The following is a 551,662-nucleotide window of genomic DNA, read 5'->3' as shown; positions in this document are numbered from 1 at the left end:
CGTCATTCGGAATTGAAACACTGCATCAGGACAACCCGCTGAGTTCCTCCAGCCTCTTGCATCACTTGAAATTCTCGGAAATGTACTGCTTGGGAGATGGAGTGGTTACTTTAGAGGACGCTTCTATACCAGTGGAAGCAGAATTCTGTTAAGTTTTATTGTATTTCAAAGGTGAGGTCCAGACTAAAAGAATAAAAAAATGCAGCAACAGCAAGGTTTTTGGTGCCTGAAATCAAATTCTAATTGTTAGAAGCAACAGATGAAATCCAATATGGAATAGGATGGAGTTAAACATACAGCAGACAAAGTCATATTGAAGAAAGTGGGATAAAAGTGAAGAGTACTAGTCTAACCCTCTAATTGGAAGATTAGATGAGCTCACAAGACACCTAATTTTATGAGCTCACAAGACACCTAATGGCTGAAGACTTGTGACAGTCATTGTTGGAGATTGTAATCCATGCTCACTTTAAAGGTCATTTCTCAAATCTGAATATTGCCCTGAGGCCACAAATGTGCCTTTAGTGACACCAGCACATGGAGATGTTCACATAAATTGAAACTAGCAGCCTGCAGTTCAGCTGTGCCACTTTAGTCTCATTCTGCATCTCTATATTACATGATGAGAGTTTCTAAATAATTAGCAGATGAAACATATTGTGCTCACCTGTAACAAGAATTTCTTCCAATTTCTAACAGTAGGAGAAAGATTGAGGTGCAGTTTTGGAGGATTGTGCAACCAATACTGTAGAGAATGGACCTCCTGCATTTCCAATAGAACAGTATCCATTTTCACATCAATCCAGCGTACACACTTACCTGTGATGATACAGATTTGCAATCCTGATGGAAACCAGTTGGAAGGAATGCATTATCTAATTGATATTATAGGATACTCCTAAGGAATCAGGAATTTTACCACGAGGACACAAACTTATAGCTACAGAATCACTTGAAGGCATTGCCATTAAACTTTTTGTAGTCTTGGCAATGCCTGCAAGTAATTCTGTAACCTCAAAATATTGGTGGATGAATTTCATATCAGCATTTGTCACAAAAACAGAGAGGACTAATTTCACATCAGGGTGAAGGAGATCATCAAACAAACACTGAGTCCGCCCAAAACAAAGGTCTGTGGAATTATTAAGTAATGGTTGTTTGAGTGTCTGAAAGAGGATCCAAATTTCTTGCAGTGCATTACCTCCACTTCACCTTCCTCAGTTCACAAATTAAACATAAAGACTGGAATCCAAAAATAAAATATCTATTCTTCCCTCCAATGCAGAAAATTCACGAACAAATCCTGATATTTCCAAATGAAACAAGGAATCTAGAAAATGAATTTGAAAGGGTTTTCTGAAAGGTTCATTCCAAAGCAAGTGTTTTAACATATTTGGAATTTCCAATGCTACATTACAATTCACCTTCAACATCATTGCAATGTCATTCCTCAGCTGTTGATCCATGATACCCACATTTTATAGAGGTATATTTTCGATCCGTGCATAGGTGGTGGTTGTAGAATTTAGGATGTATAATATTATCCCAGAATGCAGTAATTTTTTTGCATGCTGAAACCCTTGCCAGGGCAGGAAACTTATAAATCTTCTGTCACTTAAGGCAGAATTTAGATGGAACTATAATTGCACGATAAAACTGATGAATTGTGTTGTCTTCCCAAATTCCATTCATTCACACAGATTTTATCCTGTCCGGCTACTGGATGCCTGAGATACTGGATCAGTATTCACAATAAGTTCAACTTGAACCTAAATCAGAATAAAGTAAATAAATGATTTTCTTAAATATTTTTGGCAAATATTATTTTTGAGTAAGTTGTTCACATGTGGAAAGTTACACTTAATATGAACTGCAGTCTTAAGCTCTTGTCAAACTATAGATTGGCTATTTTTGATCTATGTACTGGAAATATAATTGGGTGGAAGAACTCAAATGCTTTACTATATCAGAATTATAGTATAGTTGTCACAAATTATGCTTAAATAATCTATCAATAATCTATCAATAATTTTCTATTTGGTTCACTTTGGATTAAAATTTCAAACAGATCAATTACAGAATATTGAATAAACATATTAGAGCACTTTTGTTTTCAGTTCCAAACCATTCTGTATTATTTCTAAACTAAACTAAACGTAGGTATGTTACAAAACTTACCTTCAGCGGTGCTGTAATTCTGCCACTGGCCGTGTGCGCGATTTTGGCGCGTTTGAGGGGGGGCGGAGTTAAAACGGGTTTTTTTCCTGACCTGGTCCTGAATTATATTTGCTGGAGTGCAAGATTTTGCTAAAGAATCGTTCCGACAGCCGCTCTGTGTTTTTTTTTAAATTTACCCGACAAGTTAATCGCTGGAATGATTTTAACAGCAGCTTCTGAAGCCGTCAATGCCGACAACTGGGACGGATTTTATGCAGGACCAGGTAAAAGAAAGTAGTTTATTTTTATGTATAAAAGTTTTGCTTAAGATGTATTTAATTCACATTTTACGTTGCGAAACGGTGATTTTTCCCCCCGAAGAACCGGCAGTGTATTTGCTGCAGATATGGGGGTATAAATTCACCGCATCTGAACGTTCTAAATGGTCCCGTTCCAGTAAAACCCACTCGCAAGCTGATTTAAATGGCCATTAATTTACAGGTATTAAACATTAAATTCCTTCCATTTGGCCTATAAACCCATGACAATGAGAATTAAAAATTATGTTATATTCTGAATTATTGTGTGAATGTTATTTGGACACTTAGGTTATTTAAAAATGTTAATCTATTCTTAAGAAATGGATAGATGTTTAGATCTAGTAATTGAATTTTGTAATTAGCTACAATTAGGTAACTAACTAATTATATGCTTTAATTTCAAGTCATCTAAGTAAGATTGTTTCATATTTGTTTCAGAATGCTTCAAACTATAATAACTGAAAATGTCTTTCAGTTCTCTTAAATTTTAAGAAAGTTATCGGCCTTTAAATGTTCTCGATCACAGCTTTTGTGTTGTCAATGAAAAAGCAATAGGGAACAAGATGCCAATTTCCGAGTATGAAAATGGCCATACCTTTTTTAATACTGAAGATATGAAAGTGAATTAGGTAAAGTAAAGTAAAGTAAATTTATTTATATAGCACGTTTAAATCAACTCGCGTTGAGACCAAAATGCTTTACATAGAAAAAAATAATTAAGCTTCCGTACATCCATAGAAAAATTAAAATTAAGAAAAATGACACAACATATTGTATAATTCAACACAAACGTTCCCCCACAACAGAATAAAAAATTTCCACTGTGGGGAAAGGCATCAGAAAGTTCAGCCCTCTCCCTCTGTGATCACCCGAGGTCGGGGCCTATTTGTGGCCTCCGCAGCCAGTCCGATGTTTTCAGGCCCTCTTGCCAGAAAGCTGGAATGCCGGCATCGGGTGAACACTCCTCCGCGGCTTGAAAATGTCTGGAACGGCCGCTTCCTCCCCGGAGACCGCGGCACCCGAAGTCTTCAGACCGCGCTGGTTGGAGCTCCGACACTGGTGATCTCGAATCCCAAGCTCCGCGGTGTTTAAATCCAGCGCCGCCTGCGACTGGACGCTCCGCATCCACAGCTCCTCGGATATTGGTTGACGGTCACAGTACTCCGGAGCTTACCCGGTAAGGCATCACCCACTATGTGTTGGTGTCCCAGCGCTGCACCGCCGCCGAAGCTGTAGTCCCGGCCGATCCCAACAGGAAACATTGCAACAGGCTGATGGTAGGCCGCGAGGAAGGGGCGAAGAAGCAGCTCGGAGGGAAACCGCCTCTCTGACCGGGTAGGGACCAGGAAAAGTTTCCCCCTTCCCCTCCCCCCACCCACCAAATTAAACTTGTTTTTATGCTTTATCTGATGGGATAAATTAAAGACTTGATTTTTAAAATCTCAAAATTTTGTAACATTGCTACTAAATGCACTTATGTCTTAAGCATTCCTTGTTATATTTAACACTTGAAACTGTTATACTAATGCCCCTGTCCCACTTTGGAAACCTGAACGGAAACGGCGCCCCACCCAAGGTTTCTGTGCGGTTCCCGGAGGTTCCTGGAGGGGTGACGAGAGAGTGAGAGTGGGAGAAGGGAAGGGGAGAGGGGTGGGGGAGGGGGTAAAGGGTGGGGGAGAGAGGAGAGGATAGAGGGGAGGGAGGAGAGAGAGGGGGAAGAGTGTGGAGGGGAGTGGGGGTGGGGGAGGGAGATGGGGGGGGGGGTGGGGGGAGATAAGTGGAAGTATGGGGAGGGGGGGGGAGTGGTGGTGGAAGTGGGAGAGACGGAGGGGGAGGGGGGAGTGGTGGAAGAGGGAGAGAGGGGGTGGGGTGGGGGATGGAGGGAGAGAAGTGGGGGAGAGTGGGGAGGGAGGGGCGAAGGGTAGGGGCAGTGGTGGAAGAGGGACAGAGGGGTAGGGGGAAGGGATGGGGAGAGAGGGTGGACGGGGGTGGGGGGGGGGGAGGGACAGGAGGGGTGGGGTAAGGGGGAGAAAAGTGGAAGAGTGGGGACTTTGGGGAGGGGTAGGGGGTGGTGGTGGTGGAGAGAGAGACAGGGGTAGGGGGGCATGGGGAGAGAGGGAAGGGGGTGGGGGGAGATGGGGATGGGAGCAGGAGGTGGAGAGGAGAGGGGGGGGGGATGGGAGGGGGTGGGGAGGGGGTGACAACATGGGGGAGGGGAGGAGAGAGGGGAGGGGGAGAGGGTGTGGGGGAGGGGGAAGGGAGGCGAGGAGGGCAGATGGGGTAGGGGGAGAGAGGGGGAAGAGTGGAGGGAGGGGGAGGAGGAGAAAGGAGGGGAGGGGAAGGGGGGGGGGGGGGGGGGGGGGGGGGGGGGGGGGGGGGGGGAGGGGGAGAGGGGGGAGAGAGAGAAAGGGGAGAGGTGGAGAGGGGGAGAGGGGAGAGTGGGGACGGGAGGAGAGAGAGTGTGGGAGGGAGGGGGAGAGAGAGAGGTGTGGGGGGGGAGGGAGGGGGAGGGGGGGGGGGGAGAGAGAGGGGGGGGAAGAGGGCGGAGTGTGGACAAAACCCAGTGGGGGGAGGGGGAGACGGGAAGTGGGAGGGAGGGGGAGAGGGGGTAGGGGAAGTGGTGGAAGAGGGACAGAGGGACGCTGATGGACAGGCGTCTTGGGGGGGGTGGGGGGAGAGAGGGGAGGGAGGGGGAGAGAGGGGTGGGGGGGGAGATGGAGAGGGGTGGGGTAAGGGGGAGTAAAGTGGAAGAGTGTGGGGAGGGAGGCGTAGGGGGAGTTGTGGAAGAGGGAGAGGGAGAGGGGTAGAGGGAAGGGGGCTGGGGGGGGAGAGATGGAAGGGGTAGGGTAGAGAGGTGGGGAGAGGGATGGGGGGGGAGAGGGGGAGGAGAGAGGGGGGAGGGGGAGGAGACGGGGGTGGGGGAGGGGGAGAGCGGGGGAGAGGGGTGTGGGGGGGGAGGGGGGGGGGAGGGATGTGAGATGTGGAGGAGGGGGAGATGTGTGGGGGATGGGGGAGGGAGGCGAGGGAGGGGGAGATAGGGGGGGAGGGAGGGAGAGGGGGAAGGGTGGAGGGAGGGGGAAGTGTGGGGAGAGTGAAGGGGGTGGGGGAGAGGGAAGGGGGGTGGGGGGAGAGGGGGAAGGGGAGGGTGGGGGAGTGGGAGGGAAGAGGGGTAGGGGGGGGGGAAGGGGGAGGGGAGGGGAGAGGGAAGGGGGTGGGGGAGAGAGCGATGGGGTTGGGAGGAGGAAGGGAGGGAGTGGGGTGAGGAGAGAGAAATGGAGAGGGGGAAGAAGAGAGGGGGGGGGAGAGAGGGGAGAGGGAGGGAGGAAGAGGGGAGGGAGATGGGTAGGATAGAGAGGGGGGAAGAGTGTGGAGGGAGGGGGAAGAGTGGGGAGTGGGGGGGGGGTGGGGAGAGAGGGAAGGGGGTGGGGGAAAGAGGGTTGGGGGGGAGGAGGAGGGGAGGGGTGAGGAGAGGGAGATGGAGAGGGGGGAGGGAGAGAGGGGGTGGGGGAGGAGAGAGGGATGGGGAGGGGGAGAGAGTGGTGTGGGGGGAGGGGGGGGAGGGGGGAGATGGGGTAGGGGGGTGGGTGGAGGGGAAGGGGGGGGGTGGGGGGGGAGAGAGGGATGGATGTGGGAGGAGGAGGGGGGAGGAGCGGGAGAGGGGAGGGAGGAGGAGAGGGAGAGGGGGAGATGGAGAGGAGTGGGAGAGGGGGGAGAGGGGGGATGGGGAGAGAGGTATGGGGAGGGAGGGGAGGAGGGAGTGGGGTAGGGGGAGGGAGGGGGAAAAGTGTGGAGGGAGGGGAGAGAGAGGGGAAATAGGGGGAAGGAGAGTGGAAGGGGAGGGGTAGGGGCAGTCCATCTGTTCCCCATTCCCTATCACCCCCAATCCTCTTTCTCTATTCCCCATTCCCTATCACCGCCAATCCTCTTTCTCTATTCCCACACACGTGATGACGTGCTTCGACACGGGCTGCGGGGGGTGGAGGGGGGGGGGGGGGCTGGCTGGGGCTGGTGCAAAGGCATATGTAAATGGATCCATTCCGATTGGACATCTGTGAGCATTGATCATTGTGACATCACACGATGGAACGTTCACCAACATTCTATGGGTGAGAGCTGTTTTTTTAACATTTTTAAATTTTTGGGGGGGGGGGGGATTTTATTTAAAAAATGTGTACTTAAACACGACAAAATTTAATGAGGAGTGGATATTTGGATTTAAAAGTGAAATCTCTACTGAAATGGAAAAGAATCTCGGCGTTTCAGCATGTGGTGTTGGCATAGCAGGGAATCAAAGGCCGAATGTGGCACCCACAAACACACCCAGCCAGAAAAAACACACACACACAACACACCACACACACACACACACACACACACACACACACACACACACACACACACACACACACACACACACACACACACACACACACGCACACACACACACACACACACACACACACACACACACACACACACACACACACACACACACACACACACACACACACACACACACAGTTTTTAATATATAGATAGATAGATATGATATGGTAGCAATCCAAAATAAATGGAGAGTTACTTGTCACTAAAGTTGACACGAATAAACAACAAATCGAGAGATCTGGAATAAGTTGTATGTTTGAAATAAAGAAACACGGACATGTGAATAGCGAATCATTGAAGATTTTATAATCAAAAGTGTAATGACGGAAGGAGTAAAGTTCTGGGTCTATCTTTGGTTTAAACCAGCATCTGGAGTTCCTTCATATTGAAGGGACTTATATTTAACAAATTTATAAACAATGTCAATTCTATTTTGAAACAACTTCTTTCAAATCAGCATATGCAATGTCTAATAACATGGAGTTTTGGGCGAAGAGTGATCCCGAAAACTTGCTCGGTTTTAGAAGCAATCTTATCTAAACTGCATAACTGTACACCCCGAGAATTCCTATGCTAATTTTCAGTGATTTAATTGAATTTATAGTAATGGTCGTAAAATAAATTAAACTACGCTGAAACAATGGAATGGATGGATGCTCTCTGAAGCGCCCATGAATCTTAAACGGCAATCATGGCAGATCTGTGGGAATTGAGAAGAGTGCAAAATGCAGTCGGAGCCTCCAACTGCTGAGAGTTCAACAGTTAGCAATTACGCAGGTAGCTTCCTTCCTCACAGTCATGCAAAACAAAAATATTTCCAGAAAGCAAATTTCAATTGAAACCTTCTGAAATGCGTGTGAGCAGTTTTCCTAAAATAAGATTATTTATAATTGAATGAAATCCAAAGAACCAAAATAACGTTGCTGATGTATTTCTGTCACACCCATACAGTGATGGGTCCATTTCTATTTAAGACAGGTTTATTGTCTTGCATCATCTCGCATCCTCCTCTTTAAGCAACCACCAAAGATGAGAAAATGCGAACCTTCAGAATCGGTGGAAACAAAAACACATCCCACATTGTTTCATGATATGAAAATTATTTATATACTTTGTTATCCATTGTGGGTGAAAACCAAATGATAAAATAGCTTGCCCAATTAAACAATTTGTGGTGCAAAAGATTATCTTCTTCATCATTTTACACCAAATGTTTGTTTTGGCTTTTACCTCCCATGTTAGTGATCAGTTATTCTTTATTTTTAGTAGTCATAGAGTGATACAGTGTGGGAACAGGTCCTTCAGCCTAACTTGCCCACACCAACTAACATGTCCTAGCTACACCAGTCCCACCTGCATGCGTTTGGCCCATATGCCTACAAACCTATCCTAACCATGTAAATATTTTCCACGTTTCAGAATTCTGAGACATTTCCATAATCTTATTTGTGTTTTTCTTAAAGAATATTCATCAGCATCTTTGCTCCATGCCAGAAATACTTTTTTTTTCTAATTTGCAATGATTTGAAACTTGAGTGCCCTCTCCTTTGCATATATCCTGTCATACAAATACTGAAATGAATCTGTTTTCACTGTTATACCACTGGTGAAACTATTTTTGCTCTTTCAATGCAGTTAAATATAAGCAAAAAACAGGAGCTAACACTAACTCTATGATCATATGTACAATTCAATATATTCCCTCTGGTATTGAGCTCTCTGCGATGTCCTTTAACTGTTTCTAATAAAATCAAAATAGAATCCATTCTTTGGAAATAATGTAATTATTTTTGAGTTACTAAGGTTATGTTTCCTTGTCATGGCTAAGCTCCATTCAACTGCATAGCCACCTTTAGTTGTTTTCAGTTTCATGTGTTATATTTCTGCTAAATCTTGTGGATCTTTCTCATGACAGTGTTATGTAATCATTGCCATTGTCAAGTCACATTTTAAAGTGTGAGTCCTGTTCTAAACTCAGCATTTGGACAAATCTAGCCAGTCCAAACATTGGAGAAGGTTCTCGACCCAAAACATCACCTATTCCTTTTCTCCAGAGATGCTGCTTTTTGTGTTATCTTTGGTTTAAACCAACATCTGCAGTTCTTTCCAACACATTGGAAAACACTCCAAGGCAAAAGAATTTGAAACTACTCTTTCCAAGTGACAGCTCAAAATCAACTTCATCGTGAGTGTATTCATTCCATTTTACTTCGGAATCACGTGAGTGATTCTGTGAAGAAGGCCATCAGCCCGCATGTGCGTCATTACATCTGGCGCATTGCGCAATGGCTGACTGGCAGGCGTGCTGCTCCTGCCAGCGGTAAGTTTAAACCTACAGATAAGTTTAAAACTTAATTTCTAGGGTTTGTGTTTTGTGTTGCAGGAAGCTCCTTGCAGAGTTTTCCCCTCACGCTACTAGTGCCGGCAGTAAACAGCACAGTAAACAGGGGTGACATTGGAGGAAATAAAACCATCCGCCGAATCCTCTCTTCAGGTAAGACTTATCCAACAGGTATACATGAATGAGGAAGCTAAAGCTGTCGGGCTGATCAAGGTACAAACGACGAACAAAGTTTCATCGTATCGGCGATGACACACCCCACGCCTCATCGGCAGTAAGCAGTTCACTGAAGCTGGTGGCAGCTTGAAAACTGCGCAAAGGACAAGGTCCAAACCGGTCTCAGGAAATATGGAATCTACATACACTACCATTCCTACTCTCCCATCAAGGACGGGAATAGAACCCACATCAGGGGCCTGTTGGGCTTACCACAGACCACTGGTATCCATGGAGGTAGGTGGGTCTGGTTCTTCTGTACCATGGGGTAGGGTAAGTGGATCATTTACAAGTTGGTAATATTTCCAATTGTTTTTGTACAAATGATAATGATAGCATGAGATTGGGTTGTTATTGCACATTACAAGGGTGCCAAGCTTGGCTTGGATTTGGGGCCAGAGTTGTCTTTCGAGGCAGGCTCAGTATTATGGCCAGGATTGTTTTCCAGAACAAGTTCGGAATTATGGTTAGAGTTGTCTTTCGAGTATTATGGCCAGGTTTGCCTTCCGAGACAAGCTCGGAAATTGTCCAGAGCTGTCTTTCGAGGCAGGCTCAGAATTAAAGTCGGAGTAGCCTTTCAAGGCAGGCCCAATGTTATGGCCAGAGGTCGTCTTTCGAGGCAATCTCAGTATTATGGTCAGAATCACCTTTCGAGACAGGCTCGGGAATCTGGCCAGGGTTGTCATTCAAGGCAGGCATGGAATTATGACAGGTGTGGCCCGTTTATTGTAAAAGATGGAAGATGTCGGTTCATGATTGATTTAACTCGCATTTGCAACATAGATTTTCAGTATATGGAATTTCGTTGCTGTCTAACAAACTGATTTCTTTAGGAACTTGTGGCATGAATCGATTTCAAAGATGCATACTACTCAGGTCCCATTCACAGGGGAATTTGGAATATGTCTAGATGGGGCATGATAACAGTTAATGCGTTGCAAATGGGCTTACTTCAGCTCCCAGGGTATCTACCAATTTACTAAACCAGTGCTGGGACTGCTCAGAGCTCAAAAACACTTGTTATGGCATCTTTATGATATTCTAAACGCTGTGTTTTGCTAAAATCAACTGCTTTCAGCCGCAACTATATTTGAGAGATTGAGGTTCCTCATCCATCCAGTTAAATTTAAGTTGATACCAACTATAGTTATTGATTTCGGGTTTACCTTTAACTATTAATTTATCTGTGAGTCCGTTCTACGGCAAGACATTGGAATCAATAGAAGCCTGTAACAACCTTGTTGTCAAGCAGTCTTCTATGCATCAAGTGTAATTGGCAATATAGCAGCTGTGTTTCAGCTGTGCAATAGGGTAATCTCTCGTGCCATTTAGGTCATTGTTAACAGACCTATGCTATTACTTCATTCCTACTCTCCCATCAAGGACGGGAATTGAACCCACATCAGGGGCAATGACTTCAGAATTAAGGGACAGAAGTTTAGGGGTAATATGAGGGGGAACCTCTTTACTCAGAGAGTGGTAGCAGTGTGAAATGAGCTTCCAGTGGAAGTGGTGGAGGCAGGTTCATTGGTATCATTTAAAAATAAATTGGAAAGGCATATGGATGAGAAGGGAATGGAGGGTTATGGTATGAGTGCAGGCAGGTGGGACTAAGGGGAAAAAAAGTTATTCGGCACGGACTTGTAGGGCCGAGATGGCCTGTTTCGGTGCTGTAATTGTTATATGGTTATTACCAGCTACAGCCACCAGGGTCACAATGGTGGACGAACAATATTCAACATTGCTCCAGTAGTTTGGTCAATAAATTTTCAGTTGTATTTCAGACTGATGCTAGTGCTCAAAGATGGGAAATTACGAATGCCATTTCCAGTTAAGGAGGGATGGGATTTGCATGAATTACCAATTCTTCAGTTATTGGTATCAACTACCTATAGACACTAGGTGCACACTATGGGTTAAAAGGTTGTTGTGTGGATATGCATGATCTGCATGCTCAATTCCAGGTTGATACACTGTGGTGCTGGCTTATGTAGGTTACATGGGTGCAATCAAGTCAAAGTATCCTGTCATAATTTACCCAACTTTATTTGGCGCTGGTGTATCATCACGTAAAATCAATGACAACACAGAATGGATGTTGGATCACTAAGTATTTTATGACATTGTGGCTCAATGGAACACCGAATATCGATATGTTTGCATCCAGGCTCATTCACCGGTTTGTAAAGACATGTAGCATCACAGTGGCGAGAGATACATTCTCGCTACATGAGGGAGGAATGTTCTTTTGTGTCATTGCTCCATTTTGCCTCATCAGTCGGGTCTTGCAATGATTCAGCAAGAACCCACTTCAGGGTTTCGTACTGTCTGGCTGGCCTATGTAGCCATGGTTTCCCGCAAATGTTGGGAATTATAGTAGACCTATATGGGGTTTCTAAACATAAAACTTTGCTGGTTTAGCCCGGGACTTTGGGAACCAGCCTCTGTATGATTAATCAATTCATTGCCTTGCAGAATCTGAGAAGATGGCTCCTGTGGCTTGGGTTGTCAGACTAATCCATGTATGTGCTCACTGCAGAGTACAGGGATAGCACCAAATAAGCAGTACATTTCCTCTTCAGGAGATGGGAAGCGGTTCTGTTTAAATGCTATGTTACATATAATACGGCACGGACACTGACATCTTAGAGTTCATTTTCTATGGGCCCTTGACAATAAATTATGTTATAGTTCCATTAAGTGTGCTCAACGTGCTTTCTCATCATATTTGCTGCAGTGAGCAGGGATCCAGCTCTGTCGGATCTCACCCTCTGATTCCAGTTTATTAAGGATATCTTTGCACATGTTCTCCCAGACTAAAGTACACGGAGTATGGGGTATTGACATTGTGTTGACACTGCTCGCCAGGGGGCTCCAGCTATATCCCTATCTTTGGCTCGGGGCTCATAAGGTGGTTAACCCCTTGGTGCTGTTCTCAGCGCAACAGGTCCAGTCATTACATAAATTGGGACTGGACAGGATGGTTATACCTGCTAATAATATAATATTTCATGTTTACTATTTAGTTAGGCAGGGCAGCCCAGGGGTGTCAGGTCTCAAGCTAGTTCTCATGGCATACCCCACGCACCTTCGTTTATGTGTGGTCACACATTTACAACATTACGTCAGGGTCACCTAAAGCCTTATAGGCTCTCATACTAGCTATGTTTGTTAACTACTTATAACCTCATAAGAAAGTATCAGTTCAGACCATCTCCAGGTGGTTCAAACGGGGTTTTGGCTTATACAGGAGTAGATACTAATTTTCTCACTCCACCAGGGCTGCTACTTCATCAGCAGCAAGGGTTATGTATGGTCCTCTGGACCAAGTCCTGCTGACTGCAGGATGGTCTAATTAACAAGTTTCCAAACATTTTATTTTTTAACCCATTACCAGACCAGGGGTATTTGCCAACTCTTTGTTAGGTTCTATTTTATAGTTTCCCCAGGATGAGAGGGGTTACTATTATTATTATTATTTGTTCACTTATCAGCATCAGCATGTTTTAAATCTATGTCATGTCTGTATGCATTATGGGTGTTTCCCTTATCTGTGGTCAACTGATGCAGTCGTGCTTGTGTGGACTCGGTTTTTCCATGGCATGAAATCACAGAGCTTCAAAGTCTTCACGGAATCACTCACGTGACTCCGGTAAAATAGTAAGATTAAACGAGAACTTACCAGTTTGAAGTTTGATCTTTACTTTATGAGGAGTTACGATGAGCGATTACATGCCCACCGCTCCCACCCTCATATTATAAAGGTCATCTGGTAGTTCTAGTCTTCTCTAATCTTACTATGTTACTTCAATTACTGTTATCTGTGATTTCACACCGCTGCTTTGAAGATTGACGCGCATGCGGGCTGACGGCCTTCTTCACGTAATTGCTCATCGTAACTCCTCATAAAATAAAGATCAAACTGGTAATTTCTCGTTTAATCTTACTATTTACAATCTCTTGCAGCAATAATCCCAAACCTCTATCTTTAACTTTATTAATACTGCAGAATTGGCTGTAATTCAATCATTATAGGATAAATGTATCTGAATATGTTTCTGGGGCAAAGATAATTCCATCTCCTCCACACTATAAATTTGATACAACTAATTGAATAATCCATCCACGGCCCAAGTATTGATCCAGATCAACTTCAACACATTGTGTTCGGTGCCAAGCAATTTCTGGTCATAGTCATACAACCTAAAGAAGGATATTAATGAATTAATGTAAGGTGCTGGAAATATTCTGTGCAGATAGAATTAGTTAAACTTTCATCTTAATGATCTTTCAGCAGACATGGTTTCCAAAAATCCAGTTTAGTCTAGTCTAGAGATACAGTATGGGAACAGGCCCGTCAGCATCAACGACAACCAATTACCACGTGTACACTAGTTCTATCCTACACACTAAGACCAATTTACAGAGCCCAATTAACCTACAAACCAGCATGACTTTAGAATGTGGGAAAAAACCGGAGCACCTGGAGAAAGCCCACGCAGTCTCAGGGAAAACGTACAAACTCCATACAGTCCAGCACCCATAGTCAAAACCCAGTTATCCAGAACTGAAAGGCAGCAAATCCACCACTGTCTTATTGTGTTGCCCCAAAGTCCTTGAATGAATACTTTACTTGAGCCCCCTGAAGTTCACTGGCCCAAAATGCTAATCTCGTTTTTATTTCAACCCATACTGCTTCAATTGTTGTGTATTTCTAACATTTTCTGTTTTATTTCAGATTTCTATTATCAACATCTTTTTACTTTTTGATTATTGGTCGAAATCCTCCTTTCTTTTGGATATGATTATTTTATGTTATTGTCATGTTGTTGAACACCAAATCAACGTAAACTGGTTTGTGATCAAGGCTTGGTACTGTCCCATTCCACATCCTCAACGATTACTCAGCTGATATTACTCTATTACAGTTTTAACCCAATCATTTATTACACGTAATAGATATTTTCTTAATTTTAAGAATGTTCTTTTAACAATTGTAATAATGGTGTAAAGCTTCACTGAGGTTCTCCTGCATTTTGTGTCCATCTTCGAGGGAAGGTATGGCTTGGCAATGAGGGGATGGGGAGGGATGAAACAGATGAGGAAAGGAAAGAGACCAGGGGTGGATTGGTAGATAAATGTGAGTTGAAACTCAAAAATTAAATCTTCATACTATTAGGCTGCAAGGTACCCAAGCAGGACATGAGGTTGTGGAAAAGATTGGTCAGTGTGGAAAAGGAAAAATAAGTTTAAATGGCAGGTAACTGGAAAGTCGAGATAGCCATTGCATATAGAGCACTAGTGTTGCAGAGATTAATGGGGTGACAAGTGACCCGACCAAGTACACTTTCTCTGTTCTATTTCCAACCCTTGACATCCCATTTAAAAAATGTGAAAAGAGTAAACCTACGTACCTACGAGCATATTAGTTCACTATCATGGATAGACACAAAAAGCTGGAGTAACTCAACGGGACAGGCAGCATCTCTGGAGATAAGGAATGGGTGACGTTCCTGGTCAAAACCCTTCTTCTGACAATATCATGGCTGGGGGGAAAATAATTCCGGCTAATATAAAGGGAACATTTCATTGATCATCATCATTGATGATCATCTAACTGTTAATGTATATATGAATCTTTGAATGGATATTGTTATTGTGTCAGATAACAAAAATAATTGAGAGATATGGACAACGGTAATTATGGAGATAGCTACGGATTGTTATCAGAAGGAGGATGTGTTTTTCTTATTATGTATTATAAATCTTACAGCATGAGGATTATGGATGATATAAAACATGTCAATGTAATAAAAAAGGAACAAAATAGTTATGAGTTTCAGAAGCACATACTGTAGGTTGGTTGGTAAAAGTTGCTTCCAGTACCTCGTGCCAGCGAGGGTAGGAACAGAGAGATAGGGAATCTGATTGTGTGGCTGAGGAGTTGGTGCAGGGGGCAGGGATTTAGATTTCTAGATCTGGGATCTCTTCTGGGGCAGGGGTGACCTGTACAAAAGTGACAGGTTGCACCTTAATTGGAGGGGGACCGACATTCTGGCAGGCAGGTTTGCTAGTGCTACACGGGTGGGTTTAAACTAAACAGTGGAGTCAACAACGTGGAAACGCAGGTGTGCAGTTTCAGGGAAAGAGAGTGCAGGAAAGGTCACGTTTAAAGTAACAGGGCAGGGGGATGGGAACCAGTGCAAGGAGACAGAGGGACATAAAATGAGGACAGAAGCAAAAGGTAGAACGGAGATAAGGAAAACAAACCTGAAAACTTTGTGCCTTGATGCGAGGAACATTCGTAATACGGTGGATGAATTGAATGTGTAGTTAGTAGTTAAGGAATATGATATAGTTGGAATTACGGAGACATAGCTCCAGGGTGAACATGGCTGGGAGCTAAACATGCAGGGGTATTCGATATTCAGGAAGGATAGACAGAAAGGAAGAAGAGGTGGGGTGGCATTGCTGGTGAAAGAGGAGATTAATGCAATAGCAAGGAGAGAGCTTGGATGCTGTAGAATCAGTATGGGTAGAACTGCGAAATAGCCACGGGAAGAAAACGCTTGTTGGAGTAGTATATCGACCTCCAAACAGCAGTAGTGAGGTTGGGGACAGCATCAAGTAAGAAATTAGGGATGCGTGTAGCAAAGGTACAGCAGTTATCATGAGTGACTTTAATCTACATATAGATTGGGCCAACCAAATTGGTAGCAGCGCTGAGGAGGAGGATTTCCTGGAGTGTATACGGGCTGATTTTTTAGACCAATATGTAGAAGAACCGACCAGAGGGCAGGCCATCCTAGACTTGGTATTGTGTAATGAGGTTAGCGATCTTGTCGTGCACAGCACCTTGGGCAATTCATCATCGTTGAAAACAGTAGTGACGCAGTGGTGCTGGTTTCCAATGGGAACGGTGACATCTCTGTCCTCCAGTTCCTGCAGACTTCCGCCGCTGGAAGTATTGGATTCTGGTCTGTGTGCTTTATCATCATTCATTACAATGTTATGTACGACAGTGATCGCAACTTCTACTGAAGTGTGGATGGCCGTTGGCTCGCTAGAAGCTCATCCGCCCTTTGACAGGTCTTGTTTTCGGACCTGCTGGGGGTCCACAGCCCCCTCCTCACCCGGCAAACCAGATGGGGGAGACGGTTTAGTCGCCGACTATCCGACCATGGAGCAGGTAGCATGGGATTACATGGTACCAGTGGCGGGGGGAACTCCCCCCGACCTGAGCTGACTAACAGTAAGAAAGCAACAAAACACACAATTTAACATAAACATCCATCATGGTGAATCTCCTCCAGGCACCTCCTCACTGTGATGGAAGGTAAAAAGTCTTCTCTCTTCCGCGCTTCTTCTCCCGCAGTCTATCTGCTGCGTCGAGGCGATCGAGGCTCCCGATGTTGAAGCCCCCGCCGGGCAATGGAAGATCCCGCGGCCGATTTCAAGGTGCACCGGGCGATGAAAGGCCCTACGAACGGGCCGATTCAAGCCCCACAATTCAGGGCGGATGAAGCTGCTGTTGCTGGAGACCCCGAAATTCAGTCACGAAACAGGGACCTGCGAGCTCCTGATGTTACAGTCCACAGGGCCCGCGGCCAAAACCTCCAAAGCCTCCGAAGTCGGGTCGCAGCCGTAGCGCCACCACAGCCTCTGAAGTCAGCCAGCTCCACGATGATAAGTCCACACACTCTGCGACCGAAGCCCTCAAGGTCGATTCCAGTTGGAGGCTGCCAGCTCCTCGATAAGATAAGATACAAATTTATTGTCATTTGGACCCCTTGAGGTCCAAACGAAATGCCGTTTCTGCAGCCATACATACAAACACATAGACCCAAGACACAACATAATTTACATAAACATCCATCACATCGCTGTGATGGAAGGCCAAAAAAACTTATTTCTCCACTGCACTCTCCCCCCCCCCCCCCCTATGTCAGAGTCAAAGTCAAAGCCCCCGGCTGGCGATGGCGATTGTCCCGCGGCCATTAAAGCCACGCCGGGGGGTGCGAGGTCGCACACCGGGTCTTGGTGTTAGAGCCCCCGGCATGCGCTCGCAAAGTCCCGCGGCCATTCCCAGCCGCGCGGGGCGGTGATGTTAGGCCCCGCTCCAGGAGCTCTTCAACCCCGCAACTCGGGCGGGGGAAGTCGCCGTTGCGAGAGCCCTGAAAAGCGGTCTCCCTCCAGGGAGCCGCGGGCTCCCGGTGCCGCCGTCCACAGACCTGCCGTTGGAGCCTCCGACTCTCCGGTAGCAGCAGCAGCAGCAGCAGCAGCAGCAGCAGCAGCAGCACTCCTCCACCGCTCCACCCGCTCCGGACTCGGCCAGCCCCGCGACGGTGACGGTGAGTCGTAGCACCAGAGTCCCCGGCTTCTTCCTGTTGGAGGCCGCTCCTCGTTGCGGCCCCAACGACAACGGAAACCCGACAAGAAAGGTCGGGTCTCCAGTGCAGGGAGAGATTTAAAAAGTTTCCCCCCCACTTACACCCCACCCCCCCCACACACACACACCCCAACAAAAAATAACAAAAACTACATTAAAACACAGACAGAAAATAATAAAACGCGGACAGACTGCAGAGGCCGCTGCTGGCCAGAGCCGCGCCGCCCACCGGAAGATGTTAGGCTTCCCCCACCACCCACTCCCCACATAATACACAACTAAAAATAGACTATAACATACATCTAACATTAACAATAAGACAAAAAAAAAACTGTGACCATAATATGGTGGGATTAGATTAGATTAGATTATTACTTTATTAATCCCCTTATTCAGGGGAAATTCAGATGTCCTTGCAACACACTAATAAAAATACAACATAGCATTCAAGAAGTTTAACATTAAAACATAAAACATCCCCCCACAGAGGTTCACACTGTGGGGGAAGGCACAACGTCCAGTCCCCATCCTCTTGTCCACCCAGAGTCGGGCCTATTGAGGCCTCCACAGTCGCCGTTACGGGGCCCGATGTTCCCGGCCGTTCTCGCCAGGTGATAGTACTCCGGCGTCGGTAGAACCCTCAGCGGCTTGGGGTGCCAGGAACGGCCGCTCTCTTACCGGAGACCGCGGCCTCCAGGCCAACAGACCGCGCTGGACGAAGCTTCACTCACTGGCGATCTCGGCGAAAGATCCCAGGCTCCGAGATGTAAAGTTCAGCGCCGCAGCTGACCGCTCCACAGAACCACGGCTCCACGATGTTTTCATCGGCGGTCCCAGCATGCTGGAGTTCCAGCGCGGCGACCCAGGCAAGGCATCGCCCGCTCCGCCCACTCCGCGACAGCGCCCCCAGCGCTGCGCCGCCGCCAAAGCTGAGGTTCTGGCCAGGTCCCCTCAGAAAACGTCGCTCCAGGACCCGCTGGTAGGCCGCGAGGACAGGTCGAAGGTGCTGCTCGGAGGAAGGCAGCCTCACCGACCAGGTAGGGACTTGAAAAGCAGTTTCCCCCTTCCCCCCCCACCACCCACCACACATAAAAAGATTAGACTCCCCCGACAACACACTTTAACGCACTAAAAATAATAAAAAAGAAGTGAAGAAAACGGACAGCTGCAGGACAGGCAGCCGTTCAGGACAGCGCCCCTACCGGATTATGCATTTGGATGGAGAATGACAAGGTTAATTCAGAGACTTGCTTCCTGAACTTAATGAAAGGAGACTTTGAAGGATGAGGTGGGAATTGACTAGGATACTGACAAATTATACTTAAAGGGTTAACGGTAGAGATATAATGGCAAAGATTTAAAGACCGCGTGGGTGATCTCCAAAAATTATTCATCCCTGTCTCGCGATGCACAGGGAAAGTGGCTCAACCGTGGCTAACGAGAAAAATCAAGGATAGTGTTAAATTCAAGGAAGAGGCACGTAAATTGGTCAGAGGAAGCAGCAAACAATCTGGGAGAAATTTAGAACTCAACAGAGGAGGACAAAGGGATTAATTAAGAGGGAGGAAAAAGAGCATGAAAGAAAACTTGCAGGGAATATAAAAACAGACTCTAAAAGCTTTGTTAGATATGTCAAATGGAAAAGATTAATGAAGACAAATGTACAGTAGGTCCCTTGCAGTCAGAGACAGGCGAATTTATAATGGAAAACAAGGAAATTGCAGAACAGTTAAACGAGTACTTTGGTTCTGACTTCACTAAGGAAGACACAAACAATCTCCCAGAAATACGAGGGGACCGAAGATCTAGTGGGAGGGAGGAACTGAAGGGAATCCACATTAGTCAGGAAATGGTGTTAGATAAACTACCATTGTTGGGACTGAAGGCAGATAAATCCCTGGGGCCTGATGGTCTGCATCCCAGAGTACTCAAGGAGATGGCCCTAGAAATCACGGATGCATTGGTGATCATTTTCCAATTTTCTCTCGACTCTGGATCAGTTCCTGTGGGCTCTTAGGCCCCCTTCAGTCATGGCTAACCATGGGTGTCTCCAGGGTGCTGTTCCCTATATGGAGGACGCATGTGCGTGACTTTGTTTACCATGGGGAGACTGGTGCACAGACAACCACCCCACAGTCCTTGACAGATCTGGGTCAGGATCCAGTGGCATGAAGTCCAAGACGACCAGAGACCCTTTTCTGCTGCAGCTTTCATCCGTCTTCCCAGCCGATGTGACGCTCTGATGGTCAGCCATCATCCTCCGCCTGTTGGTTGGATTGCTCTTTGTCAGAGACCTCCCCCTCGACCTTACCGCCATGGGTGGCCCTACCAGGAGCATAGCTCCAGACGGCATCGCCCTCAGGATCTCAGGTCCACACAAGCTTCTCCACCATGACAAGGTGACAATCCACAGAGAAATCCTGTGGACTGTTGGGTAGCCAATGTACCTCCACTATCTAAGAAAGGAGGGAGAGAGAAAAAAGGGAATTATAGACCAGTTAACTTTACATAGCAATGTAACAAAATTTTGAGATTTCAAAAATCAAGTCTGTAATTTATCCCATCCGATAAAGCATAAAAAGAAGTTTAATTTGACACCTAATTCACTTCCATATCTTCAGTATTATAAACGTTATGGCCACTTTCATATTCGGAAATAAGCATCTTGTTCCCTGTTGCTTTTGCATTGACTGAACACAAAAGCTGTGATCGAAGACAGTCAAAAGCCCATAACTTTATTAAAAATTAAGAGAACTGAAAGAAATTTTCAGTTATTATAGATTGAAGCATTCTGAAACAAATATGAAATAATCTTACTTAGATTAAAGCATATAATTAGTTAGTTACCTAATTGTAGCTAATTACAAAATTCAATTACTAGATCTAAACATCTATCAATTTCTTAAGAATAGATTAACATTTTTAAATAGCCTAAGTGGGCGAGATATTAAACAATTTTTTTTCTTCGGTATTCACCAAGGAGAAGGATATTGAATTATGTGAGGTAAGGGAAACTAGTAGAGTAGCTATGGATACTATGAGGTTCAAAGTAAAAGAAGTACTGACACTTTTGAAAAATATAAAAGTGGATAAGTCTCCAGGTCCTGACAGGATATTCCCTAGGACATTGAGGGAAGTTAGTGTAGAAATAGCCGGGGCTATGACAGAAATATTTCAAATGTCATTAGAAACGGGAATAGTCCCCGAGGATTGGCGTACTGCGCATGTTGTTCCATTGTTTAAAAAGGGTTCTAAGAGTAAACCTAGCAATTATAGACCTGTTAGTTTGACTTCAGTGGTGGGCAAATTAATGGAAAAGATACTTAGAGATAATATATATATATATATAAGCATCTAGGAAAACAGGGTCTGATTAGGAACAGTCAACATGGATTTGTGCCTGGAAGGTCATGTTTGACTAATCTCCTTGAATTTTTTTGAAGAGGTTACTAGGGAAATTGACGAGGGTAAAGCAGTGGATGTTGTCTATATGGACTTTAGTAAGGCCTTTGACAAGGTTCCTCATGGAAGGTTGGTTAAGAAGGTTCAACTGTTGGGTATAAATGCAGGAATAGCAAGATGGATTCAACAGTGGATGAATGGGAGAAGCCAGAGGGTAATGGTGGATGGCTGTTTATCGGATTGGAGGCAGGTGACTAGTGGGGTGCCTCAGGGATCTGTGTTGGGTCCTTTGTTGTTTGTCATGTACATCAATGATCTGGATGAAGGTGTGGTAAATTGGATTAGTAAGTATGCAGATGATACCAAGATAGGGGGTGTTGTGAATAATGAAGTGGATTTCCAAAGTCTACAGAGTGATTTAGGCCATTTGGAAAAATGGGCTGAAAGATGGCAGATGGAGTTTAATGCTGATAAATGTGAGGTGCTACACCTTGGCAGGACAAATCAAAATAGGACGTACATGGTAAATGGTAGGGAATTGAAGAATACAGAGGGATCTGTATATTACCGTGCATAGTTCCTTGAAGGTGGAATCTCATATAGATAGGGTGGTAAAGAAAGCTTTTGGTATGCTAGCCTTTATAAATCAGAGCATTGAGTATAGAAGCTGGGATGTAATGTTAAAATTGTACAAGGCATTGGTGAGACCAAATCTGGAGTATGGTGTACAATTTTGGTCGCCAAATTATAGGAAGGATGTCAACAAAATAGAGAGAGTACAGAGGAGATTTACTAGAATGTTGCCTGGGTTTCAACAACTAAGTTACAGAGATAGGTTGAATAAGTTAGGTCTTTATTCTCTGGAGCGCAGAAGGTTAAGGGGGGACCTGATAGAGGTCTTTAAAATGATGAGAGGGATAGACAGAGTTGATGTGGACAAGCTTTTCCCTTTGAGAATAGGGAAGATTCAAACAAGAGGACATGACTTCAGAATTAAGGGACAGAAGTTTAGGGGTAATATGAGGGGGAACTTCTTTACTCAGAGAGTGGTGGCGGTGTGGAATGAGCTCCCAGTGGAAGTGGTGGAGGCAGGTTCATTGGTATCATTTAAAAATAAATTGGATAGGCATATGGATGAGAAGGGAAGAGACGGGAAGAGAATTAGCAGGGGGTGTTATGTGTACGAAGGAACTGCAGATGCTGGTTTACACTGAAGATAGACAAAAAATGCTGAATTACTCCAACATTGTGTTTCTACCTAGCAGAGGGCCGCGGTGTTTATATGAGTTACCCAACACTCTTGTTGCCGAGTGCTACGTGTTCAGTTCTGACAGTGCACTGGGTATGAGGTGGGTAACCGGCCAAGAACCGGCCATGCTAGCAGAGGGCCGCGGGGTTTATATAGACTGTACAATCGATGGCCGGTTGTTACCCACTTAATATCCAGTGCACTGTCAGATCTGAACACTTAGCACCCGGCAACAAGAGTGTTGACTGCCCAATCAGTGATGAACCGCCCCTCAGTGATGCCCAATGAAATCCCCTAGTAACCATTGGGTGTTTTTTCAGTCGTGAATGTTTACTTGACTGAGTTTCAAGCACATGCCCGCCGCAAGTGTGTCCTTAGAACACCCTCCACTTTCCAGTCGAACTCGCTTCTTTTTGCATCAAGCAAACAATGCATTCTGTTCGTAAAGGGGGAACAATAAACTGCTTAAGTGCCCTGGGAAACCTTAATTTGTAAATTGTAAACTGAGTTAAAGTGTTATTCGTCACTACAAAACAAGATGGACACGAATCCGCTACATTTAGTTTGAATCGTTGCAAAGGGACCCTGAATACAAACAAGCTGGAGAGCAGCTGAGCCAACCTTTTGTGGAGTTGCTCAAATCACAAACAAAACCCTCTAACAATTCGATTTATAATAGATAAATAAGGAATAAATAATAAGTTTTTTTTAATGCTAATCATGAAATATATTTACGATAGGAATCAGATAGGTTTTTTTTAACAGGAGATGCCAACCTGTTGTGTGTGATTTCGCTCAGTTACTACCTGGTTCCGGCTTCGCCCTGGAGTTCAACAGCAACGGGAAGACACTTTAACACCTCATTAACGTTGACTCTTACAGTATTGGTAGCCTGTATAATATGACTACATAACCAGAAAGGTAAAAGCTTTAAGATAAGCTTGTTTTCTTCCCAAAGGGTAACAATTTAACAAAAAGGGTGGGGGTGGGGGGGCATAAAATAATCGATTTTATACAGAATAGAGTCAGCTGCGTATTTGGAGCAAACCTTCAACAGGGCAGGGCTCTCCGGAGAGAGGACTGAAACTGAGCGAGTTTCTCCAGCCCTGGACATTGGGCATCTAAAATAGAATCACCGTAATAATGACAGTGCTCAGACAGCTCGGCAAGACAGGTCTTGGGAGCTTGATGTACTGCGACAGCTAAGAGTTGGATAGAATTACACCTGTTTCTATATATATGTATGTATGTATATATAGCACGGGGACTTGTCATCCAACTGTTTAAATGCCATCTAAACCCCTCGCCAGCTTTTGATCCACTTCTCTTTCTCTCTCTCTCACACACACACTTACACACACACGTTCATAATCCAATACATTCAAAACGGCGCAGGATCGATAATGATGGAGTTGTTTGAAACCAATCCCTTTTACTGCCACGATCAGCGGTATCTGGTTGGCGAGAGCATGGTTTTTACACAATTGGATGGGACTGCCGTGTCTCCCCTCTACCCAGGAAGCGAGGACGGTTTGTCCCCGGTCGGAGACGCTGGCCAAGCCGAGCCCAGCTGTGACAGCGGCGGCGAGGAACACGTGTACGCGCCGCCGAGTCTCAAGTCCCACTGCCCCGGACAGTGCCTGATCTGGGCATGTAAAGCGTGCAAGAGGAAATCGGCCACGACCGACAGAAGGAAGGCGGCGACTCTCAGGGAGAGGAGGAGGCTCAAGAAAATCAACGAGGCTTTCGAGGCGTTAAAGCGCAGGACAGTGCCAAACCCTAACCAGCGGCTCCCCAAAGTGGAGATTCTCCGCAGCGCCATTCACTACATCGAGAAGCTCCAAGATCTGCTGCAAAGCCTGGACCAGCAGGATAAGCTGCAGGAGAACGTGGGGTCGATCAATTGCAATGGCTCTCATTCACTGGTAAGCTAGCAGAGCCACGCCGGTTGTGGGGCGCACTGACTCTGACACTGACACTGCGGGTCGTTCACGGCAAAGTTGTCTCATGTCTTCGACTTCCATTCACAGATGGACGCTGCAGATCACTGGGGAACAAACACCTGTCCTTCTGGATGGGCAAACTTGTCTGACCATTCCAACATCCCAACCAAACTACACAAAGAAGGTAAACGCGCTTCCAAGCGCAATGTAGTCGCTTGTAGAAAGGATTTGTTTTTACATTGAATGAGAGATAGATACAAAAAGCTGGAGTAACTGAGCGGGACATGCATCATCTCTCCAGAGAAGGAATCTCTCCAGAGATGCTGCCTGTTCCGCTGAGTTACTCCAGCTTTTTTTTTTGTCTATCTTCGGTTTAAACCAGCATCTGCAGTTCCTTCCTACACATATTCAATGGGATTGCAGTTACTGATTTTTGATGCCTGCTAGAAAATTAGCCAGGAAGCACAGTGTCAATCATTAACGAATTATATTTAAACAAAACAACTTGATTTACTATATAACGGAGAATAATAACGAATCAAGTTCTTGTGAATAATAATTACAACCATGTTTTGAACTTGAGCTGTGGCCACAAGTTGAGTAGCCCAGCGGGTTCTGGTTGCTAGCGACCGGGAACTTTGCCTTCAGGAAAAGCCCTTAATGTTGGGACGGCCCCGAGGTAAGGAAAATACATGTTCTGAGAACAAGCACTAATTTCTTCCGGGATGACTGTTTTCTCTCATTCAGGAAACAACTTGGAATCATCAGGAACCAGCAGCCTTCGTTACCTGACCTCAATAGTAGACAGCATTTCCACGGACGAATCCACTGCACTATACAACCAAGACTCATCTGCAAAGTAATCATACGCTCCGATTGGAAATATATACAGATGGTTTGCTATACTGTACTCGCTTGCCCCATATCGTTTTGCTGTGTTGTACCAGGACAAAATATTGTTATACCTAGTGAACATATCGATCTTTAGAAAAACAAATAATCATTCCCTTTCGTAGAAGGAAAAGGCCAAAAATCATTTATTCGACCAAGGTTAATTCTAAAGCAACCGTTTGAATCACATAATGCGTTGTAAATATGTTTGTAAAAAAACCCAGCGTGCGTATATCCACTGACATTTCATAATTTTATAAGATATCTTTGTTTTAAGCAATATGTATTGAACTTATATTGTAAAATCGGAATAAAATCCTTTATTTGATGTTTACAGTTTTTTTTTGTCGCTGTGTTTGGTAAAGCTGTGGCGCGGGCAAACAGCCACAGAGTTTTGCAAAAAAAAAAGTCAATGTGAACTGCGCTCCAATCGACCGAATCTGGAATAGTCTTTATGGAGGCCCCAGAATAGTTCCAAATCTTACTGGACAACAGTACTGAGAGTCTTTCTCTATCCACGGTTGATATATTTGCATAGCTTCAAATGTTCTTCGTTTTAGCAGCCATGTGATGGAATTTACAACTGTAGGAAGTAGTCTGCCTTTAGTTATATTATTGTTTCAACTTACTGTTTCTGAGTTTGCTGCATTTCCGTTCACTGTCAACAGGCGCCGATTGCTCAACGCTTCCAATGCATTAGGACTCAGAGAAAACGAAAGGGTAAAACCAGAAAGGATCACCGTCCAAACTGGCAATTTCACTTGGAGATTATCCCAGGTTTACGTTATTTCATAACGTGTAATGTGTTTTGTCATGTTGTATACGTTGACATTTCTCGTTTAAAACTTACCTGGAGTCAATCAAAATGTCTCAATTTAATTGTTCCGCAATACCCCCACAGCTTTGAGTTATAATAGTGCAACAGCTTTACAGCTCGGTGGTCGCTTCCGTTTCAGCAATTATCATCGGTGATAGCAGCAGTAGAGTCACGGCTGCCCTGGAATTATTCACTGCTGCCTTCGCGCTGTAAGTGCAGTAGTTCCCATCCTACCGTGGTACGAGGACACTTGCAATAATTGCCCACCTTGAATCGCGCCCATCATAATAATAATAATCATAATAATAATAATAATAATAATAATAATAATAATAATAATAATAATAATAATAATAATAAACCTTTATAGTCGTTGTACTTAGAAATACAACGGAATTAGGAGATCAGTGCAACCAAAACAAGTCCAAACAAGACGAAAACACATCCAATACATTCAATCCGTTATGTAACTGCTTAAAATAGTAAATACATTATAATTATCACACCTAGGTAGAACATTGCAATGGGAGAATACTACACTTTAAAATTTAATAAAGACTTTAAAAGAATTTAAAAAAAAAAAGAAATATTAGCTGAGTGGTCTGTTTTATAGTGGAATGGATGACAGTGGAATGGATATTTGAGGAAGTTCTAATGGCCCAGGGAAAGAAACTGTCCCTGAGTCTGTTTGTCCGGATTTTGATGCCCATAAACCTCGAAAAGAGCAGGGATTTCCAAATGCTAAGAGATTAAGAGTCCAGAAGCAGGGACCACCGTTTAAGAATAGGGGGTAAGCCATTTAGAACGGCGATGAGGAAAAACTTTTTCACACAGAGAGTTGTGAATCTGTGGAATTCTCTGCCTCAGAAGGCAGCGGAGGTCAATTCTCTGGATGCTTTCAAGTGAGAGTTAGATAGAGCTCTTAAAGATAGCGGAGTCAGGGGATATGGGGATAAGGCAGAAACGGGGTACTGATTGTGGATGATCAGCCATGATCGCAGTGAATTGTGGTGCTGGCTCGAAGGGCCGAATGGCCTACGCCTGCACCTATTGTCTATTATCTATTAAGATCAAGATGCTTTTGATTTCAGATACTTTGGTAATTCATAGTTGACACCACAATGGATGCAAAGCAAGATAGCCCTGATACTACCCACCAACGGGGTTTATCCCCTTTGTTGTGGAACCTGGCAAGGTCCGGTTTACATACGAGCATAAGAAAGTAGAAACAGGAGTGGACCAAATCGCCCCTCAAGCCTACCATACCATTCAAAATATGAATGGCTGCTCTGCCCATTTCTCCTCTCCACTCTGTACCAGTTCCCATTTGCCCACAATTCCATGAACCTTCAGAAATGTATCTACTTCCTCTCTAAATATCACCACTAATCTAATTTCCACAGTCCTGTGGGGTGGAGAATTACAGAGATGCACCAACTTTTGTGAGAAATTTGATTTACCTCTGTTTTACCTCTTCATTTGGAAAGTATTTCCAGAAGTTTGGGTTTCTCCGACTCATGGAACCATCTCAACGTCTGAAGAAGGGTTTCGATCCGAAACGTTGCCTATTACCTTCGCTCCATAGATGCTGCTGCACCCGCTGACTTTCTCCAGCATTTTTGTGTACCTTCGATTTTCCAGCATCTGAAGTTCCTTCTTAAACTCAACATCTAGCCTGCAGTGTCCCATTGTCTGTGTTTCAATACGATCACCTCCCACTTTTTGAAACTTCAAAATACAGTGTGGTTTTTATGGGCACCAGTGATAGGAGAATTGTCACATCCCGTTAGCCCAGTGAATTTGGACCCGTCTCCGCTTGCCTAAGGGGACCAAAACTGTGTAGGAAGGAGCTGCAGATGCTGGTTTAAACCAAAGATGGACACAAAAAGCTGGAGTAACTCAGCAAGTCAGACAGCATCTCTGGAGGAAAGGAATAGGTGACCTTTTGGGTCAAGACCCTTTCTCAGACTGACCTATCACCAGACTGGAGAAAGGTTTTTGACCTGAAACGTCACCTTTTCTCCAGAGATGCTGTCTGACCCGCTGAGTTATTCCAGCCTTTTGTTTCTATCTTCAGACCAAAACCCTATGCAATTTCAGAGTTCACACCATCAGTAAAATTTAGCTTCATGACCAATTTCACATTGCTCCAAGTTTACATTAGTGATGCAGATGTTAACTATTGGAAACGAAAAGTGTTAGGCCTTAGTTTGTGGAGAAACATTTCTAATGACCTAAACCTGGCAGGTAGGTTCATCAAAAGAAAGCCTGGGCCATATTTCCTGTCATTTTTGGACCATTATCAGTATGCCAGAAAACATGAGCAGAATATCAGAAATTTAGTAAAATAAAAACAATATTGTGTTTATTTAACAACATCAATCTCAAAAGGTACTGTATCTTGTAAAACGAACAAAAACAAAATGTCAGAGATACTCAGAATGTCATGTATCATCTGTGGAGGAAAATGGACAGGAGATGTTTCAGATTGGGATCCTTCTTCAGATTGGTGGAGTAGGGGAAATAAAGATGGAAAAAAGAGGTAGAGGTGGATGCAAGGGAGGAGGGGTGTTTGGCAGATGGGTGTAGATAGTGCAAAGACTAGACATGAAATGGGGACAAATGAGTAGCAGGTAAGGAAGGAGGAGGAGGCAACATTGTAAAGCCAGAGAGAGGTACGTGTGTGGAATGGGACAAGAGGGAGAAGAGGGATGAATGAAAGAGAAATAGGGGATGGCATGAGGAGGAATGAGAGAAGAAGGAAGGGATAAGAACATGGGGATTTGGGTGGTGGGAGAGATGTGTGAGCACTGGGTGCGGAATGAGAAATGAGTAGGGTGTTGGGCAGTTTGCTTGAAATTGGAGACAATAGACAATAGGTGCAGGAGCAGGCCATTCGGCCCTTTGAGCCAGCACCACCATTCAATGTGATCATGGCTGATCATCCCCAATCAGTACGCCGTTCCTGCCTTCTTCCCATATCCCCTGACTCCGCTTTTTTAAAGAGCCCTATCTAGCTCTCTCTTGAAAATATCCACAGAACCTGCCTCCACCGCCCTCTGAGGCAGAGAATTTCACAGACTTACCACTCTCTGTGAGAAAAAGTGTTTCCTCGTCTCCGTTCTAAATGGCTTACTCCTTATTCTTAAACTGTGGCCCCTGGTGCTGGACTCCCCCCAACATCGGGAACATGTTTCCTGCCTCTAGCGTGTCCAAACCCTTAACAATCTTATATGTTTCAATGAGATCACCTCTTATCCTTCTAAACTCCAGAATGTACAAGCCCAGCTGCTCCATTCTCTCAGCATATGACAGTCCCGCCATCCCGGGAATTAACCTTGTAAACCTACGCTGCACTCCCTCAATAGCAAGAATATCCTTCCTCAAATTAGGGGACCAAAACTGCACACAATATTCAAGGTGTGGTCTCACTAGGGCTCTGTACAACTGCAGAAGGACCACTTTGCTCCTATATTCTATTCCTCTTGTTATAAAGGTCAACATGCCATTTGCTTTCTTCACTGCCTGCTGTGAGAATTTGATGTTCTTGCCATTGGATTGTTAGCTACCCAAATGGAATATGGGGTGCTGGTCTTTTAGTTTGGAGAACTTGAGAATGTCAAGGTCAGAAAGGAAGGAATGGGAATGGGAAGGGAAGTTAAATAGCTGGCAGCCAAGAGCTCCAGCACCTGGAGTATTAGTAGACAGAGCATAAGTGTCCGTCGATGCGGTTGCATCATCTGAACTTGGTCATGCTGAAGTAAATACAGTCATTTCTGGAGCACCAACTGCAATAGAAAAGGTTGGAAGAGATGCAAGTGAGATGCGATGTGGCAAATACCACATTGATATTTTTGTCACTTTCTATATGTTTCCTGGCATCTTTCACCAGAGCTAATCTATAGTTCAATTTATAGTATCTGCTAATAGCTTGGTATTGTGCAATGTTAATTTTCTTTAATATCATCTATATTATTTTTCAATGTAATGCTCCAATTTGTTTGATTACATAGATAGCTGTCGTACAGACTCTAAAAACCACCTTTCATAGAATCAGAAATGCTTACAGAACAAAGTGAAATCATTGTCAATACACTTTTCTTTAGAAGAATTCCTGTTACATTTATTCTCCTCTCATCACATTACTCTTCCCCTTCAAATTTATTATTCAATGTCCTCTTAAAAGTTTTAATTGAATCTTCCTTCATTTGAGGCAATATATTTAAACTCTTAACAACTTACTATTTCAAAATTATCCCATTTTCACTCAATGTCGCCCTCTGGTACGGGTGTGAGGGGTTATGGGAAGAAGGCAGGAGAATGGGGTTAGGAGGGAGAGACAGATCAGCCATGATTGAATGGCAGAGTAGACTTGATGGGCCAAATTATATAATTTTGCTCTTATCACTTATGACCTTATAACCTTATGGTTACTAAAATTTCTGCCATTGAAACAACTTTGCCTTATTTATTCTGGCATAGCCCCTTGTGATTTTGTACAGTTCTACCAACTCTTTCTCAACTTACTGTTCAATGGAATATAACATCATCTGTTCCCCCAGGCTTTATGTGACTGATGCTTTCCATTTCTGATAACAGTTTGAAAGTCATGTGTCCCCATCACATGCCCTTGATTATATTGTTAAATTGTGGTATAATGAATCGTCATAATACTTCATGCGTGGACTAACCATTGTTTTATAACATTCTTGCCTTTGTGCAATATATCATATGCCCGCAGTTATAAAGCCAAGGGTCTCACGGGATGCAAAGAACCTTATTTACTGATTCTGCCATCATTCGAGACGTGTATATGTTCATTTCCAGGTCCTTACCTTTGAATTCATTTTAAATTGTACCATTTGGTTTATAACACTATTCCCAATCATCCCACCAAGATAAATCACTTAGCATTTTCCTTAACAAAGTTTCTATTAAAGTTTGTCAGACCTCCTAAAGCCTGTTACTACTGTTTGCGCTGAATACTACATTTTAAAAAATCTTATACCAACTATATATGTGTTTAATTTGTTCTGCATATCCTTCCAAAAGACTACTATATACAATATCAAGACATCAGGAAGTGTGGACCTAACTTTGGATAACACCACTGCAGTTGTTCTCCCCAGGATGAGAAACACCAATAGCATTAGCCTTAAGAATTGTATATCTATGAAATCACTGCTCTTTTAAAGCCAGGGCCATTAATTCTGCTATCCATATAACTGTTGTTGAAGTTACATACAAATTAAATAATAATTTGGTCAGATGGAGGCCATAAATAGTTTACCCATTTAAATACATTCCTCTAGATGTGACTAGCGTTACAACTTGCGTGCCAGTTACCAAGCCCATGCACTTACTGATTTTTAAATAGATGAAGAGGAAAAGGATAACCCTGGGAAGAGCAAGGTCAATTAGACACTAAATGTATAACCTACTTCTGAAGTCGTAAGTATTGCCCTTAATGAATATTTATGTCTGTCTCAACAAGTCAGAAAAGTGAAGCTACTTGTAAAGGAGTATTAATCACCTGATGACATAAACGGGGACAGTGGTAATAATAAGGGATTTAGCACATCTGATAGTACGTAAATCCACAGGCCTTATGAAATATATCCTGGGCTATTAGGAGAAGCAGGAGATGAAATAACAGAGGCTCTGACCATCTTTTTCCAACCATTGTCCAATATGGCAACAAGGAGGGTTGCAGATGACTGTATTGCCATTTAAATAAAGATAAACCTAGTGAGCAATGGCCAGTCAGTTGAATCGCACAGCTAGACAAATTATTGGAAAATAACTCTGAGGGATAATATTACTTGGCAGTTAGAGCAGCACGAATGACTGATATTCAGCATGTATTTGTGAACGGAAAGAGGGAAAGTTGATAGCAATTTTTATAAATTGCCCACAAGGAGGACCAATACATGTAGTGTCATAATTTGAACTTTTTCGATATTACGTAGATGTCTGAAAATATAAAAATTACCAAATTGGTCAGTAAGATCTAAAAAATGTGACAATTTGGTTCTAAAGTTCTTTAATTGTATACAGGAAGCAGAGACTAATAGTGAACAGTTGAACGCGGAAATATGAATAGAAAGTACTGGAAATAGTGGAGGATTGCAGGTCTGATGTGAATAGGTTAAAAAAAGTAGCTTCAGTAAGAAATGAGTATTGGACAAATTGATGAGGATGAGAGGGAATAAATCATTTGAACTGGATCCAAGCACAAATGACTTCATCTTCCAAAATTCCATGGATTCTACAATTGTTCCCACAGATTGGAGGGTGGCAAATGCAATGCCACTATTTAAGAAAGAATGGGACCAGATCAGTCAGCCTGGCATCAGGAGAAGTGAAAATGCTGGAATGAATCATTATGGAGGTGGTAACAGAGCACCTCGAAAATAACATGAAGATTGAGCAGCGGTGCCTTTGATTTTTGGAAGGGAAATCACTTTGAAGAATTGTTTTGGAAATTATTGAAGTTATGAATAGCAGAACAGATAAGACAAACCAGTTAATCTGGTGGATTTCATTGGGCCTCCATTAAACTGTCACACCAGAGATTATTAAACATTATTAATGGTATTAGGATAATATACTGGCATGGATTGAGGATTGGGTAATGTGCAGAAAACGGAGAGCAGGAATGAATGAGTCATTTTGGGGTTTGGAGGCTATGACAAATAAATTGCATGGCTTGGGGCTGGGGGTGAAGTGCAGTACAATATATTCACATCTGCTGGTGATAATAAACAGTGTTGGCTTTGTGGGGGGTGCCTAGAGACTGAACACAGAAAAATAGAAGGACCAGGTAATTGTGCAAGGAAATGGCAGATAACATGTGGAAAAATGTGAAGTGATTCACTGGTAGTAAACAAAACACAATTTTTTTAAGTGAATTTGAAAGGTGTCAATATTCAGACCAACCTGGGTATATTTGTACATGAATGACTGGACATTGATATGCAGGCAGGGCAAGCAATTAAGAAGCAATCAACTGTTGGCAAGGGAATGTGAGTACATGAGTGGACACATCTCGTTCTAGCTTTGGCAGGGCCACATCTGAAACACTGTGTATACTTCTGGTGCAGACATTTAAAAAAGGGATAAGTTCTGATGGAGTGAATGCAGTAAAGATGTCAGGTCTTTGGATGAAAGATTTACGATATGAAAAGATATTAAGCTGCTTATTCTTATTGAATAACGTAAACCTCTTAAAGGGTTTGACAGTAGATATAGGAATGATCTTTCCCATGGATGAGATGTCTAGAACCAGGGGTCAGGAAAATTCGGCAATTCAGAACAGAGAAGGAATATATTTCCTAAGTTTAGAGGATGAGTTGCTCAGTATATTGAAGACAAAGATTGGTAGATGTTTAGAGGAATCAAAGGATTCTGTTACTGCCAGGAAGTGGTGCTTATGTGGTGAGCAAAAGATCAACTATGTTCTCATTGAACGGTGGAGCATGTACAGAGTGCTGAATAGTTTACTCCTGCTTTTATTTCTTGAATTCTCCTGTTCCTAGGTGATACTTAGCAGGCCAGGCAGCATCTGTGGTGAGAGAAATAAAGTTAATGTTGCATGTCGATAACATTTCATCAAACAAAGGAACATCTGGATATGAAAGATGTTTTATTCTAAGGATGGGAGAAGAGTAGAGAGAGCAATGTGATATTGGGAGAGATGGGTGCCAGCTAAGAGAGAGGGGTAAATGTTAATTTAATTGCGGCTAATCTGTCTGCAACAGAGGTAAGTAGAGGGAGATGAAGCCTGGGATCGGTGAAGATGTCTGAAGAAGGGTCTCGAACCGTAACGTCACCTCTTCCCTTTCTCCAGTGATGCTGTCTGACCCGCTGAATTACACCAGATTTTTGTGTCTATAGAGGGAGATGAATAAGGTCAAAAAGAGAGAGAAAAATCACAGTCCTGAAACAAAGAGAAATAAAATACTACAGATGCTTAAAATCTGAAATAAAAGAGAATGTTTCAAGTACCTTTTCCTGTGGAGAGAAAAAAGATAATTTGCCAGAACTTAAAGAAAAATTATCATTTTATTTAGAGCAATGAAAGTTGAGGAGAGATTCATTGTGAGGCGTGAAATTAAAAGAGAGTTAGATAAAGATTAAAAAAAAAAACAAATCTAATCAATACAAGTTTTAAAAAGTTGTCACAAAGTGAGGCAAAAAGTCATATAGTCATAGGGCACAGAAACAGGTTATGGAGAATGTTCATTACCCAGAAAGAGATGGAGGTTTGCAAATCACTTCCTTAAAGCATGGGGGAGGCTGAATCAACTCATAACCTGATTCCTCTAAACATTATTAATTTAACTATTCTCCTTACTGAATACTTTAAACTCCTTGTTTTCATGTTCAACTTGTCAATTCATTTACTGGCACCTGAGATCCCAAGTGATGAAATGTGGTGTCTTCCACTATAGATCTGAAAGGGCAGGTTAGGAAATCATGGCCACAGATGAATTTTGGGTATCAGATATCTTTCATTTGCAAACGAGATAACCACACCATCCCTGTCCAGAGCAGATTCTGTAGACGTGTGTCCAACATTGGTATTCTACGGCCAGGGCCAGTAACAGATCTCTCCCAGAACTACTTCCACATCGATAATTGTTTATGTCTCTGGTAGAGATGATGACTGTTATTTCAGAATGACCAGAATGATTTCAAATGCATCTGTGATAATTTTGTTGACGTTACCTGCGATCTTGCAAAGGATATTCAAATTTCAGCAGAAAGCAAGCAGGGCATTGTTAGCCAGCACTGGAGTGGACTTATAGACTGGCCCTTTTCAGCAGCAGCATGGTGACATTAAGCTGCATGTGGACAAATGCATGAGGGACACAGTGTCACAATAGAGAGGTATTTTGCAGCAAAAAAATGCAACAGCAATGAATGGAGTGCTAAACATAATCTTCAAAACATTGTCAATGCTGGGAATTTGAAAAGGAAAATTCTGGAAACTCTCACATGTTAGGCAGCACAGATAGAAAAAGAAACAGTTAACGTTAACTCTGCTTCTTTTTGCACAGATGCTGTCTGACCTGCTGAGTGTCATGTTGCTTTGATTCTCTATAATGTTTTTTATCAAGTGCTTAATTATTTTCTACAACACTGGTAGGTGGGTGGAACAAGCTGCCAGATGAGGTAGTTGAGGCTGGGACCATCCCAATGTTTAAGAAACAGTTAGGTACATGGATAGGACAGGTTTGGAGGAATATGGGCCAAGCGCAGGCAGGTTGAACTAGTGTAGCTGGGACATGTTGGCAGGCATGGGGAAGTTGGGCCGAAGGGCCTGTTCCACACTGTATCACTCTATGACTATGACTGCAAAGCAAGATGTGGAAAGTGGGACTGTGCAACACAGCTCATTTCTCCTGGCGTGGATACAATAGGCTGAATGTCTGCCTGTGATTCCATAAATGTTTGATCTTCAGATTGTAAGATTGCATTGGGGAAACTACCAGAGTTTAATCCTGTAAAGTTTACCAAATAAAGTTTAATAAAGTTTACCAGCAAGAAGCCATTTGGCCAGTCATGTAGATGCCAGTCTTTCAAAATAAATATACTATTATATTGACTTTTTATGCCCTTTTCCACATAGCCATGCAAATTATTCCTTTCATTAAAAAAATATTTCTTAGCTTTATCTTGTTTCCTTTTGAAAAGTCAGAATTTTTTTTCCCAGTGTGGAAATGTCACAGACTAGAGGACATAGATTTAAGGTGAGAGGGGCAAAGTTTAAAGGAGATGTGCGGGGCATATTTTTTACACATGGAACACGCTGCCAGGGGTGCTGGCAGAGACGATGGTGGCATTTAAGAGGCTTTTAGATAGACACGTGGATATGCAGGGATTGGAAGGATATGGATCATGTGCTGGCAGAGAAGATTAGTTTAACTTGGCATCGTGTTTGGCACGTACATTGCGAGCCCATTGCAATGCTACACTTTTCGATGTCTATGGATGATGACCTTTCATCAGAACTAGGATACGTTATAAATCAATAGCTTTGAGGAAAGAGGAAAGAGGATGGGGAGGGGTGGAGAGAAAACAAGAATATCATGATATTTGTAAAATAATGGGGACAGTTTGTGCTGGTGTCATTAATTGAATTCATCACAAACTAATTTCATCACTTTTCAGACAAATTAGAAAAAAAAATAGTGTTATTATCTTATCTGATACCAACTGGGAAGAATTCCAGCTCCCAATGACATGTCCGTCTTGATTGATCAGAATAACAGAGCGATCGTCAACAACATTCTGAACATGTTTGATCAAAATACTGAAACTCAATCCGACATATCATCCTTCTCCTCTACGCTCTCTCTCTCTCTCTCTCTCTACAACAGGGATAATCAACCTTTGAACACTGAACTACTGAAAAAAATAATTTTACTGTCCTGGCACAAACAGGCGGGTAAGCAGCTTGGCTGATAATAACTGCGAGAGTGCACTGTGTGCGTGACTCTACCGTAGCAGCGATGAATTTCTCTAAAAAAGTTCACTTTAAAGTCATCCCGGGCCTCATTAACGATACAGAACGCAGCTGTAACCAACAGTACAGTAATGGCTGAGGTCAAAATAATAACTTAACAAAAATGTAAATATGTAAAACTTCTGAGATTGCATTTTCAGAATCTTCATCGTTGCATCTTGCATCTGTGTTACACAATATTTGTCTCAGCATCATGCCAAGATCGAGTACAAAATGATCTAACACCATAGGACTAATGGGCCTCTCCCACTTAGGCATTTTTTTAGGCAACTGCAGGTGACTAGTTTGTCGCCACATGTTGGCCGGTGGTCGTCAGGAGTCGTCTCCTCAGTCACGCAAAAAGTCGTAGTGTCTTTCTGGTCGCCGCTAAATTTTCAACATGTTGAAAAATATTAGGCGACAGTGGGTTTGACGCCAATGAGCATAGCTTGACGTGGGTGCTGTCGTAGGTTGTTCGGCAACTTGCTACGACTGTGATAGTCGCTGGCAGTTGCCTAAAATATCGCCAAGTGGGACAGGCCCATAATATTCCACAGATCCCGATCCTTGCATTAATTGAATCAAAGTGGGGTGGGATATCCATGTTGTCCTGGAACTCCGCCTTTGGTTCATGTTCGCGACGCAGTACAGCGGTCCTCGTGTTCCAAAGGGGCAGCGAACCTTTGAACCCCTTCAATCTGCTCCAGTTCCACCAAACCTCCGGCCCTCACAGGATCATTTCATTTCTTCGTTTGAATGAAATCTCCACAGATCAGAGATCTCAATGCAGGCGGGGATTGGGCAAAATTATTGCTGTTGACACTATAGATTTGGAAATTAAAATTATAATAGTTTGAATATAATTGTGTGCTGGTAACATTGAAAAATTGTTAAATCCAGATGTTTGTGCTCAGCTGCAAGATCCAGCAAAATGAACTGCATTCCTTCCTGAGTTGTATGCAACTATTTAATTTATTATGAGAAGCAAAACTACTTCCCAAGATTCAAGCTGTAAACAGTCGGTTTATATTTCATCATCTTGATTTGAATGTGCCCATTCTATTTTATGCCACTGGCTCAGTGGAGTCAAATGAGAAACCTTGACATTTCATCAAGGACCCTGCTGACAATTAAATGTCATTCTATTACATTCAGACAGTCATATCACATGTATGTGTGTGTGTAGAAAGGGGGAGGGAGAAAGAGAAACAGAGAGAGAGAAAGGAGAGAGAGAGAGAGAGAGAGAGAGAGAGGAGAGAGAGAGAGAGAGGGAGGGAGAGAGGGAGAGAGAGAGGGAGAGAGGGAGAGAGAGAGGGAGGGAGAGAGGGAGGGAGAGAGGGGGAGAGAGGGAGGGAGAGAAATCAGATCAACCATCAATATTGCACAAAACATGGACTCAGAATGTGATGGTATTGGAATAATAAAATAGTTGGAGCAATGGAACCCAAAATGTAGTAACACAAGAAACATAAGATACATCACAGCAGAATTAAGCCATTCGGCCCATCGAGTCTGGTCCACCATTCAACCATGGCTGATCTATCTTTTCCTCTCAATCTCATTCTTCTGCCTTCTCCCCGTACCCTTGACACCCTTACTAATCAGGAATCTATCAGGAAGGTGTGGCCTCCACAGGTTCACCACCCTCTGGCTAAATATATTTCTCTTCATCTCATTTCTAAAGGAACATCCATTTAATCTTAAGGGGCTGTCCCACTTGGGAGACCTAATTGGCGAGTTTAGAAGAGTTTAGGAGAGTTTGAAAAATATGTCATGTTGTAGACTTCCTTCGACTGTGTTGAAAACTAGCTACGACTAGCTACGACTAGCTACGACTAACTTCGAGAAAATTAGACACCGAATAGTGGAGAGTGAAGACGACCTCCTTCGATCTCCTTCGACATCCCTTCAACCTCCCTTCGACTATGATGAAGATTATCTACAACTATCTTCGACTACCCTCGACTACCCTCGATTACCTACGACTAACATGCTGACCTACTGTGACCTACTACGACTAAACCTACGAGTAAAAAAAGTATCGATTTTTTTCTGTGGCGGCCTTATTTTACACGCGGGCATTTTTCAACATGTTGAAAAATACGCCAAGGCCTCGCGTACATGGGGACTACTCTCGAGCATGAAGGGGAGTTACAAAGACCTCCTACGACCCCGTGTCGACCATGCTGCGAGTATGAGTCGAGAACAAACTCGCCAGAACTCATGGATTAGGTCGCCCGAGAGGGACAGGCCTTTAAGGCTAATCTGGTCCTAGACGCTCCCATTAATGGAAAAATCCTCTCCACATCCACTATCTAGGCCTTTCATTATTCGATAAGTTTCAAAGAGATCCCCCTCATCCTTCTAAACGTCAGCAATTATGGGTCCAGAGCCGCCAAAACGTTCATCATAAATTAACCGATCATCCATGGGATCATTCTCGTAAACCTCCTCTCGACCCACTTCAATGTCAGCATATGGGGCCCAATACTGCTCACAAATGTAATGTGACCAGCGCCCTATAATCCATCACCATTTTATATTCTAGTTCTCTCAAAATGAATGCTAACATTGCATTTGCCTTCCTTACTACTGATTCATCCTGCAAATTACCCTGTTGGCAATCCTGCATCAGCACTGCCATGTCCCTTTCCACTTCCAAATGGCAACACTTGTCCCTTTACCTCCCCTCTTGACTCCATCCAAGGACCACAACAGGCTTTCCATGTGAGGCTGAGGTTCACTTGCACCTCCTCCTACCTCATCTACTGTATCTGTTGATCCAGGTGTCAACTCCTGTACATCGGCGAGACCAAGCGCAGGTTCGGCGATCATTTCGCTGAACTCCTCCACTCAGTGCGCCTGAGTATAGAAGTTGGGATGTAATGTTATAATTGTACAAGGCATTGGTGAGGCCAATTCTGGAGTATGGTGTACAATTTTGGTCGCCTAATTATAGGAAGGATGTCAACAAAATAGAGAGGGTACAGAGGAGATTTACTAGAATGTTGCCTGGGTTTCAGCAACTAAGTTACAGAGAAAGGTTGAACAAGTTAGGGCTTTATTCTTTGGAGCGCAGAAGGTTAAGGGGGGACTTGATAGAGGTCTTTAAAATGATGAGAGGGATAGACAGAGTTGACGTGGAAAAGCTTTTCCCACTGAGAGTAGGGAAGATTCAAATAAGGGGACATGACATGAGAATTAAGGGACTGAAGTTTAGGGGTAACATGAGGGGGAACTTCTTTACTCAGAGAGTGGCAGCTGTGTGGAATGAGCTTCCAGTGAACGTGGTGGAGGCAGGTTAGTTTTTATCATTTAAAAATAAATTTGATAGTTATATGGATGGGAAGGGAATGGAGGGTTATGACTGAGCGCAGGTATATGGGACTAGGGGAGATTATGTGTTCGGCACGGACTAGAAGGGTCGAGATGGCCTGTTTCCGTGCTGTAATTGTTATATGGTTATTATATGGTTAATCTACCTGATCTCCTGGTGGCTCAGCACTTTAACTCCTCATCCCATTCCCAATGACCTTTCTGGCCTGGACCTCCTCCATTGTCAGAGTGAGGCCCAGCGCAAATTGGAGGAGCAGCACCTCATATTTCGCTTGGGTAGTTTACACCCCAGCAGTGTGAACATTGACCTCTAACTTCAGATAGCCCTTACTTACCCTCTCTCTCCTTCCCCTCCCCCTTCCCAGTTCTCCCACCAGTCTTACTGTCTTGGGCTACATTCTCCCGCCCACTCCCCTGACTTCAGTCTGAAGAAGGGTCTCGACCCGGAACATCACCCATTCCCTATCTCCAGAGATGCTGCCTGTCCCGCTGAGGTACTCCAGCATTTTGTGTCCACCTTCGATTTAAACCAACATCTGCAGTTCTTTCCTTAAATTAACAGGGAATTATTTAAATGGGAATTATTTGGACAAATGTTTGAAATACAGCTTTTCCACCGCCAATAGAGACAAAGTAGTTGATTGTCCCTACTCTACTCCAAGCTGCAAGATTCTTTTTTTTTTCTTTCTATGACCTGATAGATTCACTATTCAGTGTGTCAGAATTTAATTAGAGATATTTACAGAGCTCGCAATGTAAACGGTAATGGAATATTCACTCTAGTTTTATAAAACTTGTTACGGGGTGTAATATAAATATCACAGCAACGCATACTTATCTCCTGGTCATGCTTCCGGTCGGGAGCTAAATGTCGTGTTAAACTGGCAGCAGCGTGGTCAGATATTTGCACTTTGTTTACAGATCTCTTTCGCCAGATATACTATTTCTCCGACGTGGAGGGGAGGGAGGGGAAGGAGGGGGGGGGGGTGTATTTTATGTATCACAGAGAATATTTGCCAACGTAAATATAATGACTAGGTGGTTTTTTAACCACTGGGTTCTATGCATACTTACATTGAAAAGTGAAAAGTCTTTCTCGCCAAGAAAGATGAGAAAACGATCGGGTAAGATTGGGCACAAAAAGTTGGAGTAGCTCAGCGGGTCAGGGTTGCCTTCCGAAACCATTTAAAACGGTCTCACATGATTTTAGTTAACACTACATCACAACTTCAGGTTACATTTATTAACCGGAAAATATATTTATCGAAATTTAGCTAAGAGCAATAAATCAACGTCAACTTTTGGTTAACTGATCGTTTGTGCGGCATATTGATAGTGCATCTTACATTGCAGCAGCGCCTACACTTCAAACGTGTAACTAGTTGTCAACCACTGTGGGGCGTTCGGAAGGAAAGTGAAGGGGGTGTTGTAGAATTACATTCCCAAAAAGAAGAAGCTAACCAGGGCAATTGTTAATCATGAGTTTTTTGTTCGTTTTTCATTATTCCAATTGCCAATCGCCAATTTACTTGTCACAGCAACGATGACTGTCCTCCTTTGTACATTGCCTTATAAAACGATTTATTAAAATAATAACAAAAAAAGCAATATCGCCTAACGGTAGTTAGTCTCGAACGCAATAATATTGGATACCGCGCATATCACTCGCAACTAACGAATACAACCATTTCACAGTTGTGAATACAATAACTTTACTGAGTATAATCTGTCGAGAGCATTATTTTAACGTTATCGTTGATGAAACGTGAGAGCATTGGTATTGTTTATGTCTGAAAATAATTCTGATGATTATTGCCTTTGCATGTGAACAAATACATCTCAGGTATGCTAAGATTACCAGTAACATTCTCCAGATCAGAAGATGTGATTTAATTAATGCTATTTCCAGGGGGATTCGGTTGCAAAATGGCCAGCTCAAGATCTAATGAAAGTGCATTGGAGATCTTATCTGATATGTACACGGTATTTAAAAAAAGAATGAAAGTTCCATTTACACAAATCAACCTTCAATGTTTGTCAAAATGAGTGCGCGATTATGATTGTGTCATGTTAAATAACTAAAGGCAATTTATTGTATAACTTGAAGCCTTAATAATCAACAAAAGTAATTAATCAGTAGCAAGGTCAAAAACAAAAATCACGGATTTTGCCTTACGTTTTTCAATGATGTTTTCAGTTGTTGGGGACAGACATCTATCCCTGGGTCAGGTATTATGTCAGCGTTGACTGCATAAATCAGCAAACCCGTGGAACAGAACAGCGCCAATACTACCACAAAACCCATGTGATGGATTTTCAGATAGTGGTTTGCTTGAGTCCCCGCTAAGAGGGACAGTGCTCCAACCAGGCACTCTTTAGTGGCATGTCGAAACGTTTAGCTAGAAGCAGAGGTTGGGGTTTTTTTAACACCTAATCAATGAGCGGTCATATTTATTCATAAAGATTTCCTCGTAAAAGACGATCCGAATTATTTTTTTACCTTAATTGGCTGATGCACATTGCCAGGTCCAGCAGTTATCGCCCATGCCATAGAACTTTCAGAGAGTCCAGGTCCGCTCCGAGACAAGAGAGCTCGGATTAAAGATATTGGTTGCATGCTTTAGGTGCAATGTGATTCTTTATTGGTTTGCTTGCACTAAAAATGCACGCACCACCTCCTGTCAACATCTCTGTAGTTATGCTACTTTAGCTAAATATGTTACATGTACAGAACCAGTTCCAATCTGTGCCATCTGCATGGCTACCCAGGCACTTCAAATGGGGAGGGAAAGCAGCTAAAACGCATCCTTATAGGGGTCTTGGAAAATTAGTTCACTTTGATCTCTCTTGGAAGGCGATGAGAACAGCAAAGCTCAATGTCTTCTTCAGCTGTCCTTGTCCACACTGAGCTGAAAGTGGCTGGCATGCGTGTACCTCGGAGCAACATGAGAAAGGGGTCGAACATCCGAGCATCCGAGCATTCAAATGTTTTGACAGATGTAACACAACTTTGCCGTATGTTCCCCAAGGCATGTTGGAGCTAACACTGCAACAACTCTCTCACGTTTGCATAATTAGCCAACAGTTAGAAGAGTTTAAGTAGGTGTCAATTTAAACCCAGAGTGAATGTACTTCGTGAGACTCGATGCCGATGTGTTTTATAACACAAAGGATTGACAACCAATTTGGGAAAATCAGATTGCAAACGTTAAGAGAATGAAGAAAGTATCAAGTTTAGAATTTTTGTTATTTTATGTATAACATATTTATAGTAAACATAATTGCAAAAATATATCAGCTGGAAACAGTAGATTGTCGAATTTAATAATGAGTCGGATTGTCTTTGGGGGGGGGGTGGGGGGGGGGTGGGGGGGGGGGGGGGGGGGTGTGCGTGTAAAAGTAAAGAAATGCGTTTGTTGACTTGGCTGGAGTTTTAGCACCTCAGTCCACAGAACAGCAAGTAACAGGAGTCGGTTCCCCAGTGCTTTCTTCGCTTTGCACACTTTGGCTTCACGCTCGGAGTTCTATTGCCATTGACCGCTTGTTTTTAGCAGTTGTTTTGATAAGCACTTTCGAAAAACATACCAAGTAGATGCAGTAAAGAGGTGCTTCCTTCAAAGCTAAGGCGACGTGTCCGAACGGAATTTAAAGTGTGCTTTAGGGATTCTGTACAAATGTACTTTACAAAATAAAGGAACTAATTACTTCATGCCAGAATAATGGCAATTGTATAACCAACTTTCATTGCAATCAAATATTTTTTTTTCTCGTATATTTATCTGCATTATGTTTGGTGATTATCTTTGAGTTTCCAATATCACGTTTGAAATTGGGATGTAGAAATGAGTTTGTTTTCACAATGAAGTGTTTAAAATTAGATAAGGGAGAATGTTATTAAACCAAATCAGTAAATCCCACGGAAGGTTATCCAAATAAAACGATATTACACGCAAAGGAAATCTATCCCTTTGCGGCTAAATGGCTTTTCACTTTCATTTCACTTTCAGCTAATCTAACAAATGGCCACTAATACGCTCCATTACCGATTTGATGACCACTTAAGAGATTCTCTGGTCAACCTATTCGCTGTGTGAATTTTCCCGGCACATTTTTTGCAGAGGAATTTTGCACCTTCTGAAGATATGGCGAACCTGCAGCTGGGACGCATCCGTAACGGTGCCAATTCGTTTCAACCATAAAATCGGCAAACCCGAAAGAGCAGTAAAAATACCGTTTTACAGTCTGCAGCCTGAGAAGCAACATGTCGGGGCTTTCGATAAGTTTGATCTGACAACATTTTAAAGTTGCTACACTGCTAATGGAACACATTCTGGCCTGCGAAGTCAAGGCTTAAAACATAGTCTTCCTAACATTTGAAATTAACCTTCGATATTCTTTGATTTAATCATAATAACATATTTTTGACGATGTGTGTGTGTGTGTGTGTGTGTGTGTGTGTGTGTGTGTGTGTGTGTGTGTGTGTGTGTGTGTGTGTGTGTGTGTGTGTGTGTGTGTGTGTGTGTGTGTGGTGTGGTGTGTGTGTGTGTGTGTGTGTGTGTGTGTGTGTGTGTGTGTGTGTGTTCGGGGGTGAGGGGGGGGGGGTGTGCATTAATTCAGATACATATTTTTCCAGTTAAATTAACAACAATCTGACCCATACCACACATTATATGCATATTGCAAACACTAATCTAGCCACCTTGCCTCTATTGTTGTTTGAACCATGATAATCAGAAGTTAACAGGAACCGGTAGGAAACCAAAGTCAGTAAAACCCCAGATAATTCACGCAACAAATGTCGTTGAAACTAAATGCCTTGCTCCGCAGCGGCGAACCGAGATGGCACGGATACTGACATTTAGTTCAGTTTAGTTCAGTTTAGTTTATTGTTACGTGTACCGAGGTACAGGTAAAAAGCTTTCGTTACATGATAACCAGTCAGCGGAAATACCATACAGTACATGATTACAATCGAGCAGTCCACAGTCCACAGATACATGGTAAAGCGAATACAGCCATAAAAAGCTGGAGTAACTCAGCGGGACAGTCAGCATCTCTGGAGAGAAGGAATGGGCGACGTTTCGGGTCGAGACCCTTCCCCAGACGGAAAGAAGAGTCTCGACCCGAAACGTCAACCATTCCTTCTCTCCAGAGATGCTGCCTGTCCCGCTGAGTTACTCCAGCTTTCTGTGTCTATCTTCGGTTTAAACCAGCACCTGCAGTTTCTTCCTACATATGATACAGGGAATAACATTTAGTGAATTCGTTTAGTACAAGATAAAGTGAATAACGTTTAGTACAATATATAGCCCAGTAAAGTTCGATCAAAGATAGTCCGAGCGTCTCCAATGAGGTAGATAGTAGCTCAGAACTACTTTGGAGACTGGATGGAGATTATTTGCATTTCTCTATACAACTTTTTTTTCAAAAATAAATACAAGGGAACACCTATATTTTGGGGATTCGTGCAAACGACGACTGCCTGCCCACTGGAGGCTTTCCTCCAACTGCGGAGATTCTCTGCAAAATCCCGGTTCTTTGGAAAATCCTTCCTCGCAGAATGTTGTGCTTGAATTGTGGGAGGAGACCCTCCCGACCCAACAAACGTTAATGAGACCCCCCTGGGACAGATCTAGGGTTAGTGACATATGGGAAGGACTGGATGCTCGCCGGTGTGACCGACCTCATCGGGTGTATATAAAGTTCGCTCAGTGCTGAGCTGAACCACTTCACTGACTCCAGCCCATGTTTGTTTTTGAACTCCATCGCCTGGTGCAGTTACACCGGAACGTTGAGCGAGTGTTGAGTTTCACTTCAACCCTTTGTTTCGCTGTTACTACAAATGGATATCATGGTCGAGTGCCACTTTTCTCCATCCGATCTGTTCTACGATAATTCTTGTCTGTCATCGCCCGAGGAAGCAGACTTTGCGGATGATTCCGAGCACGGCGCAGTGGTATTTGGGGACCACAAGCTGGAGTCCCGCGGAACCGATGAAGAGGAACACATCAAAGCACCGAACGGCCACCACCAGGCTGGTTGCCTTGCGTGGGCTTGCAAAGCCTGCAAGCGCAAAAGCTCCAACACCGACAGGAGAAAAGCTGCCACCATGAGGGAGAGGAGGAGACTTAAGAAAGTTAATCAGGCTTTCGAGACTCTGAAGAGATGCACAAGCGCCAACCCGAACCAGAGACTGCCCAAGGTAGAGATATTGAGGAACGCCATCAGCTATATTGAAAGTCTCCAGGATCTTCTCAGGGAACAGGTGGCGAACTACTACAGCCTCCCGGGCAATGACAACTCGGAGCCGGGCAGCCCCACGTCCAATTGTTCAGACGGAATGGTGAGCACTAATCTGCCCCTCCCGTGTCCCCTCTTCAATTACACACACACACACACACACACACACACACACACACACACACACACACACACACACACACACACACACACACACCCCCACACCCGTGTCCCACCTTCAATTACACACACACACACACACACACACACACACACACACACACGCGTATTCATGCAGACCTCCGACCTATTGCGATAATATGTGATAATATTTGCTGGAATTGTGGAAAACTCCAAATATAATCTGTAATGGTAGTGACTCGGTGGAATCTGAATAGGAAAGTTTTGTGATTTTCAGGCTGGAGAGGATGGGCCGAATAGCCTCATGCATCGTAAAGTTTCTATTCTGTGATCCCCCCCCATTTGCCGTTTTACTGGACGGGTATTTATTCTGCCCATTAACAAGCAGCGTGTCCAACTATTACTGTGGGTCCATGGGTTCTTTGTATAACTAATGCAAAACGAAAACTTCTGGTTAACGTAATCAAGCCTTACTTAAAACATCTGTCCATAAAGCTTTCTTCTTCGTGCCTTGAAAGAAAACCTGATATTCATGAGTTCGTATCGTAAATATCGATTACAAGCTTATTCACAAAATTGTTTCAACTGATCTTCTAACACAGCTTGAAGTTAACAGCTAATTACATTTGCTATGGAGAAATGAATAGATTATAAAGGTGTTCATACACTTTTCGTGTGTGAAGGGAACATTTTCCCGATTTCAATCTTTAATATTGCCTCGTGTTTGGTTATTAATGAGTCTCAGTAGTTATAAAACATACCTCCACGTAACACCCACCACGGATTAAAGCCAAGAAGATTGATCCGGCCATATATTTTCCAATTGCATATATAGTGCATAATTGCATATTTAATAAAATTGGGGATTCGGGCATTAAATTGCCAATGTTTTATTTCAAGTCTAGTTGAGTTTATTGACATATGTACAAGTCCAGGAACAATGGAAATGGTGCTTGCAGCAGCATCACGGGCATATAGACTCGGATAATGCACAAATACATACATAATACAGATTACACGCAAATTCTTCAAGACAGTGAACAGAAAAAGACTGCAAATACAAGGCGTTAGTGAAAAACACGATTAGAAAACAAGTACATGGTAGTCTGGGGTAGACACAAAATGCTGGAGTAACTCAGCGGGACAGGCAGCATCTCTGGAGAGAAGGAATGGGTGACGTTTCGGGTCGAGACCCTTCTTCAGTCCAAGGGGTGGTCCACAGGGTGTCATGTTGAGACAGGGTTATATTGAGGCAGGGGTTAGGATTGTGCAGGTCCGTTCAAGAATCTGATTGTAGAAAAGTAGCTGTCGCTGAACCCGGTGGTCTTCAAGTTGCTACCGGATTGCAGCAGCGAAAAGAGGGCACGGCACGGCCCGGATGGTGATGGATGCCTCATGCAGGTGCTTTCAGTGGCGGGGAAGGCTGTGCCTTTGATGGATCAGGTTGAATCCACCACTCTCTGCAGTTCTTTGTGTTACGAAACCACGAGGTAACCAGTCAGGGTAGTTTCCAAGATGCATCTGTAGAAGTTTGTTAACGTATTCTGCGACATGGCCAATCTCGTTAAACTTCTAAACAAAATAGAAGCGCTGGCGCGTCTTTTCCCTTAGTACATTGATGTGTTGAGCCCAGGACAGATTGACCAGATGTGAACGCTTCGGAATTTGAAGCTGTTACCTCTCCCCAGCGCTGATCCAGTAATGAAAACAGGCTCCACGTCTCCCGACTTCCACTTTTCTGAAGTTAACTTTTAATTCCTTGGCCTTGTGGACTTTGGAGGTTGTTGATGTGTACCACTCAACTCTTGCACTGACTCGCCATCTGCGATTCGGCCCACAATGTTGTCATCGGCGTATCCACTCATTAGGATTTTGACTTGTGTAATTAAATATATATATATATATATATATATATAATTCCACTGAAAACCGCTCCCGAAGAACATTGATCAATTTCCACGTTTTAAATCGAGCAACCAGGAAGTTTTTACTTTGACACTGTCCAAAAGCCGTGTTGAAACTCAAGAGGGCAGCTGTGCGAATGGGCAAAACTTTGCATTCACAGCTGTCGGGCATTCATTTCAACGAAATATTTCCTGAACTAACTTGGGAGAGCTATAGTTAAACATCTTCATTAACACATTGGAAATTAGTCGGAATGTTAGCGTAGCTCAGGGTTTGGTGTAGATGATATTCTGGGTCTCATTAAGTGTGACCGAGTGTGTCTTCTTGCTACCTCACTGCGAGTTGCTGCCACACACATTGATCCCTTTGGCTACGGGGATGATGACATTCCCACCTCCCCACCTATTGCTATCCACAGGAGTCTGAAAGAGTGTTATTTTAAACAACAATCACTGAAGCATTCTTACAGAACGGTGTTTTTTTTTCACAATTGGAGCCGGGCTTTGATATGAATTTAATATGCGAAAACCTGACCCGGCGCAATTAAACTTTCTCGGTCAACTGCAGAGACATGCAATCCATTTTCCATGGATAACACAATGCACATTTCTGTGCAAGAATATTGACATATCTTGTGAGAAAACCATGGTGTGGCGAGGTAACTGACTATGTCTAATTAACAGATGGGCTTGTTTCCGTCCAAGAATAATCAGGCTCGTGACATTTTATGTTTAAAGAGAGGCTTTACCGTCGCATCTTTATAAAGGCTTAAGTGAAACTCTCACAAGTTGCTATATTTTGATTTCCCTGTGTTTTGTTTCTACAGATGGGGTGTAATAGTCCCGTTTGGTCCAGAAGAAACATCAATTGTGATCGCATTTACTATTCGGACTTACAGAACGGTACGTCCTATAGTTTTCTTGAATGCAGTTTGCCCTTCTTCCCAATTCTGCCTTAAAGTGATCATGTTAAACCTAAGCTGGCGGGTGGAGCATGTGAAAGCGGCAAATCAGAGGGAAATTGTAAGCGATGGCGGAGAAGTCATCTTGTTTTGAACTCTCGCCCATTTGCCCTCACCCAGCTCACCCAGCACGTTTTGAAGCAATAAACGACTTAAAAAAAAACAACCCAATTTTCAATGATCAGTGAATTAGCGGAACACGTTCAAACAAAATACAAGCAGTGCCATCGCGTTTTTGAATTCTGAATTTGAGTTAAAGTTGAGGAACACGTGGTTCAGTTAAACAACGATTTTGAGAAGCGACCAAGGAGTCAGATACATTTCCTTTTAAATCCTTTAGAAATACTTCATTAACGCTAAGCATAATTTACTCACTAGCAATAAACAGGGCCACATAGCAGACATAAAGCAATCTTCTTGCCTATGGCGTGCACAGTCTAAAGTTGTAGGACAACTTGTAGATAAACCAATAAAGACAAATTATAGAATAGACGGCGGTTGTACAATTACATATATTTACATATGGTAATTTTTTAATTAAACATTGAAGAAATTAGTCGATTTTGACATTCTGGCGCATTTCAGCATTAAAGATATTCCCAAAACACTTTAGAGTGAATCTCCTAAAGAGAGTGAACACTAATTTGCCACCGATCAATTTTCCACTGTTAGTAACATGAGAATGACTAAATATAGGCGGAATTAGATGAACAATTAGTATTGGCCCCGAGACCAGGGAGAATTCTCATATTCCTCTTTGAAATAAATTTATGGAACGTTAATATCACCTAAGCCCAGATGGAGCACCGCTTCAATGTCTCCCAGAGATATCCTTCTCTATAATACAGCATGTTCTCAATACTGCATTGGCAAATCCGTTTCAATGTTACACATCACGATGGAACAGCCACCGAACCCATTAAGTCCCGACTTCAGAACCAGCGGGATAACGAAATATACATTAAAGAAAATAAGGGCAACAAATACCGGCAAAATAGATTCATCAGTGTTTCCCCCCAAGATTGCAACGTATAATTGAAGGGAATTCAAGGTTTTGTGTCTCCCATATGTATTGTTCAGAGCATTGTCTTTGCCGTATGGTATTATTATTTTAATGTACTTTGATGCATATGTGGTTTAGTAAGCAATAATTGAACATTACAGAATGAATAAAGGTGAGAAATGATGTATTTATATACAACATGGGGCGCTTTAGCCTTGGGAAGCCCCATTACGCTTCCCAAGGATCACAGCAAATAATGCATAGGCGTTTACAGGAGCTTTAGGACCACGGTCTGTGGAGCCAGTTCGGGTCTATACAAAGCTTCGTAGAGCTGTGGATTGTAGTCTATTTCTGTGATGTGAACTTCTCTTCATCTATAATATGTGCTTTACACATCTATTCCAAATGCTAACGAGGATTGTTTTTGCATGGTATATTTGGTCATCACACGCCTATTTCGTTTCTTCCCATGCAGTCTGTGCCAGCGGTCGAGGCCTTGGTGTTTCCAGCTTGGATTACCTGTCCAATATAGTGGAACGGATCTCACCGTCCCCCAGAGCGTTGTCTCCTTTCAGGGCCGGACGGAAGGATCTCGTCGCCGCTTGTCAGCGACATGTCCCAGCCGACCACTCCCAGCCAGCCAGTCTATCACGTCCTTTAGACCGTCCAACAAAGCCACCGCAAACTACAGCGTGTAACTATCAAGGTCAAACGGATCAAGTTCCATACATAGGAAAATGTTGACTGTATATTTGTAAATAACGTTATATCCATTACCGTCATTAAAATAATTGTATTTAAGAATTAAATAAAATCACGAACGATTCTTTATATATCTCATTATTTCAAATTCTGACTTTTTTGTTTGAGAGTTTTCAGATTTGGTTTTCTAGCTCTGAAAACACCCGGAGGAGTATAATAGACACAAAAGGCCGGAGTAACTCAGCGGGACAGGCAGCATCTTTGGAGAAAAGAGTCGAGACCCTTCTTCAGACTGAGAGTCAGGGGAGAGGGAAACGATAGATATAGACGGTGATATAGAGAAATATAGGACAGATGAATGAAAGATATGTAAAAAAGTAACGTTGATAAAGGAAACTGACCACTGTTCCTTCCTACACGTCGAGAAGTGTAGTGTTTGCACCTATTAAGGGGAGAACACAAGTGATGTACGAGCGGGCGCGCATTAATTATACTTCACAGGAGCAGAAAACAGCTCCAATTCTATTTTCATGACCGATCACCGTCCTGGAACCGTTAATTCTTCCCCTCTCTATTCAGAAGCTGCGCGGTCGGCTGAGTTTTCGGTTTTCATCGCAAAAATAAAACATTTGACAGGACGACTATGACTCCTCGCGGTTTCATCATCACCGCGGAATAAACATTTGTCGAGCGCGCAGCTTCTTGCCAGGAGTCGACGTGTGAATCTTTTCAATTTCAATTCCTTGATTGCATTTTAAGGACAAAGGACAAAGGACATTTATTGTCGCATAATGAAGGACCATTCAGGATTTACAGGCCCAAACACTTGCAGGATTGATCTGAATTCATCCGCGACGTGGACTGTATCATTTTAATTTTGCCCCAGAGAATTCACTGTGTCTCCCATATTGTTTTAGGGCTGATATTAATGAAATGTCTCAATGCGCATCTTCCTTCTTTCCAGACATGCACCTTGTCCTGCCATTCCTTCTATCCAGAGAAGCTGTCTGTCCCACTGAGTTACTCCAGCATTTTTGTGTCTATCTCACGTTTTAAGGATTTGACCCACATTCGGAGCATTATTCTCCAATTACGTTTACTCTACAAAACTGAAATACTTCATTCTTATACTTTGCACTTAGAAATATAAACAATAAAAAAATATGTCAGTTTGACCGCCCCAGCTGCGGTTCATATCCATTGCCTTGGGAACAGGGATATTATTCATCAGCTGCGCTTCTCCCCAGAGTTTGAAGGGCAGTAGCAGATGGTGGAGGAAGGGGCGCTCGTGAAATCAGAATGGTAAAAAAGTGATTCAGTAGCAGCTGACGGCAATGCATTACAGCACATGGCATCCCAATGAAGCAGTCTCTGCGCCACAACAGGGACCTAACCAGTTTGGCAGTTTGGCATCTTTATATTAAGTGCAAGACCTCACCACACGGAGAGAACCACACAATGTTTCTGTCTTTCCACGGGTCATAGAAGTGCAAGTGGTGTGACCCAATCGTTTCAGGCTTTAAGTAAAACAATGCAGGTGGTGATCTGAAATGCCTTCACATTTTGTAAATTTGGGAATGTATTTACAGTGAGGTGCTCGCCTACACGTTAATGCCGATGAGCAATTTTTCCATGTGTTTAGTTTGATCAGCAATGCAAATGAGGTTATGCATCTTCCTCACCACCACCCAAGTCGTACTAGCTTCAGTCGTCTTGTTGAGTCTCATTGTCTGTAACTCGTTTTCATCTAGTCCCTAGCTAACAATGGCCTGTTTCCTTTATCATCTTCATTTTGTTGCATATCTCTCATTCAGTGATCTCATATTTCTCTATATCACGGTCTATATCACTTGTTTCCTTTTCCCTTGATTCTCAGTCTGAAGAAGGGTCTTGACCTGAAACGTCACCTATAATTTTTCTCCAAAGTCTAACCTGCTGAGTTACTCCAGCTTTTTGCGTCTACTACTGACAACAATTGGGTGAATATAACTGTGTATCTGATCCTCACGGTCCCAATGCATCATCATCACCAAATCAGCACTGATTTATTCGGGATCCTTAGTTACAATTATTTGTTTCAGTTCATAGTAGGAAAGTGAAATAAAATATGAACCTAAAAATATTTAAAAAAACAGGAGCAGGTGAAGGCCAATTGGTCCCTGTAGCCAATTCTATTATTCAGTAGCACCAGGGCTAATTACATTTTGGCCTCACACCAATTTCTGGCTTTCTTCCCACATGTAGTTGAAATATCTGATAGTGCTAGCCTTGCATATATACAATTGCAAAGATTCATCATCGCTTGAGAGAAGATATTGTTCAAGCCATCTGAATTGGTGGTCCCTTATTCTAAAACTATTCTCCCCACTTCTAGAGACCTTCCACTTGGGCAAACACCTTCTCAGCAGCCATTTTGTCAACAACCCTAAGTAATTATGGGTTTCAATATGATCACCTCTCAATGAGTGCAGGGCTGGTCTCCCCAAACTTTGGAGGGCATGACCAGGCAATGTTTTTGAATGGGACCCTCCTCCATCTCTGCTGCCTGACCCAGTGAATTACTCCACGGGGTCAGTAATAAACAACCTTATTTTTAAACTTCATACCACTTGCAATAATGGTTTGACATTCTGTACCTGCTTGCTTTTTTTTGTATACTATAAGGTGATAAGGGCAAGTGATGGGAGCAGAATTTAAATTATTCATCACATCAAGCCATTCAATCATGGCTGATCTCTCTCTCCTAACCCCATTCTCCTACCTTCTCCCCATAACCCCTGACACCCACACTAATGAAGAATGTATCTATCTGTGCCTTTAAAATATCCATTGACGGCCTCCATAGCCTACTGTGGCAAAGAATTCCACAGATTTGCCACCCTCTGACTAGAGAAATTCCTTCCTAAAGGAACGTCCTTTAATTCTGTGGCTACGACCTCTAGTCCTAGACTCTACTACTAGTGGAAACATCCTCTCCACAGCCACTCTATCCAAGCCTTTCACTATTCGTTACATTTCAATCTTCTTCTTGCGTTTGAGGCAGCAGAGGTTATGTAACACCCTCCAGGCACTGTAGCCAGTTCAATGTGCTGTTGGCGAGGGCCGTGAGGTCTACCCCTCCACCAGGTGGCGGAGGACAGCGCAGTCGAAAATGACGTGCTGCGCTGTTGCTGGTCTGCTCCACACATGCAGGTTGCTGATGAACGCAGCCCCAGCGGTGGATGTTGCCGTTGAACCGGCCGACCCCTGTACGGAGCTGGTTCAGAGCGACCCACTCTTTTCGGGGCAGGTCCGAGCCCGGTGGGGCCGTGGTGTTCGGTGCAACAGTGAATTGCGGAGGTCGCAAAGTCTGGTCCCAGCTGGTTCTCCATTCTCCTAGTGTATTGAAACCGGAGCCCCAGAGGGTCACTGTGTGACGGGAGAAGGGGCGACGAGATGACAGGCGTTGAGGTCCCAGTTGCTGTGAGTCCTGGGCGAGGTGGTGCAAAGGATGTTTGGTGTCTGATGGGGCCGTGCACACCAGCCTATGAGTGAAGTACTCTCTGTGAAGCTTGGCGGGTGCGATACCTGCGAGCACTGGCAGAAGATCCGTCGGAGTAGGGCGTAGGCAGCCGGTGATGATCCGCATGGTGTTGTTGAGGATGGTGTCTAGCTTGCGACTATGAGCGATGCAGCACCATGCTGGGGCAGCGTACTCAGCAGCGTTGTATACGAGTGCAAGAGCACTGGTTCGAAGAGTAGATGTCCTGACCCCCCATGACGATCCAGCCAAGCAAGGCAGGAGGTTGTTCCGCGCCGAGACTTTAGCACGGAGAGCTTCAAGATGTTGCTTGCAGGTCAGCTGCTGATCTAGTTTCACCCCGAGGTATGTAGGAAATGGGTTATAAGGTAGGGGGTGATCCATTGAGGGTGACAGCTAGCTGGCGTTGAGCTTCCTTGTTGTTCAGGTGAAAGGCCGTTGTGGTGGTTTTTGCCACACTCAGTTTTAGTCTCCAGGTCTTAAGGTTTCAATGAGGTCCCCCTCACTCTCCTAAACTCCAGGAAGTACAGGCCCAGTGCATCAAACGCTCATCATATGTTAACCCGCTCAGTCCTGGGATCATTCTTGTAAACCTTCTCTGGACCCTTTCCAGGGCAATGATCCCAAGACCCACTTATACTGCAACATTTTATCCATTCCTTCAATTTACCTCCCAACTTGAATTTCTAATTTTTCTAATTTTTCTACTTTAAACTTTGTTGCAAAATTCTTGTCCAGATTCATATTCATTGTCAAAAACATCAGGGTATGTAATGAGATTAATTGTGCATTTGATACTCACAAAGTAAACACTATACATACAGTCATGATAAATGTGCCAAAAACACAATGTCGTGCAAAACAGATGAATGAAAGATTGAAGTGCAATTTGAATAGTTGTAGAGTCATACAGCACTGAAACAGATCCCTCAACCTGCCAACCAAGATGCCCTATTTACTAGCCCTATTTGCCTGCATCTTGCCCATATTCTGCTAAACCTCACATCCATATACTTGCTCAAATGGTGTTTAAATGTTTCACAGCTATCACATGATTTTTGACGGATTGGCACATCTCTTCCTTTGCACATCTTACTATCTGGGCTAGAAATATTCCCATTTTCTTTTGATTCTCATCATTTGGGTATTGTTAGTCTGCCATCCAAAGTTGAACATTGCCCAATTCCCATCCCCTCGAAAAACCCCCATTAATTCTTTATACTTTGTCAAAAGGTGTTTCAAAATCTGCCCTTTCAGATAGGTCAATGATGATATTGTCTAAATATTACTCCTTAATAGGGAACCGTTACGTCATCCAGTGCTTTGGAATGGGGTTAATATGTCAAAGGTATTACAAAAAATCATCGCTGAGCTTAAATAAAAACAGCATATATAAAAAGTATCAACATCACAGAAAATAAAACAGGTTAATAGTTTTGACAGTCTTTTATTATCTTGGTCTTTGATGGTGTACTGATGTACTATTTTGATCAAACAATATGATTGTACTTCCAAGTTGATATCTGATGTGTGGGGATTGAGGGAGGATGTTGTAAGTCCCAACCTTAGCAGGGTGTGGCTGAGGAGATATTAATTTTGGACTCATCTGAGTGTTACCCATCAGTTTCCCCATTTGAAATGATGGGAAGTTTTCAGCTGCTGGCAGAGTTCAAGGGCAGCTGGGGAACATGGAAGATAAAACCTAAGGAACCCATCTTGGCCAATTCAGAAACCTGTAGAAGATTCCAGGAAAATCTTGCAATTTCTGTGGTAATGCTAACAGCAGGTGAGATGTAAAAACACCTGAATTGATATTTTAACTGCCTGAGTGAACAATTAAAATTGCATGTTACCTATGCATATACTGGACAAAAATGAAAAAAATATAGGCAAGCTAACAAATAAAGTATGTTTTAAATTATTTTCTTTAATTCAGTTTTTTGTAAGCAGTTCCACCAAACAGAAGTTTTAAAATGTCGCTTTTCATAGTTTAAGTGCGAATTGTCTGATCATAGATGCAACAGTTCCTTTGAAATGTTATATGCAATAATCTTTTCTGATCTATAGTTTGTTCCAGTGAGTTATTTTAAGATTTAGTGCTGGTTAGCAATGTGAATTGTTGCAGGAGGAGAACATGATCACCAGTGTCCACATAATAACTGTCAGATTATCATCAGTATTAGATATCGTCTGACACTGCATAGCTGAAAAGCAAAAATAGAAGTACTATATGCTAAACTACACAAGAGAAGTAATCATCCTCATCAGCATTTACAACAGGGATGAGGCCGCAAAAGACACTCAGGAAAATTAAGTGTAGGAAGGAGCTGAAGGTGCTGATTTAAACCGAAGACAGACACAAAAAGCTGGAGTAACTCAAGGGGACAGGCAGCATCTCTGGAGAGAACGAATGGGTGACGTTTCGGGTCGAGAGTCTTTGACCCGATACATCACCCATTCCTTCTCTCCAGAGATGCTGCCTGTCCCACTGAGTTACTCCAGCTTTTTGTGTCTATCATCAGGAAAATTAATTTACCTGCTGAAAAGTGGCTTTGCTTTTATACTTAACGAACAGGTTTGTGTACAAGGAATTGTTCTAAGCAAGAGTGTAGTAAGTTCAAAGTCAGTGTCCACATTGCAATCGATGAGGTTGCATGGCTGGAATGTTACTCTACAGCAGACAGTAAAATAAATCTGGTATTTCCAAGATACAAATCATCTGTATTAAAACAGGCAGAACGCTGGCTCCTGTTGTGACCTGCTCAATTAATGCCAGAGATGATTTGTCGGAAGTTATCTATGAGGAAAGCTGGTTCTCCAAATTTCTTTTCATTCACATATGGAAATTGCATCTCTCCAAGTCAGTGCGGATGAAATAATTGCCTCCAACCTTGAAATAAATCATTGCGCCATCATCTACCTGCTGTTCTGTAACTTCATTCATAAATCTGAATCACAAACCACGGAGATTATTGTTACTAAAGTTGCTGAGAACAAATGAAACAAATACATGTGTACAGTGCAGTAGACTTACAAGAGCTTATGTAGGCAAAGGTTAAAGAGCCATAAAGTGATACAGGGAGGAAACAGGTCCTTCAGCCCAATTTGTCCATGCTGACCAAGATTCCCCGGTAGGCGAGCTCCCATTTGCCCACTTGCCAAATCCCTCCTATCAATTTACCTGTCCAAACGTCTTTTAAATATTGGCATTGGTCTCTGCTTCCACTACTTCTTTTGGCAGCACCTTCCATATATGTACACACTCTGTGTGAAAAGTTGTCTCTGAGGATCCTATTAAAATGTTCTCTTCTCATCGTCAACGCTTTGCCTTCTAGCTCTTGATTCCCACAAACCGGTGAAAAGACTGTGTGCATTTACCCTCTCTATATTCTTCATGACTTCATACTCCTCTACTATAAAGGTTGAATAAGTTAGGTCTTTATTCTTTGGAGCGCAGACGGTTAGGGGGGGACTTGATAGAGGTCTTTAAAATGATGAGAGGGATAGACAGAGTTGACGTGGATAAGCTTTTCCCATTGAGAGTAGGGAAGATTCAAACAAGAGGACATGACTTCAGAATCAAGGGACATAAGTTTAGGGGTAACATGAGGGGGAACTTCTTTACTCAGAGAGTGATGGCTGTGTGGAATGAGCTTCCAATGGAAGTGGTGGAGGCAGGTTTGATTTTATCATTTAAAAATAAATTGGATAGGTATATGGACGGGAAATGAATGGAGGGTTATGGAGAGTGCAGGTAGATGGGACTAGGGGAAAAATAAGTGTTCGGCACGGACTTGTAGGGCCGAGATGGCCTGTTTCTGTGCTGTAATTATTATATGGTTATATGGTTATATTTCAAGAAATGAAAGCCCAGCCTGTTCAACCTCTCCCTATAACTCAGTCTCTCAGGTTCTGATAACATACTTTTATAATTTTTTTTTTGGAACTTTTCCAGGCTAATGGCATCTTTCCTAAAACACCATATCCCTCATGCAGCCTCACTAATCTTGTGCACCTGTAACATAATGTCCCAACTTGAATGCTCAATGCCCTGAATGATGAAGGCCAGCATGCCAAAAGCCTTCTTCATAGTTCCGGGACCGCTGGGCTCTGCAGGGTGTTGAATGTATCCTTAATAAGGATTGTATCATATTTGTATAGTAGGTTATTATGGATATATGTTTGTATTGTAGTATGGTGGTGGGTTCTGGCTTGTTTTATTGTAGTGTCATTATTATTTTTTAATAATTGAATAAATATTTTTGATTTAAAAAAAATAAAAAAAAAAACCCTTCTTCATCACCCTGTCTGCCTGTGTCGCCACTTTCAGGGAACTATATACCTGTTGTCCTGGGTCCCTTTGTTCTACATCACTTTCAGGTCCTTATCTTTCACTGTGTCCTATCCTGGTTTGACTTCCCAAAATACAACATCTCGCAGCATGAGGTTTATGAATCTAAATAAATGACCTGGAAGTAAATCTGGGCAGAATCACTGCCAAAACCTTCCTAGGCTGAAATAGTCAATTAATTTCCAATATCTTTTTGTAAAGAATCAAATATAATATATTTTGCTTTCTTGAGATTTACGGTATCTTAATTATCATGAATCAGCATTTCATTGGACCCTTCTTCAAACCAGTATCCTTTTGTGTATTAACCTTGTTTTTGTGTATGTCCATTCATGTATTGATCAGCATCTGAAGTTCCTTGTCTCTATTCTTTAAAATCAAATTCCTGGATTTACGTGCATATGGTATGAGTCCAGGACCCACTCTGAGGGTGAGTCTGCCAACTCTTCCCACCATTGACTGCACATGGCCTCTGATGGTGAGGACCAGTTCTGTTGCTATTCCCAGCACTTCACTAGAGAAATCCCGCTTTGACCCGAAGCTCTATTGATACCAATGGAGATTCTAGACCTGTGACATAGGAAGCAAAGGAAAAAGCATTTCATTTTATCTTTAATTTAGTTTGATGTTATTGATCTTTTCAATTTATTTTCATGTATTTTGATTAACTTTATTTCAAAAGTATGTCAGGTTTTTTTAAAAAGTTCTTATAGTTTCTGAATGTCTCTAATAAAATCATTGATGAATTTCACAGAAAACAAAGTTCCAAACTCAGCTCTGCTTTTTGCCAATGGCTTCAGGTGAATTCAGGGTCTCATTCTCAGCAAAAATGGACACAAAGTGCTGGAATAACTCAACAGGTCAGACAGCATCTCAAGGGAAAAAGGGAAGGTGCCGTTTCAGGTTGGGACCCTTCTTCGATAGCACTTTGTGTCTATCTTGGGTAGAAACTTGCATCATCAGAAATCAAGACATCCATAAATTAATTTAGATACTGCATGGAAATAAGACCCTTTGGCGCACCGAGTACACTCCGAAAATCGATCACCTGTTCACACTAGTTTCATACTATCCCACTTTCGTTTCCACTCCCGACACGCTAGCAACAATTTACAGCAGCCAAGTAACCTACAAACTTTGGGATGTGGGAGGAAACCGGGGCATCCGGAGGAAACCAACGCAGTCACGGGGAGAACGTGCAAGCTCCAAACAGACAGCACCCGAGGTCAGGATCGAACCTACGGTCTTTGGCGCTGTGATGCCGCAGCTACACCAGCTGTGACACTGCATTTAACAAACAAATAACGGTAAATATTTCAGTGACAAATACTCAATATTGCTAACATGAAACAATATTGCTAACATATTGCTAAACTGAAAATATTCAACCATGATTGGAACAATATCGATATATCATAAAAAAAATAAAGACATGGAGTTTTATTTCTACTCATCAATGTAATTATCACCTAAACATGGCAGAAAATAGAATTTCACTTGTATGTCACAATTAATTCTTTTAGCATGTTTATAGAACAATCATTACTCTTGCTAGTGCACTAATGATATTTAGCGTAATGATGGACAATGCGTTTCTATTACCTTAAACAAGTGGATTTGTTCCATGGTGTGAAAAGATTTGTTTGCTCACAAGATGGTTCTGTGTAAGTTGGGAAATAGAGACATCATCTGGACAATATCATCCATAACAAGAAGATCATAATTTGAATTTATATTTGAAACAGAAGGGTATTTAAGGGTATATAAAACTACTAATACCATAAGAAAAAAATATATAGTAGCAGTTATAGCAACTCTGAAGCATTTTTGATATTCCTTGAAGTTGCGATTGGATGAGAATTTAGAGAAATTAATGCACTGGAATCTCTCCAAATATTTCAATATTTTGAGAGTGCACTCATGGTTTAACACATGATGTGCTGAAAATATTTTGCAGCTATTAAAGTTAACCAGCATAGTTACCTTGTGTAATAAAATGGCTATGAGCAATGTAATCACATTTCCGATACAGGGATAGTTTTGCTGCTGGAAGTCAAACTTGGATAATGGCCCTATTTGAAGGGGATGGATAACCAGTACTAAAGAGTCTATCAGTATTGACTAGCATATAGCACAACCAGAGGATGGATCTATTCCCAGCTCAAGTTGCACCCTGGCCACTCCCTCTCCTCCCCTCTCCCATCAGCAAAAGGCATAGAAGTGTTAAAACACACACATCCAGCTTCAGGGACAGTTTCGTCCCAGCTGTTGTCAGGCAACTGAATCATCCTATCGCAACCAGAGAGCGGTGCTGAACTACTATCTACCTCATTGGTGACCCTCAGACTATCCTTGATCAGGCTTTGCTGGCTTTACCTTGCACTAAACGTTATTCCCTTAACATGTATCGAAACACTGGAAATGGCTCAATTGTAATCATGTTTTGTTTTTCTGGTGGTAGACAAACAATATCGTCTTTCTGCTGACTGGTTAGCGTGCAACAAAATCTTTTCACTGTACCTCGGTACTCGTGACAATAAACCAAACTGAACTGATCCCTGGGAGCATGGTAAGAATTTTTTTAACCCATACAAACTTAATATGTAAAATACATGTGCACAACAGCATTTTAAAGGAATGCCCTTCAGTTTTTTCCCTTAACGAAACGTTCTTTCAGTTTTGTTTGATGTATTTTCTACATTTATGACATTATATATTCATATCTAACATTTGACTATGTTGACCTTTAAATGAAAGGAATGAGTAAAATATCAGAACATCTTCACAGACCAAGGGATAAAGCAAGATGAATAGCTGGCTGCTTCTTAGTTTTTTAACACGGAAATTAATATTTTATACAGTCCATGCATAGTTTTGACTTTGTGGAATGACAGAAATTTATAACGCATCCAGCTCTTTCAACCATTGGTGCCTCATAGCTTTGCAAGTTGCTATTCAAGTGCTGAAGGTTTCTTCCACCAAAGTGTTTTCAGATAGTGAACAATCAAATTAATTTCTGACGCAGGGTATCATGTATTGTCATGACTTTACATCACATTTAGCATTAAAATCCAGTGTTTGTCTTCTATTGCTGTGGGAAACATTGCATATTCACCTGAAAGCTGCAGAGATCAAGTGACCTCAGAACCAAAGTTATTCTTAAGGGGTTGGACAGGCTAGATGCAGGAAGATTGTTCCCGATGTTAGGGAAGTCCAGGACAAGGGGTCACAGCTTAAGGATAAGGAGGAAATCCTTTAAAACCGAGATGAGAGGAACTTTATTCACACAGAGAGTGGTGAATCTCTGGAACTCTCTGCCACAGAGGGTAGTTGAGGCCAGTTCATTGGCTCTATTTAAGAGGGAGTTAGATGTGGCCCTTGTGGCTAAGGGGATCGGGGGTATGGAGAGAAGGCAGGTACGGGATACTGAGTTGGATGATCAGCCATGATCATATTGAATGGCGGTGCAGGCTCGAAGGGCCGAATGGCCTACTCCTGCACCTAATTTCTATGTTTTCTATGTTTCTATGTTAGATGGAGGGTACATCATCATCAGTTCTAAGCCCAGTAGCCCAGCCCAGCCCAGCCCGCCCATGAGTTCACTGTGTTTGAAGAGGGAGGGCAAGATCTTGAGGCAGAGCTGGCAATTATGCACCTGTTTGGGTTAGTCCAGTTTCTCAATTTGCAAGTGAATTTACAGTATAATGTGGCCAGGCAGCTGAAAACCTGCTTGGTGCCTTTGAGATAGGTGTGGGTGATGTTGGACACAGAAGTATATCCCATGGTATCCATGGGTGTGTGTTAGTAGCTCCTTTGCATCATTTGTGTTTTGGTCTTGTTCATGTGGGTAGTGCCCTCTGTTAGCCTGACAACTACCCACTTCACCTGCAAGTATGTTCACAGATAACCAGTTTTGGTGTTGTGTTGGAAGGAATTACAGATGCTGGTTTAAACCGAAGATAGACACAAAATGCCGGAGTTACTCAGCGGGACAGGCAGCATCTCTGAAGAGAAGGAATGGGTCACGTTTCAGGTCGAGAACATTTCTTCTATTGTACCATTCATGAAAAGAGACAACAGAGTTAATGTTTCAGAACAATATTTTTTTTTACCTGAAACATGAACACTAGTTTTCTTCCCACAGATACTGATTGACCTGGTGAGTGTTTCTGGCATTTACTGGTTTTATTTCAGATTTCCAGCATCTGCAGGTTTTTCATATTTTAATTCTTGATCTGAATAATCTATTAATAGATTTGATTCTTGCATTATGGTAATATTTCATTTGAAAAGGTGAAGGTTGTCATGTTGAAAAGGAATTTACAGGAATCTATCACGATTCACTGTGACACCCCTAGGGGATATGATGGAGATCTACTGCAACGTGACTGAACAACATGTAGATCTTCACCATTAAACAGGCTGGATTCTTTCAATCAATGGACCAAATCTGCCAATAAAACTGAGGAAACTAAATAAACATGATTTAAATTAAAAGTTGATTTTATTTAATTGATGACAATACCTCCTATGACAACATGTTACATTTTTACTCATGAGCTTCATGAGCTGAAGTGTTTCATGAGCTTCACCTTTTACTCATAAGTTCCCAATATAATAAAACTCCGTTAATGTGGTACTCACATTCGGGTTGCCAGAATTCCCAGACTATTCGATGTTAATCCAATAAATAAATCGAACACACTTTTGATTCACATTATTGGATATTACACAGCAATATAAAAGTTTGTTTGTGGGAAAGAGGGGTCCCGCTGAAGAACACAGGAAACAGAAATAGAAAGGGGATTTGAAAGTGGAAACAGGTGAGTTTGAAGGGGGAAGGGGAAATCAGGGTTCTACTGTAGTGCAAATGGGGTGCAGGAGCTGGGACCCCAGCGTATTAAAGGGAGGGAGGGAACCAGGGCCCAGGTAAATTGACAAGAACCTGGGAGCCTGGCCCCAGTGTGTTAAAGAGAGCACGGAAACCACGGTCCAGTATCTTAATGCAAATGCAGGAGCTAGAGCTGTAGTGTGTTAAACATTAAATAGCTAATTAAATAGAACATTAAAAAAAAAATGAAATAGAGTCAGTCACAAGTTAGAAATATATCAAGAAAAGGTGACATGGAATCATAAAAGTAAAGACAACATTTGGCACATATGTGAAATATACTAGCAACAAGCTCATGTTGAGGATATGACAGGTTATGTTTACCATAGCTTGGATGGGAGAACACCTCAGTACTTAGTTCTCCATTATCTGTTTCAGATTCATGGCGCTTACTTCATAGTAAAGATGTATATGATATATTCTTCATCATACAATGCATATTTTAATATTTACATCATTTGACTATATGTATAAATTCCTGTGTGTCACAAATCTCGTTCCGGTTAAATTCTGTGTGCATTCATTGTTTTATTCACTTTCAGTATCAGTATCAGTTATCTTTATTGTCATTTCCTGAGTACTCACATACCCAGAGGAAACAAAAAAACGTTGCTCAACCAGTGTCCATTCAGTGTGCAGTACAAATAACAACAAGTAAATAGAAATAAAAATACATATATCATGAACAAATTAAATTAAACACTCTACTCTCTACTAAACATCAACAGGCGTTCCGATCGACAGCTGCTGCAGTGTGTCCAGGTTGGTGGTTGGTGCGCGATACTTTGGCAGGGGGCTAAGTCCGTTTATCAGTCTTATAGCCTGCGGGAAGAAGCTGAGGAGCATCCTGCTGGTTTTGCAGCTAATGCTCCTGTACCTCTTCCCAGATGGCAGGATGGAGAATATGTGATGCGATGGGTGGTAGGGGTCTTTGATGATGGAGATGGCTCTGTTGATACATCTCTTCCTGTATATGTCCAGCAAGAAAGGGAGTGGAGCACCAATAATCCTGCTGGCGGTCTTCACAATCCTGTCTAGTTGGTGCCGTTCGTACGCCTTGCAGCTCCCGAACCAGGAAGTGATGCCGTTGGTTAATGTGCTCTCGACTGTCCCCCTATAAAAAGTCCGTAGATGTGTAGTGGGGAGACCTGCTTTCCGTAGTCTTCGGAGAGGGTGTAGTCGCTGCTGGGCTCTCTTGACCAGTGCTGTGGTGTTGGTTGTGGACATCAGGTCATCTGACAGGTGGAGTCCTAGGAACTTCACGCTGCTGACCCTTTCCACATCAGCTCCATCGATGTGCAGAGGTGTATGGTGTTGTTTTCCCGCCCTCCTGAAGTCAACCACCATCTCCTTAGTTTTTCCCACGTTGAGAATGAGGTTGTGGGATTTGCACCATCCTGTGAGCAGCTCCACCTCCATCCTGTACGCCGATTCATCATTGTCACTGATGAGACCCACCACTGTTGTGTCATCAGCGAACTTGTTGACGAAGTTGTTATTGAGTCTAGCAGTACAGTCGTGTGTAAGCAGACTAAACAACAGGGGGCTTAGTACACAGCCTTGCGGTGAGCCAGTGCTCACGGCTATGGTTTTTGATGTCCTACTGCCCACCCTGACTGTCTGCTGCCGTTGTGATAGAAAGTTCAGGACCCAGTTACATGTGCCAGCATCAACCCCCAATAGCTCCAACTTCTCCACCAGCTGCTGCGGAATGATTGTGTTAAACGCAGAGCTGAAGTCTATGAAGAGGATCCTGGCATAAGTATTTTTCCGATCAAGGTGTGACAGTATGAGGTTCAGTGTTGTTGAGACTGCGTCCTCTGTGGATCGGTTGGCTCTGTAGGCAAACTGCAGTGGGTCTAGGTCGGCAGGTAGACTATTTTTGATGTGCTGCATAACCAGTCGCTCAAAACACTTCATTACAATGGGTGTTAGAGCCACTGGTCGAAAGTCATTATGGCAGGCTGGGTTTGGTTTCTTCGGGACAGGGACGATGGTGGCACTCTTAAGACAGTTGGGCACTACTGCCTGGCTGAGTGAGATGTTAAAAATGTCTGTGAAGACATCTTTCAGTTGCATCTGCAGTTCTTTGTTTCTGTGAGGTGCTACCTCCCTGAGTTTCTCCAGCAGTTTGTGTTTTGCTCCAGATTCCAGCATCCGCAGTCTCGTGTTTTTGTTTTTTTTTACTCAATTACATGTTGTAAAAGTCCAACTGTGAATTGGGGTGGGGATGGGGAATGAGGAAAAGGAGATATCTACACCATGTCAGACAAAATAAAAATTCAGATTATTGATTTGGAAGCAGCTGAAGATGTATTAATGGTCCAGAACCAAATGGACAAAACAAATCAGAGTTAAAACCAAAACAAATTAATGTCAGGCATGGAGTTACGAGGAGGAAATCTGTTAATAATTAAATATTTTATTTAATGAATAAGATACAGATTTTTTTTAATTAATGATACGTTCTTTTTGGATGTACTTCAGATTGATATTAATTCCCCTCGCCCAATAATGACCAAAGGAGATTTCAGGCAACTTGTACTACCAAACATAGAAAACCATACATCACCACAAAATGCTGGAGTAAAGGGTCTGTCCCACTTTCACGACCTAATTCACGACCTCTGCCAAGTTTGCCCTTGACTCATACTCGCAGCATGGTGTCACAAGATTGTAGGAGGTCGTAGGAAGCCGTGGGAGGTCGTAGATAGGTCGTAGCCGGCCGTGATGCTTGTTGTAGGTACACGTGGCATCAAGTAGGTCGGGGCGTTTTTCTTGCATGATGAAAAATGTCCACAAGTAAGAATTAGGTCGTGAATTAGGTCGTGAAAGTGGGACAGGCCCTTAACTCAGCAGCACAGGCAGCATCTCTGGGGGGAAGGAATGGGTGACACCTCGGGTCGAGACCGTTCTTCAGAAAACCATATGTGGTAATTTCCCTAATTTTGAAGAAGATTAATGATTTCTTGTCACTTCATAGTAAACTCACCAATTCTAGGCCATAGATAATTTTAATTCTTGATGCTTTCATTTCCATAATTTAACTCTCAGTGCCTAATTATCAGGTATTACATGTGAAAGACCCTCATGTGTTATTCTGGTCCTCCCCCCTAAAACAATGCACCATTGATATGGAACATGACATTAGGATTAATGTCATGGGGGATTTGTGTTCACCAGGTTTCAGTTTATAATGTTATCCAAAAGATGGAATATTAGTATTGCAAATAAAGGATGTTACCTTCATCAATGCAGCACTCCCTCAGATATAGAATTGTGCTCTATTGTGTATGAAGAAATTGCAGATATTAGTTTAAACCGATGATAGACACAAAAAAGCTGGAGTAACTCAGTGGGTCAGGCAGCATCTCTGGAGAAAAGGAATAGGTGACGTTTCGGGACGGGATTCTTTTTCAGACTTCTTCAGAGTCTGAAGAAGGGTCTAGGCACAAAATGTTGCCCATTCCTTTGCTCCAGAGATGTTGCCTGACCCGCTGAGTTACTCCAGTTTTCTGTGTCTCTCTTGTGTGCTCTATTCTTGGATTGACTGAGTTGGGAAGCCTTCAAAACAATGCTAGATTTTCACCTGTAGGTGGCACTGGATTCCCAATAATATCCGGCCTGAACCTTCATAAGAAGAGTCGAGAGTGTTTTATTGTCATATGTCCCGGATGGGACAATGAAATTCTTACTTGCTGCAGCACAACAGAATATGTGAATATGTAAACATTGTATATAACGGGGAAGAGAAAAAAAAGTTCAATAAATAACAAATATAGTGCATTAATAATATAGTCTTTTGCAGTTCAGAGCTCAGAGCTTATTCGTTGTTGTGTTTAATAGCCTGATGGCTGTGGGGAAGAAGCTGTTCCTGAACCTGGACGTTACAATTTTCAGGCTCCTGTACCTTCTTCCTGATGGCAGTGGTGAGATGAGTTTGTGGCCAGGATGGTGTGGGTCCTTGATGATTTTGGCTGCCTTTTTGAGGCAGCGACTACGATAGATCCCTTCAACGGTGCGGAGGTCAAAGCCGGTGATGGACTGGGCAGTAGTCACAACTTTTTGTAGTCTTTTTTGCTTCTGGACGTTCAAGTTGCCAAACCAGGTCACAATGCAACCAGTCAGAATGCTCTCTATCGTGCACCTGTAGATGTTTAGGAGAATCCTCTTCGACATGCTGAATCTCCGTAATCTTCTCAGGAAGTAGAGTTGCTGATGTGCCTTCTTTATAATTACATCGGTGTGCTGGGTCCAGGAAAGATCTTCTGATATATGCACGCCCAGGAAAAGTTATTGACCCTCTCCACCATTGTCCCATTTATGTGAACAGGATTGTGGGCATTCATCCTACCCCTGCCAAAGGCCACAATCAGTTCCTTGGTCTTACTGATGTTGAGAGCCAGGTTGTTGTGCTGGCACCATTTGGTCAGTCGGTCGATCTCACTTCTATACTCTGACTCGTCCCCATCTGTGATTTGTCCAACAACAGTGGTGTCGTTGGCGAACTTGATGATGGAGTTCGCACTATGTCCGGCTACGCAGTCATTGATTTAGAGTGTGTAAAGCAGGGGGCTGAGCACGCAGCCTTGAGGTGCTCCCGTACTAATTGTTACTGAGGATGAAGTGGTTCGTCCAATTCGAACAGACTGTGGTCTGTGGATGAGGAAGTCGAGGATCCAATTGCAGAGGGATACGCAGAGGTACAGTTCCGTGAGCTTGGTAATCAGCTTGGAAGGGATGTTTGTTTTAAACGCCGAACTGGAGTCTATAAACAACAGTAAGTGTTTTTATTGTCCAAGTGGTCCAGTGCGGAGTAGAGAGCCAGTGAAATGCTATCCTCCGTTGACCTGTTGTGGTGGTATGCGAACTGTAATTCATCGAGGTTCTTGTCGAGGTAGGAGTTGATGTGCACCATAACCAACCTCTCAAAGCACTTCATCACCACAGATGTCAGTGCCAGAAATCAGTAACTTTCAATAAAAAGTGAACCTAAATCTTTCAAAGACAAATATAACATGTAGTTCCCAAGTGACCTTGTAATCCATGCTAACAAAATGCTTTGACTCTACCAATGTATTTAGCGCAAAATTAAAAAAAACATTTTTCAACCATTACTAATTTCTTACAGCTTCTTTAAATTAGCTGAATCTCACAGAAAAAAGGATTATTGGTGGAACAGTGGTGCAGCATAGTGCATCGGCAGCAAATACAGTAGGTTTACAGTTCAGTTCAGTTCTGGCCTCAGGCACTGGGGATGTGGAGTTTGTGTGTCCTTCCCATGATCACAGTGGCTCCTGTTTCTTCCCTCGTCCCAAAGATGTCCTGGTTGGGGTAGGGCAATTCCTGCTCCAAATTACTCCTTAATCTAAATAAGTGGCAAAGCAATTTAAGGATGTGTGTGAGAGTGAATAAGTTGTAGAAACAAAGAACTGAAAAAGCTGCTGTTTACCAAAGATAGACATAAAGTGCTGGAGTAACTCGATGGGTCGGGCAGCATCTCTGGAGAAAAAGGGATGGGTGACGTTTCAGATAGGGACCCTTCTTTAGACTAAGTTGTCGGGCTAGACAGAAACAAAGAGAAAGGGAATGCATCAAAAAGGGTTTAGTTTGAAATTACAATGGACCCAATGGACTCGTACAATGTAGTGATAGGTGTCAGAGATTATTAAATTATTTCAACGTGAAATTAAAGTCAAATCTTTATTATCCATTTCACTGAAACTCAGACCAGGCGATTAACTCAGTTTAGACTTATTGTGAGATCAGGAAGTCTGAAGCATGTGCTTCTTGAATGTCCAGCAGTTTTGAACTGAAGGGCTTCTTTAAGGGTTGTTTTTCTTACCAGTTTTTCACACAGTCAAGGACAGCCAGATTAACAGACTGATAGCTTGGTGAATGTGGACATGTGGAGCGCAAAGCAGCCTAGCAGTTGGGTTCCAACTGTAGGGTTGGAGAGGTGAGATTAGTGAGGGAATCACGTTCAATGGTAAACAAGGTATCCCAATAGCTGTTAAAATTCTTGATAATAAGTAACCTACTCAGACACTCAGCGACTCTGAGACCTTGTAGGCTGCAGACCACAGACTCTGACCAAGCCCTTGCAATTCTGGGGAGGGGAAGGGTAGGCCAATTTGACTGGAGCGAGTTCACTAAAATATCCATAAGTTCCTATGTAGTGGAATGACTGATGGTGCTGGAAGAGGTGTCTGATCTTGTGGAGGTTTGGTAGGAAAGGGTTTGTGATGGGGGTTGGGGGTCTTGGGATCGCATTGTCCGTTGGACAGGGATGAAGTACTTCTGTTCCTCCTGATCTTTAAGCAGAGCTAAGATGAGATAAAAACAGAATTATTAAAAAAAAGAAAACGGTCTCAGTATAATACGTTTAATTGAACAATCAACTCCCACAATGCTGCTGCACCCGCTGAGTTTCTCCAGCATTTTTGTGTACTCGATTTTCCAGCATCTGCAGTTCCTTCTTAAACTCCCAGAAGGATATTGGTCACCCGGTTCAATTATAACCATAATTAGAAGGATTTAAGAGACAATTTCTAATTACCAGGACCTTAAACTATAATATGAGAGTAGAATTTGAAGATTAAAATGCAGCCCAGTGTCTGCTGTGGGGTGTTAATGATAAATGTCCTATTCTCATTCACCCTCCACCATGGCAATCCTGCTGAGATAATGGCAGGGGTTAGGATTAACATACAGGTCATCATCTTTAATTATCATTAGTACCACTCATCCTGGTGATAAGGAGTTTTTTGAGGGACAGTTTCATTGTTGGCTTGCAATGACCTAATTCTTTTCATAGGGCTGATGTTAAGGCTTGTGATTCACGAGCACAGACTCAAAATCCATGACACCTCAATGTTAATCAGCAGGTTTCAAACTGATATAAAAGCACTGAGCCCCGGCTACACACACTGCCCCTATAGAATGGATACAGGGATACAGAGAAACATATAGTTGGAACAAAGCAATCACGGAGAAAACTGAGAATGAGGTAATGAATGAATAATATTTACCCAATGAAAAGCTGTCCACTGATAAATTAAATGTTTTCAAATAGAATTTGTCATTACATGTGAGGGGAGGGAGAAATTAGAGTGTGAACTCAAGCAAAAAATACATTATTGGGGGGATGAAAAATCACAGGAAAAGCTGATAAATCCTGAGTAGAGAATGTTCACCCCTCATGAAAATAGAAGAAAAAAAACAAAGAATGAGACGGCTCTAGTTCAACATTGTGTTCACAGAAATAAACTCCCAGCCACCCACGAGCACCATCTGTTCCGACAGGAGCATGAAACAGCACAAACAGCATATGTCACTGCAAAGAGTGATTGCATCCCCCAGCTTCTGACCCACAGCTTCCTGTGTTTGTATGTGGGTGTCCGTATATGCAAATAGATCTTCACACAAGTGATCACTAACATCTTGTACCTGGCCCTCCCTCGCTCTCTTTTTTCTATGATTTATTGTGGTTGAAATGAGGACATGGTAGACATCGCCTTCAGTAAAAGCTCCTTCACACTCCAGTGGGGACAGAAGGCCTTTACAGATATCTCCAATGGCACAGTTAACTATACATCACAGCCCTCTGCCTTTGTTATAATATGGAGTAAACCCTCATTATAACGGACCATGGATATGTTTGTTATTGGCGATTGTCCACTATAACCGGGTAAGGGATTATCATTGTGTAGGTGGTAGAAACAAAACCTGCAGTTGCTGGTTAATACACAGAAGGACACAAAGTGCTGGAGTTACTCAACAGGTCAGGCAGCATCTCTGGAAAACATGGATTGATGAAGTTTTGGGTCGAGACCCTTCTTCAGTCTCTTGGTCTTGAACTGGGCCTGGAATCCAGATGAGTTGACAAACCCGGCCTGCCGGCGGCCAACAGAGAGGCGAGGATCGGCGGAGTCATTGATCGCGGTCCACGGGCAGCTGGAGCGCAGGTAAGGGTCAGCAGTGGCGGAGGCAGCGGCGGCAAATGCAGCCTGGAAGAATCCAAGGAGGTAGTGGTGGCCAGCTTTGGCAACCCAATGTGGTGGTGAAGGTCAGCAGCACCGCCTGGAATGTATTCCAAACTTTCCACCTTCAATTAAATACTTTGGGAATGTTGTTATGGGCAGGTAATTTGCATTGAGCAAAATCCATAAATGATTGTCCAATCTATTTTTCACGTCCTTGACTGAAGGCTGAAAGGCCTGAGTCCCTGCTGTCTGATTCTATATGACAAACTATAAGATACTGATATGTTGTATGTCATACTGAAATAATAAGAGATCATTAACTCAAATATTCCGGCACAGATCAAGGCTAACAATAAAGAAAATATTGTGAGCAGAAACTTAAAACTTGTCAATGAAATATCTTAATAATAGTTCAAAGTTATTGCATCATAGAACATAGAAAAATACAGCACAGGAACATGCCCTTTAGCTCACAATGTCAGTGCCGAACACTTATCTACTTAGACCAACACTTATCTACTTACACATCTATCTATCTATATCTATCTATCTATCTATCTATCTATCTATCTATCTATCTATCTATCTATCTATCTATCTATCTATCTATCTATCTATCTATCTATCTATCTATCTATTCTTCTATATCTATCTTCTATCTATCTATCTATCTATCTATTATCTATCTATCTATCTATCTATCTATCTATCTATCTATCTATCTATCTATCTATCTATCTATCTATCTATCTATCTATCTATCTATCTATCTATCTATCTATCTATCAAACTCTGTGCCTGACGACTGGCTGCCTTTCTGCCTTTTGATTCGTGCCCAATATTCGCAGATGTCCAATCGGAACGGCCGATGCTCGCAGATGTCCAATCGGAATGGCCGATGCTCGCTGATGTCCAATCGGAATGGATCCTTTTACATTCCTTTGATTCACTGCCACGCCGAATCCAGACGCTCAATCTCCCAGGTCTTTTCCATTTCGGTGGAGATTTCGCTTTTCTTTCTAAGTATCCGCTCCTCATTACATTTTGTCGCCTTTAAGTACACGTTTTTAATTAATTCCTTCTCCCCCCCCCCCCACTCACTCATTTTGTTGCCTCCTGCTGGCCAGCGACCATAACGGCTGCTGGCGCACGCATTTCAACCTCAAGAGACGCCATTTAATTCGGCCTTTCAAGAACGGCTTCAGTTTGAGGGCCACGCCTCCCGTGGGGGCTGCGGGTAGGGAACGGCTACGGGTAAGGAACGGCTGCGTTGGGGGAGCAGACCCAGCGGGTCTGCCAATGGTCTAGTAACCTATATTTCTTTAGTCAGAGGATGGTGAATCGGTGGAATTCTTTGCCACAGAAGGCTGTGGAGGCTGTCAATGGATATTTTTAAGGCAGAGATACCTGCTCCCTGTGTTACATCATTTATAACAATATCTTTATTGGTGTCCTAATTTTCCCATAAAATAACTGGAATGTAAAATGTATGAGGTAAACTAACATTGTTATTTATGCCTCCAATGAATAGATTCCCTCAAAATTCACACACTCACACTCAATAATATAAGGTCATATTTCACAAGATATAAACAGCATTTCAATCAGCCAAGTTACAATGACCTTGAAACATCAAGATTAAATCTAAAGCTCAGTTATTTTACTTTGTTTGCAATTGATACAAAACTATGCAGCACTATTTAATGTAATAAAATTTCTTAAGAGAGATTATAAAATAAAATTGGACATCGTACACAGTGAAGATACTAAAGAAAGATATACATTAGTAGAGCACCTTTCACACTCAATGGATATTCCAAAACATTTTGTAATATTGGAAAAATGGTAGCAAATTTTGTACCACCAACTTCCTTCAACTGCCATATAATAAACTGATGTTTTGTGGTGACTGGGTCAGAGAGGAATATTGGCCACATGCCACATTTGATTCTCTGTTTTTCTTTGAAATATTGTCACTGTGCATTATTGTGCACTGTGTATGACACAAATAATGTCTCCACTCTGCACTGGACCACTTGGACAATAAAAACACATACGTCAGGCTGTTGTTTATAGACTACAGCTTGGTGTTCAATACCATCAACCCCGCCAAGCTGGTTACCTTACCCGGGCCAGCTGCCTGCCCCTTTTCCGGGGTTACGTCCGTGCCCGGGTGGGATTAGAAAGGGAATACGCCCTGTCTGTGGGCACCCTGAGGGAGTTCCGGGACCGCTGGGCTCCGCAGGGTGTTGAATGTATCCTCAATAAGGATTGTATCATAATTGTATAATAGTTTATTATGGATATATGTTTGTATTGTATTTATGGTGGTGGGTTCTGGCTTGTTTTATTGTAGTGTAAATATTATTTTTTAATAATTGAATAAATTGTTTGGATTTAAAAAAAAAAAAAAAAAAAAAGTTACCTTACCCGGGCCAGCTGCCTGCCCCTTTTCCGGGGTTACGTCCGTGCCCGGGTGGGATTAGAAAGGGAATACGCCCTGTCTGTGGGCACCCTGAGGGAGTTCCGGGACCGCTGGGCTCCGCAGGGTGTTGAATGTATCCTCAATAAGGATTGTATCATAATTGTATAATAGTTTAGTATGGATATATGTTTGTATTGTATTTATGGTGGTGGGTTCTGGCTTGTTTTATTGTAGTGTAAATATTATTTTTTAATAAAAAAAATAAAATAAAAAATAAAATAAAATAAAAAAATAAATTAAAAAAAAAAAAGCTGGTTACCTCCCGCGGAAGGCTCTACCCGGGCCAGCTGCCTGCCCCTTTTCCGGGGTTACGTCCGTGCCCGGGTGGGATTAGAAAGGGAATACGCCCTGGTCTGTGGGCACCCTGAGGGAGTTCCGGGACCGCTGGGCTCCGCAGGGTGTTGAATGTATCCTCAATAAGGATTGTATCATAATTGTATAATAGTTTATTATGGATATATGTTTGTATTGTATTTATGGTGGTGGGTTCTGGCTTGTTTTATTGTAGTGTAAATATTATTTTTTAATAATTGAATAAATTTTTTGATAAAAAAAAAAAAAAAAAAAAAAAAAAAAAAGCTGGTTACCTGCGGAAGGCTCTACCCGAGCCAGCTGCCTGCCCCTTTTCCGGGGTTACGTCCGTGCCCGGGTGGGATTAGAAAGGGAATACGCCCTGTCTGTGGGCACCCTGAGGGAGTTCCGGGACCGCTGGGCTCCGCAGGGTGTTGAATGTATCCTCAATAAGGATTGTATCATAAATGTATAATAGTTTATTATGGATATATGTTTGTATTGTATTTATGGTGGTGGGTTCTGGCTTGTTTTATTGTAGTGTAAATATTATTTTTTAATAATTGAATAAATTTTTTTGAAAAAAAAAAAAAAAAAAAAGCTGGTTACCTCCCCTTTTCCGGGGTTACGTTCGTGCCCGGGTAGTGTTAGAGAGGGGCTGCGCGCTGTACACGGGCACCCTGGGGGATTTCCGGGTCCGCTGGGCACCGTTGGTGTTGAATGCCCTGGACAAGGATTGTAACATAGCTGTATAATAGTTTATTTAGTATATTTGTTTGTCCTGTATTATTGTCATTTGTCCCAGATAGAACAATGAAATACTTACTTGCAGCAGCACAACAGAATATGTAAACATAATACACTGTAAACAATATAATAAATGAGATTTTGTGTGTATATACACTCGCACACACAGGCACATACATACACATAAAAGACAAACAAACAATAAAAGTTCTGGTTTGTTTTATTGTACAGTAAATATTATTTTAAATAATTAAATACATTTTTTGATTTTTTAAAAAGCTGGTTACCTCCCATTTTCCGGAGTTACGTCCGTGCCCAGGTGGGACTATGCGCTGTCCACGGGCAACTAGATCCTTAACTTCTTCACCAACAGACTGTTTGAATTGGCAAAGACACATCTTCCTCAATAACAATCAGTACAGGGGAACCTCAAGGCTACGTGCTCAGTCCCCTGCTCTACTCACTCTATACTCATGACTGTGTAGCCAAACTCCATCCTCAAATTCGCCAATGACACCACTGTGTTGGACAAATTACAGGTGGTGATGAGTCAGAGTATAGAAGTGAGATCGATTGACTGAACATTGCCAGCATAACAACATGGGTCCCAATGTCAGTAAGACCAAGGAACTGATTGTGGACTTTGGAAGAGGAAGAATGAGGACCCCCAAACCTGTCTATATCGACAGGACAATGGTGGAGAGAGTCAAAAGCTTCACATTTCTGGGTGTGCATATTTCTGAAGATCTTTGCTGGACCCAGCACACTGATGCAATTATAAAGACAGCACATCAACACCTCTACTTCTGCTAAGATTGCGGAGATTCGATATGTCAGAGTATTCTTGTGAACTATTACAGACATACAGTAGAGAGCATGTTGACTGGTAGCACCATGGTCTGGATCAGCAACTTGAATGCCCAGGAACGAAGAAGACTGCAAAAAGTTGTGAACACTGCCCAGTCCATCACGGGTTCTGCCCTCCCCATCATCGAAAGGATTTACCAGAGTCGCTGCCTCATAAAGGCAGCCAGCATCATCAGAGACCCACAACACCCTGGCTACACACTCATTTCACCTCCGCCATCAGGTGGTGCAGGTACAGGAGCCTGAAAACTGTAAAGTCCAGGTTTAGGAATAGCATCTTCCCTACGACCATTAGGCTATTAAACACTACAACCTCAAATAAACTTTGAACTACATACAAACATAGAAAATAGGTGCAGGTGTAGGCCATTCTGCCCTTCGGTCCAGCAATGCCATTCAATATGATCATGGCTGATCATCCAAAATGAGTGTTTAAGAAGGAACTGCAGATGCTGGAAAATCAAAGGTACACAAAAATGCTGGAGAAACTCAGCGGGTGCAACAGCATCTACGGAGCGAAGGAAATAGGCAACGTTTCGGGCCAAAACCCTCCTTCGGACCATCAGTCTGAAGAAGGGTTTCGGCCCGAAACGTTGCCTATTTCCTTCGCTCCATAGATGCTGCTGCACCCGCTGAGTTTCTCCAGCATTTTTGTGTACCATCCAAAATCAGTACCCCGTTCCTGATTTCTCCCCATATCCCTTGATTCCGTTAGCCCTAAGAGCTGAATGTAACTCTCTCTTGAAAACATCCAGTGAATCGCCCTTGACTGCCTTCTGTGGCAGAGAATTCCACAGATTCACAACTCTAACGGTGTAAAACTTTTTCCTCATCTCAGTCCTAAATGGCCTCTCCCTTATTCTTAAACTTAAACTGTGACCTCTGGTCCTGCACTCCCCCAACATCGGAAACATTTTTCCTACATCCTGTCCAATCCCTTAAGTTTTATATGTTTCAATAAGATAACCTCTCATCCTTCTAAATTCCAGTGACTATAAGCCTAGTCGATCCATTCTTTCATCATATGTCAGTCCGGCCATCCCGGGAATTAATGTGGTGAACCTACGCTGCCCTCGCTCAATAGCAAGAATGTCCTTCCACAAATTATGAGACCAAAACTGCACACAATATTCCAGGTGTGGTCTCACAAGGGCCCTGTACACCTGCAGTAGGACCTCTTTGCTCCTATACTCAAATCCTCTCGCAATGAAGGCCATCATGTCATTTGCTTTCTTCATTGCCTGCTGTACCCTGCTTACTTTCAGTGACTGATGTATAAGGACAAGGTAGACAAAAATGCTGGAGAAACTCAGCGTGTGAGGCAGCATCTATGGAGCGAAGGAATAGGTGTAGTTTTGGGTCGAGACCCTTCTTCAGGCGTATAACCCTTCTTCAGATGTATAACGACACCTAGGTATCGTTGCACCTCCCCTTTTCCTAATCTGATACCATTCAGATAATAATCTGCCTTCAGTCACTGAAAGTAAGCATGCAGGTCCAGCAGGCAGTGAAGAAAGCAAATGGCATGTTGGCCTTAACAGCGAGAGGATTTGAGTATTGGAGCAAGGAGTATGGGAGCACCTACATTGACTATCATTGTTATTCTTGCACATTTATTCTTTGCTTGTTTTTTATGTGTACGTATGTGTTTGTGTGTGTGAGTGTATATACACACAGAACTTTTAAAAATCTCATTTATTATATTGTTTGCAGTGTACTATGTTTACATATTCTGTTGTGCTGCTGCAAGTAAGTATTTCATTGGTCTATCTGGGATAAATGACAGTAAACTCTTGACTTTTGACTTGCCTAATTCTTTTTGTACATCTGTAAAAGCAAAGAGGGCCTGGGTTTTCCTGATGAGCAAACGGCAAAAGAGGTTTTATGGAATATACCAAATGAGGAAAGAGAGGCAAAAACGTAAAGAGATTAGGGAAAACATTTGCAGACTTGACATGGCCTTCAGTGGTGGGAAAATCATTTTTTAGATTTGGAGGGGCACAGACATCTAATAGAGTTGTGAGTTGTGAGGATGGAAGCCATTATGGACATAAGAATGAATGAGGTCATGAGGTATTTGAGTACAAATTCAAGTTATTTCTTGGCTTGGGACCGACCCATGAAGGACAGCAGGCACTGAATAAATATATGGTGCAAATTAAGACAGGTTTGTAGGTTAATTGGCTTGGTGTATGTGTAAATTGTTCCTAGTGTGTGTAGGATAGTGTTAAAGTGCAGGGATCGCTGGTCGGCGCGGTCCTGGTGGGCCGAAGGGCCTGGTTCCGCCCTGTATCTCTGAACTACACTAAACATAGATACATGTCTTTAACCTGCCCCATCTGCATTAGATGCCCCATACCCCTCTAAACCTATTCTATCTATGTGCCTGGCCAAATGTCTCTTAAACATTATGACATTATGACCAAGCAGGACATAGCAACTCAGTGAATTGGAACCACATCAACCAACCAAAACATTAATTCCTTTCACCACTGTGATGGCAGCAGTGCATACTCTCTACTTGCCTAGGCCACTCGAACAGCACCCCAAAACCCCTTGACTGCTACCACCTCAAAGAACATGGGCTTCATGTGCATGGGACCATTAGTAGTTCCACATTCCTTTCCAAGATGCATTCCATTCTTATGTGGAAATACATCAATGATCTTTAATCACTGCTGTGTCTAAATCCTAAAACTCCTTACCTTATAGTATATGGGAGTACCTAGTTTTGCCAATAATGTCCAGGCCTTCAAAGTCATGAATAAATTAAAAATAAATTTGGATTCTGGTTGAACCATGTTTAATTACTACTTTATGAGCTATTTGCAAAGAATAACAACCATAAATTATTTTCTGTGAAAGGATTAATGGTGCCTAGAAATGCCTGGTCCAATTAGTGAAGGACACATGTAAAATGGGCCGTCTTGGGACCAATTTCTAAGGATATGTCTGGCAGTGAGAAAAATACTCCAGTGTAAATCAGCAGTTAAAAGATGACAAGAATGATAGCTGAGAGAGAATTAACAACGTTCGATGATAAATGCTGGGCTTTTAATTCCTTTGATAAAACTTCCTGTGTCACTATTCCCCTTTCCAGCTGCTCTTTAAAAACATATTTTTTTGGTCATCAGCCTTAAACTATCTATTTGTCATGGTATCAAATTTGGGAGCACTCCAGCATAGCTCTTGAGAGTATTTTATTAAAGTGGCTTTTTAAATCCAATTATCACTGCTGTTGCTCATCTAAACACAGTCCTAAGTGTGATTGATAGCTTGTCCAAGTATCCCGAATAAAGTTCTGATTGGTTCATGATCCACCCAATTCTCAGTTGTGCTGAGTTTACTGGTGAAAGATTCAACTCCTGTGCATATTTGTGAACAAATTGGTAGATCATAAAATCAAGCGAGGAAATAATTTTCTGTATTCTTTTGCCAAAACATACAAAGGTAGTGAAGCAACCATTTATTGTAAAAGAGAAGAAAAATATAGGTCTGAAGTTTCTTTTTGTAATTAAATTTTTTAAAATTAAAGGTTTCAAAGGTATTTTATTGTCACATTTACCAATTAAGATACAGTGATATACGAATTACCACAGTCATATGAAAAAAAAAGCAACAAGACACAACTACATAAAAGTTAACATAAACATCCACCACAGCAGATTCCACATTCCATACTCTGACGGAAGGCAAAAAAGTCCAATCTTCTTCCTGTTCATTCTCCCGCAGACGGGGCAGTTGAACCATCCGTCGGGGTGATCGAAGCTCCGGCAGCTGGTAGTCGAAGCTCCCGCGTCGGGGCGATCAAAACTCCCACGTCAGGGCGGTCGAAGCTCCCGCAGCCTCGAGTTCTCGATGTCGATGTCTGGCCAGAGACCGCGAGGTCCGTGATGTTGAGTCCGCAAGCATCCACGGTTGGAGCTCCGAGGTTGATCCCTGGCAAAGGGATCACGGGCTATGTGATGTTAGAGTCCCGTAGGCTCCCCGCGGTGGAGCTCTCAAAAGTCGGTCTCCAGCGAAAGCCGGCAACTCCTCGATGTTAGGCCGCAGTGCGGACGGAGACACGATACGGGGAAAAATCACATCTCCGTCATGGCAAGAGATTAGAAAACGTTTCACCCAATCTCCCCCCTTCCACCCCCCACCCCCCTCACATAAAACAAGCTAAAGAACACTAAAAATATACATTTAATCCATACTATTAAAACACAAGGAAGGAAGGGACAGACTTTTGGCATCAGAATGCCACATGAGAGATGTTTTTTGTGATTATATTAGCTTAAAGCAGGTGTAGATTGATTAGTAGGACTGGATATTACAATCCCTAAAGTTCTTCACCACAACTGACACCCGGTATTCTTGGGGGTGACCACTAGGTGATTTTGCTACCAATCAGACACATCTTCAGTTGTGTACCTCAATATCACTGGATGTTTCGACCTTTTATCACAGGACACCCTCAGTCAAGGCAGGCCCACCGCAGGGTGATCAGCCCTGGGTGTGTGTCTTATGGTTAGCCGCTAGATAGTCACGTGGCAGCCCAGGCAGCATCTTTTCTCTTCAGCCACAGCCAGTGACTGCTCCATTCTGCTTTTTTTCCCTTCCATCTTCCTCTCTACCGCTGACTGTGGCTGGTTGGGCTCTGGACTCGTGTCCGTTGGTGGGACAGTACTTGGTTGAGCTTGGCCTGGGATGCTGATACCCTGTGGACTGTGGGGGTTAACCTGCCACTGGGCTTCACTCGACTGATTTGGCCGACCTCTTAGAAGGTAATGGTCAATGCGAGGCCCCACACCAAGCTCCCACAGGCACTTTTCCCTGCCCTGGTGGATCTTGAGACTTTAATCCGATATTTTAGTCACTGCTAAAACAAAATAGCTCAACTGCTATTTTCTAATTTATCCTCAAGATGTAAATACAATGATGGTAACGTACATCTATTATTAATATTTTTACTTTCTTTTTTCCACGGTAAAAGGGTTAAAAGTTTATTTCCTGGATGACTTTTAGTTGCCACTTTAGTTAATTATGAACATACATGCATGCGATTTATTGCGTCACATTAGTGTAATTGTTGCAGGTAGCCTAGTCAGAGTGTGTAAGATGAATGAAGGAGGAAAGCTAACATAGAATGAAAGCAGTCAGCCTCAGTCGATTAGAAACTGGTGGATTACATCTGATGTGGACTAATAATTTAGACATCAAAAGTAAATTTAAATGGGGAGCTTAGGCAAATTTCTATAACAAAAAGATTGAAATTAAAGATTCTTAAATTATCGCTGATTGAAGAAGATGATGAACTGTACACCTATTTTAAGGCCGGATTTTCACCAAACTTGTCATAGGAATGTTGATTAGATGACTGGTTGATTGTTGTGTCACCAAGGGGTCTATTCACCCATGTAATGTCAAACACAAACATAGTGTGTGTTTCCGATTCCGAAATTCAAGACCTACATGGTATTTTGTTTCATGTAATGTATTTTTAATGCTATAGTATGCTCTATTAAACCCTGAAAAGCTTAAAATAATTGCATGTTCTTAAACATGCTGTGCCTAATGTGTGGGAACGAACAATGGATGAAATTGTAATTTTCACACGTAACATATGCTATGAATTTGGCTCTTTTCTCATGGTCCTGATCATTCGCAGTGATTTTTATTTTGCAGCATAACCTAACAAGGTGGGTGTAAATAGACAATGGGAAAATAAACACAGAAATGGGGTAACATTGGTTGCAGCATTCATTCACACCCTATGGGAAACCCTACACTGGAAAATTATATTTTACCATTCACCATTTGTGCCTGTGAACCTTCCTATTGAAACTACCCAGCTCTTCAATTAAAAAGTGGAAGGGGCCACATTCATCCTTATAAATGTGAATCTGGCTTTATTAGCCGGAGTGGTGGCAGCATTAGTGCTTCACACTTTCCTAGTCCTCTGAATTTCTTGGTTCATCTTGGTTGGCAATGAATTCTGCCTGCACGTAACAAGCATTATAAGTTGCAACAGTTTGGGAACATGGCCATTTGGAATAATCATTCCAATGCATTTTTTTGCCAAACCTGAAGTGGAGCCTGAACAGAATAGTGTGCCTATAGCTTTAAGTAGGAGATTAGAACATCAAGTAGCATCACACATCCTCAAAGCTTATGGTGTCTAAAATGTCTTTGAATCCTGAAAGCATCCTCCAAAGTGTCTCCAAATAAATCCCTAAAAGGACAAGGGACAAGATATATCTGGGTCTTAACATTTTTGCTCTGCCAGAAGCAACTGGAATGTCTAACACTGAAACAATTGGCATGAAACTTCTACAGGTGCACAGTAGAGAGCATGCTGACTGGTTGCATCGTGGCTTGGTTCGGCAACTTGAGCGCCCTGGAGAGGAAAAGACTGCAAAAGTTGTAAACACTGCCCAGTCCATCATCGGTTCTGACCTCCCTACCATCGAGGGGATCTACCTTAGTCGCTGCCTCAAAAAGGCTGGCAGCATCATCAAGGACCCACACCATCCTAGCCACACACTCATCTCTCCGCTACCTTCAGGTAGAAGGTACAGGAGCCTGAAATCTGCAACAGCCAGGTTCAGGAACAGCTGCTTCCCCACATCCATCAGACTATTAATCTCAACTCAAACAAAAATCTGAACTTTAATAGCCTATTGCACTTTATATGCTTATTTATGTGTGTACATACATATATATATATTCAATGGTATATGGACATAGAAACATAGAAAATAGGTGCAGGAGTAGGCCATTCGGCCCTTCGAGCCTGCACCGCCATTCAATATGATCATGGCTGATCATCCAACTCAGTATCCTATACATGCCTTATCTCAACCCCCTGATCCCTTTAGCCACAAGGGCCACATCTAACTCCCTCTTAAATATAGCCAATGAACTGGCCTCATCTACCTTCTGTGGCAGAGAATTCCAGAGATTCATCACTCTCTGTGTGAAAAATGTTTTTCTCATCTCGGTCCTAAAAGATTTCCCCCCTATCCTTAAACTGTGACCCCTTGTTCTGGACTTCCCCAACATCGGGAACAATTCCTGCATCTAGCCTGACCAACCCCTTAAGAATTTTGTAAGTTTCTATAAGATCCCCCCTCAATCTTCTAAATTCTAGCGAGTTCAAGCCGAGTCTATCCAGTCTTCCTTCATATGAAAGTTCTGACATCCCAGGAATCAGTCTGGTGAACCTTTTCTGTACTCCCTCTATGGCAAGAATGTATTTCCTCAGATTAGGAGACCAAAACTGTACACAATACTCCAGGTGTGGTCTCACCAAGACCCCGTACAACTGCAGTGGAACCTCCCTGCTCCTATACTCAAATCCTTTTGCTATGAAGGCTAACATACCATTCGCTTTCTTCACTGCCTGCTGCACCTGCATGCCTACTTTCAATGACTGGTGTACCATGACACCCAGGTCTCCTTGCATCTCCCATTTTTCTAATCGGCCACCATTCAGATAATAGTCTACATTCCTGTTTTTGCCACCAAAGTGGATAACCTCACATTTATCCACATTATACTGCATCTGCCATGCATTTGCCCACTCACCCAGCCTATCCGTCACCTTGCAGCCTCTTAGCATCCTCCTCACAGCTAACACTGCCCCCAGCTTCGTGTCATCCGCAAACTTGGAGATGTTGCATTCAATTCCCTCGTCCAAATCATTAATATATATTGTAAATAGCTGGGGTCCCAGCACCGAGCTTTGCGGTACCCCACTAGTCACTGCCTGCCATTGTGAAAAGGACCCGTTTACTCCTACTCTTTGCTTCCTGTCTGCCAGCCAGTTCTCTATCCACATCAATACTGAACCCCCAATACCGTGTGCTCTAAGTTTGTATACTAATCTCTTATGTGGGACCTTGTCGAAAGCCTTCTGAAAGTCCAGATATAACACATCCACTGGTTCTCCCTTATCCATTCTACTAGTTATATCCTCGAAAAATTCTATAAGATTCGTTAGATATGATTTACCTTTCGTAAATCCATGCTGACTTTGTCCAAAGATTTCACCACTTTCCAAATGTGGATAATCTCACACTGGTTCTCACAAAGGACACGCTGATCTGTTCTGTATTTATTTATGCCTACTATATTCTGTTGTGCTGAAGCAAAGCAAGAATTTCATTGTCCTATCTGGGACACATGACAATAAACACTTGAATCTTAAAATAAATCTCAGTGCAGCTTGAGTATTGGGCATGTTAATGTTACAGATACATGCATTTGATTCTATTCATGGCAATACCAACAATTTCCCCATTTCCTCCTTATCTGAGTACATTTAACCCCGTGTTGGAAGGAACTGGAGATGCTGGTTTAAACTGAAGAAATACAGAAAAAGCTGGACTAATTCAGCGGGACAGGCAGCATCTCTGAAGAGAAGGAATGGGTGACTTTTTTGGGTTGAGACCCTTCAGGCTTGTTAGGGATAAGAGAACCGAGAGAAATATAGGCAATGACGTAAAGAGGTAAAGAACAATGAATGAAAGATACATAAAAAAGTAATAATGATAAAGGAAACAGGCCATTGTTAGCGGTGAAAACGAGAAACTAGTGTGACTTGGGTGGGGGAGGGATAGAAAGAAAGGGAATGCCAGTGTTACCTGGTTAGAGAAACCAATATTTATACCACTGGGCTGTTAGCTGCCCAAGTGAAATATGAGATGCTGTTCCTCCAATTTGCATTTAGCCTCACTCCGACAATGGAGGAGACCTAGGACAGAAAGGTCTGTGTGGTAATGGAGTCCTTATATACCTCTCAATTCTATAAGTAGTACATGATTTGGTTTATTAGCAGTCAATTATTTTCTATGAGGAATCTTGAGTAATTAAATAACTCTTAAATAATTAAATAACTATAAGCAATAATTTTGCCAGCTAAAAAATGTCGCAGACTCCTGAACTTTTCACCCAAAACTATGGGAGTCAATTATGTGTGAAATGGCAGCTATTCTGAGAATCAAGCAGATTAGAACTGTAAACTATTTTAATCATTTTAAAGCACACTGTTTTGCAATTTGTGTATGATTGGCTGTGCACGGTTTCACACAATGTTCTCAAAATGTCAAAACCGTGACACGCAACAAACACTGGTGAGAATTGCTTCAGCAATTATGTTTTGGCATTGCAGAATGCAATCTGATGTTGTGTCAGAAATTGGCCCAAACATAGAGTTCAGCCAATCTCTGGTAATGGTTGGTGCAACACACAGTGATCAATTGGTCTTCCCTAATGGTTAAACACACTTTGTATATCACCATTGTACACTTTTAAACAGAATTTGACATTGCTTTTATAGGTACAGGTACTAGTATTTCTAAGTGATAAAAGCAAAAATGCAGTGTTATTTTGTGCAGTGCAATTTCTTATTATAATAAACTGAAACAACTGGCTCTTTGCAAAACAGGAATCAAAAAAGCAAATAGACACGGGGATACCAATGGAGCCATCAAAAATTCTAATTCATTTTAGAAATTAATACAGTTATTTATAACTAGCTAAAGTTTTATCATACACAGAAAATGAAATAATAAAAACACTACAAAATTAGATTTTTTATTTGAGATACACATCACACATTTGCATCAAATACTTTATGGATTACATAAAACAACAGAAAACTGTAATCATTTACATACACATTGATAGGCCAGTACTAGGTTAGGAATATTCATTTCTAACTAAATCCAAGTTTGGAAAGGAAAACCAAATTTTAAAAAATGAAGCACAATTGTTCATCTTCATCATGTGAATTTAAACAATTCTGTACAATCAAAATGAAATGCAAATTTCAAACTGATAGAATTGTACATATATTTTGGGATTTGCACAGATATATCTCTATATGATATCAGGAAATGTATGAATCTTTTCTGCCTAACTGTAGGACCATGCAGAAATAAAAATGTCACACTTTACAGCAGATTCCATCCACAACAAAATGAATGCTTTCTTCTTTCTGAAGGTTGAATGCTGCAGTAAAAATGTGTGTAACGTCAGGTCTGTAGGTGATCTAGCTGTGAGAAAATTGCTTTGGTCTTTCATTGGACTTGTACAGGAGGGAGGAGAACAAATTTCCTTTGGAAACATAGAGAGTTTGATATTAATCAAAGGAACCTAAAATTAGATCCGTTTACAAAAAACATCTCACATTAAATATGTCTGTCATGCAGGATTTATCTTTAAGTAGGGTGTGAAGTAGGACCTCAATCCGAAATGTCACCAACGCATGTGCTGCAGAGATGCTGCCTGACTCGCTGCGTAACTCCATCACTCTGTCTTTTTTAATCTTTGAGTAGGTTTTTTGCCACTCATTATATTTGTTCCCCTTCATAAAACAGCGGCATTGTTTAGTTTAGAGATACAGTGTGGAAACAGGCCCTTTGGCCTACCGAGTCCGCACCGACCAGCAATCCCCGCACATTAACACAAGCCTAAACACACTAGGGACAATTTACACCTATACCAAGTAAACAAACCCAAGCCAATTAACCTACAAACCTGTACGTCTTTGGAGTGTGGGAGGAGACCAAAGATCTCGGAGAAAACCCACACGGTCACGAGGAGAACATACAAACTCCATACATACAGCACCCCTAGTCAGCATCGAACCTGGTCACTGGTGATGAAAGCGCTGTAAGGCAGCAACACTACCACTGTGCCACCGTACTTTCGAGAAATGTTCTTTTCAAAGCTGTTTCTTAAAATATTTTTTTAAATATTGCTGAATAAGCTATTAGCTAATAGCAACACACTAACTAATTAAATCTGCCAGTGTAGATGTCACTAGCACAGTAAACAGCCCAAATTATTAAGTTTAACAGAAATACAATTTTTCAGGATAGGCATCTGCTTGTTCTCAATTGGCAGCCCAGAAGAAAATAACAAAGGAATGCATCTGTGGAATGCTAGTTCAGCCGATTCTGTGCACCTATCAATTTAGTGAACAGTGAATCCATTCAACTCGAGCAATCTAATATATAAAGAAGATTTTTGTGTGGTTAGATTTGTATTTCTGCACTTGATTAATGCTTTCTTTATTTATTTATGTTCAATATTCTTTGTGAATATATTTTTTTCAATTCAGTATCCCACGAATCAGTGGACATTTGATGTTTTGATTTGGTTCCTTGCACCGTTACACCCAAATATGTAAACTTTCCATTACACATCTAGCAATGATAAATGTTTCTATAAAAAGCTGCATAGTCTCTACATAACATTTGCAGTAATAAGATATAGGCCCAACTTCACGAACTAGTAAACTGAGGCTCAAAGGAACATGAAGAAAGAGAACTGCTTCAAATGGAGTTTTGCAATATTTGTTGTTGAAACTGATAATCAGGCCAAAGGGAAGGAATCTCGTTTAAGGATGATTTATCATTTGTGTTTCACATCATTCAGTTGAAGAGGTGGAGGAATTGGAGAGAGTTGGTTGAATAATCAATACAACAGACTTACTTTATTGAGACAATTAACGTGTTAACTCATACTTCCTTTAAACGACATTAAAATGGCATGTCCAAATATGTTTCACAAGATAGCTTGAACTTGGCTTTTACGATTAGGCACAAGACTTTTAATAAACTGGAGACTGATTGGAAAAATAAAATCTTACATTAATATGTGAAAAATAATTATAATTTCAAAATCTGATATTTCTTTGGAATTCTCTTAAGAAATATTATTTGAAAACAAGCTTATTTTATAGCATTGTAATTATATCCAAGACAAACATTTACACGCCAATATAGATGTCTTTAAATGGAAAAAAAACTCGGTCCATATTCTGTTTGCTAAGTTAGAATCTCTCATTTAAAAGAAGAATTCTAACTTGTAACAGTTACTATGACTCGCAGCAGATTATTGTATTGTATTTAATTACTTGTCAAAAAAACCTTGTGCCATTTTGTTCTAAGCTGCGCTAAGCTTAGCTAAAACTTCACAATCATTTACAGCATGATGTACACAATATATCAGGGTTTGGAGAATTTATATACACATCTTCACAAAGAATCTACTGTATCTGAAGGTTATTGTTCTTCCCACAGTATTACTATTAATTGCAGTATCATCTGTTAAATTGGCAGCTTTCATCACCAAGAAATGGGAAATTCCTTCTTCACAAATCTGAAAGCATAAATAAAAGAACAGTCATATTGTCGTAGTGTATGGAAACAGGCCCTTCGGCCTAACTGGCTTATGCCAACCAAGACGTGTTTGGCCCATATCCTTCTAAACATTTCCTATCCATGTCAACATGTCTTTTAAATGTTGTTATAGTACTTGCCTCAACTACCTCCTCTGGCCTTGAGTATAGTGCTTGATTAAATATTTTTCTGCAAGATTATTTAATTTTAATTTCAATGTAGCCAAACAAAATTTAACTTTTCAAAAGTGTTTATTTTTTAGAAACTATATGTATTTTTTAGAAAAATATCTTGAGTTCTGAAACAGTACTTTCATTTATAGCATAAATTTAGTTTATTCTCCCTCCTTGAAAGCTGTGCTGTGCTTGTGTTGAAAACTCCAATAATCCAGAATCCCATTGTTTGTACATGCTGATGGTTTGGCATTTGTCTTAACTCGTGAGTATACCATGTGCTCACAGACCTACTCTGTGCATACTCATGACTTCAGCTGTGTATTCCTGGGAGTGTGCACTGGAGCTGAGGTCAGGGTTGAGAACATGGGTCGGTCTGCTTATGGACTAGAGTGCTTATATATTTAAGATAGATTACCAAATTGAAACCTGCATGTTGAAATTCACCAGGCCCTTCTGTGCTCCCTTAACATTCACCAGATAGATTCCCATTGCTTTACACTCACTGGGTTCACTCAAATATGTATTAAGCACATTAAGCATATGTTATATGTTTTTTTAATTTGAAATATAAATTGGTTAACATCCAATAGACTGGGAAATCTGCTAACTTGGCATCACCACCAAGAATGCCAACTTATCAGAGTTTTATGACACACCACTAACTCGAATATTTTGAGGTCAATACATGGACAATTGTTACAGATCTCTACGCTGTGCAAGACATCTCAGACAAACCTGATTTTGAATCAAATTACTGTTGACATCCAAATATATATCCAAAGTAATGTTACGGGGTGGGACAACTTTAACCTAGCCAACAGAAAATGGGTAGATTAGAAGTATCTCACATAGTTTGTTTTGGAGGAGGTTTTACTATTGTATGTGTGACCTGGATTAGGTTCATTACCTTGGATGTTAAAAGACATAAGAAAAAGGAGGTAACACAACCTTGGTGCCTATCAGCAAGATCATAACCATTGACATTAATTCCACTGTCCTGACCTTCTCACTCCCCTGAATCCCTGACAGCTCAAAGCTCTATTGGTCCCACTTTTATTAACTGAGTTCCCTCAGCCTCTGATAGAGAATGCCAAGGATTTATAGCCACTTGAATTAAGACATTTCTCCTCATCTCAGTCATAGAGTCATGGGGTCATACAGTGTGGAAACAGGCCCCTCGGCCCAGCTTGCCCACACCAACCAACATGTCCCGTCTACACTACTCCCTCTTGCCTGTGATTGACTCATACCCTTCTAAACCTGTCCTACCCATGTACCTGTCTAATTGCTTCTTAAACGTTGCAATAGTCCCTGTCTCAAATATCTCTTCCGGCAGCTCGTTCCGTATACCCACCACCCACTGCGTGAAAAAGTTACCCCTCAGTTTCCTATAAAGTAAATCCTCCTTTACCTTAAATCTGGTTCTCGATTCCCCTACTCTGGGCAAGAGACTCTGTGCGTCCTTTCCGATCTATTCTTCTCATGATTTTACATATATAAGATTATCCCTTATCCCCCTGCGCTGCAGGGAATAAAATCCCAGCCTGCGCAACCTCTCCCTAAAGCTCAGACCCTCGGGTCATGGCAACATCCTTCTCAATCTTGTCTGCACCCTTTCCAACATAATAGCATCTTTATTATAATATGGTGCCCAGAACTGAACACAATATTCTAAAAGCGGCTTCACCAACATCTTATATAATTTCAATATGTCCTCCCAACTTCTATACTCAATACTCTGACTGATGAAGGCCAATGTGCCAAAAACTTTTCTGACCACCCCATCTACCTGTGATGCCACCTTCAAAGAACTATAGAACTGCACTCCTAGATCCCTCTGCTATACACTTTTCCTGAGCCCGTCCATTCTACTTAATCTATTCTCATGGCCTAGACCTCATATCTCATTAATCAATCTGGTAAACATTTGTTCCACCATTTCTAAGGCAAATATAAGTTTCAGTTCTGACAAGGATATTGACCTGAAATAACTTTGTTTCTGTCTTCACAATGCCCTCCACTTAAGCTGAGTATTTCCAAGTTTAGCTTTTATTTCAGATTGGCAGTACTTTGCAAGTACGTTCTTTCTTTAGTAAGGAAATATTATAATTAATTCCAGCAATATTTTCCTGTCCTACTCCCTTGCTTGCTTATAGGTCTAATACACCATTTGCTTTTCCAATTTTGTGCTGTTTTGAAAATCTTTTTGATTTGTGCATAAAGGCAAAAAGAAAACAGACCACCCGCAAATCTTCTCGCTATGATTAAACCCACTTCAATAATCACTTTTTTTAAAGAAACGTTTGTTTTGCTTCATGATAATCTTTTGGTACATATGCACGGTGGAATGTAATTAAAACAGCCATTAAATTGCACACTTCATCTCCTGCTCTTGATCCCTTTCAAATGATTTAAGATAACTCATTAATTCTATTGGATTGATTTCACTATGGAAACAGTTTCTGAAACCATAACACATTTTCACGGCTTTATAAAATGACCTTTTAAGTATGGAAGCTTGAAGTCACATTGTCGAAGCACCAATCTGCCACAAATAAGATAACGCATGTAAAAGTCACATTAATTACAAACAAGTAGTATTAACATAAAAATAATTATTGAATATAATAATAATTGATATGATCTAACATTAATAATCTAGAGAAAGATATTAGAAAATACTCCAAACTTTAAAATAAGACAAATATTAATTTGAGCTTCATATAATTCTGTTCAACTGACCAGGCAAATACAAAATGACACAATATAATTTAGACACAGTACTGGAGTAACAATGGGCCAGGCGGCATTTGGTATATTCCAGTACTATGTGTCTATCTTTGGTATAAACCAGCAAAAGACTTACGATGTTGCCAGACCCACTAAATTACTCCAGCACCATGTGTGTGTTTATCTTTGGTGCAGTTCTTTGTTTCTACCAAAAGAGTATGTTGTACAAAATAAGTATGTATTCACTGGAATTTAGAAGGATGGGAGGGGATCTAATAGAAACGTATACAATTATAAAAGGACAAGCTAGATGCAGGAAAAATGTTCCCAATGTTGGGGGAGTCCAGAAACAGGGGCCATAGTCTAAGAATAAAGGGGAGGCCATTTAAAATTGAGATGAGAAAAAACGTTTTCATCCAGAAAGATGTGAATTTGTGGAATTCCCTGCCACAGAAGGCAGTAGAGGCCAATTCACTGGATGAATTTAAAAGAGAGTTAGATAGAGCTCTATGGACTAGTGGAATCAAGGGATATATGTGGAGAAGGCAGGCCTGGGCTACTGATTGTGGATGATCAGCCATGATCACAATGAATGGCGGTGCAGTCTCAACAGGTCAAATGATCTACTCCTGCACATATTTTCTATGTATCTATGTTGTTTTACACAACTGGACTTGACCACTTGAGATTGCTCCAATGGTCACTACTATGTGTAGAATATGTATTTATAAATTGTCGTGTGTGTGTGTGCGTGTGCGTGTGTGCGTGTGTGTGTATGTGTGTGTGTGTGTGTGTGTGTGTGTGTGTGTGTGTGTGTGTGTGTGTGCAGACATGTGTGTGCGTGTGTGTGTGTGCGCGTGTTTTCGTGTGTGTGTGTGTGTGTGTGTGTGCGCAGACATTCTTAATTTATATTATGACTTTGTATTCACATTTAAGTAGTTTTGAGATTGGCAGATTTGGCTGACTTCCTAAATATTATTCCACACATCATCAGCTAGAAATGTTATAAATAACAATCTATTTTGGTAACACAGAGCTTGCAATACAGAAGTATGAATATATTTGAATGAGATTTAATCCACTTCTGACAGTGGAAGTATATATTTTCTTTCCCAGTGCTTGGAATGAATCAAGATACCGGAATTCTTCGATTACCAGATAAGGTAGCTACTGAAGACTTTTGTTGTTCATAAACAAATGAGGAATGAATTGAAATGCAATGTGGCAGATTTTTTTAGCTCATTAAAATCCTATTTTTGAAGATGCTTTGAAGTATAAAGTTGAAAATCTACTTGCAACGAATCTGCATTGAAAAAGCAACGTAGTGGAAGTCATTAAAATATTTTCAAAATAGAAATTAAAAGAGAATGCATTAATATTATTAACATTTTTTAACATAGAACAGAATTGGTCCCTGATATTCATCAGATGGATACCTCCCAACATGGAATATTTGTAATAGTTGGGTCCAATGTTATAGTGTGGACCAAGCCATGCAATTTGTTTCCTGCCAAAAGTTCTCAACTCTACTCCCTGTTCAGTTGCCAACTATGACTAAATTAGATTTTGTTGTTCTTGTCCAACCATTCAAACTTGATCGGTTGCTTTAGATTGCCTGCTTCCACTGTCAGAAGTGGATTAAATCTCATTCAAATATATTCACATTAAAAACATCAATAGCATTTGTTTCTATCATTATGTGCTGACATTTTAATCTTGCTTTTATTACATTTGACTTCAATTTCTCCCATGCTTTTCTACATGGCCGTCCGAAGGGGGGGGGGGGTGCGCTGGGTGCGACCGCACCCCTCTTTTTTCCCCCACAGTAAGAAAAAATCCCTAGAATATTTTAAAATATCGGAGCACAATCAGCGTTTCCACTTTGTGGGAAATCGCCTGCAATTCTGGCTCCGCCACCCCCCGCTCATACACGCCACCCCCGCTCCAACCACCTCTCTCTCCCCCACCTCTATCCCCCCACCTCCCTCTCTCTCCCCCCCTCCCCCTCGCTTCCCCCACCTCTCTCTCCCCCCCCCACCCTCTCCCTCTCTCCCTCTATCTCCCCCCCCCTCCTCCCTCTCTCTCCCCCCCCTCTCTCTCCTCCCTCCTCTCTCTCTCCCCCTCTCTCTCCTCTCTCTCTCTCTCTCCCCCCTCTCTCTCTCTCTCTCTCTCTCTCTCTCCCTCTCCCCTCCTCTCTCTCACTCTCTCCTCTCCTCTCTCTCTCTCTCTCCTCTGTACGTCTTTCCATCTGTCCTCACCTCAGTCTCCCCCTCTCTGTCTCTCTCTCTCTTTCACCATCTCTCTCCTCCTCTCTCTCTCTCCCCCCCACCCCTCACCCTGTTCCTCCCCCTCCCTCCCTGCCCCCCCCCCCTGTTCTCCCCCTCCTCCCCTTCTCTCTCTGCCCTCACTCTCCCCCCCCCCCCCCCCCTAGACACGCCTGTGAGTTGGTGGCTATGCGTCAGTAGATGGGGGCGGTTATGGGGTAATAGGAGCAAATTAATAACATTAATATAGTAGTTAGCGCATGTGCGGAGGGGGAAGTTAGTGTGTGGGGGTGGTTAATGTGTATGCCCCCCCCCCCCCCCCCCACCCCCCCCCCGCAACCGCACGTTGGGGGAACAGACCCAACGGGTCTGCACTTGGTCTAGTGCTCCTTAATTCTACTACAACCAATGAGGAAGCTGCTAAAGCTATTGCCAACCTCTCAGATGCTCAGAAGCTGGACCTCATACAGAATCACTTTAAACTGGGTCCAACACACAAATATTGTGCCTTCTATAAGAATGGATGCTGGCGAAGATTTAACCCTGCCTAGTTACGAGCATGCCCCTGGCTTGTATATAGCGATCATGTGGATGGCGTCTTTTGCCTACCTTGTGCCTTGTTTGCGAACAACAGGAAATCGCTTGTCGTCAAGTCAAGGTAAGTCAAGTCTATTTGTCACATACACATACAAGATGTGCAGTAAAATGAAAGTGGCAATGCCTGTGGGTTGTGCAAAACAACGGAACAGGTGGTCCTGAACGTATATTGCCATTTACCACTACTTCTACCAAATTTGAATTCATTCAAAAGGCCGCACTTAATGGCCTAGAAGGCCGCATGCGGCCTTAAGGCCACAGGTTCCCCACCCCTGCACTAGCTTTTCCTCCTAATCCATTCATCCTTCCAGAGTTCCTTTCTCCTTATTTTCTTTGATCTATCATGGATTGTCCAATAATACAGCAATCATTAATATTAAGAACTTTTGACTCACAGCTGCGTACTACAACATTTGTTCTAAAACCTGATGGCTTCCTCTCTTCCTTTCCTTTCCAGTCACTTACCACTGGCTTTCATTTTCTGCCTGGTGTTCAATTTACTGCTCATTCTTTTTGTGAAATAGCTACGGGTGTTTTGTTACATAAAATGCAAATGCATGGAAAATTTTAAAACATTCTGTTTATAAAATATCATAAGATACTGAAGATTGTTGAGGACTGAGATTCAACTCCACTCCCAGACCTACTTAAGGATGGTGAGATCCTAAAAGGAAACAGATCAGTCAACAGAGGAAGACAGAAAACCCGGCCGGCACAGCGCCAGTGACCCAGGTTCAATCCTAACCGCGGGTGCTATTTGTATGGAGTTTGTACGGAATTTCTACTTTCTCCCTGTGACAGCGTGGGTTTTCGCCGGGTGCTCTGGTTACCTCACATACTCCAAAGACGTACAGGTTTGTAGGTTAATTGGCTTCAGTAAAATTGTAAATTGTCCCTAATGTGTAGGATAGTGCTAGTATAGTGTGACGCTGGTCCGTGCAGATAGGGTGGGCCGAAGGGCCTGTTTCTGCACTGCATCTCTAAAGTCTAAATGCATCAAACATGGACTGCAAATAAAACTTGCCCTACATAATTAGGGTATTGCTTATTTCCTCTTGTGTTTTATCCTTCCTTTTCCAAGGTAATTCCTAAAGGTCTCTGATGATGTCTCCATTCCAGATTTACAGACTTTACTATGGAAAGGGCAGGAGGTGCTTGAGGGACAGATCTATGGGTTACATGGAAAGTGATTCCATCGGCCTCTTTTTCAGGTGTCTACAAAGTTGCTCCCTACAAAAGGATTCTAGGTTCCCATCGTCAATCCAGATCTGCATAATGACTTCCTGACTTGTACTCAATGCCCTTAGCAATGAAGGCAAGCAACCCATATGCCTTCTTTACCACCCTAGCTACCTGTGTTGCCCATCTTCAGTGTGCTATGAACTTAGACTCCAAGCTCCCTCTACATGTCAATGCTGATTTGAGGTCTTGCCATTAACCGTATACTCTCTCCTTATATTCATCGTCCCAAAGTGCAACACCTCAAACTTGCTCGGGTTAAACTCCATCTGCCATTTCCCCATCCATTTCTTTAGCTGATCGATATCCCACTGTATCTTCTGACAGGCTTCCTCACCATCTGCAACTCCTCCAATGTTTGTGTCGTCAGCAAAATTATTCACCAACCCATCTACATTTATGTCTAGGTCATATACTAAATATATACATACACGAGTGCGTGTATCACACTTGACAGATGGCTCCTGAGATTTGTAAAGAGATTCACATTTTTCAGTTTTAAATCATGAACCTATGTTAGCAGGGGTCGGTGTTGTTCAGGGAGAGCAACTGAAGAATACAACATCTATAAGAACCATGTAGCTACCATGGTTCTTAGAGATGTTGTATTCTTCAGTGCAGTCATTGATAACCCAGAGCTCAGGCCCACACCACGTATATCCACAAGTTACTTTTTTCAAACAGAGGATGATGAAAATCTGGAAGGAATAGAGCAATTGATGCTGCTCTATGCATTTTCTTTTGACATTGCTTCTTGGTAAATATCCATTAGACTCTTAGACTCAAAGAATCACTCTCCAGCCATCGGGTGAAGACAACCAAAAATGATCCTTGCAATAATTTTCACTGTACCAGGCAGCAGGAAGAACTAAAACTTATTTTTTGCTCTAATATTTTAGATGGTTCAGCATTAAATTAAAAAAAAAAATCTGATGGACTTCTTATGGGTTTGCACCACAATTAGATCAAATCAAGTCCTTCAACATCGAGTTCTTAATTTGTACTTTCCTCCTTCACCTATGTTCACCTATCACTCGTCAGGCTTTGTCCTGCCCCTCCACCCCCCTTTCCCAGCTTTTGCTCCCCCGTCCCCTGACTAGAATCACAATCACAATAATACTTCATTAGCTAAGTATGTTTTGCAACATACGAGGAATTTCATTTGCCAATCAGTCTGAAGAAGGATCCCGACCCGAACCCGTCACCTATCCATGCCGTCCCGAGATGCTGCCTGACCTGCTGAGTTACTCCAGCACTTTGTGTTCCGTACTTGAACTTTGAGCTTGGGATAAAATATAAATGGTCTCACCTATGACATATGGTTTTGTTGAACCTGCTGCTGCTGCTGTTGTTGTTGCTGGAGCAGGAGCTGCTGTTGTTGCCTGCGTCGGGCAGTCCGCAGTTTCTCGAATCTCGCCTCCATTTCTTCCAGCACCTTGGGTGTGTAACGCACCACCAGTTTCACACTGTCCTGAGCAGCCTTCAGCAATTCTACTGCCTTTTCATGGTGCTCCCCTTCCACGCTCTGAAAGTCAGATTAGATTCTGAGTTCACACATTTAAGAAGGCAAGTGTGTACCTAAGTACTGTTGAAGGTAGACAAAAATGCTGGAGAAACTCAGCGGGTGAGGCAGCATCTATGGAGCGAAGGAATAGGTGATGTTTCGGGTCTTGACCCGAAACGTCACCTATTCCTTCGCTCCATAGATGCTGCCTCACCCGCTGAGTTTCTCCAGCATTTTTGTCTACCTTCGATTTTTCCAGCATCTGGAGTTCTTTCTAAAACTTATGAACTGTTCATCTCTAACATCTCGTCCTAAATTTCAGGCCAATGTAATATTGATTATCCTGAAATTACTGACACTTAAGTCTAAAATTCCCCCCCATAGACAATCACTTACCACTCCATTGACGGACAACAATTGGTCACCGCGCTTTAGGCCCCCTTGTCGATCGGCGACACCTCCAGGAATTATGCGAGAGATGTAGATGGGTGAATTTTGTTCTTTTCCACCCATCACGTTAAATCCGAGGCCTTCTTCCGTTTTTGGCAATTCCACCACACGAGGGTGAGAATGGCCTTCACTGGCGGCGAAAGCAGCGACAGTGGCCTGAAAGAAAAGAAAATTCCCATTCGTAGCAAATTCTATTGTTAATGCCATTGTGGTTGATAATTAGATCACAATATAAAATCTACAGTTTCTTTTCCTCTCAGCGTTTTGCTTCCACGAGACATTTCTAAGAGAATGAAAGTGCTCACTTTTTGCCACAATGCCTCATGTGCATTTTACAATAACACCCAAATAGCCAGAAAGCCTATCAACTTGAACTTAAGCCTGAAATTTAAAATGGGTTTTGAGTTTCATGCAAACAGGGAATTAATGGCTCAGGCCTAGATATTTGTATAGATGGCTTTGTTTGTGTGTTAAGCACACAGCATTGTATGTATTTCTGGAGTGGTTTCATCTGGACAGTGCATGAATTACACTTGCACTGGTGATATAACTCACATGTCAGAGGAGCATGGAATGTGCCTACAACCAGTGAATGACAATTTTTAAAGTACTAATCCCTGAGCAGATCCCAGACCAGGACTGATCTGTCTGCACTGTCGACCTCCCCTCCCCTCCCCTCCCACCGATCTTGATCATTGATGAGCCAGATACTGGCCTTGACCTCTGAGTGACCTTTGAGCTGGCCTCTAATTGACATCCCAATCTGACTCGGATTAAAAGGATGCATCTTGAGAAAGGAGATGAGGAGGAACGTCTTCAATCCAATGGTGATGAATCTGTGGAATTCATTGCCACAGTCAGCTGTGGAGGTCAAGTCACTGGGTATTTTTAAGGTGGACACTGACAAATTCCTGATTGGTACGGGGTGTCTGGGGGTGTCTGGGGAGAAGACAGGAGAATGGGGTTGAGAGAGGAAAGACGGATCAGTCATGATTGAATGGCGGAATAGACGCGATGGGCCAAATGGCCTAATTCTGCTCCCATCACTTATGACACTCTTACATTTCTTATTCTGGCTCATAATCCTTTTGTAATCCCCAGTCAGCGCACACTCCCTGTCTTAGCCAAAACTTTGCTGACATTCTCCATAATCGCGTGTGGTGTGTGGAGTTTGTAGTGTCAGTGGCGTTTCACAGCACCTGTGGCCTTGGGAGTTGTCGAACCCCAGACGCTGCTGATTGCTGTCGCTATGAACCCATGCCTAAAATAATCCTGTCCCCATTGCACTAATTTAATTTCCAAGCCTATGTTTTTTTCTTAATCCATTGTTTTGAAGGAACTAAAATGAAGATATGCATTATTTTTCTTTGAACTAATTACAGTATGAGATAACTTTGCTGTCTCAGATGTCAGATTTCTCTTTAATATGTTGCTAATTGGCAAGTTGGCCGAAGGGACTATTTCTGTAAGGCAGTACCTATACCACTGTGCTGCCCTAGTCGAGTTGTAGATATTCTAAGGCACACTGGGGTTTGTTCATAGGTCATAAGAGCAGAAGTAGGAGCAAATACATTTTATATATGAATAAAATAAAAACAGAATGTCTTCCCACAGATGTGGCCTGACCTGCTGAGTATTTTCAGCAGTTTCTGTTTTATTTTACATTTCCAACATCCACAGTTTATTTATACTTGTTCTTACGTTTAATAAATGAACTCCAATTGCTATTTAATCTCAGAGATGAGTTTTTGCTTGTTGGAACGTGTGAGCTTACAGGTAATTTAATTGTAATTTTACTTCGGAGTCACGTGAGTGATTCCGTGAAGATCCCAGCCCCAGTGCGCATGTGCGGCATAATCGCACAGCTGTGCAGAACGCGGCCAGCGGGAGTCGGCAGCTCCCGCATCCAAGGAACGTGAGGTAAGTACTTACCTTAATCGGGCCTTGTGGTTTTTGCTCCAGGGGGAGCAAAGTAGAGAGGCAGCGGCCCCCGTTTCGACTCCAGCGAAGGAGCCGACAGTGGAGGGGGAAAGGCGCTACCCGGACCGCAAACGCTGCGGACCGCTGACAGGGAGCTGCGCTGATGCCGGTCCGCTGAACAGCTGTTTGGTGAACAGCAGCGGACCGGCGGGAAGTTTAAAAACCCGACCGGCAGCCCTGCAGACTCCTGACAAGGAGAATCGCCGCCCGGGAACCGCTACAATGCCGCCTGAAAAACGGCAGGCAGCCTCTACATACAGGTAAGACAAAAATCTTCCCAATTTAACAGGTTCTACAGGAGCCAACTTCCTCCAAAACTGGAACAGGTTGGAGACAGCAAAAATAAGTATGTCTGTCTCCCCTAGCCAGAGGAGGTCATGGAGTTCACCTCCAGGAAAAAAGGGGCACTGGCTGAATGCCAAGGGAGCTGACACTCCTACCCCAGTGCTATTGCACTAGCCATCTCCCTTGACGAGGGATTGATGCAACAGCGGAGTTTGAGCTATGCCTCCTCCAATTTATAGCACACCCTTTTGCTCCCTCTTTTGAGGCTAGCTAAGGAGGCCAGGGCTGGGCTGGCTTAAACGCTGGGCAGGCGGACGAGAACAGCAGTATGCCAGGGGAGCAGGATCAGGAAGAGCTACTGGGTGTCGTGGGCCACTACATGGCTCCTCCACGCGACCATCTTCCCAACAAAGCCCTGCAGGAGCAGGCCTTTCTAGAGGCAAATCCGCAGGCAGCTGGGTCAGCAGACTCGCAGACAAGCAGCGAATTCTGAAGCTCCTAACAGAAGGGTCAAGATGTTACCGCCTTTGCTCGTTTTTTCCACGGATCATACTCACCTGGCAGGCGAGACGCCATGATCACCAAGGTGGTTCTCCCAGGATGAGACTATCCCGTTGCACTACCAGGGTGCTGACGCCTAAGATGTTCCCAAATTTGGGATACTCGACTGAACAATGGTGCATATAGACCTGCCCGCAACCCCAAATATACGGGGCTATGCAAACCGCTGCTGCGGGAAGAGAGGCAGCTAAACCTGTGTGCCTCATGAGGGCAGGCCATGGAACGAGCAGGACATCGCATCCAACACCCAGCTGGCAGCACCCCTCGGCATCCACCAGCAATATCAAACAAGGACTGGTGAAAGCCTGGCGACCGCTTCACATTACCCCCAAAGTTCTTTTTTAGACAGGGGCCCAGAGCGGAGCCGTGGGAAAATGCACCGCCCCACCGACAGCACCAGCATACCAGCAAACTAGGCCTTCATGAAAAAACAATAAACATGGAGGTAGGTAGTCTGGTTCCTCCCAGTTTACACTAAATAAGGGTGTTCTACTAACTGCGGGGGGGGGGGCATTTACACTTGTTGATAAAGCATGGGATGCTGTCACAAATAACTAAAATATACTCAACAGTATTAGAGGATAAAAACGAATTCAAATTGGGCATATTACCGCCAGTTCAGCAATGCACCCAAAGGGCATTTTCTCCCTCTAAGAAAAGAGAAGTGAGAAGGTCAAGCTGAACTAGAAAGGCTCATTACTAAACGAATCATGGGAGTAAACATGAACCATTGGAATTTGTATCGAATATATTCACAAAAACTACAAAAGATGGTGAATGTAGCATCATCATTGATCTAATATCACTAAATAAATCTGTTGAGTATATACACTTTAAGATGGAGACGGGTTTTTGTCACTGCCAGACATCTGATCTCCCAAGGATACCTATGGGGAGCATTGATATGGAAGATGCTAACTATCTTATACCCATACACTAGGATCATTATAGATACCTAAAAATTTTTTACCTGGATAATGGATATCCCGGTTAGGGCAACCATGGGAGCATAGAGCATTCCCTATGGTCTAACCTCAGCCCTAAACTATTATAAATATTAAAAACGGCCATGAAAATATTAAGAAAACAAGCATAATCATGGCATATATTGGATGATATCCTCATATTAGGGGAAACAAAGGAATTAGCTGTGGCAGCAGTTCTAGCTACGAAACAGCTCCCTAAAGCTCTGAGGTTTATCCCACGCCCAGATAAACCAGAATTGAAGCGTTAACTACCAAGGATTATCTGGGCTTCAATAATAATTCCGTCCATATGACTGTTACTTTGCCAAGGTACTTGGGTCACTATAATCAAATCATGAATGTACCCACTGAAGCTATATCACAATTAAGGTGGTGGTTAGACATATATTTGGCATAGTTTTCAGCCCTATTATCATCACCAATCCCAACTTGGTTATTAAAAACCGATGCCAGTACTTTAGGCTGGGGAGCAACTAAACTCCATATCCAGCACAGGTAACAGATGGACCAATTCACAAACATCGTTACTACACATACCGGGCATCAACTACTTGGGATTGGTGATCGCCCATTGGGCTAAAAAGCATATGCATTTCAAATGCAGCACGTACATATGTGGTTACGGATTGATAATACTATGGTGGTGGCTTATATCAACCATATGGGGAGCATAATAATCATTGTTGTGCAACAAATTGGTCAAACAAATCTGGCAATGGTGTGTCAAAAGACATTTTAACTATCAGCTGCCTATGTCCTAGGAAGCTAGAACACAGTGGGAGACACCATGTCACGGGGTAAAATTTATGATTACATTGAATAGATGTCAAACCCAAAATATCTGCTAAAGGTATTAAGCAGTTTGAAAGCCAGATATCAATTTGGTTGCAGAAGACGGAATCACCAGTAACCTATGTATGTGACTTAGGAACCAGATTAGAGCCAGCAGCGATAGATGCCTACACGCTGGAAGGGGGAATTTCTGCTTTGCCTTCCTCCCTTCTGCCTCATCAGACGGGCACTTCGCAATACAGATGGGAGTCTCCGAGATATTGAACGTGCCCGACCGGCCTACACAGCCATGGTTCCCAGTTCATCACGACACGGTGGGCGAGTCACCTATGGATTTCCCTAGTGGACCATGGTTGCTGACTCAACCCAGTATCAGGCACAAGCCACCCATGCCAGAAAAACATCAAACTCCTGGGTGCAGGGTTTGAATAGACCTTACCAGGGACTGGGATTATCTAAGGAACCATTACCACCATGTCGGCATCCCTGCGAACAGTCACTAAAAGCTAACATGGGTAAAATACTACCACGACGCAGGGACAACATACCGAACTATTCAACCACTGACGTATTGGAGTTCCTGGAACATCTACACCATGACTAAAAGGTGAGTTACAGTGCCGTAAACACAGCATGCAGCGCCTTATCTGCTTATCTAAAACAGCATGACAGCAGAGCATGGGATCCCATCCACTGAAGGTAAACTTATCAAGGGCAACTATAATAATAAGCCCCAAAAACCCAGGTATACCCATGTATGGGATATTGGTGTGATATTGACATATCTCAGAGAATGGCACCAGCCAGATCCCTCAGCTTGCTTAATCTATGTTAAAAACGCTCATGCTTATGGCTCTCGTACACGCTCACAGAGTCCGGTCACTCCATAAAACTAGACTGGATAACATGGAGATTACCCCAGACGCATCACGTTCATATTCTAGGTCTGGTAAAATCTAACTCGCAGGTATATGGGACTAGGCGAGATTATGAGTTCGGCACGAACTAGTAGGGTCGAGATCGCCTGTGTTTTCCGTGCTGTAATCGTTATATGGCTATATGGACCAGGAACGCCCAATTCACTGGTGGGATTCCGGGCCTACCCACCAGAGTCCAGGTTGAGTGTGGTGACCCATCTACTACTATATATAGACACAACCCACAATCTTAGAGGGAGAGGAAAGCCTATGGGTCAACCACAGAAACCCCAAGACGGGGTACGAGCCAAACCACTCCAAGGTGGCTCAAACAGGTACTGAAAGCTGCCGGAATAGATAATAATACATTTAATCCCATTCCACTAGGGCAGCATTGGTATCAGCGGCTGAACGAATGGACATCCCGGTTGACCACATTCTCAATACGGCAGAATGGTCAAGGGAACGACGTTCAGAACATTTTTATTGTAAACCGTTGATAAACCTGATTTAATTGCAGAAAGAATATTACAAACTGCAATATTAATTTAAGCTCAGGGGAGCTCTTTATGTTGTTATTGTTAACAAATACCTTTCTGTTTCTTGTGAAAGCAGATCCACTGGTTGATTACGATAACACTTCCTCCCTCAAAAACTTCGGCAGTGAGTGAAATAAAAACTGTTACACGGTTTGAAATCACAGACCTTTGAAGTCTTCACGGAATCACTCACGTGACTCCGAAGTAAAATAGTAAGATTAAACGAGTACTTACCAGTATGAAGTTTGATCTGTATTTTATGAGGAGTTACGGTGAGGTATTACGTGCCCGCCGCTCCCACCCTCATTATATAGATCAAACTAATAAACTGATGTCTCATGATCTTTACTATCTTACTTCAAATATTGTGTCTATCCTGTGATTTCACACCGCTGCTTCGAATTAATGCGCACATGCGCACTGGGGCTGGGATCTTCACGTAATACCTCACCGTAACTCCTCATAAAATACAGATCAAACTTCATACTGGTAAGTACTCGTTTAATCTTACTATTAGTGGTGGAGGCAGGTTCGTTGGTATCATTTAAAAATAAATTGGATAGGCATATGGATGAGAAGGGAATGGAGGGTTATGGTATGAGTGCAGGCAGGTGGGACTAAGGGAAAATAATTGTTCGGCATGGACTTGTAGGGCCGAGATGTGCTGTAATTGTTATATGGTTATATGGTATCTGAAGTCACAGAGTCATCAAGGAGGTTTGCACTAAGAGTAATAAAATAAGTTCATTGTTTAGTTTAGAGATACAGCGCGGAAACACGGCCATTCGGCCCACTGGGTTCATGCCGACCAGCGATCCCCGCACATTAACACTATCCTATACCCACTAGGGACAATTTTTTTTACATTTACCAAGTAAATTAACCTACAAACCCGTACATCTTTGGAGTGAGGGAGGAAACCGAAGATCTCAGAGAGAACCTACGCAGGTCACGGGGAGAACGTACAAACTCCTTACAGACAGCACCCGTAGTCAGGATCGAACCCGGGTCTCCGGCACTGCATTCGCTGTATTTGAATTGTTTAATAACATTGACTGGAATGCATAAGCTGGTGAGAACGCATTTTCAAAAAACAATTTTATTGAGTGGAAAATGTCAGAGGCCAGAGTGGGAATTTAAGAATGGCAAAGAGAAAGCAATACACTAAGGATGTAAGTGTACAATAATGGTACTCAAATCATTCTAATTGAAATTTGATAAATAAAATGATATGCTCCAACATTTTTCTGCACTTAAAAATGCAGTTAAATGGTGCTCACATGGAACAGAGGGCAGAAAAATCCATATACGTACATGATTTGTGAAATAGCTTTCTGTATGTTGAAGCAAACAACAATGTCGGAGGAACTCAGCAGATCAGGTAGTATTTGTGCAGGGAAATGGACAGTTGACATTTTGGGTCAGGTTCCTTCTTCAGACTGAATGCTTTTGCTTCAAACAACGCCCCTCCCCAGGTAGTTTACCCAGCAATGGCAGGAGATGTAACACTTGTCCTTACACCTTCTTCCCCACATCCATCCAAGGACCACTGTCGTCCAGGTGCATTCTAACCTCATCTAACCTTATCTATTGCATCTGGTGTTCCCGATGTGGTCTCCTTTACATCGGTGAGACCAAGGGTAGACTCAGCCACCGTCACACTGAACACTTGCGCTTGGTCCGCCAAGCCTACTGGATCGCCCAGTTGTTAACTGTTTAACTCCTCGTCCCATTCTCATGCTGACCTTTCTGTCCTGGGGCTCCTCCATTGCCAGAGTGAGGCCACACGCAAACTGGAGGAACAGCACCTCATGTTCCACTTGGGTACCTTGCCATCCAAAGGTATGAGCAGCAAATTCTCCCATTTTTGGTAACTTACCAAACCCCCCAACCCCCTCCTTCTTCCCCTCCACTTCCTCCCTTGCTCCCCTCTTCCCTGTGCTCCGCCAGGATTTGTACCTATTTTTTCTATTCCCCTTCCCTTCCACCAACATTCTTTAACCTGGCTTCAAAATTTGCATCTCTTCTATCCTTATGTCACACCTGTTGTCATTTCATCTCCGCATTTGTCCAGCATTTGTTGCTTATGAACACCCCCCTCCCCCCATCATCTGTATCTGCCTATTACTTGCCGAGCTTTGTTCTGCCCCTCCTCTCTCTCCGCCAATATTCTTCCCCCCCTCCACACCCCAACCAATCTGAAGAAGGGTCACAACCCAAAATGTCAACGTCTATGTTCTCCAAAGATACGCCCAGCCCTACTGAGTTACACCAGCACTTTGTGTCTTATTCTGCTTTTGATTCTTACTTGGGTAAGCCATCCCCCCACCCCCCGTTCTCCATGTATTTGTTGCTAAGTTGAGAAGTGGAAAGAATGCCACGCAGCCTCCTTTGAGGTACCGGTGGCCACTATAAGACAGTTTTCCACTGAATATGTTGATTTGTGTTGGGACAGAGTGTCACCAGAGATGAGCAACCAATGCAAGAACCATCAGTGTCAGGATCTCTGCCAAGGAAGAAGTAGAAGGTCTTGGAAAATGGAGAACATTGAGACCATCTTAGAATATTCCTGGGTTTGCATCACTGCCAAGCTTCATGACAATCATTGACATGGATTTACCCCTTCATCTTCCATAGGAGGAGATCTTTACCCTCTGGTGAATCCCACATGCAAAGGATTTCTCAGCAACTGCCCATCAGGAGTTTGGTTTTAGATGAAAGTTATTTCATCGTGCATGAAATATTGCTCCACAAGACAGAGTTTTAAGCTCATTGTCTATTAAAGGCAATTCATCCAACAGAATTCTCAAGTTATTGAAAAAAAACGCAGCATTGCAGTTCGAAACACATTTCAGTAAAATTAACATCAGGTTCATTTTCCCTCTAGAATTTGAATTTAAAACAATTATTGTATATCCAGAGTTTTTATTTTATTTCTTACTTTATACTTTCTTTGACATGGTCATATAACCTTCCTCCTCAAGCAAGTTATGAAACAAACTTACCATTGGACAACATTTTTAACCACTTAAATATCGCCCCAATAATACCTATAATACATCTTTTTCATGGTTTTCAGTTCCCTTCTTTGGCGACTATCAGGTCTCATTTAATATCTGGTCAGGTGACTACTGAAGAATGGGGAGATTGTTACACATATGCTGGGAAGCATAGGTATTGCAGAGGACCAGGAAGAGAAGAACATTGTACGTAATTCTCTGGCTATGGTTGGGGAGAAAATGGGATTCAGGAAGAGCTGCCCCACCCATTTGGTGATAGTGGAATTGATGGAATTAGTGGAATATGCCTGGGGAAATTGGCATATCTTTGTCACAATTAGATGGGATGCATCTGTAATTTTGTTAGGGGCGTTTCAATACTGTCCAAGTGTGGGAACAATGAAAGGATTCAAAGCTTGAGTTCCAGGAAACACAAACAAATATTTGTAAGTTGCTGCTAAGTACCAAGACATATGAAAGAAGACGGGGCAATAATTTGCAAAAACAGAGACAGCAGGCGTTTGTTCTTTGAGGGGAGGGTGAAAATGTCCAAGTTATAGGGGTAGTGTTGGCTGGAGTCGATGAGAGAGGACAATTTAGCAGCGTATAAGCAAGGTGGGAATTCTGGGCGGTCATCAGGATAGTGGGAACAGTGGTTGATGGAGGTAGGACCTTTGGGGAAAAAAGGGCTCAGAATGAACAGGAAGTAGTTTAAGATAAAACTGGACAATGTTGGGAGTTCTGAACAATGGCAGGGTAACATCTTGGAGAAATTCTGACCTGGTGGGTGACAGGCAAAGGTGGTGGGAACAGGGGCTGGCTGGTTATAATTTGTATAGCAAACAAACTTATAAAATCCTTGTGTTTGCTGATGAAAGGGGGATGGAGGTGACTGGAGAGTTATGTTAAAGGAAGGAATCATCTCGAACTCAACAAGCTGTGTCAGATACAACTCACAAACAGAACTCAGTGCTACCAAGTCCACCAAATCAACAATCTCAATGAAGTGTTACACCCAGACAAAAACATGTTAAAAGAAAAGCACATTAAAACAGTTCAAATAATAACTTTATTCCCATTGATATTTATCATGACAAATTTCTGATATCCGTAAACTTCCCACAATAATAATAAAGCATTATTTATATTTCCAAACATGCACATAGACTAAAAGATTTCATTTCTTAATTAAAGCAAAAACATTTATTGATCCTAATTTCCATGCAGAAAATGTTTAGGTCATGCTGTCTTTGAAATGAAGGTAATCGGATAAGTTTCAATAAACACATTCTCATTAAAGGTAACAGTTGCCTCTCAATAATGACTGCATTCACTTTACAATCAGATTATAGAAGGTAAAGCTAAATTCTCCAAAACTGGAACAAGATCATTGAAGAAATATCTGGAGAGCCCAGAAGTGACCAGATCAAATTTAGAGCATTCAGATAAAACGAGGGAAATGGTTTTTACTGCCCTTTCATTAGTTATTATGCATTAAATTCTGTTTTGGTTCAGCACCATAAATGCTGAATTGCAAGTAGTTTAGCACAATTGATACTGTAATAATTTTCTTAATCTAATCAGAAAATATCATTATGAACACTGACTCCAGTCAATGAAATTACCTGGGTAGTAGCACTGGCTCTACCTTCTGGGCTGCCACTGATGTCTAAATTCTCATATATACTCTCGAACACCTGAAATACACATGTACACAGAATTAAAACACACAGTTACAACACATCCACCAGTACTTCTGCAAAGCATACCTTGGCCGTTGCACGAGCTCTGAATTCTGGACAGCCACTGATGGTTATTGTCTCATGCATGTACTGATAAACCTGGAAAATTATTAGCAAATTAGGTGAAAATAAATTACTCATGACTTACTGCTGTACACATCATATTCAAGAAAGTTTTGACATTACATGTAAATAATAAATGCTAACTAGACCAAGTGGGACCCGTTGGGTCCCGTCCCCTTAACGCATGGTTACGGGGGAAGGTGGAGGGCGGCCTGTGGCATCACACACACAATAATCACCCCCCCCCCCACACACATTAAAACGCACTAACCACCCATCACACACTAACCACCCCACTTGATATTATATTAATATTATTTCATTTGCTCCTTTTATCTCATCCCCCTCCCTACCCACTCATGCATTACCCCCAACTCGCAGGCGCGGGGAGGGGGGGGGGGGGGGGCTGGCCGGGTGAACAAGGGAATGGTTCAGCGGCTTCAGTGCATGGCCCGACTCACCTCCGGCAACGGGGGGGGGGGAGGGGGGGGGGGGGGAGAGAGGGGGGGGGGGGGGGGGTGGGGGTGACGTCAGTCGCAGGTGACGTCAGTCGCAGTGGAGCAGAAGGCAGACAGGCAGATCCATCGTCACGTCATCAGCGGAAAAAAACAGGCGTTTTGAATTCAATGTTTGATCGGATTTGTGAACATTTTTATTAATAACTCAAGAAATAAAGCACAAAACTTTCAGGTAAGCCGATTTTGGACTCCAGGGGGTAAATCTCTACCAGAATACGTAAAATGTTTCCCGTTTGCGAGTCATTTGGTCAAGAAGATGTGAAAACACTTAAACAAATAAATACATACACACACACACATCTAAGATCAGAGTTTTAACAGTTATAAAATACGATATGCTCTCCATTGAATTCCCTTTAAGTGAAAAACAGCATTTCAACACTATTTGTGCTACTGAATGTGGACTATTTGTTGCTTACGGCACTTTTAAAGTGATATAGCACAGAAACAGGCCCTTAGCGAGTCTGTGCCAACCAGCAATCACCCCGTGCCCTAACCTATACACACTAGGGACAATTTTACAGCTTACTGAAGCCAATTAACCTACAAACCTGTACGTCTTTGGAGTGTGGGAGGAAACCGGAGCACCTGGGGAAAACCCACATGGTCACAGGGAGAACATACAAACTCCATACAGACAAGCACCAGAAGTGAGGATCGAACTGGGGTTTGGCTGGCGCTGTTAGGCAGCAACTCTCCCATTGTCTATCCCTGTGCCACCCAGAATGACGCACATCTTTTATCTGCAATTTCTCGTTAGCTGTAAGATCATTTTCTGAAGGTACACAAAAATGCTGGAGAAACTCAGCGGGTGCAGCAGCATCTATGGAGCGAAGGAAATAGGCAACGTTTCGGGCCAAAACCCTTCTTCAGACTGATGGGTTCATTTTCTGAACTCTGTTTATATTCTTATGTTGTACTCGTGTTTGGGATCTGCCTGGGTAGTACGCAAAACAACATTTTTCATTGAATCTAAGCACACATTAGGCAAAGGCACCTCCCATCTCTGAACAAACAAGGGAAATTGGGTTGGTGGGTATTTGACTGAGAAAGAATGACTGAAAGAGAAAGTAGGAGAAACCCAAGATGAATGGTAGTGAAACATGAAAGTAGAATTAAGTAAAAAACAGAGAGAAAGAGATGAAAGTGAAAATGAGAAAAGTGGGAGAAAATGCATTCATAGGTTTCATATCTAGGCACAGAGGTACAAGAGACTGCAGTTGCTGGAATTTGGCACAAAGATTCAGATGAACAATCTTGAAATGTTGACTGTCCATTTCCCTCCACAAATGCTGCTTGATCAGCTCCACAAATGCTGCCTGATCCAGCAGCTTTCCATGTTTTACTCTGTTTGATATACATTGCTAAATCTCCCTTTATGTTGGGAAGAACCATTGGTGCCCAGCACAGAACACCTTGTTTTAACGGGCCCCTTTATAACGGATATCGGTTATAGATGACGGACCTGCAGACGCCATCCCGACCCGCATGGCTTCTCCAGCCCAGCTACCAATGCTACCCCTGGTTTGCAAGGGGCACCAGCGAGCCCTTCTTCACCCATCCCCTGGTCCGATCGACACGACTGTTGTTGCAGCTCATGTTGCTGCCCCTAGGGACAGCGCTTTCTTCGGGCCATGATCATCCTTCTCCCGTTGCTCAGTACACTCAGCTTCTCCTTTCCCCCTCCACAGCCTCCTCCCCCTTCTCCTGCTCCCCTGGAGTTGGCAATATACCCCACCCTGGAGGGTGTCTGTAGCTGTGGGGGAGAGGTAGGGAGGGAGGGGGAGTTTTGCAAATTGTCGATGGGGAATGAGAGAGGAGTTGACGGCCAGGAGCTGCGACGGCGGGAGGTAGGGCAGCTGATGGTGAGGAGCTCGCTGGTACAGACCAGAGGCAACAATGCCTCCTCGGCTTAAGGTGAAACAACAAGGGGTGCTGGAGTAACTCAGCAGACTGAATCAGCCTGAAGAAAGGTCCCGATGACAGCTCTCCAAGTTCTCCAGAGATGCTGCCTGACCCACTGAGTTACTCCAGCACTTTATGTCCTTCTGTGTATTAACAATCATCTGCAGTTCTTTGTTTCAACTTCATGAGGTTTTACTATATATACCAATTCTCACAGCATATTGTTGGTGTTTCCATTGCAGTCCCAGTTTAAGTCAGTCACACATAAAAGTAATGCTGTGTTTTAATGTGACAATGCATATTTCCAGTGGAAATCTTGTTCATCAGAAATTTGGACCAGGCTATTCTGGGTGCTATTCACATATTTAGGCCAACATGTCACCAGCATAATTTGTGCACATTCGGGCGAAAGTGGTATGGAGTATAAAAATAATGTAATTTTAATGTCGATAACATTATAAAAGTTATATAAACTCTGTACAAAATGCTGGCGAGACAGATTTAGTTCAGAAATTATGGACAGACACTCTCAGGCCACCAAGTGCAAGACAACTATCGATCACCAGTTGACACTAGTTTTATGTTATCCCACTATCGGATCCACTCTCTACACACAAGTTAATTAAGCTACAAACCTGTAGACCTTTGGCATATGGGAGCAAAACCAGAGCACCCGGAGAAAGCCCATGTGGTCACAGGGAGAATGTACAAACTCTGTACAGACAGCACCCATGCTCAGGATCTCAGAGGTCATGGCAAAGAATGCTTATATTCAAAAAAAAGTCGAAAGAAATGGGAAGAGAGTAAGAAAGTAGTACTGAGGCCTAGAATGGATCAGCCGTAATCGTACTTGGACCAAATGGCCAATTCCTGTTCCAGTTTCTTTCCTTTATGCCTCTACTTTTATAATGTTATCAACGGCGTTTTGCTCATCTTATCATACCAGCCGAAGCTGGAACATTAGTTTGCAACCTTCATGCTAGATTCCCAAAAAAACAAGAAGCAAATCCTGACAAACAGACAAGAGACAAAGAGACAATGTGAATTTAAGGGTCCTAACTAAGGCACTAATATTGCCATCTGCATGTATTTGTCTCAGATTTCATTGCTGTCCACATTTGCTATGTAATTTCCGGAATCGTTACAGACTTGGTTAAATTCATTCACAGCACAGATACCCTGCCTTAATAAATAGCCTGCACTCATATTGCTTGGGGGTCACCCACAGTGCTAGACACAGTCTATGAGGACCAATATCTTGAGGTTTGTGAAGGTAGGAACTGCAGATGTTGGTTTAAACTTAGTCTGAAGAAAGGTCTTGACCTGAAACAACATCACTTTTTCCTGATCTCCGGGGATGCTGCCTGACCCAGTGAGTTACTCCAGTTTTTTGAAATTACCCCGAGATTGGTTGAATCAACATTATGAAAACATATGAACTCCGCCCTGCATTTACCTTCAATTTTATAGCATTTTTTTGAACATCTATTCTATGCTCGTGTGGAGCCACTACTTCAGGTGGGAATTCCTTCCCATTCATTCTAGTAGTGAAGTTGCTGCATAACAAACTCTGCAGTCAGCTGTTGTCAGGCACTGCAAATGCCACATTTTACTGCTGTAATGAGGATGAAACATTATTACATTTTTTTTAAGGGTAGACAAAATGCTGGAAAAACTCAGCGGATGAGGCAGCATCTATGGAGCGAAGGAATAGGTGGCATTTCGGGTCAATAAATAAAAATATGCCTTTAATTTTTTCAAAGGTAAATGTTCCCATCTACCTGATCTTTTTTGTAGGCGGCAATTGGGTAACAATTAGTAAAAACTGTATCAGTTTAGCGCAGCAGATAAGGATGAAATTTCCTGAGAAATCTTTAAGAAAATTCAGGCACAGGATTTTGCTCCCTTTTAAAAAAAATAATTAATTAACGGAATTGAAAACTAGACAATTATAGATTGTTTTTTTCCTTGCATGTAATCCTCCAAGTGATTTATTCTGTTGTGTTAAAATGGAAAATGATGTACTTACTCATGACAAAACAGATGGTGCATTATAATAGCGCAATCATGGTTCACATTGAAGATTTAAGTAAAAATAAATAATTTCTGCAGAGGTGTTTATTTATGATAGTTTGAACAGGTTTTGTAAGATGCGTTTTCGTATTTCAAACGTAAGTGGCATTCTATATTTAACACGATCAATTTACAGTATTGTTGGATTTGCACTGATTATTTAGATTAGAGATACAGCATGCTAACATGCCCTTCAGCCCACTGAGTCCATGCCAACCATTGATCACCCATTCATACTTGTAATTCCACTACACACGAGGGACAATTTACAGAGGCCAATTAAACTACAAACCGCATGTCTTTGTGATGTGGGAGGAAACCAGAGCACATGGAGGGAACCCACGTGGCCACAGGGAGAACATGCAAACTCCACACAGATAGCACTGATGTCAGAATCAAACCCGGGTCTCTGGCGTTTACCGCTGTGCCACCCTATAATTATGGTGTAAGTGTCTTTTGTCTAACAACTTATTCGCAAATCATGAATTAACCAAAAAGTATTATTGTTAAATCAAAGTAGAAACCTGCATCTTTTTATCCCAACATTAACAACAAAACTGCTGCTCAAAGAATGTTAAAAAACATCACAAGGCAAAATCATCGTCATACATCAAAGGACCTGATCCTTCAGCCCAGTATCATCGCAGGAACTGGTCCTTCATCCCCAGGGCCTGATGGTCTGCATCCCAGAGTACTCAGGGAGGTGGCCCTAGAAATTGTGGATGCATTGGTGATCATTTTCCAATGTTCTCTCGACTCTGGATCAGTTCCTGTGGATTGGAGAGTGGCCAACGTAACTCAACTTTTTAAGAAAGGAGGGAGATATCTTCTGGAAATTTTTGAGAATGTAACCAGTAGAATGGGTAAGGGAGAACCAATGGATGTGGTGTATCTGGACTCAAAAAGCCTTTGACAAGGTCCCACACAAGAGATGCAAAATTAGAACACATGGTATTGGCGATAGGGTATTGACATGGATAGAGAACTAGTTGGAAGACAAAAAGCAAAGAGTAGGAATTCACGGGTCCTTTTCAGAATGGCAGGCAGTGACTAGTGGGGTGCCGCAAGGCACTGGGACCCCAGTTATTTACAATATATATTAATGATTTAGCCAAGGAAATTAAATGTGACATCTCCAAGTTTGGGGATGACACAAAGCTGGATGGCAGTGTGGGCTGTGACGAGGATACTATGAGGCTGCAGGGTGACTTCAATAGGTTGGGTGAGTGGGCAGATGCATGCCAGATAATGTGGATAAATGTGAGGTTGTCCACTTTGGTGGCAAGAACAGGAAGGCAGATTATTATCCGAGTGGTGTCAGATTAGGAAAAGGGGAGGTAGAACGAGAACTGGGAGTGCTTGTACATCAGTCACTGAAAGTAAGCATGCAGGAAATGGAATGTTGGCTTTCATTGCGAGAGGAGTTGAGAAGCAAGGACGTCCTACTGCAGTTGTACAGGGCCCTGGTGAGACCGCACCTTGAGTATTGTGTGCAATTTTTAATTCCCGGGACTGACATATGATGAAAGAATGGGTTGTATTCACTGGAATTTAAAAGGATGAGAGGGGATCTTACAGAAACATATAAAATTCTTAAGGGATTGGACAGGCTACATGCAGGAAAAAATTTTCCGATGTTGGGGGAGTCCAGAACCAGGGGTCATAGTTTAAGAATAGGACTGAGATGAGGATTTTTGTTTACCCAGAGAGTTATGAATCTGTGGAATTCTGTGCCACAGAAGGCAGTTCCCTGGATATTTTCAAGAGGGATAAAGAAATCAAGGGATATGGGGAAAAAGCAGGAATGAGGTACTGATTTCAGATGATCAGCCATGATCATATTGAATGGCAGTGTTGGCTCGAAGGGTCGAATGGCCTACTCTTGCACCTATTTTTCCATGTTTCCATGTAGTCCAAAAGCCTACATTTCCAGTGTGTCTCACAACAGCAATGATATCTGAGGGAAGTTTTGTTATAGGGCATATCAAAAGATCTCAAATTGCTCAAAATGAATTTTTAGCTCTCCGTTTTCTCATTTAATTGAAATCACGTAAGATAAATGTAAACAAAAATGGCTAAAACAGTTCAAATGCAATGAGCATTTCCCCCAGATAACCAGCTGTGATGTCTGCACATAAATGGACTGAAAATTGAAAAACAAAATGAGATAAATTACTGCAAATCCCAACATTCACAGCAACCTATCGTTATCAAAGCCGACAATACTGCCACCAAACTTGTTAACCATGATCGTGCAAATTATAGCTCAGGATGAGGCCACATGGCATATCCTATCCATGATGGTATATTGTTTTCAACTGGAAGAACCTTATGTTAATATAATGTACAATGACCCAAAAGCAAATTATGGCAGATCCTGGATATTAGACATAAACCATATGCTTCACTTATTTTTTCTTTCAGATTCCATCATCTACAATCATGTCCCAGCCTCTGACACAATTTTCACCCCAACCTGACCCCATCTGTTAATCACCTAGATCAACCTATGGCTTGCCAGCTCTTGGCCCACCCCTGCCTCTTGCCCCCATTCTACCTATATTAGCCAATATATGTTAATTGGCTTCGGTAAACATTGTAAATTGTCCCTAGTGTGCAGGATTAATGCCAGTGTATGGGGTGCTCACTTGTCAGCGTGGACTCGGTGGGCTGAAGGGCATGGTTCCATACACGGTTTATTCTTAATTTCCGCGCTGTATCTCTAAAGTCTAACCTCTTCTACTCTCCTCCCAATGTCCCAACCCAAAACATTGACTATCCATTTCCCCCCTTCAGATGCTGCCTGACCTGCTATGGTTCTCTAGCTGATGTGTTTTGCATAAAGCAGAGACTCCTGCAAATGCTCGGCAAGTCAGATTTGATGAAAGGCCATTGACTTAAAACATTAGTTCTGTTCCTCTCTCCATAGATACCATCTTAAACAAAGAATTGTCTCTGGAATGAGTCAGCATAAATTCCCCATGCAACATTAAGATTAAATCATGGAATCTTAATGAACAGAATGGAAAAATAAGTAACATTAAACCATGGACCATGGCATTCTCCAAAACTAGTTGATTTAGTTCAGTATCTGTATTCTATCCCACTTCAAATCGCATATGTGCACTTCCTGTTTTTTGTTTTCACATTTACTTCCTCCAATTAGACTGTCAGCTGTAAACTAACTAGAATGTGTAGGAAGGAACTGCAGATGCTGGTTTAAATCGAAGATAGACACAAAATGATCGGACAAGTGCAAAATTAAGTGGGAAAAACTACAGTTAAAAACAGCAAACACAGATCTGTTGAGGAGTTCTGAACGTAATCATTGACGATAAGTTAAAAGTAAATTTAGAATCAAAGGGGAAGGGACTGACTTGGACAGAGGCAAAACAGGAAGCAACTAATTCTCCCTGCTAACAAAGAAAATAAGTGACATTCGGAAATAGTGAAAAAAAAAATCAGTTTGTTTATTTTTCAGAAAAGAAAGATCTTTCATGTTACTTTCTTCTCAGAAACGTTCTAATGCTTTCATTATTTTCAGTGTAGGCTTCAGCTGGATTCATCTCTGAATGCCTGGAAATGTATCAACAATGTCTACGTACAACAGTGGAGTTCTAAACTGAGTACTAAGTTCTGCTTCGATTTGTGAGTTTCTAGTCTTTGTCGGAAAATAATGAAGCAAAGTGAAAATTGGATTCACTGTAACTTATGTAAACACCATTTTCCCAATAATAAAAATGACTTTTTTCCCATTTGGAGACGATTGCATATAGGCTTAGCTGATCATTTGTTTGCTGGTGATTTAAAGCAAATTAACTCTTTCTTTGTTAATTTTGCAAGTGATAACCTTAGCTGAAAGATGAAAATAATTATGTCCCTCACATTTTCTGCTGTGCACGACAGTGATCATAAATCTCTTACCCCAACTTCATTACAATATTAAAAAAATATATCTATCTTTGTGTAAGGCTGAGATTGATAGCTCTAATCATTGGCAACTCCTATGTTATTGATAGGAATGTGAAGGTGACTGACAGGAAGCATTTAGAGTTGAACAGGGTAAATATTGACCCAACTCACATGACAAGATGGCTCCATCTTTCATCCACCTCATGATGCTGCAACATTCCAGAAATCCACCAAATATTGCCTGACTTTCCTCACCTCCCTCTCCTTTCATCTATGTTTCTCAGATACTCCTTGCTTAGGCCCTCAAACCCAACGCAGAATTTGGATCACATAAATCGCTCTAAAGCCTCGGAAACTCTCTTCCAATACTCAAAGGTCTTAAAAATCTGCTCTTCCAACTTAAGAGCGTTGAAATAAACTTTTAAAAAGTGTTGCTCATCATGCAAGTTTAGTTTAGTTTATTATTGTCACGTGCACCAAGGTTCAGTGAAAAGCTTTCTGTTGCGTGCAGTTCAGTCTGTGAAAAGACCATACACGATTACAATCAAGCTGTCCACAGTGTACAGACACAAGATAAAGGAATAACCTTTATTGCAAGATAAAGTCAGATTAAAAATACTTTGAAGGTCTATAAAGAGGTAGATGGAAGGTCAGGACCATTCACTCATTGGTGATAAGGTGGTTTGATAAGACTCGGCTTGTACTCGCTAGAATTTAGAAGATTGAGGGGGGATCGTATAGAAACCTACAAAATTCTTAAGGGGTTAGACAGGCTAGATGCAGGAAGATTGTTCCCGATGTTGGGGAAGTCCAGAACAAGGGGTCACAGTTTAAGGATAAGGGGGAAATCTTTTAGGACCGAGACGAGAAAATCATTTTTCACACAGAGAGTGGTGAATCTCTGGAATTCTCTGCCACAGAAGGTAGTTGAGGCCAGTTCATTGGCTATATTTAAGAGGGAGTTAGATGTGACCCTTGTGGCTAAAGGGATCAGGAGGTATGGAGAGAAGGCAGGTACAGGATACAGAGTTGGATGATCAGCCATGATCATATTGAATGGCGGTGCAGGCTTGAAGGGCCGAATGGCCTACTCCTGCACCTATTTTCTATGTTTCTATGATTCAGTTGCCTGATAACAGCTGGGATGAAACAGTTTTCACATTTCTGTACCTCTTGCCTAATGCGAGAGGGGAGAAGAGGGTGTGACCAGTAACATTCCATTCTGGTGAAACACTGTTATTGTATTTAATTGTGCAATGTCATGCTTTAGCAGCCCCTACATGTGCTAATAAGCTGGTGAGCTGCAGTAATGCAGTTGCGTATCTGTAGCCACACAGCTGTAAACTTGATAACCGACACTTAAAAGCACCAGAGCTGGATACCAGTGGACTGTATGTATGCTGCAATATTAGGAGGTTGGTGGAACACATTACCAATAGGAGAAATTGAGTCTGCTCTTGGACCCATGGAAGAGCACCAAGGCTGTAGTCTGCTGTGCCTGGCAGGTACTAACCTAGGGGCTCTCTGCCAGTAATGATGGTCCAAGGGCTGTGATGAACTGCTGCAAAACAAAACTGCAACTTGCTCTCCACTATCAAGTGCTTACAACCTAATACCTTGTAACAACCTGTTACACGGTATCAAGATACATGGACCTGAAATACATGGGGATCATGAGAATTGTAGCACAGGACACGTGGAGGTAAGTCCTTACAGTCAGTAAGATCATCTACAATCTTATAAATCAGCCATGTTAACACTTTGCTCCCAGATCCCCCTCCAACACGTACTCACCCAAACACACAGGCAACTTCACCATCCTCTTACATTCGCTCATCCAACACCCCCGACACATAAAGAGTTTTCCCCCAGTTAGCCGATGGTTCATTGATTCCCTCATTCCATTGCTTTCACATTCACCATCATCAAAGATGATAATGGCACAGAGTGCTGGAATAACTCAGTGGGTCGGGCAGCATCTCTGGAGAACATAGATAGATGACGTTTTGGGTCGAGACCCTTCTTCAGTCTGACGTGTGAAGAAGGGTCTCAACCCTAAAACGTCACCTCTCCATGTTCCCCAGAGATGCTGCCTGGCCCGCTGAGTTACTCCGGCACTTTATGTCCTTTGTGTACTAACCAGCATATGCAGTTCTTTGTTTCTAACTCAAAGATGGTTAGGATGTCTTCCACAGTTCTCATGATCTCAATGTATTTCAGGTCAAGGTATCTATGAAGGTAAGCATTTCATACTGGATGGATAGATGTTGTCAGGATCGCTCTATTGTGGCCACAAGCTTTGTGGAGAGAGGCTACTGGACCTGGTTGGTACTGGTGCTAGTGAATTCCTGGCACCAGGAGTTGCTGAGCAAGTTGGTCAAATCATGGATAATCATTAATTTCAACATTTATGACCTCACTCAACATGATTGACTGGCAGAGTAGACTTGATGGGCTGAATGGCTTAATTCTGCTCCTATCATTTATGAACTTATAAACTTATGAGTGTCTGGGTTGTAAAGAGTGCACCGACATAGAGGCGAGGTCTGACTAACAAATTGAGTCATTTGAAAAAGCGCTTAAAGGTTATGCAGTTATTAATGAAATGGCAAAAATGGCTCATTACACCCATAGCTATACTGCAATTGTCTGTAGACACCATATCAGTGTGAAAGTTTAATGCATTACAGCATTACATAAATCCACATATTAGTACTTCATTCAGGAAGGAGTCTGCCAGCCACGTAAAGATGTCTGTAGGACAGATGCGGTTTTTAGGCAAACTCATAATTTTCAATCCATTCTATAATATACAGTATGGTCACATATAACACAGAGTGCATCCTAGCAATTCACTTAATGCAGTATTCAAACAAAACTACCATTATGGAGCAATCACAAACAGTATTCCTTCCATCATGCACCTATAATAATGTGGATCACTTCTGGAGGAGCCCTGGTCAATTTCCAAGAAGCTGCTAATGTGCACAAAACAGCTTTTATGTGCAAATTGTAAGTAGAAATGTGCGGAAATGGGTCAAATTTCTTGGCAGTAAGGAAATGATATACGCAGCAGCATAATGGCAAAGCTCAGGGAGCTGCTGGCTAAAGGCTCTAACAACATGTTTGCACAGTGGCATAGCTAGTGGATCCTGGCACCACACTTGTGATGCTGCAGTCTGTGCCTAGTCCATTAAAGACAAAAGCTTCATGTTCATATCATCAGAAGATATCTGTATCTGTAGCCTGGAGGAGGGGCAACCAGACAGTAGACACAACACTACACCACGCCGTAGTCATCACCTTCCAAAGACAACATGGAAACCCACAAAAGAGACACTAGTAGTTATCAGATAATGAGCTATTTAATAAGTAGGTTTATTCTCCTTACATAGTACTCCAACAACCAAGTGCTGTACTGCACATAGTACCATTCAAGCAGTTGTTTAAGGATATGTTCAATGCATTTCGTTGTCTCTGTACTGTACACTGACAATGACAATTAAAATTGAATCTGAATCTGAATCTGAATGAATACAAATCTGCCAAGGGTTCCGTTGTCAGTGCTCACAATACACACAACAGAAACATCTCATAGCAGTGCGATATGAAAATTGATCTTCGGAAGATGGATGGTGAATACAAAATAACACTGAATGGAACAATTCAATAAAACCTCAACAAAAATCATACCTTGAGAAGAGAAAATCACAATGAACTTGCTTAAAACAAATGGGTTTTAACCAGATTTTTGTTTGAAATAAAGGCATCTGAAATGTCGAAATGAATAATGTATTTTATAACAGGACTTGATCCAGCTATCAACAGTGCTTATGCAAAAATGGATAAGCATCAACAGAATGTTTCGATGCTTTACCACTTGGTTAAGTGATTCTGGGGAAAAAGAAAATGAATCCATCGTGGGCAGGATTTCCTATTAGAAAACAATAAATTGGATCATACTGTTGAAAATACTTTGCTGTGAAATACTATTCATTAAATGATTGAAATGTCAGAATTCCGTGACACTGCAATCAATGATCTCTATTAGATTTGTTTTATTCAGCATTGTTGTTATTGTTTCTACAGTACTTTTGAATTGTCAGGTGCTGGAAGACAAACAACACCAAGATAGGGTGAAATAAAATTTTAAAAAGCATTTATGCATGTAAGCTCTCACCTACAGATAAAATCTACTGAACTCCAGTACTTCCTTGAAATGTATCCAATTCATAGCTCCCTCCTTATATTTGTCAAACTGACTTGTATAAAATGGGATGTAATTCAATCACAAAACCATTACAGAAACATGAGTTCAGCTGGCAGCATTTCAAAGCAATGTTCTATGCCCGAGGCCAGACATTTTGAAATTCAAAAGTGTCCAATTATTAAAGTGGATATATTTGGACTTGCAGTGAAAAGAAGGAAAAATAGACTGGTTGCACTAGAATAAATATTTGGGACATAAGTTTCTCTGGGAGCCAATTTAGGTATCTCGTTTACAATATTTTGTTCTCCATTTCAAATTACATCTTACATGTCATAATTCTTTAAAGGAGATGGGAGTTGACAGCTCAATAACATTGGCTATAGATTGAACAATGCTGTAACATTTCCACCTCTTTATGTTACATAAGAGCTTGGATTAAATATATTAACATAATAAGATGGAGTGATTTTTTTGTGATGTTACGTGGTGGTAGTGTGCCATTAATTCTAAAAAGTTAAATACTAAGTTTTAATATTTTTCAGTAGTTCATTGTCACGTGTACCGAGGTGCAGTGAAAATCTTTTTGTTGCGCGCTAACCAGTCAAACTATTTACAGTGGATACAGTAGATACATAAGGGAATATCTGAAAGGAGTTTAAGAAGATCATAGCCAAAGTAAGAAATGGTGCTGTAGGAATACAGATTTAAGAGTGTGGACCAATTGTAATATGAGTTTATAAATCTGCCTGTGGCTAGAACGCAAACAGTCGCCTGTGTTGGCCACCAGATGTTTTAATATTACAAAAAGATTGTTGGACTTTTCAAAATAGAATTTATTCATTGAATTTGGTGGTCTGGCCCTTAAACAGCTTATTGCATGATGGTTTGCATAGACACCAACAGCAAGGAACATTATCGTAACCAGCATCTTTTTATCTACTAAAACAGCACTGATAAAACCTGTCCACATCATCATAGTATAAATAGTTCCGAGCCTCTCTTCCTTCTTCATGTTTCATTTTGGCCAATTCAGTTTCATCAACAAATGATGTCTTCTCTAATTCTGCATACAATCCATTTCAAAAACACTGGTCATATTTCCTCCATGTGCAATTCTTCCTTCACCATCACCAACAGCAAACACAGTGCTAGCATTTATTTAGAGAGGGCTTGTATAGAAAAACAGGGATATAATGTTGAGGCTCTATAAGGCGCTGGTCAGGCCGCATTTGGAATATATTGTGAGAACCATACATGAGGATGTACTGGCTCTGGAGAGGGTCCAGAGGAGGTTTACAAGAATGATCCCAGGAGTGAGTAGGTTAACATATGATGAGTGTTGGACGGCACTGGGTCTCTACGCCCTAGAGTTTAGAAGAATGAGGGTGGGAACCTCATTAAAACGTACAGAATAGTGAAAGGCTTGGATAGAGTGGCTGTGGAGAGGATGTTTCCACTAGTGGGATAGTCTAGGCCTCAGAATTAAGGGATGTTCTTTTAGGAAGGAGATTAGGGGGAATTTCTCTAGTCAGAGGGTGGTGAATTTGTGGAATTCTTTGCCATGGAAAACAAAGTCAGTGGATATATTTAAGGCAGAGATCGATAGATTCTTGATTAGTACGGGTGTCAGGTTATGGGGGAAGTCAGGAGAATGGGGTTAGGAGGGAGAGATAGATCAGCCATGATTGAATGGCAGAACAGACTTGATGGTCCAATTGGCCTAATTCTGCTCCAATCACTTATGGTCTCATGATCTAATGCCAGTGGGAACCAGGCTGCCAATTAATTTAAACAGTAGACAAATATCTTGTATGGTTTCAGGCATGGGTTGGCCATTGCACGGAATAGGTTTAGAACTGAACATGAGGAGAAGGACACATTCATGTCACCAGTGGGGAAGAGCTACAACTAGTAACATATTTTCTTGGCTGAGTGGAATTGCGCAATAAATGATCTAAAACGTACTTGTCTTCTGCCTCATCGGGGACCCCCGGACCATCTTTGATCGGACTTTACTGGCTTAAACTTGCTCTACATGTTATTCCCTTATCATGTATCTATACACTGTGAATGGCTCGATTGTAATCATGTATTGTCTTTCCGTTGGCTTGTTAGCACATGATAAAAGCTTTTCACTGTACCATGGTACACGTGACAATAAACTGAACTAAATTAAACTAACTCATCTCGATTTGCAGGAAAGAAAAGTAGAATAGCTACAGGAATTTGGCAGATCAAGCAGCATTGCTGGACGGAAATGGACAGTCGATGTTTTGGATTGAAGAAGGGTCTTGACCCGAAACATCGCCCATTCCTTCTCTCCAGAGATGCTGCCTGTCCCGCTGAGTTACTCAGTTTTGTGTGTCTATTTTTGGATTGAGACCCTTCCTCTTGTTTGAATTTGTTCCCTGAGAGTTTTCCATCTAAATCATTTTGATCCTTCATTACATGTTGCAAAATGTAGTTATTGTCAGCCGTGGCTCAGTAGTTGGTAGTTTTCTTGTCTCTGAATGAAAGGGGCAGGTGCATGTACCAATTCAGAAACCTATAGAGTCGGCACTCCAACAGAAGGAGTGAAGAGTACCTTCTGTGGAATTCTTTGGCAGGTTAGGAGGGAGAGATAAATCAGCCATGATTGAATGGTGGGGTCGGCGATGGGCTGAATGGCCTAACTCTGTTCCTATCACATGACCTTATGACTACATTATTGTGTTATCAGTTGAGATGTTGAATTGGAGAGCAGGCAATTATCCTCAGTATTTCAGCCACTATTTTCCTTTCAGTCAAGATAAAGGAAGCAGGTGATCAAGCCATTATTACAACGTTGTCTGCATGAATTGGCTATTGCAAATTCATCGCTATAATTATTACATTACAGTAATTACCACATTTCAAACAAAGTTTCATTTTCTTAAAAACATGTTGAACATCCTACGATTCTGAAAGGCTCTATATAAATGTTTTGTTTCTTAGTTTAGCAATAGAGCATGAAAACAGGCCCTGCAGCCTACCAAGTCCATGCCGACCATTGATCACCGACTAACACTAGTTCTATATGACCTCACTTTCTCATTGACTCCCTATACACTTGGGGCAATTTTACAGAGTCTAATTAACCTACAAATCTGCATGTCTTCTGGATGTGGGAGGAAACGGAAGCACCTAGGGGAGACCCACGCAGTCACAGGGCGAATGTGCAAACTCCACACAGACAACACCCGAGGTCAGGATCGAACCTGGGTCGCAGGTGCTGTGAGGCAGTGGGCCTACGAGTTACGCCACAGGCAGCACCTGTAGATGGAATGGGCTGGCGACGATTCAGGTCAGGACGGTTCTTCAGACTGAAGATGGGTCCCACCCTCAAGCATTGTCTGTCCATTCTCTCCACAGATGCAGCCTGACCTGCTGCTTTTGACAGCATCAATTACATTAAGTAATAAGACACTTTTTTTTAACAGCAACAATTTATATTACGTAGGACGACACAATTAGTATGGCCTTTGGTACCAAGATTGAAGTGGACTTCTGCAGATACAGAAACATTAAAAGGTCACAAAATGTGGAGTTCAACTCCTACAAGATTAAATGTCTAATAATAATATACTGTATTATTAAAGAGTACAGCACTGCTAGAGTTTTTTGGGATGATTGAAATGTCATTGTGTTATTGACGTACATCCCACTGCACTTACTGTAGAACAATAATGTATTGAGTGGCTTGCTCAGCAGCTGTCTACAAAATGGCATTGAGTGAGAGCAGATGTGCTCAGCAAAATCAGTACTGAAGAGCTGTGCACAATTTTCATTCCAACATGTCCTTAATGCCCCATAATTCATTTTGTAAAATAACAGCATCTTTCTCATGGTTGAAAACACAGTAGCACTTAGAGGGTAACAATTGACAAAGGAAACTGGAGATTCTGAAGTTAAAGCTATGTTCAATGTAGCTATACCCTGCAGGCATCTCCATCTCCCTACAGTGGGCTTAACATAAAACAAATCAATATGACATGGTTTTTAACTTTCGTGCCTGGCATCACAGCAAGGCAGTTCTTTGCTCCCTGAATTATGGTTTATTTTGGCCATATTACATCAAGCAATGATCAAAATAAAATTATATCAGCATGTGAGACTTCAGACAACTTTGATTTATTAACATACTTCATTGTAGGCAGTTACTGAAATCCACCTTGGCTTCAATCTTGGAACCAAAGACTATACCATTTAAAAGGGTAGTTTTGTGCATTTTTGTTGACATTTTGAAAGGGGTAGATGTGGCGACACTGGATCTTTTGCAAGAGCAAGAGTTTTATGAAGGAATATTAAAGTTACAGCTTGGTTCAATGGGAGCATAGTTGCGCTCAATCAGAAAACACCAGGTGGTGCCGCACGATGGCAGCCTCGCTAACAGTCTGTCTCATCCTTTTCTTCTTGTGTTGTTTTTAATTTGTTGTTAAATGTATGCTTTAGTGTAGCTTTAATTTTGTATTATGTGGGGGGGGGGGGGGGGGGGGGGGGGGGAGTGGGGGAAACATTTTTTAAATCTCTGTCCTCGACGGAGATGCAACTTTTTCCGTGTCCTATCACTGTCCGCACTGCGGCCTAACACCGTGGAGCTGGCGGCCTCTTGCTGGGGATCAACTTTGGAAGGTCCAACCGCGGAAGTCTGCGGACAACATATTGGAGCTTGCGATCCCTTTGTCAGGGATTGACTTCGGAGCTCCAACCGCAGGAGCCTGCGGACGTAACATCATGGAAGTCGCGGTCCCTTGGTTAGGGACCTACTTCGGGAGCTCCAAGCCGCAGGAGCTTCGACCGCCCCAACGTGGGATTTTCGATTGCCCTGACGCGGGGGCTTCGATCGCTGGTAGCGGGAGCTCTGATCACCCCGACTGCGGATGGTTCGTCCACGGGAGAAAAGGAGGGAAGAAGATAATACTTTGTTGCCTTCCATCACGTTGCGCTGTGTTGGATGTTTATGCTGATTTTTTATGTAGTGAGTTCCTTGCTGCTTTTTTGCCATGGCTGTATGGCAAATCAAATTCCTTGTATACTTCCTTACATACTTGGCTAACAAATTATTTGTATCGTATTAATTCCCATCAGAGATTTCAACATTCAGTGCGGGGATCAGGACGTATTCCCATTCCAAGCCTGCTCCATGTTAGTATTGGACTCCTGCTGCTCCTTATTTTCCTGCTCTATCACCAGTATATTTTACTCCTTATATAAAATGCTCCTCTTCTAACTGTACCAACAGATCCTCGATGGACTCTTTTGTCTTATACTCAACCAAGAGGCATCATAAGAGATTTTATTGCATTAAAACTGTTATTAAATGCTAATTCTGTGGTTTATGTGATTGCTTTGGCACACAATGCAGGCTACAAATAGTGCAAAATAAATTACAATTTAAATTTCATGTCAAAAATGCACGTTATACAAATGGAAAAAGAAAATATTTCCCAATTATTACAATCTATCTCTATTTAATTTAAATCTTTTAATTTGAATTTTGAATTTCACAGCAATTTGCATACATACAATGATAACAGACAGTGATAGTCAGGACATAATTGTACAACAGTATGTAAACGACCCTCAAAACCCTTACCCTTACCCACCCTCGATCCACCCGAATCAGGTCGGGACCAAACGGGGACAAACAACACTCACATACGTACACATCCACACAAATACGATAAGATAAACAAAATGAAAAAACGAATAGATAGCAGCTGCAATAGGACAGAGCAGTGATAGAGGGCACTCAGTCCTCTTCCGAGTCCGGAAACAAGTTGAGAGAGTTAACAAGTTCCAGGAAAGGGTTCCATGTATCTAGGAATGTCTTGGTAGAGCCTTTGAGAGAGAACCTAAGTTTTTCAAGCTTTAAATTGTAGAGCACCTCCTTGATCCAGCGGGCGTGTGTCGGGGGACAGGTAAGCCTCCAGTTAAGCAAGATCAGTCTCCGGGCTAACAAGGTTGTAAAAGCCAGGACCCGCTTCAACGCAACAGAGAGGTTGGTGTTGGGAGGAATACCAAAAATAGCTGACAGTGGGTTTGGAGGAATAGTCTGGCCATAGGCTCTGCTTAGCACGTCGAAAGCACTCCTCCAAAAGGTTGCTAGCTTAGGGCAAGACCAAAACATATGGCTATGGTTGGCAGGGGATTAATTGCATCTGTTGCAGGTGTCTTTAACAGCGGGGTATATTCTAGATAATGTTGCGTTTGTGTAGTGGACTTTGTGAAGGACTTTGCATTGGATTAGGCCATGACGGGCACATATGGAGGAAGAATGGATCAAATCCAAGGCACAGTCCCATTGCTGGTCTGTTAGTTTCGTATTCAGCTCACCCTCCCATGCAGCTTTTAATGAGGTATGAGGTTTCAATATAACCGACCCTAACAAGTTGTACAAAAAAGAGATGCATTTCTTCCAGTTGGGATCTAGAGCTAGGATGGAATCGGTCAGGGTTTCAGGGGGACGATTTGGGAAATGGGGAAATGTCTTCTTCACAAAATCCCTAATCTGGAAAAAACGAAAAAACTAATTCTGTGGTTTATGTGATCGCTTTGGCACACAATGCAGGCTACAAATAGTGAAAAATAAATTACAATTTAAATTTCATGTCAAAATGCACGTTATACAAATGGAAAAATAAAATATTTCCCAATTATTACAATCTATCTCTATTTAACTAAATGTCTTTGTCTTGTTTGTGCTCACGATGTGTCAATCTGTTTTTCCCATCTTCTTCCAAATGCTAGGCTACAGCCTTCCCATTTTCACACATCCTGCTCACATTTTCCCCGTTGTGGCGATAAACATCTTCCTGTCGTATTCCCACCTATATTTCTAAAGTTATTAATCCTTTACATTTTAAAAACAGTCCCGAAAGCTCACCTATTTCTGAAAAAGAAGCTCTCGCAAGGCAGGACGGGACACTCCAGGAGGGAGGGGCACACCAGCGCTTGCGGTGAACGAGGATTGGCGGTGGCTGACGGTGCCCGACTGGTACCTAGTGGGGAGGATGGTGCCGTGGGCCGAACCCGGGGACTGGGCCTGGGCTGGAACCGAGCCTGGTGCTGGAGCTGGAGTGAGGGCTGAGCCCGGGGCTTGGGATGGGGCCATGACTGGGGCTGACAAAGAAGCTGCCGCTGGAACCAAGGACGAGCCTGGGTCCGGGGTCAGGGACGAGCAAGGAGATGAAGTCGGAGCTGGACTGGAGCCCAGGCAGCAGGCAAGCTAACGGCTGGAGTCTACAGCCAAGGCCAGGCCGAGTTCCAGGCTCTGGCGCTGCTCTACGACCTGGGTAGGTGCTGGGACAGGGAATGGGAGTGAGTGGACGAGGATGAGGGAAATGAGGAGGAGGGAGATGGGGTGAGGAGGGTCAACAATCTTTCTCTGCCTTAATAATATCCTGCCTCCTGCGGCCTAATCTGACCACACCTTAATCCGGACACATCGACCCACACAGGTGCCATCCCTCACCCCACACGATCGCTATTCAGTCTCCGTGCCCCAGGAAGCCTCCCACAGCCGACCTTGGAGCACCCAGAGCACCACCGAGGGCAGGGGAGATAGGACCCCAGCCCACTCACTGGCACTGTGTTTTTCCACTGTCAGTCGCCATGGCCATCTTGAAGATTTAATAGTCACTAGACAAAGTGGGATCCATTGGGCCCCCTCCCCCAATGCAAGGGGGGCCCGTGGCATCACACGGGAGGGCTGGGCCCCGAACGCTATATTCCTCCACTCACCCATAGCCCCCAACTGAGCAGATGCGGCTGACGGGTTTCCGTTGTGACACACACACACACACACACACACACACAGACACACACACACACACACACACACTAACCCCCCTACACCCTACACACACACACACAACCCCCCCCCCCACACACACACACACCCCCCCCCCCCCCCCCCCCCTTCACACACACACACACACATGAGACTTTGAAAGGTATACTAGACCAAGTGCAGACCCGTTGGGTCTGCTCCCCCAACGCAGGATTCCACCATTCACCCGTTCCCCCAACGTAAGCCATTCCCCCAATGCAATATTGCACCACTTACGCATAGCCCCCAACCGCGCAGGTACAGCTCATTTCTCCTCATCCCCCAGCATCATCACCCTCCCTCTTCAATCCCTAGAGAGGGAGGGAGGGATGGTAGATGAATGATAGGTAGAGTCACATAAACGCGAGGCGTTGTGTTTTTGGTAGGTTAAACCAGGGCCTGTAAACAGCTTGCCATGGGGTGTTAGAGAACAGGGTGACCATGTAGGTACTTAATTCCATGAAAGTAACAGCACAGGTAAAGATGGTGGTGAAGACAATGTTTGGCACACATGCGACCTGGTCAGTATATTGAGTTTATTGAGTATGGATGTCATGCTACATCTGTGCAAGACATTGGTAAGGCCACATTTGGAGTACTATGTACAGTTCTGGTCATCCTGCTATAGGAAGGATGCTGTTAAATTGGAAAAAGTTCAACAAAGCTTTACAAAGATGTTACAGGGTCTGGAAAGCTTGTGTTAAAAGGGGACGATGGATAGGCTGGGTTTTATTTTCCATGGAGTGTAAAAAACTGATGACTGACCTTACAGAGGTTTTTAAACCATGAGGATCATAGATAAACAGCCACAGTCTTTTCTCCAGGGTAAGGTTGTCTAAAACTAGAAGGCATAGCTTTAAGGTGAGCGGGCATTTACCTGTTGCACAAAGCCCACTTCAATAAAAGTTGGATTATTGCATAATGTTAGCATTAAGATCAAGAAAGGTGCTTTATAAATAAAGTTCTATCTTTCTTGCCAATGGAAATACACAACAGGAATTTGAACTTATTTACCCTTATGGACTTCCTTGAACAGTTAGAAAATGTCAGTTTGTATTCAATGAAAAACTGGTTTTGAATTCATTTCAAAGTAGATAATGGCAGGACCTTGTTTTTAATCAGGATTTAATTTACTTTAAAGATACAGTGCAGAAACAGGCCCTTCGGCCCAACAAGTCCGCACTGAACAGCGATCCCAGCACATTAACACTATCCTACACACACTAGGGGCAACTTACACTTGTACCAAACCAATTAAACTACAAACCTGTACGTCTTTGGAATGTGGAAGGAAACCGAAGATTTCGGAGAAAACCCACGAGGTCAAGGGGGGAAAGTACAGGATCAAACCTGGGTCTACTGGCACTGTCAGGCAGCAACTCTACCGCTGCGCCACCGTGCCGCCCTAATTTTTCCTGATTTATCCTACTGCATAAAATCCTATTATGCACTGTAAATATTCAGAACAAATCAGCAACTACATATAGCTACACCATCACAAAGTAAACCATTGTTCACAGCAAATGTAATAGGATGCAGAAAAGGTTCACATTTCCCTCTAGTGACAGTGCTTAACGAGATGAATAATGAAACTAAAATATTCTGTTGCATTTCTTTATAAATAGTGGCAAATAAAATACTTCAAATGTATCACCATTCAATCCTTCAGAAAAGCAGCAATACAAGGTCTGGATGATAAAATATAATTTGTTCTCAACAATCAGATAATTTCATTTTAATTACCCCACTTTAGCATTAACATCAACTCAACAGATCTAATTGTCTGTTTAATTAATCAATCTTATCTAAAATGTTAAGTACGTTTTTATGTTAACATGGAATGAAACATGTAATTCATACGTAATTAATGGAGACAAGTGGATTAAATCACAGTCCAAATGAAGTATTTTGCAAGAATCATTATTAAATCAATGGTGCAGTTCTGAGCCTGGGCACGTCGATTCACAATGAGTCGACCTTTTGTTTCTGTAATGGCAATATTGTAGAGACATGGCAAGAAATACAACTTTGAACACTGATGTTAAATACATTTGTCAACATCAGTCCTAAGTAAACTCAATGACACCAAACATGCAGGTTAAATACCACCTGCAGATTATACCCTGGCAAGCGTTTGGCATTGTGGTCTAAAGATAATTTGTTCTATAGACATCTCGTCTATTAGAAAATATAACTTTTAGCAACAAATAAATTACAATTAAAAATATGCGCCAATTCTGCCACCTGCCCAACACTTAGGGTTTCAACAGAAAGCTTTTTGCAACGAGACAGAAAAACTATATGTTAAAAGCACCTATTCATTGAAAACTACATAGTACACAACATGAAAGCAAGGTTCCCTAAATCTAATTATCTCTATCATAATATTATTCTATTTATTTTAATCATTATGCATCTTATCTTCTATTCCTACCCCTTAAAAATGAATTTGCCAACCAACAGAAAGTCGACTAAAATTAAAGAAACAGGCAGTCACCAATCACTTTAACTGGCTATTCCACTCTGATATGTTTGTCTGTAGCTCCATTCACTGATATATAGGGACCTAATTCATGCTTGAAGAAAAGCACCCCGTCTTATGTCTCTGCATATTGCAATCTTCGAGACTCAAGCCTGAATTCAACAACTTCAGGTAAATTGCTTTCTCTGTTTGTATCAGAATTGGCCACTTCTGATGTAATCTATCCATCTGTAATGTTGACTCTAATTTTCTCAATGGCCTGATCAGTTGGGTATTTCCTACAGTTCTGCAATTCACAGTTCTCATATTTAATTTGTCTAGTTCTTTCTAACTTTTCTATCAGTCAGTCAGCTTCAAACCCTGGCCTCACCCTACCAGAGATAACCCCATTGTTTTACCCATTCCTCCTGCACCCGCTTTGCTAATTAACACTCATTTGTTTTCTCTTTCCCAGTTCTCAGAGGGCATTTAACCTGATACACTGATTTTGTTTTAATTTCCACAGATGCTGCCAGACCTGCTCAATGTTTCGATGATATTCTGCTTTCATAATGGTCTTTTATCTGATTGCTGTGTGTGGGGATTTGGTGTTTCCCAATTGTCGACTGCATCGCTCAAAAATAACTATAACCCCAGAGGGATGTGGAGTAATTCACATGGTGTGAGATGTTGCGTTTTGGGACATCGAACAAGGGCAGGACCCACACAGTGAATGGTAGGCTTCTGGGTAGTGTTGTAGAGCAGAGGGATCTTAGGAGTGCAGGTGCCTGGTTCCTTGAAAGTCAAGTCGCAGGTAGATAAGGTGGTCAAAAAGGCTTTTGGCATTTTGGCCTTCATCAGTCAGAGTATTGAGTATAGAAGCTGGAATGTCATGTTGCAGTTGCATAAGACATTGGTGAGACTGCATTAAGAATATTGTGTTCGATTCTGGGCACCATGTTATAGGAAAGATATTGTCAAGCTTGAAAGGGTCCAGAAAAGATTTACGAGGATGTTGCCTAGAGGGTGTGAGCTAAGGGGGAGTTTGAGGAGGCTGGGTCTGCATTCCATGGAGCGCAGGAGGATGAAGGGTAACCATATAGAGGTGTACAAAATCATGAGAGGAATAGATCAGGTAGATGCACATAGTCACTTACCCAGAATATGTGAATCGAGGACCAGACGACGTAGGTTCAAGGGAAAAGATTTCATAGGAATCTGAAGGGTAACTTTTTTCACACAAAGGGTGGTGGGCGTATGGAACAAGCTGCCAGAGGAGGTATTTGTGGCTGGGACTATCCAATCATTTAAGAGATAGTTAGACAGGTATATGGATAGGACAGTTTCGGAGGGATATTGACCAAGCGCAGGCAAGTGGGACTAGTGTAGCTGCTACATTGTTGGCTGTTGTGGGCAAGTTGGGCCGAAGGGGCTGTTTCACCTATGACTCCAAGCTGAGAACACAAAATCCAATCAGTGAAAGATCTTAAATCCATGACTCAAAACAGCTAGTCAAATAATGTTTAAACATTATTAAGATTGTAATGAGGGGCATTTCATAGAGCAAAATTGTGCATTGTGTGCTACTGCGCAAGTTAGTTCTTATCAGCAACCATCATCTCAACAGGGGCCAGGCCATTACCATCTCCATCATGGGAGAGTCGAATCACTGGTGTGACATAAAACAGCATTAACAATGCTGAGTCAGGTTCAAGCTTTCAGGCTTTTGAATTAGCCTGCACAATCCTAATCCTCTCAAGAAAGGAACACCACAGATCAGCTCTTGCACTACCATGGGCTTTTTATTTCTTATTGCCTTTTTCAAAGTCTTGTTATTTTTTTGCAGTATTTTTTCCTTTTTATGTGCAGAATTTTATGTGAAATTTATACATCACTTATGTCTTTATATATTAATCTACATCCAAGTACTTGTAAAAGATACTGTTAAAAGCCAGATTATTCTTGTATCGCTACATCACTGTGCCTTTGTATCCGACAATAAACTCAAATTGATTTGGGTTCACCACACCAACATCCTGATTTCATCATTATTGAGAAATATAACTTGACAAGCAACATCAATATTTTGGCTACAGGGACAGGACGCAAAGTGGGTATCCCTTGGTGCACAACCTATCTCTTGACACCCAAGAGCCTTTCCATCATACGCCACCGCTAAGAATGAGTGCAGTCCCAACAATGCCAAAGTTGCTTCACATAATTTAGGATAACAAGGGATGTTTCATTGACTTCCCATTAACCATTTTAAGTGTTACTTTCATGATTTCTCTTTATACTGCGAACGGGACTGTGTCCGTGGGCGGTGGCGACCACCACAACGAGTCAGGAGCCGCTGCGTGCAGCCGGGGCCAGGAGTTACTAAGTGCGACAGGACCCAGGGACGGGAGCCTCCGAGTGAGTCCAGAGTCGGGTCCTGGCGCCGGTGAGTGTGGTCGGAGTCAGAAGCCGCTGAGCCAACACACACACACCCCCTCCCACACCCCACTCCCGCCCTTCAGTAAATCATCACTAAACATAAACAGTCCACTGAGATCATATACAAAAGTCGCCAGGTTTTGGTGCCAGTTCCAAAGTCCAAGGAAATTAAATTAAACAGCAATGATTTCTTGCAGAATGCTATTTAATAAAAATCACTTCCAATTACATTTCAATGACATCCCCATTAGGTCCAATGGTGCTTTAGCTGGTGATGCTTTAGAGAACTGCTGGCTAACGGTATTGGATTTTACATAAACATTTTTTTCTCCCAGTTTTCATATGCTTCAGAGAAAAAAACATCGCCATAAAAAGGTATTAGAAAAATTTACATCAGGTCAAACGTAAATCCAGCAAAACTATTTATAAATCTTTTGTGCGTATATTGTTATTTATTTTAATTGGAGGTTAAAGTGATTGAACATTACTTAAAACTATCAGTGTCCAACTTTAAAACATACTTTCTAAGGATGCGCTCTCTCCCCGATGCTATTTGCATTAGCCATAGAACCACTTGCTGAGAGTATTAGGTCCCACCCAGGCATATATGGATACAATACTAAACACACTATGAACAACATTTCCCTTTATGCAGATGATGTACTATTATACAATACTAGTCCCTGAACCAGTATCCCAAATTTACTATCCATTATAGACCAATTCGGCACCTTCTCTGGCTACAGAAATAATTGGAATAAAAGCAAAAGCAAATCATTTGCTATGTCGCTCTTCCAGGGAGATGCTAAATGCATTTCGTTGTCTCTGTACTGTACACTGACAATGACAATTAAAATTGAATCTGAATCTGAATCTGAATCTGAAGAAAGCATATTGCACGCTTGCTTTCATAGGTTGGGGCATTGAGTCAGCACATGTCTCCCTTAAGTCAGGAAGTCATGAAGCAACTTTGTAGGACTTTGCTCAGGCTGCATTTTGGAGTATTACATACAGTTCTAGTACAGGAAGGATATGGAAGATTTGGCAAGGATGCAGAGGAGGTTCACCAGAATTATGCCATGTTTAGGCGGTATTAGCTACAGGAAGAGGATGCACAGATTGGATGGTTTTCTCTGGAATGTGGAGATTGAGGGGAGACCTGATAGAAGTATATAAAAATGAGAGACATAGATAGAACAAACAAGTAGACCATTTTTCCTAGATTGAAAAAGTATAAAACTAAAGGGCTTAGCTTTAAGGTGAGAGGTGCAGTTTAAAGGAGATGCTTGGGGCAACTTTTAGTTTTACATAGAGGATTGTGAGCGCCTGGAACATGCTGTCACAGATGGTGGTTGAGGCATTTACAATAGTGGCATTAATGAGACTTTTGATAGGCAAACAGGCAAAAGAGGGAATGGAAGGATATAGGTTTTGTGCAAGTAGATACAGTACGAGATTGTCTTGGCATCATGTTGGGCATAGACATTGTGGGCCAAAGGGCCTCAGATTCAGATTCAGATTCAGATTCAATTTTGTTCTAGCCTGTTCTAGTGCTGTACTGTTCTATGGTTCTATGTTCAATGTAGTTGTTATAAATTCTAACAACATAATTCAATTAATAACTGGTCTTAATGGATAATAGATTCAAGATAAAACCTTGCAAGGGGGAAATGGTTATAATTAACATCTTGAAGAAAATTAAATACAGTTATTTCAGTTTTAAACATCAATAAATAGGATGTAGTTTCAGAAATTGCAATTTCAACTGTCTTCAACCATTTTACTAATGCCTATTACATTAATATCTTGTTATTATCATGTATGAAGGTAAATACAACTTTATTTTTCACAAAGGGCGGCAGAGTGGCATAGCATTACAGCTCCAGGGTGTTGTCTGTATGGAGTTTATACGTTTTCCCGATGACCACGTAGGTTTCCTCCAGGTGCTCCGGTTACTCCCCACATCCCAAAGACATACAGGTTTGTAGGTAATTGGCGTTGGTAAAATTGTAAATTGGCCCTAGTCATACAATCATAGTCTTACAGTGTGGAAACACACACCTCGACCCAACATGTCCCATCTACATTAGTGCCACCCATATACCCATCACCCTTTGTATGAAAAGTTACTCCTCAAGTTCCTATTAAGTCTTTTCCTTCTCACTTTTAGCCTATGTCCTCTGGTTCTTGATTCCCCTACTCTGAACAAGAGACTCTTTGCGTCTACCCAATCTATTCCTCTTATGATTTTGTCCCTGGTGTGCAGGTTAGTGCCCGGGTTGATCGTTCATCAGTGTGGAGTCGGTGGCCTGAGGGGGCCGTCTCTGCACCGTATCTCTAAGTCTAATAACTTGAACTCTTAATTTTTTTTCTTTTTATTTGTAGATTTGTAGAGCAAATGGATTTTACTTAATTAACACCATATTATACCGCTATGGATTATCAGTACATACATACAATTATTGTTTATAGTGCTGCATTTCACACAAAAAAACCTCACATGTACCATTCAATTATCAAAACCGTCATTACAGTATATGCATTTGGCAACAATGGTCTTGAATCATTATGTGAACAGATGTGAATAGCAGAACATCTACCATCAACCTGCAGGAGACTCAAAATTGCACAAAAGCTTAACAATCCTAGGGAGCCTAGCAGCGTTCTATAAATGTCATGATTAATAGCCTGCTGCCCAGTGACAAGATAATCTTTCTCAGAATTAAATTCCGCTTTATAAAGCCAAATTTTCTGAGATTACATCCAGCAATCGTTGTATACAAATCACTGATGAATCTGGAAACCATCTCTTCATTATGCAGACAATCCATTGATCATTTTCACTTATTGATGCCCACGGCACCAAGTAGCTAATCAATATCTTTTTTTTTAAATCACGCAAATTTTATTCTCAATAATTTTATTAACCATACATGAAAATATTTGTACCTCTTGTTACCGCAAAAGTGTTGATTTCAATTATAACAAATGGCTAAAGTGCTGTGTATAAGGAATCATGTATCTTTTATGATATTTTAGTATAATGGTTTTAATCATGAAATTAATGCTTTTAACACAGAGCATGACAATTCCACAACAGTTTTTCCGTGATCACCAATTCCTGCCTGCAGATCTTTTATCCTGAGCATGAGATTCATTAAAAACAGTCATTAATGAAATTGCTTTGCTGCAAATCCCTACTGCCGTTGGAAGTCATAACACAGCCGTATTTAAGGGGAAGCCAGATAAGCATGTGAAGGAGAGCAAAACAGACGGTGATGCTGATAAAAGTCAGATGAAGATTAACACACGGAAAGAAAAGTTAGGCCAAATGTCTACAGACTTGACAAACTTGGCCAATGCACGCCATGGATAAAAACTCTAGAAACATGCAAGTTCAGGGGATGTGCGTTTCAATGTGTTCGAGGAATTTAGAAAACATGTTCGTAACGATTGTGCCCTTAATGATCCCAGAAAGCCAAACAAAATTAGAATCAACAATACATGGAAAGTAGATTCAGAGGAAGTTGTGCAGCCCCAGCAGGACTATCGGATGGTATGTTGTCACCCTGATGCCAGGGTCCAGGAGTGCAGCCGGAAATCATTGTGCACGTTGGCACAAATGGCAAAGGATAAGTGGAGGAAGGAACTGCAGATGCTGGTTTAAACCGAAGATAGACACAAAATGCTGGAGTAATTCAGCGGGACAGGCAGCATTTTTTGGAGAGAAGGAATGGGTGATGTTTCGAATCGAGCCCCGTCTTTAGACTAGTGTGAAGAAGGGTCTTGACCCGAAACGTCACCATTCCTTCTCCCCAGAGATGCTGCCTGTCCCGCTGAATTACTCCAGCATTTTGTGTCTAACTTTGGCAAAGGAAAAGGTTCTGTAGAGTGAATGTAGGGAGTTGGGCACAAAGGACCTCGGAGGTAATATTCTTTAGATTAGCACTGGTGACAATTGCTGGGGAGGGTAGAGGTAGGAGGACAGGACAGATGAATGCACGGCTGAGGAGTAGGTGCGGGGTGCAAAAATTCAGAATTTTGAACCAGTCGGCTCTCCCCTGGGACAGAGGTGACGTAGTAGAGTGATGGCCCTCAGGAGGACCAACATCCTTGCAGGAAGATTTGCTACTGTTACTCATGAGGGTTTAAACCAGAGTGCCAGAGGAATGCAAACCAGAGTAGAATGTCAGAAAATATGAGGACTGATGGGATAGTGGAGGTTAGGACCTGCAAGTCTCGAAGGAAAGGCAGCCAGGAAGATGTAAATGAATATAGAAATAGGTCGGTGGGTTGATTTCAAGACACGGTTCATCAACACATCAATGAGTTCAGTGCATTCTCCGCTCATTTTGAACAGAAAGTCTGTGAATGATGTCAGCTGCACCGACAGCCCCGGGAGGACCTGTAACCATGGTCACCGTCGCATGGATCAATCGACTTTCCCGATAGTGCTAAAGTTAATATAATTTCCTTATCAATCACTGAAGATCTGGTCTCAATGAGGTGCACACTTCCTAAATAAAATTTACATTTTCCACCTTAAGTACTGGAAATCACTGACAATACCCACTCACTACAGTATTTAAAAATAATCTTTACTGAAACCATCATTTATAATCTTGTGAGTGTCAAATCTATGGCTAATGGTACTGTGTTTCAGCTGGTTAAATCACCTACAGTGGCATAGGTGTGGATTATATTTGTAATTGCCTGGGGGAGAATGGGATGTAATGTTAAAATTGTACAAGGCATTGGTGAGGCCAATTCTGGAGTATGGTGTACAATTTTGGTCGCCTAATTATAGGAAGGATGTCAACAAAATAGAGAGAGTACAGAGGAGATTTACTAGAATGTTGCCTGGGTTTCAGCAACTAAGTTACAGAGAAAGGTTGAACAAGTTAGGTCTTTATTCTTTGGAGCGCAAAAGGTTACAGGGGGGGACTTGATAGAGGTCTTTAAAATGATGAGAGGGATAGACAGAGTTGACGTGGATAAGCTTTTCCCACTGAGAGTAGGGAAGATTCAAACAAGAGGACATGACTTGAGAATTAAGGGACAGAAGTTTAGGGGTAATACGAGGGGGAACTTCTTTACTCTCTGTGTGGAATGAGCTTCCAGTGGAAATGATGGAGGCAGGTTCGATTTTATAATTTAAAAATAAATTGGATAGGTATATGGATGGGAAAGGAATGGAGGATTATGGTCTGAGTGCAGGTAGATGGGACTAGGGGAAAATAAGTGTTTGTCACAGACTTGTAGGGCAGAGGTGGCCTGTTTCTGTGCTGCAATTGTTATATGGTTATATGGAGAAACACTTGTACATTTTGGGAACCCCCCTCATCCACCAGCAATGTAAGCTCAGTTATCTGTTCATCCACGCAATTCTGACTTCATGACCATGCAGAGTCAGAGCACATTTTGCACCAATTTATTAAATTATAGCATCTCCACCACCGTCAAAATGTTTTTTTTTTTTTTTTTTTGCATGTGACTGTAAATTGAAAGCTACATCATTGATTTGTAAAACGGCAGATACCTCCATGGGAAAAACATAAAGCAATATTCAACATATCAAGCCAGATACTGGAAATACACAAGAACGTTTCATCAATACAACTTTTATGAATTAATAACATTGCTTACAATTCAATTTATTAACATCAGAAATATAATTTGAAAATTTAGGGTTGGGAACCAGGATGTGGAAACCAAATGGATAGCATTTTCCTAAAGTCTTGCCTGGAAAAAACACCAGGCAAGACCATCACAAATAGCTCATTCTTGCACTGCAAAAATCCACAACATGCTAAGAATGCAGCTGTAACTAAATGCAATATGATTGTCCATGGAAAACAAGGAATTAGGCTAAAGTCTGCAAAAAGAGGAAATTGTAAACTTTGAGAAGACCTTCAATATGTTTCACAAGGCTAATTGTTAAACAGATTATAGCAACAGTTATAGGACTAATACACTGCTGTGATTAAGGTTTTGTTATTGCACAGAAAGTAGAGAGTAGGAATAAGTGGGTCTTTGTCAGGAAGGGGCCAGGGTAGAGATGCTGCCTTCCAGCACCAGAGACCCGGGTTCGATCCTGTCTATGGATGGTTTCTGTACAGAGGTTTACACTCTGCCCGTGACCTGCGTGGGGTTTCACCAGGGCCTCCAGTTTCCTCCTACACTTCAAAGACATTCAGGTTTGTAGGTTAATTGGCTTGGTAAAATTATAAATTGTCCCTAGCTTGTGTAGGATAGTGTTAGTATGTGGGGATTGTTGGTTGGTGTGGGCTCGTTGGGCCGAAGGGCCTATTTTCACGCTGTATCTCTAAAACTAAAACAACTAAAAGACTGCTTTGGTGCTGAGGCATGGCCTGCTTGGGTTTAAAACCAATGTCAATGATTTGATGAGCGATGTGTGTGAAATGTATCCAAGTTTGTTCTTGATAAAAAAAACTGTACAGCAATGCGAGTCATGAAAGAGAATGCAAAGGTACTTTGGTGATATAGGTGGTATAGGTGGTATAGGTGGTATAGGTGGTATAGGTGATATAGGTGATATAGGTGCGATTGGCAAATGGGCAAGGATATTGAAGAATGAATATCACAAGGAAAAATGCAAAATTAACAATTGTTCATTTGAGCTATCACAAGATTGAAAGATGCATAAACATAATTGAAAGGTAATGTGTTAATGCAACAAACATTCTATGAAGGCAAATGTTAAATTGGACTTTATAGTAAGAGGATTTAGTACCAAAATAAACACCTCTATGCTAAATTATATCTTGTGTAAAAATCTGATACCCCTCAACTAAGGAAGACTTACATGAGATAAAGGGAGTTCAAAGGTTTAATTGGGACAAGGGATTGTCACAAAAGGAGATAAAATAGTATCAAGATATTTTAAAATTTCATTTTAAAATTCTTTTATTTGTTTTTAAATCATTGAATGGCCTCGCCCCGCCTTACCTCTCTGAGCTGCTCCACCTATATGCTCCTACCCGGTGCCTCAGGTCAGCGGATCAGCTGCTCCTTGAGGTACCAAGGTCTAAGCGGAAGCTCAGAGGGGATAGAGCCTTTTCTGTTGCTGCCCCGGCACTCTGGAACACCTTGCCGCTGCAGATCAGACAGGCCCCTTCACTGTCCATCTTTAAATCCTCCCTAAAAACTCACTTTTATTCACTGGCTTTCGACACTGGCTGAGACATTGTTCCTGTTTTAGTGCTTTTAATGTCTTTTAATTTTTACTGTTTTTATAGTCCTGTCGTCTTAATGGTTTTAGTAGTTTGTAATAACTTTTTGTTGACTTCCCATGTACAGCACTTTGTGGTAACTGATGTTGTCTAAAAGCGCTTTATAAATAAAGTTATTATTATTATTATATATGATCGATATACGATTGAGGAAAGTCTGAAGAAGGGTCTCGACCCGAAACGTCACCCATTCCTTCACTCATTATCTTACTATGGAGTGGAACAGGAGGCAGGTATATACAGCATGAAAGGGTTGAGCACTCTTCCACAAAACAAAACAGTGGATATTAGACCAACTAATATCCACGATTAGTAGACATTTCCCAGCTGTTCCACCTTCAATCTATTTTGCCCATACATTGCTTCAAAAAATATTTGCTGTAAGAGATTCCTGCCACGAGCTGTAAAACGACTGCTGCTTTACATTGGGCTAACAAAGACTTCCATACCTCCCTGACAGCTGTGCAGAATTCACTCTGCAGCACCCTCTGTAAGGACTGCAACTTGTGGATTGGCACTGCCCCACTTTCCTGGAGTTTCTCCAGCAATTCGATGGCTCGAGCCACATCTGAAAAGAGAAGCGCATGAAGTTGTAACAAAAAGATTTTACTCATTCACGTGAGGAGTACTGAAATTCTTTATTCTGCTTTCCCGACAACTAAGTATCAAGGCTCCTCTGTGCATAAGCACATCAGATGCACAGAGGTCCAGGGAAAAAAAGAATTCACAATTTTCCTCAGATTTCAATGAAATTGAAATGTGTGATGCACACAAGATGGAACTGACTGTCCAATTCCTAAGTGCAAGTTTTCTCACATAGTTATTTTGTCTTGGCTGCCACCTTTATGGTGATTGAAGTGAATGAAGAAATATTCAGCCAGATGTAGCAATGCTTAGTGTGAGCCTGGTGTCACAGGCAGATTGCAAGGCCATACCTTCCATTTTAGTTTTATGTGACAAAGCATAGCTTTCCAATTATCTGGTACAATGTACTGAATCAAATTTTACAGTCTCTCTCAACATTGACCTAAACTCACAAATGCTGAATTATGTATCTGGCAACATAACCAATAAAACAGTGAAATGGGTAGAATTGTAGCATTATTGATAATGCACAACACATTGCCCCACAGAGGAACATTGCTGACCATTCTCACACTTCCACAATCCAATAAATCATTTTTACATGAATGAATCTTGTTAGGGACTTGCATTCTGAATCATGAAGGCTGCGATCTGCGAGTGAATATTTCAAATCATGCTGATTAATGTTTTCAAGTTCATCGAACAATGTCTCAGATTAGTGTCATTTCCAAATATTTCAAGATAAATTATTTCTCTTTAAACTTAATTTTCCATTGAATACTATCATTAAATAAGGCATTGATACCAGAGTTCTTGATGCTCTGGTATACCCGGCTTTTGCAAAACAATAGTTTTTTTGCAGCATAATAGCAGGTTGTCAAAAATTACAATGTTAAATAATGTGTTACAACAAAAATACAGGAGTCAAGAGTCTGAATTCTTGCATTGCTCCTGCTGGTTGTGATGCAAATGTTCCCATTAACAATTCATTTAAAGAAGGCTGTGATTGTCACAGATTATAATGACAGTCCAACTATTTACATATTATTTCACTGACCGAATCAACATTGTTAGCATTTGGTTCTTATGGTGAACATTATATGTCCACAGCCAGTCATGTGCTACACAAGTTGTAGTGTTTTTTCACATTTTGTTATTTGTATTTTGTTAATTCGTTATTGCTTCAGCATCTCTTCTGAATGGTTTTCCAGTGAACATTGGCTCAGGCTTTGCCACTCAGAGGACCGTGAACACAGCAGGCCATTGTGGCAAGGAAGAGATGTCGCAGCAATCATGAGTCACGAGTTATTGGTTGATTTGTAATGAGCCATTATTAGTTTCACTAAAATGGGATTCTCCAGGGATCGTTCAGACTTTTGTGGTGAGATTTTGGAATTGGATGTAAAAAATCCCATGAGAATTTGGCAAGGAAAACCTGAAATTTAGCAAACTGCAAAGTATGACTGCATTTCGTACATTGGCAGAAATACACTTTGTTTTTATTATGGACAGGGCATAACTAAAAGTTGATGGTAATCCTACATCATTTAATAAGCGGAAGGTTGTATAGGTATATGTGAATGATTGCTTTAATGTTTGAGGAGCATTCGATGGCTCTGGGTCGGTACTCGCTGGAGTTTAGAAGGTTAAGGGTAAAATCTCATTGAAACCTACAGAATAATTAAAGGACGAAATAGATGTGGAGAGTATATTTCCAGTTGTGGGAGAGTCGAGAACCAGAGGGCACAGCCTCACATTAAAAGGATTAGAAAGGAGATGAGGAGGAATTTATTTTATTCTGTGGAATTCATTGTCAGAGATGGCAGTGGAGGACAAGTCATTGGGTATTTTTGAACCGGAGATTGATTAGCAAAAGTGTCAAAGGTTAGGGAGAGAAAGCAGGAGAATGGGATTGAGGGGGAAAAGTAGATTAGCCACTATCAAATAGTGGAGCAGATTTGATGGGCCGAATGGCCAAATTCTGCTCCTGTCTTGTGGTCTTATGGCTTCAGGTTGATATTTAGGTACAGCGGTCAGCCAATGAATTGTGAGCCTTTGCAACTTTGTCTTTTTTTCCTAAATTACATTCGAATTTTTAACGCTGTTTTAGTTTAGAGATACAACACGGAAGCAAGCTCTATGGCCCACCGAGTGCGTGCCGACCAGTGATCCCCGCACATTAACACTATTATACACATACAGCACCCGGGACACTTTACACTTTTACCAAATACACAAACCCAAGCCAATTAACCTTCAAACCTGTACGTCTTTGGAGTACGGGAGGAAACTGAAGATCTCGGAAAAAAACCCACGCAGTCACAGGGAGTGCCTACAAACTCCGTACAGACAGCACCCGTAGTCGGAATCGAACCACCGCCTCTAGTGCTGCAAGCGCTGTAAGGCAGCAACTCTACCGCTGTGCCACTGCTGCACCGTTATTCTCGTAACAGCCTTCAACCACCAGACTGGCCAGGAAGCTAATGGAATTGGGGCTCAACACCTCCCTGTGTGCCTGGGCCCTAGACTTTCTCACCGCCAGGCTCCAGGTAGTCAAGATGGGAGGGAATACATCAAAGTCCCTCACCCTGAGCACAGGATCGCCCCAGGGTTGCGTCCTCAGCCCCCTATTGTACTCTCTGTACACACATGACTGTGTGGCTAGGTTCAGCTCCAACTCAATAATTAACTTTGCCGATGACACTGTGGTGGTGGGCCTGATCTCAGACAATAACGAGAAGGCCTACCGGGAGAATGGCTGATCTAGCAGTGCCAGGATAACAGCCTCCTCTTGAACATCAAAAAAAAAAAAGGAGCTGATCATGGACTTTAGGAGGGCACATCATCCGAGGACGTACACTCCATTGAGGATAAATGGGGGTCCTGTGGATAGGGTGAACCGTTTTAAATATCTGGGAGTCCACATCTCCGAGGATATGACATGGGCATCACACGCCTCAGCACTCGTGAGTAAGGCAAGGCAGCGCCTTTACCACCTCAGGCAATTGAGGAAATTCAGTGTCTCCGAGGATCCTCCAGTGCTTCTACGCAGCGGCGGTGGAAAGCATCTTCTCCGGGAACATTACCATCTGGTTTGGGAATTGCTCTGCCAAGAACAAGAAGGCTCTGCAGAGAGTAGTGCGTTCGGCCGAACACACTATGGGAACTTCACTTGCCCCCCTGCAGGAACTATACATCAGGAGGTGCAACTCCAGAGCCAACAATATCATGAGAGACCCCTTCCACCCCTGCAACGGACTGTTCCAGCTGCTACGGTCAGGCAAACGCCTCTGTTGCCATGCGGTGAGAACAGAGAGGTTGAGAAGGAGTTTCTTCCCAGAGGCCATTCGGACTGCAAACGCCAATCTCACCAGGGACTAACTCTACTGAACGTTTTTCCTTCCATCATTTATTATGTAAAGGTATATGTGTGTTATGATTGTGTTTATAGTTTGTTTGGTTGTTTGTCTTTTTGCACAAAAGTCCGCGAGCATTGCCACTTTCATTTCATTGCACATCTCGTATGTGTATGTGACAAATAAACGACTTGACATGATATTTAATAAATGTCAATACAAATTGCATTGCATTAATAATTAACCATTTATTATGAAATCTTATGGGAGAAACAAATTCTAATCAAATTGTCACTTCTGAAGTTCAGCACCCATTATACCCGTTGTTTGGTTCATTAGTTTTAAGCCCAGTGCAGAGGAATAATTAGATGTTAGTACATGTTGACATATCTCTGAAGGTAAAAAAACAAACTGCTGGAGGCACTCAGTGTGTCAAGCAGCATCTGTGGAGGAAAATAGTTTGTTTTGGGTTGAGACCCTTCATCTGGTTTCTGGAAATGGCGACTATCCATTTCCTTCCACAGATGTTGCCTGAACTGCTGAGTTCTTCCAGCAAGCTGTTTTTTGCTCCAGATTCCAGCATCTGCAGTCTCTTGTGTCTCCCTATCTCCAAAGGTAGCAGAACAAGTAAGTAATGCATAAAGGTCACAAAGGATACTTGCGTTCCCTAGCCAATGCAAAGGATACAAAAAGGTGAGGTCATACTGAGAAAGTCTAAATCATTAAACAGGCTGCAATTAAAAAACTGCACATAATTTTGATCATTATATTGTAATTCAATTTAATGATATTTTATTTTCACATGTACCTGGGCGTAGTGAAATGCTTTGTGCTGCATACAACCTGCTAAAATCGTACAGCAGACCGCACCCAGGCAGTACATAAGAGTCACCATGTGTCTGCTGCTGACAAAGTGACAAAAGTTCACCAAACAGTCCTATCATCTGTGTAGGAAGGAACTGCTGATGCTGGTTTAAATTGAAGATGGACACAAAATGCTGCAGTAACTCAGTGGGTCAGACAGCATCTCATGAGAAAAGGAATAGGTGGCATTTCAGGTTGAGACCCATCCTCAGACCATACCTTCTGCCTGCTGCCGCACGTGGCAAGGATGGAGAATGTTAGGAGAGGGGAGAGAGATTTGTTTGGCTGGAGTAATTTTCTTTGGTACCGAGGATGCTGATGGAACATTTAATTAGAATGTATAAAGTCATGAGAGGCTTGGAATGAATGAACAGGAGGCACCTAAATTGCGTAACAGAGAAGACAAAAACTAAGGCATATACACTGAGGGAAATTGGTGGATGATTAAAGGGGGAGGTTTCTTTCATCCAAAGTATGACAGGAATCTGAAACACTGCATGAAAGAATAGGAAGTAAAAACCCACCAGATTTCTTTTAATTGAGTGCTCAATGTGATATAGCCAACAGTGCTGAGAAATGGGATTAATTTTAATAACTTTTTTGAGGCCTAAATGAACACTATGGTCCGAAAGATTTCCTGTTTTGTATATTTCAATTAACCAATAAGTTGTTGTGGTCTCTTGGCTCATGAAAATCAAGTTTTCTTCAGTTGTCAAGATATTTTACCTTCACCGATGACTGCTTAGTATTTAACTTCCATTTGTGTTATTACAGATAATGAAACATAGATTTGCATGCATGAGCATGAATTGTATACATCAAACAATTTGCTGATAAGTAGTCGGATATTTACACTTAACAAGAGCTAGTCAATTATCTCCAACAACTTCTCCATTACATGTAATCAAATTATCTTCATTAAATATGCTTTCATTAGGTTATAGGAAAAGGGGTTCCCAACCGTTTAATAGCAAGGTTACACAAAAAAGCTGGAGAAACTCAGCGGGTGCAGCAGCATCTACGGAGCGAAGGAAATAGGCAACGTTTCGGGCCGAAATCCTTCTTCAGAATGATCGGGGGCGGGGGTGGGTGGGGACAAGAAAGGGAAAAAGGAGGAGGAGCCCGAAGGCTGGGGGATGGGAGGAGACAGCAGGGGGGCTGAGGAAGGGGAGGAGACAGCAAGGACTAACAAAATTGGGAGAATTCGATGTTCATGCCCCCGGGGTGCAGACTCCCCAAACGGAATATGAGGTGCTGTTCCTCCAACGGTGCTTTCGCTGTGGCCATGGAGGGAGACCCATGACAGAGAGGTCGGAGAATTAGGGGGAGTTGAAGTGCTGAGCCACCGGGGAGGTCAGCTTGGTTATTGCGGACCGAGCGGAGGTGTTCGGCGAAACGATCGCCCAACCTCCGCTTGGTTCCCGATATAGATCTGTGACATCTAGAGCATCGGACGCAATAGATGAGGTTGGAAGAGATGCAGGTAAACCTCTGTCGTTAATAGCAATGTTGCCAGGGGTAAATGTCAATGTTATTTCACTTATTAATGTACAACTAATGATGAACAGTATACCACTATACCAGAACCAAACACAGTCAGTCAATGAGAAAAAAGATGTACAAATCCAGAATCAACAAATTAACCCCCTGGGTAGGCGAAATGTACCCCCTGGGCGTAAATGTACCCCAAGTTGGGTACCCTTGTTCTAGAAGGTTACAATTAACTGGGAACTCAACTGGACCTAAACACAACTGAAATGGCACAATTTTTTACTCTCAAAATCTCAACTAAGCACCTGGAGTTTGATGGATTATAGTCACTTGCCTGGGTAAATATGGTACAAAACACCATGCACAGAGATCACAGCGCAGAACAATGAATGGTCCACCCTTCAATTTAAATATTCATGCCTAGCAACAGTACACTTGGTGAATTACATACAATAGAAGGACATTTTTACATTTATTCCACTCATCTGCTTTTGTTGAAAGCCTTGCAAATGTTTCAACTCTCAAATCTCTTTTGAAAGGTGCTTTATAATCTTTTTGTACTTTTACAGACAAGCAACTCTCATTAAACAAATCTCTCTTCCTCTCTATTCAGGTGCTTTAGCCACTAATTTGGGATATGTGCCTTCCGGTTACAATATACACTAGCCTTGCCAATGATGCCCAAATGAAATGGGGGTGGCACAGCGGTAGAGTTGCTGCCTTATAGCGCCAGAGAACCAAGTTCAAATCCTGACTACGGGTGCTGTCTGTACGGGGTTTGTAATTCCCCACATGACGCATGGGTTTTCTCCGGGTGCTTCGGTTTCCTCCCACACTCAAAACACGTGCAGGTTGGTAGGTTAATTGGCTTCGGTAAAAATTGTAAATTGTCCCTGGTGTATTGGATGGTGGTAGTGTACAAGGATCGCTGGTCTGCATTGACTCGGTGAGCCGAAGAACCTGTGTCCACACTGTATCTCTAGATTACCATAAACTAAATCAAATAAATGACATTTAAAAACAACTTAGTACAACCACCCTTGTGTTTTGTCAGCAAACCAAATACATATGCATTGAAGGACTGTTCAATATATAACTAACTGAATTAATCAAACATAGCGTTCAAAATTTCCACTCAGAGTTGGTAGTTGAATTTTTCATGAGCTCGATTCTATAATTGTCTTCATTAGAATTTTTAGTTCATTGTTGAATTTATAAAACAAATACTAGTAGTTTTTTAAGTTATCCACGATTATTGTAGCGTTGTATTCCACATTGGAGTGAGAGTCAGCAGCTGCCCCATCACTTGTTTCTGCCAAACAATCCTGCTGGTCGTATTTGTGCTAAGCACACTTGGCCCAGCTTTTAGTGTCCTGAGGAATTTGTTTGTTGCTACCACTACCACAGTCCAGTGATCACCGCGCACTTACACTACCCTACACACACTAGGGACAATTTTACATTAATACCAAGCCCACAAACCTGTACGTCTTTGGAGTGTGGGAGGAAACCGAAGGTCTCGAAAAAAACCCACGTGGTCAGGGGAAGAACGTACGTATAAACTCATACAGACAATCCCTGTAGTTGGGATCAAACTCGGGTCTCTATCGCTGAGACTGCACCTCTACTGCTGTGCCGCCATGCCGGCCCATCAGTTGTCTTCTACTGAACATATTACTGCAGACTTCTTCAGGATTACTAATCTACAAAGGTGATCTGCAATGTAATTTTCAGTAGTCAGCATGGAACCATTTATTTCTCCCACTTCGACATTGAAGACAAGATCCATAAGAAATATATATTTATCAGCAACAAGCTGTCACAGATACAGCAGGATGTAGATTAGTTACAGATATGGGGTGGAGAAATGACAGATGGAGTTTAATCCGCGTAAGTGTGTGATGTTGCATCCTGAGAGGATCATCCTGTAAGGGAAAATAACACACAATAGCAAGACCCTTAATAGCATTGATGTACAGAAGGATCTTAGGGTCCAAGCCCATAGCTTCTTGATAGTGGCAACACTATCTACTTGATCGAGTGATAAAGGCGGTATATGGTATGCTTGCTTTCATGTGGCGGGATATTGAATATAAGAGGCAGGAAGTCATACTGCAGCTTTATAAAACTTTGGTTAGGTCGCATCTGAAATATTGTGTGCATTTCCCATAGCCCATAAATAAGGATGGAGGCTTTAGAGAGGGTGCAGGAGAGGTTTACCAGAATGCTGCCCAGTATAATGGGTATTAGATACAAGGAGAAGTTGGACAAACTTGGATTGTTGTGGAGGTCAAGGGGAAGTATGCTGGAAGTATATAAAATTATGAGAAACATAGACAAGGTAGATGGTCGGAACCATTTCCCAGGGATGAAATGTCAAGCAACCGGAGTGCATACCTTTAAGGATAGAAGGGGAAAGTTTAAAGGACATGTGCAGGGTGTATTTTTTTTAATCCAGAGATTGATGGAGCATGGAATGTGATGCCAGGGATGGTGGAAGCGAATACAATAGTTACATTTAAGAGAGTTTTAAACAGGCACATGCAAGGAATGGAGGGATATGGATCACATGCATGCTGTAGAGGTTAACTTGCCTTTGCATCATGTTCATTCATCACAGACATTGCGGGCCAAATCTCCTGTTGCTGTGCTGTTCTATGTTTATTTGAAAAGACCATCTGGTTTCTAATTGTTTTATTATTTGTTCATCGAGAGATTGTGCATCACAAGTATTCGATGGACAAGATAAATTTAAGGCACTGCACATCTTAAGTTTAAAGTTAACGCTGTATACTGGAAAAATTATTCGGTGAGATTTTCATTAGTTACTTCACGGAAGTTTAAAAAATATCTGAAATAAAAACAGAAAAGACTGGAAATACTCAAGAGATATGTTGCCAATATTTCCCGTTTTTATTTCCAGCATCTGTGTTTTTTTTGTGGTTTTTGATAACCTAATTATCTGTTTAGTTGAAGGAATAATTATGTGCTCAGGCGATATTGGTCTTTTATTATCGGGAGGGACAGTTGTTGGGCTGGAGCCGCTGGCACTCAAAATTAATTAGTAGCGAAGAAGATAGTTCCTGCAGGTCTGCTCAAATCCGGTCAAAAAAGGTTATGTGGGGCTTTCCTTAAGGAGATTATATATGTAGGATTCTGGGAATGCTTGTAAGTATTCTGATGGGATCGCCCTCTGCTTGTGTATTATTGATGTGTCATACCAGAAATACACCACTCAGAAATCTGAAAGAAATATACAAATCCACTTCATCTCATCATTTGGGATATGCCAGAATAGATCGGGTAGATGCAGAGTCTCTTGCCCAGAGTAGGGGAAATTGAGAACCAGAGGACATAGGTTTAAGGCGAGGGGAGATAGATTTAATAGGAACCTATGAGGGGTAACTTTTTCACAAAAAGGGTGGTGGGTGTATGGAATGAGCTGCCGGACGAGGTAGTTGAGACAGTTACTATCACAACGTTTAAGAAATATTTTGACAGGTACATGGATAGAACAGATTTAGAGGGATATGGACTAAATGCAGGTAGGTGGGACTAGTGTAGATGGGACGTGCTGGTTGGTGTGGACTTTGGGCTGAAGGGCCTGTTTCCACGCTTTATGACTGTTAATGACTGTTCCATGACTGTTAATTGTGATGAAATAGAATATAAACTGCATGCCTTGTATGAAAATATCACTCCCCTCTTGAAAGTATGCATAATTCATTCTTGACCTTTCTTTGTACAATGCAACAGTCATACTCATCTTCTAACACTTTCCTCGCCATGCTTTTAAACTCAGAGTTTGTAACATCTAACAGATGTTAAATACCCAATGTTCCTAATCCGAATTAAAATCCAGTCTTTAGTTTAATTTGAGTTTTAGAGATACAGCATGGAAACAGGCCCATCGATGCACCAATCGCATGCCGACCACTGATGACCCGTTCACACTAGTTCTATGTTATCCCACATTCCCATCCACTAACTACACATTAGGGGCAATTTATAGACGCCAATTCACCTACAAACCTGCACATCTTTGCGATATGGGAGGAAACCGGAGAACCTGTAGGAAACTCACGCGGTCACAAGGAGACCTCCACACAGACTGAGGTCAGGATCACACCCGGGTCTCTGGCGCTGTGAGGCAGCAGCTTTACCAGCTGCATCACTGTGCCAACCTTAAACACAATAAAAACCCAGTCTTTAAACACAAACCCATTAAATATTTATATATTTTTTTCTTTAAAAAGGTGCTTATATTCTGTACTATTAATTTATGAGAATTGTATTTGTCCAGCAAATGTCTGCTTTTTGGAGCCAATGCTGTTCTTAAATTGTAAATAAATGGTATCATTTTAAAGAGGGTGCAATAAAAAATAAACAGTATTTAATACATGTGATGTTAAGGAAACCCGACTCAGTCTGAAGAAGGGGTTCGACTCGAATCATCACCTATTTCTTTTCTCCGGAGATGCTGCCTGACCCGCTGAGTTACTGCAGGTTTTTGTGTCTAGATTCCACAGATGTTCAGAATTAAGTATTTCATCAAGCTGAGAGAAACTGACAGTATGGTCAGTAATGCCAAAAGAACTAGTGGTGACTTGGGGAAAACATACGTTACCTTGGCATCATGATCCAGAATAGACTGCTTGAAAGGTAGATGGAAGCAGATTCTATAATAACTTTCAAAAGGGAAATGAAGAAATGCCCAAAAGCAAAACAATTGCAGGGTTATGGGAAAAGATTTTGGAAGTGTGGTTAATTGGATAGTTCCACCCAAGTCCCTTCAGGCAGGAAGGACCAATGACAACCTCTTGTTCTTGATCATTTAATGGCATGGTACTGTACAGCATTTAAAAGAAGATAGACACAAAGCTGGAGTAACTCAGCGGGTCAGGCAGCATCTCTGGAGAAAAGGGATAGGTGATGTTTCGGGTCGATCCGAAATGTCACCTATTCCATTTCTACACCAGCTTTTTGTGTCTATCTTTGGTTTAAACCAGCATCTGCAGTTCCTTCCTAAACATTTAAAATACATTTGGATAGTTACATGGATAGGAAAGGCTTAGAGGGATATGGACCCAAATGAGGGCAGGTGGAACTAGTGTAGATGGGCATCTTAGTGTAGATCGGCATGGGCAAGTTGGGCCTAAGGGCCTGTTGGCGTGCCGAATGAGTAAATGACATGAGCTTCTGTGACCCACAGCTGGAAGGACATCTAAATCAGTAACTTCAGGCAGCAAACAATTCAAATCGATGTTTTCGACATAAGGAACTGTAGATGCAGTGAGGCTGGTTTACAACAAAAAAAATGCACAAGTGCTGGAGTAACTCAATGGGTCAGGCAGCATCTCTGGAGGACATGGCTAAGTGGCACTTGAGGTTGGGATCATTTTGCAGTGTGATTATCGTGGCAGTAGAGAATGCCAGTCAAGTCATAGAAGCGTAGAAAATAGGTGCAGGAGTGGGCCATTCAGCCCTTCGAACCAGCACCACCATTCAATATGATCATGGCTGATCATCCAAAATCAGTATTTTGTATTTCCAGCCCTTGTCACCCACCTGCAATTAAATCACCCCACCCCCCCACCTGTATCTACCTATCACTCGCCATGCTTTGTCCCACCCCCTCCATCTGTATGAAGAAACGTCGGTTACTCATGTCCTCCAGAGACGCCGCCGGACCCACCGAGTTACTTATTGGGTCTATCTTGAGTTATTCCAACAATTCGTTTTTTTTTTAACATATTAATTTCTTATTGGTTCTAAAGACCGGACTTGTATTTCCTCCTGTTTTCAGAGTACTACTGCTCTCCAGACGGCCCAATCCGGTTCTCCTAAACATAAAGCTATCTCTATATCTTCCTGTAACACAACCAACATCTGCCCCACATAACGGGAGACGTCACCACACAACTTGATTTGGTGCACAAGTGTAATCGGATTCAAGAGAAAGGGCGAATATCACGGGGTGAACTTGCAAGGACATGATCGGGTCTTTCAGTCGCTGCCCGTTGTCTTTCCGTCCCCCGAATAAACAAACCGAGCCCCAGCCGCGGGCTGCTCAGTGTTTCATGAAGACTTTACCGTTCATTTCACCATCTGCTACCGTGGGCAGAATCACCGTGAACTTCCCTTCCTACCGCGCGGGGAGGGAGTGCGAGGGGAACGGCCGTGCAAGGAAATACATTGCAAAATGTAACCTATCGTGGATTCTTAATCCTTCACAGGAAACAGTACCAATGAATTTCCCATCATTGTGTTCCATGAACAGCTGAACAGTACAAAAAAAAACCCCAAGCAAATCTCTCCCCATTCCCTACTAACGCCGTTCAAACACGAGATGATTGTAGGAGCAGGAGGATGCGGGCTCTTGCTTACCTCTCTTAAGTGTAAGCGGTTGCAGTGTTGTCGCCATGTCTGCTGCAGCCGATGAAAGGAGGAGCTCATTCAGCAGCGAGGGTGAGAGAGGCTGGAGTGACGCTGCCCGCAACATCAGCTCGGGAGGGAAGAAAGCAGCAGCAGCAGCAGCAACAACGCGCACTCGGAAATCACCCCGGGTGCATTGCCCGAGTCACTCGGCGTAACTAACTCACTGGCCGAAGGGCTCAAGGAACCGAGCCTCGCCACTCAGGGTCCAACACATCCACTCCAACCACACGTATACTGACTGCCAGCCACGGTTCCTCCCTGAGGAGCTTGTGACCAGGATCTTTGCTTGTGACTGTTAGTAGAATTGACACATTGAAGAGCTGCCATTCCCCCAGCAATTAATTCCTGGGCAGTGAATCTCCCGAGCGTTGTGACTTGTGCAGATTAGATTATTGGAGGTACTTGTCATAAAAACGTAGATGCGGGTTTGAAAGATGGTTGATTGAGGACTGAGGATAGCTGGCACAGAAGAGGAGTTGAAGCCTGGACTAGATCAGCCAGGACTGTACTGAATGGTGGAGCATGCTATTTTTTTTAACCAAAAATAGATTTAATCAATTATTTACAAAAATAATATGTATAGTACAAAACAATACAAACAAACCCATCGCCATAACACAAACAAATATTATTAAATACTGAATATTAAATAACTATTTCACAACCCTTATTAAAGATACATTCCACCCCCCTCGGTGCCCAGCAGTCCTGGAGACACTCCAAGGTGCCCATGGACAGCATATATTCCCACCTTAATGACACCCTGGCACGGACGTAACCCCGGAAAAGGGACAGTCAGCCGGCTGGGGCAGAGCCCTCTTCTCCCTGGCACCGTCCGTGGCTCACACATAGCCAGCTTGGCCAGGCCCAGGAGCAACCCAACCAGGACATCCTCGGTTCTACCCATAGCGGGGCATGCTTGAGGGGCCTACATACCTTCTCCTGCTCCAATATCCTTGTGCAATTCTGGAGAACTTATCATCATCAACGATAGAAAATTAATCTTTTATAACATTTTAATTTCTTGAAGGAAAATGGGATGCTTCCTCAGAATTGTGATTTATACATGTAGCCAATCTGGATTTCACAGTATTGGTGGAAACAAGGAACCGCAAATGCTGGTTAAAAATAAATGTGCAAACTGCTATAGTAGCTCAGCAGGTCAGGCAGCATCTCTGGAGAACATGAATATATGATGTTTCGGGTTGGGACCCTTCTTCAGACTGATCAAGGGTGGGGAAGAAAGCTGGAAGGGAGGAGGGGCATGAAAAGCCTACCAAGTGATGGGTGGATATAGGTTAGGGGGAATTTTGATGAGCAGATGGCTGGATGCCAGAGATGAAAAGACTGAAGGTGTGAGATGATATGCAAATTGTGAAGCTAGTGGAAGGCCTGTAGATTGAAGGGAATAGGAAGGAGAGAAATCGGTGCCCACTTCATCAGGGGCCCACTTGCCATCGGGCAAGCTGACACCCTGGCCAGTCCGCCACTGCATTTAGCATAGAAACAGGCCCTTCAACCCAACTTTCCCATGCTGACCAAGATGCCCCATCTACATTAGTTCCACCTGGCTACATTTGGCCCATAACCCTCTAAACCCTTTCTATCCATGTACAGTATCTGTCCAAATGTATTTTATATGTTGTCGTTTACAAGTACCCATTTCAATAGCTCTCTCTGGCAGCTTGTTCCATATACCCACCACTCTCTGTGTGAAAAGGTTGTCCCTCAGATTCCTATTAATTTTTCCTCTCATCCTAAACCTATGTCCTCTGTTTCTTTCTTGCCCTAATCTGGATAAAATACTCTGTGTATTCATCCAATCTATTCCACTCATGATCTTATACACCTCCACAAGATCAACCCTCGTCCTCTTGTGCTGCAAGGAATAATGCCCTAGCCTTTCCCTAAAACTCAGCCCCTCAAGGCCTGGGAACATCCTCGTAAATCTTCTCTGCACTCTTTCCAGCTTAACAACATCTTTCCTTTAGCATGTTGACCAAAACTGAACTCAGTACTCCAAATTTAGCCTCACCAGCATCGTGTACAGGATACATAGGGAAGTGTTACATCTGTGGTTGTAGGGGAAAGTACCTGGGGAGCGGGTGGTTGGGTGGGACGGGATGAGTGAACATTTGCAGAGGGAGGAGATGGGAAGATGTGAATGGAGGTGGGATCACCACCAGTCACTAACAACTGTATTTGTATTGGTTTATTATTGTTGCATGTACCGAGAGATAGCGAAAAGCTTTTGTTTGCGTGCTAACTGATTAATTTAGATAATGCTCTAATGAATTCAATCAGGCAATACACGTGGAATAGGTAGAGCAAAGAGAAAAAATACCAGAGTGCAGAATATAATTTTCAGGATTGTTCCAGAGAAAAAGTCTAATGTCTGCAATGAGGTAGGTTGGAAGATCGGGACTGCACCTTAACTTATAGGAGAACCATTCAGAAGCCTGATAACAGGGGAAGAAACTGTTCCTGAGGAGGATGCTTATTCAGAAGCTATTGTATTTTTGCAGGTAGTTGCATTAAAGGCATGATTTTGTTTTACTACTATTGAAAGATGCAGAGGGATGTGGTTCACAAATACATTTGTGAAGTTTTGTTTTAAATGTGCTTGGCCAAGTGAGTTTCCAAGAAACTTTACAATTTTCACATTCTTTAAATCTACCACTGGTTTTATGTCATTGCATAACTCCTTGTATGTATGAATTTATCAAACTGCCTTTGATGCAAATAAAACACATAGGAAGGAACGGCAGGTGCTGGTTTAAACTGAAGATTATCATCATTATCATTATCAACCTTTATTGTCATCTTGCAAGCAACAAGTACAGTGCAAAATGAAAAGACGTTTCCCAGTGAATAGCGGAGCCTCGCACATGAAATTTAAAACACTTCTCACATAATAACACTAAAAAAAACAATCCAGTCCCTGATGGAACAGAATAAATAGTTAAAATCAGGTAAAAAACACAATGTTAAAAACAGTAAACCAATCATAAAAAAATGTCCGGGGCCGCTGATTTGAGTGGCCAGTGCCAGTTATTAAAGTGTCCGTGCCAGCCGCAGAGTCAAGTCAAGTCAAGTGACTGTGAGTGCAGAGTGACTGTTTAGCAGCCTCACAGCCTGTGGTAGGAAGCTGTTTAGCAGCCTCGTAGTCCGGGCTTTGATGCTTCGATATCTCTTGCCTGATGGCAAGAGATCCAGGTGTGTGTGGAGGGGGTGCAGTTTGTCCTTGGCAATTCTCTGTGCTTTCTTCAGACAGCGGCTCTGGAACAGTTCTTGTACCGAGGGTAGGGAGACGCCCATAATCCTCTCTGCTCCCCTCACTACCCTCTGCAGAGCCTTCCTGTCCGAGCAGTTGCAGGTGCAGTACCACGTATTGATGCAGTACGTGAGTACAGACTCCACCGTGCCCCTGTAGAAAGTCCTGAGGATGTTGGTGGGGAGTGAGGCCTGTTTTAGTTTCCTCAGGAAGTGCAGTCGCTGATGGGCCCGTTTGACGGTCCCAGTGGTGTTCCTGGACCAGGTGAGGTTGTCCGTTATCTGCACACCGAGGAACTTTATGCTCTCCACTCTCTCCACTGCAGTGCCACTAATGTTGAGCGGTGTATGCTCTGGCTGCGCCCTCCTGAAGTCGACAACCATCTCCTTAGTTTTTTCGACATTCAATTCCAGGTTATTTTTGCCGCACCAGTCCACCAGTTGTTCTACTTCCTCCCTGTACATTGTTTCGTCATCTCCACTGATGAGTCCCACCACTGTAGTGTCGTCCGCGAACTTTATGATTTTATTGTCCCTGAATCTGGCAGCACAGTCATGTGTGAGCAGTGTGAACAACAGCGGGCTGAGCAAAAATAGACACAAAATGCTGGAGCTCAGCGGGTCAGACAGTATGTTTGGAGAAAATGAGTAGGTGACATCTGCTGTTCCTTTTCTCCAGAGATGCTGCCTGACCTGCTGAGTTACTCCAGCATTTTGAATCTATCCTTTGAACCAACTGCTGTCTGCCATTTTCCAAAATCACCCTCATCAAATGACTTATGATGTAGCTCCAAGAATGAGAATGATGCAATCTTCCTGCATAGCAAAGTTGTTCACTGCATTGTTTTTAATGAGCTCTCATGTGTCATTCACTGCTGCAGAGTGGTGGGGCTGAAGATAAGGCCTGAAGCAGCGCCAGCTCTTCCCCAATAATCATTATGCCCACGTACGAGTATTTAGTTTAGTTTAGTTTAGAGATACAGTGCGGAAACAGGCTGTTCGGAGCACTGAGTCCGCACCAACCAGCGATCCCCGCACATAACTCAATCCTACACTCACTAGGGACAATTTTACACTTATACCAAGCCAATTAACCTACAAACCTGTACGCCTTTGGAGTGTGGGAGGAAACTGAAGATCTCGGAGGAAACCCAAGTGGTCACGGGGAGAACGTGCAAACTCCATACAGTCAGCACCCGTAGTCGGGATCGAACCCCGGTCTCCGGCACTGCAAGCGCTATAATGCCCCTGTCCCACTTAGGAAACCTGAACAGAAACCTCTGGAGACTTTGCGCTCTACCCAAGGTTTCCGTGCGGTTCCCGGAGGTTTTTGTCAGTCTCCCTACCTGCTTCCACTACCTGCAACCTCCGGCAACCACCTGCAACCTCCGGGAACCGCACGGAAACCTTGGGTGGGGCGCAAAGTCTCCAGAGGTTTCCGTTTAGGTTTCCTCAGTGGGACGGGCTTAAGGCTGCAACTCTACTGCTGCGCTGTGGTATTATATGAGATAAAAAGAGAAAGTGCTGTAAGTTTTCAGCAGCTCGGGCAGCATACTGTGAAGAGAAAAAACAGAGTTAAAGCTTCAGGACAATGACCCTTCAACAGAATTTTATGTTCTTTAGCGTGACCTCAGCATGGTTAAGAGGAAGCATGGAAAGCCCTTCTTAAGAGAAGTGCTTTAGCAGCATATGGATATCATGGCATTGTTTTTTATGTCCTCTTATGTTCTGGGTACTTCACTAGGAAACTACCTGGGGAGAAGACTGTGCTTTAGCAGTCCGGAGACCACATTTCAAATTGGTGCATCTGTCAAAAGTTAATTAGCAGAGCTGGATTAAGAATTCTTGGGACATAATGCAGCCTTAGCTGTGCCACTTTGCTGCTCAATTAAGATAAATGTGCAGTAAAAGGTATGAACAAGTAGGCCTGCAGCGTGTATATATAGTGCAATAATAATAAAGCAAAGGATGCAGTAAATAAACCTGACTTAAGTGTGCATAAAATCTTTTTGCCTTATGATCCGTTTCATCAGTCTGAAACCATGGAGCACAGAAATATAATCCTTGTGTTAATTTGTTTCTGGCAGCATGCATCTTCTATTCGCCTTAGGAAAGTGTTTATCTTATTCCTTGGTGTTGTGGCATCATATTACGTGGCCCTGTTATTTGTCTAATGTTTCTGACAAAAACCTAATGAGCAAACAAGTTTAATTTCTTCAGCAGGTCAATTTTCCCACAGAAATAAAAATGAAAATGGTGAGGGATAATCAGTAAAGCAGATAGTAGTACCTGTAGAGAAAGAACAAGAGTTAATCTTCCAATGGGGATGAGTTGTTCTGATGAAAGGTGACTGGCCTTAAACATTAACGGTGGTTCTCTCCACAGATACTGGTCAACTGAAACATTTCCAGCATTTTCTGTTTATATTTCATATTTTCAGCATTTACAGTTTTTGTTTGATTTTCTATTCCCAATGTTAATTGGCTAATATATTTTAAGTAGCTGAACCAAGAACTAGTCACAGATTCAGCTGAAGTCAATTTGAGCATGTGAAATACAAAATCCATTCACGCTGGGGTTAAAAATCAGAAACATAGGCTTCTGATTTAAAGGCCATAGCTCGTAATCTTAATGCCGTATTTACTCTGCAACAGTTCTGTCATATTACTGCACTGGCAATATCAGCATGTTAATGTGAATTCAGTTCAACGCATTTGAAACTTGAAAACAAAAGGAAAGGTGGCTGATGGATACATGGTGGATGAAGATTACAAATCCCCCATCAATGCAAACATGATCTTATGTTAGCATTTGACAAATCCATTATCTTCCTCTGCATAGCACTGTTAGGATGTAAACTAACATCTAATATCTCCTGGTAAATCTCCATATCGACAGTGCAGAAAAAAAACAAATTCATTTATCAGTTGCATGCTACTGATGCTGAGAATTTCCACAATTCATGTTCATTGTTTTTATGATAATGATAAATCTCAGATTCAATCACCATATGCATTTCTAGCCTGGATATGGGCCTAATAGTCAGAACCAGTGGGAAACTGTTCAAGTGATGAACATATCCAAAAGCAAGGTGATCTAAATCTCAGTGGTAAAACTGCAGAATGTAGACAGCACTGCACTTGTGCATGTTTGAAAACAGATCTCCAAGTCATTTTGACCACTTCAATGAACTTGGATCTCTCCTGGGATAAATAAAGTTATATCGTACCGTATTGTATCATGTCGTAAACTACCCACCTACCTACTCCATCAGCCACCCACTGCCCTGGGAGGTTGTAGTTCCCAGACTGGCCTAATTTTTCTCCTCGGGACAAACATAAACAGAGAAAGCAGTCATCCTTGAGAACGTGGGTTAATCTCAGAAGAAAAGAAAGCAATAAATTACAGAAAATAATCAGGGCTGATTTGAAAATTTAAATCTGGAGATCCTTATCAAAATGTTGGCAGATATCAATTTTATGATTAGATACAATGGATACATTGTGTTATGTTACCAAGCAGAATGTGAATGCATTTCATATTTTCACAGTATCACAAAAAAGCTTCATGCAGAACTAATTATCATTGAGGACTGCAAACCATTGTTTTGTTGGCAAATATGTGGTCTATTTAATGAGCCTGTAAAGCTTAATTTACAGTTAATTTAGAAGTTGTATTATAAGGGAACCATTCCAGTCAATTCCACAATAGCAATCTGAAACAACTAGCTGACGTGTTAGTTTATTGGAACTGCGCAAGGAGTTGCCGATGATGGAATCTTGAGTAAACACAAAGTTCTGGAGTAACTCAGTGGGTCAGTCAGCATCTCTGGAGGATATGTTTATGTGAACTTTGGGATTGGGACCCTTCTTCAGACCCAATCAACTTAGTTTATCGGTTGACAGATAGTTGCTGGTCAGGGCAAATAGAAAATTTGCTATTTTATCTTTCAGAGGTATCACGAAACAAAGGCGTCTCAGCCCTCTGGCCTGTTTGGAAAGTCTCTACAGCCGGTGAATTACTCATGAAGGGAAGCCACTGTGCTTAGGAAATGTCCCACACTGTGTGTAGGAAATGAATCCATTCAATGATTTAATTCAATAATACTTTATCATGTACTTAGGAACAGTAAAATTCTTAGTTTTGCATAAAATCCAGTGAAATCATACTATAGATAAGTACAATCATAGATAAGTACAAAAGTGCAAAATAATTGCAGCAGGCATTTGATCAGCTGGGAAAGTGGGATGACGAATGGCCAATGAAGTTTGATGCAGGCACTGTATGTGCGAGGTGTTGCATATTGGGAAATGAAACCAGGGCAGGACCTTTGCAGTGAATGGTAGGACCCCAGCGTGTGTAGTAGCGCAGAGGGACCAAGGAGCACAGATACACAGTTCCATGAAAGTGGCATCACAAGAAGGCCCTTGGTACATTGAAACATAGAAAATACAGTAAGTGCAGGAGTAGTCATTTCGGCCCTACGAGCCAGCACCGCCATTCAATATGATCATGGCTGATCATCCAAAACCAGTACCCCGTTCCTGCTTTTTTCCCCATATCCCTTGATTCCATTAGCCCTAAGAGTAAAATCTAACTCTCTCTTGAAGTACAGAAGTTGGGACGTTATGTTGCAGTCGTACATTGGTGAGGATACGCTTGGAGTACCAAGTTCAGTTTTGATCACCCCGCTATAGGAAGGATGTCGTTAAAGTGGATATGGTGCGGAGAGGATTTACAAGGATGTTGCCAGGATTGGAAGGCCTGAGCTATCGGGAGAGATTGGCAACCTTGGAGTTTATTCCTTGGTGTGCAGGAGGCTAAGGGGTGATTTTATAAAGGTCTATGAAATCAAGAAGGGAACATAGTGTGAATGCACAAAAACTTTTATCCTGTGTAGTGGAATCAAAAACAAGAGGACATATGTTTAAGGTGAGAGGGGCAAGATCAGGGGCGGATTAAGGCTCACTGGTGCCCAGCACTGACCAATCTTGGTGCCCCCCTCCTTTCCACACTGACCCAGTCCATTTTAGTTGTTGACCTGTCTGACCAGGTATACAATGCAGGTTGCAGCAGTACAAAAATGTATTCATATGATAACACAATATACTGTACAAACTAAGCCAAGCTTGGGCTACATAAAGTTCTACAAAAATGCAATACAACATCTATTTTAATATTTCACAAGTTAAATGTATCAAAGTCCAATATTCATGACCTGAAAGGCATTTTTCTACATTTCATTTTCGCAAAATCACTGATAACATCCTCGAAATTAATACATCTCAGAATGTCTGCTTGAATTGTTAATATACACAGTGAGTCGAGTCTTTCTTGAAGCATAACTGATCTATTTGGGTTTTTTACACGTTTCAGTTGTGAGAAAGACCTCTCTGTTGTGCAGTTGGTGACCATTAATGTTAAAAATATTCTTAAGGCAATTTCAACATTTGGAAAGGCACTCTCTAGTTTGTCTTCTGTAATTGTGTTGTAAAGTTCCATGTGAGTGAAAGATGTTTTCTTGGTTGTTTTAAACTTATGAAGAACATATGAATGGAACTGCTGAAGCTCTGTAGACAAAGTGTTGTTCATGTCATCTGGATAAGCATCAATGAGTGTCTGACAAGTCTTTGAGTACCTTTCACTTTCTGATCATTGGGAATTAGCACCTTGTTGGGTGGCATTAGGAACATCTGTCAGACAAGAGAATCTGTCTGCTATTTCAGTGTACACCTTTCGTCTCCTCCTCATTTCCGTTTCTAACTTTTCAACAATTACATAAAAAGTGGAGATACGGAATTTGTCTCTGGCACTGAGAATGACCTCTGGTGCATTTCCATCGTTGGGCATCGTTTCTTATACGCTTACGCGTTTGAGTTGCTTTGTATTCTACATCAGGGAGCATGTCCTTTGCAAGTGATTCAAATCTCAAACTCATCTCTTGATCTGTGCAACTGGTCTGCCAATGATGAATACAAATCTGCACATGTTTGCAAGATCACATTTTCACTTTGAAGAAGTTGACTTGTTCTATGAAACTTTTCTAAAATTTCATTCCAAAAATTCAGTATGAACACAAATTCCAGTTCTTGCATCTTGTTTGCAATATTCTTTGCCTCCCTTCTAGTGTCACCTTTTTGCAACTGGTCATCTGATAAATAAAGCTTCCAGAATCTTGAAGAAAGAGTTGATAATTGCTGCAGTTGCCACAGCATGTGCTTCTCATCTGGTGTCTGAAAGTGATTTCAACACTTTTTCATTTCCAATGCAATCTTTGAGAATTCTCCACCGAGCAGTTGAGGCTGAAAAGAATGTGTAGAGCAGTTGTACAGTGGAAAATAAATCTACTGCAACTTGACAGCAATCCACAGCACTTCGTCCAACTAAATTTAGTGAATGAGCTGCACAGGGTACATAAATGGCAAACTGATTTGCATCCAAAAGTTTTTGCTGCATGCCATTGTAACGTCCAGACATGTTGGCAGCATTGTTGTATGACTGCCCTCTGCATTTAGCAAAATCCAATTTACAATCATCACATAAGTACTTCAACACCTGCTGTGCCATAGCTTCACCAGTGTGGTTTTGTAATTCCAAAAATGTGATAAATCGTTCTACTGGCTGTCCATCTTGCAAGTATCTGAGCACTATGCTCAGTTGGTCAACATGCGAAAGATCAGGCGTTGAGTCCACAGACAGACTGAAGTACCCAGAAACATTAATTTTGTCAATGATGACGGAGTGCACTTTCTTTGCCATTAACTCAATAAGTTCCTCACATATCGTATTGGACAGGTACGAAGGGTTGCCTTTTCCAGCATTACCGTACCGTGATATGTGAGCAGCCAAGAATGGGTCAAACTGACTTATCAATTCGAGCAGCCCCAAATAATTCCCATTATTGAGAGACCCAAATTTTACCACTTTTCCTCGGAATGCCAATCCTCGTTCAGCCAGTGTGCAAATGACTGCTACAACTGGCCGAAGCACATTCTCCCAGTAATTGTACTCCTCTTCAATTTGTTTTTCCAGTGGCTGTGTCAAGCCTAAGCCTTGTTTCCGAGTTAAATATGTCAACATGGTGTTCTCGGTGAGTTGTACTTTTTTCATGGTTGTCAATTACAGCAGTGTTTCGCCAGTCACTGAATCCTTCATTTCTAGCAAAATGCGTTGACCCTTTGGGCGCAAATAGTTTACAAACAAAACAGTAAACTGATCCTTTTGAAGGAGAGTACAACAGCCATTCTCTCTTGTAGTGTTCACCATTGGCTTTTATTCCAAAAAAGATTTTCTGTGAACAGTATCTCTTTGGCTTCACACTGATGAAATTGCGACACGATTTGTCAAATGGCCCATTGTGGTGCTGACATTCACTGGGTCCACAAGCAACCCAATAAGTCACATCATCACCATAAAATTCATCCCACAACCCTGGGTCCTTAGCTTTGTTCATTTCATCCTTGGTCAGTTCTCTAAACTCCTTGGACAGTTCAAAAGCATTTACACATCTTGTCGTAGAACTAGGCCCAGGTTGTGGCACTTCATCATGTGCAATGTCATCATGAAAATCTGGCCTTGCACCAACACTGCCTGTTTCTGATGAAGGAGATAGATTTGATTCACTTGCTGTGAAGACTGACACTGGCTTTGATCTGGATCATCTTTCTCTGCAGTTTGTAAGAAGATATCTGTCAGCTTTCCTGTCTTGGCTACAACAGACAGATTCTTTTGCTCATTCTCTTTTGCACGTTTTCTCTTTTGTGCACCACTCAACTGAACACGCTTCATTTTTGACGTTTACATGGGGCTGAAATTAAAACGGGGCAGAGAGGGTCATTGAAATGACTGTCATGACAACTGAATTTGGCTCCATCATTTTACTTTTAAGCACATGCTATGACACTGCACCTCGCCAACAAAAAATAGCTTAAATCAGGCAAAAGTAGACGCAAAAAGTCTCAAAAAAGATCGACAGATAACAGACGACTATGTATACTAATTAAATAAAGGATCATTGAAGCTGTATGACATCTTACCAGTGCAGTGGTCTTAGTTTTCCAAGGATATCGCACACATCATGTCTGAGGCACAGAGGTCAGTCGAGAATATTCCACAACAGGAAACATGTGACAGTGTTAATGATTTTACTGACCGACAGAGGTCAGAGTGCACCTTGTGGTACACCTGGGATGATAACCCTAGGGTGCACCATGATCAAGAAACAGAACATTATGATCAATTTGCACTAGTTTTATCAATTTTTTTTCTTTTTTTACAAATCTTCATTCTTTTTTTTTTCTTTTCACCCTTTTCCCAAATTTGTGGTGCCCCCTTTGGCCCTTGGTGCCCTAAGCACGTGCTTAGCCTGCTTAATGGTTAATCCGCCCCTGGGCAAGATTTAGTACAAATCTGAGGGGCAACTTTTTCATTCAGAGGGTGGTAGGTATTGTGTATGGGTATATGGAATGAGCTGCCAGAGGAGGTAATTGAGGCAGGTACCATAACAGTATTTAAAAGATGCTTGGATGGACATGTGAATAGGAAGGGATTAGAGTGATATGGGCCAAGTGAGGGCAAATAGGACCAGCTTAGATGGGGTATCGTGTTGGCAAGAGTGAGTTGGGCTAAAGGGCCTGTTTCCATGCTCAATAACTGCAAGGCAAAAAGTGAGGCCTCCTGCCCCTTTAATGTTTTTTACCTCGTTGTTATCAGGAGGAGTTCTGTGATCAGCAGCTTCGTGGAATAAAATACAATCAGAAATGTCCTCCTGGCTCTACACACCAAAGAGATAGATCCTTTGAATCAAAGCTCATAGATCGTTTTGAAGTCATAATATTTAAATAAGACTGGTTTCTCTTTGTTGGTGAACCCATTGTCGTTTGCCATGTGAAGCTGGTGGGGGATTTGGCAGTGGTAATGAAAGTGATTGTCCAGAGGAGATGGCTGAACTCTCACTTGTTGGAACCAGTCCTTCCCCAGCACATGGAGTAAATGTTTCTTGCCCCCTTGCAGCACAAACCTAATGGTATGATAACGCAGTATACAAACGCAAGCCTTCTAATATAGACACAAAGAACTGCAGATGCTTGTTTACAAAAAAAAGCACAAAGTGCTGGAGTAAGTCAATGGGTCAGGCAGAATCTCTGGAGATCATGGGTAGATGACATTCAGGGTCGGGACCCTTCTTCAGACTTTTATCATTTTTTCTAATGTTTGACAAATAGTTATTTTGCCAATTCTGGTTTACCAGACAAGTATACATCATTAATTTTTTATGTGTGGCACTGTGGTTCATTACATTGGCAAGGAATTTAAATGTTTAGAAATACCTTAAGCATATCTTGCAGAGAGCAGGATCAGCAGCAACAGATTGGATGTGCAGCGCTGGTTCTCCTGACTCAGGCAGCCTTATACCTCCTCCCCACAATAATCAGGCAGCATTAATGTAGAACACATCCATGTTCCTAAGTAGCGTGCGCATACACCCATTTACACACACACAGATACTCACTCACAAATACACACACTCACACACACATACTCACTCACACTCACTCACTCACTCACAAATAAACACACACACACACACATACTCGCTCACAAATTCACATGCACACACAAAGCCAACTAAATAAGATTCCACTTGACAATTGCATTAAGGATTACATTTTACAGAAATAACATTTTGAATCATTTACTCTATTTTGAAATAGCATTTCCAAAATTGTTTGCTGAGAAGCACCTACAATGCAATTTTTTGCAAATTACAGTTATTTTGCTGATTTAGTCCAAAGAGCATTGGTGTTTTCTTAGTATTACCATTGATTTTATTTTATCATCTGATCTAAATTAAGAGAAAAATAAATCCACCTATAAAACAATAGGAGAAAAAAATAGTAATCTATCTATCTATCTATCTATCTATCTATCTATCTATCTATCTATCTATCTATCTATCTATCTATCTATTTATCTTCTATCTATACTATTACTAAAACTCTCATCTTGACCACTTCTGGTGTGCGTTGTAATTAAATTTGCACAAAAATGCTACGCTATATCACTAGGATGTTTTTGCCACCTCACTAACCATTCCCCTCTACTCCAAGACACCAAGTTTTTTTCCGATCAGTGAAATATGAGAAAAATTACAAAGGTTTAAAAAATCATGAGATCAGCAGATTGGTCTTCTCGCCTGTCAGTCACCATGAAGGTAATGCTCCTTCCAGCACCCGCTGGAGAATAAATCCTCGGATGCGGAGCTGAGTAAACAAGCCATGCTGATTGAGTCCGCAAGAGTGGAGTCGGGAAAGCCGCTGTGTGGAGTCGGGAGGTGCTGTGTGGTGTCGTGGCCAGTGGCTGCTGAGTAGAGTCCCTCCGTCTCCACACACCCCCCCTCCCTCCCACACCCCCCTTCCCCCACTCCCCCACACCCAGAGACCCTTCTTCACCCCCTCCCCCGTTTCTCCCCCCTTCCCCCACACCAACCCCACCTGCCCCACACCTCCCCCCCACACCACCCCCCCCCCACACCACCCCTCCCCCCCACACCACCCCTCTCACCCCCCACACCAACCCCTGAGGAGCAGCAACCTCGAGATCCTGGGGAGGTGAGGGCAGGAGTGTTGGGCAGGAGAGGGGATGAGTAGAGAAGGGAGATGAGTTTTGGAGGGAAAAGGGGAGCTGAGGGCAAGGGATTGGAGGAGGGTAGGAGGAGGGAAAAGAGGGAGGAGCTGATGAGGGTGGGGGAGGAGGAAGAATAGAGGATGAGGAGGGGGGTAGAGGAGGTGGGAGTGGGGGGTAGGGAGTGGGGAATAGAGGGAGAGGAGGGCAGTGGGGGAGGTGAGGAGTTGGGAAGGTGAGGGATAAAGGGATAGGGAGGGAAGAGGAGTTATGGAGGGAGTGACTGAGGGTAGGGGAAAGGAGAGGGAGAGAGAGGTGAGGGAGGAATTGGGGGAAGGGAGGAGGAGAGGGGAAAGAAGAGGGAGAGTGAAGAGGAGGGGGAGAGAGTGCTAGGGTTGAGGGAAAAGGAGCTGAGCCTGTGCAGTTGGGGGCTATGGGTGAGTGGTGGAATATTGCATTAGGGGACCAAGCCTCTTGTGTGACAGGGTCCCACTTAGTCTAGAGCTTAATAAGAGGTAGATTGGGCTGCCAAGCAGTTTCTGTTTACTGCTCAGGAAACCTCCCAGGAACATTAACAATTCCCAACGTACTGTGCAATGTCACGTGAAGCAGCTTTGGTAAAGGATAACCCCATGACTTTGAATTGCTCTGGTGCCTCATGATACCATTAATACTATCCAACTGCCATAGTCAAATGAAAATGCTCATAGGTACTAAAGGAATAGAATAAATAAAAAAATTACGGACACTAGGTTTATGAGTAATCAGTAGCAACGCATTTGACAGATCTGTTGTGGTGTAACTGAATGGTGATATGTGTTTGAGTGGGTGTAAAATTTACTTTTTCCTCTTTGCTCCCAGCAAACCAGCAGTAATTTCCTGCCTTTATTAAATTTCTAGTGTGTAAATTTACAGAATACGTTTGTTTAAAGTAATCTCATACCCTATTGAATTGAATTGAATACTTTATTGTCACGTGTGAAATCTTTGCTTGCATACCCAAGATATGCAAATAGTCGCCCATATAGTGCGCTTACAAAGTTAGACATTTCCCTCCTACGCCTGGTCCCTGTTTATCTTCGCCCCCCCTCCCTCACGGTGGTCCCCCCACACCGGGTCCTCCTTTGTTCCTTCACCCCGGCAGTGGAGTCCTCACTTCCATGTGTCCGTCCTCATCCGACGGTCGGCACCATCATCGACCCCCACACCGACCTCTCGTCCCGTCGACACAGGCATCGATGGCCGCCTGCTTCATCGACCTGTGAGGTTCCATCTCCACCTACTACCCGCGAGTGTACAAAGGTAAGGTTTCTGCTGAGGTCTGACTGTTCTGCATCAGAAAAAAGGGATATCAGGGGTAATGGTGAAATCCTGTTAGGGGTAAGAGCTGGGGTCAGTAGGGGGCAGAGTAGAGGGAGGCACTGTGGGGAATGGTAGGGGCTGAGAGAGGAGGGGTGTGTGAAGGGTGGGTGATGTATGAGACGTAGCATGGTTGGAATAGGAGGAAGGGCAGCAGGACCCAGCGGTGTTATTATTGAGGTTCCCTGCTGGAAGAGAGGAGCAGTAGGACCCAGGAGAGTCAGTCCACATGTAGCAACTGGAGCATCTTGGCAGCTCCCAGCCTGGAACTGGGCCTGGAACCCAGTTGAGTCGACAGCCCTGGGCCTGGGCCTGGCCCTGGAGAGGTGAGGTTTGACCGAGTCAGTGAGTGGCCCTGGCCTGCCTCCGCCTGTGTCCTATTCTCTGGTAAGAAGTCCTCGCTGCCCAGTGATCACCCCTTCTCCCGTCTCCAACATTATTCCTCAGGGACTTCCCCTGCCGGCCTTCTACCCTCTCAGCCCCTCTGAACACACAGCCCTCCGCTCACTCACCAATTGTGATCAAACCCCTATCAAGGGAGGTGCTGTGCTAGTCCTGGGGGGCTGACTGACCTCCACTGTGCTGAGGCCAGGCACCAGCTCTCAGACACCTCCTTATACCTACCCCTTGACCATGAACCCACAGACCAACACCATGCCATCATCTCCCAGACTGTTCCTGATCTCATCACATCTGGCCATCACCCCTCCAACCCTATCGTTCCCCAGCCCCACACTGCTCACTTCTATCTCCTACCCAAAATCCACGAACAGCATTGCCCTGGTGGACTCATTGTTTCTGCTTCCTTCTGCCCCACTGAACTCATCGCTAAATAACTTGATTCCATCCTATCCCCTCTTGTCCAGTTCCCCACCTACATCCAAGCCGCCTCACATGCCCTTCAGCTCTTCAATAACTTCTAATTTCCAGTCCTTCATTCATTGCCTCATCTTTATCATGGACGTCCAGTCCCTTTATCTCTATCTCCCATCAGCAACGCTCTCCCATTCTTATTTGAACAGAGACCCAGACAATTTCTCTCCACTAACACTCTCCAACTGGTAAAACTTGTCCCCACCCTCAACAACTTCTCATTTGACTCCTCTAACTTTCTCCAAGTTAAAGATGTAGCCATGGGTGCTCACAAAGGTCCCAGCTATGCCTGCCTTGTAGTCAGTTACATCCAACAGTCATTTTGCAGGCATACACTGGCACCAACCCCTAATTCTTTCTCAACTAGACTGGTGACTGTATCGGGGCTGCCTCCTGCATCTGGGCAGAACTCATTGATTTCATTAATTTTACCTCTAACTTGTACCCTGCCCTCAAATTCACGTGGTCTATCTTTGACACCTTTCTGTACCTGCCCCCACCCCGCCTCTCCCCCTGTGCCCCACCTGGACTTGCACCCGTTTCACAATTCACAACTCTTCAGTCCTTTTGTCTCGTACCTGTCCAGTTTTCCTCTCTGGTCTTTTGTCCAACTATCTGCGTGTCAATGCTGCCCGACCTGCTGAGTTACATCAGCACTTTGTGGCTGTTTTTAATTCTGTGGACGTAATTTCTCCTTTGTTGGTGTGATTTGGAATTATTTATCGCCACTGGTACATGTAGTTTCTGTTACAATGTGTGTTTCCAAAACATTAATTCAGTGTAACGTGAGTGATGAATTAGGGAATATGATTTCATTCCGGGGACCAATTTGTTATTAGGCAATTTCAATCAGAGACGAGAGAACTACTAAAATGTTACTTTAGAAATTGACAGGCAGCAGAAAAAAAGCTATTTTGGAATTAAACAGTATAGGTGGAATAAAAACTGTTTCCGTGGAAAATGTTGGATATGGCAAATGTTTGGACATTGTGTTAGGGTTTGCAATGCAACACTTCCTACAAAGTAAGACTAAGTAGCAGCTGAGGCATGAATGAGGCATCACTCCCAGAGGAGCTCAATTTCTACGCAACCTTCGACAGGAAGAACACTGGTGCCCGCATAGCCCCCCGATGGTATTGCAATCTCAGGCTCATAGGCCGACGTAAGAAGATCCTTCAGGAGCGTGAACCCTTGGAAAGTGTCTGGACCTGATGGTGTACCTGGACCTGATGGTGTACCTGGATCTGATGGTGTACCTGGACCTGATGGTGTACCTGGATCTGATGGTGTACCTGGTTGCCTTTTCAAAACCTGCGTGGACCAACTGGTTGCAGTTTTGTAGATGTCTTCAACATCTGATTACTGATGTCTGGGGTTCCTACCTGCTTCAATAACATCAGTGTCCACGAAGAGTAAGGTGACATGCCTCAATGACTACCTACCGGTGGCACTGATATCCACAGTAATGAAGTGTTTTGAGAGGTTGGTTATGGCGCATATCAAGGTAGGAACTTTCCAAGAACCTGGACCCAATACAATTTGCCTACCGTCACAATAGATTAACCGGGATAGAAAATTAGTTTGAAGAGAAATGAAGGTGAAAGGCGTGAACTGTGCTCCTATATTCCTCAGCTAGCACTACTTTCTTTATGCATCCAACCTGTCAATCACTTCATAAAGCTTAGTTTAGTTTAGTTTAATGTCACGTATACCGAGGTAGCTTTTTGTTGCGTGCTATCCAGTCAACGGACAGACTGTACATGGTTGCAATCCATCTATCCATAGTGTACAGATACCAGATAAAAGCAGTAACGTTTAATACAAAATAAAATCTAGCAAAGTTCGATTAAAGATAGTTCAAGGGTGTCTAATGAGGTAGATGGTTGGTCAGGCCCGCACTCTTGTTGGTGATAGGATGGTTCAGTTGCCTGATAACAGCTGAGAAGAAATTGTCCCTGAATGTGGAGGTGTGCCTTTTCACATGTCTGTACCTCTTGCCTGATGATAGGGGAGAAGAGGCAGTGTCAGGGTGAGACAACCTTGATCATCCCCATGACCTTGCCTTGATGAACTGTAGATGGAGTCAATGGAAGGGAGGTTCTTTGCGTGATGGTCTGGGCTGCCTCCACAATTCTCGGCAATTTTTGGCGGTTTCAGATGGAGCTATTCCCAAACCATGATGTGATGTATCCCAATAAAATGCTTTCTATGGTGCATCTGTAGAAGTTGGTGAGCGTTGCTGGGAACATGCCGAACTTCCTAAGCCTGAAGTAAAGGTGTTGGATGCAAATGTTGTGAGTTTCTAGGAGATCCCTTCTCAGTAATTTAAAGTCTAAAGAATCCATTCTCAGTCTTCTCAATCACTCTTCATTGACAAACTCACTATCTCTGGAGTGTATCAAATGAATCTTCACTACACTGACTCTGTGGCAGATACATAGTTGGGAGACCAAAACCAAACACAAAACCCCTGTTATACCCAAGTCCAACACAAATGCAGTAAGACTTCCTTATTCTTGTGGCTAACGGCTAACATACCATTTCTGCAATACTAAACAGTCTTTCACATTTAACATCAACTCTGTTTTTCTGTTATATTCACCAATATGGATCTCACAATTGCCCACGCTAAAATCGACATGCACCTTCTTACCACTCGCTCAAGTTATCCATATCCCCATTGAAGCTTCATTACATCTTCCTTATATTTACAATCCCACCTAATTTACTATCAGCAGCTAATTTGGAAATACACCATTTGGTTCTCTCAGCCAAATTATTGATGTAGATGACGCATAGCTTGGGCTCAAGTGCAGATTCCGTTATCACTTCCCCACCCTGCTCGTCCAGTGGGTTGGTCAAGATTAGCCTTTCCTGAATCCTGCTCCATTCCTTACGAGATGTACTGTTAGTACACTTTTCAGTATCGCATGGCAATCCGAGAAAGAATTGTTTACAAAATTCTTTACTTTCTGTCCAATGAACAGCATTAGGAAAACCTTTCTTGTTCAGGTGGTGATGGACCTGTGCAATACTTAATGCTGGAGGACTCTGAAGGCTCAATCGTTGAGTTCATTCAGGGAGATCAATTTTTTGGATATTGAAGGCATCAAGGCATAGGGCGACAGTGCTGAAAGAGCAGCCACAATCTCAATGAATGATAAAACAGCTTGAAGGGCCAGGTGGCCTCCTCCTTCTATTTGTGCAACTGGGTTGCAACTCTCGTGGATCTGTGAAATCCAACATTTGTGATGCTATTCTGCAGACTGAGGAATGAACTAGTGTGATGCATTCCCACAAATGGAAATCTATAAGAAAATAGACCAAGTGCAGACCCGTTGGGTCTGTTCCCCCAACGTGCGGTTGTGGGGGGGGGGGGGGGGGGGGAGGCGGCATGCAACGTCACACACACTAACCCCCCCCCCCCGCACTCACGCTAATTACCCCCTTGATATTATATTAATATTATTAATTTGCTCCTTTTACCCCATAACCACCCTATCTACTGACGCAAAGCCCCCAATCTAGAGGGGGGGGGTAGAGAGAGAGGGCAGAGAGAGAAGGGGCAGAGGCAGAGAGAGAGACAGAGACACAGAGAGAGGGGCAACAGGGATAGGGGGGTGGAGAGGAGGATAAGAGGGAGGGTAGGGGAGGGGGAAAAGGTGGGGAAGGAGGGGAGGAGAGAGAGAGGGTGAGAGTGAGGGGGGGAGAGAGAGAGGGGGTGCTGAGGGGGGTGAGGGGGAGAGGTGGGGAGCAGGGGAGGGGGAGGGAGGGGGGAGGTGGAGGGAAGAGGAGAGGGGGGGGTGTGGAGGAGAGGGGGTTTAGTGGAGGGAGGGGAGGAGGGGAGGAGAGAGAGGGGGGAGGTTAGAGGGGGGGAGGTTTAGAGGGGGGAGAGAGAGATGGGGGAGGAGAGATGGGGGAGGGGGGAGGAGAGAGGGGAGAGAGAGAGAGGGGAGGGAGAGAGGGGGAGGAGAGAGGAGGGGGGAGGGAGAGGGGAGAGGGGGGAGAGAGGAGAGGGGGGGGGGGAGAGAGGGGGAGAGGGGAGGGGGGAGGGTGGAGGGAAGGGGGTAGGGGTTGTGTGGAGGGGAGGGGGGTTTAGGGGAGGGACGGTGGGGGACGGGGATAGAGGGGAGGAGAGGGAGAAGAAGAGGGGAGAGAGAGAGAGGGGGGGAGGGGGAGGGAGAGGGAGGGAGAGGGAGAGGGGGAGAGGGGGGGAGGAGAGGGGGGGGGGAGAGGAGACGGGGATGAGGGGGGCTAGAGTAGAGGGGGGGGAGAGGGGGGGGGGGGAGAGGAGACGGGGGGGGGGGGGAGAGAGAGAGAGGAGGTGGGGGGGAGGGGGGGGGAGAGGAGAGGAGGGGGGGGGAGGAGGAGGGGAGAGAGGAGGGGGGAGAGAGGAGGGGGGGAGAGGGGGAGAGGAGAGGGGGGGGAGAGAGGGGGGGAGAGACGGGGAGAAGGGAGGGGGAGGGGGGAGAGGGAGAGGAGGGGAGAGGGAGAAAGGGAGAGAGACGGGGGAGAGAGAGAGAAAGAGAGAGGGATAGGGAGAGAGAGAGGTGGGGAGAGAGAGGAGGGGAGAGAGGGAGAGGGTGCCTTTTTACTTCAACCCAAACAACCATTTGCAGGCAGTGCTTTTTTCCTCAATCTAACCATAATTTCATTTTCAAACCACATTATGGGTACTCATAGCTGTGGAGACATTTGTTCAGTGTTATTCAGAGCTCTGATTGAGGCACACCACTTCCTGGTTTTATAGTCCCTCCCCCTCCCTCCAGCAGGGGCAGCAGAGAGAATGGGGAATTTTGTAAAAACATTAATATCTGTCATTTTTCATAGACGGGAAAAATCCTCGGCACACATGCGACGGAGGGGGGCTCTGTGCGAGGTGGCCAAAAATGACGGCCGTAGGTCGCGGCGTTCTCGGAAATCGCAGCACAGAAGGCCAAAAGTGGTCAAGAACAGAGATTTTGTAATATAGATAGATGCATTAATTAGTGTGACTTCATTAAATATTTTACAAAACATGAAATATGTTGGGGACTTGCATGAGGTTAAAGTAGTAACTCACATGTTGTAGAAATACCTTAAGGTCTTTCTTTAATTTTTTTTTAACCATTGAACAAATAAAATTGGTTTTCACACTAAGGAGGTTGTATGGCTAGGATCGTATTTAGTTGACCACCTAAAACTCAGTGACACATCATTCAACACCTGCATGGTTTTTAACTAAGAACATAGCGCAGAGAGATAGAATTTCATGGCAGATCAATGATCCTGTGTTGATAGCATTCTGTGCAAGAGCAGGATATTTTTGCTGTGTTTAATGACAGAGTTTGCTGGCAGTTCGTTAGCAAGATAATCAAAGTCATGACTTTTTTATCTTTGTTACAAACGCTTTTTCTATACCAATGCTATATGATAAATGGCTGGGTGTGGCTTAAATATCGCAGTGGTAAACTTGCAGATTAAGTTATTGGTTGGTACAAAACAGAACGTGCAGTAAAGGTCCAATAATCTACGATCAAATTGTTTGATATCTGACCCACCAGAGCCCTTTTCCCCAAGTTCCTTTTGAATTTACCAGAGCCCCATTTCCAGGGAGGGCTCACTGAGGCCCTGTTTCCAGGACTCTATAACATAAGTATATTTTAGAATAGATGTGCAAAAACTTAACCAAACAGGTAACATTTAGAGAAAAGTAGAGATAGAGGCCATAAATATTTAGGGAGAGGGTTCTAGAGATTAGGACTTTAGTAACCAAAGACATGATTACCAATGGTAGACAAATTAAATCTAAGGATTGTTAAAGTGACAGAATTTGATGAGTGCAGTTTTTTTTAAACAGGTTTTGGGGAGATTTTAGAGATATGGATTTTGAGACCATTGAAAGTTTGGAAAACGAGCACAAAAGTGTTGTGGAAAGATACATTTTGTAATCCAATAATATATCTTGTTGTAAACAAAGTATGATCTTAAAGGTAATATAGCGTGGAAAATAAGGAAAATTGGCTTTTAAATTGCAACCCTCAGCAAAATAAACCCCTCAAAACGTTTTTATTTCAATCTAGTGGAAAGACGTAATTATGAAAATCTGTGATAAATATAATTTTTATACTATATGTTGGGAAAGAATTTGTGAATTAAATAATTTTAATTTAGTAAAAGGGTTAAACATAGACATACTTTATTATGTCCAATGTTCCATCACAACTAGCGAGAGGTTTTACAAGAAGAAAGGAACTCCCCTCATCCTTACGCAGCCCATTGCGATCAAGAATGACTTGCCTCCACTTTGGTTTCAAATCTGAGATGGCTAACAAGATAAGTGTGGGACATCATCAGATGGATCAGAAGATAACGGGTCTGGTTTAGTGGGTGGAGAGATTGTGAGTTAGCGCACTACTCCAATTGCTTGCCCAGACCTTATCTGTACTGCATCCACAGTCTCTTGTACCATCATTGACCCAAGGCTGTTCTGGTGCATTGAAGATGGTGATGAATTTCCTTTGCCAAGATGTGGCCTGAGATCTGGGAAGTATTGTCCACTTACCAAGGTTTTGCTCTTAATCTCTATTTATGGAGGGCAGTGGAACGGGGGTAGGTCGGAAGATGACATTGGGTTTGTGGATGTCGAATGTAAATCTCGATCTGAAGTGTTGACCATCCCTTTATCTACACAGATGCTACTTGACATGCTGAGTTCCTTCAGCAGGTTTGCTTTTGCTGCAGATTCCAGCATCTGCAGTCTCTTGCGTCTTTCTGTGTTTTCATCATTTTGTTTGCTTCAGTGAATTTTGGAATCCCCATATACATGCAAATGCAAGTTTCATCTGCAGCTCACTACTAAGGTCTGTGTAATCTTGGTTTCAGATTCTAGGCTTTGCAGGTTGAACAGTTTCCCCTTAGTTCTGAACATTATTGTGTTCAGTTCTGGGCACCATGTTATAGGAAAGATATTGTCATGCTTGAAAGGGTTCGGAGAAGATTTACGAGGATGTTCCCAGGACTAGAGGGTCTGAGCTATAGGGAGAGGTTGAGTAGGCTGGGTCTCTATTCCCTGGAGCGCAGGAGGATGAGAGGTGATCTTATCGAGGTGTATAAAACCATGGGAGGAATAGATTGGGTATCTCTTGCCCAGAGGAGGTGAATCGAGGACCTAGGTACAAGGTGAGGGGGAAAATATTTAATAGGAATCTGAGTAACTTTTTCACACAAAGGGTGGTGGGTGTATGGAACAATATGCCAGAGGAGGTAATTGAGGCTGGGACTATCCCAACATTTAAGAAAATGTTAGACAAGTACATGGATAGGACAGGTTTGGAGGGATATGGACCAAGCGCGGGCAGGTGGGACTAATGTAGCCGGGATATGTTGGCGGGTGTGGGCAAGTTGGGCCGAAGGGCCTGTTTCCACACTGTATCACTCCATGACTCAATTAGCCTTGCTCCCACACAAAGTCCGAATAATGTGAGATCCAACACTGCAGCGAGAAAGATTGAGAGGATTGTTGGGGCAATGATACAACTGATGTTTAACATGGGATTCACTGAAATTGGTTCTGTTGTAGACCCATGTGTTAGCTTCAGGGCTCGCACGCCATTGCAGAACAAACATTAAATGGAGATGAATTTCTGTGGGCAGCTGAATTTCCAAGGTGTGGACTAGGTGCGTGTGGATTTAGTGACTGAAGCTCTACATTGCCGAGATTTAGAATTTCAGTAGCGATAACATCAGTTCCCAAGATCTTGTTACTTTTGAGCTGAAAAAAGCAACTTGCTTATAGAAGTCTGTTCAAAGAAATGTTGAAATGAAAGATAGCTCAATGTCAATGCAATTATGCCCTTCAAAATGTTATTAAATATACTTTGCCTTCCATTAGTAGATAAGATCGCATAATAGACCGCGTAGATAAGTTCCTATTTATGTGTAATACATGGAGAAAGGGCGTTACTCAAGAAATTTATGAGTACTACTGTATTTCCTAATTGCCCAGATACTGCTGCTGTAGCAGTGACTATCAGCATTCACTGTCATTATCATCTCCTTCTCCTTCTTATGCAATCCCTTGAGATGGAGGATCATTTATATCTGGGTTTTGAGCTGGCTAATGTGGATAATGTAGGAAATTTTTGACAGTTGGGACAACAGTGGTTGATGAGGTAGGTAGGTGGGCACTTTGTAAGCTAAGCTACCTGCTTCACCACTTACATTGGGCTTTTGTATGGCCTTGAAGTACATCATCCTCAATACCTATCCTCCACTCTGAGCCAGAGATAGTGTCCGCCATGTATATGTTGTGGCAGTCGGCAACTTGCTGTGGAGTCGACACTTCTCGAAGCACTTCATGATGGTGGCATGTTGAACCATTGGGCGGTGGCCTTTGAGGCACACAACCTTGTTCTTCTTTCGGACTGGGATGGTAGTGATCTTCTTAAAGCAGGTGGAAACCACAGATGGGCAGAGGAAGAGATTAATGATGCCAACAAATACTCCTGATAGCTGCTGGCACCGATCTTGAGAACACAACGGGGCTACCTGGGCCTGTTGTTTTCTGTGGGTGCACTCTCCAGAGGACCAACCTTGTGCGCTACAATGACCGTGGATACAGGTGCAACTGAGGCTGTTGGGGTGGGTGGCACCATTCCACTGACCAACTGGTGTCAGGTACAACATCAGAGCAAGAAAAAATTTGCAAAATAGAGGGGCAATGACACAAGCGTTGTCTAACTGCTCTTCACTGAGTTCTACACTGAAGTTGATTCTCTTGTACATCTCCGGGTTGGTATCATGGCTTACAGCAAGAGGAAGATGGAGATGAACTTTTGTAGACAGCTGAATTTGTTGAGGGTGTTGTACAAGCCCCCCTAACCGATGGAGTCAAATGCATTAGTGAGGTTGAAGAAAAGACCTGAAAAAAGTGGGTGGCTCTGCTCACCGCAATTTTCTTTGTGCTGTTGTGTACAGAAGCTCATGTCCATAGTGTCTCTGGATGGTTACAATCCACACTGGGATTCCAGGAACTGGTGTTCAGCCACTGGGACGGAAGAGTTGAGGAGAACTTCTGCCACTCCTTTCTCTCCGCAGATACTGGCCGTGCCTTTCTCTAAACAGACCCTGGCCATGCCATTCCCTGGGTAGATCCCTCCATATTCACTATCATTTTGCATCCTTTCTTGAAGAGGATAACAATTACAGCTTGTGGAATCTCCTCATCCCAGCTGTGGGTTCTGAGGCTGTGGACTTGGAACTGAAGCTCTTTATTGCCACGTTTTAGGATTCTAGTGAACTTCAAGAATCAGATCATATTAGTTTATTGTCAGATAACCAGAGAACAATGAAATTCTTTGTTTGTATTAAAGTCAGAGTAAACAGTATACTGTAATACAGTTATACTTGAGTGGCCCGACCCGAAATGCCATTTATCCATTTTCTCCAGAGATGCTGCCTGACCTGCTGAGTTACTCCAGCATTTTGTGTCTATCTTTGCTATAAACCAGCATCTGCAGTTTATTATTATAGTAATGAGGTGTCGTTATTGTAGTTTGTATTTGCCCTCACTATGACAGTGAATTGGGCCGAGACAGTCTGGTAAGTGAGGGATTGTAAAAGGGAGTTGAAATGATACGCTCAAGGTGGCTGTTGTCGACAGAGTGCTGGTGATCTGCAAAGCAGACCCCTGGTTTGCTCGTGGTCAGTAGAGGATACTACATTGAGAGCTATGAATGCCATAGACAAGCTTGGAGCATGTAAATTTCTGCCTCAACTGGAAGGGCTGTTACGGTCCTTAAATCATGATATGGGTGGAGGTGTAGGGGGCAAATGTCGGCAGGAAAGAGTGGGTGCAGAGAGAGATAAGTAGGCCAGGGGATTACAGAGAAAAACAGTACCTGCAGAAAGTGGTGGGGGGGAGGGCAAGATGTGACTGGTAGTGGGATCACTTTGAAGCTAGTGGAAATGGCAAAGGATGATATGCTCAATGTAGCAATGACTACGGTGAATAGTGAACTCTATGTTCGTTTTGTCTGGTGGGAGGTGGGATGATAGCAGACATCCGGGAAATGGAGGAGATATAACTGGGGGCTTCATCAACTATGGTAGAGGAAGTCATGCTTCCTGAGAAAAAAGAGGACATTTCAGAAGTGCTGGAACGGAAATCCTCATCTTGAGGACATTTGACGGAGACAGAGTAACTGAGAGACAGGGTGAGAGGAGGTATCGTTGTGATAGCTATGGGAGCCAGTGGGTTAAGATTAGATATCGGTGGGTTGTTTGTCTCCTAAGATGGAGACGGAGAAATCCAGAAAATGGAGAGATGTATCAGAAATAGTCAAAACAGATTTGCGTGGGTGCAATTTAGAAAATAAATGAGTACAACACGAGTTAAGGAAACAGCACCAATGTAGTCATTAGCACCAATGGAGCAAAAGTGTTGGGGATGGATGTTAGAGTAGGACCCATGGTTATACCTTTAATTTGTAGAAAGTGGAAGTAATTAGAAGGGAAGTTGTCGGTAATGACAAGAGGATGAGAACATTAATGGAGGGATGGTTGGGTCTTTCTTGCAGAAAGAAGCAGGCCTCAAAACCTTACTGATGAGAGATGGAGGCCTATAATGATTAGATGTCCATTGAGAAGATGAGGCATGGTACTTGAAGTTATGAAAAATGTACAGGACATCTAGAGTTGCTCCAGATGTTGGTGGGAAGGGATTGGACAAGAGGAGACAGAAGAGAATCAAGGTATGAAGAGGTAAGTTAGCTGAGGCCACAGCAGGCAGAAATAATGGATCTACCAGGACAGCTCTGTTTGTGGATCTTGGATAAGAGAATGATATGAGAATTACATGGTAGGGGCAGTGGTGCGGAGATCTCCTAGTGCAGAAAGATTTGTAACAGTCTGGGAACAAGTGGCCTGGTGTTCACTGATGGGGCCATGGTCTGCGGGATCATGTGGTATCTGACAACTATCATCTGGATTCTGTAAGGTCTTGGCAAGTCCACAATATCATATGAGCATCTCACATCTTTGGGTTCATTGACAAGGCCAGGATGGGTCACAAATGAATGCTGTGTGTTCTGAGAAACTTGGGGCAAGAAGGGGGATGTCTTGGGGAGAAACAGGCATGGAGGAGCAGGCATGAATGAGCAGGTGATGGAAGAAGAGCCCTACATCATATTGGACCCGGACTCACCGAGCTATAGGCACAGGAATATGCAGATGGGGCCTCTATTGAGGACAGACAGCTCAGCATCAGAGAGGGGGAAGGTGTGTGGTGAGGGGGAGGTAGTGAAGACACAGCAAGGATTGGAGTTGGTGTGAGGGGTGAAGTTAGGAGGTAATGGGAGAGGAGCTTGGGGGAGTAACAAGTGCGAGGAAGAAAGGTCAGAGGAGAAAGGAGGAGTAGGAGGAGTAGGAGAATGGGAGGTGTTGGTGGTGCGATAAGGGATCAGATGTGGGAAGGGTGGGGGCTAGATGTCCTGGTCCTAGAGTGTGTGGGAGAACAAGGAAGCCCCCAAGGTAGAGATCAGGAATACGGAGAGCCATTGTTGGACGGAATGGATCCAGTGGAGAACATAAACAGTACAGCACAGGAACAGGCACTTGGCCCACAATATCTGTACCGAACACGACAAATCTCCTCTGCCTGCATATGGCCCATATCCCTCCATTCTCTGCATATGAGCCATATCCCTCCATTCTCTGCATATGAGCCATATCCCTCCATTCTCTGCATACGAGCCATATCCCTCCATTCTCTGCATATGAGCCATATCCCTCCATTCTCTGCATACGAGCCATATCCCTCCATTCTCTGCATATGAGCCATATCCCTCCATTCTCTGCATATGAGCCATATCCCTCCATTCTCTGCATATCCATGCTCTACCCATATCGCTTCAACAAACAAATCCTCCAGTGTTCTTCTCTAAGTGCCACTGTGCCATTCAGTCTGATTAGAATTGCTCTACTGAAGCTTTATTGGGTGCTGGTAAGACCACATTTGGAATGTTATGAGCAATTTCTTGCCCCATATCTGAGGTAGGATATGCTGACTTTGGTGAGAGTCCAGAAGAGGTTTATGAGATGATTAGGTTGACGTAAGGGCAATGTTTGAAGGCTCTAGAGCTATACACTGGAGTTTAGAAGAAAGAGGGGAGGTCTCATTGAAACCTACCAGATAATGAAAAGCCTAGATAGAATGGACATGGAAAGGATTTTTCCAGGACAGGAATGGCCACAGGGATTTCCTGCACTCTCTACCTACTGCCCTTTCCTAGTGGTCACCCAACTACTCTCTGCCTGTACCTTAGGTGCGACCACCTCACTATAACACTTGTGTATGACACTCTCGCACCTCTGGATAATCCTGACATCATCCAGCCACAGCTCCAGTTCCCAAACACTATTTGTACGGAACAGCATCTGAACACAATTCCTTCAGGTGTATTCCTCAGGTACACACACAGGAGGTTTCACTGACTTCCAACATGCTACAGGAGGAGCATTCCAAAATATCACCCGTCATTTCTACTGTACCAAGACCAAGGAAGAATTACGCCCAAAACAGAAAGTATCTTAACCTACTGTCACCCTCTGTTCAACTGCCTCGACAAAGCCTCTGCACTTGCCCTCAACCAACCAATGTCTCTGCACTTACCCTCAATCTCACTTTGCCTCAACACAGCTGCTCTCAATATGCCAGTCCATTTTACCTTCCCTTTTTTATTGGCTGCTGTGTCTCTCAATGGGCTGAGCGATCAGCTTCTTTTTAAACTGGCCACTAGGTGTTCAGATCTGCCAGCAACCTTTGAAATTCCCTACTCTGCTCGCAAATCAAGACCACGAAGAACTGCACAAGGTGGAATATTTGAAATAGTAAGATGGGAGGCGGAGAGAAACGAACGGAAGGCACCAACCAACACATGGCAGAAATTACATTGTTTAAAAAAAATAATTTAATAGCTTTTCATTAAATTTATCCCTTTTGCCCCTTGGTTCATCAGAACCAGCTCTTTCAGCTTCTGGCAGCCACCACTGATCATCGTCAATCCAACCACAGGACAACTCGTTTTGACATGGGCTCCTGTGTGGTTGTCAGTCGTGAGACCAAGGTTGAATAATCCAACCTACAGCATAAAGGGGCTGTCCCACTGCCGCAACCTAATTGGCGAGTTTAGAAGAGTTTGCCCTCGACTCACACTCACAGCATGGTCGACACGAGGTCCTTGTACGTCTTTGTAACTCTCCTTCATGCTCGAGAGTAGTCCTCGCGTACTCGAGGCCTCAGCTAGGTCAACATGCTGAAAAATGCCCGCGCATAAAAAAAGATCGCCATGGAAAAAAAATCGATTTTTTTTTAATCGTAGGTTTAGTCGAAGTAGGTCGTAGTAGGTCGGCATGTTATTCGTAGGTAATCAAGAGTAGTGGAAGGTAATCGAAGGCAGTCGTTGATAGTCTTCAACATAGTCGAAGGGAGGTCGAAGGAGGTCTTCAACATGACACTTTTTCAAACTCTCCTAAACTCGCCAATCTGAACAATCTTTCCACTCATGGTGGGATTGAGATTTATTGAGATCTTCTTGGTGTCTCCATGTGTGCCTGGAACTCTCAAACATTTCACTCCATTCGTCTCCTCATCTGACACCCTTTTGCCTCCTATTCTTGTCACTAATTCAATCACAACATCCCTCACCTGTATCCACCTATCACTTAAGATAGATACAAAAAGCTGGAGCAACTCAGCAGGTCAGAAAGCATCTCTGGAGAGAAGGAATCGGGTGATGTGCCATCTGACTGATGAGTTACTCCAGCTTTCTATCTTCGGTATGAACCTGTATAACGCAATTTCTTCCACCACTTATCACTTGCAGGGCTTCATCTTGCTCCCTCCCTTACATCTCTTTTCCAGTTATCAGTCTGGTAAGGGTCGTCTGGTAAGGACCTGTATCGTCGTCTGCCCATTCCTTCTATAGATATTGCCTGGTCGATTGAGTTTCTCCAGCACTTTGAACCAGTTTCCAATGTCCAACTCATCTGCTTCACTTTCACTGTCCATTTCAAACAGAGAGATGGCTAGAACTGCATGTTCTGGAATCTTGAGCAAAACATGAAGTGCTGGAGTAATTCCTTGGGTCATTGTGCAAGCGCCTCTCTCACTGCCCCTCTTTTATGATTCCTACTGCCCCAAGACTATATTCTGACCCGGACTCGCTTCCACAGCCAGGCGTGTTTCCCCAAACAGAGACACGTTTAAATAATTCGACAATCCTGAACGGACAATCTCAAAGTTTCTGGGTTTGTTTCCCCAGTGCCATGTTCGCGCCCCACAGACTGCAATTCCGACAGCCCTGTCTTGGGAAGGGGGCAGAAGGATTGGGGACTGATCAGAGACTTGCCAACAGTTGAGTTCCCAACTGGTTCCCCGCTTGCAACAGCCCCCTGGAAGTGTGCCATCAATTTCTGCCACGTCTTTTCTATGTTTTTAGGTAGAGCAGCATTCGCTTCCCCCCTTTGCCGCTGGGCGGTGAGTACCGATACAATCTCTCTGACTGTGTGTGTGTGTGTGACGTTCGCACTTGTCCGGGTTTGGATCCCCTGCGAGTGAAGTGCTGGTGGGGAAATGGGACTGAGGGTGAACGGATGGTACCTGAGCAGACTTTGCGGCGACGCCGAGCTGGTCCGGGATGTGGTACGCTTTGGGAAGGAGAGTTGCAAGCTTGGCTGGGGCACCAGGGCTCAGCCGCGGGGCTCCGGCACCACCGGACTGAGGACCGTGTGGGTCAGCTCGCCACACCCCACCGCCACCTCCTCCACCACCGCCTGCTGCCTTCTGCACCGTAGCGGGACCCGGCGAAGCCTCCACTCCTCTCCCCCTTGCCCGGCCGCTGGTGCAACCTACGAGGACGCATTTCGCAAGTCTGTCGAGGAACCACAAGAGTTTTGGAGTGAATGCGCGCAACAGATCGACTGGTTTAAACCATGGCAAAAAACTCTGGATTATTCAAACCCGCCTTTTGTGCGTTGGTAAGTATTATTTTAAGGAATACTTAACAAATATCCGCAAAAGTCTAGTGTGGGAAGGAACTGCAGATGCTGACTTACACCGAGGATAGACACTAAATGCTGGAGTAACACAGCAGGACAGGAGAGAAGGGATCATTGACATTTCGGGTCGAGACCCTTCTAAAGTTCTAAAGCCTGAATGGTCTCGACTCGAAATATGACCCATTCCTTCTCCCCAGAGTTTCTGCCTGACCTGTTACTCCCGCATTTAGTGTCTATCCTAGAAATGTCACAGTTTCTGTAGCCGCTGCTGGCATAGAGTTGGGGGATATCACCTTGTGGTGATAATGGGCTGAGGTCGTGGAGAAAGTGGACTCGCAAGTTGCTTTAGCCATCTGCATGGTGCATCTGTAGGACATTTAAGACTTTCACTGCTAGTGGCAATTCTGTTGATTTCCACCGTCAAGAGATTACCTAGTGTGAATCAGATCGAAAAATGTTCTTCTGGAAAAAAAGGGAGGTAAAACTCGAATAACTCTTAAATGTTCTACATAAATTGAAATCAAGATTGAATACACAATTGGAAATTTAAATAAAAACAAAATTGACGCCTTTAAATGTCAGGGCCAAAGAGTTGTTTTCAATTACTAAAACTGCCAAGAGTTGGAGCTGTTGCCTCGTAGCCCCAGGGACATGGAATCAACCCTGAACTCGGCTGTGTAGAGGTTCCTTGATCTCCATATGAGTACACGAGTTTTCTCAGGTACTCTTATTTCCTCTTGCTTTCAAAAGATATTGTAATAATTCAATTGCTCTAAATTCAGCAGTTACTCTAAATAAAGCAGTTATAACCATATAACAATTAAGCAGATTTACTCTAAATAACTCCCCGTTGATAACTTTTACTGGTGGACCAGTGAGAAAAAAATCATAAATACATGTCCAGTGGCTCAGCTGATAAAGCTGCTGTTGCCTCACAGCGCCAGAGACCCGGGGTTCAATCCTAACCGTGGGTGTGTGGTTTACACGTTCTCCCCGTGATTATGTAGGTTTCCTCTGGGTGTTTCAGATCCCCACACCCTAAAACCGTGCAGGGTTATAGGTTAATTGGTCTCTGTGAACCGGATGAGAAGGCAGGATAACATAGAACTGGTGAAATCGATGGTTGGCGGGGACTGTGGGGCCGAAGGGTCTGTTTCCGCGCTGCATCTCTAAAGTAAATTAAAACTAAACAAGAAAATGAGGAGAATGGAAATGAGACTGCTGTTATTCTGCTGGTGGGGACTAGGATATACCCACTGGGGTGTCTCCCTCTGTCTGCCTCCCCCTCTGCCTCCCCCTCTGTCTCTCCCTCTGCCTCTCCCTCTCCCTCTGCCTCCCTCTCCCTCCCTCTCCCCTCCCTCCCTCTCCCTTCTCTCTCCCCCTCTCTCCGCCTTCCCCTTCTCTCCCTCTTTCTTCTCTCCCTCTCTCTCCCTCTTTCTCTCCCTCTTTCTCTCCCTCTTTCTCTCCCTCTTTCTCTCCCTCTTTCTCTCCCTCTTTTTCTCCCTCTTTCTTTCTCTCTTTCTCTCTCTTTCTCTCTCTTAAAATACACAGCCTCTACCTCTCTTTCTGTCTTTATGATGCATCTCTTAAATTACATCTCTGACCAAGTTTTTGATCCTCTGGGGTGATATTTCTTTTTTGTCATGCTGTTATGGTTTGTTTGATAATGCTCATGTGATGAAGCTTGGGACATTATTATATTTTAGTGCGAGAAGCAGTTGTTGTAGGAACCTAGTTCCACAAAATCATTGTTGAAATCAAATCACTTTTGGAGCAGTGCAAGGATTGTAGCAGCAAAACCTATGGAAGATCACAGGCCTCGTAGCTTCCAGATTTGTTATGTTTATGGTTAATGTCCGTGTAATTGAGTAGAGATGGTAACAGTGATCATCTTCTTACCATTGTAACGTCTTGCTTAATGATCATAATTTGTCACAGAACCACTGGCAACTTCAGGAATAGTTTGGAGCAGATAGGTGGAGTCCGGTTACAGTTTGAATGGGCTGAGTCAACTTACAGAGTAGTTCAGGTGGCATAGAAAGGATTCTTAAACAAGTTATCAATTGAAGACACCTTTTATTCTTTCAAATAAAAGTTTATGTTGATAGAATCTTGCAGCAAATTTACACCATTTAATCCATTATACCAGAGGTGGCTATCTGAGCTATTCACTAACATGATTTTATTCCTTATTTTAATGTATTTCCTTTAAAATATGTTAAATCGTCTTGCTTTCGAAATTATAATTTATTATGTTTTCTTCAATATTATTGATAGGATAAGAAACAATAGGCTGGAAGAACTCAACCGATCAGGCAGTATCTCTGGAGGGAATGGACAGACAACATTTTGTTTTGGGACCCTACAACACAAAATGTTTTCCATCCAATGATGCTACCTGAAATGTGTTCCTCTGGCCTTTTGTTTTTTTTTGCTCAAGATTTCAGAATCTGCTATTATTAGGGTAGTCTAGCTTAATATTTTACAGTTTTTTGTTCATGAACATTAGGATCGCAGGCAATATGTATATTTATTTCCAATTCATTATTCCCCTCGAAAATCCCGTGTACTGCCTTTTTGAATCCCTGCAATCTGCGTGATGTAGGTACTTTCAAAATACTATCAGCTTGGAAGTTTTTGCATTTAGCCCAATGACACCATGTTGATCTGTTTTAGAATTAGAATTGGCGAACTTGCATATTTATCCAGTTACTGGTGTCTTGTTTTTTTTCTAATTTTATTATATAAAGCAATTGCCAGGATGTGGATGTTGCTGATAAAGCCATTATTTATATTATCTATGGTCTACTCCTTAATTGCCTTCTAAATTCAGTAACTTTTGCCATGCCATCTCAGAAGGTAGTTCAGAATTAGCCATTGCTTATGGATGCTTGTTTCCGACACTACATTAAATCACCTGTAAACGTGCCTCCCCCCACTCATGATCTACATTGATTCCGTATGCCAGTGCATCCAGAGAATTCAAAGCATTCTCACGCCAATATTTAAGTCTAATCAGTCGTGTTTTCGTTGGGATTGCAGAAAAGTAGGACTTGAAGGATGTTATTATTGTTCCTCAAGCTGTTTTCATACAGATTGCAATGCAGGAGAGAGCTTTGTACAGAGGGGAATATTGAGAGTGAGCAGGACTAGTAGAGACTTCCTACATTTGTATCTTCTAAGCAGTGAGACAGAGACCCTGAATGACCCTATTGACCATGCTTTAAATAATGCCTCCTAAAGCTTGCCTTTCTGCTGTATATTTCAGGTTTGTTGATGGTGAACTTAACGTCTGCTATAATGCGCTAGATCGTCACGTTGAAAATGGACGAGGTGACCAAAATGCCATCATTTATGACAGCCCAGTTACTAATACCGTGCAATCCATTACTTACAGAGAAGCTTTGGAACAGGTAATGCTGACTTCTCACTGAATTAAACGTCATTGTACTTTGAAGCTACACATACATGGCCTGGGGTAAAGCAGGCTTGGACCTGCCCTGCAGTACAACTTGGAATTATTTTCAAAACTTTGTTAAAAACAAATACCTTTGTGTTTGTGTGCGATGGTGGGGGTAGGAAAACAGTCCTCCTGTGATATTTCTGCAACATGTCACATTACCCATGCAAGCAATTTAAAACTTATTTATTTACTTTTTACTCATGATTTCCGTGAGAATTAATTTTATTCTGTATCTAAAATATTTCGGCAGTTTTTTGACAATTCTGTCAGGCACATTTTCCACCAAACCAAACAGTCATTACATGTGCAACGCCTGTTATATTACTGCTCAAATAATGTAAAATACTACAAATAAGATAATGTATGACATTACAAGAAGCTATTAAAAGATATTTGATATATGATTGTGATCAGAAATGTTCCAAAATATACTGAAATACAATATAGTGTGTTGCACGTTTTATAATCTTCACAATATTGCACAAATTGTAACTTTTAATTCTAACCCCCATATTAACAGTTACAACTCTGATTCCAGACCCAACTCATCCTGGCGTTAGCCTCCATCTGCACAAGTTGATCAAATCTGTCCATCATTCCTTTGCAAAACTGCCATTTTGATTTTCATAATGGCTGTGATCCATTCAGGGCTCCTATTTTTAATTAATGCATCTTCCCTGCAATGATCTTTGTTCCAACAGTTCTTGTTCCAAACGTACACAGGCACCGTTCCCTAGCTCTTTCCCCACTATGCCAACAATGGCATCAGGGCTGCCTCCTGCATCCGTGTAGAACTTGTTCTTTTCATTAACTTTACCACCCTGCTCTCAATTTCACTGGAGTATGTCTGGCAACTCTCTTCTCTTTCTCCATCTCTCTGCCTCCATCACGGGGGGCTGATGAACAACAGGAATCTACTGTAAACCCACCAACTCGTACAGTTATTTTGACCACATCTCCCTCCACCCTGCCTCTTGCAAGGACACCATCTCTGACTCTCAATTTCTCCGTCTCTGCTACACCTACTCCCAAGATAAGGCTTTTCACTGTAGGATACCCAAGATGTCCCCATTTGTTTAGTAAACGTGGTTTCCTCCATGTTTTTGTGGATGGGTCCCTCATCTGTGTGCCCGACAGTTCTGCTCTCACTCCCCCCTCCCCCCAGACAAAACAAGGATAGAGCTCCCCTGGTCCTTGCCTTTCACCCCACCAGCCTCCGCATCCAATACATCATTCTCTGACATTTCTACCCTTTGCAACGTGATTATATCACATCTTCCCATCTTCACCCCTATCCGCTTTCTGCAGAGACTGCTCTCACTGCAACTTTTTGCTCTACTCACTCCTTACCACCAAAACCGCCCTCTCTCCAGGTACGTTCCCATATAACCGCAGGGGATGTAATGCCAGCCCCATCCTTCTCCCTACTTGGATAGCTTACAGCCCAACGGTATGGACAATTGATTGTCTAATTCTAGATAACACTCCTCATTTGTTCACCACTTTTCTGTGGAGCACCCTACCCTGGTGTGCACCCGTTTCTCTTACTATCCACCCCCCCCCCCTCTCCCCATACCCCCTTCCACCATATCTCTCCCTTGGGCTTTACATTTCACTTCTATTTCACTCTTCTTTCCTTATTTGATACCCTCTGTCCTTAGCTCCTTTTGGCTTATTTTGTCCCCTTTTGTCACCCGTTTGTGTTCTATTAACCTGTAGCATTACTACACCCATCTGCAAATCAACATTTCCCACCTGCATCCATCTGTCACCTGGCCTGACCCCACTTCCTTTTCAGCCCCCCCCCCCCCCCCCCCCCCCCCCCCCCCCGCCCCCGCCCTGCCCCAGTACAATCTGTCTGGGGGCCCTATTCTTGAAATGTCACCTGTCAATCATCTGAGATATTGGCTGACCCACTGAGATGCTCCAATGCTTTCTGTTCTTTGCACGATTTTAGCATCTGGTAGTCCTTATCATATTGTGTTTTCTTGTATTATATTAGGCCGATTCATTGTAGTACTGTATTTCACATTATATTAATAAATTATCTAACAAGAGTTCTGAGTCGTGCTGTTGGAGGGCACTTGGCTAACTTTACCCCAGCAGTGTTAGTAGTCCTGCCTACGACCCATTAACATTGATAATAGGTGTAAGGAGATGCTACCTGACCGGTTTAGTTACGCCAGCAGTTTGTGTCTATCTTCGGTGTAAACCAACATCCGCGGATCCTTTCTACACCTAAGGAAAATTTACTCTCGTATCCCAAATAATCTGTCCTGGACGGAGGCCTCAGCTTCACCTCTCAATGTCCCAATCTCGGTCTATGTCCAAAATTACACCAAGCTCTTTTTCTGCCGTCTTTGCCTCTCTTTTTATTTCTTAGGGCAGAAATCGTCACCTCAGGCTGTAAACCCCTTATCCCATCTTTGGAATACCCACTGCACTTGGACTCCTCTCTCTAATCTTGTGTGCTCTCAAGATCTATTCTTCAGAACCTGCTGGTATTAATTATTCCATTCCACTCGTATCACTAACTGACCCGCTCTGAATTTGCAGCACTCTTTCAAACTAGTTTGCGATCAAACTTGCTGACGTGGACTTTGCTGTTGTTGTTTGGCCAAATGACCTCGACCTCCGGGGCTGTATGCTAGTTCACGCACCTCCCCCGCTCCACTGACCCCACCACTGAACTTCAGGGCATTATCTCCCAGGCTGTCACTGACCCTATTTCCTCCTGAGATCTTCCTTTCACAGCCTCGTGCATGTCCCAACCATACCCAACCCTCTCCTATCTTCTCTCCAAAGTCCACAAGCAGGCATGTCCTGGTAGTTCATAAGCTCATACAGAATTAGGCCATTCGGCCTGTCGAGTCTACTCCGCCATTCAATCATGGCTGATCTATCTTTCCCTAGCAACCCCATTCTCCTGCCTTCTTCCCATAACCTTTGACACTCTTACTAATCGAACCTGTCAATTTCCTCATCAAACCTAGCCACAAAGCCATCAATTCCATCGTTCAAATCATTGATAGACAACATAAAGAGCAGCGGACTCAACACAGACCACTGAGGAACCCCACTAGTCACTGGCAGCCAACCAGAATAAGCTCCACCCCCCCCCCTTTTATTCCCACTCTTTGCCTACCATTCAGTCAACCTTCTATCCATGCTAGTATCTTCTCTCTAATACCATGGGCTCTCATCTTGATTAGCAAGTAGACCTATTGTTTCAACCTTAGTTGTCCTATGGAACTTATTTCTTTCTTGACACTATTCTTTACTTCTCCCATCATCATGCCTCTTCCCATTGAGCCTCTCTAACATTCTTTGACCCAGTACCAGGTCCTACCTGGTTAATTTTCTCCATCAACATCCAATCTCCCTCATCCTATGCTGTGCCTCAGGATGACTATAATGATACAAGCACAAGTAATGAAGAAATATTGGACTTGCAAGAATAGCCCTCACTTATAAAAAGGGGAATGTTGCCCTGTATCACTGTTTTTCTCAGTTTCTCCTTTGTTTCTTGCGTATCTACTGAGGGAAGAGGACAACAATAAGGTTTAATAATGGGAATATTAGATGAATGACTCCCTCGTTATCTTTTTGTGCTCTTTCTGCTTCCCCGTGTGTCTCCTCAATGTTCCTTCCCTATTTGGAGTGAATTTAATACATTTGTGTGATAGGACTTGTGATTCTCCTTGTTATTTTATACCAGCAAGTGTAGTTGATGGAAAGGGGGCTGAGAGCATTTCCTTTGTTTGGTATTTCAAAATTTATTTTGATTTTGATGAATCTCTTATGAACAACTTTGGATATTCTTCTGTGCCACGTGTCTGATGGAAATTGTTTGTCCCTGCAGGTGGAGGTATTCAGTCATTTCTTTCTATAAATGTCTCCAATGCTTCAGATAGTGTCGTATGTATGGGTACGTCCTTTTATTCTGAGGGGGATAGTACGACGTACCATGTTCAGCCATGCCTGTGAACGGAGCGGTACAGTGGAGCAGTGGTAGAGTTGCTGCCTTACAGCGCCGGTGACCCGGGTTCAATCCTGACTACGGGTGCTGTCTGTACGGAGTTTGTACATTCTTCCTGTGACCACGTGGGCTTTCTCCCGAGGTTTTCGGTTTCCTCCCACAGAGGCATACAGGTTTGTAGGTTAATTGGGTTGGTATAAGTGTAAATGTCCCTAGTGTGTGCAGGATAGTGTTAATGTGCGGGGGTCACTGGCCAGCACGGACTCTGGGGGTTGAAGGACTTTTTTCCACGCTGTATCTCTAAACTAAACTGAACTAAACGTGTATGGGTCCCCTGGTGGAGGAGTGTATTGTGGGCGAAGATTGATTAAAATAGTGCGGTTCAGGGCACTGAGATCAGCAGAGGATCTGTTGTTTTACATCTCACTTATCTGTGCCAGCTGTAGTTACTTTCCCCTCCTGCTTCAATGTCACTTGACAAGTGATGTACGCTGACATTTACAGCAGCAAGAGCAAGCTCCATTTTGACCCCTGCCCTGCTACTAAATTGCCTACTTGTCCACACCTGGTCCGTTTTAAGGGCTGTCGACGTCCACATTTGACAAACCCCAATAAAAGCCTTAAAATTGCCCTGAAACAATCAAAAACTTCTCCCACTAGTTTAATCCAGCTTGATATATGACATACTGCTCCAGCAGGGGACCAATTCCCAGTTCATCAGCCTTGCTGATGTCAAAACCCTGCAGTCAGACTATTTCCATGGGAGTGGTAATCCAAGGAACTTGTTTTACCTGCATTCAAATTTATTTTAGTAATTCTTGTTTAAAATCTATCCGAATGCCAACAATTTAAAAAATTGTTCTTTTAAAACAATCTATTTTGAAAATTCTCATTAGAATGAATAACCTAATGATTGTGAATGTAATCTGTCAAGTCAAGTCAAGATGAGTTTACATATATGTGAGGTGCAGGTACAGGTGCACAACCTTTTATCCGAAATTCCGGAAAACGAAAAGTTCCGAAAACCGGACATGTTTTCCACCAAAGCTCGCGTTTGGCGCCAAACTTGACCCGAAACGACCCACGGTCAACCCAGGTCTGTACTACTGTAGTGGCTGCCTCCTCCCCGGAGACTGGGGAGACACTTAAACATCTGTAAATCATTGCTTAAATGTTAGTCAGTTAGTTTGGAGGGCTTTTATATGAAGGGGGGGTGAAACTTTAATTCTTTGTCCCCTACCTGGTCGGAGAGGCGTGGAGCGGGCAATGCCTTACCGGGTCGCCGTGCAGTAAGCTCCGGAGCGCTGTGGCCGCCGACTCCCAACATCGCGGAGCTGGGGCTGCGGGTGTCCGGCTGCGGGCGGCGCCGGTTGTAGCTCCAACCCCGGCAACTCTACCCCTGGCTGCGCGGCGCTCCAAATCCAGCACGGTCTGGTACAGTACAGTGGCCCACAATGTCTGTTCCAAACATGTCAAGACCAACACTTATCTGCCTGCGCATGATCCATATCCATCCATTCCAGGCATAACATATGCCTTTCTAAAATTATCCTAAATGGCATTATCATATCTGCTTCAACCACCACCACCACCCGCAGCACATTCCATGCATGCTCCACCATCTTTATAAAAAACAACTTGCCATGCAAATCTCCTTTAAACTTTGGCCCTCTTACCATAAAGCGATTAAATCTACCGTTTGAATTTTCCATCCGGGGGGAGGGGGAGGGAGCGGTGTCACATGGGAGGGCTAGTCTCTGAACGCGGCCTCGGCACTCACCACTTAGACAGGCGCTCTCCCGGAGCTAAATCATCACCCATCCCCGCCCCCCCCCCCCCCCCCCCCCCAACGTAACGCATTCGCCCAACGCAATATCCCACCACTCCCCCATAGCCCCCAACTGTGCAGGTACAGCTCATTTCCCCTCATCCCCCAACATTCCCTGCCCCTCCTCTTCACCCTCCCTCTTCTATCCCCTCATTTCCTCCCCTCCTTCACCTCCCCCTCCCTCTTCTTTCCCCTACCCTCAGTCACTCCATCCCACCCTCCATAACTCCTCTCCCCTCCCTACCCCCCTGACCCGTTGGGCCCCCGTTTCCCCAACGCAATATTCCACCACTCATCCATTCCCCAACGCAACCTGTTCCCCCAATGCAATCAATCCTTCCCACGTTGGGGGGGGAGGGGGGTGTGGGGGTGCATAAATAGCGCTATTTTGTACCATTTTGGTGCAGTTCCTTGATATCACAGACAGACAAACAAGATGAGACTTTTAATGGTATATAGATATCAGACCTCCCCGCAACCTCCAACATTATAGATAAAACAATCCAAGTCTGTGCAACCTCCCCCTGTAGCTAAAACCCCTAATCCAGGCATCATTCTGATAAATGTCTTCTGCACCCTCTCCAAGTCTCCACATCTTTTCTGTAATGGAGTGAAAAGAACTACATGACATACTCCAAATGCAACCTAATTAAAGTCCTATAAAGCTGCATCATGACTTGCTGACTGTTTATACTCAATACAAGACCTTTAGAAGCAAGCATACCATATGGCTTCTCCACCAGTCAATCTACTTGTATAATCCATATCCATCCATTCCATGCATAACCATATGCCTTTCCAAAATTCTCCTAAATGCCATTATCATATCTGCGTTCACCACCACCACCAGTCTATCTCTTTTTCACCCAGAGATTTCTGAATGTGTGGAATTCTCTGCCTCACAAGGCAGTGGAGGCTGATTCACTGGATGCATTCAAAAGAGAGTTAGATAGAGCTCTTAGTGCTAGTGGAATCAAGGGATATGGGGAGAAGGCAGGAATGGGATACTGATTATGAATGGCCAGCCATGATCACATTGAATGGTGGTGCGGGCTCGAAAGAACGAATGGCCTACTCCTGCACCTATGTTCTATGTTTCTATGTGTTGCCACTTTCAGGGGGTTATGCACTTGGATCCCAAGATCCTTCTGTCTATTAATGTTGTTAAGGGTCATGCCATATAATATATTTTCCCTATATATTTGACCTCCCAAACTGCAACATCTCTCACTTGCTCAGATTAAACTTCATCTGCCATTTTTCCAGCCAATTCTGCAGCAGATCTATATCCCACTGTATACTTTGACTGCCTTCCCCACAGCCCGCAACTCCAGCAATGTTGGTGTAATCTGCAAACGTACTAATCAGTATGTTGACTTTTCAGGTTGGACTATCCACGTACCATTTCAAAAACACATCTTGGATACACCTCAGACATTCTAGCCTGTCTAAGCCTTCGGCACTGAGCAAGTCTCAGCCAATATTGGAGAAATAGCCACCCACTGAGACCAGTCTGTTGTTTTGGCATCTTTCAGTGATCTGTCCACATATCTGTTCCTCTATAGTCCGCTTGGTATTGGGAGGCTTACTGTACAATCCCACTAGAGTGCTTGCACCATAGATATTTCTAAGCCCTACTCATATCGCCTCAGTAGACGAACCCTCCAGTGTGTTCTCTCCAGTGCAGCCGCGACAGTCTCCCTGATTAGTCGCAACACTTCTCCACCTCTTTTGCCTCATTCGCAATCGCATCTGACAAATCTGAAAAACATCAAAACCCCAAAACATTAAGCTGCTGGTCATGTCCCTCTTGCAATCGCACTTCCTCAATGGCCACAACACCACGGTCCCAAGCACTGATCTATGCTTCATCTGTTTTTTCTACAATATTCCTTGCCTTGGAATACCCACAGGCACTTTCTATAGTTGATCTGCGGAAGTTTGAGCATTCAATGACATGTCGAATCTCTTTAACCTTCTAAACAGACATGTCTCCTTTGTGATTATATCTACTTGCTGGCCCAAGACCAGTCATACGAGGGCAACTCCAAGACAGGTCAACTCCTGGGAATTTGAAGCTGCTAACTCTCTCTACTGTCAACGTACCTATGAAAACTGGCACGTGGTCTCCTGGTTTCCTTTTTCTGAAGCTAACGAATAGTTCCTTGGTCTTGTTGACATTGAGTGAGAGGTTGTTGTTGCAGCACTAGTCAACCACAAGTTCTAACTCTCTCCCTCATGCTGACTCTTCACCACTGGCGATGTGGCCAACCGCAATGGTGTTATCGGTGAATTTAAAGATGGCATGGGAGCCTCCTGCTCTCATAGTGGCCACATAGTCATAGGTGTAGGAGCAGGAGGCCAAGTACACAGCCTTGAGGTCAGCAAGGTGGATATGTTGTTCCTGAACTGCACTGATTGAGGTCTGCCAATGATCCTGTTGCAAAGCAAAGTATGGAGTTTGCTGATAGGATTGGATGGAATGATAGTTTTGTTTTAGTTTAGAAATACAGCGGAAACAATACAATACACAATACAATTTTATTTGTCATTTGAACCTCGAGGCTCAAATGAAATGGTGTTTCTGCAGTCATACACACAAGAAAAAAGACCCAAGACACAACACAATTTACACAGACATCCATCACAGCACATCTCCTCCTCGCTGTGATGGAAGGCAAAAACTTATCTCTCCCCTGCGCTCCCCATTCCCCTCCCGATGACAGAATCAAAGCCCACACCGGGCGATGGTAATTGTTCTGCGGCCATTAACGCCACGCTGGGTGATGCAAGGCCACGCTCCGGGTCTTATTGTTGGAGCCCCCGGCGGGCGCTAGCAAAGTCCCGCAGCCATTCCAAGCCGCGCCGGGCGATGATGTAAGGCCCCGCTCCAGGTACTCCTCGACCCCGCGACTCGGGCGGGAGAAGTCGCCGTTGCGGAAGCCCCGAAAAGCGGTCTCCCAGCAGGGACCCGTGGGCTCCCGGTATTACTGTCCACCAGACCTGCGGTAAGCCTCCGAATCCCCGGGGTCGGGTCGCAGCCGAGCGCCACCACCGCTCCACCCGCTCCGAACTCGGCCAGCTCTACGATGGTGAGTAGGTCCGCAGGCTCCGCGACTGGAGCCCCAGGTCATTCCTGCTGGAGGCCGCTCCACGGTGCTAGGCCCCAACGACAACGGAGACCCAACAGGGAAACGGTCGGGTTCTCCGTTCAGGGGGAAAGATTTAAAAAGTTTCACCACCCCCCCCCCCCCCCCCCCCACCCACCCCCCCCCCCCCCACACACACACACACATACCCCGTCAAAAAAAAAAACTACATTGAAACGAGACAAAAAAGAATAAAAAGACAGACGGACTGCAGAGGCCGCAGGGACGTGAGTCGCGCCGTCCACCGGAAAAAAACCCACAGGCCCTTTAGCCCACCGAGTCCACCATGACCAGCGATCCCCGCACATTAACATTATCCTGCACACACTAGCGACAATTTTACACATACACCAAGCCAATCGGGATCAAACCTGGGTCTCCGAAGCTGTATGTGTGATGTATGTGTCCTTGTTATCCAGGTGGTCCAGAGTAGATTGCAGAGTCAGTGAGATGGCATCCCTTGTTGATCTGTTGCCCACCTTCAACCATTTCTGCCTATGAAAACAGTTTTAATTTATTTACTTTTCCTTGACTCTTAATTATTCTGGCATTTCTAATTAGCTTTCATAGCAGCTTTGTTGTTAAGTGAGAACTTATAGTTATTCAATTAACGGGGACCATTCTGCCTCATCCTTTCTGCCTCCTGTTCAGGGCTTTCCCATATTGCAGGGAAGTGCTCTGCATTAGATGCAATACTCACCTTGTGGTCAATTGTGATTCAGTAACATTTTAATGTTCCTATTGCCTGTTTTTTTTTTTATTATCATCTCAGGATCCCAGATGCTTGTTTAATTGTTTTGACTGCTACCTTCAGAGGTTTGTCCACATAAATATCAAGGTTCTTTGTTCCCATAGGAATTATGTCTTTCATGTTGTTGAGCCTTTTAATAATTCTTCTCACCAAAATGTATGATTTTGTCCATCTCTGCACTATGATTGATTGAGACTTTATCATCACATGTGACATGGAGTCACAGAGTGATACAGTGTGGAAACGGAACATTTGCCCCAACTTGCCCACACCAGCCAACATGTCCCATCTACACTAGTTGCACCTGCCTGCGTTTGGTCCATATCCCTCCAAACTTGTCCTATCCATGTCACAGTGACAATTTTTGCTTTGCACACCACATACACAATGTATGCAAAGAGTCGCCACGTATAGGGCACCAACAAAGTTACAAAGTGATGGCAATTGATGCTAATAATTAATTTTAATAACTCACTCAATTGGTAGTTACAGGCTTCTGTGTTAGTGTGATGTTTGATTCACTACCTCATTGCGGACATTGGACTTGTTTAGAATAGCTGAGAACTATATTCTGCACTCTGTATCTTCTCCTTTGCTCTACCTATTGTACTGAGTTTAGTTTAGTTGAGATACAGCATGGAAACAGACCCACCGAGTCCATACAGACCATTGTGTACCCGTACATCAGTTCAATGTTATCCCACTTTATTATCCTACACACTAGCGGCAATTTACAAAAGCCAATTAACCAACAAACCCTCACGTATTTGGGATGGGCATCTGTCCCCTTCCACGTGTTGGCTCATTTCACCAGTTTGTTTAAATTGATTGGAAGTCCATCATTATCTTCCTTACAGTTTATTGTATTTCCAAACTTCCTGCTGGCCTACTTCTGTCCTCATCTGTCAGTTTAACAGTTTATAATAACCAGACGATGCCTTGCACAAAGTGGGTTTGTGGGAACAAAGCTCGTTTTCCCGTGCAGGCCAGTGTGTTTCTCACATGAGCATCAGCTTTGCACTTCACATTTGTTAATCTTTAACTAATAGCATGGTTGCACAAGATAACTTACAATCATTTTAAATGCTGGTGGTTTAATTAATAATTAAAACTTTTATTGGTATTTTAATCATCCTTCAATAGCCAAACTGCCGCTAAATCCACATTAGAAAATCTTTTGCGTATAATCTTATCTGATTTACATCTCATGATTTTCTTTCTGTGTCATTTTTGTGGGATCTGGGAATTAGTGCCAAGGTTCTCAGAGGTACTTGGCCTTGAGAAGGTGGGAGTGTCCGACATCCTCTTAATTCACTGCAGGCCGGTTGAAAGTGCATTCACTCTGCTGGACACAAAGCTGGAGGAATGGGCCCATTCCTTCTCTCCAGAGATGCTGCCTGTCCCGCTGAGTTACTCCAGATTTTTGTGTCTATCTTTGGTTTAAACCAGCATCTGCAGTCCCTTCTTACACATTGACTCCGCTGTTGGGCAGGGAGTTCCAGGATTTCAACTCAGAAATATCGGTGAGCATCATTGAGTGGAAGCTGCATGTGATGGTGTTCTTACATGCAGGCTTGCTAAAAGCAGACACTGGCTTGGGAGGCACTGTTGATTATCCTGTGTAAATAACTACTGTAGATGCTGCACATTGTGTGTTATGGTGATGGGAAGGACTGGATAGCATAATTGATGGGGTGCCAATAAAGCAGGCTACTTTGTCTGAAATGGTTTTGAGCTTCTTGGAAATAATCAAGAAATTTGAGGTGGGAGTTGGCGAGCAGCCATTTGGAGAGGAGAGAACCCATTTATGAAAACTTGGCAGGAGAGTCGAGAGAAAGAGCTGTTTCTGATTTTTTTCAAGGGAATGAGGGTCATTTAGAAAGGATATTTGTTTGGCTCGGGAAGATGCAAAGCAGCCAATATAAGGAAGGGAAAGTTTAGTGGAGCAGCTTATTGAGAGCGGCAGTTTTGGGAGAGAGGATGTGTTGAGATGAAGTTAGACACAATATGCTGGAGTAACAGAGACTGAATAAGGTCTCGACCCAAAACGTCACCCATTCCTTCTCTCCAGAGAAGCTGCCTGTCCCGCTGAGTTACTCCAGCATTTTGTGTCTATCTTCGATTTAAACCAGCATCTGCAGTTCTTTCCTACACATGTTGAGATGCAGTGCTGTGTTTGAGGATAAGTCTAGTACTGAGGCTTTGGCTCAAGAGGGTTCAGTATGAAGGTTGAGCAGGAGATAATGCCACGAGTTTTGGGGGGTAAAACTGTATGGAACATTCTGTTTTTTCAATGTACACAATCCTGCAATAAGTGTGGTCAGATCCTCTACGGCACCTACACCATAGGTACCATAGATGTGGCAGGTGGGACAGTGGAATGCACCTCCTGCAGGGTGTTGGAAGTCGGGGAGATTGCCAGTGGCCTGAGAACTACATCTGCAGCCAGCTGCAGCTCCTTACGGACGGACCTCAGAATTATGTTTGTGTGTGTGTGCGCGCGTGAGTGTCATTGATATGAGTTGCAGTGATATGGTCACACCTAGGTTTAGGCAGGAAGTAGATGAATGGCCACCAAGCGAGGGAGCAGGAATCACTGGGGGCCACGCTCTATGGGGCTATGTAACCGGCTACCCCAAGATCGTGTTGGGAAATGATCCTGAACAGATGGCTGGTGTTTCAGAGGAAGAACATTTTGTAGATAGTGATCACAACTGTATAAGTTTTTAAATTATTTTGAATAGGGAGAAGGCTGGGCCCTGTGGGAAGGTACTAACCTGGAGTAAGGCAAACTACAATGTAGTTTAGACTGGAGAGGAGTTCATGTTGTTCCTTTATTTAACAAGGGAAATAGAGAGAATCCATGGAATTATAGGCTGGCGATTTTCACCTCTGTGGCACTTTGGGAGGTCAAGTGTAAGGGGAAAATTTATAATTAATGGCATGACCCATAAGAGTATTGATACACAAATGTACCTTGGGATCCAAGATTACTCCCTGACAGTGGCAACACAAGTCGATATCGTGGTTATGAAAGCATACGGTAAGTTTGCTTTCATAGATCAGGACATTGAGAATAAGAGTCAGAAAGTCACGATGCAGTGGCTTTGGAACGGGTACAGAGGAGGTTTACCAGAGTTCTGTCTGGATTAGTGGGAATTAGCTACAGGGAGTGGTTAGACAGACTTGGATTGTTTCCTCTGGCATGCTGGAGGTTGTGGGGAGATGGGATAGAAGTATATGAAATGCAGAGGTATGGATAAGGTAGAAATCAGAACCTTTTGCCTAGGATGTTGAAGAGTATTCCATCACACTCCTAACCTGCATCTTGGTGACAGTGGAAATGCTTTGGGGTGTCATGTTGTGAGCAACTTACCACAGAATAGCCAACCTCTTGTAGCTAGGGTATTTATGTGGCAAATGGGGACCCCCTTAGGGCATCGGTGGTAATTCTATTAGAAACATAGAAACATAGAAATTAGGTGCAGGAGTAGGCCATTCGGCCCTTCGAGCCTGCACCGCCATTCAATATGATCATGGCTGATCATCCAACTCAGTATCCCGTACCTGCCTTCTCTCCATACCCTCTGATCCCCTTGGCCACAAGGGCCACATCTAACTCCCTCTTAAATATAGCCAATGAACTGGCCTCAACTACCCTCTGTGGCAGAGAGTTCCAGAGATGCACCACTCTTTTGAATGTTATTGGATGTTAAGGATAACTAATTAGACTAGGAAGGGACTGCAGACACAAAAAGCTGGAGTAACTCAGTGGGTAAGGCAGCATCTCTGGAGAAAAGGAATGGGTGACGTTTCGGTTCGAGACTTCTTTAGATTCTGTCTTGTTGGATATGATCATTGCCCGGTAACTCTGTGGTATAAATGTGACTTGGCCATGTTAGAACATTATTTGGGTCTTGCTGCACTCATGCTTGGCCTACTGTATTTGCCAAGAGTAATTAGCAAATTTTAACATTGTGAAACCATCAACGGTCATGTTTACTTTGGATACATTGTTGGAAAACAAGTCATTGATGAAGGAACTGAAGATAGCTGGGCCTCGGGCTTTATTGTGAGTAACAACAGGAGTGATAGCTTGAGATTGGGATGATTGATTCCACCAACCTGAACCTTCTTCCTTTGTGAGTTGATGACTCCAGCGTGGCTGCTGTTTTCCCTTGTTGGCCATTTGACTTCTGTTTTACCGGAGTCTTAGTACTTAATACTGTAGGAAGAATATCATGGAATTGGAAAGAGTGCAGATGAAATTTACCGGCATTTGCAGGCTTGAGTTATAAGGAATGGTTTAATAGGCTGGGAGGTTTTTCAAGTATAGTCGACTGAACCGTGATCTTATCGAAGTGTACACAGTCTTGATGGGCATGGATAATATGAGCACACCATCTTTATCACAGGGTAAAGGATTCTAAATCTAGAGAGCACAGACTTAATGTGAGAGGGAGAGATTTAACAGGGAGCTCAGGGGAAATTGTATCTGTATCTGAAACAAGCTGTCAAAGGAAGCGACTCAAACACATACAATTCTAACTTTCAAAAGACATTTGGACAGATATATGGATAGGAAGGGTTTTGAGGGAAATGGGCCGAATGTAGGCAAATGGGATTAGATTAGATTAGATCCTTTATTTGTCATTCAGACCTTTCGGTCTGAACAAAATGTCATTGCCTGCAGCCATACATATAATAATAAACAACAAAACACACAATAAACACAAATTAACATCCACCACAGTGAGTTCACCAGGCACCTCCTCACTGTGATGGAGGCAAAAGTCTTAAAGTTACTGTCTCTTCCCTCCTCATTCTCCCTCTGCGCTGAGGCGATATGTTGTTACCCCACCGGGCGATGGTAGTCAGTCCCTTGGCTCAACCAAGCTCCGCGAACGGGCCGGGATGGTCAAAGCTGCCGCCCTCCAGTCCAGCGGACGCAGCTGTTGCCGCGGGAGCTCCGGAAAACAGGCACCAACCTGTGACCTGCGAGCTCCCGACGATGTCGTCCACTGGCCCGCGGCCAAGCACCGGATTCAGGTCGGCGCCGCTGGAACGCCGCCTCAGCCACCGGAACACCGCCTCAGCCCCGAGCCGGGCCATCCTCACCGGAGTGCCATCTCAGCCCCAAGCTGGGCCGCCCTCACTGGAACGCTGGAACGCCGCCACAGCTCCGAATTCTGCCAGCCCTGCGTTGGTAAGACCTGGCTGGCTCTGCTTCCGGAGCCTCGAGGTCGGTCGCAGTTGGAGGCCGCCAGCTCCGCCATTAGGTCTCAGTGCAGACGGAGGCAGAGAAGGGGGATACGACAGAAAGAGTCGCATTCCCCCGAAGGGAGAGACAGAAAACCATGTTTCAGCCCCCCCCCCCACCACACAAAACACAACCTAATAACTAAAATTTGACTAAAACAAGACAAAAAAAAACAACAACAAAAAAGTAAAGACAGACAGACTGCAGGCGAGCCGCAGCTGTTCAACAGCGCCACCACTTCTTTAGCCCAGAATGCCATCTTGGTCGGCATGAACAAGTTGGTCCGAAGGGGCTATTTCCAAGCTGTCTAGCTCTGTCTATGATGCTATTGTCGGTAAAATGAGTCAACTTAAAGTTGCAAGAATGTGTAGAAGCATTTCAAAAAAAGGAGAGAGAGAACTGGGAACTATTTGCACAAATTTTTGACGGTGTCTGGACAAATTGAAAAGTTGTTTAAAAAGTCATATTGCGTTATCAATAATGCATATTGCGATGTAGAGAACAACAATAAGGAGGTTTAGTTGAGCTGCTGTTGCACATTATTGTGGCTGCAACCCGAATATTATGTCCTGTTCTGATTACTTTACTGGAGAAAGACTATGTAGGTATGTTACAAAACCTACCCAGGCCGTGTGTGTGATTTTGGCGCTGTTTAGAGGGGGCGGGTTTAAAACGCGATTTTTACTAGGCTGTTGCAATCGAAAATGTTCAGCCTAGTAAATCATTAACGGAAAATCGCTGAAAGACCCCGTCGCAAAAGGTATTATTAGTTTTTATGGCCTTGTATAATAGTTATAGTAGTTTAAAAACCACTCTCTCAACCCGCGACCACTCGCAGCCCCAGGGTTTTATAAAGCAAACAATTAAAGGTATGTACCTTATTTTTACATTAAAAGGGGCTTCTTAAGAACCCTGTATATAAAGTTTTCTATAGCGAATAGTTCATTTTGGGCTCTTTATATCCCGCAGTATTTTTCTGGGCATTTGAGGGCACAAATCCACTGCAATGTGAACGTTCTAAACCAGCGCGTTCACAGGAACCCACTAGAAAGCCGATTTAAATTGACTTTAATTTACAGCAATTGAACACTAAATTCCTTCCATTTGGCCTATAAATTGATGTAAATGAGATTTCAAAATCATGTTTTATTGTGAATTATTTGTGAATATTATTTGGACACTTAGGCTATTTAAAAATGTTAATCATTTATTAAGAAATGGATAGATGTTTAGATCTAGTAATTGAAGTTTGAAATTAGCTACAATTGGGTAACTAACTAATTATATGCTTTAATTTCAGGTCCTCCAAGTAAGATTATTTTATATTTGTTTCAGAATGGTTCAATCTATGATAACTGAAAATTTCATTCAGTTCTCTTAATTTTTAAGAAGGTTATGGGCTTTTGACTGTCCTCGATCACAGCTTTTTTTTTATGTCCATAGAAAATCAATAGGGAACAAGATGCTAATTTCCGAGTATGAAAATGGCCATAACTTTTTTATTACTTGAGATATGAAAGTGAATTAGGTGTCAAATTAAACTTATTGTTGTGCTTTATCTGATGGGATAAATTGCAGACTTGATTTTTTAAATCTCAAAATTTTGTAACATTGCTAGACTATGGTCCCAGGAATTAGGTATTTTATGCATGAGTAGAAGCAAAAGCTGAGATTATTTTCTCTGAATGGTGAGAGAACATTTGATTGAAGATTTATTTTTTTAAAACAGCACTGCACAATGGGAAGAAGGTGCAGCCTGGAACACTACCGGGAATAGTAGGTTTAGGTCACCCATGGATAGCGTGGAAGTAAAACTGGCCTTCAAGGCAATGCTTGGCCTAAGCCTTGTAAGGAAGTAGAGGTGTTGGTGTGCTTTCTTGGTTGTTGCTGCAATAGTTGTGCTTTCTTGGTCGTGGACAGTGAAGAAGCTTATCTCAAATTCCAATTGGATCTTGATCAAACTGGGCCAAAGGCCAAGGAATGGAGATAAATGTGAGGTGTTGTATAAACACTAAATGTTCACATAAACTACTGGGTAGTGTTGTAATACAGAGATACCAAGGGAGGCAGATGCATAGTTTCATGAAAGTGGTGATGCCGGTGAAAGGTACTTTTGGAATGCTTGCCTTCATTGGTCAGGGTATTGGTACAGGAGTTTTGGTATCATTGAAAGGGAGTGTTTGAGATGTAAGGAGAGGCTACATCTATTGTCCCTGCAGCATTGAGGGTTGTGCGGGGTGTATAGAGGTTTATAAAATCGCGAGGGGCAGAGACAAGATGAATAGCTGTAGTTTATTACCGGAAGAGGGAATTCTAAAACTGGAACTAGGTTCCTGAAGACAGATAGTCAGACCTTATATGGTTGCAGGGGAAGGTGCCTGGGGAACGGAGTGGAGGAGGGTGTGGGGGGAGAGGGGGAAGCATTGACTTTCGTTAATTTGCCAGCATTCTCAGAGCAAGAAAAACCAAGCTAATTGCTATTAAAATGAAGGCGGGAGCTAGACAGCTGATTTAGAATGAGCTGTCTAGCTTCTGTGAATGGATAGTTTGTGAAGACGGCAGCAGTTGCTGGACAAAGGGTAAGAAGAACCAGGGGATCTCACCTTCCGCACCCTCAAGGTCGGCTGCGGGAGGAGGTCCCCGGGAAACAAGGGCTGAAGGCCAGGCGCGGAGAGGGATATCGGTTGGTGGGACGACAGCATGATGGCTGCAATGGGCCTCTGTGGCCAGCTGCAGCAAAAATGGCACCTCTTGCATATGGACTCAGGGGATGGTCTGTACATTGTGTGCTAACTGGGGTATTGTGCTTATGTACGGGGATAGTCTTGTTGATGTTGTATCCACTAAAATGTATATCACTGTACCTAGTACACGTGACAACAACGAAATCATTGAATCATTGCTTTCCCCCCCGCCCCCCTCATTAAATAAAATGTGTGAGGATTTGAAGCCAGGTTCCAACTTCTGATTTATAGCTTTTTAGTTTTCCACCTGAATCTTCTCCTCTCTTCTTCAGTACTCAAAGTTTCTCCAACTCTTCGTTTCCCAAGCTGACACTTCCTGTTCCGTGGATCCCTACTTGCTGCTTCAGACCATCCATGTGCATTTGCAGCGTTTTACAGTTACATGTGTTTCCAGCACACGGTGGTGTTTGTGGTCCACATGAGTTTCCTCTGCTCACCACCCACTACCCCGATCCTGGCCTCATTTAGATCGATCAGCTTATCTTTCTTTTCCTTCCTCCTTAAATGTATTTATCCATTTCACTTCAACGACTGGTCATGCAGGCTATTTAAAATGCAATTCTTGTCGATTAATTCTTAAACTGGAAATTAACTAAAAGATTTCAAGATTATGCCGTTTTCTTACAGATTAATAAAATACATGTCATTTTGATCTGGACAATCTTTAGCCCGGGAGCAAGTGTTTGATGTCCTGACATTCATGTATGAATTGAATCTCTGATACATTGATCCAAGCACTATAATCTCTTTGATATATCCACTTGCAAAAAGAGCTGTGAATTTTACACTATCCTGCGTTCAAATATGGATGATTTGGATTTTTCAAAGAGTTGAAGTTAAGATTGAGCAGGCTTGTTTGCTATGTTTGAATGCAGTTCCCAGATGATTTGGTATGACCCTTGGCATTCCTCTATTGTGGAAATAGTAACTACAGATACCGGTTTACAAAAAGCGATATGAAGTGCTGGAGTACCTCAGCGGGTCATGTAGCATCTCTAGAGAAAGGGTCCAGACCCAATACATAACCTATCCATGTTCTTCAGAGGTAGCTGTCTGACCCACTGAGTTACTCCAGTATGACATTTTTCTATTGTTCAATTCCATTTACTATACCTGAGAATATATGGCTGTCGGATTAATTCGGCATTGTTTGAAATTCAAATAAAATGTATTATTTTAACACCAAAGCAAATTTCATTTCATCCTGAAAGTGAATGTTGGGTGTTCAGTTTTTAAAGCATCTTTTATTTTGATAGGTTTCCAGGTTGGCTGGTGTCCTGGTCAAACATGGAGTACAGAAGGGTGATCGAGTTGTCATTTATATGCCAATGATCCCTCAGGCAATGTACACGATGCTGGCCTGTGCCAGAATTGGAGCCACGCACAGTCTGATATTTGGCGGCTTTGCATCGAAAGAGCTTGCTACCCGCGTGGACCATGCTAAGGTAATGTGCATCATAAAATAGAACATTGTTGGACAAGCAATGCAGTACATACTGTATGCATGAGCTAGGAATTGCAATCCGAGCTAACATGAACCTAACGTGTCGGAAGGAACTGCAGATCTACTTTACATTGAAGATGAACAAAAAAATGCTGTAGTATCTAATATCTGAAGATACGGACCTATGTAGCAAGTTACTTCAGAGACTTGATGTGAAACAATTTTTCATTGTCACAAAATAAGATATTATGGTAAATGATTACAAAGAAAGCAGGGGAGTTTGAGAAGCAGTGGGATTTACGGAGGTGGTCCCAGAGCTTGCGATCTTGACAGCTGATTGAAAGCGGTGGAATGATTAAACACTGGTTTAGCTCACAGGAGTGTTCAGAGGGCAATATAGAGACAGCAAAGGGTGAAACCATGGGAGAATAGGAGAACAGTTAGAATTTAAAACAGGTAGCCAATGCACTGCAAGTCAACAGCTGTAAACAAGCAGTACTTGGTACAGATTAGATGAGTGAATGTACTGTGATTGGGAATTCACCTTGTTTATGATGAGTAACTGAGGGTGGCAGATCAAGAATATAGCAACAAAGAACTGCAGATGCTGGTTTAAACCAAAAATAGACACAAAGTGCTGGAGTAACTCAGTGGGTCAGGCAGCATCTCTGGGGAAAAAGGATGGGTGACGATTCAGGTCGGAACCCTGCTTTAGTTAACTCTAGAGAAAATGCAGTCATGGATGAAAGCTTCAGCAGCAGCACATGATTTGATGATTGTCAAAGTCGGGTGATAAAGTTGAGATGGAAATAGGCAGCATTAGTAATGGTGTCAATGCATGGTTCAAAGTTTTTTTTTTTGGAGATGGACAGGACAGTGAAGTCTTTTTAATCATAAGTCCATAATTTCTCAGAGTAAAATAAGGCCGTTTGTTCCATCAAGTCTACTCTGCCATTAAATCATGGAAGATCTATCTTTCCCTCTCAACCCCATTACTCCATTTTCAGACGACCTGAAGCATTGACCTGAAACACTAACTCTCTTATGATGGAATAAATCCAGAGTTCAAAGCTAATTTTGGAAGCTGGCATATGTTCAAGCACTTTTCAGTGAAAAGGAATGGAGGAGGTTACATCATAGTTAGCCAAGACTTCATTGTTCTGCATTTCTTTGTTTTTAAAGGAGCTCAGCAGATTATTGCAACTATGGTTAAGGAGTTGGTGCAAATAGACAATTAGAGTGAGTGGAGATAGCACAAGGGAGCAGAAACAAGAGAAACATAGGTGGATAACAGCACTGCAGGTATTCTTAGAGGTTTGACAGTAGAAGTGAGGGAAGTAGCAGAGGCAAAGAGCAGATGGTTTCAGTCACGATGATTAAGACGTCCACGAGATCCTTGCTTTGAAATTTGGTGATGGACATTTGTGCAATGAATAATCAGTTAAAATCTTTTAATTGCAGGAAAATCCAAATCTGTGAAATCTGAAAGTTGCTCGTTATTATTTATTTTGCCATGTCACTTTTTTGTTGGCTGCACAGCAAGGAAATTAGCTCTTTAACCCACCAGGTCCGCACTGGAAATCGACCATACATTTACAACCATCCTAGACTAAGCCCTTTTAAAATTCTCCACATCGATGGCCACCCCCACCCTCCTCGTGATTTCACCACTCACTTATGCAGTCAGGGCAACTCGTAGAGCCCAACTAACCTCGCAAACTGCATCCTTGGCAATGTGGGGAGAAGCTGGTGTGGTCAGCGAAATCCATACAGACAAGAGGAGAATATGAAAACTCCACACTGCCGGCAGAGCAGGCCTGGATTGAATCCAAGTCACTGGAGCTATGAGGCATACTGCCCACAAATTGTTGCTGGTTACTTCCCACAAGAACTCAATTACAATGCCAACAAGTACACTTTTTTCTTTCTTTGGAATCAGGGATACAAAGAAAGGCTTGACAGTGGGGTAGGAAATGTTCCAACTTGCAATGTTTTGTGAAGCAGCAATAGGATTTAATAGTGCTGGAAAGAGTTTTAGACTTTAATAATACTGACAAGATGTCTTGTGGAGGTTGGTAAGGCAGGAAGGCTGGATCTGACTTTCTGGGTCCAAAACATCAGATACAGCCTGAAAATAGGCTCTTCATCCCACTGATTCTGTGCCATTCATCAATCTCCCATTTTTACATTCATTGTACCCTAACCCATTTTATTCTCCCCATATTCACATCAACTCCTCCTACCAGATTCGATTGCTTGCCTACATACCAGGAGCAATTCACAGCGGCCAATCAAGCTATCAATCTGCACATCTCTGAACTGTGTGGAACACCTGGAGGAAACTCACATGGTCACAGGGAGAATGGGCAATACCACTCGGAGAGCACCAGAGGTTAGGATCAAAGCGGGCTCTCTGGAGCTATGAGGCAGCTGTACTGCTGTACAGGCTCACTGTAAACAGGAGATCATTCTGTTTGGGTGGCACAGTGGAGCAGCAGTAGAGTTGCTGCCTTACAGCGCCAGAGACCCGGGTTTTATACCACCTACAGGTGCTGTCTGCACAGAGTTTGTATATTCTCTACTCCCACACTCCAAAGATGTACAGGTTTGTAGGTTAATTGGCTTCTGTAAAAATTGTAAATTGTCCTTAGTGTGTAGGATCGTACTCGTGTACGGGCATCGTTGGTCGACACAGAATCGGTGGGTTAAAGGCCTGTTACCACGCTGTAGCTCTAAACTAAACTAAATCCAGACTTCGTTGCTCATATCGTATTCATACCAATCTGTTCAATCTGTGGATCCATCAGTCCTGAGTTGCCTCCGTGCTTAACACCTGTGGTTTAAAATTATTTTACTTGTTTTCAAATTGCTCACTATATCTGTAATCTCCTCCATTTTGTAATGTTCTGAGACATATATGCTCCTCCAAATTTGGCCTCTTCAACAATATGAAATGAATTCCTTACAATTGTCATTGCTCTAAGCTGCAAAGATCGCAACCTGTAAAATCCCCGCCCTGACATTTTTATTGTTTTACACACTACATTTAAATTGCTTCTCTCTCTCTGATCAAACATCGGTTGTCTTGCACGGTTTGTGTTTAGCGTTGGTTATTATTAATGCTTCTCTGAAGCATGTTGGAGATTTTGCTGTGCCAAAAGGGAACATAGAAGGTAGGTGCAGGAGGAGGCCTTTCGGCCCTTCGAGCCAGCACCGCCATTCATTGCGATCATGGCTGATCGTTCCCAATCAATAACCCGTGCTTGTCTTCTCCCCATATCTCTTGATTCCACTAGCCCCTAGAGCTCTATCTAACTCTATCGAACATTAAATACAAACTGATATTATTTGTGGTTGAAGTTGTTTTGTTTAAAAAAAGGCAGCCTCCATTCTCTGAATCACATATGTTTCATCACATTGCAGCCAAAACTGATTGTGACAGCATCATTTGGTATTGAGCCAAAAAGAAGAATAGAATACATACCATTGCTGGAGAAAGCTTTGGAAATCGCTGAACACAAGCCAGATAAAGTCATAATCTACAATCGCCATGGTATGGTGAGTATTGAATTCAAGCCGTTTGTCATTTTGATATAAAACCCACATTTCTGAAATCCTCTTCTTAGATAACAACTTTGAGTTGAGGAGTTTAGCTTATTGTCACGCATACCAAGGTACAGTGAAAAGCTTGTGTTGAGTGCTAACCAGACAGCGGAAAGGTAATACATGATAACAACTGAGCCATCCACATAGCCCATGATGAAGGGAATATTGTGAATAATATTTAGTGCAAGATAAAGCCAGTAAAGTCCTATCAAAGATAGTCCCAGGTCTCCACTGAGGTAAATAGTAGATCAGGACTGCTCTCTAGTTGTTGGTTGGATGATTCAGTTGCCTGATAACCGCTGGGAAAAAACTGTCCCTCAATCTGGGGTTTGTGTTTTCACATTTCTATACCATTTGCCTGATGGGAGAGGGGAGAAGAGGGCATGGCTGGGGTGCGACTCATCCTTGATTATGTTGGTGGCCTTGCCGAGGCAGCGAAGGTGTATATGGAGTTATTGGAAGGGTGATTGGTTCACAATTCTCTGCAGTTTCTTGCAGTCTAAGTTGGAGCTGTTCCCAAACCATGCTGTGACGCATCGTAATAAAATGCTTTCTCGGGTGCGTCTGTAGAAGATGGTGTGAGTTGTTGGGGTCATGCCGAACTTCCAAAGCCTTCTAAGGTGTGCTTTCTTGCCCTTTCTTCAATATGGGTGGTCCAGAAGAAGTTTTTGGTGATATTTACTCCTAGGAATTTGAAGCTTTCAACCATCTCTACTTTGGCACCATCAATGTAACTGGGGTATGTGTACCACTTCACCCCCTGAAGTTGATCACTATCTCATTTGGCTTGCTGACATTGAGAGAAAAGTTGTTGTCTCTACACCAGGTCACGAGGTTCTCAATCTCCTTCCTGTACTCCATCTCATCATTATTTGATATCCAGCCCACAATGGTAGTGACGTCTGTGAGTTTTATAAATTGAATTAGATTTGTACATGGCTGCACAGTGGTGGGTGTACAAGCAGTAAAGAAGGGGCTGAGAGAGAACGCATCCTTGAGGAGCACCAGTGTTGAGGATTATCGTAGAGGATGATTTGTCCCGTATCGTCATTGATTGGGGTCTGTTGGTCAGGAAGTCGAGGATACAGTTGCGGAGATGTGTTCTGACTCCCTAGACTCAAACACACAAAACAATATACACATACATTTCACACACCATTTCTAAAAGAAAGAAAACTGCAAAAATAAACACATTAATGCAAAAATATAATTAGAAAAAAAACCCATGTCTGTGGTAGTATATATAAGAGGTTGACTTCCGCTGGGGTAGGATTAGGGTTGTGCAGGTTGTTTTACGAACCTGACAGTTGCAGGAAAGTATCTGTTCCTGGACCTGGTGGTGTGTAACTTCGGGCTTCTGTACCTCTAGCTGAATGATAGAAATGAGAAAGGTGCATGGCCCAGATGGTGGGGATCATTGATGGTAGATGCTCCCTAGTTTTTTCAATGGGCATTCCTTTGCTATTAAATTTACTAGTGTTGGAGAATGGATATTTGCTGCTTAACTAGTCCCCAAATCAGCATCTGACTGATCCTGGACTTTTCCAAACCTGGCCGATCTTCAAAAAGGTACTATATCTAAATGAATTCTCCATTTCTCTACCATAGCATCCAGATCTCAAAATTTCCATTCTTTTGTGAAGAGAAAAATATTGAAATTCTTCACACTATTACGGCCTTTTAATCCACTTCACGTCACCTAACCACATCAATGGTACAGCCCAGAAAGTCCACAAATGCCTCCACACCCTCAGAAGACCAAGGAAATTCAGCATGTCCTCACCGATACCTACCAATGTCCACAGATGCACTACAGAAAGCAGCACAGTTTGGTATGGCAACTACTCTGCCCAATTCCACAAGAAACTGCAGAAAGTGGAGGACACAGCCCAGTCCATCACCCACCCTTCACTCCATCTACACATCATGCTGCCTCAGGAAAGTAACCAACATAATTAAAGGCTACTCACTCCCCAATCATTCTCTCTTCTCCTGTCTCCCATTGGGCAGCAGGTACATAACCTTGAAAGCACGTACCACCATGTTCAAGAGCAACTTCTTCCCCAATGCTATTCAGACTCTTGAATGGACCTCGTATGCCAAGGATGTATTCCTGATCTTACAATCTACCTTGTTGCGGCGCTAGCATTTTCTTTTATTTCTACTTTGCAGCTGTAACACTTATTTTACACTCTGTTTCATTTCACTTTATGCACCATCTGTGGAATTCATGTACGGCATGATCTGCGTGAATAGTGTGCAAAACAACATTTTTCCATGTATCTTAGTGCACATGACAATAATAAATCAATTTCAATACAACAAATACAAAACTAATTTGTGTGCTTCCACAAGAACCAAGGCTCAAGGAAAATGGGTGAATTAAAGATGACATGGGGTTTGCATTATATATCACTATCTCATGGCAGGGTTCAGTCAAAAATACATGTGTGAAGGTTTTCAAATGGTTCACAATGTAGGCTGAGCTGCATAGATGAGACATTTGCTGGGTTTAATTTCTGAGGCATGCAAATTGTCTGATCTCAGCTGAACTAATTGAAAGGAATTGGAGAAAAGCAGATCACCACTTTGGTCTTTGGAAAAATAAGTATTACATTTCCTGTTCCTATTTTCTTCTCAGCGACTGGCAGTTGAAAATAACAAGATAAATGACGGGTGTCAGGGAGTAAGCAGGAGAATGGGGTTAGGAGGGAGAGATAGATCAGCCATGATTGAATGGCAGAGTAGACTTGATGGGCCGAAATGCCTAATTCTGCTCCTATCACTTGTGACCTTGGTAAGGCAGCACAGTGCTGCTTCACAGCTCCAGGAGCCAAAGATGAGTCCTCACCATAGGTGTCGACTGTGCAGAATTTGCACTCTCCCCCTGACAGCGTGGATATCCACCTGGTGCCCTGATTCATGCATCTCAAAGATGTTAATTGGTTAATGTACTTTACCCTTTAGTGCAGGCAAGTGGCAAAACGAATCATGAATAACTTGCAGGGAAATAAGGAGAGGAGTCTGATGAGCATGAGCAGCTGTATAACTCACTGTGGCCTCCTGTGTCGTAATAACTAAGAAATCATTCTATATTTGAGAAATATTTCACAGGGTGTTTGCCAGTTATGTAGATAAATAATATAGAGAAATTCCTTCACAAAGTTACAGATGTGCCACAGAAATCATTTGGGAACAGCTCCATGCAAGACCGTAAGAAATTGCAGAGAATTGTGGACACAGCCCAGACCATCACGCAAACCAACTTCCCTTCCGTTGACTCAATTTACACCTCACGCTGCCTCGTCAAGGCCAGTAGCATAATCAAAGATGAGTTGCACCTTGGCCATTCCCTCTTCTCCCCTAACCCATCGGCCAAAAGGTATCGTAATGTAAAAATGCAGACCTGCAGATTCAGGGCCAATTTCTCGGACAACTGATCTATCCTATCAACAACTAGAGAGCAGTCCTGATCTACTAGCTATCTCATTGGAGACCTTCGGACTATCTTTGATCAGACTTCACTGATGTAATCTTGCACTAAACATTATTCACGTTATTCATTTTATCATGTATCTGTACACTGTGGATAGCTCGATTGTAATCATGTATTGTCTTTCCACTGACTGGTAAGCATGCAACAAAAACTTTTTGGTGTACCTCGGTACACATGACAATAAACTCAACTAAACTCAATGTGTCTGTGGTGCTGCTGCAAGCAACGTTTTACATTGTACCTGCATCGCATCATACTTGTGCATTGGACAATTGATACAACTTGAAATACGAAAAGTCAGTAGGTTTCATAGTAAACGTTGTGTATTGTGCAATTTGCTACTGATTATATTTTTTAACTGTGTTGCAGGAGAAAGTTCATTTGACTTCTGGCTGTGAGCTAGACTGGGATGAAGAGATTTCTGCAGCTAAATGTCACGACTGCGTCCCAGTGTCTTCAGACCATCCCTTGTACATCCTCTATACATCAGGAACGACGGGAATGCCAAAGGTAAAATCTTCAATCCTTTGACTTGGCATGGATTTTCCTTGTCGAAATTTCATTGAAACGTATGCATGTTGTAGTGCTCGACGTGAGTTCATTATCATAGCTGCTCAAATTCCCCAAATACGTTCGGAAATACGTTTAATAATTAGGAAGGAAAATGACAATGGTTTTCAAATGATGTTAAATGTCACGACACGATAGAACTATTTATCCCAGGATCTGCCAACAGTCATAAAAACACAAAGTACATGAAATTAGAGCGATGAGTAGAAAGGATTGGGGATGTGCAAAGATTGGGAGAGGGTGGGGGGGAGTACATCCTCCTCTCCAAGACCATCTCCCATGGCCCCCCAGGATGGTGCCAGGAAGTTTGTTAATCCTCCTATAGGCGTCCGGCCGGGGGGGGGTAATTGGGGGGAGTCCATCTACCCCGAAAGGACATTCAAGAGGGGGCTGGAGTGTGCAGTTTGATAGCCACAAGGAAGTAGGATCTCCTGTGGCATTCTGTCCTGCATCTTGGTGGAACCAGTCCTTTATTGAAGGTACTCCTCAGGTTGACCATTGTGTCATGTGAGCTGTATTGTCCAGGATGCTCTGCAGTTTGAGGAGCATCCTCCTCTCCAAGACCATCTCCCATGAATCCAACTCTGACCCCAGGACGGTGCCAGCCTTCCTGATCAGTTTGTTAATCCTATAGGCGTCCGCGGCCGAAAACATTTACCCAAAACATTTTGCACGTTTCTCTTGTTTCAGCTGGGTAATTGCAAGTAAGTGACATTCATATTTCTCTCTGAGTCTGAAGAAGGATCTCGACCCAAAACGTCACCCATTCCTTCTCTCCAGAGATGCTGCCTGTCCCGCTGAGTTACTCCAGCATTTTGTGTCAACTTAAATTTAAACCAGCATCTGCAGTTATTTGTTACACATTCATATTTCTCTCACAGTTGGTGGGTTTATCATTCCTCTATTTTCAGAAAAATCTCTGATATCAACTCAAATTATTATCATTCATCTCTGCATGATACAAAGGTTGTTCAAACTAGAGAACTAGTGCTGAACTTGTTTTGCTCTCAACTAAATAAGGTTTCTATAAGGCCATTCACATTCTTCCAGCCTTGGTCATTTGCAGAAATGTTGGTTTTATTTTCCATTTCTAATGTGCTGGCACTTTCTCAAGATATAAAGTAACATGGCAAATGAAGTTAATTATTAAAATGTTTTTTCAGGGAATTGTTCGTACATCGGGTGGATATGCCGTGATGCTTAATTGGACTATGTCAAAAGTGTATGGCCTCAAGCCTGGTGAGGTAAAGTTTAATTTTATTACTTGTGAAAGATGTTCTCTGAGACTTCATTTTATAACCAAGATATTTGTGTTTTGTATTTTCCAGGTCTGGTGGGCTGCTTCTGATCTGGGCTGGGTAGTTGGACATTCTTATATTTGCTATGCGCCTCTTCTTCATGGCAATACATCTATTTTGTATGAGGTTGGTACAGGATGAATGGTTTGTATCTATGTTACTGAGTCTGTGCTAACCAGCGATCCCCGCACATTAATACTATCCTACACACACTGGGGACAATTTACACGTATACCAAGCCAATTAACCTTGAAACCTATATACCTTTGGAGTGTGGGAGGAAACCAAACTCTCGGAGAAATCCCATGCAGTCACGGGGAGAATGTACAAACTCCGTACAGACAGCACCCGTAGTTGGGATCGAACCCAGGTCTCTGATGCTGCAAGTGCTGTAAAGGGGCTGTCCCACTTGGGTGACCTAACCCGCGAGTTAAGAAAAGTATTGTCAACCATCAAGCTCGAAGGCACTCGCCTGGAAAGCCTTGAGCTGGATTGACCGTCAGCATTGAAACCGCGAGCTGGATCGACCAACGTGAACTCCTACGGACCTGCTACGGACATTCTCCGAATTCGAATCAGGGGAAAACTCGGGAGAACTCTTGAATTACCTCGTACAGTGGACAGGCCCTTAAGAAGTTGCAAAATTGGCCGAAAACACTCTTTTAACGAGAAAGCAACAGGGCCTTTCTTACCCATAATTTTGCTGCAAAAACGGGTTCAACTGTCTGGTTCAACTGTGCACCCCTCAGTCAGTCTGTCTGCTTCAACTGTCCATTCCTCTTTGCAGGGCAAGCCGGTTGGGACCCCCGACGCGGGAGCATATTTCCGCCTCTTATCTGATCATGGAGTCGCAGCTTTATTCACTGCACCAACGGCACTGAGAGTAATTCGGCAGCAAGATTCTGAGGCCATGCTTGGAAAACAGTACCATTTCCCAAGGTGACTCTTCACGGCCTTAAAGGGTCAAAGAAACTTAAAACTGGCATTTAAAAGAAAATCTCACTGCAATTTACTTCCTTGAGTGGGGGTGTCAGGATCATTTTAATGGGTGAACTTGATCTAGTTTCTTGGCACATGGGAGAGACCTTATTTAGCAAAGATTATATGGATACAGTGTATTGTTATCTGTGCTGCAACGTGTTGCCTCCTTGATTTTTGGTGTGAAGCCAACATTGTTTGTGGTGTCAAGTTGAAGTCCTGTGATTCTTCTACATTGGCTGCTATCGAATTGGTCAAGATTGCTTTAAGGACTTTAAGGACCAAAACCCGAGGTGGATTGATCCAAGCACACCTCGGGATCCTGTCAGAAAATATGGAAATATTTAAATTGGATATTGGAAATATGGAAGTGCATGTTTGATGTCTCTACGCTTTTAAGTAATTTCTAATCAGAATCTGGGAACACGTTCAAAAAAATAATTCTTATCAGCTAAATTCCTGATGCTGGCACCCTGACGGGAACTGTGCTTGTCTGTTGCTATAAACATTATAACATAACAAGATAATGTAGTGAAACAGGATCAACATTTTTAACACTGTAACATTAAAGTTTGGGCGTTTGAGCGATTAAAGTAATCACAATTAGCCATATGAATTTTAAAAGAATAAATCATGTTCACTGCAGTTTAAATCACAATTAAAACACTAGTGAAATAGGAAATTGAAAAGGACAACTTGTTGGGGGGGAGTGAGGGAGGACGAGTTGGAGGGTCGGATAGTTAAAAAAAAAGAGAGGGAAGGTAGTGAAGGAGAGGGAAGGATGGTGGTATTCTCTCAAATCAGCCGAAGAGCGTGCAGCCAATTTATCTGAGATCTTGGGCTCTAATGGATGGCACAAGAGTGGCTGATCAGCAGTGATGGGGTGGTTCATAAGTGATAGCAGCAGAATTGGGCATTTCTGCCCATCAAGTCTACTCCGTCATTCAATCGTGGCTGATCTTAGTTTAGTTTAGAGACGACTTGATTAGTTGTATAAAATCATATGACATGTAAATTTGGAGACGCTGTAGACTGCAACTGGTGGAATCCGGAGCAAAACATTAACTGGTGGAGGAACTCTGTGGGTCAAACAGCATTTGTTGGTGGTTGGGGGGTGGTGGTGGGGAATGGTACTGTCAGCATATTGGATTGAGATCATGCGTTCGGGCTGAGAGTGGCAAGGAAAGATAGCTATCGCCCCCCTCCACTCTTAGTCCTGATGCAGGGTCTTGACTCTAAACACTGACAGTTCCTTTTTCCTTCCACAGATACTGCTCAGTCCACTGGGTCCCTCCAGCAGTTTGTGGATTGCTGGGTTTGTGTATTTGTGGTTACTGCTTGAGTGGACACCGTGAGATCAGCATCAGCAATGGGATGGCTGTTTATACCCTCAAGGGAATAGATTTTTGTGTGCTGTCACTGTGCATCAATCATCCCCAATCACCATCAAAGGAGAGGACCCACCTTTCTATGATGTTAAGTAGTGAAGAAACACCCCAGCGATACACCACCAGGAGTTCCAACTTTTCTAATGATTGAACACATATGAACAAAGATAGCTATTCCAGATGATGTTGGTATGTGAACTGACATGCAAATGTTAGGGAACCACTTTTATATCCTTCCAAGTGGTATATGTCAAGGTGTGTGCTCTGATAAGGGAAAAAAGATAAATATTGCAAGGCAGGCATTGCCATATCTTTGATCAAGAGTGAATGCTCTGGGTGGTTGCATTATGCTTAATGAATCAAGGTTCATCGCTCTCTTTGGACAAGGATAATGCCATTGATTTTGATGGCAAAGTGAATACATTTCTTTCTTGTAGAGAATGCCATTGCTGGCCGCTATTGTTACGCAAGGGAAACTTTCCACGTTATTCTCTTCTTGCAAAGGGAGTGAATCCTCTGGAATTCTTTGCCCTGGAGAGTTGTGAGGGCATTTAAAGAGGAAGTCATTAAAAATCCTTGAACTGGCACAGAAGAGAGGATGAGACCTGGGGCAGATCAGCCATGATCATTCTGAATAGTGGGGCAGGTTTGAGGGGCCATTTGGCCTACTCTTGCTCAATTGTTGTTTTTCCTGTCTGGATGTTCCTCAAATGTGCATTAAATTTCTTTGCAACAGTGTAAGAGACCAAGGCACAGGGAGATCAGGGTGAGATGCAATGAAGCTTATAAAAACATTCAACATAGTATGTCATTAATGTTATTCTGCTTCCAGATTCCGCACTTTGTTTGTGGCTGGAGAACACTGTGATCCAAATACTTTGAAATGGGCCAAACAAGTCTTCAAAGTTCCTGTTCTAGATCATTGGTGGCAAACAGGTACGGGCTGTTGATCTCATTAATTGCTTGTAGTGTGTGATTATCAAGTCAACATCTTGCTCAACATCCTCTTCAGAGGTGCGGTGGTTCAGCCGTTAAGACACAAAAATACGCCATTCGTCCCATAGGCTCTGTGCTTTCCAGCAGAGCAGTCCCATCAATCCCTTTATTTTGTAGTCCTCCAACTTCTTGTATCTTTTAAACCCACAAAGTCCCCTTTGGGTTTTTTGCCACATATCTACACCAAGGGAACATCTCCTTTTGCCAATTTAACTACCAGCACACCTTTGGGATGTGGAAAATATTTTATGTTGTTAGAGCTTGAATATAAAAGTATTCTTTTTTTTATTTCAAACAGAAACTGGATCACCAATAAGTGCATCTTGTGTAGGTCTGGGGAATTCTCTAAATCCTCCACCAGGACAAGCTGGAAGGCCTGTTCCAGGATATAATGGTAAAGTACATGTTATATGGTCATAAGTAGAGCCAGGATTTTGCCATGATTACCATGTGCCTTTTCATGCCTTTTTTGATAATTTCTCCAGGATAATGCCTTTTTCACAATCGAGTGCCTAAATCAGCCTTTTTTTGCCGTTTTGCTAAAAGGTCGTGCTATTTTCTCTAATTGTACCGCGATTACAATTACGTTTTCTTTGCTAACACGTAAATATAAATGTTATTATTAACTTGTTAGCATAGTATAACTTACAAAAGAAGTTCCACCACCGGGGCGAAACCGGGGGCGTCAGTGATTCATTTGTTCGTGCCGCTTCCCGCTGGTTCAGTCTTCTTCAAGATCGATTTAAGAAAGACCTGCAATGCTGGAAAAATCGAAGTTAGGCTAAAACTGCTGGAAAAACTCAGCGGGTGAGGCAGCATCTATGGAGACTAGGATAGGTGACGTTTCGGGTCGAGACCCTTCAGACTAATGGGGGGCGGGGGGGGGTGGGGAAGGAAGAGGTGAAGACGGTAGGACTAGAAGAAGAGCTGGGAAAGGGGAGGAGGGAGAAGAGAAGACTACCCAAGTGAAATACCCAAGCTTGTCTCTTCACTACATTTACTGCTGGCTCCAGTCGCAAATCTGAGATTTTGAGTGATCTGTGCAAGGCATTCATTGATGCTGGAATTCCACGGTGGAAATTGGAATAACAAATCTCTCAGATGTTTTTTAGAGAAATACACAGAGGAACATATACCAGGCGAGTCATCATTACAGAAAAAATATGTTGACAGCAACTTCAACATTGTTGTGCAGAAAATTAGAGATGAAGTTGCATGCGACAAAATATGGATGCAAAATATGGATCTCAATAGATGAGACAACCGATGCTGTGGGGAGATATGTCGCCAATGTGGTCATCGGTACACTGGAGGCAGGTCAACCATCAAAGGAGTATTTTTGACATTGGAAATATTGGAGAAGTCAAACAGCTCAACTATTGCTCAGTTGTTTACATCTTCACTTGCTGTACTTTGGCCAGAAGGTATAAAACACGTTCTTCTGTTTGTGACTTAAAGTTTTATTCCCCAAAATGTTGCATTTGACATGCTTAACTCAAGAACTTCATAGAATTGCCAGGCACATATGTAGCTTGTTTCCAAATGTCGATCGCCTAGTTTCCAATGTCAAGAAAATCTTCCTCAAAGCACCGTCACGTGTGCAGTTGTTCAAGGAAATGGCACCTGAGATTCTGCTACCTCCTCAGCCCATTTTGACTAGATGGGGTACATGGGTCTCTGCTGTATTCAACTATCTGCAAATTTTGAAAAGATAAAATAAATCGTCAACTGTTTTGAAGAAGAATAATCTGCTGTAGTCAGGATCGTCAGTGAAATCATGCAGAAAAAGTCCCTCCACCGTGATCTTGTGTTTATTGCTTCCATTTTTGCACTTCCGTTAGCTCTAAGAGAAACGTGGTGATCATTAGTGAATAACTTGCAGGTTTTCAACAAAGTAACTGACGATATTTGTAAAGTTCCTGGCAATGTAGGTGAAGACATACAAGGAAAATGTGAGAGAGTGATTTTAGCTAACAAAGATCTTGAAGAAATACAAAACATAGCTAAAGTTCTCAAAGGTAGTTGTAATGCACAAGATATTGACATGAATATTGTCTTGTGGCTTGTTTTGGATATGCACCAGTGACCTCAGCTGAGGTAGAAAGAAGATTTTCACAACTGAAGCATATTCTGTCTGACAGACGGCATAGTTTAACACCAGATCATTTGAAAAAAATGCTAGTAATTATGTGCAACCAGGCAACTGGTCATTTAATGTAGTATACCTTTAAATTATCATGTTAAACCGTATTTCGGTGGTGGAAATAAATACCTTTGTATGCCTTTTTTTGTCAATAAATGCCTTTTTCATGCCTTTTTTGTAATTTTATTATGCCTTTTTGCCTGCCTATTTCAGCTTTTTAGTGCCTAAACATCCTAGCTCTAGTCATGTGATACGAGCAGAATTAGGCCATTCGACCCATCAAGTCTACTCCACCATTCTATCACGGCTGATCTATCTCTCCAAACCCTATTCTCCTGCCTTCTCCCCATAACCCCTGACACCCGTACTAATCAAGAATTTATCGGTCTCTGTCTCAAAATATCCATTGACTTAGCCTCCACAGCTTTCTGTGGCAAAGGATTTCAAAGGTTCACCAGAAATTCCTCCTCATCTCCTTCCTAACGGAACGTCCTTTAATTCTGATGCTACGACTTCTAGTCCTAGACTCCCCCACTCGTGGAGACAACCTCTCCTCATGTACTCTATCCAAGCCTTTCGCTATTTGGTAAGTTTCAATGAGGTCCCCCTCATCTTTCTAAACTCCAGCGAGTTCAGGCCCAGTGCCGTCAAAAGCTCCTTACTCTTGTGGATAATTGATTCAAATGGTCTTTAAGTTCTAAGTTTATCGAGAGAGGACTACATGGGCTCCACAGGTTACAGGAGACCTGACATTGAAATTCGCCCATTTTCTCTAAAAACATATAAATAAACCATGTCTCTGTGAAACTAAATGTCAATTGTACTTGATCATGGATGATTCTCGTAGTCTTCATAGTTTAAAATAACATTGAATAATTGATGTTGAAAATGTCTGTCAGGGTAAATATTCATATTTTTAAACTGCGGTTTGGTCAAAAACTGTCTAGGTGGTGCTTTGTTGCCTCTGCTGGCCCTCTGGCTCTTTTATGACAGAAGGACACTCATTTACAGCAGTGACTGGCTGTAAATGAGTGACCTTCTGTTGTTATTTCAATCACCCACTTGTTTTGTTTGGCAGAGAAATTGTTCATTACTGACTTGTGGATGAATTGGTTTATAGATAGAACACAGAACACAACCTGCATTGGCCCAAGATGATGCCGACGTAAATGAATCTCATCTGCCTGCACATGATTTATGTACCTCCATTCCAGACCTGTTCATGTGCCTTCTTAAATGCCTCTTAGATCTTGCTGTCATTTTCTGCTTCCACCATTTGTGGCAGCACAGTGGCGCAGCGGTAGAGTTGCTGCCTTATAGCGCTAGAGACCCAGGTTTGACCCTGACTACGAGTGTTGTCTGTACGGAGTTTGCACATTCTCCTTCCGACTGCATGGGCTTCCTTCAGGTGCTCCGGTTTCCCCCAAATTCCAAAGACGTGAAGGTTTGTAGGTTAATTGGCTTCTGTAAATTGTCCCTAGTGTGTAGGATAGAACTAGTGTATGGATGATTGGTGGCCGGCATGGATTCAGTGGGCTGAAGGGACTGTTTCCATGCTGCATCTCCAAACTCTAAACACTGCCAGAGCTCTGATCTAGGCACCACCACTCTGGCTAAAAGACTAGCCTTGTAAAACTCCTTTCAATTTACCCTTTCTCGGCTTAAAACAATGTATTTTGGTATTTGACATTTCTACCCTGGGGAAAAATGCTGCCTATCTCCCCTACCCATGCCTCTCATAATATTCCTACCGACTCTCAGCATTGATATCCTTATGTAACCCGGGGAGTTCCTGAATAGCTTTTTCACTGGGTAGCACTTCAAAGGATACATTTAGAAATATTACAATTAGGAGAGGAAAGTTTTTCCAAGCAATTGTACATTCACAAGACTATTTTTATTTAGAGCTAGAATTTAAAATCTCACAAGAGCCAAAATCACTTCAGCCTAGAGTTACCTGCCAGTGTCAGCTCACCTATGCTTCTCCACCAATACCATGCTCCACCCTGCTGGTCTGAGGCCCTGTACTGGAGCTCTGTGTGCAGGTCAGCCTTGCTTCTGCAAATACCATCTCGTAGGGGGGTTAGAACAAGCAATTTACAAAACTGATTAACAATAACTCTCCCAGCTTAGCTACCTGCAGAATGTATCACAACTAAAAATATATCTGATCCAAAAACTGATTTGAAAATAAGCACTCAAGTAAAATTATATGAATGTAAACGTTTTTAGAAATAGACAAAAACTTGAAGTACTTAAAACAATTAAAATGTAACTAAGCAGTTAATTAATTCGTTACCTATTAATCTTCGTGGACTTTTGTGATTGTTTCTCTCTGTTCAAATGAATGCAAATGTTATGCTTTCACTTGGTCTAGCCTGATGGTATGTTTTACAGGCGGACTTCCAGTGATAAATGCAATAGAATTGGCACAAATTTGCAGTTCACCACTTGTTTCTACTTAGATTCCAATGTTTGAGAACTCCGAACAGTACAGCTATGACCCATGATGTCTCTGCTAAACACAATGCCTACTTAAACTAATCCCTTCTGCCTCGTGCTCCATATCCCACCATTCCGTGCATGTTCATATCTTTATCTAAAACATCATTATCACATGCTTTTCCAAAAGAGATTGGCAGAAGGCTGGTGAAGAACAGCCAGCAAGTTCAGGGTTTTTGGCTTTGTATGCGCACTGAGAATTTGAGGCGAATGTTCATTAATCTGGGGGAAATGCCAGCAGTTCTGTGCAAAGTCCAGGTCATTTTTCCTGGGTTTTGCCATCTGTTCCTGTATTTTTGCTTTGAGCACAGCAGTGTGGCGACCATTGGTACTGCATGCTTTTGGCCGATCAATTTGAGTGCATCCAATCAATGATGTATGATGAAAGATATGTAAAGCTATTTGCAGATTGTAACATATGTTAACATCATAGATTTAATGTGAGTTTAAATTCTTATTCTAACTAAAGCTGTCTCAATCATGGGACATAATTATATCAGGTGAGTTCCACCATCGCGATGCAAAGAAGTCAGTAATTCCAATTGAGAAACTTAAGGTGTTTATTTTTATTTGTTCCATTGTAAATGATTGATGATCTTTATTGATGAAAATTAGGTTTTGGTCTTTGTAATGTGTTGGTGCCGCACTTCACAAAACAGGAACAGTGCTCCAAATTGCAATCAAAATTGCTCAGGACAATTAATAATGAAACTGTTTTGAAATCGTACATAATAAAACTAATTAGGCCAAATGAGAGAGTTGACCATGTGCTTTTTATCTTTTAAATCCTGTTCCTCTATCTTCGTACATCATAACACAGGAAAGATAAAGTAGAAAGGATATTTTGATGATCCCCCTGAAATAAAGATATCAATTCCCCCACACCTCCTGTCTTCCATTCCTTACCCTACCTCACTCACCCCTAACTGCACCAGGCCGCCTAGTCCCTCCACCCCCGACCCACCCACCATCTCTATCTCTGTTTACATTTCACTCCGCACCTTCCTTTTTTATCAGATTCCACCATCTGCAACCCTTTGCTTTGCCCACTTATCACCTACACCCTCCTCTCACCCACTTGGCCTGTGCCAATTAAGCCCTTGATACCTGAATCCACCCGTCACTTGCCAGCTCTGAATCTGCCCTTCTTATCCCCATACTTCTTTCTACTAGGCGGGCCACCATAACTCCAGTCATACAGCAGTGCAGCACAGCAACAGGCCATTTGGCCCACAATGTTTGTGCTAAACACGATGCCAAGTTAATCTCCTCGCCCTGTACATATCTCTCCATTCCTTGCATATCCATGTAACTATCTAATAATCTTTTAAATGTCATTATCATATCTGCCTCCACCACCACCTCTGGCATTGCATTCCATTCACCCACCACTCTGTGTAAAAAAAACCAAAAAACTTGCCCCACACATCTCCTATAACCAATGCCCCTCTCATTTTATAGCCAGACCCTCTAGTCTTTCCCATCTCAACCGTTTAAAAGGTTCCTCTCATAGTTTTATACACCAATCAAGTCTGCTCTCAACCTCTGACGTTCCAGAGAAAACAATCCATGTTTGTCCAAGATGACAGCAGGTCTGGCTGCATCTTTGGGGAAAGGAATAGGTGACGGGTTCGGGTTGAGACCCTTCTATCTAAAGTGTAAACCAGCATCTGCAATTCCTTCCTCCACACCTAGTTTGTCCAACCTCTCCTTTTAGCTAGTACCCTCTAATCCAGGCAACATTCTGGTAATGCAGTCATGAAGAAAACCCTCCACAGATGCTGCTTGACTGCTGAGTTCCTTGTTCTTTGGTACCACATATTTACGTGTTAGTTTTGTTTTTAGGTTTGAGATATAGCGCGGAAACAGGCCCTTTCCGCCCACTGAGTCCACGCCGACTCTAATTTTTTTTTAGACCATTAAAATTTTTTTAAATTGGGTGAAAAAGGCATATTTGTCAACAGAGTTGTCCAGGGTGAATATTTTCATTGATTGTAGCCTTATCCAAATGTTACATACTATTATTTAACAACATTAATCATGAATGGCCTGAAACCCTTAATGGGAATTGTAGGTGTTTTTATCAATGTTGCACGTTATTAAGAAAACCAGCATATATTGATTATATTATTATTTTCTGTTGGCACGACAGTCAGGATATTAGGCATGCTTTGACATTTTCTTTGTGTTTGTTTGTTGATATCCACAAATCCAATTACTTTATGCAACTTGGAAAGACACAAAATGCTGGAGTAACTCAACAGGTCAGGCTGTATTCCTGGAGAACATGAATAGGTGACATTTCAGGTTGGGACCCTTAGACCCCATCTGGGGAGATAGAGTCTGAGGAAGGGTTTGGACCCAAAAGGTCACCTATCTATGTTCTCCAGGGATGCTGCCTGAGTTAATCCAGTTTTGGAGTCATTTCTCGGTAAACCAGCATCTGAAGTTCCTTGTTTCTACTACTTAATGTAATTTGATTAGAATTATTTAATTTCCATGAAATCCACACACAAAGCAGGCAGCAACTCATTTAAAACTTTGATCAGGTGTTAATTTGTTTGGACGGTAAATAATTAATCCGATTTATTACGAAGATTTTATATTTTTTAGCTGTAATTCTGGGCAAAGATGCGAAAGAAGTGAACCGAAATAAACTGGGGAATATTGCAATCAAGTGAGTATCCATTGCCCTTCCAGGAAGCTTTCAGCATTGTTGTTCCATTTAACAGATCGGTTCTTATTTCATTGTGCAAAGATAAATTCTTAAAATGTAATCAAGGCCATGAGATACCATGCTGTTTTTAAGAATGATAATAATTGCAAGTGAAGCTGTAGTATATTTCAATCTTGGGTTGTGTGCACCAGTGGCTGTTTTTGTTGGAATGTTCTTAATTCCACTTGAGAAGTTGGTGATGAGGAGGTTTTTCCACAAATAGATTTTCAGTATTTGGTTTTCAGTGTAAGAAATGGCAACTTCTATCCAAAACGAGATGATTTGGAGCTGATGGTGTTCTCCCACACTTCTCTCCCTTGCCCATAAAGGTGCCAAAGGCTGTGAGTTTTTGAGGTGCAGCTGAAGCAACCTTGTTGAGTTATAGTCTGCAATACAGCCACAGTACACCAGTGCTAGAGTGAGTGGTTGAAAAACTATCGAACAGACACTGATAAATGCATCGCTTTGCACTTAATGCTAATGTGTCTATAACTATTTAATATGGGGAAATATAAATTATTAGAAGATTAGGGGATTGAAGGGCTCAAAAGAAGAGTTAAGGCCAGCATTGGTCAGTCAAACGGATCACGTTGGCTGCGGGGGCCAGGTTGCCTACTCCTGCTCTTTTGTTCCTGAGTGTTTTGCAGCTACTCATCAACATAGAAACATAGAAATTAGGTGCAGGAGTAGGCCATTCGGCCCTTCGAGCCTGCACCGCCATTCAAAATGATCATGGCTGATCATCCAACTCAGTATCCCGTACCTGCCTTCTCTCCATACCCCCTGATCCCCTTAGCCACATGGGCCACATCTAACTCCCTCTTAAATATAGCCAATGAACTGGCCTCAACTACCCTCTGTGGCAGAGAGTTCCAGAGATTCACCACTCTCTGTGTGAAAAAACTTCTTCTCAACTCGGTTTTAAAGGATTTCCCCCTTATTCTTAAGCTGTGACCCCTTGTCCTGGACTTCCCTAACATCGGGAACAATCTTCCTGCATCTAGCCTGTCCAACCCCTTAAGAATTTTGTAAGTTTCTATAAGATCCCCTCTCAATCTCCTAAATTCTAGAGAGTATAAACCAAGTCTATCCAGTCTTTTCTTCATAAGACAGTCCTGACATCCCAGGGATCAGTCTGGTGAACCTTCTCTGCACTCCCTCTATGGCAATAATGTCCTTCCTCAGATTTGGAGACCAAAACTGTACGCAATACTCCAGGTGTGGTCTCACCAAGACTCTGTACAACTGCAGTAGAACCTCCCTGCTCCTATACTCAAATCCGTTTGCAATGAAAGCTAACATACCATTCGCTTTCTTTACTGCCTGCTGCACCTGCATGCCTACCTACCAAGTGTTTCATTGTCATATGTACCGAAACAGAGCAATCATTTTTTTACTTGCAACAGGTATTTTACTTGCAACAGGTATGTAAACACAGTACGCAATAGAAACATGATAAACAAACCAAAAAAGTTCAGTAAATTAAAAAAAATCCAAAATAGTGCAAAACAAAAAAGCCCAAAGTCTCTAGTGCAAACTGGACAGTTCGTAGTTTGAAGTTTAGTTGTCGTTAGTAGTGTTCAATAGCCTGATGGTCGTTGGGAAGAAGCTGTTCCTGATCATGATTTTCAAACTCCTATGCTTCTTCCCGATGGCAGGAGGGAAAAAGGAGAGCATGGCCAGAGTGATGTTTGGGCAGCACAGTGGCGCAGTGGTAGAGTTGCTGCTTACAACACCAGAGACCAGTGTTCAATCCTGACTATGGGTGCTGTCTGCATGTTCTCTTGGTGATCGTATGGGTTTACTCTGGGTGTTCCGGATTCCTCCCACATTGCAAAGACATGCAGGTTTGTAGGTTGGTTAGCTTCTCCAAATTTCCCCTAGTGTGTAGAATGCAAAACTAGGATAACATTGTACTAGTGTACGAGTGATCGTTGTTCAGAGCAGACTATGTGGGCTGAAAGTCCTGTTTCCACAATGTATCTCTAAACTCAATTAAACATTGATGTTGCTGGCTGTCTTTTTGAGGTAGTACCTCCTAGTGATGGTCAACAGGTCAATACCCATGATGGATCAGATGGTGTCTACCATTTTTTGTAATCTTCTGAAGATTTTTTAAACCAGCTGAAGATTTTTTAAACCATCAGCATATAGCTATATTTTATGTCCTTATTGTTGAAGTGAATTGCATAGTTGATGCTGTTGTATACAGTTTAGCCTAGAATGGTAAATTGTACATCTACTGCAGGGCTGTTTGGAGTTCGCAATGATTGGTCTTGAGGAGCACAAACTAGTATGCCCTTACCTAGCATGACTCTAGTCATAACCATTTGAAAGTTTATTCCTGTTTCATTAACTTCAATATGATAAACCTACCACAATGCCACAGTTTGTCAAATGGAATGAACTCGAAATAGAAATAGATCTATAGTGCCCTCCATAATGTTTGGAGCAAAGACCCATCATTTATTTATTTGTCTCTGTACTCCACAATTTGAGATTTGTAATAGAAAAAAAATCACACGTGGTTAAAGTGCATATTGTCAGATTTTATTAAAGGACATTTTTATACATTTTGGTTTCACTATGGAGAAATGACAGCTGTGTTCATACATAGTTCCCCCCCCATTTCAGGGCACCATAATGTTTGGGACACATGGCTTCACAGGCATTTGTAATTGCTCAGGTGTGTTTAATTGTCTCCTAAATGCACCCAGTCTTTCCTCCAGTCAATCACCTTTAGAAACCTTTATCAACACGAGGACCAAAGTTGTGCCAATGAAAGTCGAATAAGTCATTATGAGACTGAGAAACAAGAATAAAACTGTTAGACACATCAGCCGAACCTTAGGCTTACCAAAATCAACTGTTTGGAACGTCATTAAGAAGAAAGAGAACACTGGTGAACTTACTAATTGCAAAGGGACTGGTAGGCCAAGGCAGACCTCCACAGCTGATGACAGAAGACTTCTCTCTATAATAAAGAAAAATCCCCAATTACCAGTCCGACAGATCAGAAACACTCTTCAGGAGTCGGGTGTACTTAAAAGAGCATCAATAGTTCTGGAAAAAGGTCTTGTGGACAGATGAGACAACAGATGAGCTTAATAAATTCTGAAGTGTATAGACACATCCTATCGGCTCAAGTTCAAACAAATGCCTCAAAACTCATTGGCCAGTGGTTCATTCTATAGCAAGTCAATGCTCCCAAACATACTGCTAAGACAACAAAGCAGTTTTTCAAAGCTTAAAAAATGGTCAATTCTTGAATGGCCAAGTCAATCACCCGATCTAAACCCAATTGAGCATACCTTTTTCTGCTGAAGCGAAAACTGAAGGGGACTAGCCCCCAAAACAAGCATAAGCTAAAGATGACTGTAATACAGGCCTGGCAGAGCACCACCTGAGAAGACACCCAGCAACTGGTGATGTCGATGAATCACAGACTTCAAGCAGTAATTGCATGCAAAGGATATGCAACAAAATACTAATACTAAATGACTACTTTCAGTACTAATATTAAATTACATGACATTGCTGTGTCCCAAATATTATGGTGCCTTGAAATGGGGGGGACTATGTATAAACACTGCTGTAAATTCTACATGGTGAAACCGGAATGTATAAAAATAGCCTTTATTAAAATCTGATAATGTGCACTTTAACCACATGTGATTTTTTTCCATTACAAATCTCAAATTATGGAGTACAGAGGCAAGTAAATAAATGATGGGTCTTTGTCCCAAATATTATGGAGGGCACTGTAATTGGAAGGGTCCTATCATCTGAATCATCAGCAGGCAAACATACTGGAGAAACACAGCGGGTGCAGCAGCATCTATGGAGCGAAGGAAATAGGCAACGTTTCAGGCCTAAACCCTTCTTCAGACTTAATTAAGCAATTGCTTTAAAAGTTTAGGATTTCAACTTTATTTAAAAGAGCCCTAAATGTTCAAAAACATTGAAACTGAAATGTCGGCTCATTGGTTCAAGGTAATTTAAATTAAATAAGTGGGTTGTAATTCTATATAAATGATTAATAATCGTTGTGACATTTTGTGAACTTGGAAAAGTAAAAGGTAAAATGTCCTTTTTACTCATCTGCACAATGTCTCCCAAATCTGGGCTCTATAGATCAAACAAAATTGACTTTGTGGAGTTTTAAACATTTTTCCACATTTTCTGAATGAGTTAATACCAGCTATTAGTAAAGATTGATTGATTGGTGCATAATATTTGTGAACCTTTGCATGTTCTTCTCGCTTTAACAATGTCAGGAGTCGTCTAATATCAGAAATTTGTTTCTGGTTAATCTGGTGATGTTTAACTATGTTGATCTGACTCAAGGTGTGCAGATCTCTCATGGGGAAAGGAAAACACGAGCCAAATTCCACATCCAAGTCTGAATGCAAAAGTCACATTTGTCAAAAATGGTATTCTCCGCTTTGCTGATAGTTATACTTGATTTATAATGTGGCAGTGAGCAGAGAGGTATGAAGTGCCAATTCTCTGCAGATTTCACTGACTGACCTTGAGAGCAGTGCAGAGGTTTGTTTGCCACACAAATGTCAACAAATGGCAAACGACAGCAGGATAGGCCACCATTACTCAATCATTACTACAGGATCTTTGCAGGAAACCTGCACTGAAACGTGCCAGATATAACACTTTGCTACATTGCAAAAGGCAAGAATAGGTCAACCAGCATATTGGGGATCTTTCCAATTATGGTCAGTGCAACATTTGCATTCACACTTTGAGGAGGAATTTGGCTCCCTAAGCTGCTGACACTGAGACCTTGCAGACACTTTCTAGCAACCTCCTGCCACAAAGAGGCCTTTGCACAGGGAGATAGCCTCCTATGTGCATTATTCTTTACATGCCCTGTGAAACCTCTGACATCCATTTGCATCACGGTAGTATGCATTCATTCCTTAGCCCTCTTAACTGAAAGTGCTGATTATATTGAGTTGTGACGAATGCAAATTCCTGACGTCTTGAGAAAGAGTAGCACTGCTGGAAGTTCAATCCTTAATGCCTCCTATTCCTGAAACAGTAAGGGTTAGGGTTAAAAAAGGAAAATCTATTAATGAATTTGATGCTCTTTCTAAAAATAAAACTTTATGAAAGTATGAAGAAGTTTACAAATACGGGTCCATCATCGATTTACTGACATTTGCTGGTCCAGCACTTTCTTTAATCCAGATAAAATTCCAAGAGTGCACGAACTCCCCCCATCCTCGGCAATGTGGTGCTTTGGTCGGGTGAGGCGGCCTATCTCAATGCCGATCTGCGGGTCGAATTTGATTCCCGCGGCCAGCAAAATGCCGGGAAATCGTTCCCTTGGCTGATTTCTGACGGCGCTTTGCGGGCCGGTATCTCGGCTCCTCGGCGGTCATGGAGGACCGTTCCAGTACCGTTGGACTCCTCTCTGAGGCTGTGACCTCTGTAGGTCCAGCAAAATGGATAATCCAGAAAAGCTCTGGAACCAAGGAGGCTGGGAAATCGTGGTGGACCTGTACAATATTAATGCTGGAAACATGTGCAGCCAAATGTCAAGGCCAGTGTTTTATCTCTGACTTTCCCCAATTCTGGTTCACATTTATCCCTCTTAAGTGTTCACTGCTTCTCATTTTCAAACTTACTAAATATTTAGGACAATTTCTTCATTAACATAGATATTGGTGCTGGCTTGGTTCCATCTCTGCTTCCAGGCTGCCATCCTTGTTTTAATAGCTGCATTTTATTTTTAAGGTTACCTTTGCCTCCGGGTTCATTGTCAACACTTTGGGAAAATGAAAAGTTGTTTAAAGAAATTTACTTTACTAAATATCCTGTAAGTATGATACTTTAAGAAAATCACTTATTATTAAATTCGGTCTGCAGGATGAGTGCTTTAATTTTAGGGTGAAAAGATTATTTGAGTTCTAGGAGACAATTTCAAGCTCCCACCACATTCTCCCGTAGAAACAGACGAGGAAGAAAAACAATATGCTTTCAATAAGGTACTGTTTCAGATCTAACTGTCTCAATCCAAAATTAAATAATTTCTTTCTAGCAGGCAAAAAGCACCATGGGGATGCTACGAAGTTTGTCCTTTAAAACTGCAAATACAGCATTACCTCACTCAACCTAGCAGCAGCCATAATAAAAAATGTGTAGGAAGGAACTGCATAGAAACATAGAAAATAGGTGCAGGAGGAGGCCATTCAGCCCTTCGAGCCTGCACTGCCATTCATTGTGATCATGGCTGATCGTCTCCTTTCAATAACCCATGCCTGCCTTCTCCCCATATCCCTTGACTCCACTAGCTCCTACAGCTCTATCTAACTATCTCTTAAATCCATCCAGTGACTTGGCCTCCACTGCCCTCTGTGGCAGGGAATTTCATGAATTCACAACTCTCTGGGCGAAAACGTTTTTCTCACCTCAGTCTTAAATGACCTCCCCTTTATTCTAAGACTGTGACCCTTGGTTCTGGACTCGCCCAACATTGAGAACATTTTTCCTGCATCTAGCTTGTCCAGTCCTTTTATAATTTTATGTTTCTATAAGGGGAACCCTCATCCTTCTGAACTCCAGTGAATACAAGTGAATACAGATTCTGGTTTACACCGAAGATAGTCAAAAAAGGCTGGGATAACTCAGCGGGACAGGCAGCATCTCTGGATAGAAATAATGGGCGATGTTTCGGGTCAAGACCCTTCTTCAGACTGAGTCAGGGGAGAGGGGGACAGAGATAAGAAAGGGTAAGGTGTGAAAATGAGACATCAAAGGAGAGATCAAGGAAAGTGTAGAAGATCATTGTTAGCTGGGGAAGGTGACAACGAAGCATACAAAGATAAAATTTAATCAGGGGGACAGTCAGACTGGTCGGAAAACTAAGAAGGGGGAGGGATGGAGATAGAGGGAAAGCAAGGGTGAGAGAAGTTAGAGGTCAATATTTATACTGCTGGGGTGTAAGCTGCCCAGATGCAATACGAGGTGCTATTTCTTCAATTTGCGCTGTATTGGCTACCAGGAATGTGGATTGTGCCCCAAAAAATAAGAATAGTTCTCTGTTGTTCTGTGTAATACCAAACCACAATTCCTTTTTATCCACAACACCCCAAAACTACACATGCACCCTCCCTCAAACCATGTCGTAATGTGGCCGAGTGATCTAAGGCTGTATGGAGTTTAATTCCAACCTTCAAATTCCAAATTGCCTTCTTGGGTCACCATAGATGGGATTGCAATCTCAATCACAGAGGCCGACGTCAAAAGATCCTCAGGAAGGTCAACCCTCTGAAAGTATCTGGACTTGATGGTGTACCGGGTAGCTTTCTCAAAACCTGCACGCACCAACTGGCAGGAGTCCTTGTGAACATCGTCTTATTACTGAGATCTGAGGTTTCCACCTGCTTTAAAAGGGCATCAATAATACACATGAAGTGTAAAGGTGACGTGCCTCAATGAATACCCACTGATGGCACAAACGTCCATGGTGATGATGCGCTTTCAGAGGTTGATTATGTTGCATATCAACTCGTACCTCAGCAAGAACCTAGACCCACTACAGTTTGTCTACCAGAATAGATCAACTGGGGAATCAATTTCCCTGGCTCTCCACTCTGAACAGGACCATTTGAACAATGAAAACACAGAGTCAGGCTGCTCACAGATCGACAGAATACAATTGGTACGCTTTTGCAACACAGGTGCCCCCGTTCTCAATGACCATCAGCACAGGGGCACCTCAAGGCTGCGAGGTGCCCCCTTCTCTACTCACTCTATACTCATGACTGTAGAGCCAGACACAATTCCAACTACATCTTTAAATTCGCTAAAGACACCACCGTTGTTGGACAAATCACGGATAAAGATAAGACAGAGTACGAGGGAGATCAGTCATCTGCTGAATGGTGCCAGAACAACAATCTTGTTCCTGACATTAGTAAAAAGCAAATAACTGATTGTTGACTAAAAAAGAGAAAGGCTGAGGGGTTGTTGGTGGAGAGAGTCAACGACGTGCATATTTCTGAAGATCTAGACCCAACACATTGATGCAATCATAAAGAAAGCCCACCAACACTTCCTTAGAAGATTGAATTCAGGACATTTGTCATGTTGACAAATGCTCTTGTACAGCCTCGTTCGGCAACTCGAATGCCCAGGAATTAAGGAGATTACAAAAAGTGGTGAACACTGCCCAGTCTATCATGGGTATTGGCCTCCCCACCTTCAAAGGGATCTATAGGAGACATTGCCTCAAAAGGCAGCCGGCATTGTCAAGGACCCACATCCCCCTGACCATGCTTTCATTTCACTCCTGCTATCATGAACACTAACGTCCAGGTTCAGGGACAGCTTTTCCTCCAACAATTATCAGTTTATTGAGCACTACGAACTCCTATTAAACTCTGAACTGCCTTAGTTGCACCAGGGACCAAGCTTATTTTTTGTTTTTACACTATATTGTTTTTTTAATTTATTGAACTACTTTTGGCTGTATATTCTAGTATCTACTGAGTACTATGTTTACACGCTGTTGAGCTGCTGTGTAAGAATTTTATAGTTCTGTTTTGGGACATATGACAATAAAATATATGTTTTATTTACTCTCTTGACTTTAGAACTTGTTCATTCTTTAGATTCAAAACTGGCTTATGATTAGGGGGTCAGAATAATAGTGAAGGGTGTTTTCTTGGTTGAACATCAGGGACCAGTGCTGTATTGCAGGGATCAGTGCTAGAAATGTTGCTGTTTAGAGGAGGTATGATTAGTAAGTTTGCAGATGATCTGCAAATCGGAGGTGGTGTGAATAATAAATGTTGTCTAAGCCGACAGCTGTAGATGAATTTGATGCAAAGTTGGGTGGAGGATTGGCAGATGGAACTTGACCTCAACAAGTGCAAGATGGTGCATTTTTGGAAGTGGAATAAGGGTAGGACATATACAGAAATGGTAGGACCATTAAAGATCTTGGTAAACAGAGAGACCTTGGGATTCTATTCCATAGTCCCATCAAATCAGTAATACAGGTAGAAGCAAGCATGTGGTGACGATAGGAATATGCCATGCTGGTCAGAGTATAAAATACAAGAATTGGGACATTACTTTGCAACCTTACAACACACTTGTAGTATTGAGCTCAGTTCTAGTCAGGACACTGTAGGAAGGATGTGGTTACCCTCAAAAGGTTCCAGAAGAGATTCACCAAGAGGGTGTGTGGATTGAGAACTTTAGCTGCAGGAGAGATTGGATATGTTGGGTTTGTTTTCCCTTGAGTGAAAGAGGCTGAGGGTTGACGTGACAGTGGTTTACAAAATTATGAGGCATAGATTTGGTAGATAAAATCATTTTTTCACAGTAGGGATGTCAATAGACAATAGATGAAGGAGTAGGCCATTCGGCCCTTCGTTCCAGCATCGCCATTCAATGTGATCACGGCTAATCATCAACAATCAGTACCCCGTTCCTGCCTTCTCCCCGTATCCCTTGACCGCTATCTATAAGAGCTCCATCTAACTCTCTCGAAAGCATCCAGAGAACCGGCCTCCTCTGCCCTCTGAGGCAGAGAATTCCACAGACTCGCCACTTTCTGTGTGAAAAGGTTTTTCCTCATCTCCGTACTAAATGGCTTACCATTTATTCTTAAACTGTGGCCCCTGGTTCTGGACTCCCCCAACATCGAGAACATGTTTCCTGCCTCTAGCATGTCCAAACCCTTAATAATCTTATATGTTTCAATAAGTATCCCCCTCGTCCGAAATTCCAGAGTATACAAGCCTAGCCGGTCCATTCTATCAACATATGGCAGTCCCGCCATCCCGAGAATTAACTTTGTGAACCTACGCTGCATTACCTCAATAGCAGGAATATCCTCCCGCAAATTTGGAGACCAACTCCACACAATACTCCAGGTGTGGTCTCACTAGGGCTCTGTACAACTGCAGAAGGACCTCTTTGCTTCTATACTCAACTCCTCTTGTTATGAAGGCCAACATGCCATTCACTTTCTTCACTGCCTGCTGTGCCAGCACACCCAGGTCTCGTTACACCTCCCCTTCTCCTAATCCAACCCCATTCATATAATAACCTGCCTTTCTGTTCTTGCCACCAAAGTGGATAACCCCAATACCATGTTCCTTAATTTTGCACACTAATCTCATGTGTGGGACCTTGTCAAAGGCTTTTTGAACGTTCAGATACACCACATCCACTGGCTCGCCCTTATCCATTCTACTTGTTACATCCTCAGAAAATTCATTTAAAAAAAAAATTAAAAATTATTAGAAGCATATACATATAATAGCAAAACACGATTTGCTTACCAATTACATATATACAAAAGATTAGTCAAGTGTGATTTCCCCTTCATAAATCCATGCTGACTTTTACCAACCTCACATTTATCGGTTTTTTTGTTTTTTGTATGCTGTTTCACACTTGCTTTCTATTTTTTATTATGTTTGAAATAAAGAATAAAATAAAATAAAATAAAATAAAATCCATATTAAACTGCATCTGCCATGCATCTGCCCACTCCCACCTGGACAAGTCACCCTGCATCCTCATAGCTTCCTCCTCGCAGTTCACACTGCCATCCAGCTTTGTATCATCTGCAAATTTGCTAATGTTACTTTTAATCCCTTCACCTAAATCATTAATGTATATTGTAAATAGCTGCGCTCCCAGCACCGAGCCTTGCGGTACCTCACTAGTCACTGCCTGCCATTTTGAAACAGACCCGTTAATCCCTACTCTTTGTTTCCTGTCTGCCAACCAATTTTCTATCCATGTCAGCACCCTACCCCCAATAACATGTGTTCTAATTTTGCCCACTAATCTCCTATGTGGGACCTTATCAAATACATTTTGAAAGTCTAGGTGCATTACATCAACTGGCTCTCCCTTGTCCAATTTCCTAGTTACATCCTCAAAGAATTCCAGAAGATTAGTCAAGCATGATTTCCCCTTCGTAAATCCATGCTGACTTGGACCGATCCTGTTCCTGCTATCCAAATGTGCTGCTATTTCATCTTTTATAATTGACTCCAGCGTCTTCCGCACCACCGATGTCAGGCTAACTGGTCTAAAATTCCCTGTTTTCTCACTCCTTATTAAAAAAAAGTGGGATAGCATTAGCCAAGCACAGGAACTGATCCTGAATCTATAGACCATTGGAAAATGATCACCAATGCGTCCATGATTTTTAGAGCCATTTCCTTAAGTACCCCGGGATGCAGACCATCAGGGCCTGGGGATTTATCAGCCTTCAGTCCCATCAGTCTACCCAACACCATTTCTTACCTAATGTGAATTTCCATCAGTTCCTCCGTCACCCTCGATCCTCTGGCCAACAATAAAAAGCCTTAGGCTTACGGTGAAGGGGATGAGATCCAACAGGATGGTTTTTCCACAAAGAGAATAGTTGATGTTTGGAACATGTCAGAAGAGATGGTGGACACGGACACCATCATAATGTTTAAAAGGCATTTAGACAGACACTTGGATAGGGAAAGTATAGGAGGATATGGACCTGTGGGAAACAGGATCAATGTATACACAATAGTCAGTCTTGGATGTTGTGGGCTGATGGATCAGTTACTGTGCTGTATGACTTTATACACTACAGATTTACTGTGACAGACCACTTTGTGCCAAAACCTAGATTGCAAAATATGGGCCTATTTACAGTGCTCATCATATATCAATAATCAGCAGCTTGTGCTTGTACAGAAACCTTTATGTTTGATGTTCGTTTGTAGTAAAATTGGTCATGATTTATAAACTATTTTCAAAGGTAATAATGAAACAAACATTGTGGGATAATTTAGAGTGAACTTTAATCCAAAATTCATAAGTTTTCTTTATCATGCCAGGGTTACTATGATACAATGGATGCTGGCTATATGGATAATGATGGATATGTATATGTCATGTCTCGTATGGATGATGTGATCAATGTCGCAGGTCATAGAATTTCAGCTGGTGCCATTGAAGAGGTAAAATTACACTGAAATATTCTCTTTATCTTAAATTTTCCCCTTTAAACATAGCTAATTCACCTTGTCGCTAATTTCCTTTTGAAGTTTAGTTTGAGAGATACAGCATGAAAGCAGGCCTTTTTTACTCAACGAGTCCATGCCGACCATCTTTCACCCGTTCACACTAGTTCTATGTTATCTCTTTGTTATTCACTTCCTACACACTGGAGGCAATGGTAATTTACAGAGACCAATTACAATACAATACCCAAGTTCAAACAAAATTTTGTTTCTGCGGTCATACGAACAAGAAAAAAACCAAGACACACAATTAACACAATTTACACAGACATCCATCATAGTGAATCTCCAAACACCTCCTCACTGTGATGGAAGGCAAAGTCTTGTCTCTCCCTTGTACTTTATTCTTCTCCCGATGTTAAAGCCACGGCGGGCGATGGGAAGTCCTGTGGCCGTTAAGACCGCTCCCCGGTGCTAAGCCCCAATGACAACTGAGACGCGACAGGGAAAAGGGTCGGGTCCCCGTACAGGGAAGAGATTTAAAAGTATAAAAAGTTTCCCCCAACACATATACACAGCTAGAAACTAAAACCAAAAATACACACCTAACGGGACAAAAAGAAAGAAAAGACGGACGGACTGCAGTCGAGCCGCTGACACAAGGCAGACCGAACAGACGTCCAAACCCACACGCTTTGGGATGTGGGTGGAAACCGGAGCATCCTGAGAAAACCCATGCAGACACAGGGAGAATGTGTAAACTTCACACCGACTGTGCCAGAGTATCAGATTCGATCCTAACCTCGGGTGCTATCAGGCAGCAGCTCTACCAGCTGCACCGCCGGCTTCGAGATTTTAAAAGTTTAAAATGTAAGAATGATTTAAAAACAGTTGGATATAATTTAGCAAAGCATCGTACAGTCTATACTATACTGAATGTATACGTCGATACTCTTTCAGTCGATTATCACTCACCCAGCAATAGCAGACTGTGCTGTGGTGGGGTTCGAGGATCCCGTAAAGGGTCATGTTCCACTTGCCTTGTGCGTTTTTTAAAAAACGGTAAGTGTTTACTTTCATCTTTTAGTGTTGCACAGCTTCATTTAAAAATTCCAGATCAGTAAGTTAATTGCATTTCATGATATGTATAAACAGGTATAGCCGAGTCATTTGAAAAACTTACAGAAGAAATTGTTAAAATTGTTCGGGATTCCATTGGTCCAGTCGCTGCATTGAGGAAAACAGTTTTCGTCCCAGAGTTACCAAAAACTCGCTCTGGCAAGATACCTCGTTCTGCACTTTCAGCAGTTGTAAATGGCATGCCTTTTTCAGTAAGTTTTCGTGATTTTTTTAAACATTTCAATTTCACTTCTGAAATATATATAAGCAGTTTGATCAGTTTGCTGCAATAATATGTCCAGTGCATAAAGCTGTCTTCTTTGAATTAGTTAACCTAATTTAGTAAAGGATAACAAGTCCACGATATAGATTGGAAGCAGAAGAAAGTGTGAGAGCATGGTGGCTGAAAAAAAGTAAACGCATATAATTATAGGAAGGAATTTAGTGCATGCTTCCTGCATCACACTTACTGTTTTATAACATTTTTGCCTTCACAGTTGATAGGGTAAATGTAAAGGGCCTGTCCCACTTTTGCGTCATTTGCGCGTCACACAGATGGTGCGCAAAGATTTTGTACATCCTTAAATCCTGGGGCACCGCGAGCAGCCGCTCGTCACTGCCTCCGTCACCACGCACCATGGGCGCACCACGTGCGCGGCACGACACTCGTGTCATGCGTTGTGACGCGTAAATGATATCACGTAAATTACGCTCAAATGACGTCCGCGGGACAGGCCCTTAAATCTAACAAATAGGAATTAAGAAATAGGTATCAAATGAAGTGTAGGAAAGGAAAGAACAACGATGCTTGTAGTACAGGAGGTGTAGCAGTATATTTAGGAGGAAAATCAAGAGGGCATAAAGGAGATATGAGGTAGCTTTGGCAGATAGGCAAAAGGAAAATCCAAAAAGATTGTGCAATATTAAGGGCAAAAGTGTAAACAAATGTGGAGACAATAGGGCCTATTCATTGTGAATGAAACATAAACCAAAGGAATAATTGGATCTCAAGCCGGGTGTTAAGCAGCCAGGTTGTTGTCTCTACATCAATGTCTGCCAGGCCCCGGGCTCCATTTGGTGTGTGGTAAAGCGGGAACCCAGAGATGACATGGTTGGCCTATTGTGGATCAACAAGGTTGTCTTTGTGTGGAGCTTAAAGCAATGGGCAAGGTGTTATATTCTCATCTGTATTTACTGTGGAGAAAGGCATAGATGCTTGGGAACTCGGGGAAGTTAATAGTTGTGTTTGGAAGGTTAGATCACATGGGATTCCAGGTGAGATAGCCAATTTGATATAAAAGTAATTTGGGAGGTGGGAGCCAGATGGTGGTGCTAGAGAGTTGTTTTTCCAGACTGGAGGGCTGTAATAAGTGGACTGCTGGCTCAGCACTTTATCCATTGGTGTTCGTTAAGAAAGTGATTTGGGTGCGAGTGTCGGCGGCATGGTTAGTAAGTGTGCAGATGACATTAAAATTGTCGGTGTAGGAGACAGGGAAGAAGATTACTTCATATTTATAACAGAATTTTGATCTAAAGGGCCAACGTGCCGAGGAATAACAGATGGAATTGCATTTTGTAAAACAAACCAGGGCAGGGCTTTTACAATAAATATATGAGCCTTGGCGAGTGTGGAACAGAGAGACACTTATGGAGTGCAGGTACACAGTTTCATAAAAGTGGTGACAGAAGGTGGATAAGGTGGTGTTTGGCACATATGTCTTCATCATTCAGGGTCTTGAATATAGGAGTTGGGACATCATATTACACTTGATCTCGACATTGGTCAGGCCACATTTAGACTCATGTACACAGTCTGTTTGCCCTGCCATTAAATTGGAAATGTGGTAAAAAATTATTAAGATGTTATCGGTTCTGGATGGTTTGTGTTATGCTAATAGGATAGATAACCACATTTTCCCTCATAGGAGGCTGAGAGAGGTGTAGAAAATCATAGATAAGGTGAAAAAACTGTTTTAGACTCTCTTACTCTGTTTTTCCCAGGGTAGGGAAGTCTAAAACCAGAGGACAGAAGTTGAGAGGGGAAAGACATATTACCATTATTAAGCACAATTTTTTATTTCTTCCATAGATAACACCCACCATTGAAGATCCTAGAGTTTTTTCAAAAATCGAAGCTATTTTGAAACAGCAAAAAGTGATATCTTAACTTGAGAGCAATATGAAGCAACATGACTCCCCCCCCCCCCCCCCTCTCTCAATGTTCTTATGCAGCAAATTACTGAATGTGATAAGAACTGATTTTAAACCACATAGTATAATCTTTAATTTCTATAATGGTGCCATGCTGAAAAGCTTCAATGTAATAGGTTTTTTCCATAATATTGCAATGTTTGTATTTTTGACCATGCCTCGAGGATGAATAGTTAATGAAATTAACGATTTGTAATGCTGGAGGGAGTTGTTTACCATTTTAGCAATAAAATTCTTTAAAGGACTATGGAATAAAATTCCATAAAAATATCAAACATAAATAAATAAAACCACTGTTTAAAGTATGACTTTTACAGAGGTAACCTCGAATTATGATTTGTCTTTAACATTTATTTGGGGACTTTGCACTGATTTAACAGAATCACCGTCATGGAGTCAGACCATGAATAGGCTCTTCGGCCTTCCATGTACCGACCACCAAGTACCCCTCCATACTAATCCCATTTACCAGCATTTGACCTGCACTCTTCCATGTCTTGGCAATTCAAGTCTTTATCGACAACTCTTTACATATTCTGAGAGTTTCTACAATGCATTTCAGATTCCAGTCAATCTCTGCTGTAAACGTTCTTCCTCAGAACTCTTCCAAAGCTTTTCACCCTCCTTCCCCCCAAACCTTTGTCATTTAGTTTCAAATATATCTGCCTGGGAAACATTTCCTACCTACTCTAGCCCCCCCCAGAATTTTGTACAGGACCACCAGTTTCCTTATCAAATTCCTGGTCCTCTCCAGTTACTAGAATGACATAAAACTCCAGCCCAGTGATATCCAATGAATGGCTGGGTCCTCTCCATTTAATGGCAACCAGCACCATACATAGCAATCAAATGGCTTAATCAATGTTTCATACAATAATCTAGTTTAGTTTAGAGATACAACTTCGGCCCACCAAGTTTGCACTGACCAGCGATCCCTACACATTAATACTATCCTACAGACACGTGACAATTTTTTTACACTTATAGCAAGCTAATTAGACTATAAAGCTGTACTGTAAAGAAGTGTGGGAGGAAACCGAAGATCTCAGAGAAAACCCATGCGGTCACGGGAAGAGCATACAAACTCCATACAGACAGCACTCATAGTTGGGATCAAACACGAATTTCTGGCGCTGCAAATGCTGTAAGACAGGAACTCTACCGCTGCATCATCGTGCCACACATAATCTTCCTGTGCTTGTATTTTTTTGGCCTGACTAATGAAGGCAAGTGTCCTATATTCTGCCTTTACCAAATTATCTATGTATTCAACCAACTTTAGGGATTCTTGGAGGTTCCCATGTCCACAATTGTCCCTGGGGCATAACCATTCATTGCTTAAGTTCTACCTTCATAAGTCTGCCCAAAATGCATCTGACGTGAATATACCTATCCTTAACCCAAGACTACCTTCTGCACCTTGAACACCACCATCAATTTTCACGTAATCTGCAAATTTACTCATCATGCCCTTTTCATTCGCATCCAAATCATTAATGTTAAACAGCAGATAGACACAAAAAGTTCGAGTAACTCTGCGGCAAAGGCTACATCTCTGAAAGAATGGACCCTTCTTCAGACTAGTTAGGGAAAAGGGAAACGAGAGATATAGACGATGATGGAGGGAGATAAAGAAGAATGAATGAAAGATATGCAAAAAAGTAACAATAATAACGGATGTTAGTTGTTTGTCAAGTGGCCGAACACTGATTCCTGCTGTACCCTGATGATCACAAGCTTTCAATCTCAAATCAACCCCTCATTAAAATCCTTTGCTTCTAAATCACCAACATTTTACCATATCAAAGTTTGCCAAATTGTACTGATTCCCATGGGCTTTCATCTTTTGACCAAATTTCCTGAAGGACTTACTTAAGTCTCAATAAACTGCATCAAGTACACTGCTCTCATTAGTGCTTTTTGTCATATCTGCAAAATTTGATCAGACAAACTTGAGAGGAATAGATCGGATAGATACACAGTCTCTTGCCCAGAGCAGGGGAAGTGTGGATTAGAGGACATAGGTTTAAGGTGAAGGGGAAAATATTTAATTGGAATCTGAGGGGTGACTTTTTCACACAAAGGGTGGTGGGTGTATGGAACAAGCTGCCAGAGGCGGTAGTTGAGACAAGGACTATCCCAATGTTTAAGAAACAGACAGGTACATGGATAGGACAGGTTTGGAAAGATATGGATCAAATGCGGGCAGGTGGGACTAGTGTAGCTGGGACATGTTGGCCGATGTGGATGTTGGGCCGAAGAGCCTGTTTCTATACTGTATGACTCTAACTGCATTAATTATCCATGTTTATCCAAGTGTAGCTTATTCCAGCAGCTTCCCTCCCACTAATGTTAGGCCTACAAGATTGTAATTTCCATGCTGCCTTTCTTGCATAAAGATTCTACAATTGCAATTCTTCTGAACCTTGGCACCTTATTTATGGACAAAGATGTAAGAATCTCCTTCCTTGCCTTCCATAACAGGCTGGAACACATTTCATCAAGCCATGTGGATTTATCCACCTTAGACTGCCAAGACATCCAAAATCTTTGTAATAATAAAATGTTCTGGAATCTCATTGTTCCCCCTTTCCCGAATTCTCCAACTGCCACATCCTCCTTAATGCATAGAGATGAGAAGCATGCATTCAATGTTGCAGCCAAGTCCTGTGCATAGATTATGATTTTGGTCTGCACTGGGCCCTACACTTGCCTGGGAACTTTCTTGCCATTAATATATTTATAAAATGGGATTTTTCTTAATCTTACAGTATCTGCCAGTTTCACTTTGCCCTCCAGATGTCTTTGTTATATCTGAACTTTCTATATCCTCTTTTACTCAGCCTCTTTATCCCTTGACATCCAGGATTCCTTGCACCTGCTATCTTTATCTTCGCCCTAAACTCACTGTTTCACTTCTGAATGTCTCCGACATACCAGAATGAGACATTCCTCTACAACAATGTAGACCTTCTTGAAAGTAGTTGCTCCTGGTTTACTTTTGTCAGGTCTAGTCTTGCAATACTGAAATCAGTCATTATTTCTGGATCCGTCATTATTTCTGTAACGTACATATTTATTTTCTTAACTATCTGGAACTTACAGACTTACAATCACTAACTCCAAAATTGTCTCCCACTGACTCTACAGCCACTTGTCCAGCTACACTCCGTAAGATTAGGTCCAGCACTGCCACTTCTCCAAGAGAGCACAACATACTAGTCTCAGAACGGTTCCTATCTGAAACATTGCCTATCCATTCCCTTCATGGATGTTGCCTGAACTGCTGAGTTTCTCCAGCACTTTGTGTTTTAGTCAGAAAGCTCTGTTGGACTGTAATAATTACACTGCCTTTCATTCCAAGATTCTCTTAGTTAATATTGGAGAACTTATACTAATCTTGTACTACTGAAACCTTATTATTCATAACTCTTGCTGACTGTTAGGAGGCCAGTGGTATACCACCAGCAAAATGATTACTCCTCACTCACCTTTTTTTCCAATTCGTTGGTCTCAATCAAAGAAACTTACATGATATCCTAATTCATTCCCATTGAAACTGACCTGTCAATAAACATTGTAATATTATCACCTCTTCTGAAATTCACCCTTCATGCTTGAAGATTCTGTACCCTAGAATGTTGAATTGTCAGTCCTGTTCTTCATTCAACCACAACTCAAGTGGAAGTAACAATATCAAATTCCCGCATACTGATCAACATTACAAGTTCAAGTACCTTACCAGATGCAAGTTACTTACATTCCTTTCATGTGCCTTCTCATGCCAAAGCTAACTGCCTACTGGACTGACAGTTTTCCTTCTTTAGTTGATTACATCTCTCCCTCCAGCTAAAAATGAACTCCCCTTGTGGTATTTATTTACAAAACATTACCACCGCACTAGCAAATATCTCTCTCTACGGGACATAGGGGTGTAACACAACCTGCTTTCACAGTTCCAATTTCCTCACAAATGCTCTCCATGATCTGAAAAATATATAACCCCCCCTCCCTTAAGCCGCATATTCATCTGACCTATGTTCCTCTTTGTGTAATCATCAGTAACTGGCCATGGAAGAAATCCAGAGCATAAAACTCTGAGATCCTGCTCTTTAATCTGCAATCTAACTCTCAAAGTCCTTTTGGCAGGACTACATTCCTCTTGAATGTTGACCTCTCACTCTTCTCCTTCCAAATGCCCTGCAAACATTCCTTGAGCTTGGCCCCAGGGAGGCCACATTGCATTCATGTTAATAGCCTGTGTATTTTGTTGACTATAAAATCTCCTACCACTATTCCTCCTGGATTTTTGCTCCTTCTCCCCTTGCAGAACTGAGCCACCCATTGTGGCAGGAATATGGTTCTGGCTGGACAACACAGAAAATGTTGGAGCAAGATGTATTCCAAGGTTTCCTCGACTGCCAGCCTGCCTTATTTTCTCCCCTACTGGTCACCATTTCTTCTGTCTACCGGTCTTTGAGCTCCAGGATGACAATATCTCCAAATTTCAGTCACGTGGATGCACCATAATGCCTCCAGTCAGCGTGCAAACTCCAAAACACAGCACACAAGCTGGTTAAACTGGAGGCAGCCCCTACAGACACAGTCATGCAGACCAGATGGAGCGAGCATCACAGAATTCACACATGCTGTTGGCGGTTCAACAGACAGCACTGAGGATCATTGCTCTAATTTTTAATTTTAAAAGGACTGCTTAAAATTAAAATAATTCTGGTCCCACACTTTAACAATAAAATTGTGAAAATACTCAATGACCTGACTTGACGACAATGTCACAACCTAATTAAAAATCAGCATTGATAGGCTTCCATTGATACCTGACCAAAGCCTGGGATCTGCTATGAAAATCCACTCAATGGGTTCACTAGGGTTTTGAACCAAATCGGCACCTACCCATGTCCTCCAGAGATGCTGCCTGACATGCTGAGTTACTCCCGCACGATGTGTCTTTTGCAAACCAGCATCTGTAGTTCCCTCTCATTTGTATCCACCCATCACTTGCCAGGCTTTGTCCTGTCCCCACCTCTCTTCCAGCTTCCACCCCCCACTCTCCCAACCAGAATCAGTCTGAAGAAGGGTTCCAGACCAAAAACATCACCTTTTTTTTGTTTAGTTTAGTTTAGTTTAGAGATACAGCGCTTAAACAGGCCCTTCAGCCCACTGAGTCCGTGCCGACCAGCCACCCCACATATCAACACTATCCTATACACACTAGGGACAATTTACATATACACTGAACCAATTAACCTACAAATCTGTACGTCTTTGGAGTGTAAGAGGAAACCGAAGATCTCAGAGAAAACCCATGCAGCCATGGGAAGAATGTACAAACTCCATACAGACAGCACCCGTAGTTGGGATCAAATCCGGGTCACCGGCGCTGCAAGAGCTGTAAGGCAGCAACTCTACCGCTGTGCCACCGTGTCACCCCATGCTCTCCTGAGATACTGCCTGACTCACTGAGTTACTCCAGGACTATGGGTTTTTTTTAAATGAAAATGATGCCTAGAAAATGGGAAATTAGGTAAAGGACAAGTGTTGGACAGGCTTGAATGTTGTTTCCTCTGGAATGCCAGAGGACATGATATAATGATATGCCATTTATTGTCACTATACATGTACAGTGAAATTGAAAGCTACTCGTACTCAGTGCATACATATAATTTAGTACAAAAAAAACAAGAAACAGAAAAAAACAAAAAAACAAAATAATGAGATACATAGATAGGATAAATAGTCAGAACCTTCTTCCCCAGGATGGAAATATCAAATGCTAGAGGACATAGCTTTAAGGTAAGAGGGGCAGTTTAAAGGAGATGTGTGGGGCAAGTTTTTTTTTTACAGAGTGTGGAGAATGCCTGGAATGTGTTACCCCAGCCTCTCCCTGTCTGCCATGGTGGTGATGGAGACAGCAGTATGTCAGCAGGCTCTCGATGGACGACAGGTTAGAGTCCAGGTTGTGCTTCCTTTGCAGCCGAGAGCCTTTTTGACTAGGCACATGGTGGGGCAAGTTTTTTTTTACAGAGTGTGGTGAATGCCTGGAATGTGTGCCCAGGGTTGGTGATGGAGACAGATATGACCGTAACATTTTAGAGATTTTTGACTAGGCACATGGATATGCAGGGAGTGGAGGGATACGAATAAGTGTTGGCCTTGGCACAGACACTGTGCACTGAAGGGTCTATTTCTGTACTGTACTGTTCTATGTTCAGCCCCCTAAGTACATGCCAACCATCGAGCCAACCATATTCTCCTCACATTCTCATCAATTCCATCCAGATTTTACCATGGCTACATACTAAGGGCAATTTACAGTGACCAATTAACCTACAAACCTGTAGATACCCATACAGTCACAGGGAAACCATGTAAATTACTTGCAGATGGCACCCAAGGTCAGAATTGAACCTGCTTCTCTGCCACTGCGAGCAAACGTTTCAACTGTGCCACTCTATTGGAAGTATTTGTGATAGCATTTGTCATTCAGTTAGATAACATAATTATGGAAAATGGCAAGAATAAAGATAAAATAGAAATAAAAGTTCTAAAATAGGTCAAGGCCAATTTTACTAGACTGAAAAGTGATTTAGCAAATTTAGATTAGAAACAGATAATTGAAGATAAATCTGTGTCATAGAAAGGAAGCATTTAAAAATATACTTGAAGGGATTCAGGGTATTTCATTATCCGTTAAGAAAAAAGGCCGATCTGTCAAATTTAAAATCGACGATGACGATTTTCTGTAGTTTAGATTAGTTTAGCAATACAGAATAGAAACAGGCTTTTCGGCCCACCAAGTTCACGCCAACCATTGATCACCCAATCAATCTAGTTCCACGTTATTACATTTTCTCATTCACTCCGTACACAATAGGGACAATGTATAGAGACCAATTAACCTGCAAATCTGCATGTCTTGGAATGTAGGAGGGAACTGAAGCACCCTGCTGAAACCCATGGGGTAATCCACACGGTCATAGGGAGAAAGTGCAAATTCCACGGGCGATATCTGTGTTCAGGATCAAACCTGGGTCTTTGGCACTGTGAGGCAGCGATTTAACTCGATTTGCTATTTTTTTGGTGGACTTGATGGGCTGAAGGGCCTGTTTCCATGCTTTATCTTGGAACTAAACTAAACAGGTGCCCCAACAATCTGTGTCCTCAGCCCCTAACGACACTCCCTATACACTCAGGATTCTGAGCTACAAATCCATTGACAGTACGTTTGCAGATGACACCACCATAGTGGGCGAATCTTGAACAAAAATGAGATAGAATACAGAGGGAGAAAGAGAGTTGAGGGGCATGGTGTTACCTGGTGTACCGGTTCTGCACCCTTTCCAACTTAATGACATTCTCTCCGTAGCTGGGCAACCAGAACTGCCCACAGTACTCCTAGTGGGTCTCACTAACAACTTGTACAGCTGTATCATAATGTCCCAACTTTTATACTCAATATCTTTTCTTGAATGTCCTCCTCTTCATCCTGTCCATCTGACCTGCCACTTTCAGGCAAACCATACTCCCAGATCTCTTTGTCCCATAATACTCTCCAGGGCTGTACCATTTACTGTGCAAGTCCTGACCTGGTTTGACATACAAAATGCAACACCTCACACACTCGTGAGTTAAATTCCATTTGCCATTCTTTGACCTAGCTACCCAAATGATCTAGGTCATTTTGTAAATCTGGATATCCTTCCTCACTGTCCATACTACCACCAATGTCTTTGGCGAATGAGCATGAGAAGAAGAATGCTAAACTACCAGGGTCTGTATTGTTGCACATCAGAAAGTTACCCCAGGCTCTTGCTACTTAAATTGAGAAATAACAAAGCAGAAGCTAAGATTCTGAGAAGCAGATCATCATGCAAGGCTCTGAAGATTCCCACATTAAAAGTCAAGCTGCTTGCCATGCTACAGCTAATGTGGGAGCACAGGGAGGTAGGAAAGTTCTTGGTTCTTGGTTACTTTGGTCCTCCAAAATATTCCAACTGGAATTTAAACTGGAGGTGGTGAAGGGAGGGATTAAGCCAGAAAGGGTTATTGGGAAGAAAGTGCTACTTTAAATTTAGTTGCATCTGGTTGGGTAACTATAGTTTGGTGGAGATTATTCCATGCTTTAATTGTGCGTGGGAAGAACAAATTGCTGTACACATCTGTCTTTGTAGCTGGGATCACAAATTGGATCGAATGCCCTCGTCTGCTCCTAATTGGTTTGGGGTTGGTGTAGGTCTTGTGATCTATGTCTAGCTGACCATTTAACATTTTGTAAAAACAGGTCAAACGGTGAGCTTCACGTCTGTCTTGGAGAGGGTTCCACCCCAGAGAATTCAGAAGTTTGGTGACACTCGCTTCTCTCTCATAGGTGTTAGTAACAAATCGAGCGGCCTGTCTTTGGACACGTTCGATGGATGAAATGTTTTTAACTGTGTATGGGTCCCAAGCTGCAACTGCGTAGTCCAAATGAGGTCTAACGAGGGTGAAATACAGCTTCTCCTTGACAGAAGCTGAACAATGATGAAAGTTGTGCCTCAGGAAGTTTAGGACACCTGTTGCTTTCACCGTTGCATGATGAGTCTGACCATTCCAACGCAGATCATTCTGCAATTTGATGCCAAGATACTTGGTTTGTTTGGATTCTTCAAGGATGACACCAAGTATGTTGTAGGATGTGACGCCTGGATTCCTCTTTCTGGTGACACGCATGGTTTCACATTTGGAAGGGTTGAACTGCATGCCCCATTGTTGTGACCACTCGACCATAGTATTGAGATCCTTTTGGAGAGCATCTTCATCATCAGTTGACTTAATTGGACAGTACAGCAAACAATCATCAGTGAAAAGTCTGGTCCTACTTGCGACTTTTTCATGGATGTCGTTTATGTAAAGCAAAAATAGGTGTGGGCCAAGTACTGTGCCCTGAGGTGTACCACTCAACACTGGATGCCAATTGGAGCTCTTTCCGTTCACACACACACGCTGAAGACGTTTTGTCAGGAAACTGGAAATCCATTGTTTCGTGTTGGAACAAATACCATAGAAGTCAAGCTTCCGAAGCAGTCTCTGGTGTGGGATGACATCAAATGCTTTAGAAAAGTCCAGCACAACTAAATCCATTACACGTTACTGTCAAGGTGCTTGGCCAGGTCATTTGTCGTCAGGATAAGCTGAGACTCGCATGATCTATGCCTCCTAAATGCATGTTGGTTGTCGGCCAGGATATTATTCGTTTGCTGACGTGACGCATCAGATTACTATCAACGATATGCTCCAGCAATTTGCAGCAAGTACTTGTTAGTGAAACAGGATGATAATTCGCTGGGTTGGTGGTTGAATCCTTCTTAAAGGGAGTAAAATGCATGTGAATGACAGGGACTGAGGAACTGTACCAGATTAGATATCATTTGAATGATATTTGACATGGTTTATTCATCAATTTGGTTTAGTTTGATTCTTTTATATTGGATTTATTTTAGCATTGGCCAGTGCTGGCCAGCAGCATGGGGCAGTTAGTAAATGGAGATTTGGTGTTATCAGTAGTTCAACCAACTATTTTTCATGTGATGTCAATATAATAATAGCTGGTCATGTCGAGTGGGTTGAGGGCATCATAGCAGGTGGTAAAGACAAGCTCATCTGTGAGGAGACTGTCAGAGACATATTTGTAAGCTTGCATGTTTCAAAGCTGTCACAGCTGAGAAATGTGTTATCATGCAGGAAGATCTTGGACTGTTGTGCCCAGGCTGCTGTCTTTGTGAAGATCTAGGTCACATTGACTATTGGCATCCTTGCCACAGGATCTTTCCAAGCAGCTGTATCAGATCTGTACAATGTTTCCCTGTCTGCTGCTCACCAGCAGTAGAGCATTCAAACACCATGGGGATGACTTCAAATACTTGGGTTTGTATGACAATCAGGTAGCATCATGGACATTGTTTAAGAAGGAACTGCAGATGCTGGAGAATCGAAGGTTACACAAAAAAGCTGGAGAAACTCAGCGGGTGCAGCAGCATCTATGGAGCGAAGGAAATAGGCAACGTTTCGGGCCGAAACCCTTGGTTTCGGCCTGAAACGTTGCCTATTTCCTTCGCTCCATAGATGCTGCTGCACCCGCTGAGTTTCTCCAGCTTTTTTGTGTAGCATCATGGACATTGTTGGCTTCCCACACAACCAGGCAGCCATTGACTGCACTCATGTACCCATAAAGACTCCCACTAATTACACAAACAATCTCATCAAAGGGAACTGTTTTGTCTCTCCTAAAGTTCAGGTTGTGAATAATCAGATTTTTATTTTCCTCTGCCCGGAGATACAGATCCTAATGAACAAGGGTTTCCCTCTATTTCCCAAACACCAAATTACACTACCACCAGATGTTGCAGATCCAACAAAGTTCAACAAGAACCAGAATTGTTATAGAAAAACCCACTGAGCTTCTGATTCCAGTGCTGGCTTCAGTAAGAGGGTAGGTACCATGCAACACACACCCACATAAATCAGAGAACAAACCGTTTATACCGAGGAAACAAATTCAGCAAAAATAATCGGATTGGCAAGTGGAAAATGTTCATCAAATGAATTTTTGTGAAGTGTATTTGTTCAGAACTGAGTTATATTAGATTAAGAAGAATGTTCTGTTATTGAGATAATCGGATATAGTCCTCATCTTAAAATGCTAAATGTACTTTTTAAAGGTTTACTTCAGATTATCTTTTTCAAGTCATTATGAATTTAAGAAATGAAATCTGAAGTAGATATTTAAACAAAATTATTGATAAGGGAGCTACATTGGTCAGAGAGCGATGATAACAGCCAGCCAGGATTGTTATCACTCCACGAGAGTCGGGCAGCACTTTTGCAGTCCCCACAAGTCCTCCCTGTCTTTTATATGCTATATAAGTAGTTATGAATTAGGTGGCTATAAACCTGCATGGGGAGAAGAGAAAAGTACATGATATCTTGTGGCTGCACGATCCTGCAATGAATGAACATGCATCTTGAATATACTTTGCCGAGACAAATAATTTAAGCCATAAGTACAGATGGGATTAGGTGAGTTAGAGAACATTTAATACATGATAGGATTAATACATGATACAAGGGATTGGTTTTGGGTGGCTTGGGTGACTCAGGGCAGAAAGATCAGACAATGACTTTTGACCTATTCATGGAATGCCATTTATAAACATGAATAGTGAGGATACATTTTACACATCACTGATTAAGTAATACCAAGAATATTAGGATGGAATTATTCCACTGGTCCCTGATCTTGGGTAGAATGCTATGAACTATTATTGTATTCCCTTTGTCCATCTTTGTGGAGAGGGTTAATGGCCATCCTCGCTAATTCACTTCAGCTAAGTTCCAGGGGACCTCCAGGGAAGGGGCCCAACTTTACACCTATTTTGCTGATATTCTTGTTTCCAAGAATGGCTGAAGAATATTTTGTCAATTTTCTTTGCAAGAGAAAGACAGACAGATTGGAAGCTAAACAGCTTGGACTGAGAAAGAACATGAACAAAACAAAATGAATGATAAAGAATCAGAAGGCAAATGACGACTGCATTCACAAAGACGACACACCCAAAATGATTAATAATGCTCTACTAATCTATTCTTTATTATTGGCTAAACGGTGGATGGTATTGTTTACTGTTCTATTAGGTGTCATTTACAGTACTCACCAATCACCCACTCACAGATGTCCAATTTGCTTTTTCCACGACTACTTGGCTTCAGAGTTCTTTAACTATGGAACAGGGAGGTGAGTTCCAGAGGTAAGTTGCCCCTTGACACCAGGGGGGCACTTGACTGAATGTGGTTTCAAGTAGCCCTGGTAAAAATGAAATCTATGGGCATTTAGGAGTAAACATTTCAACAGTCAGTGTCATACCTTGCAGAAAGTGATGACAAGTGTGTCCGTCCTTCCTGTCACAGGTATCTCTGTAGGAGTTCCTCAGGGCAATGTCGAGGACCAATTTACTTTCAGAAAAATTAAAGAACAACGGACAGCATCTGTGGAGAGAAATGAACAATCGTGTTTTGGGTTGAGACTTCATCTAGACTGAAAGTACAGAGGGAAGGTAGACAGTGCAAAGAAGTGGAGAGAGGGGCAAGGCAAAAAGTGGCAAGCAATAGATGGATACAGGTGAGGAAGGGTTGATTGGGAGATGAGGAAGTGGAGGGGAGAATGGAGTCAGCAGCTGACTCGGGCTGATCAATGGAAAATGAAACAATGCTGATTTGTAATCCTATGGGAAAGGAAGGTGAAGAATGATACTGAATGAGGGGTGATGTTAGATGGGAACAACAGAGGGAAAGGAGGGGTATTAATTCAGTTGGAGAAGTGTATGGGAGAGAGGGGGAAAATAACAGGTTGATATGTTGATAGTTAGAAATGAAAAGGTTCAGATACGGTAAAAGGCTAGTAGTGGGTCCAGAGGAAGAGGAGGTGGGAATAAAGGGCATCAGAGACGGGGTATGGACTCCATGCCAAAGAAATGAGCACAGTGGCAGAAGAAGAACTCAACATCATGGCAAACTTGGAACTCGAAGTGTGGGTGCAGGGGCATGAAGAGGAGGTCTCTGGTGAGGACAGACAGCCCAGTGTCAAGAGAAGGGCAGGTCAGAGGGGATGATGAAAAAAATGTAGGGGTTGGAACTGGGGCCAGGTGTGGAGTCAGCAGTGGATAATGGGAGAGGGGTTTCGAGGATGGGGGAGGGGGAGGTGTGGATAATGTGATGGGGAAGGAGACTCACATGTGAGAGAGAGAGAGAGAGGGGCTGGTTTGGAATATTAGGTCAGAGGCGGGTGTGGGCTTGGTATGATCAACAGTGGCGGAGATCAAGGTGTTCAGAGGAGCGACAGTGTGGGGTTGGGGTGCAATATGAGGTCAGATCCCATGTTTGGGGGTGGGGGGGGGACGTATGGTATGATCGATGGAACCCTCTTATATTGTTTTGGGCTTCTGCCTGGAGGGTGGTGGGTGAGAGCCCCATTCGCTTTCAGTTGTTTCATCCTCAACTTCTTTCCAGCAAAGGTTTGTAACTGAGGAAAATTGCTGATGGTTGCAAAATACTCAATATTTAATTCCCACTTGACTGCAAGGCATTCATCATCCTTCACAGTCAATACCAATTTCCACCAATGTGGAAGGAAAAACTACCATTTGCAGGTTTTTCTCCAAGTCACATACCATCCTGTCTTGAAAATATATTGCTCTTCCTTAATCAACTCTGGATTCAATTCCTGGAACTTTTTACTCAATCGTACAATGGGAACAGTCCACCAGGAGTACAAAAAAGGATCTCATCAGCACCTTCTGGCAAGAAGGGTTGGGCAATAAATGCCACCAATGCCCACACACTAAAATACATTTATTTTAAAAGAATCAAAAGATCTTTCTGCTTGTCCCATTTGAGAATCTGCAGTTCTTTGACATTCATGGTATGGGTTCAAATCCTGTTTGGTTTCTAATGTTGAAGTCTTTCCTCGATCATAGTAATACTAATGATAAATAAAATAATATTTGGTACTTTCAGTTCACTTGTTAATGAACTTTAAGCATTCAGGGAGCACAAACGATAAATGTGGAAAATATAACAGATCAGGTAATAAGGTATATGTTGTTTTCTGGCTGATATTAAGATGATTTTGCTGTGAATGGACTAGTGGCAAATATATGGACAAACAAGACTGATTTTCATTATGAATCTCATTTTCATGTTGAAACTTCAATGGACATCTTGAACAAATATCTGCCATGGCTCAGTAAATCTGTCATTTATATAACCAGCGAGATAAATTAAGCAATCCATTTCACTATGGCTCACTGAAGTGACTTTGAAATAGGTCTTATCAGTGGTACTCTTTATTGACAGTGCAAAATAACTGGATCACCATTAGCTTTGACTGAAATCAAGCAGGAAACAAATATGGGACTAAACAGAATTGTTTGATCATACAAAACATAGCAAAAGAAATGCAAAGGGAAATAACTAAAAGACAGTTCAGAAAGCTGAGGTCAAAGCAGCTGGAGCTTGCAACCAGAATATTAAAGCCATCACTATTTTCTCCAAATGTCTACAATCAAAGAGTAACAATATGAGGACAAATAATACTACTGCAGGCAATAAATCTGATGAAATGACTAATATTGTGTATATTTAATTTTGCATAACCTTCTGTCTTTCAGTTATTTCTTCTAATAAAGTGAATTTAACAGTATAAAGTCTTTACAAGGCAAGCTTGGCAGTAGCTTGCAGGTAAGCTGAGAGTTCAACAAATGCCAAGTTATTAAGACAGAAGATTTGTCAGAAACAAATGGTAACACCAAACATACCAGTTTGTAAAATTTTGGTTCACATTTTGAGATCATAATAGCACAATTCTGACAAAGGCTACAAAGTAAAACTTGGTCCACAAGTCAAATTAGTAGTGGGTTGCAGAATAGGTTCCAGGAATAAGGTATTTTAGATTAGCAGTTTAGCAGAATGATTGCAATGCTTATTTGTCATCTCAGTACAGTCTCATCACCTTATGAAGGCCCAGAGGAAAATGTATTCTGCAATGTAGTGTTGTCAGATATTTAACATCTGATTATGGCAGGATTCCAGCTTCAACTGCATGTTAGAAAGTTAGGAATATTACTGAAATTACAGTCCAAATTGCATTGTTTTAGTAAATCTTTGTAAAAATGTTTTTTGTGTATTAAATATCACAAAGTCTATGGCAGGTGATGAGATATAAACAAGATGAGGTACATTGATTGGAAAGTTTGAGAGGGATACGAGTCCTATGTGGGCAAATGGAACTAGCGTAGATGGGCATCTTGGGTGGCACGGATGAATTGGGCTAAAGGGCCTGTTTCCGTGTTGTACGACTCTATGACAAACAGAAGAATTATTTGACAATGAGTGTGTTCTGATTAAAACCACATGTAAATTCTGTGCAGTACTTTTGCTCTTTTATAAAATATTTATATACATTTACATACAACATACATATATATAAAGAAATCCGTACACAATACATATGTTCAGCCAATATTATACACGACAATTTTGTAAACCATGAGTCAAGAACAAATGATATGATAAAATGGTGCTAATACTTGTCCATTCTTACACTGATGTTTGAAAACAGTGAGCGCGGTACTTTTCTGTCAAACATTTACTGAATAATATCAACTCAGTTGATAGTGAAATATAATAAAATGACATCTATAAATCATCACCGCCCATAAGCTAAATTCTTTACAAAAACATTGTTGCACTTTGAGAATGTACTTTTAGCAATATCAATTCATTTAACTGGCAAATTGCTGTTGGTATCGTCAGTCTTCAAAGCCAATGGAAATTTTTGCATACAGGTATTGGCCAAATGCTGAAAAACAGAAAGTTAATTGTTACATTAAAAAAAAAATTGAGACATAATAAAATATTTCGAAAAGCTGCTTAGAAATTTATTAATTCTGGTTTTGGAGTGATTAGACATTGATACATTTCAAAATAATTTAATTACCTTACAAAAGTGTCATAGTGCTAAGGGGTTTTAGTGAAATCTGTTCAGGAAAACCTTCTCACTTAACATGTAGATGGCCCAACTGGAGAAGTAGTAAAACTCGACCTCCTCTTGGGAAATTACAAAAGGGTCTTGCAGTGTGTTGTAGATCAGAGAAACCTAGGGGTGTGGGTACATAGTTCATGAGCAACACAAATGGGCAGGGTGGTGCAGTAGAGATTAGCTACTTTTGATTTAATCAGTCAGGAAATTGCATACTGAAGTTGGGACATCACGTTCCTGTTGTAACGGATGCTGGTAAGGCCACATTTGGAGTAATGTGTACACTTCAGATCACCTTCGTCTAGGAAGGATTTTATTGAACTAGAAGGTGTAAAAAAGATTTCCATGGATGTTACTTGGAATGAAGAATCTGATTTATAAGGAGAGCTGGATAAGCTGGATCAGTTTTATCTGGAGCGTCAGAGGTTGAAGTGTGACCTTATAGAGATATATAAAATCATGAGCAGCATAGACAGGTGAATAACAAATCTTTTCCCCAAGGTAGGGCAATCTAAAACTAGAGGACATAGGTGTAAGCTAAGGGATTTTTTTTCACAGAGGATGATGTACACATGCAACGAGCTGCCAGACGAAGTGATGGATTGGTGGAGGTGGCATCATTTTGCTGCATGTAAAGGGTCCAATCCTTTGAAGGACCCAGTCCTTATAGACAAGCGCTTGTCACAATAGATTTAGTTGCTGCCCTAGAAGTCAATGAGTTAGAAAAGAGAAAGGGAGATCGCCATCGAACAGAACACAATTTGGAGATGTCGGTGAATAGAAATCAATGTCAGGATGGAGAGACCCATGAGGTCTTCGCAAACAGAAGAAACTGGCAGCAGGTGGAAGTTGGGCTATACAAGAGAAAACCTGTGAAATACAGAGCAATTCTGCAAAATTACCAAAATCTCATTAGGTATTTCATGTCAAGAGCTGACACTTAGGACTCCTCCTGAAACATTCTTTCTGTAGCTGCCACACTTAGTCACATTAGGCACACATCACATATATTGCTTCATGCGGAATCAATAAGATATTCACTGTTAGATCTGCTGAAGCAAGAATGTCATTGGTGAACAAATTAGAAAAAGGTTTCCTGTATCGCATTAGTCAAAACTACAAAGACTCATCAGAAAGGAGAGTCCACTTAATTTAGGGCATCATGTTGGAGACTAAGGTCCACATGGACATTGGGGCAGTGCTGACCCTTATAGAAGGATAATCAACCAGAGAGGTAAGCATGCATCTTAAATAATCTCATCAATGCTCCAAGCTTTTCTGATTGCAATCTTTTCTGTCACATTCGCCCAAAAGGCCAATGCTGTAGAGTTGACTTTTTATTTTGGTATTCTTCATTGGAGGCTGTGCTGCAGTGGTAGCGGTGGTGGTAGAAAACACAATATGTTAGAGAGATATGTTGCATGAGAGAGATATGTTGACACGTTGCCTGAGGGAGACTCAGTTGAGAGCTGGTTGCAAGTAGAACTACAGTGCATTGCAGGGCACATTGCCTGAAGGAGAAGACTCAGTTGCAAGTGAGACTCAGTCATATTTTGTGAAGGCACAGTCCACAATTAGATAGTATGATTGCTTGAATGTTCATTGTAGCCCTGGGAACACATTATCCAGCCTGTTAATGTTACCATATGAGTCCTTGGCCCAGATGACAAAGATTGTGGCAGAAATAAGCAATATTTGGCTGATAACCTCTTGCCCTCAGGCACAATGTGGATAATCCCAACAAATGCAGTTGACCCTTTCTAATATGTTGCACACTGTGCCTGATTTAGAAATGGTATCACAGCAGGTCAGAGGCTGGGTCCTTCCTTCTGTTGCTTCGTCAACAGTACTGTGGGACTACCTTAACCAGAACCACTGCAGCTGTTCAGGAATATGGTTCACCAGCATCTTCTCAAGGGCCATGAGTGATTGGCAATAAAAGCTGGCGTTGCCAGTGATATCTAGATTGTGATAATCTCTCATGTGAGCACAGGTGGAGACCAGCCAAAGCCTATGTGCCTCTATTGAGTCTTAAGACAATTCCATTAGTGCCTTGACTATAATCAAAGAACCATTTGCTGTCATGAAAGAATAAGGCAAGCTACATCAGAACTCATCACTCTGATCAAATAAAAAAATACAGCGTGCTGGTTGGTGTTTTGTTTTAGCCATCCAAACCTGAAAGCCAATCAGAATGACTATATAGAGGATTATTGTACCAAGTATATATTGAATTGCAGTTTGATTTATAAATAATATGAATTAAAACAATTTGACATCATCTTGCCTGGAATCTACGCTAATTAGGCCATGATATTTATGTACAAAGTAGTGAAGCACAAACTAATACTTAGTTCTGTTGTATGTCCCATTGTTACATTTATTTTATTTTTATTTTATTTTATTATTTATTTCGAACAGAATAAAAGAATAAAAAGCAAGTGTGAAACATTAATTCCTCATATAGATGTTCATTGATAAATGATTAGAGGCAATGAAACACGCTGATAAATCAATGAGACATAGAAGATCGTGGATTCTCCCTGTGCAACAAATTTAATTGTCTTGAAATTATCATTCACCTGTTTTTGGTGAACAAAGTCATTATTGTGCACCATGCTAACACCAAATCATCTCCTCTTCAACCAGGAACTTAATAAAAATCTCTGCTTCTACAGAGAATATTCACTGTCATGGGCCAAGTAGCGATGAACACTGAGGAAGGAGTCCTTAAATGATTAATCAGGCCTAATATTCAAATCTTCATTTTTTCAATCCAAAATAACAAAAATATGTCGATTTTTAAAAAGACCTTGAAAATCAAAAATTAAGATAAACTACTTGAGATTTTTAAATTGCCTTTGGAATTTTTGTAATGTTGTTAAATTGATTATCTATGAAAAATAAAACAGAAAATGGTAGAAATATTCAACCTGTCAGGCAGCATCTATGGAAGAAATAAATCAGTTAACATTTCAAGGTCAAAGACCTTTCATCAGAAAGTGCAAACATTTTTCCAAATTATTTTTAAAGGAAAGGAATCATTGTGTGACACATAAGCAATGGCCAATACTGTAAGCGCGACAATTCTCATTCTTAACTTTTTTTCACGATTTCTTCTTTCTCTTTTAAGGTATTCCTTAAATCTTATTGTTTTGATGAAGGAAGTCATTTGTCCCATTATGAAGCTCAGATCCTATATTTTATTCATGATATTGTGAATTGTCTTTGGAATACAATGCAGGAAATTTGTGGGGAGAGAGGACAACTAACCTTATTATTGTAAGTCATTGAAATATCAGAAAGTTAATGAGCTGATATGTTAACTTTGCTCCCGTCTCAGATTTTTATGACTTGCTCAATTAAAAAAAAATCTTTTCATTTCAGAATCTGCTTTTTATTGCTTTTTTAAAGTTATGGAAAAGTATTTTAAAATACACAGTAATTAATTGAGTTTCTCTCAGTAGGCTGTGGCCCGAGGAGCTTTATTCCAGTGTTTCGTGACCCAAATCACAGAACTACATGAAATTTTCACATATTGTGTTAAAATATTATATAAATCACCCCTGAAACTCGTCATGAACAAGACTTGCACATTTTTATTAAATCAGAGAAAAACTGGAAAATGTTCGGGTATTTTCAGTCCAATCAAAGCACGTTTAACATTGAGTTGTATGCCAGTTGGCCAATCACGCGCTTTGTTTCAGGCTAGCTAGGCAGGGAGCACACAACATGGCTGAGAGGACTTGACTGATGCCTGTTTTACTGGAGATTCCGATGAAAGTTCTTTCTAGTTCTGTGGAATACATGTCGTAGAAACTTGCAGCAGGGCAATTCAATTTAGTGAGAAAAGCATTAAGAACTCTGAAGAATGTACTGCTAAGTGGATAGAAGTGGAAGAAAGTCTTGACAGCAAAATCCCTGCTGAGGTGCTGCAACACAAAGTTGTGAAACCAGTCAAACTTTGTGAATCAACTCAAACTGAAAGGTAAGATCTAAAGTCTGAATTTATGAAAATCTATCTGTATGGACTTTAATTAATTTAATTGCACCCTTTTATAATGTGAAAAAATGAGATTTGGAGGCTGTACATTCACTCATCCATTCACTCACTCACTCACTCACATTCACTCATTCATTCATTCATTCAATCAATCATTCATTCATTCATTCATTCATTCAAACATTCAGTCATTCAGTTAGTCAATTCATTCATTCATCCATTCAATCATTCATCATTCATTCATGCATTCATTCATTCATTCAATCATTCATTCATTCACTCACTCATTCATGAAGTTGAGGGCCTAAACTATGTGTATCCATAACACAGTAAATTAAACATTTTCACTAATGCCAGCTTGTTGTAGTCTAATAAGTCTTTAACATCTAATCTCGGAGCTGCCAGCGATAACTTACCGGGAAAAAGTGCTCCGACCGCGCGGCCTAGGTACTTAATATAGTGAAGCCGCGGTCTCAATTAAGAAGCGGCCGATAATGATCGCACTTTATAGGCTTCCATTGGAGTGAGAAATGGTCAGAAATGGTTGATGTTTCTGTAGAAATGAATTGTGTATGTGAACTTGAACTAATTTTTCTATGGTAGTAACCTATTGTTATTCTCACTAACATTAAGAAGAGGTTGAAATTTTATGAATTGAAGTCCATGCAGACTTAATGACTATGAGATTTTTTTTCTGTAGCTTCTGCCTGACCCTCCACTTGAACTTGAACTAACCTATCAATGGTAGTAAATTACAGTGTAAGTCTCATTGACATTAAATAGAGGTTGACATTTTATGAATTGAAGCCCATGCAGACCTAGGTACTATGAGATGTTTCTTTCTCTAGCTATTCTGCAGCCTCTGCTCCTCCACTTGAACTTGAGCTAACTTATCTATGGCATTAAATTACAGTATAAGTCTCATTGACATTAAGAAGAGATTGACATTTTATGAATTGAAGTCCATGCAGACCCAAGTAATATGAGATTTTTTTTCTGCAGCTTCTGGCCCTCCACGCTTCAGAGCCTGTCCACACAAAAGTGTTTTGTGTGGACGCACTGTGCTTTAATGAACACTAATTTGATAATTTGCAGACTTGCCATCCCATCTACCTGGACATGCATACATGTTTAATTTCCTCATTGTTATGTCGATATTGTCTTACATAATATAAAACATGAAAAAATGTAAAATACTCTCTGACACATATTATCTTCTATTATTAGGAGGCAGCAATGTATCCCGGGTTATCATGCAGTGCTATCGTCACTTAAAAAGACTTTGAATCTGATGAAGAATATTCAGATGAAGATCAGATGTAATGTAAACAAAATAAATTGGGGAAATAAATGATTATATAAAGTTTTATTTTAATGTCGATAGTTTCACTGTTTATATGGTCAAATTATTTAAACAATGACTGAATTACTTATGATAATGGCGTGCTGGTGAATGACTGCGACAGTCCACCCACCGATCCACACATACATACACACACACACACATGCATCCGTACGCACACTTCCATTCATGCAAACACACACATACATGCACACATAAATCCGCACACACCAAACATCCACACATCTATTCACACACAGATATACATGTACACATCCACACACACATCCACACATACATGCACACATACAACCATCCACACGTACATACACACTTACATCCACAGATACACGTTTGAAAGGTATACACAGACACACACACAAACTAGAGATAAACAGTGCAACACTTTTAGGGTTCTTTTAGGTTAAAGGTAATAGCTCTCATTTGCAAAGGCACCATCTAACATAAATATAAGCTCATTGTAGCTTAAAATGAATACTCATCGAGTAAACATCAGAGCATTCGATTCTTGGCCAGGATGTGACATTTACATCAGAAATAAGACAGGTTCCTTACAGGTCTGTCACCCAGCCTGGCACTGCCCCAGTCCCATTATTGCTGTCACCCACACTCTCCCCACTATGGCAGTCAGTGGGGTTCAGTAAATGGGGGAACCCAGAGGATCTGTCCTGACCATTTAATTCGGCAGGTTCATGAGCCCTTAAAACCTGGGACCTCTGCTGCAGTCTCAATAAATTTCCTATTAAAGCGACTGGAACATGCCTGCCTGGCACTGCCCCAGTCTCACTATGGCCGTCACCCCCACTCTACACACTGGCAGTAAGTGGGGTTCAGTAAAGGGAGGAACCCACAAGAACTGCCATAACCCATTAATTAGGCTGGTTCAGGAGCAGAACCTCTGCGACAGTGTCATTAAAAAAACACACACAATTATATTCATATTATTTTAATATAATAAATTATACTTAATTATATATGATTATATACAGTCATATTTACAAGATATATAACACGGAAATAGGCTGCCCATGGTGTAATATGGGCATTGGCCACTAGATGACGCTTACTTTCCCGATCTCATTTTCTAATTAGTTTAATTAATTAATGTGCAACGTTTGGCAATGACGAGTTATGACATCCTTCTCAATTATATTTCATCTAAATCTGTGGAAAGTTTCATGTAGTTCTGTGACTTGGGTCACGAAAACTGATTTCTAGACACATTTTTGATGCTCGGCCCACAGCCTACAGCCATTTATTTCTATTACAATAGACTGGGAAACATTTTGTGCACCTCCTCAATTCTGGCATGGAATATTTGGAGTTTCTACAATTCTTTCTCCTTGGTTGAACTCAGTTTAGAGTACAGTCTTCAGAATCAAGGTGAATTACTGACAACAGTCGGATTTCTATCTTCTACCAAACACAAAAAAAAATCAAAAGTTTCTGTCAATTTCATGGGAAAAATATGGTAAATTCCTGCTGCAAAATACTGCCATTAACATGGCTCAATAAAAAACAGAATGATTAGTTTTTATACCAGGACGAATTGTATGTGGTTAATGGAAACTGATGGCAATAATCACTCTTGGTCTTTCAGTGTGCAAAACCTAGAAACTTAAATAATAAATTTGCCAACAAAGTTATGTTGATATTATGATCCTGAGGAAGATAAGAATTGAATTTGATACTTACCACATGACATTGTTGTATAATTTCTCTGGATGTCAGCAAGAGTAAGTCCGGATGGTGGAATTGTCTATTCTTTGCATTCCTGATGAGGCAACTGGAATTACAAGTGTGATTGATTGATTGATTGATTCTTTTAATGACCACACAGCCAGGCTGGTGGAATTTGTTATGCCAATGCAGCACATAAAAAAAAGAATACAAACATGACAATACTAAAGAACTTTAACATGAAAACATCCCCCCACAATGGTTCCCATTATGAGGGAAGGCACAAAGCCCAGTCCCCAACCCCAGTTCCCTCAAAGTCGGGCCAATTGAGGCCTCCACAGTTGCCTCTACGGAGGCCCGATGTTCCAGGCCGTTCTTGCCGGGTGATGTTGTTCCGGCGTCGGGAGAGTCCTCTCAGCGGCATGGGAACCCTGGAAACGGCCGCCTCCTTACTCGAGCCAGTGGCTTCCGGAGCTGACAAGGCCGCGCCGAATGGAGCTTAACTGGCAATCTCATCAAGAGATTCCAGGCTCCCGATGGAAAGTTCAGCACCGCCGCCCACAGCCGCTCCACAGACCCGCAGCTCCGCAACGGACCCAGCTCACCGGAGTTCCAGCTCAGCGACCCAGGCAAGGCACCGCCCGCCCCGCAATGGCGCTCCAGCGCTGCACCGCCGTCCTCAGACCCGCAGCTCCGCCGATGCCGATGCCGATGCCGAGGTTCTGGGCGGTCCCCTCAGGAAACGCCGCTCCAGGCCCGCTGTTAGGCCGCGAGGACGGGTCGAGAGTGCAGCCCGGAGAAAAGCTGCATCTCCGACCAGGTAGGGACCCTGAAAATGAGTTTCCCCCTTCCCCCACCCCCCTCCCCCACACATAGAAAAAGCTAGAACTCCTAAAACAAAACACTAAACTAACTAAAAATAAGAAAAAAAGATGAATAGACAGGACAGCTGCTGGCTGGGCAACCGTACACAAGACAGCGCCCCCTATGATCAATATGCACATGACCTTACAAGTTAATATGAACTGTGTGTACTGAAATAGCACATATGTCAAAACTGACCTCACACAACAACAAATTGAAAGTGAACTGATTATCTGCAATCTGAAAGTGCTGGAGGAACACAGCCGGTCAGACAGTATCAGTGGAAGGAATGGACAGTGGTCATTTCAGTCTGAGGAAAGCTCCCAACCTAGAAAGTCATCTGGCCATTCCCTCTACAAATGCTATCTGACCCACAGTTCCTCCAGCACTTTGCTTCTTGATCTACAATGATTATTTTATTTTGTTTTGCGGTTGTGGTTATTCACCAATATCTCTTTGAGATCAGGAGCAGGTTCCATTTGAGCCTTTTCTTTGTGCATTCGCCTTCAACTTTCAAAAGTGTCATTGTCAAAGTAAAATTTAAATTGTTTCTATCCCATAAATCTGGCCCTTAGCCTTGGGGTCAGATGGATGAGTGGTTCACCCTTGAATTGTTTCCCCATTAGTAACCGGATATAGGATGCAGCCTAAAGATGCTTTTTTCCACCATTTATATGCAACAATTGCACAACAATATGCCAAAGATTTTGAAATTTACTGTGGAAAATTGTGACAAAAATGTGCATCTGGCTAAGGTTGTTTTAGGTTCCTTGCTTACAAGTTTGAGATTATTCAGATATTACACTGTATTGATGATACAGGAAGCTTGTTCATTGTGAGAAACGGGGAAACCATATTTCAACCACTAAATTCACACGCTTGAAATCAACAGTTACAATAATCACCAAGTTTGAGTAAGTCAAGAGTAGGTCAGAGAACATTTGAGTAGGTCAGAGAACAGTTCAATTTGAATTTGGCAATGACAGCTGATACATATAATTTAACAATTATCAAGGTAGGAATACAGTTTTACAATTTACCATCAGAAGCTCTTTTTGTGGACGTTGTTGTTAATCTGAAACCTGCTGGAAGTGTTTCAGAAGATCCTGGCATCATGCTGATTCCATGAACTTCACGTGGAGGGAACTGTTTTCTCCAGGAAGGCCCTCGTTGAAAATCTTTCTCATTAGTCTTGAAAGGTGAAGAAAAGAACACAATATGTTTTTAATGGTTTGAAATAAATGGTAAGTTGCCTTCCCACACAACGTGAACTTTACTCTCTGTAGAATCCTCAAGGCAATTTGCAAGAGTATGGTTAAAACAATAATTGCCACAGTGCCATGTAACAAATTATTAAAAGTTTGGTCAAAGAGGTAGGGGTTTAAAGTGCATATTTTGGAGGTAGAAGCAAGGAGGCGAAGAAGCTCTAGGTGAGAACTGTGGAGCACATGGTCATGCCCATTAATGGCTGCCAAATATGCAGCAATGAAATGAGAAATAAAGAAAGGGCACAGATATTTTGAAAGGTTATAAAGTTGGCGATTACACAAATATGGAGATATTAGATTACGGAAGAATTACGAAAAACATATCTTAAAATCGTGGAAGGTTTTACAAGGCTTTTTGAAAATAGTGCAAAAGAGCATGGAAACTTTGGTTCCAGCTTTGCTATATAGAGGTTCCATTCTCACTGAGAGATATTTGAAAAGATTTATGAAGAATAAAATGTTTATCTGGACACCGAGCAAATATTTTATAAATCAACCAATAACTATTGCTAATAACATGATGCAAACTTATAGTGTGGGAAATTACTTACATCATCAAGAGTTCTTTCTGTACCAAGTGCAAGGAGGTTGTTATATTCCCTTTCAAGAACTTGTCTTGCCTGAATAAAATAAAATGTAATAGATTAACATGTCAATTAACAAAATAATTTCAATATTAACCCATGTTCAAGCTTAAATCTTTAGGGTTACATTTAGGAATAATTTCAAATCAGATGTAGCGAACAGAAGTAGTAAAGTTTTCTTTAGGGGGCTGTCCCACTTGGGCGACCTAATTGGCGAGTTTAGAAGAGTTTGAAAAAATGACGTTGAAGACCTCCTTCGACTATATAGAAGACCTCCTTTGACCTCCTTCGACTAGAAGACCTCCTTTGACCTCCTTCGACTACGTTGAAGATCAGCTTCGACTAGCTATGACTAACTTCGGGAAAATTGGACACCGAATAGTGGAGAGTGAAGACGACCTCCTTCGATCCTCCTTCGACCTCCCTTTGACCTCCCTTCAACTATGATGAAGACTATCTACGACTACCTTTGACTACCTACGACTAACATGCCGACCTACTACGACCTACTATGACTAAACCTACGAGTAAAAAAAGTAGCGATTTTTTCCATGGCAACTTTTTTTTACTCGCGGGCATTTTTTAACATATTGAAAAAAACGCCGCAATCTAGCTGAGGCCTCGAGTACCACTGCGGAGTGCGGAGACCACTCTCGAGCATGAAGGAGAGTTACGAAGCCCTCCTACGACCATGTGTCGACCATGCTCCGAGTATGAGTCGAGGGCAAACTCGCCAGAAATCGCGGATTAGGTCGCCTAAGTGGGACAGGCCCTTTATGCACTTATCATCTGCTCTAGGATAAATGAATATTTGACAATGTTTATTTCATAGGAAAGGTAATTAGAAATGATTAAGAATCGCTTTAGGGGGCCAGGATACAGAAGGCAATAGAAAGTAGCTAGCTCTAGAGATCAACAACAAGAGCTTCTGTATTGCCATTCTCGCATTGACCTCATTGTTATTCTCGGTGGGTACATCTCCATCTGTACAACTATGTCCCTGTTGTTCCTCACACATTTATCACTATTATCAGCCTCATACCTATATTTCAGTTTACACATGCTCTGTTATTTCAACCTGATTGTTATATCACTCAAAGCATGATGTTCACCTACACTGTTTTTTTAGCAAACAGTTCAAAACTGAAGCGCGGGATCTAATTATCGGATGGCAGGCTGATCTTTATATCCTAAAAGCTCATGAAGGAGAATGAAGTTTAGGCAAAGGAGGATCCTATCAAAAGATGCAGTAAGTGAGAGGCCTTCCCCCGATGTGCTGCCAGGGCAAATTTCCTAACACATTGTTTCTCAAGAGGACTTCACACCACTAGATCTGCTTCCTGGCAGGAAGACGATAATGGGCTATCTTGACACAGCATGGCTTTGTGATTTATGAGGCACGGTACCATGGTAACACTTCATGGAGGAGCATGATGAAAATATCCATCAGAATAAGACTTTAGAATCTACTATTCTAATTCTAATAGATAACATTACTAATTTAACCTTGCAGAAATATCTCCCTATAAAGAGACTGAATATACAGCTCAGAAGCAAGCCCTTTGGTTCACTTTGTCTGTGACTAAGGTAAGGGTGTTAAGTTATTTAAATCCACTCAGCACTTGTTATTAACATCTCATATGAGTGATTGGCAATTGCACCACCTTCTTTTTAGGCAGCCCCTTGGGGTGAAGGATTACTTGCTTGTGCTCCAAATTCAACTGGGATCTAAGGTGACTGATGAGAATAATGTGGGACCCATAGACTATTCCACAGATGGGGCAGGAGCTGTCCAAAGGATGTGTGTGAGAACAGTGTGTGCTGTGGTGTGCTTCTACACCAGAAGATAAGACTTTATTGGCTTCCATCGCAATGAGGAATGTGGAGGAGCCGCTGTGATGGATGTTAACCATTTTTATGTGGTTGCGTGTTTTGTTGCTTTTTTGGTATGAGTGTATGGCAAATCAAATTCCTCGTAAGATTTGCATACTTGTTTTGTTTTCATACTTGGCTAATAAAATCAATTACAATTACATGAATGGCCCTCTGTGTGTTTCCAATGCATGGATTCAATGTTGTCAGCATCAGCCTGAGTGCTGCTTCTCCAATTTGAATGGTCATGGGGCCAGCTATTCCCAGAGTCATTAGGAATGTTATAAGTACATTAAGGGAAGAAGGTAATGAGTCTGAAGAAGGGTTTCGGCCCGAAACGTTGCCTATTTCCTTCGCTCCATAGATGCTGCTGCACCCGCTGAGTTTCTCCAGCTTTTTTGTGTAACCAAGGGAAGAAGGTAACTAGACAGAGAATGGGGCCCCTCAGAAACTAAAGCGGTATCTATGCATGGCGCTGCAGAACATAGGCAAAGTCCTCAATAAGTATTTCTTGAGGGAACTTGTGACAGTTAATGGCGATGTACTGTGGACAGTCTGTATCGTGGTTGAGGTGCAGCTGGATATTCTAAGTTTTATGAAGGTCGATAAGTTTCCTGGGCCTGATGAGATGGAACCAATGATGCTGCGGGAAGCTAGAAGAATTTGTGGGAGCAGTAGCTGAGATGTATGAATCATCGTTAGACTGGGCGAGATGCTGAATGACTGGAGGATGGTCAATGTTGTGCCTCTATTTAAGAAAGGCTGCAAGGAAAAGCCTGGAAACTATAGAGCAGTAAATCAAATTACTGGAAAGAATTCTGAGAGATAAGATACTGTATATATGCATTTGGGTAGACAGAGCTTAGTAAGGATAGGGAGTATTGTTTTGTAAATGGGTGTCTTACGAATTTGATGAGTTTTTTGAGGAAGGAACCATAATGATTAACGAGGACAAGCCGTAGATGTTGCCTATATGGCCAGGACTTTGATAAGGTTCCATATTGTAGGCTGTTCTGGAAGGTTAGATCGCACGAGTTCCAGGAAGAGCTAGCTAATTGGATACAGGACTGGCTTCATGCAAGGAAGTAGAGGGTGATTGTGGAAGGTTGTTTTTCAGATTGGAGGCCAGTGACTAGTGGTGTGCCTCAGGGAACAGTGCTGTGCCCATTACTGTTTGTGGTTTGCATTAATGATTTGGATGAGAATGTACAAGACATGATTAGCAGGCTTGCAGATGACATTGAAGCACGTGGTATCATAAACAGTAAAGATGGTTATCAAAAATTACAGCAAGATCTTGATCAGCTCGGCAAGTGGGGCGAGGGATGACTAATGGAGTCTAATGCAGATAAATGCAAGATGTTGCATTTTGGAAAGTCAAACCAGAGGAGTGAATGGCAAGGCCCTGTAGACCACAGGGATTTAGGAGTACAGGTACATAGTTCACCTGAAAGTGGTATCACAGGCAGATAGGGTGATAAAAAAAGCCTTCATCAGTCAGAGTATTTAGTATAGAAGTTAGGATGTCATGTTACAGTTGTGCAAGATGTTGCTGAGGCTGCATTTGTGTTGTGTTCAGTTTTGGTCACCTTGTTATTGGAAGGATGCCATTAAGCTGGAAAGAGTGAAGAGAATATTTAACAAGGATGTTGCCAGTACTTGAGGGCCTGAGTTATAGGGAAATATCACAGGTTAGGACTTTATTTCTTGGAGGGCAGGAGGCTGAGAGGTGATCTTATGGAGGTCACAGAGTTTATACAGCATGGAAACAATCCCTTGAGCCCAACTTGTCGATGTTGACCAAGATGGCCCATCTAAGATGATTCCATTTGTGTGCGTTTGCCACATATTCCTGCAAACTTTCCTATCCATGTATCTGTGCAAATGTCTTATAAATGCTGTTATAGTATTTGCCTCAACTATCTTCTCTGGAAGCCTGTTCCATATACCCATCATTATCTGTGTGAAAAAGTTGCCCCTCACATTCCTTCTAAATCTTGTCCCTCTCATCTTAAATATATGTCCTCTTGTTTTTAATTGCCCTACCCTGGGTCAAATACTTTGTGCATTCACCTTATCTACTCCCTTCATAATTCTATACTCCTCTATAAGATTACCCCTCAGCCTACAGGCCTCCAAGGAATACAGTCCAAGCCCACTCAACCTCTCCCTAAAGCTCAGGCCCTCAAATCCTGGCAACATCCTCGTACAGGTAAGTTTTCTCTGCACCCTTTCCAGCTTAAGGTGTATAAAATCATGAGGGGAAAAAATAGGGTAAATGCAAAGAATCTTTTACCCAGTGTAGGGGAATCAAGAACTAGGAGACAAAGGTTTAATCAAGTCAAGTCATGTGTCCCAGATAGGACAATGACATTCTTGCTTGCTGCAGCACAACAGAACATTTTAGGCATAAATACAGATCAGATCAGTATATCCATATACCATAGAATATATTTATACACACATGGTTGCAATTGCCGCAGGTTATGGTGCAGGTGGAGACGGACACTGGCAAAAGGCACATCATAGCAATTTGTCTCATTTGCTCACAATAATAGAAGAGATTTTTGAAAAATGCCTGTTCTCACGATTTAAAACAGAACATGTTGAAAACGTTAACTGTTTATCCTTTAACAGAAGGAACCTGACTGGCTGCGTTTTTCCAGGATTTTATGTTTTAGTTTCAGATTTTCATCACCTGTACTTTGTTTTTTTTTAATTTGCTCAAATGAGATCTATTTTTAATACCATGAAAATTCACAGGCGGAAACACCAGATGCTAACATTTACACCACGCAGTTTCTCCTCTATTTAATACTCAATGACACTGCTACAAGAGGTCCCCTTTATTAACCCCTTGAGTGATGTTCATATCCTGGACACTGATATAAGGTCATAAGGAATAGGAGTAGAATTAGGCCATTTGGCCCATCAAGTCTACTCCACCATTCAATCATGACTGATCTATCTCTCCCTCCTAACCCCATTATCCCCATAACTTCTGACAACTGCATTAATCAATAATCTATCTATCTCTGCCTTAAAACATCCACTGACTCAGCCTCCACAACCATCTGTGGAAAATAATTCCATCGACTCACCACCCTTTGACTAAATACATTTCTCCTCGTCTCCTTCCTAAAAGAATGCAAGACTATGCAAGACGTTCTATTTGAAGTCACACATTAATTAGATATTGAGGGAGCAGGTCCCTTTTGGATACAATTAGGAGTGAGTTGATGTGCAGCACCTGGAAAGCAAAGTTGTGTAAGTTGTTCATGGGATGTAGTGATTGGTGTATACTGCCTAATTCTGAATGCAGTTAAGAATTACCAACATTGATGGGGCTCGAGTCACACACAAGGCCAGACTAAGTTAGGTTCAGAGAAGATTATAGAACCAGACAGATTTTAAGTGACAATCAGATAGTTTATGGTGAATAACATTGATAGGATCACATTTGATTGGGTCTGTGCAGAAACAACTGATTTGTGCAGCGGTTTGAAGTTACAGCACTACAATATTATTACGTGAACTTTTCCTACTTAGAGAAAACGATGAACGACTTGAAAACTTGAAGAATATTAAAGCTAGGAGAAATTAACCAATTACTAACGTGAATAATTGTTGATACTTCTAAATAGCATCAATGAAGTTTAATATGTTCAACTATGTGATGTGAAGGAAACATCAACTGGAACCTCAATAATGAATGCACACTGGCATCACATTAATCTGTTAGCAAACTGATACCATGACCTGCACTACTCACTACGGTGTTTGACACAATTATTGTTACTGCTGCCTTTGTTTCGATTTCATGATTTTACTAACAATCTAATCTTAGAATATAGAATAGTACAACATAGAAAAAGGCCCGTCAGCCCACAATGTTGATACTAAACATAAACTAATCTCCTCTGTCTGCACGTAATCCAAATCCCTCTCTCCCATTTAACCTATGTCTCTCATGTAACCCTCATGTGTTTGACAGTTCCACCTCGGGAAAATAAATCTGATTGTCTACGCCATCTATGCCTCTCATGATTTTATATACTTCCGCCAGGTCTCCCCTCAACCCCCAATGTCGATGCTCTTTCAGCGAACCATGTTATAGAAACAGTGTAAATGACTTGAGCTGCTGAGTGTTTCCAACAGGTAAGATGTAAAATGTAAATCCCTCTTGGTTTTTAATCGATTGGGTTTGTACGTACCCTTGAACAAAATGAATAAATATATTATACTGATTACTTTTGCTCACCATACAACATTATTTATTGTACTTTTGTTTCTTGGTTATGATCATTTTTAGTTAAAGCACCCTTCCTTATCAGGACTTCTTTACAGATTGCAACATGCTGATTCATAACATTATGGACGGGATCTCAAAGCATGACCAGATTGAGTACAGGAAGGAGAGGGAGAACATGGTGTTAAGCAAAAGGTAGAGTGGAGGAAAATACTAGAGAGCAGAATATACTGTAGTTTCTCAGCAAACACATATGCAAAAGGTAGAGCGGAGGAAAATACCAGAGAGCCCTGCAACTTCTTGTGGTTTTGGGAAGAGCTGTTCCCAATCCATGCTGTGATCCAACTCGATAGTATGCTTGGGACAGTGAATCTGTATAAGTTTGTAAGAGTCATCGGATGTTGAATTTCCTCAGTCTCCCGAGGATGTGGAAGTGTTGGTGTGCATGTTTGGCTGTAGCTTCAATGTTTAACACATTCCAAATGTGTCCCACACCAACAATCTGTCCACATTGAAGCCATGGCCAAAAAGCACACCATTATCTCGACTTCTCAGAAGTCTAAGGCAGTTGCCATGTGCCCAGAAAGCATCCTCTCGGAATACATCACAACATTGTTTGGCAACAGCTCTGCCCAAGATTGCAGAACATAACAGAGAGTTGTGGATGTACTCCAGTCCATCACACAAACCAGCTTCTCCCCCCATCGACCACCTACACTTCACAGCCCCTCCTCTCTCTCTTGAAAATAGAAAAGCTTGAAAGCTTTAGCACCATAGAAAATTTAGGAATAGTTTCTTCACCACAGATATTAGACAACTGAATGTCCTATCTCAAGCTGAAAGTGTTAGGCCTGATCCCCAACCTACCTCACTGTGGCACATGCACTTTTTTTCTATTCTGCACTCTCTGTAACTGCAACACTAAAATGCTCTAACTCTATATTCCACACTCTGCTATTTTTCTCTTTACACTATCTGTCGTACTTGTGTATGGCTTTATTGTACCCATGTGTAGTATAATTTGACTGGATAGCACACAGACAAAGTCTTTCATTGTGCCTTGGTACATGTGACAATAATAAACTAATACTTATGCCATATACCTAATTTTCACAAAGATACTATAACTCATCTAACAATGTATAAGTTCACTTTTGCCAAAGCAGAAATATTTTCTCAGAGAGAAAATTGAATTTGATTAAAATCCGCACAAAAAATGAAAAAAAGACATATTGAACTTGAGCTTGGTTTACCTGTGTATTTTGTGTGGGAATTTTTGTGTTTGAAGTATTAAAGCCAAACTGCTGTAGTTAAAGTTTTCATCCAAAGCAAGGAGTGCTCCATGGACACCACTTTCCGTGAGGTTGTTTGCATAGTCTCGAAGACCAATCGACAATATCCACCTGATGACGCGGTCATTGCTCCATACTATTGCATCTGGAACGGTAAAATTGCACAATGAGCGTTATTAACATTACCATTAAACTAAATGGAATTAAGGCACGATAAGATACCTAAAAATATTAAACAGAAATAAAATCAAAAATAAATAACCGACACTGTTCTTTCCAATCTCCAATCAAATTAAATGCGATTCCAAATCTTTCCTGGGTCAAGCTGGTGTACATTATATAGGCCAATTCTCAAGTGTACTTACTTACCTGGAAGGGCCTGATTGTTAACAGTTCACTTTGGAACCACATAACACAGCAGACACAATTCTAGGTCAAAGAACCTTCATCACCTTTAACTATTTATACTTGATACTGTTTCATCAGGGACTGGATTGTTTTTATTGTTACTATGTGTGAAATGTTTAAGATTTATGTGCGATGCTCCGGTATTCCCTGGGAAACGTCTTCTCATTTTGCACTGTACAATAGTTGCTTCGCAAGATGACAATAAAGGTTGATTGATTGGATTGATTGATTGATCAGAACAGGGACTGTTTAGAGTTGAAAACAATTTGTAAAGTGTGGAGATCCTCTTTTTTTCCATACATTAAACTGTTCATTTCCAAATTGCACACCACTGCCTAGCAAGTAAGAATGGTTTCAATATGCCACCAGGAAAATTGGCGTTGTATTCCTCATTATTAACTAATGAATGCAATTTATGTTGTGAATTTCCTCCATGCAGAAATGGGAAAAAAATCCACTATTTCCTTTGCTATCATTTACGCTGCCAAGCACTCTTTCCAGGTGAAGGAGCAACTTATTTGTTGTTCTTTCAATTTAGTGAACTGTTTTCTGTGCTGGAAACACGGTGTTGGTGTTCTGTACACTGGGACGACCATGCATTGATGAGATGACTAATTTTGTAATCTACAGATTACAAAAGACATAACTCTGAGGTCTTGATTCTTGGCAACTTAATTCCATGTTGCGTGCCAAACATGATGCCCAGCACTTGGCCTCCAAAACTGTTTTGAATGAATCTCAATGTAAGTTCAAGGAATAGCATCTCACATTCTGACTGGTATTACTACAACATTCCAGACTCAGCAGGTAATCAGAATGCTCAAAATTGTTATTTCTCTTTGATTTGATAACTATAGGTTAGAGTCAGAGATGTAGAGCACAAAACAAGCCCTTTGCTCCACCAAATCCACACTAAACGTTTTGTGTATATACACTAATTCCTGAAGGCCCGTATGCCTTCGATACTTTTCTTGTTTATATGCCTCTTAAACATAGTGATTGTATCGGACTCCACCAATTGCTCCAGGAGCCAGTTTCAGGTACCTACTGTTCTGTGAAGCAAATTTCTCTCAAATCCCCTTTAAAACGTCTTTTTATTTTAAACATATGCCTTCTCTTTTGTTAATATCCCCTAACATGGGTAAAAGATTCTGACTGTTAATCCTATCCACACCTCTTATAATTTTGTACACCCCAATCAGATCATCCCTCAGCTTTTTTCACCCCAGGGAAAATACAACCAGCCCATCCAAACTTCCTCTAACTAATTAAGTTTGCAGATTACATTAAAGTGGGTGGTATTGTAGATAGCGACGATAGTTATCAAGTTCAAGTTCACATTTATTGTCACATGCACCAATTAAGGTACAGTGATATTTGAGTTACCATACAGCCATACAAGTGAAAAAAACACAATACATGATAGAATTTAACATCACAGTGGAATCAGCATTCCTCACTGCGATGGAAGGCGATAAAGTTAAGTCAATCTTCCTCCTTTGTTACAACAAAGGTTACAACACAATCTTGACCAGTTGGGCAAGTGGGGAAAGAATTGTTAATGGAGCTTAATACTGATAAATGTGAGGTGTTACATTTTGGGAAGTCTAACCAGGGCAGGCCCTTCACCGTATTATGGCAGGACTCTGGGGAGTGTTGTAGATCAGAGGCGTCTACGAGAGCAAGTACATAGTTCCTTGAAAGTGGCATCGCAGGAAGATAAATGTGTGCTCATTTTCGGTCACGCTGACATAGGAAAGGTGTTAATACGCTTGAAATTGTGCAGAGAAGATTGATGAGAATGTTGCCAGGACTCAAGAGCCTGAGCTATGGGGAGAGGTTCAGTAGACCAGGACTGTATTCCTTGGAGCGTAGAAGGATGAGAGGTATCTTATGGACATGTACAAGAACATGAGGAGAATAGATAAGGTAGATGCAGAGTCATTTACTAAAGTAGGGGAATCAAAAGCTTATAACCTTGCGGTATGAATATCGATTTATCTAATATCAAATAACCCTTTCCCCCTCCTCTCTCTCTCTCTCTTCCTCGCTCGCCCGCCATAGTCGTCCTGCTAGTTTCACTGTTCATATCCCTTCATTATCACCTCCACTACAGCTGACAATGGACCACTGTGGCTTACTTGGCCATCAGTGCTGGCCCTGATTTGTTCTGTACCTTTTCATACTTCTAGTGTTTCTCTCCCCTGACCCTCAATCTGAAGGATCTTGACCCGAAACGTCACCTGTTCCTTTTCTTCAGAGATGCTGCCTGACCCGCTGTTACTCCAGAATTTTGTGTCTATCTTAGGAGAATCAAAAAGGGTTATGGGCCAAATGTGAGCAGGTGAGACTAATGTAGATAGGGCACATTGGTGGGCATGGGCAAGCTGGGCTGAAGGGCTTGTTTTTGTGCTGTATGAATCTCTGGCACTACAATCTTCTAATCCAGGCAACATTTTGATGAATCATTTCTGCCCTCTTGCCTGTAGCAAGCTATAATTCAAATTCAGTTTAATTACTGTTTTGTAAAGTCAGAGGATAATGTTCCAAGTTTTATATTCTATCGCCCAACCTATGAACGCAAAAATGCAATATGCTTCTTTCAACACCCGATCTATCAATGGATTTGAACCCCAAGGCCCCTCTGTTCAATGTTGCTTGGCATCTTGTCACAGATTTCAATTTTACTCTTCCCTCTATTTCAAATCTGTTTACATTTAATTTGTCATTGTTCTGATGCAAAGCCATCAATCTGAAACACAACTGTTTCCTTCCGCACAAATTGCTGCTGCACAATGAATATTTCCACCATTTTTCAATTGAATTTCTAGTTGTTGCACAATATTATTTATGGAGTGTGTCTTCTATACATAGAATGGTGTTTATCTCCACTTTTAAAGACCCTGAGTCACACTGTGACCATCATGTGTTGAACCCTTAATATTGAATTGTGCAGTGAACAGAAAAATGCCATTACTTGACCCAGCTTTGAGGAATTTATTTTCAACTGTCTGCAAGATTTTAGGTTCATTTCTGAAGTATATGTGTTTTGAAGACATTTTAAGACTTTTAAGAGACACAACCAGTGCGTCATTAAATGGAATACATTAGTAGTACAGTGTTGCTCTGCTCTACCAGTATAAATCTTTAATCTTCAAATACACCCAACATATATTAAAATTCCTATGCGTTACAATGACTCCTAGAAAATATCAGTTACTTCTTTATCATATTTCAGCTATCACATTTCATACATTTTAATTTAACATATGTTCTACACAATAAGAATGATACTCTTATTTATATTTTACATATACATAGTTTCTCATTTAAGAAAATATCAGATGTTCCACTATTCACTATTCACTTATTTTGAAACTGTGATAAAACATCTCTCACCTTTAATTTCATGCTGACTTTGTTCTCTCCTCTTTTCTAGTTCTTTTCTGTCATAGTTCAAACGCTTCAAGCACATAATACCATACTGTAAACTTGTTCTGAAGAAGAACAATACAACAATTTTTGGAATTGTGTTACAGCTGTTTCTGTTTTACACGACAAATGTTTATAATAGTTAAGCTATTGGAAATGTTAGCTCAGAAAGTAGAGGACCTTAATACAGGGGTACATGTTAGCACCTATTTTGCGGGTGGCTTATGATGCAGACTGAAGGAGTTTCTGTAAATCGCTTGATAAACTGTTTTGCATCACTTTGGACAGAATATCCATATTATAAAGTTAGCAAAAATATAGTACATGAGCCAAGACAAAGTAGTACCATGTCAGTGGAGAACATCATAAACAAAGAGGGAAATTGGGAATTTTGTAATAGTTGCAATACAGTGCAAACCGAAAGGGGGTAACTCCATCAATAAAAACACTAGTTTGCAGCAAAATAAGTTAATCATGTACATAAAATTTTAATTAAGTACAATCAGTTAAAATTAGTCTTTACTCTAAGTGCAAGTGGCATCCATGTAACCAAGATATACAAATTTGTTGAAAGCAGCATGATTCCATGCAATCACATCATCAGTGGGTGCCAGAGCTGTTGAGCTGGAGCGAGATGTTATCACTGTGTCGTGGGGATGAGTCATTAGGAAATTTGGGTTCAGAAGACAGGTTACCTACATGTTTCGATTTGGTTAGTAGTCAGGTATATGATGATGTAACTCTAATTTAGATAGGTAATCTGATTTTATATGAAGTATCCAACAAGGTATAAGATATTCAATAAACATTGTAGATACAAATAAAGATTATAAGGAAAATGGGCAACCAAAGTTATTTTAAGTTGCGATAGGTAAGACGGAATGCTGCAATGGTATGCAATGAGATCAACTTCCCTCCTGGGATAAAATAAAGTTTTATCGTATCGTATCATATCGTATGGGGTGAAAAAATTAAGAGGATAGATACTGGCCTCTGCAGCTGAAACCAAATATTATTAACACCGTACTGCATGTCCAATGTTGGATAAACGCAATTTCCTAGATGTTGGAGAACAATGGGAACTAACAATAGTAGAGGAGAACAAAGAATGTTCTACTAACATAGCTGAGTCTGAAGAAGGGTCTCGACCCGAAAGTCACTCATTCCTTCTCTGGAGATGATGCCTGTCCCGCTGAGTTACTCCAGCTTTTTGCGTCTATCTATAGTTTGAAGTTATTTCGTTAACTCACGGTAAATGGACATCACTGGCTAGGGTTGCATTTATTACCCTTCCCAAAGATCTGTTAAGAATTTAGTGATGAACTACCACCTCAAATGGCTACATCTTATGTCGTAGCGGTTTAGTACAATTGAATAAAATACTGAGATAAACACACGAAATGCTGGCATAACTCAGCGGGACAGGCAGCATTCTCTGGAGAGAATGAATGGGTGACATTTCGGGTCGAGATCCTTCTTCTGACTGGTTAGGGATAAGGGAAATGAGAGATATAGCCGATAATGTGGCGAGATAAAGAACAATGAATAAAAGATATACAAAAAAGTAACAATGATAAAGGAAACAGACCATTGTTAGCTGTTTGTAAGGTGAAAATGAGAAGCTAGTGCGACTTAGGTGGGGGATATAGAGAGAGAGAGGGAATGCCAGGGCTACCTGAAGTGAGAGAAATCAATATTGATACCACTGGGGTGTAAGCTGCCCAAGCAAAATATGAGATGCTGTTCTTCCAATTTGCACTTAGCCTCACGGACAATGGATGAGACCTAGGACAGAAAGGTCTGTGCAGGAATGGGAAGGAGAATTAAAATGTCCAGCAACCGGAAGATCAGATTTAGGTGGGTTGAGCGAAGGTTTTCTGTGAAACGATTGCCTAGTCTTCCTTTGGTCTTGTCGATGTAAAAGAGTCCACATCTTGAACAACGGATATGGTAGATGAGGTTGGAAGAGGTGCAAGTGAACCTCTGCCAAACCTGAAAGGACTGTTGGGGTCCCTGGACAGTCGAGGGAGGACCTATGGGGACAGGTGTTACATTTTCTGCGGTTGCAAGTGATTGTACATGGGGAGGGGGTGGTTTGGGCGGGAACGGATGAGTTAACCAGGGAGTTGTGGAGGGAATGTTCTCTGCGGAAGGTGGAAAGGGGTGGAGATGGGAAAATGTGGCTAGTGGTGGGATCCCGTTGGAGGTGGTGGAAATTTCGGAGGATTATGTGTCGTATGCGACGGCTGATGGGGTGGAAGGTAAGGACTAGGGGGACTCTAGTCTCTGATGCGACTACAGGGAGGGGAAAAAAGGCGGAGCTGCGGGTTACGGAGGAGACATGAGTGAGGGGCTCATCCATGATGGGAGGGGGGATCCCCCATTCCCTAAAGAATGAGGACATCTCGGATGTTCTGGTATGGAACATCTCATATTGAGCGCAGACGCGGCGTAGATGGAAGAATTGGGTGTAGGGCATAGAGTCTTTGCAGGAGGTAGGGTTTGAAGAAGTGCAGTCGAGATAGTTGTGGGAGTCAGTGGCTTTTGAAATAGACGTCAGTCAATAGTCTATTTCCTGTAATGGAAACTTTAATTCTCCTTCCCATTCCTACACAGACCTTTCTATCCTAGGTCTCCTCCATTTTCTGAGTGAGGTTAAATGCAAATTGGAGGAACAGCATCCCATATTTCGCTTGGGCAGCTTACAGCCCAGTGGTATAAATATTGATTTCTCTCACTTCAGGTAGCCCCGGCATTCGCTCTCTCTCTCTCTCTATCCTTCCCCCACCCAAGTCACACTAGCCTCTCATTTTCACCCTACAAACAGCTAACATTGGCCTGTTTCCTTTATCATCCTTTTGCATATCTTTTATTTATTGTTCTTTATCCCTCCACATCATCGTCAATATCTCTCGTTTCCCTTATCCCTAATCAGTCTGAAGAAGGGTCTCGACCCGAAACGTCACCCTTTCATTCTGTCCAGTGATGCTGCCTGTCCCGCTGAGTTACTCCAGCTCCTTGTGTCTATCTTCTGTTTAAGCCAGCATCTGCAGTTCCTTCCGACATGAATAAAGTGATGGATTATTTCAGAGGGCAGTTAATGGTTGCCCCATTGCGGTGGATCTGGAATTACAAATGGGCCAGACTGTGGAAGGAAGCCAGAATTCCTCCCAAAAAGAATGATTGCAAAAAAGTTAGATTCCTATGATAGTCAGATCGTGCTTTAGTTCTTCTCAGCAATTTATTTAATTAATTGAATTAAAAATTCCTTGCTGCTGCAGTGGAATTTGAAGTGATTTCTTGGATTATTAATCTTGGACTCTGGATTACCAGTGCATTAATAAAACTATTATGCCATCAACCCATTGAAAATAGAATACAATTTTCAATACAAACATTCATATAATCTTGGATATGATTTTGATATGATTAAAATGCATTTACCTCATCTTATAAACCTCTGTAAAGGTCACCCATCAACCTCCGCTAATCCACAGAAAATAATCTTAACATATCCAATCATTCTTTATAATATAACACCTCCAGCCCCGCAACATCCTTGTGAATCTTTCCTGCATCCGCTCTAGCTTAGTTACATCCACTGTATAGCAACCAGACTGCACATGATATTCCATGTGTATTCTCATCAACATCTTGTACAGCTGCAATGAGACTTCTCAACTTATGTACTCATGTCCAATGACTTTCTTCACTATTTAATCTACCCGTATGGCCAATTTCAGGGAAGCATGTACTTGTACCCATTAGTCTGGCTGTTCCACAACATTTGCCAGTGTCCTGCCACTCACTCTGAGTGTTCTGCCCTGGTTTAACTTCTTAAAGTATATTATTTTGCACTTGTCCAAGTTAAATTCCAACCTTGGACAACCTTCCTCACTGTCCACCATACCACTAATGTTGGTGTCAACTGTAAACCTACTCGTCATGCCACTCACATCCTCACCCAAATTATAAATATATATAACAAACAAAAGGGAACCAGGCACCAATCCTTGTGGCACACCACTGGTCACAGGGCTCAAATCTGCAAAAACATCCCTCTGCTACCACCTTCAGACTCCTTCCACCCAGCCAATTCTGTAACCAATTAACTCGCTCACCTAGGATTCCAGGTGATCTAATCTTATGGATCAGTCTGCCATGCCGGATCTTATCAGAAATCTCGCTAAAGTCGTGGAGACAACGTACCATTCTGCCTATGTTAACCCTTTTGGTCACTTCTTCAAAAACCACAATTAAATTCATGAAACATGATTTCCCACACACAAAATCACGCTGACTATCTCCAATCAGTGCCAGTCTTTCCGAGCCCCTCAGCTTTCAGATCCCCTCTAGTAGTTTTCCTGCCATTTATGTTCACTGGTCTGCAGTTTCCTGGTTTTGCCTCACAGCTCTTATTAAGTAAAGACACATTTGTCACCCTTCAATCTTCTAATACTTCACTTGGGGCTGAGAAAGATACAAACATTTTTGCCACGGCCCCAGAAATGTCTTCCCTTGCTTTCCACATCATGCAAGGTCATGGTTGGTTAGTCCCTGTGTATCACACTTGGTTAGGCCCCAGGCATTTATCTGATCTTAAAGCATCTCAAGACCGCCAGCATCTCGTTGTTCATAATATGGTTCAGGGCATCACTGTTCTCTTCCTTGAACTCCCCAGCTTCCATAACCTTCTCCACGGTAAATAAAGATGGGGAGTATTCAATTAAGACCCATCTCCTATGGCTCCACACATTGCACTGATCCTTATTGGGACCTAATCGCTCCCTAATTGCATTTTGCTCTTACTACACATAGATTATCTCAAGATTCTCCTTCACCTTCTGTGCCAAGGATATCTCATGTCCCCTTTTGCCCTTCCCAATTCCCTCTTAAGTGTACTCCTACACCCCTTGTACTCCTCAAGAGATTCATTTGATCAAAGCTACCTATGCCTGATATAAGCCTACCTTTTTCTGACCAGTGCATGACCAGCATGCACTGAGAAACTCAGAAGTCTCAAAGTTGATGGCTGATTTGGAATGGAAGATCTGTCAATTTGCTCTAGTCCAAATGGATCCAGAAGGGAAGCATTATACAAGTGAACGGCTTCTCAAATCTGGAGTATTGTTTAGCCTGCCGCAGAATTTGAGCAGCATTGATTTCAAAGAGTATAATAGGTTTCATATTAGGAAATAAACTCAAGTTTAAAAACAAAAATTGTGCCAGTTTTATGTTTTTAATTATTTATCTGTTTTTGGTGATTTTAGATTTTTTTCAAAAAATAAGGTAACTTTTTTGAATTTCCAAATTATTGCTGGATTTATTGTTCAATGAAACTATTAAAAATCACTTCCTGATTTTAACTCTGTCAAAGCTGGGGAGAGATTTTGCCAGTTATCAAAATTTGGCAGAGGTATCTTGGAGACAAGACCGCCTTACTATTCTGCCAGAAGTCTTGGCCAAGTTGTATTTAGGACTCCAGGTTGTCTTTAACTCTGAGATCGGGCCTCCCATCTGGACAGGCAAGTTTTCGGCATGGACTTGTAGGGCCGAGATGGCCTGTTTCCGTGCTGTAATTGTTATATGGTTATATGGTAAAGGTGATGGGCAACCTTAAACAAAGGTAAGAATTTGGGCCTTGGATCTCAGTAGAAAGAATACAATACCCAGCTGTGACTATATAACATTCTTTATGCAAACAAAAATCACCCAGGAAGGTAGTACCTTTTCTGGGGGATTGTCTCTGGAACAGGTTCACTGCAGAAGTTAACATTAGTATTAAAATAAAAACCTTACAATGCTGTAAAAACATTATAGTACAACTGGTAATTCAAAAAAATCAATACAGGACAACCAGAAAATTGTTAAAAAAGAAGGGAAAAAGCGATTAGGAGAGGAAAGTTGAAAGCAACACCAAAGTTCCTTCCATATGTGTAGAAAGAGGAGGAAATTAGTAGTTGGTTCTGTAGGAAGACAGACAGAAAGCGTAGGAGTATTAGGATCTTTGGCGAAATCATACCTGAAAAACCATATATAGTTTTGGATCCCTTACCTATGAAAGTAATTGCTTGCCTTGGAGATATTGCAACACGTGTTTTATAAATTGGTTCCTGGGATGAGACAGTTGTCCTACGTTCTCTGGAGTTTAGAAGAATGAGTGGTTATTTCATGAAACTTTATAAAATTCTTTGAGAAGTTGGCAAGGCAGTTACCTAGAATCTATTTGGAATCATATTCTTAGTACAAGGGCATCAATTAGAATGGAGAGGAACAGTTAACGGGTATCAAAATTACATACCTTTGAGGACAATGGATATTCAGTTGTTCCATAGATTTAAGATGAAGACTGATGGGTTTTTGGCACTGATGAAATCATGGGGCATAGGATAGGGTCAGGGAAATAGTGATTAAGTAGAAATTCAATTGTGATCTTACTTAATCAAAATTTCTCTTGGTGTACCTTGCCACAGTCAGTCTGAGTATTCTCTGAAGTAGGTTAAGACTACTGTGGAGCAATCTATTGCACAGTACACATCAGTGTACCAATGTCCCAGAGGAACTTTGCACCTATCTATAATTATGGTTGCTTACAATCATAAAGAGAGCCCGTAAACACCTCTACTTCCTTAGAAGATTGAGGTGATTTGGTATATCGCTGAATGCTCTCTTGAACTCCTACAGGTGTATAGTAGAGAGCATATTGACTGGTTGCATCATGGCCCAAGTTAGGCCTCGAATGCCCCAAAACATAGGAGATTACATAATCTGGTGGACACTGTCCAGTTCATCATGAGCACTGACCTCCCCATCAATGAGATCTGTAGGAGGCATGGCCTCAAAAAAGGCAGCCAACATCATGTACCCTCACTATCCCGCCCACACTCTCATTTCATTCCTGCCATCGGGAAGAAGGTAAAGGAGTCTTAAAACTAATACCTCCAGGTTCAGGAACAGCTTTTTCTCAACAACCAACAGCCTCTTGAATACTACAAACACCAACTAAATTACAAACTACAAACTGTCTTGGTTACACTAGGGACTTCAGGCTTTTGTTTTGCACTAATATTATTAGTTTTTCCTTAATTGAACTTTCTTTTGTTTAACGTGTTCTCTATGAGTACTGTGTTTACAGTCCTGTTATGCTGCTGCAAGTAAGAATTTAATTGTTACATTTTTGTTACATATGACAATTATGCACTTATGACCCTTGGTAGTAATGTGCTGGAGTGGCTTTTAGTTTACAGTTTATTCAAGTCCCCCAATTAATTTTATTGAAGATCTGCATTTGTGATATAATGTATTTTATGTATAGAAGGATATGTTATTAACAATATTTAAACATACCTATGAAAGCTATCCACCATTTTTAAAGGAATGCGGAGATCTTTCTTTGTCAGGTGATCCAGCATTCTAGCATCTACCAGGCACTCCATGAAATAACTGCGGTACTGAGGTAATCCCAAACTAGGAAGCCATTCATTACCAATCCATTCGTGATTCATGTCACCATAAGCCAAGGTCTGTTGGAGAACACAACAACTGATTTATCCAAAGAAAGTTGAGGGATGGGGTTATTAAAAATGCACAATAAATGCTAACAATATAGGTTTATATTCTCTTTCATTTGCAGTATGGAGTAGCAACAAGTTGAAATATACTAAAGGAATATTTCTCCATGATTATTCTTATCCAGTCAAATTTTATTCCATAATATTGTTAATCTTCATCAAGACAGATTAATAAACCTGCATGAAAAGTGAACAAATATTCCATATTTGTTTTGAAAGTTTAATGAGGAAATTGATATAGCATTATGTAGCCGTGCAGTGAAAAATTATAAAAAAACAAAACATTCTAGAGTAGATATTCTAATTCTGATCATATCTAAATTTAGTGGGTAGATATGGATTTTAGTGAACGTTGTATGCTCTGATGATGGGTACTTTGCACTTTTTTCAGATGGTATCGCACAGCCCAGAGAAGCATAGCATAATAAAGAATGTCTCATTTGCTGAAAATTAAAACAAATTAAATAAAAATGCAAAGAAGAAAATGGCACACACTAATAAATACCTCCAAAGTTATAGCAGCAATTAATGCCACGTGCACACTGATAGTTCGTGTTCTAATATTGCTCAGGCAAAAATAATGGAAAATAAATGATGTGATGCGTTTCTGTCATTTGTATACCATTACACATAGAGGAGACTGGGCTAGGTGGAAACATTTTCTACATATGTCCTTTGCCTGGGTTGCACCGGTCCAAGCAGGTAGACTAATAACCCCACTGAAAGTCCTTGTTGGGGTTCACACACGCATCCATAAAGAAATAACTAGCTCTTAATAGGAAGGCTAAATGTTGGGTATCTTTTTCGAGTTGCTATGGTCCCTGGCAGTGTTCCAAAGATTTTTAGCCTCAGTACATTGAAACAAGAGCTAACTATATGATCTACAAACAGAACAGATTTTAGATTCCTTAGATGCTACCCACTTAAACTGTAGAGTATGTTGAAAGACACAAGTAGTCAACCATTTAAGACTTACATGTTTGAACTATCTATTTTAACGTGCATTACCTGAGCCCAACTGCCTTCTTCAGAGTCCTTAAGGATTGCAAGAAAGTACAGTTAATAAAAATAAGAAAAGTGAGATCATATGGATTATTAAATATAAGTATAAATAATGGTTATTTATGAATACAATTGTAATAACAAACTGCAGTTGAATGAAAATGCATGAAGTTGTGTATTTGAATTTCAAGACTAAATGATTTTTTTCAAAATCAAATACTCTCTACCTTTCAATCTTTTGTAAAAGTTGTGTAAATACTATTACATTTTTAAGCCAGGAATGTCACATTCTTCCACGACAAGCATCTTCAACTCACACCTATTACATACATGTCCCATCTAACTTGCTTATATCAGTATAAATCAACAATCTCAGGGTGCCGTGAATGATTTTTTCAAACTAAAAATAAATGCGCATGCATGACATATCATCCAATATTCTGGAAATAATCCCAAATTGTCATTCAATTCTCTAGAATTTTTACTTGTCTGAGTTATCCCAATTGGTTTTCAAAAAGCCTTGAGTAAAAAGTTAAATACTTCAGAATTCAGGTTCTGTGAATCATGTATAATATTGGCAACTTCCTCAAATTTGCTTAAATAAAAAGGTTCTGGGCACTACAAATAAGTAGAATCTACCATTTCTTTGACTGTGATGTTACATGAGTAAATATACTCCCAATAGGCAAATTTGATTTATATTACATTCTGAAGGAAGGAAAAGGGTTTGAGTGGATGCTTACATTGCAGAGTAGAAAATGAACGATGATTTTGATCTCCATCCAAATGTGAACACTCGTATACTATAGCATCCCATTTACATTATTTATAGTGCCGCAGAACAATGCTTGCAATGAAATTTAAATTCATGGTGCTAGGCCGATTGGTTATTAACTGATGTTTGTTGGAACTACAGCAATACAACTTCTTTAACATTTCCCAACGTTTTAGAACTGATTGATTTTGATCAATGAAAACTTTTTTACAGAAAATATTTACAGAATGACAAGTATATAACTGCATGTTATTTACATTATCATCTAGAAAGGTTAGATAACTATCAACGGTATTAGTTCTTAGATAACACAGATTCGCTAGCCTCAGCTGATGGTATCAGAGAAATGGCAGCAACAGCAATCTTTGTTGAGGATATTGGTGTTCTTTTAGGACTACTGGACAAAATTGCTCAGATTATAGTTAAAACCAGATTTTGGAACAATTTGGTGTCCAATCCGTACCCAAAAAAATAAATCAAAGTATTTTGATCCTTGATCTGAGAGTGAATCTGTTGAAAGTTTGAGAAAAAAAAATCACAGATAACAGTTCAAATGTTGTCGGTGCATATGCACTGGACTGATATGCATTTTGTCCCAATCAATTAAAAAAATCCTTACAATTAGGCAGAACATTTTACGTCCTGAAAATACTCCGGTTTGTTAACAATTTATGAGTGACCTTTGAAAGGCAGTCAGATTGATAAGCATGACAATAACAAGTACTCGAAAATGTCACATTGAGAAAAATAACCCCAATGTGGACTGAGAGGTAAATATTGAACAAGGTCCTTGGATACCTTCATTTTTCAGAATGTCCTGGAACAAATCATGGCGATAATGATAAAGAGACATCAGTAACAAAACGGAAAGAAAATGAAGAGAAAATTTTAAGGAATAAAGATAGATGCGCAAGTGGGCATTATAGATTAAAATCAGAATAAATAGGAAATTACAAGAAGTGACAGAAAGAGATTGAAATAAAAGTGAAATGAGAATGAAACAAACAACAAACAAGCATTGGAATCAATGGACTCGAGGGCAAGTCCACAGTTTTATTCCTTTCAGTGGCATCAAAACACTGAACCTGAGGCATGTTCAGAAGTTGGGGGAGAGACAGATGATTGGTGCGGAACAAACACACTTGCATGATTTATTTTAAAGTCCCAGGAAAAAAAAGGACAAAAAACACTTGAAAACTTTTAATAAACTCAATTAATTGTACAAAATATATAGTTTACCCTATACTGATAATGCTGATAAATGTGAGGTGCTACACCTTGGCAGGACAAATCAAAATAGGACGTACATGGTAAATGGTAGGGAATTGAAGAATACAGTTGAACAGAGGGATCTGGGAATAACCGTGCATAGTTCCTTGAAGGTGGAATCTCATATAGATAGGGTGGTAAAGAAAGCTTTTGGTATGCTAGCCTTTATAAATCAGAGCATTGAGTATAGAAGCTGGGATGTAATGTTAAAATTGTACAAGGCTTTGGTGAGACCAAATCTGGAGTATGGTGTACAATTATGGTCGCCCAATTATAGGAAGGATGTCAACAAAATAGAGAGAGTACAGAGGAGATTTACTAGAATGTTGCCTGGATTTCAACAACTAAGTTACAGAGAAAGGTTGAATAAGTTAGGTCTTTATTCTCTGGAGTGCAGAAGGTTAAGGGGGGACTTGATAGAGGACTTTAAAATGATGAGAGGGATAGACAGAGTTGATGTGGACCAGCTTTTCCCTTTGAGAATAGGCAAGATTCAAACAAGAGGACATGACTTCAGAATTAAGGGACAGAAGTTTAGGGGTAACATGAGGGGGAACTTCTTTATTCAGAGAGTGGTAGCGGTGTGGAATGAGCTTCCAGTGGAAGTGGTGGAGGCAGGTTCGTTGGTATCATTTAAAAATAAATTGGATAGGCATATGGATGAGAAGGGAATGGAGGGTTATGGTATGAGTGCAGGCAGGTGGGACTAAGGGAAACAAGTTGTTCGGCACGGACTTGTAGGGCTGAGATGGCCTGTTTCCGTGCTGTAATTATTATATGGTTATTATAGTACTCAATAGATAATATAATGAACAAACATTAAAAAAGTTTCAATTAAAAAAAAACTATAGAGTGTAATAAACAAAACAAAACTCAAAGTCCATAATGCAATCAAGGCAATTCAAAGTTTAGTTAGAGTTCGTAGTGTTTGATAGCCTGATGGTCCGGGGGAAGAAGCTGTTCCTGAACTTGGATGTTGCAGTTTTCAGACTCCTAAACCTTCTTCCCGATGGCAGGAGTAAAATGAGTGTCCCCAAGGTAGTGTTGTGCTTAACGATGCGGTGTTACTGTGTCTTTTATAAATCCCTTCGATGGTAGAGAGGTCAGTATCTGTGATGGACTGACCAGTGCTCACCATCTTTTGTAATCTCCTGGGTTCCTTGGCGTTCGAGTTGCCGAACCAAGGCATGACGGAACCAGTCAATATATACCTTTTGAAGTACAAGTGAGTTTTCATCGACATTCCAAATCCCCTCAATCTTGTAAGGAAATAAAGGCATTGATGGGCTTTCACTATGATTGCGTTAATGTGCTGGTTCCATCTCTGGGTTCAGAGATATGCACGCCCAGCAACTTGAAGTTGTTGACTCTCTCCACCACCGATGAAGACAGGTTTGTAGATCCTTGGCCTGCCTCTTCTAAAGTCAACAATCAGTTCCTTTCTTTTACTGATGTTGGGAGAAAGGTTGTTATTCTGGCTCCAATCAATCAGATGATCGATCTTCTTCCTATACACTGACTCACTGGTATCCATAATTCATCCAACAATGGTGCTTTCATCAACTAATTTAAAATGAGTTGGAACTGCATCTGCTATAAAGTCAAAGAGTGAGCAGAGCAGGATGTTGAGCACACAGCTTTGAGGTGCTCCTGTGCTGATGGTTATTGAGGAGGAAGTGTTGTTGCCAAATCATACCGATTGTGTTCTATCAGTGAGGAAGTTAGTGAGGATCCAGTTGCAAAGGGATGCACAGAGACTCAGATTACTGAGGTCCGTAACAAGTTCAGAGGGGATGATGGTGTTAAACACTGAGCTGTAGTCTATGAACAACGGCCTGACTTATGCGTTTTTATTGTCCAAGTGGTCCAGTGCGGAGTGGAGAACCTGCGAGATTGCATCCCCTGTTGATCTATTGTGGCTGTAGGCAAATTGTGGTGGGTTCAGGTTCTTGCTGAGGTAGGAGTTGATATGTGCCATAACAACCCTCGCAAAAAGGTTCATCACCACAGACGTTGGTGCCACAGGTTGGTAATCATTGAAGCATGTTACCTTACTCTTCTTGGGCGTAGGTTGTTGTCCTGATACAACCTACCTGAGACAAGATTCTCAATTTCTTTCTTTTAAACTGTCTAATTGTGGTAGATCCAGCCCACAACAGTGGTATCATCGGCAAACTTAAAGATCGTGTTGGCGTTGGACACACAGCCATGGGTGTACAGCGATTAGATCAAAGGTCAAAGCAAAGAACATTATGAGGGAGCCAATGTTGTTTTGCCAGGGTGTTGGAAGAGTCATGACTCATTTGAACTGATAGAGATTGCCAGTTGTGAAGTTCAGAAGCCATTTGCAGTGGACCCATGGCCAAGGTTCAGAACTTTAAGGATGAGTTTATAGGGTATTATGGTGTTGAAGGCTGAGTCAATCAATATCATCATTACAGCAGAAATTACCAGCTCTGATGCAGACAGAAAACTATTGATGGAGAATTTGATAATGAAACTCAAAAGCAGCATCATGCTTAGATGGGAGGTGAGAAGCTATTTACCCAAGCTCATTTTAACAGTGAAAAAGTCACAATTAGATAGATTAGAGTGGTGGTAGGATGGAGAATTAAAGTGGTAGGCAATCTGGGTGACGCGTGTATGGTCGTGACTAGTCGCCCAAAGAGTTGTACCTTTTGCTGGACGCCGTTGGATTTTCAACATGTTGAAAATTTTCGGCCACCTGCTGCGACTATGACGGGTGCCGACAGTCGCCAAAAAAATTGTGTACGTGGGACATGCCGATTAGAATCCCTTCCCTGCTGAATATATGGAGATGCTCCACAAAGTATTTCCTGTCATTTGAGGATCTAAACATTTTTTCCAGGTGAGGCAGTGATTCACTTGTGCTTATTTTAATCTGGAGCATTTGGTATTCACAGTGCAGTCTAAACCAAATGCAGATTGGATGGTTGCTTTGCAGAGCACCTTACCTTAAAAGCCTAATTTCCATGTTTTACATTAAATCCAACAACACTATGCTACATGCAATTTTGAAAGCATTCACATCAATTGATGAAAACTATTTTTGGGGGAATTTTAGGCATCCCTTTGCAAACAGACATTCTTAACTGTGCTCGGATAACACAACAGTACTTCCAGATACCCTTCAATTATCAACTATTAAATATATCAAATGTGTTAAATATTCAAAACAGTACAATTTCTATGTTCTATTTTGTTATGTGTAATATAAAACTCCACTTTGTGATAATAAATTAGATGCTGAGGCTATACAGTAGCAAACATTGAGTTACTTGAATCTGCATAAAGACATATATAGCAGTTCATTTGAATTATCTTTTCACATTACTTTTAACCAGATTTTAAATGTATGCAGTGGCATGCTTTGTACATATGCACTTGTTCCAAGTGTGTTAGAAAATCATTGCTATGCAGTGAAAGCCAAGATGAGGTTACATCTTCCTGTGACAGACTTGCAGTGTTTTGAAGCTCAAGCTGTGAGTAATAATGTTTGTACGCAAATGGAAGTAGCGGAGGTGGGGTCTGGGAGGAGATGCACGGATTATTCGTAGGGGGATTTTATTTGTTGGTGCATTGGTTCATACAATAGCCCTTGATATATACATTTTAAACAGTTGTAAGCTAGTAGAATGACTATATTAAACATTACATTATGAATGCAATATATTGAGGCATACAGCACAGAAACAGGCCAAGTTAAACTAATCTTCTCTGTGTGTATATGATCCATTTCCCTCCTTTCTCTGTATATTCATGTGACCATCTAAAAGCCTCTTAAATGTCACTATCATATCTGATGCCATCACAACACATGGCAGCACACTACAGGCATCCACCAATCTGTGTAAAAAAAAAACTTGCCCTGCAGATCTCCTTTAAACATTTCTCCTCTGATCTTAAAGCTATGTTCTCTCGTCTTTCATATTTCCACTCTGGGAAAAAGTTTCTGGATGTCTACCCTGGCTATGTCCCTCATAATTTTATCTGCTTCCATCAGGCCTCCCCTCAACCTCTGAAGCTCCAGAGAAAACAATCCAACTTTGGCCAACCAATCCTTACAGCTTATACCCTCGAATCGAAGCAACATTCAGGTAAGCCTTTTCTGTGCCCCCTCCAAATCTTCCGAAGCCTCTACACCGTCCCTGTAGTGAGGCGACCAAAACATAGAACATACAACAGCACATGAACGGGCCCTTCAGCCCACAATGTTTGTGCTGAACATGATGCTTAGTGAAACTGATCTCATCTGCCTGCACATGTTCAATAACCCTCCATTCCCTGCATTTCCATGTACCTATCCAAAAGCCTCTTAAATGTCATGATTGTATCTGCCTCCACCAGTCCCCTTGGCAACGTGTTCCAGACCCTCACCACCCTTTGTGTAAACAAACTTGCATCGCACATCTCTGTTAAACCTTCCCCCTTAGTCTGAAGAAGGGTCTCGACCTGAAACGTTGCCTATTTCGTTCGCTCCATAGATGCTGCCTCACCCGCTGAGTTTCTCCAGCATTTTTGTCTTCCTTCAATTTTCCAGCATCTGCAGTTCCTTCTTAAACACCCCTCACTTTATTGTTGTGCCCTCTAGTGTTGGACAGTTCCACCTTGGGGAAAAGATTCTGACTGTCTACCCTATCTAAGCCACTCATAATGTTATATACTTCTAATCAAGTCCCCTCAACTCTCTAATCCAGGCAGCATTCTGGTAAACTTCCTCTGCACCCTCTCCAAAGCCTCCACATCATTCCTGCAATAGGGTGACATGAACTACACACAATACTCCGAATGCATCCTAACTAAAGTATCTATAGAGCTGCATTATGACTTCCAGACTCTTATATTCAATTCCCCTAACAAACATACCATATGGCTTCTATACCACCTTATCTACTTGTGCTGCCACTTTTAGTGAGCTATGAACTTGGACTCCACGATTCCCGTGCACATCAATGCTGTGAAGGGTCTTGCCATTGACTGTATCCTCTCTCATTGCATTCAACCACCCAAACTGCAAATCTTCAAACTTCATTTTAAATTCCATCTTCCATTTCTCTGCCCATTTCTGCAGCTGATCTATATCATCTCACTGTATCTTCTGACAGCATTTCTCACGGTCTGGAACTCCTCCAATGTTGGTATCGTCAGCAAACCTACCCGCCAACCCATCGACATTTACATCCAAGTCACTTATTTATTTCAGAAACAAGAGGTCCCAGAACATATCCCTGTGAAACACCTCTAGTTACTGAGGTCCAGCTAGAATAAGTGCTGTAATCTTTGATAAGATCATGCTCATTTTGGCCAAAGTGCTATTGCAACAATATGAATCGTTACTAAAAGCAATAATCTGTAGACATGCTGTGTCAGCAAACATATTCACAGACAACATGGAAATGATTCACCCTGTGGCCCTTATGCTAGATGCCACTTCATCTTTTTTTCTCCAAAATGCTAATTTATTTGCTGCTTGCTCTGACATTCTCAGAAAAAAACATTTGCGCTTCAGATATTCAGCCATGACCATTTTTAACTAATTATTACCATGAAGTATCAAACATAACATGTTTGCTCTCTGTAATGCACTGAAATAGATGTATAAAATCTGCTTTTTTGAATCTGTATTCAACTTTATTAAAAATATTTAAACTTTTAAGAAATAATTTTGCATTGCCACATAACAAATAGATGGGCAGAAGCAAATCTTTCCCATCTGTGCAATGACAGATGCAAACAATTTGTACACCATGTTGCAATGGCCTGCTGAGCTCTTATATCCTCCTCCACCTACTCCTGTTTCCTGCAGGGCTCAACTTTAAGGGGCGAACTCTGCAATGCAAAGTGAAGTTGCCATTTCTTTTTACTGCCACTACATTATGTATCAGTGACACTTTTGCCAAAAATGCAAAATCATTTAAAACGCTCAGTCACGCTCATTTTTGATCCTCCATCAACAGCTCTGCTTTATATTTAACCCACAGAACATTTAGAAAAATAAATCGGCAAAACTATCAAATACAATACAATAAAATGCCAATGTTTAAAAATGAATGATATTCAGATTATTAAGAAAACGGGCAGAAAATTGTTGTAAGGACAGTTTTACGTTAAATTTCAAACCGTTATCCAAATCGTGAACTAAAAAATAGCAAATTTCTTGAACTATTTCTGCTTCAAAGAAATTAAATCTCAAATGCGTAGCAAAGACATGGTGTTTTTTCCCTGCACCTTTAGTGGATGACCACCCATTCTATTTGGAGCCGATACAACCAGTACAGCCGTAAGTACAAATAAGCACAGCAGCATGGTGATTGGGGGTGGGGTTTCCCAGTGGAGCTGAGAGGATGCCGATTTTGTCCCGCTTCCCCATTATACTTTCAACTAGAAGATAGGCACAAAAAGCTGGTATGACTCAACGGGACAGGCAGCCTCTCTGGAGAGAAGGAATGGGTGACGTTTCAGGTCAAGACCCTTCTTCAGACTAGGTTCAGCTACTGAGGAACAAAAAGCTTGGAGCAGGCCTGCTGTTTCAGATTGAAATCAAGCACAGCTCTGTTCTGTGTTTCACTGTAACATGGCACACCCATGACTCACCCGACTTGCTATACCACCTGAGGATTTGTCCATTACTTGTACGGGCTCTATGGAATCCTCAGGCAAGGGGGAACATCTTGATGTCTGCTTTTTGATCAACATTGGGATGTGCTGATGTGATGGTCTGAGCTCACTTCTGCTCCCCTGATCCGGAATGCCTTGTCACAAAAAGTCAACCTTTATATGTATCATAGGAATTCACCTCAACCATTTACAAAGATGTTGCCAGGACTTGAGGGCCTAGGCTATAAGAAGATGTTAGGCAGGCTAGGCCTTTATTCCTTGGTGTGCATGAGGCTAAGGACTGATCTTATAGAGGTGTATAAAATCATGTGGGATAGATAGATGAATGCACAGAGTCTTTAACACAGAGTGGTGGAATCAAGAACCGGAGGACATAAGTGTAAGATTAGAGGGGAAAGATTTAATAGGAACCTGAGGGTTAACCTTTTCACAGGTTGCATATATAAAATGAGCTGTTGGAGGGGTCAGTTGAGGCAGATACTATAACAACATTTACAAGACATTTGGACAATTACATGGATAGGAAAGGTTTGAGGGATATAGGCCATATGCGGGCAAGTGGGACTAGCGTGGATGCAGCATCTTGGTCGGTATGGGCAGGTTGGGCTAGAGGGCCTGTTTCCATGCTGTATGACTCTAACCATCTTGTGGTGGTCCTTATACCACCCAAAACCAATACCAAGATGGTAATGGATGAATTATACTTGATCATGAAATCTGTTGAGTTGGCAAATCCTGCTGGATTATTCATCATCCCCATCATCTCCATCAATCAAGTAAAATTCTGAAACAAATTACTATCATCATGTCCCCTGTCACACACAAGGTGTTAATATTTTGGATCAATGCTATACTACCATCAAGTACATTTAGTGCTCTATCGCCCTTATTTCGGCCAGTTAGATCATCATTGGAGCTGCTCCTGTCAGCTTACTGACACAGATTGAAGCACGAGGCAACAACAACAAATGTAATACAGCAGTGGTCTCAGGAGACTGAGGATCTGCTCGCTTGAAATGGTGGACAGGGACGAGACTACTTCATCCAGCCTGAATGAGTATAACAGTTGTCATTAAGAAATGTGTTAACAACTGCATTCTGATTAAGACAATTAGGTTCTATCCTTTCCAGGAATCTGAGATAAATTGAGTCATTAATTATCATATGTACTGGCAACAAAATAATGAAATTTTTATTTGCTGCAGCTTAACAGGCATGTTAATGCAATAACACACAGATAATCAATAAATTAATAACTGTAATGCTAGGTAACCATAATAGTGCAAATCTGAAATCTGTAGTGCAACCAAAGACGGTCCACCAAAGATCATAATTGCTGAGGCAGGGTTAGTATTGTGCATGAGGCAGGGTTAGTGTTGTGCAACGTTGAAGAGTTTGCTGGTTGGTGGGAAGAAGCTGTTCTTGAGTATTGTGGTCAGTTAGTTAGATAGAGCTCTTAGGGATAGCGGAGTTAAGGGATATGGAGAGAAGGCAGGAACGGGGTACTGATTGTTGATGATAAGCCATGATCACACTGAATGGCGATGCTGGCTCGAAGGGCCGAATGGCCTACTTCTGCACCTATTGTCTATTGTTTTCAGGCTGCTGTACCTGCTTCCCACTGGTAGTAGTGAAATAGTGTGGCCAGGATGGTGTGGGTTTTTGATGATATTGACTGCCTTTTTGAGGCAATGCCTCCTATAGATTCCTTTCTATCACACTCTTGAACCAAACATCTCTTTCACACCGCTTCTCGGTGGTGCTGTCATGTATTCTTATGTTTAACTCTATTTCATTCAGTTATTTTCTTATTGCACTTCCGTAATTATTTTCCACTACTTTAGATTGCACTACAACATTTGCATCATTCTGCTGTTTTTCCATTAATTGTCTTATTTATCATTATTGCATACAGTTTAATCTATGAACCAAGTGAATAAGGAAGTTTATTGCACCCTGGTATATATTACAATAAACTAATCCAAATAAAAATCTTAAATCATTTTAGATCGATAAAGATCAAGTTCTAGTCACGTATTGTATTAATGTGGCATTTATTCCACAGTCGTTGAATTGTAATGGACACTTTCTTTCCAGTGGTACTCCTACTACTCACAACTTACGCAAATTCAGTGCGGGTTCATCTAAATTGGGAGGAACTGGGGCAGAGGTGGGGAGCTCAGATAGCTGTGGGGGTTCAAGGTCCAGGGTCAACAGTGGTAATGAAAGTTAGCTGGAGCAGTATGCAAATGTTACCGTCTTTCTCTCCTATCTCTTCAGGGACACCAGGCTGACCTTCATACAACCATTCCCGATGACATAACCTAGATATCAATATAATAGTCACTACCACCATATCAAAATGAGCGTGGATTGAAATTTCGTTTTCAGTTTTCCTCCTAATCAAAATAATTCAGCATTTCATCTTTTGAGGTGAATAATCTTCTCTGAGAAAACTTTGGGATCACAAGCAGAAGCAGGGAACAGGAAATAATAGTGAGGAAACGGAAAACAGGAGTATGAATCAGGGATGGGGAAGGGACAGCAGCTGGAGCCAAGGTAGCAGGAATGCATTCCATAAAATCCACATGGTTTCTGCCCGAGCTTAACACTCTTTGATGCATTGCTCCATCAGCTTTGATAATGCAGCACAGTGCAATGTCAGACATGGTGCAATCAATGCTGGCAGGAACTTGCAAGGGCCCAGTCACCATCAGCATATGGCCATGGCACATCTCATGCACCTTCTCCCATCCTACAAGCTTTTAATACAAAATGACAGTGGTGTTTGAGATAATAATAATTGAAATATTACATTGATTGTGTCTACCAAGAGCTTTCTGTGCCATAAAACCTTCAAGTGGACAGGTTCAGAACAAGTCTCATCTGTAAATTTAGACTGGTTTTTAAGAGATTTGTAACCACATTTGACCTACTTTCTCATTTGGAAAAATAATTAGTGATTCCTAATTGTTCAACACAAAATAAATTCTGAGAACTTTCCTGGATTAAGATGTTTTGATTGATAATAAAATAATTAGCAGAACATAAATAAATGGTGAATCATGGTGACAAAGTGGAACATTACATGTGATTACAATAACCATATTACATTATTAATATGGATTGAAAGGATTTCACTTTCAGGTCAAATTGAAAACACATAAAAATGTGCTAGAGAGGGTAAAACGATGACAAATGTAAATTTTACATAGAAATTGTTTTATTATTCTTCCATTTGAAATATTTTGGAGAAATTTACTTCCTATTTTATAACAACATAACTGCGTGAAACAGAATAACTCAGACAAATGGTAAAATTACAGAGAAATTTAAATAGTTTATATTAAATCTCTTTATCTTCTTTTAGAATCATAACAGCATTCTTACTAACCTTTCCCTACGCAAAGAGAAATTAAGATTACAGCAGTCGAGGATATTGCATGATTTTTCTTAATGTATGATTATTTAATTAATGTTATGAAGAGTGCATTAGTGAATGTATATTTAATTATAAATTACAAATTAAAGAGATTTGGAAATTAAGCATGCCAGAAGTGAATTGAGCCATATCAAAATTAAATCGGCATTAATGTAAAAGAGCAATAAAGAGGAGACTAACCATTCTTGCAGCAGATGTTAAATTTTCCATTTCCTCATGAGTCACCCAGACATTTCCTGAGGGCTATTTATAAAGCCCACAGAGAACCAATGTCAATCCAGGTGAGGCAAGCAGTGATAAAGAAGAACATAAAAAACATAAGAAATAGAAGCAGGAATAGGCCACATGGCCCACGGAGCCTGCTCTCCCCTTCACTAAGATCACAATTGATCCTCTAACTCAATTTATTTTGATTCTAATAGTTTCCAAAATCTTTTGAAATCAGTGCTGAGTCTGAACATTTCCAGCTCCCGGGAGAGTAAATATTTGTTTCCTCATCTCAGTCCTAAATTACTGACCCTTTACCTTGACAACCTCATGAATCCATAATCTCCAGCTAAAGAGGCTTTCAAAATCTACCTATTAACCACCTCAATATTCGACATGGTTAAATATATTAACTCAGATTCTTCCAAGTATTGGCCAACACCACTCAAACTTTCCTCACTAGTGGATCAATCCTGCACCATTTTTAAGGCAAATAGACAATCACAATTGCACCCAGACACAGATTGGGTTGGGTTTTCGTGAAAGCACTATTAAATTGCAGCAACATTTTTTTAATCACTTCCTTTGCAGTAAAAACTAACATACTATTTACATTTTTAATGCCTTGGTGTATTGCCTGTTAGCTTAGTGTCTTATAAATCATACAGCAGATCTAGTTTATCACCATTTAAAAAAAAGTTTTTACTACTCTTCTTTTCAAATGAGATAATCTACGTTCTACTCCATCTGCTACCTGCTTGCCCACCTACATCATCTGGCTATATCTCTTTACAGATTTCCTGCATCCGCCTCACAGTTCATCTTCCCACGTAGGTACATTCTGCCCTTTCGTCTCAGTCATGAATGCAGGGCGTTAAGAGCTAGCGGCCTCATACTGAGCCATGTGGTATATCATTTACAATGTTGCCAATCTGAAAAAGCTTATTATCCCGCATCTACTTTCTGCCTTATAATCAGATCTTTGTTGGTATATTTCTGCAATTCTAATTTACACGACAATCTATTGTGCAGCATTTTATGAAATATCCAATTGTTATGTACATTGGTATTCTCTTATCTATCCTGCATCTCTTTGATTTGTCACTATTTCCCATTCATTACATGTCTCATCACATTTTGATTTTCTAAGTGCATCTTTGTTATGGATTATAGTAACTTCCTGACAATTAATGATTTACTTGTCTATTGTTTCCCACTTTCCCCCTCTTTCAGTATTTATGTATTTATTTAAGATTCAAAAATTTTCATTTGTGGAAAATCATTATTAATCCATCCATCAAAACTGTAGCCAACTGTTTAGAATCCTAAAAAGCTGATCTGAGGAGGGGTTGGTTATTGGTTCAATTAATTTCTTCAGTATATTTTCTTTATTAATATTAATTACTTTTAAGTTATTCAAAAATCTTCATTTTTGGTTCTCTACTGTCTGTTTACTTTACACCGACAGAAAAAAATATTTCTTAATGCCCAACACTGAAGTATTTTACTGTAAAGAACTCAAATATTTACATGTTATGCACTGTTGGGAACATTTTTTTGTAAAGGCTGTATTAGTGAATTTGTTGGATATATGTACTAAACAGGAAGTCTGTGGAATTCTCTGCCTCAGAGGGCGGTGGAGGCAGGTTCTCTGGATGCTTTCAAGAGAGAGCTAGATAGGGCTCTTAAAAATAGCGGAGTCAGGGGATATGGGGAGAAGGCAGGAACGGGGTACTGATTGGGGATGATCAGCCATGATCACATTGAATGGCGGTGCTGGCTCGAAGGGCCAAATGGCCTACTCCTGCACCTATTGTCTATTATCTAATTCAATAAGTATGAACAAATAAATAAAATTGGATCCTAATTAAAAAATATATATTTTATAAGACATTTGTTTGCAATCATAATATTAGAATTTAGCTACAGTATAAATGTTCCTCAAATGGTACGGAGAGCTAGCATTAGAAATAACACAAAAAACTGGCTTGAGAAACTAAGAATGTAATAAATAATAGATAATAAATCTTTAACTAAAGTCAAGGAGGATTAGAGGGTAGCTGAGAAAAGATTGTTTTTTTTATCTATGAGCGATGTGGGGGTTTCCGGAACTCACCGACTGAAATTATAGGAGGCAAAAATGCTCAACTATATTTAAAATTCACCTGGATGAACACTTGAAGAGCTGTGACCTACGATGTTTTATATATATAAGCTGTTGCTGCTGCTTGAGTTTTTTTTTCTCCCTCAATTTATTCCCCGTTGAATGCGCTGACAGATGATATGCTAATGTAGTATAACAGGGATAAGGAGTTGCAAAATATACTGATATGCCTTCCTTATTTTTGGGGAAAGTGGCTAATTTCAGTTTTAATCTCCTATTGCTTTATTTTGTTGACTGCATACAACTGTTAGGCACTGAAATCAATCAGCCATACTTAGAATCCATACTCGAGTATTGATGTGACTTACTAATCTTGACCTAATTTAGAATACATACGAAAACAACCAAATAATTTAAAAACAAATTGCAAACACATGTTAGCGATAGGACATATTAAAAGTAGAGATTAATGTGATAATATAGAAACATAATGAACATTTGTGGTTTGTACTAGTTTTGGCACAAACAAAATGAAGAATTCATACAAGAAGCAAACTGTGATAAAACTATGCATGCGTTATTACAGTTGGAATAACATACCAAAAATGATGAAACAGCAGGTTAACATACATAATATACATTTATGAATAAAAACAATAGTTATACCATCAGCAAAAACCAGGAATAATAATTAAAGTTAAAATTTATAATACAAAAGATATTTCAAGGGATTTAGAGATTTACAACAATCAGTGTGTTATATATTTTATCAATTATGATATTTAAAACACAATTTAAATGAAAATGATATAAGAAGCGTTATACAGTCAATGAAATGGTTGTTTTATTTGATGTAGTATGTTCTTAGAGTTACGGCAAAACTACTTATGTATTCATAACATCTGAATATATTTTCTGTGTATAATGGTTTACTCTCTTGATTTGCACTGAAACCAATAACTAAATACATAAATGACATAGAAAAAACAAAGGAGGCCCTGGCGTGGGGGAGGGGGAAGGATGGGGCGAGAATAAAGGAGGATCCGGCAGGTGTGGACCACTGTGGGGGGAGGGGGGGGGGGGGGGGGGGGGGGGGGAGTAACAAGGATGGTCCTGGTGCGGGAAACTTTGTAACTTTATCTGTGCCCTTTGTGTGGTGACTGTTTGTATACCTTGGGCATGCAAGCATAGAATTTCACTGTGATAATAAAGTATTCAAGTATTACATTCAATTCAATTGAATAGTTTAGAAATAGCCAAAAGATGAAATATGATTTAAAATGAAAGTAGCATGTAAACCAAACCTGATAAATTGCGAGAACTTTTTTCACATGTTAAATCCTTCAATTTGATTATATATTGGTTATTCATTCCCTGATATGTGTTATACGATATATACTGTCAACATGCAAGTGTGAAGATAAGACAGTTAAAAGTTATGACAAATGTTACTCACTGTTCTTGATGTTGGAGGTGCTGATGGACTTGTTAGTGATACCATTTCTTGAATCGCTAGTCTGAGTTTCAACCGGTGAAGAGGGTTGCTGATTCCTATTTCCCTTTGAATCTCAGTATCAGACAAGGCCGACATAATGGCTCCACTCTTCACGTTTGCCCGGCAAGCAGCCACGTACCAAGCAGGCATTCCAAGCCACAGCTGTACACAGCAATAAAACACAATTCTCTTATTAACAAGGTTGTTCAAGTATATCTAAATGTTGCCAGAATCGCAAAGCAAACAGGTGGGTATAATTTTGAAAATGACTGGAACCTCATCATAATTACATTCAATTAAAATATTGATGTAACATATTTAATACTTAATAATCAGCAATTTGTTTGTTAAAAGAACATGATAAATAGAAGCAGGACCTCTTCCCTGCTCCACCATTCAATAAGATCATGGTTGATCTTTACTTCAGTACGGCTTTCCTGTACTAACACTGCATCATGCTACTCTTCCAACATCTAAAAATCTATTGATTTTGGCCTCAAACATATTTAGTCTGCTATTTAGCAAATGAGTCTCCACTGCCCTTCCTGGCAGAGAATTTGAAAGATTCACAACCCACTAAATGAAGAATGTTCTTCTCATTCTGTTCTGAATGACTGATTCCTTATTTTCAGACTGTAACTCCTAGTTCTGGACACCCAGGCAAAGGAAAAATCATCCATGCACCTACCTGTACTGTTCTTTACCATTAGATGTGCTGATACCATTTCTTGAATTGCCAGTTGAATTGTTAGTGATACTCTTTGTAAGTTTAAATTAGCTCATCTCTCATTTCTTTAACCTCAGAATTGAGTACTTGCGTGTAATTACTTCTCATATGATAAACCAATCATCCCAGGAATCGCTAATAAACCTTAATTTAATTCCATGAACTGTAAGTATATGCTTCCCTAGACCTCTTGTGCACACAATATTTGGACTCCTAAAGTTTGAAGAAGAGTTAGAGACTCTTGTACGTTAAATTACAGTAAATCACATACAATGTCATCTAAATCTGGCTAAATGTCAACTCCTTTCAAATCCTCACCATTTAAAAATGCTTTGTTTCTTTTTTTCTACCATGAATTCAACTTGAGTGCATGAATTATATATTTTTTAAATATTGTCTTCCATCTATCTTGACTTAACTTGTCTTTATCTCTCTGTAGCTTGTCTGGATTCTTCCCAATGCCTTTCAGATTTTCATTATCAGCAAACTCAGATGAATTATAGTCAATCCACACTTCCAAATCATTGATATAGATTGTTTTCTTCCTCTTATGCAATCCCTTTCAATAGAGGATGATTTGCTTCCAGTCTACTTTTATGAATCCTAAAATGGATCATAAGGCTAATGTGGGAAATGTAGACTTTTCCATGGATTGGGATTGGGAATGAGTTATATGATGGGCAGGTGGGCAGTTCACCATCCACTGGTTATGTAAAATGTTTGTATGCTTGTGAAGCATGGCTTTGAAGTTCGCACTACCGTCTAAAATGCTAAATGCTCCTTCTCCACTTTGCCCAGTCATGGTCAAACGTTGCGAGATCCCAAAAGACAGCAGCGATGTTGCACTTTCTCAAAATGGGTTTTTTGGTCTAACTGTCTCTGCCAGCCACTGTACTTATCTAGATTAGTCATATTTACCCCCCAATAGACCTGTATGCCCCGGCTAATCAAGTGCTTGACTAGATGCTTCTTAAATGTTGTGCCTTCCATCACCTTTTTATGCAGCAAATTTTAGATTTTAACTTCTCTGGATGAAATAAATATTCTCCTCAAATCCCATCCTTGAAGTTTGTCTTCAGTTCATTTAGTGAACATCAGCCATGACCGTTTATCAACAGAAAGATAGCAACATTGGTGTCTATGTAAAATATTCCAAGTACACCTGGACAAGTCAACCAATGTAGCTTCCAAGCCAACATTTCAATAGAGGCTCTATCACATGATATAATTTATGTCGGGCAAGCCACATCGATCGCACATCTAACTACAAAGTCTATGTGTCATGGCAAAGGATTACCAGGTGTAGAGAGGGGAAAATTCTGACATATTTGGAATGCTGAATCTCTCAGTTTACTCCATGTTTGAACTCCACATGGAGCGCAGATTGGGAGTCACGCCTTGAGATAATCATACTGGGGAATTTGCCACTCGGATCTGGTTTGCCGGGTGAGGAGAGGGCTGTGGATTCCCCAGCAGGATCAAAAACAAGACCTGTCAAAGGGCAGATGAGCTTCTAGCGAGCCAATGGCCATCCACACTTCAGTAGAAGTTGCGATCACTGTCATACATCGCATTGTAAGGAATGATGATAAAGCACACGCACCAAAATCCTATATTTCCAGCGGCGGAAGTCCGCAGGAACTGGAGGACAGAGATGTGCGGTGCGTCCGTCACCGTTCCCGTCGGAAATCAGCACCACTGCGTCGCTAATGTTTTCAACGATGATGAATGAATGAAAGTTATTGATATGGTTTTAAGTGTTCTGAGTTAACTTGTTTTTTTTTAAATCATTGTAATTATGTTTTCCATGTCATTGGTTTTCCAATGTCTCAGTAGATAAGAAATATTTAAAACTATGTAAAACCATTTCAGCTTTTACACCCAGCATTGCTGGTTGTGAAATGCCGTCAGGAGTATTGAGTTCTTGGGTCTCCTCATTGAGCCACCCAAGGTCCCCATCACTGACCAAACTTACTGCTGGACCCTAGGAGGCAGAAGCCCACTGAGATACGTGTCCACATTCAGCCTCCATGTCAGGCTGAGGAACAAATGGGAATGGGGGGTAAACAGGCATCGATTCTGGAGACATGTATAAATCTTGCATGATCCATCCACGACTCTGGACGTATACCAATCAAACATCCAAAAATGGTGCAGAATGTATAGACATTTCTGGTATAAAATGTTACCAGTGCAGAGTGCATTTTGAGAGCTTGCTGAGTGTTCTATCACCTTAAATTAATAATAGAAACATGGGTGCAGGAGTAGGCCATTTTGCCCTTCGAGCCAGCACCGCCATTCAATATGATCATGCCTGATCATCCGAAATCTGTACCCCATTCCTGCTTTCTCCCCATATCTCTTGATTCCTTTCGCCCTAAGAGCTATATCTAACCTCTTATATAATCATACAACCTGAATAATTTTATACCACAATTGAATTGCTTCACCTGACAGACACACTTATTGCTAGTGACACAAATTCATAACATTATCCCTGTAGAAATAAAAACTTGAATAATGAAAAGCAAAGCTTTCATGTAAACCTTTATCTGATTGTGTAAACTGTTATTCAGCTGACTATACGTATTCATTCTTTGGATGAGTCGTGAATTGTTTACATACAGAAACAACAAAGATAAAACTCTTTTACCTCAAGCCATGCTACTACTGTTGGTCCATCCCACTGTGCAAATGGCAAACCTTTTCTCCGGGCTTCTTCTAATAATTCATGCCTGTAAAATACAAGCTATATTGAAATGGACATCTTCACTAGGTATTAATCTTAAATCATCAACGTAAGCATAATCTTCTTTATGAGTACAAAATGGGATAAAACAAATCAGCAACTGGTTTAAACCTTGGGACATTTTCTTTTTTTGTCACAATGTTTGCATTCAATGCATCTTCATTAAATAAGATTTTCTTTTGGTTAATACTTACTTTTTCTTCAATCTTCTGTCTTTTTCTGCTTGTGTTCCTAATTTGCCCAATCCAAGGGAATCTTGATTACTCATTTCTGCATCAAATATACCTGCTGAAAGGAAGTGTGTGTTTAAGGTAAAATGAACAGAATTAACAAAGCACTTTTCAAATATGCAGAAAGAATTAAGTCATACTTCTATTTTTTTTCCAGTTCATTTTGTGTTTGTCAATATAGGGGCTGCAAGTTAGTTTCAAAATCTGCCCTCAATAACAACTTTATTGTTTTCAATAAATATGTTAAACACACAGTGAAGTTATGTAGCAATTATGTGACTGGAGGATCAATTGAAATGTGAGTTAGCCAGTGATTGTAAAAAACAAAAAAAGAGTTTTGTTTGAGGGTGTAGGATAAAATCAGAACTTGGATGAAAATGATTGCGGTAATATCATTAGATAATGTGCATATCAGTTATTAACAAAATAACTTTCATAATTTATTAGCTCTATTTGTAAACTTTTGAATAGCAAGTAGGACAAAAATAGGGTTTGGAATGAAAAAAAAAGCCCACTAGCTTGCAATCACTCACCCAGGCCATTCAAGTAGGTAACAAAAATAATGCGGATACAGAGTGGATAAAAGGTTCGCTTTCCTAGAAGATATTCAGGACTGAAATGGAGTCTTATATGGAATAAAACCATAGTAATTTAAGACCATCTATTATTATATAAAACTCTGTGTCCGGCTGCCTGTGTGGCCAGGTGTGTTTCTGACTTGCCACGCCAACGTCAGACGCAGAAACGCCCACATTTTTTCCATTTCGGTAGAGATTTCACTTTTCATTCCAAGTATCCACTCCTGATTAAATTTTGTCGTGTTTATGTACACATTTTTAATAACATCCTTCTCCCCACTCCCCCAAAATTAAAAAAAAACTGCTCTCACCCATAACATGAACATTCAATCGTGTGATGAATGCAACGTTCCATCGTGTGATGTCACAATGCCCAATGCTCACAGATGTCCAATCGGAATGGATCCATTTACATATGCCTTTGCAGCAGCCCCAGCCCCAGCCCCTCCCCCCCCACCCCCGCAGCCTGTGTCGAAGCGCGTCATCACGTGTGTGGGAATAGAGAAAGAGGATTGGGGGTGATAGGGAATGGGGAACAGATGGACTGTCCCTACCCCTCCCCCTTCCACTCTCCCTCCCCACTATTTCCCCTCTCTCTCCCCCACCCCTCTCCCCCCTCCCCCCCACCCATCTCCCTCCCCCCCCCTCTCCCACACATATCTCCCACTCTCTCATCTATCTCCCTCTCCCCCATCTCCTCCTCTTCCCTCTCCCCCCCCCCTCTCTCCTCCTCCCTTCTCTCCTCTCCTCTCCTCTTGCCCCTCTACCTCTCCTCCCCTCCTCCTCCCACCCCATCCCTCTCTCCCCCATAACCCCTCCCCCTCCCCCCTCTCCCCCCCCCCCCCCCCCTTCCCCCCCCACTCTTCCCCTCCATCCAAATGCATTTCGTTGTCTCTGTACTGTACCTGACAATGACAATTAAATTGAATCTGAATCCCCCCCCCTATCCCCCCCCTCCCCCACCCCTTCCCTCTCTCCCCTCCACCCCTTCCCCCTCCCCCCTCTTCCCCTCCATCCACACTCTTCTCCCTCTACCCCCTCCCCCACCCCCCATCTCCCTCCTCTCCTCCTCCCTCCCCTCTCCCCCACACCTCTCTCCCCCTCCCCCACCTCTCTCCTCCCCCCTCCCCTCCCCTCTCCTCACCTCTCCTTCCTCTCCTCCTCTCCCCCCCATCCCTCCCTACCCCCACCCCACTTCCCTCTCTACCCCTTCCCCCCTACCCCCAACCCCTTCCCCCTACCCCTCTGTCCCTCTTCCACCACTCCCCTACCCCTCCCTCCCCACTTCCACTTCTCTCCCCCTTACCCCACACCTCTCCCTCTCCATCCCCCACCCCTCTCTCTAGAATGTAATAAAAACTCTTGCCTTCCTTAGAGCTTTGCAAAATCCCTTTAACTCAGAAACCTGATCCTGTTAGGATTTCCTATCTTTACAGGTTAGCACAAGAGCAAGGTTAAAGATGAAAATAACATAATTTAGGATGTTATATTCTTTTTCTTTGACGTGATTTGCATGCTTGTACTTCATAAGGGGTCCTCCCACTCTTTTCCTCCTCCAGCACATTGCCTGCACTGCAAGCTAACTAACACTCCCATGCCTTCACATGGCTGGGGCACAGCATTTTAGTTCTTCTGCCACTCGTATTATAAAACTTATTTTATGTTCTAACCACTCAACCTCCTTTCACTGCATCTTAAAACTTATTAAATTAACTTTTCCCAGTTCTAAAGATAGGTCATTGACGTAAATTGCTAATCATCAATATACATACTGCATGCTGTCTAGTGTGGTGAGTATTTCCAGCATTTTTTCTTTTATAGCAATATACTTTGGCTAACTTATTTGGAAATGTTAATGCAGAATGGATTGAATATAGAAGATATGACAAATAAGTAGAATTTGTGAGAAAAATGAGCACCACCTTATAAACAAACGCATTAAAAACAAAATCAAATATGTGCTCGATAATATATAAATATATCTCAATAAAGCAAAGGTAACTGCATTAAAATGATATACTGCAATCCTATATATAAAGGAATTAAAACTGCACTGAAGCTTAATAGAAACACATATTAGAAATACATTTCATATTAAAAAGAATCAAAAGAAATTAACAGAATATAAAGACACTACAAACATAAAATGTTGTAAAATAATAGACAAAAGGGAAGATCATATCACAAATATAGGATTGAACAATGGCAAAGATGTTAAGATAATATTTTGCTGTAATTCTTAGAAATGACGGTAGAAACATTACTATAATGGAGGATAAAAAGACAACAAACAACTATGCAAAAGGGTCTGATTATATAAAAAAGGTGTAAAGTAGAGTGATAAGCATATATCCTGATACCATGGATCTTAACCTGCTTATAACATTATACAGAACAAAAGGTTCTAACTATAGCTGCATAAATGAATGGAAAAGAGCTGATGAAAGGATTATTTTATACACTGTTTTCTGTACTGCAGTTCTACACTGCACAACCCTAAATGGGGATTTAATGGAGTGAATAGAAAACACGAATGAAAGATAACAGTTAAGCATATCTGTTATCTGAACTGATTGCCATCATCTGAATTTTATTTTTATTTAAGCAAGTGCTGAGTCTCATTAACAATTAACAATTTAAGATAACTGGCAAAAGAACCAGAGCCATGATGGTTATAATAATCTGGAATGTACTGCCAGAAATGGTTACTGGTCAATAATAAATTCCAAAATCGAATTAGATAACTCTTTGAAAGAAAACATATGCTCTAAAAACACATGCCAGTGCATGGTGAATGAGGAGAGTGGAACTAATTGGATAACTGATACAGAATTGCCTTCTGAGCATTATCATTTCTACATTACAAAGGAATAATGTTCCAATTGTTGATGAATCAGTAACGAGGAGTTGTCAGCTTCCAGGATGACGGTTACAAGACAATGTTTTACATTGTTTTTGTGCAAAGCAATAAGAGATCAAGTTTACTAGATGAATAAAAGCTAACAACATTCAAATGCTAAACTAAAAAGAAAACAAACTTGTTTATTTTTATTCTGGTTGACAGAGTAGACAAGATGCTTTTTGTTCCAGAAGCACTTTCATAAAAAGAACATTATTTCAGCAGCAAACAAAATATGTACACAAATGTAGTCACTTCATAAAATAATTTATAAACATTTTCTAATTCAATCCAGCAATTAATAATTGGTTTGCTAACCTTGTACTGAAGCCAAATGGTCTTTGGCAAGATGTCCTAGGCGCCCTTTCTCTCTCTTTCCAAATAAGCGGCCTATTGAGGATTTGATTCCTTTCTTCTTTTGTCCTTTATGGAGTGAGTCCTGGCTACTTGTACTACTATAATTGCCCATTTCTGCTTCTATTGATGCTGAAAAACTGTAAATCATTAGATTAGAAATTGGCTATTTGCAATATTTTTTTCTCATTCAGCACTTTACAAATAATTCCTCACCTACTGCCAATATTTCAAGACTTCAAATAACGGGTCACCAAATTTAACTGCCTATAAATGAAATAAAAATGAGGTTGCCATGAAAATTTCATGAATTTTCACTATAATTTAATAAACATAAAAAACACAGCATTTGTAAACTCATAAATTAAGTGAAAGATATTTTTTAAATTGTTTATTTGCTAAATGTATCCTTTGCTCATAAGTTCAGCCCAGGAAGGAAAAAAAAAATCACAGAGGTGTTTCAATAGATAATAGACAATAGACAATAGGTGTAGGTGTAGGCCATTCGGCCCTTCGAGCCGGCACCGCCATTCACTATGATCATGGCTGATCATCCACAATCAGTACCCCTTTCCTGCCTTCTCCCCATATCCCTTGATCGCTATCTTTAAGAGCTCTATCTAACTCTCGCTTGAAAGCATCCAGAGAATTGGCCTCCACTGCCTTCTGAAGCAGAGAATTCCACTGACTCACAATTCTCTGTGTGAAAAGGTTTTTCCTCATCTCCATTCTAAATGGCCTACCCCTTATTCTTAAACTGTGTGTCCCCTGGTTCTGGACTCCCCCTACATCGGGAACATGTTCCCTGCATCTGGCGTGTCCAATCCCATAATGATCTTATATGTTTCAATAAGTTTCCCTCTGATCCTTCTAAATTCCAGTGTATACAAACCCAGTCGCTCCATTCTTTCAACATATGACAGTCCCGCCATCCCCGGAATTAACCTCATGAACCTACGCTGCACTCCCTCAATAGCAAGAATGTCCTTCCTTAAATTTGGAGAACAAAACTGCACACAATACTCCAGGTGTGGTCTCTTTCCCCTGCACGGAGAACCCGACCTTTTCCCTGTCGGGTCTCAGTTGTCATTGGGGCTGCAACGTGGAGCGGCCTCCAGCAGGAACGTCCTGGGGCTCCAGTCGCGGATCCTGCGGACCTACTCACCATCACGGAGCTGGCCGAGTTCGGAGCGGGTGGAGCGGTGGTGGCACGCTGCTGCGACCCGACCCCGGGGATTCGGAGGCTTACCGCAGGTCCGGTGGACAGTGACACCATGAGCCCGCGGGTCCCTGCTGGGAGACCGCTTTTTGGGGCTTCCGCAACGGCGACTTCACCCGCCCGAGTCGCGGGGTGGAGGAGTACCTGGAGCGGGGCCTTACATCACCGCCCGCCGCGGCTTCAACGGCTGTGGGACTTTGCTAGCGCCCGCCGGGGGCTCTAACAACAAGACCCGGAGCGTGGCCTTGCATCACCCGGCGCGGTGTTAATGGCCACGGGACAATTGCCATCGCCCGCCGGGGGCTTTGACTCTGACATCGGGAGGGGAATGGGGAGTGCAGGGGAGAGATATGTTTTTTTGCCTTCCATCACAGCGAGGAGGAGATGCGCTGTGATGGATGTCTGTGTAAATTGTGTTGTGTCTTGGGTCTTTTTTTCTTGTGTGTATGACTGCAGAAACAACATTTCATTTGAGCCTCTATGAGGTTCAAGTGACAAATAAATTGTATTGTGTATTGTGTACTAGGGCCCTGTACAACTGTAGATGGACCTCTGCTCCTACACTCAACTCCTCTTGTTATGAAGGCCAACATGCCATTAGCTTTCTTCACTGCCTGCTGTACCTGCATGCTTACTTTCAGTGACTGCTGAACAAAGACACCCAGATCTCGTTGTACTTCCCCTTTTCCTAACTTGATACCGTTCAGATGATAATCTGCCCTCCTCTTCTTGTCATCAAAGTGGATAACCTCACATTTATCCACATTAAACTGCAACTGCATCTCCCCACTCATCCAACCTGTCCAAGGCACCCTGCATCCTCATAGCATCCTCCTCAGAGTTCACACTGCCACCCAGCTTTGTGTCATCTGCAAATTTGCTAATGTTACACTTAATCAATTCATCTAAATCATTAATGTACATTGTAAATAGCTGCGGCCCCAGCACTGAGCCTTGCGGTACCCCACTAGTCAGTGCCTGCCATTCAAATGACACCAGTTCAAATAATTTAACTCCAAAAATAATCTTCTCATTAAGAAGAAAAGGTATTATGGGTATGCTCTGACCACAATTTGGTATAACATTCCTGTGTACTATCCCTATCCTTAAATGACATTTATTGGTAAAATACATAGTTATTATACCATCAGTCTAAACGTAAATTATGTATAAATCCATCAATGTATGTTTGAAGGAGCTTATGGGGATGGATCCCTGCAATAGAGATACTCACCTTCGCATATCATCATGATAGGATGGGAGGGTATGAGTCATTCTGAGTGGTCTTGGCGATGATGGAGGTGATGTTTCACATTTTATCGTAGCTTTATCTTCGTGACCATCTTCCTGCACAGCTGCAATCTGAACAGCAAGAGGAGAGATCTCCGTTCTCAAACATATACTAAGTGTCTATGTCAGAAAATACTTCCAAAATTGCAGTTTTAATATTACTCACTAAATGTATATTACTAAATTATATAAAATGGAATAATTAGCATTCTAACCGTGAAATATCTACATATATGCTCAACAATATCAAATAAATAATGAGTTTAGACAAATTATGATTTTTTGAAAAATGCTAATCAAAGAATGATTTGATGTTCAAAATCTAAATATATAGTATTCCCTTGAAATGCAATTAAGATAATTACCTTTCTCCGATGCTTCCTTAGATCACTAGGCTGATTTGGCAAAAGAGTAAAGGCACAAAAATAAATAAGAACAGCAGATGGTCATTGCAAGCATTGCCAATTTGAATATGAATAATAGTTTACAATAAGTCATACATAATAAACCAGAAAAGGCATTTACAACCAGAGCTTCGAACATGCTTTCGAACCTAGACTTTCCATTCAAAAATACCATGCAATTTTCTATGTAAGGCTTGAACTATGATGATGACCCGTGCTTTCTGCGATCTAAAAATTTGGAATGCAAAAAATTCAACTCTAGTTTGCCTTGCCTTTTTCTCCAGTAAGTACTCTCAAGAAAATTCAGAAAAAAGTGCATCACATTTCATTCATAAACTTACCAGTGTCATGATGCCCATACGATCCATGTCCCTGGCAGGGCTACGTGCTCGGAATTTTGGTGTTGAGTGCCCACTTATCGGAGGGGAGGAACTGGCTAATGAAGACGCAGTAACCGAGCCTGTAATAGATCTCCCTGGATGCATTCTGGCCAAATTTAGACCTTCAAGGCTAACACTACCCACTCGATTCTCAATTTCCTCAGCACGAAGTTCAGTTGACTCCTTCTCTTCCTGGATTAACCTGAAAAATTCACAAAGGTTTAAGAAAAAATTGTCATGCATTTCATTTCTTTCACACCCCACACAATATTTATAATTCATTCAAATACCTTTGATCATTGGTCAAGTCAATGCTTAAAATACTGTGTCATGATTTAGAATTAGTAATCTTGTAACTTTTGGACTGTTCTCCGTATTCACATGGAGGAAAATCTGTTGTTCTTCTGCAATCTTTCCAAAATGTAACTGGACTCTCAAGAAATATGCTTCTCACAAATGCTCTCCGAAATGGCCAAAGGCTCCTCAAAACTGATTAATGCATAAACTGCATCAGTTCAAAATGGTGCCTCACCATTTTCTCCAAAGGCAATTGGGGATGAACAATAAATGCTGGGCTTAACAGCAAAACCACCTCTCATAAATTAACTATGATTTTGGTTATGCTTGTGAATTTTCTGGTTGCGCAATTGCCATGTTTATCCATGAGCCTCCAAGATGGATTCTTAGAGCAGCTTGTATTGGAGCCTACCAGAGAGAAGGCAATTCTGGATTTACTGTTGTCTAATGAACCAGATTTAATAAGGGAACTCAAGGTAAAGGAACCACTAGGAGGTAGTGACCATAATATGATAAGTTTTAATCTTCAATTTGAGAGGGAGAAGGTTAAATCAGAAGTGTCAGTGTTGCAGTTGGACAAAGGGGATTATGAAGGCATGAGAGAGGAGCTGGCCAAGGTCGACTGGAAAAAGATCCTAGCAGGAATGACGGTGGAACAGCAATGGCAGGAATGTGAGGAAGATATGAGGTGGGCATAATCCAGAAGATGCAGGATCATTTCATTCCAAAGAGGAAGAAAGATTCTAAAGGGAGTAAGAGGCAACCGTGGCTGACAAGGGAAGTTAGGGACGGTATAAAACTAAAAGAAAAGATGTATAACATAGCAAAGAGTAGTGGGAAACCCGAGGATTGGGAAACTTTCAAAGGACATCAGAAAGTAACAAAAAGGGCAATACATGGTGAAAAAATGAAGTACGAAGGTAAGCTCACCAAGAATATGAAGAAGGATAGTAAAAGCCTCTCTAGGTATGTTAAGAGAAAAGGATTAGTAAAGACAAATGTGGGTCCCTTGAAGGCAGAAACAGGTTAAATTATTATAGGGAACAAGGAAATGGCAGAAGAGTGGAACAGGTACTTTGGTTCTGTCATCACTAAGGAAGACACAAACAATCTCCCAGATGTACCAGAGGACAGAGGAACTAGGGAGACAGAGGAACTGAAAGAAATTTGCATTAGGCGAGATATAGTGTTGGGTCGACTGATGGGACTAAAGGCTGATAAATCCCCAGGGCCTGATGGCCTGCATCCCAGGGTACTCAAGGAGATGGCTCTAGAAATTGGAGGCACATTGGTGATCTTATTCCAATGTTCTATAGATTCAGGATCAGTTTTTGTGCATTGGAGGGGAGCTAATGTTATCCCACTTTTCAAGACAGGAGCGAGAGAGAAAACGAGGAATTATAGACCATTAGTTTCAATATAATTATGGAGAGGGTCAGAACTGGACCTAGGGTTCAGATTTTTGATTGGAGAAAGGCTAACTTTGAGGAGAAGCGAAAGGATTTAAAAGGAGTGAATTGGGGCATTTTGTTTTGGGAAGGATGTGGAGGAGAAATGGAGGACATTTAAAGATGAAATTTTAAGAGTACAGAATCTTTATGTCCCTGTTCGGTTGAAAGGAAATAGTAAAAATTGGAAAGAGCCATGGTTTTCAAGGGAAATTGGACACTTGGTTCGGAAAAAGAGAGAGATCTACAATAATTATAGGCAGCATGGAGTAAATGAGGTGCTTGAGGAGTATAAAGAATGTAAAAAGAATCTTAAGAATGAAATTAGAAAAGCTAAAAGAAGATATGAGGTTGCATTGGCAAGTAAGGTGAAAGTAAATCCAAAGGGTTTCTACAGCTATATTAATAGCAAAAGGATAATGAGGGATAAAATTGGTCCATTAGAGAGTCAAAGTGGACAGCTATTTGCAGAGCCAAAAGAGATGGGGGAGATATTGAACAATTTATTTTCTTCAGTATTCACCAAGGAGAAGGATATTGAATTATGTGAGGTAAGGGAAACAAGTAGAGTACCTATGGAAATTATGAGATTCAAAGAAGAGGAAGTACTGACACTTTTGAAAAATATAAAAGTGGATAAGTCTCCAGGTCCTGACACGATATTCCTTAGGACATTGAGGGAAGCTAGTGTAGAAATAGCAGGGGCTATGACAGAAATATTTCAATTGTCATTAGAAACGGGAATAGTGCCGGAGGATTGGCGTACTGCGCATGTTGTTCCATTGTTTAAAAAGGGTTCTAAGAGTAAACCTAGCAATTATGGACCTGTTAGTTTGACGTCAGTGGTGGGCAAATTAATGGAAAGGTTACTTAGAGATAATATATATAAGCACCTGGATAAACAGGGTCTGATTAGGAACAGTCAACATGGATTTGTGCCTGGAAGGTCATGTTTGACTAATCTTCTTGAATTTTTTGAAGAGGTTACTCGGGAAATTGACGAGGGTAAAGCAGTGGATGTTGTCTATATGGACTTCAGTAATGCCTTTGACAAGGTTCCTCATGGAAGGTTGGTTAAGAAGGTTCAATTGTTGGGTATTAATGGTGGAGTAGCAAGATGGATTCAACAGTGGCTGAATGGGAGATGCCAGAGAGTAATGGTGGATGGCTGTTTGTCAGGTTGGAGGCCGGTGACTAGTGGGGTGCCACAGGGATCTGTCTTGGGTCCATTGTTGTTTGTCATGTACATCAATGATCTGGATGAAGGTGTGGTAAATTGGATTAGTAAGTATGCAGATGATACTAAGATAGGTGATGTTGTGGATAAAGAAGTGGATTTTCAAAGTCTACAGAGAGATTTAGGCCATTTGGAAGAGTGGGCTGAAAGATGGCAGATGGAGTTTAATGCTGATAAGTGTGAGGTGCTACATCTTGGCAGGACAAATCAAAATAGGACGTGCATGGTAAATGGTAGGGAATTGAGGAATGCAGTTGAACAGAGGGATCGAGGAATAACTGTGCACAGTTCCCTGAAGTTGGAATCTCATGTAGATAGGGTGGCAAAGAAAGCTTTTGGTGTGCTGGCCTTTATAAATCAGAGCATTGAGTATAGAAGTTGGGATGTAATGTTAAAATTGTACAAGGCATTGGTGAGGCCAATTCTGGTGTATGGTGTACAATTTTGGTCGCCTAATTATAGGAAGGATGTCAACAAAATAGAGAGAGTACAGAGGAGATTTACTAGAATGTTGCCTGGGTTTCAGCAACTAAGTTACAGAGAAAGGTTGAACAAGTTAGGTCTTTATTCTTTGGAGCGCAGAAGGTTAAGGGGGGACTTGATAGAAGTCTTTAAAATGATGAGAGGGATAGACAGAGTTAACGTGGATAAGCTTTTCCCATTGAGAGTAGGGAAGATTCAAACAAGAGGACATGACTTGAGAATTATGGGACAGAAGTTTAGGGGTAACATGAGGGGGAACTTCTTTACTCAGAGAGTGGTAGCTGTGTGGAATGAGCTTCCAGTGGAAGTGGTGGAGGCAGGTTTGATTTTATCATTTAAAAATAAATTGGATAGGTATATGGACGGGAAAGGAATGGAGGGTTATGGTCTGAGTGCAGGTAGATAGGACTAGGGGAGAATAAGTGTTCGGCACGGACTAGAAGGGCCGAGTTGGCCTGTTTCCGTGCTGTAATTGTTATATGGTTATATGGTTATAGACAGTTAGCCTGACATCGGTGGTGGGGATGCTGGAGTCAATTATTAAATAAGTAATAATGGCGCATTTGGATAGCAGTAAAAGAATTGGTCCAAATAAGCATGGATTTATGAAGGGGAAATCCTGCTTGACTAATCCTCTGGAATTTTTTGAGGATGTGACAAGTAAAATGGATGAAGGAGAGCTTGTGGATGTAGTGTATCTGGACTTTCAGAAAGCCTTGGATATGGTCCCACACAGGAGAATAATGGACAAAATTAGAGCACATGGTATTGGGGGTAGGGTATTGACATGGATAAAGAATTGGTTGGCAGACAGGAAACAAAGAGTAGGGATAAACTGGTCCCTGTCAGAGTGGCAGGCAGTGGCGAGTGGAGTGCCGCAAGGCTCAGTGCTGGGGCTGCAACAATTTACAATATATATTAATGTTTTGGATGATGGAATTAAAAGTAACTCGAGCAAATTTGTAGATGACACAAAGCTGGGTGGCAGTGTGAACTGCGAAGAGGATGCTAGGAGGTGTGAGTGGGCAGATGCATGGCAGATGCAGTATAATGTAGGTAAATGTGAGGGCATCCACTTTAGCGCAAGAACAAGGAGGCAGATTATTATCTCAATGGTGTCAGATTAGGAAAAAGGGAAGTGCAACGAGACCTGACCGTCCTTGTACACCAGTCACTGAATGTAAACATGCAGGTACAGCAGACAGTGAAGAAAGCTAATGGCATGATGGCCATTATAAAGAGAGGATTTGAGTATAGGAGCAAAGAGGTCCTTCTGCAGTTGTACAGGGCCCTGGTAAGACCATATCTGGAGTATTGTGTGCAGTTTTGGTCTCCTAATTTGAGGAAGGGCATCCTTGCTAGTGAGGGAGAGCAGCGGAGGTTCACGAGGTTAATCCCCGGGATGACAGGACTGTCATATGAGGAAAGATTGGAAAGACTGGGCTTGTATTTACTGGAATTTAGGATGAGGGAGGATCTTATAGAAACATATAAAATTATAAAAGGACTAGACAAGCTAGATACAGGAAAAATATTTCCAATGTTAGGTGAGTCCAGAACCAGGGGCCACAGTCTGAGAATAAAGGGGAAACCATTGAAAACTGAGATGAGAAAAAACGTTTTCACTCAGTTGTGAATTTGTGGAATTCATTGGATGAATTTAAAAGACAGTTAGATAGAGCTCTTGGGACTAGCAGAATCAAGGGGTATGGGGAGAAGGCAGGCATGGGTTACTGATTGTGGATGATTAGCCATGATCACAATGAATGGTGGTGCTGGCTCAAAGGACCCAATGGCTTCCTCCTGCACCTATTTTCTAAGTTTCTATGTTTCTAAAAGGTAGAGATTAAAGGAGAAGGAGAAAACTATTAAACAAGTGTTCAAAAAGAAATGAGTGATGCTGGAAATGACCAGCAATCAGGTAGCTTTCTTCTGAATTCATAGTCGTACAGCTTCATTGAAATATAAAAACAAACTGAATTCCATGTACCAAAGCCAATCTAACTACAAAGGTAAACTAATTATGAATTTATAATCAGTCTGGCTAGGTCCTCTTATTAAAAATTGTGGATTCAATTGCTTGCATAGACGTACTTGAGAATAGGTTCATTTCACGTTATACCACTTTGTACAGATACTGGCTACTCCGTGTATTATCTATATTTATCTAAATTAAAGCATATCTGCAAAATCTTAATGAATCTCCCAAATTTGTCTTCAATATCTTTTATAATGGTAAGTCATTATTGAAATGTAATATAATAAAGACACCTTATTTCATTGTTAATAGCATCAAGCTGCTCTTGTAACATCATGGCAAGCGTCTGAGCATCAGAATGTCCACTAGGTGAAAGAAGATCCATGGAACTAAATATTGTTTCTCTGTCATCATCATCAATGTCAGACATTTCAGTGTCACTTTCAAACTGATGGCTGCTCAGCATACCAATCTGCTGAGTTCTGCTCCATTCATTGTCACCAAGTGTCTGTATCTGAAATGCAAACAAAGTGTCACATTTCTGGGATGATTGTCCTAATCATTTATTATAACTTCAGTGGAAGGTTTTACAGGAAGCTTAGAGATGCAAATCTTCTGCTGTAGTTATGGTAGATAGCGGTGCAGGCTCGAAGGGCCAAATGGCCTACTCCTGCACCTAATTTCTATGTTTCTATGAATCTCATATTCCATGACTCCCCATGTCATCCACATTTCATTGCCCATGGTCGATGCAAACTAAATGGAAAGCTAGAAACTATTATTTTTATATTATCTTGGTTTTTAATCCCTCCATATTATTATCATTTGTATCTTTCAGAAGTCACATCCATAGATACATTAACAGAAATTAATGTTACATTTCAAATCATGGGAAAAATATCATGTATTTAAAATCTACTGAGTTGAAAATTAATTGTTATTTTTTATGTTAAAGTCAAATTTCTTGCACATATTTTCATTTTCAGTGCAGAGATTTTAAAGCAATTTTCCCTCCAAATAATTGGGGTTCAGTCAGGTAGAACTACAGGTATAAAAGATCTCAAACCCAAATCCAATTTATACCTAATCTTTTCACTTAGAGTTATAATGGAGGTGAACCAGGCCCTGGGGGGCAACTTGCATGCGGAAACTGAATCCCTTGTTGAAATATTTTAATGATGATACGTGCCTCACATTCTTAAACGTTAACGCTGACCTCTGGTTTCGTGGAGTTGAGAAACCTGCGAGCCAAAAGGAGCCATACTTTTACACCATTGTTTCTTGGTAGTGGATGTAAATGTTTCTGTGCTGGTACCAAGGAAACCTGTTTGGACTTTGGAATCTTCCAAACCTTCACAAACATATGCCCGATGAGGGATGAAATCACCTCCAGCCATCTGCCCTTCCATTTGATCTATTTTCTCCCCAGGTTCCCCAATCCATGTGGCCACCTTGACCCTCTTCAATCCAAGTCTTTCATAAGATTTCACAGATTTTCTCTCCTTCTCTTGTAACAATTGTAATCCTACCTGATCTGACTGACCTGTACATCAATCTTCTATTTCCCAGTGCCACCCACACCACTTCCATATAGCTGTCACCGGTTGAAATGGCAATATCAAATCTAACTCACGGTCTGAAGAAGGGTTTCGGCCCGAAACGTTGCCTATTTCCTTCGCTCCATAGATGCTGCTGCACCTGCTGAGTTTCTACAGCATTTTTGTGTACCTTCGATTTTCCAGCATCTGCAGTTCCTTCTTAAACACTAACTCACAATCTCTCTGGGCACCCCATAAATATCTCCCCAAACCCATATTCTCCCAGCCCCACATCTATGTTCAATCAAATTCTCTGCTCTTGGTAGATATTGTTTCTCTCCAACCCTGATCTCTCTAGCCACTCCACATGTCTTCCAATCTCCACTAACTCACAGTTAGACCATAAGATATAGGAGTATGATTAGGCTATTTGGCCCATTGAGTCTGCTCTGCATACAGATCAGTTCTCTGATCAATGAGTCTCCCAGCACAACCCTTGATTCCCAATCTCAATCAGCAACAATTTGCCAGAGAAACTCAATATTTTGAGCCCTGATGCAGGTTTTTAATCCAACATGTCATCCATTCCCATTTCCCTGCAGATGCAGTTCAACCTGCTGGGTTCCTCCAGCAGATATGTGTTGCTTCACATTCCAGCACCTGCAGTCTCTTTTTTTGTGTGACCTCAATCTCTTTATGAGACTATAAAACCATCATCAATAAAGTTATCTCATTGTACTCAATTTATTCTTATTTAATCATACAAATTGAATTAAGAGTCGAGCAAAAGATAACATGTACATTAACAATTATGTAGCTATGCATTAATTCAAACCTCAAGTACAAACCTTTGGTTCTTCTCTGCGGCCCAATGAACGCCCTCTCTGTGACCTCCTTAGCAAATTGGAAGACCTAAAATGGTCAGACTGGCTATCTATCAATGAGCCCATGGAATACCGTTTCTCAGGTGAGGGATCCAAATGTGGCCTGCAGATAACAATACATAGATTATATTGCTAAGAATATTATGGACTGGAGGTCACCGTCTTCCAAAAATTATTTTTACTGTAAATAATGCTGGTCATTCATGTGAATCATAACAGTCATTATAGTTGTAATATTTAACATGCTATAAATGAAATGTTATGTAAACAAAATTATCTAAACGCTTGAGATATCAACTATATTTCAACGGCAACCAGAAAGACGCTACAACTCTTTGGGTGACTAGGAGACCTCTCACGACCATACAGGGACCCCTGGCGACATGTCACGGGTGTTGCGGGGTGTCACCAGGGGGCATGTCGCCAGGAGGTCGCCTGCATGGTCGTGAGAGGTCGCCAGGGTGTGGCCTCTATGATTGTGAGAGGTCTCCTAGTCACCAAAAGAGTCATAGCGTCTTTCTGGTCGTCGCTGAATTTTCAACATGTTGAAAATTTTCGGCGACCTATGGCGGGTGCCGGCAGTCTCCGAAAAAGTCACGTAAGTGGGACAGGCCCTTGAGTGCTGTTCTATATCAATTTAAAATATGTGTATTCAACTGGCATTTCTCCTTCAGGTTACCTGGACATGGTTGAGTCCAATAAAGAAACTGACTGCATTTTCATTTGTTGAACCTCTGCATGTAATTTTTCTACTTCTTCAGCTAATTGCTCCTGAGGAGAAAAGTCATTATACAAATTTTAGCAATTAAACAAAAGTTCTTATAATACACAACCATGTAATTTACAGAAATGTGCAAATTGCAAAAAGAAATAACAGAAATTGGTTTTAGTATCACCACTGAAATACTGGGAAATTAAAACCCACACACTAATATATTGAGACACCAGTATTCAGTACCACATTTGTTGTAACTTGGAAAGGGTCATTATACAAGCTGCATTAACACTGATGACTTTGTTTCTGCTCTTAGTAAAAGATTTTGCTAACAGGAGGTTTACCTCTTCAGAAAACCACTTGCAAGCTCAATTAAACAATCATTGCTGAGATGAATAGGAGTTTGAAAATTGATCCATAGTTTATTGAAGAGTGTCTTTATAATACTATAAAGCCCTTCAATGACAAAATAGTGCATACATAAGCCATTTTAAAGCAATAAATTAATTCACACAATGCTAATCATATACTCTCCTGGACTACTGTAATGTAATTGTGAAGTGCAGCTCATCGATCAAAGTTGCAATATAACTGAATCACATTAAAGGTGATATTGAACACAGTGATAAAGAAGCCTGCCTGAAACTTTTAATGTACTATTATTTAATGTCATAATAATTCATTGCCATTACGATGAAATCATGGTCCTTCAACTTCAGTTTGCCACCAAAGCACTAAACTTTAACAGATTAATTATGTATAATCAAAAAATGTTACTATATCACATCTTCTCCTGAACTGAGTTCATAATGTTACCTTATCATGAAGAGACTCTTCTAGTTGTTTTCTTAAGAGTTCAGATTCTTGTATCAGTATGTTCTAAAATAATAAAACAAGCATTTGTATTTGACAAATTTGATGAAACAGGCATGTTAAGTATATTAACGGAGTTTGCACACAAAGGACCTTACTACTTATAATATGCAAATGTTCTTGCAAGAGTTTATGATGTATTTTTAGAACACTTTATATATACTTTCATGAATGGAAGCTTATTCTGTGTTTTTGCTGAACAAGTTAAACTTACTATTACTTAAAATCAATGGGGTGGGAGATTGCAACCTTCACGTGGTCCACCTTGTTTCAACTAATGCAATCAACCCGACGTGCACAAACAAATAGATTACAACAAACAAATTAATGAACAAATTAAGAACAAGTTGACCTACAACTTTAGGCAGTGCACGCCATACGCAAGAAGAAGAAGACTTAAAATCAATCACACTGAATAAATGGCCATGTGCAGGGACATATTGTCCCTGTTTTGTCCACACAATGAATAAGGTGGTGCAACCTGTGGAATGTTATGTGCTGTTAGAGAGCAGCAATCATGCTTTCACTTTGCAGTGTTGCACATTAATGGGGAGTAATTTCAGAAGTCCTACATTGAAAGTAACCTGTGTTGATCGAAAACACATCTGCACTCAAGGCACGTGGCCTACAGCCAATGCTGGCGATCAGAATGTTAAACCTGAAACAGGAGCAGTTCATTGTTATTATTTATTGTGAAGTTTTTTCCTATAACAGAAGATAGAAACAGCTGCTGAATGCACCAGCAGGTAAAGACTAACTGGGATTGAGAATACTGGTATTAGGTTGGGTGTCAATAGCCCATGGACATTTGTGGATTAGATATATTTAAAGATAACAGTGGGTGGTTAGACTTGGCCCAGTTAGTGATAGTCATGATCTGATACTTTTGTTTCCAATGTGTCCCCTACATCTTTCCTCACGCAAGCATAGATGGCTTTGTCCAACTGAAGCCATGGAATGGAATTGAGCATTATATATTAAACAGTGAATATTCCCTCTTCTGACCTTAATGTGGAAGGAAAGTTGTTATTGGTTGCCCTGAGGAACTCCTGCAGCATTGTTCTGGGGCTTTAATGACTGATCTCCAACGATCACAACCACCTTCCTTGTGATTGGTGCAACTTTAATGATTGGAGTGTTTTTCTCTTTGATGCAAGTTACATTCTGGTTTACCAATGCTCCTTAATGTCGCACTCAGATAAATATTGTCTCTGTGTCAATGGAAGTCACTCTCAGTTCACCTTTTGAAACCAGGTCTTTGATTCATGTTTTGAACAAGGCTGCTGAATAATCTTGGCAAAATGCAAACAGGGAATTGGTGAATAATTTATTGGAAACTAATGCGCCTGTACTACTTAGGCAATTTTTTTGGCGATTACAGGCGACTGCCGCAAAATTTTCAACAGTGGCGAAATTTTTGCTGTCGTAGGTTGACGTAGGGTGTCGTAGGTGCTATCATTGGTTGGCATCATGTGTCGTAGGTGAATTCTATTAAAACTAGTCCCTGGCAGTCGCCTAAAGAGTCGTCTAAGTGGGACAGGCCTATAAGTGTCACTTGGTAACAGTTGATGCAGAGCTCGGGAGGAAGCCAGGATAAATCAACAACATGGTACTTCTGGATCAATTTGCTGCGAGTAATTCCATTTATATGCTGGACTCCTCCATGGACTTGGATCTTCCTCTTCCTGTAAGCTATTTACTATCCAATGCCATTCACGGTAGCAGGATAGAGAAGCTTTGGACGAATGTTTTTCTATTTATTCACTTTTCAGGATGTGACCATCAGTGGTATGCCCATCTCTATGGTCCTAAAATTACTTTCACTAAAATAGTCTCAACTAAACCAGTCAGATTTCTGTGATTTAGAGTCTGAAACAGACCAGATTAGGTAAAGATGGCAGATTTCTTCACCATTAACCCCTACTTGGGCTTTTTATGAGAATCTGATAATTTTGTGGTCATCATTTTTGAAAATACCTGTTTTTGTTTTAATTCCAGATTATTAATGGAACTTAAAGCTGCAGTTGCCATGTGCAATTTGAACTTACGGCCCTGGGTTTTAGTGCAGTAATTTAATCATTGTATTTGCACTGTACTTAACAATTCCTTAAGCAGTCATTTAGCTATTGTAGTTATAGAGTTAGTTATAAAATTATACAGCATGGAAACAGGCCCTTCAGCCCAACTCATCCATGCCGACTATGCTTACAGGTATGCGTGGCATTCTGCATTTAGCCAACCACCAAGTGCACAACTGCATATCAACTGAACAACGAAGCAGTGGAGTCAGGATAAGCAATCTGACTGCAAACTAGGATCAATATATATTTTTATACATTCTATAAACGAACATCTACAATTCCACGGTTCTGCACCATATGATCGTTGACTGTAGCCAGTCAAGGCCTTAATAACCTGATTTGTTCAAGAAACTCTGCTGTACAAGATTTTCTTTAATGCTGTCCCAATCAGCTGTAATTCAGAGAATGAATGGGTCCCGCATGAAAAAATCAGATTCAGTTTGCTGGCTAAACACAAATCCCTCCACACATATACATCACAAATCTTTCACTGGCTCAAAATACTAAAACTCCTCACACAATAGCTGTGAGAGTTTGCTCATCAGAAGAATTGCAGCAGAAGACTGCCCACCACTATTTTTTCAAGAACAATTACAAATTGGCAATTAGTGCTGGGTTTGCTCGCATCAAAAAATAATTTAAAGAATAACATAAAAGTTGTGAGGTTATATTGCAAATTCACAAAATACTGGTTAGATCATACTTGGAGAACTGCATGCAGTTCTGAGCATCACACTAAAGGATGGATGTAGTTACATTGGAAAGAGTGCAGAGGAGATTCACCACGATGTTATCTTGCATGTAAGACTTTAATTATAGAACACAGAATAGCACAGTAGGAACAGGAGCTTCAGCTCATGATGCCTGTGCCATACATGATGTCAACTTAAACTAAGCCCATCTGCCTGCACATGATCGACATACCTCCATTCCCCACGTGTTCAAGTGCCTATCGAAATGACTCTTGAAGTTTACTTTTGAATCTGCTTCCACTACCTTCCTTTATGGGGAGAGATTGGATAGGTTGGATTGGTTTTCCCTGGAGCAAAGATGGCTGAGTGGTCACCCGATAGAAGTATGTAATTTATAAGAAGCATAGAATAATTAGAATCATAATATCAAAAACATGAGGGCTCAGGCCTAAAATAAGAGGAAGGAGTTTTAAAGTGGATTGGAGCTTTTAAAGTTTTTTTGTGACATCATAGGATTGATACTGGAATTCACAGCCAGAAAAGATGGTGGTGTCAGATACAATTCCCATGCTTAAGAGACATTTAGCCAGGCACTTAAATGCAAAAGGATAGGGACCATGTACTGGCAAACTGAATTAATGTAGTGGGATAATAATATAGTATTTAGTTTAGTTTAGTTTATTATTGTCACGTGTATCGAGGTACAGTGAAAAGCTATTTGTTGCGCTCTATCCAGTCAGCGAAAAGACTACATGATTATAATCAAGCAGTCCACTGTGTACAGATACAGGCTAAAGGGTATAACGTTTAGTGCAAGGTAAAGTCCAGTAAAGTCTGATTCAAGATAGTTTGGTCTCCAATGAGGTAGGTGTTAGTGATACGATGGTTCAGTTGCCTTACAGCAGCTGGGAAGAAACTGTCCCCGAATCTGGAGGTGTGCGTTTTCAAACTTCTGTACCTCTTGCCTGATTGAAGAGAGAAGAGGAAGTGACCGGAGTGAGACATTCTTGATTATGCTGGCAGCCTTGCAGGGGCAGCGTGGTGTTGATGGAACAGCGTGGAGTGTAGGTGTAGATCTGCATGAATGTTATGGGTTAATGGGCCTACTTCCGTGCTGTACAATTCTACGATTTGATTGTCACAAAATAAAATGATAGTTACTTTGAATAAAGATGTAACATTTTACCTTATCCTCTAATGCGGCCATTCTTTCCTTTAGATGTAGCTGAAGTCGCTCATTCGACTCTGTCAACAATCTATCCACCGTGTCTGACAGTCGCTTATTGTGCTCTTCGTTCATTTTCTCTCTTTGTCGAGCCTAAAACATTTGAAATTTTAAAATATTTCCATTTTGTTGCTAAAGACAAGAATCAAGAGATTTACTTTTCAAGCTCAACATAAAGGACACATAACAATGAACTGTGAACAAATCCACTTTATCTCTTACTTAACATTCAACATTTTGGTTAAGGAACTAACTTCATTCCTTATTGTTCCTACTTTTCTCAAGCTAATTTTCATTTGCAAAGTATTTTTTGCTCATTTGGTTTATTTTCCTTTAATTTCATCCGTCTTTATGGGTGTACTTATTTGAAGACAGACCCCATCCCCATGCAACCGCAAGCCCTTTGGTATAACCTCAGTAATAATGAAGTCTATAGGAAGAAAAACAAAAATAATGAGGGGGAAAGATTGTCAATCGGCTCTATGGACAGTTTTGCTTTTTGTTCACTAACCTAAATGATATTCCTTCCTTCAAATGTTGCCCTTTTTAGGATTAGAGTCTGTGCTTTTCACTGGAGGAAAAGCCCCTGGGTTTCTTAGTCAATCAAAGACTGTGGATTCATCTAGCCAGCATTCTCTCACCATTTCCAACTGCTTTTCCGCTGGTGCTGGTGAAGGAACAGTAGATCACAAGAACAGGCCCTTCAGCCAACAATGTTTGTGCCAAACATGATTGCAAGACCAACTCTTATATGCCTGCAAATAATCCATATCCCTCTATATCCATATGCGTATCCAAAAGCTCTTAAATGGCACAATTGTATCTGCTCTACTACTACCCCAGCAGTGTGTTCCAGGTACTCACCATCCTCTGAACAAAAGACTTGCCCCCACATATCCTTGTACTTTGCACTACCACCTTAAAACTATGTACTCTAGTATTTGATTTTTCCTTCTTGGGAAAAAGATTCTGAAAATCTACCTGTCTATGACTCCATTATTCTATATACTTCTATCAGATTTCCCTACAACCGGCGTTCCTGAGTAAACAATCCAAGTCTGTTCAACTTCACCCTGTAGCTAATATGTAGGTAATGTCTACTCAACAGCCAAAAGTCTGTAGCCTCCTTTTGCTCTGGTATTTTATTTCATTCTTCATATATGTAAATTATAATGTTTTAGTTTTAATAGTCTACTGTATATCGTGTTGGTACTTACGAGCAAAGCACCAAGGCAAATTTATTGTATGTATACATACTTGGCTAATAAAATTTATTCAATTCAATTCAATTCAATACCTCATAATCCAAGCAGCAGCTTGGTAAACCTGCTTGGATTAGGAGGTAAAGCATTTAAAATATATGGGTTATTATGATGCAACTTGGAAAGCATCACTGTGCCATTCTCATTTTGCTGGAACATCTCTAGAGTATTACTGAATAAGCTCTGCATTTCTATTATGAATGATATTAGGGTGAAAAGAAGAGAAGAGGGAATGGTGTGTTAAAAAGAACAGCCTATGCTGATTTAAATCGAAGGTAGACACAACATGCTGTAAACTACCCAAGCGAAATATTAAGTGCTGTTCATCTAATTTGCGCTGGGCCACACATTGGCAATGGAGGAGGCCCAGGACAGAAAGGCCGGATTGGGAAAAGGAGGGGGAGTTGAGTGCTAAGCCACCGGGAGATCAGGTTGATTAAGATGGACTGAGCAGAGGAGTTCAGTGAAACAATTGCCGAGCCTGCACTTGGTCTCGCCGATGTCGAGAAGTGACACCTGGAATAGTGGATACAGTGGATGAGGTTGGAGGAGGTGCATGTGAACCTCTGCCTCACCTGGAAACTATGTTTGGGTCCTTGGATGGAGTCGAGGATTGTATGCTGAATGCGATGGCTGATGGGGTGGAAGGTAAAGACAAGGGGGACTGTGTCCTTGTTACGAATGGGGAGAGGGAGAGTAAGAGCGGAGCTGTGGGATATCAAGGAGACCCTCGTGAGAGCCTCATTTATAATGGAAGAGGGGAACCCCCGTTTCCTAAAGAATGAGGACATCTCCGAAGCCCTGGTATGGAACACTTCATCCTGGGTGCAGATGCGGCGCAGTCAGAGGAATTGGGAATAGGGGATAGGGGATTTACAGGAAGCTTGGTGGGAAGAAGTGTAGTCAAGATAGCTTTGGGAGTCAGTGGGTTTGTTGTAGATGTCGGTAGTAGATGTAGTTGATGTTGGAGCCACGCTTCTTTCACTTCTTCTCTTCTTATCTGAATATAAATTCCAAACACAATGCTGAAATTATTTTTAGTTGAGAGAATGACATTATTGAAATGCCAACCTGTTTGTCTTGAGGGAGATTTATTGCTCACCATCTGATAAATTGTGATAACACACAAAAATCAGTAAAGTGGAAGCATGCTTCTGGCATACCAACCATATCTTGTGGAATTGAACTCTTGCTTACTGCTAAACCCAGATGCAGGAAGCGTGGGAGGGATGATTGTTACTATTCCCTCCTACCTTTCCTTTGCCTCCAAAGAGGCTTAATAGAGTCACACTGGTCATGTAAAGGTAATGTAATTTTCAGAATAGTCATTAACTTGATTGAAAATGGAATCAAGGGACTAAAGTTCCAAACCTCCCAACACAAACAATGCAGACGCCAGCATCTATATGAATGAATGAATGAATACATTTTATTACCAAGTATGTGCACATACAAGGAATTTGCCTTGGTGCTTTGCTCACAAGTAACAACACGATATACAGTAGACAATTAAAAATAAAACATTATAGTTTAAACATGTGAAGAATTAAATAAAATACCAGAGCACAAGAAGGCTACAGACTTTTGTTTATTGAGTAGAGCTACTGTTTGTGGAAAAAAGCTGTTTTTATATCTGGCTGTGCGGCTTTGAGAGTCCGGAGTTGTCTTCCAGAGGGAAGTGCTTCAAAAAGTTTGTGGCCAGGGTGAGAGGAGTCAGAGATGATCTTACCCGCTCCCTTCCTGGCCCTTACAGTGTACAGTTCGTCGATGGGGGACGATTGCAGCCAACAACCTTCTCGGCTGATCAAATGATGTGCTGCATCATGACCATCTACTTTAACAAGTAATAATACATTTAACAACATAAGGAACTGAAACAGCAGGATATGGATTTATCGTAGCAGATATGACTTACCCTTTGCAGTTCCTGATTCTTTTCTTCAAGCTGAGTTTCTAAATGTCTCAAACGTTCTTCTATGCTGCCATGCCTCTCTTCAGCCTAAAATACAATTGAAAGAGCTGACCAGAACTCTGTTATTGTATTACGTTGAAATATCTGTCATGTATATTCCTAAACCAAGAATAATTAAGCCAAGCTCAAGCCTACATGTTCCATACTCATGGTTGTCCAGAATTAAGCAAGCAGCTGGAGGTAGGTATGTTACAAAACTTACCTTCAGTGGCGCTGCAGATCTGTCGCTGCCCATGTGCGCGACTTTGGCGCCTTTGAGAGGGGGGCGGGTTTAAAATGCCTTGTTTCTCCAGCTTAATCAAATCGATTTGGGTCAGGCTGTTTAGCTGCTAAAGAATAATCGCTTTGACTGCCGTTTTATTACGTTTCTTTTAAAATGCACTGAATATTTTACGAACATGAGTAAATTAAAAATAATCTTCTAAAGCCGTCAACGCCAACAACGGGTACGGATTTCATGTACGGGATAGGTAAAGGAAAGCCGTTTATTTTATATATAAACTTGCATCTAAGGAGGCCTTTAATCAAAATTTTACGTTGCGAAAATGTCATTATGTAAATATACGAACCGGCAGTATTTTTCCTGCCGATATGAGGATTAACTACACTACAACCGCAACGTTCCAAACCAGCGCGTTCCACAAAAACCCACTCGCAAGATGATTAAAATGCCCATTAATTTACGTGAATTAAACACTAAATTCCTTCCATTTGGCCTATAAATTCATGACCATGAGATTTAAAAATCATGGTATATTGTGAATTATTGTGTGAATGGTATTTGAACATTTAGGCTATTTAAAAATGTTTACTTTTTCTTAAGAAATGGATAGATGCTTAGATCTAGTAATTGAATTTTGTAATTAGCTACAATTGGGTAACTAACTAATTATATGCTTTAATTTCAGGTCATCCAAGTAAGATTGTTTCATATTTGGCTCAGAATGCTTTAATCCATAATAACTGAAAATTTCATTCAGTTCTCTTAATTTTTAAGAAGGTTATGGGCTTTTGACTGTCCTTGATCCTAATATGAAGATGTGAAAGTGAATTAGGTGTCAAATTAAACTTATTTTTATGCTTTATCTGATGGGATAAATTGCAGACTTTATTTTTTAAATCTCAAAATTTTGTAACATTGCTACTGGACTGTGCAGCCTATAACACCCAAGTACCAGCAGTACTTTGTTATACAGTTAAAGGTATTTTATGAGTGATCAATTCAGCCAAATATAACAACATGCTGGATTTACAAGGTCAATTATTTCCCCAGATTTTGAATAAAATTGTTCACAAAACATCAAAAAAAATTAAATCAAACTGCTGCATGAATCTCAGTGCCATCTCACAGATGTACAATCACAATGGATCTCATTCGCATACGATATCACAATGGGACAGATCTCTCCCCCTCTCCCTTCCACCCCCATCCCTTCCTCCCTCCCCTTTTTCTCTCTCTCTCCCCCCTCTACTCTCTCTCCCCCTCTCCTCTCTCCCTCCCCTCTCCCCATCCCCTCTCCCCCCCCCCTCTCCCTCTCCCCCTCTCCCCCCCCTCCCCTCCCCTCCCAACTTCTCTCCTATCTCCCCTCTCACCTCCCCCTCTTCCCTACCCCTCTCCCCTTCTCCCCCCCTCCCCTTCCCCCACGTCTCTCTACCCCCTCTCCTCCCACCCTTCCCCCCCCTCCCCGTCTATCACCCCCTTACCCCTACCCCTGTCTCCCCTTCACCCCCCTCTCCTGCTCTCCTCCCCTCCCCTCCCCCCATCCTCATCCCCTTCTCTCTCTCCCTTGCCGCCCCCCCCCCTCTCCCCCCCCCCTCTCCTCCCACTCTCCCCATCTCCCCTCATCTGCCTCTCCCCTCCTCCCCCACCATTCCCCCCCCCCCCCCCACTCTCTCCTCCTCCCCTCCACCCCCTCTCTCTCTCTCTCTCTCTCTCCCCATTCTCACACAGCCCTCACTCTCTACCCCCCTCCCCCTCTAGACGCGCCTGCGAGTTGGGGGCTATGCGTCAGTGGATAGGGCGGTTGTGGGGTAAAAGGAGCAAATTAATAATATTAATATAATATAAAGTGGAGTAGTTAGCGTGTGTGCGGGGTTGCAGTTGGTGTGTGTGACGCCACATGCCGCCCCCCCTGCCCTGCCCCCCCTACATCCGCACATTGGAGGAACAGATCCAATGGGTCTGCACTTGGTCTAGTAACAAACAAAAATCCAGAAGCACAAAACTGCCCAATGATAAATCGTGGAAAAAAAATACTCTACATGTGTATCAATGGTACTACTATCCTAAACGTAGTGATCATTTCTTGCAGTTTTGCTTCCAAAACATATGGATAGCCATTATATGAGATAGAAGAGCTTAAGCTAGACTGACAACTCGGGGGGCAAGAGGAGGGACAAATTAAAAAATCAGAACATAGTCATTGATAAGTTACAGCACAGAAGGAGGCCATTTTACAGATCACTTATAAAACTAGAAAGGAGGCATTTTCCTTCACCAACTTTTTACAATTTTATAACTATAGAGCTTGTATTTATACATATGTTTTCACATTATCGTAGCCCTAAAAGCACTTATCAGTTGATTACTTAGATTTCAGTTGAAGGAAACAAGGCAACCAATTGATCAATTGTCAGTTTGTTGGATCATATCTGTTGAAGAATAATTATTAAGCAGGATATCTCCCAAGTTAACTTCTATGTAATACAAGGTAATATAGTATTTGAATAGAAAGTCAGAGCTTCAGTTCAACTTATCTCTACCCATGCAAATCTCCTCTTAACTGCATTGACAACATGTGCCCGTTCATTGCGTTGAGGCTTGAATGGGAAACCTGGGAATTCTAAAACCTGGAAAAAAATCATGGAGTAGGGCAACAGCAAAGTTACAATGGTCGTGAGAAAAACTCCAATTGGATTCCTGTCTTAATTTGCGTTGTAATCTTATAACTTGGATCATCCTTTTATTCATTGCATGTACCTAAAAGTAAAAATTAGATTTTGTTCCAACTGCTGAATTGGAAAATCACCACTTAAAAACGATAACAGGGCCCAGTGTCTTGTACTGCAAGAATGCCTGATAGGCATGAAACCAAACATTTGATATGTATGATTTTTAAGGTAATCATTGTGTTCTCATAAAGCTGGTACTTGGATGCTTATGTAGATTTTTGGGACATTCTCATCACTTCTATATAATAAAATAGAGAGTGCCTGTGGTGAATGGGAAATATGCTCATGGATAATGCAACAGATGAATTTTGAGACAGAACCATTTTATGTACCAAGGTAACACGAGCTCTAGTTGCAAAAATAGAAGTCATGGACAAGGGGAAGATAAATCACATAACACAAAACAGTAAAAATAACTAGCGACAAGTAGAGATACTAAGAACATCAAAAGGATGCAAATAAAACTGCAAATTATATCGATCAAACCAGACAATTTTACATTCACATTAGGAAAAAGAAAGATGTTACAGGCAATGTACTTCCTTAAAATTATAGACATAGAGAGGGAGGGGGAGGGGGAGGGGGAGGGGGAGAGGGAGGGAGAGGGAAGGGAGAGGGAGAGGGAGAGGGAGAGGGAGAGGGAGAGGGAGAGGGAGGCAGAGAGAGAGAGGCAGAGAGAGAGAGGTAGAGAGAGAGAGGCAGAGAGAAAGGCCGCTCACTGAGGAAAAGACTGAGTTGCCAGGATAATACACAGACAGGCAGCACTGCCTCTTCAAGCACAAAGCTGAGCTGCCAGGATAATCTGAGACTGCCAGCGCCTCCTGTCAAGCTAAGGGTGAACGACAGTGAGAAGATTAAGATTGCCATGCTTCCTCCTTCGAAGATCAGGCTAAGTTGCTGAGACAAGGCTGTGATCGCCATCGCACATGCACCCTGACGGCAGGGGACAGTGTCCCCATGCCATCCTGGTCTGTCTTACCAATGTAAATAAAATATATACGCGTTCACCCTATTGCAAGTGTTGGTATGGTCATTGCCATACCTGGCGTCGGACCTCATAGAGAGATTTAGCCAAACAGTCCAAGCTGACCAAGATGCTCCACCTAAGCTAGACCCACTTGTTTGTCCCATATCCCTCTAAACCTTCCTGCAACGGCATGTATCTGTTCAAGTGTCTTTTAAATGTTATAGTATCTGCCTCAATAGTATCTGCCTCAATTATCTCCTATGGCAGTTTGTCCACATACCCACCAACCCCTGAGTGAAAAGAATGCCCCTCAAGTTCCTATCAAATCTTACCCCTCTCACTTTAAACATATGCCCTCTTGTTTTGTATTCCCCTCCTCTGGGTGAATGTGCATTCACCCTATCTATTCACCTCATGATGTTATACACCCGAATAAGAGCGCCCTTCAGCCTCCTGCGGTCATAGGAATACAGTTCTAGCCTGCACAACCTATCCCTATAGCTCAGCCCTTAAATCCTGGCAACATCCTCATAACATAGATGGTAAAGAAAGTTATTGGTAAAACAACTGAAGATGTTTGGGCCAAGGGGACCTTTACCAGGTCTGATGCAACAATAGCTCAAATGCTGCCTTGATGTCAAGGGCAATCCTCCTCCAGAATTCAGGTCTTTACTCAAGTAGCACTGTGGCTATAAAGATAACTTTCCAATAAGCCACCTTTACTTTTATTTGATGGTTATTAAAGAAGACATGGCTTCCAGTATTTTCTGTGTTAATTGCAGTACTGAAAACAAAATGTCAATTCATCATTTGTGTTTTGCTCTTTTAGTACACTTGACCAGGTTCCATTCAATGTCTGAGTAATGGAATCCATGTCTAACAGCCAAGCCTGAATTTTATATCAACAGAAAAGCATGTAGGTGGATCGGGATAATTTAACTATTTTGGAGAAGAGTGAATTATTTAAAATGCATACCCCCCCACTCCCTTGACGTACCTTTCGACAATGTAAATGGAAATATAGTCAGTGGACAGCCAACTTTTATATATGACAGTTCTCTTTCTGTAGTCAATGGAAAACTATGTTTTATATTCTCAGTTAAAAGCTTCAGTGATACCTTATCCAGTAGTTGCAGGTATATTTGAGGTGGTAGTGTACTTAGTAAGATGGATTTTACATTTTGCAATATAAGATAAATACATTCATATCAATATATTTACCTTTGTTAGGGCTGTAATTCGCTGGGCAAGTTCGGCTTCTAATTCTGGCAATGTTTCTGCTCGCTTCATTGTTTGCTGTAGCTTCTGTTCAGCAAGTTCCAAACGTTCCTGTAACTGTCTATTTTTCTCTTCGAGCTAAATTCCCATGTAATAGAGATGCAAAACATTCATTTGAATGATCATCAGTGAAAAAGTTTCTGTCTGCGGTTTCCAATAAACTAAAATTAAACACATCGTATACATTTATTCAGCAGAATATAAATATTATTTTCAAATATTTTAATCCTGTGATTTATTATAGATTTTAAGGTGGTGTCCATTACCATCAACAATGAAAGATTATATTAAATATTTGTGTTATATACTTATTCAAAAATCTTAAAATTTAACTCCCTTTAACATGGCTGGGATAACGGCCAACATTTCTGGCTTGTCATAAAAAAAACAATAATGCTCTCAAAGGCCTGTATGTTGGTGAGCTGGCCTTGCAGTGTATTCATACTGTTATGCTCTGCTATAAATTTGAACTTATGTGGTGTGGCTCCACATGGGCAAATTTGCTGGCTAAGGTGATTTTGGAGCTGAATAACAAGGGTCCGAGTAACAGCGGGGGAACTAAAACAGCATAACTGATCGACATGGACAAGCCAGAATAAATGCCACCCACAAAGTTTCTCTGGAATTTTGATAGATGGGAAAAGCCTGTTTCCAGCTTGCTAGTTATCAAAATTATCATGGTTTCTAATGTATCAGCATCTCTCTGATGGTCATCACTTTTAAAAAACTATTTAAAAATAAATCAACAATTGAAAAAATTAAAAAGAACTGGTAAGTTAATAAATACATAAAACTTTTAATATGTATTTGCATCATTAAAAAGTTTAAAGCAAATCCAAACAATGAAACAATGTGACCAGTCATATTCTTACTTTTCTTCATTATGGATATGAAATCACATTGAAAGAATTGAGCTTGGAGTTCTTGTGTCAGGACTAACAACACAGTATCTGAGAGCAGATTTCCCAGGGTAAATGACGTGGAAATCCAGGAAGGTTCTACATTACCACTAGATTCCACATGAATGTAAGTTAGAGGATCACCAAGATTCCAATTACAAGGCAAGCTCAAAGGCCCTTGTCTCTTATATTCTTATCCTCACCTTGTCCCACTGTGAACTGGGTCAGTTCTTCATGAGAGTAACTCAACTCTAATCCCCCATAACTTTATTTTCCGTATGTTTATTTGAAAAAAAGTTTCATCTCTTTCATGAACAAAAATCAGTTGTTTTAGCATTCTGCTTGAATAAATACAGTAAAACTTTGAAAATCCACTATCCCATTGTTTGGGAATCTCAGTGGGTTGGCATCTAGCTTCCCATCTGGTTCTTGTGCTTCCTCTAAACTGCCCCGCTTTTCATGCTCTCTAAATCCACCTGAGCCTTGCTCCCCACACTCCCTTTAAACACACACGGGGCTCCCATACCTGGACTTCCTTAAATACATTAATACCCAACTTCATGTGCTCCCTTTAAACTGCTTGGGTGTCGAGTGAAATTCACACATTCCCTTTAAACTCACTTGGACTCCATACCTGGACTCCCTGCAAGTAAACCAGGGACCAAAATCCCAATGCTTCCCATAAATATACTGGGGACATGTTGTCCATGCTCCCTTTATCACACCAGAGCACTGTGTTCCACTCTCCCTTTGAACACACAAGCCTTGTCGCTCGTGGCTCTTAAATTTACTGGGCTCCTATTACCACATAATGTCAGGATCCTGTTAAATTTCTTAAAGCCTGAGTCTTGAAGCAGATCTGAAATATTATAGTTTTGTTCTTGTTATCTACACTCCCATTAATTTACAGGGCCCTGTTTCCATGCTGTCTTTAAACTTAGTGGAGCCCTGCCCCTTTCAAAATAACTGAGGCATTATTTCCCAGGCTCCCTTTAAATTTGTAGGAACATTTATTTTGCTACCGTGAAGCATCCAAAAGAAGGTGAATTAAAGGTGTGCTGTGGTTTTAGAGTAACATCCAGTATTCTATAAAATCCAGCAACACCTGTCCGGCTATCAGAACTTTATTGTATCGACATAAATAAGTTGTTCCTCTTGCGTTATTCCTAATGATCGTTTCAAAGTGATAATGTCCTGTCATGAGAAAAAATTAAGAAATAAAAGAAACTTAAAACAATTATAATCACTTTCATTGATTAAATTAAATAAGTATATGTTCATGTAATACATTTTACCTCACAGCTGTTTCCTCCATTCATTAGAATAGACGTCTAAATTAAACCTGGAGCACAAACAGCAGGAAGATTTCCCAGAATACATTCTGGCAATCCGTGCATGTTCACTGATGAAGGCCATGACGAGGTGCCATGGTAAAATACAATTGGGGAATCATCATCAAGAAGCTGTGTCGATGTTCCAGACATCTACTTGCACATGGGAGTACTGAACTACTATACTGATATGACAATTAATGCCAGAGGCTCGACATGGAACTGCCAGCATATCTGTGAACAATTCAAGTTATTATCATTGACTTTTGCTGTGCCAATACCAATGTGCCAACTTGAGTTTAATTTTTTTTTCCCTGGTGTAATCCTGATGAATATATCATTTCTGTGATGTGTGGATTTCAACATCCTCTCTGGAACATGGTACTCAAAATGCTATAGCACCCTAGAAAAATCCTTGTACAAAACAGGATTCATGAGTATATATCTATTTAGTTGCAATATGTTTCTGTTGGGAGTAATATGCATCAATTTACAAGCTTATGTAAAATATGCATTAGCATCAGTTTGGCTTTGGGCTTCCAGAGGCAAGATCTCCCCTGCCTACTTTCAACCATCTGCAATCTGCCAGACTGGAAATAATTCTTAATTAATTCCCATTGGGTCCTTCCTGTTGAGTTTTGAAGCAGATGTGAAAGATTACAGTTTTGTTCTTTGTTACCATTCCAACATAAAAGCCAACTTCATTCTTTTTTTCTCCAAATCTTATTCTGTGTGTTTTTTACTTGGATACAGCAACCTCTTCAATTATACTGGACTGAATGAGCAACCTTAGTAATGTGTAGTTTCAATACATGTAACTAGGTGTTTTTTTAAATTACTGATTTAAAATCTGGTAAAGATTATGATCAATAATTTACTGAAATTATTAATTTATGGCAACTGAATATGATTATTTTGCATAATAAAGAACCTTCAACAGTGGTAAGAAAATAAATGTATTTTTCCTGATGTTTTTTCAAAATTCTAATATTTGTTTTGAAAGTTAATGCTGAAAACTATATCCCATTACTATATTAACCACTAATTTATAAATGTATTGAACCTGGCGAAAGAAGTCGTCCTTATTTGCCAACTCGTTTTCCAGTTTGTCGTTTATGTCATGTACTGAGGTTGATTCCCTCTGTACATTAAGGTACCGCTTCTCCAACGTAGTTATCCTTTCTTCCATATCTTCTTTCTGAGCGATTACCTGTGGAAAATTAATAAATCAATCTGACTACTTTAACTGGAGATATTTTTTGCACACAAAAAAAATTGTATTTCATGTAAAAAATGGTAAAATACTGGGATTCCTGTTATTTAAAAAAATATATTATTTAAAAATATACATTGGAGCAACTCAGAGCAGCAAGCCTGGAGGACATGGATAGGTGGCATTTCGGATTGGAATCTTTCTTCAGACCTGAAATGTCATCTATTCATGTCCTCTAGACCTACTGCCTGACATGCTCAGCTATTCCAGCACTGTATTTTTTTTGTAAACCAATATCTGCAGTTCCATGTGTCTTTATATTATTTTAATTTTGGTTGCAAATATATGTGAAAATTATTTTAAAGTACCAATAACCATTACCTTTCCAGTTGAATATTAGTTTGTCTTTCAAAGGTTGGTATGAATTTTTGTTCTCATTCTGTCACATCCTCTAAACGTCCTCTAAACATCCTCTAAAAAGTCACATACCCAATTTTCATTCCCACCACCAGTGTGTTCCATGCACTTGCTTAAATCTACACCTTGAACTAGACAATTATGCCAATAGATTAACCAACGAAAATTAACTATGATTAACACATTAACACTTGAGGGGGTACGCAAAGATTCTCAAATTTTTGGACCTTGCGTACACCAATCCCGAAGTGCATACCAAAGTAGACACAAAAAGCTGGAGTAACTCAGCGGGCCAGGCAGCATTTCTGGAGAGAAGGAATGGGTGACATTTCTGGTCGAGACCCTGCTGCCTGTCCCACTGAGTTAATTCAGCTTTTTGTGATTCCTGCTTGTCCCGCTGAGTTACTCCAGCTTTTTGTGTCTATCTTTGATTTAAACCAGCATATTTTATCCCAAAGTATCTACTATTCAAATCACCAACTGTCATTGAGCCCAATGATGAATAAAAAAGAAATATTTTATAAAATTCATACCTCTCTAATATCCCTCTGATATTTAGTACTCATTTCTTCTGATTTAATCAGATCTTTTCTGGCTGTTTCTAGATCCTGTTCCACATCAGCAAACTGACCAGATAACGCTGCTAGACCCTCTTTTGTCTGTGTCATTTCAAAATTCTGTTTCTCCAGTAAGTCCTGCAGTTCCATAACTTGATTCATTTCATCATTGGTGTCAACTGAACCATTGGAAAGGCGCTGCAAAGAAAAACAACAGATACATAGTTGCTCTTGAGAATTGCTAAAATATCTACAATAAAATCAACAAAATCCCAAAACAAAACTGGGGAAGATGAACTATGATTAACACATTGATGGAGGTATGCAAAGGGTCTTGAATGTTTAGACCTTATGTACACCAATTTCAATCAATGGGAAACGGTCATGTTGGTTCTATTACTCAGGAACAAGCTAAGCAGAAAGAATGAAATGTGAATTCAAATTCTATTGTCTGCATGGGATCATTTTAAGATTATGTAAAAGAATTTAAGGAGAGAAAATTAACCTTTGGCACTAATAGGTCTGGAAAAATCTAAGAGCTGCTACTCATTTATCATTGTTAGTTTATCAGACCAGCAATGAAAACCCTCTTCAAATATTAACGGGACTTCTGTTGCCCTTTCACCAAAGCCAAATTCTCATACAACATCATTAGCCTGAAAAAGAGTTGTTTCCCCTCCACAAATGCCTGACCAGATGGATAATTAGATTGTGGAGCAGGTGAAACACTAAGGAATTTTTAGACTATAACCTTGTTCAAAAATATTGATATTTATTATTATGCAAGACCTCTGCATTAATATCATCACTTCTGATCCATAGTAATTCAGTGCTGAGATTAGGTTAAGGATGTGCATGGTTTAGAACAAATCAACTAAATATATTACTGGTGATATTTACAGCTGCCTATTACCCTCTCAGCATGCAAATGCTTGGGATGTAGAAGGAAATTGGGGCACCCATGTGGAAATCCACATTTGCAGGCTCCAAACAGATAGAATGAATGATTCCATAGCTGAGAATCAAAGGGCTATTGCGACCCAGGAAAATGACACCAGAAGGGTGCCATAAGAGAAGAGAATGGATTCTTCTTTTATTTTGTATCGACCTTGAAATTGTATTTGATATAATAACATGTGATGGTTTAATACTTAACGTGCTTAAGATAGACTCCAAGATGTATTTTAAATATAACATTTGTTATGTTGTGAATGTCTAAATGGTGTTATAGTTAGTAAACTTTAAATATAACCTCAAACAATGGAATTAATGCAAGTCTTTGCCAGCTCAATAATACTGCAGAAGATATAAAATTGGTCAGATTTTGTAATTCAGTTTATGATAATTTGAAACTAAATATCCAGCCATAACATAATACTACTAAGACTTGACAGACTGCCTCGTCCAGAAAGGCCTTATGTATATTAGCTGCAGGAAACACAGAAGATTCATACTGCATGAAAATGGAACTTGCTGTGATCATCAAACACTCATCGATGCTAATCCCATCATTCATCTCATACCTGCAGCAACTCACCACCCTAATTCTCCAGTCATTCATCCTCAATAAGTGCAGTTTAGAGTATTGAATTAACCTATTAAGCAGCACATTATCAGTAATTGGGAGAGGACAGGAAAATGCAGGGAAAGCCCATGCAGTTACAGGATAAACATGTAATAATCTGCATACACAGCATTCAAGTTCAAGATCACTTCTGAACTTGTGAAAATGGACATTATTACACTAATGCAAAAAAAAGGTTTCATTCTGACCCTGAGAGTGCTAAATAAATCCAAGGTTACGAGTAGAGAAATGGAAGTGCTTGTTGAAAATTTGCTGTCATGCTCATCTGTTGTAGTGTTATCCAAACAGCTGAGAAAAATCCCACTCAGCTCAGCATTATTAGTGTAAGGTAATTTCAAGTAACTACAAGGATAAGGTCAATGGTAAATTGATGACATTTACAGGAATGCCCAATTAATAATCTTTTGTATAAAGTAAAAAAAATATTGCCATGTGTTTTTATGGGTTTTCTGTTTTTTTCATGGTCATGGATACATTCACTGTCAATTTCATTGCATAAGGATTCTCCAAACAATGTCACAGATTGATATAAGCTTGCTGTTGTCGCACTCTCCAAAGGCACACACTGTGGTTGTCATTAATGACTCCAGCGAATCAATCAAAATGTAGGAAAATGTCTCACCATTTGTCATTTCACCCCAACGGGTTCTTTAGGGAAGAAAATCAGATCCATGAACTTTTTCTGGGTGAGAAAGCATACCCCGTTATTTTACCCCTCTCCATTCTCTTGAATCCTGGCTGACCTTGCACCAGTTTCTCTCCCCTCCCTCCTCGACTAAAAGTCCATTAACTAGCTTCACGGTTTGAAACTATGTATCCCTCTTCGGATCATACCTGTTTCTATATTTAACCTTTGTCCAACCGTCTGCCTATCGGGGAGCCCCCTCACCTGTGCTCATTTGACCGACAATGATTTACCCTGCCTCTTTACGCTTCCAGTTTTTTCTCAGTTCCTCCACTAAAATCAGTCTGAAGAAGTGTCCCACCAAAATATCTCCAAACCATTTTATCCAGAGATGCAGCCTGAACCAGTGAGTTGCTCCAGCACTTTGTGTCAATCTATCTTTCCAAATGGCTGATTTAGAATTATTGATTCAGAGTATCCTGAAGGATGTACGAAATACTTGGAGACAAACGGAGCTATGAAGCTGGTTATCAAGGGAAACGGCAAGATCTTGATAACTTGATGCCTGGACAAGTCAGAATAACTTTGAAGTTTTCTCCAGAAGACTGCAAAGAGTTGTTCTAATTCTAACTTTGCAATTAGAACTTTGTATATTGATGTACAAGGACATTGCCCAACTTCAACGGTATAGATATTCCAGGAGCTAGATGCTCAGGGATTATTTTCTGATTGCTGCAAGATATCCAAATCCATCCTCTGGTGAAATTCAAATCTTATCTTCTCACTAATTCAGTGGATGTAAATGTTGGCGCTAGAGTACCTGTTGTTTTGGCACTACTAATGCTGCTTTGGTTCCAACATGGCACATATGGCAAGTGCTGATGTTTGTAGCATTGGTCTTACTGATCATTAACTTGAAGACGTTAACACATACACAACAAATTCCCAATGGATGAAAGTTGAACCGAATGTTCTTGATGTTAAAGTTGAATGATCCAGCTAATCCCCTTCTTTTTGAATTCATCAGAAGGATGTTTTCACCAGCAGAGTTTGTTGAAAGGACTTCTTGCAGTTTAATTACTAATTGATTTATATTGTATGATGGTAACATTATACAACGGTTGATAGTTCTTGGACTTCCTTTAAAATAATTTAAAGTTCATAGTATTTTTCCTTTGCTTCCTTAATAATTTTATCTTTACTTCAAAATGTCTCCAGATTTGGGTGCATTTGTAGTTACCCTCCTTGTAATAACACATGATTGGTAAGAAAGAGAAAAGATAAAGAGCAGAACAAGCTACAAGAAGAGGGAGGGAAAGACTGAAAGAAGGGCTTCCATGAGGAGTGTTGGAAGGAACTGCAGATGCTGGTTTAAACTGAAGATAGACACAAAATGCTGGAGAAACTCAGCAGGACAGGCAGCATATCTGGAGAGAAGGAATGGGTGACGTTTCGGGTTGAGACCCTTCTTCAGACTGAAAGTCCATTAACTATCTTCACACTTTGAAACTATGTATCCCTCTTGGGATCACACCTGTCTCTATATTTAACCTGCTTGGTATAAGTCCTCCTCATGGAAGATAGACACAAAAAGCAAAGGCCCCAGCACAGTTCCCTCTGAAACTCCACTGGTCACAGCCCTCCAGACAGAACAACACCATTCCATTACGACCGTCAATCTCCAATGAGTAAGTCGTTTTTCAATAAAAACGACCAAGTCATACTGGTTCCCATGCAATTTAATCTCTGGATCAGCCTACTGAGAGACATCATCAAATGCTTTACCAAAATCCGTAGACAAAGATCCGCTGTCCTTCCTTCATCCATCACCTTTGTCACCTCCTCAAAAAACTCAATCAAGTTCGTAAGGCATGGTCTGCTACTGACAAAAGCATGCTTACTGCCCCTCATTAGCCCATTCTGATTCAAAATGCAAGTAAATCCTATCCCAAAGAATCCTTTACAATCAGCAATCAATCGGCGGATTCACAAATATATCAGTGGAATTGTTGAAATTTCTAAGTTGAAATGTGTAGACCTCAAGCTTTACGGAGGCCAAGCTCTGTGCACATTAGTGCTCTACCATGCTTCTTCATCACATACATAGACTTTATGGCAGGCTCAATAGTGAAACGTCTGGCTAAATCTATACTTTACCCTTGAAGATTACTCATGCCCAGAGGCTTATTATTGAACAGCAAGAAGTTGAGGATTGTATCCTGATTAATAGAGATTGATGGACCATGATTGATGAGTATGGTGCTTTACACCAAAGATTGAATCCAGTAGTGCATTTACTACTTGAAGATGCATTCACTGGCATCGGTTCTGAAAGTACTTCATTAAACTTTTATCATATTGCATTCAGGTCATTGGGGCAGTTCAGTTCAGTTTATTATTATTGTCACGTGTACCGAGGTACAGTGAAAAGCTTGTTATGTTATATGCTATCCAGTCAGCGAAAAGACTATACATGTTTACAAGCTAGTTGTCCACAGTGTACAGATACAGAATAAAGGGAATAACGTTTAGTGCAAGATAAAGTGCAGTAAAGTCTGATTAAAGATAGTCCGTGGGTCTAGTTGGTCTAGTTGGTGTAGTTGGTGATAGGGTGGTTCAGTTGCCTGATAACAGCTGGGAAGAAACTGTCTCTGAATTTGGAGGTGTGTGTTTTTACATTTCTGTATCTCTTGCCAGATGGGAGAAGGGAGAAGAGGGAGTGACCTTATCCTTGATTATGTTGGTGGCCTTGCCAAGTCAACATGAAGTGTAGACAGAGTCAGTGGAACGGAGGTTGGCTTGCTTGACGGGCTGGGCTACGTCCACAACTCTGCAATTTCTTGCAGTGTTGGAAGGAGGTTCCCAAACCATGCTGTGATGCATCCCGATAAATTGCTCTCTGAGGCACATCTATAAAGTTGGTGTAAGTACACCTGCTATTGCCTGCTTTGAACTACACTGCATATATTTGTAATACATTTGCTTTTCTTCCAGTCAACAATGTTCTTTGGGCATCAACTACTATCCTCCATAATGTTTAACTACACTTCCAAACTTTGTGGCAGTACAGAATTTTCAAACTTTATGTTGCACACAAACTTTTATGTTTTTGTATCCATGAATGGGAAATGTTTCTTCACTGGAATTTTCCTGGGAGTTTAACATTTTTTAAATCAAATTAGCTAGGCTGTCATAGATTTGAGTTTAAACAGAAGCAATATGATCATTTTCACAGTCACACAGTACAGTTAATAGACCTGGAGTTGACACCATAGAAGTAGTCATTAATAGTCACTATCTAATGTTGACACTTTTTCAAAGGGAGAGCATGGAGTCCATTGAAAAGGGAACACCTGCGAGGTCAGCCGCAAAGGACTGCAATTTGCAGAAGAAACTAACCATGAAAAGAAAGGGGTTGGATTCATCTGATGAGCTTTGTACTATTCCATGCTGTGCACTATTCCATGCTATGCACTATTCCATGCTGTGCACTATTCAAGATTCAAGATCAAGATTCAATTTAATTGTCATTTGGACCCCTTGAGGTCCAAACGAAATGCCGTTTCTGCAGCCATACATTACAAACAAATAGACCCAAGACACAACGTAATTTACATAAACATCCATCACATTGCTGTGATGGAAGGCCAAAAACACTTATCTCTCCACTGCACTCTCCCCCCCACGATGTCAGAGTCAAAGTCAAAGCCCCCGGCTGGCGATGGCGATTGTCCCGCGGCCATTAAAGCCACGCCGGGTAATGCAAGGTCGCACACCGGGTCTTGGTGTTGGAGCCCCCGGCGTGCGCTCGCAGAGTCCCGCGGCCATTCCAAGCCGCGCGGGGCGGTGATGTCAGGCCCCGCTCCAGGAGCTCTTCGACCCCGCAACTCGGGCGGGAGAAGTCGCCGTTGCAGGAGCCCTGAAAAGCGGTCTCCCTCCAGGGATCCGCGGGCTCCCAGTGCCGCCGTCCGCCAGACCCGCAATTGCAGCCTCCGAATCTCCGGAGGTCGGGCCGCAGCAGCGCTCCACCACCGCTCCACCCGCTCTGGACTCGGCCAGCTCCGCGACAGTGAGGTGAGTCATCGGCACCAGAGTCCCCGGCCTTCTCCCGTTGGAGGCCGCTCCTCGTTGCAGCCCCAACGACAACGGAGACCCGACAAAAAAGGTCGGGTCTCCCGTGCAGGGAGACCCGACCTTTTCCATGCTATGCACTATTCCATGCTTTGCAGTTTTCCATTGCTTGACTTGTTGGAATTTCATTGTTTTTGGAAGTCGACTTGCTGTGTGAGATAATGGTGATATCAACAGCCTCCTCAAAAACAAGGGGTTCTTTCTCACCCAGAAACAGTTAATGGACCTGATGGCCTGTACTAAAAGTAGCTGTTAAAGTTTACACAGTACTTAACTATCTTTTGTCCCCAGATCTTTAATGGAGCTGACGGAAATATATCCTCAATCTCCTTTGGGCACAAAAATGCAGCAAACAATTGACTAATGGATGGATTATAATGAACTTCTACCATGATGATCCTAATCAAATTGAGCAGATGCTCAAATTGCACCTCCATCATTAATCTAAACCAAGTCACACACATGACAACAAGGTATATCAATGAACTATTAGAACTTTAATTCCATTTAAATATTCATGATAGTTTTGTTCTGCACAACTAAAAGGTTAGTGTCAGCTTTGAACCTGGAGGCAGACTTGGGAGTTTGGTGATATTGCCGATGAGAAACCAGATATCAAAAGCCTTGATCAGCTGTTCACCAGGCCACGAGGGTGGGCAAGATGAGCTTCACGTGTTTAAATTGACTTGAAGGCACTCTTCAACACTCATTAGCACAGATATCCAGAATAATTTCAAGTATGCTCATAAGAAATGTACCAGACCATGCATTTTAACAGATGAATCCACAGGAGGACGAGGATGAAAAATGAGGGGGAAGATAAATATTGTAAAACAGTACCAGTTTCCCACACTACTGCCCATGATGTCAGAGATGGCTTATAACATTGTTAGTTATCACCACTGAAAACCCACTCGATCCCTCCAACTCCTTAAGTGAGCAAAAATGGTGATAACATTAGAAATATGAACTAAAAATAGAAAGTGAAGGTGTGGCATCATCTGTTGAAAGAGAAACCATTAATGTTTCTTTTTCTGATGAAGTGTTTTTATTTTCATTTACTGTTCTCCTCGGGGGATTTCCACCTCTCCTTTGTCATCTTTAGCCTCATTGGTTTATCTTTCCCTCCTAGCCTTCAACATAGTGTTGGCAAATACTTGCTTCCACAAACATATCTCTTTCCTCACCAAATGTCTTCAGCTTCAACTCACCTCACATGGATTTATACTGCAATCCAACTCTTCACAATTCAGCCCACCTGCAATCACTGTTATATTCAATTTACCCAGTGCTTCTCATGGCAGTGTTGTCATCAATCACATCCTGCGACCCATGCTAAATGTACAAGTTCACACGTTATAGGAGTAGAATTAGGCCATTCGACCCATCAAGTCTACTCTGCCATTCAATCATGGCTGATCTCCACTTCTTAATCACATTTTCCTACCTTCTCCCCATAACCTTTGACCACAGTTCTAACCAAGATTTTGTCTATCTCTGCCATAAAAATATCCACTGACATGGCATCCACAGCCCTCTGTGAAAGTGAGTTCCACAGATTAACTACCCTCTGACTAAATTAGTTCCTCCTCACCTCCTTTCTAAAAGAGCGCCCTTTAATTCTGAGGCTATGACCTCCGGTCCTAGATACTCCCACCACCTTTCCACATCCACTCTATCTATGCCTTTCATTATTCTGTGAGTTTCAATGAGGTCCACCCTTAACCTTCTAAACTCCAGCGAGTAGTGGCCCAGTGCTGTAAAATGCTCATCATATGCTAACTCACTCATTCCTGGAATGTCTGGTGTCAATATATGAATGCTTGTGATCTCTGCACCAATACCAGCTCAGTCAATCTCAAAGCTGTCTCAGCCACATTTGGCTCTACTACAGATGACATTTACCCTTCCTTTCTGATGTTAAAGATCACAAACTTCAACATCTCAAGTTCTGATAAAGTGACTTCAATCTGAAACGTTAACTGTTTCTCTTTCCACTGATTCTTCCTTGATCTATAGACTTTTTTCGGCATTTACTGTTACTTCAAGTGAGAAAATGTCTAGAAAAGCTCTAGAGCAGTCAAAGCCGACCCCTTAGAATCTCTTTGTCAGAATCGTTGAAAATGCAAATGGCTGGAGATGTTGTCAGGAAACTCATGCAGGTACTTCATTCCACTATTTTAACTTGCCCAGAAATTATACATGTGCAGATGGAAATTCCAATATCCTTTCATCAAATTTTCACCAGCAAGTTGAAGCAGATCTGAAAATGTTCTTGACATTTTCCAAATGTTTACTGAAAGGGGTGGAGGATTCACAGATTTCTTGGACTAAATGTTGTTAGGAATGAATCACAGTGAATAAAGAACAAGAATGCCAAAGCAGAACACAAATAAGAAATTTGTCATTTTTCAATTGGAAAGGACCATTTGGAATTTAAGGCTTTTAAAAGCGATTGATTGCCTATAACTTGAACTAATGCCACACTTGACAAGCATACAAAGAATGAGTTTTACTTGAGACAATGCATTCACTCACCTTTCCATGAAGCCTCTGACCTGGCTCTGCTCCCTCTGGAAGCTCAGATTCTGCAGATTCTTCATTCTTCTGAAAGTGTGCCTTTTGCTCTTGCTGTAGTGCTATCTGTAAGAATTTAAATAAAACACTTGTCATAAATGATGTATGAAATTTGATAAATATTTCATGGAAAATTAAAGCTTCTCTAGGCTGATTTTATTCCAGTATAATTTTCTATTTGAAATTATACTAAAATATACTTAACGGAAATGAATCTCTACTTACATATCATGCGCCAGTTATATCCTTAAGTACCTTCTACCTCTAAAATTATATTGATTTCATTCTCTACAACCAGCATGCATATAACATGGATGCACTTCAACATGGTGTACTTTCAGTGAAACAACCAACTACTGGGCATTAGATGTAAGGTCCAAAGGGTTGTATTGTCTATTGCTCTATGAAATGAATAATGCAGTATAGTAGCTTGGAGACACTAATCTCTAGATTCCCATTCTTGTTTGGATATCCCAAGGATTGCATCCCAGCAATAAATAAATATTCTGGGAGCAATAAATATTCTGCCAAAAGCCCACTTTGTACATAAAATGAAATTCAAAGGTGTTCAAGGTGACAGGTTCTGAAGAAATAGAACATAGAACAATACAGCAGAGGAATAGGTCCTTCGACCCACAATGTCTGTGCCGAACATGATATCAAGACCATTACTTATCTACCTGCACATCCCCCCAAACTCTGATGTTAACTGTTTCTCTCTTCACAAATTCTGCAGTTCTGCATTCAATATTTTAAATTATAATTAAACAATGACATAACTACAATAAGACATAACTTAAAGTAAAATTCTGATAATCTGGCACACTTGGAACTCTGGAGGTGCCGGACAAGTGTACATTCTGGACTATAAGATGTTATTCTTATTCATACCCATACAAAATATATCCCTTTTTTTTAATATGTTACACAATGTATGATCATTTTTTTTCATTGAAAAATGGTTAGTTAAATGGAGGTGGAAATATAGAAGCACTCTGTACCCTGGCTCTGACCACAAGCCTACCATGCTCCTGACCCCTGGGGTTCCAGACTACATAGAAACATAGAAACATAGAAACATAGAAATTAGGTGCAGGAGTAGGCCATTCGGCCCTTCGAGCCTGCACCGCCATTCAATATGATCATGGCTGATCATCCAACTCAGTATCCCGTACCTGCCTTCTCTCCATACCCCCTGATCCCCTTAGCCACAAGGGCCACATCTAACTCCCTCTTAAATATAGCCAATGAACTGGCCTCAACTACCCTCTGTGGCAGAGAGTTCCAGAGATTCACCACTCTCTGTGTGAAAAAAGTTCTCCTCATCTCGGTTTTAAAGGATTTCCCCTTTATCCTTAAGCCAGCACTACAAGGCTGGCTCTGGCCGCATACCCAGGCCACAATACAAACCTTTGCTCTGGCTACATCCTCAACCATAAGCTCTGACAGCACACCCAACTTGTGCTCTGGACTCCTTACTCAAACTTTAGAAAAATGAATGAGCCAGATGCCAAAATATCAGAATGTTGCAATAATTAGATGTCAGGTTATCACAGTTTCATTGTGCTAAAGTCTACTTTGAATACTAAGAATATTGACACAAAGTACAGGTACTGGAGGAACACAGCAGGTCAGGCAGCATCTCTGGGAGAACATGGATAGGTGACATTTCAGGTCGGGATCCTTCATCAGACTAAAAGCCCTGTCCCAGGGTACGAGTTCATTCCAAGAGCTCTCCCGAGTTTAAAAAAAATAAAACTCGTGGTAAGCATGGAGAATTAACGTAGCGGGTACGTCGGAGCTCGGGGATGTATCTTAGCGGCTGGTAACACTAACGGCAGGTACTCGGGAAGACTCGCTAACGGCAGGTAAGCACGTAAAGACTCGTGAAGATTTTTCAACATGTTGAAAAATGTCCACGAGAGCCCCGAGTACCAACGAGTGGCCATTACCGTAAATCTCCGAGTTCAAATCAGGGCAAACTCAGGAGAGCTCTTGGAATGAACTCGTACCGTGGGACAGGGCTTTAACTGTGGTGTGGGGGGAGAAAGATGGAAGAGAGGTGCTTGCAGCTGAACAAAGGCCTGAGATGAAAATATTACAAGTATAAGATAAGGATAGAAGAAGTGGGAGTTGCAAAGCCAGAAGGAGGAATATAGGTGGAAGCGGACAGGGTAAAGGGATAGGTTACACAAAAAAGCTGGAGAAACTCAGCGGGTGCAGCAGCATCTATGGAGGGTAAAGGGATAAATGGATCTATATCCAGCTGGAGCACAGGAAAGAGAGGCGAGAGAAAAAGAAAAGCTTAGGGGAAGGTAGATGGGGGGTGAGGTGTTTGTAGGCTAGTTACCTTAAATTGTAGAATTCAATGTTCATACCATTAGGTTGTAAGCTACTAAAGTGGAATATGAGGTGCTGTTCCTTGAGCTTGCATATCGCCTCACTCTGGCAACAGAGGAGGCCCAAGACAGAAATAGAAGTATGGGAAAGGGAAGAGGAGTTAAAATGGATAGCAACTGGGTGATCCAGCAGGCCTTGATGGACCGAGTACAAAGGTTTGGCGAAATTGTCACCTAGTCACAAAGGAGGCCACATCAGGAACATCAAATGCAGAAGATGAAGTTAGAGGAGGTGCCGTGAACCTCTGTCTCACCTGGAAATATTGCTGCGATCCCTGGATGGATGTGAGGGAGGGGGTTATAAGGAACAGGTGTTACATCTACTGTAGTTGCTAGGGAAAGTACTTATGAAGGAGGTGGTTTTGATGGGAAAGGAAGGATGAACAAAGGAGTTGTGGAGGGTGGCAAAGACACAATGAGTATGGGAAAATGTGACTGGTGAGATCACATTGAAAATGTTGGATATGTAGGAGAATGATGTGTTGGATGTGGAGGCTGATGGGGTGAAAGTTAAGGACCAGGGGAACTCTATCCTTGTCCCGTCTGGGGATAGGGCAGAACTACGGGACCCAGAGGAGAGGCGGGTGAGGGATTCATTTATGACAGCAGAGGGAAAATCATATTTATTAAAGAAAAATGACATCTCACATGCCCTAAAATGGAACACATAATTTTGGGAGCAGATTCGGCACAGTAGGGAGAAATTGAGAGTAGGGATAGTGTCTTTGCAAGAGGTAAGGTGGTATGAAGTGCAGTCTAGCTAACAGTGGGTTTGTCCTAGACGTCAGTTCATATTCTGTACCCTGAGATGGAGGCAGAGAGATCAAGAAAGGGGAGCGAGATGTCAGAGAGAGTTCAAGTGAATATGAGGGCAGGGTGGAAGTGAGTGGTAAAGATAATGAAATCAATGAGTTCTACGCAGATGCAGAAGGCAGCCCCGGTGCAGTCATCGATATAAGGGAGAAAGAATATCGGCATGATACTAGTGTATGATGGCAACAAGGACTGTTAAACATATCGACAAAAGGGCAGGCATAGCTGAGGCCCATGGCAATACCCTTTACTTGAAGAAAGTGAGAGAATAGAATAGCATAGTTTCTTTATTGTCATTGTAACATGAACCATGTACAACAAAATTTTAAAATGTCAGCCAGTCAGTGCACCATTCAAACATTTCTAAAAGCCAACGTTACATACAAGATAAAGTTAGATGAAGTTAGAGGAGGTGCCGTGAACCTTAGAGGAGTCTAAAGAGAAGTTTTTGCGGGTGAGGAGAAGTTCTGCCAGATGGAGGAGAGTGTTAGTAGAGGTAAACTGATTGGGAGATAGATACAAAAAGCTGGAGTAACTCAGCGGGTCAGACTGCATCTCTGGAGGTGACATTTTGGGTCGAGATCCTTCTTCAGACTGATCATGCCTCTGTTTATACCAGCATCTGCAGTTTCTTGTGTCTAAGAATATTGATTCTGAAAAATATTTTCAAAAGATGTCCATGTAACTGAAAACTGCATAGCGTACAATCATCTGAGAATTAAATCTAATCTTGAGTGCCTTTAAGAGTAACTAAAACAGTATATTTTTGGGTGGTGTGTAGCCACAACATATGCCTCATTGACGTATTGGAGATGAGGAATTGACAATAGAGATTGCTTGTTTTACAAAACAAAAATATGGATTCCTGCCTTACTGGAAGAAAATTATAAATAGGTTGCAGGACAGATGTGTGGATCAATCAATAAGGGTGTGGGTGAATTGGGTAGTATGGAGCTGGGGAGTTCCTCCTAGTGCTGCATAATATTTTATTCCTGAGTAAGTCAAGTGGTCAGGCCCATGATTTACAATCACATTTGTGGTAATAAATTTTAAATGTCCCCAAACAAGCATATATTCCCTAAATTAACATACTCAACAAAATATCAGCTGTTTGTGATGTCTGGAAATGGATGAATTATTTGACAATAGCTGCAAATGCCAGTGTACATTGGGTAAAAGCACTTTAAAACATACCAATTTATTCCGCATTTTCAACCCCTTGCACAAAATTTCAGCATCAGACAATCCTATTTTAGGACTCTCTTGGATAAAATTCACAGCATAGGTCTTTTTATAAGCTATATAACAGATCTTAAGCACAACTTAAAAATAGCAGCCAATGCTCAGCCAATATAATTTCTCACTTCCTACCTCTTTCAGCAACGAAGAAAGATAGTTTGTGACACATTTTTGAAATGCTTGGGCTGTTGCCTTCTGACTAAGATCTGGATTCTCTACCAGGTTTCAATGTGTCATATGATGTATAAAACTTTTTGTTTCAATTGTGTCAGATTAAATGTTTCGGAAGGAACGGCAGATGCTGGTTAACACTGAAGATAGACACAAAATGCTGGAGTAACAAAATGCTGGCTTAAGGGGTTGGACAGGCTAGATGCAGGAAGATTGTTCCCGATGTTGGGGAAGTCCAGGACAAGGGGTCACAGCTTAAGGATAAGGGCGAAATCCTTTAAAACCGAGATGAGGAGAACTTTTTTCACACAGAGAGTGGTGAATCTCTGGAACTCTCTGCCACAGAGGGCAGTTGAGGCCAGTTCATTGGCTATATTTAAGAGGGAGTTAGATGTGGCCCTTGTGGCCAAGGGGATCAGAGGGTATGGAGAGAAGGCAGGTACGGGATACTGAGTTGGATGATCAGCCATGATCATATTAAATGGCGGTGCAAGCTCGAAGGGCCGAATGGCCTACTCCTGCACCTAATTTCTATGTTTCTATGTTTCTATGTAACACAGGCAGCATCTCCGGATAGCAGAAATGGACAATGTTTTGGGTCGAGACCCTTCTTCAGACTGTGAGTCAGGGGAGAGGGAGACACATTTGGGGAAGAGTAGGGTGTGAAAATGATACATCAAAGGGAACGGAGATCAAGGAAAATGTAGAATCATTGTTAGCTTGGGGAAAGTGACAGCAACGCATAAAAGGATAAAGTTTCATCAGGATGACAGTCAAACTGGTCGGAGAGCTGGGGGAGTGATGGAGAGAGGGGGAAAACATGGGTTACTTGAAGTCAGAGAAGTCAATATTCAAACTGCTGGGTTGTAAGATGCCCAAGCAAAATATGAGTTCCTCCATATCCTTTAGAACATTGAGTGTGCAATGCAATTTTATTGTGAGGCATGAAATGAGTAGACTTCCATAACCCATCAAAGTTATTTAAATAAAAGCTCCCATTTACATATAATCACAAAATGTTATTTGGGAACATCACACAAATTAATATTACTGCAGATAACCAAAGGCTTGATTTAAGAAATAGATTTTAAGTCTTGTATTTATGCAAGACAAATAGGTTTACAGACGGAATTCCAGTTCTTATGACCTTGACAAGTCTTAACCAAATAACCGCATCACCCCTATATCAGAAGAGTTGGTTCCTAGTCACTGACGTGCTGCAAGTTCAAATGGGTTTGGTTAGACTGAGGAAGTAGAGTGGAGAACTGAGCTGCTCAATATCACGATACATTTTGTGACAAAAGAATCTGGCAAGGTAACAACAAAGGTGGCAGTATGAAACGTTCTGAAGATTGAAGAAGGGATCAAAAAACTGCAATAAATACACATGACCAAAGAAATGGGTATGAGGATGAACATTAAGTCTGGAATTCATTCGTATGTGTATATCAAAGTGTTGAAGCTGAGGTTCCGCTTGTTGAAGTTGAGGTCTGATAATTTAGAATCAGAGCAAGAAAGGGGTAAACGGTTGTAAAAGCATATCAAGGGATGCATTTAGGAGGAGAGGTGGAGTGATAGAAAAATGAAGGTGAAGACAGATCTTAAAGACTTTGAATTCAAGAACTGTTGCAGTTTGTGATTGTTGACATCTGAAAAGAAGCAAACAAAGTATTTTATTAAAGCACTAAATGTAATAAAGGATGAAGAAGTTCCACTATCCGGGGTAGTTGAAAGACAGAGCGAGTCAGTGCTGTTGGAGAAAGAGATCAAGGGCCTGTAAATGTTTGTGCATTACATTCAGTGTGGTTCACGCAAAGAGTGAAATAAATCATTATAATTATAATCTTTTTGAATTAAATCCAAGCTGGACACAAACTAAGGAAGGAGATGTGGCTATGGATGATATCTTATCAAAAACAAGGACAAAAATGGAAACTAAAGATGATTAACAGTTAAGCAAGATAAATAGAAATCTGGTTGGAGAAAATATCACAGTGTTATATCATTCGGCATTCCTGGAAGAGAAGCAGCAGTGAATTAAACAATAATCCCAAAACAAAATACTGCAGATATGTGAAATTAAATAGAAAACATGAACGACGCTCCACGTCGGAAAGTCAGTATTTGTAGTGAGAGAAAAATAAAGTTAGTGTCTCAGAACAATGATATTTCCTCAGAATTGCTCCCCTCAAACAAAGGACAAAATGATCTGAAGTATGATCAGGAGAAAAAATATCACAAGGCTCCAATCACTATCATTAGCACTAGCACTTAAATAAACAAGGCCGAGAAGGACACAGACCTAATGCAGCCAATTTTGTTTTGTGTAGATGGACAAAATGGCCTATAAGAGTGCAGTGCAACTGTATGATTCACACTAGAATCAGCAGAAGACTGGCTGACATCCCTGATTTGTAGAGAGTCATTGACTGTGAAGACCCCACAAATAAAGAAATTAATTGAGACCTATTCGCTCCTCAATGCTGATTTACTGGGAGAATGTACTGGTAATTGGAGAAAATGTACTGATAATATTAATGAAGATCTCATGAAATGAAGTCCGTAAACAACACAATGAAGCTTTCACGCCAACCAGATTTTTCTCTGCCGCGCTGAAAATTTGTCTCAAGGGTCTAAACAGATCAACACGCTTTTCAATAAGTAACCGTCAGGATCTCCAGAGTGGATGTTATACTGTTACCTTATTTGGCAACATTTTGGACCAGGCGGGGAAACAATGATCTAGCACCCAGTCTATCCAGATGATTCCTTGAAGGAGGAAGAGAGGAGGAGGGGGAAAAGGAACGAAGGAGAGGATTCACATGAAGAAACGAATAGTCCAGCAGCACCAAATAATACAGCAGGGAATGTTTATATCGTTGTCGATTTCATCAGTCCACCAATTTAACCGCCACACATAAAATCTACTTTTCTCAAGCCTCATTCCGAAAATACAAGGCATTCTTTCCAATATTCAGACATCTATGGTGTTTTACCAGTGATCATAACTAAAATGGCAACTTTTCAACCAGCAAATAAAATAGACAAAAATGAGAAGTGGTGGACGGAAAGCCAGAAAGTTAATTGTCTAGTGCATAAATTTGCATGTCCTTCTGCAAAATCAATTCCTCCTGCAATTTATATATGGTGCCAGGAGCAGAGACAGCGATCAATTGCCTGGTTTGTGCTTCATGTTTGTATCATCTATGATTTTACATTGAGGCAAGTTCCAACAATTGTGTAGTTGAGTTCAATTCTACCAGCACTGAGTGCTGAAATAGTCTCAGCCAAATCCCGTAGGTTTTGGAGGACCATTAAAAGTGCCTGTGAATCGGTCATCAATGTACAAAATAACATAAGGAGTATTCACTGGAGGGGAAGCAAGGGTTGAGACTCTTTGAAAAGCGGTGTGGCTTCCATATTCTTTTGCACCACGGTTCCTTGAAAGGTCTTTAAGAACTTCATCGCTAGCAATGAGCTGGAGCAACAGGATCAACATGATTGCTCTGAGAACCAGCAAAGGGTGAACAGCAACATTCTTGATTGAAATGAAATATGACATACAGTATTCTCTCCCACACAGCCAGATTCTCCTATCACCCAACTATAATAGGGGCAATTGTAATAGTTGCAAATTAAATGACCAAACAGCAAGTATTTGGGATGCGGGTGGAAAACAGAGCACACAGGAAATTTGACTTTTTCAGAGGGACCACATGCAAACTCCACAAAGACAGCAACCATGATCAGGGTTGAACCTCGTGGGTAAAGCTGCCAGGCAGAGTGCTACCTGTGCTACCTGCTGACCTGCTGCTCAGCAAGCAGGGAATGCATAAGTCTCCTAAATGCATCTGCCCCCACTATCCTTCGCTGCAGTGCATTCCAGGCACTCACTGCACTCTGTGAAAGAATCTTGCAACTTCTCCTTTAAACTTTCGCATAAGGATTCTGGCTGTCGACCCTAATTTCATATACTTCTATTAAGAGTCCCTGCAACCTCCAGAGAAGCAGCTGAGGAGATGGTGTCAGGGATATTAAACAGACATTCGGATGGAGTAGGACTATTATTAACTGGTCAAAATTGTTGTATTGATGCGGTTGTCAACAAACACAATATACTTGGAGCTGAAACTGAGAATAGTGAGGTACAGCATGCATGCTTGGAGATGTTAGCAGTATTTGTCTCAAACATGAGTGCCTAATCTTACAAGCATTTACAATGCCGTTATTTGTACCACCTTAAAGGAATATCAACCATTTCAGCAAGTGCATGATGGCTTTCATCAAGGGAAGCATTACAATGAATGTTTCACATGGGCATTGTACATGGAAATGTAGCAAACCACTCAATAGCTCATTCAAATGAAAAATAGTGGAAATCTCATGGTGAGGAGTGATGGCGACAGAAGAAATGGAAGTGGTGCCTCTGCTTGCAACTTCAACTTGATATTCTGTTCCCCCCAGCTCATAGTCAGTACATCACATGCTGCTTCAGACAGTCTACCCTCGCACAGATGCAGATTTTTTTTATAGGTTTAGTAATATAATAATAAATTGATAATATATAGATTTGGTATACTCTGAGATACACCGGATGGTCTAATGGCTTTACTTACACTATTTCTGAGTTTCAGTATGGGGTTTTAACCTCACATTACTGGGTGTATTGCCAATGGGTTAGTATGTCAATTTACAGATAGATTAAGAAGAGTGAATAGCTGCAAGATATTACAGTCCTTTATTAATTCACAAGCATTGTGCTTCAGTGTTTCATGCATGTAGCCCTTTTTTAATTCGGCATTCACCAATGAAGCAAAGTGAGTTTAAGCAGTGAATTGGGGAAGAAAGGAATGATAGGAAAATCACATTTAATTTGCTGACATGTGGACAACCCATGCGCACAGATAGTTTTTCAGAAACTTTTAAATTGTCAGCAAAATAATACTTCTGGTAACGAAAGCCCTATTGTTCATGAGATGGTGGCGTACCATGCTAATGTCCACGGAACAATAATCAAGGAGAGCAGCTAATATTGTTTACTGTGGCACATCTACAAAATAAAAATGGCTGAGAAAATGCATAATCGTTGTTTAAAAAAGATTCAGTGGATAAATATTTTGGAGTAAAGTAGAGCAGAGGCAAACCTTTGGAAGGACTCATGCTAAGAGGAAGCTAATAGTTTGCCTCCTTAGGTGAATTAAATGTTAGCTGCAGCCTAACCTTGTCCAATATACATCACACTGGTCAATATCCGTTGTTGTATGTGCTCTCTACCCAATCTTAACCAGGTATTATATGTATGTGATTTAAGGTGGCACTAAAATGTAGGCCTGTAAAGTATCAAAGAGAATCCTTAAAAGTCACAGCACGTCACGGCATTAGTGCATTTACCAACCACCTGCTCTTAAAACCCCCTGCCGACAATTATTATAATATTCTGCTGCCTGGAGAGCAGGGATAGTTTGTTGCCAGAGTGTGGAGTTAGCACTTGTCTATCCATTAATATATCTTACATTAACAAACCTGGATTTTACTACCAAAACAATTCCCTCTCAAAATCCATACGTTATCCACAGTCCAAGAAACAAGGTAACTGGAGGGAGATTAAAAAAATGTGTAGATGTAACAGGAAGTGCTTTTCCAGTTTTTGCTTGGGATTCAGAAATAGCAGGAGCTGATATCCCAGAAGTCAAGCTATTCTGCAAACGTTTTCCTGATCAGAACCTCTCAATCAATCGATTTCCCATCAAAATTAGAGATCTGATGTCTATCCACCAAGTTTCCAGCCCTGTTCCTAACCTCTGATGTTTGACTCTCTGAACTTTTAAAATCCAACTGATTATCCCAACCCCAACACACAGAACAAAAATAAAAAGAAAATAGGAGCAGGTGAAAGCCACTCACGTCTGCCCTAGCATTCAAATATGATCTTGATTGTTCTTTTCCAGGCCTCGTCCCGTCTGCTGTGCCTTTCAATTCCCCGATATTGAAAAATTAATCTAATTCTTCATTAAATATCCCCATGATTTAATCTCCATGGGCAAAGAATTCCGGAGATTCATCCGCTCAGGATCTTGTATTTTTCAATAAGATTAGTTTACATTTTATATTCAAAGCTACATATGAGGAGATAACATTCTACTAACCAGGAATTGGTCAGACTCCTTTAGACTGCCTCCAATGCCAGTATAAGGGGACCAAAACTGTTCTCAGTATTTCAGGTGTGGCCACACCACAATAACTGTCATAATACATTCCTATTTCTAAACACTAGCCATTTATAAAACTCTCATCTTGTTTGTTGGCAGGTTTGTGTTGTACCTATATTTGTGCTAAAATGGTACACAATAGTTCTACAATAATTGCCCCACCTTACTCACCATTGTCCTGTGATGTAAATGAAACATTTTGTTCAGATTGATGGTATATTTTAAAAGTTATTAACGTTTAAAAAAAATTAATTGGGAGAGAGTTCCCGTGCGCGTCTTTACTGGCATCACAAAGGGCACCCGATGGGTCCTCAGCCATGCCGGCGCAGTTGGGGCCTTTCCAGAAGTCAGATCGGTATCTTTTTTTGACAACGGTGACATGGGTAAGAACACTTCCATTTTAGTTTTACTGTTGCCGACCACGGGGATCCGCTGCCTTGGCACTGAGGCTGGGGTTGTGTCTGCGGGCAGCTGGCTCTGGGGGGCGGGGAGAGGCCATGCCAACGATCCAGGGTCTGGGCGCTGAGGCTGGCTCTGAGGCCGACGATTGCTGCTGCACCTCTGGACATGCAAGGTGGGAAAGGAACTGGACCCTTGAGATCCTAAGGTGAGGAGGGAGAGTGGAGGGATTGAGGGAGAGGAGGGGGTAGGGAGGGAGAGGTGGTATGGGGGGAGTAGAGAGAGAGGAGGGAGGAGTTGGAGAGGTGAGGAGGGATAGTGGGGGGGTATGGGAGGTGAGATGGGGGATAGAGGGATAGGAGGTAGGGAGGTGAGAGGAATTATGGAGAAAGGAAGGGAGTGTCTGAGGGTAGGGGAAAGGAGAGGGAGGGAGAGGTGAGGGAAGGATTGGGGAGGGGAGGAGGAGAGGGGAAAGAAGTGGGAGGGTGAAGAGGAGGGGGTGGGAGTGCTGGGCAATGAGGGGAAATGAGCCACTCCTGCGCAGTTGGGGGCTATGGGTGAGTGGTGGAATATTGCGTTGGGGAACGGGTTGCGTTGGGGGACCAGGCCTCCCATGTGACAAGGACCCAATGGGTCCCACTTAGTCTAGTCTTAAAATAAATGGCAATATGCCATTTGTCTTTCGACACACGCTGCATCTGTCTGCCTGCTAAAGAACATGAATTGTGCAGGATCCCTCTGTACTTCACTCTGTAATCTGTAATCTTTCTCCATTGAGATTATAGGTTGTCTTTATATTCCTCTTACTGAAGTGCATTGATCTCACACATTCCCACATTAAATACCACTTGCCAAATTTTCACCCACACATTCAACCTACCTATATCCTGTTGCAGAGTCCAAATAACCTTATTGCAACATGTCCTCCCACCAATCTTCTTGTCATTAAGAGACTTGGATAATTTATACACTTTTTCCCCTCCAGATTATTAATACAAATCAAAATATTTGACAGCCAAGAGCTGATCCTTTTGGTACTTTAGTAGTTTAATCCTTCAGCCTAAAAAATACATATTTATTCCAACTCTGACCTATTTAATAACCCATCTTCAAAACATGCTACACATAGTTCCCCTAATACCATGAGCTCAAATGCACCAGCCTTTTGGGTGGCAAATTGTCAAATGCCATTTTGTAATCCAAAATACAATCCCCACAGGTCCCCTTCTATAAAATCTGCCTGGTACATTATCAAAGAACTCCAGCAAATTCAATGATTTATCTTTCATAAAACTATTTTGATTTTGTTTGATGACTGGTTATTTCATCCTTGATTATAGACTCTAGCATCATCAACAAAAGATGTTAAGCTAACAGGCCCATGATAACCCACTTCCTCCATTCGTCAACAATGAAGTCATGTTTGTCACTTTCCAATGCCCCGATACCTCCTTAAAGCCCTGTCCCACGGTACGAGTTCATTCCAAGAGCTATCCTGAGTTTTTAAAAAATCATACGTGTGGTAAGCACGGAGAATGAACGTAGCGGGTACGTCGGAGCTCGGGGACATCTCAGCACAAACGGCAGGTACTCGGGAAGACTCGCTAACGGCAGGTAAGCCCGGGAAGACTCGTGAAGATTTTTCAACATGTTGAAAAATGTCCATGAGAGCCCCGAGTACCGACGACTGGCCATTACCGTATATCTCCGAGTTCGAATCAGGGCAAACTCGGGAGAACTCTTGGAATGAACTCGTACCGTGGGACAGGGCTTATATTCTTTTAATCTCCATTTTTTGATGTAAAACTCACTGGCTCCAATCTTCAGCTGTCAACCACAAATCAACTCTCAATTTGTCAGGATGTACCCAAGAAACAGATCTGATTAATTTGAAGCAGTTTCTGCTGTTAACCTGAGCAGTAGTTCTGGGAAACTCACACTTTTCAATTGGCCAGCAACTAAATCTTTCACAATCTCACCCCACTCTCCACTGCCTCCCATAACCATGCCTTGGCAGCTAAATTAACTCAGCTTCTTCCCTCTTTACTCCCCTCCCTTACTTTGTCTCTTCAAGGCCTTTAAACCTCGGGTATGGTCAACATTTTATCTCCAGTTAAAGAATGAAAATTAGATTACAATGAGAGCAAGTTATTGCTGCCAAATTATACAATTGGTACATCAAGATTAATTTAGTTGTGTACATGATCCCAGCCTTGCGAGCTAACTTTTGTTAGCAAATAAAACATTATTAGCCTTAATTTAACTATTTTAATTAGATTAATTAAGGTATTTGCATTAGCAAATTTAATAAAATGCATTCTCAAAAATTCTGTTTGAAAATGCATCCTTTCTAAATTATATTTAATTTACACATTATATGAGTTTTGCAATTTTTCACTATTTTTAAAATCTATTAATTTGAGATGTAATTGTTTTAAATGTATTTTAAATCTTTAATCAACACGATCGCAAAAGGCATTAACACATTTAAACAAGGAGTATTAAAACATGTTCTGAGTTTCATCAATGTGTTAGTCTGCTCATTAGTCTTTACAGTGGGATGAAATATTATCACCTTTTATATACCATTACCAATTAGACATAAATTAAATCAGCATCCCCCAAATGTAATCAAAGCAAAATTAAGTTTCATTAAGACTGACATCTTAAATCGATTTAAAACAAGTGAGCAGATTGATTTAAAAGCAATTGCATAAGATTTATTGTCTACTGTAAAACAATAAAAGTCAGCAATTACTGTGCATTTGTCAATTCAAAGTAATTAAACATATTTAATACCACTGCAACAATTTATTTGAATCCTTCAACATCATTGTGAATATCGATGGAGTTTGATCTCAATTCTGTTTGGATTCAGAGGCTCTAACTATATGGGGTCTTCCAAAATTTCAGCTAAACTTGTGATGGCATTTGGTCAAAGATAGCTTCAGGTATGTGTTCTGAGGAAGGGTCTCGATCAGAAACGTCACCCATTCCTTCTCTCCAGAGATGCCGTCTCTCCCGCTGTTATTCCAGCTTTTTGTGCCTATCTTATGAGATATCTAAAGTGCTACTTAAGGGGACACTTATGGCCTTTGTCTTTGATAAGTCCTCTCAGATGGTGGGCCATAAGTTATAGGAGCAGAATTTGGCTATTCAGCCCATCAAGACTACTCTGCCATTCAATCATGGCGGATCTATCTTTCCCTCTCAACCCCATTCTCTTGCCCTCTCCACATAACCTCTGACACCTGTACTAATCAGGTGTTTGAGCCATAGATGATCTTATCAACACTGTGTATTGGCTGGTAGCTGGATATCTTGCTTTCTTTCCAACCCCATCTGTTTTTTTGGTCACAAGTCTTTTTGTTGGAACTCAGCCTTTTGAATTCTGCATCTATGTTTTTTTTCCCTGTCTTGAAATATGATGCGGATTGCTGTTCAAGATTCTACGTGTCTATAACTAATTAGTTCCTGCATTTTTAATTATACCAACTTTGATATTTTTGGATAGTCTTCATAGAAAAAGAGTGGTCTACTGTCCAGCAATGGCCAACACCCTCCTGCATAGACATGGACTAGAATAGTTAAGTGAAAGGATTGGAGAAGTACCAACAACACTATCTCTGCGACATGCTCCAAATTCATTGGCAGGGTAAGCAAATTAATGCCTGGATTCTCTTCCAGGAACTACATCTCCAACATCCGGAATCTGATCACAGTCAATTACCCTTGGGGGGCAAGCCATATTGCATGCACGCCTAACACCAGACCTCTGAAACAAGTACGCTATTACAAGTTTTCTCATGGAAAGTGATTTGCAAGAGAACAAAGACAATGCTTCAATGTCCCTTCCAAAGCCTCTTTGAAAAAATTGTACTGAATTCCTGATCCATGACTACTCAAAATAGGGTAACTAAATATCTTGAGGTTTTAAGACAGAAGCAGGCAGAAGCCATATGCAACGTCTGGCCCACTTTAACCATAAAACATCATCTTCCCCATATCTGCAGTTCCCCAAAAGACTATTTAGTCACCTCGGAACCCATAGAACTAGAAAGTCATCTGATAGTTAGCAAAATCTAAAATGCTGGAAGAACTCTTCCAATCAGGCATCTATGGAAAAAAAGGCTGGTCAACATTTTGTGTTGACTGATTTCTCTTCCACAAGAGGCTGCCTGAGTGGCTGTGTTCTTCAGGTTATTCTGATTCAGATTCCAGCATCGATAATAGTTGTTTGTTCTCCATCAGATGTCGGCATCTTGTCTTTGATGTTAATTCTTGAAGCAACATTCTAGAAGGCTACTAAAACCGGTGACATACTACCAGAGATGGTTGTTCTTATAAGAAGATATCACGATTGGCCGCTTACCAAAACACACTGTCAGTGTGCTTACTCAGATACATACATTTTCAGGCGTTTCTTTCCAGCGGCTATGCATGCTCAGTCACTGACAATATTCAAAGTGGAGGCTGACTGATTTTTAGACAACAAAGGAATCAAAAAGTATGGGACTGAAGCAGGAGATGAACTTAAGGCATGGAGCAACTATGAATGCCAGAACAGGGTTGTGGAAGGGGATGTGGGTGGGTGCACGTGGCAACTCCTGCTTCTATTTCATATATTTTGGGAAAAAAAAGAAATGCAAATATGAATCAGGCACATCTGATAAATTCAGAAGAGTCAACATGGCTATGAGGTTAGAGTTGTGGTGGCCAGTTTAGTTTAGTTTAATTTATTTTAGTTTAGAGATACAGCACGGAAACAGGCCCTTCGGGCAACCGAGTCCGCACCGACCTGTGATCCCCACACATTAACACTATCCTGCACATACTACGGACAATTTACACTTATACCAAGCCAATTTACCTACAAACCTATACATTTTTGGAATGTGGGAGGAAACCGAAGATCTCGGAGAAAAACACACATGGTCACGGAGAGAACGTGCAAATGTCGTACAGACAGAACGTAGTTGGGATCGAACTTGGGTCTCCGGTGCTGCAAGTGCAGTAAGGCAACAACTCTACCGGTGCCCCACCATGCCCCACCATGCCACATACAATTAAGTGATCATGATAGATTTTTTTTTTTGAGCTTATAGATACAACACTGAGATAATTAGATTGTTAATTTTGTTTTTGACCCGGATTTAGTTTGACCCGGATTTAGTATTTGTATGTATAGTGTCATGAAAAAAAAACTAATATGTTTATCAAAAAGGAAGGCAATCAGATAACACCTCTGAGAAGAACAATCCCTGCAACCCCCTGCTGAAATGGACTACAGAAATTAACCGTTATTATTCAAGGAAGGATACATTTCCTGGGAGTCAGCAGCATTTCAAAATCGTCAGTAATAAGTTACGCATGTAAAAAAGACTAGGACAAATAAAAATGCAAAATGCTGCAGAAATGTCATGAAAAATATCTGTACCACAGATTTACCATTGAGATGCAAAATAAGTCACTGTAGTCAGTTTATCCTCAGCAATCAAAATCTGTGAAGTGAGTCATCACAGCTTTACTGCAGGACAGGATATACTATACATGCCATAGTGTAATCTGAATACTTGTGATTTCTATCATCAAGCCGTCTGTCACTGCCAGGTTCCACCCTGCACTTCACACCTACTCTTGCATATGGAGTCAAACTGTTGTGTGTCTTAACATAGAAACTTGGAATTTACTCTCAGTGAAGTTATCAACAGAACCTTAACTTGTTCATATCAATGTGCAATTTACGTGATACATTAATTAACACCTCTACGAAAATAATGTAAAAAGTAAATTGATAACACTCATCAGCATTCAGAAAAACATCCAAAACTTATGGCACTGGAAGGTATTCAGCCCATCATGTCAATCCCAGTCAAAATGAACTACGAGGAGAATCACAATTCCCACCTCTATTTATGCTGTAAAGATCATCATGTTCTCATTCGGGTACTTTTTAAATATGATAAGAGCCTTTGCTTTCAACATCCTTTAGGCAATGAGTTGGTATTGACATTAGCTTATTGCGATCCAGTCAAATCATACATACATGAGTACAATTAAATCACGCACAAGCAAAAATATTAGCACAAAGAAAAAAATGACCAGACTACAGAATAGTATTTTACAATACGACAGCTACAAAGGAAGTCAAAATATAAGAAAGTGAAAACGTGGTTGTGTCAGGATAAATTGTTAGTGAGTAGGAAAGAAAATGTCTGAAGAAGGGTCTCGACCCAAAACGTCACCCATTCCTTCTCTCCAGAGATGCTGCCTGTCCTGCTGAGTTACTCCAGCATTTTGTGTCTACCTTTAAATAGTTAGTAATATTGCTCAGGGATTTGAAGATCTTAATCATCTCCAATTCAGAAGCATTGATGCTGACTGGTGTGTGTGCACCACCCTGTTACCTGAAGCCAATGATGAACTTCTACACCCTGCTAACATTGAAGGAGAGATCTACATCCCTTTCTTCCTTTTATTTCTTCTATTACCTTAGAAAAGAGATAAATTACTCTGTGTTGTTCTTTCTGGGAAAATAGATTTTTCTTGTTCATCCTATCCTTGACTCACACAATTTTGTTCACCTTGAGTAAATCTTCCTTCACCCAAGAAGAACAAACCTAGACCATCCATTCATTATTCTTAACCAAAATTGCCTGCAGTTTTTCAAACTTGGTTTGGCAACTGCTTTGCCCAGTCTAATTATTCCCAAAATCCATGTCCTGACATTTGTTTGGATTAAACTCCCATCTGCTAAATTTTGGCCTACATTATCAACACATTGACATCTGTCTGCAGCTATCAACTACTCAGCTAATTATCCAGCCATCTATGAACTTACTTATGATGTCTCACACATCTACGTGAGTCAATTACATATACTATAAACAATAGGAGTCCCAACACTGACATTGTGGGAACCACAGGCATCCAATCGCAAAAACAACCCTCTACCATCACCCTCTGTCTACTATTGCCAAGCTAAATTTTAGATCCAGTTTGCCAACTTGCCCTATATCCCAATGGCCCAAATCTTTTGAACAAACCACTGGTAATAAATCAACCTTAGGCACACCCTGAGAATGCGTTTTCACATGCCTTCTCCTGGCATATTGGTCTGTACAATGTTCTTGCAGTGATTATAATATGTTTGGAGCAAGGTTGATCATTTATGTGTCAATATTTCTTTTTAAGAAACTGGAAAACAGTTGACTTCAATCTAATGTCGCTTAAAAATAGAGAAGCTTACAATGTAAGAATGCCCTCCTTAATCTAGCTGTCTCCACAAAGGATGGCAGCTTCTGGAATGCTCGACACTAAATAATACTAATACAATAGAGCGGGCAGTTAGTCTCATGCTACAAATCCATCAAACAACAATGACTATAGGTTTTTAAAAATCTGCATTCTCTATTAATGTGAAGAGGAATCGATTTAATAGGAATCTGAGGGGTAACCTTTTGACGCGGGTGTATGGATCAAACTGCGAGAGGAAGTAATTTGAAGGCTGGGACTATCCCAACATTTAAGAAGCAGTTAGACAGGTACATGGACAGGGTAGGTTTGGAGGGATATGAACCAAATGCTGGCAGGTGGGACTAGTGTAGCTGGGACATGTTGGCCGGTGTGGGCAAGTTGGGCCTACTTCTACACTGTATCATTCTATGACTATGACTCTCCATAGCTGTCACACTGTACTCTGCATTCTATTTATTTTCTCCTTTGCACTACCTGATGTATTCATGTATGGTATGATTTGCCCGGATGGCACACAACAAAGTTTTTCACTGTATCTCAGAATACATGACAATAATAAACCTATACCAATACAAACTAAAGGTCATATTTCACATGAAAAAGGCAACAAAAAAAATCTAAACATCCAGACATAAGTGCTTTGCTTTCATACAAAATCTTCCTAATGAAGATGATTGAATTGATGGACTGTCCATCCAGACCTAATCGTAACTAGGTGCCGTTTTCTGTCAAACTGTGGTGTTCTTGCTCTGCAGAATAATTCATGCATCGTTCACAAGCTCCAAACTGGCATCTGGCAATCATCCTTTGTTTGTACCTGTTTTCCATTATATGCCCTTCCATCATAACATCGTATGATCCGGGGGGCACTACCTCTGCCGTCTCTGTTGTTGATCTGAAATGAGTTTCTTCATCACCATATCTTGTTGGTACCGGGCAACTCTACTGTAATGGTGTGCCTTTCTGTTTTGGCCACCTCAAAATGCTTTTGTTTTGCACTTCTAGTTTCCTAGGCACACCATTACAGTAGAGTTGCCCAGCACCAACAAGATATGGTAATGAAGAAACTGGTTTCCTAGGTCCATGAAAACATTTGCACACTGTCCTGAAAATGGCACAACTAACATGTTTTCCCATATGTGGGACATTTCTTTATGAGTCCCCCATGACCCTATCCATAATAAAGGATTTAGAAGAACTTTTAGTTTTCCGCTTTTTGTCTTGCAACACATCGCATGAACCACTGTTGGCTATCCAGCATTTTTAGCCTAACTCTAATGGCTTTGCATGTCTTTATGTATTATCTGGAGTTAACTTTATTTCACATGAGGGTGTTTCTCTAAAGATGATCTCCTGAAAACCACAAGCAATTTGTTCTCTGGGAAGAGAGTCCTTCAAATCTGTATAACTGCAATTACCTGCTAACAATCCTAGTTCTGTTGAGAGTGTCGATGGGTTCTCCCTGGTCCTGGTTAAATACAGAGTCCACTGTTTCATTTCTAAACGGATTAGAATATGTTTGTAGCGCATTTAATACAATCTCTAAGGTCTCATTTGTGAGCTTCATACTATAATCCAATTCTTTCTCCATCTGATATGAAACACAATAACATTTACTTTCAGTTTGTTTGGTTCGTCATCCATAGACAATTCAGCACAATGTTACCTATTCCCTCACTGTCCCCACTTGTTTGGCAAAGTACTTAGCTTGAAAAGCAGTGGCTTAAGTGACTTTATTTGTTCCACCGTGCACTACCTTAATTGATTTTCACAGCAGTTAGTCACGTTAAATTTTGTTGCAAGGGGTCGTGATCAGAATTTGGTATTCTGAGTCAATCGCTATATCTAAGTCGGGGGAAATCTTTTTCAGCCACTTGCCTCGAGGGAGATGTAATTTTTCTCCATGTTGCATCTCCGTCCCCTCTGCTGCCTACATCGTGGAGTGGTGAGGCCTTTCCTGGGGACCGGCCCGGAACTTCAAACCGCTGGCTTACCATCTTGGAGCTTACCATCTCGGAGCTGCGATCCTTTGCCGAGGATTGTGGAGAGCTCCAACCGCGGGGCCTGTGAACTTTAACTGAGCCCGACTCGAGAGCTCCATGCCGCGGAATGTTCCGATCCGTCCCGATGCCGGAGTTTCTATCATCCCGACGCAAGGGCTTGAACAACGGACCGTTGGCAGCGGCAAGTGCGGGTTCAAAGGCCCCGACCACGGGGTGAACAAAGGAGGAAGATGACTGAACTTTGTTGCCTTCCATCACAGTGAAGAATGTGGATTCCACTGTGGTGGATGGTTATGTTAAATTTTATTACGTGGCTGTGTATATTGTTGCTTTTCACTTAGTATGGCTGTACGGTAACTCAAATTTCACTGTACCTTAATTAGTTAAGGGACAATAAACGCAAACCTGAACTTGAACAAAAGGGTTCTGATCCGAAACATCACCTGACCATTCGCTCCACAGATGCTGCTAGTGAAACTATACCTTTGTAGCCTCATGCCATCTTCAAAGCTTATTTTCCTGTCTACCTTTGTGTCATCAGCAAACTTAGCAACTTGCATGTTCATCCAGGTCATTTATAATTAGAGTCATAGAGTGATAGTGTGGAAACAGGCACTTGGCCATACAGGCCAACATGTCCCAGCTACACTTGTCCTGTCCATGTACCTGTCTAATTGTTTCTTAAACATTGGGATAGTCCCAGCCTCAACTACCTCCTCTGCAGCTTGTTCCACGCATCCACCACCCTTTGTGTGAAAAAGTCACCCCTCATATTCCTATTAAATCTTTTTCCCTTCATCTATGTCCTCTCCTCCTCACTTCCACTACTCTGGGCAAAAGACTCTGTGCATCTACCCGATCAATTCCTATCATGATTTTATACACCTCTACAAGATCAGCTCTCCTCCTCCTGCTCTCCAAGAAATAGAGACCCAGCCTGCTCAACCTCTCCCTATAGCTCACACCCTCTAGTCCTGGCAACAGATAATAAAGAAAAATAGGAATAGTCCATACAGCACTTGTGTGTGCTGTCTTGTGCAATAAGATTAGAGCTGATATTTTAACTTAGTGTCACATACATGCAATATTTAAATCTTGATTGCCTTAGAGTGCAAAGATCAGCATAATTTGGGTCAGCTTGAGGTGCAATGAACGTGAGGAAATAATCACCAGATGATGCAGAATGGTTGGGTCACCCAGTGTTGAAATGGAATATGACAGAACATTCATGCCAGAATAGTGTGAAATTTTGGAACTGGCTGTCTTAGTATACTTGATTAATTTACACTTAGCACTTTAACATGCAAGGAACAATTGTCTTCCTCTGTAAACTGCCCTATTATAGTCGATATCTGCACCCTTAGCAATAGAATTAGTGCATCCCTCTATCTTCCATGCAGCTGGCACCAAGGCCATATATTCCATCTGCCCTGGTTGAAGGCTGATCAGAGAATCATTAAAATCTGTAGCTGGCCAAAACAGAATCCTCACTTCACCACATTCCTTGGCTGATCCATACTTAAGTTCTGTACTTTTCTTCAAGTGCTCAGCGCCACCAGATTATTGTGCACTTTTGAATGTGCAGCTGTAGAGTTTTCTGCTTTACAGCACATGCAGCAACTGCATGCACCAGGGACCCAGGTTCGATCCTGACTACGGGTGCTTGTCATGTACACTCTCCCTGAATCCGAGATCTTCGGCACACTACAAAGACGTACATTGTCTTGGTATATGTGTAAGTTGTCCCTAGTGTGTGTAGGATAGATGACTCACCACTGATTCATTACTGTTCAACTCCTATTAGTAGAAGCTGATCATTTTAGCGCTCTATGTCTGCAAGGGTCAGATTCAGTGATGGAGTACCTTTAAAAAAAAAAATCAACTCTTTGCTGCTCAGCTGCCACTATCTGGCTAGATTATTGTTCTCACTTATTGAAAAAAGGAAAGCAGCAAAGGAGGCGGCCACGGTGGTGCAGCTGTAGAGTTTCTGCTTTACAGCACATGCAGCACCAGGGACCCAGGTTCGATCCTGACTACGGGTGCTTGTCTGTACGGAGTTTGTACGTTCTCTCCCTGACCTGCGTGGGTTTTCTCCGAGATCTTCGGTTTTCTCCCACACTCCAAAGACGTACAGGTATGTAGGTTAGTTGTCTTGGTGTATGTGTAAATTGTCCCTAGTGTGTGTAGGATAGAGTTGATGTGTGGGGATCGCTGGTCGGTGTGGACTCATATCCCTCTGATTCATTACTGTTCATCTACCCGGCCAATGGACATTAAATGCTATTATTGGATCGGCCTCAACAGCCTCATATGGAAGCTCATTCCATATACCCAGCGCTCTATGTTAAAAAAAATGTCCCTTAGGTTCCTATTAATTTTTTCCACTCTCGCCTTAAACCTATGCCCTCCAGTTCTTGATCCCCTATCTCGGGGGAAAAAACTGCATTCACCCTACTTATGCCGGTCATGATTGTATACACCTCTATAAGATCACACTTCTACCCCCTGTGCTGTAAGGAATAAAATCCTAGCCTGCACAATCCCTCCGTACAGATCAGGCCCTAATTTCCAGGCAATGTAAATCTTTTCAGTACTCTTTCCACACCTTCAAGGCATCTTTCCTAGAGCAAGATTACCAAAACTGAATACAATACTCTAAGTGCAGCCTCTCAACAATATTTTATATAACTGTAACATAATGGCTCAAATTCTATACTCAATTCTCTGTAGGCGAGCATGCCAAAAGCTTTATGTAAAGTTGAACAAGGGCAGGACTTTTTGTTCTTGGTATCTTGGACCTTCAAAGAGAAGGGTAGGGTCCGAGGGAATGTTTTAGAATAGGGGATTTCAGAGTATAAGTACACTTTCCAAAATGTAACACCTCCCACCAATCTGAATTAAACACCATTTGCCATTCCTCTCTCCACTTGCTCAGCTGTAATTCCTCTGTAATTCCTCACTGTTTATGTTAATGTAATCTGAAAACTTACGAATCATGCTTTGTATATTCTCATCCAAAGCATTGATATAGAAGGCAAATAGCAGTGGGCCCAGCACTGACCCAGTCACAGGCATCTTGTCTGAGAAACAACCTGCCATGAAGCCAATTAGGTATCCGGTAAAAAAAGAGACAAAGTGCAGGAGTAACTCAGCAGGTAAGGGAGCATCACTGGAGTACATGATTATGTGAAGTTTCATGTTGGGACCCTTCTTCAGACAGACTAATTGTGGTGGTGGGGGAGGAGGTACGGGGGCGGTGGGTTGGGAAGAGAGCTATAAGAAAAGTCGAGGCAGAACAAAATCTGACAAGTGATAGGTTGATACAGGTGAGGGGGGGGGGGGAGTATTATTGGCGGATTGGCAAATGCTGACCATTTTAAGTTCTCTTTCCCTTACTGACCTTTCTGTCCTGGGCATCATGCAACATGCAAACTGGAGGAACAGCACCTCATATTCCACTTAATTAGCTTATAACAATGGTATGAACATTGAATTCTCCAACAACCACCTTTCTTCCCCCTCTAGTCCCTGTGCCTCACTGAATTCACATCTATTTCTCCACTTCCCCCCTCCCCCATCCGCTTCCACCTATATTCCTACCTCCGGTTTCACAATTCACAGCTCTTCTATCCTTTTCTCACACCTTTTGTCTTTTAATTTAGTGGCCTTTTGCCAATCAACCCCACTCCCCCTCCACCCAATCACCTGTAACCATCTACCACTTGCCAGGTTTTATCCTGCTGACACCTCTTCCAGCTTTCTTCCCCCCCATCCCCACCACAATCAGTCTGAAGAAGGGTCCCAACTGAAACATCACCTATTCATGAACTCCAGAGATGCTGCCTAACCTGCACTTTGTGTCGTTTTTTGTACAGCGACATCTATAGTTCCTGGTGTCTCTGTATCCAGTTATATAGCTCATCTTGGAACCAGGCAGTCATGGTGGTGCAGCGATAGTGTTGCTGCCTTACAGCAAAATGCAGCGCTGGAGACCCAGATTCGATCCCGACTACGGGCGCTGTCTGTACAGAGTTTGTACGTTTTCCCCGTGACCTGCGTGGATTTTCACCAAGATCTTTGGTTTCCTCCCACATTCCAAAGACGTACAAGTTTGTAGGTTAATTGGTTTGATAAATGTAAAAATTGTTCAGTATAAATTGTCCAACTTCCAGTATAGTCCCTGGTGAACTCTTTGGAAGTAATGACCACAAGGTACAAGGTGCAACCCAAGCAATCTAATGTTCATACCATGCAGACTTTTATCAAAGGCCCTGTGGAAGTCCACATAGATTGCATCTATGGCTCTGCCCACATCAACCTTCTTGGTTCATATAGCTTAATATATCATAGATATATAGACTAGATCATATAGGCAAGATTCATATATCTTAAGCCAGGGCATCAGTAATTTCTTCTCTATCTTATCACAGTGTCCTTGGAAATACTTGGTCAGCCTCTGCAGAGTTATCACCATTCATATAGAACATAGAAATGTGCAGCACAGGAACAGGCCCCTCAACCCACCCGTGTGTTCGGAACATGATGCCAAGCTAAACTAATCTCACCTGCTTCCATATGTTCCATACCCTTCCAATTCATGCACTCCATGTGCATCCACCACATTCTGTGTAAAAAACTTAACCTGCATATCTCGTAAAACTTTAACCCTTTCTTCTTAAAGTTATGCCTTCTGGTCTGACATTTCCACCTTGAGAAAATAGTTCTGACTGTCTATCCAAGTATGTCTCTCATCTATCTATATTTATATATTACTAAAACGCTCATCTTGTTTGTTTGTGAGTCTGCTTTCTGCCTGCCTGTGATTGAGGAATGTCCTGAACTGCGCCAAAACGGTACAAGATAGCGGTACAATTTTTGCACCACCTCACCCACAATTGTCTTGTGGTGTGTTTTATATCAAGTTTTGTTCAGTTTGATGTTATATTATACGTTATTCTCATGTTTTACTTTACAAAATCCCACTTGTGGCAGAATATTGCATTGTGGGAACGGGTTGCGTTGGGTGAACGGGCGAGTGGTGGCATATTGCATTGGGGGAACGGATTGTGTTGGGGGAACCAGGCCTCCCGTGTGACAGGGGTCACACTTGGTCTAGTAATCTATATTACTAAAAGTCTGATCTTGACCGCTTTTGGCTCGCTGTGCTGTGATTTCCGAGAGAACGCCGCCACCCACGGCCGTCATTTTTGGCCACCTCGCTCAGAGCCCCCCCCCACCCCACCGCCTTCCGGGACCAGAGGATTTTTCCCATCAATGACAAATCAGAGAGATATTAATGTTTTTTTTAAAAATCACCATTCTCTCTGCTGCCCCTGCTGGAGGGTGGGGGAGGGACTATAAAACCAGGAAGTGGTGTGCCTCACTCAGTCTCTGCAAGATGGATGAACCCAAAGGGTCACATCTCTCTGCGCTCTGAATAACACTGAACAAATGTCTACTCAACTGTGAGTCCCCTTAATGTGGTTTGAAAATGAAAATATGGTTTGTTTGAAGTAAAAAGGCACTGCCTGCAAATGATTGTTTGGGTGCTTTGGCTTGAAGTTGAAAGGCACTACTTACTGCAAATGGTGGCTTGGGTGCTTTGGCTTGAAGTTGAAAGGCACTACTTACTGCAAATGGTGGCTTGGGTGCTTTGACTTGAATTTGAAAGGCACTACTTACTGCAAATGGTGGCTTGGGTGCTTTGGCTTGAAGTTGAAAGGCACTACTTACTGCAAATGGTGGCGGGTGCTTTGGCTTGAAGTTGAAAGGCACTACTTACTGCAAATGGGGGCTTGGGAGCTTTGGCTTGAAGTTGAAAGGCACTACTTACTGCAAATGGTGGCTTGTTTGAAGTTGAAAGGCACTACTTACTGCAAATGGTGGCTTGGGAGCTTTGGCTTGAAGTTGAAAGGCACTACTTACTGCAAATGGCGGCTTGGGTGCTTTGGCTTGAAGTTAAAAGGCATTACTGCAAATGCACTTACTTCCTGTTTGCACTGTATATTGATTTTAGATAAAATGCTACCACTTACGGCTGGATTTTTGGCCATCTTACTCAGTCCCCCTCCGCTGAGCAGGTGCAGAGAATTTTTCCCATCAATTAAAAATAAAAGTGTTATTAGTGTTTAAAAAATGTTGAGAATCTCTCTCCTGTCAATCACGCCATGAAGGCCACATCTTTTCCGGTGGGAGGGGTTATAAAACCCGGAAGTGTGGGTGTGGCTCAGTCACTGCATGTTGGGGGTGGGAGAGGTCACGACTCTGTCTGAGTTGTGAATCAACTGAACACACTGAATGTCTACTGTACTGTGAGTTTGGTGTTTTGTGTGGTTTTATGGTGGTTTCACCCTGCATGAAATGGTATGAAGCTGCATTTGAATTTGGTGGCCTTGCACCCTGCTTGAAGTGGAATGAAACTGCACTTGAATTTGTCGGCCTTGCATCCTGCTTGAAATGGTATGAAACTGCACTGAATTTGGTGGCCTTGCACCCTGCTGAAAGTGGTATGAAACTGCATTTGAATTTGGTGGCCTTGGATCCAGCACCCTGCTTGAAGTGGTATGAAACTGCACTTGAATTTGGTGGCCTTGCACCCTGCTTGAAGTGGTAGGAAAATGGATTTGAACTTGGTGGCCTTGCACCCTGGTTGAAATGGAATTTCAAGGAATAGCCATGAGTCAACTGCCAGCCCACCAGCTGCCAGCAGATCAGGCTTGAGGGACTGAGCTGCCACCCCAAGAACCCATATCAGCGCTCCAGAAAGCTCCCCCCACTGGCCACTAATATTGGAATTGGTGGAGAGGTGGAATATTGCGTCGAGGGACCAGCCCTCCCGTTTGAACATGGGACCCAACGGGTCCCACTTAGTCTAGTTTTATATACTTTTATCAGATCTCCCCTTAACATCTGACCATCCAGAAAAAAAATCGAAGTTTGTCTCACCTCTAGTATCGCTTATACCCTCTAATCCAGACATTATTCTGTATCTCCTGAGCACCCCCTTCAAATCCTCCACATCCTTCCTGCATTGAGGCAACCAGAACTGCACACAATACTCCAAAAAACGTCTTAGAAAGCTACATCATGACCTCCTGATACTTATATTCAATGTCCCAATCCACGAAGGACACATACCATATGCCTTCTTTACCACTCTATCTACACATGCTGCCACTTTCAATGGAGCTATGGACTTGGACCCCAAGATTTCTCAATACATTAGTGCTATTACGAAGGCTTTCCATTAACTCTGTTCTTTCCTCTTCATCCGGCCTCCCCATGTGCAGCACCTCACATTTGCTCTGACTTAATTTCATCTGGCGGGTCTCCACTTATTTCTATAGATGATCTATACCCCACTCCATGCTTTGACAATATTCTTCAGAGTCCACAACTCCAGCAGTATTGGTGTCATATACAAACTTACTAACTGACTCATTAAAACCGATGCATAAATAATGCAATCTCCCAGCATACTTGTTCCTCTATTTCCCGTTGACTATTTGGAGGCCTATTGTCCAATCCCAACAAGGTGATCATCACCTTTTTATTGCGACTACCTATATTTTAATTTTACTACCTTCTACTCTCTGCTTCCGACCACTCTCTGCTTCTGACCAGTAAGCAAATTATGTATCCAATACTTGATGCACGATGCATTATCTCAGACCCCCCAGTCTCCCTGCTACCTTTCTCTCCTCCCATCCACGTGTCTCCCATTTCCCTTTTACCCCCTCTTTCCCCTTCTCTTCTGATCAAATCCACCCATATACCGCCCTCCTGCTCACATTTAACTCCTCCTCTTCTCTCCTTATCTGTCATTCTTTTGTCTCCTTTTCACCTCCAGCCTTTGTCATTTACTTCATTGACCTGCCAATCAACCCCCTTCCTCATCTGAATCCACCTATCACTTGCCAGACTTATTTCTATCTACACCTCTCCTTTCCAACTTTCTTCTCCAACTCCAATCCGTCTGACGAAGGGTCTTGACCCGAAAACATGTCTGTTCATTTCTTCCACAAAAGCTGCCTAAGTCGCCAAGATCCTCTAGCACTAAGTGTTTTGCTCAACAGTCTAAGCAATCAATACTACTTTTAAAATGTCAATTAATTACCATTGTGCATGATTGTGTGTCTAATTTAAATTGATACTTGCTTTTCATAGAACTATGCATGGCACGGTGGCACAGCAGTATGTTGCTGCCTTACAGCACTTGCAGCGCCGGAGAAACCGACCACGGGTGCTGTTTGTATAGAGTTTATATGTTCTCCCCGTGACATGCGTGGGTTTTCTCCAAGATCTTTGGTTTCCTCCCACACTCCAAAGACGTACAGGTATGTAGGTTAATTGGCTTGGTAAATGTAAAAATTGTCTCTAGTGTGTGTAGGATAGTGTTAATATGCGGGGGATTACTGGTCATCGCGGACCTGGTGGGCCGAAGGGCCTGTTTTCGTACTATATCTCTAAACTAAACTAAACTAAAACCTGGACTATGTTTTGCTGCACTAAGACTTTTATGGTTAATATTGACTGGTCACTCAAAGTATGTTAATGAGATCACAATCCAATGGTCCAGATAGTTCAAACCATTGCTTGCCAGCTATTTTCCAGGTACTTACAGTCGCATCACATGCTGTTCCTTCGCTCCCTGCTGAACTTGTCCAACTGCCAGTGGAGTTTGGCAGCTAGACTGTCTGATAAACCCTGTGTGGCACAGACATCATTGGCACGTACTGAAGACCACATGACCAGTCTTCCCACATGCAGATTATGTAATTTTCCAGAGGTTTATACACAGCAAGCTGAGGGAGAGAAATTTCGAGGGGTTCATGGGCTATAATATAGTTTCTATTTCACCAAAATGTTTTTCCATGTGGCTCAGGCATCCCCTTATCATATCCAATGTAAAAACAAAACTGAAAACATACATAAATGCTTTGAAATCTCACATATAAAGTGAATTTGCTGAACAAAATTCTTTTCAATTTTAATTATAACAGTATTTAGTTTACTGAAACTTACTTCTCTTCAGTTTTTTACAAACTACCCATTGTTCTCAAATTGCGATGCTCTTATTTGTTAGATTATAGTCTTCTCCAGTTTTCAGAGTAATCCGTAAATAGTATTTGTTGTGGTACTTGAGATCATAGTATCACTGTAGTGATACCCGAGATTACAAACATCAATAAGAAAACCATTCCCGTAAAAGTACTGATGGTGATATTAGATTAAAAGTGAATCAGCTACCTTATTTTGCATTTGCTTTACAAGGGCTGTTCCAACTACTGTTGAGGGACAAACAAATGTAAAATATCAAAATATTTTACCAGATAGATAAAATGAATGCTTTAAAATTGACAATCGAGCAGAGGTGCTTTGTATGGTGCAACATGAAACAACTGGAACACCTCTCAAACCTTCATCGGATAATTTACACATCCTCTATTGCTGCTTCCTCTTTTCTCAAAGTCCCAGAATGAACCAGTGACCATGTTCCTTCTCAGGGTCTCATAAAGTCAGAGGCCTCTTGTTATTCAGATGCGTAAAAGGAATAATGATGCTGCCCGGATTGCCCATAGCACAGGACCCATCAGCAAAAGGCCAGGAGTCTCTGAACTCCCAAGAAAATTAACAGCACACAGAGATATTACTACCTGAGCAAATTGTAACCTTGACAGTTCAGTGAATAACACATGCCTCTGCTGAACTACTGACCTTCTCACTTAAATCAGTATTTATTTGTGGAAGGTAAGGCAATAACTGTGTGTCAGCCAGTTGGATGATTCAGCTGTATACTTATGTGCATCTGACACAAGTTAGTTGGGTGAATCATAATCTCAGTATCTGTTTTGCAGTCCTATCAAAATAACAGTTGCCAAGCTTTGTACTCAGGTTTACAAAAAAAATGATTGACATATTGTATGCACAGAATGCTGGAGTAACTCAGTGGGACAGGCAGCATCTCAGGAGAGAAGGAATGTGTGACGTTTCAGTTCGAGACCCTTCTTCAGACACCCACTCCCCTGACATCAGTCTGAAGTAGGGTCTCGACCCGAAACGTCACACATTCCTTCTCTCCAGAGATGCTGCTAGTCCAACTAAGTTACTCCAGCATTTTGTGTCTACCTTCGATTTAAACCAGCATTTGCAGTTCTTTCCTCCACCTGATTGACCTATTAATTGTCCCTTAAATATGCTCTCCTTTTAAATGCACACATGCACACTACTGCACAAAGGCCATAAACCATATTTCACATTTGAGGAATTTAAGGAAATATCACAAAAAATCTGTGATTAACTCCCATTTGATTTTACTTTCACAGTATGATTAGTTGCTGCGATCACACGTTGGTAACATGGAGTTTGGTCTGAAGCCTAATGATTTGAACATAATTTGGTGATATTTCATTGTCATGTAAGCCACATGATGTATGGTTAAAAAAAGGCAAAAATCGTCTAACCAAAGAGATTTGTGTTTAAACATGTTACCTCTTGGTTAGCAGCAGTCAATTCCTCTTCCAGTGTGGATACTCTCTCCAATGCAATTCGTAGACGTTCCCTCACCTTCAGATAAAACACAACAAATTTGTATAAATGGTAGATTTTTTCTAATGCAAGTGCATCATAATGCTACTTACTGTACTGATGTAGCCCATCATTATGGTTCCATAATTGATCAGTTAGTCGATGGTAATGTCGATCAAGTAATCACAATTTCTCAATTTAGTCCACTTTTGCCTCTGTTTTGTAATTCAGTACTGTTGTGTATTCAGTACTTTTCAGATTGACTTGTTATTTTGATGACAATCAAAACATTGCATATTCCAACCTGGTACCGCAGCAATATCCATTTAAAACTCTTTGGACATCCAATTAGCACCAAACTCTGTCATCAGATCATATATAATCAGAGGGTGTTCAGTAAATTCATTTTTTTTCTTCACGAGAAATTCAGTGAATTCAGAAATACAAAACAATATTACAAGATGCAGATTGGTCTCTGGGGCAGAATTGTGAAGCTGACCGTGTAATTATTTGATGAAGAGATAGGAAAATGAATTTAAAAATCCAACAGGCCATCTTGGATCAAGGCAAACAAGATAAAAGAATATCAGGGGAATTACATCAAACTTTGCTAATGTCTAAGATCCTCTTTTGGAACACAGATGTGCCATAACTTTCATGCTCTGAAAGTATTGTTGTAAGCAAGACTATCCTCTGATTGCAAGATCTTTGTATCCAAACATGCCAGGCTTCCAGTATTTTGTTCTTTTTTTCCCCTTTTCATTTTCTTACCTTTTGATGCTATAATCCTCTTTTTTTTCTTTTAACTTTCAAGGTAAAGGGCAAAAATTATTGCTCCAAAGTCTTGCATAACTGCAATGAATAATGATACTATCTATAGAATCAGGATTTAGATAGTCAATAAATTAAAAGAAAATAGAAAGATAATTTGGTTGTAGACTCATGACAATAAAAGAGAATGCTTTCAAATGACAGTTTACCATAGTTCAATGTGGACACTGTGACAATAAAGTACAATTATATTCAATCATAAATGTGTTTTCATGCTATTCAATTCCAGGCAGATCAAAGTCCTCCGTTTCTTCCTTGACTGCAGAACCATCCAATTTCCCTGCCCCGCCGACGGAGCTGGTCCTCACCCTCAACAGCTTCTACTTGACTCCTCCCACTTGCTCCATGTCCAAGCAATGGGCCCCAGCTATGCCTGCCTCTTTGTAGGGTACGTTGAACAATCTCTGTTCCAGGCGTACACTGGGCCTATCCCCGAACTCTACCTCCTGCATGCATGCAGAACTCATGGACGTCATCAATTTCCATCCTGCACTCGGACCATCTTCAACACCTCCCTCCCCTTTCTTGATCTCAGTCTCCATCACAGGAAATAGACTATTGACTGACGTCTATTACAAACCCACTGACTCCCACAACTATATCGACTACACTTCTTCCCACCCTGCTTCCTGCAAAGATTCTATCCCTTACTCCCAATTCATCCGTCTACGCTGCATCTGCGCTCAAGATGAGGTGTTCCATACTAGGGCATCCGAGATGTCCTCATTCTTTAGGGAATGGGGGTTCCTATTTCCCATCATAGATGTGGCCCTCACTCGTGTCTCCTCGGTATCCAGCAGCTCCGCCCTTGCTCCTAGTCGCAACAGACAGAGTCCCCCTAGTCCTTACCTTCCACCCCATCAGCCGTCGCATACAACATAATTCTCCGAGATTTCGCCACCTCCAAAGGGATCCCACCACTAGCCACATTTTCCCATCTCCATCCTTTTCCACCTTGCGCAACTCACTGGTTAACTCATCCCTTCCCAGCAAAACCACCCCCTCCCCAGGTACCTTCCCCTGCAACCACAGAAGATGCAAAACCTGTCGCAATACCTCCTCCCTCGACTCTGTCCAGGGACCTCGACAGTTCTTTCAGGTTAGGCAGAGGTTCACTTGTACCTCATCCAACCTCATCTACTGCATCCATTGTTCAAGATGTGGACTCTTATACATCGGCGAGACCAAACGCAGACTAGGCGATCATTTGCGGAACACCTTCGCTCAGCCCGCATGAACCAACCTGATCTCCCGGTTGCTGGATACTTTAATTCTCTTTCCCATACCTATAAAGACCTTTCTGTCCTTGGTCTTCTCCTTTGTCTTAGTGAGACTAAATGCAAATTGGAGGAACAGCATCTCATATTTCTCTTTGGCAGCTTACAACCCAGTGGTATGAATATTGATTTCTCTCACTTCAGGTAGCCCTGGCATTCCCCCTCTCTCTCTCTCTTTCCCTCCCCCCACCCAAGTCGGTCTAGCTTCTCTTTTTCACCCTACAAACAGCAAACAATGGCCTGTTTCCTTTATTATCATAACTTTTTTGCATATCTTTCATTCATTGTTCTTTATTTCTCCATAACACCATCTATACCTCTCGTTTCCCTTATCCCTAACCAGTCTGAAGAAGGGTCTCCACCCAAAACATCACCCATTCCTTCTATCCAGATGTACTGCCTGTCCCGCTGAGTTACTCCATCATCTTGTGTCTATCTACACTCTACCTTTGTTTGGTTCATCTATAATTATACTGGAAATGTATCAAGACGTCTCCCGATCTCCTTGTTGGCTTCAGTAGAAACCGTGGAGATCCATCAAAAAGACAGATCTTGCCCCAGAGAATACCCGAAAAAACTCGAACCAATTGTATCAACACTACTTATAATTTATTATAATGAATATGTTTAGCAAAAAGATAGGATAGTTGGTATAGAAATAAGATTTAATCTCATTTAGCACTGAGAAATATCCGTCATTGATTGACAATTGAGATTGACAGAAATGACTGAATAAATGAATAGAGCTGCGAACCTGAGTTCAAAACAGTGACAGAATTCATTAGAACACTATTTTCGGTTAGTTTAAGGATTAATCTGTGCACATGACTGTCAACATAAGACAATCAAAAATCAATGGTCAATGTGCATCCACTTTTCAGGTACTCCGAACTGAATAAGCATATCTGTGCCTAAGCAATTGATGGAAAACTTTCAATGTACAATTCATTAAAATTATGCAACAATTACTATTAACATCAAATTCATCAAAGAGGAAATGTGTTCTTGCTCCACATCCTTTATGGGGAAAGTTCTCACTTTCCAAGGACTCAATGGAAAAAGCCCAGCCCGGTAATATAGAGCATTAGATCCCAACATGCAGATCTAGTACATGGCAAGACTAACTTCCACACTCGCAATTAATGATTAAAGTGGGATGTTAGAAGCTTTAAACTGAATCTTGGAAAGAATTACAGGTTACCAAAAAGGTTACGAAAAAGCAATCAACTTCTGTTGAACAGACGTATCATCAGAAGAACCATTCCCTTCGGCCGTTATAATAACAGCTACAACCATTCCTATTTCATCCTTCATCTATGTTTGTTATTTCCACTTATGTAACATCTTAACACAGAATTATGTTCCAAGTAATTTCACAGAAATAATTAGAGAAAGGGATAGAATTTATGCTAGGACTTCCAGGAGAAGATAGAGGCAGGGAAATAGAACGATTCAGTGATTTTGAACACTAAACTGCTTGAGGTCATAATAATGTAAAGTTGTTATTTTCTGTCAGGCAATAAACCAACATGTTTATTATTATTTTAAAATTCCACTATGCTTGGGGATGTCTATGCTTTGTGTGTGCATTTCCCAATGTCAAAGTACAAGTAATGCTTGTGAGTGTAATTATTATTTTTTTTTAATGCAGATATTGGAAATTTGAAATAAAACCAGATAATACTGAAAATACTCAGTATGGCAGTCAGCATCTGTGGGAACAGAAATAGTGTTAACATTTCAGGTTGCAGATCCTTCTTTGTTCATATCAGAACTGGAAAATTATGCTGTTAGTAATTTAACCATAGCATCGATTAGTCTTATTCTCTCTCAACAGACATGGCCTGACATGTTGGGCATTTCCTACCGTGTTTCTCTCCCCTTTGCACGTGTTTCTCTCTCACTTTCTAACAGCCTTCATTTCTCAGCTATTAAGCCTGTTTTATTCATCCAACCTCCCTACTTAACATAAACCAGATAACTTCATCAAAAGCTTAATTTTACTGCTGTCTTGATTTCATTTTATCGAAGGTACTTGCTCTATTCTCACGAGGCTCCAACACTGCAACTTAAAACTTTTTTTTCTCCAACTCGATGAAGGGACTTTGAGTTAAAATGTTTACTCAATTTCTTTATCCACAGAGGATGTCTGCCTTTCTGAGTATTTCCAGTGTTTTCTACACTTGTAAGCAGAAGACAATTTTGCCAAAGCTTATGAAAAATACATTGCAACAAAGTGTATTTCAAAATTCCTTGAATAATTTATTGGTTTAAATTTGGAAATAGTTCTTCTGCACAAGGGATGTTTAGTTTTATATTTTTGCATTATTTTGTTCAGATCAAACACAAAATAATGCTTTAAAATAGCATGTCTGTTTCCATCATGTTCCAAGTGGGGGTATACAGATTTTAGGTCAAGTTTGTAGAAAACACATTGAGCATTAACTACCCCACTGAGATTTAGTTTGCAAGAATCCCTTGCTCTTTCTGTTCCCATAGCCTTATTAGCAACGTCTTTGATCATTCCAAGGCCTGCATATTTATAAATATACATTGGATGGCTTATTTTTGAACAGTTCAGCACCCAAATAGTTCAGCACCCTTCCAAAGGAGTTATGATCACAATCAGTCAAAAAGCCATGATTTTTTTTGACTGATCGATTTATCTCAATAGCCTAATGTGAGGACAATAGCCTAATCTGAATGAGGAGGATGATGATTGTCTGTATGATGAATGTTTTCTCCTGAACGCAGGAAGATCTGGTAGAAGTACATAAAATTATGAGAGGCGTGAGTGTCAGAACTTTTTTTTTTCAGGATGGATATATCAATTAGAGGGCATAGCTTTAAGGTGAGAGGAGCAAAATTCAAAGGAGATGTGCAAGTTATACAGAGGGTGGTGAATACCTGGAACACGCTGCCGGGGGTGGTGTTTGATAGCAGCATTTACGATAGTGGCATTTAAGAGACATTTGGATAGGCACATGGATATGCAGGGAATGGAGAGATGTGGATTATGTGTGGGAAGATAAGAGTTGGTGTTGGCATCGTGTTCAGTGCAGACAGAGTGGGCCGAAGGGCCTATTCTTGTTCTATACTCTCTGTGCATCTCGGTGTGTTTTCCACAATTCATTTGCGCAGGCCTTAACGTTGCCTCAAATCTAAAGAAAGAGACTTTTCAGCAACAAAACGATGAGCCAGTAAATTTGGGGCCATGCATTGTCACTTATTTCATACAATGTGTCCAGAAAACATTCATGTTAAAATCTTCACCACTATTGTATATGGTTCCTTCCTGCTGTCATTTGTTTGAAGGTAATTGCATTCTCAGAGTTTGATTCCTGAGGGGATGTAGCATTTTTAGTGCCACTTTCAGACATTTTATCATGTACATTTACTTCATGTGCAGGTAGATTCAGGTGACAGATCTGCCTAGAGCTAAATTACAGGAAGGAGAGAAAAAAAAGCTCTTCGGTATTTATAATTTATACTATGTCACTCATCTGACTTTTCCAAGCCCTGCCTACTAATTGGACACACAGATTATATTCTCAATAACCATATAATGCCATTTGTTTATTTTACTTGCAATATGTTCATACATCAATGACTGTTTTTTACATTTTTCTCTTGATATCTCTTAAGATCATCTCTGAGCCCTCTCACCCTGGCCACAAACTCTTTGAAGCACTTCCCTCTGGAAGGCAACTCCAGAGCTGCCGCAGTCAGACATAAAAACAGCTTTTTTCCACGAGCAGCAGTTCTACTCAATAACCAAAAGTCTGTAGCTTCCTTTTGCTCGGGTATATTATTTCATTCACATGTTAAAAGTATAACGTTTTATTCTTAATGTTTTAATGTTTAATGCCTTATTCTTAATGGTTTACTGTATGTCGTGCTGTTACTTGCGAGCGGAGCATCAAGACAAATTCCTTGTACGTGTACATACTTGGCCAATAAACTTATTCATTCAAATAAAGAGTAGGAATAAACTGTCCGCTGTCAGAATGGCAGGCTGTGGCGAGTGGAGTGCCACAAGGTTCGGTGCTGGGGCCACAACTATTTACAATATATATTAATGATTTAGATGATGGAATTAAAAATAACACTAGCAAATTTGCAGATGACACAAAGCTGACACAAAGTGTGAACTGCGACGAGGATGCTAGGAGGTTGCATGGTGACTTGGACAGGTTGAGTGTGTGGGCAGATGCATGGCACTTGCAGTATAATGTAGATAAATGTGAGGTTATCCACTTTGGCGGCAAGAACAAGATGGCAGATTATTATCTCAATGTTGTCAGACTAGGAAAAAGGGACAACATTGAGATAATAATCTCAAATAACAAGACCTGGGTGTCTTTTTACACCAGTCACTGAAAGTAAACATGCAGGTATAGCAGGCAGTGGAGAAAACTAATGGCATGTTGGCCTTCATAATGAGAGGATTTGAGTATAGGAGTAAAGACGTCCTTCTGCAGTTGTACACGGCTCTGGTGAGACCTCATCTGGAGTATTGTGTGCAGTTTTGGTCTCCTAATTTGAGGAAGGACATCCTTGCTATTGAGGGAGTGCACCGTAGGTTCGCGAGGTTAATTCCCGCGATGGCGGGACTGTCATATGAGGACAGATTGGAAAGAGTAAGCTTGTATTCACTGGAATTTAAAAGGATGAGAGGGAATCTTATAGAAACATAAAAATATATTAAAGGACTGGACAAGCTAAATGCAGGAAAAATGTTCCCAATATTGGGGGAGTCCAGAACCAGGGACCAGAGTCTAAGAATAAAGGGGTGGCCATTTAAAATTGAGATAAGAAAAAAACTTCTCCAGAGAGTTGTGAATTTGTGGACTTCTCTGTCACGGAAGGCAGTGGAGGCCAATTCACTGGATTAATTTACAAGAGAGTCAGAGAGAGCTCTTGGGGCTAGCAAAATCAAGGGGTATGGGGAAAGGCAGGCACGGATTATTGATTGTGGACAATCAGCCATGATCACAATGAATGGCGATGCTGCATTGTAGGGCCGAATGGCCTCCTCCTGCACCTATTTTCTATGTTTCTCTGTTTCTATGAGACATTTGTTACAATGGGTGACCAATAACTAGAGATTGAAGATTTAAAGTTTAAAATGATCCAGAAGTGAAATAAGAATTTGTTTACAATCAGAAATTTTGGGGTCCGGAATATCTCCCAGGAAATGAGGCGGAAACTAATACCATAAATAATTTTAACAGGAATTTGGACAAATGTTTGAAGATAAGCAATCTATGATGTTAAGGATAACACTGGAGATGTGGGTCAAAGGAAAACTGCTCTCTCAAAATGTTAGCACAGATATGACCAAATGACTTGGCATACATTTCTACAGTACTATGTCAACCTAAATTTAAAAAATGTGACTCATTCAAAGACAAATAAATGGAAATTCTGGAAAATGGATTCTGGAAAAATCCATTAAGAATGAGCAATGTTATAAACTCAATATAAACCCAATATCTGTACGCACGAGTTGATTCTTGACAAATTCTCCAAACAGAATCATCAAAGTTGACTCTGTGTCAGTAACACAGCCATACCATCTCTACCAGAAGGAAGGAAGTTTGCATCATACAACTGGAATTTGAATGCCCTGCACAAGCCAAGAGAGAAAATTTCATCCAAGTATAAAGAAGAAAGCAGCACCTTAACTTTCAAGATGCATAAAAGGTGCTGAAAAATACAGCCAGCTGAAATTCAAACTTACTCTTTTGAATAAGAACACAAACCATTCTTTGATGTTCTACACACTATATTAATTCCACAAAGTTGTAACCTCATTGAAAACTGAAGCGTCACTTCACTAATACATGGCTATTATTTTTAGTTTCTATAGTATTGGCAGGATACATGCAAAACGAAAATACAACCTTCACGGTAAGATCTAATTATTTTAGCTCATCAGTAATGAAGAACAATTAAAATGAGATTCTTTCAATTCTTGAGATGTGGTATCATAGTCATACAGCATGGACATAGGTGCTTTGCTTCAATTCATCTGTCGATCAAAATGCCCCATCTAAACTATCCCATTTGCTCGTGTTAGGCCCATGTACTAATCCAAATGTTTTAAAAATGCTGTTATAGCATCTATCTAAAGGCCTCCCTTGCAGCTAGTTCCGCATTCCCAACACCATCTGACTGTCATAAAAGTTGACCTTCAGGTTCCTATTAAATCTTTCCCTCTCACCTTAAACCTATGGCCTCTACTTCTTGATTCCCTTACCCAAGGAAAAAGACATGATCTTATATACCTCTATAAGATCACCTTTCAGCCTCCTGTACTTCAAGATATAAAGTCCTAGCCTGCCCAACCTCTCGCTATAGCTCATGTCCTTGTGACCTGGCAATATCCTCGTAAAACTCCTCTGCACTCTTTCCAGCTTAATAACATCCCTCTTCTAGCAGGATGACCAAAACTGAACACAATAGACCAAATGCGAGCTTACCAACATTTTACAGAACTGTAATAAAGTCCCAACTTCTATACTAATTTCCTTGACCATTGAAAGCCAATGTTCTTCACCACCCTAACTATCTGTGAAATAAAATAGATAGACACCAGTGGTTCATCTTTCATGACCAGGCTTCTGAAGTCAAGTGGTAGGTAGGTTTCTTTAACCAAGCAGCCTTTAAATACCTTATCGCTGAAGAATCCCAGTACTGTTCATCCCAATACAATGCAACAATTGGATCAGCTCTACATGGGACAAATGATCAATTGTTGTATATTATTTCCCAGATGATTAACATGGAAGTTATTGGCCTTATCACAACAATCTTGTTACCCACTGCATCTCTGTTTCTTTATCACAATTAAGCTCATAATGATAATTCAATGAGTAGTACAGGATCGCACATAAAAAAATAATACTTAATATAGTTTAAAAATAAAGCATTAACCTATGGGCTACCTTTATGGGAAGAGCAGAGAGTTACTTCTTATGACATCAAGGTCATATCTAGGTTCCTATGTAAAACTAAATTAAATAAAATCCACAGAAATAAATTCAATGCAAGGTGTTACGCTTGACACTAGAGGAAGATTATCCTGAATACAGGAAGGCTATTACTCTAATCTCTGTATATTGATAGGGGAAGAAAACTTGGCCAAACAACATCAGATGCTTGATTAATAGATTACCATCTTTTATAACCTTATGAATTAAGCTCATCCCTTTATAAATTAATTTCATGGTTCACAGCAAATTGTACATCACATACATGCACTGGTTGTTATATATCAGAAAACATTCAGATCTCAGAATCATCAAGTAATGATAATTTCTAAAAGAACAATGTCAAAATGATACTTCTCAGTTAGGTTCTGTACAAACAAGAGAACAACTTGCCCCAACAGTTATGTCTTAAATGTAATGTGAATGAGTAATCCTGTAATTCATACGGTCTATTTGACTGGAACTGCTAATTAATCACACATAATGGATGATTTTATTTTGTGGACTCAAAGCAACTGGGATTCAAATTGATCACCATAGCTCACTCTTCAAGCCCACAACAAAATACAACTTTCGTCCCATTGTTATGGACCAATTTACACTATAACAATTAAAGTACAGTTGCCTATAAATTGTTGTGTGACCTGCAAAGATAACAGCATAGTGTTATAGCAAATGATTAGGCCATAATTTGTACCACTGAAGAGTATGTGAAGAAAAATACAGTGGGTCGATCAGGGAGTTGGATGTTAGCAGGTCAAAAGTCTGAGGCTCAATACAGCCTGGAGTTCGTTATGTTGGCTGGCTTAATAGCAAGGAACTGATGAATGTTTATCCATGGGGATAAATGTGTTGGTAGTTGTTTAATATCAAATGTCCTCTTGGGGTTTGAAGGGGTTGGAGGGGGGAGAGAGCAAAGTGGAGTAGTGTTAGCTGGTTGGACATTGATGTCCTAATCATGGGTTGGAATCAGGGTGGTCAGCTATCAAGCATTTTGGAAAGATTTGGGCACATGGTTCATCATTGAGGAATATTGATACTTGCAAGTTTTAATAATGCTAAAAAGGACACAAAGTGCTGGAGTAACTCAGTGTACAAGTCTGAAGAATGTGGATAGGTGATGATTTGGGTCGGGACCATTTTTCAGACTGATTGTGGTGAGGGGGAGAAAGCTGCAAGAGAGGAGGGCAGGATAATGCCCAAGTGATAGATAGATACACATCCGGGGAGGGTTAGGGGGAAGGGGTTTGTGGGGGGGAGGGAGGGAGGGAGGGAGGGAGGAGGGAGGGAGGGAGGGAGATGGTTGAAACGCAGATGGCTGGACAATGGCCAGAGATGAAAATACAAAAATACAAAAAATGTGAGTTAAGGAGTGCTAAATGTGAGGCCAGAGGAAGGAATATACGGGCAGGGGAGAGAAGAGGCGGGTATACTCTTTTCGTCATTATTTTTTAGGACTACTCACCGCCCCTTCCTTATTAAATGTTAGCTTCGACAGACCCTCTCCCCAATCAGTAATTCACTGTTGAACAAAATCAGCAACACCTTCACTCCTGACATTTTATAATGCTACTGTGGTTTGGGTTCCGCTACACATGCCTAGTTGAATTTTTGGAGTAGCTTTATTGAATTCAGAAATAGTGCATTACAAAAACGACCTTGTGACTCCCAGTTTCAGATGTGCAGCCCTAAAAAGTAGCGTGGTCGAATGTTGTGGACACCCCCCTCACACTGATCCCTTGCGCATTCAGGTTTAATGAATGGTTATCGTTTTTCTATATTTACTTGGAACATTTGGTGATGATAATAGCTTCCCATACAGCTCTATTTTTTGACCTTTTAATGCTAAATATAAACTATTGGAAGCATACTGAATACAGAAATAATGCCACAGTTCCCAGTCAGTATTAAAGGAAGTTAGTAATCATTGTATAACCACTCAGAGAAAGTAGAACCTTGATTTCCATAGTTTGTTAATATAATTTCGCGAAACATATTAATATAATTTCAGAACTACTTAATTATTTTTGATGTTTTGAGATCAATTTCGTGTCAGTTGTGCACAATGAATTTAAAATACAATCTGCAATCCACTTGATGATCATGTTTAGTTTGTATATATAAACAGACTTTTCATCACAGGGCCATTTACTACATTTGCATTAAAAATCTTCCTTGATGCATTATAATTGACCAACTCTGCCTTCATTCAAGAATCTAAATATGAAAAATGACTGTTAAGGCCATATTGATCCACTGCCACAGGGAGTATGGGGGGGCGGGGGGGGGGGGGTACGAAGTTGGGTAATTTGGGATGTGGTGCGCTCCTACCACCATTGATGTTTGGTTTCTGCTTGTTTCTCTGTGGCCAACATAAATGTTCCTTCTCAACTTTGAATTTAGCACTGACATTAATGCTTTAACAGGTTAGGTACAGTGGCAAGTCCTCTGATAAATTAAGAGACTCTGCAGAAATATGTTTGAATGATGAGCATAATACACAGTAATTTTTGCCCTAATATTTTCAACTTATTGATATGTCTTTTTCAATATGTTTAGTTCATTTATTAGAATGACGTGCTGCAAATTCAACACCTGAGAGAAATAAATGCATAACATGAACATTACAATAGAAAAGAAGAAATAAAGTAGTGCAACAGAATCCGAAGGGAAGGATTACTTGGTTAGCGATTTACGGAGAAAATGCTGGAGTAACTCAGCAGGCCAGGCAGCATCACTGGAGAGAAAGAATGGGTGAAGTTTTGGGTCGAGCCCCTTCTTCAGACTAGAGTCAGGGGAAAGGGAAATGAGTTATAGACGGTGAAGTAGAAATATAGAACAAATGAATGAAAGATATGCAAGAAAGTAACGATGATAAAGGAAACAGGTCATTGTTAGCTGTTTGCAAGGTGAAATTGCAGTTGCTGGTTTACAAGAAAAGACACAAAGTACATGGTGGATTCTGAAGAAAATGGCTTCAGTCTCTTTCATATCAAGTTGAAAGACATTTCAGTTTATTCCTCCAAAATGTCGGACAATTTCAAGACAATGGCAGGGTCAAGAGATGACGAATGGGTGGGGGGGGGGGGGGGGGTGAGCTGGGTAACATAATTGTATGTATGGAATCTGATAATAAATCGGATTAAAATAAAATATGTTAAAGCTATTCATTATTTCCACTTTTCACGACACTCTCGGGATTACTCCATGCAGATTACATTAAATTGGAAACTATGGAGCCCATAATGATTATCGGAACTTGATGTACGTAGAAGATCCATTATTTATACATGACATACTCTGTGAAACATTATCAGACCTCCAAAGACTTCAGTGCATTGCATCGATGCATTCACTTTGTGCAAAGCTCAATCACCTTTGTATAAATGCATAAAATATATAAGACTCAAAGCCAGATATGTATGTTTGCTGATTTTAACACAAAGCAATGTTATATCCTCAATATGTCTGGTTTCTTGATTTCTCACTCCGATTTGTTATACATTTGCTAAAAATCTCAGATAAACACCAATTTATCTGCACACAGAATTTTCATTTAAGCAGTGTTACATTTGGCCTTCATTCCATATTAGCCATTTAAGAAACAACAGTAAATACGGGAGATAATATCAAATATTTCTCACTTAACAAGTGTATACATTTTCATGGGATATGGAATTGCAAAATAATGTTTCCATGATTTCTTGAAATGTGTTCCATGCGAGCGTTACTTTCCTGTTGGTTGTGGGTTCACAGAATCTCCTCCTATGCAAGCTACTTACCTTCTCATCTAAAGCTTTATGGTGTTCAAAAAGTGACTTTAGTGCCTTCAAAACCTCAACTTCACTGGACACTCCTGAAGGAGACTGTGCCTGCCGTTTCACCACAGTCATTCTCAGTGATCGCTCATGCCTCGACACAAGACATTCCAAATGTTCCAACAAAAGCTGAAAGAAATAGTAAGATATTAGGTTTGCTCCATTTTACTTAACAGCCACAGGTGATTTTCAGTTTAGTTTATCAGTTCAGTTTATTGTCATGTGGACTGAGGTACAGTGAAAAGCTTTTGTTGCAATGCTAACCAGTCAGCAGAAAGACAAAACATGATTACAATTGAGCCATTTACAGTGTATAGATACATGATAAGGGAATAACGTTTAGTGCAAGGAAAAGGCAGCAAAGTCCGATCAAGGAATGATAGTAATTTTAGAGACAAAATCCACCGTAACTCTAGGTTCATATTTATTGTAACTTTTCCCACCTGTCCATTTTTGATAGCTATTTAGTCTTACTCACATAATTTGGAATTTGCATGATTTTTTATTTTAATCTCCATACAAAACAAAATAGTGCTTTGTAAAACACCCTTCCCTCGGATAGCTCATTCCTACTGAACATTATCTTTTGCTTGATTCAGATATTTAAGACAGCCCTAATGCATACAAGATAGCAATATTGTTAAAAAATTCCAAATGCGGAACTTCATCAAATTAAATTATGTCCAGGTTTTAAAATTCTGGTGCAGTTCTATTCTGTAACTCCAGTAAAAATGAAACTACCTAACAAACTCCTAATAGTTACATCAAAACGTATGTCAACTTCCTACAAGGGAAATGAAGAGAAGTAAAAGGTAGGCACAGTGAATTGGAAGCCATGTTCAGAGTTGTTGGCAGGGATGGATAGATTCAGAGGCTGAGTTAAAGTTCACTAGTTCAGGACAATTAAATCCTGCAGTGATTATTTGTTTCCTTCATATTTAATGGGTGCCTCTGGTCTACTGTAACAAAGAGTCAGATATCACTGAGAGGAAATGGCACTACATGCAGAATGTGTATACCAGACAGATCAGAGAGGATTGGGTTATAGAGAAAGGATGGATGTCTAGAAATCATAGAAAATCAAAATGAGTGAAAATCAGGTGGAATGGAACATATAAATGTGCAGATATAAAGATTATAATTGCATATGTAGGGGAAATTTATATAACCTGTAAGCATATGAAACATGAACGAGAAGAAACGGAAAAAAATGCACATATAAGGCTGCTTAGTGCATCAGCCTGATTGATTTGGGTTAAACAAATCACGAAATACAATTTGGGGACAAATTCTGGAATAAACTACATGCTATGGCAATTTATTTCACTTGGAAGTCTGTGAGCAAAGTAGTGCCGCAGGGAGCTGTGCTGGGACCTCAGTTGTTTGTGATATATATATATATAAAGGTGACTTGGACATAAATGTGTAAAACAAAAGACACAAAGTGCAGGCGTAACTTGTCTGAAGAAGGGACCTGACCCAAATCATCACCTATCCATGTTCTCCAGAGATACTGCCAACACTTTTTGGCTTTTTTTGTAAATGGGTATATGCAGTTCCTTGTACCTCCTTTGGACATAAATGTAGGTGAGTTTGTTGGTAAGTCTGCAGATGACACCAATTTAACTGGAGTTGCGGATAGTGAAGAAGCATTTCAAGGTATTTAGCGGGTTTATAGATCAACTACAGAAATGACTGGAGAAATGACAGATGATGTTTAATCCGAGAGGTGTTGCTCTTTGGGAGGTCGAATGAAAAGGGAAAGTACACAGTTAATGGCAAGACCTTTAACAGCATTAATGTTCAGAGGGATCTTGATGTCTAGGCCCATAACTCTTTGCAAGTGGCAACACAAGCAGATATAGTAGGAAAAAAGGCATATGGCATGCTTCCCCTTCATTGGATGGGGCATTGAGTATCAGAGCCAAGAAGTCTTGATGCAGCTCTACAAGACTCTGGTGTGCACGCAATATGTGAAGTGTTGGTTAACCCATTGCACAAGGGATGTGGAGGCTTTGGAAAAGGTGCAGAAGAGGTTTACCAGAATGCTGCCTGGATTAGATGGTATTAGCTACAAGGAGAGGTTGGGCAAATTTGTATGGTTTCCTATGGAACACCTAAGCCTGAGGGGAGACCTGATAGACTATATCAAATTATGAGAAGCTTAGAAAGGGTAAATAATTAGAACCCTTTCAGGGTGCAAACGTCAAAGACTAGAGGCCATAGCTTTAAGATGAAAGGGGCAAAGTTTAAAGGTGTTGTGCTGGGCAACCTTTTTTTACAAAGAGGTTGATGGGTGCTTGGAACATACTGCCAGGGGTGGTGGTGAAGGCAAATCCAAAAGTGGCATTTAAGAAGCTTTTACATATCAAATAGATATGCAGGGAATGGAGGAATATACATAATGCACAGGCAGATGTGATTATCTTAGCATCAAGTTTGACATGACAGTGTGGGCCGAAGGGCTTGTTCCTGTGTTGTACTTTTCTATGCTCTCTGTTCTTTGCTCTCATTGCAGTTTACAGATGATTTAGAAAATAGGTTTAATTTGTTGTTTATCCTGCTGATAAGGTGGTCTAACTTTAGCCATAGGTAGACAATAGCAAGAATATACTTGAACCCATATAAATAAAATCCCTGAAATAATCTGGGTGTGGTTTACTTCTCAAACATCTGGCTATTACAATTTCCAGGTTATATGCTTAGATAGCTTACTCTTGTGTTATTTCTCTCAGCTTTGAGTTCAGAAATTTCCTCTTCTTTTTCCAGCAGTTGTTCTCTGCATGCATTTAGCTCTTTTGTCAATGCAGCAAACTCCTGTTAAAGGATAAATTTTAAATATTAATGAATGCCTTAGTCTCCTAAACTTAATACATAGCACAAAAGCAAAACATTATTTTCTGGATACTACAACTTTTAACTATTTTAACTATTTTCTATTTTCACCCACCACAAACACTACGTTTCTTGTGTCAAAGAAAGTAATATAAAACTATTCCATTCACAAAGGATAAGTTTGTTTAAATTTAACATTGTGCTTCATTGGTATTGAATCATTGATAGATGAGTTGTTTATTGGCAGTTACATGTGGCCTTCCTGTTCATCCTCATCTGCCTAGGTATTCTATTCACATTGTTTCTCCACATGTTTTCCTTGAGCTGGGTCCAGAGATTGTTCTATTGGAAGGACGAATTTGCAGTAGTGGAATGGGGCATGATGACTCCCTTTTGGGTTTCCTGAGCAGCCCTCAAGACCTGCCCTGGCTGCAAGAATTCTATTGTAAAATAGCATTCATTTGCAAGACTCCAATGTGCGTAATTTGCAAGACTCTGATGCATTCCCCCTACTGGCATTCCTCCTCCAGCCCAGTGCCACTGGTTATGCAGAGACCACAGCTTATTAGTGTTAAAAATAAGTTGTGGCCTTGTGCGTAAACAAAATATTCAATAACAAAAAATTACCAAAATTGTGATATTCATGGTGGTGATAAAAAGCGTCATAGCAGAAAACATTTCCACGCAGGTGGAGAATTACCTCAACCAGTGTGTTTGCTGCTAATTGGTTCCAATAATTACAGAATGAAATGAATAATAGGTGAACCAGGCCCTCACACCATTCAAATTGGGAAAAGGGTTATTCAAGAAGTTAAGAACCCTTATTTGAACAGTTTTGTAATAGTTCTGCCAGACAGCAGGATTTTAAAACAGACATTGTAGCTTTTGACCATCAGGAAAAATTTGTGCCCCATGATATCTCAACCTGAAATTCATCCAGTCAATAATAGTAAGATTAAACGAGAACTTACCAGTTCGAAGTTTGATCATTATTTTATGAGTACGTTGAGGGAATACGTGAAGAACCCCGCCAGGACGCATGCGTGTCATTCTTCAAAGCAGCGGTGTGAAATCACAGATAACTGTAATGACTGAACATAGTAAGGTTAGAGAAGAAAATACCAGTTGAGTATATGATCAAGGGTGGGAGCGGAGGGCACGTATTCCCTCAACGTACTCCTCATAAAATAACGATCAAACTTCAAACTGGTAAGTTCTCGTTTAATCTTACTATTTTACTTCGGAGTCACGTGAGTGACTACATGAAGATTTCAAAGCTCTGTGATTTCATGCCGTGGAAACGAGTCCATGCATCACATCTGCCTTAATTGACTGTGGGAGGAATTGTGTTAACATGTTTAGACATGAATCCAACATTGAAATCCATGATAAATTGTTAACAACAAATTATAGCCCCTATTTATGGGGTGAAATTATATTACAGAACTTAAAATTGGCTCTGCAAAGTTCCAGTTTAACTACTGGTTTGTGGTAGAATAGTTGGAACATTTTCCCCTGATCCATCCTGCTGTCTCGAGGATTTTGTTCATTGGTACATCCAACTCCATAGCTGCCGATGTAGCTGCAGCCCTGGTGGAATAAGATTTGAATATGTTAGTATCCACCCCAGCTGTTATTAAAACCTGTTTCAGCCATCTGGAAATAGTTTGAACCGACACTTTTTTGTGGGTTGTTTGTGGCTGATTAGTAGTGCCATCTCATAGCCTCAGATGTTTTTGGTGTTCTCCATATATAACAATAATTGTCTTATTATACAGAGACGATATCTGTAGGGTAATCCCTATATTCTATTTTGAGGCCTGATAATCCCGGTCTGTTCTGTTTGACTAATTCGTAATGTGAAACGTTATATTCCTGTTGAAGATGTCATATGGTCCAGCCTTAACTTATGTACGACTGTACCCTTAGTGCCGTGACCAAAGCCATCAGCATGACTGTTTTGTGCGTCAGTCTTTGCAGGGACAGAGCTGTTGCTGGAGACCAATTCCTTAGCAACGTTGGGGCAATACTCATATCCCATTTTAGAGAGTACCTGGTTTTTGGGGGATTGATATTAAAAATTCCCCTAAGTTTGGTTACCACGGGTGAGTCCCAACAGAATGACGCTCTGATCCTCATCATAGATATGTTGAAAGGGCACTTCTGGCGCAGTTAATGGCACTGTAACTGAGCCCCTCATCATAATGGAGGCCTGCCAGGAATTCCAGAACAGACGTTATGTTCATCGAACTGTAGGTGATGTTGTTTCAGTGACAATATATCTCCCATTTCCTGACGTATACCAGATATAGTTTTTTGGTGGACTGTCTGTGGCCCGCTGAGATAATGTTCAATGTTCGGTCCGCCAGTCCCAGTTGCAGTAGAGGTGTCTTTAGACTCTACAAATTGATAGGTCTGTCGTTTTTGACATGGATGGGTTCCCCTGTTACGGGACAAACAAATAATCTGGTTGTTTCAGGATGGTGATACATGGTTAAAACCCATGTCGAGTATCACAGGGAACCATGGTTAAGTAGGCCAATCGTCTGGTTCCCAAGAAACACAGTTTGGTAACTGGTGATTAAGTCTTATTTTATTGAATTTGCGTGACCTGATGTCTGTCACTGAATTTTGGGTTACCTGGTAGGTAAGTAGCTGATATTCAAATATTTCTCTGGATACACCATTACCAAATTGTATTAGTCAGATTGTCACTCTGTAGTCTAACATGCTGGTGATTTATCCCAAAGCAGTATGACTTTAGGCCATAGAACGCACCCCACATTTCCAGGTAGTTTATGCCCAGTGTCTGTGATAATGATGTGCCTTTCATCTACCTCCACAGATGGAGACGGAAATTGGTAGTACCCCAACCAAGCGCACTGGCATCAGTTTGTAGCACTACTAAGGGTTTGCTGATAACAATAGGGTTGGAACAATGCCGAATGTTCTCCCTCCACCATTTTAATTCCATAAGCTTTGATTGGTGGCTTATTGGTCTGTCGAAATGACCAGTATTAACTTTGAGTGTTTGTATTTTTGCCCTTTGTAGATTTTTGGTAATACAAAGGTCCAAATTGTGTGGCTGGAAAGGCAGACACTATATGCCAATTACCCTTGCTACCAATCTGATAGACGGTTCACTGATGTCAGTGGGGTTGTTGCAGGCCTCAGTTAAGACTGTAGCCTTGTCCTTTGGTAAAGTCACCGACATGTGAGCTGTCAATAGTGAACCCCAAATAATCCATTATGTTGGTAGGCGTTAGTTCAGATTTAACTGGATGGATGATAACCCCAGTTTTCACCCAATTATATGGTGGCTGTTACAGCTAGTTAGGCCAAAGTTATGCCCACAATTAGTATGATCATGTGATTATGTATTTGGTAGAGCTCTATACTGCCAGAGCTGCCCCATCCAGTTGAATTTTTTTTAAATAACGTTTGTGATCAGTCCGTGTAGGCACTGAATAGTAAGCATCTTTTAGGTCGATGCTAGCCATGGAGTAGCCTTTGGAAATCAGTTCTTTAGCAGTTACCAGTTCCCATTTTGTACTGAATATATTGTACAATGTATTCAATTTGGTCAATTCGATGATGATGCGACTGTCACCATCTATTTTGTTTTTGGTAAAGATATAAGACACATATTCCAGCCAATCGTGTTGGGTTTACCCATTACCCCTTTTGCACAATTCAATGGTATATCCCTGGATACTGCTTAGGATATAAGTGTCTTAGTTGATATACACCATGTATCCAAAAGAGTGTAATCTCCCACCAATGTGTGTATTATCCACTCTTCGAAAATTTGTAAGGGACCAGACCCACCTACCTCCATTGTTACCAGTGGAAGTTTGCTTCTTCTGTGTGGTCTTCGTGGAGGTTGAGGCGCCGGAGTCTGGGTTTGTTTTTGGGTTGGGGGTTTGTGCATCTTCCAGGAAGGCCGGTCTGGGCTATGGTCTAAAAGACTGCTGTCCTGTATGCCCGGCCTTTGAGCTTTCATCAGCTTCTCTTGTTCTGCTGGTGGGTGCATAAGGGTGCTGTCTTTGGCTGTAGGAGAAACTTAATGTTGTCGCCTTTATGAGCCCCAGGGCTTTCCTAAGTCCTGCTCCGACATGTTTCCAGATGCTATTTCCACGACTGGAACATTCAGGGATACGCAGTTTCCTGGTCCCAAGTATTTTTGCAGTGGTGTCCATCGTGGTCTGGCTGTATGTATTTGGACACCATGACCAATAGATTTTGCCTTCCTGCACTCCCTGCACACTTGTAGTTTTGTTCGTCAAAACCCCGTCAGCCCAGAATTGACCCCCCAGTACTCCCCTCTGACGAGAGAGATGCACTGTGCAGCCCTACGTAAGGTGCTGCTGTGGGTGTTTTTTATATCCCCACGGTGACTAGACTCCATCTCCCGGAGTCTGTCATTTTGGAGCTCTGCTCCATAAGCCGCTCCAACCGGATCCAGCGCTCAAAGTCGCTGGCCGCTCGCGGCTGCTCAAAGTCGGACTAATCAGTCAACGACTCTTTTGGTTTTCGTCTTGCCTTCCCGCCCAGACGCAGAGTTTAATCTGGGTGGTGCGGGGGCGAAGTCTGGCACAGCTGTTCCCTTACGGGTGATTCCTGTGCCGCCGGCCGCTGCTGGATGATGCGTGTCCGCATCTCCGCGGTCTTCCCCAGACAGCGTTGTCGCAGCTCTGGTCGACTTCTCCTTGTGCATGTTTGTTTTTGGTTCAGGGGGTGTCTTGTTTGCCCCCCCCCGCTGGGCTATGGTTGTAGCCAGCATCTTCAATAAAGATGTCTAAAAGACCGCTGTCGCCAGCTTTCCTTGTAGGCTGTAGGGTCACCTTTATGAGCCCCAGGGCTTTCCTAAGTCCTGCTCCGACATGTTTCCAGATGCTATTTCCACGACTGGAACGCATACGCACTTACAGTGGTGTCCATCTGCAGGTCCAGGCTTAAAACTTGCTAGACTCCATCTCCCGGAGTCTGTCATTTTGGAGCTCTTAGTGACTTTTTTGGAACGTCTGGCCCGAAGTCCACAGCTGTCCCCTGTCCCTCCTCCCCCCGACCTTTGCCAGCTCTGGTCGACTTCTTTGCCTTGTGCATGTTTCCCCCACCTGTAGAACAGTATGGGAACAATGACCGCAGTATCACTTACCTGCAGGTCCAGGCTTAAAACTTGCCGTTATGGGGGAACGTCCTTCCACCCCTCCTCCTGCCATTTTGACTTGTCAAAGCCAACGGCTCCGTTCTGTATAGTCTCCCGCCCAGCCATGGTGTTTAATCTGGCCAGTGCGGGAGCGAAGTTGGGCACAGCTGTTCCCTTACGGGTGATTCCTGTGCCGCCTGCCGTTGTTTGCACAGCTCTCCATGTTTCCCCACCTGTGAAACAGTATGGGGAGAATAAAGACCGCAGTTTCACTTACCTGCAGGTCCAGGTTTAAACTGTCGCTACGGGGGAACATCGTTCCACCCCGCCTCCTGCCGTTTCGACTTTTCAAAGTCGACGGCCCCATTCTGAATAGTCTCCTGCCCGGCCGTGGTGTTCTGGCCGGCGCGGGACCAAAAGTCGGCACAGCTGATCCCACTTATGGGGCTTGTGCCTTCAGCTGCTGCTGGCTCCCGCAACTTCGCGGTCCTCCCCAGCCAGCTTCACTCGCAGCACTTGTGGACACTATTTTGTCCAGCTTCCCTCCCTGTGTAAAAACAGCGCGGGGACAAAAAACTACCGCAGAGTAAGTCACTTACTTGCAGGTCGCGGTTTCAAACTTACCGCTGCGGGGGAACGCTCCACCCCGCCTGTCGTTTCACAAGTGTGAAAGCGATATGGCACGCATGCGTCCTGGCGGGGTTCTTCACGTAGTCACTCACGTGACTCCGAAGTAAAATTAATGTTTACTTTAAACATAGGCATAATGATATTCATCTTATTTCTCTCAACATATAGTTCATATAGGGTGTGGATATTTTAGTTTAGTTTAGAGAGACAGAATGGAAACAGGCATTTCGGCCCACCGAGTCGACGCCAACCAGTTCACACTAGTTATATGTTATTACCACTTTCTCATCCACTCCCTACATACCAGGGGCAATTTACAGAGGCCAATTAACCTACAAACCTACATGTCTTTAGGATGTGTGAGGAAACCGAAGCATCCCAAGGAAACCCATGCAATCACAGGGAAAAGGTGCAAACTCCACATGGTCACCGCCTGTGGTCAGGATCGAACCTGGGTCTCTGGTGCTGTGAAGCAGTGGCTCCAGCAGATGTCACCCTGAAGTTTCACAAGTTATTACAGGCCAGTTTAAGAAAACTGTAACTGAAGGTATATGTGGACTGTGGCACCCAATCCATTATTAAATTGAAATACTGTAGCAGCGCCTGCTGGCGCACGCAGATATTGAACCCGGTGTTCGGAAGCCGTGGTCACGTGACTCGGGAGGGGCTGCTTGTTTTGCGCGTTTTTTCACTTGCGCGCGTTAGTTCAGCGCTGATCACCGTTGTGGGCAGACGAGTCTGGAAAGCCTGTATACTGGATATCGAACTTTTGAATAAAGATCTGTTGAAAACTCCAGTAGTCGTTTCTCAGACCACTAAAATAGAGTATTTATTCACCAATCTACACTTTGTTTCAGAGGTTGCTTGAGAAGCACAAGAATTAAGGATAAGCAAAAATTCAATCATAATCTTACTACTGACGACAAAATTGCCATCTGCTTTTCAAACACCCCGCAGGGAAAGGATTCATTACTCTTAGCTCTCTGCCCTTTATGACTTCAGAGCCACAACTTTCCAGATGACAATTCAATGGACTATGAAATGGCTTAATCTCTTCAGTTATATCAGATAGATAAAAGAAAAATAATACTGTAGTTAGGTATAAGCTTGTCATACACCAAAGTCAATTGTAATCCAGTTCATCTTGCAAACATTGGGTAACTGGTGTCTAAACTGGAAAAGTTGCTCTACAGACCAGTCAACTAACAATCTGACATGGGTATACTCACAACCTTTATGTTGCAGATATCTGAAGAAGGGTCTCAACCCAAAATGTTACCTATTCCTTCTCTCCAGAGATGCTGCCTGTCCCACTGAGTTACTCCAGCATTTTGTGTCTAGCTCCATAACCATCGATACATAGGTCCGGTACTACTGACCAGATAGGACCACCAGCAAAAAGTTTCACAGGAACGTTGCCTGAATTGCAATGAGGAGACATGTAGAGGAACCAAAGAGAGAGCAGGCTATTCTAGACTGGGTATTGAGTAATGAGGAAGGGTTAATTAGCAGTCTTGTTGTGTGTGGCCCCTTGGGCAAGAGGGACCATAATATGGTTGAGTTCTTCATTAGGATGGAGAGTGACATAATTAATTCAGAAACAAGGGTTCTGAACTTAAAAAAAGGTAACTTTGAGGGTATGAGACATGAATTGGCCAAGATAGACTGGCAATTGATTCTTAAAGCGTTGACGGTGGATGTGCAATGGAAGGCATTTAAAGACTGCATGGATGAACTACAACAATTGTTCATCCCAGTTTGGCAAAAGAATAAATCAGGAAACGTAGTGCATCCGTGGATAACAAGGGAAATCAGGGATAGTATCAAAATAAAAGATGAAGCATACAAATTAGCCAGAAAAAGCAACCTACCAGAGGACTGGGAGAAATTCAGAGTCCAGCAGATGAAGGGCTTAATTAGGAAAGGGAAAATATATCATGAAAAAAAACTGGCAGGCAACGTAAAAACTGACTGCAAAGGTTTTTATAGATATGTGAAGAGAAAAAAATTAGTTAAAACAAATATAGGTCCCTTGCAGTCAGAAACAGGTGAATTGATCATGGGGAACAAGGACCTGGCAGACCAATTGACTAACTACTTTGGTTCTGTCTTCACGAAGGAAGACATAAATAATCTGCCGGAAATAGCAGAGGACCGGGGTCAAATGAGATGGAGGAACTGAGTGAAATCCAAGTTAGCCGTGAAGTGGTGTTAGGTAAATTGAATGGATTAAAGGCCGATAAATCCTCAGGGTCAGATAGGCTGCATCCCAGAGTACTTAAGGAAGTAGCCCAGAAATAGTGGATGTATTAGTGATAATTTTTCAAAACTCTTTAGATTCTGGAGTAGTTCCTGAGGATTGGAGGGTAGCTAATGTAACCCCACTTTTTAAAAAGGGAGGGAGAGAGAAAACGGGGAATTACAGACAAGCTAGTCTAACATCGGTAGTGGGGAAACTGCTAGTCAGTTATTAAAGATGGGATAGTAGCACATTTGGAAAGTGATGAAATCATTGGAAAAAGTCAGCATGGATTTATGAAAGGTAAATCATGTCTGACAAATCTTATAGAATTTTTCGAGGATGTAACTAGTAGAGTGGATAAGGGATAATGTGCTATATCTTGACTTTCAGAAGATTTTCGACAAGGTCCCACATAAGAGATTAGTATGCAAACTTAAAGCACACGGTATTGGGGGTTCAGTATTGACGTGGATACAGAACTGGCTGGCAGACAGGAAGCAAAGAGTAGGAGTAAACGGGTCCTTTTCACAATGGCAGGCAGTGACTAGTGGGCTACCGCAAGGCTCAGTGCTGGGACCCCAGCTATTTACAATATATATTAATGATTTGGACGAGAGAATTGAATGCAACATCTCCAAGTTTGCGGATGACAGGAAGCTGGGGGGCAGTGTTAGCTGTGAGGAGGATGCTAGGAGGCTGCAAGGCGACTTGGATAGGCTGGGTGAGTGGCAGATGCAGTATAATGTGGATAAATGTGAGGTTATCCATTTTGGTGGCAAAAACAGGAAAGTAGACTGTTATCTGAATGATGGCCGATTAGGAAAAGGGGAGATGCAACGAGACCTGGGTGTCCTGGTACACCAGTCATTGAAAGTAGGCATGCAGGTGCAGCAGGCAGTGAAGAAAGCAAATGGTATGTTGGCATTCATAGCAAAAGGATTTGAGTATAGGAGCAGGGAGGTTCTACTGCAGTTGTACAGGGTCTTGGTGAGACCACACCTGGAGTATTGCGTACAGTTTTGGTCTCCTAATCTGAGGAAAGACATTCTTGCCATAGAGGGAGTACAGAGAAGGTTCACCAAACTGATTCCTGGGATGTCAGGACTTTCATATGAAGAAAGACTGGATAGACTGGGCTTGTACTCGCTAGAATTTAGAAGATTGAGGGGGGACCTTATAGAAACTTACAAAATTGTTAAGGGGTTGGACAGGCTAGATGCAGGAAGATTGTTCCCGATGTTGGGGAAGTCCAGAACAAGGGGTCACAGTTTAAGGATAAGGGGAAAATCTTTTAGGACCGAGATGAGAAAAACGTTTTTCACACAGAGAGTGGTGAATCTTTGGAATTTTCTGCCACAGAAGGTAGTTGAGGTCGTTGGGGTATGGAGAGAAGGCAGGTACAGGATACTGAGTTGGATGATCAGCCATGATCATATTGAATGGCGGTGCAGGCTCGAAGGGCCGAATGGCCTACTCCTGCACCTATTTTCTATGTTTCTATGTTTCTCTGTGTGAACAGGTGATAGATAGTCGGTGTGGACTCTGTGGGCTGATGGGCCTGTTTCCAGGCTGCATCTCTAAACTAAACTAAAACCCTTAGGTATTACTTCTGAAGAAGGTGGTGGAGGCTAGCTATCCAAAGACACAAGACCATTACTGTCCAAATCCCAGCATCACATCAGTTGCATTTGAATTACAAAATGCGGAAAGACATCAGTAATCATGAAACATTAATAGCCAGCAAGGAATGATATTTGTTGAATGTAACCCTCGGCTCACGTTGGTGACACTTATTGGGTCTCTGAAATAGCCCTAACAGCCACTTAGGGATGAGCAATAAATAAAGGTCTTGCCAGTCCAGCTCAGAAGTACCGTGTCAGTTTTTACCGCATGGTACGGAAGTGAGCAAATCCGTTGCTAAGGAAACTGTACTGAAAAAAAGACGAAATACAAAGTAGCAGCCAAATGAAAGCCAAATGTAGAAAGAGAGCATGAAATCTGAATTAATCAAAATGTTTCTTGGAAGAAATAGTGTTGTTTATCTGATATTGAAACTTTTATATGATCAACCCAAATCAAAATCATTCTTTGCAAATAAATAATGGTTGCAGAGGTCGTACTACGGACAATAATGGTTGCAGAGGTCCTACTACGGACAAATGATTCTAACAACATATTACCCATAAAGCTCTTCCAGGACGCATGGCAAGATTAGTATGGTTGTTCATTGACTTACAAAGAGCAACATCTCAGTTCATTTCAATCCATTAGAAAAGCTTATCCAGAAGCACCAAAGTGTTGTCCTTTACTTCACAAAATAATTAGTCAATTGATTCAATACGGGGCGACTGACACTGACTGAATATGCATAGGTGATAGAACAGTCAAGTCAAAGAAAATAAAATAAAATATGTGTAGAAAGAAACTGCAGATGCTGGTTTAAACCGAAGATAGACACACACAGCTGGAGTAACTTAGCGGGACAGGCAGCATCTCTGGAGAGAAGGAATGGGTAACGTTTTGGGTCGAAACCCTTCCTTATTAAGCTCGAAATAGTGCAGAGAAGATCTATGAGGATGTTGCCAGATCACATGGGCCTGAGCTATAGGGAGGTTGGGCAGGCTAGGACTTTATACCTTGGAGTACAAGTGGGTGGAGGGTGATCTTATCGATGTATATAAGATCATGAGTCTTTTTCCCAGGGTAAGGGAATCAAGTAGAGGCCATAGGTTGAAGGTGAGAGGGAAAGATTTAATAGGAACCAGAAGGTCAACATTTTCATTCAGACAGTATGGAACTAGCTGCCAGGGGAGGCCGTTGAGATAGATACAATAACAGCTTCAGGCTGAAGAAGACTAACTACAGAAGACTGACGCCAGACTTCAGTCTGAAGAAGGGTCTCGACCCGAAACGTCACCTGTTCCTTCTCTCTGGAGATGCTGCCTGTCCCGATGTGTTACTCCAGCATTTTGTGTCTTATCTTCAAAATTAAATTGACAAGGTTAAAAAGGGGTGCCAATTTGCTTGTATCTTTTTGACAATCTCATGAAATCAAAATCAACCTCAGTATCTCCAAATAATCCAAGAAGATTGGAAAATGAAAGGAAAAATAATCACCTTTTATTACTAAGTGACAGTCTGTAACACGATGAAGTAATGTACCATATTATTGATAGAAACCATATTATATATTGAGAAAGCAAGATTCTGCCAAATTAATTGAAATTATATATGATAAGGATCAGGTATATCAGGAACGGATGCAAGAGTCATGCCACGTTTGGGTATCAAAAGCTTGAAACATTAGGAGAAAGTAAAGACTGAGGCAAATAAAGTTTGAGTGTGGCCCAGAATAAAAAAAGGCTAGAAAGCAAAAATTTGATTTTGCCACAGTGATGAAATTTGAAGGAGGAACAGACAAGATGCTGTAAATGGAGTTTTAAAAGAAAAAGAATGGAAAAAATAACAACGATAGTGATAATTTAATAGAAAGGTTGTAATGTTAGAGATGGAAAGGAGTCACTTCATCCAGGGTTATGAGGGTTAGAAGAATTTTCTCTTACGGAAAGCGTAAATCTTCTGGGACTAATATCTTATTTCCTTCCTTGTTCTAACATCACTCTTATTATTGTACTATTATCAACCCAAAGGATTATCTCTGTTTCTCTCTCCACATTATTTTGGTTTTAGTATTCAAGTTTTGAGTTGTTTTATTGAGCTGAGAATGTTTGAGGGGAATAAAGGGTGACAATGAAAGTTTGCTCAAGCAGCTTCAGCAACGTAGGAGAACTGAGAGTACCATTTTGAGTTAGAGGATTGGAGTATGGTTCACAATGTCAATAAAGACTGCTTATGGCGAAAGATTGACAGCTTTCAAAATATTTTGAGCCAACACTTAAAAGTCAAACACCGAGAAGATGACACACATATTATACTGTATGTGTCACTGAGGAAGCTCAATGGCACGGCATTTGATGTTTTGCAATTCTAATAGTAAATGCTGAGAACAAGATGTTATGCCTAAATTGAAGATCGTTATAAGTAGTCTGCATTTGATTCGCCAGAACATATAATGTTTATGGTCTTACTGCTATCATTCTATCCATAAATTAAATTATTAATTTTTCGAGAATTATTATTAGTTTAGTTAGAGAAAAAATGACAGAAGAAAAGTCATATATATCTTTCCCATAATTAACCATAAGACAGCTTTTGCATTACAAATATTCACCATCCCTCCCCCACCCAAGTCACACTCCATCTCTCCCCCACCAGCTTCTCATTCTCACTCAGCAAACAGCTAACAATGGCCTGTTTCCTTTATCATCATTACTTTTTTGCATATTTTCATTCATTTGTTCTATATCTCACTACATCACCATCTATATCTCTCGATTCACATTCCCCTAATTCTAGACTGAAGAAGGGTCTCGACCCGAAATGTCACGTGTTCCTTCTCCCCAGAGATGCTGCCTGTCGCGCAGCTTTACTCCAGCATTTTGTGTCTATTTTCAGTTTCAACCAGTATCTGCAATTCCTTCCAACACATATGAAATACATGTTCCATATCAGCAAGGAATGTCAGCATATCAATAATATCACTGACAATATTACTGAGGTGGTATAACACCATCTTTAAAATAGCTTTGCTGAAAATTAGATTATTAGGGAAATAAATAGCTGGCACTGTGGTTCATAGCACCATTGTGTAAAGTCTTAAAACTAGTTATAAAACATGTCACATTAGCAGTTTCTTCAATCTGCTCGCTATACTGGTGTGGAGTTAGATTCATTGAATACAGTTTCAGCTAAGCTTCTTTATGAATTGTGTATTTTTGATGAAATGGAGATGCAAGACTAAAGTCACGGTGGCGCAGCAGTAGAGTTGCTGCCATACAACGAATGCAGCGGCGGAGATCCGGGTTTGATCCCGATTACGGGTGCTGTCTGTAAAGAGTTTGTACGTTCTCCCTGTGACCTGCGTGGGTTTTTCCCCGAGATCTTCGGTTTCCTCCCACATTTCAAAGAAGTACAGGTTTGTAGGTTAATTGGCTTGGCAAATGTAAAAATTGTCCCAAGTGGGTGTAGAATAACGTTAATGTGTGGGGGATTGCTGGTCGGCGAGGACCCGGTGGGCTGAAGGGCCGGTTTCGATGCTGTATCTCTAAACGTTATTCAGAACTAGGCATGGAAGATTTAGCAATCGTCTACAAAATCCACCATTCGAAGATAGTTAAAAATAGCCTGCATCAGATTTATTAACACCTGCTGGTAAAAACCTTTCTGCTCCTATTGATATCATTTTGTTCTCACCACAAGTTTAACAGGTACTTGTATGGCTGGAACGTCATGGTTACAAGTCACTGCAGTAATGGAAAACAAATAAAACCAAAGATGCTGAAATCTAAAACATAATGAGAAATTATGAAACTACTCAGTCAGTCAAGCAGCATTAGTGGAAAGTGAAACTTAATGTTTCAGGTTGAAGACCCTACCTCAGAGCTAAGTAGGAGAGAAAGGTAGACACAACATGCTGGAGTAACTCAGCAGGACAGGCAGAATTTCTGGAGAGAAGGTATGGGCTACGTATTGGGTCGAGACCCTTCTTCAGACGGGAAAGGTATCGCCCATTCCTTCTCTCCAGAGATGCTGCCTGTCCCGCTGACTTACTCCAGTATTTTGTGTCTACCTTCGATTTAAACTAGCATCTGCAGTTTTTTCCTGCATGAGAAAGCAAATTAGACCAGGTAACAGAGAAAGTGGGAGTAAGCAATAAGTGGAACAAAGAGGATGTCATGAATAAAGTGAAATGGTGGCAAATGAATGGACTGTTAAGGTCATTTGCCTGTGTAATGTGTTGATTTTGTATAGTCTGGGTTACTGGGACATGCTGAACTGGCCGGAGTATACAATCGAGATAAAAGGGAGAGAGGAGGAATATGTACAAATGGCTAGTTCTGATGCAAACAGAAAGAAAGAGCAAGTTGGAGAATTCAATACTTAGTCCTCTAAGCTGCAATATGCTGAGATGAAAGATGAGTGCATTGTTAGTTTTAATTTATTACGAGACCAAGTGGGACCAGTTATGTCCCGTTCCCCCAACGCAATATTCCACCACTCACCCATAGCCCCCAACTGCGCAGGCGCGGCTGAGGGTTTCCCGTTGTGACACCAGAGATCCCCATTGAGACGTGAGTCATGGCAACCCTCCCTCAACTGCGCTTCGCGATAAGGGCAACCCCTCCCCCAACTGTCTCACCATCCCTCTTTTAATTTATCCCCACGAGACCTGTCCTCTCCTCCCTCCCCCACTCCCCTCCCTCCTCACCTCTCCCTTCCTCTCCTTTGCCCACCCTCAGTCACTCCCTCCTCCCCTCCATAACCCACTATGTCCCGTTCCTCTCCAACGCAATATTCCACCCGTTCCTTCTCGTTCCACAATCCCCTTCTCCTCCCTCCCCCCAGGGTCCTCCCTCCTCACCTCACCCCGATGACCACCGCTGCTGTTTTCTCCAGCAGGGCGGCGATGATGCTGTACTTGAGGCGGGGGGGGGGGGGGGGGCGAGCGTCCGGGAGCCTGGGGAGGGGGAGGGCTTGAGTCCTCCTAGAGTATTGTGTGCAATTTTGGTCCCCTAATTTGAGGAAGGACATTCTTGCTATTGAGGGAGTGCAGCGTAGGTTTACAAGGTTAATTCCCAGGATGGCGGGACTGTCATATGCTGAGAGAATGGAACAGCTGGGCTTGTACACTCCAGAGTTTAGAAGGATGAGAGGGGATCTCAATGAAACATATAAGATTGTTAAGGGTTTGGACACGCTAGAGGCAGGAAACAGAAATTAAAATAGGAAACTTACCCTTGGAGCCGTCCGATCGCCGTTGTGACAGGAATAAACGATGGCGGACTGAAATTGTGCAAAGGCCGCGCTGAGGACCTGAGGGGTATCCTTTATGACGCCTGACAATGCAAGCTCAGGACCCGTAGGGTGTCCTTTGTGACGCCTGTCAAGTAAAGACGCAAGTGGGTCGAGGCAAGTTGGGCAAGTGGGGGCGGGGCAAGTGGGGTGCTGTTTTACTTTTTAAAGTTTTAAACGTAAAATATACCATCAATCTGAATGAAACTTGTTTAATTTACATCACATGACAATAGTGAGTAGGGTGAGCCAAAAATTGCAGTACTATCGTGTACCGTTTTGCGCAAATACAAACCGGGCAAACAAACGGACAAACAAACAAGACAAGAATTTTAGTAATATACTAAAATTATGTTCGGAACCATCCCCTCAACAAGCGTTTGCTGGGGAGAGGGGGGGTGGCCTACGGCAACACACACACATTAACCACCCCCACACACACACAAACACACACACACTAACTACCCCTTGATATTATATTGTCCCCTATATATTAATATTAATCATTCACTCCTTTTCCCCCATCCCCCGCCCTATCCAAACTGGCAGGCAAGGCTGGAGAGGGTGAGGGAGAGAGGGCAGGGGCAGAGAGAGGGCAGGGGCAGGGGCAGTGAGAGGGCAGGGGCAGGGAGAGGGCAGGGGCAGGGGCAGAGGGAGGGCAGGGGCATAGGATGGTGGCAGAGAGCAGGCTGGGGCAGAGGGGAGGCTGGGGCAGAGGACAAGCAGGGGCAGAGGGCGGGGGCAAGGGCAGAGGGCAGAGGGCAGAGGCTGGGGGGGAAGTAGAGAGGGAGGGGGGGGGGCGGAGCGGGGGTGGCAGAGAGAGAGCTGGAGGGGGGGCTGAGAGGGAGTGGGGGGGGGAAGAGAGGGAGGGGGTAGAGTTTGAGGGGTGGGGATGGGGCGTGGGATCAGGATTAGGAGTAGAATTAGGCCATTCAGCCCATCAAATCTACTCCGCCGTTCAATCATAGCTGATCTATCTCTTCCCTCCTGTCCCCATTCTGCTGCCTTCTCCCCATAACCTCTGACACCTGCACTAATTGGTATGTCAAAGAGGACTCTCTTGATCCTCTACAGGTGCACAGTAGAGAGCATGCTGACTGGTTGCATCGTGGCTTAGTTCGGCAACTTGAGCGTCCAGGAGTGGAAAAGGATGCAGAAAGTTGAGACCACAACCCAGTCCATCATCGGCTCTGACCTCCCCACCATCGAAGGGATCTATCACAGTTGCTGCCTCAAAAATGCAGCCAACATCATCAAGGACCCACACCATCCTGACCACACACTCATCTTTCCGCTACCATCAGGTAGAAGGTACAGGAGCCTGAGATCTGTTACATCCAGGTTCAGGAACAACTTTTTTCCCCACAGCCATCAAGCTATTAAACTCGCCAACAAACAGACTCTGAACTGTAACAGCGTATTGCACTTTATCTGCTTATTTATGTGTATATTGAACTGAACTGTTCTGTATTTTTGCTTACAATATTCTGTTGTGCTGCAGCAAGCAAGAATTTAATTGTCCTATCTGGGACACATGACAATAAACTCTCTTGACTTGACTTGATCGAATTTCACTGTACCTTAATTGGTACATGTGACAATAAACTGACCTTGAAACCTTAATCAAGAATCTATCCATCTCTGCCTTAAAAATATCCACTCACTTTGCCACCACAGACTTCTGTGGCAAAGAATTCCACAGATTCATCGCCCTTTAGTCAAAATAAATTTCTCCTCAACTCATTCCTAAAAGAACATCCTATAACTCTTCCTCAGTTCTAATGAAGGTCTTTAGCATGAAACAATAAATGATTTATTTTTGCTCAAATGTTGGTTGATGGCACATAAAGCACATATCTGCATGATATCTTGGTGAATCAGAGTCTTTCTTTCCACAGACTTTCAGCTAAACTGTGGGCAGGTGTCAACAGTCAACATGTATATATTTCTGGTACAAAAGTGAACAGTGTAATCAGAATGCATGTGCTCTGATTTCATATTCACAAGTGTGGTGAGGTACAGCTACACTGAAAATCTTGCTTCTAGCAGCATCACGACTGCCAGTTGGTGCTGCTCATATAAGGCTTCAATTGCAGGTGAAATTATGTCGCTGCTTGACTGTATTCCAGTCATTTTGCAGGTTCATATTGTAAAATCAGCTTGATATCATGACGAGATGCGATCCCACCTTCTCACAAGGAACAAACACCTAGCATGGAAGGCAAGGAATATGCGAAGTTGATGTACTGTTCCCATAAGACAGATGAAGGTATAAACTAAGCAGAATAGTGTGACTCTTTGGGAATCCAGAGTTAGTTCAGTCAACGGAGAGCAAGAGCAGTCAGGTGCATCACATATCGAGCAAGATGTTACAAATTTTGCCTGGAGGATTCGAATCGAAAAGCAGTTGGAGGACACTGCGAAAGGATGTCAATGATGTACAGGACATCATAATAATCTACCTGCAGGTCCTCTCAACTCACATCCCTGGTTGCGAAAATTATGATTGTCAGTGGCAGCAGACGCAATCCAAGTCGGAAGATGCTTTCCTCATGTATTTTATTTTACCATGAGTCCTAGGGTGAGTGAGGAGTCTATGCCTTGTATCGCAGCTACATCAGCAGATGGTACACGTAATGTTCAAAGGCATAGTTGCTATGAATAACAGCTCTCTGACCTTACTTTTCTTGCTTTTATCTGCAATCAAGGCAAGATTATTTTCCTCAAAAGTGCTCATTTCTTCCCTGACAAGCTAACTTCATTTTGTCTTGATCTACTGTCTGGATCGACTGACTGCCATTGTGTGATGTGATGTTTGTTTTCAGGGTGATTTTAAAGTTTTTTTCTGACCTTCTCATTTCCTTTCACCATTAGTGAACAAATGTTTTAGTCGGCATGCAGCAGGCATTATACCAAATGTCTGCTCCACTTGAATTGATGCAGGATAAGCAAGCCTCAACAGGTAATAGATACCCAATGTTCACTTCCGTGTGGATATGGAGGGTAGGTGACAATACTCTCAGTTTGAAGAAGGGTCTCGACCTGAAACGTCACCTATTCCTTCGCTCCATATATGCTGCCTCACCCGCTGAGTTTCTCCGGCATTTTTGTCCAGCATCCTCTCAGTTCATGTCTTTTTAAGAAAACTCTAATGCTGGTATTCCAGGTTTTTCAAACATTTTGGGCGTCACCTACAGCCTGCATGAACTAGAACAAATTACGTTGTAAATTAAAAGTCTAGTATGTATTCTCTTGCCATGGTTATCAGTGATGAGACAGCCTAGCAAAGATAAAGGTGAGACATTGCATACTGTGCTAAACCATGACATTAATATTTGTCCATTGGGAGAGATGACTACTAAGGCAAACAAGGTGCTCAACATTGTCCAGTTCCTCTGTCAATATAGACCTTATTTTTGGAGTTTGTTGTTTCACTGGTGCTAGAGAAGGTCCAGAGAAGGTTTACGAGAATTATCCCAGGAATGGGAAGGATGAGGGGGAGACCTTATTGGATCTGATCGAATAGTAAAAGGCCTGGATAGAGTGGATGTGGTGAGGATGTTTCCACTAGTGGAAGGGTCTAGGACCAGAGGCCATAGCCTCTGAATAAAAAGATGTACCTTTAGGAAGGAAATGAGGAAGAATTGCTTTAGTCAGGGAGTGGTGAATCTGTGAAATTTGTTGTCACAGAAAGCTGTGGAGGCCAAATCAATGGATATTTTTAAGGCAGAGATTGATAGATTCTTGATTAGTAAGGATGTCAGGGGTTATGGGGAGAAGGCAGAAGAATGGGGATGGGAGGGAACGATAGATCAGCCACGATCGAATGGCAGAGTAGACTTGATGGGTCGAATGGCCTAATTCTGCTCCTGTCACTTGAGAACTTAGTAACTTATGAACTGCGAGCAGGCTGTTGCAGAATTTTTGTTTAGCCAATGTTAAAGATTGCTACGCTATTGCAAGTTTCAGATAAATAGTTAATGATGTATTATACAATTCTGAGCATGCAAATGTAGCATAATGCTGGAGTCAATTATAAAAAGTGAAATAGCTGCACATTTGGATAGCAGTAGCAGGATTGGTCCGAGTCAGCATGGATTTACGAAGGGGAAATCATGCTTGACATCTTCTGGAATTTTTTAAGGATATAACTAGGAAAATGGACAACGGAAATCCAGTAGATGTAGTGTACCTGGACTTTCAGAAAGCATTTGGTGAGCTCCCACATAAGAGATTACTGGGCAAAATTAGAGCACATGGTATTGGGGGTAGGATGTTGACATGGATAGAAAATTGGTTGGCAGACAGGAAACAAAGAGTAGGTATTAACGGGTCCCTTTCAGAATGGCAGGCAGTGACTAGCGGGGTACCACAAGGCTCGGTGCTGGGACCGCAGCTATTTACAATATACATTAATGATTTAGATGAAGGGATTAAAAGTAACAAGTAACATTAGCAAATTTGCAGATGACTGTGAAGAGAATACTATACGGATGTAGGGTGACTTTGACAGGTTAGGTGAGCGGGCAGATGCATGGCAGATGCAGTTTAATGTGGATAAATGTGAGGTTATCCTTTTTGGTGGCAAAAACAGGAAGGAAGATTATTATCTACATTGAGTCAAGTTGGGAAAAGCGGCAGTATAACGGGATCTGGGTGTCCTTGTTCATCACTCAATGAAAGTAAGCATGTAGGTACAGCAGGCAGTGAAGAGAGCAAATGGCATGTTAGCCTTCATAACACGAGGAGTTGAGTATAGGAGCAAAGAGGTCCTTCTGCAGTTGTACAGGGCCCAAGTGAGACCACACATGGAGTATTGTGTGCAGTTTTGGTCTCCCAATTTCAGGAAGGACATTCTTGCTATTGAAGGAGTGCAGCGTAGAGGTACACCAGGTTAATTCCTGGGATGGCGGGACTGTCATATGTTGATAGAATGGAGCGGCTGGGCTTGTATACTCTGGAATTTAGATGAGAGGGGATGTTATTGAAACAAATAAGATTATTAAGGGTTTGGACACGCTAGAGGCAGGAAACAAGTTCCCGATGTTGGAGGAGTCCAGAACCAGGGGCCACAGTTTAAGAATAAGGGGTAAACCACTTAGAACGGAAATGAGGAAAAACGTTTTCACACAGAGAGTTGTGAGTCTGTGGAATTCTCTGCCACAGAGGGCGATGGAGGCTGGGTCTCTGGATACTTTCAAGACAGAGCTGGACAGAGCTCTTAAAGATAGCGGAGTCAAGGGATATGGGGAGAAGGCAGGAACATGGTATTGATTGTGGTTGATCAGCCATGATCACATTGAATGGCGGTGCTGGCTCGAGGGTCCGAATGACTTACTCCTATTGTCTATTGTCTATAATCATGTCCATTCACAAGTTTGACAGTGTTCCTCATGCTCCTGCTTTAGCACTCGCATGTAGGTGAGAGGTTGAAGAGATTGTTTTTAGTCTGAAATTGGTCCTTAATGCTCAGAAACTGATCGTCTTGGATTAAATGTAATACAAAGGAAATGCTGACAATGCATAGACACAAAATGCTGGAATAAATCAGCGGTCAGGCAGCATGTCGGGAGAAAATGGATAGGCGATGCATCAGGTCGAGACCCTTCTTCATGTTCCGAATTGAAACGTCACCTATCCACTTTCTCCAGAGATGCCGCGTGACCCGCTGAGCTCCTCTAGCACTTTGTGTTTTATCGGTGAAAGATGGACTGAAAAATATGTGAGGTTATGAAATGGAGCCAGAACTTACTCGCTTCCTATTCAAATTTCCACATCGTTGGCTCTCCTCTGGGATCATGGATGGTTTGTTACCAATAAGAATTTGAAGGTTCTTAAGCCACTAATGAGACTAATGTGATAACTCCAGACTCTCCCACAGCTGCAGCAAGCAGTGTCCGATTTGGCGGATTGATAGTTTAAGATAGTTTATTCCTTTCTTCGCCTGTTCTGGGTTTCTGCGTATTTTTGATGATGGGCTCAAAGCACCCAATACCATCCCAAATGCTCCTTCTATACTTTAACCTGTCATGAAGTAAGACATTCCCAAAGGTCAGTGGGGCTGGTGCAATTCTTTAAGCAGGCTTTGAGCATATCCTTGAATCTTATCCTCTCCCTAACTGGTAATCGTTTCCTGTGACAGAGCTTTGAGTAGAATATAAACTTTGAAGGTCAAGTGTCAGGCATGTAAATGACAAGACCTGCCCCAATGCTGGAGATGGAGGCTTGAATGATGACACTGACATTGATTCCCTTATCATTCCACTGAATTCATAGAAATTTGCAGATACAGCATTGGTGGTTGTTTTCCAGTGCCATGCCCATTGGTGTATGTATTCCAAGTTCAATATTTCTAAGACTTTGTAAATACACCAATATCGACTAACGACAACCACTTACTGAATTATTGATAGGGAGACGTGTGTCACAGACACTCATCTAGTGAAGCTAAAGCTATGTATTTTCAAAAGGTGAAGCAGAAGAAACATTGAAAAGCCAGAGCTCATTATCACCATCTCAAAATAGATGATCCTGTCACTTTACACGAGGTCACATGAGCAATCTGATTATTATGATGCATCATTTATTGAAGTGGACCAGTCTCATTTGTTGTTCATCTAATACATAGCAGCAAAAGAGGCTAAGGATGATAAAAGTGAAACAGATGAAGATAAAGCAAAAAAAGACTGCACATGACTAGAATCGGATTATAAATAGCAAGAACAAGGTTGACCTCAAGGAATCAAAGGGAAAGATGGTTAAAAGAAAAGCAAAGAGAGCATTTGAGAAAAGACCTCCTGGCAGCATTAAATAAAATAAAGAGGAAGAAGATTAGACGTTATTGCCTTCCATCACAGTGGGGAACGTGGAGAATCCGCTGTGGTGGGTGTTTATGTTAACTTTTATGTAGTTGTGTGTCTTGTTGCTTTTTTTAGTATGGCTGTATGGTAATTCGAATTTCACTGTACATGTGACAATAAACTGACCTTGAAACCTTGAAGTATTGAAATCGTGAATTAAAATACCTGTACTACAAAACTCAGAGAAACATAGAAAATAAATGCAGGAGTAGGCCATTCAGCTCTTCGAGCCAGCACCGCCATTCAACATGATCATGGCTGATCATCTAAAATCAGTACCCCGTTCTTGTTTTCTCCCCATATCCCTTGATTCGGTTAGCCCTAAGTGCTATATCTAACTCTCTCTTGAAAGCATCCAGTGAATTGGCCTCCACTACCTTCTGTGGCAGAGAATTTCACGGATTCACAACTCTTTGGGGGAAAAGTTTTTCCTCATCTCAGTCCTAAATGGCCTACCCCTTATTTTAAAACTGTGACCCCTGGTTCTGGCCCCCCGCAACATCGGGAACATAGAAACATAGCAACATAGAAATTAGGTGCAGGAGTAGGCCATTCGGCCCTTCGAGCCTGCACCGCCATTCAATATGATCATGGCTGATCATCCAACTCAGTATCCCGTACCTGCCTTCTCTCCATACCCTCTGATCCCCTTAGCCACAAGGGCCACATCTAACTCCCTCTTAAATATAGCCAATGAACTGGCCTCAACTACCCTCTGTGGCAAAAGAGTTCCAGAGATTCACCACTCTCTGTGTGAAAAAAGTTCTTCTCATCTCGGTTTTAAAGGATTTCCCCCTTATCCTTAAGCTGTGACCCCTTGTCCTGGACTTCCCTAACATCGGGAACAATCTTCCTGCATCTAGCCTGTCCAACCCCTTAAGAATTTTGTAAGTTTCTATAAGATCCCCTCTCAATCTTCTAAATTCTAGAGAGTATAAACCAAGTCTATCCAGTCTTTCTTCATAAGACAGTCCTGCCATCCCAGGAATCAGTCTGGTGAACCGTCTCTGCACTCCCTCTATGGCAATAATGTCCTTCCTCAGATTTGGAGACCAAAACTGTACGCAATACTCCAGGTGTGGTCTCACCAAGGCCCTGTACAACTGCAGTAGTACCTCCCTGCTCCTATACTCAAATCCTTTTGCAATGAAAGCTAATATACCATTCGCTTTCTTTACTGCCTGCTGCACCTGCATGCCTACCTTCAATGACTGGTGTACCATGACACCTAGGTCTCGCTGCATCTCCCCCTTTCCCAATCGGCCACCATTTAGATAATAGTCTGCTTTCCCGTTTTTTTTTGCCACCAAAATGGATAACCTCACATTTATCCACATTATACTGCATCTGCCAAACATTTGCCCACTCACCCAGCCTATCCAAGTCACCTTGCAGTCTCCTAGCATCCTCCTCACAGCTAACACTGCCCCCCAGCTTAGTGTCATCCGCAAACTTGGAGATATTGCCTTCAATTCCCTCATCCAGATCATTAATATATATTGTAAATAGCTGGGGTCCCAGCACTGAGCCTTGCGGTACCCCACTAGTCACTGCCTGCCATTGTGAAAAGGACCCGTTTACTCCTACTCTTTGCTTCCTGTTTGCCAGCCAGTTCTCTATCCACATCAATACTGAACCCCCAATGCCTTGTGCTTTAAGTTTGTATACTAATCTCTTATGTGGGACCTTGTTGAAAGCCTTTTGGAAGTCCAGATACACCACATCCACTGGTTCTCCCCTATCCACGCTACTCGTTACATCCTCGAAATATTCTATAAGATTCTATAAGATTCGTCAGACAAGATTTACCTTTCGTAAATTCATGCTGACTTTGTCCAATGATTTCACCACTTTCCAAATGTGCTGCTATCCCATCTTTAATAACTGACTCTAGCAGTTTCCCCACTACCGATGTTAGACTAACTGGTCTGTAATTCCCCATTTTCTCTCTCCCTCCCTCCTTAAAAAGTGGGGTTACGTTTGCTACCCGCTAATCTTCAGGAACTACTCCAGAACATTTTTCCTGCATCTAGCCTGTCCAATCCCTTAAGAATTTTATATGTTTCGAGATGATAACCTCTCATCATAAATTCCAGTCGATCCATTCTTTTATCATATGTCAGTCCCGCCATCCCGGGAATTAACCTGGTGAACCTACACTGCACTCCTTCAATAGCAAGAATGTCCTTCCTCAAATTAGGAGACAAAAACTCCTCTGAGACCCCTTACTTTGTAATCCAAAAATCACATTCATGATAGTTTGATTCATGAAGCCTTCAGATTTGATTGTTCCATTCGCATCCAATTTGCCTACAACAAGAGAATTAATCATCCAATAGGGGAATATTTCATGGATAATCATTAGATACTTTTCGAAGAAAATATTTGAGTTGATCAGCATACTAAAAGTTTTTCATGAATCTTTCCCCTGATTTTCACACCAACTGAAGATACATCCAGCCATACCAGATCCATCTGTTAGCTTGTTTAACTTGGTTGCATTGTCATATACCAGGCGTTTGGAAAAAACATGTTTGTATAAACAAATTCACCAAGATTTTCTTTCCAGTTTGTATCGCGTTCACAAATGATTTGCATACAATTGAAATTGAGGTCCATGAAGCAGCCACATATATCAGTTAGGATTTATGCTAGATGTCATCAGGTTAAGTGTTTGAGTACATACACCTTAGGGCCGTGCAGAATACAAAATTATCAGTGTGTAATGATGATTGTATTCCGACAGAGACATTTTTAAATTCCATGCTCTAACCTGCAAACCCCCACTTCCAGTCACGGATGACGTGATAAGACTACCTCTAGATATTCAGAATGACTATAAGAATCAAAAAGAGGCTGAGCCAGATAAAAGAGACGTGGAAGAGGGAAAGGTGCCCTCATACTTTAATTTCATTGAGATGTCTTCAATCAATCAGTGTTCTTGATGGAAACCTCTTAACTGCAGCAGCTGCAAGTCCACACTCAGAACAATCTAAAGGCATTTCCTTCCATTGCTATGCAGACGATACGCAACTCCCCCTAAAGCCCAAAAACCGATCAAATCTACTTAACCTTATCCACTGCCTAGAGGATATATAGTGTTGGAAGGCCCAGAACTTCCCCCAACTAAACACGAATAAGTCTGGGGTCATCCTTCTCGGCCTCTCAAACTCAATCAAAACGATAGCAGGCAGCCTTGGAAGCCTTACCCCATTACTCAAACCTCACGTCAAAAACATTGGTGTGATATTTGACTCAGCATTGAAATTTGACAAACAAGTCAATGCCATGGTAAAAGCTAGCTTCTTTCAGCTTCGGACAGCTAAAATAAAACAATTCCTCCAGTTTGATGACCTCAAAAAGATCATCCACACATTTATCTCCTCCCGCCTCGATCATTGCAACTCCCTTAACACTGAAATCAGCCAATCTTCCCTGTCCCGCCTGCAACTGGTACAAAACGTGCAGCGAGACTCCTGACGGGCACACGATAAAGGGACCACATCACCCCGATTCTGGCCTTTCTCCACTGGCTCCCTGTGCGGTTCCGAATAAATTTCAAGATCCTTCTTTATGTTTATAAAGCCCTTAACGGGCTTGCCCCCACCTACATCAAAAGTCTGCTTACCCACCACACCACCTCCAGATCCCTCAGATCGGCCGACTTGGAGTTACTTAACAACCCGCGGTCTAGGCATAAGCTCAGGGGCGACCGCGTCTTTGCGGTTGCAGCTCCTAGACTGTGTAACAGCATCCCTCTTCCCATCAGAACTGCCCCCTCCGTCGACTCTTTTAAGTCGAGACTTAAAACTCATCTTTACTCTCAAGCCTTTCTTGACGTCCTCTGAGGGAGGGCTTTATGTATGTATTTATTGTATGTAAATCTATGAACACATGTTGTATAACGTTAGTACCTCCACCAATGTAAAGCACTTTGGTCACCGATAGTTGTCTATTAAATGTGCTATAGAAATAAAAGTGACTTGACTTCATGCAGTCCATAGTTAATAACATTCCATAGTCACCATGCTGCCATAATGGCTGCCCTCGATGCCTCATGTAATAGAACTGTTTGAACATTAATAAAATTCCATAGACACCATGGTGCCATAATCACCTCGCCTTGCTGCCTCATGTGATACAACTGTCTGAACGTTAATAACATCCCAGTCTCTATGCTGCTCTAATGGTCTTTTCTCAATGCCTCATGTGACAGAGAGCAAGCAGAAATTGATTTATGCTGCTGATAAATATCTAATAATTTTTTAAGAGTTTTAATAAAAAATCATAAGAATGTTATGAATCTTTATATTTTTTAGAAGTCATCCTTGAAGTAGTTGCGTGTTCCCGGGAAAGCAACAGCTCATGAGGTGGACCAGAAAACTCCAGCAAGTTATTGATTCCTGAATGCCATAAAGAGACTTCAACATCCTGTTCCTCATTCAGCTGCCAATTTGTACATCAGAACTACACGAATAAATTCCATCCATGATCTAGAATTGTCTACTAGCAATTTCAAGCAAGATTATTCGACTTTGATTAATGTCAAAGCATATTGATAAATTCAAAGGTTTTCATTTAATCACACACAGGCTTCTACCGATTTAGCTCAACTCAGCTGGGCTGGTAAGGTACACAGCAGCTTACTTCAGCAGCTTACTTCAGCGCTGATCATGTACATAAATAATTAATAGGTTGCCAGCGGTAATAAAAATTCAGTGTTCAATGTGCTAATTTATGTGAAGTTGCTTTGCACTTGGGTAAAAATGTGTGAAGAGAAAGTATTTTTATTCTGCTACTTCATAGTGTTTCAACAATCAAAACCAACAATTAATACAATATTGAAATCAAAAGAGTTTTAATTCTCCCTAAATATTAAGCTATGAAATCCACAGGATGGTCGACTGGCAAAAATGGGGAAGTAGATGCACACAGCAAAGATTAGAATAAGAAATGTGTCTCTAGCAGATTCTCCATGAATCTGCTCTGTCATTCAATAAAATTGTGCTCTCAGCTCCTTTTTGGTGGCCTTTCTCCAAAAAGCTATCTATCTCAAACGAATTCCAAAGATTCCACTAACCTCAAAGAAATTTATCCCATATCAGTCTTTGATCAGCCATTAATCCAAAGACCATGGCCACCATCTCTGAACATCCATTCATATCTCTATCTCACCATCGTCAGGATAGTTATTCCCCCTTGTTTATTCTTGCTTGTCCCAAATGATGCTTTTGGTCTTGACACTAAGTGTAAGATTATGAGTAGTACTTTTTAAAAAATCTCATAAGAGTATAAAGTATGTTTGACAGTTATTTCAGTACACTGCATCTACCTCAGTCAAGATTATGTGCTTGAATGAGATCACCTCTTATTCTTTTACAACGTCAGAGAATAAAGACCCATTCTTTCATCATTGCAGGCACACCTCCTGAAAGCTTCACCATATGGCCTCAAAAGCAGGGATAACCATTTCAAAATATTAATAAAACTGCACAAAATAATCTGGATATAGTTTTACAGAAACCATGTGAAGTTCCAACAGGACTCTTGTCTTGCACTCCATTGTTAACAAGCAATTATTAACAGTCCATCTGCCTTCTTAGTTTTTTACTTTGCCAACATATTAAATTTGTTTATTTCATGCATGTGGGCATCAATGATCTCTCCTCCTGACTTCATCTAAATATCTGGTCAGGAAGACAAAACTTCATCTCAAAACCACCACTGTTAGACATTTCCATTACAATTAAATCTTTGGTCTCTGATTAGGGACAAACAAAAGCCACGGTAAAATTATGTATGGGCTATAAAATGTCAGGAACATAAGAGTTCTCTCTTCATATAATCTCATTTCAAGAGTTTCCCATCTTATTTATATTACTAAAAGTCTGATCTTGACCACTTCCTGTTGTTCTGCATATTGATTTTAGAAAAAACGCTACCACTTACGGCTGTGATTTTCGGCCATCTTACTCAGAGTCCCGCTCGCCTGCGCAGGACAAGAGGATTTTTCCCATTGATGAAAAATAAAAGAGTTATTAGTGTTTAAAAAATGTTGAGATTCTCTCTCCTGAAGGCCACGCCCCTTCCAGAGGGGCTATAAAACCCGGAAGTGTTGCGTGCCTCAGTCAGTCTCTGCAAGATGGGGGAGCGAGAGGGTCACGTCTCTCAGTCTGAACTGTGAATAACACTGAACACATGTCTACTAAACTGTGAGTGGTTTTACTGACCTGTCAGTGCCCTTAATGTGGTTTGAAAATAGAGTTTGGAAATGCTAAAGCTGTGTTGCCTTTGGTTTGGAAATGCTAAAGCTGTGTTGCCTTTGGTTTGGAAATGCTAAAGTTGTGTTGCCTTTGGTTTGGAAATGCTAAAGCTGTGTTGCCTTTGGTTTGGATATGCCAAAGCTGTGTTGCCTTTGGTTTGGATATGCCAAAGATGTGTTGCCTAATTAAAGTTGCCTTGCCTAATTAAAGTTACCTTGGCTAATTAAAGTTGCATGCGTGTGTGTGTGTGTGTGTGTGTGTATATAATCATATTGCTCACAAAAAAACAACACTTTAAAGGGCCTATCCCACGGCCGTCATTTGCACGTAATTTACGCAACATAATTTACGCGTCACAACGCACGACAAGCGCATCATGACAAGCACATGATGCGCGTATGGTGCGCATTATGTGCGTATGATAACATAGGCAGTGACGCGCGGTCGCGTACGGCGTCACAGGATTTTGTGAATTACAAAATTTCCGCGTACCACTTGCGTGAGGCGCAAATGATGGCCAAGTGGGACAGGCCCTTAATGGTAACATTTTTACATATTCCTGTAGAGTTTTTTCCCGTGTAGTTAAAAATCACCTTATCTGAAAAATTCATGCTTTATTTCTTGTTATTAATCAAAATTTTCAAATATCTGAAGAAACGTGGAAAAAAAACCTGCTAATTCCCTGTGCTTACAGCTGTGATGTCACAATGGGATTGTAGCCCTGCTCGCAACATTGTTGGTATCCAAGTACACTGAGTCCTGCTAGCCCTAGCAAGTGCAAATGTTTTTATTTTTAAATCACACTACACTGAGTTCTGCTAACTAGCAAGTGCAATTGCATTTTTTTTAAAGTTTAAAAATGAGGGAGGGTGCATAAGGCAAAATGAGCAGCCCCTGCGCAGTTGTTGGCTATGGGTGAGTGGTGGAATATTGCGTTGGTAACGGGTTGCGTTGGGGGACCAGGCCTCCCGTGAGGGCTATGGGTGAGTGGTGGAATATTGCATTGAGGAACGGATTGCATTGGGGGACCAGGCCTCCCGTGTGACAGGGATCCAACGGGTCCCACTTGGTCTAGTATGCTTATAAATCTCTGACCTTGGATGGATGTGTGTGTGTGTGTGTGTGTGTGTGTGTGTGTGTGTGTGTGTGTGTGTGTGTGTGTGTGCGTGTGCGTGTGTGTGTGTGTTTTTTTTTTCGGTGACTTGCCGGCACCCATCATAGTCGCAGCAGGTTGCCGAAAATTTTCAACATGTTGAAAATCCAGTGGCAACCAGAAAAAGGTACGACTCTTTGGGCCACTACTCACGACCATACAGGCATCACCTGCGACATGCCGTGAGTATTGGCCCAAAGAGTGGTGCATGGTCGTGAGTAGTAACCCAAAGAGTCGTACCTTTTTCTGGTCGCCACTGGATGATTTTAACATGTTGAAAATTCTCGGCCACCTGCTGCGATTAATAACGGGTGCTGGCAGTCGCTAAAAAAATCGCGTAAGTGGGACAGACCCTTAACTCTTAATTTCCTTTTGTTTTGACTATTTATAATGAGCTACCAGATAACATTACAGAATATAGGATTATCAAGGACAGTACTTGCAGCATACGATCCGCCTGACACATTTGAACAGATTTCTGAAGAATTCACACAGGGAATCCCAGCCAATCAACCAAAATTGAGACACATGTCAGCCTGCAATATCTCAAACCCATTCATTTTGGATGTTACCTTAACTTGCACTTCACAACACATAGAAGAGACCATCTGTCAGAATGCCCCCGAGTTCCTCTTTGAATATTTAGATCCAGCTCCAATTACTTACTAGTGAAGTTATTAATTCAATCAGATGCCTGATAAAGTTAAGATTAGGTCCAAACTGAATGGGTTTGAGATATTGCAGGCTGGCATGTGCCTCAATTTTGGCTGATTGGGTAGGATTAAAATTCCTCCTACAGATTTTCAAATTGACGTCCCATAAATATTCTTGAAGTTATATGTGGTCTTCAGAATTCTGTAGAATTCCAATGTTGGTCCATATTCAAGGACTCTGCAGCTGACCTAGATAAAAATGCCAGACTTCATCAGCAAGTGTGTAGACTGTGTAACGATATGTGTGTTCCCCAACCAAAAAACATGGAGGTCTGTTCCGAGGTGAAGTCCAAGTCTGCAGCCTTTGATCGGTACAAGTAATCTATCCTGCACCCTCGCAGAGCTATTAATGATGCCAAAAGAGAATTCCGGACCAAGCTAGATTCCTGAGGCAACGGCACGGATATCCATAGATTACGGCAGGGCTTGCACGCTGTAACGGGCTACAAAGTGCAGGAAGACAGTATCAATGGCAACAATGGGTCTCCCTCCGATGAGCTCACTGCAGTCTATGACCGTTTTGAACAGAAGGTCAGTGGAGCAACTTCACCTGCCCCACTGCTCTCTGGTACATCTGTGCCAACATTACTAAGGTGGGTATAAATAACATCCTGAGAGTGAACCCGTGGAAAGCAACTAGCTCAGATGCAGTCCCTGGCTGCGTCCTCAGGACCTGTGCAGATCAGCTGGCAGGGGTATTCACAGACACCTTTAAACTCTATCGACTCCATTCTGAAGCCCCACCCACTGCAAGAAGACCACTATCACAGTGCCAAAGAAAAGTACAGTATCATGCCTTAATGACTACTATCCAATGGCTCGGACATCCACCATCATCAAGTACTTCGAGAGAACTGTGCTACATCCACAACTCATTAACTCCAGTCTCCCAGCCAACCTTGATCCATCACGCCCGGGTGGGGTTAGAAAGGGACTATGCCCTGTCCACGGGCACCCTGGGGGATTTCCGGGACAGCTGCGCACCACAGGGGGTTGAATGCATTCTCAATAAGGATTGTAACATAGTTGTATAGTAGTCTATTTAGGATATTTGTTTGTATTGTATTATGGTGGTGGGTTATGGTTTGTTTTATTGTAGTGTAAATAATATTTTTTAGTAATTGAATACATTTTTTGATAAATTAAAAAAAAACCCTTGATCCATGGCTGTTTGTTTCCCATCGCAACAGGCCCACAGCAGATGCATGTCCCTGGCCCTACACTAATTTCAGGAATACCTAGGAGCGATTCTTCAGTAAGTGTCTACTTTTAAGTTTCTGGAAACCTGAAATTTTTGCAACTTTGAATGTTGTTTCACATAGATGAACATCTCTACTATGGGAAAAATATGTTTGGTGCAATCTTTTAGAGAATATAATTTATTTTTTCCTCTTCTTTTTCCAGGTTACCCATTGCATTCGGTCATATCCGTCATATTTTTTATGATGAACTGCAAAATATAACTGATTTAAGAATATAAAATCACATTTTTGTCACAGTCTATCAAATTATAGTATCTTCCTCAAATAAACCACCAAAAAAAAACTTTTTCAGTCTGCATTGATTTTAAATCTTCGTAACAATTTACTGCCGAAAAAAGTGGTGAGTTTCAGCAAGAATGGTAACCTTCACATAACCTTTCACCAACTTCCTCTAAAACAATATTAACTTCAGATGAATAGACAGAAGAATACGGTTCATTTATCAATTACAATTGATAATTATGGTCATTGTTATATTATTTTACACATTATGAGCATAAAATACTCATGTGATGGATATGACTCAGCATAGTGGAGATGATCAAGTTTGGGAGCGTCACGTGATGGAGATGACTATAACTATCTTTAGGGCTAGGGTTCGGTCTGGGGCTGGAGTTGGAGCTGGGGTTGGGGCTAGGGTTGGGGCTAGGACTGGGGCTAGGACTGGGGCTGGGGCTTACCCCTGATCTCCCGGTCTCCAGCTCCACCTCCATCTCCAGCTCCATCTCCAGCAGCTCCACCTCCATCTCCAGCTCCAGCCGGGCACAAAGGGCTGAAGAGGGCCGGGCGTGGAGAGGGGCATCGGGTCACGGGGAGAGGTGACGGCTACAACGGGCCTTTGTGTCCGGCTGAAGCTGGAGCTGGATGGAGATCGGGGGTTAAGTTGCGGATGTGGCCGTGACGGCCCTAGTGGCCCAAGCCTTTAGCCCAGGATGGCCTCGTCGGAAGGTCATGCCTGGCCATATCGTTTCCTGAATGGCACGTGGCACGATTTGTTCTCCAGAACAAATTCAAAAAGAATGATTAAAAAAAACAATTCTAAGAGATCAGCACCGTTCGAAGTTGGCGCTGATTAAAGGTCGGGGGGAGGGGGGTGAATAACACTTTATTCATTTAGGGTTTAATCTTTATTTATGAGGATTATGTTTATTAACAATATAGAAAAAGAAGAAATGGGATAGTATTACGGATTTTCCTTATGTACAGCATCAAAGTAGCTGGACACCAAAGTAGACACTTACTGAAGAATCACCTAGACAACAAAGACTCTTATGTTAGACTCCTCTTTATCGACTGTAGCTCCACCCTCAACACCATTACCCATCCAAACTCATCTCTAAATTCCTGAACCTTGGAGTCAGCAATCTACAAATGAATTCTCAACTTTCTGACCCACAAATCACAATCAATGAGTTTAGGTGACAACAATTCCTCCACAATAACTCTCAAAGCTATTATTTTTTGTCATGTGTTTTCGTTATTTTATGTTGGGGTGTGTGTGTGTGGGGGGGGTCGGGGTGGGAGGGGGGGGGGACTTTTGAATCTCTCCCTGCACTGGAGACCCGACCTTTTCTCGTCGGGTTTCCGTTGTCGTTGGGGCCGCAACGAATCGGCCTCCAATTTATGAAGGGTTATGGTGCTACGATCAACAATATGGCCGAGACCGGAGAAGAAATGTGGAGGAGCTGCCGTTGCCGGATTTTGCTGCTGTGCTGCCGATGCCGCTGCTGCTGCTGAGGCGAAAGTACTGCGGGGTCTGCGGACGGCGGCACCGGGAGCCCGCGGATCCCTGGAGGGAGACCGCTTTTCGGGGCTCCTGCAAGACTTCTCCCGCCCGAGTTGCGGGGTTAAAGAGCTCCTGGAGCGGGGCCTAACACCACCCCCACGCGGCTTGGAATGGCCGCGGGACTCCATCCACACCAGGGGCTCATCTCCAAACCCGGTTGCGACCTGCAACCCCTTGGAGTCCGGGACAATCGCCATCGCCTACTTTGAAATGACTCTCATCAACAGTGGAGAGATAAGTTTTTTTGGCCTTCCATCACAGCTATGTGATGGATGTTTATGTAAAATGTAATTATGTTGTGTCTGGGGTCTAGTGTAATGTATGGTGCAGAAACGGCATTTCATTTCCTCCAGGGGTCCAAATGACAATTAAATAGACTGACTATTGACCATTGAAGTCCCCTACTATACTTTCTATACACTGATGACTGTATGGCCAAATTCGGCTCCTTTTGCAAATTTGCAGATGATACCGCTGTGGTGGGCCGAATCACAAACAATGAACTTAGTAACATGGTGTCAGGACAACAACCTCCCCCTCAATGTCTGCAAGTCGAAGGAGCTAATTACCGACTTCAGGACACTTGTCTGAATACATGCCCCAATCACCATGAGTGGTGCCGAAGTGGAAATGGTTGAGAGCTTTCAGTTCTTTAGCATTAATATTCTCAACAATCTGTCATGGACCAACCATTTTGAAGCAACAGCCAAGATTACAAATCAATGCCTCTGCTTCATTGGCAGACTGAGGAAATTCAGCATATCTCCACTGATTCTTACAAACTTCTTCAGATGCACCATAGATTATACACCAGCTTACATCACAGCTTGGTTTGGAACAGCTCTGTCCAAGACCACAAGAAATTGCAGTGAGTTGTGGGTGTAGCCCAATCCATCACACAGAACAGGCTCTACACCACTGACCCCGTTTACACTTCACATTGCCTTGGAAAAGCAGCCACCATAATCAAAAACCTGTACCATCCCGGTCGTTCCTTCTCATTAGTCCCATTGGGCAGAAGCGACAGAACCTTGAGAATGTGCACCACCAGACTAAGGAACAGTTTCTTCCCTTCTGTTATCAGGCTTCTGAATGGTCCTTCCATATGCAATGGTACTGTCTGATTCACCTCTACCCCTTTGGACTTTGGACTTTGTTAATGGAACTGCCGGTGTGTTAAAATGTTGTGAACTATATTCTGCATTCTGTACCCTCCCCTTTGTTCGAACTATTGTACTCGAGTTTGAATTGATTGTATTTTTGTTCCATAAATCTGATCGGTAGGCATGCAAAAAATAACATTTTCAACGTACATGTGAAAATAATAAATCTGAACATAACCTAAACCTAAGGTAGGCAGCCATGACTTTCCTGGCTAGCCAACTTTAGTCGGGCGTAATAGATAAATAAGTATGCACACATTTCCTGACGTGGGTCTGCAAGATAAAAGTAATTCCTCTGAACTCAAGAGGACAATCAGCCAGTGACTAAACAACACAATTAATTGTCAATCATGGGATTTTATGGGGGAGTCTGTGACTTCCAGTCACTTTGGCTGTCCTTGCAGTGAAGACTAAATGATAATTGTTATGGGATCGTGACCACACATTTTCAATTTGTCTTTTTTTCCCTATTTTTGCCATGCTCAGGTTAAGTACAGCTATTTTTATTTTTTATCAATTTAGCTATTTATTTCCTCGAAGTGAAAATTTGTGCTTCCTAATCAGTTGGAACGTACAATACAGGAAGACTTGTCCTTGCTGAAATTCGCCAGGGTCTCATTGCTGGCTGAGTTCAATGATGGCAATACTCGTGAGAAACATTTGTCAGCAGGAAAATGATTTCCATCCGGACTTGAGGATGTTGAGAAAAGCCATTGCCATCACAAAAGTATCAATATTTCCTAGCAGCTGTCAACCTCGCAGGCTCTGCAGCTCAGTAAACCTGCAAAAAATCTTCCAATGTCACACAACTATTGAATCATTGCAGTGCAGGAGACCATTTGGCTCTTTATATTCCACTAACTGAAGAAGGGTCTCGGCCCGAAACGTCGCCCACTCCTTCTCTCCAGAGATGCTGCCTGTCCCGCTGAGTTACTCCAGTTTTTTGTGTCTATCTTCCCTACGAGAACAACTCACTACTTCTCTTCCTCGGCCCTTTCTACAGCCGTACCATATTTTCTTCATTTATTTACCCAGATCCCTCTTGAAAAACACAATGAAACCTCCCTCCACCACTGAGTTCACCGCCCATTCTACCGCCCATTCCACCGCCCATTCTACCAGCCTTTTTATATCCTGTTGCAATCCATCATTAGGCTCTTCGCAGTTCATAATACTGACAAGTTTTGTGTCAAAATATGGCAAAAGAATGCTACGACCACATGCACTATACATGATGGCAGAACCAAGTAATGCAATAATTGTGTTAAATCCCTAGCATATTTTAATGCAGAATTGGACGGCTGTGCTGTTGTCAAAGTTCAGACTGAGAATGGGATGGTCAGTTTAAAGGAACAAGAAATTTATTTAGATCATCGGGGCTGATGAGTGAAGGCAAGTGAATCAGAAACTATTCATTTGCAAAATTCCTGGATTGAATTTTCAAAAGAGTGCTTGAGTTCTCTTCAGTGTGGCACAGTAAAGACCTGTGTTCATTTTCTGTGTCCCATTTATTGGTGTCTACGATTTGAACCACGATTGTTGAATTGACTACAACTTTTTGAGAATTTTCCAGAAATAACTAGAGAGCATTCCAGATATATCTAAAGATCTGAAAAAATATCAATGAATTGGTATGACTCTCCTCTTCTGGTTTCCTTCACAGCTTCTGCTGGTCCTCTGTCTTCATATATCAATCGGGTGAAGTGGGTTTCAGATATCAAATCCTAGCTCACAATTTGTGTAAACGCACAATGATTTTCAAGTCAAATAGAAAATGCAGAGAAAATCTATCCTTTTCAATGCAGTGCGTTCAAAAATATGGCAAGAGGTAGCCGAGCATTCTCAAATTAAACTAGTTTGTCAGTAGGATGGGAATCTCAAAGGAAATTTTAAAAAGAGAGACGTAAAGTATACAGCATATGTTTCAAAAGTTGTAAATGAGAGATAGTCAGAAAAAAACAAAGACAAGCAGTAAAATGGATCAACATATTGTAAAATGTAAATTGGCAAATTAAAGTGGGCGGTGAGGTCGGTGGGGGCGCTGCAAGCTGGCGCCTTGCCAGCAGCGTGTTCTCTTTTCAACTTTTTTTATTTTATTAGTATGTTTTAAAGTATGTTTTTAATGGTTGTCTGTGTGTCTTGTGTGGGGGTGGTGTGGGTGGGTAAGGGGGAAACCGTTTTGGTCGCCTCCTCCACGGAGAGGCAACTTTTTCCAGGCCGCCTCCCCCGTGGCCTAACAGCGAGGATCGGGCGGCCTTTCCCGGAGACGCGCCCGGGGCTTCAGTGGCAGGCGCAGTGTGGACTATCGGCGCTGAGCGCACCCTCGCTGGGGTTCGCCAGAGGGGAGCGCTCCGTTTCGCTGGCCCGCGGCAGCCAGCAGCCTGAAGCCGCAGTCTGCAGAGCTCCAGCTGGCACGGTGTCTGCAGCCTGGGATCCCTCGTGGGGAACCCGGAAGAAGAAGCCACCACTGCCGGCCCAGCAGCCAACTTCTACCGTGGGCCCGGCGTGGACTTACCGTCACCCCTGGAGGGGAGCTTCGACCGCCGGCCCTGCAGTCTGCGGTGCTTCTGGCTGCGGCGCGGCGGGGACTTTAAATCTTCAACCGCCGGCCTGCGGCCTACACCATCTTGAAGCCGCAGTCTCCGGTGGGGAGGCACCGATTCAGGACTTATCTGAACTGTACCGCTGCTGACAAATTCATTTCACTTGCACTTTATGTGCAATGTGATGAATAAAACCGTATTGTATTGTATTGTAACGGTACAAGATCGAAAAGCTCTTCACATTCACAACAGGATAGATCAATTAATGGCACAAATGGATGTAAGTGGGTATGATCTATTGGTTGATTGCGAGATGCAGCATGGAAACAGGCAATTTGGTCTTCCAGGTCCAGGTTGACCATCACTCATCCATTCACACCATAAAGGACACACAGAGTGCTGGAGTAACTCAGACAATAAGATGGCATCTCTGCAGAACATAGGTGATATGTTGGATTGGGACACTTATTCAGGCTGATTGTGGTGGAGAAGGTGGGGTGGGGAGAAAGCTGGTAAAGAAGAGGGGCAGGACAAAGCCTGGCAAGTGATAGGTATATGTGGGTGAGAGGGGGTTTTGATAGGCAAATGGTTGAATGAGGGCCAGAGATGAAAAGGCAAGAAGTGTAAGACAAGGATAGAAGATGTACAAATTGGTGCTAATTGAAAACCTCCTATTATACACCTCTTCTTTGATTTATCAATTTCTACTGTCAGCAGGGGGTGAACCACATTTCCTGGTAAACTTTTGCGCCTTAAAGAAATATATTTTCTGTAAATTATACATTATATCCCCAAATACTAGCCATTGCCAGTCCACCATCATATTTTAAAAAAAATGAGGGGAATCAGAATCACAAGGTGCTCAATGCCTCCAAGAAAAACGGAGACATCCCCCACCTGCTCCTGGAACTTTCTGGCAACTAAGGCTCAAAATGGAGGAGCATTCAGGCCGGTGTTATGAACTTCACATCCACAAGCCAGTTTAAAAATGAGATACTGATGTAGAGAAGCCCCTCATAAGCAGCAAAAGGAGCACAGTGCCTCAAAAACTACTTACCCTTTCGCTCTTTTAAAGTCATCATGCCCTACTCAAGCATCAAGAGTCTAATTCCCACATTAACCCCCGCAATAGCTACCCGAGAACCACAAAATAAGTGGAGAAACAAGTCATTGCCAATTCTGAAGGAGTGCCTGAGAAGAGTATTTGAGCTATTAAAATACTATCGTGGATAGTAAGATTCTCCCAGAGATCCTGAAAAGAATTATTTACAGTACAATGGCAGATCTTTTTAAAGTTTTGAAAATCATACCACCAAATGGATTCTGAGAGTTGATCGGGCGGTTCGGAAGATTTATAGATGCAAGGACATTTAAATTCTGAAATACATCAGTAATGATTAAGAATATGAATATGGCAACTTTCTCAAGGAAATGCTGTGTCTGTGCAAAACTACTGAACATTTTTATTTTTGAACTTCATTTGATAATCTCCCCATTCGTGACACATCAAGACCAAAGGGACAGGATAGACCAAGGTCGCCACACACTCACTTGATCTTTCAGTAAAGTTCTAATACTGGTTAAAAAATGGCTTGTTGATAGTGAGTTACCAATGTGTTAGCAAACCAGTGGTTATGTGTTAGATAATAAGCACATCATAGTGCATTGGGAAATGGACAAAAGAATGAATCTTGGATATGGCACACCTACTTGCAAATAACACAATAAGAAATGATTAACATTAGGTAATATTTTAAATAAGCACTGCAATTTGATTGTTTTGGTTAATAAGATAGAGGGATTTGAAAACATTGAAAAAAATTGAGTTTAGTCTTGCAATTGAGAATAGAGTGATAATTATCCATCGGATGGATACAATTAAGAAGCACACCAGAATTCATGTTCTGATGGAATATTAAATTGCATCTTCCTGGATTTTCCAATAACTGAACCTGTATGTGCAATTCAAATACACTATAAATTTTGAAGCAGCATTTTCTGTAACCTTCTGCAGAGATGATTTGCTTTTTCCACATCAATATGACATTGGCCTTGGATAGACACTTCTCAGATTGTGAACTTGAAAGTCTGGTCTCACCAAAAGAAAGCAATCATATGTAATTTCACTTAAACCAAATTTCTGAGCAGTAAGGTTACTGCAGACCAAGTTATTGATGGGGATCTTCATCATAATTTTTTTAAAATCTACAGTTAGTCTCAAACAGATAATTCTGAGAGCTCTGGTTGAACAAGTACTGATTTATCAAATACATGGAAAGTCAATAATCCGGAAACGATAGCCTCATCAACCCATCTTTTATGTGACAAGAGTTCAGAATGATCAACAACATCAAATCATGTATGTGTCCTTGAGATATCAATGACTTGTGGGGATGCAACTTAACATGATCAAGAAGGATGACACACTTCCCCCCACCACCATACACTCGCCTTTGATGTCCCTGTGACAGATAAACAGCCTTCCCAATGAAATTGGAATATAAATTATGTAAGCCTGCAATTGGTCCAGAAAGATCTGCTCATAGGAACACTAACATAAAGATATAAACATACAGAGAGAGAAGATACTGTAATTATGTCCAGAACTGAAGTGATATCCAATATTGTAACAATATCTGATACTGTAATGATAACGAGAAATTAAGTGATATCAACTGGAGTGCAGATGTAATTGCAGCCAGTTTGAAAGGTATGACACATAAAATAATGAAATTAATTGAAAGTGAACTGACCAATTGTCATTGGTGATGGAGTCCAAGAAAGATTAATTGAATCCAATGGATCTGCAGTCAATCCAGACTGACCAGACAAGAGACATTGTATGTATAATCAGTTAAAGTGACTATCACTGTTTGAATATCTCTTGCCATATGAGCCTAGTTATTGCAATGTAGTGGACATATTTATTTCAATGCTGGGGATTGTGAATGCCATGCATTGGCATATTTATCATCATCCATGTTGAAATCACTGGCATTACCATTGTCATTTTTCACAAAATATTAGCAATGCCAGTAACTTAATTTTCTTGCTATTAATGTTATCTTTGTATAACTAACCATAGTTTAATAAATCGATAAAAAAATATTTTTTGGGCTTGAGCTAAGTTGAAAGAAAGGTCTAAAAAATGCTCTTCACATTCTTCCACATCACCCACTTCTCTGGGGATCATGGCAGAAGCCTCCTCATGGCGATCCCTGGAAACAAAAACACGATGCACTCAGTGACGCGTCGGGCGACCAATTCTGTCAACATGTTGGACAACGACGGAGGCCCACAGCGAGCTATGTGTCTTCTGACACACGAGCGAATGAACCCACTTCTCTATCAGCTTTAGAAATTATGGATTTCCTCACTCCTCCAAATCTGGATTCTTGCTGGGTTCAGATATTAATTGCACCATCATGGTTGCTATGTTTCTAGCTGCCTTGATGTTAACATCACGCAGTTTCTCCTTAAAATCTACCTCTCTCTCATCCTTTAAATTTATTAATATAACCCTTATCATTAGCCAAATCTTTAGTCATCGGCAATTGTACATCTCTTTTTAACAGTGTAAAATTGTGTTTGTGAACACCTGTTAATCTTATATTAGAGGAATTAAATAAATGCAAGTTAGTTTGTGTCCTAATCTTTTCTGCTTCATTTCTAAAAAAATAAATATTTAAATTTGGAAATCCTCCACTAATTAATGCCTTGCGCTGAGCTGGAGGAATCCTCCTAGCAACAAGGTACAACAACAAAATATAATTAACAGCAAAAAAAATGACATTTACAAAATGGTTTCCACCTCAAAGATAACCTCCCTCAATCCAAATTCCTGTTTATTACTGACAATATTTGTTTAGGTTGCTTTTGACGTGTAAGTTGGAGGATGCAGGTTGAAAGGGGAGCATCATGTTCTCTCTGATGCACTCTCTATTTACATACGATGCACCAAGTTTTCTCCAGATCTAAAAGCGAACTGGTTCTTTATCAGAGTATTAATCTGCCACAGACATTTTGGAACAGATTTGAAATGATAGCTCTTTAATCTATGGTAGACAAAAAAGCTGGAGAAACTCACCGGGTGAGGCAGCATCCATGGAGCGAAGGAATAGGCAACTTTTTGGGTCGAGACCCTTCTTCAGACTGATGTCGGGGGGGGGGGGGGAGGGGGAGGCAGTAAGCGGGGGGGGGGCTGCTGTGGGAGAGCTGGTAAGGGGCGGGAAAGGAAGGAGAAAGCTAGGACTACCTGAAATTGGAGAAGTCAATGGTCATACCACTGGGGTGTAAACTACCCAAGCGAAATATGAGGTGCTGGTCCTACAATTTATGGTGGGACTCACTCTAGCCATGGAGGAGGCCCAGGACAGAAAGGTCGGATTCGGAATGGGAGGGGGAGTTGAAGTGCTGAGCCACCGGGAGATCAGGTTGGTTATTGCAAACTGAATGGAGGTATTGGGCGAAGTGATCGCCAAGCCTGCGCTTAGTCTCACCGATGTAGAGCAGTTGACACTTGGAACAGCGGATGCAATAGATGATGTTGGAGGAGGTGCAGGTGAACCTCTGCCTCACCTGGAAAGACTGCTTGGGTCATTGGATGGAGTCGAGGGGGGAGGTAAAGCGACAAGTGTAGCATTTCCTGAGGTTGCAAGGGAAAGTACCGGGTTTGGGTGGGAAGGTACAAATTGACCAGGGAGTTCTTGGTTTCTTGGTCCTCCAAAATATTCCAAATGGAATTTAAACTGGAGGTGGTGGAGGGAGGACTTAACCCAGGAAGGGATTTTGGGAAGAAAGAGCTACCTTAAATTTAGTTGCATCTGGTTGGGTAACTATGGTAGGATGGAGATTATTCCATGCTTTAATTGTGCAAGGGAAGAACAAATTGCTGTACACATCTGTCTTGGTAGCTGGAATCACAAATTGGATCGAATGCCCTTGTCTGCTCCTAACTGGTTTGGGTTTGGTGTAGGTCTTGTAGTCTATGTCGAGCTGACCATTTAATATTTTGTAAAAACAGGTCAAACGGTGAGCTTCACCTCCGTCTTGGAGAGGGTTCCACCCCAGTGAATTCAGAAGTTTGGTGACACTCGCCTCTCTCTCATAGGTGTTTGTAACAAATCGAGCTGCCTGTCTTTGGACACGTTCAATGGAAGCAATGTTTTTATTTGTGTATGGGTCCCATGCTGCAACTGCGTAGTCCAAATGAGGTCTAACGAGGGTGAAGTATAGCTTCTCCTTGACAGAAGTTGAACAATGATGAAAGTTGTGCCTCAGAAAATTTAGGACACCTGTTGCTTTCACCGTTGCATAATGAGTCGGACCATTCTAACGCAGCTCATTCTGCAATTTGATGCCAAGATACTTGGTTTGTTTGGATTCTTCAAGGGTGGCACCAAGTATGTTGTAGGATGTTTCGCCTGGATTCCTCGTTCTGGTGACACGCATGGTTTCACATTTGGAACGGTTGAACTGCATGGCCCATTGTTGTGACCACTCAACTATAGTATCGAGATCTTTTTGGAGAGCATCTTCATCATCAGCTGACTTAATTGGACGGTACAGCAAACAATCATCAGCAAATAGTCTGGACGTACTTGTGACTTTTTCATGGATGTCATTTATGTAAAGGAAAAACAGATGTGGGCCAAGTACTGTGTGTGCCCTGAGGTGTACAACTCAACACTGGATGCCAATTGGAGCTCTTTCCGTTCACACACACACTCGCTGAAGATGTTTTGTCAGGAAACTGGAAATCCATCCGTGGTGGGATCCCGTTGGAGGTGGCGAAAATGTCGGAGGATTATATGCTATATGTGACGACTGGTAGGGAGGAAGGTGAGGACAAGGAGGACTCTGTCCTTGTTACGAATGGGAGGGATGGGGAGTGAGAACAGAGCTGCGGGATATAGAGGAGACCCTGGTAAGAGCCTCATCTATAGAAGAGGGGAGCACCGTTCCCTAAAGAATGAGGACATCTTCGATGCCCTGGTTTGGAAAGCCTCATCCTGGGTGCAAATGCAGCGTAGATGGAGGAATTGGGAGTAGGGGATAGAGTTCTTACAGGAGGCAGGGTGGGAAGAAGTGTAGTCCAGATAGCCATGGGAATCTGTGGGTTTGTAGTAGATGTTGGTCAGTAGTCTGTTACCTGCGATGGAGATGGTGAGGTCTGGAAACGGTAGAGAGATGTCAGAAATGGTCCAGGTGAATTTGAGTGCCGGATGGAAGTTAGTGGTGAAATGGTTGGTGTCAGTGAGTTCTGCATGGGTGCAGGAGGTAGCACCAATGCAGTCATCAATGTAGCGGAGGTAGAGTTCGGGGATAGGATAGTTCGACGTACACTACAAAGAGGCAGGCATAGCTGGGGCCCATGTGCGTGCCCATTGCTACGCCTTGGATTTGGAGGAAATGAGAAGAGTCAAGGAAAAAGTTGTTGAGGGTAAAGACCAGCTCCGCTAGGCGGAGGAGAGTATTAGTAGATGGGGATTGGTTGGTTCTGCAGTCAAGGAAGAAACGGAAGAATTTAAGACCCTCCTGGTTGGGGATGGATGTGGAGAGTGACTGGACATCCATAGTGAAGATGAGGGGTGGGAAACAGAAGTCATGAAGGAGTCAAAGAGCATGGGAGGTGTCTTGGACATAAGATAGGGAGGGATTTGACCTGGGGGGATACGATGGAGTCGAGGTGAGTGGAAATAACTTTGGTGGGACAAGAACAAGCAGAAACAATGGGTCTGTCAGGACAATCAGAATTGTGGATTTTGGGGAGAAGATAAAATCGGGTCGTGTGGGGCTGAGGAACGATGAGGTTGGAGGCTTGGGAGGGCAGGGAGCCGGAAGCGATGAAGCCAGTGATGGTGCTTGAGATAATGGCCTGGTGCTCGTCTGGGGGGGTCATGGTCCATGGATAAGTAGGAGGAGGCGCCTGGCCTCAGAGCGGTAGAGGACTGCGCGCCAGACTACTACGGCACCTCCCTTGTCGCCAGATTTGATCACCCAGTCGGGGTTGTTGCAGAGTGAGCGAAGGGCTGTACGTTCGGGGGGGGGGGGGGGGGGGGAGAGGTTAGAGTGAGAAAGGGGAGTGGAAAAGTTGAGGCAGCTGATGGCTTGCCGGCAGTTTATAATGAAAAGGTCTAAAACAGGTAGATGGCCGTGAAGGGGAGTCCAAGAGGACGGGGTCCATTGGAGACGGGAGAAGCGGGCATCACTAGGGGGTGAGGACTCCTTCCCATGGAAAAATGGTTGGATGTGGAGGCGACGGAAGAAGAGCTCCACATCATGGCGGGCACTGAACTCATTGAGGTGGGGTTGGATAGGAACAAAGGTGAGGCCTCTGTTGAGGACAGACCGTTCAGAGAGGGGGAGGTCAGGAGGGATGGTGAACACATGGCTAGGATATGGGTTGGGGCCGGAGGAAGGCAGGTGAGTAGAGATCGAGGCAATGTCTGGTAGGGGGGAGGAGGGTGGTCAGGGAGGAGGCGGTTATGAGGACTATAGTGTGGATGGGCAGTAGCTGGGGTCACATGATACAAGGGGAAAAGAGAAGAACCAGTGGAACCCCCACTGAGTTCCAGAGATGGCTAAGGCTAATCTATGTTACTCCATTAACACAGAAAATTCATTCTAATTTGACAGAAATTCAAAGGAATCATCAGATGGACAGACAATTCTCATACATATTACAATTACAATTAAACGTCATAATTTGTAAAACTATATTCTCAAGAAGCTAAGCCATGGTGCTTTTGCCTTATTTTAGCTCATTGGCTTTTGTAAAATCAGTTTTGTACATTGGTTTATCAGTTCTTGAAATTCAAAATTGCAGACGTTGTATATTTAGAGAAAAATATATTACTTCTCAGTTTACTGATGCAGTTTGATTCACATTCAAATTATTTTCAATACAATGCACTTTTATACAAGGTTTATTTAATTAATGTTTAATATTATCATACTTTTTTTGTCAGGTTGACTTGACAGGCAACAGAAGGTTTTACTGAGTAAATCACAGGAAAATTGCTCAACTATCCAGATGGTATTAGTCAGTGTTTTGGACTGAATCATCAGTCTTTGCAAATCTCTGCACAAGAGAACCTAATGTGACAGAAACGGCTTTTGCTTTCCTATGCTGCATCATGACATTGGCTTCATTCTTTCCATCATTGAAAAAAAGGATGAAAGGCTGATGATACTAACATGTGGAGCAGAACGAAGGAAGCAGTGAAGTAGAAGATAAAGCTGATGAAGAGGTTGTGAGAAAAATAACAAAGAGATTGTGGAATAACACTGGGGTGGGTAAGGAGTGAGAAGGAGCTGCAAAGGGAAAAAGCACGTAAATTTAGGAAACATTTAAAATTTAGTGGCAAGTTTAGTGTTTGTTGTTACAGAAAGGGATCAGGATATGCCCTCAGTTCGTGAAAGGATAAGAGCATGCTGCTCTCTGAGTAAGCAGAGCCAAACCTCCAGATCAACAGTCATCAAATGAAACAGGAAAAGCAAACCAAATGTCATCAGTGGGAGGGTAGTATCTTGCAATAATTAAATCAGGAGGAAAACAATTCTACATGGATGGTTATCTAGATGTCAAATATTCCCTTTGGGAAAGGGAATGCAGTTATTTGAGTGTTAGCCAAGATCCCAAAATCTTCATGGATAGCTCCTATACTTTCCCACTGGACATGGAAATGGTAACACCATGTCTTTTCACTCAGTTGCTGAGCCGCTTCTGTAAATGTGTGATTAGACTGAATAACACCCATCTGATTCAAATGGAACAGGGCTTTTGACCCAAAAGGTTAACTGTGTTTCTCTTTCCATGATGCCTGACCTGCTGAGCATTTCCGGCATTTTCTATTGCATAACAATATTGTCAAGGCTCTAAAATACATCTTGCTGAGACTATATAGGCACAGAATGGATATGAATGCCATATACTAGTGAAATTCTAATAGATAGCCATTAGAAAACCACAGATAGGCTACGGGTTTCAAATGTCGCTACTAAGGTTTTTAAATAACACCTTGTTTTAAAAAAAATGGATCATTGAAATTGAACTTCAGATCAAACATTTGTGGTTTACTCTCCCTTAAAAAACTTTCAGTGCAAAGTCAGGGCAAAACTACTTTCACCCAACCCAAATCTTTAAATTACATTAAACATGAAAATAACAAAGAGTAAATAAACATTGCCGAATTTTATGGAATTCATCTGCTGTTCCTCTGAGAATTTGACTCAATTAACCACCTGTCAAGGTCAGCTGTTTAAAACAAATTAGGAATTTCCTGATACAAATAAGGCTGGAGAATTTTTTAATACATTTTTTTATTTTGGGGCAGCAGTTCTGGACTTTATCTACAGACCTGCAATTATTTTTAACGTCATTGTTCATGCTCCAGTCAAATTACCTCTACAGGCAGAGAGTGCACACAAATGTCAATTTGGTGCAGGATCACAAAAGTCCATTAATTTAAAAGCTAGTGAGTGGTGGGAGCTTTCCCTGAATAGGTATCAGATCTGTTAACCCTGCACTAGCAAATAGCATCATCATTTGCTGCTCCACAATAATTGGAGTTTTCCGTACAGTAGGTGTCAGATTCTGTCAACCCTGCAGTAGTAAACAGCACCTTGATTTGCTGCTCCACATATAGTTGGAGGTAGAACCATAGCTTTTATAAGCCTTCTGGGCATACAGTCGATAGCTAGAACCAACCCTATCAAGCAATCCCTAAGTGTGTCCTCTCCTCTTGATTCTGGCGATTTGGGGCTTCTCGGAGACTAATACTGAAGCTCCCATTATAACCAATTAATGGTAAACCTATGCTTAGAACCTGCCACACAACTCTTTTGCCACACGGATTGAAGTGAGTTCATGTCCAAATGACTCCACAGCATACATACTAGCAATTAATGACTGCTTATGAATAACTAGACCAGGGGGACCCGCTGGGTCCCGTCCCCTCAACGCGCGGTTGCGAGGGGGGGCGACCTTCGGCATCACACTCACTAACCATTATTATTAATTCGCTCCTTTTACCCCCATCCCCCGTCCTATCCACTCACGCATAACCCCTGGAGGGGGGGGGGGTGAGAGGGAGGGGGGGTTAGAGAGGGGGGAGAGGGAGGGGGTAGAGATTGAGGGGTGAGGGGGGCGGCGTCACAGGTGAGGGCTGGTTCCCAAACGCAATACTCCACCACTCACCCATAGCTCCCAATATTCACCACTCCCTCGAGGAGGGGGGCAGAGAGGGAGGGGGGGGGGGGGGGGGGGGGGGCAGAAAGGGGGAGGCAGGGTTAGAGAGGAATGGGGGGCAGAGAGGAAGGGGGGGGGCTGAGAGGGAGGCGGGGCAGAGAGGAAGGGCTCCGCTCCCCCCCTCTCCCCCCCCCCCTCCCCCACCCCCCCCCCCCCCCCCCCCCTCTCTCCTTAAATGCCTATTTCTTTTACCTTGATTACAGTTTCTAAAATCTCTTCTGGGCAGAGGTGATTTGTACGAGAGGGATGAGTTATACTTAAATTGGAGTGGAACCAATAACCTAGCAGGCAGGTTTGCTGGGGCTGCATGTGTGGGTTTAAATTAAATTGTCAAGGGTGGAGGATCCAATGCAGGAGCAAGGCAAGTGAGAGGCTGGAAGTCCGTATGGATGGTGATGAAAAAAAGTTCAGTGGTCAGAATAGGCAGGTGCATGGCATGGAGCGGGGAAGGACTGTTGGATTGAATTGCATTTAGTTTAATGCAAGAGGACTGACAGGTAAGGCAGATGATTCAGGGTGTGGATAAAACGTGCAACTGGGATGATGAAACCGTCGCAGAAACCTGATTAAGAGAGCGACAGGGACTAGCAGCTTAATGTTTCATGTTCAGATGCTACAGGAGATATGGAGGTTGGGGAAAAAGAGGTGGTGTTTTATTGATTAAGGAGGATGTCACAGTAGCAGTCCGAAATGACATTACTGATGGTTCTTCCAGTGAACATGATCACCATGTTCAAACTGTACTACAAGATATGGAGCAAAAGCAGGAACAGGATACTCATTCTGGATGATCAGTCATGATCATATTAAATGGCAATGCTGGCGAATGGCCTACTCTTGCACCTATTTTCTATGTTTCCACGTTTCAGGGAAGGAAAATTTCATTCTCATTGAGTCTGTCCTATGCAGCAAAGTGGTTGACTTCTAATTGCCTGAGGAAATGACTTAGTAAACCATTCAATTCGGCTTGGGCAATGTGCTGGCATCACCAGTGATGATCATATTCTATGGATGAAAGCATTAAAAAAAAAAAAAAGAGAACCACAAAGTCTGTAATGAATATATCGCCAACAATAGTTAACTAAAGAAGTGTAAGTCTGATTGAGATCCAAAAGATAACAATTCCACTGGTGCCAGGTTTTTGACGGATGTAATGAACAAATACAAGGTATATGCGTTCAAGCAAAATGGATGCTGTCTATGGCACAGTATGCAGGAAGTGATGCAGAAAATAAATAAGATAAGCATGTATTTTTGATCACCAAATTATAGGAGATTTGTAAAAGCAGCATGAAGGATAGTGAAGGAGAATTACAGCTGTAAGGAAAGTTTGGCTATGTTGGATTGTTATCCTTGTAACAGATTGGTGACCACCAGGTGGCGCACATAATGGCCGCCTCGCCGACAGGCTGTCTCGTCCTTTCTCTGTTTTTATTATTTTAAGAATGTCTTAAATATGTTTTAATGTTTCTTGGTATGTTTTATGTGGAGGGTGGGCGGGGTCCGAAGGAAACCTTTTTCAGCCACTTACCTCGACGGAGAAGCAATTTTTTCCCGTGTCGCATCTTCGTCTCTCCCTGCGGCCTACATCGTGGAGTGATGCGGCCTTTCCTGGGGATTGGCCCGGAGCTTCAAGTCGCGGGCGCAGTGTGGACTTACCAGCGCGGAGCGGGCGATCCTTTGTCGAGCATCGCCAGCGAAAGCACTCCGACCGTGGGGCCTGTGGACTTTAACACCGTGAAGCCGCGTTCTCCGTTAAGAAGAGGCTGACTGTCACTACAAATTAGTTGGCCATAACTTCATTCTCAGAAACTCCGTAAGGATTCTGAATCAAATAAAAAAATTCTTTGGATTGGTAAATATCTCAGTGTACACCCCTATAGTACACAACCACTTGTTCAAACCGGCACTGATGGATAGAGTGTTTCTGGACCGGAGGGGGAAGGGGCTGTGTTGTATTGATGATCTCCACATAGATAATAAATTTGCCTCATTTTTTCAGCTCCAAACTAAATATCGCCTTCCTCAACAACACTTCTATCGCTACCTTCAAGTCAGGCATTTTGTACGGGAGCGTATCCCAGAATTCATAGTGAAACCAAAAAGTCACATTCTTTATGATCTACTTCTCTCACAGCCTGACTCTAAACATTTGATCTCCCGCTTTGTCAATGCCTTTATGACACCAGTTGAAGCCGGTCATCTCAGGGAGGCCTGGGCTGCAGAATTGGGCCCTCCTGTGTCAAATGAACTGTGGGAGGAAGGTTTGTCCGGTATACAGAACCGCTCTATTAGTTCTAGATACAGATTAATTCAATCTAAAGTCTTGCATAGACTACATTATTCTAAAACAAACTTAACAAGATTTTTGAATCGGGTTTCCTCCATGTGTGACAGATGTGGTACTGCACAAGGATCACTATCACATTTATTCTGGCACTGTCCAGTATTAAGTAATTTCTGGAGTGACATATTTAACTGTCTTTCCAAACAATGTCGAATAAATATTCCGCCTGATTGTAATCTGGCTATTTTTGGTTGCTCTGACAATACAAGGGCCCTTCCTTCCCACCAGAAGCAGATTCTTAGAGCAGGTATGGTTGCAGTTAAAAAAATAATATTACTGAATTGGAAGTCTCCACTCTGCCCATGTTTCAAGAGGTGGCTCAACAAAATGCTTTCTATTGCTAAGATGGAACAGATTCGTTTTAACAAAGGGAATTCACAAAATTATTTTTTGAAGGTGTGGAAACCATTTTTGATATTGCTTGATGAGGCATAACTGTCTGATTTGTTTATTTTGCTGCTGTGCTATGTCTTTAATCTGAGCGAACTTTGATCTTGCCCTCTGACTGATATTCTAGCTGCCCTCCACTCGTTTTTTTTTGTTTTTTTTTTTTGTTTCTTTAATTGTTGTTTTTTTGTTCTCTACTGTGTGTTTGTTATGATAAAATTTGAAAAAAAATGAAGCAGTACAATAATTGTATAATTGTAGATGCCGAGCGATTTATCCGTGTACAATTGCTTCTAATAAAAATAAATTAAAAAAATAAAATAAAAAAAAAAAGAAGAAGCTGACTGTGTTCTGATCTGATCCATCCTGATGCCGGACTCTCCATCGTGAGGGCTTGAACATCGGACTGTCGGCAGCGGCAAACTAGGGAGGGTTCAAACGCCCGGACGACCAGGGGCGAACAAAGGAGGAAGTTGACTGAACTTTATTGCCTTCCATCACAGTGAGGAATGTTGATTCCACTGCGGTGGGTGTTTATGTTAAATTTTATTTTATGTGGCTGCATGTATTGTTGCTTTTCACTTAGCATGGCTGTATGGTAACTCAAATTTCACTGCACCTTAATTGGTTAAGTGACAATAAACGCAAACTTCAACGCGAACTTGAACGCGAGGGGAGATCTAGTTGAGATGCATAAAAATTGTGAGAGGGCCAGATACAGTGAATAGATACAGTGAATAGAACAATGATTCCCTGCTGCAATGTACATTTCAATATATATAGAAGAGCAACATAAAAAATGGAAATTCTCAAGGTTACATCACTGAATAACTGAGGGAAGCATGGTAGATATTGCAAAGGATCAGGTCACAATGTTCCAATTCTCTAGTTATGGGAGTTGGGACCATTCTTTTGATATGGTGGATGGTAAATTGTGCTAAAATCTGGCATGCTTGGGACTTTAGTGTGTCGGACTGGCAGGTGTTTGTGTCTACAATTAATACCACAACAGACTTCTATTCACTTTATCCTAGATGTTACACAGCAGCATAGTAACAGGTTACATTTCTCTGAAGAAGGGTCTTGACCCGAAATGTTACCCATTCCTTCTCTCCAGAGATGCTGTCTGTCCCGCTCAGTTTCTCCAGCTTTTTGTGTCTATCTTTGGTTTAAACCAGCATCTGCAGTTCCTTCCTTACATTTCTCTGCATTGTATTTCACCTGCATGGCGTCTGCCTGTGACTTTGTGAAGTTTGTTGCCATCTTCCCTCAATCATCTGCAACATTTCAAATAATTTCCAATACATTTAACTCGTGTTACAAATGATTCTCTAGCTCTGACTGAAGATAAGGATGTTTCCAGGCAAGCAAAGTTCCACTAGAAAAACATTGGAACTAGAGCACTCAGACTGGAAGAAGGGAGTGATCACCTCACAATATCCCAAAGCATAGTCTAGCTAATGACTGTTTTTTTAAAGTGAAGGGAAACAACATCAGTTAACTTGTGTAGGAAGGAACTGCTGATGCTGGTTTAAACCGAAGATAGACACAAAATGCTGGAGTAACTCAGCAGGACAGGCAGCATCCAGCATCTCTGGAGAGAAGGAATGGGTGACGTTTTCGGGTTTAGACCCTTCTTCAATGCTTAATGAAGTTCCACATCAGCAATATATTCTGCTACATTAGTAAGTAAAACAAAATTATTCATTGATTATTTTATTGGTGGCTTGAATTATAAAATTTACTAGACCAAGTGCAGACCTGTTGGGTCTGTATCTCCAACGGCGTTTGAAGGGGGGGGGGGGGGGGGGGGGGGGGGGGGGGGGCGGCATCACACTCACACTCACATTAATATACTAGAGCAAGTGCAGAACCGTTGGGGGGTTTCCCCAAGGGCGTTTGCGGGGGGGGGGGGGGGGGGGGGGGGGAGGGTACGGATCAAACTCACAGATTCACATTAACCAGGAGAGCTGGGTACACAGGTGGGGGAGGAGGGGTGGGAAGATGGGAGGGGAGAGGGAGGGGAGGAAAGAGGAAATGGGACAGATTTGGGAGGGAAAGAGAGCGGGGTAGGGGTGAGAGATGGGGGAGAGAGATGTGGGGGGGTGGGGAGGGAGGGGAGGGGGAGGATGGAAGGGGAGGAGGGATAGGGGGGAGGGGGAGAGGGGAGGGGGGAGGTAGAGATGGAAAGAGTGGGGGAAGGGAGAGAGGGAGGGAAAGAGGAGGAGGAGTGGGGAGAGGGGGAGGGGGAGGGGAGAGGGGATAGGGGAAGGGAAGAGTGGGGAGGGGGGGAGGGATAGAGGGGGGGGGGGGTGAGAGGAGAGGAAGGGGGGGTGGGGTAGAGATGGAAAGAAGGGTGGGGGGGAGAGGGAGGGGGAGAGGGAGAGGGGGAGGGAGGAGAGAGGGGAGGAGAGAAGGGGAGAGAGAAGGAAGAGTGGGGAGGGGAGGGAGGGGTAGAGGGGTAGAGGGGAGTGGTGGAAGAGGGACGGTGGAGTGGTGGAAGAGGGACAGAGGGGTAGGGGAGGGGGGGGGGCGGGGGGAAAGAGAGGGAAGGGGGGTGGGGTAGAGAGGGAAGGAGGGTTGGGGGAGAGAGGGATGGGTGGGAGAGGGAAAGGGTTGAGGAGAGGGAAACATAGAAACATAGAAATTAAGTGCAGGAATAGGCCATTCGGCCCTTCGAGCCTGCACCACCATTCAGTATGATCATGGCTGATCATCCAACTCAGTATCCTGTACCTGCCTTCACTCCATACCACCTGATCCCTTTAGCCAAAGGGCCACATCTAACTCCCTCTTAAATATAGCCAATGAACTGGCCTCAACTACCTTCTGTGCCAGTGAATTCCAGAGATTCACCACTCTCTGTGTGAAAAATGTTTTTCTCATCTCTGTCCTAAATGATTTCCCCCTTATCTTTAAACTGTGACCCCTTGTTCTGGACTTCCCCAACATCTGGAACAATCTTCCTGCATCTAGCCTGTCCAACCCCTTAAAAATGTTGTACGTTTCTATAAGATCCCCCCTCAATCTTCTAAATTCTAGCGAGTACAAGCCAAGTCTATCCAGTCTTTCTTCATATGAAAGTCCTGACATCCCAGGAATCAGTCTGGTTAACCTTCTCTGTACTCCCTCTACGGCAAGAATGTCTTTGAGCATTGGGCATTGTGACATCACACAATGGAACATCACCATGGGCTGGGGCTCCTGCAAAGGCATATGTAAATGGATCCATTCCGATTGGACATCTGTGAGCATCGGGCATTGTGACATCACACGATGGAACGTTCACCAGGGGCTGGGGCTGGAGCTGCTTCTATGGGTGAGAAGCCAGTTTTTTTTTTGAAATATTGGGGGGGGGGGGGGGGGGGGGGGGGGGGGGGGGCGGGGGAGAAGGATTTGATTAAAAATGTGTATATAAACACGACGAAATGTAATCAGGAGTGGGTACTTAGAAAGAAAAGTGAAATCTCTACTGAAATGGAAAAGATCTCGGCGATTCTGCATCTGGTTTCGGCGTAGCAAGGAATCAAAGGAAGAAAGGCACCCGCAGCCGGCAGCCGGACACCGGATGCCGGACGGCGGCAGGCACAGTTTTATATATTAAGATAGATAGATGGCCAAGAAATTCTATACTGACAGGCCAGAGTAGTGGTATATCAACAAAAACTTAAGTGTGGATCAAGTTTCATAGGAAATTCTTTGCAGTTGAAAATGTGCTGCCTAAGACACGGTTAAGGAGAAAGGAAAAGAGATGGTGGCCAAGGATCAGGGCTTGGCAGTATACTAATAATCAGTGAGCTCGGTCAGGACTGGGGACAGGTTGTAATTATGTAGGTGAGGTGAGGAGTGAGTATGAAGATCCGGTAAGTACCTAAAAGAACTTTCAATTGCAGATGCTCGTCGACTTACAATGCTTCGACTTACAATATCTTGACTTTACGATGGTGCAAAAGCATTATATATTCAGTAGAAAGCATACGTCAATTTTTGAATTTTGATCTTTTCCCGGGCTAGCGACATACAGTACGATATTCTCTCGATTGGGATCGAAGTGATCGACGTGATCTCTAGTAATTGACATCCATTTCTTCCGTAAAGATGTCGGAAGAAATAGACGACAATTATGAGAGATTTGCAAAAACTGACAGGCAGATACAGGCAGGCACGGAACTCGCTATCAAAATATGGAGGGGACCGGGGGACAGGAGGGCCACCATTTTTTGGCGGCCACGCGCGCATGCGCACACTCACACACACATGCGCGAGGCTTCGGAGGCTCAATCCAGCGCTAAATGCAGCTCAACTCTGCCTGTCTCACCGGGTTAACCAACAGCCCTGCCTGGACTGACGAACACCAGCGCTGCTTCTCCGCACTGGCCATATTTCCCACAATCCCAGGCAGGTTCACCTGACGGGACAGGCAATGTTCAGCTGGGTTTAGCACTGCTTCTCTGTGCTGGCAGTGGGCTTGGGGGTACAGCTCGCATATGACTCCTGACGTCTCTGGCCAACCGTGGGCGGGGGGGGATACTCGGGTGGGGATGGAACAGAGCCGGCCGGGATCGATCCTGGCTGCAGATGAGGCGCAGGTCGATGCCACTTCTCCCTCCTCCAATCACTGCACTCTATCCTCAGTCCCACCCCCTCCCCCCACTCCTCCCTCCTCCAATCATCACGCTGAATCATCATGTCCCGCCCTCATTGCCTGCTGACCGACGTCGCTCTCGTCCAATCGGCGCGCACGAACAGCAGTCCCACCTCCACTGTCTCGCGGAAAGTGGAGATTTTAAAATCCGGATTACAAAAACATGGGTGGGGATGTCCCCCACCTCTCAAAAACATGGGGGGGGGCGTGTCCCCTCCCCCCCCCCCCCCCCCCCCCCCCCCCCCCCCGCCCGAGTTTTCCACCCCTGGATACAGGATGCTCTTGCCTGCTATAGGGAAATATATAATGAAAGGAAACAAACTGTGCACTCAAAACTTGATATCTTCCTGAAGAACACTATGCCAGCTAAACAATCAAGTGTCGAAGCCCCAGTGCCTTCTCCCACTATTCTCGAGCCTTATCAGAAGAGAGAGAATGTTTGGTAGGTTAGGTGTATTAAATGCATTTTCGACTAACGATTTTTTGATTTCCGATGGGTTTATCGGAACGTAACCCCATCGTAAGTTGAGGAGCACCTGGCATTGTGCTAATAAGAACTACAGAAGTATCCGGGAATGTTTGCTCCCAGGACAACAGTTTCCCTAAAAAATGTTACAAACTAATATTGCAAAAGCAAGGATTTCAATGTTACATTGCAAATTAATCATCTTTCACATCTCAAATATTCTTGAGCAGAAGGAAAATACTCATCAGCTATTGTGTCTGCATACTACCAGGAAGTAAACTACTTCATCAAGACTGTTGTGTAATTTGGCTTGTTATATAATATCTCATGTACCCAGAAAATGATTATAGCTGCTTTAAGATTATAACTATTGAGGTATTTCATCATGTTGATAAAATCTTCCACGTCCCTGATATTCTAAAACAAATGAATCTCATAGGATACATGGAACATATGTTATCCTGCACAAACAGGGTAGGCTGTCTTGCAAGCTGAAGATAGCAACAAAATGCTGGAGTAACTCAGCCGGACAGGCAGCATCTCTGGAGAGAAAGAATGTGTGGCATTTCGAGTCAAGACCCTTCTTACAAGCTAAATGTTGTACAAGGTAATCCAATCCAACTCAGACAACCAAGTGTATTGATACACATATATGCTTTTTATGAGGCCAACATTCAGATTAGCAATACCTGTCCCTATACCTTCCCCTTCGACTCTGTTCAAGGACCCCGACAGATTTGTTAGGAGAAACATAGGTTCACTTGCACCTCCTCCAACCTCATCCACTGTATCCGCTGTTCCAGGTGTGGACTCCTGTATATCGGCGAGACCAAGCGCAGGCTCCTAATCTACCTGATCTCCCGGTTGTTCAACACTTTAACTCCCATTCCCACACTGACTCTTCTGCCCTGGGCCTCCTCCATTGTCATAGTGAGGCCCAGCGCAAATTGGAGGGACAGCACCTCATGTTTCGATTGGGTAGCTTACACCCCAGCGATATGAACATTGACCTCTAACTTCAAGTAACCCTTGCTTTCCCTCTCAATCCATCCCTTCCCAGTTCACCGACCAGTCTTACTGTCTCCGACTACATTTTATCTGTTTACTTTGCTGTTACCTTCTCCAAACTAACAATGATCTATTCTACATTTTCCTTGATCTCCATTCCCTTCATCGTTTTCACACCTTACGCTTTCTTATCTATACATTTGCTTATCTAAGTACAGCCCACTCTCCTGACATCAATCTGAAGTAGGGTCTCGACCTGAAACGTCACCCATTCCTTCTCTCCAGAGATGCTGCCTGTTCCGCTGAGTTACTCCGATATTTTGTGTCTATATTCCAATAAGCACATTTTTTTTAATGATTTTTCTTCCTCGTGCAAGTAACATCCATAAAGACAGATGCTTTTCTGTACTTCCTTTTGAGATGAGCAACCTTCATTCAGCCAGGTACAGAATCCAAGTTTTTTCCTTTGATTTTGCCAAGAATCGTGATGCATTCCAAACATGGAACTCTTTGATGGAAAGATCAATTGAAAATTTTATAATTGTTGCCAAAAGCATGAAAATAGACAATATTCCAAATGCAGTTGCAGAAAATATTAGCCCATGCTTGATAGATACTGTTCTTTAGTGCTAATTTTCATCATACATGTTTGTATGTTTAGCTTGGCCATTGGCCATGCCATTGATAATCAAGTGAAGGTAAATTTCATCTCCTTCTGGTATATCTGCTTATGCCAGATACTGTTCACCATGGTACCTTGTCCCAGATAATTCCACAACCATGTGCTGTCAATGACTGAACTACTATTTCTCTGTCTGAATGAAGAGCAAGTGCAGTGGAGTGTTTTGGAGAATCTTCAGGCCTTTGGTTCACACAAATAGCACTTAACAAGTGTCATCTCTTTGTCAACATTTTCTGACAAATGATGTCCAACTAACTATGACATAGTTGTGAAGCATGCAACAGATAATGACGAAATACGAGACTCTCTAGCTGAACCCACATCAATCCAGGCAAAGGAATTGCATCTCATCAGACCTGATTGTACTCCTCACACAGCTCGGGTTGGCTCCTTGCCTCTAGTTACAAATAAGATCCGAAATCAAATATGATCAGGAGTAAGGAGAGGATGTGATAAGGAGACAACTGGAAACAAGTACCTTACCATGAGGACTTTCATTTCATGACTGCATAAACGCTGCATTGTTCAAAATGTATCGCTTTTGTGATTTGTGTAGACCACATGGGTGACATCACTCATGCTCAGAATTTTCAGGAAGCTGACAACCTTGGCAAGTCCACGTGTCTATGCTTGCTCTTCTCTTGTTAAGTAGAAGATGAAATGCATTTTTCTTGAGTAGATACCATTAGTGACATCCATGATATAGCGATTAGCTATAAGGTTTAATATATTACATCATTTAAATCATGTGATGCTACAAACATGAATTATTTAAAAATCAATTTTAAGATAACAGTGACATTAACTTTGGTTAGCAGAGTGATTTCAGCAAAGTTACCTGACCAAATGCTTGCGGTGGTTGACACATTTTGAGTACCAATGTGTAGGATGGGTCTCAACCCGAAATGTCAGTCTGAAGAAGAATCTCGACATGAAATGTCACCCATTCCTTCTCTCCAGCGATGCTGCCTGTCCCGCTAAGTTACTCCAGCTTTTTGTGTCTATCTTTGAGTACGAATGTCTTGGAAAACTTTAGATTCTTGGAGGCGAGGTGGGAACATGTTTCCTGTGCTTCTTTTGGAAAGTACAGAAATATTGCCCGTAAAAACACTGCTGATAGCTCCTTTACTGTGAGAGGCACATGCAGTTTCCCAAATTGGAAAAATATCTTGCACTTTCAGATGAGTTGAGGTTGCACAAAATATTGTAAAATGATTTGCATCATCTTTGCAAATTCTACCCGAAGCATTTCCTGTACTTCATAAGCAGGAAAGTGCCAGGAAAAAACAGAATAATGTTTGATATTTTCACTATAAATGGCTGATTAATAAATGTGACTGATTTATCTCTGTGCATCAGAACTCATCAAAGAGCAAGTACTCAGGTTCACCATTTCAGAATTTAATAGTTATTCATAACAAAGTTTGATATACTCAAATTGCCCTGGTGAGACCCCAACATGCAACACCTCACACTTATCTGCATTAAATTCCATAAACTCCATTCCACTGTTCATTTGCCCAATTAATCAAGATCCTGCTGTAACCTTTGCTAACCATCTTCACTACAATGTAACACTACCCACTTTAGTGTCATCTGCAAACTTACTTATCATGCCTTGTACATTCTCATTGAAATCATTGATATAAACTACAAACCACAATGGGCCCAGCCCTGATCCTTGAGACACACCATTAGCCACAGGCTTCTAGTCTGAAAACCAACCTTCCACAATCACCCTCTGTTTCCTTCCATCAAGCTAATTTTCTATCCAATTGGCTCATCCCGAGCAATCTAACCTTCCAGAGCAGCCTATCAGGAGGAACCTTTTGAAATACCTTACAGAAAGTCACAATGTATGCAGTTCTGTCTTCATCAACCATTTTTGTTACTTTTTCAAAAAACTCAGAATCATGAGTCTTCCACATACAAAATCATGCTGATTATTCCTAATCCCCCCTTGTCTATTTAAATGTGTGCATATTTTAACCCTCAGAATTCTCCAGTAACTTTCTGACCACAGATGTCACACTCACTGCCTTACAGTTCCCAGGCTTCTCCTTGCAGCCCTTCTTAATTAGAGGCACAACATTTGCCACCCAACTGCTCAATTAGAAATACCAGCATTGATTTTAAATGGTATTGTCTCAGAGCGTGTTCGACTTTTTGGTGAAACACTGTCATTTGTTTGGCAAAGCTGTTTGTCATTCCCAACAATTTTCGTCTTTCCTTCACTCCCAGAGACATTGTTGGAATATTATTCCACATTTTCAATTTACCCTATTCCTCTACACAAGGTTCCATTGTTTACATGCAAGCTTGCTCAGTGAGTTTTGGAAATCTAAGAATATGGCATATTGCCAAGATGAGTTCCATTTTCAACCATACAGAGTGCAATTGCAGCATAGATTGTTGGACATAATGATATAACCAGTGCCTAATAAATGTCATTGATCATTTATGACACCTCAAACAAACCAACAGCCATGAAACCTCAGTGTGTGGTGGGACATTTGAAAATCCGATTGAAATTTTGATTGTGAGAAACTATTGTTGGAGATACATTGCATGTAAAAGGATCCAATATAGATGTGCAGTTGTTGGTAGATGGGTCTGTTAATGCATTCACTGATTTTGACCACACATGTGAAATCTGTGAACTTCTTTCTGCACTGAAAACTTAGAACATGAATCCTGGCATCTTCTTGCTGTGTGTATTACTTTGCTGTGCTAGAGCGCTCACAGGATTCCAGAGTTCTAAATCAACTGCTGCTATCTCTGAGGTGCAGAATGCTTATTCTCATTTCTGGATAGACTTCACAGTTATGAGTGATCCCAAATTTGTGTAATGACTTATGATAGCATTAATGGTAAAATGTGCTTGCATGCTATCATAAATGCAGAACATATCCGACTAGTGTACAGAGCTAAAAAAAAAATGGCTATGTGCTCCAAACACAAAAATTGCACAAAAACTGGTTAAATTCTTATGTCACTGCAGGGTTGCACAGATACATTTCAGGTGGGAATGACACAGGAATAAACAAGAAAAGACCTAAAAGCTATCATTTTATTGCTGTTTCCCAGTACTAATAATCATTTAGTCAGACATAATTTATCTTTAACGAGTCTTGAATAGCCACCATTATTAACATGGAGATACAAGGAAATGCAGATTCTGGTTTGCAAACGAGAAGCACAACTGTAGGAGATGTAATGTCACATCCATCCTGGGACCACAGCAGCCCTTCCGGGTGACACAAAAATTCACACACAACTTCACTAAACTCATTTACCACATTCAGTGCTCCTAATGTGGCCTCCTTTATATCGGCGAGCCCAAGCACAGACCTGCTCAGGCCTGATTGCTAACAATTTTAATTCCCTTTCCCATTCCCATACTGACCTTCCTGTCCCGGGGATTTTTCATTGCCAGAGTGAGCCAAACACAAACTGGAGGAACAGCATCTGTTTGGGTTGCTTACAACCCAATGGTATGAATGCTGAATTGTCCACTTTTAGGTAACGCCCCCCCCCCCTCCCTTTTAGTTCCCCCCTCTCTTCTCCTTAACCCACCCTGACGGGCATCTATATCTCCCACTACCTCCCACTAGCCTCCCCACACTAATGAAGAAATTTCTGAGTTTAAAGGAAATGTGCATAGCAAGTATTTTACACAGAGGATGGTGGTTGCCTGGTATGCCAGGGATGCTGATGGAGGCAGATTTGATAGTGGTGCTTATGAGGGTTGTAGATAGGTGCATGGATATGCATGGAATAGAGGGGTATGGATCTTCTGCAGGCAGATCATAAGGTCATGTGATAGGAGTAGAATTAGGCCATTTGGCCCATCTATACTGCGCCATTCAATCATGCTTGATCTAGCTCTCCCTTCTAACCCCATTCTCCTGCCTTCTCCCCATAACCTCTGACATTTGTACTAATCATTAATCTATCTACAGAATCTCTGCCTTAAAAATATCCACTGGCCTCCACAGCCTTCTGTGGCAAAGAATTCCACAGATTCACCACCCTGAGGAGTTGAGATTAATTTAGCTTTGCATCATATTTGGCACAGACATTGTGGGCCAAAGGGCCTGTTCCTGTGCTGTACTTTTATATGCTCTATGTATTTTGGTGATTTAAATCTGTCACATGATGTAACCGTTATTCTTCATTGGCTGCTAACAAAGGAATTACCACAACTAGATGACAGTACATTAAGGTCATAAGATGCAATTCTTTCACAGTTTAAGGATAATATTTTATGAAAATACAGCAAGAAATATTGACTATCCATCCTGACCAAAATTTTATATTTACAATTCTATTTGCCTGAATTAATTCAAAAATAAATTAATTCATAGATTTTAAGTGTCTGTTGAAATTTTAAACACATCTGATACTATAAAATATTTTCTAAAAATCATTCACCATTTTTATACCAGCTTATCTGTCATTTTTATGTTTCTATATCTACTCTTAGAGCAAGCTTAATCTTAATTGTTTGATCACTGGCTATTGGAGATTAAACCAGTCATTGCAATGATTAATTATGCCTTAGCAAAGACAGCAAAATGAAGTATATGGATTGAAAATTATAATAATTCACCACAAAACAAAGGTTTCCCAACAAGCATGTTTGTACAAATTCAAAACAAAATGGAAGTGATACTTCATTCTAGATCAAAAAGTTTTCTCCAAAATAATTTTAGTAAATATTCCTGATATTATATTTCAACCACAAAACGTGAACTAAAATTCACAAAACGAACAACAGACATAATGCCGAACCCGTCTGTAAAACCAAATACAGCTTTTACTAGCACAATTTACAGCTACAAGGAAAATGTCCGTTCATATGTTAATGCTTAGCATTAATTTTATTGAGGAATTATTATTGAAATAAACAAGTGAAGTCTTATTTTTTGCATATTTTGCCATTAATAATTAATAATGTAAATTATAAATCTCAAAATTTATATTGGTGAAAGCTTCACTTTACAATAAATAGATTACAGTGAATTATAATAGAAATATATCTGATATAATGTTAGTAGTTCTCTTCTATTCTTAATTAAGCTTCAGTCGTAATTTTCTGATTGATCTTACCTGGAAAGTATAAAATCGAGTTCCATTAGGTGGATGAACCTTAACAGAGTCAGTTCCCGTACTCATGTCAGAGAAAATCATCGCTGGCAGCAATATGTAATCCACAGGTATACAATATTATTTATAAAGCTACCTATTAAATATCTCTTGTATAACTACACTGGGTAGTTACTGTACAAATGAAATCTGCTGTTTCTTCAGTAACAGCAATTAATATCAGCAGCATGTTCCCATAACTTTAAGTCATCCAATGGTGATTCCTTGTGGTTGAATTAAAAACCATTTAAAGAATATATGAAAGAATCTTGTGAAATTACAGAGATCATCGCCGAATATCATTTGTGCAAACACAGTAAAGTGGACTTGCCCATCAGCACCCAACAGTAATCACTGCTTTCAGTCTGGTGATTATGTTCAGCATCAGAATTCAGCATCAACCAATGACATCATGCATCCATGTGTATGCATCTACAGTCGTATGCAGTGGGAGACAGGGGCCTCTTCTGACTGACTAGGAACTTGCCTTTCACTTGAGTAAAATCAGTTACTTTTGCATTTTTATTGAACTTTCTTAGGGTATGGTCACAAAAAAATGATTCCAAGATCTGATCTGCAATTAGATTTCCGCTTTCCCAAAGTTACTGAAACATTATATGTATTCTCCAAAAAAAATAGAATTAAATCATTTTAAGACATAATTATAATTTGCATGAAAAGAAAGAACTTTCAGCAAGAGTTGATAGTCCCACACTCACAGTGGGAAGCATATCTTCCAAGAGTTCTACTATGAATCCACAGTCCATATTTTTCTATACAAACAAAGGTTAAAAGACATGTGCCTTAAATTGTCTTTCTGATACAAGTTATAACAATGTTATTTATGTCACACTGCAAACCTCAAATTATTTGGACATTCTGCCACAATGCTGACTACCTGTGTTGGTGGTGAGGTGCAAAAAGGATTTCATGATATATCTGATAAAATTACAGAAGCATAGCAACAGAAAGTTCATGAAAATTTGGTTTATTAACCTTATTGTACAGAGCATGAAACCACAAAATATAGGAATTATAACCTAAACTAAAAGATTATACAAAGAAATTCTTGAACATGTCAAAACAACGATTGAATAGGCACTTTACGATGAGGACTGTACTAGTTTCAGATGAAGCCCTGAGACTCATGTATTCTAACTGCATGGTCGAAAAGATCTTGCACATGCAATTATACATAAACTAGACTCAGTGGGACCCGTTGAGTCCCTGTCACACAGGAGCCTTGGTCCTCCAATGCAAAATTCCACCACTCACCCATAGCCTCCAACTGCACAGGCACAGCTAATTTCCCCTCATGCCTCGCACTCTCTCCCCCTCCTCTTCACCCTCCCTCTTCTTTCCCCTCTCCTCCTCCCCTACCCCAATCCCTCCATGACCTCTCTCTCCCTCTCCTTTCCCCTACCCCCAGTCACTCCCTCCATCCCTCCCTCCTTATCTCTTCTCCCCTACCTAGCCCTCTATCCCCCATTCCTCGCCTCCCCCTATCCCCCCCGCTATCCGTCCTCACCTCCCCACTGCCCTCCTCACCCTCCATTCCCCACCTCCCCCAACCCCCCTCCTTTACTCCCCCTCCTCTCCCTCTTTTCCCCCTCCTCACTTCCTCCTTTCCTTCTCCTCCTACCCTCCCCCAATACCTCACTCACCTCTCCTTTTCCCTACCCTCAGTCACTCCCACCCTCCCCTCCTTCCTTCCTCCTCCCTCCCTCTCTACATAAACTCATCTATCTCCCTTCCCTACTCCCCTCCTCTCCCTCTATCTATCTCTCTCCCCCCACATTCCCTCCTCAGGATCTCGAGGTTTCCTGCATGCCCCGGAGGAGCATCAGGCATCGGTACCCTTAGAGCCAGGCCTCGGATCCTCGGCCCGGCCCGGAAGCACCAACAGCTACGGCCGTGCCGGGGAGCGGGCAGGAGGAGCTGGGGTGGTGTGGGGGTAGGGGGAGAGCTCGGAGAAAAGACGGGGAAGAGCCATGGGGGAGAGGGGGGTATCATGGGGGAGGGGGGGCAGGAGCCAGCGAGGAGGACCAGCGGGGAATGGGCTGGAGCGCTGCAATGGCGGTGCGTTTGAGACTCACAGCGGTGCTGGATGCTATCCTCCGCCGGGATCAGACTCTCTGCTTTCCGTTTGGTGACATCTCCGACTCCTCGCCGGGCTGGGCCGGGCCGTTTCCGATCCTTCCAAAAATTGTGTCTGGTTGGAGACTTCCGCTGGCCATCCTCAGCGCCAGTAAAGACACGATGGTGCAGGAAGGGGCGGACCATTCCATGCAGTAACAGGAGAAGAAACCAATCCGTGTGGTGCTGATTGGCAGGAGAGGAGATCGATCTGCGCACTTGCGGTTTTTACGATTTTTAAACTTTGCTAACTTTTACAATATATTACTGATCAGAATGAAACTTGTTGCACTCGCAGCACAGGAGAATGGCGAGTAAGCTGACGAAAATTCGTAGCGCTATCGTGTACCGTTTTTGCGCAAATAAAAAAACCGCGCAAACTGGAAGAGCACGAGATCAGAGTTGTAGTTATGTATAGATAGATAGATGCTTTTCTTTTGCAACTCTTTGCCTTCTGGAGGAGGGAGTTTGCATGGGAAAATGTGTTGGACTGCAGGGTAGGTGAAGCGAGATTGCCAGCAAAGACCAGGAAAGTGGGTGGAGAATCACAGGGCCTGGGAGAGATTGATGCATAAAGGAAGGGTGGTGAGCAGAGAAGATAGTGGAAGACTGAAGGTATGATCAGGATGGGGAAAACCAAGGAAATGCTGGGAGGAGAAATCAATGAATGGGGTAAAGAGTGAAGATGATTGGGGTGGGACTGAGAAAACTGTCAGGAAAAGCAAGAGATTCCAGGGGCAGTGAGGATACTGTCATGGGTGACAAAGTGATAAGAGCAATTAGAATGAGGAGAAGAGAAAAGGAAACATGGTTTGGGAAGGGTCAGTGCCTTGGAAAAGCCCAAGTATGGTCAAGTCCCTTTAAACATTTAACTAAAACTGGAACAGGCCTCCACCTCTGGTTAATACTTCTACAGTATTTGAAGATGGCAACATTTGTATGCCATACAAAGATCCCTCGCAATAATGGACCACCGGGGGTGGGGGTGTTGGGAGGTGGGCAGGTTGATGTCCATTTTTGCCGAATGTCTGCGAATCTGATTGAGGAGGATAAAGTTTAATCCAAGGCTGGGAGGGAAGAGACATGATGGGGGGGGAGGGCAGGGGTTAATCAAGGAGGAACTCGCAGGCCAGGGATACTTGAGCTCCAGCTCCACACGCAGTTCGCCATGGATGGGCCCTGTACTCATACCTCCTACATGCTGCTAGCTCTCTCAGGCAATCCATCAGGTGACACTCATTGGGTAACTGGCGAAAGTGGGACGGGGTTGCCACATAAGTCTCGATCTGCTATAACTAGAGTTCACTATATAGAGATCTGTTATTGCAAGGGTTTACTGTATACAGTAGAATTTTGCACTAATGGTATCAAATGTACATTCTGCCATTTGTTATTAGTGTGAATACCCAAGGTCTGCCTATGTACCCGGTCACCATGAATGAATATACAGTGCATTCAGGATATACATGCATACAAAAAGGAACAAAAAGTGTTGGGTCAGGCAGTATCTCTGGAGAACATGGATAGGTGACGATTCGGGTCAGGACCCTTCTTCAGACAAGTTACTCCAGCACTTTGTGGATTTTTTTTACACAATTATGTCCAAGACACCAATATATATATATATATATATATATATATGCAGTCCTTTCAGAAAGTACTCAGACCCCTTCACTTTTTCCACATTTTGTTACATTACAGCCTTATTCTAAAATATTTACTCAGTACCTTGTTGAAGCACTTTGGGCAGCGATTACAGCCTCAAGTCTTCGTGGGTATGACGCTACAAGCTTGGCACACCTGTATTTGGGTAATTTCTCCCATTCTTCCCTGCAGATCCTCTCAAGTTCTGTCAAGTTGGATGAGGAGTGTCGATGCATAGCTATTTTCATGTTCCTCCAGAGATGTTCGATCGGGTTCAAGTCCAGGCTCTGGCTGGGCCACTCAAGCACATTCACAGACTTGTCACGAAGCCACTCCTGCGTTGTCTTGGCTGTGTGCTTAGGGTCGTTGTACTGTTGGAAGGTGAACCTCCGTCCCAGTCTGAGGTCCAGAACGCTCTGGAGCAGGGTTTCATCAGGGATCTCTCTGTATTTTGCTCTGTCCATTTCCTCCCCGATCAAAACTAGTCTCCCAGTTCCTGCTGCTGAAAAACATCCCCACAGCATGATGCTGCCATCACCATGCCTCACCGTAGGTATGGTATTGGCCAGGTGATGCACGGTGCCTGGTTTCCTCCAAACGTGACGCTTGGCATTCTGGCCAAAGGGTTCAATCTTGGTTTCGTCAGACCAAATAATCTTGTTTCTCATGGTCTGAGAGTCCTTCAGGTGCCTTTTGGCAAATTCCAAGCGGGCTGTCATGTGCCTTTGGCCTGAATACCAAGCTTGGCCTGATCATGTGTTGTACTGTTCTATGCTCTGTGTAAAAGGGCTCTGTCACAGATTTATATTTCTTCATTATTGTTTATGGAAGATTAAAATATTTGCTTTGAAATACTCTGCCAGTCAATTTGTATTTTGGACACACATGATAGAAATTTTTTCTCTCGGTTTGGACTTCACTAAGATAACAGGGAATGGGCTGCTGAGCCAGAGAAATCTGTACATATACACAGCATAAAGTATGACTAAGGCACTAGCATTTCAGTCAATCAGATAATGAAGGTACCGTGCGGAATCTGCTTTTGGACATCATTCCTGCAGCAATTGAAATCGTGGCTTGGTTTGAATCACAGGCTTGCTGGACATTCAGGGAAGAGAATTTTCCTTCTGTTCTATGTGTACATCAGTAAATCCTCAGATGCTGCCTTCAGGGCTACATGCACACCATCATAACGCCCAGAACTCTGGGGAAAGTAGCATTCATGTACAAGTCTGTGCTTCTGTATTCAGCCATAAATTCCTGTATGGAATTTGGATGTCTCTATAGTATGATATCTGCCGCTTGAATAGTGCCTGATAGTTCACATGTCCCAAACCAGAAGGAGATATAATATATAACTAGACTAAGTGGGACCCGTTGGGTCCCTGTCACACGGGAGGTCTGTTCCTCCAACGCAACCCGTTCCCTAGCGCAATATTCCACCACTCACCCATTCCCCCAACGCAACCCGTTCCCCCAACGCACCATTCCACCACTCACCCATAGCACCCAACTGCGCAGGTGCGGCTCATTTCTCCTCATCCCCCAGCTCTCCCTCCCCCCCTCCGTGCGCCCTCAGCTTTTAACCCTCTCCTCCTCCCCTCCCCCAATCCCTCCCTCACCTCTCCCTCCCTGTCCTTTCCCCTACTCTGTCACTCCCTCCCTCCATAGCTCCTCTCCCCTCCCCACCACCCTCCTATCCCTCTATCCCCCACCTCCCCAACTCCTCACCTCCCCCTATTCCCCCCCCCACTATATCTCCTGACTCCACTGCCCTCCTGTCCTTCTATACCACACTCCCTACCTCCTTCAATCTCCCCTCCTCTCCCTCTATTCCCCCACCTCCCCAGAACTCCCTCCGCTCCTCTTCGCCCTCCCTCTTCTTTCCCCTCTACCCCTGCCCTCCCCAATCCCTCCCTCACCTCTCCTTCCCTCTCCTTTTCCCTCCCCTCAGTCACTCCCTCCCTGCATAACACCTCTCCCCTCCTTACCGCCCTCCTATCCCTCTATCCTCCACCTCCCCCACCTCCCCCACTATCCCTCCCTCACCTGCCCCACTGCCCTCATCTCCCTCTATTCCTCACTCCCTGCATCCCCCCACACCCCCCTCCTCTCCCTCTTTTCCACCTCCTCCCCCCTCTCCCTCCCCACCCCTCCTCTCCCTCAATCCCCCCATCTCCCTCCTCACCTCCCCAGGATCTCGATGTAAACCACCATTTTCTCCAGCAAGGCAGCGATGAAGTTGTACTTGTGGCGGTGGTTGTCGGGATGGGGGGGGGGGGGGGGGGGGGGGAGTGTCCTGGAGCTGGGGGAGGGGAAGGGAGAGGCGAAGGCGGTGTCCTACTTTGCCTTGGGTGCTGGTCCTCTTTGTACAACATTACATTTCAATCCATTACTCTGGTATTTGCCTCATTTTTAAAACTGTACTCCATTTTAGATTGTGGCCAATCTGCAGTGCAATAATTTAATCGGTACATTGTTACTTCCTTCATTAGTTCCTGATCTTTTATACATTTAAACATTGGTAGATCTTACATAATTCATCTTTCACTTTAAAATAATGAGAATCTTTACTAATTATCTGCACAACTAGTCCTTCAATGGTGTGCTAATGGAGCAACTTGCTATTTTTTCAATAGAACTGATTCTCAATCCCATTATATTTGGCATGCTCAATCCAGATTATTCACATAATCAGGAGAATTCTACTTTTGCCATTTGTCAGGAGAGGAAGAGTTAAAGCAGAAAGGTTAAGACAGACAGGAAATCATAGATTTTAATACCACTTATTTTGATGGCAGATCAGAACCAGGAGGAGCATATTATCAAATACGAAGTAGGACACAAAAAGCTGTGGTAACTCAGCAGGACAGGCAGCATCTCTGGAGAGAAGGAATGCATGACGTTTTGGGTCAACCCTTGTCGACTCGAAACGTCACCCATTCTTTCTCTCCAAAGATACTGCCTGTCCCGCTGAGTTACTCCAGCTTTTTGTGTCTATCTTCAGTTTAAACCAGCATCTGCAGTTCCTTCCTAATTGTTATCAAACACATTGGTATCTGCTTACATGGATTCCATTGTTACTGCTAATCTCTTGCTGTTATACCCATGTACTAAGTTTTTTTTTAAGCTTGTAAGTTTAATGATTGTCAGTTAAATGTATTCTTTATAATTAACCAAGAGTACTCCTCCAGGCCCAACAAAAATAGACCAGGTTTCAGTTGTAGATTTGACCTTTCTCCCTGCTACAGAACCTGGCAAAATCATCCTGTCCCAATCCTACAAACTCATCACCAGCTTCCAGCTCCAAATCTACCTTAATCTTCCACAGGGGATTTAACTGCAGGTATCCTATTCCTGATGTTGGAACATGTTGGGCTACCTGATCTTTGTTGCTAATCAACCCTCTGCTGTTTTCACTTTCTACTAGAAAAAGCCCAGGAGATGACTGGCACACTCAAATGAAATATGGAACTTCAAGCCCACAGAGCCTCTAAATCAAACACAAGTGTAACATGCTTGGCCTCAATCAACTTGTGCAAACCATTTCACAAAAAAATTATTTAATGGCACCACCTGCTGGCAGAATACTTCACTGAAGTGTGATAGCTCTGTTTAAATCAACATTGCAAAAAAGATTATAGAGCAGTGACAGCGAACGAAAGTGGATCATCATATAATTTCAGAAAATTACATCTCTGGTGAATGTACTTCAAATGTGTACATGTATTTAGAAAATATCTAGTGCAATTTTTTAACCAAGAAATCTCCATTCAGGCATATTCTCCAGAGTCACAAACTCAGAGACTTCAAAAAATAACTGCAACATTAAAATGGTCCATAACACTATAAAATGGTTAGCAACTGGGAGATCCAGCAGAACTTGGTGGACCGAGCGCAAATGTTCAGCAAAATGGTCACTAATGGGCCAGTCCCACTTGGGCAATTTTTCAGGCCGGTGACTGTCAAGTTGCAACTGGAACGGCGACCGTCAAAGTGGAACACACACAAACACATCGCAAAAGCGGGGGACAGGGCAAGCAGGGGGAGCGCTGTCTGAAATTCACACTGTGCAAAACCAATATGATACAAACACACACCGCGATGAACAGGAAGGTTGGCGCTGTAATTAAGACAGCTAGCACAGTGTACGATAAGTCCTTTAAAAGAGGAGGGGGGGAGGGGAGGGGAAGGGGGGGTGGGGGAGAAGAATTGGAGAAGGAGTGGAGACAACTTTTAAGTAGCCAGAGATACACGGCTGTGAAGTTCAGCGGACATTTAACATTACCGGTCCGTTATCCTTGGTTCTGAAAACTACTGCTTATGTTTTTTTTCCCCAATGAGCCAATGAAATTCACCGGTCAGCTTCTTAAAAGTTGTCTCCACTCCTTCTCGCCTTCTCCCTCTTCTCCTTGACATTCGCCGGCAGTCGTCTGGAAAATCGCCTAAGTGGGACAGGCCCATTGGTTTTGTTGGGAAAGGATGAAATGCAACAAGGAGTTGTGGAGGGAGCGGTCTCAGAAGGAGGAGAAAAGACGTGGGGATGGGAAGGTGTGACTGGTGGTGAATCACACTGAAGGTGGCGGAAATGTCGGAGAATGATGTGTTGGATGTGGTGACTGGTGGGGTGAAACATAAGGACCGAGGAACTCTATCCTTGATCCGTCTTATTTCTCAATCCCTCTCATATTATTTTTTAATACATATTTATCAATAGCAATTAGACGATGCTAGTTGCCCCTAATCAGAGGCAAATGTTAAGACTTAACCATATGGGTATGTATGTACGGTCACAGAGAAACCATACCAGGTAAAATTATACATTTGGGTGAACCAGATGTACAGTTCTGGTGCGCCATTGCTGGAAGGATGTGAAGGTTTTGGAAATTGTGCAAAGAAGGTTTACCAGAATGATGCCTAGATTATGGGGTATTGGATACAGGGAGAGATTGGATGGATTATTTTCTCTATAATGTCATAGTTGCAGGGAGATCTGATAGATGTATATAAAATTATGAGAGGCATAGATGTGGCAGAGTTGGAACCTTTTTTCCAGAATGGAAAAATCAAATACCACAGGGCATAGCTTTAAGGATAGAGTTGCAAAGTTTAAAGAAGATGTGGGGGGCATGTTTTTTTTTCCACATTAGGTGGTGACTACCTGGTGGTGGGCCTGTACTTGTGCTGTACTATTCTATGTTTTACGTGGTTGGTCCATCACAGATTGTTGGTAATGTTCTATGTCATCCTTCGCTTAATATTGTACCTGCTTGTTAACTTCCTCAGTTTTATGCACAAAAATAATCAGGCTCCATGAAACAGCAACTTTTTCTAGTCAACTGCTATTTAAATATATTCTGCTTTTTTAATTACTCCTACCAAAATATGCAAATTCACATTTCTTCACATTATACATCTGCCTTGTTCCGGTCTATTGATTTACCCTACCTTCCCATCCCTTTGAAGCTTCTCTGCATCTTCAGATCACTTGGTTCTATATTGATAGCAAATGCAATGATTTTAGACTTAATATCTTCATCAGAGTATTGAAATAGATCATAAAAAGCTGAAATCCAAGCTCTAATCCTTTTCACAGCCCGATAATTAAGCTGAAAACGACTTATTTTGACCAATAATCCTCAATTGACCGTATTATATTACATCTAATACCGTGGACTATACTTTTATCAAATGTCTGGTGTAAATCTAAATAAACGTCCTTATCTACTTTGGCCTTAATAGGCCATTCTCATGTTGCGAGTTGACACAAGAGGTAACCCGAGTAAAGGGCTCGTGGTTGTGTACGATATACCAAGTGAAAGATCAAGAGGTTAACCGAGTTCCCACGGGTAGACGGCAGTTTCCCGCTTACTTGTCATTTCTGCGATCTGACATTTTCGTCTCCCGAGTTAACCAGTTCCTGTCCTGTTAATCTTGAGCGAACATTGTCTACTGACATGTTGTAAAATCATCACGTGGTACAAATGATGTGACGTATTTTCTTTACACACTAGAAAATCCTCCCTTGGTCGAATTGGCTCATTTGGAGACGTCTGCAATAAGGCTTTTCGAGTCCAGGATGATGGTGTTTTTTATTCAAGTGCTGTATGCAGCAGCCATTTGTGTGATGCGAGGATGCTTGCGTGAAGGCAGAAGGGTGAGATTAATAAAAAGGAGAATTAAGAGGAAGTCTCACCGGGTGAAGCCCATCTTTCAAAGGAGATCTCTATGTGGACAATATGAAAAGCTTCTACCGGGGAGGCAATCTGCAGATTTCCTTGATCACCTTTTCCCTGCTCCAAGGAGCCCACAGGCGGTGTTGACTTCTCCTGTGGCATCTCCTGCTGCCTCTCTACCTGCCTCTCCTGCTGCGTCTCCTCCTCTTCCTGCATGACAAAAGCCTTATTGCCATGTTTTGTTCCCTTTCTTTGGACTTTTCTTGGAGCCATCTCTACAAGTCTTCCTCTTAAAAAGATTCTCCAGCAATGAGGTGAAACGCCCTCGATGGACCCAGGTCACGTGGTGATATTGAAACCGCCTTCTTTTATTCACCTTTTTTTTCCCTCTGTCCAGCTGCCGGGTTCACCGTGACCAGGACTTCCCACGGCAGACTCAAGAGTCACTAAGGTTAACGCACGGGCCACTACGTTATTAAAATGTTTCAATTCTTAACCACAAGAGTAAAATTGACTCGTGGAAAATTTCAAACATATTTGATTTTTGGCAAGAGTAGACAAGTTACACGAGTACCTGCCGTTAGCGCCACGATGCACTACGTTGCGTCCACGAATGCCGTATGCTAATCGTACGTTATTACCACGAGGTTTAACTCGGGTTACCTCTTGTGTCAACTCGCAACGTGAGAATGGCCTTTAACTCATTTGTCAAACATATGTAGCATATATACAAGTTACGATTGCTGAAGATGAAACATGCTCATATCAAATTCTTGTTTGCATTTTCTACTTACCCCCCACAATCTAAAAAGTTGAGGTAAGCATCTCCTTATTCTAAGGACATAACCCAGAATCTCTTTCGTGTCAGTGTCATATCTGACAAGGCCCTGATTTCTGCATAATATGGCTGTAGATTGGCTATTTCATACTAGCCAACTATAGTGTTTGTTAGTGGTGACTCTGCCTATTATGTACTTCATATTATCAATAGTTTGCTCACGCTAGTTAGAATGAATAGCAGCTCAGAGATGTGATGACTGCAGATCCTTGGTGTATGTAGATTTAATAAATATGTGTTGTACCTTGATGTGTGTTCGAGTCGACTCATTACATGGTGTCAGAAAGTGAATCTTGCCCACTCCGCTCATGTTTATCGGGTTTTATTTTCTTACGATTATTTTGTGTGTTTTATATCTCAATCATGGCAAACGTGTCTTCTGATCTTTGATTCTGACATTGCTGAACGCTGGCGTCTTTTCGAGCGTGACGACACTCATTATGCTTGCATCGTTCATCGAAATGACCCCCCCCCCCCCCCCCCTCCCGAGGTGTGTGCATCTGTTCTGCTTAATTTGGCAGGACCTGAAGCAATGAATTGTGCTGACAACTTCACTTTTGCTCCTGCTGTTTTGGAAGATGTCGGTCAGGTCAGAGTGCCTGCTTAAACAATCGTTGACCCTGCAGTTTTGTGCTTTACGGGATGAACTCACCTGGGTTAAGCTTGTAGGAGGAATGCTTGACAGCAAGCTATGAGGTTAGCTCCTTCGCAACACTGATTTAACTGATTTAACCCCAGAACATGCCTGTTGTATTTCTGAGATAACGTCTCCCCATACTGACTCTGTGCCCTTCAGTCAAAGTTCGCAGCATAATGTTAATCTTACAGATCTCCCCCCTCACAACCCCCGCACTGGGTCTGCAGTTCGTTGTCAAAATTGCAACTATTTCCATGTTACGTATCGTCAATTCTGTGCTGCCTATGGAAAAACCTGTAAAGAAATTAAACCACTTGCAAGAAAACCTGCAAGAAATTAAACCACTTTGCTCGGCGCTGTCGTTCCCTGTAGCTTCAAGGACGAGCCTGCACCTGCTTCAACATGAGTTTACTGATAATGACTTCCAAGAGCTTGACTCGCAATACCCCGCACCGTTCTAAGAGAGTACAGATACCAGTTCTGCCATCCACTCTCTCCTCCCTTCATCTAACAAGCAATGTGACCATGAGGTAACCATGTTTGTGAATAACAAGCCTTTGATCGCAAAGATAGATACTGGTGCCAAATGCAATGTCATCTCATTAAGTGAGTTTTAAAAAATTCGTAATGCTGAACATATTGATAAGGCCTCTGCAACGCTTCGGGCTTACGGGGAAGAAGTACTACACCCACTTGGACAAGCTGATTTAAAGTGCACCATCGCCAAACAGACCCATACCATACCGTTTTATATCGTTAAGGGAGGTATCAATGCATGCCACGATCTAGGCCTGGTTTACTTTGGCCGTGCGGTCCATAAACTCTGTCTCGCTGATGGGCTTACACAACAGCTACTCTGTCAATGTAAAGACCCGCAAGGCTCGGTGCTGGAACCGCAGCTATTTACAATATACGTCTGATTCGGATGAAGGGATTCAAAGTAACATTAGCAAATTTGCAGATGACACGAAGCTGGGTGGCAGTGTGAATTGTGATGAGGATGCTATGAGAGTGCAGGGTGACTTGGACAGGTTGGGGGAGTGGGCAGGTGCATGGCAGATGAAGTTTAATAGGGATAAATGTGACGTTATCCACTTTGGTAGCAAAAACAGGAAGGCAGATTACTATCTAAATGGCGTCAAGTTGGGAAAAGGGGAAGTATAACAGGATCTGGGGGTCCTTGTACATCAGTCTATGAAAGTAAGCATGAAGGTACAGCAGGCAGTGTTGGCATGTTGGCATTTATAACAAGAGGAATCAAATATAGGAGCAAAGAGGTCCTTCTGCAGTTGTACAGAGCCCTAGTGAGACCACACCTGGAGTATTGTGTACACTTTTGGTACCCTAATTTGAGGAAGGACATTCTTGCTATTGAGGGAGTGCAGCGTAGGTTTACAAGGTTAATTCCCGGGATGGTGGGACTGTGATATGCTGAGAGAATGGAGCAGCTGGGCTAGTACACTGGAGTTTAGAAGGATGAGATGGGATCGCATTGAAACATATAAGATTGTTAAGGGTTTGGATACGCTAGAGGCAGGAAACATGTTCCCGATGTTGGGGGAGTCCAGAACCAGGGGCCACAGTTTAAGAATAAGGAGTAAGCCATTTAGAACGGAGACGAGGAAACACTTTTTTTCACAGAGAGTGGTGAGTCTTTGGAATTCTCTGCCTCAGAGGGCGGTAGAGGCAAGTTCTCTGGATGCTTTCAGGAGAGAGCTAGATAGGGCTCTTAAAAATAGCGGAGTCAGGGGATATGGGGAGAAGGCAGGAACGAGGTACTGATTGGGGGTGATCAGTCATGATCACATTGAATGGCGGTGCTGGCTCGAAGGGCCGAATGGCCTACTCCTGGACCTATAGTTTATTGTCTTTTGTCTAACTGTTTACCGATGAGCTTGACAAGTTGCCTATCAAATACCACATTGCTGTTGATTCCAAAGTTACTCCTGTGGTCAGAGTGTGCCGTATGCCATGTGCGACCGAATACACACTGAACTCAAGCTCATGGTCTCCATGGGTGTTAATGCTGAAGTTACTGACCCGTCTGACTGGGTTTCCACCATGGTCGTTGCAACAAAGAAAAACAATGAGGAGTTCCGTATTTGCATAAACCCCAGAGATCTTAACACTGCCATCAAACGCCCGCATTACCTAATGCAAATGACAGAAGATGTTGCTGCCCAGATAGGCAACGCAGCAGTATTCTCAGTTCTGGATGCCAAAGGCTCATTTTGGCAGATTCCACTGGACCCAGACTTGTCCAATCTTGTTACATTCGGCACCCCTTTTGGCCGATACAAATTTCTGAGAATGTCCTTTGACATCAACTCCGCCAGCGAAGTTTTCCAGCGCACTATGGAACATTTGTTTGAAAAATACCCATGCGCCATCATTGTTGATGATATTCTCGTCTACGGACACGATCTGGCTGAACATGACGCCAAACTGAAGGAAGTACTTGACCGTGCCAAAGCCATTCATCTCAAACTCAATCCCCTGAAGTGCAGGTTTCAAGTTACTTACATAGAAAATAGGTGCAGGAGGAGGCCATTCGGCCCTTTGAGCCAGCACCACCATTCATTGTGATCATGGCTGAACGTCCCCAATATAGAAAATAGGTGCAGGAGGTCATGTGTTCACAAGTGATGGTCTCAAACCAGACCTGTCGAAAACTACAGCTATCAACGAAATGTCTGTTCTTACTGACGGCATGAGCTTACAAAGGTTCCTCGGAATGGTCAACTACCTGGGTAAATTTATTCCCAACCTCAGCAACATATCTGCCCCCCTACGAGAACCGACACACAAGGTCGGAGCGTGGTCCTGGTCCACGCAGAACCAAACAGCTTTTGACACTCTCAAATTGCAGCTGGCCAGCACCCCCACTCTCGCCTACTTTGCTTTGGAATCACCAGTAACGCTCACCTGCGATGCGTCCCAGTATGTAGGTATGTTGCAAAACTTACCTTCAGCGGCACTGAAGTTCTGCCGCTGCCCGTATGCGCGACTTTATTTTACTTTAGCGTAAAAGGAATGGAGGGGGTTGAATTTTTAAAGGACAACCAGAGAGGTTTTTGAGTCAGTATATATATATATTCTGGATGACTCAGTGGCAGCTAATCTTAAAGAATGTAGCAAATGGTTGGAGTGTCAATGGGAAGCTACTTGCAAATTGGCATACAACCCACAAGTGAAAAGTATTTAAATGTTAAGTATTAGAAGTTCAAGACTAATATATTTCTGTAGAGTGAAAGGAAATGATGGTAGACTTGGGGAATTCTGGATGTCAAGAGATATTAAGGGCTGGATATAAAGGAACAGTGTGACAAGTATAGAGAATTGAAAACAGGAGACTCGTTATTTCAAAAAGAGATCAGGAGCAGAAGGAGGAGCTTAAAATATCATTTTTTGGCAGGAATACAGAAAATCTTAAAACTTATTTTAAAGTATATTAAGTGCAAGAAGGTAATTAGGGAAAGAGGAGGGCTCACTCAGGACCAAAATTACAATGCATGTGTGACCAGAGGACGTAGGTGAGGTCTTAAAGGAACATTTCTCAACCAAGGAAAACAACATTATAGGTGGAGAATTCAGGTGGAGGGGGTGGGTTAATGGTGAAATTCGGGAAAATATTGCATTATAAAGAAGCCAATAGGCACCTTATTGGGCTTAATGGGGAATAGATCTACAGGGTGCAATGAAATCCCAGATTTCTATGGAAAGTAAGGTTGGCGAATACTAGGATACTGACATAGATTATTAAATCTTCATTGGCCAAAAGTAAAGTCTCTGATGACTGAAATATAGCACATTCACTACCTTTCTTCAAGAAGGCAGTAAGAATAAAAGGGTTATAGTTATAGTAATAAAGAATTTGAACTTTTTTAATATCAACTGCATTTTGTACTATCGTTTCATTTTAGTTTGAAAGGGTGACATTTTTTAAATACTTCACAGGTGCGAACCTAACATCAATGATAGGGAATTTATTTCTGAGGGATTAGAAAGGCTGAGATTAATTAAAGGGTCAAAAAGGCCTTTGTTAGTGTCTGACCAAATAGCATGTTTTCAAAAGATAACATGTGGCACATGTGTCGACTTGCTGCCTTGCAGTGCGAGACCCAGATTAAATCCTGAATAAAGGTGCTGACTGTATGGAGTTCATACATTCACTCTGTGACCGTGTGAGTTCTCTATGGGTGATACCCATAATCCACATACAGGTTTTTAGGTTAATTGGTTTCTGTTATTTGTAAATTGTCCCTAGTGTGTAGGGTAGTGCTAGTGTATGGGGAGATCGCTGATCAGTGCAGACTCGGTGGCCCAAAGGGCCAAATTTAATTATTTTAATTTTTTTATTTACATTATAGTCAGACTATGCACTAAATGCACATTAATATAAACTATTACTCTTGATTTCCCGAAGGAGTAGCTTTCCAGATATTTGCCAGACCAGTCAGTACATTCAATTTTACTCTACCCTTCCACTTTAGGCTGGTTTCATTTGTTGTGATGGATGAGAGCTGTGTTGGAAGACAATGACAATTCTACTTTTCACTGACTGAACTGTGAGTTAATGGCATAGGTAAAGCCCCTGTCCCACTTAGGCAATTTTTTGAGCGACTACAGGCGACTAGGCTGTCGCCACATGGTGGCGGGGTGACGCCTGTATGGTCGTGAGCAGTCTCCTCAAGTTGCTTAAAGAGTAGTAATGTTTTTCTGGTCGCCGCTGGATTTTGAAATGTTCAAAACTTTTCTGCGACTGTGGGCTTGACCTAGCTTGTCTTCTCCTGTCATGAATGGTGTCGTAGGTTGTCGCCAGGTGACATTGGTTGTCGGCAGGTGCTGACTTTGGTGAATTACATTGGCGACTACCTACGTCAACCTACGTCAACCGGTGACAGGTACCGGCGACTGAATTGTCTTCATTTGTCGCCGACAGGTTCGTTGCTTGTCTTAGTTTGTTGCGGGTGGATGTAGGTTGACTTCGGTTGTCGCCTGTGTGGTCGTAGGTTGTCGTAGGTGTGGTCGTAGGTTGACGCCCTAAGTCATGACGATTGGGTCGCCGGTTATCGGTAGCTTGACATCGACTAGGTGGTAGGTTGTAGTAGCTTGTCAAGAAAATCGCCTAATTGGGACAGGCACTTAAGGATATTGCCAGAGAGCCACTGACAAATCAAAAGATGCTGACATCCTGCGAGATGATGCCACCTTCTGGCTCCAAAGTACCTTTAATACTTACCCTAGACCAGTGTTTCCCAACCTGGGGCCATGGCAAATTTCAGGGGGGCCACAGAAACATTTGGGGATTTAGGGGGCCACAGGTTCAATGAAGGGGGCCACTTTTTTTCCCCGCTAATAATGTCGGGGGGGGCGGGGGGGGGCACAGAAAAATTAAAGAGCCCAAGGGGGGCATGAACTAAAAAAGGTTGGGAACCACTGCCCTAGACCATGCATCTAATTGTGATTGATGCGACTTATTCTGCTCCTGAATGGCAACAGGGTAACTGCTTCCTAATCTTAGAGTGAGCAGCAAACAGAGTTTTGAATGGGGTAGGAGTGTCCACTGAGAGATAAATACCTTATCTGGCCTCCACGCAACTCCCCACAAACTGAAATCTACTACTTCAGTCAGTCGTTTGGTGGCTGAACGGATTGTGGTTGAATAGAAAAATTGGATGAACAACCAAGGGTTCACATTAAGTGTTAATTGGTTAACCTGTCACATAACGTTGCAAGGTTATGCTATGCCTTGTTACTTGTTTGCTCTACATATTAATGCTAAAGTACAACAATCTCTGACAGCATTCAATGCTACATATTTTAAGAAAGGCCAATTCAGATCTAGCACATGAAAGGAATAATTATTGCCTGCAGCTTTCATCAGCTACTGATGTAAGTTATCCCTGTTTTCCAGTTGCATGAGTAAATATTATGCAAATAAACTTAAAACTTATTTTTTTGAGAGTGCAACAAAATAATCTGATAACAATTTGTGCAGTTATAACCAAAAATGTTAAATACAAGAATCCGGAAGGCTAAAATGTGCCCAGGCAGAAGATGACATGCTGTTCCTTATGCTTGCATTGGGCCTCTTGGAACCGTGTCAGACGTCAAAGTGAGACTGAGAACTGCAATGACAGGCAAGTGGAAGCTTAAACAAGAAACATAGAAAATAGGTGCAGGAATGGGCCATTCGGCCCTTCGAGCCAGCACCACCATTAAATATGATCATGGCTGATCATCCATAATCAGTAGCCCCTCCCTGCTTTCTCCCCATATCCCTTGATTACAAGCCTGAAGAGCTATATCTAACTCTCTCTTGAACACATTCAGTGAATTGGCCTTCACTGCCTTCTGTGGCAGAGAATTCCACAAATTCACAATCTCTGGGTGAAAATGTTTTACCTGATCTCAGTCCTAAATGGCTTAACCCTTAATTCTTAATCTGTGACCCTTGGTTCTGGACTCCACCAACATCAGGACCATTTTCCTGCATCTAGCCCGTAGCTTGGGTCATCCCTGTGGACCAAGCAAAGACTCTTCAATCAATCACGTAGATTCTATTCTCATATGCACAAATATGGTGAGGTACAGCTACAATTATTTTTTTGTTTGCAGCAGCAACAGAGGTATAGTGACTCAGACAACACGCATAAACATTAATTATAAAAAGTATACATAAATTACATATAATTTCAAAGCACAGTGAAAAGGAAAAGACTGCAAAAAAACAAAACATTGGTGCAAAACATTTAGAAAAAAAGTCACTGGTATGCAAGAGGGGTCTGTCGTGTTCCATTGTTGATGCAGGATTAGGGGAGTGCAGGTAAATTTAAGAACCAAATGATTGTAGGAAAATACAGTAGCTGTTCCTGAACCTGGAGATGTGGTATTTCAGACTTCTGTACCACCTGTATGATTGCAGCAATGAGAAGAGGGCACAGTCCAGATGGTGGGCATCCTTGCTGATAGATGTCACCTTCTTGAGATAGCGCATCATTTAGACGGTTTCAATAGTGAGGAGGGCTGTGCCTGTGATGGACTGGTCTCAGTCCTTCACTTTCTGCATCCTCTTGCATTCACATGTATTGGAATCGCAATATCAGGCTATGATGAAACCAGTCCGAAAACTTTATTTTGTAAATCTGCATAGATTTGTCAGAGTATTTGGTGACACACCAAATCACTTTAAGCTTCCAAAAAAGTAGAGGCGTTGATGTACCTACTTTTGATTACATCTATGTGCTGGGCCAAGGACAGGTCACCCGAGGAATTTGAAGCTGCGGTTGCTGCCCACTACCAATGCAAACTGACATTTGATGTCCCAATATTCCCTTTTTGAAGTCACCCACTCTACATTTGAAATTCAATCCAATTTCAGCAATTTCAGGTAACTTGCTTTCTTTGTTTGTATCAGCACATGACAGTTCTGCTGTAAGGTTATCCACTTGACAGTTCTGCTGTAAGGTTCTTCTCTGCACAGATACAATGGGATCTTCTGAGCATTGCTAATTATACCAAATTCTCTTTTATGTTTCGGATATAGCTGAAAGCTTTAACTGCATTTTTCAGCATATAAATGTCTCCATCAGACTGTTTCACAAATAGAGTATCCTCACAACAACCTAGGCCTATTCATTCCTTCCCCCACCCATTCTACAAATCAAAACTTACTTATTCTCTATATTTTACAGCTCTTATGAAAGGTTTTCAGCCAGAAATGTTAATGGATTCCCTGTACACAATTACACAAATACACAATTACGACCCAATCTAATGAGTGTTTCCAGCATTTTCTGTGTTCATTTCAGATTTCCAGCATATATGTAGTTTTTGACTTTCAAAGAGTAGCCAAATATAGTTTGTTTATTCCTATAACAGGGGCATATAGTCATAAACCCTAAAGTAGACTAGGACATGGTCAATGTGAGCACTGGGAATGCTGCACTAAAGATATGAAAACAGTTCTGTTACAAGCATAGAAACTTACCACCTGGTCAAGATTGGTAGAGATACCCACAAAATACACTGTTACCCTCACACATGCCTTAATGTGTTGCACCCCATGAATTATCAGCAAAAATCTATATCAGAGCTGCAACCCAATCTTTATAGCATACCCCAATCCTTAACTTAGATTCAAATCTCACATACACATGCCATTTTCTGCACCCTCAATGTTCATCCATTACATGTAGATTACCTGAACACAATACAAGGCACCTACTAACACTGTTCCCTCTCTCTCGGTAAAATCGGTACATATTCAGTATTGGTAATATTAAACGTCATAGTACAGCTTCAACACCCCCACCACAGTGGAGGACAATTGACAGCATGGAGACCATTATAGAAGGGATCATGATTTTCCTGCATCCCATTTCTGCTTTTGCCCACAATCTCTTCCAGATTTGCAAGCTACAAATGGTTTAAGTGAGCATGTATTCCTTCCCTTTTCCCTCTCACCACACCATGGCCCTTACCATGACCCTCGCTGGTGCCTTTTTTTCTCCCACACAATCAATATTCACAAAAATCTGACATACTCAGACACTAAATCCAGGTAATGCAAAATGATGTCCTCTGCAGAGTTGCTTAGAGGTGGGATCTACGTGCAGTGAAAATCATGCAGCTAGGTTGGAAGAAAAGGTTAGCACAGATAACAGCCGACTGGTGGTCTAGGTTGCCAATACATCCTGCTCCAGAATATTTAAAAAGAACAGTGAAGAAGCAGCCTACAGCAAAAGTTGGTGTTTCATTGGCTGATCTGTCTGAAAGGATGACTGGTATACTTCGGGGCATGGGAGATCCAGCAGGAATCCACTACTAATTCAGCATTTCTGAAGCCAACCATCATTGAAGTATTTGTTAATCAATGACCAATGTTCTATTTCAACATTAACCAAACTACTAAAAGTTTGGGTACTACTTTTGAAGCTTGAAAATCTACCATAAAAGTTCAACTTATGGAAGTGTAAATTCCCTTTGCAACTGTAATTATTAATATTTAAATAGGCTTTTAGGGTGTCACAATACTCCACTAAACTATTTTCCAGCACTAATTAGGATTGTCAATACGCTGATGTGGTAATTTGGGAATGGTTCCTCAGTGAATAAATAGTCTCTCTCAGTACGTCACCCAGGCTAATGTTGCTCATGGCATGATGGTGCAATCCATAATAAGGTTTTCTTGGCCAAGCGTTCATGTCAAAGGCATATGGAAGTCAGGAAATAATTATATGAAAAAGAGGGAAGAGTTGTCATTTAAATATTTTTCTCCTAATTGGTTTAAGAAAAATAATCTGATGATTTAGTCCTCTATTCATTATTTGTAGTCAAATAGATGCTCAGCTGATCAATAACAGAAGGAGAGTAAAGATGGAAAGTATGGCTTCTCTTAGTTTTTGTGGATTTGAAATGTGGGAGTCATGCAAGCCCAGCACTTGATGATCATTTCTAATTTCCCATGAAAACGTGGGGGGAAACCAGCAACTTGGAACAGTTTCAGTACTTGTGGTGGGAATAACACTATTTCTACAGTGCTATTGGGTGGGTGGTCTACGGCGATAGTGGGAGAGAGGTGAAATATTTTAAAGCAGACTGGCGTGTGACTTGCAAACTTGCATATGGTGTTCCCACATGCTTGTCACTCTACTTCATAGTTGTTGGATTGAGAGGTACTAATAAAGATTTTTGGCAAGTTGCAGCAGTGTAAATTATAAACAGTGTAAACAATAGCTAAGGTGCATTTGTGATTGTGGAGTGAGTGTTTCTGGTTGATGCTCAGCTGTGGATCAAGTCGATTGTTTTATCTCACAAGCTTCTAAAGTGATATTGGACCCCTTCAGCCAGTAGCGAGAATTCCATCAGACACTGTTGTGCCTCAGAAGCACGAGAATGGCTTTGGGCAGTCTGAAACTGAGTCACTCCCTCGAGTACCCAGTCTCTGACCTGCTCACAAATCCACTATAATTATCTTCCTCATTCAGTTATTTTTACTGTAAAATATTGATGGGGCATAAATCAGTAAAGGAAATGCTACTGAACATTAGGGGTCTCATTTTAAAGTTACCTTACATGTTGCCTTACATTTGCGTGGATCAAGTATTGTTTGCTATTTGTCAGCCACTGTCATGTTCTTTGTAAAACTATGTTGTTCTAATATTATTTTATTTGATGTCATTAATCAGGCAGTATTGTTGTTGACGTAAATGCAAGTTATAATAAGAAGTTTGTTTCAGTAAAAACAGCCTTGATGGATTCTCTTCATATAAAACTGCAATGGTTGATGAGAAAATGAGCTATGTTGCAGACTATAAAATTAATTAATAATAAATTGGCCCGCCCCGTCAACACCATAAGAAGTGGAAGTTCCAAATGTACAGATTTTTTGATGTGTAACGTATGTAATTTCATCAAAGCACAAATTAAAAGAATATGGGGTATCTGTAAACTCAGCACGCATTTTCAAAGATGACCAAATGCTGATCTTTATGAAGATGCACCAAGGAAAAAGGCAAGTAAAGAATCAAAGCTGAAATGACATGTTAACATATGATGAGTGTTTGACAGCGCTAGGCCTCTACTTGCTGGAGTTTAGAAGGATGAGGGGGATCTCAATGAAACTTACCGAATAGTGAAAGGCTTAGATAGAGCAGATGTGGAGAGGATGTTCCCACTAGTGGGAGAGTCTAGGACCAGAGGTCATAACCTCAGAATAAAAAGACGTTCCTTTAGGAAGTAGATGAGGAAGAATTTCTTTAGTCAGAGTGTGGTAAAACACATACGTCAGACTGTTTATAGACTACAGCTCGGCATTCAATATCATCATCCCCTCCAAGCTAGTTATCAAGCTCACCAAACTGGGTCTCTGCGCATCTCTCTGTAACCGATCCTTGACTTCCTCATCAACACACCACTGTCTGCACACTTCTTCCTCAATAACCATTACTACGGGAGCACCTCAAGGCTGTGTGCTCAGCCCCTTGCTCTACTCACTCTATACTCAGAGTATAGTCAGACACAGGACAAACTCCATCTTCAAGTTCACTGATGATACCGGCGTTGTAGGACGAATTACATATTATGATGAGTCAGAGGAAATAAGTGAGATGTGATGAAACCTGTCTCTATCGATGGGACGATGGTGGAGAGAGCCAAAAGCTTCAAATTCCTGGGCGTGCATATTTCTCAACATCTTTCCTGGACCCAGCACACTGATGCAATCATAAAGGAAGCTCATCAACACCTCTACTTCCTGAGAAGATTGCGGAGATTCAGTATGTTCTCTTGAACTTCTACAGATGTACAGTTGAGAACATATTAATTGCGGAGATTCAGTATGTTCTCGAACTTCTACAGGTGTACAGTCGAGAACATATTAACTGGTTGCATCATGGCCTGGTTCGGCAACTTGAATGCCCAGGAACGAAGAAGACTGGGAAAGGAGGTGAACACTGCCCAGTCCATCATGGGTACTGACCTCCCACCATGGAAGGGATCTACAAGAGTCGCTGCCTCAAAAAGGCAGCCAGCATCATCAGAGACCCACACCGCCCACACACTCATTTCACCCCTGCCATTGGGAAGAAGGTCCAGAGGCCCAAAAATTGTAACGTCCAGGTTCAGAAACAGGTTCTACCCTACAGCCATCAAGTTATTAAATACCACAACCTCCAATAAGCTCTGAAATGCATAGACTCGGGGGCATAGGTTCTGTCTTTTTGCACTACTATTATTTGTTTATTTTTTAAGTGTACATATGTGCGTGCATATATAATATATGATCCCACACATATATATGTATATGTATATGTATATACATGTGGAAACTTGATGAAATGCCGAAAAGACCAATGGTAGCGAAAATTCAATTGGTGTTCAGGAACAAGACCATCCTGGACATCAGGATAGAGCACTGAAACATAGAAGCCGGTGTTAATTGTTAACATAAATAGTCCAATTACATTATTGCTTGGTCAACCAATATCTGATTTCTGCCTTTTCTTGGAGTGTTAACATTTGCCTTGCCAACAGGCATTATTTCATTTAAGACACGATAAATGAAAATGCTGTGGCCTTTGTCCAACCATCTGCCAATCAAATCCCCCCTCTCCTGCATCCACCGAGCACATGCCACCCTTTGTCCTGCTTCCAACTTCCTCCACATCCTCACTTATTACAATCAGTCTGAAGAAGGGTCCCAATCCAAATCACGGCTATCCATGTTCTCCAGAGATGCTGTCTGATTGGCTGAGTTACTCCAAGATTTTGTGTCCTTTTCATAAACTAGCATCTGCAGTTCTTTGTGTCTACAGAATGCAATAATGGTCCTGGATAGACTATAGGTGATCCTTTCAAGATGCATTTAGTAAGGTAAATAACAAAAATCCAGGGAGGAAAATAATTTGGCTCTGGAGATAATCAGAAAAATATAAGCAAATCTATCAATAAGATTACATTCTCACATCCAATATTCAGGCAAGAGTCCTTGATTAAATGTAATCAGAAAGAATTAAAACAATGACATGCAGCATTCTGGTGTTGCCCAAAATGCAGACTTGTATTTCAGATTTGCCACACGTTGTTTACATAAGATCAACTTAAGTGGCACGGTGGCGCAGTGGTAAAGTTGCTGCCTTACAGCAGAGTCCCGGGATCGCTCCTGACTACGGGTGCTTTCTGTATGGAGTTTGTACATTTGCCCCGTGACCCCGTGGGTTTGCTCCAAGATCTTTTGTTTCTTCCAACACTCCAAAGACGTACAGGTTTGTATAAGTGAAAATTGTCCCTAGTTTATGTAAGATAGTGTTAATGTGTAGGAGTTGCTGGTCGATACGTATTCGATGGGTCGAAAGATCTGTTTCCACGCTGTATCTCTAAACTAAAACTAAATTAAACTGATTGATCAGTTAGCATTTCCTATGCACTGATTCAGTAGCAGTCAGTTTTGACTGACCAGGCAGTGAGTGCTTGTTTGCACAGCAACACTGCCTAGCTTAGAATTAGAATTAGATTCCTTTATTGTCATTCAGACCTTTCGGTCTGAACAAAATTATGTTGCCTGCAGTCATACACAGAATCAATAATAACAAAACATACAATAAATACAAATTAAACATCCACCACAGTGAGTTCACCAAGCACATCCTCACTGTGATGGAGGCAAAGTCTTAGTCTCTGTCTCTTCCCTCCTTGTTCTCCCTCTGCGCTGAGGCGATCGATCCAGGCCGGAGATGCCGCTCTCCAGTCCAGCAGACTTCCGTGGTGTTGTCGCCGCCGCCGAAAGCCGGAACGCCGTCTCCACTCCGAGACGGACCGCCACAGCATCAGCTCTGGGCAGCCGCCCCAGCTCCAGGCCGCCGCCCCGCCTTGCACCCTGCATGAAATGGTATGAAACTGCACTTGAATTTGGTGGCCTTGCACCCTGCTTGAAATGGTATGAAACTGCACTTGAATTTGGTGGCCTTGCACCCTGCTTGAAATGGCATTAAACAGCACTAGCATATGGTGGCCTTGCATCCTGCTTGAAGTGGCATGAAACTGCACTTGAGTTTGGTGGCTCTGCAACCTGGCTAGGAAACTGCACTTGAGTTTGGTGGCCCTGCACCCTCCTTGAAGTGGTGGGAAAATGCTTTCAAGGAACAATGTACTTGTACTCCTAGGTCTCTCAGTTTTACAACACTTTCAGAGGCCCTACCATTCACTGTGAAGGTCCTATTCAGGTTTGACATCCCAAAATGCAACACATCACACATCTGCATTCCTCAGCCCACTTGCCCAGCTGATCAAGAACTTGCTGTAATTTTTGATAATCACCTTCACTATCTACGATACCACCCACTTTGATGTCATCTGCATACTTACCAATCATGCCTTGTACATCATCATACAAAGCATTGATATAAACCACAAACAGTATTGGCCACAACACAGATCCCCTAGGCAAAGATCCACTAGTTACAGCCCTCCAATCCGAAAGAGCCTACCACCATCACCCTCTGCTTCCTTCCATGAAGCCAATTCTCTATCTAATCAGTTAGATCACCCTGGATCTGATGCGAGCTAACCTTCCAGAGCAGCCTACCATGTAGACATCTACGGCTCTGCCCTAATCTTTTTGGTTACTTCTCAAAAAAACAGTTAAATTCATAAGACATGATCTCCAATGTGCAAAACCATGCTGACTATCCCTGATCACCCATTCTATCCAAATGCATATATATATTTTTTCCCTCAGATTTCTCTCATGTTCATAAGTTGCAGCAGCAGAATTAGGCCATTTGGCCCATCAAGTCTACTCCACCATTCAATCATGGCCAATCTATCTTTCCCTCCCAATCCCATCTCCTGCCTTGTCCCCATACCCTTGACACCCTTACAAATCAACAACCTATCAATCTCCACCTTAAAAATATCCATTGGCTTGGACACCACAGCCTTCTGTGGCAATGCATTCCCACAGAATCACCAGTAACTTGCCTACCACAGATGTTAGGCTCACTGGTCCATAGTTCCTAGGCTTTTCCTTGCAGCCCATCCTAAATAGCAGCACATCATTTGCCATCCTCCAGTCTAAATCCCGGACAGGGTTCTGGAATATTTTCCTCCCGCCTCCTACATTGTCCTCGGATATATCTGATCAGGCCCGGGAAATGTATCTACCTTCATACGCCTTAGGATGCCCAGCACCTCCTTATCCATAATACAAACTGTCATCAAGACATCTCCATAAACTGTCCCAAGTTCTCAATCATCATGTCTTATTCTACAATAAAAACAGAGGAGAAATACTCACTGAGGACCTTGCCCAATAAAATTGCCACGCACATTTCCTTTAAACTTTGCTCGTCCTTGATATTTCCACATTAGGTAAAAGGTTTTGATTGTCGACACTATCCATGCCCCTCATAAATTAATAACAATCCAAGTTTATCCAATCTCTCTTTATAAGTAATACTGTACAATCCAGGAAACATTCTGCTAAACATCTTCTGTGCCCTCTCCAAAGAGTCTTAAAGTCAAACGCTAGAAACCAGGTTAGCTTAATTTATCCATGCTAATCAAAATGCCCCATCCATGCTAGTCCCATTTGCCCAGCTTAGGCCCATATCCTTCTAAACCTTTCCTATCCATGTATCTGCCCAAATGTCTTTTAAATGTTACTATTGTACCTGTCTAATCTGTTTCATCTGGCAGCTCGTGCCATATACCTTCCACCTTCTGTGTGAAAATAATTGCCGCTCAGGTCCCTTTTAAATCTTTCCTGTCACCCTAGACATATGCCCCCTGGTTCTTGATTCCCCTATCCTTGGAAAAAGACTGTGCATTCATCCAATGTATGCCCATCATGATTTAATACACCTCTATTAGATCACCACTCAGTCTCCTGCACTCCAAGGAATCAAGTTCAAGCATGTCCAATCTCCCCTTGTAGTTCAGGCCCTTGAGCCCCAGCAAGATCCTCATATGTCTTCTCTGCATTATTTCCATCTTAATGACATTGTTCCTAAAGCAGGGTGACCAAAACTGAGCACAGTACTCCAAATACTGCCTGACCAGGATCTTGTACAAATGTAACTTAACGTTCTAACTCCTATACTCAGTCTGATAGATGAAGTACAAGCCAAATGTCTTCTTCACTACCCTATCTACTTTTGATGCCACTTTCAAGGAACTATTTGGTAGAATTCAAATACTTTACCACACAGTTCAGGTAGCAACCTAAAGATTGTCCCTTTTGTTGTTCTGTAGAATGCAGCTGCTCATATCTGGTCAACAGAAACTCCTTACTTGATTTGTCTGTGCCAATGGCATCCATGTGGACCACAACAGCTGAATCTCTCCCTTCCCACTACTTCCCTCCAGTTCCAAAACAAAACATAACACAGCCTTCCGGACATACATTTATAGCTGCAGAGTAAATATCTATCAACAATCTATACTGCCCCCTATTACCACTTTATTCCTTTTCACTTATAAAACTTCAATGGCTCCTTATAGCATGGTGAAAATTTGCAAAATGCAGGAGGAACTCAACATATCAGGCAGCATCTTTGAAGGAAAGGAATTATTGATGATTAAAATGAAGCAGGACATAGTGAGGGAAGATATTCAATGTAAAAAGAGGGAGTGGGGGAGTGAGACAGGAGCCAACAGATGAATGGTGAACTGAGATGGGGTGATGAATTGTAGGATTTTGTTAGGGGTGAATTTGAGTGGGAGTGTGGTGGGCACATAGGTGGAGGCAGACAAGGGGAAAAAAGGCAACGGACTCAGGTGGAAGGAGGGACGGGTGAAGGTGGAGACATTGCTGGAGGATGACATCATCTACTAGTGTGAGAATGCAAAACATTAATTGAGATGAAGGGCAGATGGAACTAGATGAGGAGGTGGTCCAGTGGATGAAATATGGGAGTGGTGGGTGGATGGAGATAGGAGGAGGGGGGGTATTAAATAGGTGATGCGGGGCTGGAGGTAGGGGTATACGAAAGATAATAAAAATGGGAGGACCGGAAGTGGATCAGAAGAAGAGAAGGTGGAAAACACAGGAGGAAGGGTTCTCTGAAATTGTAAATTTCAATGTTCAAACCAAAATTGTAGACGCCGGGTTATAGACTACCTCGGAGGAATAAGAAGCGCTGTTCCTCAAGTTTGCATAGGACCTTACCCAGGCTGTGGAGAAGGCTGATAACAGACAGGTCAGTGTGACATTGCATTCCAGGCACCTACCACTATAGTTAAAAAAATTGTCTCGCAAATCTCTTTTTAAACTTTCCCCTTCTCACTAAACCAATGTCTTCTAGAATTTGACATTTCTAACCTGAGAAAAAGACTCTGGCAATCGATTTCATCCATGCCTCTCATAATTTTATACAGTTTGTCAGGTCGCCTCTCAGCTTCCGACAGTCCGGATTGTCCAACTTCTCCTTATAATTAATACATTCCAAACCAGGCAACATCCTGGTGAATCTTTTCAACACCAAACCCTCATACCCTTCCCATATTGTGACTGGCAGAACTTCATACAGTGCTTCATACATGCCTTGACCAAAGTTTAATATTACTGCAACTTGACTTACCGACTTTTATACACAATGTCCCAACCAATGAAGGCAAATTTGCTGTACGCTTTCACTACTACCAAGAATGCAACATCTCACACTTGTCCAGATTAAACTTCGTGTGCAATATGCAACTGATTCATAACCTGACAATCTTTCTCTCTACCCACAACTCTTTTTGTGTCATCTGCAAATTTGCTAATCTTGTAGTTAACATTTTGATGCTATATGCAATCAAGTTATGCAAATAGAGATGGACAGTAAATGTTAGCCTTGCCGGCTACACTGAAAAAATATATTTTGCATGTATATTTGCATATATTTTGTGCATGCATCATACATTTCAAAAAAGTCCATAACAGCCTTTATAAATATTGCACATATGCCGAATGCTATTCTATGTGCAAATAAAAGATCTATTCTTATTTAGCTGAGGTCCTCAAGTTTAGTGCAATGAGCCATTAATTGAATTGAATGTTACATGGCCTTACACCTCAACATAAGTGGAATATTTTTTGTTGGTTGTTGGTCTACCACCACAATCCCTGCTCAATGTGCTCAATTATACCGCAATGTCTTATTGGCCTGCTGAGAATTGTCCCTTTACCAGCTCACACAATGGTGGGAAATTAGGCATCAACATTCACATGCTGCTAAGCCTGTTTTATGGATGATTAGTTCCTCAAATCCCCTGATTTGTAAAGCTACTGTGAACAGCATACCCCACAGAGGTCTCCTATGGCTCAGTACAAAACTGGCATATGCCAATGATATTTGTTCTTTATTGTTGCAATTTTTGGCCATTATTTTGCGAGAACTTAGATTGAAATTAACTGATAAGTGCTTAATCAGGAAATTTAATCAGAATATTGTTGCTCATAAATATCTCGGTAGTGTTTCCATATAAAACCATCACAGGATAATATCAGAAAACAAAATGGTTGCAGAAGGGTGAAATAAGAAAACAGATGTGCTTGTTAAATGACAGTTTCAGTATACACTCTGTTGTGTATACAAAGCACTTTTGGGAAAGAGCATTGGGACTGCCATTGTAACTAGCATGCAAGATGCTAGTTACAAAGGAATGATATTCAACATTGACAAAACTTCCACACTAAGGAAATTATGTCCTGTTCAGCACAAGAAAAAAAAAGACAACTGTGTTTAACAAGGATAGAATTGTGATTCTAAAGTGATATAGGGCACTTTCTGACAGATATGGATGGTGTGCCTTCACATCAATGGGAAAATAAGTTAATGATTAGATCCAATCAAATAATGGCTCACTTCGGCAGGCAAGAACAGAAAAGCTAGAATTATAGACACAATGTGCTGGAGTAACTCAGCGGATCAGGCACAATCTCTGGAGAAAACGGACAGGTGACAGTTTGGGTCTGGGCCCTTCTTAAGACTGAAGAAAGGTCCCGACCCAAAACATCACCTACCCATTTTCTTCAGAGATGCTGCATGACTACTTGCTGAGTTACTCCAGCATTTTATGTCCAACTTTGGTGTAAACCAGCATCTGCAGTTCCATGTTATTACATAAAAACTGAAATTATGATGTTCATCATTTGATCTATGATAACGTATGGCAGCTATATGGTGACCTTGTGAGTTAAAGTTAAGAACTGGTCATGAAATCAAGGTAAAGTGTTATCCACCATTACTTTTTGATTTGGTGTTATTTTTCTTTTCGTCTAAAGGGTTCTATTTTTGCAATCACTACTGAAGTCCTACTGACAGTATATCAATAAAGTTAAAACTAAATTTGAGCTGAGTGGCTGTATTTAAACGAAACCTAATAGCAACTTCAGCCAGGGGCAGATACGTCATTAAATAGACATTGCACTGCTTTGCCATTTTCTTCACAAAATTGCATATGCCTGACTAACCATGAAAGTATTTTCTGAATTCAGGTTTTGAAATCTGAGCATCAGTGGAAAATCTAGATTTATATTTCACTCCTGAATTTATTTCAAGTTGTTGATGAGCCATCTCCTTGAACGGTTTATTCAATAGGCCATCCATGTATGCCAGGGCCTAAACCTTTAATACTTTACAAACAATGTTTTGTATCCATGTCTTTGTCTTTCTGGTATTAACATTATTGTTAAGTAGGGATTTAAACCAGTCTTGATGGGAATACTAATATATATCCAAATTAGAAAGATGTTGTTTGGAGAACTTGCAGATGGTGATGTTTCCATGCACTTTCTGCCCTTGTCCTTCTTGGTAATGGAGCCCTATTTTGGGCTTCGGGCTAATAAAGTAGCCCAAGAGATTAATTTTATAGATGAGCACATTACGGTGATGGTGCACAGTGGATGGTGCTGGAGAAAGTACGTTCAAAAGTGGATAGAATGTCAATCAAGCAAACTACTTAAAAACATAGAATAGTACAGGAGAGCAATAGGCCCTCCGACACACAACGTCTGTGCTGAACATGATGTCAAGACCAACACTTATCTGCCTGCACAAAATCCATAACCCTCCCTTCCCTGCATATCCACGTGCTTAGCCAAAAGACTCATAAATGCCACTATCATATCGGCCTCCACCACAAACCCAAGAGCGCATTCCAGGCACTCATCTATGTAAAAAAAAAACTTGCATCACACATTTCCTTTAAACTTTTCCCCTTACATTAAACTCTAGTATTTGATGCTTCCATTATGCTTTGTACCAGATAGTACTGAGCATCTTGGGTGTTGCTGGTACTGCACTCATTCAGGTAAGTGAGGAAATTTTCATCATGCTTTTGATATGGAGATGATACAGGTATATAAATATTTCAGATTTCAAAACGGGAATTGCTCACTACAGGATATCCAGCTCTTGTGATGCCAGTGGTCACTACTTCAGATGAGTTACTGGTCAATGGTGCCCAGCGGGATGTGAATGATGGTGACTCAATGGTAATTGCCTTAAATGCAAGGATAGGCAATTAGACATTTCCTTGTTGGAGGCAGTTATTGTCTGTTATTGTTTACTGCAAATAAAAACAGAAAATGCTGGAAGTATTCAGATCAAGCAGTACTTGTGGAAAAAGAAACAAAGATTTTTCAGATCAGTGATCTTACATTGAAGCTAGGAATGTCTAAAAAGTCGGATATTTCAAGTTGCAGACAAGGGACAATTTAATTTAGTTTATAGATACAGCATAAAAACAACCATCAAGGCCACTCCAACTACGATCATCCATTTGCTAGTTCTAACCTGCATACTAGGAGCAATGTAAAGAAGCCAATTAACCTACAAACCAGCACATCTTTTAAATATGGGAAACGAGCACCCAGAGAAAACCTGCGCGGTCACATGGACTATGTACAAACTCCATACAGACAGCACCCATAGTCAGGATCAAACCCGGGTATCTGCTGCTGTGCCACTGTGCCGCTCAAATTGGGGGCGGAGGGGGGAGTTGTTGGGAGGAGAGGAAGAGAACAATGGGAATGGCCGTGATAGATTGGAAGTTGTTGGATAATGGATGATATATTCTTATGCGTTGCTGACTGAAAGTGACAATGGCTTGTTATAATGGCAATTAATCTGTCTGAAAATTGGGAAAATTGGACACTGAATAGTGGAGATTGAAGACGACCTCCTTTGATCTCCCTTCGACTATGATGAAGACTATCTACGACTACCTTCGATTACCCTCGATTACCGACGACTAACATGCCGACCTACCTGGTTGGTGGCGCGACTCACCCGTTGCAGCGACCCCTACAGCCTGTCTGTCTTTTTTTTTTTTTTGTCTAGTTAAATGTAGTGTTGGTGTTTTTTAATACTGGTTTTAAATGTGTATATGTGGGGGGGGGGGGGGAGGGGGAAAACTGTTTAAATTCTCTTCCCTGTCCGGGAGACCCGACCTTTTCCCTGTCGGTGTCGTTGGGGCCTAGCACCGTGGAGCGGCCTCCAACCTGAACGACCCGGGGGCTCGGGAGACTGCAGAGCTGCGGACTACTCACCATCGTGGGGCTGGCCAGCCTCGGAGCATGGGGAGCGGTGGTGACTCGCTGCTGCGACTCGACTCCTGGGGCACGGAGGCTCCAGCAACACAGCCGCAGGTCCGGTGGACTGGGACATCGGGAGCTCGCGGGTCCGGGGATAGAGACCGCTTCCCGGAGCTCCCGCAACGCGACTTCTCTAGCCCGTGTCGCGGGTTTGGAACGACCCGGAGCGGGGACGTACATCGCCCGGCACGGCTTCATGGCCGTGGGACATTCCAGCGCCCGCCGGGGGCTCCAACATTGTGACTTTTAGACCGGGAGCGGGGCCGTAAATCGCCCGGCACGGCCTAAAATGGCCGTGGGACTTAACATCGCCCGCATGGGGCTTGGACATCAGGAGAGAAATGGAGAACAGGGGAGAGAAAAGACTTTGCCTTCCATCACAGTGGGTTCACTGTGATGGATGTTTGTGTGAATTAAATTGTGTGTATGTCTGTAGGAAATTGTCTTTGTTTGTATGGCTGTGGAAACGGAATTTCGTTTGAGCCTCACTGAGGCTCAAATGACAATAAATGGTATTGTATTGTATTGTACCACGACCTACTACGACTAAACCTACGAGTAAAAAAAGTAGCGATTTTTTCCATGGCACCTTTTTTTTACTCGCCCGACCTAGCTGAGGCCTCGAGTACACGGGGACTGCTCTCGAGCATGAAGGAGAGTTACAAAGACCTCCTACGACCTCGTGTCGACCATGCTGCGAGTGAGTCGAGGGCAAACTCGCCAGAACTCGCGGATTAGGTCGTCCAAGTGGGACAGCCCCTTAAAGGTTACAAATTGGTGATTCTACCTCAAGAGGCAAACAGTAAAAAAAATTGCAGATGCTGAAAATCTTGAACAAAAAGAGAAAATGTTGGAAAATCTTATCAGGTCAGGCCAAAACCATGGAGCCAGAAACAGTGCCAATGATCAACCTCTCACACCCAATCATAAAAGTGTCAACTTGAAAGACCTAAACTGCCATCACCACCAATTGCCACCTAAACTGTTTCAACAAGTCCAGCATTTCTCATGCTTATATCTGAACTGGAGATTTTTGACACAAACAGAAAACGTTGGTTATCTGAAACTGTGAATTCAGATTAAATGTGGGGGGTTGTGACCCAAAAATAAATGAGATATTATTATTATTATTATTTTTTTTATATTTTATTTATTAGAAGTGAGTACACTGCATTGGTACAAAAACGATGTTAACATATTACATTCTCTGTACAACTTCCCTTTTTTTTAAAGAGAGAAGTGAGAAAGGAGAGAAGAAAAAGAGGTTGTGAAAAGTGAAGAATAGATTAGTGAGCGTGGGTGAAAAACCGATAAAGAAAAAATGAAAGAGAAGGAATAAGTGAAGAAGGAAAGCAGGGGGAGATTATTCAATCGCCACAAAAAAAAGAGATATTATTTCTAAAGCTCTCTTTGTCAACAATCAAACAGTATAAGAGGCCAAAAACTGTCAGAGTGGCAGCGAGATGGAGAATTAAACTGAGAGGCAAATGGAATACTCAGACCATCTTTACAAACCAAAAATATGTCCCACAAAATGATTACCTAATAGGTGTTTAGTTTCCCCAGTGTAAGACTATGAGCACCATACTAAAGGAAATATTAAACTAAAGGAACCACGAGAATTTGGTGCTGATGATATGGGTCTTTTTCTACAAATAAGTAACCCAATGCAGATTGAGCGATAATTTTGAAGAGCATCTCTATTCAGTCAACAAGAATGACCTTACACATCATTTGTCCAGTTGCCCATCATTTTATGTTTCTATCCCATTCCCACTTTGAGCTCTTCATTTTGGCACATAATATTTATTTGAAAAAAAAGTTAACTAAAGCAACAAAATTTCACCTTCTGTCCAAACATGCTACAACCCTCAGAACTCAAAAGGAATTTAACAATTTTAGATAATCACTCTTTCTAGTTCCAATGCAAGAACAATAGTTCAGCAAGTCAGGCAGTGCCAATGCGTGGTTTGGGTGGGTGGAAAAGTTGGCTTTTAGGGTCAATGATCTTTTGCGATTGTGCGTCGAATGGGTCATCAACCTTGGTTTTTACCTTTGTGGATGTGTCCAGTTTGTGTGATTTCAGTATTTTGTTTCTTCCTTAGATACCATTATCTAGTTTTTCTGCTTATCAATGGCTGATTAGGTACAATATTACATCTGATCTGCAACATGAACTCAACTTTTCTTCTTTACAGAAGCTGTCTAATCTGTTTGATTTTTCCTGCAAATTCCAGATTACTCACAGTTCCAACACTTTATGAATTTATTTATTTTCTCCGTTCCTGTTCTTAATCATCTCTCTCGATTTACACTTCTTCCAGACAGATTCATTGCCGTTAATAAGGCTTCACCACCTCCTCTCAGCCAACACATCCTACATTCCCGCCCACATCCCAAAGATATGCAGGTTTGTAATTGGCCTCAGTAAATTGCCTCTAGTGTGTGGGGAGTGGGAAAGAGGGATAACATCACAACTGGTATATATACCTTGTTCTACCCACTCCTCCTCATTCTCTGCAACTTGAAGCATTTCCATTTTTTAAACTTTTTCCTACATCTAATGAAAGGGCATTGACCTTAAACATTGTTTCAGCATTTCCACTCACTAATGCTGCCTTACCTGCAGGACTAAGGCAGGTCTTAGTCTTGCATTTTCTGCATTTCATATTTCTAGCTTCTGTGTTTCTAAAATTGGGGCAGAGCAAAATGTTACTTAGCTTTACCAGCCCCTCCCTGGTTGCTAGCTGGTCCTCGCTGCAACCAGGAATGGACAGTTCTATCTGAGAGGATAAAAATGGAATCAACCATCAACTTATCATTAGAGATAGACACAAAATGCTGGAGGTACTCACTGGGTCAGGCAGTATCTCTGAGGGAAAATGGAAAGGTGGCATATCGGGTCAGAACCCTTCTTCAGACTGACTGTTGGAAGGAGATTGGAGGGAAAAAAACTAGGCGAAAAAACAACAGGAAAAATCAGGGCCAGCAACAGGTGACATCAGAGGACAAATCAGGGTTGGCAGCAGGTGATGTCAGGCAAGGAGATTCCCTGATTGTCAGATAGAGGCAGGTGTGAGCCAACATTACTTACTGGGAGTAGGAGGAAATATTTTTAACTGGATAATGGATTTTCTTAACGGTAGAAGTATCCAAGTTAAAATAGGGTCAGACATCTCTAGTAAATGTGTAGTCGAGAATGGAACTCCCCAGGGAAGTGCGATAAGCCCGATCCTATTCTCAATCATGATCAATGATATATTTGCAAACGTTCAACCAGAGATGGGGCGATCGCTCTTTGCAGATGATGGCAGCCTATGGAGAAGGGGGAGGAATATAGATTTTATCGTGGAAAAAGTACAGCAAGGGATAGCCCAGGTGGAAGAGTGGGGAGTGAAATGGGGTTTTAAATTCTCTATAGAGAAGACAAAGACAATGGTTTTCACAAGGAAGAAAATTAAAGAGGATGTCCAGTTAAAACTATACGGCAACAATTTGGATAGAGCAAAAGATTTCCGTTTCCTGGGAGTCCACTTTGACTCCAGATTAACATGGAGGGTCCACATTACAAAAATAATTGGAAAATGCAAAAAAGCCATCAATGTAATGAGATGCTTGACAGGTTTAGAGTGGGGAGCAGATATATTATCGCTTAAACATATCTATGTATCACTGATCAGATCCAGACTAGAGTATGGCAGTATAGCTTATGGATCAGCATCTAAGTCGGTGTTGTCCGAGTTGGACAAAGTCCAAGCGGAAGCTCTAAGAATCTGTATAGGAGGTGTGCGGACGTCACCTGTATGTGCACTACAGGTGGAAACTGGGGAGATGCCGTTGAGACTGCGCCGCAGACAACTAATGGCTAATTACTGGCTAAGCCTTAAGGGTCATGGAGAGAACCACCCAACAAAACAGGTAGTACAGGAGTGCTGGGAGAGAGGGGTGGCTCAGTCTGGAAGCTTCGGTTGGGTTGGAGGAGGTGTGGCGAGGGACATGGAAGTAGAGGACAAAGAGTTCTGCCCTGCAGTATTGTGGCCATCTGTCCCAATATGGTTACTGAACATCCCAAAAGTTGATCTGGAGATATGGGAGGCAAAAAGGAGGGAGGAAAATTCGGACCTAAAAACAGAATACCATAACCATATATATAATAGATACAGGGAACACCTCTTAATCTTCACAGATGGATCAAAGGACCCAGTAGCTGAAACAACAGGAGCAGCTGTGGTAGTGCAAGGGTTGAATGTTGAGATTTGCAAAAGAACAAATAACTATTTGGCAGTATATACAGTGGAACTCTACGCTATTTTGATGACAGTTCGGTGGATAGAACAGGTGCAACCATGCAAAATATTAATTTGTAGCGACTCATTGTCTGCAATCCAGAGTATTGGGTCTGGTGCGTCCCATAGGCGGCCTGACCTAGTGTATGAAATTCTACTACTATTAAGCCAAGTAACAAGGAAGGGCAGTGACGTGACTTTGTTGTGGGTCCCAGCACACATTGGTGTGCTAGGAAATGAAAAAGTGGATAAATTAGCAAAAGAGGCCGTTAAAAAAGAGAACATAGAGGTAAACCTACAATTATCCAAATCTGAAGGAAGACACATTGTGTGGAAGAAAATAAATCAGGAATGGCAACAATACTGGGAACAGGAGACAAAGGGGAGACACCTCTATTCGCTACAAAAAAGAGTGGGCATTACAGCAAGAAGAGGGGGGAACAGGAGAGAAAACAGGTAGTATTAGCAAGATTGAGGATAGGACACACCCACCTGAACAGCACATTAAAAATGTTGGGAAAACACCCTACTGGGCTGTGTGAGGAATGCCATCAGCCGGAAACAGTTCAGCATGCTCTAGTTGCATGTAGAAGATATGCAACAGAAAGAAGAGTTTTGATCAATGAAATGAAGAAAATTGGAATGACAGATATATCAGAAAAGAACATTCTAGAGTATGGAGGGGAAGGAAAAGGAGTAAATTTGTTGTTTAATTTCTTGAGGGCCTCTGGCCTTATAAAAAGGATATAAAGTAAAGACACGAGGACTGTGGAGTGAAGCCAGAAGGTGGCAGCAATGCAACATTGTGGATGCCGGCTGCCGTAAAACTCCAAAGAAGAAGAAGAAGAAGAACATTACTTACTTACACCAACTATGGAGCTATTTTTTAGTGGAGGTAGGGTAAGGGGGGAGGGGGAATGATGGAGGTGAGAGGATGACGCAGGGGAGGGAGGCCGTGGAAGATGTTTATAGAAGTTATCTAAAATTGGGGATTTCAATGTTCTACGGCTGACTGCAGAAATTGGGCAATTTTCCATATTGCCAGGAAGATGTTACACTGCTACTGCTAGGAGTGCAGGTAATTTTGAGAATCAAATTTTAAACACAACAATTGGGATACGTTCCAGTTCTATTACCTTTGTATTCTCAATGGTTTCTTTACTAAACCTTTAAATTGGGTTTTGCATGGTATTACACCAAATATGTCCTATGATACTTGGGCTGATTCTCTGCTTGATTGTTATATGAATGAAGGAACAAATTAACATGAAGTAACAGATTAGCTTTTTATCATATACACCACAATGTGATGACATTTCTGCTTCATACGAAACAGAGTAAACAGCATACATTTGTAATGGTAAATACAATAAACATGATGAGTGCAAAAACAGCAACATGGTACATAATTGTGCCATTGCAAGATTTGAGTAAAAAAGAATATTAAAGTACAATAGCAGAATAAGCAAATGACGTACAGTTAAAATTTAGAACACATGGCATCACCTCAGGAAATGGGATGGGAAAGAGGTAATTGATGCAGGAGTCTGAGAGCAGTGGTGATGAAACTTTTTTTAAGTCTGGCTGTTCATCAAACAGGTTGTGCTGATGGCCCAAGGTGTTTTAAGAATATCCAGTTTTGAAATACCAATTCTAAGCCATTCAGCACAATGCTACTGCCAGTCAACATGATGAAGCGTGTCATTGGGGAGAAATATGATTGTCAGGCTGTTGCTTATTTAATCGTTAGGCAGCTTCTCTACTTTTGATGTAAACCCCGGCCATTTTGTGATGATTTTGCAATGGTCATTCGCGTTGTTGCAAAGGTCATTCAAATTGTTAAAGTCTTTACCATGACCAACATCAGAATCTAGGTTGACACTGATTGATTCATAAGTTTTTATCCTTATTCTGCTTCAATATAACGGGCAAGCTTTCAACTATAATCCACCAATCAGTCATCACTATGACAAAAAATATACATAAAAGTGAAATCATTTAATTAACAGAATGTAAATTCCACAGCTATCCATTATAGGATATTAACTCTCATCTCTGGATTGTTAATCCAAGATTTTAAATTACTAATTAAATAAATTAACTACCAAACTACCACCATAACCTCCAATATATTGAATAATATTGTGTTGCTATACCAGTGCGCGACAATTCCCAACGTCTGATTAATTCTTATCCATTCAAAGATAAAAGGGAGAGAGGGAAAGAGGGGGAGAGAGGGAGAGACAGAGACAGAGAGACAGAGACAGAGAGAGAGAGAGAGAGACCGTGTTCCACATGTATATGGAGTGTGTGAGGTTGCTGCCCCTGTACGAATATCTGAAGGGGCTGCTCCTCAAGTTCTGATCCCCGATCCTGGTGTTTGAACACAGGGCAGGATGGGGAGGGCCAATCCGGGGGGGGGGGGGGGGTCTCCCTGTCGGTTTGCTCCTGGGCCTGGCCAAGATGCCCATTCGCGGGTCCCCCCCTCCCTCCCCCCCCCCCCCCCCCCCCCCCTCCCCCCCCCCCCCCCCCCCCGTCCCCTCGGACCACCCCCAATTTACATTACAAACACAGACCTACTCTTGCTTGTTCACTCCAAACCCTCACTAAAACCATTCATTTATTATTTGCTAGGCTTTTCAGTTTATAATTTTTTTTGGTTTCTTCCTCACTTTACACGACATAAGTTGTTATCTCTTCTACACATGCCTCCTGTTTTGCTTTTCCTCTTGTTTCTTCTCAACATCTGCAAAACAAACTAATAGCTCTCATGCATTCTCCTTTCTGGGAGTCACTTTTACTTCTCTGCAGGCACCCTCCTACACCTTCTCGCAGACCCATCCAGGGACCCCAGAAGCCCTTCCAGCTAAGACGGAGGTTCACATGCATCTACCCTAACCTCATCTACTGAATTTGGTGCTCCCGATGTGGCCTTTAATACATCAGTGAGACTAAGCACAGACCAGCCGACCGTTTCGCCAAACACTTGTACTTGGTCCGCAAATCCCTGCTGAATCTCTTGGATGCTAAGCATTTTAACTCCCCTCCCATGAGGACCTTTCTATCATGGACCCCCTCCATTTCAGCACCTCATATTCTGCTTGGGTAGCTTACAGCCCAACAGTATGAAAGTTGAATCCTCCAATTTAAGGTAACAAACCAACCGATCCTGGCCCCCTCTTTCTAACCCCACCCCTCTCTGCCCCCTTGCCCAAGTGCCCAACCATTTCTTCCACCACCCCACTTCCCTTTCCCCTTCTCCCCCCCCATCCTATATTGCTGCCTCTGGCCTCACATTTCACACCCCGTCTCTCCTTATCTCAATGATTTTTTACTGCTTTTCATCTCTGGTCTTAGCCTATCAATCTGCCAATTAAACCCCCTCACCTTATCCATCTATCACCTGCCTGGCATTGTCCCACACCCACTTCTCTACTAGCTTTCTCCCCGCTTCCACAAGCCGTCTGTAGGATACTGATCTGAAATGTTTCCTATTCATGTTCTCCAGGGATGCTGCCTGACCCGTTGAGTTACTCCAACACTTTGTGTCTTTTTTTTGTAAATCAGCATCTATGGTTCCTTGGGGTTAACTGGATTAACCTTGTAAAATGATAACTGCCTTCCTCCTGCATTTTAGCAATTCAGTCATACAGTTCCATAGCAGCATTCATTGTGGGTTAGTGCAACAGGAGACAAAATTAGATGCCACGGGCAAAGGAGAAATAATTTTGCAAACCGAGTTATTTCAAATGTTAGATAAGTGAAATAATCTTATGCTCCATCTAGCTTCAAATAGTGACATATTACTTAGCAATTTTTGAAAAGGTGCATCAGGGTTCTCCCAGATGATAATTATTTCACCTAACCTACTCATCAAAGGAAATACATTGCTCAAAATCCAAAATATAAATCAAAAAGCATTAGAATTCTTGACATGTTGGGCAGTAGGTTGTGGAAATAGTGTTTCACATCTGTAATGAAATGTCCTGATGAAAATACAGATCTGAAATATCGCATCTTACAAGCTGGATGCAATTTGCACCCATACACATTTGAAGGCTCGCCATCTTTGTTACTTTGGCTATCCCTTGGGTCATATGTCTTTGAGTGGTGACTCGCAGAAACTCACTGACCAGTTTTAGTCTAAGATCATGCTGTGCCACTGATATTGTAAAGGCAGCCATCATAATGACGAATGTACCTATTAAATAAATTATTACTAATGTCCTGAACTGTCTGCCAATTCCCATTTACTGCATTTATGCCACCATTTCACTGCAATTACATGTTAAAACATCACTCTTCAAGGTGATGTGTACTAGATATGATGATGCAATGAGGATCTCAATACTATTCTTCCTTTGAAATGCAGAATATTCAACTATTTATTATAGGCACATTAAGCCTCATGATTTAAACAGGTGTTCAAGTCAATGATGATTTATTCTAATGTTTATCCTATCCCCCACCACTTAAGGTTCTGATTATACTTCATTGCACTGCGTGTTTCTTTGCTTCATTATGCTGCAATAGCGCAATCAATTTGCTTCTGAAATCTTCTTCCTCACTTTTGTTACTTCCAAATACAACCATTCCATTACTCTTCTGGCAAAAACCCAAACTATCACCTTAAATAAAGCTGAGGTCATCCAAAAATGCTGCTCACACAGGGTGGCATGGTGGTGCAGCGGTAGAGTTGCTGCCATTCCGCACCAAAGATCCAGGTGCTTGTCTGTACAGACTTTGTACGTTCTCCCCATGACCTGCGTGGGTTTCCTCCGAAACTCTGAATATGTACGGGTTTGTAGGTTATTTGGCATGGTATAAATGTAAATTGTCCCCAGTGTTTGTAGGATAATGTTAATGTACAGGGATCGCTGGTTGGCGTGGGCTCAGTGGGCTGAAGGGACTGTTTCCGCGCTGTATCTCCAAACTAAAACTAAACCAAGTCCCATTTAATTCAATTCAATTAACTTTATTTTTCCGTTAGGAACTTTTGTTTCTTCAGCCATACAACAAAAAGAAACAATTTTACAAGACACACAACCAACTCAATTCACACAGACATCCATCACAGCGAATCTCCTCCTCACTGTGATGGAAGGCAAAGTCTTGTCTCTCCCCTGCTCTCCTGATGTCAAAGCCGCCGGCGGGTAATGGTAAGTTCGCGCCGGTGTGTAAGGCCCTGCTCCGGGTCTTAATGTTGGGGCCTCCGGTGGGCAATGGCAAATCCCGCGGCTGTTAAAGTTGCGCCAGGCGATGTAAGGCCCCACTCCGGGTCTTAATGTTGGGGACCCTGGCGGGCGATGGCAAGTCCCGCGGCTGTTAAATCCGCCGAAGATGTAAGGCCCCGCTCCGGGTCGTCCTCAGCCCCGAAACTCGGGCGGGAGAAGCTGCCGCCGGGGGAGCCCCGAGAAGCGGTCTCCCACCAGGGACCCGCGAGCTTCCGATGTCACCGTCCACAGGCCTGCAGCTGGAGCCTCTGAAGCCCCGAAGTCTGGATGCAGCCGCGCACCACTACAGGTCCCCACGCTCCGAGGCCGGCCAGCCCCGCCATGGTAAGTCCGCAGGCTCCGCGACTGGAGCTCCCAGGTCGTTCCGGTTGGAGGCCGCTTCACAGTGCTAGACCCCAACGACATGCAGGGAAGAGATTTAAAAGTCCCACCCCCCCACCCCCCCACATATACACAGTTAAAAACAATATATAAACCACAGCAAACTACACATTGAACGGGACAAAAATTTAAAAAAAGGACAGATGGACTGCAGGGGCCGCCGTCATTACAGCACCGCCATTCACTCAACAGTCACAAGATTTGTAATGTTTCCAAATATTTCATCCTCATGTCCAAATCTGCCTCTTTCAAAGACGAGAACCGCCGGGACAAGCCCAAGATCGTCAGTGCTACTGTATATACACCCTGACAGCGAGGAGCAGCATCCTCATGTGGTCCTAGTCTTCCTTACCACTGTGAATAAAATATATGCGTGTTCACCCTACTGCAAGTGTCAATGTGGTCACTGGCAAACCCAGCATCATCCCTAATGCCGCAGGTGATAACCATCGATATTTGGAATCTGACATAATTGTGAGATATTCACATGCATTTGGCCAAACCTACCAACAATTGATTCCAATGTTATCTGAATTGGATTGGGGTGGGCGGTGGGCTGGTTTGTGCATCTGGAGAGCCATCCTCACAATAATATGGTAAAAAGAATGATTTGCAATCTGGCTTTTGTCCTCAAAAACTATGAGAATATCAGTGTGATCCAACTTGCCTCAACAAAGGATTGAAGATAAGATGTGCTTCCATTGTATATGCCTGATTCATGTTGGTTGTCCAGCACAGCGAGATATCCGCCTGGGAATGCTACCGACAGCCTCACTACAGACTTCAGGAGTACATGTTGAGGACACACTGAAGCTTGGTGCAGCCATGCGAAGGCTCTGTAGGGGAGGACCTTGGTCTAGGGTCCTTCCACTGCCAGACAAAGAGTGGAAGAATCTGATGGGTACAGCCCTCAAAACAAGAGAAGGGATAATCACCCCAGCAGGGCCACGAGTGGTTTCGTCACTTTGTTTAGGTTAGACCTTGGAGAGACAGTGTTGAAACAGTGTGGCCCTACCGAGTCCTCGCCGACCAGTGATCATCCCATGCACTAGTACTATCATAGACAGTTGGGACAATTTATACTTTGCAGAAGCCAATTAACCTACAAACCTGTACATCTTTGGAGTATGGGAGAAAACCGGAGCACTCGGATAAAACCCACACGGTCACAGGGAGAACTTACAAACTCCGTACAGACAACACCAGCAGTAAGGATTGAACCCAGGTCTCTGGCACTGTAAGGCAGCAACTCTACCGCTGTGCCATTGTGCTGCCCTTAGTTGCGAACAATACTGAGTATGGCACTATTGACTGGATTAACACTAAAAATGTATGTTTTTGCAGTTTGTATTGAGAAAAAAATCCTCCACGTGTATCTCCTCTGAACGTCTGTTACATATACATCTCTCATTACCATGTGGCTCAATCATGGTTATAACACAGACACTTCTGGAGCAGAAGTGTAGTTTTAACCACTGGGAAAAAAAATTGTTTCGAACAGGAAAAAGGCCTGTAAAGTATTATTTGTAGAATATGCAATCAGTGAACAAAGTGATCATAATTTCAAAAAAAGAATGGACAGCCCGATTTCTAATCCGATTAGCATTTCAAGTGGCAAGAAAAAGTCACAAAGAATGGTAAGGATTGGGAGAAAACAATTAAAAGGGATATAAAACTGCAAATCTGAAATAAAAGCAGACTACGGGTGGCATGGTGGCGCAGTGGTAGAGTTCCTGCCTTACAGCGCTTGCAGCGCCGGAGACTATGGTTCGATCTCGACTACGGGTGCTGTCTTTACGGAGTTTGTACATTCTCCCCGTGTCCTGCGTGGGTTTTCTCCAAGATCTTAGGTTTCCTCCCACACTCCGAAGACGTGCAGGTATGTATGTAAATTGGCTTGGTAAATGTAAAAATTGTTCCTAATGTGTGTAGGATTGTGTTAATATGTGGGGATCGCTGGTCGGCGTGGACCCGGTGGGAAGAAGGGCCTGTTTCTGCACTGTATCAAAACTATACTAGAAATACTCAGCAGGTCAAGCAATATCCAATAACAGTGTTAATATTTCAGGTCAGCCTCCTTTTCTCAACGTAAAACTTCAACTCAACTTTCTCCACAGATGTTGCAAGCTGACAGTTTTTGATTTTTGAAACAAAACAGACATTGTATGTACAGCATATATAGTTTACTGCATTAAAAAACAACTATGAATGGTGGATAATATTAGCCATCGACTGCATAACTAAGTTTAAAAACATGGCATTATGAAATCTACATTCAAGGGAAGAAGAATCAAATACACAGGACTAGATGTTAAAAGTCCCTTGTGCCAATAGGTGGGGAGCATTTCACGACATCCGTTGATTGTTGAGAGTGGTAGACGCTCAACATCGGTGGGGGGGGGGGGGGTGATACACATATCTTGGCCTGTGTAACCTTCAGGATAGTTGGGCACAGGACACATCATCAGTAGTGTACCCTTGCATCACTGGGTGTTTCGGCCTTTTAACACTATACACCCTCCACAAGGGCGGCCCGCTGCAGGATGATCAGCCCTCAGCGTGTGTCCCGTGTCAAACCATCCCAAAGATTCACCCTGACGTACTTGGGGCCCAGCATGGGTCTTTCCGCTTGAGCCAAATCCACCGGCTGCTTATTTCAGCCGCCTCTGAGAGTGATCTTATGGTCTTCCGCAGAGCCTGACCGTGGATTCCAAGCTCCTTCAGCAGTCTGATTGTAGATGACGCAACAAATCCTCTGCATCCCACTTCAACTGGATAGACTTTGGTGTTCCAGCCACGCTGCGTTGCCTCTGCTGCAAGCTCTGCGTAGCGCAGCTTCTTACGCTCATAGGCCTCCTCAACACAGTTCTCCCATGGAACTGTGAGCTCTATGATGTAAGCAGTCTTCTGTGAAGGGGACCAGAACACCAAGTCTGGCCTGAGGGTGGTGGAAGCAATTTCAGGTGGAAAAACTAGTTGTCGGCCGATGTCCGCCAGCATCCTCCAGTCACGGGCCCTGCATAGGTTTCCTTCTTCTGATCTGGTGGAAGGATGTTTAGATGTTTTCTGTCCTTCTCGGACAAAGGTTGTTGCCCTTAGGCGGGGGGGGTTGCTTGCTCTCGGAGGCAAGGAGTTGGTCGCACACCGCCTGTTCTCAAGGGCTGATGCCAGGCTTTTTAGTACCTGATTATGCCGCCACGTGTATCTCCCTTGCGTGAGGCTGGTCTTGCAGCCTACCATGATGTGTTTCAGGGTTGCTGGAGTTGGGCAGAGGGCACAGGTTGGATCCTCGCCGTACCACTGCTGGAGGTTCTTTGGTGTTGGAAGCACATCATAAGTCGCTCTGATGATGAAGCTGATCTTGCTTGCTTCCACTTCCCATAGTTCTTTCCAGCTGATCTTCCTCCGCTCCACACCTTCCCACTGCATCCATTGCCCCTGTTTGGCAAGAGAGACCGCCTTTGCACTTCTTGCGGCCTCCTCCTGTCGCCGCACCTCCTCGACCACCAATGTCCTCCGCTCTGATGTTGTGGCCTTTCGCCAAGTTGGTTTACTTGTCGTAAGGCCAAAGCCTCCTCTTCCCTGCTGGACTTGCCCCACGATGTCTTTGTGCCTCAGGGCTGATGAAGCTTGCTGTACTGCATCAGATGGTGTCCACTTCCGGCCAGTTACTAGGGGTGGCGCAACAGCACTGATGGTCTTGTCTCTAGAGTCCCTCAGTGTCATCTGAAGTCTTACTTTAGAACACTTGTATTCCTCTGTTAGACTAGTGAGAGGTAGTTCCAGGACCCCTTTGCCATATAGGCCGATGTTAGTTAGACATCGTGGGACCCCGAGCCATTTCTTCGCGTATGAAGTTATGGTTCGCTCCATCTTCTCCACAGTTGTTATTGGGGCTTCATAAACGGTCAGTGGCCACATCGTCCGAGGAAGGAGTCCAAACTGTAGGCACCAGAGCTTCAGTTTCCCAGGCAGTAGGGTCTGATTGATGTTCTTCAGGCCGCTGACAATTTCTTGCCTTAGTTGTTGCACCTGCTCTTTGTCCTTGAGACTTGCGTTGTACCATCTGCCCAGGCTTTTAACTGGCTGTTCAGACACTGTTGGTATTGGGTCGTCACCGATACAGAACCTTGTGTCTCTAAGCACCCCCTTGACTATGGAAATGCTTCGAGATTTACTTGGTTTAATTTTCATTCGGGCCCACTTGATGTTCTCCTGCAGCTTTCCAAGTAGCCGCTTGGTGCATGCTGCAGTAGTGGTTAGTGTTGTCATGTCGTCCATGTATGCCCTGATGGGTGGCAGACGGAGCCCAGCCCTTGTTCGCTCACCGCCCACCACCCATTTTGAGGCCCTGATGATGACTTCCATGGCCATTGTAAAGGCCAAGGGTGAGACTGTGCAGCCTGCCATGATGCCTACTTCCAAGCGCTGCCATGTTGTACTGAAGTCAGCTGTTGTGAAGCACAGCTGCAGGTCTTGGAAATAGCTCTTGACCAGTGTGGTGATGAGCTCTGGTACATGGAAAAAGGCAAAAGATTCCCAAAGGAGTTCATGGGGAACTGAACCAAATGCATTGGCCAGATCGAGGAAGATCACATGTAGGTCTCTTTTGTCCTTCTTAGCTGCTTGGATCTGGTGCCAGATCATGCTTGTATGCTCCAAGCAGCCCGAAAATCCTGGAATTCCTGCTTTCTGTACAGATGTATCAATGTACTTGTAAATAAGGCAAGTTAGTTGTTCACAGTTGCAATGAAAGAAAAATTGCAACCAGAAAAGATTTACAATACAAATGAGATCAGACTTTATCGAAAATTCTTATCAACAAATGCCTTAACATTTAAGACCAGATAACATGTTCTTGGTCACAAGTAAAGAGAACCAGACATTCACATTCTGTCAAAGTGTAATTGGCCCACACAATTTCAAACACTGATTAGAAAACCTAAAAGAAACACCTAATTTACAAGAGAGGAAACCATGCATACATAAACCATTGGATTATTTCAGTCAGAAACATGCAAGAATGCAAGAATCATAACACTTTACAAAAGCGCAGTGTGACAAAAAGTTTATTCTTCATGTCGGGGAGCATCTGCAATCAAAGGGCTTATTAGAAAAGCTTGGCCTGCTCTTTGTCATTCGCCTGAAAGACTTTTCACATCAGCGAATGGTAATATTTTTGTCAATATTTTAAACGCAAAATATTACTTCCAAAACCCAACCTGTGCACCAAGGAGGTGTAATTGCTTGCGTTAAAAAGTATTAATCTGGACTTGCTTGTGTTAAAAAGTAATTATCTATCTGTACTACATCAAAACTGTATTGGTGAGGGAATGGAATTCAGATAGGCTTTGAAGAAGTAGTCCATCCTCAATGCAACTTACCCAGAGTCAAGAGTGATTCATTATCTTATGTAATGGGAATAGGACAATGAAATTCTTATGCTGTAGGTTATAGGCCCATCAATGCAATCTCACAAATAAATATATAACAATCGGCATTATGAAATCAGACCTAGCGCAAATCCAAAGTATATATTGCAACCAAAACAAAGACCATAATAGTTCATAGCTGCTGAGGTTGTATTATGACTAGTATCGCAGTGTTCTAAAGTCCGATGACTGCCAGGAAGAAGCTGTTCTTAAACCTGGAGGTCATGGTTTAAGCCCCTGTACCTTCTTCCCAATGGCAGTTTCAAGATGAGAGTGTGGCCAGAGTTTTGTGGTGATGGTATTAACTGCCTTTTTGAGACAGCACCTTATGTACATTCCTTTGATGAATATAGAGCACAATGAAATCAATCCTGCAGATCACATTACAGTCATAGCAATTCAGGAAAGGAAGAAATTTCAGCATCAGGCCTTGCAAATATTGTGCAGCAACGTAAATAAAAAGGTCAATTTAGAAAATAATGAGTGTGAAAATTGATTGCCACAAACCAGAATAGAAGCTATATTCTATCAATAATATTGTAAAGTATAAACAGCCAGGCAATTTAGAGCAAGAGATTAGAAAAATACCTAATTCTGTGCATTTGGCTTCTTACAGAGCAATCTTCAACTTTGTTGGTTCTCTGTTCTTATGAACGGAGATGGCACAAGGGCAGATAACCATCCTATTCTCAGCACATGGGTGATGCCATATGTTTTCAATTCTGTTTTATATTATATGATTCCACCAACTAGTTTTCATAGTTGATCTCCATCCCCTGCCTTTAATCTCTTCCTCATTCCCCCATTCTGGTTAACAACCTCCATCCAATTTTGGCCTCTACTCTCTTCTCACCAACTCTCCAACCTTTTATTTACCATGGCCTACTATTCCCTTCCCCAAATCATTGCAGCTTCAGATCTAACCTTTATTTCATCCAAACCATTATCAACGGTCTTTGATCTCCACCCTCCTCCTCCTGCAAGCACACATGCCCAGGACTTTCAATCCTATTCTGATGGTTTGAAAAATGAGGGGTGCGAGCTTGGAGAAGACATGCTGGAGGGTTTGTGCACTGAGGCAATAAAAGTAGAACTCAAAAATAAGAAAGGTGCAGTCATTCCCAATAGGATGTAGAGGAACAGATATATGAAGACAAATGATGGTAAAATGTAAAAGCCACTGGGTTGTCATACTGGAAGATGTTAACTTGTTCAATACTGATAATCACTTCCTCAGTGCAAGATACTTAGACAGGGCAGAATCTGTTAGATGTATCCAAAAGGGGATAGTCCAGTGGAGGGACCAGATTGGACTTTGTACAGAGAAACAACCGTGGACAGGTGACTAGTATATTTTGGGGACAGAAATCACAACTGAAATGTTAATATAGTTTGGAGAAGTTGGACCTTAGGGAAAGCACTAAATTGGGGGAGGGCGAATTACAACATTATTCGGCAAGAGTTAGGGAACGAAAATTGGGAGCAGCTGTTATTTGGCAAGTCCACATCTGATATGTGGGAATTGTTTAAAGACCATCTGAGCACAGTTAAGCACTTGCATCTTTCACTAATGAGGAACAACTATGGCAAGGCAAGCGAACCTTGGATAATGAGAGGTTATAAATTTGGTCAAGAATAAAAAGGAAGCTTTTTATGCTTTGAGTTTAGTTTATTGTCACATGTACCGAGGTACAGTGAAAAGCTTATTGCGTGCTAATCAGTCAGCAGAAAGACAATACATGCTTACGATCAAGCCATTTACAGTGTACAGTTACATGATAAAGGGAATAACGTTATTAATGTTTAGTACAAGATAACGCCAGTAAAGTCCAATCAAAGATAGTCCAAGGGTCTCCAATGAGGTAGATAGTAGTAGTTGGATTGTTCAGTTGCCTGATAGCAACTGGGAACTGTCCCTAAATCTGGAGGTGTGTGTTTTCACACTTCTATATCTTTTGTCCAATGGGAGAGGGTAGAAGAGGGAGTGGCCAGGGTGCCACTCCCTTTTGATTATGCTGGTGGCCTTGCCGAGGCAGCAAGAGGTATAAATGGTGTCAATGGAATGGAGATTGGTTTGTGTGATGGTCTGGGTTGCGTCCACAATTCTCTGCAATTTCTTGCGGCCTTGGATGGAGCTGTTCCCAAACCATGCATGACGCTTCCTTTGGCGCATCTGTAGAAGTTGATGAGAGTTGTTGGGAACATACCAAACTTCTAAGGAAATAGAGTTGTTGGTGTGCTTTCTTGGCCATTGCTTCAATACGGGTGGTCCAGGAGAAGTTGTTGGTGATATTTACTCCTAGGAATTTGAAGCTTTCAACCATCTCTACTCCGGCGCCATCGTGTACCATTTCACTTCCTGAAGTCAAACACTATCTCCTTTGCCTTGCTGATATCGATAGAAATGTTGTTGTCTTTACACCAGGTCACAAAGTTCTTAATCTTCTTATGCTCCATCATCATTATTGACATCACAATGGTGGTGTCATCTGCAAAATTATAAATTGAATTAGATTTGTAAGTGGCTGCACAGTCGTGGGTGTGATAAAGAATAAAGAAGGGGGCTGAGAATGCATTTTTGCGGAGCACCAGTGTTGAAGATTATCGCAGAGGATGATTTGGTGTTCACAACTAGATAGACATGGAGGATAGTAAGATTAGTTACATTTGGATATCAAGAAACTGCTGTTCCGTCTGTTGAAGAGCATTAAGATGGATCAGGCTTGCTAATCAGGTACTAAATGTTATATTAAATTTGATGGATAAGGGAAACTTTTCCAAGGTATTCAATGGAAACATTTCACTCCCTGCCTTTTAGCTTCACATACACAACGCAGACATTTTTATGATGCATACAAAAGGCATCCTTTGTGTTTCCTTTTGCTTCACCAGCTAAGGCATTCTAAAGCAACAACCATATCCTGTTTCATAGTGGTGGAACAACAATGGGCAAATATAATAATCTCTTACCCAGAAGATATTTTATGGTCTTGGTTCCATCAAAATAGCTTCAATATGGAAGTGTATTGCTTACTTCTGATATGCACTGGCAGTCTTAACAATCAAAGCTTTTAACAGTCTCGCTCTCTAACACACATTTTCAACATTGTAAAGAAAGTTAGAACACATTTTGGAGATTTTGAGGCCAACAACATTACCTTTTAGTCATTCTCCCAGTATGAATTTCAAAGAAGATTTTAAGCCATTTGCTGCAAAACCTTGGGCAAAATTACATTGCACATGTAAAAAGGGTGACATTTGGAGTGACCCAAACTAGTTCACTTATAAAATCTTAACATCTCTCAGAAGGCCAACTCATCATTGCAAAATTTACTGGAACTGTTCTACACAGCTCAAGAACAGGACCTTTGGTCAACAATGTCCGTGCTGATCATGATGACAAGACTATCGTTTATCTACCTGCACAAAACCCAACTCTCTCCATAACCTGCATATCCATATGCCTATTTTTTAAATTCCATTAACATATCTGCTTCAACCACCACCTCCACAGCACATTCCAGGTACTCACTGACCATTGTGTAAAAAAAAACTTGCCCTGCACATCTTTTTTTCTCACCTTAAAGCTATGCCCTCTAGTTTTCCATCCTGAGAACAAAAATCTGATCATGCCCCTCAATTTTATATACTTCAATACCTTATTCATTTAAAAACAACTGAATATTCTTGAATGATTATATTGAAAAATATTCAAAACATTGAAAGTATTAAATAGATTTTAAAATAAATCAAAGCATCAAAGTCTTAAAAACGCACAAAATCTAAATGAACAAGTCTTCAAAGATTTCAAAAGAAACAAGTCTTGTAAGCGTTTAAATATTCTGTTAAATCAATAAGCCAAGCATGTTTTCTTAAGTTAATTATATTTTTCAGCTGTGCTCTTCATTAAAATCAAGGGAAAAATCATTTATTCTCACTCTTCAGACCCGGTGCAAGGTTTTTTGGAAAGTAAAGAGTGGGAATTATTCCAAGTTTTCACATTCTTGGTGAACTTCGTGTTGAATTCAGCATCAGATCACAACCTAATGACAAATTACAAACAGTATCTTTTGAATTTCCATGTCAAAAAGGGCATATATGTGAATCTTGCAGTGGCTGTCAGTTTCATGGAATAATGAGGTAAATGCCAGTGGTTTTGACAACACCATTCTCAAAATAATCAGGATGCTTTTCTCCAGCAATGAATTAATGTAATGTGTTGGCACTGCTGTAATGCAGGGCGGTGAGCATTCAATTTCCACATAGAAAATTCACAAGTAATTACAAGACAATATGTTTCTCCCTCATCCCTCCCCTCTTTCTCCATTAATATTTGGTTGACCTGTTCTGCAGTTCGCAACAATGCATCTCTCTTGGGATCCCACTGTCCCGCCAACAATTGGCTTATCTGGGAAACACCCTGTCTGAGGTTATCTATTGTTGGCTCCAATTTGACCAGGTCCACTGCAATGTAAATTTAATATCAAATTAAATTAATTATTACTGAAATTATGCAGTGTGAGATAAAGTTAATGAAATTGTCTAATTATGTTAAACATTTCTTCCCACACACAGCATTTTTCAACTGAATCATTTTTATATATATATTAAGGATATAATTGAGAGATCAGCATTCATATAAAGGTGATAGTCTCTGTGTATGAAATATTTACAAATGTGTTCTGGTTTCATTTTACACAGAGACTAGTCAAATTGAACTAAAGTTCGTTATCATACGTTTATAGTGTTCTTTTTGATATCTATCTATCTATACATAACTAAAACTCTGATCTTGTGCTCCTCCGGTTTGCGTTTTTTTTCTATTTGCACAAAAACAGTATGCGATAGAGCTACGATTTTTCGTCAGCTCACTCACCGTTCTGTGCTGCGAGTGCAACAAGTTTTGTTCTGATTGGTAGTATATTGTAAAAGCGAGAGGTTCAAAAATCATAAAAACCGTATGTGCGCAGATCGATCAGCCAGTGTCCTACCAGTCAGCGCCGCGCGGATTGGTCTCTTCTCCTGTCACTCCCCAGGACGGTCTGCCCCTTCCTGCGCCATCATGTCTTTACTGAAGCCGAGGGATGCTGTTGGTGGCTGGCGGAGGTCTCCAACCGGACACAATTTTCCGAGGGGCCATAAGCGGCCCGGCCCCGAGTCGGAGATTTCACCAAACGGAAAGCGGAAAGTCTGAACCGGCGGAGGAGAGCATCCAACGCCCGCTGCGAGTCCCAAACGCACCGCCATCGCAATGTCCTGCAGCACCAGCCCTTTCCCTTTTGGTCCCCCTCGCTCTCTCTTGCCCCCCGCCCCCGTGATACCCCCCTCCCTCATGGCTTCCCCCGTCTTTTCTCCAAACTCTCCCCCCAAGAAGGGAGAGGAGCGGCAACCTCGAGATCCTGGTGAGTTGAGGAGGGAGTGTGGGGTAGGAGAGGCAATAGAGGGAGAGGAGGGGCGTAGGGAAGGGAGAGGAGTTATGGATGGAGGAGGGGAGTGACTGAGGGCAGGGGAAAGGAGAGGTGAGGGAGGGATTGGGGAGGGTAGGAGGGAAAAGTGGCAGGAGGTGAGGAGTGAGAGTGGGGGAGGAGGGGGAATCGAGGAAGAGGAGGTGGGAGTAGAGGAGGAGGGAGTGGGGAGGCAGGGAGTGGGGAATAGAGGGAGAGGAGGGCAGTGGGGGAGGTGTGGAGGGATAGTGGGGGGATAGGGGGAGGTGAGGAGTGGGGGACATGCGGGATAGAGGGATAGGAATAGGGTAGGGAGGAGAGAGAGGTTATGGAGGGAGGGAGTGACTGGGGGTAGGGGATAGGAGAGGGAGAGAGAGGTGGGGGAGGGATTGGTGAGGGGAGGAGGAGAGGGGAAAGGAGGGAGGATGAATAGGAGGAGGAGAGAGTGCTAGGGATAAGGGGAAATGAGCTGCGCCTGTACAGTCGGGGGCTATGGGTCAGTGGTGAAATATTGCGTTGGGGGACCAAGCCACCTGTGTGACAAGTAAAACAACAAGAGAAACATTGCAAAAGAATAACTAATTAGATTAATTTTCCTATGTCAATTAGTTTAATAGAAATGTAATATTCATTTTGGACTGTCACGAAGATAGGAACTATCTTAGTGAAATAAGCAACAACAATAAAACTTGTAAAGATATTCATTGTACAATTGGCATCATTGCTCAGAAGAGCCTTCCTGCGACACTCCTAGATGGTTAGGGAAGAAAGGGACATTATGCCCCACAGGATGTGCATGGACTTATTTTCCTCTGTCATGGTCATATACTGTACAACATGGATAATAATGGAATAGCTTTTCTACTTATCATCAGATGCTCACTGGTCTTGTAGTTTGCTAATGGATACAAGATCAACCAATGAAACCCTGGACATAAGGGATATCATCACACAGTTTAAAAATCTCAGAGCTCTTTAAATCTGAACACTGGCATCTATTGCCAACATTATATACTAATTTGCTCAGGAGAAGCGAGCATTCACAAATTGTTTGATTCATTTGTGCAAAGTGAACTGAGAGATGTGTTATTGTCTCTTACAAAACTCTAAAGTGACCTTGGCAATCAATGATAAAGTATAATATCTAATCTAATAGGCATCTCCAATAGTTCAGCAAATGCCTATATACTTCTACGCAGCTTTCTCCTGCATGGCTTTTCAGATATCTTCAATAATATACCAATCTATAAAATAATAGGGCTAGATTAGACTTCCTATGAGCAATCCTTCAACAGGCCTACCTGCAAGTTTAGTTTAGTTTAGAGATATAGCGTGGAAACAGCCCCTTCGACTCACCAAGTCGGCGCCGACAAACGATCACCCATACACTAGTTCTATCCTACACACTAGGTGGAATTTACAGAAGACAATTAACCTACAAATCTGCACGTCATTGGAGTGTGGGAATAAATCAGAGCACCCGGAGAAAACACGCGCTGTCCCAGGGAAAACATACAAACTCCATATTGACAGCACCCGCAGTCGAGGTCGAACCCGGGTCTCTGACACTGTGAGGCAGCAGCTCTACTGCTGCGCCACTGTGATGCCTAAATTGGTAGCCTAAAATCCATTTACTATGGATATTACTTCTCTTCATTCAGCAGCTCATTGGATAAACAGAATCAATGATATGAAACAAGGTGTTTAAGAAGGAACTGCAGATGCTGGAAAATCGAAGGTACACAAAAATGCTGGAGAAACTCAGCGGGTACGGCAGCATCTATGGAGCGAAGGAAATAGGCAACATTTTGGGGCGAAACCCTTCTTCATAAACAAGGTGTTGGAAGAATTCAGCGGGTCAAGCAGTATCTGTGGAGGGAAACAGACAGTTGACATTTCAGGATTAAACCCTTCCTCAGTGTGTAAGAAAAAGTGGAGGGGGGATAGCCAGTATAAAAAAGGTGACGGTGGTGGGGCAAGAGCTGGAATGCAATATGTAGAACCAAGTGAGTAGGAGTGGATGGGTGGATGATAAAGCTGCATAATGATGACACATGAACAGATCATAAGACAGCAAAAAGTTCAGAAATGCAGTGCATTCATAATAATATATAGAACTAGACCAAGTGCAGACCCGTTGGGTCTGTTCCCCCAACGTGCGGTTGTGGGGGGGGGGTGGGGAGGAGGTGGCACGCAGTGGCACACACACTAACTATCCACTCCCTGCACTCACGCTAATCTATCTACCCTATCCACCCTATCTACTGACGCATAGCCCCCAACTTGCAGTCACATCTAGCGGGGGGTGGGGGGCGGGGGGGGGGGTAGAGAGTGAAGGCAGAGCGAGAAGGGGAAGAGACGGGGACAGGGACAAAGAGGGAAGGGGAAGAGGGATAGGGGGGGGAGAGGAGGATAAGGGGGGGGGGTGGGTGAGGGGGGAAAGGTGGGAGAGGAGGGGAGGAGAGAGAGAGGGTGAGAGTGAGGGGGAGAGAGAGAGGGGATGCTGAGAGGGGGGGTGAGGTGGGGGAGGGGGGGGAGGGAGGGGGGGAGAGGGAGGGGGAGAGGGGGGGAGAGGGTAGGAAGGGGAGGGAGGGGGGGGGGAGGGAGGGTGAGGGAGGGGATGGAGGAGAGAGGGAGTGAGAGAGTGGGGAGGGGAGAGAGGGGGGGAGGAGGGAGAGGGGGAGAGGGGGGGAGAGAGAAAGGTAAGAGAGGGGGGTAAGAGGGGGGGGGAAAGAGGGGGGGGGGAGGGGAAAGAGGGGAAAGAGGGGAAGAGAGAGGGGTGTGCTGAGAGGGGAGGGGGAGAGGTGGGGAGCAGGGAGGGGGTGGAGCGAAGGGGGTAAGGGTGTGTGGAGGGGGAGGGGGTTTAGGGGAGGGGGGGTGGAGGGGAGGGGGGAAGAAAAAGAGGGGAGAGAGGGGGGAGCGGAGGAGAGGAGAGGAGAGGAGAGGAGAGGAGAGGGGGAGGGGAGAGGGGAGGAGAGGGGAGGAGAGGAGAGGAGAGGAGAGGAGGAGAGGAGAGGGGGGAGAGGAGAGGGGGGGGAGAGGGGGAAGAGGAGAGGGGGGCGAGGGGAGATGGGGGGGGAAGAGAGGGGGGAAGAGGGGGGGAGGAGAGGGGGGGAGGGAGGGGGGGGGAGGGGTGAGGTGGGGAGATGAGAGGAGGGGGGAGATGGAGGAGAGGAGAGGAGGGGCGGGGGGAGCAGAGGAAGGGGGGAGAGGAGAAGGGGGGGAGAGGAGGGGGGGAAAGGGGAGAGGGGGGGAGAGGAGAGGGGGGAAGGAGAGGGGGGAGAGAAGAGGAGAGGGGGGGAAGGAGAGGGGGGGAAGAGAAGAGGAGAGGGGGGAGAGGAGAGAGGGGGGGGGGAGAGGGGGAGGGGGGAGGAGGGGAGGGGGAGGGGGGGGGGGGGGGGGGGGGAGAGAGAGGGAGGGGAGAACCTAAAAAAACATTTTAGAACCAAAACAGACACATTCTGCAAGCATTGTAGAACCAAAAGAGAAACTTTTTGCAAACATTTTAGAACCAATAGACACTTTTTGCAAACATTTTGGAACCAATAGACACATTCTGCAAGCGTTTTAGAACCACTAAGGACACTTACATTTGAGTAGACATGTGTTCAGTGTTATTCACAGCTCAGAGAAACGTGACCCTCTGCCTTCCTCCAGCTTGCAAACACTGATTGAGGCACACCACTTCCTGGTTTTATAGTCCCTCCCCCCTGCCGCCTGCGGGGGCAGCAGAGAGAATGGGGAATTTTGTAAAATCATTAATATCTCTGTCATTTTTCATCGACGGGAAATCATTAATATCTCTGTCATTTTTCATCAACGGCGGAGGGGGGCTCTGAGCAAGGTGGCCAAAAATGACGGCCGTAGGTGGCGGCGTTCTCTCGGAAATCGCAGCACAGATGGCCAAAACCGGTCAAGAACAGACTTTTAGTAATATACTAAACCAAGTGCAGACCCGTTGGGTCTGTTCCCCAAAGGGGGTTGGCGGGGGGGGGGGGCTGCGGCATCACACTCACATTAACCACCGCCCAAACACACAGGTGGGGGGAGAGGAAGTGAGAAGAGCGGAGGGAGGGGAGTGGAGGAGGAGGAAACGGGACAGATTTGGGAGGGAAAGGAGAGCGGGGGGTAGGGGGGTGAGAGAGGGGGATGGGGGAGAGAGATGTTGGGGGGGGGGGGGGAGGTTGGGGAGGAGGAGGAAGGGAGGGGGAGGGGGGTGGGGGGGGAGAGAAGGGAAAGAGTGGGGAGGGAGAGTGGAGTGGGAAGGGGAGAGGTGGAAGAGTGGGGAGGGAGGAGGAGAGGTAGGGGAGTGATGGAAGAGGTACAGAGAGGTAGGAGGAAGGGGGCTGGTGGAGAAAGGGAAGGGGGTGGCGTAGAGAGGGAAGGGGGGTGGGGGAGAGAGGGATGGGTGGGAGAGGGAGAGGGTTGAGGAGAGGGAAACATAGAACCATAGAAATTAAGTGCAGTAGTAGGCCATTCGGCCCTACGAGCCTGCACCACCATTAAATATGATCGTGGATGATCATCCAACTCAGTATCCTATACCTGCCATCTCTCCATACAAACTGATCCCTTTAGCCACAAGGGCCACATCTAACTCCCTCTTAAATATAGCCAATGAACTGGCCTCAACTACCTTCTGTGGCACAGAATTCCAGAGACTCACCACTCTCTGTGTGAAAAATGTTTTTCTCATCTCTGTGCTAAAGGATTTCCCCCTTATCTTTAAACTGTGACCCCTTGTTCTGGACTTCCCCAACATCTGGAACAAACTTCCTGCATTTAGCCTGTACAACCCCTAAAGAATTTTGTACGTTTCTATAAGATCCCCCCTCAATCTTCTAAATTCTAGCGTGTACAAGCCGAGTCTATCCAGTCTTTCTTCATATGAAAGTCCTGACATCCCAGGAATCAGTCTGGTGAACCTTCTCTGTACTCCCTCTATGGCAACAATGTCTTCGAGCATTGGGCATTGTGACATCACACAATGGAACGTTCACCAGGGGCTGGGGCTGTGGCTGCTTCTATGGGTGAGATGCCAGTTTTTTTTTTTTAAATACTGGGGGGGGGGGGGGGGGGGGAGGGATCTGATTAAAAATGTGTACATAAACACGACTAAATGTAATCAGGAGTTTCTATAAGATCCCCCCTCAATCTTCTAAAATCTAGCGAGTACAAGCCGAGTCTATCCAGTCTTTCTTCATATGAAAGTCCTGACATCCCAGGAATCAGTCTGGTGAACCTTCTCTGTACTCCCTCTATGGCATTTAGCCCTTCGAGCCTGCACCACCATTCAATATGATCATCCAACTCAGTATCCTGTACCTGCCTTCTCTCCATACCTCCTGATCCCTTTAGCCACAAGGGCCACATCTAACTCCCTCTTAAATATAGCCAATGAACTGGCCTCAACTACCTTCTGTGCCAGTGAATTCCAGAGATTCACCACTCTCTGTGTGAAAAAACTGTTTTTCTCATCTCGGTCTTAAAAGATTGACACCTTATCCTTAAACTGTGACCCCTTGTTCTGGACTTCCTCAACATCTGGAACAATCTTCCTGCATCTAGCCTGTCAAACCCCTTAAGAATTTTGTAAGTTTCTATAAGATCCCCCCTCAATCTTCTAAATTCTAGTGTGTAAAAGCCGAGTCTATCCAGTCTTTCTTCATATGAAAGTACTGACATCCCAGGAATCAGTCTGGTTAACCTTCTATGGCTACGGTGTCTATGAGCATTGGGCATTGTGACATCACACAATGGAACGTTCACCATTGGCTGGGGCTCCTGCAAAGGCATATGTAAATGTATCCATTCCGATTGGACATATGTGAACATTGGGCATTGTGACATCACACAATGGAACATTCACCATGTGCTGGGGCTGTGGCTGATTCTATGGTGAGAAGCCAATTTATTTTTGAAATATTGGGGGGGGGAGAAGGATTTGATTAAAAATGTGTACCTAAACACGACAAAATGTAATGAGGAGCGGATACTTTGAAAGAAAAGTGAAATCTCTACCGAAATGGAAAAGATGTCGGCGATTCTGCGTCTGGTTTTGGAGTTGCAGGGAATCAAAGGAAGAAAGGCGGCCGGCAGCCGTCCATGTAAATGGATCCATTCCGATTGGACATCTGTGAGTATTGGGCATTGTGACATCACACGATGGAAACGAATCAAAAGGAAGAAAGGCAGCCGGACGGACGGACGGACGGCAGGCGGCAGCCACAGACTTTTATATAATAGTCTGTGGTCTGTTTCCCCAACGGCGTTTGCAGCGGGGGGGGGGGGGGGGGGGTGGCTGAGGCATCACACTCACATTAACCACCCCCCAAACACACAGGTAGGGGGAGGGGGGGGGGGGTGAGAAGAGGGGAGGTAGGAGGAGGACCCGGGATAGATTTGGGAGGGAAGGGAGAGCGGGGTAGGGGGTGAGAGAGGGGAGAGGGGGATGGGGCGAGAGATGTTGGTGAGTGGGGGGATGGGGAGGGAGGGGAGGAGGGAGGGAAGGGAAGAGGGGTGGGTGGAGAGAGGGGAAAGAGTGGGGAGGGAGAGTGAAGGGGGAAGGGGGGGGAGAAGTGAAGTGGGAGAGAGGGAGGGGAGAGGGATGGGGAAGGGAGAGAGATGTGGGGGGAGGGATGGGGACGGAGAGGAGGAGGGAGGGGTAAGAGAGTGTGGAGGGAGGGGGAAGAGTGTGGAGGGGAGGGGGGGGAAAGAGAGGTTGGGGGAGAGGGGGGAAAGAGTGGAGAGGGATAGTGGAAGGGGGGAGAGGTGGAAGAGTGGGGAGGGTCAGATGGGTAGGGGGAAGGGGACGGGGGAGAGAGGGAAGGGGATAGGGGTAGAGAGTGAAGGGGGGTGGGCAAGAGAGGGATGGGTGGGAGAGGGAAAGGGGTGAGAAGAGGGAAACTTAGAAACATAGAAATCAGGTGCAGGAGTAGGCCATTCGTCCCTTCGAGCCTGCACCGCCATTCAATATGATCATGGCTGATCATCCAACTCAGTATTCTGTACCTGCCTTCTCTCCACACCCCCTGATCCCTTTAGCCACAAGGGCCACATCTAACTCCCTCTTAAATATAGCCAATGAACAGGCCTCAACTACCTTCTGTGGCTGTGAATTCCAGAGATTCACCACTCTCTGTGTGTAAAATGTTGTTCTCATCCCGGTCCTAGAAGATTTCCCCCTTATCCTTAAACTGTGACCCCTTGTTCTGGACTTCCCCAACATCGGTTTCTATAAGATCCCCCCTCAATCTTCTAAAATCTAGCGAGTACAAGCCGAGTCTATCCAGTCTTTCTTCATATGAAAGTCCTGATATCTCAGGAATCAGTCTGGTGAACCTTCCTGTACTCCCTCTATGGCAAGAATGTCTTTGAGCATTGGGCTTTGTGACATCACACAATGGAACGTTCACCATGGGCTGGGGCTCCTGCAAAGGCATATGTAAATGGATCCATTCCGATTGGACATATGTGAACATTGGGCATTGTGACATCACACAATGGAACAAATCAAAACGAAGAAAGGCAGCCGGCAGCCGGACAGCAGGCGACAGGCACACAGTTTTATATGTAAATAAATAGATAGATACTAGACCAAGTGCAGACCCGTTGGGTCTGTTCCCCCAACGTGCGGTTGTGGGGGGTGGGGGAGGCGGCATGCAGCGTCACACACATTAACTATCCCCCCCTCCCCCGCACTCACGCTAATTACCCCCTCCCCCGCACTCATGCTAATTACCCCCCTTGATATTATATTAATATTATTAATTTGTTCCATTTACCCCATAAACACCCTATCTACTGATGCATAGCCCCCAACTTGCAGTCACACCTAGACAGAGGGATGGGGGAGCGGAGGTTATAGAGTGAGGGCACAGAGAGAAGGGGCAGAGACAGAGAGAGAGACACAGAGAAAGGGGCAAGAAGGATAGGGGGTGGAGAGGAGAAGAGGGAGGGGAAAAGGTGGGGGAGGAGAGAGAGGGGGGAAAAGGTGGGGGAGGAGAGAGAGAGTGTGAGAGTGAGGGAGAGAGAGAGGGTGCGCTGAGAGGGGGGGGTGGGGAGGGTGGAGGGAAGGGGGGTAGGGGTGTGTGGAGGGGAGGGAGGTTTGGGGGTAGGGGTGTGGTGGAGGGGAGGGAGGTTTAGGGGAGGAAACGGGGGGGGACAGGATGGAGGGGAGGAGAGGGAGAGAGAGAAAAAGAGGGGAGAGAGAGGAGAGGAGGGGGGAGGGGAGGAGGGAAGAGGCTGGAGGGAGAGGGGAGGAGGGGGAGGAGGAAGGAGGGGGGGGGGGGAGAGGGGGGGAGGGGAGGAGAGGGAAGAGGGGATGAGAGGAAAAATGAGGGGAGGAGAGGAATTAAGACGAGGAGAGGAGAGCAGAGGGGGGAGAGGAGAGAGAGGGAGAGAGTGAGAAAGATTGGTAGAGAGAGAGAGGGAGAGAGGGTACGAGGAGGGAGAGATGGGGAGAGAGGTGGGGAGAGAGAGAGAGAGAGAGAAAGGGGAGAGAGAGAGAGGGAGAGAGAGAGAGAGAGACACAGAGAGAGAGAGAGGGGGGGGGGAGAAGGAAGGGGTCCAACAGAGACAGGGGAGAGAGGGAATGAGAGAACGGATGGTGAGAGGAGAGCGAGAGAGAGAGAGAGAGAGAGAGAGAGAGAGAGGGAGAGACAGGGGGGGAGAGAGAGGGAGAGGGAGAGACAGGGGGGGAGAGAGAGAACGAGAGAACGAGAGAACGAGAGAACGAGAGAACGAGAGAGGGATAGGGAGATAGAAGTGGAGAGAGAGAGGAGGATAGAGAGAGGGAGAGAGGGTGCCTTTTTACCCAAACCCCCCAAACAACCATTTGCAGGCAGTGCTTTTTTCCTCAAACTAACCAGATTTTCATTTTCAAACCACATTATGGGTACTCACAGCTGTGAAGACATTTGTTCAGTGTCATTCAGAGCTCTGATTGAGGCACACCACTTGCAGAGACTGATTGAGGCACACCACTTGCAGAGACTGATTGAGGCACACCACTTGCAGAGACTGATTGAGGCACACTACTTCCTGGTTTTATAGTCCCTCCCCCTCCCTCCAGCGGGGGCAGCAGAGAGAATGGGGAATTTTGTAAAAACATTAATATCTCTGTCACTTTTCTTCGACGGGAAAAGTCCTTGGCACACATACGGCGGAGGGGGCCTCTGAGCGAGGTGGCCAAAAATGATGGCCGTAGGTGGCGGCATTCTCTCGGAAATCGCAGCACAGAAGGTCAAAACCGGTCGAACAGACTTTTAGTAATATATAGACTAGACCAACTGCAGACCTGTTGGGTCTGTTCCCCCAACGTGCGGTTGTGGGGGGAGAGGCGGCATGCAGCGTCACACACACTAACTACCCCCCCCCCGCACTCACGCTAATTACCCCCCTTGATATTATATTAATATTATTAATTTGCTCCTTTTACCCCATAACCACCCTATCTACTAACGCATAGCCCCCAACTTGCAGTCACATCTAGAGGGGGGGAGGGGGGTGGGGTTAGAGAGTGAGGGCCGAGTAGAGAAGGGGCAGAGAGAGAGACAGAGACAGAGAGAGAGGGGCAAGAGGGGTGGGGGGTGGAGAGGAGGAGAAGAGGGAGGTTGGATGAGGCGGGAAAGGTGGGGGAGGAGTGGAGGAAAGAGAGAGGGTGAGAGTGAGGGGAAAGCGAGTGGAGGGTGAGGGTTAGAGGTGGGGAGCAGCGAGGGGTAGGGAGGGGGAGGTAAGAGGGTAGGGGGTGTGGAAGGGAGAGGGTTTAGGGGAGGGAGAGTGAGGGAGGGGATGGAGGGGAGGAGGGGAGAGAGAGGGGGGAGAGGGGGGAGGAGGGGGGAGGGAGGGGGGGAGAGAGGGGGAGCAGAGAGGGGGAGGGGGGGGAGAGGGTGTGCTGAGAGGGGGATTGAGGTGAGGGGAGGGGGAGAGGTAGGGAGCAGGGAGGGGGGAGGGGAGGGTGGAGGGAAGGGGGTAGGAGTGTGTGGAGGGGAGGGGGGTTTAGGGGAGGGACGGTGGGGGAGGTGGAGGGGAGGGGAGGAGAAGGAGGAGAAGGAGAAAAAGAGGGGAGAGGGGGGGAGGGGGGGAGGAGAGGAGGGGGGAGGAGAGGGGAGGGAGGGAGAGGGGGGAGAGGAGGGAGAGAAGGGAGAGGGGGGGAGAGGGGGGGAGGGAGGGAGAGGAGGGAGGGGGGAGAGGGGGGAGAGGAGAGGGGGGATAGGAGAGGGGGGATAGGAGAGGGGGGAGGAGAGGGGGTAGGAGAGGGGGGGAGGGGGGAGAGAGGGGGAGAGGAGAGGGGGGAGGGGGGGGGAAGAGGAGAGAGGGGGGAGAGAGGAGGGGGAGAGAGAGGAGGGGGAGAGAGGAGGGGGAGAGAGGAGGGGGAGAGAGGAGAGGGGAGGGGAGAGAGAGAGAAAGGGAGAGAGACGGGGGGGAGAGAGAGAGAGAGAAAGAGAGAGGGATAGGGAGAGAGAGCTAGGGAGAGAGAGAGGAATGGGAGAGAGAGGAATGGGGGAGAGAGAGAGAGGGTGCCTTTTTCAACCCAAACAACAATTTGCAGGCAGTGCTTTTTTCCTCAAACTAACTAGATTTTCATTTTCAAACCACATTATGGGTACTCACAGCTGTGGATACATTTGTTCAGAGTTATTCAGAGCTCTGATTGAGGCACAACACTTGCAGAGACTGATTGAGGCACACCACTTGCAGAGACAGATTGAGGCACACCACTTCCTGGTTTTATAGTCCCTCCGCCTCCCTCCAGCAGGGACAGCAGAGAGAATGGGGAATTTCGTAAAAAACATTAATATATCTGTCATTTTTCATCGACGGGAAAGATCCTCGCCACACATGCGGCGGAGGGGGGCTCTGAGCGAGGTGGCCAAAAATGACGGCCGTAGGTGGCGGCGTTCTCTCGGAAATCGCAGCAATGAAGGCCAAAAGCGGTCAAGAACAGAGATTTAGTAATATAAAGATGCAAATAATAATAATAATAATAATCTTTATTTATATAGCACTTTTCAACAAAACCAGTATTTGAACCAAAGTGCTTTACAGAGATTGATTAAATTAATTGAACAGATCAAATGTCAATAAATCCATAAAAACAAAAAAAGAGAAAAAAGAAAAAAGACACAGAACAGTACACTATAGAAATCAACAAGAAACGTCCCCCCACAGCAGAATTCACTGTGAGGGAAGGCACTAAAAATATCCAGTTCTCCCCCTCATAGTCCACCCGAGGTCGGGGTCTATATGTGGCCTCCTCAGCCAACTCGATGTTCTCAGGCCCTCTGCCGCGAAGCTGGATCATCGGCGTCGGGTGAACATTCTTCAGCGGCCTGGACTGAAGCGGCCGCTTCCTCCCTGAAGACTGCAATGTCCAAAGTTCTCAGGCCGCGCTGGCCGGACCTCTGACACTGGCGAACTCGGACACCAGGCCCCGCGGTGTTGAAATCCAGTGCCGCCCGCCCGCGGCTGGACGCTCTGCAGCCGCAGCTCAGCGATGTTCCCAGTGCTCCGGAGCTTACCCGAAGGCGACCCGGTAAGGCATCGCCCGCTCCGCGTTGGTGTTGGTGTCCCAGCATCTGCACCGCCGGCGAAGCCCCGCAGTCCCGGCAGGAAACGCCGCTCCAGCGCTGCTCCAGCTCGACGGTAGGCCGCACAGAGAGGACGAAGAAGCGGTTCGGAAGAAAACCGCTTCTCCGACCAGGTAGGACTGGGATTTAAACAGTTTCCCCCTCCCCCCCCCACCCACCACATAAAAGAAGACTTCCAATTAAAATTTCCCACGGACAGGACTAAAAATAAAAATAAAAAAGGGAGAAAGGACGGACTGCAGGAGGAGCAGCCATACACAACGGCGCATCACCCCCGCAGTCCGCCATCATTATAGGTTAATTTGCTTTGGTTAAATTGTCCTGAGTGTTAGCGTCGGATAGTTAAGGATGTGGGAGGAACCGGGGAAACCCTGTCAGTCACAGGGGGAATGTGCAAACTGCACACTGTTAGCGGCTGAGGTCAGAATGGAAATGATACAGTGAGGAAACAGGCTAACTTGCCCACACTGGCCAACAATGTCCCAACTGCTCGTGTTTGATCCATATCCCTCCAAACCTGTCCTGTCCATGTACCAGTCTAACTGACTCTTAAACGTTGGGAGAGTCCCAGCCTCAACTACCTCCTCTGGGGGGGGGGGGGGGACTGGAAAAGTGATGGGGGAAAGACAAAGCCTGGACAAGCCATCAGTGGAGACTAGTGAGGGAGGGGGTCTTTGGCAGATGGGTGGTGTTTCAGTAATGTTTTTTTCTTCTGTGTCTCCAATTCTGCATTTATTTCTCCACAAACACACACGCACACACACACAGCAAAAATCCAGCTCCCTTTGACATAGAAGAGGAATTAAATGTAGAGGCCGGCACAGTGGTGCAGCGGGTAGAGCTGCTGTCTCATAGCGCCCGAGACAGTCCACCACATTCCCACTGAGAGCCCACCGGTACACGCCCGCTCGCGCCATCTCCCGCCCGATAAACTGCGCATAGCACGAGACGAGTTCCAACTTATGGAGGACCTAGGGATCGTCCGGTGGTCGGAGAGCCCCTGGGCTTCCCCGTTACGCATTGCGCCCAAAGCGTCCGGGGGTTGGAGAACTTGCGGTGATTACAGGCATTTGAACACGGTAATCACATCCGATCGGTACCCAGTCCCGAACATCCAGGATTTCTTGGTCCATCTGGAAGGTGCGACCTTCTTCTCGAAGGTTGACCTTATTTGCGGGTATAATGAAATCCCGGTCCACCCGGACGACGTCCCTAAAACGGCCACCATTACCTCTTTTGGCCTTTTCGAATGGCTCAGAATGCCTTTTGGCTTAAAGAACACTGCTCAGGCATTCCAAAGGTTAATGGATCAGGTCGGCCGGGGTTTGCTGTTCATTTTCATCTACCTGGATGATATCCTGGTGGCCAGCAGCTCACAGGCAGAGCATGTCAGGCACCTCCGCCTACTTTTCGAATGGCTGCGCAAACATGGATGGTGATCATCCCCGCGAAGTGCCAGTTTGGGTTACGCTCCATTTCTTTCTCGGGTCATAGCATCACCTCCCACGGTGCGTAGCCACTGCCCGAGAAAGTTTGACGCTATCTGTCGCTTCCCGAGGCCCCTATCGGTCAAGGAGTTTATTGGGATGGTTAACTTCTACCACCGATTCGTCCCATCAGCAGCCGCAATCATGCGGCGGTTGTTCCAATGCCTGGCCGGTAAGCCCAAGGACCTGGTCTGGTCAAAGGAGGCACAGAAGGCGTTCAAGGGGGCTAAAACCGCATTGGCCAACGCCACTATGCTGGAACGCCCTAGGGTGTCATCCCAAACGGCCTTCACCGTAGACGCTTCTGACGTCGCGGGAGGCGCCGTCCTCGATCAGCGTGTAGGTAGTCACTGGGTGCCGCTGGCATTTTTCAGCAGGCAGCTGCGAGCCCACGAAGTTTAGTATAGCGCTTTCGACCAAGAGCTCCACGCACTCTACCTAGCGATCCGCCATTTTCGCTATTTCCTGGAGGGGCACGCAAAGACTCAAATGCCTACATATCATCTAATTTCAGTTTTCAATCATATTGGTCAGATTGTAAAACCAATCTTAACATCTTTTGATCGCAATTTACTTCTGTGTAGAGTCAAATAAAATAATGCTATTTTTCAAATGATGTCATTAGACCTCTCCTTGAACTTTCTATTGGAATATAACCTGAGATAATCTAATTTAAAAATGCCTAATTCTGAAGGGACTAAATAATGTTGAAGCTTGTTTTCCCTGGTAAGGGTCTAAAGGGCATGATTTCACAATAATGTGTTAGGTGCCCACCAATAAGATTATTTATTTCAAAGAACTGTAATTCTTCAGAATTCTCTCCCCAAGAGTGGCAATTGCAGAATCAATAGGTGTATTTAAACTGGAGATATTTCCATCATTCCATTATACCTGTACTAGTCCCACCTGCCTGCACTTGGTCTATATCCCTCCAAACCTGTCCTATCCATGTACCAGTCTAACTGTTTCTTAAAGGTTGGGATAGTCCCAGCCTCAACTACCTCCTCTGGCAGCTAGTTCCATACACCTACCACCCTTTGTGTGAAAAAAGTTACCCTTCATATTCCTATTAAATCTTTTCCCCTTCACCTTGAACCTATATCCTTTGGTCCTCGATTACCCTACTCTGGGCAAGAGATTCTGTGCATCTACCTGATCTATTCCTCTCATGATTTTATACACCTATAAGATCACCGCTCATCCTCCTGCACTCCAAGGAATAGATATCCAGCCTACTCAATCTCTCCCTATAGCTCAGACCCTCTAGTCCTGGCAAAATCGTCGTAAATCTTCTCTGAACCTCTTCAAGCTTGACAATATCTTTCCTATTACATGGTGCCCAGAACTGAACACCATATTCTAAATGCGGTCTCACCAACGTCTTATACAACTGCAACATGACATCCCAACTGCTCAATACTCTGACTGATGAAGGCCAAAAGATTGATGAAAAGCCTTTTTGACCACCTTATCTACCTGTGACTCGACCTTCAAGGAACCATGCACCATGCACCTGCACTCCTAGATCCCTCTGCTCTACAACACTCCCCAGAGGCCTACCATTCACTGTGTAGGTTCTGTGTAGGTTAGGCATCCTAAAATACAACACCTCACATTTTTCTGTATTAAATTCCATCAACCTTTCCTCAGCCCACCTGGCCAATCGATCAAGATCCTGCTGCAATCTTTCACAACCATCTTCACTAACCACCACTTTTGTATCATCAGCAAACTTGCTAATCTTGCCCTGTATGTTCTTATCCAAATCACTGATGTAGATGACAAACAGTAAACTTGCTGCTGCTGGCGCCGACGATGGCTGCCACGGTGTACAGCTCCTTGCTGTTTTGTATGTTTGTTCGATTGTGTCATCTGTAAAAACCCTACAAAGATTACTTTCACGAGAGAGGTGCTCATTAACATCGGAAATACAGTACCACCAAACACCATTCCGGATTTCTCTCACTCATTGGATTATTTGGACATACTCATCGGCAGGGCTGTGGCTGCATTCAATGTCTCGAGATGGAGGAGGACCCGTGGAAAGTGCTATGGAGCACTCACCCGATTCACAACACTACTCCCGAGCATATTCCTGGCTAACGTACGTTCTCTCAATAACAAAGTGGACGAACTGCAACTCCTGCGTTGGACAAACAAGGACTTCTCTCGAGCCACTGCCTTGTGCTTCACCGAGACCTGGCTGTGGGAGTTGACCCCGGACAGCGCGCTGCAACTGGCTGGCTTCCAACTTCACAGAGCAGCAGCGGGGAAATCAAGAGAGGGTGGAATATGCTTCTATACCAACCAGGACTGGTGCAGTGACATCACGGTACTGTCAAACTGCCCAACCTAGAATCCTTCTTTATAAACTGCAAACCCTTCTACACGCCGAGGGAATTTAACTCCTTTATTCTCGCTGGAGTTTACATCCCCCCCCCCCATGCCTGCATACATGAGGCGCAAACGCAACTCGCTGACCGGGTAATGAGGGTAGAGAGTGACTTCTCAGACTCCACGCTCATTGTTTTGGGGGACTTTAACAAAGCTAACCTCAGACGTGACCTTTCAATGTACAGATTTCAGGTTAACTGCCCCAACGCATATCCCTCTGTTCCCCAGGCGGGTCTGGGTCTCTCTGATCATTGTCTAGTTCACCTTATTCCGGCCTACAGGCAGAAACTAAAATCTGCTAAGCCTGTGGTCAGAACAATGAAAAGGTGGACAAGATCGGGCATTGAGAACCTACAATCCTGCTTTGACTGCATGGATTGGAATGTATTCAGGGAAGCAACACAAGCCTTGATGAGTATACAGCCACTGTATCATCATATGTCAGCTTTTGTGAGGACAGTTGTATTCCAACTAGGGCCCGGACCTGGTTCAACAACGACAGCTATGATCACATTGAATGGCGCTGCTGGATCGAAGGGACAAATGGCGTACTCCTGCACCTATTGTCTATTGACAAGCCCTGGTTTACTGCAGAATTCAGAAAGCTCCGACAGTCTAAAGAGGAAGCTTACAGGAGCGGGAATGCAGACCTCTACACGCAGGCAAACTACAAGCTGAGAAGAGGAATCAGAGCTGCCAAGGAAAGGTACTCTGAGAAGTTGAGGAGAAAGTTCTAAGCTAGTGACTCTTCTTCAGTTTGAAAGGGCTTGCAAGAAATCACCAGCTACAAGAGAAAAGCCCCCCCCCCCCCCCCCCCCACCCCGCTCTTTGGACAATCGTCAGCTGACCAACGACCTAAATGAGTTCTACTGCAGGTTTGACAAGCAGAAACGTAACCCTGTTACCACCTCCCCCACTCCCCAATCAACACAGCCAGACCCCAGTCTGCACCCACTCCTCCCCATTCACCACTTCACACCTACTTAAAGCAAAACTCCAGTCTGAAAAGACTGGACCCTCTCCCACCCCAACCAACACTTTGCACCCTGACCCCAGTCTGCAAAGACTGGACCTTTCTACACCCACTCCTCCCAAAATCACCACTTCACACCAACTTAAAGCAAGACTCCAGTCTGAAAAGACGGGACCCTTTCCCACCCACCCGTCTCCAATCACCACTTCACACCCAATTACCCATCCCCTCCGTGCTACACAACATCACTTCTCCATCATCAACAATAAAAATAGAGGAGGTGGAGAGGCTGTTCAGAAGACAGAAAAGCCGGAAATCTCCAGGACCGGACAATGTTTCCCCCTCTACTCCCAAGCTCTGGGCTGAACAACTAGCACCGGTCTACAAAGACATTTTCAACTAGTCCCTGCAAACCTGTACTGTCCCTGCCTGCTTCAAAGTCTCCACTATTGTTCCTGTACCCAAAAAGGCAAGGATTGCTGGTCTTAATGACTACAGGCCTGTCGCACTGACCTCTGTAGTCATGAAGACCCTTGAAAGGCTTGTGCTGGCCAAGCTGAAAAATATCACGAACCCCCTGCAGGACCCTCTGCAGTTTGTATATCGGGCCAATATATCTGTGGATGACGCAGTCAACCTGGGCCTGCACTGCATCCTCCAGCACCTAGACCGCCAGGGGACCTATGCAAGGATTTTGTTTGTTGATTTTAGCTATGCATTCAAAACCATTGCGTCAGAGCTACTACACTCCAAACATTCCGAGTTGACTGTGCCTGAACCCCTCTGTCGGTGGATCAGCAGCTTCCTGACAGACAGGAAGCAGCATGTGTGGCTGGGAAAGCACATCTCGGATCTGCAAACCCTCAGCATAGGAGCACCACAAGGCTGCGAACTCTCTCCTCTCCTCTACTATCTCCACACCAATGACTACACCTCCACTGACTCCTCTGTCAAGCTTCTCAAGTTTGCGGACGACACAACCCTGATTGAACTGATCCAGAATGTGGAAAAGTCTGCCTACAGACAGGAAGTGACAGCTGGCGGCCTGGTGCCATTGCAACAATCTGGACCTCAATGCTCTTAAGACAGTGGAATTGATTGTAGACTTTAGGAGTGCTCCCCCTCCCCTCACCCCACTCACCATCAACAACACCACAGTCACATCTGTGGAGTCTTTTAAGTCCTTGGGAACCATCATCTCCAAGGACATTAAATGGGGGGCTACCATCGACTCCACAGTCAAAAAGGTACAACAGAGAATGTACTTCCTGCGGCAGCTGAGGAAGCGCAATCTGCCACAGGCAATGATGGTCCAATTCTACACGGACATCGTAGTGTCTGTTCTCATCTTCTCCATCATGGTCTGGTTTGGCTCAGCCACCAAGCACGACATCCGGAGGCTGCAGCAAATCGTTCGATCAGCTGAGAAGGTTATTGGATGCAATCTTCCTTCCATTGATGAACTGTACACTGCAAGGGCCAGGAAGCGGTAAGATCATCTCTGACCCCTCCCGCCCTGGCCACAAACTCTTTGAATCACTTCCCTCTGAAAGGCGATTCCAGACTGTCAAAGGTGCCACAGCCAGACATAAAAACAGCTTTTTTCCACGAGTAGTAGCTCCACTCAATAACCAAAAATCTGTTTTTTTTTCTTTAATTCACTTGTTTAATCAATAATGTTTTATTATTAATGTTTAATGTTTTATGTGCCATTCCCAACTGTCACTGTATATTGTTGTCACTTGCGTGCGAAGCACCAAGGCAAATTCTTTGTATGTGAATACTTGGCCAATAAACTTATTCATTCAAACAGTAACGGGCCCAGCACCAAACCCTGAAGCACACCACTATTCTCAGGCCTCCAGTCTGAGAAGCAACCTTCCACCATCACCCTTTACTTCCTTCCATGAAGCCAATTTGCTATCCATTCAGCTATCTCTCCTTGGATCCCATGGGATCTAACCTTTCAGAGCAGCCTACCATGTGGAACCTTGTCGAACACCTTACTGAAATCCATGTATACAACATCTACAACCCTTCCCTCATCGACCTTTTTGGTCACGTCTTCAAAAAACTCAATCAGATTTGTGAGACACGACCTCCCACGTACAAAACCATGCTGACTATCCCTAATCAGCCCTTGCCCATCCAAATGCCCGTATAACCTATCCATCAGTTTCTGTTGGGTTAATTTAACGTTTAAGTCAGAGCCATCAATGGATTTGTAGTTGATGAACTTCTGAATGGTTGAATACATATATTTACTTCTAACCTTTTATCCGTTATAAGATGAATGTGGTATAGAGGTCTGTGGGTAATATCATCTAGAACAACATAGCCGATCCCCCCATTAATGGCGGGGGGGGGGGAGGAAGGTGGAAGTTGAATAACTAGAAATCAGAGCATATCAAGACTTTTCTTAACACAAAGCGATGTCATCTATGCATGTATCAAGAAATGAGTGTCGGGGGCGGGGGGGGGGGGGGGGGGGAATTTTATATTTATATCCCCCCCTTTTATACCCCCCCCCCACACACAAATTCCCTAAGAAGAAATTTCAATTTTTTGATTTGAGAATTCCATCAGAGTGAATTTCCATTATCTGAACGATCATAATGTAGGAGTTGCCTGTAGCATAATTTACGAAGTTGCCAGCTGCATCAAGAAAGTAAATACATTCCACAGATTGAAAGGAAATAAGATTGTTCAGATCATTTGTGCAGTCAACATTTTTGGATCTACTATGGAAATCAGTACGTTTGTTTAGCTATGTGGGTGTTTTGAAACTACCAACAAAATCCCCTTAATTTACTTGACAGATTCTATAGATGTTCAATCCATGTAGATCTGCAATCCCAGGTATAAAAAGAGCAAAGAATAGTACTGCTATTCAGGGATGAATGCGGAAACAATGTGGATATATAGCCTTCATTAAGTAAGTACGTTTATTGGCCAAGTATTCACATACAAGGAATTTGCCTTGGTGCTCCGCCCACAAGTAACAACATGACATGCAGTGACAGTTACGAATGACTCAGACAACACTAAACATTAATAATAATAAAACATTAATGATAAAACACCATCAAGCATGTGAACCAACAAAATATCAGATCAAAGGGAGCTACAGATTTTTGGCTGTTGAGTAGAGCAACTACTCATGGATAAAAACTGTTTTTATGTCTGGCTGTGGCGGCTTTGCCAGTCTGGAGTAGCCTTCCAGAGGGAAGTGATTCAAAGAGTTTGTGGCCAGGGTGAGAGGGGTCAGAGATGATCTTGCCCGCTCGCTTCCTGGCCCTTGCAGTGTACAGTTCATCAATGGAGAGAAGGTTGTAGCCAATAACCTTCTCAGCTGATCGGACAATTCGCTGCAGCCTCCAGGTGCCGTGCTTGGTGGCTGAGCCAAACCAGACCATGATGGAGAAGGTGAGAACAGACTCTATGATGGCCGTGTAGAATTGGACCATCATTGCCTGTGGCAGATTGTGCTTCCTCAGCTGCCGTAGGAAGTACATCCTCTGTTGTGCCTTTTTCACTGTGGAGTCGATGGTAGCCCCCCACTTAAGGTCCTTGGAGATGATGGTTCCCAGGGACTTAAAAGACTCCACAGATGTGACTGTGTTATTGATGGTGAGTGAGATGAGGGGAGGGGGAGCCCTGCTAAAGTCTACAATCAATTCCACTGCCTTAAGAGCATTGAGCTCTTGGTTGTTGCAATTGCACCTGGACGCCAGCTGTGACACTTCCTGTCTGTAGGCGGATTCCTCCCCATCCTGGATCAGTCCAAGCAGGGTTGTGTCATCCGCAAACTTGAGAAGCTTGACAGAGGAGTCAGTGGAGGTCCAGTCATTGGTGTAGAGAGAGTAGAGGAGAGGAGAGAGAATGCAGCCTTGTTCTAATCAACCATGTTCTCTCTCCTGATAAACAGGGCATGTTCAAGTAGGCATGTGCAAAAAATGGAAGAGGGCACACATTATTTGAAAAAAGAAGCAAAAAATATGATTAACAGAAAGATTGTGAATTAGCCACCATATTCAGACACTATAATCAGCTAGCATACTGTCACTTGAAGACTTAATTCTCAAGTTTTAGGACTCAATAGGAAGGAGAGCATTTATTGTCCATACCGAGTTACACTAAGTGCGTGATTGATCCTTCTTCAATCCTGACAAAGTGTCTTCTTGGAACTCAATGGCTTCTTAAGCAACTTCAGTGAGCAGTTAAGAATCAGCCACAACAGTGTGGAATAAATAAATAAATAAACCCACAAACGTGATGATTAATTTGACTATAAGCACCCATTTTATTTATAATTGCATTTTCACACAATTCTAATTCTCAAACTGTCATGCTACATCTTGACGTCCTATTATCTTGTCTGGATTAGACAACCACACAACGAAACGAAGAGGATGTCCAACCTGTCTTGGACTATCATCAGGATGTACATGTACTGCCTTGGCAACCACATACATAATGCGCAAATGCAAATATGGCCTATGATTCAATCAATGTTTTGGTCATTCATAACACTCAGCTTGAAAATCTTGTGCTCAAATGCAATGTCCAATAGTCTTTAAAATAGCCAAAAAAATTGAGTTTTAAATATTGCTTTGAACAATATAGAATTAAATGTATGGCTCACAGCCAAATAGTAGATAATCATGCTACAACTAATATTTATTTTTAATAATTTCAATACATAACTGATTTTTGTTTTAAATTACTGGATGTATATATGGAATCAAATGGTATATTTTGATATTATTTGATGACAGTCCTCAAATTTCAAAAATAACTTTCAAATTTAAACTGCTGTTATGCGTCTTTCCAAATGGCTTTCCTTTTTTAAAAACACCCTTAACACTATGTTGACCTCTTAATAAGATAAAATAACACTGATTCAGTTCCTTTTTCAAATATACTCAGGTATCTCAAAACAAGACAATGGCAAGCTGGAAATCTTTTTTTTTAAATCATTCAACATGCAAACACTAATTTCAATTTTGAATACATTTTGGGTGTCTGCCTATATATCATATTCAGATTTCAAGAAATTAGTTACCACTATAATAAAGAACACAATATCGCAGGAAAAACAGCAAAAATACACAGGTGATATGGTCCAGATGCATATTACTTTTCCAGAATATTATCACAAAACATGTATAAGAAACATACAAAGATTGGCACACTATTGAAACTCAATATTTACTAGTTTCTCATCAAAATTTGAAAACGTTGGTCTTTGTTTAATTTAACATTTTCAACAACCCAACAGTTATGTATAATTGTTTTTAAATAATGAATTTACAGTCATACATTATCCAGTTTGTATCATACACAATCTATAAGCCATTATTTTCTTGTGGGCATTAATCTTGTAAATATTGGATTAGTATATATAGATAAAATATCAAATATGGGTAGTTCTGTTATAATGCAAGTTTCTTTAAATCAAATTAGATATAACGCTATTGATGAATTAGGGAACTCTATTTGGACAATGTGAGCCAAATTGATTCTAATGCGATTTTGATAAGGGACTACAGAACTACTTCAAAGTTAGTTTGGAAATTGACAAGCAGAGAGAAAGCTGCCTTGGACAAACAAAATGTCTGGAGTAAAGAATTGTTTCACATAACTCCCTGCAGTAACCATTGTTTCTTAAGAACACAGCCTCTCAGTTTCACCACAGGACATTGAAATTGCCAGCAATCACTGCTATTGACACTTATGCAGTGATACTCCATTAAACAATATAACATTATGCCATTAGTATATTAAGCTTACAGTAACAAAAACAACCTTATTTCTATAGTAAAACAAAACTATTTTTGAAAATCCTGCAGGAGAAAACAAAACTTTGTTATTTCGAGTCTGAAACTCCCAATCCCCTAACCCAATTTTCCCCATTGGCACACATATTTCTATAACACAAAGTTTAGGATAGGAACACAATAGGAACACAACTATTGAGTTATAGCAGAAATACTTGAACTACAAGAAACAACTACAGTACATACTGGTTTCCTCAACAACCACATCCCATCCTGCATCCAAGTCATTAAACAGCTTAGACTTCTACGTCGACCCCGTTTCATCCACAGAGGCTCTCGGCGCAAGCTTGTTTACTTCAACCACGGACATTCCATTCCATCCATCTGCTCACTACCACGCTCTACCCCCCTCAACTGCGTCACCCCCCATCCCAGCTGACCGCACTGTCAACCGGGACAACCTCAGATCTCTCCAGCCTGCCCCCATCCCTCCACTCTCTCATAATGCCAACTTTGCCCTCCTCAACACCAGGTCGCACAACACTGACTACAAAGATGCCCTCATTGCTGCAAAATCTGCCTACCTCCCCTCCATATTCACCGATCCCTGCCTAAACCACAGAACCCTCTTCTCCACATTGGGCAACCTCCTCAAGCCTCGAGCCAACACTCTCCCTACCTCTACTCCAGATCTCTGCAACTCATTCCTCCACTTTTTCGCTGATAAAATCAGCACCATCTATCAATCTTTATCCCCTGTACCCGACTCCCCAGCATCTACTCCACCACCTACCAAGGCCCCTCCTTTCAACATCTCCACTGATCTCCTTACCTCTCCTCCACACTGCTTCCTCTCCCAATTTGACCTGGTCACCCCTACTGAAATCTCCAGACTCATCAGCTCTTCCAAACCCACTACCTGCTCCCTCGACCCTCTCCCCACTCCCCTGCTGAAGTCCTGCCTTCCCGTTCTCTGCCCCTACCTCACTAATCTCTTCAACTCCTCATTGTCCCAAGGAATTGTCCCCTCCGCTTTCAAAACTGCTGATGTCACACCAATCTTAAAGAAACCTGGTCTTGATCCCTCCTCTCTCATTAACTACCGCCCAATCTCAAACCTCCCCTTTCTTTCAAAAACCCTGGAGCGTATCGTTGCGTCACAACTTCATTCCCACCTCCTTGCGTATAACCTACTTGAACCCCTCCAATCTGGCTTTCGCCCCCTCCATAGCACAGAAACTGCTCTCCTCAAAGTCCTCAACGACCTCCTCACCTCTGCTGACACTGGTTCCCTCAACATCCTCATCCTCCTCGACCTGAGCGCAGCCTTCGATACAGTGAACCATAACATCCTGCTCACCAGACTCAAAGACCTCGGCATTGAAGGCTCTGCACTCAGCTGGCTCCGTTCCTACCTTTCCAACAGATCCCACTTCATCTCTCTCCACAACCACACCTCTGCTACAGCCACAGTCACTCAAGGCGTTCCCCAAGGCTCCGTACTCGGCCCCCTCCTCTTCATCATCTACATCCTCCCCTTTGGTCAGATACTCCGCCACTTCAACCTGGACTGCCACTGTTACGCCGATGACACCCAGATCTACCTCGGCACCAAATCCCCCCACAAACCCCCCCCCCCCCCCCCCCCCCCCCCCCCCCCCCCCCCCCCCCCCCCCCAGCTATAAAACCCTGGATGCAACATAACTTCCTCAACATCAACAGCGATGACAGAATTCCTGCTCATAGGCTCCAAAGCCAGACTCAGCAAAATCAATAACCCCACTCTCACCATCGACGGCACCACTGTCTCCCCATCTCCCCAGGCCCGCAACCTTGGCGTGATCTTTGATTCCACCCTCTACCTTGAGCCTCACATCCGCCATGTCATTAAAACCTCCTTCTTTCATCTCCGCAACATCGCCAAACTCAGACCCTCTCTCACCGCCCGCTGCTGAAAGACTCATCCATGCCTTCATCTCCTCCCGACTGGACTATTACAACTCACTTCTCCTTGGCATCAGCTCCACCTACATCAACCGACTCAAACTGGTCCAGAACGCAGCCGCCCGACTCATCACCCACAACAAATCCTGGCATCACATCACTCCAGTCCTCAAACAACTTCACTGGCTTCCCATCTCCCACCGGATCACCTACAAAATCCTTATCCTCACCTACAAAGCCCCCTCCACCATCTGCCCCCCCCGCCCCCCCATATCTCACTGACCTCCTCTCCCCCTACCAACCCTCATGGTCCCTCAGATCCACATCAGCCGGTCTCCTCTCCATCCACAAGTCCAACTTCCGCAGTTTTGGGGACAGAGCCTTCTCCAGGGCAGCACCGAGGCTCTGGAACTCCCCCCCCCAACTGATCCGCAATTCCGTGTCCCTCACCATCTTCCAGTCCCGCCTCAAGACCCATCTCTTCACCTCTGCCTATCCTTAGCCCCACGTCCCTCTCCCTTTTCATCTGTGCATTATTTGCCTCATATTGTGTTTTGAATTGAATTCTGTCTTTACTTTGTGTACTTAGTCATGTCTCTACTATTTATTTCATTCTCCTTACATGTTTTTCCTCTACCTGCTAAATTTTTGTAAGGTGTCCTTGAGACTCTTGAAAGGCGCCATAAATAAAATGTATTATTATTATTATTATTATTATTATTATTATTATTATTATTATTATTATTATAGTGTTACAAACTACATTTCATAATCCAAACCTGCAATGATGCTTACTAGTTTGATTATTTACCATTCACCAAGACAATATTAAAAGTGAAATCAACAGGTATGGAAGGGAAAGTCTCTGCTGGCTGTAGTGAAACTGCAGGCAAAGGACCATTGATGTGGTCAGTGGCAGACTGGCCAGGGTGTCAACTTGCCCGATGGCGTGGGCCCCTGATGAAGTGGGGCCCCTATATCAAGTGGGCCCCTGATGAAGTGGGCCCCCTTTGTCTCCTGGCAACCATTATTTTTAGACCCAGTCCACCACTGGATGTGGTTGTTAAATATTCATCATCTCGAGCCAAGGACTCTGCTGCAGGAATTCCTCAGACCCAACCATATTCAGTTGCTACATCAGCCACATTCTTTGTGGAGATGTTTGTCGATGATTGCACAACGTTTCATTCCATTCACAACTCAAAAAACAAAATAACCTATGCTATATTCAGGGCTGAGATAAGAAAAATATCATTTGAAAAACACGCAAGACACTGACATTCTCCCATGAAATAGTCTAATGTAATAACATTATCATTGATGAAGCTTTACCATCCACATCCTAGAAGTTAAAAACAAATCTCGAAGAACTCAGTGGGTTGAGCAATATCTGGGGAGGGAAACAGTGATGATGTTTTGGGTCAGGATCCTTCTTCAGATTGTCCATTTTCCTCCACTGGTGCTGCATGGCCAATTGAGTTTGTACAGCAGTTTGGGATTTTTTGCTTAAGATTCCAACGTCTACAATCTCTTATGTATCATGAAAGTGAACACTCACCAGGAACTGTAGCTAAAAGAACAGATCAGAAGATGGTATCTTACAAGAGTAACTCACCTCCAGACTCCCAAAGACTTTCCACCATCTACAAATCTCAAGTCAGAAGCATGTTGGAATGCTCAAACAAAGTGCTGCTTAAACAATGCTCAAGAAGCCAAACGGGCAACCTCATTATCGGGAGATCATTACTCGGAAGTTATCCTCCAAATCACACCATCTTGCCTCAGAAATATATATAATCACTGTTCCATCGTGGGTGCAATGTCCTAATCCTCAAACTCTACACCCAACTACAATGTGGAAGTACTTCACTACAAGAGTGGATTTAGAAGGCAGCTGCTTGTGAGTTAAAGAAGGGTAACGTATGCCGGATTTATTACACATATTTTATTTCTTTTTTAATCTTCCCTTTAAACCATTGCATTGGTAACGAAGGTGTGATCTGCCTGACAAACTAAGATATTGACGGATTACATGAATCACGAGAAGCAGAAATCTGGTGGTTAAACTCATGGGGGAGGCAACCCACAGTTGCAGGAGTGCACATTGCAAATCTTACTCTGAGAAGCCGGGTGCTCCTACCTGGGGCAATGCAGAGTTGAGCTGGCGCTGCAGAGAGTCCCTATCGTAGATGACATCCTGGAGTTTGCCCTGTGCTAGCGCCAGGCTCTCCTGGGTCTCCCGGAGGGTGTCGAGCAGCCGGTCGCGTTCGTCCAGCATGTTGACCATCAGCTGCTCGAAATTGGAGTCCTCCGAGCTGCTCTGGGAGCCCCTCTGGCTGAGGGTGTCCTCGCTGATGGTGGGCATCACCTCGCACATCATCTTCCTCCCAGTCTCTCAGGCCAGCGGCGGAGCCGGAGACCGGGGGAGGAAAAAAAGCTCCACCTTCCAGCGGAAAATAAATAGAATCGTGCAAGGAAAAGGTCGACCCCCCCCCCCCCCCCCCCTGTTTGACAGTTCAGGGGGAAACGCCGGCCATTGCTCCTGACATTTACCGCCCTGACTGACACCTCCTTCCCGGGCTGCTTTTCTCAGTTCTTTTTACACATATATATAACACAGAACGAGCGTTGACAGCCCTGGTGTTCTTCAGTTCACATCCTCAACTGTGAAGGAGAGTGGAATAAAAACCGGAGCAAGCCATCGCCTCCTCTGCCGCCGATGCCGCCGATGCCGGTTTGATGTGGAGCCGGCGACCGTCGCCAGCGCCTTCACTTCCCGCCCGTCACCGCCGCTCCGGAGACCACGACTGGGAGTGAGGTTTGGAAGTGTTAACATTAACAAACGGCAGTAATTGTTTTAAATAAGGGAGGGGAGGAGGAGGAGGAGGAGGAGGAGGAGGAGGCGGGGGGGTAAAGACATTTGTGGAAACGGCAAACGGCAAACGGCGAGCCGGCCGGGCTCGAGCGTGGAGGGGAGGGGAGGGGAGGGCGCGCGAGCCCGGGGCACCTGGCGGCGCCGCGCAGCCTCTGCATCCGCTCCCCACCTCCCCACCGCTCCCACTCTGTGAGTGTGAGTGTGCACGAGTCACACGCTGCCCGGCTCCGAGGAACGGTGGAGCTCATTGCATTTACTCATTCACTCGGCTGGTAGCATCGTGATCCGTTGCATATGCCGAGCACCTTCTACATATAATACAATAAGTTATATACAATACATGTGTGCGTGCATCTATACATGTATATATATATATATATATACACACACACACACACATACATATATATATATATATATATATATATATATATATATCGCATAGACCTCACTGCCTTCTATTTTACTCATCCACTCAACTGGTAGCATAGCAATCGGATGCATATGCCGAGCATCTTATATATATATATATATATTGCATTCTGTTTTACTCACTCGGCTGATAGCATCCCAATCAGTTGCAAATGCCGAGCATCTTATGTGTATATATATATATATATATATATGTGTGTGGGTGTGTGGGTGTATATGCACACACATATACAATTATCGGCATGTGCAACGGATTGTAATGCTACCAGCCAAGTGAGTAAAACAGAATGCTTTGAGACATATGCGATATATGTGTGTGTGTGTGTAAAGCAGGTGATGGTGAATTTCATGCACAGTATATATCCTGATCGATATGGGCGTATCCGTTTATTTGGCATTACCTCATACCTTGGTTCGGAGATGTTAAATGCAGCACCTATGGAACTAGTCGTACTCTACCCAGCTGTTCAGCAGAGAGGTAGAGTGTGCAAGTGTGCATGTGCAATTGGCGTGCAGATGCTTTTTGGAGGCATGATTTACAATATTTTATTTGATTATTTGCATTAAAAGAATCGCTGGGGTCGACGCTCTGTTGTAGAACATGCTGCAGCTGTAACATTTCCAAATGTCAACGCTTTGTGCGCCCTCGAAAGCAGCTGCATACTTTCTCGGCAATGATGTCATTGTAAAGATGTCATTGTTTAGGACCCAACATATCGACACCGTGCACATGGATTGATTTCACATGCATGACCTCTTGCGTTACCTTTTCTGTAATTTTCAATCGGCCGAGGCACACTTTTAAAAATCGTTTAGCGCGCATTATAGGTGTAATAATGGTCCCGTCAAACCACTGTCGCAATCCAAAAGAAATACATACAAATCGTAGACCACTGTTTGCTGTTCTGAAGAGATTTTCGGTGACGTGACAAGTCAGAACAACCAACATTCTCGCTAATTTAACATGCGTGAAATAAATCATTTTTCCGCGTAAATTATTGTATTCTTTCAATTACACAAATCTGTACCGAACAAACTTCACCATCAAAAGCTAAAAAAAGATGGTTTCATAAAATATATACGTATCAGTACTATTAAAGTTAATTGAGTAAAGGATTTATTTTATTCAATCGTCTACTAAACTCACTGTTCCAGTCTATAGGTTGTCCACCTTTGTTAACAATGACGCAAAGTTAAATATGGATGAAAAAAGCGAACAGAGAAATATGGGAAGGATAGGAACTTGGGTAATCAATGTTCATGCAGGTTTACAATATTTATGATCTCAGATTCCCCAGCTTTGAAATGAGCAATCAGCAATACAAATAAATTATCGGAAAGTATAATATTTCTTATCACAATGTTTTGTGGAAATGGAAATATTAAGTAAATTATGGTGCACCTGGAATATTGATCTTTTTGTAGTTGTGAAACAACTCGACCCGATAGATCTACCTTTGGTGAAACTGTGTTCAGTTCATTATACAAAATGTAAATTCTGTGGATATTAGAATTCTGAAATTAAAGTAGATATGCTAAACACACCCAGTATTCAGCAAGTGTAAAGAGAGCCCTTTCATCAAAACTGGTTAAATGAGAGATAAACAGGCGCCTTCATGATCGTGAGATGTTCCCGCATTCTGGGAACTAGTTGCGGCCTCATTATGGTCGCCGTGAATTTTTCAACATGTTGAAAATTTAGCGGCTACTAGAATGAAGCCACCATGGAGAGTAGCGAGAGTTCTAGTGCCTTAGGTGGGTCGCCAGGAGGTCCTAATGGAATGCCAGGAGGTCGAAGGTTCTCGCAGGTTCTCGTAGGTTGTAGCCGGTGCTGACCGGTGGATTTCATTGGCTGATTGGGGAAAAACAAAGGTAAGCAGTAGTTTTCAGAACCAAGGATAACCGACCGGTAATGTTAAATGTCCACCAAGCTTCACAGCCGTGTATCTCTGGCTTCTTAAAAGTTGTCTCCACTCCTTCTCTCCCCCCTCTTCCCCCCTCTTCCCAAGGACTTACCATACACTGTGCTTGAGGTGTATTTTTACAGCACCAACCTTCCAGTTCATCACGGTGTGTGCCTGTTTCTCCTTGGCTTCGCACCATGAGAATGTTTTAGGCAGTGCTCGCCCCACTTGCCCTGTCCCCTGCCTGCATAACGGTCTGGTGAAGGAAGCGATGTGTATGTGTGTGTGTGATTGCGTGTTCCACTCTGTCAGTCGCCGTTCCAGTTGCCTGTTTTTCAGGCGACTGTCGGCAACTTAACAGTCGCTGGAAGTCCGCTGGAAAATCGCATAAGTGGGACAGGCCCATAGTTATTCTGAGATGCAGAGAAAGACTGAAGGGATGGCAAGATCAAATGTAGGATGATTGCAGGGGAAGTAAAAATGACAAAAGGCATGAGTGAACTTGAAAGTGGAATGATGCTGACTAAAGTGATCATTCTTCCCAATAATCTAAAGTAACCAAGAGAAGCAGAATGATCATATGAACTTAAAAAGGTAAAATGTGATATAAACTGTTATGCAGATAGGAGCTTTTTAAAACTACTGTAATGGCAATTTCAAACCTTTCCAATGTCGCTTTCCATTGCCATTACAGGTACTACACAGGCAGGGAGGAGTGGAACTTACGCAAACGATAAAGAAAACGGATCCTCCAGTCATTATTTCCAGTTTAATTGATTCTTTATTCAAGTAGTTGTACAAACAAAGAGATGAATCATACCAGCTGTAACTTTCCATTCTCTCGTTCTCTTCTGGTAAAAACTGTATCCTCTCTCCTGTGCCCGCTCCAGTCTGATCTAGCCACTCCCTGTGACTACGTTATATGTAACGTTCATCTACGTATCAAAAGCCCACCCCCAAGCTTACAATAATTCTGCCAAGAAATATCTAGACAAAATAATATAATATGCTAATAGTAACTAGCCTAAGCATGAATGGCTCCTACAACTACTTTGAATTAATGTGTAGTCCAACAAGCAAAAATTGCCACAAATTAGCTGAAATGTGAAGAGAAAGTGGAAGTAAGGAAAAATGGCGAGGTTAATTTGGACAATATAAGAACACCTAATAATTAAAAAAAAGCATTGCACTGATAAGAATGGTGAAAATCAGCAAGATAAAATTATTATGGCCATGTTGACTAAGAAGAACACAATAAAACAGTTTGAATGGGGAATTTTCAAATATGAGGTGCAGAGGATAACAAATAAATATATAATCCATGGTCTATTACATTTGTTATTGACACCTGTCCCAAGTTTGCCAAATCCTTTTTAAAATGTGCTGATTATTTTCCGATGACTCCAGATAAGTGGTCCATATTCCAGCCTTAAATACCACCTGGTCAGTTGTTCAATGTGTTATTGACCACCTTTCATAAAATTGCAAAAATATTTTTATAACATGGTTTTTCTTCCACCAAAATGCACTTCAGCGACAAATTGCATTCTCCACTCACAACGAAAGCAGATGAATCTTGCTCGGCAGTAGAAGGGTATAATAAATACAGTGCAAATATTTAAACTGAATGTATCTTATACCACATGGATTCCCCATATGTCCTCATTAAGAGAATAACTGAGATGCTCTCACAGATGTTCTTCAGTATGGCAACTCTGTGATCATCAGACAAATTTCCCTATTAAAGGACCAAAAAAGTAAATGAACTTTGGTCATATTGTGCCTTTATTAACACAGATACAATTTACGCATAAAGGATAAATAATTCAAAATATCAACCTAAATATTTTTTGGAAGAAGACATTTAAAATTGAATATCATTAAAGAATACTGTTGGAAGCAAAGCCTTTAACATAGGAGGTGCAAATAGTTTAAAGAAAATTTAATTGATTTAATGTTAACCGTGTGACAACAAACATAAAAATACGTGTTCGGCACTGACTAGAAGGGCCGAGATGGCCTGTTTCCGTGCTGTAATTCTTATATGGTTATAAAATGCCTTGTAAGAACTGGAATTCTGGTCTCACCCATCATGCTCTAGGAAAGTGTCAACACAAGCCCATTCTGTCCTTTAGCTTTCTCACCTCCATTTTACCCACCAGGACTTAGACACAATATTTTGGCGTCAGAGATCGCCAAAACTTTGAGAACAGAAAATGGCGAGTCCATAGCTAGTCAATTACATTTACCAGGCTTTGAAATGATTCCAGTCTCTTTTATCCCTGAATGTAGAACAAACCTCTGCCACGAGTTGACTCCACATAAGTAAAAATCAGAGGGAAACATTTGAATTGAATAGCTAACTATTTCCGCCAAGTATTGTAAAATATGAAAATAAAGGGAGCAGCTTAAATACCATAGTATAGGTACAGCAAGGATTTTCCCTGAAGCGATTAGCAAAATAATATTTACTAGACTATGCAGGGACCCGTTGGGTCCATGTTCACATGGGAGGGATGGTCCCCCACGCAATATTCCACCTCTCCACTAATTCCAATATTGGGGGCCAGTGGAGGGGTGGGGGGGGGGGGGCTTTCTGGAGCGCTAGTATGGGTGTTGTGGGCTGAAGGGACTGGTTTCCTGAGGGCTAGTATGGACATTGTGGGCCAAATGGATTTTTGGAATGGCAGCTCAGTCACTCAAGCCTGATGTGCTGGCAGCTCACTCACGGCTGGTGGGCTGGCAGTTGACTCATGGCCATTCCATTTCAAGCAGGGTGCAAGATCACCAAATTCAAATGCAGTTTCCTACCATTTCAAGCAGGGTGCAAGACAACCAAATTCAAGTGCAGTTTCATACCACTTCAAGCAGGGTGCAAGACCACCAAATTCAAGTGCAGTTTCATACCACTTCAAGCAGGGTGCAAGGCCACCAAATTCAAGTGCAGTTTCATACCACTTCAAGCAGGGTGTAAGACAACCAAATTCAAGTGCAGTTTCATACCATTTCAAGCAGGGTGCAAGGCCACCAAATTCAAGTGCAGTTTCTACCACTTCAAGCAGGGTGCAAGGCCACCAAATTCAAGTGCAGTTTCATGACCACTTCAAGCAGGGTGCAAGGCCACCAAATTCAAGTGCACTTTCATACCACTTAAAGCAGGGTGCAAGGCCACCAAATTCAAGTGCAGTTTCATACCGCTTCAAGCAGGGTGCAAGGCCACCAAATTCAAGTGCAGTTTCATACCATTTCAAGCAGGGTGCAAGGCCACCAAATTCAAATGCAGTTTCATACCATTTCATGCAGGGTGCAAGGCCACCACATTCAAATGCAGTTTCATACCATTTGAAGCAGGGTGAAACCACCATAAAACCACCATACAACCACACAAAACACCACATAAACACCACACCCACAATTCAGTAAACATTCAGTGTGTTCAGTTGATTCACAGCTCAGACAAAGTCATGACCTCTCCCTCCCCCATCTTGCAGAGACTGAGCCTCACCCACACTTCCGGGTTTTATAATCCCTCCCCCTCCCACCAGAAGGGGCGTGGCCATCATGGCATGATTGACAGGAGAGAGATTCTCAACATTTTTAAAGCACTAATAACACTTTTATTTTTCATTGATGGGAAGAATCCTCTGCACCTGATGAGCGGAGGGGGACTGAGTAAGTTGGCCAAAAATCACAACCGTAAGTGGTAGCGTTTTTATCAAAACTCAATATACAGTGCAAACAGGAAGATGTCAAGTTTAGACTTTTAATCATTTTCTATTTTCAAACCAAACACCACCAACCATTTGCTGTGCTTTATTTCAAACCAACCACCACCAACCCATTTGCTGGGCTTTATTTCAAGCCAACCACCACCAACCATTTGCTGTGCTTTATTTCAAACCAACCACCACCAACCATTTGCTGTGCTTTATTTCAAACCAACCACCACCAACCATTTGCTGTCCTTTATTTCAAACCAACCACCACCAACCGCATTTTCATTTTCAAACCACATTAAGGGCACTCAAGGTCAGTAAAGCCACACTCACAGTTTAGTAGACATGTGTTCAGTGTTATTCACAGCTCAGACTGAGAGACGTGACCCTCTCGCTCCCCCATCTTGCAGAGACTGACTGAGGCACTCAAAACATCCGAGTTTTATAGTCCCTCCGGAAGGGGCGTGGCCTTCAGGAGGGAGAATCTCAACATTTTTTAAACACTAATAACTCTTTTATTTTTCATCAATGGGAAAAATCCTCTTGTCCTACGCAGCGTAAGTAAGACTCTGAGTAAGATGGCCAAAAATCACAGCCTTAAATGGTCATGTTTTTTCTAAAATCAATATACAGAACAACAGGAAGTGGTCAAGATCAGACTTTTAGTAATATAGATTAATTATACAGAGAAAGGGATGCTTTTAATGTTTATCTCAACCAACACTCAGAACTGCATGAGGTCATAAGCACTGGGATGTCCAGACTAGTTGTAATATTATACAAAATTAGGCGAGTGAGATAGATGTATTGCATTGTTTTTAATATAAAGAAGTCCGAATGTATGTGAATGCAGAGGCTGCAAAGAAAGATATAAATGAAGATATTCTACAGCAAGCTATAATAGTGAGAGATCCAGACGCTTAAGTGGAAGCACCAGTGGCCTCCAATTATGTGCTGCAATCGTGAAAAAACTAAATATTCCATACTAACATTTCTAAGGACAATGAATTCAAACTAACCTGAGAAAAGGCGAATGCATAATATATATATTTTTCATGCCGAGGTTGAAATGCGTGGTACCACCTACCCAGAGGTGTTGTGCATGCAAGGTATGCTATACATTTAAAGAGGATGACTGGTTAACTTTTATTGGACAGGATAAAATAATGTTTATTGATCCTACTTAGTTCTCAGAGCAACCTTATGATTTTTCGCATCCTGGCTGAAGTGGTTAGAAATCAACTGCACCAAACATCTCCCATGAATAAGGTCATAAGTGATAGGGGCAGATGCCATTCGGCCCATCAAGTCTACTCCGCCATTCAATTATGGCCAATCTATCCCTCCCTCCTAACCCCAATCTCCTTCCTTCTCCCCATAATCCCTAACACCCATACTAATCAAGAATATATGAATCTCTGCCTTAAAAATATCAATTGACTTTGCATTCACAACCATCTGTGGCAAAGAATTCCATGCATTCACCACCCTCTGATGAAATAAATTCCTTCTCATCTCCTTCCTAAAGGAACATCCTTTAATTATGAGGCCATGATCTCTACTCCTAGACTATCCCACTAGTGGAAACAACCTCACCACATCTGCTCTATCCAAGTCTTTCACTATTTCAATGAGGTCCCCCCTCATTCTTCTAAACTCCAGCAAGTACAGGCCCAGTGCCGTGAAACGCTCATCATATGTTAACCCACTCATTCCTGGGATTATTCTTGTTGATGAGCTAATATTACTTGTTTTAACCATAAGGTGACAAGTTTCGTGCTCTCAACACTTTATGCAAATACGTTCCTTTTATATTATGTGATCTGTCAATGTATATCTTACAATTATGTAACCTTCATGTAGATTTTGCTCAGAAATTTCTCCATATTTATTCTGTCAAAGTCATTCACAATTAGGGCAACTAGATGAACATGTTTTGATAGTCATGAAGAGAGTTCATCTTCAACTGATGTAGTGCATTTGGTGAATAAACAAGGGAAATAAATTATTGTGCAAGCAGTTAATATAACCTGTAAAGCGGGGTATTTTATGACTTCATTTAGGGTAGCCAATGTATGGAAATGTATGATTTACACAACAAATTGGAATTGACTAAAACGTAAAAGATTAATAAAACACAAATTAAAAAAAATTAAATTAAAATTAAGAGTTTTGCAAAGACTCAGGAAAGGTTGAGAAAAATTATATAATGCAAATAATTTTAGTGGGGGAATCTGTTAAATTCAAAAGAGTCTGATTCTTTTCTAGTACTTGGATCATCTTTCTTCTTTTAAGTCTTTTATATATTAATTACTCATGTCATAACAAAAATAACTATTAAATTTTGTGTTGATTCTCAGAAATCTGAGTAGAGCTTTCACCCTTGTGAGTGGGAGTATTTGCATGTGGGTAGTAGTGTTAAAAGTGACTGAATTAGAAACAGTGACAACCCGTTGGCTTCTACATTTACCTCCAACGTGGCAGGATGTGTGTGGGAAATTCCTCCACAGAAATAGATTGGTAATTGCAGCATGCAACATCATTATTTAAGCCAATATTAACAGAAATTTGGAATTTCAGTTCAGTGTATGAATTGCTCGAACTTCTTGGAACTTGCCAGAGAGAACAAGGTGCGAACACAACATTGGACAGATGTTGTGTGTAGGAAGGAACTGCAGATGCTAATTTACACTGAAGACTATTGCAGGGAAAAGTACCTGAGGAGGTTTGGCCCAAAGCACCTCCTCCCCAGGTACATCCCCTGCAACCACAAGAATTGCAACGCCTGTCCAGATACCTCCTCCCTCGACTCTGTCTGACGACCCCTAAAGTATTTTCAGGTTCACTTGCACCTCCTGCAACCTCATCTACTGTATCTGCTGTTCCAGATGTAGACTCTTATATATTGGTGAGACCAAGCGCAGGCTCCTCCGCTTGAACACCTCCGCTCAGTTCGCCTATACCTATCTGAACTCTCAGTCGCTCAACACTTTAACTCCCCCTCACATTTCCATACTGACCTTTCTGTCCTGGGCCTCCACCACTGTCAGTGAGGCCCAGGGCAAATTGGAGGAACAACAACTCATATTTCGCTTGGGCAGCTTACACCCCAGCGGTATGAATATTGTCTTCCCTAACTTCAAATAACCCTCACTTTCCCTCTCCCTCCATCCCTTCCACTTCCTAGTTCACCAACCAGTCTGACTGTCCCCGATTAAAATGTATCTCTGTGTGCTTCGTTGTCACCTTCTCCCAGCTAACGATCTATTCTAGATTTTCCTTGATCTTCCGTCATCCCCTTTGATGTCTCGTTTTCACACCTTACACTTCCTTATTTCTGTGTCTCCCAGTCATGACTCTCTGTCTGAACAAGGGTCTCGACCCAAAACATTACCCATTCCTTCTATCCAGAGTTGCTGCCTGTTCCGCTGTTACTTCAGCATTTTTCATCGATAATTGGACAGAATTCGAAAGTCTGGCAACAAGATTTGTCAAAAAAAACTGCAGCCATGCATTTGCTTTCTCGTTGACTCTATGGAACCGTTCCTTTGAAAGATTACAGATAATATTATGGTAGTATTTCATCTAAGTCTCTAAACTTTGAGTACCCACAGGCTGACTTTGCTACTCACCAGAATAACCACATATTTTTTTGCGATACCAATATTTACTCCTCAATAATCATTATTAAAATAAGTAATTTGGTAATTAGATTGTGGTTACCCTACTCTTTGCTGAGGCAATAGCTCCACGATACTAGATAAATGCAACAATTTGGTTGGAGGTATAATTAGATCCCAGAGCCTTTGATCTGACTAGACCAGTTATTTTGAGTTATTATATGGAATAAATCTACTTGGTTGAAGACAAGTTTATGAGATGGGGAGAGATCTCAGGAGCAAAGCAATATATATTATCCAGTTGGCTCTCTGGCTGAATATGGTTATACATGGTTAAGACTACTGTAGTCTTTTCCAGTCATATCCTGAGGCCCTGCTTAAGGATGAGAATGTTCTTGGACCCTCCTTCCCCTGTCAGTGGTTTAATTATTGACAACTTTTAATGAAAGGTTGGATAAACTTGGGTTGTTTTCTCTGGAGGTTGAGAGGAGACCAATAGAGGTATATTAAATTACGAGACGCATTGGTACACAGAACCCTTTCCCTCAGGGTGGAAATGTCAAAGAGTAGATGCCATGACTTTATGAGTCAGGCAAACTTTAAAGGGCAAGTCTATTTACACAGAGTGTAATGAGTGCCTGAAAGGCATTGTCGGGGTAGTGGTGGAAGCAGACAGGATAGTGGGATTTAAGAGGCTTTTGAATAGCCACATGGATATGCAGGAAATTGATGGATATGAATCACATGGAAATGGATATGGATGCTGGTTTAAACTGAAGATAGACACAAAAAGCCGGATTAACTCAGCGGGACAGGTGACCCGAAACGTCACCCATTCTTTCCCTCCAGAGATGCTGCCTGGCCTCAGCTTTTTGTGTCTATCTTCGATATGGATCACATTGCAGGCAGAGATTAGTTTAACTTGGCATCATGTTGGGCATGGAAAATGTCAAGCCAAAGGGCCTGTTCCTGTGCTGTACTTTTCTATGCTGTATATTCTATAAATAGGACTGCAATGTTAAGATTGCAGAAAAAAATGATCTGTTTTATTGACTGTGAGTTGCTTTTCTCTATTCCATGCTATTCTTGCTTTTAGCGTAAAGTGAATTGGATTGCTCTCTAAAGGTGTTGAGCCCAAAGTATCTCATAAGATGCAATGTGGATTTTCCGTCGTGGAACAAAACAGAAATATGTCTTGTCCACACTGGAAAGTAATAAGCAGAAATTATATAACAGTAAATCGAGACAGAATAATGAAGGTTTTGATTCAATGCAAACAATAACCTTAAGCATGCATCTCACAAATGAATATGTAGATATCTTCAATGCAAAAAGAAAGATTGTTTATCCAGTCCTAGGTGAGAAGCAGCAGCCATCATGAGTCTGACCAAGGCATGTTCCACTGGCACTCACCAAAACAAAACATAAGCAAGTTGGAGAAACTGACATGCAGAGAGAGTATCCCCAAGAGACAGTCCTGTCCTCTTTGGATGTGTTGTGAATTTCCCAAGACCCATGGAATCGTAATGGGGCTCTGAAGTAAGCTTCTCCCCTTAAGATGATAGATATTTGTCCTTCAATATATTGGATGAAGAGAATGTGTTCTAGTATTTGGACCTTCCTGAGAAAGTTTCACATTCAACCTGTTTCAATAACTCCTTTAGAGGATTCATGTGGAGAAGAATACCAATTGGAGTCAACACATCAGTAGATGATTTTCAACAAATTTTCATGTGAGCGTGAAGTACTAAAACGTAACCCTCCAGCCTTGGAGGTGCTGCAGTAAACTCAGGGGGGAAGGCAGCATTCATGGAGGGAATGAGCCGGCAACATTTTTGTACTGAATCATTTTTCAAACTGATTATAGTTGGGGCAAGAAAGCTTGGTGATTGATGATTAGCAGATGGGTGGTGTAAGTGAAAAAGGCTGGAGAGGAAAAGAGAGCAAAACGGTGTCAGATAAAGAGAGCATTATAGGTGGAAGGAAAGGGGAGGGAAAGGGTTTGTAAAGAGGGCTGAGATAGTGGGATGAAGTAGGTGTGTCTCCACACCTTGGTGCACACCTACATCTCCCACTATCCTGCCCCTCTTAGCCTCCCCTTCCACCTGTATTTCTCTTTCTGGTTTAACATTTCACCCCTCGTCTCTCTGTCCCTCACACCCTTTTGTCTCCATTCCATCTCATCCTTTGCCACTTACTCTACCCATCTGCCAATCAAAACTGCCTCATATGTATCTATCTACCTTTCACTGGTCAGGCTTTGCCCCACCCTCATCTTTCTTTTCCAGCTTTCTCCCACTTACTACAATCAGTCTGATGAACAATCCTGACCCAAAATCTCAGCTATCCATTAGCTCCAAGAATGCTACCAGACCTGCTGAGTTCCTCTGGAACTTGTTCAAGATTCTCACATCTGCATGCAGCTCCTTGTGTCTACATGCACAATCGTATTCAACAACAGATTCTACTTAGTGCTCCAACATGCTGTATTCCCTGTACTTTCAACAGGACCTGGTCTGGTATGTGTTCTGACAACTAAAATGCTCTTGGCTGGTATCCTTTGTGTATTAGACTCATCCAGCTGCGTAGGTTTGTCCACGGGAGTACAAGACAGTGTGTGAAGTACCATTTAGGAGTGGTGGAGTGAAGGGCCTATCTCTGTTTTTTTATAAATAAATATAGATACCTATGTACACATAAACAATCAATGATCGTGCAAAAAGACAAAACCAATGCCCTCAAATCTTTGTAGTTCAGAGCTTATTTGGAGGTTTTAATTTAATAACTGGATGGCTATAAGGAAGAAACTGTTTCTGAACCAGGGCGTTACGGTTTTCAGGCTCCTATATCTTCTTCCTGATGGCAGGTTTTTTTTCATGAATTCCATTATATTTTATTACTCTGTGAGCAAAGCTTCAAACTTTGCATTAATAATTACATAATTAACATTGGCTGATTTTATTTGAAGACATGAAGTCCTTTGATTTTTAATTCTAATTGCTTCCTTGAAATATTTGGTCAGAATTTCAGCTGTTGTTTGAGAGCAAAGTTTCAATTATTTTCAGAAGCAGGAAGGGAAAATGTTGATATATAGTATATATAAATAGCCGATATATAGTACATGTAAATAGCCAGTATAATCATAAAGATATCTAAAATGTCTAAGTTGCAATTCTGATTAAAATTCATTGATTTCCAACAGTTTTGAACTAACGTTTAGATCAGAATTAAAAAAACTAGGACTGGAAAGAGAAAAGGTTAGAGACAATTAACAAATATTCAGATGAAGTTTAACATGAACAAAGATAAGAGTCGCAAGGTTCAAATTAACATTAAAATGTATTTGCACTTAATTCCTCACTGTCCAATTTTAGCACAAGTATCACTTCATCTAAGTTCTGCAATAAAATCATTAATCCTCAATTTAAAGAAAGAATTTGAAAGAACCAATTAAGCATTTGTGTAGTTTCAGGGCTAATCATAATCTTTATCCTTCAGTTAATAAACTAATTCTGCAGATTTTGTAAATTAAGATGCAATTAAATTCTGAACAAAAAAATATATATTTTCTAGAAATATCTGCCAATATAGTAAGGTGATATAATCTCCCATCAAGTTTATCCCTATCCAAGTTAACTGTATCTCTCACAATACCTTCAAAAGAGAACAGGATCAATTCCTGCCGAGGGCAGAGATTGCTTCATATTTCACTCCAGATAATATTTGATCCAAGTCTTCTTCTGTTGGAGAGTGGGGTTGTTATGTAGGTGGCTGGGTGGTGGTAGCAGCTGCACAAATAATATTTTGCATTGTTTATAAAGGCTGCTAGGGTAGCCTTAATGATCTAAATTCCAAGTTTGTCACTTGTCTTGTTGCACATTGTAGATTGATTATGCATGTCAACCAATCA

The 551,662-nt window shown here is 42.3% G+C and overlaps 5 protein-coding genes across 8 annotated transcripts; 3 read left to right on the top strand and 2 right to left on the bottom strand.

The window, feature by feature from the left end:
• The first annotated feature begins 23,581 nt into the window (after positions 1–23,581).
• On the top strand, positions 23,582–26,402 carry myf6 (myogenic factor 6). Its single transcript, XM_055650776.1, has 3 exons — positions 23,582–24,385; positions 24,491–24,587; positions 25,151–26,402. Exons 1-3 carry the CDS (start codon positions 23,864–23,866, stop codon positions 25,264–25,266), a joined length of 735 nt encoding a protein of 244 aa, XP_055506751.1. The 5' UTR covers positions 23,582–23,863; the 3' UTR covers positions 25,267–26,402.
• A 19,034-nt stretch (positions 26,403–45,436) lies between these two features.
• On the top strand, positions 45,437–51,033 carry myf5 (myogenic factor 5). The gene is given in 4 exon segments (XM_055650775.1): positions 45,437–46,300; positions 49,070–49,145; positions 50,683–50,759; positions 50,761–51,033. Coding segments are annotated over 4 exon segments (762 nt in total). The 5' UTR covers positions 45,437–45,799; the 3' UTR covers positions 50,869–51,033.
• Positions 51,034–85,610: 34,577 nt separating this feature from the next.
• Positions 85,611–153,653, bottom strand: lin7a (lin-7 homolog A (C. elegans)). Of its 4 annotated transcripts, none has more exons than XM_055650771.1 (7): positions 153,350–153,653; positions 141,116–141,234; positions 108,014–108,085; positions 107,870–107,941; positions 97,132–97,341; positions 96,541–96,756; positions 85,611–86,153 (listed from the first exon to the last, which is right to left on the bottom strand). In XM_055650771.1, the coding sequence occupies exons 1-6, from the start codon at positions 153,462–153,464 to the stop codon at positions 96,541–96,543; spliced, it is 804 nt and encodes a 267-aa protein (XP_055506746.1). In that variant the 5' UTR covers positions 153,465–153,653; the 3' UTR covers positions 85,611–86,153. The 4 variants fall into 4 exon arrangements, with proteins under 4 accessions (XP_055506746.1, XP_055506745.1, XP_055506747.1 ...); XM_055650770.1 differs by having other exon boundaries at positions 85,611–88,205; positions 153,350–153,647; XM_055650772.1 differs by lacking the exon at positions 108,014–108,085 and having other exon boundaries at positions 85,611–88,205; positions 153,350–153,639.
• A 30,084-nt stretch (positions 153,654–183,737) lies between these two features.
• acss3 (acyl-CoA synthetase short chain family member 3) lies at positions 183,738–242,531 on the top strand. Its single transcript, XM_055650769.1, is given in 17 exon segments — positions 183,738–184,546; positions 187,836–187,980; positions 206,998–207,186; positions 210,609–210,743; positions 214,657–214,797; positions 216,021–216,101; positions 216,186–216,281; positions 216,943–217,094; positions 219,354–219,457; positions 219,816–219,911; positions 226,776–226,839; positions 232,633–232,714; positions 238,746–238,868; positions 239,832–239,921; positions 239,924–239,933; positions 240,027–240,202; positions 242,080–242,531. Coding segments are annotated over 17 exon segments (2,166 nt in total). The 5' UTR covers positions 183,738–184,142; the 3' UTR covers positions 242,158–242,531.
• A 13,664-nt stretch (positions 242,532–256,195) lies between these two features.
• ppfia2 (PTPRF interacting protein alpha 2) lies at positions 256,196–537,703 on the bottom strand. Its single transcript, XM_055650768.1, is given in 31 exon segments — positions 256,196–257,613; positions 264,855–264,945; positions 266,744–266,894; positions 267,523–267,591; positions 274,930–274,956; positions 274,959–275,113; positions 278,776–278,873; positions 286,156–286,331; positions 287,388–287,414; positions 299,687–299,749; positions 303,274–303,474; positions 306,693–306,774; positions 306,983–307,076; positions 310,814–310,989; positions 313,303–313,430; positions 313,724–313,753; positions 314,104–314,344; positions 319,879–320,099; positions 321,972–322,110; positions 322,687–322,778; positions 323,539–323,601; positions 327,555–327,686; positions 330,771–330,854; positions 335,968–336,102; positions 339,318–339,464; positions 340,418–340,639; positions 349,321–349,425; positions 380,341–380,415; positions 393,262–393,426; positions 396,013–396,114; positions 537,346–537,703. Coding segments are annotated over 30 exon segments (3,699 nt in total). The 5' UTR covers positions 537,586–537,703; the 3' UTR covers positions 256,196–257,613; positions 264,855–264,886.
• Positions 537,704–551,662: the final 13,959 nt, after the last annotated feature.

The sequence above is a fragment of the Leucoraja erinacea genome, chromosome 19, assembly GCF_028641065.1.
Source record: "Leucoraja erinacea ecotype New England chromosome 19, Leri_hhj_1, whole genome shotgun sequence".
NCBI classification, from domain to species: domain Eukaryota; kingdom Metazoa; phylum Chordata; class Chondrichthyes; order Rajiformes; family Rajidae; genus Leucoraja; species Leucoraja erinaceus.
Note: the sequence above shows the minus strand (reverse complement) of the source record. Positions and strands in the feature narration are given on the sequence as shown.

Coding starts and splice junctions, on each gene's coding strand:
- lin7a (XM_055650771.1), bottom strand. CDS start 153,464: ATGTTGCGGGCAGCGTCACTCCAGCCTCTCTCACCCTCGCTGCTGAAT. Junction 141,235..153,349: donor ACCGCTTACACTTAAGAGAG/GTAAGCAAGAGC, acceptor TTCTCTTTTCAG/ATGTGGCTCGAGCCATCGAA. Junction 108,086..141,115: donor TCTGCACAGCTGTCAGGGAG/GTATGGAAGTCT, acceptor ATAATTTTCCAG/GTTTATCAGTACATGCATGA.
- myf6 (XM_055650776.1), top strand. CDS start 23,864: ATGATGGAGTTGTTTGAAACCAATCCCTTTTACTGCCACGATCAGCGG. Junction 24,386..24,490: donor GCAATGGCTCTCATTCACTG/GTAAGCTAGCAG, acceptor TTCCATTCACAG/ATGGACGCTGCAGATCACTG. Junction 24,588..25,150: donor AACCAAACTACACAAAGAAG/GTAAACGCGCTT, acceptor TCTCTCATTCAG/GAAACAACTTGGAATCATCA.